At 41.5% G+C, this 544,008-nt stretch overlaps 85 protein-coding genes and 28 non-coding genes across 173 annotated transcripts in view; 57 read left to right on the top strand and 56 right to left on the bottom strand.

Moving 5' to 3' along the window:
- LOC108051912 (ecdysone receptor) overlaps positions 1-41,370 on the bottom strand; it is a 75,294-nt gene extending 33,924 nt beyond the window's left edge. Inside the window, exons 1-4 of one of the 3 annotated variants that reach the window (XM_044461978.1) lie at positions 41,208-41,370; positions 40,366-40,589; positions 35,155-35,490; positions 34,924-35,090 (exon numbers count right to left, since the gene is read on the bottom strand). In XM_044461978.1, the coding sequence (XP_044317913.1) occupies positions 34,924-35,090; positions 35,155-35,429 (442 nt within the window). In that variant the 5' untranslated portion in view covers positions 35,430-35,490; positions 40,366-40,589; positions 41,208-41,370. Of the gene's footprint in view, positions 133-8,291; positions 9,229-34,923; positions 35,091-35,154; positions 35,491-40,365; positions 40,590-41,207 lie in introns of those variants that run through there. The other 2 variants (XM_044461979.1, XM_044461974.1) reach the window with 2 other exon arrangements.
- On the top strand, positions 17,840-19,386 carry LOC108053422. 2 transcript variants are annotated; one of them, XM_044461980.1, is made up of 3 exons: positions 17,840-18,372; positions 18,943-19,210; positions 19,276-19,386. In XM_044461980.1, the coding sequence occupies exons 1-3, from the start codon at positions 17,959-17,961 to the stop codon at positions 19,284-19,286; spliced, it is 693 nt and encodes a 230-aa protein (XP_044317915.1). In that variant the 5' UTR covers positions 17,840-17,958; the 3' UTR covers positions 19,287-19,386. The 2 variants fall into 2 exon arrangements, with proteins under 2 accessions (XP_044317915.1, XP_016991550.2); XM_017136061.2 differs by lacking the exon at positions 19,276-19,386 and having other exon boundaries at positions 18,943-19,218.
- On the top strand, positions 23,712-23,784 carry Trnar-acg. Its single transcript has one exon. It is a non-coding gene; the product is annotated as a tRNA-Arg (tRNA).
- Trnak-cuu lies at positions 23,999-24,071 on the bottom strand. Its single transcript has one exon. It is a non-coding gene; the product is annotated as a tRNA-Lys (tRNA).
- Trnan-guu lies at positions 36,119-36,192 on the bottom strand. The gene has a single exon. It is a non-coding gene; the product is annotated as a tRNA-Asn (tRNA).
- On the top strand, positions 37,265-37,338 carry Trnan-guu. Its single transcript has one exon. It is a non-coding gene; the product is annotated as a tRNA-Asn (tRNA).
- On the bottom strand, positions 37,686-37,759 carry Trnan-guu. Its single transcript has one exon. It is a non-coding gene; the product is annotated as a tRNA-Asn (tRNA).
- Positions 41,371-46,774: 5,404 nt separating the features above from the next.
- Positions 46,775-46,847, top strand: Trnar-acg. The gene has a single exon. It is a non-coding gene; the product is annotated as a tRNA-Arg (tRNA).
- Positions 46,848-47,591: 744 nt separating this feature from the next.
- Trnan-guu lies at positions 47,592-47,665 on the bottom strand. Its single transcript has one exon. It is a non-coding gene; the product is annotated as a tRNA-Asn (tRNA).
- A 134-nt stretch (positions 47,666-47,799) lies between these two features.
- Trnan-guu lies at positions 47,800-47,873 on the top strand. Its single transcript has one exon. It is a non-coding gene; the product is annotated as a tRNA-Asn (tRNA).
- Positions 47,874-48,196: 323 nt separating this feature from the next.
- Positions 48,197-48,270, top strand: Trnan-guu. The gene has a single exon. It is a non-coding gene; the product is annotated as a tRNA-Asn (tRNA).
- A 453-nt stretch (positions 48,271-48,723) lies between these two features.
- On the bottom strand, positions 48,724-48,796 carry Trnak-cuu. Its single transcript has one exon. It is a non-coding gene; the product is annotated as a tRNA-Lys (tRNA).
- Positions 48,797-49,528: 732 nt separating this feature from the next.
- Trnak-cuu lies at positions 49,529-49,601 on the top strand. Its single transcript has one exon. It is a non-coding gene; the product is annotated as a tRNA-Lys (tRNA).
- Positions 49,602-50,681: 1,080 nt separating this feature from the next.
- On the top strand, positions 50,682-50,754 carry Trnak-cuu. The gene has a single exon. It is a non-coding gene; the product is annotated as a tRNA-Lys (tRNA).
- A 2,854-nt stretch (positions 50,755-53,608) lies between these two features.
- Trnak-cuu lies at positions 53,609-53,681 on the top strand. Its single transcript has one exon. It is a non-coding gene; the product is annotated as a tRNA-Lys (tRNA).
- Positions 53,682-53,778: 97 nt separating this feature from the next.
- Positions 53,779-53,852, top strand: Trnai-aau. Its single transcript has one exon. It is a non-coding gene; the product is annotated as a tRNA-Ile (tRNA).
- Positions 53,853-54,154: 302 nt separating this feature from the next.
- Positions 54,155-54,228, bottom strand: Trnai-aau. Its single transcript has one exon. It is a non-coding gene; the product is annotated as a tRNA-Ile (tRNA).
- Positions 54,229-54,338: 110 nt separating this feature from the next.
- Positions 54,339-54,412, bottom strand: Trnai-aau. The gene has a single exon. It is a non-coding gene; the product is annotated as a tRNA-Ile (tRNA).
- Positions 54,413-54,512: 100 nt separating this feature from the next.
- Positions 54,513-54,586, bottom strand: Trnai-aau. Its single transcript has one exon. It is a non-coding gene; the product is annotated as a tRNA-Ile (tRNA).
- Positions 54,587-54,689: 103 nt separating this feature from the next.
- Trnai-aau lies at positions 54,690-54,763 on the bottom strand. Its single transcript has one exon. It is a non-coding gene; the product is annotated as a tRNA-Ile (tRNA).
- Positions 54,764-57,911: 3,148 nt separating this feature from the next.
- Positions 57,912-57,984, top strand: Trnar-acg. Its single transcript has one exon. It is a non-coding gene; the product is annotated as a tRNA-Arg (tRNA).
- Positions 57,985-58,156: 172 nt separating this feature from the next.
- On the top strand, positions 58,157-58,229 carry Trnar-acg. Its single transcript has one exon. It is a non-coding gene; the product is annotated as a tRNA-Arg (tRNA).
- A 1,141-nt stretch (positions 58,230-59,370) lies between these two features.
- Trnak-cuu lies at positions 59,371-59,443 on the bottom strand. The gene has a single exon. It is a non-coding gene; the product is annotated as a tRNA-Lys (tRNA).
- A 115-nt stretch (positions 59,444-59,558) lies between these two features.
- On the top strand, positions 59,559-59,631 carry Trnar-acg. The gene has a single exon. It is a non-coding gene; the product is annotated as a tRNA-Arg (tRNA).
- A 1,046-nt stretch (positions 59,632-60,677) lies between these two features.
- Positions 60,678-62,700, top strand: LOC108051965 (probable cytochrome P450 6w1). Its single transcript, XM_017134299.2, has 2 exons — positions 60,678-61,148; positions 61,276-62,700. Exons 1-2 carry the CDS (start codon positions 60,687-60,689, stop codon positions 62,341-62,343), a joined length of 1,530 nt encoding a protein of 509 aa, XP_016989788.2. The 5' UTR covers positions 60,678-60,686; the 3' UTR covers positions 62,344-62,700.
- A 1,374-nt stretch (positions 62,701-64,074) lies between these two features.
- On the bottom strand, positions 64,075-64,147 carry Trnar-acg. The gene has a single exon. It is a non-coding gene; the product is annotated as a tRNA-Arg (tRNA).
- A 98-nt stretch (positions 64,148-64,245) lies between these two features.
- LOC123036971 lies at positions 64,246-64,364 on the bottom strand. The gene has a single exon (XR_006417258.1). It is a non-coding gene; the product is annotated as a 5S ribosomal RNA (ribosomal RNA).
- A 2,031-nt stretch (positions 64,365-66,395) lies between these two features.
- On the top strand, positions 66,396-66,468 carry Trnak-cuu. Its single transcript has one exon. It is a non-coding gene; the product is annotated as a tRNA-Lys (tRNA).
- A 487-nt stretch (positions 66,469-66,955) lies between these two features.
- Positions 66,956-67,028, bottom strand: Trnar-acg. The gene has a single exon. It is a non-coding gene; the product is annotated as a tRNA-Arg (tRNA).
- Positions 67,029-67,899: 871 nt separating this feature from the next.
- On the top strand, positions 67,900-68,552 carry LOC108051917. The gene has a single exon (XM_017134205.2). The coding sequence runs from the start codon at positions 67,900-67,902 to the stop codon at positions 68,449-68,451; it is 552 nt and encodes a 183-aa protein (XP_016989694.2). The 3' UTR covers positions 68,452-68,552.
- A 551-nt stretch (positions 68,553-69,103) lies between these two features.
- LOC108051919 (snaclec coagulation factor IX/factor X-binding protein subunit B) lies at positions 69,104-69,838 on the bottom strand. The gene is made up of 3 exons (XM_017134208.1): positions 69,692-69,838; positions 69,528-69,636; positions 69,104-69,475 (listed from the first exon to the last, which is right to left on the bottom strand). The coding sequence occupies exons 1-3, from the start codon at positions 69,836-69,838 to the stop codon at positions 69,201-69,203; spliced, it is 531 nt and encodes a 176-aa protein (XP_016989697.1). The 3' UTR covers positions 69,104-69,200.
- A 179-nt stretch (positions 69,839-70,017) lies between these two features.
- LOC108051960 (patched domain-containing protein 3) lies at positions 70,018-86,966 on the bottom strand. Its single transcript, XM_017134286.2, has 10 exons — positions 86,427-86,966; positions 77,924-78,054; positions 77,718-77,863; positions 74,916-75,130; positions 74,611-74,792; positions 74,376-74,555; positions 74,149-74,312; positions 73,747-74,085; positions 72,906-73,219; positions 70,018-72,728 (listed from the first exon to the last, which is right to left on the bottom strand). Exons 2-10 carry the CDS (start codon positions 78,052-78,054, stop codon positions 70,872-70,874), a joined length of 3,528 nt encoding a protein of 1,175 aa, XP_016989775.1. The 5' UTR covers positions 86,427-86,966; the 3' UTR covers positions 70,018-70,871.
- On the bottom strand, positions 78,595-78,668 carry Trnan-guu. Its single transcript has one exon. It is a non-coding gene; the product is annotated as a tRNA-Asn (tRNA).
- Positions 78,855-78,928, top strand: Trnan-guu. Its single transcript has one exon. It is a non-coding gene; the product is annotated as a tRNA-Asn (tRNA).
- A 1,318-nt stretch (positions 86,967-88,284) lies between the features above and the next one.
- On the bottom strand, positions 88,285-89,279 carry LOC108051911. Its single transcript, XM_017134192.2, has one exon. It carries the CDS (start codon positions 89,156-89,158, stop codon positions 88,748-88,750), a length of 411 nt encoding a protein of 136 aa, XP_016989681.2. The 5' UTR covers positions 89,159-89,279; the 3' UTR covers positions 88,285-88,747.
- A 1,357-nt stretch (positions 89,280-90,636) lies between these two features.
- On the top strand, positions 90,637-92,004 carry LOC108051914 (eukaryotic translation initiation factor 3 subunit F-2). Its single transcript, XM_017134201.2, has 2 exons — positions 90,637-90,892; positions 90,957-92,004. The coding sequence occupies exons 1-2, from the start codon at positions 90,791-90,793 to the stop codon at positions 91,716-91,718; spliced, it is 864 nt and encodes a 287-aa protein (XP_016989690.2). The 5' UTR covers positions 90,637-90,790; the 3' UTR covers positions 91,719-92,004.
- A 1,133-nt stretch (positions 92,005-93,137) lies between these two features.
- On the top strand, positions 93,138-95,663 carry LOC108051970 (zinc finger protein 431). The gene is made up of 2 exons (XM_017134304.2): positions 93,138-93,799; positions 94,436-95,663. Exons 1-2 carry the CDS (start codon positions 93,379-93,381, stop codon positions 95,284-95,286), a joined length of 1,272 nt encoding a protein of 423 aa, XP_016989793.2. The 5' UTR covers positions 93,138-93,378; the 3' UTR covers positions 95,287-95,663.
- Positions 95,664-98,947: 3,284 nt separating this feature from the next.
- On the bottom strand, positions 98,948-101,089 carry LOC108051918 (trichohyalin). Of its 2 annotated transcripts, XM_017134207.2 has the most exons (3): positions 101,073-101,088; positions 100,439-101,004; positions 98,948-99,961 (listed from the first exon to the last, which is right to left on the bottom strand). In XM_017134207.2, exons 2-3 carry the CDS (start codon positions 100,961-100,963, stop codon positions 98,948-98,950), a joined length of 1,539 nt encoding a protein of 512 aa, XP_016989696.2. In that variant the 5' UTR covers positions 100,964-101,004; positions 101,073-101,088. The 2 variants fall into 2 exon arrangements, with proteins under 2 accessions (XP_016989696.2, XP_016989695.2); XM_017134206.2 differs by having other exon boundaries at positions 100,439-101,089.
- An 809-nt stretch (positions 101,090-101,898) lies between these two features.
- On the bottom strand, positions 101,899-106,652 carry LOC108051962 (tetratricopeptide repeat protein 7B). 2 transcript variants are annotated; one of them, XM_017134294.2, is made up of 9 exons: positions 106,324-106,652; positions 105,970-106,255; positions 105,694-105,805; positions 104,697-105,633; positions 104,064-104,612; positions 103,140-103,267; positions 102,959-103,072; positions 102,468-102,664; positions 101,899-102,407 (listed from the first exon to the last, which is right to left on the bottom strand). In XM_017134294.2, exons 1-9 carry the CDS (start codon positions 106,454-106,456, stop codon positions 102,275-102,277), a joined length of 2,589 nt encoding a protein of 862 aa, XP_016989783.1. In that variant the 5' UTR covers positions 106,457-106,652; the 3' UTR covers positions 101,899-102,274. The 2 variants fall into 2 exon arrangements, with proteins under 2 accessions (XP_016989783.1, XP_016989784.1); XM_017134295.2 differs by having other exon boundaries at positions 103,140-103,237.
- Positions 106,653-107,384: 732 nt separating this feature from the next.
- On the top strand, positions 107,385-159,108 carry LOC108051939 (7SK snRNA methylphosphate capping enzyme bin3). 3 transcript variants are annotated; one of them, XM_044456534.1, is made up of 8 exons: positions 107,385-107,618; positions 126,449-126,476; positions 151,204-152,357; positions 153,387-154,680; positions 155,660-155,858; positions 155,920-157,043; positions 157,173-157,319; positions 157,390-159,108. In XM_044456534.1, exons 3-8 carry the CDS (start codon positions 151,729-151,731, stop codon positions 158,167-158,169), a joined length of 4,173 nt encoding a protein of 1,390 aa, XP_044312469.1. In that variant the 5' UTR covers positions 107,385-107,618; positions 126,449-126,476; positions 151,204-151,728; the 3' UTR covers positions 158,170-159,108. The 3 variants fall into 3 exon arrangements, with proteins under 3 accessions (XP_044312469.1, XP_044312468.1, XP_044312470.1); XM_044456533.1 differs by lacking the exon at positions 107,385-107,618 and adding an exon at positions 119,484-119,713; XM_044456535.1 differs by lacking the exons at positions 107,385-107,618; positions 126,449-126,476 and adding an exon at positions 119,484-119,713.
- LOC108051941 (mitochondrial import receptor subunit TOM40 homolog 2) lies at positions 129,379-130,922 on the top strand. Its single transcript, XM_017134251.2, is given in 2 exon segments — positions 129,379-129,664; positions 129,667-130,922. Coding segments are annotated over 2 exon segments (1,014 nt in total). The 5' UTR covers positions 129,379-129,558; the 3' UTR covers positions 130,575-130,922.
- A 251-nt stretch (positions 159,109-159,359) lies between the features above and the next one.
- Positions 159,360-172,587, top strand: LOC108051955 (phospholipase D2). Of its 6 annotated transcripts, none has more exons than XM_017134279.2 (10): positions 162,067-162,113; positions 163,124-163,443; positions 166,853-167,456; positions 167,563-168,076; positions 168,756-169,532; positions 169,802-171,039; positions 171,096-171,221; positions 171,290-171,627; positions 171,692-171,936; positions 172,169-172,587. In XM_017134279.2, exons 2-10 carry the CDS (start codon positions 163,293-163,295, stop codon positions 172,268-172,270), a joined length of 4,095 nt encoding a protein of 1,364 aa, XP_016989768.2. In that variant the 5' UTR covers positions 162,067-162,113; positions 163,124-163,292; the 3' UTR covers positions 172,271-172,587. The 6 variants fall into 6 exon arrangements, with proteins under 6 accessions (XP_016989770.2, XP_016989768.2, XP_016989766.2 ...); XM_017134277.2 differs by having other exon boundaries at positions 162,067-162,151; XM_017134278.2 differs by having other exon boundaries at positions 162,067-162,157.
- Positions 172,588-180,655: 8,068 nt separating this feature from the next.
- On the top strand, positions 180,656-204,168 carry LOC108051961 (serine protease filzig). 3 transcript variants are annotated; one of them, XM_044459732.1, is made up of 7 exons: positions 180,656-181,451; positions 197,575-201,708; positions 202,091-202,277; positions 202,352-202,536; positions 202,815-202,930; positions 202,994-203,113; positions 203,340-204,168. In XM_044459732.1, the coding sequence occupies exons 1-7, from the start codon at positions 181,238-181,240 to the stop codon at positions 203,502-203,504; spliced, it is 5,121 nt and encodes a 1,706-aa protein (XP_044315667.1). In that variant the 5' UTR covers positions 180,656-181,237; the 3' UTR covers positions 203,505-204,168. The 3 variants fall into 3 exon arrangements, with proteins under 3 accessions (XP_044315667.1, XP_044315670.1, XP_044315668.1); XM_044459735.1 differs by having other exon boundaries at positions 202,034-202,277; XM_044459733.1 differs by lacking the exons at positions 202,091-202,277; positions 202,352-202,536; positions 202,815-202,930; positions 202,994-203,113; positions 203,340-204,168 and adding an exon at positions 201,885-201,935.
- Positions 204,169-205,453: 1,285 nt separating this feature from the next.
- On the top strand, positions 205,454-212,105 carry LOC108051915 (prohormone-3). The gene is made up of 6 exons (XM_017134202.2): positions 205,454-205,475; positions 208,112-208,464; positions 209,329-209,455; positions 211,263-211,488; positions 211,544-211,649; positions 211,728-212,105. Exons 2-6 carry the CDS (start codon positions 208,204-208,206, stop codon positions 211,740-211,742), a joined length of 735 nt encoding a protein of 244 aa, XP_016989691.2. The 5' UTR covers positions 205,454-205,475; positions 208,112-208,203; the 3' UTR covers positions 211,743-212,105.
- A 509-nt stretch (positions 212,106-212,614) lies between these two features.
- Positions 212,615-223,726, bottom strand: LOC108051950 (TGF-beta receptor type-1). Of its 5 annotated transcripts, none has more exons than XM_017134266.2 (8): positions 223,075-223,726; positions 222,704-223,000; positions 220,688-220,805; positions 220,367-220,581; positions 216,106-216,333; positions 215,811-216,044; positions 215,217-215,740; positions 212,615-215,156 (listed from the first exon to the last, which is right to left on the bottom strand). In XM_017134266.2, the coding sequence occupies exons 1-8, from the start codon at positions 223,145-223,147 to the stop codon at positions 214,974-214,976; spliced, it is 1,872 nt and encodes a 623-aa protein (XP_016989755.1). In that variant the 5' UTR covers positions 223,148-223,726; the 3' UTR covers positions 212,615-214,973. The 5 variants fall into 5 exon arrangements, with proteins under 5 accessions (XP_016989755.1, XP_016989756.1, XP_016989757.1 ...); XM_017134267.2 differs by lacking the exon at positions 220,367-220,581 and adding an exon at positions 219,736-219,881; XM_017134268.2 differs by lacking the exon at positions 220,367-220,581 and adding an exon at positions 218,445-218,572.
- A 340-nt stretch (positions 223,727-224,066) lies between these two features.
- LOC108051916 (mitochondrial import receptor subunit TOM7 homolog) lies at positions 224,067-224,643 on the bottom strand. Its single transcript, XM_017134203.2, has 2 exons — positions 224,421-224,643; positions 224,067-224,313 (listed from the first exon to the last, which is right to left on the bottom strand). Exons 1-2 carry the CDS (start codon positions 224,518-224,520, stop codon positions 224,249-224,251), a joined length of 165 nt encoding a protein of 54 aa, XP_016989692.1. The 5' UTR covers positions 224,521-224,643; the 3' UTR covers positions 224,067-224,248.
- Positions 224,644-225,582: 939 nt separating this feature from the next.
- Positions 225,583-228,547, top strand: LOC108051964. The gene is made up of 3 exons (XM_017134298.2): positions 225,583-225,699; positions 225,827-225,912; positions 227,723-228,547. Exons 2-3 carry the CDS (start codon positions 225,862-225,864, stop codon positions 227,909-227,911), a joined length of 240 nt encoding a protein of 79 aa, XP_016989787.1. The 5' UTR covers positions 225,583-225,699; positions 225,827-225,861; the 3' UTR covers positions 227,912-228,547.
- LOC108051963 lies at positions 225,668-227,185 on the top strand. The gene is made up of 2 exons (XM_044461982.1): positions 225,668-225,699; positions 225,827-227,185. Exon 2 carries the CDS (start codon positions 226,026-226,028, stop codon positions 227,106-227,108), a length of 1,083 nt encoding a protein of 360 aa, XP_044317917.1. The 5' UTR covers positions 225,668-225,699; positions 225,827-226,025; the 3' UTR covers positions 227,109-227,185.
- A 564-nt stretch (positions 228,548-229,111) lies between the features above and the next one.
- LOC108051959 (dymeclin) lies at positions 229,112-232,098 on the top strand. Its single transcript, XM_044458440.1, has 5 exons — positions 229,112-229,350; positions 229,417-230,602; positions 230,659-231,156; positions 231,226-231,348; positions 231,411-232,098. Exons 1-5 carry the CDS (start codon positions 229,208-229,210, stop codon positions 231,558-231,560), a joined length of 2,100 nt encoding a protein of 699 aa, XP_044314375.1. The 5' UTR covers positions 229,112-229,207; the 3' UTR covers positions 231,561-232,098.
- Positions 232,099-235,660: 3,562 nt separating this feature from the next.
- Positions 235,661-236,335, bottom strand: LOC108051920 (kunitz-type serine protease inhibitor nigrescinin-2). The gene has a single exon (XM_017134209.2). The coding sequence runs from the start codon at positions 236,290-236,292 to the stop codon at positions 235,945-235,947; it is 348 nt and encodes a 115-aa protein (XP_016989698.1). The 5' UTR covers positions 236,293-236,335; the 3' UTR covers positions 235,661-235,944.
- Positions 236,336-237,020: 685 nt separating this feature from the next.
- LOC108051934 (Fanconi anemia group I protein) lies at positions 237,021-242,614 on the top strand. The gene is made up of 13 exons (XM_017134240.2): positions 237,021-237,204; positions 237,266-237,720; positions 237,780-238,015; positions 238,085-238,194; positions 238,249-238,699; positions 238,754-238,842; positions 238,897-239,009; positions 239,072-239,337; positions 239,406-239,749; positions 239,803-240,143; positions 240,204-240,535; positions 240,600-241,371; positions 241,435-242,614. Exons 1-13 carry the CDS (start codon positions 237,106-237,108, stop codon positions 242,261-242,263), a joined length of 4,437 nt encoding a protein of 1,478 aa, XP_016989729.2. The 5' UTR covers positions 237,021-237,105; the 3' UTR covers positions 242,264-242,614.
- A 123-nt stretch (positions 242,615-242,737) lies between these two features.
- LOC108051938 (immune-induced peptides) lies at positions 242,738-243,957 on the bottom strand. The gene is made up of 4 exons (XM_017134245.2): positions 243,831-243,957; positions 243,553-243,765; positions 242,896-243,491; positions 242,738-242,840 (listed from the first exon to the last, which is right to left on the bottom strand). The coding sequence occupies exons 1-4, from the start codon at positions 243,880-243,882 to the stop codon at positions 242,835-242,837; spliced, it is 867 nt and encodes a 288-aa protein (XP_016989734.1). The 5' UTR covers positions 243,883-243,957; the 3' UTR covers positions 242,738-242,834.
- Positions 243,958-244,202: 245 nt separating this feature from the next.
- LOC108051935 (PAN2-PAN3 deadenylation complex catalytic subunit PAN2) lies at positions 244,203-249,372 on the bottom strand. Of its 2 annotated transcripts, none has more exons than XM_017134241.2 (16): positions 249,207-249,372; positions 248,918-249,108; positions 248,688-248,857; positions 247,485-248,631; positions 247,311-247,425; positions 247,127-247,248; positions 246,974-247,073; positions 246,862-246,921; positions 246,501-246,799; positions 246,040-246,236; positions 245,620-245,982; positions 245,358-245,556; positions 245,090-245,301; positions 244,812-245,033; positions 244,646-244,755; positions 244,203-244,584 (listed from the first exon to the last, which is right to left on the bottom strand). In XM_017134241.2, exons 1-16 carry the CDS (start codon positions 249,259-249,261, stop codon positions 244,418-244,420), a joined length of 3,729 nt encoding a protein of 1,242 aa, XP_016989730.2. In that variant the 5' UTR covers positions 249,262-249,372; the 3' UTR covers positions 244,203-244,417. The 2 variants fall into 2 exon arrangements, with proteins under 2 accessions (XP_016989730.2, XP_016989731.2); XM_017134242.2 differs by having other exon boundaries at positions 246,865-246,921.
- Positions 249,373-249,422: 50 nt separating this feature from the next.
- LOC108051937 (aminoacyl tRNA synthase complex-interacting multifunctional protein 1) lies at positions 249,423-250,490 on the top strand. Its single transcript, XM_017134244.1, has 2 exons — positions 249,423-249,598; positions 249,656-250,490. Exons 1-2 carry the CDS (start codon positions 249,449-249,451, stop codon positions 250,457-250,459), a joined length of 954 nt encoding a protein of 317 aa, XP_016989733.1. The 5' UTR covers positions 249,423-249,448; the 3' UTR covers positions 250,460-250,490.
- Positions 250,491-250,673: 183 nt separating this feature from the next.
- Positions 250,674-251,915, bottom strand: LOC108051936 (protein FAM8A1). The gene has a single exon (XM_017134243.2). The coding sequence runs from the start codon at positions 251,802-251,804 to the stop codon at positions 250,812-250,814; it is 993 nt and encodes a 330-aa protein (XP_016989732.1). The 5' UTR covers positions 251,805-251,915; the 3' UTR covers positions 250,674-250,811.
- A 315-nt stretch (positions 251,916-252,230) lies between these two features.
- On the bottom strand, positions 252,231-254,752 carry LOC108051966 (stromal membrane-associated protein 2). Its single transcript, XM_017134300.2, has 2 exons — positions 254,407-254,752; positions 252,231-254,253 (listed from the first exon to the last, which is right to left on the bottom strand). The coding sequence occupies exons 1-2, from the start codon at positions 254,522-254,524 to the stop codon at positions 252,857-252,859; spliced, it is 1,515 nt and encodes a 504-aa protein (XP_016989789.1). The 5' UTR covers positions 254,525-254,752; the 3' UTR covers positions 252,231-252,856.
- A 1,037-nt stretch (positions 254,753-255,789) lies between these two features.
- LOC108051953 (serendipity locus protein alpha) lies at positions 255,790-259,002 on the top strand. The gene is made up of 8 exons (XM_044458908.1): positions 255,790-255,815; positions 256,518-256,632; positions 256,695-256,862; positions 256,918-257,244; positions 257,296-257,617; positions 257,674-258,405; positions 258,467-258,568; positions 258,625-259,002. The coding sequence occupies exons 2-8, from the start codon at positions 256,552-256,554 to the stop codon at positions 258,672-258,674; spliced, it is 1,782 nt and encodes a 593-aa protein (XP_044314843.1). The 5' UTR covers positions 255,790-255,815; positions 256,518-256,551; the 3' UTR covers positions 258,675-259,002.
- Positions 259,003-259,087: 85 nt separating this feature from the next.
- On the top strand, positions 259,088-260,866 carry LOC108051954. 2 transcript variants are annotated; one of them, XM_017134276.2, is made up of 4 exons: positions 259,088-259,671; positions 259,732-259,813; positions 260,379-260,594; positions 260,650-260,866. In XM_017134276.2, exons 1-4 carry the CDS (start codon positions 259,093-259,095, stop codon positions 260,844-260,846), a joined length of 1,074 nt encoding a protein of 357 aa, XP_016989765.1. In that variant the 5' UTR covers positions 259,088-259,092; the 3' UTR covers positions 260,847-260,866. The 2 variants fall into 2 exon arrangements, with proteins under 2 accessions (XP_016989765.1, XP_016989764.1); XM_017134275.2 differs by having other exon boundaries at positions 259,729-259,813.
- Positions 260,867-260,929: 63 nt separating this feature from the next.
- Positions 260,930-264,632, bottom strand: LOC108051952 (protein lines). 2 transcript variants are annotated; one of them, XM_017134271.2, is made up of 2 exons: positions 264,175-264,632; positions 260,930-264,111 (listed from the first exon to the last, which is right to left on the bottom strand). In XM_017134271.2, the coding sequence occupies exon 2, from the start codon at positions 264,049-264,051 to the stop codon at positions 261,472-261,474; it is 2,580 nt and encodes an 859-aa protein (XP_016989760.2). In that variant the 5' UTR covers positions 264,052-264,111; positions 264,175-264,632; the 3' UTR covers positions 260,930-261,471. The 2 variants fall into 2 exon arrangements, with proteins under 2 accessions (XP_016989760.2, XP_016989761.2); XM_017134272.2 differs by having other exon boundaries at positions 264,179-264,632.
- A 1,259-nt stretch (positions 264,633-265,891) lies between these two features.
- LOC108051928 (glucose-6-phosphate isomerase) lies at positions 265,892-268,828 on the top strand. The gene is made up of 5 exons (XM_017134233.2): positions 265,892-266,360; positions 266,595-267,177; positions 267,454-267,693; positions 267,756-268,284; positions 268,340-268,828. Exons 1-5 carry the CDS (start codon positions 266,227-266,229, stop codon positions 268,528-268,530), a joined length of 1,677 nt encoding a protein of 558 aa, XP_016989722.1. The 5' UTR covers positions 265,892-266,226; the 3' UTR covers positions 268,531-268,828.
- On the bottom strand, positions 268,801-272,201 carry LOC108051927 (WD repeat-containing protein 43). Its single transcript, XM_017134231.2, has 7 exons — positions 271,869-272,201; positions 271,280-271,809; positions 270,739-271,224; positions 270,559-270,687; positions 270,312-270,461; positions 269,131-269,228; positions 268,801-269,076 (listed from the first exon to the last, which is right to left on the bottom strand). Exons 1-7 carry the CDS (start codon positions 272,172-272,174, stop codon positions 268,901-268,903), a joined length of 1,875 nt encoding a protein of 624 aa, XP_016989720.2. The 5' UTR covers positions 272,175-272,201; the 3' UTR covers positions 268,801-268,900.
- On the top strand, positions 269,252-270,269 carry LOC108051929. The gene has a single exon (XM_017134234.2). It carries the CDS (start codon positions 269,335-269,337, stop codon positions 270,250-270,252), a length of 918 nt encoding a protein of 305 aa, XP_016989723.1. The 5' UTR covers positions 269,252-269,334; the 3' UTR covers positions 270,253-270,269.
- A 383-nt stretch (positions 272,202-272,584) lies between the features above and the next one.
- On the bottom strand, positions 272,585-275,207 carry LOC108051969 (cyclic GMP-AMP synthase). The gene is made up of 3 exons (XM_017134303.2): positions 273,660-275,207; positions 273,411-273,603; positions 272,585-273,352 (listed from the first exon to the last, which is right to left on the bottom strand). Exons 1-3 carry the CDS (start codon positions 274,395-274,397, stop codon positions 273,264-273,266), a joined length of 1,020 nt encoding a protein of 339 aa, XP_016989792.2. The 5' UTR covers positions 274,398-275,207; the 3' UTR covers positions 272,585-273,263.
- A 909-nt stretch (positions 275,208-276,116) lies between these two features.
- LOC108051946 (T-complex protein 1 subunit theta) lies at positions 276,117-278,278 on the top strand. Its single transcript, XM_017134260.2, has 3 exons — positions 276,117-276,263; positions 276,443-277,473; positions 277,538-278,278. The coding sequence occupies exons 1-3, from the start codon at positions 276,204-276,206 to the stop codon at positions 278,085-278,087; spliced, it is 1,641 nt and encodes a 546-aa protein (XP_016989749.1). The 5' UTR covers positions 276,117-276,203; the 3' UTR covers positions 278,088-278,278.
- Positions 278,279-279,954: 1,676 nt separating this feature from the next.
- Positions 279,955-281,567, bottom strand: LOC108051949 (guanine nucleotide-binding protein subunit gamma-1). Of its 2 annotated transcripts, none has more exons than XM_017134265.2 (2): positions 281,454-281,567; positions 279,955-280,705 (listed from the first exon to the last, which is right to left on the bottom strand). In XM_017134265.2, exon 2 carries the CDS (start codon positions 280,683-280,685, stop codon positions 280,473-280,475), a length of 213 nt encoding a protein of 70 aa, XP_016989754.1. In that variant the 5' UTR covers positions 280,686-280,705; positions 281,454-281,567; the 3' UTR covers positions 279,955-280,472. The 2 variants fall into 2 exon arrangements, with proteins under 2 accessions (XP_016989754.1, XP_016989753.1); XM_017134264.2 differs by having other exon boundaries at positions 279,955-280,867; positions 281,454-281,563.
- A 20-nt stretch (positions 281,568-281,587) lies between these two features.
- LOC108051947 (MRG/MORF4L-binding protein) lies at positions 281,588-282,410 on the top strand. Its single transcript, XM_017134262.2, has 2 exons — positions 281,588-282,083; positions 282,136-282,410. The coding sequence occupies exons 1-2, from the start codon at positions 281,660-281,662 to the stop codon at positions 282,321-282,323; spliced, it is 612 nt and encodes a 203-aa protein (XP_016989751.2). The 5' UTR covers positions 281,588-281,659; the 3' UTR covers positions 282,324-282,410.
- LOC108051948 lies at positions 282,375-282,728 on the bottom strand. The gene has a single exon (XM_017134263.2). It carries the CDS (start codon positions 282,642-282,644, stop codon positions 282,399-282,401), a length of 246 nt encoding a protein of 81 aa, XP_016989752.2. The 5' UTR covers positions 282,645-282,728; the 3' UTR covers positions 282,375-282,398.
- Positions 282,729-283,279: 551 nt separating this feature from the next.
- LOC108051967 (retinol dehydrogenase 13) lies at positions 283,280-284,734 on the bottom strand. Its single transcript, XM_017134301.2, has 5 exons — positions 284,568-284,734; positions 284,213-284,476; positions 283,987-284,143; positions 283,670-283,929; positions 283,280-283,606 (listed from the first exon to the last, which is right to left on the bottom strand). The coding sequence occupies exons 1-5, from the start codon at positions 284,645-284,647 to the stop codon at positions 283,378-283,380; spliced, it is 990 nt and encodes a 329-aa protein (XP_016989790.2). The 5' UTR covers positions 284,648-284,734; the 3' UTR covers positions 283,280-283,377.
- Positions 284,735-284,998: 264 nt separating this feature from the next.
- LOC108051968 (retinol dehydrogenase 13) lies at positions 284,999-286,467 on the bottom strand. The gene is made up of 4 exons (XM_017134302.2): positions 286,364-286,467; positions 286,051-286,314; positions 285,581-285,997; positions 284,999-285,523 (listed from the first exon to the last, which is right to left on the bottom strand). The coding sequence occupies exons 1-4, from the start codon at positions 286,441-286,443 to the stop codon at positions 285,307-285,309; spliced, it is 978 nt and encodes a 325-aa protein (XP_016989791.1). The 5' UTR covers positions 286,444-286,467; the 3' UTR covers positions 284,999-285,306.
- Positions 286,468-286,939: 472 nt separating this feature from the next.
- Positions 286,940-288,253, top strand: LOC108051921 (uncharacterized protein CG1339). The gene is made up of 2 exons (XM_017134210.2): positions 286,940-288,019; positions 288,071-288,253. Exons 1-2 carry the CDS (start codon positions 286,940-286,942, stop codon positions 288,251-288,253), a joined length of 1,263 nt encoding a protein of 420 aa, XP_016989699.1.
- A 280-nt stretch (positions 288,254-288,533) lies between these two features.
- On the bottom strand, positions 288,534-290,152 carry LOC108051913 (retinol dehydrogenase 12). Of its 2 annotated transcripts, none has more exons than XM_017134199.2 (4): positions 289,880-290,152; positions 289,538-289,801; positions 289,054-289,477; positions 288,534-288,990 (listed from the first exon to the last, which is right to left on the bottom strand). In XM_017134199.2, the coding sequence occupies exons 1-4, from the start codon at positions 289,963-289,965 to the stop codon at positions 288,742-288,744; spliced, it is 1,023 nt and encodes a 340-aa protein (XP_016989688.2). In that variant the 5' UTR covers positions 289,966-290,152; the 3' UTR covers positions 288,534-288,741. The 2 variants fall into 2 exon arrangements, with proteins under 2 accessions (XP_016989688.2, XP_016989689.1); XM_017134200.2 differs by having other exon boundaries at positions 289,061-289,477.
- A 259-nt stretch (positions 290,153-290,411) lies between these two features.
- LOC108051924 (retinol dehydrogenase 12) lies at positions 290,412-291,859 on the bottom strand. Its single transcript, XM_017134228.1, has 6 exons — positions 291,680-291,859; positions 291,456-291,621; positions 291,302-291,399; positions 291,089-291,245; positions 290,774-291,033; positions 290,412-290,715 (listed from the first exon to the last, which is right to left on the bottom strand). The coding sequence occupies exons 1-6, from the start codon at positions 291,763-291,765 to the stop codon at positions 290,487-290,489; spliced, it is 996 nt and encodes a 331-aa protein (XP_016989717.1). The 5' UTR covers positions 291,766-291,859; the 3' UTR covers positions 290,412-290,486.
- A 1-nt stretch (position 291,860) lies between these two features.
- Positions 291,861-295,743, top strand: LOC108051925 (lysM and putative peptidoglycan-binding domain-containing protein 3). The gene is made up of 3 exons (XM_017134229.2): positions 291,861-292,059; positions 292,127-292,686; positions 294,932-295,743. Exons 1-3 carry the CDS (start codon positions 292,046-292,048, stop codon positions 295,174-295,176), a joined length of 819 nt encoding a protein of 272 aa, XP_016989718.1. The 5' UTR covers positions 291,861-292,045; the 3' UTR covers positions 295,177-295,743.
- LOC108051923 (26S proteasome regulatory subunit 7) lies at positions 293,286-294,838 on the top strand. Its single transcript, XM_017134227.2, has one exon. The coding sequence runs from the start codon at positions 293,427-293,429 to the stop codon at positions 294,726-294,728; it is 1,302 nt and encodes a 433-aa protein (XP_016989716.1). The 5' UTR covers positions 293,286-293,426; the 3' UTR covers positions 294,729-294,838.
- Positions 295,514-330,225, bottom strand: LOC108051922 (titin homolog). Of its 13 annotated transcripts, none has more exons than XM_017134211.2 (17): positions 330,179-330,225; positions 320,690-321,331; positions 313,143-313,238; positions 312,351-312,592; positions 312,147-312,293; positions 311,757-311,846; positions 308,735-309,039; positions 307,780-307,947; positions 307,598-307,718; positions 307,039-307,539; positions 300,797-306,823; positions 298,770-298,983; positions 298,559-298,685; positions 296,498-296,986; positions 296,299-296,439; positions 296,088-296,227; positions 295,514-296,032 (listed from the first exon to the last, which is right to left on the bottom strand). In XM_017134211.2, exons 2-17 carry the CDS (start codon positions 320,962-320,964, stop codon positions 295,912-295,914), a joined length of 9,204 nt encoding a protein of 3,067 aa, XP_016989700.2. In that variant the 5' UTR covers positions 320,965-321,331; positions 330,179-330,225; the 3' UTR covers positions 295,514-295,911. The 13 variants fall into 13 exon arrangements, with proteins under 13 accessions (XP_016989700.2, XP_016989701.2, XP_016989704.2 ...); XM_017134212.2 differs by having other exon boundaries at positions 330,150-330,197; XM_017134215.2 differs by lacking the exons at positions 320,690-321,331; positions 330,179-330,225 and adding exons at positions 317,245-317,396; positions 318,496-319,241.
- Positions 313,559-314,612, bottom strand: LOC108051926. The gene has a single exon (XM_017134230.2). It carries the CDS (start codon positions 314,329-314,331, stop codon positions 314,014-314,016), a length of 318 nt encoding a protein of 105 aa, XP_016989719.1. The 5' UTR covers positions 314,332-314,612; the 3' UTR covers positions 313,559-314,013.
- A 3,340-nt stretch (positions 330,226-333,565) lies between the features above and the next one.
- LOC108051943 (feline leukemia virus subgroup C receptor-related protein 2) lies at positions 333,566-357,367 on the top strand. 6 transcript variants are annotated; one of them, XM_017134254.2, is made up of 11 exons: positions 333,566-333,681; positions 333,825-333,914; positions 344,845-345,195; positions 348,652-348,763; positions 348,979-349,081; positions 349,652-349,876; positions 354,353-354,494; positions 354,695-354,891; positions 354,955-355,079; positions 355,276-355,386; positions 355,905-357,367. In XM_017134254.2, the coding sequence occupies exons 3-11, from the start codon at positions 345,051-345,053 to the stop codon at positions 356,188-356,190; spliced, it is 1,446 nt and encodes a 481-aa protein (XP_016989743.1). In that variant the 5' UTR covers positions 333,566-333,681; positions 333,825-333,914; positions 344,845-345,050; the 3' UTR covers positions 356,191-357,367. The 6 variants fall into 6 exon arrangements, with proteins under 6 accessions (XP_016989743.1, XP_016989745.1, XP_016989744.1 ...); XM_017134256.2 differs by lacking the exons at positions 333,566-333,681; positions 333,825-333,914 and adding an exon at positions 340,791-340,810; XM_017134255.2 differs by lacking the exons at positions 333,566-333,681; positions 333,825-333,914 and adding an exon at positions 340,847-340,930.
- Positions 357,306-362,540, bottom strand: LOC108051942 (anillin). Of its 2 annotated transcripts, XM_017134252.2 has the most exons (12): positions 362,293-362,540; positions 361,894-362,190; positions 361,354-361,830; positions 360,900-361,272; positions 360,469-360,840; positions 360,236-360,407; positions 359,939-360,074; positions 359,677-359,871; positions 359,364-359,582; positions 358,939-359,305; positions 358,442-358,740; positions 357,306-358,382 (listed from the first exon to the last, which is right to left on the bottom strand). In XM_017134252.2, the coding sequence occupies exons 1-12, from the start codon at positions 362,308-362,310 to the stop codon at positions 357,663-357,665; spliced, it is 3,645 nt and encodes a 1,214-aa protein (XP_016989741.2). In that variant the 5' UTR covers positions 362,311-362,540; the 3' UTR covers positions 357,306-357,662. The 2 variants fall into 2 exon arrangements, with proteins under 2 accessions (XP_016989741.2, XP_044316139.1); XM_044460204.1 differs by having other exon boundaries at positions 360,900-361,830.
- Positions 362,541-362,668: 128 nt separating this feature from the next.
- Positions 362,669-365,975, top strand: LOC108051945. 2 transcript variants are annotated; one of them, XM_017134258.2, is made up of 4 exons: positions 362,669-362,829; positions 364,039-364,135; positions 364,199-364,466; positions 364,859-365,975. In XM_017134258.2, exons 2-4 carry the CDS (start codon positions 364,041-364,043, stop codon positions 365,330-365,332), a joined length of 837 nt encoding a protein of 278 aa, XP_016989747.1. In that variant the 5' UTR covers positions 362,669-362,829; positions 364,039-364,040; the 3' UTR covers positions 365,333-365,975. The 2 variants fall into 2 exon arrangements, with proteins under 2 accessions (XP_016989747.1, XP_016989748.1); XM_017134259.2 differs by lacking the exon at positions 362,669-362,829 and adding an exon at positions 363,846-363,938.
- Positions 365,976-367,003: 1,028 nt separating this feature from the next.
- On the top strand, positions 367,004-374,850 carry LOC108051931. 2 transcript variants are annotated; one of them, XM_017134236.2, is made up of 4 exons: positions 367,004-367,133; positions 368,796-369,080; positions 371,338-371,634; positions 373,137-374,850. In XM_017134236.2, exons 2-4 carry the CDS (start codon positions 369,029-369,031, stop codon positions 374,699-374,701), a joined length of 1,914 nt encoding a protein of 637 aa, XP_016989725.2. In that variant the 5' UTR covers positions 367,004-367,133; positions 368,796-369,028; the 3' UTR covers positions 374,702-374,850. The 2 variants fall into 2 exon arrangements, with proteins under 2 accessions (XP_016989725.2, XP_016989726.2); XM_017134237.2 differs by having other exon boundaries at positions 367,024-367,082.
- Positions 374,815-388,894, bottom strand: LOC108051930 (vacuolar protein sorting-associated protein 13). Its single transcript, XM_017134235.2, is given in 30 exon segments — positions 374,815-375,271; positions 375,331-375,469; positions 375,547-375,830; positions 375,891-376,029; positions 376,097-376,197; positions 376,254-377,075; positions 377,132-377,504; positions 377,580-378,422; positions 378,518-378,645; positions 378,708-379,316; positions 379,378-379,536; positions 379,594-380,154; positions 380,226-380,819; positions 380,879-380,979; positions 381,049-381,261; positions 381,321-381,593; positions 381,650-381,796; positions 381,799-381,895; positions 381,952-382,097; positions 382,160-382,502; positions 382,562-382,717; positions 382,773-383,403; positions 383,458-384,973; positions 385,027-385,258; positions 385,328-385,464; positions 385,531-385,752; positions 385,815-386,171; positions 386,228-386,425; positions 386,493-386,579; positions 388,419-388,894. Coding segments are annotated over 30 exon segments (9,957 nt in total). The 5' UTR covers positions 388,519-388,894; the 3' UTR covers positions 374,815-375,022.
- A 93-nt stretch (positions 388,895-388,987) lies between these two features.
- On the top strand, positions 388,988-389,837 carry LOC108051932 (LDLR chaperone boca). The gene is made up of 2 exons (XM_017134238.2): positions 388,988-389,218; positions 389,347-389,837. The coding sequence occupies exons 1-2, from the start codon at positions 389,069-389,071 to the stop codon at positions 389,737-389,739; spliced, it is 543 nt and encodes a 180-aa protein (XP_016989727.1). The 5' UTR covers positions 388,988-389,068; the 3' UTR covers positions 389,740-389,837.
- A 381-nt stretch (positions 389,838-390,218) lies between these two features.
- Positions 390,219-391,470, top strand: LOC108051958 (ribulose-phosphate 3-epimerase). Its single transcript, XM_017134284.2, has 3 exons — positions 390,219-390,510; positions 390,569-390,751; positions 391,035-391,470. The coding sequence occupies exons 1-3, from the start codon at positions 390,325-390,327 to the stop codon at positions 391,329-391,331; spliced, it is 666 nt and encodes a 221-aa protein (XP_016989773.2). The 5' UTR covers positions 390,219-390,324; the 3' UTR covers positions 391,332-391,470.
- A 2,098-nt stretch (positions 391,471-393,568) lies between these two features.
- LOC108051956 lies at positions 393,569-411,449 on the bottom strand. Its single transcript, XM_044461838.1, has 14 exons — positions 410,460-411,449; positions 401,362-401,484; positions 401,044-401,302; positions 397,864-399,439; positions 397,637-397,806; positions 397,243-397,572; positions 397,092-397,189; positions 396,311-396,711; positions 395,926-396,252; positions 395,686-395,869; positions 395,466-395,625; positions 395,280-395,406; positions 395,057-395,202; positions 393,569-394,999 (listed from the first exon to the last, which is right to left on the bottom strand). Exons 2-14 carry the CDS (start codon positions 401,451-401,453, stop codon positions 394,688-394,690), a joined length of 4,182 nt encoding a protein of 1,393 aa, XP_044317773.1. The 5' UTR covers positions 401,454-401,484; positions 410,460-411,449; the 3' UTR covers positions 393,569-394,687.
- Positions 411,450-417,644: 6,195 nt separating this feature from the next.
- On the top strand, positions 417,645-419,367 carry LOC108052213 (ATPase ASNA1 homolog). The gene is made up of 4 exons (XM_017134553.2): positions 417,645-417,861; positions 417,919-418,036; positions 418,404-418,844; positions 418,900-419,367. The coding sequence occupies exons 1-4, from the start codon at positions 417,749-417,751 to the stop codon at positions 419,236-419,238; spliced, it is 1,011 nt and encodes a 336-aa protein (XP_016990042.1). The 5' UTR covers positions 417,645-417,748; the 3' UTR covers positions 419,239-419,367.
- LOC108052211 (glycerol-3-phosphate dehydrogenase, mitochondrial) lies at positions 419,327-421,712 on the bottom strand. Its single transcript, XM_017134549.2, has one exon. It carries the CDS (start codon positions 421,702-421,704, stop codon positions 419,431-419,433), a length of 2,274 nt encoding a protein of 757 aa, XP_016990038.2. The 5' UTR covers positions 421,705-421,712; the 3' UTR covers positions 419,327-419,430.
- LOC108052214 (cytochrome b5) lies at positions 421,694-424,213 on the bottom strand. Its single transcript, XM_017134554.2, has 2 exons — positions 424,000-424,213; positions 421,694-422,299 (listed from the first exon to the last, which is right to left on the bottom strand). Exons 1-2 carry the CDS (start codon positions 424,117-424,119, stop codon positions 422,015-422,017), a joined length of 405 nt encoding a protein of 134 aa, XP_016990043.1. The 5' UTR covers positions 424,120-424,213; the 3' UTR covers positions 421,694-422,014.
- An 819-nt stretch (positions 424,214-425,032) lies between these two features.
- On the top strand, positions 425,033-433,357 carry LOC108052212 (zinc-type alcohol dehydrogenase-like protein C1773.06c). Of its 2 annotated transcripts, none has more exons than XM_017134552.2 (3): positions 425,033-425,323; positions 431,029-431,847; positions 432,374-433,357. In XM_017134552.2, the coding sequence occupies exons 2-3, from the start codon at positions 431,120-431,122 to the stop codon at positions 432,789-432,791; spliced, it is 1,146 nt and encodes a 381-aa protein (XP_016990041.1). In that variant the 5' UTR covers positions 425,033-425,323; positions 431,029-431,119; the 3' UTR covers positions 432,792-433,357. The 2 variants fall into 2 exon arrangements, with proteins under 2 accessions (XP_016990041.1, XP_016990040.1); XM_017134551.2 differs by lacking the exon at positions 425,033-425,323 and adding an exon at positions 429,250-429,507.
- Positions 433,358-433,841: 484 nt separating this feature from the next.
- Positions 433,842-437,145, top strand: LOC108052216 (origin recognition complex subunit 1). The gene is made up of 3 exons (XM_017134556.2): positions 433,842-435,261; positions 435,335-436,213; positions 436,279-437,145. Exons 1-3 carry the CDS (start codon positions 433,974-433,976, stop codon positions 436,866-436,868), a joined length of 2,757 nt encoding a protein of 918 aa, XP_016990045.2. The 5' UTR covers positions 433,842-433,973; the 3' UTR covers positions 436,869-437,145.
- Positions 437,044-440,309, bottom strand: LOC108052215 (GPI ethanolamine phosphate transferase 2). Its single transcript, XM_017134555.1, has 7 exons — positions 440,049-440,309; positions 439,427-439,985; positions 439,233-439,363; positions 438,958-439,172; positions 438,687-438,901; positions 437,898-438,628; positions 437,044-437,838 (listed from the first exon to the last, which is right to left on the bottom strand). The coding sequence occupies exons 1-7, from the start codon at positions 440,210-440,212 to the stop codon at positions 437,070-437,072; spliced, it is 2,784 nt and encodes a 927-aa protein (XP_016990044.1). The 5' UTR covers positions 440,213-440,309; the 3' UTR covers positions 437,044-437,069.
- A 97-nt stretch (positions 440,310-440,406) lies between these two features.
- Positions 440,407-442,495, top strand: LOC108052217 (zinc finger protein 561). The gene is made up of 3 exons (XM_017134557.2): positions 440,407-441,046; positions 441,100-441,453; positions 441,510-442,495. Exons 1-3 carry the CDS (start codon positions 440,606-440,608, stop codon positions 442,461-442,463), a joined length of 1,749 nt encoding a protein of 582 aa, XP_016990046.2. The 5' UTR covers positions 440,407-440,605; the 3' UTR covers positions 442,464-442,495.
- A 221-nt stretch (positions 442,496-442,716) lies between these two features.
- LOC108052224 (zinc finger protein 287) lies at positions 442,717-444,884 on the top strand. Its single transcript, XM_017134571.2, has 4 exons — positions 442,717-443,136; positions 443,194-443,448; positions 443,508-443,870; positions 443,928-444,884. Exons 1-4 carry the CDS (start codon positions 442,840-442,842, stop codon positions 444,759-444,761), a joined length of 1,749 nt encoding a protein of 582 aa, XP_016990060.2. The 5' UTR covers positions 442,717-442,839; the 3' UTR covers positions 444,762-444,884.
- Positions 444,885-445,151: 267 nt separating this feature from the next.
- Positions 445,152-447,194, top strand: LOC108052222 (zinc finger protein 484). The gene is made up of 3 exons (XM_017134570.2): positions 445,152-445,624; positions 445,689-446,051; positions 446,107-447,194. Exons 1-3 carry the CDS (start codon positions 445,214-445,216, stop codon positions 447,109-447,111), a joined length of 1,779 nt encoding a protein of 592 aa, XP_016990059.2. The 5' UTR covers positions 445,152-445,213; the 3' UTR covers positions 447,112-447,194.
- Positions 447,195-447,661: 467 nt separating this feature from the next.
- Positions 447,662-449,227, top strand: LOC108052220. Its single transcript, XM_017134568.2, has one exon. It carries the CDS (start codon positions 447,738-447,740, stop codon positions 449,052-449,054), a length of 1,317 nt encoding a protein of 438 aa, XP_016990057.2. The 5' UTR covers positions 447,662-447,737; the 3' UTR covers positions 449,055-449,227.
- LOC108052221 (NSFL1 cofactor p47) lies at positions 449,137-451,127 on the bottom strand. Its single transcript, XM_017134569.2, has 5 exons — positions 450,935-451,127; positions 450,629-450,843; positions 450,148-450,576; positions 449,480-449,824; positions 449,137-449,420 (listed from the first exon to the last, which is right to left on the bottom strand). The coding sequence occupies exons 1-5, from the start codon at positions 451,034-451,036 to the stop codon at positions 449,288-449,290; spliced, it is 1,224 nt and encodes a 407-aa protein (XP_016990058.2). The 5' UTR covers positions 451,037-451,127; the 3' UTR covers positions 449,137-449,287.
- A 129-nt stretch (positions 451,128-451,256) lies between these two features.
- Positions 451,257-461,038, bottom strand: LOC108052219 (aldehyde dehydrogenase, dimeric NADP-preferring). 8 transcript variants are annotated; one of them, XM_044458884.1, is made up of 14 exons: positions 460,897-461,038; positions 460,799-460,837; positions 458,635-458,735; positions 458,273-458,331; positions 455,380-455,560; positions 455,080-455,301; positions 454,414-454,577; positions 454,125-454,355; positions 453,868-454,065; positions 453,628-453,743; positions 452,139-452,274; positions 451,916-452,075; positions 451,543-451,748; positions 451,257-451,433 (listed from the first exon to the last, which is right to left on the bottom strand). In XM_044458884.1, exons 1-13 carry the CDS (start codon positions 460,949-460,951, stop codon positions 451,728-451,730), a joined length of 1,683 nt encoding a protein of 560 aa, XP_044314819.1. In that variant the 5' UTR covers positions 460,952-461,038; the 3' UTR covers positions 451,257-451,433; positions 451,543-451,727. The 8 variants fall into 8 exon arrangements, with proteins under 8 accessions (XP_044314819.1, XP_044314822.1, XP_044314817.1 ...); XM_044458887.1 differs by having other exon boundaries at positions 451,925-452,075; XM_044458882.1 differs by lacking the exon at positions 453,628-453,743 and adding an exon at positions 452,939-453,054 and having other exon boundaries at positions 460,897-461,034.
- A 3,196-nt stretch (positions 461,039-464,234) lies between these two features.
- Positions 464,235-474,753, bottom strand: LOC108048583 (protein wech). Of its 3 annotated transcripts, none has more exons than XM_017129343.2 (6): positions 474,599-474,753; positions 474,314-474,524; positions 470,892-471,193; positions 468,858-470,820; positions 468,643-468,795; positions 464,235-468,553 (listed from the first exon to the last, which is right to left on the bottom strand). In XM_017129343.2, exons 3-6 carry the CDS (start codon positions 471,107-471,109, stop codon positions 468,383-468,385), a joined length of 2,505 nt encoding a protein of 834 aa, XP_016984832.1. In that variant the 5' UTR covers positions 471,110-471,193; positions 474,314-474,524; positions 474,599-474,753; the 3' UTR covers positions 464,235-468,382. The 3 variants fall into 3 exon arrangements, with proteins under 3 accessions (XP_016984832.1, XP_016984831.1, XP_016984833.1); XM_017129342.2 differs by having other exon boundaries at positions 470,892-471,171; XM_017129344.2 differs by lacking the exons at positions 474,314-474,524; positions 474,599-474,753 and adding an exon at positions 473,506-473,746 and having other exon boundaries at positions 470,892-471,171.
- Positions 474,754-477,041: 2,288 nt separating this feature from the next.
- LOC108048590 (protein phosphatase 1 regulatory subunit 15A) lies at positions 477,042-478,401 on the bottom strand. Its single transcript, XM_017129359.2, has 2 exons — positions 478,162-478,401; positions 477,042-478,100 (listed from the first exon to the last, which is right to left on the bottom strand). Exons 1-2 carry the CDS (start codon positions 478,391-478,393, stop codon positions 477,268-477,270), a joined length of 1,065 nt encoding a protein of 354 aa, XP_016984848.1. The 5' UTR covers positions 478,394-478,401; the 3' UTR covers positions 477,042-477,267.
- On the bottom strand, positions 478,386-479,235 carry LOC123037735. The gene is made up of 2 exons (XM_044459769.1): positions 478,562-479,235; positions 478,386-478,489 (listed from the first exon to the last, which is right to left on the bottom strand). The coding sequence occupies exons 1-2, from the start codon at positions 478,925-478,927 to the stop codon at positions 478,472-478,474; spliced, it is 384 nt and encodes a 127-aa protein (XP_044315704.1). The 5' UTR covers positions 478,928-479,235; the 3' UTR covers positions 478,386-478,471.
- An 868-nt stretch (positions 479,236-480,103) lies between these two features.
- Positions 480,104-482,372, bottom strand: LOC108048589 (mesoderm induction early response protein 1). Its single transcript, XM_017129358.2, has 3 exons — positions 481,594-482,372; positions 480,932-481,527; positions 480,104-480,862 (listed from the first exon to the last, which is right to left on the bottom strand). Exons 1-3 carry the CDS (start codon positions 482,330-482,332, stop codon positions 480,422-480,424), a joined length of 1,776 nt encoding a protein of 591 aa, XP_016984847.2. The 5' UTR covers positions 482,333-482,372; the 3' UTR covers positions 480,104-480,421.
- A 373-nt stretch (positions 482,373-482,745) lies between these two features.
- Positions 482,746-485,931, bottom strand: LOC108048587 (DNA replication licensing factor MCM4). The gene is made up of 7 exons (XM_017129356.2): positions 485,740-485,931; positions 485,365-485,678; positions 484,377-485,305; positions 483,943-484,314; positions 483,516-483,882; positions 482,990-483,442; positions 482,746-482,934 (listed from the first exon to the last, which is right to left on the bottom strand). Exons 1-7 carry the CDS (start codon positions 485,810-485,812, stop codon positions 482,839-482,841), a joined length of 2,604 nt encoding a protein of 867 aa, XP_016984845.1. The 5' UTR covers positions 485,813-485,931; the 3' UTR covers positions 482,746-482,838.
- Positions 485,932-486,213: 282 nt separating this feature from the next.
- On the top strand, positions 486,214-493,944 carry LOC108048584 (unconventional myosin-Vb). 5 transcript variants are annotated; one of them, XM_017129347.2, is made up of 18 exons: positions 486,214-486,559; positions 486,933-487,746; positions 487,810-488,048; positions 488,123-488,611; positions 488,668-488,761; positions 488,830-489,056; positions 489,205-489,228; positions 489,651-489,764; positions 489,828-490,714; positions 490,776-491,302; positions 491,365-491,500; positions 491,640-491,737; positions 491,829-492,009; positions 492,069-492,581; positions 492,647-492,778; positions 492,835-493,363; positions 493,421-493,645; positions 493,705-493,944. In XM_017129347.2, exons 1-18 carry the CDS (start codon positions 486,530-486,532, stop codon positions 493,846-493,848), a joined length of 5,403 nt encoding a protein of 1,800 aa, XP_016984836.2. In that variant the 5' UTR covers positions 486,214-486,529; the 3' UTR covers positions 493,849-493,944. The 5 variants fall into 5 exon arrangements, with proteins under 5 accessions (XP_016984836.2, XP_016984837.2, XP_016984838.2 ...); XM_017129348.2 differs by lacking the exon at positions 489,205-489,228; XM_017129349.2 differs by lacking the exons at positions 491,640-491,737; positions 492,069-492,581; positions 492,647-492,778; ... (1 more) ...; positions 493,421-493,645; positions 493,705-493,944 and having other exon boundaries at positions 491,829-491,984.
- Positions 493,945-494,542: 598 nt separating this feature from the next.
- Positions 494,543-496,225, bottom strand: LOC108048585 (elongation factor Tu). The gene is made up of 3 exons (XM_017129352.2): positions 495,679-496,225; positions 494,856-495,621; positions 494,543-494,794 (listed from the first exon to the last, which is right to left on the bottom strand). The coding sequence occupies exons 1-3, from the start codon at positions 496,081-496,083 to the stop codon at positions 494,595-494,597; spliced, it is 1,371 nt and encodes a 456-aa protein (XP_016984841.1). The 5' UTR covers positions 496,084-496,225; the 3' UTR covers positions 494,543-494,594.
- Positions 496,226-496,627: 402 nt separating this feature from the next.
- LOC108048588 (WD repeat-containing protein CG11141) lies at positions 496,628-499,652 on the top strand. Its single transcript, XM_017129357.2, has 4 exons — positions 496,628-496,956; positions 497,036-497,320; positions 497,382-498,466; positions 498,714-499,652. The coding sequence occupies exons 1-4, from the start codon at positions 496,738-496,740 to the stop codon at positions 499,246-499,248; spliced, it is 2,124 nt and encodes a 707-aa protein (XP_016984846.2). The 5' UTR covers positions 496,628-496,737; the 3' UTR covers positions 499,249-499,652.
- A 1,670-nt stretch (positions 499,653-501,322) lies between these two features.
- Positions 501,323-505,703, top strand: LOC108048586 (inositol-3-phosphate synthase). The gene is made up of 5 exons (XM_044461892.1): positions 501,323-501,604; positions 503,482-504,180; positions 504,553-504,795; positions 504,856-505,323; positions 505,384-505,703. The coding sequence occupies exons 1-5, from the start codon at positions 501,476-501,478 to the stop codon at positions 505,540-505,542; spliced, it is 1,698 nt and encodes a 565-aa protein (XP_044317827.1). The 5' UTR covers positions 501,323-501,475; the 3' UTR covers positions 505,543-505,703.
- A 3,119-nt stretch (positions 505,704-508,822) lies between these two features.
- Positions 508,823-515,460, top strand: LOC108041264 (dihydroceramide fatty acyl 2-hydroxylase FAH2). Of its 2 annotated transcripts, none has more exons than XM_017119144.2 (4): positions 508,823-508,930; positions 510,853-511,214; positions 514,481-514,708; positions 514,766-515,460. In XM_017119144.2, exons 2-4 carry the CDS (start codon positions 510,876-510,878, stop codon positions 515,252-515,254), a joined length of 1,056 nt encoding a protein of 351 aa, XP_016974633.2. In that variant the 5' UTR covers positions 508,823-508,930; positions 510,853-510,875; the 3' UTR covers positions 515,255-515,460. The 2 variants fall into 2 exon arrangements, with proteins under 2 accessions (XP_016974633.2, XP_016974634.2); XM_017119145.2 differs by having other exon boundaries at positions 508,827-508,919.
- On the bottom strand, positions 511,294-513,312 carry LOC108041263. The gene is made up of 5 exons (XM_044461983.1): positions 513,106-513,312; positions 512,562-513,030; positions 512,217-512,506; positions 511,685-511,843; positions 511,294-511,626 (listed from the first exon to the last, which is right to left on the bottom strand). The coding sequence occupies exons 1-5, from the start codon at positions 513,161-513,163 to the stop codon at positions 511,454-511,456; spliced, it is 1,149 nt and encodes a 382-aa protein (XP_044317918.1). The 5' UTR covers positions 513,164-513,312; the 3' UTR covers positions 511,294-511,453.
- Positions 515,461-516,154: 694 nt separating the features above from the next.
- LOC108041260 (NF-kappa-B inhibitor-interacting Ras-like protein) lies at positions 516,155-517,194 on the top strand. Its single transcript, XM_017119139.2, has 2 exons — positions 516,155-516,341; positions 516,404-517,194. Exons 1-2 carry the CDS (start codon positions 516,228-516,230, stop codon positions 516,893-516,895), a joined length of 606 nt encoding a protein of 201 aa, XP_016974628.1. The 5' UTR covers positions 516,155-516,227; the 3' UTR covers positions 516,896-517,194.
- Positions 517,195-517,342: 148 nt separating this feature from the next.
- Positions 517,343-518,032, top strand: LOC108041262 (phospholipase A2). Its single transcript, XM_017119142.2, has 2 exons — positions 517,343-517,594; positions 517,650-518,032. The coding sequence occupies exons 1-2, from the start codon at positions 517,347-517,349 to the stop codon at positions 517,921-517,923; spliced, it is 522 nt and encodes a 173-aa protein (XP_016974631.1). The 5' UTR covers positions 517,343-517,346; the 3' UTR covers positions 517,924-518,032.
- A 281-nt stretch (positions 518,033-518,313) lies between these two features.
- Positions 518,314-519,142, bottom strand: LOC108041261 (phospholipase A2). The gene is made up of 2 exons (XM_017119140.2): positions 518,808-519,142; positions 518,314-518,740 (listed from the first exon to the last, which is right to left on the bottom strand). The coding sequence occupies exons 1-2, from the start codon at positions 519,107-519,109 to the stop codon at positions 518,482-518,484; spliced, it is 561 nt and encodes a 186-aa protein (XP_016974629.1). The 5' UTR covers positions 519,110-519,142; the 3' UTR covers positions 518,314-518,481.
- Positions 519,143-519,150: 8 nt separating this feature from the next.
- Positions 519,151-521,403, bottom strand: LOC108041259 (nucleolar protein 9). 2 transcript variants are annotated; one of them, XM_044460875.1, is made up of 3 exons: positions 521,154-521,403; positions 519,309-521,096; positions 519,151-519,176 (listed from the first exon to the last, which is right to left on the bottom strand). In XM_044460875.1, the coding sequence occupies exons 1-3, from the start codon at positions 521,341-521,343 to the stop codon at positions 519,166-519,168; spliced, it is 1,989 nt and encodes a 662-aa protein (XP_044316810.1). In that variant the 5' UTR covers positions 521,344-521,403; the 3' UTR covers positions 519,151-519,165. The 2 variants fall into 2 exon arrangements, with proteins under 2 accessions (XP_044316810.1, XP_016974627.1); XM_017119138.2 differs by lacking the exon at positions 519,151-519,176 and having other exon boundaries at positions 519,260-521,096.
- Positions 521,404-523,749: 2,346 nt separating this feature from the next.
- On the bottom strand, positions 523,750-543,195 carry LOC108044017 (protein sine oculis). Its single transcript, XM_044461895.1, is given in 8 exon segments — positions 523,750-524,664; positions 524,667-524,944; positions 534,487-534,542; positions 534,720-534,824; positions 535,647-535,774; positions 535,853-536,063; positions 537,029-537,497; positions 542,566-543,195. Coding segments are annotated over 7 exon segments (1,239 nt in total). The 5' UTR covers positions 537,356-537,497; positions 542,566-543,195; the 3' UTR covers positions 523,750-524,530.
- On the top strand, positions 531,487-532,504 carry LOC108044019. 2 transcript variants are annotated; one of them, XM_044461896.1, is made up of 4 exons: positions 531,487-531,539; positions 531,702-531,759; positions 531,815-532,119; positions 532,179-532,504. In XM_044461896.1, the coding sequence occupies exons 2-4, from the start codon at positions 531,718-531,720 to the stop codon at positions 532,282-532,284; spliced, it is 453 nt and encodes a 150-aa protein (XP_044317831.1). In that variant the 5' UTR covers positions 531,487-531,539; positions 531,702-531,717; the 3' UTR covers positions 532,285-532,504. The 2 variants fall into 2 exon arrangements, with proteins under 2 accessions (XP_044317831.1, XP_016978356.1); XM_017122867.2 differs by lacking the exon at positions 531,487-531,539 and having other exon boundaries at positions 531,612-531,759; positions 531,815-532,504.
- Positions 543,196-544,008: the final 813 nt, after the last annotated feature.

Genomic DNA, 544,008 nt, shown 5'->3' with positions numbered 1-544,008 from the left:
GCCGCCGTTGTTCGACCAGCGCCGCTTCATCCTCTGGTAGCCGATGGTCGCCGTTTTGGGGCCGTTTCTCAGATCACTCCGCGTCGGCTGGGGACAAGGGGCTTGTCCCTGGCAGTTGGTCGATATGTGGAGAAGTACTTTCTCCTGGTAAGATCCTCTGTTGCTGTGCGCAGCTCGGTCGTGTGGTCCGAGGTTCTGCTTACTTCTGGCGGTGTTATTTTATTTCTTTTTTTTTTGAGTTTTGTGGCTGCTCTAGTATTTTTTGCGCACTTGCTTGCGTTCAAAATACATTTTCGCCCGAATTCCTGCTCATTCAGTACGCGGAACAATCAGAGCTGCAATAAAGAGCGGGTACAACCCATAAAGATGAGTCGAAAGTGTCCCAGAGAAACCCGTTCTCCGCTCCATTCGAGGGGTTGCTTCAACATTTTGTGGTCACACTGGAAAACGAGACGGTTCAACGCACCTGGGCGGGGGCAAGCTCATGAAATTTTCATTTCATTTAATTGCAAATTTGCGCTCTACCTTGAACACAACGCTGGGCTAAAGCTAAACCCCGGAGAGAAGTGAGCTAACCCAGCCGAAAGGAATACGTAATTCTTGAATAGATCAACCCCAGTCCGGCTCGACACATGTTGCGTATCTTGCGGGGAAATCTTCAGCTCGTTTAGCGGGAACTCTTCTGCAGAGATTGCAAACATTTGATAGGCCATCTCCAACTGAATTTATGGTCATATGTATATGAGTTGAACTGACAGCGGAATAGATTACTTCACTTTTCGCAACAAATAATCTGATTTTTTGTTTTCTCACTTCTAGTGGCGATTTATGGTCTTTGCGAATCTTGGACACATAATTGTCGCCAAAATTGATGTTCTATCTGTGCCGTGTTCTCAAATTTCTACTGAATTTAGATTTCTCATGTTTTTCAGCCCAAGTTTATATATCATTTTAAGTAGAGGTGTTTTTTACTTCCTCATCCTAGCCAATCAATTTTATTTCCCTATTTGCACACATTCTTCATGTGTGTAACTCTGTTTGAACACTTGTCATACCTATCGAAATGTCTTGACAATCGTTTCTATTTACTATCTTGATCCTCAATGTTCAATGCGTGTTTGTAGCTCAAACAAAGTAGACAATGCAAACAGAAACAGTCGGTGAGGAGATTACCGCCCTTCTACACGATTCTCAAACTTTTAATTAAGTGTACAAGTGATCTTTAAATGATACAATCTTTGCATTTTACTAAAACCCAATTTGATTTGTTAATTTAATGTAAAAATAGTTGTAAGAGTTATTTAAAATCAATACACAATGTGACTATATGATTTTCGTTTGAGTAAAACCTTTGTAATTAAGTTCATCAATTACAATTAAATAATTCCCAATTGGCATTGTTAGGTAGGTTAACTATTTATTGTCTGAACAATCTCCTCATCACTACCATCATATAGTCACATTCGTCTCATTTGGAAAGCGGGTAATTGCTGGCACTTAATTAGTGAAAGTCAATCGATAAGCACGACAATTGGCATAAATATTTAATGCAACCGGCATATACTACATTGGCAATTGTCAAGTGATTAGTCATGGTCAGGTCAGTGGGAGATGTGGATTATACGAAATCTTGAGCACGAGAAGCATTCGTATTTCGATTGATTTTGCAATGCAGGGCGAGCAGCGCATTTGGATAGCCGCTTGACTCATTCTGCGACTTACAGGTGAATCATTATTTTGTATACTGGATATATCGACAGTTTCAAGCTGAGCGTCTCGTTCCCCCGACCGATCTTCTTTTATGGGCTAACCACCATTAAGAGACCGGCACAACAATAATGAGAGGGAAAGAGCCAAACGATAATAAAGCAAAAGTCTGTAACTTTTCGTCTCTTTGTGTTATAAAGCACCAAAAAACTGGTTTTATGCCATCTCTTCTTGCCTTGGAGAGAGCGGGACGGAGCGAAAGCTTAGAACAAAATCGAAAAGAATCACGATCAAGACCGAGAAGAGGAAGAAGTAGAATCGCTAAGAAACAGGCAGAAGAAAAAGAAAAAGGGAAGACTAGTCTAAGCTTGCGTTGGGTAGGGGGGGGGTTGAGGGAGGTTGGGGCATGGGCACTGAGCCGAGATTTGATTTTGGCCCGCATTAAGGAAAAAAACCTGTCGCCCTCGCTGCCAACGTCGCTGTCGACTGAATTCGTCGGGCAGCAACACAAAAACAATACAAACAGGTTGTTCTTTGGCGTTTTTGCTTTGTTGTCTACAAAAATATTTCTGAAAACATCAGAAGAAGCAGCGAACGGAGCGCGTATTTATCGCATCGGGAGTATACTATACTATACACACATTATATATACATATATATGGGGTGTATATGAGCGAGATGCGCTGAGATATATGTATAAACGACATTTATGGCATTTTTGTTGTCTTGTTGTTTGCTGTTGATGTTCTCTGTTGCGTTGCCTTTTTTATTTTGCTCATTTTACTTTTTCTGCGGTTTTCCCTGTTTTTTTTTCTGCTTCTGGGGCTCAGGCTGCTGGAGTACAAAAGGCGTTAAAGGAAAAAGAGTCGGAAAGCTAAACGCGCAGACTCAGATGGCTTTACCTTTCTCCTGCTCCCTCACTCACCCCTTCCTTCTATTCAGCACTAGAAGGGGTAAAAATAAGAACAAAACAAAACGGAAAATTCTTCGGCCAGCTGAAAAATTCGTTACGCCTTGAGTGATGGATGTATGAAGGGATGAGGGGGGTAATGAAGGGGAGGGTGGCATACACCTCTATTTTTAGAATCGTAGAATACATAATGGGAATTTGAGCAGTCAACAGGTTCGGAGTTCTATAGCTTACTTCCCTTCACGTTCACTTAGGTCCCATGATAGTTGTGAGATTTACACTCGAGATCTGATAATATCTGAATTGGATCTACGGTCAATTAATCCTAACAATCTTCATGGAAATCGAAAATCCGTGTGAATATGATCAAAACCAATAGAAGTTTGTAGGGAAATATTCAAGATAATTGTTTAAATACCCACTCTATCCTTACATTCAAATATGTTAAGCCATATGTTAAAGGCCAAACTGAGTCGGAACTTATGAAAAATATATTGCTAGAATTCTCCTATATATCGGAATGCCAATAATTGGAGACTCGACCAAATTGACCCCAAAAACCTGGCTGACCCTTGTATATAAGTGGGATATCCTGCTGGAACGTTGCCACTCGTACAAAAGTATGTCAATGACTGGCACGCGACAAGCGATTGTCAGGAGTCCGCGCCCCTTTCTCTACCCTTCCCATGTCCTTTCCCTACCCACCAACTGCCCAAAACAACGTTTTCAAATGCAATAAACTTTATTAACAGTGCGACAACGCCAACAACTGCTGTACACGCTACTGAAATCGGTGGGTGGTGGACATTTAAGCCTCCTGCTCTTGTAGAGCGAAAACAATTAAACATCCGCCGTCGGCTTGTCCAGTAGGTATAATAGGCCCACAAACACAAATCCCCATCAGGGCACTCGCACACACAAAAACAAGTACGAATACTCCTGTGAGCGGATCCTTTTAATTTCCTGCTGTTATTTTCCTGCACGTAGAGCCAACGCCGCGTGATTTCCATTTGCTGAGGAGTCCAAATGGAAATGGGAGGGCTAACATGTGGGCGGAATGGAGAAAACATATGCGACACATTCCCAGGAACCCCTACCAAGAAAGAAAAGAAAACCAAATGATAATGGGCCTCAGGGCACCCAAAAGGCTTCAACTAATGTTCTGTGAAAGAAAAATAGGGAAACTGCCAAAGAGGAGCAAAGCGAGAGCAAAAAACAAGGGGAAACCTCTTTCCCTAATGATGGTCATCATTGAAGACTATGTCTTCCAGCTCGAATCTCTATTTATTCGCAGTTACTTATTTTAAAGTTAAATTAAACGTTGTATAATAAAATAAACCTCTCTCAATTTTCTCTATTCTAAAGCAAAAAAAAGTTGTACATCTTTACAACCTAATGATCATTTGACTACGTAATGTTATTACTTCTTTCGGATATCTTTAATTCCAATGGATCCCATCTAAGTTTTTTTAATGAAAGCTTTGACTGTTTTAAGGCTAAATTAAAAATTGTTATATTGATTATCAGGTAGTGATTTTTGAAAACCCTTTTGGACCCTAGAAAGGCTTTTAAGGGAAAACTTTTATGGAACTATTCTACCAACATTGAATTCTAAGGTTGACCTTGTTTTTTTTCTTTCGGATTTATTTCTTGTCTCCCCTGATTTCTGATTGAGATTAAGGTCTGAGCAAACAAGTCGAACTCAAGAGACGCTAAAGTAAAACTTAATATTCGTATGTGCGAATCTGCGATAAGTTCGTACATACATATATCAGGTAAACCGCTGACAACTTAACGGTTGTTTCTCTCGGTATCTACCTATCTCTGTCTCCCACTACCAATCACAACAAAATTCAACCCAAAACAGGTTGAGCTTTACTTTCCGCGAATTCAGTTGGTTGTTTTTTTTTAAGGTTGACTTTATTAAGTTGGTGGTTTTCTTTTGAAGTTTGCTGATTTGGATAAACATGAAAAATGGTGCCATTCAATTGACACATATCCAATATTTAGCTTAAGACAAAACCAAAAGAAGCAGATAGAGTTCGAACAAACTTTTTCTTTGGATGCTATTTCGCTGTACAATTATTTTAATCCATCTTTAAGTTAAGTTTATAACAATCCGGAACTTCTATTTAGAAAAGCATTAGCCACTTTCCATAAGCCGGCTATAACATGGCACCTACATTTCCACATTATTATTTCCCATCAGTATCCCTCCAGCTGTTCTCATTCCCAGGCAGATCTATTGCACATGCCTAATTTTCCAGGATACCCCAAGAATATTTCTCATTTTCTATTCAATTCTGTCGGCCAAAAAATCAATTAGCAATAAAAGCAAAATAGCGATAGAAACTTTTTAATGCTATAGTCCGAAAAAGATTTATAGCATTTGGCACTGGCCCGTTGTCGGCCTTTTCAGAGCACTTAAACCGCAAATATGTGCCAGGGCACGCGTTTCAATTAATAGCCTAACAAATTAATAAATAAAAGACTGCAGGCATCAATATAGAACTTTGGGTATTTTATAAAAAAATACGAGTAAGACAGCCTTGAAGCAGCGAACAGCTAACAATAAATACAATAATAAATATTAGGAGGTATGAGGAAAAAACCCCAAGCGAAGCGTCACTGCTCGCCCCAAAGTTTAGGACAACTGGTTGAGGTTGATTGGCCCGGCTCGAAAAATGCGCTTTAATCATTTCCTTTTCCGGTTAAGCGGCGTTTGTCTCTTTCCATTCTGTGCCGTCTACGATTTGCATTTATAATCGATAATACCATTTGCATATGTGGATCTGACTGATTGCCTGACCTTTTCGGCAGCGAAGAAGACTTTAATGTGTCTTCTTTTTGGCGGAATGACAAAGTAGTGTGACAAACAAATGTCGAAAGATAAGATCTTAGGAAAGCATGCGAAAACTTCCCTTATCCACAATACCGACCACCGACCTTGGTAGTTGTTTGCTTTTACAGATTGAAATGCATTTGGATGGCGAGAAATTGTGGCCAAAAAAACCTAACGAAAAAGGGCATTAGCTGTCATTTTTTAGCATTAGTCATACATTTTATCAGATATTTGAAAAAAAAGTCAATGCCGAGGTCATTACCATAAAAGTCTGACGACGCCAAACAACTTAAAAAAACACAGAGTCAAGCTGAGCAAAGTATTAAGTCTTAAGCTTTGGTATGTGTTACAAGTATCTTTTCGCGTTGTTCGGCTAATCAACAACAACAATAAAATTGTAGCATCTACTAGGGAAAATGTTGAAAGTCATGGAAAATCTTCGTCATCGTCATCGTCAATTGTCTGCGAAAGTGTTGACAGCTTGAGTTTGTTGCTGGCCTGTGAAAGTCCACAAAAGCGACGGAGGGGGGCTTTAAACTCGTTCCAAGCTCAACTGCTATATGGCAGGCTACTACTAATTGCACATACACACATACGCGAAAAGGGGGGGTGAAGAGTCGGTTTTGGTCCCGAGCGGGCAGGAAAGCCATCCAGAAGAGGACTGACAAGATAAGGCACTCAATGCAATTGCCACAAGAGCACAATGGCACCTGTTTGCCATTCCCTTTCCCATTCCCCGGGGAAAACTATCCACCCAGGGGTTGGGAAAACGGGGGTGGTGCACTGTCTCATGACCCAGTGGTCTGCACCCATCGATTCGGTCGGCCCCCAGCCGAGGTTACATTGAACCTTGTTGAATGGCAGTTTTTATGTGCTTGCATGTTACACTTTGGAAATAGTTATAATGCGCTATGAATAGTGTGATAAGGGTGGGCTTACAATTTTTAATTGTATAAAATTAGCTCGGCAATTTTCCAGGGGCATTACAATTTGTGTAGACATAATCTCAATGGTTTTAAAATTATAACTTTGCCATTAAAAAGAAAAAATATACATAGTTAGGTGTGGAGCATATATTTGCTATTACAGTTTTCGTTTTTGATATAATTGACAACGAAAAGGGACATAAACAACTTCCGAGTGCCATATAATGATATAAATTCGACCATTAAGCACAGAACCTCGAAATTGCGAGTGCAGTGAGGAGGAGTCAGACGAAAAACATTGGAATCTCGGAATACTCAACGTGGTAGCCGGCATGGGTCGCAAAACACACTCGGCCCCATGTATAGACATACATGTGTCTATATATTTGCATAAAATCGCATTAAAATTTGCCATTTTGCCAACTTTAATGTACCATAAAACACAAACAACAGAGGCGAAGACGATGACGATGTCGACGCCATAGGAAACAAGTAACTTTTTTGTGTTGTTTGCTTAGTGTCCAGAAAGTGTAGCAAAGGAGAAATAGCGAATAATTTAATGTGCAAAAAAGCGGTAGAGAAAGGGACGCGAGGAGGGACGAGAACAAAAAAGAAAGAGCCAAGAAGTCGAAACTTTAACCAGTCCCGCCCAGGAAACGAGGGTCAACGGGTGGCGGGGTGGCAGTGGCGACGGGGGGGCAGAGACAAATTAATTGTGGGAGAGTCTAACTAATGTCGGGGACTTTGCTTCAGAGCTGTAGCCAAAACCCAAGTCACGCTGTTACCTAATACCTCATTAGGCGCCTAAAATAGGGCTACAAAAAATTAAGACCCAAAGGACTCTCTTTATAATCATTTAATATGTCGCAGTACACATTATTTTTTGTCCAAAATGGAGAAAGGAGCAATAAAGTTAAAATGAACAACCTATGTTTGTTACCTAGGCCTCCTCGGACTAAAAAAATCATTAAAGTCAAACTAAAATATGTTCAAAGGAAATATTTAAACTCGGTGAATTACCAAAAAGAGAAAATCACTGATTTAGAAAGTAAAAAAAACCCATTTATTCTGTCTCAAATTGAAACTAATTTTTAACTTTCTAAAAAAAAATTGACTATGAACATGTAGCACTAGAACAGGGGTAAATAAAAAACATGATTCCCAATTCCCAGATTTACTAGTGAAATTACCTCTCGAACTCCATTCAATTGAACAAATCGAAATGTTCTCGAACCTACTCCTACAAATCAAATTTGTTTACACTGTTTTGAACCCCATCAACAGATTATTTGTGTAAATCAGAGTAAATCGGCTGTTTGAGGACAATCAATGCCCACTTGAACATACGCGAGTGAATTTATGGATATCCATGCCAATTACGCAGTCAAGTGCTTCGCCTAGACCAATATAAATTCCCCTGCACCGATGAGCTGTAGTGCCCGAACGATACATATTTATTTATGTTTACGCAGGCGAAATTTACAATTTTCAGCGCTGACTCTTTAATTGGCCGTCTGTCAGTTGTCATGACAATAATTAATGTATTACCAATCGAACGTCCATCCCCGAACATGTGTATCTTTCTGGGACATCATAATGCGTGTATCTGCTATTTGTATCCCTCTATTTCTATGCTATGTGTATGTTGGCATTGAAAAGGCCTCATGGTAATGTAGTTTTCATTTCGGCTGGACGAAAAAGAAATGGAAATTTACTTTGCTCACACGAGGTGACAAGTGAGCCAAGACAAACACATTAGGGTAGAAAAAAATCAGAATATGTTTTCCTTTTCCGTATGGCGAACTTGTTGCTCAATTCACATCTATCGCTAAGCAGTTGACCACAAAATGTTGTAATGGAAAACGAGTCGGTTGGTTTCATTGGATTCCCAGGTGCCCACACTCACCATATGCATCGATATAGTGCGCCAGTTCTGCTACTAATCCACAAGTATCCATGGGCTCACTGTGTTCTTGAATGGGAGATATTCCAGTTGCCGAAGCACTATTTGGAATTTTGGTAAATATCTTTTCACTATTCAAACGTAACGGGGATCCAGTGCACAAATCCCTTACTCACACACTCGCGCACTATCTTCGAGATAATAATAATAATATTAAGGATGCGGATGGTGATGGTGACTCCGTCTCCTTGCCACGGGGAGGTGGGGGTGTGCGTTCCACAGACGGCGACTAGACGAGAGTCTTAACGTCTGTGCGTCGCTTGTTTTTTTTTGTTGATGTTAGATTTCGAGTTCTGTTTGTTTCGATTTCCGTTTGTTCTTGCTTTCACCGTCGAATTGCTTTGGGAATTTTTCCTATTTACATTTCGGGCTCGACGAATTCCCTCATCCGCGATTTGCACTATGCAGCGCCACTATATAATATCTGTACAAATATGAATATATGCTCTCGATTTGCGTTATTTAAAGAACTATTTCCTCCGCCTTCTTCATTACTTATTTTTCCTATTTTCTGAGGTTCAGCTACAATGCATTTGCACTTTATTTCAATTTCTGCCGACGAATTGCACTTGTTGTTTTTGTTGTTGATGAGAGGGGACTGGTATTATTTGGGACTTTCTAACAATTTCTCATAAATAGAGGTGTGTGTGTGTATATAGGCGATTTAAACATGTATTTCATTTGGTTGCAACATTTTGTGATTTTTTTTGTTTTAAAACGTTCGGTGTTTTTTGGGGAAACCGTTCTGGTTGGTTTTGTGTTTCGAATCGTGTGTGCTGTGTTTTGTATCTTGTATTTAGACGAACGCGATCGGACGGCGAACGTGCGAGCGAACAACCGTTAACAACAAAGTCCAAAAAAATACTAAATCAATGAGTGAAACGAGCAGAATGTTAAACGCGAAATTCTCCCAGTGGCAAACCACCTCCAAGTCGTCGGCGTCGCTCAGTCGACGAGCGAACTCACCACATACTCTCACTCGCACGCACACCATCACGTGGAGAGAGAGTATAAAGCGGAATCGGCGCTAAAGTTAAATGTGAAGCGCAGGCAGTACTCACTCACACAGATGCAAGGGCACATTGAGCGAGCGGCTTGAATGAAAAATGCCGATGCAATCGTGAGATACTCTTTGTTTGCTCTCCGCTACGTATCTGTGTATCCGTGAGTATTTATATCTGTGAGTTGCGAGCGAGCGTATATGGGCGAGTATGCGTGAGCAGCCCACAATATAGGCGTGTGTGAGTGCCATCGTCGCTTTCCTTTCTCGCTGCCTTTATTTTCGGTTTTCTACACTTATTTGTTGTGTTTTTTCGTTGATTTTTTGTCGCTACTTTCGGGTGCACAAGTGCAAATTCACACGTACATTCAAAATGTAAGCGTACAGTGGGACAAAAAGCAGCAGAACAAGGTGGAAAAAGTTGCAGTTGGAAAACGTGCAGTATGCAGTATGAACACAATTCTCAAAAGGTTATCAATGAGCTCAAATTGTTTGGAGTTGTATAAGTACGTTTCAGAGATCATGAAAAAATATCTCGGTTGCTAAGGTCTTACTTTAAAAAAATTCTATTAACTGATTCGAGTATTGGAATATCGCAATTAAATATGCTCCAAATATCTTAATTTATTAAGTACACACTTACATTTGATCCCTAATATTTGTGTATCTAGTATTTAGTAGTGCCATTAATATAAAACTGACACAAAATTACAATAAATCTCAAATCTTAAATATTTTATATATATTAATTAGGGAATGGAGATTTCATTTTAAAGTATATGCATACATTCTTGATTTGCATGATTGAAGAAAATAATGTAAGGAAATGTAGATTATTATTTAAAGAGTTTTTCTTGATCGTGTGCAAACGAGAGATCTCATATATTGTATAAGCTAGAGCCACCAAATTTCACACCTTGTATTCTATAACCCTCGAATTAAATCGTTTAATTACATTTTGGTGAGCAGAAGGGTGCCTTTGCTATTTATACGAGGTGTTATTTTTAAGAAAGTTTGCTTACTTGGCTGTTTTCAACGCAATCCAAGCAAATACCTTTTGGCTTTTAAGTAATCTTGTAATATTGCAGAGAGTATGTTTTTTAATAGTCATGTTAAGACAATTGTCTTTCTTCTTGCAAGTTTAAAAGTAAAAGTATTTAAGATAAACTTAGCTCTTAAACATAACCAAAACTGGAATCCCAGGTCTTTTAAGTTCTTCAATTGTTGATCTTTTGTAGCAATGGTCTAATAGACAAGACAGTGCAAACGTTTCACCTGCCCGAAAATACTTTCCCACGTCAGCTGAATGAGTAATAGACCCGGATCGAACCTCACAAAGTTCTCCTTAGGCCTCAACAAATTGGACAGCTTCCAATTCGTTGCAAACGGAAACCAACTGAAGACGGCTATAATGTAGACACCGGGAATCGAACGAGAATATTGACACTGCTGAGACGTAATTGATGGAAAGGCAAGAAGATCAGCAGGGCAAACAAAACGCAGAGCAAACTAATACAAATCATGCAACAGCCACAAAAGTATCTATGAAGTACGTATACATATGCACGTAACGCCGCCGTCTGTTGGGCGGCGTATAAATTGCACATTTCGAATACATTGTGGTTAAAAAGTAAGCGCAAAGCGAATCGAGATACTCAGATACAGATACGCACACATCGCTGCAGATAATTGTTCGTATCACCCCTCCCCGCCACCGGGCCCCCACCATCGGTACGTGTTTATTGAACGTCCATGTGTACGTTGAGTTGACGCTGGGCAAGTTCAAGTGTAGAATGCAATAGAGAATTGCATTGGCCAGAGCGAGAGAGACAACTCCGAAAGAGAGCTGCTTTATCTCTCTCTACGCATACGCATAGAAAAGCCGGCAAAATGCAAGGGCAATAGTGCAGGGGTGTGGGTTTGTGGGGGTGGTGGCGGTGGCGGTGTCGGCAGCGCTGAGCATGTGGTGAGTTTCGCTCTGTTTGGGGTTGGCTAGACACATTGAACCACAAAAGTTCAAGATGAAAACACAAAATATCAACAATGACAGCTGAGTAGTGGGAACGACATGGTTGATGGGAGGAGGTGCGGGGGTGTAAAAGAGGGGGGTCTTCTCTCTTGCTCTTTGTCTCTCTATTTGTTTGGTTGTGTTGGGTGTGTATACCAATACAAACACAGCTGCCTTCCATGACTGCGTCTATGATGCCTTTTCTTCTCTTTCGCCCCCACTCTTCTCATTCTTCTTCTTTACCCATCCCTCACTATTCTCCACCCCCTCCCTTCTTGGCCGACTGCCAAACGACTCTCAGTTCAGTAGTACACTGGAGCAACTGCTTAGAGTATGGGTGCAACATGTATCTGTGTCTAGCTATATATATATATATATATGTGCATCTGAAAGTGTGTGTGAGAGAGTTTGTCTAGCTGCGGGGGTGGAGGAGCAGGGTGAGGGGGGCTAGGTGGCTGACGGCGTGAGGGAGGGGGTCGACCGAAGTCATGTGCATGCCGTTTGTTGGGGTAGTTCGCCGGCAAATAAAAGAAATGGAAAAAGACCGATATATATAGTCTTATAGTCAAAACTTGCATCATTTGCAATGAATAGACTATGCTCTTCACAGGCAGGAAAGGGGATTATCCTCACATTGTTTTGACTCTTGGTAAGATTCATATTAATATAATGAAAATTAAGTCCAGTACGTCATTATATCTTAAAAATGATTTATGAAATCTTTTATTATGCAATAAGCAATCCTTAAAACCCAAAGGACATTTCACAAAAACCAATAATTGTTTTTGGTTTGTTTTATAACTTTGAACAACAACATTTTTTCTAGTTGTATTTGTTATGGATTTTCGAAAGCAAACCTCAAAAATACCTTAAAATCTGCAATAGCTAACTTATAACTGTCTATTACATGACCATAAAAACATTAGAAGTCAAGAACACGTTCTCATAAGATAAGATAAGATAGTTTTCCTACATCCAATTCGAATCAGTTAGCTTGGGTCGGAACTAGTTCAATCTAATACGTTTTATCCCATGGGATAAGACCATTCAAACCGAAACCAACAGTTGTTGCAGCGTACAGATACATAATGTATCTGTGCACCTCTCTCCAGTCATCTAGTCTATGTGTGTGTGTGGTGTGTGCGTGTGTATCTGTGGGCAATTGGCGAGCGAGATAGCTGACTAGAAAAAAGAAACAACAAAGGAGAAAAACTTGTCTACATGCCTGTCGCACAAGCTGCAAAATTTATGCGAAGACACACAAATCCACTGAACGAGAGACCGACAACTCTGCCGATGGTTGTTGTTGCTGCAGTTATTGTTGTTGTTGTTGCTGCTGTCGGTGCCTGGTGTTTTTGTTTTTCTTGCCCATAGACAGGCTGCACCAATCTGCTCCACAACACCCTGCCCCCGCACCACCAGCTTGGACCTTGTAGATGCATAAAACACCGACAGAGGCACACAGTGAAAAAAACTTTTATAACATTTGTATCAAACCCATAAAAAAAAAACATTTTGATTCTATCAACAGATACAAAAAATGTTGGTGAGAAACCTGCAACGTTTAATAATATCTAAACTAAAAAAAAAAAAAATAAATAAGAAAAAAGAAAAAAATTTTAAATCTATTTTGTGTTTTTTTTCTCCGTGCATGGACATAATATTATTTTGTTGAATTTTCTTTGCCAGTCTGGTTTGCCTTGTTTGGCTTGGTTTGCTTCGCTTCGGATCGGATCGGTTCGGTTTGCCTTTTGGTATGATTTTGACTTTGAATCGGGTGCCACCAAGAAGAGACGGAGGGGCGGTAGCGGGCACAGGAAGGAGGCAAAGTCAGGTTTAATGTCGTTCAGTGGCGCGGCGACGTTTTGCAGTTGAGGTAGTCAAAGGCACGAGACGAAGTTAGCGGGTAGCCTGTATTGAAAGGGGGAGGAACGGGCGGTTGGTCGGTCGGTCGGGCGGTTGGGCGAACGACGACATCAAAAGTGGGCTGAGGCCGCTCGTGGGCAAAAAGGAATACAAGGCACAAGACACCGCGCGACTGTGGGCAAATAGTCAAACATTGGTGGTTGTTTACCGATAAGCGTCTATGAATGGGTGATGGGAGTAGTTGGTGGACCGAAGGAGAGGCAGACCCATAGTTGTCCGGCCGGAGCGGACCGTATGTACTGCTATATAGGTACATGGCACTGCCGCAAATGGGTGGTGAGAAGGTCGTTTCCAGGCGCACAGTGGGATAAAGTGAGCTAGTGCAAGTAAGAATTGCAAGCTCGCTTTTAATTCGATCAATCAATACTTCTTTAAAAAAAACAAGATCTTAAAAAATATATTGCGTTTGCAGACGAATATGTTGTTTAGAGAATATGAACTTCATTTCGCCAAACCTATTCTTAATGTTCTAGTCGATTTTTTCAAATTTTTCGGATTAAGTCCCTTAATGAATTTCTTAAAATCCTCAGTTTAAATGTAATGGGCATTGTCTTAAAATAAACTATAGACTTATCTTATTTAAAAGTATTTTAGACTCAATAGTTCAGGTTTCATTAAACATTAAAACTACATTTATATTTTTTATAATGTTCTTCTAAAATTATATTAACTTATAATTAATAAAATTCCTACAAACATCCACAACAATAAACAAAAACTAAAAAAAATTAATTTTTTAAGTGTGTTATTATTAAGACGTTTCTTTTTCCATTGCGTCTCTATGCAAAAAATTCAAAATTTACTTAAAATTTAAAACTACCCACAGAACGTTATCTTAATTGTCAATAAGCATATCTTTAAGTCGTCTTCTGTGTGCGACAATGTCCCTAATGCATTTCTCTTATCAATTCATTTTTGGTCCCCATCCGGAGGGTCCCTTCAATTGACCGACAGCTCGTTTCTTTTATACTTTTGATTTTTTTTATGAGCTTGCATTAGGTTCACTTTAATAAATTGTGACTTCTGTCTCTCGTTTGAATGTTATTTTTCTTGCTGCATATTGACATTTCAATTGGTTTTTATCAGCGCAATTTATTTTTACGAATTTCTTTATGGCACTGGCCCCTTGGATAAAAAGGAAGAGGCTTGTGAAGTTTGGATTGTTGAACGCTTAGTATTAAATTGATAAGTAAAAATTGTATTTACCTAGAATATTCAGAATCAACACAGAAATAGCACCATTAACTCACCTGAAAAGAAAAAACAATCAGAAATTTGTTAATTAGCATATGATGAAAATATATCACATTTTATATATTATAGGTAACCCACCCTTTTAAATTCATCCTAATAAAGGTCATTTCTGACTCCCAGATTTCATTAACCAACGCTATTCATTGACTAGAAATTAGCAATAATTCTCAGCTATTCGCTTAACACATATTCAGCATTTGCTTTGTTTTTATCGTCATATTTTTTTCACATTTTTGTTGGGTGCGGAAAAACCTTGACTGAGTTAAGCGTTTCACGCTTGTCAAGCGTGCAATTTCCCTAACCCAGACAGAGTCAGACTAATTTGCATTTTTTAAATACAGAAAGAGGGTGGGGAGTCGGTTTCGGTTTTGAGAGGTATTGAGGAATGGATTGAGGAATTATCCAGGCTCCAGGCTCCATTCAATTCAAGTCTTGGCGCTGGGAAACTCTCTGAACAGGGCACATAAATCTTTATTATTCGCCCGCGCAAGTGACGGCACATAAACATGAATGTGAAATGCAAATTGAATTTGAAAATTGCAAACCGACACTTGACGGGCTGTCTACGAAAATGAAAAGTTAAATTAAGTATATATACATGACAAAAAAAACGTTAAAATACCCGTCAGCAGTTGGTGGAGGATATTTAGACAAACATTTGATTTGATTATTTAAATCGAGCTTCTGTATTCCAGACCCCCCAAACATTATTTATTCGTGAGGTTTTTGAGCTTGTCCACCAGATTGTCAAAAAGTCAAAGAAGAATGCTGCAATTGTGTCGATATTTAGCTCTGTCTGAGTTTTTATTAAAATAATTTACTGATGCCAGTCCGATTGCTTAAGCTATCAGACAACCAAATGTTTGCAGCTATACATTGAGTTACATAAATCTAATTCGAGATAAATTGACACTTCAAAACTAACCTAATATAAGACTTAGAAAATAAAAGTTAATTGGACCAAACAAATAAGTAGTTAATGAGAATGCAATTATTAGCTTTTTCTGGAATATAGTTCTGGATTGAAATCATAGAAATTTATCAAAATATACAAATATTTTTAAAAAATTTGTTTAAAGATTTACTCCTAAGTTACTCCTAAGTTAATATACCCTTACATTACCGAAACGCACTGTATATCCCTAATTCATGTTGCATGCGAATATTATAATTTGTTGTTATTTATGTTGACGTGCGTGACATTATTTCATTCAAAGTGACAATTCGAGGCGTTGCTGGCATTCGAACACCCACAAATGATTTCCTAATGTTGGTTGATATGAATGTGTGGCATACCATCCTCCAGGGTGCCAGCAATTCTGATCGTAATGCCCACTGACAGCCGGTCCCCCAGATTGCATACTAAGCAGAGGACGAGCGTCTATGATGGGCGTGCCCTTGTCCCGCCAGTTATCGATAACGATTTCCTGCACAGTTAAATAGAAACGCAATAACGGCCAAAACAAAAATTCATCAAGCATTCAGAGGGGCTGGGGGTGGGGGAAAACTGAGCACTTGTTGCCGCCGCCGCAAATTCCAACTCATTTCTGGCTTAACTGTAAGTAGTAGAGGGCAGTGGAGGGGTAATGTAAGTGCAACACGCGCTGCTACTTTTTCCGGGGGTTGGGCAACTGATGCTCCAGTTAGCAGCTGACAGCGTTGGACGATGAAAAGCTTACTGGTTACAGAAATAGCCACGCACTTGCCACAACACAGCCCCCAAAGGGCCACCCCCTTGAACTAAAGCAAACTTGTGTAAATTATTTTTAAATTGCACATATTTAATCAAGTGTGAAGTCTGCTGCGCTGCTGTCGCACCACTTTGTATGCATGTCAAACAATTAATTAGTGCACAATGCTCTCACTGTTTGGTTTTTCGTTAATTTTGTTTTCTTATTCCAAAGTTGATTTGCCTTGAACTTGAATTCTTTTGCGGGGGTTGTTTGTTTAAGTCTACTAGTTCTTTGTTTAGATACATCTTAAACACTACTCGTTATTAGTTTACAAACAAATGACCATACTTCTGAATTTTGATTTGTTAATTATTAATTTTGCCTTATCCAGTTGCTTATTAATTGCGCTTTTGTTAAAAAACAAAAAGACTTAATCAAATAGACATTTCAATATTCGTGTTTGCCTCCGAAGGCAATGAACAATGAACGCGCGATTTGTTTCAAATTCCAGCGATCTGTCACCAGCAACTAATTTAGGCAGCCAGATGTCGCATTTGCACTCTTGAAATGCATACACACATTCGCAAGTAGGTGTTTTATGTGAATAATCGTTCGCCCACCGAAAGTTCATTGTACGAGCCACGACGCAGTTGCTGCGGTTCTTACTCATTTCGGTTTCTGGCTTAGCGCCGAGTTTTTGCCTAATTAAGTCAACAAAGTGGGAAACCCCGACAGACACACGCACATACCCACTGCCGACAATATAATTATAACCTTTGAAAAAGAAAAATGGAATTTGGAGAGAGAAAGGTAGCACAGAAATATCCTTGCTGATATATTCAGTACACGTGTTCCCGAATCGTTGACAAATCGCAAAATCCTTGGTTTAAAGATACAAATGATTTGGTAAATGTACATTCGAAATATTTAAATTCCAAATTTATGGTGGTCTAGTTTTACAATATTTTATTTATATTTTTTGTATGTTCAAAATCTGTCAAAGCTATTTTTACCTCGATTTGGTCATTTATACTTAAGGTAAAAATATGTTTATATCAAATCCGAATATATCTTTTTTAAAAAACTTGTATACCTTTCCGTTGAGAGTATCAAAATTTACCATAACCGTCCCTCTACTAAAAGTAGAAAATCAAATGAAATACAATTATCGAGCTATTCATGACAGTAACAAAATTAAACCTAATTTCGTAGACAGACCACTTAATAAAATTATCCCAAATAAACAAAATTTGAAGAGGGGAACTCTGAAGGGAGCATCGTTTGGGAGTGAGATTTATTTAAAATTAATTTAAAATTGTAATTAAGTCAATTCGCCAATCTCTCATTTATTTGCCGCCGTTTCTCTCAACATGGCACGAGATTCGTAGAAAGGAATTCGTGAAAGACATTATTTTATTTACTTTCACCTTATTTTCTCCTGTTCCTATAGAGTTTTAAAAAGTCTTAGTATAAACTATGTTTTGAATACTAAAAGAGATACAATCCATACATTACAATGAAATAAAATATGTTAATAAAAAATCATTGAAAATATCCAGAAGAAAAACGAAAGCTTAACCAAGCGTTATTAGCCACGTGCTTATTGACCCGCCTCTGCAATTAAAATTAACTCCATTCGAGCAGGCTTCGAAAGCAGTTTCATGGAAAGACTTCAAACTGTACAAATTTATACGTGATTCCACCATCATTATCACAAGCAAACTCTACATAAACACGAAAATAACAAGTATGGAAAACCTCACAGTAGTAGAACTGATGTGGGATAGCTCCTCGAAACTGGGAATGCAGGAATTCGAGGAAGGCAAAGACGAGAGCTGCAGCGGTAGAAACTTCTTTGACATGTACGTGAACTTCCTGTGGATCTTCGCCTGCATCTACGTCCTGTCCAAGCTGACCCAACTCTCCGAGCGCCTCCTTGGCCAAAAGTTTCTGGGCCAGAAGCAATGGTGCGACGTCCGCTCGATCAAAAACGAGTGGGAGCTGACCCTGCAGCTTTACGAGGAGGACAAGCGCCAGCTGGACGCACAGGTGCGGGAGCTGCGCGAAAAGAACCTCAATATGGAGCGCGTGATGAACGACCTGCGCGACTGCAACATCCACCTGATCAGCGAGAACTTTATGCGATCCGTGATGCAGGAACAGGTTAACGCAGCCAAATTCTTTTGGAAATGAGGGTCAAATTGATATTGTTCTAAATCGCCAAAATCCTTTCACAAATATCTCTCCCATCGAATTTCTCGTTTGATAAGCAAACTATCCTAGTTAAAAGGATCTTTAAATCACTTAAACCGAATTTTGACATTTTGCCATATCTAAATGGTGATGTTAGTTTAAAAGACTTAAAGGTACTTCATAAAAAATAACCCAATTTTTTAAACGATAGCAGAATAAAATTGACCTCGAGAGAAGTCAAATTTAAATATTTATGCGATCAATCAATTGATTGTTTCTCAAGTCTACAAATCCAATTTTTCCCAACGAATATCTCTCTTAAAAAACACACTTTTTAATATTTAGTTTAAACTTTTCAAAATTTATAAACAATTTAAAGATTTTAAAATTTTTCAAATCAATATGGTTATTATACTATGAAAAACCAAACGGTAACTTTGACAATTTCATATATAATAGGTAAGAGAATTTTGAGAAGCAGATCAAATTGACCTCGAGACAAGTCCAATTTAGATACGTAATCTAATGTTTTTTGCGCAGAAGCCGAGGCCAGCCCAGTCCAACGTCTACATCACCAACAGCCACTTCCACCTCACACGACAGGTGTTCGTGAACGAGAGTCTCCATGTGCATAATGCCGGCAGAACGGATCTCGACTCCATGGAGGGGCTGAATGTCTGGCTGCAGTACCTGAAGATGCGCAAGTGCTACATGGGCCCGATTGCCGATCCAAATTTGATAGCTCCCAGCAGCCCCGAGCAGATGCTGCCCATTGTTATGACCACCGAGCAGTTGGCCAAGTTGCAGGGTGTGTAGTTATGCAATGTAGTTAGTTGAAAAGTATTGATCATCCATTATTGGTCTCCTTTGCAGGCATGATCTAGTTGACTTTTATTTGAACGCATTGAAAATAGCAATTGTTATTGTTATATTAATCAAAATACAAAAAAATACCACAAAAAAATATATTAAGCAATATTAAAAGTAATTTAGCCACTTATTTTAATAAAATGGGAAAAAGGGTTACCATCAAATAGAATATTATTATAAATTAACATTTTTGTTTATTTGGGATCTAAAATCTGATAATAGCCAATATTAAACAGTAGTACCTTCAAAATAATAGCTGTGGCATAGCCAATTTAGTTGTCGCTTTAAACAAACTTATTGATTTTACTTATTTTTAAAATAATAATCTTTCTATTGAATACCATTACGCATTTTGAACGGAAATGTCAACTAGTCCCATCAGTGAATTTATTTTATTTGTATTTCAAATTCAATTTCCGTTAAGTGCTGCGGACCAAGCCAAATCGCTTTTATTTGCTTAACCACCTACCACTCGCTCCACCCCCCCTAACCACTCCACCCACTCCACCCCCTCCGCCCCCTTCCGCAGTCTTCGTGTCAACATCTGGCGGAAACGAAACAAAATAAATGCAAAATATGCCTGTCTTGCCAGTCGGTCGGTCGGTCGGTCGTCTGTTTGTTCCAACTGGGAACTGCTAAGACGATGACTTATCAAGGCAGAATTAAGCGATTGCTTTCTTCAGCTCTCTTCTCCCATTTTACCGCTCAGCGCCGGCACTCTTTTCATTTTATTTTCTTTGCCATGGGGTCAGTGGCAGTTATCGTTGCAATTTTGTAATCAGTTGCCGGCTCAAGGTTAAATACTCGCGGGCACAGTGGTACAAAGTCTGTGGGTGCGGATCCCATTCGCTTATTTCCACCTCACATTTCTCCTCCTTTCCCCGTTTCCCCGATTTCCGAATTTCTGATTTTTTTTGTTTGCCAATATCGAGAGTCGCCATATTTGATTTACATTTGTTCGAATGTACCGCGCTTGTTGTTTTTTCTTTGCGGCTACTTTGTGGGTCATTTGCCTGTCTGGCGGCTCATGAGCATATGCATATGCACACTTGGAACTCGTATCGGGTTTATTTCGTTTTTTATTTGCGATTGTCACTTTGTTGATTTAGATTTATGGCCATTTAAATGCAATTTCATTGTATTTTCTGGATCAGTATTGTGAGCGGAATTGGGTCCCTTCCCTTCATCCCCCTGCATCCACATTTTTCTGTTTTTACTGTCTGCTTTGACAATGATGACGCTGATGAAGCCTAAATCGATTAGCGACGATTGCCGTATAAAGAATTGAACTGCTGAAGTCAGTGAACTAATTCAACAAATTTTGCCTTCACTAGTATACATTTCTTATCTGGTTTCATATGAATAATTACGAATTTTAAGAGTCATTTTATAAGTATTTTCAATAAATTATTTTAAAACGAGATGAGAAACTTTTTTAGGATTGGAGCTGTATTCAAAATAAAAGCTTCAAGATTTGGATAAAAGAATATACTTAAGAAAATATAACAGAATCCGCGTTTTTTAACAAAGGTTTACAATAAGAATTATTATTTTAAAACTATGTTATAACCATTTTAAACAAAGCTTAACATATATATAGCTGAATATTAAAAAATTTAATAAATTTTACCCATGCTAAGTTTAATTTACAATACTCAGCAATAGTGAGTTAAAGTATTGGCCTAATTAGGCACGTTCTCACATCTCTCTGGAAAACTAAATCAATGTTTTTAACTTACGAAATGTACGGAATTATACATTTTATTGGCATGCAATAAAGACGAGAAAAGAGCCTTTATTGGGCCAGGGTCTCGTAACACAACCAACGTCATTGGAGCACCCGCATCTTGTAATTCTGACCGACTTTACCTAAACATTTTAATTGTTATACACTTGCTATCGATTCGAGCCAAGCTGACTGACTGGCCACGCCCATAAAAATCTAGTGAAGCGTGGATGACGCATTAGCCGGTGGATATTTCTATGGCTAGCGTCTTATGGCACACCATCTACGCAAATTGGAGTCGTAAGAAGGCAAGTGGCTTATTATAGTTTGTTATTTATAGATCTCTTGCAGTGCGTGGCACTTTACACTTGACCAGCATCGCCTGACATTTGCATAGCTAATTTGTTTACCGCTCAGGCGAAGAGTTAGAATCCGCCAACCGCAAATAATTTCGCACATTAACCCACAACTTGGGCGTGGAGCAGTGAGGGAGCGGCCGAATAATCTAATCGTTAATTGGCACACTAACCCCAAATAGAAATTGCTCTGCCATTGGCCCCATTCCACTCTCACTGATAAAAATAGTTTACGTTTTATCAAGGTTATTTGCCAAAAAAATAGCAAATAGAAAAAATCAAACAAAAGCGAAAACGAAAGTGGGAGCCAAAGCAAAAACGAGTGCGAGGGTGTGTGAACAGATAGACCGCGCCGAATACAATTGGGAACGACCTTGAGATAATGCCCTCATTTATGCATTTGATATTTGTTTGTTTACCGTCAAACAGTAGGTTAAATTGGAATGTGAAAAACTTATCCGCATGCTGAGCTATAAACTTTAGAATAATTGGTTTTTTATAAGTGAAATTTTTCAATAAACACTCGTTAGACACACAATTATCAGCTTTAAAACTAAACTATAAGAATGACACTCATGGAATTTACCTATTGACATTAATATTAATTAAAGTATAGCGCATATAATTCACAAATTTATTTTTGAAGGCTAAGCTTCAATTAATATTAATCCAATACACAAAAAATATTTACAGCATCACATTTCTGGCTCAAACCTGTTTTAACTTTTGGATCAATCGCCAAGATCTCAAAAAAAAACTAAAACAAATAAATCAACCGCAATCAAAAAGTGGAAAATAATATAAAACCAATACAACAATAAAAAATTCAATTTGATCACAAAAAGTTCAATAACATTTCAATAAAAAAAGGATTCAGGGATATCAGAAACATTTTCATTAAATTTATTATTTACATATCTCAAAAACTAAATGAAAAATAAAAAACAAAATGGAAAAAGTCGTTTTTTCCAAAATATTAAACATATTTGTATTTATTTAAAACCTTCTCTTTATTCAAAAGATAGCATACAAATTCATAAACATATAATTTTTGTACAAATAATTTGTCTGAGGTTGATAAATAATGACAGTATAAAATTATATTTCTTACGAATTATCTGCAGTTTAAAAATGTGTCAAAATAAAAGGCAAAATATTTCAAAGAACAATATAAATGGGTCATTGTGCCTTGGATTTTAGAAGATCATTGACACCTTGCTGATCGTTTATAAAAAGGCACCTCAAGATTAGATCAGATTAGGTACCTGGCTTTACAAATATGTCAAGAACTGGGCCAGCGATCCCCAGGCGGGGACCCTAACGAAATGTTTGTTTACCCAAAAATTAGGGTCAGGGCTAGAGACGTCGCTATCAAGTGTCGTCTACGTTTTGTTCTCTGGTTGCGAACGTTGTGTATCTGTGTCATGCGAAAGCGAAAAGATACACACACACACACACACAGACGGACAGTCTCGCAGGGGATGAGGCAATGAGAGGGCCAGTAAGTGTTCATGACTCCCATTCTAATTTCATTTAAATGCCCCGCACATTCAGACGTGCTTCCATCTCGCTCTTAAGCCCCCCTCCCCACCCTTTCCCTTGAAAGCCAGACGAAAATTTCTATATACAAAATTGCAGCCGACGTCGGCCATTTTGTTTTTACTTTTATTTCGTCTTTTTTTTTGGCAAAATTTCATGTTGCCTTTGTATTGCCGAATCGTTGTTGTGGCTGGTAGCTGGTGTGACTGTGTATGCCCTGCGCCTGCCACTCCCTCCTTTCGCCGCCCCCTGTACGTGAGTGTTGGATACAGCAGTGACACGCCCCGCAAGGCCCCCCCACACACACACGCCTTTATCATAATCATCGTCATTGTGTCTTGTTTTGTGAAGCGCAAAAACGTGTTGCCATCGTTTTTATTTTTTTTCGCTTTTTGTTGATATATTTTACGAACTTTTTTATTTGTTGCTATTGTTGAGTAAATATTTGCCATTCTCTCGGTATGCCTGTCTATGCCAGTAAATTTGTGTGTTTTATTATTCTTTGCTGCTGTGTTTTTGCAAAAGAAACAAGCCAATCTATAAAACCCCAAATATTTAAAATTAAGTGCCATACAAACGAACAAATTTAATAAGTATGCATATTTTACAGCTTTACTTTACTCAAAATCTTAAGATATGATCTAGAATACAACAAGAATGTTATAGCCCAATTAGGGATCGCGTGCAAAACGAGGGTATTTAAAAGACCTGTTCATCTTCTCAACGAATGGAAATAACAAAGCAAACGTAAAAAAGATAAAGAATATTCTAAGCAGCCAGCGGATAATAACAGCACAAAAGCCGCTAGCTTGTCAACCGGTCCTGTGGCGCAATGGATAACGCGTCTGACTACGGATCAGAAGATTCCAGGTTCGACTCCTGGCAGGATCGAAACAAATTTTTTTGAAAAACTTGAATTTAATGAAAAATAATTTGAATTTAATTAAACAAAAAATACATTAAAGAAAAACCCTAATAACTAACGTTTTGAAAGACATTTATTTATTTTTCAGCACGAGATATAGGCTATCTTAAAAAAGCAATTTAAGTTCAATAAAAAACCAAAATTAAATAACTAAATTAATTATAACAAAAAATTTGATTTCGCCCAACGTGGGGCTCGAACCCACGACCCTGAGATTAAGAGTCTCATGCTCTACCGACTGAGCTAGCCGGGCACTTATGTTGATGGTCGACAATAAGGCCCAGAAGCTTGTTCTTTTTGGCTAAGCAACCACAAGACAGAAATAAGATAAACACAGAAAAGCTGCTAGATAAATACATGTATTTCGAGCTCACATTGCGTATGCGCAATCTAGCTCTTTAGCGAGAGTGATTCAGGTCAAACTAATTATCTTGACCGAGCAAATTGAATCAACGACTTTGATGAGTTGTCCATGGCAAAGATAATCAGAATGAATGTGATCAGTGCACATACGTAGTATTGCATGGCCCGCCGCTATTACACGATAATTTGCGAACCTCTTTTTTTTGCTTAATCAGTTGAGGCAGTGAGGGAAATTCCATTTCATTCAGTGTCGCAAGTCTCGCTCTCCGATTCTCTTTTCTAGTTTGCTCACAACTATTCATAGATTTCTATTTCATTTTCACCCTGACCCACCGCAATAGTTTTTATATTGCTTCGCTTACCCCTTTTCTCAGTCGACAGCTGCAGCAACAATAACAATGCCAACTATTTATGGCAAAATTCATTCGCTTTGTTGGTGTTGTTGCTAGCTTTCTATCAGAGTTTTTGCCATTGCTGCTCTTGATTTAGTTTATTATTGTTTGTTGTTGCTTTATTGTGTTTATTTCTCTTCTTTTTTTTTGCTTCTATTTTGTTTTTTCCGTCTGCGGTTCATTGAGTTCCTAAAGCGATAACAGTCTGAAACCATAGTCACACGCACAATTTTTACGCACAGAACGTAAAAACAAAAACAATAAAGGCCATTCTAGCAAGTGCGAAATATATTGCTGCAGACGATGCGAATGTATTGGTGGCGGTGCGTATACGCGGCGTATGAATCATATTACGCATACGCCACATTGTCTACGGCAAACAATTTAGGAAGAAATCTACTTTTGTAGAGATTAAAGTATCAGTCTCTGAAAGTTAGCTTTATGATGGTATTATTTATTTCAAAGACTACTTTTCAAAGATCTATAAAAAGCGCTCAACATCTATAAATGACAAAAATTTAAATTAAATTCATTGCATTTTTGGGCTCTTCAACATTCGCCTTGTAGTCTCGTTTTTCCTTTCTTTTTCTTTTATTGCCTTTCGTTGGCCTTTGTTCTCAAATTTTTTGGTTTTTTTATTTCTGCTGCAGTGATTTGAAATGCTTTGTTCTCATTTCTCTCATACGTATATTTAAATATATTGCTTGAAGTACTCATGCAGCTTGTTTGTGTGACTTTTTCGGCAAATTCATGTTCAGGTATTATCAGAATTTATTGCGTTTTAGGTTCATTGTTTCCCCCAATTGAGCATTTTGTTTTTCGCAGCAAAAAACGAAAATGTGCACATATGTATATCAAATGTGTTTTAGTATTGACTGGCACAACAGGTAAATAAGTTTAATTAATACGTTGAACTTGGTCAAAAAGTAGAGAGTTCTGTAGAATACATTACCGTTTGTTCTTTTATATTTTAGTCTATATCTATAACTTGATATACCTATCTATTTTATTTGTATACACTTTCGATTTCAAATGGAAATTAACAACGTAAAACAACGAAACGAACACTTATCTCAACAAATCCCAATATGTCGGGTGCAATGAATATATGTAACACAAGAACGAACGCTTAGGTCAACTGCCCTCGATTCTTGGATATCCATTACTCACTGCTCTAATTAGTTGATTTTATTAAAATTACTTTATTACTTAATATAGGCCAGCGGTATAAGTAAATATTATTGTTATTGGACCAATCTTATTTTTATATATTGCTCATCTAAAAGGCATTTTAAATAGATATTTCTATTATAGCTGATAAAAAATGTAGTTTATCTAATACAGTCAGACCCGCTTTGTACTCAATATACCTTTTTTACTCCACCAGTAAGGGGTATTGAAGCTATACATATATGTTTATAAATATATACAGTAAAAATTGGCAAAGAACACAAATAGAATAAAAGCAGCAGAGGGAAAGAGATAGACAGTCTGCAACGACCATTAATTAAAAGCAGAAATAAGAGAAGGAAAATGTGCACTGAAAAGGGGCGGAGTGGGAACATACACAACTTATTTGTGTTTTCTTCTCGATATTGATTGATGTTTTCAAAGCCACCCGTTTGCACAAATATAGACGCAGCTTATATACAGGTGTGTGTTTATGATTAATCGCCAAATATTGTGGGGTACAATGCACTCATCGACCGCAAAAGATTTCTTTTTGAATATTAGATATCGAAATGATAAATATGCATTTTAGATGAAAAATAAAAGGCGGATAAATGTTTGTGGGTGTGGATGGTTAATGTATTTTCCTTAAGTAAAGAATTTATAAATTGGCCTATATATTTTGGAATCCACTTTAGGTTTTTGTTAAATTGTTGCAATTGAAGAATTTGTACATTTTTGTTCTGTGTTTTGCCAAAACGTTTTTACAATCTACTTTATTTTGAATATTATTTATTGTTACAAAAAGTTGTTGGTATCAGAGGAATTGTAGAGTTCTCACGGTATTGAAAAGTCTATTTTCATAGGCTCTATCTATCTAGTCAGAATATTAAATCAACCTAATTTTCTTTTTTTGGGCAATGGAATTTGAATTTTTATATATTTCGTACACTTTTATTTGTTTTCATCCCTTACTTGTAATTTGCAGAGTCCATTGATAAAATCCATTACAAGGGATGGATACCTATTACCGTTTCTGCCGCAAATGAAACAACTAGAAAGAGAAGCCTACGTGTATCATAATGAAATGTATTTTTAGCTCCCTGGCATTTCAACTTGTTTTGTTCAGCGGCCATTTTGATGACGTTGGGCTGAACAACTTGGCTGGCGGTCGAACGCACTGACTGAATGACTGAATGACCGTCTGTCGACGAGACGAGACCCCACAGCAAAAAATATCGCACTCAGACAATTGTCTCATACCATCACAATCAAATTCACCGAAAAGAGGGAGAAATTCATCTGTATACGATGACGACTGATGAAATATACAAAGCCCAGGGCCCCCTCGCACCCCTTTTTTCACTCGCTGTACAAGTATATATGTGTTAATGGGTCTCTGACCTGATTTAATAATAATAAATAAACTGTCACGGGTAAAGAGAACAAGAAACGGGGCAGTCAGGTGACGGGGGTAATCCAAAGTATGAGCAATAAATACAAGTTGAATTAAAGTAAATAAATAATCACATGGATAATTCTCGAGTGAAATGATGACTAAATGTAAGTCGATAAAATCCAGTTTTGGGTTATTTAGCGACATAAACTTTGCAATAAAATTTCCAAATAAATGACTACAATACTTATTTCACATTAAAATGTATAACAACCAATCAACATTATTGAAATATTTTATTTAATCTTCATTGGCGGGGTAAATAGTTTTATTTATATTAAATTGTTTGAAAGCAAACTTTTCCTAACAAAGTCACGGATTTTTAAGCTTTCGACAAAATCAATGATTTTTAATAAAAATATCAGCTATGCTTTTTATAAAATTCTTATTTTCCTCAAATATGTTAATGATAAAGGTATTACTCGTCTGAGTTCAAAATTTTTTTTGATATTTCAAGAACAACAAAAAGTAACTTATAATTTGATCTTAGACATTGAATATTGTAATAAAATAATTTGAAATATGTCTTAAATAAAGTAGGTAAATATTCAGTGAAAATACTAAGGCTTCTTGAAATAAAACAAAATAAACTTTAAATTGTAATATTTTATTTTGATTAAGCTTTGCCTTTCAATACATTGGATATTGTGTTTGCGAAGTGCTTAAATTATAATTAATAATCATTCAAATTGCGGATTATGGCAAAACAATATATTACAGCATTGAAACGCACTGTACAACAAAACTGAAAAATAATAACGCAAAAATTATCGCCACCGTCTGTTTATTGTTATTGTTTTTTTTTCATTTTTTGCCAAATTTTTTTGCCATTTTGGCAGTGTGAGTGTTTGAGTGAGTGGGGCTTGGCTGTATGTGTGCGTGTGTGACCTTGAAATGGGTTGCGCTTTGTTGTTGGCACATTTTGGAAATTATCGCGCGTGTTTCTGTATTCGAATATAAGTACATATGTATGTATGAGCGAACAGCCCGCTCTCACTTCCCTCCCCCCGCGTGAAACGAAAGTCAACCGCCGTCGCTTTCATTTTGATCGTGTACGAACAACGTCGGTTGACAAAATGCAACCAGCTAAAAAATATATCAGCGAATTCGACAATGTGTGTGTGTGTGTGTGTGCGTGTGTGCTTGTGTGTTCGAGCCAAAAAGAAAGAAAAAGAGAAATGAAATGCTCTCGGTAATTATCAGAGCCGCTGCCATGAAATTAATTATCTTTTTACAGAGATGCACGATAAACTTGCACGACTCGCCAAAAGCCAAAGTTCGCTGTATTAATTCAAGGCCAAGTGCGATACGCGAAAAAGTGCAAACAGCAGCGCAGCAACAACAAATACAACAATAGCAACAACAACAACAACTGTGTAGTCACAGTAGCAGCAATAGCAATGAGTATTCATGTGTACACAGGCGCGATATATATTTTATATACACGAACAGACTTCCATGCCATCGCAAATATATCAGCAAAATCAGCACCGAGAATCACTGGCGAATGTGTTGCGCAAATGTTTTCTCTTTTATTTTTGTTTTTTTTTTTTTTTGCACTGACTGGTGAAAGAGAGGTGAGTTGGGCGGGAAAAGAAGGAGCGTTTTGAGTACTGGCAAAGGCTGCAGTAAAATATAAAGAGAAGTCTTTGAATTGAAACACTGGAATTCACTAAAAACGTGAGTAATATCGAAACAAATATCAGTACTGATCCATGAACAAAGGGCATAGAAAAATGATTGAATTCTCATTTCAAATTTCATTATACATTTATAGTACAATGTATAATCACCTTTTTTATTGAATTCATGTAAAACGTCATTAAAAATGGCTACTTTTTAAAAAAGGGGGATCTTGATATACAAGTGTGTAAAAAGCTTAATGCCCATTAGCAAGTTTTACCTTCTTATGAAATTATTAAATCATAAAGGCCAACTTTGTATAAAAGAACAATAGTATTTACATATTTTGAAGTAAAATGTGGTTTATTGGCCGGCAAAAGATATGACTTAAAAGAATTATTAAGTTAAAAAATGGAAAATGATTTCTGAGATATAAATAATGTTTTAATTCCAAAACTTTTCCCATCGATAACTTGCAAGGGCTCTGAATAAAGCTTCTTAAAATCCAAAAAGGAACACAAGTTAACGTTTCTCCCTGAATGAAAAACCTTAATCAATGCCAGGACAATGCGATGAAAGTGGTAATCACCTGTGACAAGAAAACTCCCAAGCTCAAATGCTAATTTTATTGTCTCTCGGATTAGACACCTCATTTTTGCCTGCCTAGAAAAAGGACTAAAGCCCAAAGTCCATTTGGGGTACATGAATCAGAGGGGATTAGAGGCAAAGTCTGGGAAGCACCGATCAAAGTATCCATCAAAACAACAACATCATGATTATCTTTGTCATTATCCGGTTCATTATGTAGTTGATCGTCATAATGAAAGCAAAAATTTCACATGAATTTCAAGGACAAACTGAATGTGCACATATGTGTGTATGTATGAATGTTTGTGTATATCGAGGGAATTTGTTATTTTTTTTCGGTTCTTCTTCTGTTCTCTCGCTTTGGTTGGTTTTTTTTTGCAGGAATTAATTGTGCGGGTTCTGCATGAAGCACACACACACGCATAGCAACGTTAATACTGCATTTATATATGCGAAATAAAAAAAGAAAATGCTGAAAGCAAACAAGAACCCGCCACTCTGGAATCGACAGCGTCGCACGAGGCTCTTGTGCTAATGGCATTTGGCCTATTTATGCTTCCACGTATCGAACACACACACTCACACACACACACGCGCGCACAGGAGCACCAATACCAGTGTAGAAGGAATATTAGGTAACGCTGGCCACCAGGGTTTCAAATTCGTTTTTAACCCTTCGTCAGCGAAGCCTGCAGTTGAGGAGTTAATTGGGTTAAAAGCGCACTGGGTTATCACAGGGTGCTTCGAAGGTCCTGTGGTCACAGGATCTTCTGAAATAATCGGAGGTCGCCTGCTTTTCACAACATTTTCGAAATTCAAAATCTGATCACACACTTATCATTTAAGTCATATTATAGCTCATGCATTAATTTAATCATATGGTGACATAGTAATCTACAATGCTCTAGTTAAATAGACACCATATACAAACCATAACTAGAAATTATCTAACTCGAATTTCCATAACTAAATATTTAATAGCTTAAACTTATTTAATTCAAAGCTCCTTGGAGTCAAACTAGATTTATTGGCAATAGAGAGTTCAAATAATAATAAAAAAACTATTTATAACTCGAGGCATCGAATTTTGTTGGTCGCAGTTGGCAGTAATGAATGTTAGGCTGTTTTTATTACTAATCCAAAATATTTGTTTACGTGAATCATTGATATTTTTAAAATTTGCAGTCCCAAGTTCATCATTCTTGTTTTCCAATTCGAGATAGATAATGGAAATATTAAATAACGCAAAAGACCCTGTATTTTTTTAGACTTTGCTCCTCACTTACTTTTACTCCCGCTGTTGCACTTACTCAATGCCGGTCTTCCTACCCAAATGGAAAGAACTTATACATCATATACACGCATATAGCTATATATATGTAGATATATATTCAAGATCAAGGTCAAACTATATAAAGGAGCTTATGTACAGCGAACACAAACAAGCATAAAGAGAAAGAATGGAAGAGAGAATCGCAAACATGTGCCGACTACTCAAACACAATGGCAGAGCCTTTGGTCTTGGTCCGATAGCAAAGTCCGCCAGACTGTCCCGTCTGTCCGTCAGTCTGTCTGTCCGTCCGTCTGTCCGCTTGTCCGTCCATCAGTCCGTCCTTCTGTCCGTTCGTCCATCCCCCTGTCCGTCCGCTGTGGTTTAGCAACCCCTGCAGACCATTTGACACACTAAGGCAAGAGTCGTATGTTCTTATTCTTTATTATTTTTTTTTTTGTACTCCTTTACTTTTTGGACAATGGCTGGCAAGTGTACCTGCTGGCTTGCAAAAAAAAAAGCATCTGCTGTCCCTCCGCTTTTTAAGCCCAATGCAGACGCGAAGACCTTGAATAGCCACTACCCGAAAAGCAAGACGAACCAGAACCGCAGCGACAAATTTGAAGAGACGAAGAGGATCGCATTTTGGTCAAGCTACAAATTCTAAGGCACAATCAGGAAATGCAAGCACGAGGAGAGGGCCGAAACCAGTTCTCCGGCTTTGATATTCAGAGCCTTTTTCGAGTCCAGACACCGAGCCAGACTGGCAACGGTGGTTATCATGTTTCAGGCGCATGATTGAAAAATCATTGTTGGAAACCTTGAAGAGCTCTGCCCCTTGGTCCTCCCCATCCTCCTCCTTCTTCTCCTCTCCTTCTTCGTTCTTTTCTTGGCATTGCGTGTCCTGCAAAGATTAAGCTGAGTCTGGGCTTGGCCGTCTAGACATTAGGTAGGGCAAACCTAATTGCATACATTGCTCAATCGATGCGATCGATTCGATTTGGTTGGGGCGGCTAAGGTTTCTCCGGAAAGTGCCCGCAGCCAGTACCTTTTATGCTAATTTGTTTCAGGTTCTTGAAATTTAAGAAAGGATTGGGCTTCTCTTCTGCAATTAACAGTTACTAGAGGCAGTCTTCTTTTTTTTTGGTGATATATAATGAAGTACGAATTATTGATCAGATCAGAATCTAAAAAAAAGGCTCAAAATCAATATTGTTTTATTTAATTGAGTTCGAAGAACTACATTTTAAACTTAGGTAACAATGCCAGACAATTCACGGTTATTCAGAACATTAAACAAAATTATAGAATCTATAATATTACTTTTCACTAAAACCATATTCAAACGAGAGCTGCCCAACTTCTGGATGCCATTTTTATTGACAAAATTGACCTTGTACTTGTCAGCAGCAGACTATTAATGAGGTTGAACCTCACATACTCTCACATAAATCCTCCATTCCAGTAGCCAACGAAAGTAAACGACCAGAAACCCCAAAAAGCTATGAAATGATACAGCCAAGAAAATGTTTGAAAATAGTCAAGAAATCAAGCGTGGCGATGAAAAAAAAACGGGGAAAGGTTTGTGCTAACTCGATTTTCCCATGGAGGATTGTTTGTGGAATTGCGCATACGCCACATTGCACACGGCCTTCGTCACCCATCCCACAATGAAAACCAGAGAGAGAAAAACCAATCGCAAGTGAAATTGCTAAGAAAAATAACAGACGCCACAGACACAGGGCAAAAGGAGAGGATAGGGAGACAAGGGTTATGTCTGCTCGGTTTGTCCTTACAACGGCAACAGCCTTGGCATGATTTCATTACGCACACTCCCTCCCATCACCTCCCCATTTTCTACTTGATTTTTGGGTCGTCACAGCCCGCAACCCGCCAGACATATCCCCAAGTTTAAGTAAGCACAGTGAAAGCGAGGGAAGTTCAAGCGCACGCACATTTTGGGGGACTTTGAAAGGGGGGAAATACTGGCTGTAGGATCGATTATTTTCGGGCCGACAGTGGCCATTTTATTTTAGGAGTCGTAAAACCAACCCAAGGGAACCTCCAGGACCCAAAATGGAGGCTGGAGGGCGTTGGCTTGTGCGTTTGTCTGGCGGTGGTGGAGGTTTTGTGGGTGTTCCACCTCAAAGTCTCTTGTACCTCGTTCCCATTTTACGCCGGCAAAGTTTACGATGCCGAGCATTTAGTGCCAAAAAACGACGTCGACGTCGCAGCCCGTGTGTGCGTGTGTAGTCATCGTCTGGTGACCTTCAACTTTCAACTTTATTGCCATTGTCAGCCAGCCGAACACCGCCCATCGTCGCACCTCCCCCGACAAATCATTTGTCTGTCTGCTCGTCCCGACTGCGGCGCGTTTTGGTAATTTTGGGGCTTACATTCGCTCCACGTCTGGATGCGAATGGAGGCTCTGCGATGCGATGGGTGGTTGGATTGCCACCCATTTGGCCAGGGGGTTTTTGGCCTTGTCTGCAGCGCCCATGACCTTGAAGCTGGCCACGTTTTCACGTGAAAGGTGAAAGGCACGTTCTCGGCTTATGTCTGCGTATCCGCTGTCTATGTGTGCATGCGAATCTATCTTTCAGCGCGGGGCGTGTTTTTCATTCCTTTCGGTGTGTCGTTCGTGCCTAATTCCCTGTTTGGTTCCCCTTTGTCCTACGTCATATACATTTTCCTGATTACAATCAATTTATATTTATAGAAATATAGCAGATCCGCGTTAATACCAAGAAAATATAAATACATTTCACAAAATCGGGTCTAAGCTTCTGATACAATAAGAGCTACAGAAATAAGATAGGAAAGTTAGATTACCAGATAATACGGAAACAGAAAAAAAAACAAAACCTGTATATGACCTTAAAGTCCTGTATATGACCTTAAAGTCCAGCCCCAAGAATTTATAAGTTGAACCAAAACTATTATCATTACTTTTAATTTTGAGCATTATATATATTTGGTCTAATAGAACTTCTAAGGATAAACGTTACCTACGCAAAAGGAATTTCCTAGTTTATGTTTGTACAATTTTAAAATAATTCAAAATTAAATCTTACCACCCCAACCAGATTTCTTTTAAGTTATTGGGTAGCCATAGGATATTGTCCGACAGGAGTTTGATTTCGATTTCATAAGCAACAAAATTCCTTTTTCTGAACAAAATTTGGTCTCTTGATTTCCATAAAACTTTATTAACTTTATTCGGTTATTTTCGTTGTTTCAAAAATCCTGATAGTTAGCTATCATAAAAATTTTCCGGCGAATTCGAGGAAAAGCGAGAGAAAGCAAAGAAAGGCGAATTGTCGCACTTTTCGGCATGTAAAGTAAGTCACTCCAAATGTAAAATTTCAGCCGACGACGTGAATGGTGAAAAATGGCAGTATCAGCGCCATCTATTGTTCATTGTATATTGCGCTTATACTGCGCCATCTGCTGTCCATTGTGAATTTATATTTAATAATTCCGAATTGAACAACAGCGCCATCTGCTGTTCATTTTAACTTTGGATTACGAGTTTCGTTCCACACTGTTCTCATAGGATCAATTTGTCATATAAATGTATTCTTTTTTCGGACTTTTGTCCTTTTTTAATAGGTCTGAGCTAGAAAAATGGTTAGGCATTTGAAACTGCTGCATCCAATTTTTACACCCATGTTATTGAAAAATCATAACACTTTTAAACAAGAACCGTTTCTGTTAAAGGTAAATAAGATACATTTTTAAGGGTTAGATATTTTAAACGGAGAGAGGGAGACACCTTTGACTCCTGACATATACATATGATCAGCAATCACCATTTACACGAAATTATGTTTCTTTGCGACTTTCTCGTTCATTTATAAAGCTTGCAAAATTAGCAGAAGGTAGCTAATAATATATAGCTTTTACAGATATTTGGGAATACATTTCGCTCCGAGTTTAATTAAAATCATCCTCTGCATTTATGTCCCATAATTTTCTAGTTTTATGGACTATATTTGGTCAACACATTTAACTTTAAAAATCCCTTTGGCGTTTGATTTACAAGGTTTTTGAGACTATCGGCTATCAATATAAAACTCTTTTAATTAATAGCTTAAGTTAATAAATCTTAGGGCGTCACGGGGATTTCTTAATCTGACTCCTCCATTTTTGACATGATTCTTTCTATACTTGTACCCCAAGGAATTTAAACATAAATGTGGCCCTTTATTGTTTTATCGTATAATTTTGGTCCACAACTCACCTGTTTTTCCGGTGGGACTGTAGGGATCATAGCTGCCGGCGGACATGGGCGATGCATAGCCGTTGGACATGTTGTAGCTGTGATTCTGTGAACCGGGCGACGGCGAAAGCGGCGGCGCGGAGCTGGGCACGCTGCCTGGACTAGGAGTGGACATCCAATCTTCGGGGCTGCAAAAATTATGTAGTTTAGAACCTGAGTGCTTTCTGACAGTGTAGTTTAATAGTGTCTTACGCATCTAATCGTGGCCTTTTGTTCGGCACGAGCACCAAATGCCCGTTGGTCGAAGCCGATGCTGCTGATGAATTTGTTTTATTGGATGATGTGGTTGCTGCTGATGTGGCAGCAACGGTGGCGACGCTGGATCCTCCGGCTGCCGTGGGCACGGCAATGAGGTCCGGCATCGGCTCGATTTTAATTGCCGTGGGTGTTGACCTCAGTTTATCCTCGACTGCGGGTATCGTCGAGCGTTTTTGCTTTGTTTGTAGTTGTCCGCTCGTCGTCAACATGGCCACGCCTTCATGATGTCCATTCGTATAGAATCACATAATTCGCTAGAGCCTAATGATCCTGCAAAGGTTCAAATAAAAAAAATCATTAAAAACAGATGAAAACAAGAGAGAACGCTATAGTCGGGTGCCGCGACTATCAGATACCCGTTACTCAGGTAAAGGGAGTGCGAGGGAGATGGAGATAGAAACTTTGATCACGCATAACTTTTTAACGAATGGTCCGATTTGAAAAATTTATTCTACATTTCGATAGGTATTGATAAACACAATAAAACTGCATTTTTACTTTTCCGAAATATTTAAATTTTTAAAAGCGTATATAAGCGATTGTGGGCGTTAAAGGGGGCGTGGCACCTTTTTTGAAACAAACTTGCGCTGCGTAGGAACTCCTAGAATCTGCATGCAAAATGCCAATCTTCTAGCTTTTATAGTTTCCGAGATCTCAGCGTTCATACGGACGGACAGACAGACGGACAGACGGACAGACAGACAGACGGACAGACGGACAGACGGACATGGCTATATCGACTCGGCTAGTGACCCTGATCAAGAATATATATACTTTATAGGGTCGGAAACGCTTCCTTCTAGCTGTTACATACTTTTGCACGAATACAATATACCCTTTTACTCTACGAGTAACGGGTATAATAAACTTTAAAAAAAAAGTAGTAAAAAAAATGAGCCGCCCCCGGGTGGACTCGAACCACCAACCTTTCGGTTAACAGCCGAACGCGCTAACCAATTGCGCCACGGAGGCCCACGACAACAGTTGGTCAAACATCGTATGTAAGCCAAGACCAATTTGTATGTTCTCAATGCAATTAAAAAGATTTCAATGGCTTTGTTTTTTTAATGCAAATGGGAACTAATCATATCTGCTTTATCTTCAAAAAGATTTTAGTTTAAATGAAAAGAACGGCACAGTTTTTCTTTTTATGTCAATGTTATAAAATGGCAAACATTTATACGACGTGATTGATTTTTTAAAATCTCCAAGTTATATTTTTAAAAAAATTCATTAATAAAGTAACGCAAAACAAACTCACTTTCTTATCGTATTGAAAACAGATAGTAGAGTTGCAGTAAAAATAATAGGACTAGGGCAATATATATAATATGGTTTAAGCCCTAACCTTAAAAAACTAATAAATACAATGTCATAACAAAATTAGTTCGAATTCATTATAGTTTAAAATTGTCTTTAACCGGTCCTTTTTATTACAATCATATTTCGTTTTAAAATAACAAATGTTCTTACTAACAGTGCGAGAATCTACCGTAACGCATTGCAGATAAAATAATTTATATGAGGACGATGAAATGAAATATTCACTTTGGAACCAATAAATAAAACTTTTTTTGTTATAATTTATGATTTAATAAACCCTTTTAATAACGAACCGGCTAACAAATATCTTTAAAAACCTGTACATATCACATATAAATTTAAAAAGTATTAGCTGATATTTTAATTTTAGGCGTGGCCAAAGATTGAATAAAATTGTCTTTAAGCTTAATCCCTATTTCCTGGTTCTTGCGTATATGTAGTTCTCGAGAACTTGACGTTTATAGTCAATAGTCATAGCTAGATCAACACAGATTTTAATTTTTATCAGCACGTTTTAAAAATGGATCGAATTCTGGTAAAAAAAATTTCAAAAAATAAAATTTTCCCCTCTATTTTACGATAGACGGGTAATTAAGATGACCAGTCATGGAAACTAAAAAAGTTATTGCATTTCTATTTATGGGTATTGGCACTGCAAGGTAACAATGCATTAACTATTTTCATAATCCAAAAGAAGATATATGGGCGGGCGATTTCCACAGCCTCCGTGGCGCAATTGGTTAGCGCGTTCGGCTGTTAACCGAAAGGTTGGTGGTTCGAGTCCACCCGGGGGCGAGCAATTTTTTTTTGATTCATTGTTAGTATCAATAAATTAATAATAGGACAAGGTACTTTGTTTTCGAGCACTTTAAGCTTTTAGGCAGACAACTTAAGCATGTTTAATATAAACTAATTATAAAATAATGTCTTTATTGTGTTAGTATTGAAATAGAGACAGAGCAGACCACAAATTATTTGTTGCAGCTTAAAAAATACATTTCAATTTAAAAACAAATCTCGCCCAGCGCAGGACTTTTTAAAAACTTTTTTCCTCGATTCTCTTTGTTTACAACATATTCATATTGTATTTCATCAGAGCTTTGGTTGATTTAAGTAAATCTTTAATGTAAAAAGAAGAGATGCGCCCCCGGGTGGACTCGAACCACCAACCTTTCGGTTAACAGCCGAACGCGCTAACCAATTGCGCCACGGAGGCTGTTGCGCCCAGGTCGTCAAGTGGCGGTTTTTAAAAACCGCAATGCACTTTTATAATCTGAGAATATAAATTCTGTATCGCTAAATTAGCGATAAGCTACCTCAAAAGTATTGATTTGCCTTACTCATCAGCTTGCATTGTTTGATTCACTAATAGAATCATTTACCTAATTGGGGAAATTTTTCAGGCGCCCTTTGGCATTCAATTTTATTATTCATATGCATGTGCCGGGGTATTAAATTGCATGACTAGATGTCAATTACCTGAAGTCGAACGAGGTCAATGCAGTAGTTTAATGCACTTTAAGTACGTGTGACATGCAACTGAGAAACTTAAACTAAAGCAGAGCCATTCGACCACCCCCATCGCCAAAGGCGGCGCCTTTGTTTTAGCGCAAAATTGAATTCTCAAGTGTACCACCCACAAGGCGAAACACCCTAAGCACAAGCCCTCCAATATCCCACACACGGAACGCACCCAAGCGAGGCGCCGACAAAATGGCGTAAGCATATTGACCCAGAATCCTTGATAAGGTCGTTCCACGTTGGGCAGCAGCACTTACGAGCGGCCCAGCCACGGACCGACTGGATCCGAGCGCTGTGACCCAATTTCAGTAGATGCTTATATAACCCATCTGAGTCCTGTCTCATTACGATTATCAAATTTTAATTGACCCACCAGGCCAGAGCAATAATACAAATACCCAATGAAAGTGCAGAGCGTGGCGGGAAAAAGCGCGAAAATGGCGAATGCAAAAATTTTGGCGTCAGTTGTGCAGATTGAAATCTATTTGTGGCACATGAAAAATAGCAACACAGAAGCAGACTTTTATTCAGCCCCTCCTCCTTTCATCTCCTCCCCCAATCCCTGTGCATTCGACAGAGTTTATTCGCCTTTTGGTTCGTTTCGTTTTACTTCTGGCATGTTGCACTTGCACTAATTTCTCGGACCGGCTTGTTGTTGCTCTTGCAGTTGTGTTTCTTGTGTGTGTGGGTAAACAATCGGACGGACAAGAACCACGGTTGACGACCGGCTGACCGCCGGAGGGATGAGGCAATCGAGGGGGACGCACTGCAAATGATGCATTTCCGCTGCATACAAAAACAGGAGAATTCCGTTTGGGATGTATTTTTCTAAAATCACCGGGAAAACTTGGCGAGGCGACCACAACTCATCTGCATTTCCAATTGCCACCGCCGCCGAACAAAAAGCAGCTGCAATTTATGTGCATATCAATTAGCAGAAAAAATCAATTTTCAGTTTTGGTCTTGAGCGTAAAACTTTGTCATCTTGGAGTGTGATAACGAAATTCGATGGAAAACTTTTTTGTTAGAAAGCATTAAGGTGACCTCGCTATTTTCGATCTCAAATTGTTATGGTTTTTTAATATTTTATAATGGTAGTAGAAAAATTGTAATGATAATAGTAAAAAAAAACATTTTGTTTTTTTTAATTTTTTTTGAGAAAAAAAATATATAACAGGAGGAAACGTAAATTACATTATAATTGTATTTCACTTTTTCGTGATTGTTCCTATGGCAGCTGTAACTAACACCGTAATTCCTAAATTGCTCAAAAATACTAAATCTCGAATAAAATTCGAGCATAAAACGACTGACTTACTAGTAGCAACCGAAAGAACACTCTTTGCTAAGTTTTTTCCAAATATTTTTAAAACTCAGGAACTAGTTTGCGTAGAAACAGACAGAGGGACAGACGGACTGAAATTATTATGAATAAGTTATTAAAGTAAGAGGTATTACGGGAAAGGTTTTCCATTGATTAGCGGAAGATAAGAAAATACTTCCCCGCCATTTTATGAATGCTTCTCGTCTAATTCAAGATACAGTATTTATTACAGAAGCAGTTCCCTAAATAATACCACCCGTTGGAACATTTAAATGGATTTGAATTTGATTTTAATATTTGTTAAAAGAAAAACCAATAATCGAATGGTTTAAAGAGTTTTTTCCCTATAAGCAGAAAACCGCCACCAATGGCCCTACAAATAAAATTGGATTCACGCATCCATGTTAAAGCAAATTTTTTTATAGACTCTCCTAAACAATCTGATATGATTTAAAATAATCTTTTTTTTAGTACAAACTTATTATTTTCGTAAATTAAAAATAGTTTGGTCCTCGCAGTGGTTTAATTTGCGGGCGCGGGGGAGTGGTTGAAGTTTAAAACAAACTTCCACGAGGGTCGACAAATCGAATCTCAAATCTCTAGCTCTTAGTCAAATAAGCTTTCTCTAAAGCACTTTTGCAGGAATACAATATAAAACGGGGAAAACATTAAATTGTTTGAAAAATGTTCTTTCGTAGAATTTCAAGAGCCATATCCATATTGTGTGATATTATTTTGTTTATATTTTGGACCGACTAGTTAAAGCTGCCAGAAATTGATTTAAAAGTAAACAAACTGAGAATTCATCTTGGGCTGCCATTTTTGGGTTGCCAAATAATTTGTTTTGCATTGACCTACATGCACCGATACTTCGCACCGATTTCCGGATTTTGAGCTGCAAACAAATGCATGTGAGAATTGCCCCAATCGTTATTTCCTTATTTTCGAAAAAAAAATTCTCACTGAATCTCACTCACCCAATTTTGCAGTTTGGTTGTATTCCTAAAATAATCCCCTGCAATTATTGTTTACCTTATTTATCACTGTGTTTATTGCGTTTAAATTATTGTTTGGATTCACTTTAAGCCGAAAACTGCTATTGTTTACACATTAAAACGAGGAAAACTCAATTTGATTGCATATTCAACACAGTTTAATAATATTATTAAGTCATTTTCGGTCCACGGTGCAAATGCATTTTCTACAAGAGGAAAAAAAGAGAGAGAGTGAGAGCTTGAAATAAACGCGGGGGTGAGAGAAAGCTGCGGAGAGCGCGAGAGAGAGAAACAGAGTAGGAAATGCAGCGCCCAGACACGTGCATTTTTCGACGTTTAAATTGCTGCCGCAATTAAATCGAAAAAACACAAGACTCAGCAAAAAGTTTGAATGAACTTATGATTGGCACACTGCACTGTTGAAATCGCTGTAATAAGTTTTGGGCACAAACTGCTTTTAATTTCGTTCACAAAACATTATCCAAAGAGCCGTTTTCAGCTCTCCCGCTCTCACAGTCGCTCCCGTGAAATCTCTCTCTCTCTCCCTGAGCGAGTAAACAAGCGCCAACTGCATGGAATGTTTGACGATGGGGGCGGGGGCCAAAGGGGGGACGTGTCACTCGCCACAGCAGCAGCAACAACAACACTGGATATCTAGCTCGGCACAGTTTATGTGGCTTAAATAACTTATTTTCGATTCAAAATTAAAGGGGAAACAAAATTAAGTTTTCCCTCAATGAAGTATAGCACTTTCGGGAACTTTGATTTCTTTTGATTTGCAAATAGAATGCTAATTATTGGATCAACTTTGTTTCAACACGTACAGAAATGGGGGTAGCCCGTTTTTTAATCTGAAATAGGTGGCACTCTCCGCGTTGTTCTACCGATTTTCTAGCACGGTCACCGAGTTTATTTTCGATTTTTCTGCATTTTTCCACCGACAACTGCGCGCGATGTAATTTGTATTACTCGAGAAACTCTGAAACTGAAACGTCAACGCCGCCGCCTCTGCCGCCTGCGCCGGCAGCGCTGCTCAGCCTCTGCCTTTGCTGTCAGGTGAAGCTCTCTCGCTCTCTGGCGGGCCCCTTCTGCCGCCCTCTCTGCCACCCCCTCTCTTGACGGGGGCCAGCTTGTAATTGTTGCTTTTGCTGCGCAGGCGCTCTTTGCCGACTTTTTCGGCTTGGCAATGCCGCCCTTTATCTCGCAAGCCTGACTTTTGGTTTCTGTGATTTTCTCCGACTTGATATTGTTGTGTTTTGGCGCTTGGCTATTTTGACTCTCAAGTTGCGCTCGCTCAACTTTCGCGACAGCTCAAAGCGGCCAAAGCAAGAACAACAACAACCACTACGGTGCAGTAGCCACCGCGGCAGCACTAACGCATGGTGGTTGAAAATAACGGCTGCGGCTGCAATACGAAATTCTTCAAAATTTTCTTTGTTTTTTCCGTGTCTGATTTATAGCGAATTTTACAAATATTTAGAGCATTTCAATTGGGCTTAAGCCTGGAATCAAAGGCATAGTTGGTCAGACATTTCTTGTTGTATAAGGAGTTCTAGTCCATTATCAATTTAGATCAATCTTTCGATCCGACAACTGTAGCATATTGGTTACTGGTAATGATAGGTTTAAATATTTTTGATCCGATAGTATAAACTGCTCTAAAGAACATTAAATTGATTAACCAAAGATATGCAGCGGATGTCTTCTTAATATCTTTATTCTAAAAAATAGTTTTTGCAGGTTAAGCAGGTTACATTCAATACATGAATCAAAAAAGAGGAAACAAAGCAGGGCTTGAATAAATGGTAACTAGATTTTGAGGTAACATATGGTTGCTTTGTATTATTTTAAACATAAATACAAAAAAAAAGGAGATATGCAAAATTATTAAAATAATAAAAATGCTGCAAAATTGATCAGGTATCCTTTCGAAGGTACAGGATAAAAGCGGGCTATTCTCAGGTTTTTAAGCTTCATCCTCCTTGACATAAAAATACAAAATTTCATGTTCCTGGCTTCAGTTTTTGCACCACTGTGCGCGCACTTGGCTGTGTTGTTGCTCTGCTCGCTTTGGCTTTGGGCCAGAGTGCGGAACTTTTGAGAAACTGAAAACTGGTTTTAGTGCTGGGCTCATTGGCAGAGTCCGAGACCGACTTGTTGTTGCTGCTGCTATTCGGTGTTTCTTTTCGCAGTGGCTTTTAAGCTCTACTTGCTGGCGACTGCGCTGCCGAGATTTGTTGTTCCTGCTGTTCTTGCTGTTTTTTGCGCCTCTGACTTTGTAACACACTTTTTGTGTTGATTTCGCCCGCTGCCGCTGTGGCTGCTATGTGACTTTTGATTTTAATGCTTTTTCTGTATTTTTTTTCAATGGAATTTTGTTTTATTTATCCACTCTCGAATTGCATTGGTCTGGGAAAATAGCACGCACATCTCTCGTCTTTTGTGTTAGCCGTGGGAATTCGGATATTATTGTTTGCCTTAAAGGCAGAAACTGAATAAATCGAGAGAGGGTCAGGTGGGGGATGACCCTTTACTATGACGTACATTCGCTCAACATAACCTCACACTCGCTATTCACCTAAGCTAATTTGCAATAATCGTCTATTGAACCTATTAGCCGGGGGAATCCAATAAAGCGCATACGACCCTGTAAGTGCCGCCACCCCGTCTTTTCCACACCCTCAAGAAGAGCGAGAGTGGGCGGGGAGGACAGGGTGGCCAGGGGGCGGTATCCACGCCCCAATTGAATGGCAAGACACGCGAGCAGCGAAAACGCAAGAGGCAACAACACAAAATGCTAGCGCAGCGATGACGAAAACGCTGAAAGCAACAACCACAACTACAACTGCAAACGCCGACAGCAAGTTGAATGACATAAAGCATCAACTGACCTTCAACTCTGAGACTGAACCTTAGAAAAAAATGAATAATTTTTTACACTCGCGGCACACACACATGGCCACATGCAAATGCGACTGTGAGAGCAGCGCATGCAACTTTACAGCTTTACAGCTCGTTCGATGTGGGAGAGAGATAGTGGGAGCGGGACTAAAGAGGAAATCGCCAAAAGCACTGAGCCATGGCAAAAATCGCTGTTGCAACTAGACCCCCACTCTCTCGCACACACACTTACAGCACTAGTGCACCCCCTCGAAACTACTCACCCATACCCTCGCCCAGAGGCAGCGAGCTGCCAATTGCGCATGATACGATACGCTCCAGATTCTAGAGGTGGGAAAAGTTGGGGAGCAATGAATAACGATGAGCAGATCGGGAGGTGATCTTATTATCCTCCGGCAGGATCCAAACGATTTTCAAAACCATAAAATAAACTGCGGAAACAAAAGGTTAAAACACAGATGCATCGCCGCTAGAATGGCCATGGCCATTATTGCTACAAATCTATTCATATTCCGGAATCAAAACAAAAATTATTTTGATTAATTATTCGAATTACTCCCAGTCGATCCTATACCAGTATTTTAGAATCACTCTCAATTAATTTTTGAATCAGTAAATACTTATTCAGAACCCCATAAAGTAGAACAAGTTTTTGTTTGAAATAATTTCGCCTGGGCCAAATACGTAGAAAATAAATTCAAAGAGAGAAACATGTTTAAAAAATAACTAAAAAGTCCATTCAGGCGCAACATATTTGTTAAAAATGAGTGAGTAGCAGGTCCATCCTCCACTATATCGTTTTTTCTTGTTAGATTATACAGATGGCATTTCAAAAGGAAAGGTTGGAGGAAAGCGGACGGAACGCCAAATGGGGAGACGCAAAGAGAACTCCAAGTGCCCAACTGCGATGACGTAAATTGCCGACCGATGCCGATGAACGGAGCTTGCTCTTGCACTTGGCGACTGCATCAGCTCTCCTGCGCTCTTTTTTTTGGCGGTGAGAGGAGCGGAGCGCCAACTACAACTACACTATTATTGAAGATAGCAGAGCAGAGGCAGAGCGGCCTATTTCTCGATGCATGTTTATTTTTGGCAGCCGCATTCACTCTCCTTTCTCTGCCTCGCTTTTATTTTCTTTTTTGTTTGGGCTTTTTGGTTTTGTTTCTTTTTTTTTTATTTATTTTAGGGCGTTGTACAATTGAGCGGATACATCATGTGACGAAGAAGGGTGGCAAGGGGTTTGGATTTGGGTGGTGGGGTGCAGTGTACGAAATGTATGACATTTGCACTAGTGCAAATGAGGTGTGTAGGTAGGACATTTCTAGTTATTAAATTGGAGCGTGTTGAAAGCTTCTGGTTTCGAAAGATTACATACTTGAAAAGTAAAAAATGAGTAAGTGCTAGTTATAACTAGTTGTAACAGCTAGAATAATTCGTTTATAAAGTATATATGTATAGATTATGGCTATATCAATAAACTATAAATTTAGAGTCACCAGATTAAACCATATTGAACATACAAACGTATAAATATTAAGCCCCCGAAAGTCTCAAAATGTTATGATAAATCAATTTTTTGGGGAGGAGGAGTAAGTTTGAATTGAAAATATTTACAAACATCCAATCATATCATGTTTAAAATTAAAGAACGCTTAAATATTTGTGGATGTATTGATCACAACCGTTTTTTAAAAAATTAATATTTTGTTTAGTGCTTTGTCAACATCGACATTGATAGAGTGGGGCTCTATAAATAAAAGTATAGTTTTAACTTTCATAACTCGAACTTCCATGCCCTTTTATAAGTCGAAATAATTGTATTAGCAATATGGAGTTCAAACGCAAGTGAAATGTTTTCTGTAACTCAAACTCTCCACAATAAAAAAAACCTTCAGTGAAGAAAATAAAATGTCTTGTTAAAGACATCCAAAAAGACCATGCTATTTTGTATGCACACGTTTTGGTTATGGCTAAACCTTCCTTACCCTTCCACTTATAGGAGGCAGACATTGCTTTATGTTTTATGCATGCTGCCAGACAATTCCACCCCGGACACTGGAATTCCTTCACTTGGCGGATATTTTCTGATGGGGCGAGTTAGAAGCGTTTAACCTGACCTCAACGGAATGGAGGGATAGTGGGGTTGGCCAACCTGCTTAAAAGTTCAAAGCTTTCAGGCCAACACACCCCGCAAACAGTAGGAGAAACGCCCACATTAAGAGCCCCGGGGAGCAGCATGATGGTGCAGCCATTGAGCTGCATCCTTGACCCAAACAATGCGCCAATTTGTGGGCCAATGGGCGGTGAGGGGATGTCCTATCCATCTAACGAAGTGAAAAGTTAAGTTGAACGCTAAGAAAGCACTCAACACTCAGATCCGAAAGGGGCGGTCTGGCAATGACCACGTTGTAAGGTCTACCACCTGCCAGCCAAGAAGGCGGCATCAAGGCCCTTTTTCCTTTTGCAACAAATGCTAAAAGGAATTTAAAACGCTGCTAAAAATCGATACTTTTCACTTGCGAGACTGTCGTGAATTTTATATTTTACTTCTACATGGCAAGTATTCCCAATTTTGAATTGCAAAGCTATCTAACGAGAAGATGGAAATCATAATGGTTTAAAAACTGTATTTTGGTCATTTGTAATGCTGACGCAAAATAAATATTTGCAAGATTTGGTGTGTGCCATAACAATAAAAAATGGGTCCATTTGAAAAAGGTAAAATCCTTTTTAGGAAAACAGCATAGTTTGGCAGAGTGCTTAAAGTATTTGTTTACATTTTTAAACAGATGAAGTGTGTAAATTACATATGCTCGAAAAAAATATCTTAAAATCAAATTCCAATCTAAAAGCCATACAAATTCCTGTAGCACAACGGTCAGTCCTACATACATAGTCGGGTGTAGATATTTTCCAGTGTAAGCAAAAGAAACAGTAAAAAGTAAACCCTTTCATATGATGTCACGAAAGACAACCAACAGGAGTGGCCACTTCGACCCTGACATAGGACACAGACTACCTCCTAGCGGAAAATGTTGCCGAACTCCTGCGAACCACTGCATACCTTCGGCCGAGACTCAGTGCGAACCAACAGGAAGTAAATTAAGAGCTAGAATCGAATCTGGAAAATTACACTTACCTTAGCCAAATTTCGAGATGAAGACTGCAAAAAAGATATAAACAAAATAGTATTAAAGAAAATCGCTGAGTTTAAGCTGAGTTTAAGTAAAATAAATATTTATGTTTAGGCCTCGAACAAAACAACTCATTGATATGCTCCCAATGACGGCTTTTTATGCCCATTGGCTTGCATACATTATCAAATAAACTCTCAAAGATCGTACAAGACTTACAGATGGCAGGTTAAAGTGGGATCAAGTGACTGTTCCATTTTTTACGGAAAACAAACAGAAAAAACACACTTTTTCAATAGACTATTATTAGGCATACAGTTGCTTATAAGGGAAAACAAAGTCAGAAGATTTTAACCGGTCCTGTGGCGCAATGGATAACGCGTCTGACTACGGATCAGAAGATTCCAGGTTCGACTCCTGGCAGGATCGATAAGATTTATTTTTGGTATTTTTACAATTGGTACTGGTTTGCTTAACTTACCGTGTACAACACACCAACCAAAACTCGAAGCAATAGAAAAAATATTAAAAAAAAAAAAACTCAAATTTGAACCAATTTTTAAGCACACACTCAGAAAATGTTTCAATTTAATATAAACCGGAGGACTATACCATAAAGTTATAATTTAACATATAGTCACAATTTAACATATAGTCACAATTTAACATATACTCATAAAATAAAATGTAAAAATGTATATCTATATATAATCATATTATAGACTTTAACATTTTTGATACAGCTTTAAGGGTATAAAAACTTGACGTGAATTTGTTTTCTAAATTTTCTTGAGGTCATAAAAAAAACTTTTGGATTTTTTAAAAGAACATTTTTAAATTTATATAAGATAATTTGAATTTTTTATGTTGCACACCACATTCCCAGTCTAAAATTTAACCTGTTCAGTTTTGTTGAGAAAACTTCAATTAGGCAAACACGAAGCATGTTGAAAAAAGGTACAAATCAAAGGATAACGAATGCATTAGCTTATAAAAAAGCGAAACCTTAACAGACAACATTTTATGCCGGGCCTAAAGAAAACAAGGGTCCTTTGGCGAGCTAATAGAAGGATCAGAAGCTTCCATATGCTCGACTCCGTGCAGGATCATTTCATAATTTTGAAATCATTAAATTAATCTACTTTAAATTCGGAGATTCTCAAAAAAGGAATGCGCCCCCGGGTGGACTCGAACCACCAACCTTTCGGTTAACAGCCGAACGCGCTAACCAATTGCGCCACGGAGGCTTCAGGAGCTTAGTTCAGACTCAGTTTATTTTAGCGGCTAATTAGTTTAACTCTCTAAAAAAAATGATATTAGTTATCAATAATTAAGGTAATTCCTATATTTTCATTCCCAATATTTTTTGTGGGATTCATACGCCTCCGTGGCGCAATTGGTTAGCGCGTTCGGCTGTTAACCGAAAGGTTGGTGGTTCGAGTCCACCCGGGGGCGGACAATTTATTTTGGAACATACATTAAGAAGATTACTTCAAATTGTTCATGTTTGTAAAGGTAGTTACGTTCGTTCCGTCTCTGGTGTACTCGATATCGTCGTTTAAGAAAAATAGATCAGACTTTATGGAAATAATACAAGTTTAGTTACTATAATCATCGTTTTTAGAGGACAAAATGACTAGGATTTCAGAATTTTTTTAAATTTTCTTTTGAAATTAATAAATATTTTTAAAAGTGCGTCCCTTGTCACTAGATTTATATCTAAGTAAGGTTATGATACTGAAAAAACGAAACTAATATTGGGCACAACATAGCTATATGCCTCCGTGGCGCAATTGGTTAGCGCGTTCGGCTGTTAACCGAAAGGTTGGTGGTTCGAGTCCACCCGGGGGCGGAACTATCTTTTTTGTTATTCTTTTTTAGGATTGCGAAGGATCTACAATTCTTCCTTTCTATTTTTCCGTAATTTTTAAAATTTTGTTGTTTCACAATGTTAAGAAGCTTGATGTTATTCTTGCTTCAAATATGCGTCAAACGAAACTTAACTCCTTAAAATCTGATCAATCAGTCAAAAGTTAATGAATAAACATTTATTCGCATATTTTTCATTTGATAATGTTTGTCCCATTGTTAGTGTGTTTAAATTGTTGATCTAGTGTGTCTTGGTAAACTTTTTTAATGTATTTCACAGCTATAGCTGGAAAATTTGCTTTTGTTGGTCCACTTATTAAAAAAACCAGCTAGATTTGCAAGAACAAAAAGAAATAACTGTATGTAAAACGTCTATAAGTTTTTTACGACTAAACCATTTAAAAGGGGTGTGAATTTCAAAATAAAAATATAAATTCGCCCAACGTGGGGCTCGAACCCACGACCCTGAGATTAAGAGTCTCATGCTCTACCGACTGAGCTAGCCGGGCAATGTGGCGCAAATTAAAAAAAAATTAATATTAAAAAAACTGTGATTTAGATAAAAAAAAAAGATTGCAAAACCGTCAAACAGGTGAGTTGTGGCCCAGAGAAATTTTGAGATTTCCCAACCAAATTTGATCTTTCAGAACCGTGTTTTACTTGTTTGGTACATAAATCCATCCCAATCTAAAATCTACGTCTTTATTTGAATTCTAAAGTTTAAAATCTAAACAAATGCCTATATAATGTAAATTAAGACAAACTCATAAAAATCAAATGGATCTAAGTTGCCAAAGGTAAATATCACAGTTTTTGGGAACTCCAAAACTCGAATCGGTTACTGTCAAGTAATCAAATTGAGTTCTTCACAGGAGTCGATGTTTGAATATTTGGCATTGTTACAAAGAAAAAGGCCTTTTTAGACATTTTACAATTATCTTGTATCAAAACCTCGCTGAAAAATTTAAATAATTTGTTTTTATTTGTTTTCGATTTCAGAAACAAACCAATTTTTGGTTGAAAAATACATTTTGAAAATAAGTGTCATGTTTCATGATTCAACATTGGCAAGTCCCTGCTACAAATTCGAGATCTTTTTATTTTGAAAATAATGTAATTTAAAATTAATCAATTAAAACTATTTAGGCATAGAATAAAATATTCTTGAACGGTCGTCCCATCTTTTTGGGCACCTAGGTAGAAGACCGCAGGAAACCTTGATCCTACCGCGATCGTGCATTGCCCGGCTAGCTCAGTCGGTAGAGCATGAGACTCTTAATCTCAGGGTCGTGGGTTCGAGCCCCACGTTGGGCGCAACTTTTTGCATACTTTTTAAAGCGATTTTTGTTCAGCGTTGAATTTTATTCCAGAACTGGTAAATATTTTTTAATTTTTTTGTTAAATACCCACACTTTTTAGCCTTGTTTCGCAGTCGCACTACTGTGCTGTCAGAGGTTTATTAGATGTCTATTTATTTGTGTACTAATGTTCCACATAAGGCCTGAAGCCCCTCGCCAAGGAAACAAGGAATCGACAATATTAACAACAAGCAAATAAGTATAGCTTGGAATGAGATTCTTTTATTAGTTCCCCACGAGTGTTATTAGTTTGGAAAACCCGTGTACTGGTAAAATTACATTTGTAAATTTTTAACAAAAATCTTATTCCCTATCCATTAAAAAAATCCTTATTTTATTATTACTTATTAAATTTTTTAAACTATCGAACGATAAGAATTAAAATTACCAATGACCCAATTTGAAAATAAATAATTTATTAATATTTTCATTACAAAAATCTATCGTCTTGATAAAATTAAATTTGGGTTCGTTTCATTTACAATGCACAAGCCTTTCTGTCTAGATTGTAGGGCACAAAAAACGTCTGCGGGGCTGATTATCTGCCTCGTCGTCACGACTCCCTTTCTTTCTTGGCTGCTCCTGCTCTACTTCGTCTGTGTTTTTTCTTTTGTTTCCTTTCGCACATTGTTTCGTTTTAATATTTTATGGCAAATTACTTGGTAGCGGCAGCCAGGGGGGCCAAGCTCCGCCCCTCAATGCCCTCGCTACTTGGATCCTCTTGCATTGAGGTAGGCGCGTTATTTTATACATCATTGCCATTAGAAAACAGTAAAATGGGCTAAAGCTAGACAATGGGTTCCGCCGCGCAACCCAGAAAACAATTACCCAGCTCAGAACCAAAGGCCCAGACAGAGACAGCCAATAGGGACAGCCAAGTCTAATGGAACGAAAAGGAAGTTTCGAATATTACCAGAAATAGAAGAGCTGCTTCCCTCCAAAGAGTGTCTAGACGAGAAATAAATCAATGCCACGTTTGCAGACTTCTAGGTTCGTTTGCGAGAAATTTTATTCTTTGGACGAAATCAAGAACATCGCCCGGCTAGCTCAGTCGGTAGAGCATGAGACTCTTAATCTCAGGGTCGTGGGTTCGAGCCCCACGTTGGGCGAAATTTATATTTTAGTTTTTTATTGTCTTTTTATACCCTTGCAGAGGGTATTATAATTTTGGTCAGAAGTTTGTAACGCAGTGAAGGAGACGTTTCCGACCCCATAAAGTATATATATTCTTGATCAGGATCAATAGGGGAGTCGATATAGCCATGTCCGTCTGTCCGTCTGTCCGTCTGTCCGTCTGTTTCAATACCGTTTGCGAGCTCAGTTTAAAAGCTAGCGATCTGAAACTTTCACAATCGTCCTAAAACATGTGTACGCAGATCAAGTTTGAAAATCGCCCCGATCGGACGTCTATATCCTATAGCTCCCATAGGAACAATTGGATATATCTTGCAAGAATTTATGATATTTCGCGCAGTGTAAAAGCTATTGACATTAATCTTTACAAATCGTATTTTTTTATGCATACCTTGATCAGGGTAAAAGCGCGTGGCGATCGGACGTCTATATCCTATAGCTCCCATAGGAACAACAGGGTAAAATCGGTTAAAATTTTATGATTTTTAGGATATTTCGCGCAGTGTAAAAGCTATTGACATAAATCTTTCCAAATCTTATTTTTTTATGCGTACCTTGATCAGGGTAAAAGCGCGTGACGATCGGACGTCTATATCCTATAGCTCCCATAGGAACAATAGGGTAAAATCGGTCCAAATTTGATGTTTTTCAGAATATTTCGCGATGTGTAAAAGCTATTGCTGTACATTTTTTCAAATCGTATTTTTTTATGCATTCCTTCATCAAGGTAAAAGCGCGTGCTGATCGGACGTCTATATCCTATAGCTCCCATAGGAACAATACGGTGAAATCGGTCAAAATTTCATGTTTTATAGAATATTTCGCGCAGTGTATAAGCTATTGACATACATTTTTCAAAGTCTTATTTATTTACGCATATCTGGATTAGGGTAAAAGCGTTTGCCGATCGGACGTCTATTTCTTATAGCTTCCGTAGGAAAAATAGTTAAAGGCTGCGAAAGTATCCCTTTTTTTCTATTTTTATATGACATTTTTGCAGTATAAAAGCAATTGACATTAAACGATGCAAATCTAGTTTATTTATGTATACCTTATTCCTTTCGCTACTTTTTCAGTTTTAGCAATTTCGGCAAAGTCTGCAAGGGTATTAAAACTTCGGCTTGCCGAAGTTAGCTTCCGTCCTCGTTTTAATTTTTATTTTAGGGGTTACAGTGAACATTCTTGATTAAAAATCTGTTGAATTAAATTATCCTTACATGTTTTAATAATTAATAATTAAACTGCTTAAATCCTAGAAAAATAAGAAGGAAACAAATGTATCAAATGATCTTTCAAACGTCATTTTTATACCCTTGCAGAGGGTATTATAATTTTGTTCAAAAGTGTGCAACGCAGTCAAGGAGACATCTCCGACCCTATAAAGTATATATATTCTTGATCAGAATCACCTCCTGAGTTGATATAGCCATGTCCGTCTGTCCGTCTGTCTGTTTCTACGCAAACTAGTCTCTCAGTTTTAAAGCTATCGAATTGAAACTTTGCACACACCCTTCTTTCCTTTGCACGCAGTATATATGTCGGAACGGCCGGGATCGGCCGACTATATCCTATAGTGGTGTTTGTAAAGTTAGGAAGTTGGAATTTTCTACGGGTTTTATATTTGGCCAATCAATTCGACCTACCGAATTTCATAAGGATCGGCCGACTATAGCCTATAGCTGCCATATATCTGAACGATTGGAAATGCCATAACTTTGGTGTTTTTAAAGTTAGGAAGTTGGGATTTTTTATGAGTATTAAGAATGCATCATATGAATAATTTTGAAGAATATAATTTACAGAGTATTCTGCAAGGGTATATCAATTTCGGCTCCGCCCGAAGTTAGCTTTCCTTTCTTGTTTAAAACAGTATTCAAGAACATGATAAACACCTATGTATTTTTAGTTTCGACATTTTAATTTTGATCAAAAGTTTGCAATGCAGTAAAGGGCACTTTAAGTTAAGATAGACTCGATAGTTGATGCTAAACAATACATTTTTAAGTACTTCATGGAGTTGAATATTTCTTCAAAATTTTAACTGTATCGACATACAATACCATAAGATCACACTAGAAGCGTTTTTTCAAAGAATGTTGCCTATATTTTTATTGTTCATTATATAACAAAACGTTTCCAATAGTCTTTTCAACTAAAACAAGAGAGAACGCTATAGTCGGGTTCCCCGACTATCAGATACCCGTTACTCAGGTAAAGGGAGTGCGAGGGAGATGGAGATATAAATTTGATCACGCATAACTTTTTAACGAATGGTCCGATTTGAAAAATTTCTTCTACATTTCGATAGGTATTGATAAACACAATAAAACTGCATTTTTACTTTTCCGAAATATTTAAATTTTTAAAATCGTATATAAGCGATTGTGGCCGTTAAAGGGGGCGTGGCACCTTTTTGAAACAAACTTGCGCTGCGTAGGAACTCCTAGAATCTGCATGCAAAATGCCAATCTTCTAGCTATTATAGTTTCCGAGATCTCAGCGTTCATACGGACAGACAGACAGACGGACAGACGGACATGGCTATATCGACTCGGCTAGTGACCCTGATCAAGAATATATATACTTTATAGGGTCGGAAACGCTTCCTTCTAGCTGTTACATACTTTTGCACGAATACAATATACCCTTTTACTCTACGAGTAACGGGTATAAATAGTTTTCATTAAACATTTTTAGTTTGAAATTAATACAAATTTGGCTTGTCCATGAAATAATTAGATTCTGAGATGTCCCTTCCCTTATAGCCACGTGAGAATTATCCTCCAATGCAAATTGCAGACAAAACTTTATGTTCAAATTGATCGCACAGCCCGGCTAGCTCAGTCGGTAGAGCATGAGACTCTTAATCTCAGGGTCGTGGGTTCGAGCCCCACGTTGGGCGAAAATTTTTTCTTCTTTATTACTACAAAAAAAATTACATTTTGCTTATGGTTTCTAGAATTTTATTAACAGTATCAAAATTTTTCAGCAACTCGATTGGCCCATTAGCTCAGTTGGTTAGAGCGTCGTGCTAATAACGCGAAGGTCGCGGGTTCGATCCCCTCATGGGCCAAGCCGTTTTTTTTATCCACTTTAACGTGAATTAAATGTATTGAGTATTGTTACAGATTGGAAAGAAAATTTCATATCGTTTTCTTACCGAAAGTGTTACATAACAAGGTTAAATATTTTCGACTTAAAAGTATTTGCATATGTAGGTATATTCTTATTATTTTATATTATTTAAGTAATAAATAATAATAATAAATTAAAAACACATTTGGGGCTCTCATAGTCGAGATTAAAATAGTCTCATGGAAAATGGGTCAAGTATCTATCCTAAACTAGAACAAGTTATTAAAAAAAATTTAGCTCTGGCCCATGAGGGGATCGAACCCGCGACCTTCGCGTTATTAGCACGACGCTCTAACCAACTGAGCTAATGGGCCTTGATGACGCCATATTGTTTTTAGGACTTCTTTTAGCATGTTAAAAATATTTTTTTTCAAAATAGATAAAAATTAAGAAGACCCAACAAGTAATTAAAAATAATGATAGCTGGCCCATGAGGGGATCGAACCCGCGACCTTCGCGTTATTAGCACGACGCTCTAACCAACTGAGCTAATGGGCCTAGATGTAGCCATTTTGCTGTAAGGACTTTTTTAAGGATGAAAAATAACTCTTTGGGTAAAAATTATAAGCAGACCGATTAAAATATTCAAAAAATTAGTTGGCCCATGAGGGGATCGAACCCGCGACCTTCGCGTTATTAGCACGACGCTCTAACCAACTGAGCTAATGGGCCTAGATGACGCCATCTTGCTTTTAGGACCATTTTAAGCATAAGCAAGACCTATTTAAAATTAAAACAGATAACAGGAGATCACAATCAATAAAAATATAATTAGTGGCCCATGAGGGGATCGAACCCGCGACCTTCGCGTTATTAGCACGACGCTCTAACCAGCTGAGCTAATGGGCCCGTATAACTTAGGCTGAAAACTGATCCAGTTGCCGTAAGCTTCAACTTACCTTTAAGAACTTTATGGAATACTGTCCCGTCTTCAGATGTGACTTAGTTTCTTATTATTGCACTTTGAACCGATCGCATACTCCTGGGAGTTATCACTGAAATGAAGATGCAGAGAAAAAGAGCTTTGTAAAAAATGGAAAACAACCAAGTAATGAGAGGCCGGAAAATGCATCAATGAAACGTGTTTTCACACACGACACAAAGGCGAAGGATGAGAGAACTAATGAAGAAGTAAAAAATAAGTGAGGCAGAGACAGAAGGAAAGATAATGAGAGGAATGTATGCCGCGTAGATACAAAATAAAGCGATATGAGGGCTATGTGATGGAACGAACCGACGCAATAAGTTTTCAGTGGTGTAGGTTAGGGCGAGCATCTCCCCCACTACTGGCACACACACAAACACTCATTGCGGGTGGGGGGAGGCAGAACTTCAATAGGCCGTCCCGTCCGACAACTTGCAATTGTCGAAGAATGAGCGTAGAAACAGGCAGACGGCGCAAAAGGCTGCAAGAGATGGAAAGCTAAAAATGTTGCAGAATTGCAACGCGGCAGTGGAAGCGACAGGGGAGGCCGGATGGCGGACGAACAGGCATTCAGTCTGATGTCAGGGGCATGAAGTTGCAATGAAAATGAAATTGCAAGCGGCCCAAAGACAGGCGGGATATTTATACGAGACTGCATCGGTGTGAGCGCCGCACATTATATTTAGTTGCGCTAGTGTCTGGTTCTACTACATTCTATGTGGCAGTTTTTAGATATGTATCTACGAGATACATTTCAGACATGCAGAGCGCACGTCGAAAACTCTGCCTCAGCACCAGCACCATTCTCTGCGCTATTTTCGCTTTCAACGAATGTCCGCTGAAGAGCCTGATGGTGAAGTTGCACCCCAAAATGGACGACGATGTCTTTCAGCCTGCCAGACTTGTTTTCCGTTTCCCACTCTGCAGGTTAATGGGGCCAAAAAGACTAGAAGAATCTTATACAGAATCGTCCTTTCGAGTTACTGACCCAATGGAACTCCAAGCTTAGGGATGCTTGCGATGTAAATTACTAGTGAAAATAAAATCAAATAAATTTTTTTTGGTTTATTGCTAGAAATTTGTTTTTACTTATAAGTTCGTCATGCTCCAATAATTAAATTAAACATAGTAACAAATTATTTTCCTTGAACCGTATAAACAAAACATCTGCGAAATTATTTTTTTTGTTTTGTTTTTAAGTTGTTAATCACTTTGCGTGGTAACCTTAGTTTTAAAGCGTTAAATAAACCAAATGCTTTTTTAACTTGATCTGCGTTCATTTGAAATAACTGGACCCGTGTGTCGTTTCTAAGTTGGGAAATTTTTAAGTTTTTTTCAAGGTAAAATATATATTTAGCTTTCAATAATGCAAAAAAAAGCTACTCTAAGTATTCAGAATGAAAAAAGGAGCGTTGTCAAGCTTAGCTTCGCAAGATCATAAAAACTTATTTAAGAATTAACATTTTTATTGTTTTGACTAAAAACATTCTTTTTTTTTTTTAAAAAAAATTGTCTACATTTTTAAAAAAACTGGATATTGATGGGCTCAGAAATCTATCCAAAATTATATTCCACCTGAGCAACCCTACGGCTTTTTTCTTATTCTTCGTAGTTCCGACGGCAGACCTGCATTAACAACATTAACTGAGTCGCTAAACGAGTTAACCGCGACGCCGGCAGAGGCAGCGAGTCTTCTGTGAAGGCCTACAAACACACATAGGGAAGGCAGAAGAGTTGAGGGGGCCAGGGGGCGTAGAAACAGAGAGAGAGAACCGCAAGCACACACCAATACTCATACGGGCGTATGTAAATGGAAAGGAGAAACGGCAGCTAAACAAACAGCAACAACAAGAACGAACCAAGCAGACAACTATGGGCACAAAATAACAAAAATAAAAAGAAAAGGGGAAACAACAACAGCGACGACGGCGTCTGCTTGCCCCAATCTTTGTGCTTTTAGTATTACGTTTTGGCTTCTCCTTCGGGCTCCAGCCGAAGCAGACGATGAAAACAAAAAAGCATGTGAAAAACAGAATAGGCGAAGCGCTGAAGAGAGCGAGAATATCAGCAAATGGCAAAGATGTAAAGGAGACGGGTGGATATTTTTTGTTGATTTACGGTTTTTTAGGCTGCAACGCAACTTACCGGAGCTGAACACAAATTCTATTTACTTTTGCCACTATATGTTTGCCATTTTACATTGCACACTCACTGAAACACACACACCCACGCACAAAACGTTGGTTCGCAGTTTTAGCGATTATTCCGAGAGTAGTTTTCACACAAAGGTTACGGAGCACAACGTCGATTGGCCCAAAAAAGTTTCTCAAACCTCAAAACACGCACTTTTCTTTTCCTTCATGGCATCGGAAGATTGGTCTTTAATTGATTGCCACAACATTTGCTGTTTGCCGCGCTCGGAAACTGCACACTTCGAAAGTCGACGACGGACTGAGACCCACTGATTTTCTCCCTTGCAGTCGACGCTTTTTGTTTCGCTGCCGACGCTGCGCTGGCTTCGCTGCAGGCTTCGTTCTCATAGGGGGTGTGGAGTTGCATTTTTTAAAATAAATTTCAATGCAAAAAGTAAACCCAATCTCCTAAAAGAATGGATTTTTAGAGATCCGAGTTAAACTTTTATTTGCAGTTGTTGAATTAAAAATATACAACTAACTAGTATGCCTAAAATAGGGTGAGAAGTATTAAAAAAATGAATTTGATCTATAAAACTTACTAATAAAAAGCAATAACCCTGTATATTTTTAAAAGAGTCTATTAAATGTAATTTCCTTTTCTTAAATAAGAGTTACTAAGTTTAATTTGTTTAATATGTAAAGAAATGCAAACAAAATTGTTTTATTTTATTTTTTTATTGTTTTAGGTAAAGCTTTAGAAATTGGCATAAACAAGATGTTTAAGATTTTATTTAAAATTATGTTCATAACGCTATTAGCTTGTTTAATGCACTGCTTAATACTACACTGCTTTGAGTAGGAAGTCGATAGCAAAGTGCGTGAGTGACTTAAAAGCTTCTCCCTTAGATGTTGAGACTTGGACAACGAGCATTTATGTGGTCCTGTGGCGCAATGGATAACGCGTCTGACTACGGATCAGAAGATTCCAGGTTCGACTCCTGGCAGGATCGGCTTTTTTTGCAATTCGTTTTCTTTACTTGGAAATTATTTTAATTTATAAGCATATTCATTTTTGTTGTAATAGTGAAAATAATGAAAATCCATTAATAATTTAATAGTATTTAATAATTAGCTTTGATATCATGTAGGCAAGCTCGCCATTTTGACCGGCAACGAACATGTGGTCCTGTGGCGCAATGGATAACGCGTCTGACTACGGATCAGAAGATTCCAGGTTCGACTCCTGGCAGGATCGATTTTTTTGTTGTCATTTTTTGTGTTTTATTGTCCGATATAATAAATCCGATTTTAACAAATTTGTTACGTTGATTCAATCAAACAAATGCTTTACTTCCTGTTAAATCCCCTCAAATAATGATTCTACAATTAAGTTTTTTTCGCTGTTAGGATTGCTTTTTGTTTGTATTCAACAAGATTTTAAAAATTTTCTCGTTGAATATAAGAAAAAAGCAATCCGAATCCGTAACAATATTGGTTTAAAAATGTAGATATTATTGATGGATATTTTTTTATTTATTTCCTAACGGGAGTGGCAAACGAACCGATGAGCTTGGACAACGCTATTGGTTATAAACGTTCCCGCATTAACAAACAACTATATTTCATATTAAAACGAGAAAGAAAGAAAACTTCGGCAAGCCGAAGTTTATATACCCTTGGAGATATTACAAAACGAAATTTTGATTTATATGCCTATTTTACTAAAAACAATGAAGCTATGTTGATTTTGCGCTGCATTTTGCTATGGTTTCTATGGTATATGATATTGTTGTCCGATTTTTAGAAAACTAAAAGCGTAATTCTGATATAGCAAATAATTACTATATCTGAAAAGAATATTTTAATAAATAGAAAAACAACAACATTTTAAATTTTTATTTTTTTTAATTTTTTGATTGTTCTTATGGGAGCTATTTGATATAGTTGCTCGAACCGGCTTGTTCTGACATATATACTACCTGCAATAAAAAGACAACTTTCAGACGGACGGACGTACGGACGGACAGACATGGTTCGTGATGCTGGTGATGCTGATCAAGAATTTACATACTTTTCAGGGTTGGAAATGTCTTATTACGCAGTGCGTTGCAAATTTTCGACTGAAATTTTAATACCCTCTGCAAGGGTATAAAAATGTAGAATCACAGACAGAAATCAAACGAGAATAACGATCATTTCCTGTTAGTTCGCGACAAAGAATAAAGACGCAGCAAAAATAATTTTGATCATTTCCCTAATAATTTATTTAAGAAATCTATGTTTATTCGGACATGCGCACTGATGCTCCTGATCAACCTGTTGTTACTTTATATTTAACGAGTAACGTGTATAAAAATACACTGAAGTATATAAGAGAAAACAACAAAAAAAAAAGTCGCCCAACGTGGGGCTCGAACCCACGACCCTGAGATTAAGAGTCTCATGCTCTACCGACTGAGCTAGCCGGGCTATAACCAGTGGGCCGACAATCACTAATTTAAGCTTTGCTGCTGACAAAACTAAAAAAGCTTTTGCCTTGGAACGTCGGGGGTCTTCAGCAGTTTCAGGTCGCGTGTTGAATCACGGTCCTGTGGCGCAATGGATAACGCGTCTGACTACGGATCAGAAGATTCCAGGTTCGACTCCTGGCAGGATCGATTTTTTTTAAGCTCCACAAATGACAATTCCGGAATTAAATTGTTTCTCCAAGAAATCCAAATTTTGAAAAAACAGAACTTATTTTTGTTCTTTTTAGTCAATAATAATCAACAATAATAATTTTCAAGACAGTCACGCTGGTAATGAAATGCTACTGCCTATTTGTAAGTCTGACTATTTAAATAAAGCTAACAGTATTTGTGGTGTCTGCATTAAAATATGACGCCTTAGAGTGTGCAACAATGTTTTTTTAACACAATATTAATAAAAATACTAATCTAAATAAATTAAGTATAGCGCTGATAACATATACAATCAAAATGTTTAATTCAGTTTGCTTATACTCCGGTAATACAGGTCAGAGCAGGAGGGTTTCCTCGACGTGTGCTTCAGTCTGCCAGCGCACGCTGACTAGTTCAAACAAAATCTGAATTCACATCGACTCGATTCGCGATTCATTCAACTTTTTGCAATGTCATGGAGACTAAGCGAAATAGCGCAAGCATTTTTCGCCTAGTCAAACATCGAATGGCGTTTTAAATACCCTTATCATACACAGCAAAGGATCGGATAGTAATATCAAATTACAAATTAAATGAATTAAAGTGCTTACCTTTTATTTTAAACAAGGTTTTTTACGGCAATTATTGAGAATAAAACATGCTTAATTTTTTTTGAATATATCCATTTGTTTTTGGTTTTGTTGTATTGAAAAGTTCTGATAGGTTTACTTTGTCTTGAGAATTGTTTGAATTATTTTATATTACCAGAAGTGAAAATGGTTTTAGATGTAACTTAAATACAATAATGATAGCAGACTTGAAAATAGAAAAATAAAAAATACTACAAAAAACTGTTAATTTTTTTGAGTGTTGACAGTTTAGAACGAGCGCCCTCCCGATAAGCGTAAACATTCAGTGGTCTTGGCGCATCTACGCTATGCCTTTACCCTTACATTATATTGTTTGTTCGACTGGAAAGCTTTGGCGATCGTTTAAAAGCGTCTACGGAGAAGCTAATATAGTAGTAGCTCCCGGTAGACGAAGATTTAAACATGTCGATCGAGCTACTGCTTCTCCTCGCTACATTAGCGATCGTTTTCTACATCTGGCAGAGGCGGACGTTCTCCTTTTGGAAGCGCCATGGGGTGAAATACCTCAGTCCACTGCCCGTTGTGGGATGCACCCGTGATTTTCTGACCGGACGGGCGGCGTTCTTCGAGCAGATCCAAAGGTTTCACGAATCACCTGGCTTCGAGAATGAACCTTTCGTTGGCGTGTACATGTCCTATCGGCCGGCTCTGATAATTCGGGATCTGGACCTGATCAAGACGGTGATGATCAAGAAGTTCCAGTACTTCAACAATCGTGTGCTGCAAACAGATCCGCACAACGACCCTCTGGGCTTCAACAACCTCTTCTTTGCCCGCAGTCCGGCGTGGAGGGAGTTGCGCACCAAGATCTCCCCGGTCTTTACCACGGGAAAGATAAAGCAAATGTATCCTCTGATGGTGAAGGTGAGTGCTGTTATAATTATCAAAAACCTTGTTTACCTATTACATTCCAAATTGATAAGTGAACTTTATCAAATGATATGGTATTACACGATTTGTTTTATTTATAAATTATTAATTCTTTTTGTAGATTGGAAAGAACCTGGAGGCCAGCGCCGATCGCCTGGGAAGTGGTTCGAACATCCCGATCAAGGACCTGTGCGCCCGCTTCACCACTGACCTGATTGCCACCATTGCCTTTGGCCTGGAGGCAAACGCTCTGCAGAACGCCAAGAGCGAGTTCTTCTACCACAATAGGGCTATATTCGCGGTGACCTTAAGTCGGGCCATCGACTTTGCCATCATTTTCATGCTGCCGTCTTTGGCATCGATAGCCCGCGTGAAACTCTTTTCGAAGGAAACCAGCAAATTTATCAAGAAAAGCATTAACTATGTGCTGACGGAACGCGAAAGAAGTGGCCAAAAGCGAAACGACCTTGTCGACATCCTTTTGGCATTGAAAAAGGAGGCTGCTGCCAATCCGGATAAGTCGCAACAGACATTTGATGTGGACTATTTGGTGGCCCAGGCGGCCGTTTTCCAGACAGCTGGCTATGAAACTAGTTCCTCCACAATGACGCTGACGCTTTACGAGTTGGCCAAGAACGAGGAACTGCAGGACCGTCTGCGACAAGAGATCGCCGACTTCTTTGGGGACGAGGACCATGTTAGCTACGAGCGAATTCAGGAGATGCCCTACCTGTCGCAGGTCGTCAACGAGACATTGCGCATGTATCCAATCGTGGGCTACGCGGAGCGACAGTGCTCCCAGCCAGCGGAGGGAGAACGCTTCACCCTGGATCCCTTCCACAACATGGAGCTGCCGGATGGCATGTCCCTCTACGTGTCCGCTTTGGCCATCCAGCGGGATCCAAAGTACTGGCCGGAGCCAGAGAAATTTGACCCGGAACGCTTCAGTCCGGCGAACCGCGATAACATCAACATGGACGCCTACATGCCATTCGGCGTTGGTCCCCGGAACTGCATCGGTATGCGATTGGGTCTGCTACAGTCCAAATTGGGACTTGTGCACCTTCTGCGGAACCACCAAGTCCACACATGCGACCAGACCGTTGAGAAGATCGAGTTTGCTCCGACCAGCCCGGTTCTTGCTTCCAAGCAAGAAATCATCCTCCGACTGGAAAAAGTTTCCAGTTAGTGTTGTTGTGGAGAGATCTTATAGGTTGTAAATATTGTTAAAATTAAAGAAACTGCATTCCAAAGAATGAACGTGTCGGAGCTGTGCTTCATAGCTCTTTGGGAATTTGACTTAAGACAAGTTTGCACAATCAACAAATTTTCGAGATGATTGCAGACATTTTAAATCACTTGCTCTGAATTGGACAAATTTAAATTAAATTGTTAAATCGCTTATGTTAATTTGTCTTCGCATTTCGCAAGTAGTACCATAACATCCTAATGCATACCAAAGACAAAAAAATAGGATTAAGCTTTAAAAATAAATGTAATTCAATAAACTTTAACATTTATTCTTAATAAATTTATTACAGATAAATCTGATTGGCATATCATTTAACTGCGCAAACACTTACTCTCACTGCAACACATTCATATATACATATATCCATGGCAAACTTGTTTTAGTTTCATTTGACAAGGAAAGTGTTTACACAACCGCTTAACCTTCCCTAAAGATGGGGATAGCTTCATCCCTGCGACAAGTCAAGGACACCCTGTGGACAATTATCCTTCAAGGAAAATGTCATAATAGCAACTTGCAGCATACTGCAGCTAAAGCATAAAAAGTTTTGCTCACTCGATGGATAAAAAACTTCGACAACGGCTGTTGCGTCCAGAGCTTGGTCCCTTTGGAAGGACCGCTTCATGACTTGCTGGTCCTATTGTGGCTCTCATACAACCACGCAAACACTCGTTCACGCTGAAGCACTTAACGCACTTAATGCAATTGTCAATTTACTCAGTACTCGTTATGGAAGTGCGACTGGTGCAAGTGGAATGGAGGCGAAGAGGGCGACCTCTAATGAGCGGTTACAAAGGTTCGGATGGATTACAGCACGAAATGGGTGTCTAGAAGTTGTCTAATGATACATGAGTTGTGCTTATTTTGTTTCCACTTTACATTTAAAGCGGGTTTTAATTATGGTTACAAATCTTGCTTTACTATTTGCATGTGGTTTTAAATGTACACAGTATATAAAACTTTAAATGAGATAAAATTCTGTAGAGCGCCCTTTATATGGGAATATTTTTAAAAACGGATATTTTTTTTCAAACCAACAATGAATTCGAGGTACAGATACTTAGAAAAATATTTTATTGTACCAAGCAACAAGTTATTTGTTATTCCGCATTACTTTTTAAGACGCGCGTATATTATTTAATTTTAATAATGATTTCAGATTTAATAAAGTACAATGTTACGGGCCCCAAATTTTTTATTTAGTATTAACTGAAAAAAATCGAAATGTTTTTAAATTGCTTTACATATACTAAAAAAGGGGAATAGGCAAAAAGTTATTAACGAAGCCAACAACACGCTGTGTTGTTTTTTCTGTAAAGTTAAAAAAAGATTTCGGAATTCCTACATATGTCTGAATGAAGACTATATCAAAAAAGCCTGCATAGAAACGGTCGAAAAATTATTAGAAAAATAGACAAGCTTCCATGTTTTTACGCATAAATATATAAGATTTTTTGCATTTTTTCTTTTATACAAATCAGACGACTACATTATCTAGGCATGAAAACAATTTTATTGTTTTTTTTTTTATAAATGTGCATATAAAAATTGACTATGTATTGTTGTTTTCAAAGACTTTTTTTAAACTTGTTATATATATTATCTTTTGTTTTTTTAATATAATTTATAAAAATCGAAAAAAGCAAATGTATAAAAACATAAAAAATCCGATCCTGCCAGGAGTCGAACCTGGAATCTTCTGATCCGTAGTCAGACGCGTTATCCATTGCGCCACAGGACCCATGAAATTGGTTCAAACTTGATAAGAAAATTCTTTTCAAATTGTTTAAAATAAAATAAAAAAAAAGAGGGAGTAGGCCGCAAAAAGTTGGTGGACGAGGCCAACAACACGCGGTGTTCCCAAGCGGTCCCCCATCTAAGTACTAACCGCGCCCGACGCTGCTTAATTTCGGTGATCGGACGAGAACCGATGTGTTCAGCGTGGTATGGTCGTTGACGAAAGACGTGTGTCTAAACTTTGGGCTTATACTCTTCTTTACATTAATTTTATGGAAATAATAAAAATATTGAAAAAATTTTAAAAGTGTTTTTACGTATATTTCTAGTTTACATATGTAGACTCATATTAGCATTAAAAAAGTTTTGCGATGTGAAAAATAAATTGATTCGAATCATTTAAGATTACATTCGAGTGTGTTACGCAGCATTTGTGTATGAAGAATAAATCACCAGATCACATACAGTTTTCATATATGAAAACATCAAAAATTTACGTGCGATGCAACGTGGAATAAAATGACATCAAATTTAATGATAAACTGCAGTTAAGCCAATTTACAGTTGACTTGTTCTAAGGGTGCAACTGCAACAGCCACTGACAAGGGCACTGGCAAATGCGTGGCACGCAACTGAATGACTTTGGACTGACCTTCGTGTTGGGATTTGCAAACGATTTCTCCCTCTGTCGTATCGGAAAATCGCGTGCGACTTTTTTATACAAATATTGCGTAACTTTTGCCACCTTTCGCGGGAGTGGCTTTTTCATTCGATTGAATTGCAGCTCATCCAGGTCGTATCGAACAAGGAAAGCCACTCTGCTGGGGGAGATCCACCTGCAACCGCTGCCAGCTGACAGTGGGTCGTTACTGGCTTGGCTTGGCCATTAGTTTTAATTAGCCAGTGGCAGCCATTGAATAAATGTCTTTCTGCCAGATTACGCTAGCATCCAGCATCATAGCCGAACTAAAACTCGGATAAAGTTTCGCCTTGAGCCAGAAATTGCATGCAAATCGACATAAAATTAATAAACTCGCAAATTGCATAGCTTTCCCCTTTGTTGCTGGTCTTCTAATTAACTGGAAACTTTTTACCCCTCCAGAACCTTGTGCTAGCTATATCAGAAATTTGTTAATTAAGGAACTGGGCGCCTGGACGCCCCGTCAATGTCCTTAGCTTTGATGGGGACATTTGGCCAAATAGACGAAGGAAAAAGAGAACGATTAAATCTTGATGAAGCATTTGGTGGCACAGATTTGTCGGTCGTGGAATCGAGCAAGTCACCAAATTAACAAAATGTATTTTAAGTCCAGTGTTATTCCATGTGTCACACATTTTAACAAAAAAAGTTTTTTGATAAATTACAACAGATCGTATTAATAACTACATTTACTATTAATTTTTACCGGAGCAGTGGACCCCATTGCGATATACGCAACAAAAAGTGTTGCTTTTACGTATGCGTAATATTTATATGCATGAGCCACAATATAGCTATTATAAACAAATGTAAACGGGGCAGTACAAAAATTGCCTTTAATATGAAAATTTAAATTTTTGCACTTTTAATTAATTTTGTAGAAAATAGAAAGCGCTTTCTTCTGATTTACTTTTGTTCACATGTCTTAAATGGACTTCTGAAATGAAGAAGTTGTGGGTGTTACGATGAATATCCACGCCATAAAACAACGCTAAGCGTTTGACGACCTTCGCTTTACGTGCTGCGAAAATGTCCAACAGCTGAAAGCCAAGCTCGTTCCCCAGTTTTCCCTTCCAGCTAGAAGCATAAATTAAGTTGAAGGAGGAACTGCAGGAGTTGGGACACTCATTGGCCTTAGCCGAGGAACCTTTGGTGCATTTATCCTGCGTGACTTTCTGCTGTCAGAGGGGTCCTTTCCATCTTGTCGGCGTCCTTTGCTCTCAGCATCCGCATCGGAGCAGCATTAGCCAACCAATTTAATTGCAATTTTTCCTTCCAACCGACCAAAGACAAATAACCAAAGCTAATAGATCATGTCATCTTGTCAACAAGTTTTACAATTTAATTGCGCATTCAACAAGGCACGACCAAGCACAGCTCAATTTGTAGCAAAGTTGAAAAGTTAAAGCAATATGCATGAAATTGATATATTTAATATCTTAAAATGTGTTATATTTTCTTAGTTAGTATTTTTAGAACCTTTTTCAAAATTTGTTGTATTGATCGCGATCAGCGTTATCACAAATAGATAATTGTCCAATTCTTCATCACAGCCCGGCTAGCTCAGTCGGTAGAGCATGAGACTCTTAATCTCAGGGTCGTGGGTTCGAGCCCCACGTTGGGCGAAATTTTTTATTTTAGCTTTATTTCATTAGTTTTTAAAGTTAAAAAAGATTTTTGAATTCGTATGTACAAAAATCCTTCTATCTATTTGGAACTTCCGAAATCGGACGATTATATCATACAGCCAAAATTTAATCGAATAGAAATTAATAGAAAAATAGACGAAGCTTATATTCTAAATATATACGATTTTATGATTATGTTATTATTCTATATTACAAATTAATTTACTACATTATCTAGATATTGAAACGATTTTATTGTTTTTTTTTAATAACATTTATATCAATATCGGAAGACAATATCAAATAACTTCTTTGTTTTTAAAGATATCACTATTTAACTTTGTATAGTTTAATAGGTTTTAAGGTCAAGGGTATATAATCTGAGGCATATCAAAGGTAACATTAAAGTTTTTTTTTGGCTTATGTTTTTCTCAAAACAGTTAATGTGAAGCGAAAATAAAATCAAAATTATTTTAAAAAAATTCGATCCTGCCAGGAGTCGAACCTGGAATCTTCTGATCCGTAGTCAGACGCGTTATCCATTGCGCCACAGGACCCATGTAACATCCGCTGAAAAAAGAATTTTACAGACTAATTGCTAAGGTAGCCACATTAACTCGTCAGATATTGACCGATCCGATAATAACTATCCCCTTTCCATAACGACAAATGACCTTGTTTGCAATGTGAATCTTTTGTGCATTGTGCAGCATTGGCAAATGCAAATGCGAATCTGAATGGGAAGCCATTCACAGAAATCATATTACGCATACGCCCCACAGAACGCCACACTTACCACAATGCTGCAGAAATTTTTGATTCTATGTCATTTTCCCCCAAGCCAAAGGCGGAAAAAGGAATAGAGTGGAATCCAGCGATCTGTGTTTGCACATTTCGTTGCTGTTCAATCCCAGCGGGACTCGTAAACACTTGGCCAACTCGCAAACACACAGAGCACCACCGAAAGGAAATGTGCATCGAGATTGAATGGGGAAAAGTTGGACGAGGGTTCCGCTTTGGCAATTGGCAATCCTTGACCCGTCATAACGTCTCCTTTTCTCCCTCGGATTCCCCCAGCTGACAGCTGAGTTAAATGAGATATGCTTTTTACATTTTTTCGATAAATTTCCAGTACTTGCATTGGACCAACTGCTTTTGGAGGAGGGTGGGATAAAATTATTAGCGAACGCAAAACCTTAACATAAAAATGGCGAACGGATTTGCGCAGCGCTTAATATTGAGATTTACTGAGGAACGATATTTATGGCAAGCAGCAAGAAGCAAGCAAGCTGAACCAATTTAGGGAAAGTACTTAGTTATACCCAGATTTAGCTGCTTATCTGTTGACATTGATGAATTGCCAGGGGCAATTAGTACTCCGGCTATATAAAGGGAGCTCTATTCCTCGATTGGTTCATACATAGCAAGATGCGTTCCCTGTTCCTGATTAGTTTCCTCTTCGGCCTGGCTTGGGCCCATCCGGAATTGGAGCTCTCACCCACATCCCCGGCACCGGGAAACGAAACCGCCGACGAGGCTGACGATGTGGCCGTCTTCTCGCCCTTCAGCCAGAGCGATGAAAGGTTCGGCTTTGGCGGTTTCGCCAAGGTGAACTGGTTCCAGGCCCAGGCCACCTGTGCCGCTGCTGGGTACACCCTGGTGAGCATCACATCGGAGCAGGAGCAGCAGAGACTGCGCAACTTCCTCTACACCGTCGCCCGGCGGCAGCAAGACCTGGTGAACGATCCGCTCTGGACCTCTGGTACTAACCTGGCTAGCAGGAACAATTGGGTGTGGTTCAGCAAGGGACGCACCATCAACTATCGCAACTTCCAGAACGGACTGCCCGGCGACGACAGTTATGACGAATGCCTGGGTATCAATGGAGTCACCGGTTACTGGGTGAACGAGGATTGCAAACATGAGCAGCACTACTTTGTTTGCGAGAGGCGTTGCCAGTTCGACGACGACGTTAACTAACCGAAAATGACCAAATAGGTCCAATAAATTGTTTGGTGTTGGATATTAAATATATCAGCTAAATATGAGCAAGTAAAAAAAAAAGCATTTGAGTTTTTAAATTTTAACTTGGGTCTCATATCAATCAACTTTTGTTTGCAGAAGGCTTAGCTTTTTGGTGAGCTTTCAAAGCAGGCTGCATTTGTACACATTTGATTTTGTAAAGATTTTTCTTTACTATTTGAAAATGTTTTGGCCAACATGGCACAGCACATAAAACGAATATATATATTTTTTAAATTTTCCCCTTCTGATAAAATCAAAACAATCAACCACATTTTCTAACACACATTTACCTTGTTTATACTTTTATATTTATTTGTGTGTGAACTGACTATCCTTAAAAACCCTTTAAACAAGTTAGGGTTGCTGGAAGAAAATGAAAAAAATAATTTTTTTGAAAAAATTAAAATTGAACATTGAGTTTATAGTTTTAAAGTGTAATTAAAACGGATGGTATAAAAACCCTTAAGTCGGAAATTAAAGATGGAATACTTATTAAAACTCCCCAAAAAATATTAAATTTCCCCGGCATCGGATAAATATATGTTCTATAGATCTCCTTACTTCCTTTGTTTTATCAAATTTAAAAAACTCTAAAAGAAGTATGGAATTTTCTTGGTTATTTCTAATTGCTCTTTATTTCCTTTAGATTTTTCGTTAGGCGATTTTAAATAAAAATGTCCATATTTGTCTAAGAAGAGAAAGTGTTAGATATATACTCTTTTGTCTAATGATGTATAATTCAGCTGGCAAATATTTTCGCAGATGAAATAGTGTTTCTCATTACAGGAATCACTGTGCCAGAGATTGTCAGTTCCTAGGACCATGCAGGCATCCTGCCCAGTTCGATCCGACTTGGGCTCCTTTGAGGCCCACTGGCCGTAAGTCACGGGAATGCCAGTGCTCAGCCAGGTCCAGAAATACGTTCGCTTAACCTGATTTGTAGCGCCCAGCCAGAAGGTCTTCCTTCCAAAGATCTTTTCTAAGGGCAGACCAGACATGAAGTAGGTTAAATTAGTGAGGATCAATCCTACCGTTCTTAATCAAGTAGTCAATCATTAACTGATGATGTTCTTCATTTCTAACAGTTGCTAAAACGGAGCCAACTCTGTTGCATATATAGTTAGCTTCGAGCCAGTTTACCTAAAAACAGCAAATATTTATTTGAACACACTGGGAAGCGGGGAGCCCAACTCACCTCGACAAATCCAGCCACTGAGAAATAATCATCGCACTGGATTAGTGGATAGCACTTCGGAACGAAAACATTTTCCAAACTGGTGCTGTTATTGGATGCTATTACCCAAAAACGCAAGCCACAGATAATGAACAATATGGTAAGCATACTGAATAGCGCAACTCCAGAAACGAAGTCATTTATATGGCCTTGGCCTTGGTCATAAGATATCCCATTAAAAGTAGCTCAGAAAGCCATTAAGATTAAGCCCAACCCAATCGACACGAAACATTCTCCACACAGGGTGCACATTATTTCTAGGAAAATATAAAATTTTTATTTAATAGAAAAAATTGTAAACGCTTTACAAACTTGTCCCAAATGATCGGGCCTTGATGATGCGGCCATTCCTAACAATTAATAGTTATTAAATATTTACTCAGCGTTGCATTTTCTATACAAAACATTATTGAACAGACTTCGTACACGCACTCGCACTTAATCTAAATTAATTTAAATAAACACTGATATGGGGAACCCAAAGTCTGACTCAAGTAGCATTACATGTAACTAGGTGTATAGTATATGTGTAGATGGTAACTTAAGTTGTCTGACTCGAGCTCTTATCGATGAAATGTTTTGGGATAAATAGATCGAACTGCCACTATTAACTAACAATTTTGAGCTCACACCGAAAAGAATACTTGTGGACAATGTGAGCGTTGTTTGCCTAATCTGGGTATTCGTTAATGTATATATTCTACGCGGGGCAAGCTTAAGAAAAGTGAAGACAGAAATAGTTGGGATTGCTTTAAAAAAAGACCTAACTTAAATATTGTTTGACAAGACAATTTGCTCTGTTCCCTCAATGTCTCTCTCTTTTTGGTTGGGTTGATTGCAATGGATGTCAACAAAAATAAACTTCCAAAAAAACATTGAAAAAGTAATATAGGGAAAATTAAGAGAGTTATAAAACAAAATGTTGAAGTATACCTTGGAATTCAAATTAGCTGTTGTCTGAAATCTAACTAAATGCTAATTGAAAAGTGAATGGTTTTTATAAAGGTCCCCTAATTGTCCAAATACTACTTTCTCTTCTTGAAAATCTTTGTTTAAGAGGTCGACCCACCCAACTTTTTATATATATTAGGAATATTCCTGTCACAGAACCACGAGTAACTCCCTCGCTCGTTCGCCGTCCTCACTGGTAGTAGTCTCCATACTGATAAGTGGGCGGATGCTTTGAACCCTTCCCGTTCGGCTGGTAGAGATTGTGGTGCGAGGAGGAGCGGTAGGCGTAGCTGGGCGTGGCAGTCTCTGGGCGGTTGTGGGCGGGTGAGTGGGCGCGTCGCGCCCTCCGCTCCTCGATGTTCGCCGGCCAACGTTGGTGGCGATGGGTGGAATCCTCCGAGGAACGTCGTCGATGATACCGCTTCGCTGGGGGCACTGCTCCGGTGGGCGGTGGCATCGCCATCACCGGCTGATGGCGATAGCTACTATCGTCGCCACTGCCCGCACTGAATGGAGGTTCACCCTGTCTCCGGAGTCGTTCGTCCACGGAGGAGTTTGGCGTTCCCTGCAGATCGATGACGTCTCCGTGGGAGTTGCGTCGCGCCCTCTGCATATCCATCTCCATGTCCATGTCCTGGTGGTAGTTGTCATAGGGACCTCTTCGCTGTCGTTGGCGCTGTTGCTGCTCGTGGGTGTCCAGTCGGTGGCGCCACTCGGCCGCCGAAACCTGCTGGCCATAGAGATCGGGCTGGGCCTGGAACTGCGCTGCATCCTGTCCATAGATGTTCTGGTAGGAGGAGCGACGCCAGCCCTCTTCGTACCTGCGGCGTGGTGACTCCCGGACCACAACCTCCTCCTCGGCGGCGGCCACCTGATGCTGCTGGCGGCGCTGCGATCGACTCGAGCTGCTCTCCGAGGAGTCTTCGCCAGATGTGCCCAATCCCAGATCCTTTTCATCCACTCCATACGCCTTGTACGGAGCACCCAAAAATCCCTTCGAGATATAGGGTCCATTAATGCCCATGGTGGGGTACTGCATGTAGTAGGACTGCGAGAAGGGCTTCTCCAGCTGACGGTCCTCCAGGCTGTCATCCACTTCGGCATCGCTACCGTCATCTTTTCCCGTCCAGGTGAGACAGGAACCGGGTCCAAAGAGCGACAGCAGCACGGGCAGCAGGAAGAGGCCGTGCATGGCACCGAAGAATATCACCAGGAAGACCATCTTGAAGAAGACCAGGAAGATGTAGCTCTGGGCCAGCAGAAGGGCCACAATGCCCAGAATGGTGGAACTGGAGCCCTGGACAATCGGCAGACCAAGGGAGTGAAGGGCCTCACGGACTCGAGCCTTCGGACTGCGCTTCTTCGAGGACATGTAAGTGTAGCAGATGTGGGCGGTGAAATCCACCGAGAAGCCAATACACATGATCAGGTTAATCATCGAAATGGAGTCCAGGTTAACGTCCCACAAGGCCATGTAGCCGGCCACGCCCAGCTCAATGGAGATGACCGAAAAGGCCACCCACAAGGAGCACAGTATATTCGGGATAAAGACGAAGGAGATGATCATCATGATGATGGCTCCGATCACCATCGCTTGCAGGGAAACCGGTCGCACCAGTTCAAATTGATCGAAGAACACGAAATACGGATGGAAGATCGAGGCATTCAGTGGCGAGTCCTTGCAAATCTGTCGCAGATCCCGCACCATTTCCTTTTCGTGATTAGTGTCCGTTATGTTGACCGCCTGGATGAGGAATCGCGAGGCAATGATTTGGGTTTCATCATCGTTAAACCGGACATCCAGGGAGAAGGGGTTACCGGGGAACAGCCAGTGCTCCTTAACGGCCTCAATGAAATTCTGCTCGCCATCTATAGTCACATTGAGCAACTCATTGTTGCGCTCCAGGAATGAGAGGAACGAACGCAGCCAGGACTCCGTGTAGCGCCTGGAGGTTACATACGAGGTGTGTTCCAGAGTGCTCGTGAGGTTCTCCACCTGCTCCTGCACCACAGGATCTGAGTAATTCAGCGGTCCGGCAATAATAACCTGAAAATACCAATATTTAGTTAGCAACATCTTAGAGAAATTCGAGAAGTATGACTTTCAATCTTAATCGTAAAACATATCAAGTGCTAAGATCGATTAGCTTTCATTAAGATTAACAGATTTCCACAAAAAGAAGGTTAAACCTTAAGAGTACTTGAATCATCCAATAGAACCCACCTGCATTCTGTATGGAAACTCGCGGTAGTAGTCGTCCTCGCGATCGAAGAACTCCACCGAATAGGAGTCTTCCCGGGACAGCTTTCGTCGTTCGAGGCCCTCCTTTATTTGGGTGATTCCGTAGCAGGCACCAACCAAATAACTGGCAAATGCCAAGATGATGATCGCCTTGCACCACTTGTTGTTGATCACTGCGGCCAGCTTGTCCTTGAAGAAGGCCATCAGCATGTGGTCCTTGTTGTCGATGGGGTTGTCCGGATCGTTGGGGTCGATGCCACCCGCCATGATCGCCTTGTAGAGGAAGTTGCGTTTTTCTGCGGGGCAAAAACAAAGCGATGGAAAGAAGTTTTGTGAGACAAGTTCCCATTGGCCTCAATTGTAGTGAGCATTTGTTGTGCTAAGACAGTGGCTAGTCTAGTTGCTTGTGTCTCATGATCAAGTTCATGTTGCAGCTGCTGCTGGTGTTAAGCCATCTAAACTCTAACTACTTCGATCCGGTTGTGGTGTTGTCCACATTTCAGTTGGCTTAACTAGACCTTGCAGCGAGTACACTCAAAAAATATCTTTTTTTTTGCATTCCTGCTTTTGAAGATTTTTAGTATTAATTGATTAAAATGTGATCAAAACGATAAGTTAAGTTAAATTTTCTATTGAAAATAAGCATTATTCTGTAATTTGATAAGCAAGAGACAAGCTTAATTATTAAAGAACCGAATACAATAACAGTTTATGATGTATGACTGTCACCCAAGCTTAATCATCAATAAAACTCCACGCGCTTGCAGAACAACAATAGGTACAATATCAATCCCGATCCCACCGAATCCGGCAGTTCACTCACCTTTGATGGCAACCGACATTGGCTGCACCCGGCAGCCGAAAATGGAATGCAAATTCTTGCGCTCCCTGTAGCCAGAAATCGCCATGCAGGCGGCAAAGAAGGTGATGTGCCACAGGAACGTGAAGCAAACGGCGAACACCGAGTACGTGCAGAAGATCCTGACCGATCGAAAGGGACTGATGATGCCGATCAGGAACGAAATGAAGTCGGTGACCGAGGTAATAGTGATCGATACGGCCGCCTCGGACATCATTAGACCCATGCGCTCCGCCACTGGCATTTTGGCCTTGGTGCGTCGCCAACCCGCCAGCATTACAAAGGTGTCATCAATACCAATTCCTAAAGAATGAATTTAAAAATTAGTTAAGTCAGTCATTTAAAAAACATTATTGCCAAACATACCGATCATCAAAAAGGGGGCAGCCAGATTGATGCCAATAAACTCAATGCCGCAGTACATAGCCAGGCCGAAAGCTGCCAGGGTTGCCATTATTGCCGAAATATTACCCATGAGACCCAAAAAGGGTTTCGATCGAACTGCGTCACCCATCATACAGGTGATGATGCTAAATTGAAAGTAAATCCATTATATTATTTAAAGTTTAAACAAAGTAATTATGAAGACTTACCTAAACAGACCCATGAGCAAAAAGGTTGAGCTGAAATAGGGCACCACAGTCTTTGTGTTTTTCTCGAGTTCGTGATCCAAAGTTCGGGATGCAAAGTAGGATACAGAGATGTGCTTAAAGAAGCCCGAGTCCTCTGCATTTCCAACTACTCGAAGGAAGGTCTCCTCCCATTCGGCACCCCTAAAAAGTTTCATATTTAGTGGAAGTCTAATTTTTTGGATATTTTTATTCTTACTTGGCATCCTGTCGTTTGGTGTCGGCTGTGACAAAGTACACCAACTGTATGGCCGGAACACTGATCACAATATTATCTTCAGTCAGCTTGGTGCCACCGAAGAAGACGGGAAACAAGTGAGCATCCCAAGTGACTGGATTAAACATGAAGGGAAATGTGAGATTCAGTTGACCCGCTTCGATCTGAAATTAGGGAATGCAAAAAATAATATTATAGCCGAGAAAACCTTTTTGCAAACGAAGTGTAAGGTTTGAATAATAACATTCTGAGAAAATTCCAATCTGATTAATGAACCCCATACTCACATCATCCATCAGGGCATCCAGGTTGAGAATATCGTTCACGAAACACTCGTTCTCCCAGCGGGCACAATTGTCCTTGTAGGTATAGGTGTCCCCATCGTAGGTGGTGGTCGCATTCTGGATGAGATTGTCCAGCTGGCGTAGCTCCTGGAACACCTCCCTTCTAATCATATTTTCATCGCCATCTTTCGTTACCACAATGACTCGCCCGAAGCGACCTAAAATTGCAGACGGATGTCGGATTAGTTGTGGTGACCATGGTTAAGTTCCCAAAAAACACACGGCAAACAATTAGTGGCTTTGTGGACTTAGGCTTGAAGGCTAATGCGGCTGCTGCTGTTACCCACACGCCAATACGTGACAATAATTTTAATTTGATTCCATTCGATTTCGGTTTCGCTCGATTATTTCATTTGATTTTCTGTTTGCCCGTTTATCGCACTTCCACTTTATATTAGTTGATTGTCCCAATCGTTATTTGTATTTAATGCGCCATAACAAATGCAGCCTCGTGTACTTGCGTCACAGTATTGATGCGACTTTTATATTAGATATATCCAACTATACTACATTGAAGAATTGGCAAACGTGCCAGACTTCTCGTACAACTCAAGTAAAAGAAGAAAGGATACAAGACTTTTTACACTTTCTTTAATAAAGAAGTTTAAGCCGAAATACAAAGCAACAAACCTGGCGTAAAATATACCTAGCATTTATGCACCCTGTTTTAATTAAACTATACAAATTAAAATATTATTTTATTAATCATTAATTCAAAAGATGTGTGCCTAATCTAGTAGTAGATAGGGTATACTGACAGAAATGTAATGTTTTAAATAATTAATTATTAATTTAATGCAAAAAATATCTTCTAAGGTATTTTAAAAAGCTAGGGAATACAAAGCTTCGTTGCCAAAATTATAATATAAGTTGTGAATGAACTTGAATTTGCTCAAATATTAAAAGCCATCAGCAAACCATTCACGTTGTAGAGGCATTTTTTTGTTATGAATGATATTTAATATTAAACAAAGACAACCTCCATTGATTGCGGACCGAATAAACCAGAAGTCTTTACAATTCATCAAACGAATTGAGGAATCAAATAATATTAATTTTTTCTCTGACTATTTTAACGTCACACAAAAAATAAACTTAATGACAACAATTTATTTGTGATAATACAGGAAAACAAACATCCGGAAATCTTTACTTTCCGGCAGCAGGATCAACAAAAAACTGTGATAAATTAGACTGTGTTAAAATATTTATCGAGCACATCAGTTTTTTTTCCATTTGTATTATTTTTGCGAAATAACAAAGCGAGTAATTTAATTATTTTTTCGGATTTTTCCTCTGTTTCGGTCCATAAACAAATTTCCCAAAGGCAGGGGAAAGTTGCAGCTTGCACGCCTCTTGTGGCACATTTGGCCAAAGTGCAATCGAAGCGGAGCACTGAGCTTGGTGGCTAACTGGTCGTAACCGACTAAATGCGGTCTATATGTTACCGTTAAGAGCAGCAACAGCGATCGCATGGATGTGGCTGTGTATCTGCACGGTTTGCTGTGTCTTGTGGCCTCCACACACTTGACGGGTTTTTTTGTATCTTGGCTGGCTGCCTATTACCAGCCGACTGTCCAAACAAAGTTCAATGATGAGCCGATAGATATATATGGCTTGCGTATATTCCATTCGAGAGCTCGTCACAGTTTAATACTCTGACGTACTCAAAGCAGATGCACTGATCTGCATGCATCTCTCAAGCCGAGAACTGCTCAGTGCACATCGAGATCATATTCGCAGAATGAGGCTAATGATTTCGAAAGAACAATTGCATGTGCTCTTTTTGAGCGGCAAACATTCAAGTCGCTTTATGAGGCTTTTGCAAACAAACTTTATTTGATTCGCAGCTCAATTGGCTTAGGGCACACGTTTCTCCCATTTTTAAACTACGCGAGGTCCGGATTGCTTAATTTTTTGCAACAGGCAATTAAGTCCGGTTAAACGACTGGAAAAACTAAGCCTAAAATATGCAAATGTTTAGGGTGAGGTAAGGTATTGCACCTAGCTAACCTCTCAGTTTGCGTTGAAACAAATAAGTTTGTTCAAACATTCCGTACCCATCTAGACTTCTAATCGACGCTCACTAAAATATACCCATAAGTGAGAGTGTAAGACGAATGTTCAAGGTTTTAGATTTTATACATCTTATAAATGTGTAGTTAAATAAATTAGTTTTTTAATAAAACCCCACTCTTTTACAAGTAATAAAATGTTATTCAAATTGTAATTTCAAGATATGCTATCACAGTTTAGTTTCAAAATTGATTTCACTAAAAATTAGCTACTTAAATGTTTAAGCAATTATGCGGTACTTTGGTGAAGCTAGCTTTTGACATTGTTGTAGCTGCAATTATTACTAATGTTTTGTGCTGTTACTATTATTATTGTTTGGCGTTGGTGGTTGTTTTTGCCCAATAAACCATTTAGCGAAGTTAATAGCCTGTAAAACGGACCCGAGTTCAAGACCTCCATAAAAGCTAAGATATTATGTCTCCATCTCAGCCCTGTGCTGAAATTATTTATTGCACATTTGAGCTGAAAGTCAGTGCTGGGCGGAGACAAAACAAAACAGATTAGGCTGGGATGGGATGGAAAAAGCGCCAGGAAGCCGGCAAATGGCCACATTCCGCAAGGTGCAAAAAGTGTGGAAACATTTAATTGCCCGACGTGAGTCTAAGCCAATTTCACTTGGCCAATGTTTGCCACGGTAGTCACTTTGTGTACATATTTGCCGCCACTTACCGGGTCTTGTAATTCGTCCGACATTGAAGCGATGCGTATAATTCACTTTGAAGTATTGCTCAACGATAGCTCGCTCAGTCTTTCCCTCCCCCGCAATCGGCGAAAATAGATATTCGGGATCGATTTGATACTTAAGCTGTTGGTAGCTGTTAAATTTAGTTTAAAGATTAGTTATTAATTTCCATAATTGACATCGATTCACTTACCCCGTCATGCAGAGCAGCGTCAGTAGCACAGGAATAATAATAAAATATCCAGGATGCTTGGCTATGCATATTCCCAGATGGTAAAACGATTTGTTTAGTGTCTTATCGACACACGATATGCCGCAAGTCATCTGTAAAAAGAAGGAGAACGAAAAATTAGCTCAGTTCAGAGTTCTAAGAGAAAAACTAAAGATTGCATTACCTAATATTATATTAAAACTCTCAAATCGCGTGCTTTGAAAACCCCTAAAGCGATTTGTCTAGTGAAGGTGAAAAGACAAATGGCTAAGGCAAGATGGAATAACTCTATTGTACATATTATTAGTATCGTTAAATGTATCTACAAACATGTGTACCGCGTGCTCGTTGCCGTGTCTACTTGGCTTTGTTCATCGACACCTTCAACTTAAACTTTAGACACGCATTGTTTTTGGTTGCCTTACTTTGCTGCTGTTTGCCTAAACGAATCTCAACAAATGCCCTTGTTCATCTCTAAATCACTGAACAACAAAAAGCAAAAAAAAAACACAATGAAAAGGAAACCCTTAATAATGTTCATTAACACGCTTTAAGAACTCAAGTACACAGCAATAACATTTTAACGCAATTAAATTGTGATCACAAAAAATACAACAAAAATGGATTAAAAAACGGGTGCAAAAAAATTGAATCGCCCCCGGGTGGACTCGAACCACCAACCTTTCGGTTAACAGCCGAACGCGCTAACCAATTGCGCCACGGAGGCCATGCGAACACCGAAAAAATTCACTAAATTTCACAGCACGCACGAAACGGGGAACAAATCAAATAAGAATATAAATAAATTCTAATAAGAAATGCCAAGCAGCTTAATTTGCTGTGAGCCCAACAGCAGCGGTACAGACAAGCCCCAGTCAATGGAAATAGAACATGCGCCGGCAGAGCACCAACTGCCTCCGTGGCGCAATTGGTTAGCGCGTTCGGCTGTTAACCGAAAGGTTGGTGGTTCGAGTCCACCCGGGGGCGCAAAACTAGCTTTTTGGTCTTTTTTATTTTTTTTATTTTTTAAGGGTGCGGTGAGATTACTTATATCATTTATTTCTTGAATGCTTTCGAGGTTTTAAATTCTTTGGATAAATGTCATTCTCAGCACTTATCATCAAATGTTTTGATGAATATTTTTCTTTCGCTACACAAGCTGCGCAATTAGTGTGGGCCATTTATCATGCCAAACACAGAGTGTCACAAGCCAATTTGGGCGCATAGGTACTATGAATGTGTAGGCAGAAAGGATTACCGTACATAAATAGAACATTAGCATTGGCACTTGCCCGACGTTAATAGTCGTCGTCAACAGCCAATGAATGGCAAAAAAAACATAAGGAAAACCATTTAGACAGAGAAAATCAACAAAATGGCAGCAGAAACTGTAGCCGCAGATGAAGCATCGCCAGGCAGGCGTTTGCTCTTGAATTGCTTCATGTCTAATCATTGCGCTGAAACTATAATTCACATTACTTGTTGCATGCTAAGCGGCAGACCGAAAAATTCGATTTGTCGAGCTGCCAAGACACGTAAAGTTTATACAAGTTTACTTTCCATTTTTTTTCTGGTCTGGGGTTCAACGACAACTGACGCTGCACTTTTACCGAATTGTAACAATCTTGTTTTGCTTTTCGTACAGTAAACACTTGGGTTACAACATGCCCAAGTCGAGCAGTCCAGCTTGCTCTTAAGCCGAGCACTTCGCTCGCCAAATTGAGTCACGGAGCCGTCTCAAGGTTATAGCTCTGACTTCGGGCCCAACTTTGACTCCAACGCCGACTTCAGACGCCCGGCCCTCCGTTGACATAACGGTTCATTATGTCAAAATGATTTAATAAACAACGCGGACAGACCAGCTGCGTAGGTTTTTTCTTTCCTCGGGAAGTATCAATATTTGCGTTCCCATACTTGGGAAAACGGTTTTTGGATGTGTTAATTGATTTGAAGTGCGTCGAAAATGTAGCATGAAGAGTCTGCGAATTTCGAGGAAGTTTCCAACTATCTCATCCAGCTCCTATTACCAATTAATGACCCATCAATTGGGGCCTCCAGCTGCAAAGCCGTTATGCAAAAGTTAAATATAAATGTTGTACAATATGGGTAAGCTGGCATAACAAACAGCTTCAGATTCGGTTCAAAATCCATTAATGAACTTTACAAATGCATGTCGCAAGATCGGTGTCGACTCATCCACGCTTTAGTTTTCATAATCATATGGGCTCCCCCTTTTCTCCAGCTTTTTGAAGTCAGTTGTACATTTGTGAATGACATTAAATGTGCCCGAATAAATACATTTGTACAAAATGCAATATCATGCTTTTTTCCTTATAGCCTCTATGACTAAAGCGACTTTTTGTGGCATCTTATGAAACTAAAGGCGAAGCTGAAATCACAAAATTCAATTTTTCGTTCGCCACCTGAGTCAGAGCCAAGGCACCTGCCTTGAACAACCTCAAGCTGCGTGCCAAGAAAACCGATTTTTGCCTGAAACTTCCCTCCCAGAAAACTGTCAACTTGTGTCTTCTAAGAGAAGAGTTTTTTGTTGGATTTTATTTTTGCATAATTTCTAGGTCAAGTCTGTATGATACAAGGCGGATTCTTTGCTTTTGCCAACCCAATTTTTTTATATGCAAATATTTTTTATTAATACTCAACTATATGCGTATGTTTAGCCTGGGATTGGTATGCGTTTCAAAAGCTTTTACGTTTTGGTCCGAGAAAGTTGATGACCAAAATGAGTTTGTCGCTTCAGTCTTTTGTTTTGTTGTTTTTACTTTCTGTGTCGAACCATTTGACGTTTTATTATTTGCTTTTCTCACTGCCTTTTTGTTATTGTATTTCTTTCACATTTATAAAATTGATAGCCCTCTAAAAGAATTTTTAGTCGTTGTCCATTTTCGGGTCAAGTAAAAGTATAACTTCTGATTTATTCTTTTCTGGATTTCTTTTTTCTAGGAAGCATTAAGTATATTTCCTTCCCTTCTCTGTAGAGAATAAAATAATAAGTATATTTATTCTATTTGTATCCGTTCTTAGCCAAAAGGGACTTTTCGACAGTTCACTGACACATTTTCATCACCGCCTTAATCACTGTTAGCTCGGCAGGCTTACATAACTCCAGCCAGTTTTGTCCAGCCCCGTTTAGATGTTTGTTGTTGCTGCCGTTGTTTGGCTTTAACAATTTATATAATGTATATTTACAAGCAGAAGAAGAAGAAACAGAAGAAGGCGAAAAACGCGCAGCGCAAAAATTGATTGCGAGCAAAACGAATGCAAGCTTTTGGCGAGTTTTTCTTTCTGACCAAGTCAACAACTTTCACTTTTGTGCGTTGCGGTGGCACAAAGCATAAATGCCGAGAAATTACCAAATTAATATTAATTAATATTTAAATATATTTTGCTATTGGGAATTCGGTTTCGAAATGATTTTTTGTTATTAACTACTTAACAGTGGGTTTTGCCTCAAAAAAAAATTGGGGTCAAGTCATTGAAGTAGAACACAAGAGCGATTGATGACCTTACCGTGTGGGAGTGACATATCGACAAAAATATTTATAATTACTACGCTAACTCGGCTTAAGCCGATTCACATTTATCTATAAATTTATACATATATAGACTGTCGGTTTTTTGGCCACAGTTTGCCAGCTGAAAAAAGGTCGCTTACAATTGAAATTGGTTGCCACACAACGGTTTGCAATGAATTTTAATTAGTTTACTTCGGGGCTAAACATTTAACATTGAAAGCCTTAACACTTTTTGACTGTTTTTGTTTTTGTGTGTGGAGGTGCGGTGGAAGTGGGGGTGGGTCAGGGCAGGTTCTGCCTCGAGCCAGAAGCCAAGATAAAAATTCACTTTCTACTTTTTCCGCGCCTCTTGACTGACTGACTAACCGACTGGATTGCCGAACTGAACGGTGCGGGACGGAAGGGAACGATTCCAGCGGCATGCGTTCAGCCTGAACTGGGTCACACGGGCACTCACAGCTCTTGGCCCAAACACAACGTCACACACACGGACACTGGGTGACCGCTTTCAATTTGAATTCAGCTTTTTGATTTGTTTGCTTTGCATTAATTAACCATTTACCTGGCGAGCTGTTTAAGAAAATGTTTTGATTTTGAATTTATCGGCGCTTTGTTTAGTCACAGATCTGTAGGTCAGTGGAGCGGAGACCAAAGTATCTTAATCTGATTTCATTCATTAATTGCAGCTTTAAGACCAATATAAAGGAAATTAAGTGCATCAAGATTTGGTAACCTGTTAATGGCTAAGCAATTCCGGTCCTCGTAGGCACTTGGACAATTACTTTGAAATTACTTTCTCAATATACTGTTAGTAAGAAATTAAGTGTTAAATTAGAAATGTATCTGCACCGCTCATCTTTCATTATACCCTTGCAGAGGGTATTATAATTTTGGTCAAAAGTGTGCAACGCAGTGAAGGAGACATCTCCGACCCTATATTCTTGATCAGGATCACCTCCTGAGTTGATATAGCCATGTCCGTCTGTCCGTCTGTCTGTCCGTCTGTCTGTTTCTACGCGAACTAGTCTCTCAGTTTTAAAGATATCGAATTCAAACTTTGCACACACCCTTCTCTCCTTTGCACGCAGTATATAAGTCGGAACGGCCGGGATCGGCCGACTATATCCTATAGCTGCCATATAACTGATTGATCGGAAATGCCATAACTCTGCTGTTTGTTAAGTTAGGAAGTTGGGACTTTCTGTGGGTTCTATATTTGGCCAATCAATCCGACGTACCAAATTTCATAAGGATCGGCCGACTATATCCTATAGCTGCTATATAACTGATTGATCGGAAATGCCATAACTTTGGTGTTTGTAAAGTTAGGAAGTTGGGATTTTCTATGGGTTTTATATTTGGCCAATTAATCCGACCTACCAAATTTCATAAGGATCGGCCGACTATATCTTATAGCTGTCATATAACTGATTGATCGGAAATGCCATAACTTTGGTGTTTGTTAAGTTAGAAAGTTGGGATTTTTTATGAGTTTTATTTTTATACCCTTGCAGAGGGTATTATAATTTCAGTCAAAAGTTTGCAACGCAGTGAAGGAGACATTTCCGACCCTATAAAGTATATATATTCTTGATCAGCATCACCAGGAGAGTCGATCTAGCCATGTCCGTCTGTCCGTCTGTCCGTCCGTCTGTCCGTCCGTCTGTCCGTCTGTCCGTCTGTCCGTCTGTCCGTCTGTCCGTCCGTTTCTACGCAAACTAGTCCCTCAGTTTTAAAGCTATCTGCTTGAAACTTTCCCAAAAGTTGTCTTTCTATTGCAGGTAGTATATAAGTCGGAACGAGCCGGATCGGGCGACTATATCATATAGCTCCCATATAACTGAACGATCGGAAAAGCCATAACTTTGGTGTTTTTAAAGATAAGAAGTTGGGATTTTCTATGGGTTTTATTTTTGGCCAATCAATCCGACATACCAAATTTCATAAGGATCGGCCGACTATATCTTATAGCTGCCATATAACTGATTGATCGGAAGTGCCATAACTTTGGTGTTTGTAAAGTTAAGAAGTTGGGATTTTCTATGGGTTTTATTTTTGGCCAATCAATCCGACATACCAAATTTCATAAGGATCGGCCGACTATATCTTATAGCTGCCATATAACTGAACGATTGGAAATGCCATAACTTTGGTGTTTTTAAAGTTAGGAAGTTGGGATTTTTTATGAGTATTAAGAATGCATCATATGAATAATTTTGGAGAATATAATAACAGAGTATTCTGCAAGGGTATATCAACTTCGGCTCCGCCCGAAGTTAGCTTTCCTTTCTTGTTGCCCAATCAATTCGACATATTAAATTTCATAAGGATCGGCCGACTATATCCTATAGCTGCCATATAACTGATTGATCGGAAATGAAATAACTTTGGTGTTTTTAAAGTTAGGAAGGTGGGATTTTTTATGAGTATTAAAAATGCATCATATGAATAATTTTGGAGAATATAATTTGCAGAATATTCTGCAAGGGTATTTCAACTTCGGCTCCGCCCGAAGTTAGCTTTCCTTTCTTGTTTTATAAAATATTCAGTTCTGACATATAGTTCCTTAAGCTAGAACTAAATTAAAAAAAACTGTAAGAAATCCTTTTCAAATTATTTTTGTAGCTTTAATAATTTAGGAAGACGTGTCCATAGACACGTTCAGATTCAGAATATTTGTGTCTTGATTATCATTTGTAATCATCATTGTGTAATTTTCCACTAGAACAAGCTTAATCTTCTGTAATTTCTTTAAGCATCGCTCTGCTATAATTAATTGAGCGGAAAAAAGTCATTTCCATAACTTACACTTTCTCGTTCACTTTTACTAGCTTACTAGACTTACTTTCCTTGGAAATTAGTTAATTATGACAGAGTTTTTCCGGCCATCAACGGCGAGTTAATGAATCAACCAATTGACACACACACGACGGCAAAAAGTCTCAAATGCCAAACGACAAAAAATCGAAAACTTACTCTCTGAGAAGAAATGGCGGTGAAGACACAAAGAGAAAGAAGCGAAGAAAGAAAAAGAAAGTGCAAGGCTGATCGCATATCATATGTACAACACATATGGCCGTTTGTAACGGTATTTCTGAACTGAAACCAACAGAGAGCTTCTGAGCAGAGAGAGACGAAGATAGAGGGCACTTTTCCTTTCAAGATGCCCCTCGCCTATACTCTTTTCCACCCGTTTAACTATTTAACTATAATTAGCTTGCTCGAGCACTTAGCAAAATTTACTATGCTTTGGGCCAAATATCAACTTGGAGCTTCTCATTTTCACAACATTCGTGGCCGTTAATCATTTAAGCAAACATTCAATTATATTTTGCCTGAATTTTAGCAAATTATGAGCTGGTTGTGGAGTTGCTAATTAAACACCGTGAAATACTAATAGAGCAATAAAACTGATTCGTGTGCGATGGGGTATCCTGTGGTGTCTGGCTACATAAAGTAATTTTCCAAATACAATAAAAAATCAGAGTAATAAAACCAGTTCAAGGCGGTTAGGATTCGGTTGCAGACTACCTGCAGTTCAGTCCACTCAAAACTGGCCAAGACGAGGGTGGAAAATCCATCTACCTGTGGCTTTTCCGGCTCGGCTCAAAATCTTAATCGTGCAACTGTACGTCGTTACCAAATTCGGCTTTAACCTTGAGCATAATTGGGACCCTCATATGAAAATCGATTATAGGGATGAGCCAATCAACCGGTTTCCTTTTTTGCCGCGAATTTCACTCGAACTTTCATTAACTGGGCCGAAACATTCCCTCGGTTATGTCCGCAACCCAGTGGCACCAGGTCCATCAGCCAAACCGGATCACCAAAGTTTAGTTTATGTAATCACTCTTGCTTTCGAGATGTATCCGAATCAAAAAATGCAAACACATGTGAGAGGGGCATCCGCAGTTTCCGACGAGTGGGTCTATTGGTCAATGCATTTACATATTTTCCTTGGCCATTTTCCAGATTAATTTGATCGGGGATTTTTTATTTGTGCCCCACTTTCTGTTGCTCATGTGTTGCTTTAATTGCAAAGCAGTAATTGTAGCCGCTCTCAATTCGAGTTTCATTAATTTGCCTGTCAAAAGTTTTGAGTTTCTTTCTCGACGGCCGATTGCAAATGAAAGAGCCAAGCGTGTTGGACTTGGCCCGGTGTGGCAGATTATTGTTGCAATTGCACTTGCAGTTTGGAAAAAACGTCAATTACTTTTTATGGCTGATGCAAATGGAGACAGACTTCTACAGTTATATTTTGGTCTCGAAACTTGTATTTGTTAGATGAACTCGAGCTTAAATTGTCCATGAAATTGTTAAGAATGTCGCTTGCTTCTTGTTTGCTTCTGACATTAATGAACTGTTTTCCATCAACAAAGCGATGAATTACTGAGCCCACTTTACTTCTATTGTAGCTCATAATTTGTACACAGTAAAAATTCGGAGAAACACACTATTTATCACTTTTGTAAAATAATCACTGTCAATAAAAACAAATCGGTAAGCAGCAAGCAGTAAATTAAATGAAACTATTAGAGATAGTTTTACTTTATGGCACCAACTATTTAATACCCTTACTGCACAAATATGTTGCATACCAAAATGCGTTGTGAGGAATTTATTTAACACGATTATATTGAAAACATTTCCAACAAGGAAAAACTATATTTTCTTAACAAATCCTGAGCTCAGTTTCATTTTCTTTAGCTATTTAAAAAAGGATTTAGTATCATGTATCTAGAAATGTATTTGTGAGAGTATTTTTCCCAACTACGCACTTTCCAGCAAACATTCCGAAACGCAATTGCCCCGGCATTTGTCCAATGAATAAAGTAAATCAAATTTCAACCCCTGGACACCACAACCCTCGTGGAAAAACCTGCGCATTTATCATCTCTACTGCGACCATCAGGAAGCTTCGAGGCGAAAATATCTCTGGGAACTACACTCACCTTGTGGCACTGATATGTTTCGTCCAATTGTTTCGCCTGCTATCCAAGATTAAGTTTTCCTTGCAAATTATTTTTGATGTGGAATACTTTTCCAGAAGATTCGTTGCTCGCGAGCCTTTCAATTGCACTCGGCTTTGCGTGATTTGCCTTTCACAGAATTTCTTAATAATTTTTTAAAAATTGCACACTCTTTGCACTGAATTCGGCCATCGTATTTTGTATTTTTCGTTGTATATCACCTGCTGCCACGAATCGAGATAAAAAGAAACGGAGGCGGAGGCGACAACCGCTGACTTTGAGACCGAATCACGGACTGAGAGATCCACTCCGACTTCAGATCTTGCGGATCCCGTCTTGCGTTTTTCCCTTACGTAGATGCTTAACGATTTCGAATTCAGCAACCGTTACCGCGCGTTACCGATGGATCAGTTCGGGCGTTATTTTCGACTTCTTTTGTCCACTTGTAAATTAACTTTGATTGAGATTCTTGCCCCTTGAAAAGAAAGACGAAAGTTCCGCGCACACGACCGCCTCGCACCACGTAACGGAAACGAATGAAAATGAGGTCTTACGTTTGGCTCAACGTGCTCTCACTGCGCTCAAACATGGATTAGCTCTCTCTCACCTGTAGATCTTGATCCCTCTGTCCCTCTCTCATAAGTCTCTCTCTGAATTTCTCACTCTCCCAGGTAAGTGCACCGGTTTGCAGCGGTTCGCACGATTTTTTGGGAAAAATCTATGCCTCTCCTTTCTCTCCTTTGTATACCTGTTTTCATCATCTACAGGTGCTCTCGTGTTTCTGCTGCAGTCTGAAGGTCGCATTTTCGCTCATTAATTGCCACTTTCTTCTGCGCCTGCGCAAAAGTTTTACGGGAATTACCACCGCGAATTCAGGTGAATTTCAGTTGGTTTATTAGCGGCCCTAAAACCAATGGAAATGGGTTTCATTGGAAGCGTGCATCTGTCTATTTTGGGTTAAGGGAATCAGTGTGCCAGGTGGAAGGAAAATGTGAATTCCAGAGAATGGGTAATCTTTTTTCGGTGCATTTTGTTATACATTGTTTTGAATACATTATTGATATGGAATTTAGAAAACATTTTGAATTATAAAAACAAAATAGAAAGAAACCTAAAAAGATTTTCGCCCAACTAAAAATATTATCTTAACTGAATTTTGGGAAATGGCTTAAAATACCTGGGTGGATCTTTAATTTGCTTTTATTACTATATCCATAGATGTATAAAACATAGTAAGTTTAAATCATATATCTAAGTACACAAATTGAACTACAAATTGAATAAAAAATATTACCATAGACTTTATAAAATCAAGAAAATACCTCTTTGAACTTAGGGGTTTATATTAATTTATTTTACCCTTGATAGAAAACATATGAACGCTTCCACAATTTCAAGAGATATTTGTTCTCGAAACCTACTTATACTTCTTTAAAAAAACAAAAATCATTATTTTTGAAATCGGTATTTTTCGAACATTCTTATAAAATAATTATAATCAGGGTCAACCTGTGTTATGATAAAAACAATTCTCTTCTGGAAAAGGGCAAACAAAGTATTCAGAAACTAAACGACCATAAACTATTTTATTTATTGAGTCAGGCCTTCAGTCTAGATAAATTGCAAGCTGTGAAAGGTTTAGTCATCCATGCCATGTGTAGGGAAATAAAAGTTCTCGAAAGTGAGCGCCATAAAACTAATTTGAATAAAGGCGGCAAAATCATTTTCCGCGAGGAATTTCAAAATCATAAAAAGTAAATTTAGAAAAGAACGAGAGATACAAATAGAGCGTGAGGGGGAGAGGGACCCAGATATTACCGTTGAGAAATTTAAGCGGAAATTTTAATAAAAATCATTTACAATTTATTTCAAACAGAGAAAAGTGCACACGAACAGAGGCAAAGTCGGAGGGACAGTGAGCGATAAAAATATACTCATGCGCAGGCACAAACAATGAACTATTGGAAGTGTACGGCCGTCGGCGAGTATATTATCCGATTCTCCATATCCATCCATATAGTACGTAGTATATACGGTATACATAAGTGGTGTGTGTAGTAATGTCAGCCGAGCACGTTCAACTCGGCCGAGGAGGATTATATTGGATCGGTCGGGTAATTGAGCAGAGTAGGTAGGTGTAGAGCACGGCTCGGCGGGCAAATGTTGAATTCAATTCTGGGCAATCAAGCCGTGCGATCTATATATACACTCATACGCTGATTCCAGCATTAACATTGTCCAAGGCGGCGGCATTAACGAGATATTTGATTGGCTCCTGAATGCGCCCGCCAAGACAAAGACGGCTATGCGCAGCTCGGATCGGGGAAATCCAAAGAGGGATCCTGTAGTTCGATGCCTTGGGATCGCAAATGTTCGATGAACTCTGTCTCCATTCGGAAGAGAGCCTCGAACTCCCGCTGGCGACGGATGTCCTCCAAATTCTGCAGTCTCAGGTGCTCCCTGGTACGGAAAAGCAAATAAAGGATGGCCACGTATAGGCCCACCATCATGTTGATTCCCCTGTCCGTGGATTCTGGAGTCATCGGCCGGGGACGCTCCTTCAGGTAACTCATGTACGAGCTCAGCACGAAGTCATCAAACCGATAACCACCAAAATGGATCGCGAGGAACACCAAAAATATATTCACAGCCAGTACAATACATATGATTTTCATGGCTGACTTAAAAACAAGGGCTCTGCTGGAAATATCCATGTCGGAGATTGTTGTGGGACGAAAGAATAGCTTTACTAGCTTGACAGCTTTCGCTATGTAAGTCTTATTTAGTGTTGGTTTTAGAAGATTTTATATTGTCATCTCTGCCGATTATCTTATTTATTAAACCTAAAAATGGTTATCTTCGTATAATAATATACTTTCAGTAACACTTATCACTCAAAGCGGTAATGGTGTTTAATTTAATTAATTGCTTTTCAAATTTAAAAGATCACGGTCATTTAAGATATTTTAAAAATATATATTTTTTAAATAACTATTTAAATAATAAAGTAATGCACGATTTGAGAGGGAACCAGAAGTAAGTTATAAGGAAAATGGAATAATGTCTGCCTAACTTTATCGCCCTTTTTTGGAATCTATTTTTTACATTTTATTTCAACCAAGAATATTTTTGAAATTGTAAAATCCATGTAAACGATTTATAAAATATTATATTATATCTTAGACTCTTGTTCTTTTTTAATATGTAAGGCAGCTTTTCTAAAATAAATTATAAATTATATTATTTTAAGAAAAAGAAATTGTATTTTTATTTACGTTTAAGAGAGAGTATAAAATAATCGTCTATTCGAATTTAAGGCATTTCCCATTTTATTGTCAAACTTGTTACGTTTGGAAATAATTTGGGGGCATGATTGAGGTTCAAGTTCACGCATTATTAGAGGAAAAATTTGAGCTGGCGTTCTCCTTCCATTAAAAGCATACAAAAATAGATGAGTTTATGTGTGGTTCCTGCCGATTGAGGAATATGGAATGTGTTAATTAAATTTTTAAGTGCTAACCATTACTTTTTATCAAAAGTATTAAAAGCCACTAACAAGCATATATGACTTATAGAACTCTGACCAACAGGTTTTCTGCAGGCTTACAATCGCATTTGATTTATTTTATTTATTCCCCAGTCAAAAAATATGTAAGCTTTTTAAAAAATATTAAATTTTTTTATTTCAGACAGATATTTTTTTTGCAGCTGAAAAATGTGATTCAAGCGGAATACACGCTGTTAACTATTTTTTACATACGATGTAGAATACAAGTAAATTATAAGAATAATTCCTTATCTATGTAGATATTTCTCAAATTACATTTATTAATACTCACACTCAGTACATGAAATAGCAGAAGAATGAGTTGTGTGTTAGTAATAATGAATGCCAAGTAAACTGGCCAATATCATAAGCATACTTTTTGTTAAAGTCGGATTTTGTAAATAAATAATAATATTATAACTTTTTTTTACATCCACGGATGTTATAATTTAGAAATTATTTTAGAATATACATACTTTGTAGAGACAAAGATTTCCTTTCTTCGTTGCACACACTTAATACAAATTATTTTGAGTTGAAGTTTATAAATCTATTTGTCATACATTATTTTGTATTATTATACAACTCTATTATAAATTTGTTTGCTTACTGCTTTTGTTTTTCATTTCCAATTGTTTCTAATAGAGCTGAAATGAAAGAGCTTTGTCATCTTCCCCTCCTCGTTGTTATTTTCATTGTACAACACTGGCTTTGGCATATTTAAGCGCAGGTGCAGCCGAGTTCACGTTGTAGAAAACGTATTTCCTTTTTGAACTTATTTTTTATTGGAAGATTCAGGATGTCAAGTAATTTTAATTTGCGGTCCAAGGTGCTAATGCAGCCATTGGTGCTTTTCCAAATTATCGACGCCTATGAGCGCCGCCCAAAGGATGCCAATCAGGTAAGTACATATTAATGGGGACTTCGTTTCCTGACTAGTAATCTATCATAACGACAAACATCAGGTAATGGGAACTTTGCTGGGTCGCAACTACGGCAAGGAGGGCTTTGTCGAGATCACCAATTGCTTCACTGTGCTGCACAAGGAGCATCCGGACAGTGGCCGCATCGATCTGGACCTTTCGTATGCCACCGACATCCTGGAGCTTAATATGCTGACCTATCCGCAAGAGCGTGTGCTGGGATGGTTTTCCACGGGAAAATCCGTATCCCGATCCGCGATGCAGCTGCACGAATATTATTCCAGGGAGTGTGGCAAAGGGCAGCCGTTGCACTTGCTCGTGGATGCAACCCTGAAGAGCCAGCGACTTTCGACGCGACTGTACTGCGCTGTGGAGATGGGAGTACCCGGCGGCACCAAGGGCCTGATGTTCTCGATGGTGCCCCTGGAGATGACCAGCGGGAATGCCGAAACGGTGGCCCTGCGTTTGATGGAGAAGCATTCGATGCAGCCATCAACGAAGCAGGTGGGACGCATTCTGCCGGAATTGGTTCAAGTGGTGGATGCCACTAGGGACATTCAACAACGTCTCGACCTGGTTCTGCGCTACATCAACGATGTCTTGGCTAGAAAACGAAAACCGGACAACGTGGTGGGACGAGCTCTACACGACGCACTTACTTCGGTGCCACTGGTGGATTCGGAGAACTTCCGTCTGATGTTCAATGGCAACTTGCGGGACATGCTCATGTCCATCACACTCTCCATGATGATAAAGACCCAGCTGCAGATCAGTGAGAAGCTGTCCAGCATGCACGATCACTAGATATCAGCAATCCAAGATGACTCTTGGCAAATAAAACGCCGCTTTTACGGGGAAATCCCGGACTGAAGCTTTCATCTCAACTTGTCAATTTTATTTTTGGGGTGCATGTACTACAACTGTATTTTAAAGGTCTAGGTTTATTAATTTAATATTAATAAAATCTAATCAGTAAACCGAAGTTTACATATATACCTTGGCAGTTATAAGAAAAATTGATTAGTCAATACACATATTCTAGTTCCAGTTGCTATTTATAGAATTGTATAACACTCCTTAAATTTTTTTTTTCTTCCAAGCCAATAACGATAAAAAAAGGTACACGTTACACAATAATGGGACTTTTGAAGAATTTCATGTCAGTTGAACGATCGTTAGCAATATATATGTGGTATAAAAAATCCTAATAAAGAATATATATATCTCTAAAAAGTCTCCTTCACTGCGTTGCAAACTTTTCATTCAAATCTCTGGAAATGTATAAATAGTCAATATAGAATGCTCGAATTAAATGAAAAGATTTCCTTTCTTTATCGGTCCGGCTTTTCTAAAGATATTTTAGTAAACAAATACTATAAATTCAATTAATCCTCAATGTAATTTTAATTTACTCCCAGACAAGCCTGTTATCTTTAACTTCATGTCTTGTAAATGGAAAAGTTTTGTAAATTTCACTAAAGCGGAATTTACGATTTTTATATTGATAGTGGCGTCTGAACTTTAGATCCCAAGACATCACGCCCAGTCGAGATAATGAGCTCATGCCCAAAACAAATGCTCTTTGTTGAGGCTTCCCCCGTCGCCGACGTCTTCTTCTTGCCGTAATCGGAAAACCCTATGAACTGATGCAATTTGAGGGCAATTATTGCAGCATCTGATTCTTAGGGACTTTTATAAGGTATTTCCAAGCACGGCAAGTAAGTTGGCCAACTCCTTGAGCCGTTTTGACTGCCCAAAGTTAGCGGTGAATACAACAACTGCGAGACAACTGGGAAACCCTCTGTGAAAAGATCACTAAGCACGGTGATAAGGTCCGGTTCGAATCTATATCGGTCTACTCGACTCTCGGCGATGAGATGTGGACCACCCAAATAACGACGAATCGGTATACGGCCTTATCGCGGTTCAGGGACAGTCGTCCTCGATCTGTCCACCGAGGTAATCAATTAGCAGGCACCAACTGCAAATTAGCAAACGCTGACGTTGACCGTCGATAGCAGCCCTACCCCACCCACCCCCTCGACAACCACCCCGCCCTTTGCTGATGCTGCTCCTGTTGTCTCTGTGTGCCCCCACCTCCCCCAGCCATACCGACGGTGACTTATCGCCCAAGCCAAGGGCTATCGGTGCGCCCCCGGTCGCCATTCCTGATAGCCATCGCCAATGCCGGCAGCACTGCTCAGCGGATTGGAATGGATCGGATGCGGACCGCACCCTCAGACGTCCAGCGGCCGGCGATCCGAGCAGACGCACCAAGTATTAAGCCTGGGATAAAACCGATTCGTTTTCGAAAGATTTCAAAAAATGAATACCCAAAGTGCAAATCTATAATGAATGTCAGTGCAAGTCAGGCAATTTGAATTTTCAAAGTGAAACTGCTAACGTAATTTAAAAAAAACAAGCAATTTTGTGACCGTTAAAAAGATTTGAATATCAAAGTATTATGTTTTCGCTGCTGCTGCACCACCCGCTCGTCTGCCGCTGCTGTCTGCTGGAGCAGCCGCCGCTGTACCACAGTCTCCATGACGCCTCCAGCCGCCTGGCCGTGGAGCTGAAGGCTCTGGCACCCACCCTGCTCCTGGATCCCGGCGACAATCTCACCGACGTGATCTGCGAACTCTGCCTGCGTCGCCTGCACGACGCCCGCGACTTCCAGCAGCGGTGCGAGCAATCCGAGCAGGTGCTCCGCTCGCGGCACGAGCAGTGGAAGCACACGGTGGCCGTGGGTGACGCCCTGGCCCTCGACGATGTGCTCGAGTGCCTGGAGCGGGAGGTGGGCAGCCTGGAGGGACCGGTGTCCATGCCCCAACAGCTCAGCAAGCCGGTGGCCTATGTGGCGCCGCTAATGGAGACCGTGGATTTCGGTAAGAATGAAACTCTTAGCTTCTCCAGAAAATCACAAACAGTTTTAAAAACCATTAAACAACCGAACTCACTTTGAAAACTAAGGAATATCACCAGAAGCACAGCCTTAAATCTCACAAACTGATTTAAATTTTTTTTTAAAAGCGTTTAAATAATATTTTATATTTTGTGTATTTATTATTCTCTAATAAAGCAGATTAGATTTTATTTATTATTATTATGTCAAAGTTTATGTACACATAAAAGAATAAATTAAATTTAAGTGTTTATTGAAATGTGTTCTTTAGCCTTGGTCAAGATTATGACTATGAGATACTCAGAACTCACTACCTTGTCACAAAAAGTACATACCTAAAAGGTGATTTAAGAGATAATCTAAAGAAAATAATTACTTTTTTAACTTTTTTTAAATAAAAAAAAAGCCCATATCGACATAAAACTTATTTAAAGTGTCAAATTTTTTGATGATTACGCCCTTTTTTATAACGCCGTTGAAATATTTACTTTATTTTTTAAAACCTTTACTTTCTGGAAAGTTGTCTTACGATTTTTTGCGAAATTTTATATAATAACACCTGTATTACATGACAAAATATTATTTTTAAATAATGTATCCTTTCTTTCTATGACCACAGACAATTTGGACTTCCAGGAGAGCCCGTCCAGTGAATATGAAGCCCCCTCCTACTGGGAACTTTCTGTGGATTCGGGGAGTCTGAACACGCCGCACCATCAGCCGGAGACCACGGAGCCCTTTGAAGTCGCTCAGCCGCTGCCACCGACGCCTCCAGAAAGCCCTGAGCAACCAGAAGCCCCTAAACCTGTAGGCCAAAAGCCCAAAAAGCGGAGGACCAACACCAAGTCGCGGCCAGAAAACGAGAAACCCAAGGCGGAGCGGAAGGCTAGTACCCCGCGATCCTTGCACCCGTGCAGCGAGTGCGAGAAGAAGTTCACCCGCAACTTCCAGCTGCAGCTGCACTTGAGCTCCGTGCACAGAATGGGCAAGATGCGGTACCAGTGCGAGGATTGTGGCAAGAACTTCGCCTCGCGGCACAGCCTGCGGTACCATGTGAAGTCGGTTCACTCGAAGGAGCGTCCTTTTGGCTGTCCGCACTGCGAGCGGCGCTTCGTTCTGCGCACCCAGCTGATGTCCCACCTGCGCACCCACACCGGCGAGGCCAAGCCGCGGATCTTCGAGTGCCAGCGGTGCTCGAAGAGCTGGCCCACCAAGTCGGATCTGCGCACCCACATGCGCTCGCACAACCCCAACATGGAGCGGCCCTTCAAGTGCGACACCTGCTCGAAGGCCTTCTTCACCCGGGGTCACCTGAACTCCCACCTGCTGGTGCACACCGGCGAAAAGCCATTCTCCTGCGAGTACTGCGAAAAGTGCTACCAGAGCGTGGGCAACCTGAACAACCACATGGTGCGCCAGCATGCCGAGATTATCGAGGCCCAGCTGGAGAGCGAGGCCATCGAGAGCTGAGGTCCAAGGAGTGGCTGCATTAAGTATTAGGAGCGTTGTAGAGGCAATAACACCGAGTCGGGCGCAATTAATTATTGTTACATTGTGAAAATACTATACCGAAAACTCATTTAATATTAAATATTGATCTTAATCACATAACTTACTAGTTTATTTGGCTAATTTTAAATAGTGTATACATATTGCTACTGTTATTTAAAATTAACATTCTGTTTAATTGAGCCAAATTAAATAAAGAGAAAAGTTTTTAATTTTTATAAAAGTAGTAATGTTTCAATGGTAAATCTGGAAAGAACGCTGTAGTCAAGAAACGATAAGATATGTTGGATTAGTTTGGAAATAAATCCAGATATGATCTTTTAATAACCACCTAACTTACAGTCTGTTCAGCGAATTTCAAATAGTGTATTTATATTTCTATAATTAATTACAATTAATGAAAAATTAATTATATTTTTAAACTTAAATTTAAAAAACCATATAAATTTAAACCAATAAAACAAATGTTATTAAATTTAAATAAAATACTAATATTGCAATGATAAAGAACGTTGTAGTCCATCATTAACATATGAAAGATTGAATTGGAAAAACTGGATATGTTTGGATATATGGTAGATTTATTTAATATAAACTTTTTGAGACTCTTAAAAAAGCATTTTCATTCCTTAAGAAAATTACAATTCCCTTATTGGGCAAGGACAACTTAATGACAGCTCCATTCATCACGAGAAAATGCATTATTATTGCGCAATCGAAGATTTGGCAAACATTTCTAAGGCCCGACCGTCTTATCTTCCGCCTCAATGTCGCAAGTCGCAAACGTGTGATTGCCAAACGCAGCTGCGAGGTGAAAGTAGCAAGACACCCAACTAATAAAAAACAACATAAAACCAGAGTTAAAAAAACAAAATACAAACAAAAAATTTGAAATAGAAATCGTGCAAAAATGTGGAATCAAAATATAAATAAAGCTAAATATAGGAGATGGCAATTAAAGTATTTGTAGCTCTCAAAATTTTTATAAATTCGGACTTATGAAGGTTTAATCTATAATATATAATCTACATTGTTAGTTGAAAATTCGGATACTTACAAGTTTTTAAAATCTGAACATTTATATACTTGTTTGATGTAACATATCCATTGTCGATTCTTGATTTCGGTTCTACATTTAACACTGTGTACACTAAATTTCTAAAGGGTACACTTTTCTAAAGGGTCGGCATGAGTACCGGTGATAATAAATACTAAGATTGCAATTTCTGGTAAATTATAATTCATTTTAGCGGAAATGAATATTTAAAATGTGATCAACATATTGCTATCATAATTCACTCTTGTATTCGTATTTGATAAAATATCCCTGTCCACGTTTAACGTTCATCTCAGGGTCTTATGAAACCCAGTTCAGGGCTTATCGCCATAAGTCTGTATATTTGCACGCGTGTATTTGTGTACCTATTGAATACAAAAATAAAATGTGAACACAAATCGTAAATTAGCTAGAAGAAGCGATTAATAGATAGAGGCCAACAAAGGGGCGATTTAGAGCCAGATTATAAAAAGCGCAAGTAAAAATTTCCAGAATATTATACAATAATAGATTCCTTTCTCTCTGCTTATACATTTGTTGTAGAAATGGATGTAAAGTAAAGTAGATATCATACCCATCTAAATCGTTATGCAACGAACCCTGCAGTTTAGTTATTTAAATGGAACTTTGGTTTGTTAAATAAAATTAAAATTTTTTTAATAAAAATGGAAAAATAAGAACAAAAATGTTAATACCTTTTTGAAGTCCATAATTTCTACAACTAAATACTTTTTAAACAATATAACAAAATAGATCAAAAAAATTATTGTATAATAAGTCAGCTAAAGATAGAATAAAAAATGTATAATATTTTTTTTAAGCTGAACTTCCGACACCTTTCCATTCATTCATTTATTTGTAGATAATAATACCTCTATTAAAATATTTAAACTGATAACGATGGAATGCATAATAATTTGTATTTCTACTTTGCCCTCGAAGAATAAATTATATTTGTTTTGTTGTTGGGCATATTAATAAGTAATTTTTTTTTGTAATTAACTAAATTTGTTAAATCACATTTACTTTTTTCCCCGTTTAAAGAAAATAAAAATATATTTATTTTTTATTTGTTTCAGTCCATGTATAAAGGAAACTATATACCAAGTAAATAAGAAATAATGGATAAGGTATCAGAATAAATTCCAAAAATTCCACATCTTCCATAGCATACCTAAAAAACCCATTACTACTTAAGCCATGCTTGCACAAAATTTGTTTCAATTACAAAACCACCACAACAATTATGCACTTGAGCTGCTGAAAGCGAGAGAGCAGTTAAAGTGTTAATCTAATTAACTTTGATAGAGACGGAAAGCTTGAACTGAGGAAGTGACCGCTGGCCTAGGTCGGCGATGAATCAGACTACCAGCGGACCGATAACCTTGTCTCAGGTTGGGATGCATATGCATGTGCACCTCCTGGCCACTCACTTTGAGTGTTTGCACATCCGGAACGTGATCGCTGGAGACTGAGATGCTAAGAGGAATCTTTGCTCTCCGGACACTGACCCAATCAAGGCTTTTCAACCAGGGGGCTTCACTGGGGACTGCTCTACCTACCTACGTGCTCTGGAGTTCCTGCAGGTTCAGGGTGGGGTTCACTTGCGTCTCCATAAACATAAACCAAGATTTGTTCTACCCCAACTTCCTCCTCCCCCGTTCCCTATGGATTTTATGTCTTTGTTATCATCGCCGTTCAATGAACGGTTCGCTTATTGTTTGCCGGATCTTTGTACTCCAAATCTTTTTGTCGCATTTCAATAATATGCTGGGGTCGATTAATGACTCATGCTAAACCAAAGAACGTGCCCCGTGCATTCCAAAAATATCAAATTTAATTGAAAAATGGGGGAGCATAAAATATTTGAAGATATCGGAAATCAATTAAAAAGTATTTCAATACCGTATTGCCTACTTATAAAGTACATAATATAATCTTAGTCTCACAATTTTTTTAAAATTGTTTTATAAAGATTAAACTTAAATAAGAATGAAACAAATGATTATGTATTATGATCATTAATTTAATTAATCTAGACTAGGCGCAACATCTTTAGTTTGTATTGCTAATCTGTGACATCACATAATAGAATTGAGTGTGATTTCGTTTAAAATGTTATATTTGAAATATCAGAAGTTATAAAACGACTATCAGATATCAGTTATTGTGTACGTCAATTTTGAATAAATATGGCTTTAAAATTTTTTTTGAAAGTTTTCAAATACGGAGATAAAGACAAACACATAAATTTAAAATGTTGGTATATAGTTTTTGACAATGTACCACGCTGCTCGTTAATCACCTTTTAAAAAGTCTAATTTCGTTGTGGTATCTTTACCATCAAAATTGGATTATCTGTTGAAATAAGGTTTATTATTAATATATTTATAATACTCCAATGTGCCACATGTGCAGCTCCCTTAACGCGCCATTTAAGTAATACCTCCAAAGATCAAAATAGTACCCAAACACTTATCTCACATCCCAAAGCAGTTTATTTACATAAAACCAACAAACAATTTAATATTTACATAACCATTTGAATTTTTTTGCACGCTCTTTTCATTCCCTTGAGGTTTGATCAAAGAGCAGACGTCCCAACTGCAGTTGTTGCTGGGCATACACGTTAAGGGCTGGGGTATCCTGACCCACTGATCCACTGATGGCGCCTTCGGGAGTGACCGATTGGCGGACCAGCTCCCGCAGACTGGCCGAGATCTTGGCGGTACGGAAGCGATCATCTTGGCGCCGCTGGCGACACTCGACGAAGCGCTGGGACTGGTGCCTCTTGCGCTCGATGTCACCACGTAGCTGATCCCTGCGCAGCCGCTCCTCCTGCTGTCGCTCCCGCCAGTGCTCCTCGTGATGGACCTGCTCCAGATAGTTGTCGTGCTGCATCCGCTTCAGGTACGACTCCAAAAGCTGGCCTCGCAACTCGTCCGCCCGACGCAGCCGTTGGGTAAGTCGCATGCAGATGTCACGCTTGCGCAGCGTCTCGTCCAGGTGCTGCTCCTCCTGCTGGACCGTGACGGCCTCACTGCGTCGCAACTCCTCACACCGTCGCTGGCAAAGATTAAGGTCCCGCTCCAGTCGCCGGGCCTCCAGCCGCTTCTTGGCTGCGGCGTCCTTGGCGTCAAGCGCTCCACGCAATCGCTTCAGTTCCGCCAGATCCCGCTCAGCCAAGGTCTGCAGCCGCGCCTTGGTCACCAGGAAGTCCTGGAACTGTTTGTCGTGGACCGCCTGCTTGTACGCCTCCAGCTGCTCAACCCGCAGAAGCTGTCGCTCCAGTCGTTCGTTCTCCCAGAACTTTCTGGCCAGCCATGCGGTCTCCTTGTCGGCGGCCTGCTGGCTCCGCTTTCCCGCCATGCGGTTCAGAATCTTCTGGTCATGACTGGGCACCTGCTGGAAAGCGGCTCGCACCGTGGGCGCCAGACACAGGTTGGCCATCGAGTTGCACAGCGAGTTCTTCTTGGCCTGCGTTTGGCTTTGCAAAGGTACCATGTTCTCGTGCGACTTGGACTTGGCCCGTCCGATGATGGATAGTGCGGGGGCGTCGTTCAAAGGACCCAGAAATTGCTGTATAGATAGCAAAGACAATGTTAGTGGTAAAGCCAAATCAACTTAAATCAAATCAAATTCAAGCTTAGAGTTAGAACATGAAATAACAAATCGCAACACAAAAAGTTTTAAAAATAAAACCTCAAAAATGGCTGTTTTTGTTTAAAAAACTTTGATAACCCTATACTATATACCCCTATACCACTTTTAGCGAATCTCTTAAGATTATGAAAAATCAGATGACTGTATTCTATAGGCTATAGCTGTCATAAATATAGCATAATATCCTAATCGTATATATACACAGATCTTATTTGCTCGTTTTGGGGTGGACAGCGTAGGAATGACTAATGGGATAGACTAATACAGTAGACTAATTTCTCATCGAAATATTGAAGAAGTATTAACGAATTACTTTACTTTACTTTACATTGCAAAACAAATTGGTTTTGAGTATCAAAATAAGGTATCAAAAAAAGGTCTAAGCTCACTTACTTGAAGCATCTTGCAATCCCTTTGGGCACCGCGTCGTCGGCGAACCTGAGGAGTGGGTTCTACTTTCTGCTGCTGCTGCTTTTCGGGGGAATTACTCCTGCGGCTACCTGCACTTTTTGACCGGCGACTCCTACCGGAGTCCGTACTTCTTTTCTGGCAGTCGACGGATCCGCGCCTGCTGTGGGAGGACTTTCCATCCGTTGGAGACCGGGAAGCACTTCTGTTACGTTGGCTGCTGGCACTCCTTTTGCTCTTGGCACTGTCCCGGCGCTGCAGCTGCTCCAGGGCTTGAATGTCCTTGTCCAGTTGCAACAACTCCTTGAGGCTCTCCTGCCGCTGGATGCCCCTGCCACTCACTGAGCTGCTGCTGTGGGAGCTGTAGCAGTCGCAGTGACAGATCTCGCAGCAACTGTCGGCCAACTCCAGCTCCTCGAGCAGTTGCAAGTGCTCTGCCTCCGACTGTCCTTTGGTTTTGCTCCTGGCCCGCGACTCGCTGCGTCCGCGACGCTTTCGTTTGGGTGTCATAATGTTGGTGGAACTCTAATCACCCATCTAGATTGGTGGACCTAATCCAACGGGGTCAAACTGTAAACTGGCATACAAAGTGGATCGCTCGGGATTTTTTTTTTTATACCTGGCGTAATCAACCCAAATTCCTGTGCCTGCCCTGCAACGACATTTCCGACTGGCTTGTTTATTTTTTCATTGATTGGTCATATGCTAGTTGTCCTTGGCAACGCCACAAACCCGCCAATCCCAACCAAAACCCACCCGAACTCAAAATAAACTCCTTGGCAGTTGTAGAGGTCTGTTTTTGGCCTTTAGCACAGAATGCGGAAATTATCGAGTTTAATTAGCCTCTGCGGAAAGTGAAAGGTCTCGGGAAAATGGTAGGCCAATCAAATAAAAAACAAAACAAGGACACAAAAGTGTTAGAAAAATGAAGGATTCAAGGAACACGGAATAAACACATCGAAACCATTAAACCATTTAAGGCATTTTTTTTATTTTTATTTCTTGTACAGAAACGTATACGTATGTATATATGTTTATACTTTAATAACATTACTTTGTAATTTAATGGTTTAGTAATCGATAGAAAATAAGCAAAATTAATTAATAATGCCCTAATTTCTGGTTGTTAAGATTTTCTTAAATCCTGATTTCATTCGCAGATGCTTTTAAATTTTAAGTTTAAACATTATTCAATATACTTATTTGGCCAGATCGTTTCAATGAAAGCTGTATACTGTATTACCACAACGATACTGTCTGTTGAGAAACCGGTCCGAAGAATAATTAAATAACATGATGGTTTTACAATGCAACCAATATATTTGCACATTTTTAAGATTTTATGTATATATATATTACTATAAATAATTTCAAGAAAAATTATCAAATATTTAAGAAATAATTAACATTCCATGGACTAATCAAATAAGTTAACAGAACAGAGCTTCAACCTGAAAAAGTGTATGTGTTAGAGAGTGAGAAGATATACTTTTTAATTTAATTTAATATTTTATCGCATACATCGTCTGAAGATCTAGGTCGGGACGTTTTTTATTAATTTTATACACATCAAGTTGAACAATTCTAGCTAATAATTTACAAGCACACGCACGCATATACAATATTTAAGCCCTTTATGTTCTAATACTGCGACACATCATTTAATTATAACCAAGGTAAGATATTAGTTAGAACGTGAACTTTCAAAGTCGTAAGTATATATATGAATATATATATAGTAAGTAATATTGCTCTTTACTTTGAGGTTAGTTGAGGTTGAATCTGCTACAATCGAACCAAAGGGGAGTCAAAGAAAGGATCCTATTCAAAGACCAGCGGTATTGACGTGAAAGGTAGCACCGGACACGACGGCTCCAGCTGCAGCGACGTGGAGAAGCAATCAGCCGAGGCATGGAAATCGCCCAGGGTCTCCATCACCTTGCCCAAAGCAAACCTGTAAATTTTCATAAATGAGTCTGGGTTTGTCAACCAAGTGAAACCTCTTAAAGCTTACCAAATCTTGGGACAGCTTGGATCCAGTTTAGCCGCATCCTTCAGCATCTTCTCAGCCAGTCTGGGCTCTCCCAGTATCAAATGAGCCTGCCCCAAGGCACGTAAAGCTTCCGTATGATGGGGATTGGCGGCCACAGCATTTAGGAAACATTGCTTGGCGTCAAACCACTGTTCCAAATAGACATGCACCTGACCTCGCTAAAAAAAAAATTCATTTACAAAATTAATTTAATTCGGAATGAAAAGGAGACTTTATTTGTAAAGGATATTATTATGAAATGCAAAGGGCAACTGCAGTTGGTTGCATGCAAAAAGAAAATAACATTTTGTGCTGCTAATTTTTTTAATTTAGATGTATACAAAAATTGTACGAAGCTTCTACGTTTAAATAAAAAAAATTACAAAGCGGACTTTTAAAGAAGAAACACATTTTATGTAAAAAATCCTTCCATCTACTCGAATACAATGTACTTGCATAATTAAACTACATACCATAAACATGATTTGGTGCGAAAGAGGATATATCTGGGAAGCCTCGTGTATGCAGTTAAGAGCCTCGTTGGGTTGATCGATTCTTAGATAGACATCAGCCAGCAAAAGCCAGATCTAAAATGGATATTATAAACCAGATAAACCTCAACAAATTCTGTAAAATGACCAACAATTTACGCACCTCAATTTGAAGCATCCAGGGGCGTCGGGGTCCTGGTCGCTGGGTAAACGAGCTAAGCGAGCTGGCCGCTTCACTCAGTGCCTGTTCGACGCGGGAAACTGCAGCGAGGGATGCAGCGTACACCGAATCTTTAAAAAGTTAAAATTATATTAATCAGATGGGAAATGAAAGAAAAGAAAACCAACAAAAAACGGAACTGGGATAGAGTTGAAGAAAAAGGATGGACAACATTTCAAGGTACTGAAAACAGTAAGGTAACATTTTAGCTTAAAACTTGTCCATACAGCTACGAAACTAAAATCAAGGGGTTACATTGACAAAAATATATAATTATAATTATTTAAACTTTACGCGAAATAAGCGTTAGAACTAAATAAAAGTTTTGGTGCACTTTATGACAAATGTTAATCAGAAATTTAACGATCAGTAATTTATATGTAATGTATAGGGGAGAGTTCTCCAGTTTTGAAACCTTTTGTTTTTGCATTGTCTTTTAAGCTTAAACCAATGAAAAGTAAAGAGTTATAGACAGGTTCAGAACTTGGCCTGTGAGCTATAAATTTCCCATCAAAAAATATAGGAATATATTTTTAAATAAATAAAGTACTACGTAGGAGAAAAACAAGCAACGGCAGGCAGATATGCAATCAGCGAACTACGGAACCAGAAAAATTGAAAAAAAATCCCGGTGTTAACCAAGTCCGATCACCATGAATTCGCAATCGAAGCTTATTAAACCGGGATCTCTCATTAGCAAACTTACAATTATTTTTGCGAATTTGATTGGTTTGTTATGTACAATACACACATTCCGCAGAAGTTGGGATACAGATATATATATATACACAAGTGTGTATACACAGAACATTCACATTGTTAGAGAGAGAGATTTGGATTTACAGGCGGCAGCCGGCGAGAACTTACTCGAATCCTTGTCGGACATCTGTGAGGAATGTGCCAAGTGAACGCCGCTCTTGGTATCCGAGTGTTTCTCCTCCTCCCCCGCCAGCTGAGCCTCGTATACGTCCCGCCACACGGCCAACATGTGCTGCACAGTGCTCAGTGCTGTCTCCGCGTCCTCCAGGTGCAGCTGCAGATGTGCCTTAACGTGCAGTAGCTGTAGATTGTCGGGAAACTCGTGTAGAGCATCCTCTACCACTCCCAGAGCCTCTCGAGGACGTCGCGACGCCGTCAACAGCAGCGCAAAAAGGTGTAGGCAGGGAGCGTGCTCCATGCGAAGAGCCAGCGCGAAACGGATGTGGGTCAACGCCTCGGCCAGCTGTCCCAAAAGAGCATACTGCAACGACAGGTAGTACTCGGCCAGGTGGTCGTTCCCGTCTAGCTGAACAGCCCGCTCCAGTGCGTCCAGAGCCAACTTGTGGCATGCATCCCGCTCGCTCTTTAGGTTTGACTGGATGGCCAGCTGCTGGTGACCAATGCCTACAAAGAGTTGACTGCGCGATGGCCGAAGACCTGCAATATGACAATAGATATTAAAATTTAAGTTATAAATCATTAATTTAGATTTGCTTTGGTCTAACGCAAAGCCTAACCCACCCTTCACTTCGCGCTTAAGAGCTTGTTGAGCGTAATCCAGACCCTGCTTAACCGTTTCCAGACTTTCGTAGCAAAGGCGCGAGGCCAGCAAACAAGGCAGCGGATCGCCAGGCGTGAGCTTCATTGATTCCTGCAGGACTCTCAATGCATGTGTGTGCTTCTCAGCAGCCATTAGACTCAGTCCGTATTGCCGCCATACATGCTGTTCACCGAAGCTGAACTTTAGCGCCTTTTCGAAGGACTCGTTTAACAGCTGGACGAGACCCCAGCGCACAGTAGCCAGAGTTAGGAGATCATAGACGGCCGTCACGTTTCCCATAGCATGCTGACGGGCCTGCCGGAACTCGGGACTTTGCGATAGAACAGTATCCCTCACTGCTAGAGCCTCGGCGATAAGCAGCAGTAGAATCACCTCCTCCTGCTGGTTTCGCGGGTTGAACTGCTGGCGGGCGGCGTACTTTCGCGGCTTCCAGAGCTTCTTCGAGGAACCTCCGCGTAGAGTCCCACCGCCAGACTTTCCGGTGAAGGGAGGTGCGTAAATCGTGCCGGACACTCCCCTCAGGAGCACCTCGGCTAGCTGACGGGCTAGAGTGAGACGTAACGATTGGGTCGCCCGCGTCTCAATGGCGTTCAACATGATGCGGTATCGCTCGACGGCCTCCTGAAGCTTTTCCGTCTTGATAAGCACTATAGGCGCCCGCTGTAGCGCCGTCTCCAGAATGGCACCCATCCGACGGTTCACTTCAAGGCCGCTGGGACCGCTCGCCGGTATGGTACTGCTAATGGCGAAGCTGCTGCTTGACGGCTGCACACCAGCGTTTACGTTTAGCGTGGAACCAGCAGTCGAGTTGTTGGAGGAGCTGCTGCTTCCACTCACGATGTCATACTCCTGCAGGTAAAGCAGTCCCAGATCCGTGGCGCGCTCAAAACAGCTGATCTGGGGGTAAGAATAAAAGTAAGTTTACGCAGGGTTTTAAGAAAACCACAAAGCTTTTACCATCTCCGTGTCCTTCTCGGCCTTCTTGAACTTGGATGACGGCTTTGAGGTCTGCTGCTCCAAACATAGTCCCTTAATGGCATAAGACTCGGCCAGGATCTTTAAACTGCGCCTATAAAGTATTACAATTATTATTAAATATATATAAATACATGTTTGGAGGACCAACAGAAACCTCTTCGGTTGAAATTCATACATATGATGTATATTTGCATACAAATTTCAACTGAATTTCAATGATATCTAAAAATCTAGCTAAACTTGTCCGCGTCTTACAGTGTCAGCTCCTTCTCGGCCAGCGTGTTGAGCTCAGCCTTGACGAAGTTGTCCAGGCTCTGCTCGTACTCGCCGCAGGCGAAGCACAGCTTGGCGAGCAACAGGTAAGCGTCCAAGGCAATGCCCGCCTTTTGGCCGCTTTCGCCTAGGGCCAAGTGGAGGAAGCGCCGTGCCTCGGCCAAACCTGACTTAGCGCGCCCGAAGTTGGAGTCGGCGCCGGCGAGGGCATGTTCTTCCAGGTAATTCTCCAGCCGGGCCTCACCCACCAGGAAGTTGGCCAGGCACTCTAATAAAGGGAAGAGAGAAGTCATTGCGGGCGTTTTGTCATCGTCTCATTCGCGCCAGCTTACTCACCATTGTGGGGCGATCCGGTCTTCAGTTCATCCGTCAGCTCAATGACCCGCTGCCACTTGCCCTCGCTGCGGCAGCTCTCGATCAGAGCCTCCACTTTTGTGGTGTTAGTGTTACGCATGTTTCTGTTGGCCATGAGACCACCCGACAGCTGTGATTCCTGGGCGCGTCGAAATCGGTGATTCCTGTGCGGTGTGTTTATGTTTGTGGGCGCGTTAGCTCCTTATCTGCGCTTACAGCATTCTCCTTGAACGCTAATCGAATTATTTCATAAACATTGGAGTTTTTCGTGTTTTCTTCGCTCTTCCTCTTCGTCACATATGGCAGCTGTAATCGACAGACACTGTAATCGATAGTTCTGTTAACAGCGTTCTGTTAAGCTATTTGTGAAGCAGTGTTGGCAGGCAAACATTTTCTAGCCATTAAAATGTTCTTTATTTTAAGACTGGTTTTTTTTTTATGTCAAAACTATAATAATCGCAATAAATATAAATATTTTCATAACTCCAACAATTTATGGCATAAAGACCTAACATATATGTATCTTATGACTCAAGCTCTGCTTATTTTGAACTTTCTTTCAATAATGCAAACATACCAATTTCGGTAAAAATTAATAAATGACAATAAACTTTCTTTACAAAAATTTAGGTTTTAAGGACATTAGCCTTTGCAGTTCGCCATATCTTGACAAACTTTTAATATCTAAAAAATATTTGTTACAGCTCAAATAAATTTTACATATATATGATATTATTAAAGCCAATCAACAAATAATATATAAAATGCTAATGCGTGGGCATCACAAGTAAATTAATTTCCAATTTCACAATTCTTTTTTTATTTTTTGTGCGAAACGAGTATGCATCGTCGATATTTACCGAAAATTTAAAGAATATGTTTATTTTATAGAAAGGAACCATACATGATACACAAAATTAAATGGGTTTTGAAAAGTGGAACGAAATGAACTATAGCTTTTTAATGTTATGATTTCCAACAATCTCGCTTTTTTTTTGCTTTCCAAAAGCTGGCAACACTAATGCGGACTGTAAGGGTAATATATTTATGTTAGTTGTTTGCTTGCGATAGGTTCACGCGTTTCTACGTCTCGACTCGGAAAAATAAAAAATTATGCGGTATTTTGCGATCAAATTGTTTAAAATTGTGCATAATTAAAATGAAATATACAAAAGAATAGTGCACTGTAACGTAAGAATGAAGCTGGATCGTGGGTTAAGGCTTTAATAAAATATTGGCAAATCGTTGTGGGACCCAAAGAGCAAGATTATTAAGCGGTAAGTCATTCCGGCTTTAATACGTTTACTTTTTTGTATTAATTTGGCTAAAAGCACAGCACGTGTGACTTTGTATGTGTGTGCGACGAACACTCAGCTGTTTTTGAGGTTTCTGTTGTTGTTTTTGCGCACACACACAAGAAAGCAATCAGTTTGAAAGGGACGGAGATAACTTAGCCCAGGTAGAAAATGAATAAAAGTAAAAGTGATTTCAATTTGTTTTTTTTTCTCGTGCACTTCAGTCATCTAATTGGAAGTGCAACACCCTATCTTTCTCTTACTTTCAAGTTCAATTGTAGTTTCGATGCCAATTTCACGCGTCATTTAAGCAATCAAATTTGTTTGCCCTGCCCCGCCCCTTCCGCCCACTTGCCAGTCATCGATAACTTTTATCGCGTGCCCGTCAAATGTCAAACTTAATTGCCAAGCTTCTATTTTTTTGCTGGGTTTTTATTTATATGCTGCTTGTCAAAACTCTGCGAAATGGGCGTCCCATTAGCGATTCATGGCATGCACCAACAATAAAATAACAAATTATTACGTAAAGCAAACATTTAAATGCACATTAAAATAAGCGCGAAAGAGCCATCAAAGATGCGTTGCCCGGTTTCTGGCTATTTCTCGTTCTTCACTTATTGCCCCTCTCATTTTCGCGCAGAGAGAATCTCTACAATTCTCCCCCATTGCATTTTCTGAAAATGGGGCAGCGACGGAATTCTTTTAAACGCACCAGCGACGCGCCAAATTAAAAGCCAAGGCGAATCAAAACAAAACCCAGAGGGCGCCCAACGGACCGAGGGGGTGGTGGTGCCGTGTGGGAGGCAGTGGGTGGCAAGAACGGAAGGGGGTCGAGTAAGTGGGCTTGTAGTGCGACGTCGCGGTTCTGCCTGCTTATGACGTAATGACAATAATTACAAGGCAAGTAAGTGGGAAATGGGTAATGGAAGTGGGAGCCGAGAAAGAAGGGCCTCAGAGCATCGCACTGTGGGGTTTATTTAAAAACTGTGAATAATTTGTTAATTTATTTTTTGTAAAATATTATTTTGGTATATGATATAAAAATAGTTTATAGTTTTGCACCAGCCTATGTATCTACCTATATATCTTTATGATAGCTGTTTTCTAAAAACTTGAACTTTCAAAAATAAACTTAAGAAATAATAAGAACGACCAAAACGTAGCAATTTGAGTTCGCAAACCAATAAATTGAATGTTAAGTTTAAGGCATTGCGTAATGGTTTAAAAGTGTCCGAAAAAATTACTCATACGACCTGTTATTTCAGTTAGAATAAGTTATTGGGTTAAAGGCAACACTACGTATGAGTGATAAACTTAAAAGACAAAACGGAGACCCTCAAACGCCGGTTTTCTCAAAAATGTTCTGTTCTTAAGCCTCAAAGCGCCCTAATGTACAAACAATGAAAGATACAAGACTGCTGATGTATCGTTTAACAATATTTTCAATTCCACGAACACCATTTGGGCCCACTGTTAGATTTAGTTGTTGTGCATGAACAGCAGGTGGCTGCTTGGGGGCAATGATAGGGGTGGTGGGAGGTACGAGAGAGTAGACAAAGGGAGGGGAATAGTGACGAGAGACGCAATCGCGTCAAATGCACACATACTCTTGGCGATTAAGCGTAACGGTACTCCAAGAGCAAGTAAAGTCTTCAGAGACGCGAAACGACAAAAAGAGAGAGATGCAGAGAGGAAGTGGGGCAAAGACAGACTTTGGGATGTGTTGCGGGCTCTACACAAAAAGAAAATTCACATACAATTGTTTATAGATTTATGAATATGACATTTTGTTTTGAAGAATATAAAATCATTATCGACCTAACATTATTAATATTAAATAAAGTAAAAACTCCATATATATATTGTCATTTCAATAATATATTTTTTTTTTCTGTGCGCATCTGTCACTGTCAAGACTCACGCATAAAGGCAAGAAAAATAAAAAATATAGCGCTTGAAAATTTAAACAGTTGGAGTTGCTCCTCGCCGCGCCTCTCGATTTTCCTCTCTCTTTGTGCGAAAGAATTTGGCAACGAAACGAAATTCCAGAGGCCACGTTTAACACTGTACGCTTTTTTGTTTCTTGACTGCCCCCAAGTTTTTGTTGTTATTGCCTTTTTGCTGCTTTGCGTTATTTCTAAATTCGTTCAATGTGTGCTCACTTTGTATGCCTCCCCCTCTTTGTTTTAGTTTTATTTTCCCGCCCGCTTTGTTTTGTTTTTCGCCTTGTTTATTTGTTTGTTGCTTTTTGGCAAAGTGTGACCCGCTTCCCCTTTTGTCCAGCTTTTGTCGCTCTCCCCTTTCTCCGCTCTTTTCACTAAGGGTGTCCTCATTACAAACCGCGCTCGTTTTCGCGACGTCATACTGACGACAAAGATTCACTTTGTCCTCGTCCTCGTTGTCGCGCTCTTTTCGCCTTCTTCCACCTCCTTTGCCTTTGCCGGCGCATGGAACTCCTTTTCGGTACCGTTAGCCTACACAGTACAATGGTTGGGTGTATTTTGTGGGGATTTTAACCGCATTGAAGTCCCATTTCATATACAGTGCTACCTCATAACGAAAAACTAATAAAAACCGAGTTTGCCCCTCCATCGAATTGTGTGAACATGCTCTTACTTTAACTACTATTGTTTACTGTTTACATAGAAAAGGAATACAAAATTAAACGATGATCTGAAATTTATTTTTTAGTTGATTTTTCGTCCAAGACCTAACAAAGTCCGATTATTGACATTTGGTTGGTTCCAAATGGTTATACAGCCCTTAACATCGTCATCATCCTCATCGTCTGATCAGATTCAATTCAAAATTTATTTATTCATTGTTTTCAATGAAAATTTTTCGAGCTGTTCACTCTTTTAAGTTGTGAATGTGAAATGTGTAAACCACTCTTACGAGTGGTTCGCATAATTGAGTGTTTATTCATAAGAGGAAGCACTGCAGATTGTATTCGTGGAAAAGCCCTTGACAGGGAAAACGAAGGACATAATCCTGTTAACCCTAATAATTTAGCTGAATAAATTTTTTCATAATCTTGACTTTAACTCCACCAATACTGAAATAATAGTTAATGTTACAATTATGATGGTCATAAGAGTGTTCCGAGACCTAAACTTATTAACTAGCTAAAATATTTTCCAGAAGAACCTAACCAGGGTGCGTGTTTTTTCATAGTCTTGTCTTTAATGCTGATATGTTTGTGTTTTGCCTTCAAGTCACGCGTACTTTCTTTTTTTGTTTAGCTCTGGCACGTAACTCTTTCATCTATACACAGTTTTATTTTATAGTTGAATATTTTCTGGCTTCTTCACAGCCTCCTTTCTTGCACCGCCCCTATTATGTTCTATAACTTCCCTTTGCTCACACCCTTAGATCCAGAAGAAAGTATTAATACTAAAAAAAAAAAAAATGATGCCATTTATATATGAGAAAAATTAGACCGAGTTGGTCATAATACTTTTATGTAGTTGAAAAGGACATGACAAGGCAAATTAAAAATCTTTAATGTTGAAACCATATTTGGTGAACAGAGTTATTTGCCAACTAAAAATAGTTAAACTTAATTGAAAATGGGTTTGCCTTTACACATGTACGTATATGTGTGTATACGTATGTATATGTTTGTACCTACTTTTGTTAAGTCTGGATTTTAATTACTTCATTAGGGCTTTGCTGTTGAAATGACTAAATTTTGGATGTACTGCATATAAATGGCATCTCAACTTCTGCCTCGGCCACTTTTTTATTTAATTTTTTTTCTTCTCATCTGCTTTTGTCAGTTTCTTGGTCATAAACAAGTGCGAGGCATAAACATGGCACACATTTTTGTGTTGCTTCCATATCACACACACTCACTCGCATATCTCTGCGTACACCCCAAAAAAATTTCAAAATCTAACTTTAAACCCTAGCTGTTCGGCCATTTATGCATATATTCAACCCATTCTTTTTTTAAACATAATTATAATTTATTGTCTTCATTGACGTATTTTTTTAATTATTCAACAGTGTCTTATATTTTATTTTTAATTTTAAACTTAACACTACCAAAAATGTACCCGCAAAAGTCTGCGTACACCTGTTTAAAACACAAATAATATTATTTTTAGTAACTGGTAGGGTATTCTTTTCTCTGCAAAACTTCCGTAAGGCGTCTCGGGATGGAATCCACTTTTTTTGTTGTCTCATTTGCTGTAATTTTCCCCTACTCCTCGAGAATCACATTCTTGAGCATTTTTTTAGATGTTATCGTGTGTCTTCGGATTTTCCTCTCAAGAAGATCCCAAAAATGCTCATTTGGGCTTAGATCAGGACTTTGGGGAGGTGTTCGCAGCTGATTTATGACGTTATACAGCAGCCAAAGCTTGGTATTCTGCGCCGTATGCTTCGGGTCGTTGTCTTGTTGGAACCAACATTCACTTTCGAGCCCTAATTTTTCAGCACTTTCTTTTAAATTGTTTTTTAATATGTCAATATAGATTTTCTGATCCATTATTAACTCGATAAATACCAATTTTCCAACGCCACTTGCTGCCATACACCCCACACCATTATTCCGCTTCCTCCTTGCTTTTCTGTGCCAACCAAATTTTCTTAATTTGAGGCTTCTCCGCTTTTCCTCCATACCAAAACCTTTCCCTTGATTCCAAATATGCAGAATTTAGTTTCGTCGGGAAATATAATCTTATTCCAGAAGTCTTGGTGTTTGGAAATATACTCATTAGTAAAGTTTAGGCGCTTATGTCTATTGACTTCCGATATGAGAGGTTTTTTGCGGGCGACTCTGCTATGGTAGTCAGCCTTTTTTATGGTCCGGCGTACAGTATCTTCGGAAACTCTTTTGGAAAATCTATCCTCGACCTTCAGCTTTGCCTGGTGAGCTGTCGTCCTTGGGTTGAGCTGAATAGATTTGATAATATTCCTCTGCTCGCGGATTATAAGCAAAGGCGGACGGCCAGAACGAGCCTTTGGCAAGATACTTCCAGCCGAGTTGTAGTTATCTATCACTCTTTGGATGGATGAGTGGGTTCTACCAACTAAAGCACCAATTTCTCTATAAGATTTTCCATCCAAAAAACCTTTTAATATAATTTTCCACTCCTCAACAGAAATTTCCTTGCCTTTTTGTTCCATGTTGCAATATGCTCGTTATTATAATGAAAAAGTTTCATTTTAACTGCGTAATGTCTATTTTTAGGCATTCTAAAGTAGATCGGCGACAACAAAATTAACGGAAATCGCACAATCCTGCATTCCTCGAAGTTGAAAACTGCTGTACGCAGACTTTTGCGCGTACACTTTTTCGTAGTGTTAGGTTTAAAATTAAAAATAAAATATAACCCCCTGTTGAATATTTCTAATATTTCTACGTCAATGAAGACAATAAACCATAGTTTTGTTTAAAAAAAGAATGAATAAAATACATGCATAAATGGCCGAACGATTAATGTTCAAAGTTAGATTTTGAAATTTTTTTGGGGTGTACGCAGAGATATGCGAGTGAGTGTACACTCAAAAAAATATACGCCCACAAACATTTCTGTCAGCATCTCCCGCTGCCACGCCCATTGGCCACCCCCTTTTTTTATTTCCACAACGCGGCTATCAATAAAGTTCGATTTCTGTCGCTCCATCTGTGTGTGTTTTTTTATACCCGTTATTCGTAGAATACTAAGGGTATATGAAGAAAAAAAGTGTTGTTCGACCGTACGAAGCTATTTTCTTAATCAGCATCAATTGCCAAGTTTGTCTGCAAAACAGTTTAAAAAAATCGATCTTGGTAATAATTTTTGTTTCGCAATCCACCTCCTTTAAACATTTTGGCCAACCTTCCTTCCGCCTCTGCAAACCGTGTAGTCAGTCGGTGGCGCTAAATTTTAAAAATTAAAGGTTTGATTAAAAAAAAAGGAAATGTTTTTCATAAAATCCGACATTTTGTAACAGTGCGTGAGTACCAGGTATCCCACAGTCGGAGCTTGTTTTTATCTGGCATTGCTGATGTGGTGTGGTGGACCTTTGTGCTTTAGCAAAAATATCTTACTACGGGCCACTGTAGTCATAAATCAAGTAAAACTAAACAAAAAAAAAAAAGATGAGTGAGACGAAATAAATTTATGCTTGTCCACGGTAACTTCTTCGCTTTATGCCAATATCTCTGATATCCCGTCTAACACTTCGCCTATCATGAAAAAAATGCTGGGTCAGCAGAAAGAAATATACGGAATGGGACAGAAGCCAACATTTAAGTTTTACCTTGTACTTGCGCTGCCGACTAGTATTATATTTCAAGTTGAAAACTTTTTTGTTTTCCATTGCATACAATTTCTCTGGTTTGTGATGCCAATAGAGGAAAAAGGTACGATTCTCGATTGCTCCTTCTAGCGGCTAGGCAGACGAACAGCTAATATTTTAACAAAAGTCATTTAATAGAACACCACTTTATATATTCCCTTTTTATTTATCCACATTGCTCAATATAGAAAGGACACACAGTCAGTTATGGCTAGATCGACTGGCCAGATTAAGGACATAATATATTCTTTATAGGTTCCGAAACGCAACCATCTACTTGGTACATACTTTTTAACAAATGCATAATTTAACAGCCTCTGTTTTTTTATAATTGAGCCTGAAATATAAATGCGTGTATCGTATTCAAAATTTGTATAATGCGAATCCTTTTAGCTTTCTTTTTCAATTCATTTTAAATGACATCAACAACATTTCCCGGCGACGCGACAACAAAACTATGCTTGGAATGAGTCAAAAAGCATGGCGAACGAAGCCAAATGAAAACAATGCGCGCATAAGTTGAGAAAAACAAAGCAAAGTGAAGCAACTGAGGAAAAGCTGAATGAAAAGCTGCGTTTCCCTGAAGGTAGTGGAACATGATGTGCAAAGGCACTGGGTGGCAACTAAAAATAGGAATATACATATATGCAAAACCATTTTGCAATTTTACTGAGCTTTAACATCTTTTTGCCTAACTTCTCCAACTTGAATGCAATCAAATACGAATGTAGATACTATATATGTATGTGGCTCGCCCACTTATCCTCCGCAGTTCGCGGCATCCGTATTTCATTAAATGAATAACCTTTGACAGTGTCCTAAGCTTTCTTATGTCTCTATTTATTCATTTTAGTATCTCCAAACCAGGGAGATGCAAATTTAAAGCGCAGCTATGTAATATATTTTGGGAGTGCTTTAATCATATTAAATATGATGTCAATGGGTTCGTAAGATTTTTGTGATGACTGTTTTATTAGGAAGCCAGTGATCATTTAAATGAACGCTTGTGACACAATGGTAATTAAATCCGAGGCGACGTATACGTCGCCTATGATTCAAAAATATATTTTTAACGGATGGTCGAAAAGTTTTATGTTATTTTAGCACACTCGCCATGAACAGTGATGAACTTAATTGTTGGCAAAATAAGCTTTTTAATCTTTAAGACTGTTTTTCTTCAACGTATAAAATATTCTGTTTAAATAAAATGTTGAAAAAAAACTTTAAGGTTGTCTGTGTTTATAGACTATTTTTATTCAAAATTATTGTCATTAGAAATGAATGTTAATAGAACGGATCATTTTAATTATATATTTAGATGTTAATATATTATAGATTTTAGGTGTTCTTGTTTTTAATAAGTTGACCACGGCTGTAAAATAACTATTATAGGTCTGTTCCAATAATATGACCACCAATGTAAGCTCGTTATTGTCGTGCTTGTCTAACGACTGATTTTATTACTGCCCACAGGTAAATTCCAACTCAGCCTTTGTATTAATTAATTACACATTTAAAACAGTCATCAATATGCTAACTGCAATAGCACTAAGAGACAAACGAATATTTTGCAGCATTAATTATCGGCTTAATTTTGATTTAAAATATTTTACATGGCCCAGATTTACCGCAACTCCGTTTCCTTTCTACGTTTTCAGTGGGAGCTCCATTGGTCGGGTGAGAGAAGGAGAGAGAGAAAGAGTGGGGGAGTCGAGTGAAGACCGTTTGTTCCATTGTTTCTGTTGCTCCTGCATTGCCGCTGCATTTGTTTTTGTTGCTGCCAGCGCAGCTTGTGTTTGAGGGCCGCAATCTTTTGTTTGCATTTTGCACATTTTTAATCCACGCTAGTGCATCTGTCACCGAGCTCGGCAACTCTCATTAGTGAAGCTTCGTTTTGTTGCTGTTCCTTGAAATCATACTCGCTTAAATACTCACAACGCTCTGACCTTGATGGGCAGCACCAAAAGAAGAGGGGAAAGCAGAGGGCCGAAATTCAATGTGCATATGGCAACAACAAGCTCCCGCAATGCATACCAAATACAGTGAAAAGCCAGTAACTCGAATTAACCCAAGTCGAATCTTCTGTAATACTTAACCTCTGCTCACAGGAAAAAACACTACAAAACAATTTCGAGTTTCCCGACTATAAGATACCCCATAGTCAACCCTCATCGCGCTTTCCGCACCTAAAATTATGGTTCTAATACATATGTACATATTTATATTTATGTTTATTTTTTGATAGCGTCGAAATCTTTTTTTTTTTTTTTTTAAACCATATATGTACATACCAGTGGCCAGGAGTTTTAGTAAAATCCAAGTCGTTTTGCTTTACTTTTAGGTATGCAAAATATCATGTTAAAGCGCTGCGATAGAAAGTATCTTATAGTCGACTCGTTACATGGATCTGCCTTCTTTTTTCTCTCTGAACGCTAGATGGCTGGTCAACGAACCTGTTGCCGTTTGCCTTTGTTAACAAATAAACACTAGTTGTTAGTTTTTATTATCTTAAAAAAATTTTAACCACAATAGCTACGATAGATGGGCAACCACAACGCCAGAAAGAGATAGAATTGCGGAGAGCCTTGCACTCATTCGGAAAACATGAGCAAAAATTATCAGCGAGCGATTGCGGAGAAGAGAGCATTATTACAGTGGGACCAAAAATAATCATTGAGTTCGCCTAAGTTCGAATCCATAAAACCTAAAAAATCTGTCGTTGCTGCACCTTCATAGAACCATAGGAGATCAAGCATAAACCCGTAGAATGCTTTAAATTTGAGAATTTGATTTTTTGTTTAAAATATGCATTGATAAGCAGCACTAAAGGCACCTTTGGCTTAAATTAAATTAAAGTAAATTCCGCTAAATCATTCGCAATTTACTTCGATATTTAAAGTAATTCGTGTCGCAAAAATGATTTAACTTAATTTGAGAGTCGATAAAATAAGTTTCTGTAAATAGATTAAACGGGTTTGCTTGTCAATTTTTAGATTTAACTGTTCCGAAAACGCCTTAAGTTATAAATATCTTAAATGTTGATAATTAACATTTTTTATTTATTGATATTCCAACATAAAATTTTAAATTTAATATGGAGTTGTTTAAATGATTTTTTCTACTTTTTATTACCACTGTGCACCATTATGTCCCCTGCTGACGACGACAGTGCGACAGACCGAAAGTCCACGTTTCGTAGTCGACGAGCATGTGGATAACTTTGACAACGATAAATTGTGATACGTTGCTTCGGATAAATAGCGGGAGTCGAGAAATGGCTTTCTTTACGCCTTTTATATCAGAATGCTGGATCCTAGCACTTGTCGCTAGGATCTTGGCTTCTGCTGTAGCTCTGTCACCTTAAGCATTCTCCTCTGAGCCTCCACTCTCCTCCGGTCCACGGGTTTCAATGGGCCCAGACTGCTCGACAGTTCCATGTATGCGCTTATCACATTGTGGCGCTATTTATAGTTTCGCTTGCAGTTTTTTCGCTCTGGATCCTCTTTTCACTTCGGTTGCGGTTATATTGTTGGTATTGCTCTCGGTTATGTTGCTTTACGGTTGACAAAGTGTTATACACTGAAAAAAAACAGATCACATTTTGACATGGTGTGCTGTTTAACGGAGGTGTGAGAAACATGATAAGATACAAATTTTTGAAAAAAATTTCGAACAACTTGCCTTCTTGAGACTTTTCAAATTTAATTAACTTAAGTTTGTCAACTTATTTAGGCTTTTGTTACGGTTCATATATGATTGGAATTTCGAAATTTCAATCCAAGTGTACAAACTCTTTAAGGCAGCCTTTGCTTGTACACAACTTATTGGAGAAGTTTATACAATTCATCATCAATGGTCCTTGCCATTTATTTACGGTTTTGTGATATTAGGTAATTTTTTTCATGTTTTATTGTTTTCCGTATTAAAATCAAAACCAAAAACAGCTGTTTTCTAATGACAGTACTTTTTTGCATTGTTTATATTAGCAGCGGTAAAAGTTTAGAGACACTCCCCCAATGCTTTTCCGCAATACAGGGAAAGCTCTATAGAATCTATACACTGTATCTAAATAACTTCATGCTCTAACGTGTATGCGCACCGTAACGAAATTAGACGATCCCTAATTGGGTTAGTAAGTGCGTTATTTATGAGAGCTTGCCGTAGAGTACACAGAATAAGAAAGCTAATCAGAAAGTTTTCGACCATCAGCACTCCACCCCAATATTATTCTGTTACCGAAATAATCCCATTACCTTTCACACGGCCGAAAACAATTACAAATGAAATTCTGGTGTCTAAAAACGTGAAACACACGTAACCGAACTACAAATTTATGCCAGGACTTTCCAGATTTAGTGCGTTGGCCACAATTTATTATACATTTTCATATGTTGCACACACAACAAAAGCAACAGCAACAAAAAAACGACAAGATGACAACAGTCACTACTGCTGCACCGCCGCTTTTGGCACACAAATCTCAATTTAAAACAATCAAACGCAATGAAAAACATAAACCGAAAAGAAAAAAGCAAAAGACCCCATCGGGCAACATAATTTGAAATTTTATAATAGCGACTTCAGTATTCCCTGCATTGGTTTTGATTTTTTGTAAATAAATAAATATAATAATTTAAATATAGCAATTTATTTAAGGTTGGTTAGGTGCTAAAATATGTGCACAAACACACCCAACTGCGTTTTTCAGACCAAGATAGGATTAAAACAACAAAAAGAAGAATTCCAGTTGTATAACGTCATAAGGAATTCTAAAAATGGTACAACCATAAATTGAGAATTATATAAAACAAGTTTGAACTCGAACAAATTTTCCTCTATTCAAGGGTTTAGGTGGCGAATTCGAATATACCCTATAACTTTTCGAATACAGAGTGCAAAAACGAAAAACTGTAAACAAACAAATGTGCTCAGAGAGGGACACACACACAGATACCCAGGTGCACAGCGATGGCGCAATACACACACATACGCACAAACGGTTCTCTCACTGTTTGCTCACTACTTTCGGCGCAGAGAGCGGGAAAGACAGTGAGTCAGTCGGTCAGTGAGAGAGCGAGTAAGACAGAGGGCGAGAGCGACAAACAAATGGCAACGAACCAAACGACAGACCCGCCGTTCCGTCATCCCGTCATTCCGTCGCACAGTGGGTCTTTAAGTTCTTCCGATTTTCAACTCTTCCTGTTATACATACAAAGAGTAAAATTTCATCTTTTAAATTCTAGATATGTGAATATACATATGTATGTGTTTAACCGTGGGAAAAAATTGCGTTTCTTCTTCCAGTTTAAGTCCTACAAGTAAGCCCTATTTTCATTAAATTGTATTGATGTAATTGTGGCTGTTGTTGTTGCTATTACTAGTTAATTTTTGTTGTTGTATTCATGTTCAACGTAACATCAGTGATAGTTAAAATATATTTTTCCGCTTTCCACATGGGAGCATGTCCACTGTGCGTCGTTCCGTCGCCTTTCCAAATCGTTCCCTGGCAACCACGGCGCAACGCCTTGGCAGTGAAACGTTTCATTTGCTGAAAAAACGCGAACGCATTCGGAACGCAAGTGAGCGAACGTCTCGCAGCGATATAGCATAACAAAAAATAACGCGATCGAGCAGCAGCTGCCCGCAGTGGAAGTGAGAAAAGACCGACGGCAAAACAATAGGCACGGCAGATTAGTCGTGCGTAACCGAGTGACTAAACCCGGAGGCAGAGCCAATTCAAATAAACATTAAAAATCATTGTGGCTAATTAAAAACGTTCGAAACTTGTAAGTATTGCTGGAAAAATCGAGATAATTCCTCCCTTTTTTCACCCCGGTGCAAGTGTCAAAATTGCAGTCTAGTGTGTGTAAATGCTTTTGTGTCTGTGCGCGAGTTTAAATAGCGCACAAAAACAACAATTAAAGATATTTAGCGAGCCGTCTCTTCTTCTGATTTGCTTTTGCAACGAAAACAACAACTACGACATCGGCGACATTTGCACGCAGAGAGCGAACAGTGTCACGAGAGTGTTTAAAAGTATAAAAAAATGTATGTGACTTACCATGTTCGCATGTTCCGCGAGATAACAAACCACTGTGCGAGAAATAAAACTAAGTGGAAATGAAACGAGCGGCGAATGAACGGGGCAAACAGGCAACAACAACAAAAGCAACCAAAATAAAATGAAATCCTATAAATAACAGCAAGAAATATTTATCAATAGCGGGTAGAGGTGCGGGAAAATAATTAAAGCAGCGAAATTAAAGCGTTTCAAACTGAAATTGGCTTCTGCCTCTTTAGATACCTTAAAGGGTATTTAATAAGTGATTAACCCAAAAGGTGCAAGTCATGAGGCATTGTTTAATGGCCTGTGCCCCTAAACCGTTACTGAGCTACCCAGCTAATTTTACAAATTATAGTAAAGCAATTGCATTTAAACATGCCTTTTAGGCCGCTTACCACGATAACCGAACGTTAAATGGGAAAACAGCAAGTTTTGGATTTCTTACTGACCTCAATAAGTTAGCAATCTGCCCAGTATCTTAAGTTATACAAAAAAAATTACCCACCAACAACGCCCCTTTGCCATAAGACCCCCTCAACCAACAAACAGCCTGGCATGTTTCAATTTCATTAAAATGTCTGGCGGCAATTAAATTTGCATAAATTAGACAAGGCAAGCGCATTTGACGCACGCTTGTGTGTGCAACAAATAAGAAGAACCGAATAAAGAGAAAAAGAGAGAAATACTTGGATAAAAAAGTGAAAGAAAAATCACACTTTTCCGTCATTAATCAAAACAAATGATAGGACCAGCTCCGCAGTCTATTTTCCTAATGTCGATTTTTCGTTAATTTTAATCAAAAAAACAAAATGATAGCAGATTTTATTTTAATCACATTTTCAAAATTGATAACTATTTTTTATTAATATTTTAATTGACATATGTATTTAAAGTAACGCCTTATTTTTTATCTTTACACTTTGTCGAGCGATAAATGTTTAGATAATTATTTAGAATTGTACACAAACTTGACTAAAGAACCTCTGAAATTATAAAGCTCTGTAATTATATTGACATTAACGGCTATTCGCACTTCGACATCGGGCAGAAACATCTTTAATGAGGCAGAACCAATTTATAATTAAAAGAAATATTAAAGCGCCAAACGAAATAAGGCAAACCAAGTTAGGGCAGATCCCGAAAAATCAGACTCTCGCATCAACAGAGTAGGATAGAGAGATGCTGGAAGAGGGCGTGAGAAAGAGAAAAAACGCCAAGCTGCTTAGCGACGGAGGCAATAACGAGTTTAAAGCTCTTCTATCTTTGAGCTCGCCAGAGCCATATACCCACATTGGACTGAAAATCAGACACACTCTCGCACAGTCGGATGCTATGGCGTAAAGTTTCTATACTTTTATACTTTTATTTTTATACGCGCCGGGCAGCCCAAAAATAATCGCATTATGATAAGAAAAAAAAGAGCGCAAGCGTCTCTTGTTTGTGTGTTAGCTGTGTAAAAAAAAGAGGTAACTGAAAGAACGAAATGTAAACTTTATCGAAGCTTTCGTACCCTTGAAATCAGATATTGTTTACGCACTGAGGGGCAAATGTGTTGATCGATTGTGATAGAACAAACACGAACGCAATTGGATAGTTAGGGTTGTGAAAAGGTATGAACTTTCGTCTCGAAGAACAAATTAAACTTTTCGCATAGAAATCGCAATAACTTTTTGCAAGGGTATAAGAATGGACAAGAGAGCCGAAAGCCAAAACCAAAACCAAGAGCCAAGTTGGGCAGCACACAATTTATATTTGCTTTTAATGCTTGTTGCTGTTGCGCTGCCTTTTTTTGCTGCCTGCAAACAAATAAAACTGGTTTTCAAGTCAATTAAACAAAAAAAAAAAAACGAAAACAAAAACAAAAAGAAATAAACAGCATCTACAAAAGGAGCATTGAAAACAAGCACAGAAGTTTGGTTGTGAAAGAACAACTTTTCCAGCGATAGAAAAAGGAAAATTTATTAAAACATGAAATCCCAGAAAATAAGATGTCGCACAAATGTCAATGACATTTTTGCATCATTTCGTTAGCTAAACGGCCCTTAAAACAAGTATAAATTCCAATTAGTGCCAAAGGAAAATAAATGTTATACGATTTGTATTGAGCCACATTTAATTACATTTTATTGCATGCCGTGTACTGCGCACTCAAGTACTTAATCATCGTAACTGGCGTCCTTTTCTGGCAAATGCTAGGGCTTGTTAAAACATAAATGCCTACAAAAATACGCAGACAGCGTTTAGACGTATGTTCAGAGTTTGTAAAAACCCATATTGATACTGGTCCCAGACGAATCCACAAAATTGAGTTTACCTTGTTGGTTTAAGGATTCATGAAATTTAGTACAATATTTATGAAATGATTTTTCTTTGTATAAACCCGCTGGGAGTCAAACATCTATGACAACGAATGTTTTTAAATGAATTTGATAAAGAATCTCAATTTATGTTGCTCTACTTAAGTAATAAATAAATAAAGTAAATGGAAATGGAAATGCCTCAAATAAAAATGCAATAACTATGTTTTGTTTTAAATCGGTAAACTGGTCAACATTTAATCTTGGCAATATCAGATTTTAAATATTTCACAGAGGCTAGTGGGTGAATGTTTATGTCCCTGTGAGTGTACGTGCGGGTTCATCCGGCCTCAACGGGCTTATCATTTCGATTTTCTGCCTCACACTCTCCTCGGCATACAAATATCGATTTAAAAAGCTCTTGTTTAAATGAAGGCCTCAGAATGTGTGATGGGTGCCAAAATATTCCAAAAGCAAGCGGCATATACATGCAGGAAAATTTTTCTGCAAAACTCTTTTAGTTGCGAAAATGATATGTCAGATGAATGCAAAATGTGTATGGAAATCCGAATCCAAGCAAAACAAATAGCATGATGATAGAGTTTTGGTTTCGATGAAAATTCCTTCAAAATTCAAACATGAAAAATATTTTAAATAGCGTTGCTATTCAAGAGAAATAACGATGATGAATAATTTGACTAAAAGCTACCGAATTAAAAGCAAATAAATAGCACACAAAACCTTCAAAAAATAGTGGGCAGGCAGCAAAAAAATAAATAAACAGAAAGTAACTAAATGCCGACGGCAACTGTCCAAGATTTTCATAGTGTGCTTTTTGACATTCTCGCTCGGCCAATTATAAAGTCTATTTGGGTAAGACCTCAGGGACCTGACAGTTGACAATCTTTTTTTTAATTCAGCATTGCGGAAAGATAATATGTGTACCTTAAATATTTAAAAGCCATATAGTTGCACTTGACTGTGTTAAATAATTTCGAAAACAATCCGTGGTTGATTGAATTGGAATTTTTCACATCAAGTTTCATTTGGCAGCTGCCCACCGAAATCTATTAGCATAACAATAGCATAGTTCTCTTGGAAAAAAACACTGTTATTTTACGTTACGGTTATTTCGCGATAACTTTGGCTGTCGAGGTACCAAATTCATCATAATCTTTATATATTCTTTTTAGCTAACGAGACATTTTTCAACAATAACAAAATTTATTCTAACTATTGAAACTCTGCCAGCAAAAGTCTAGGGTCTTACATATCTCGTTTCTTATTCCTTCAATACTTGCCTCTGTCCCCTTCCTTTAAAAGAGCCGGTTGGTGGTTGTGTCCTTGTCATATTTCGTTCCCATCAGAGCAACCTGTGCACCAAATAAGCTCAACCAATTTATTTTCCATAACAACTGTGAGCTGGGTGCCCTAGACAACAACAAAAAGAAAAAGAGAACGATGTTGCTGAATGGCCCGACTGTGAGATACCCGCTACTCACACTGCGCTGTTTAAAAATATTTTCCATAGCTCCAAGGCATTTGTAAAAAGAAACCATAAAAGTTAACTTCCTTCAAAATTGTTTGATTTGCACAGTTGTTTTAAATTTGCTAGTTTAGGGGGAGTGGCATAAATGTTAAACTAAATTGTTTTACTTTCTCAAAAAGGGTTGGTGTTGCTATTGTTTTCCAAAACCACATTATATGGCTAGATCGAGTTATTTTGAAGTATACACAATATAAAGGGTTAACATAATATACATAATAATATACCCTACATGCTAATCGAGGAGTACCAGGTATAGAAAGAGGGAAAATTGTTGAAAATTCTGTTGCCCTTCAACCATCAGAGAAATAACGAACGTCCAACGCTCCGAAAATTGGCACAGTCAAAGCGCTAGACGCTCTGTCCCCGTTCTTTTGCTCGATTTTTTGGCTTGGTTCTGTGTTTCTTGCTTCTTTTCCCTTTTTTAGGCCTCAATATGCATTACATTTACGTGTTGGGTGGAAGGAGGCGCATTCATTGTTTACAGCAGGCCTATTCGTAATATTGTGTAACAGACACAGCAACAGCAGCTCTACCAGGCAGACTCATCTCCTGCGTCCTCCAGGCAGGCCAATTCTGAGCATGTCGGATCCATGAAAATTTTTAGGTCGGATTTTTAGTATGGAAATGAAGATGAAATTTCCCACCACTCTATTTTTTCTCCTCCTTTGTGTGCTGAATTCTGACTGATGCCCACCCTATGCTGTACGAGGGAATCTCGGATTTCCTACATTTAAAGGATATAGAACTGAAGTCGTTTTTATTGCACCAAATTATTTCCTTTATATCCTTTTGTAATATAATAGCAAGAATGGTACTAGATTTGTAAGATGAAGAAGGTTTAAGAGTGAGGTTGCGTTTATGTCATTTTAAAATTTTCAATTAATTTCATTTAAATATAGACTCTGTGTAGACTCTGCTAAATTTTACAAAAAGCTCTCACTTTTGATAAAACTCTCCTATGCTAAAACTAATCAATCCGCTTTGCATTTAAATGATTTTGATAGTCTGTGCGTTGAGGTTTTATATGTCAAATGCGGTATCGGCCACCAAAAAAAAGGATCGCTACTGATTTGATCTAGTCATTTTTTTGAGTCTAACTATGGATGTGGACCCCTCAAGTTAGAGAGTTGGTGTTGAACATCCAGAGCCTTTTGATTCCAGAAGAGCCAGTTTATTTCAAGTTTTTTTTCCAGTTTTGCAATTATCTGTCCTTGCTATCCAAATTATTGATACAATACAATATTTTTAAGCTTCCTGTAAATGTCCAAAAAATGTATTTTTTTACAATTTTTTGCTAAAAGAAAATAAATACAGCAAGTACCCACCCTTCGTTTCGAGTGTACACTGAATTTCCAATTTGCCAGCAAGAAAAAGCTTTAGGCCACGACAGTCCAGTAAATTATTCCAAATGTTTGCTTTTTAAAAAATTGTAACTTTTGTCATACACTTGGTTACCTTGGATTTTATTCTCTTCATTTACAGTTTACGCTCTGCTGAAAGAAGAGCTTCGTGGGCGTGAAGAGTGTTATTGATTTGGTTTACAGGAAAGACAAGGGAGGGGTGAAGTGTGGAAAGGCATTTTTGTGAATTTATTTGCTAATGAAATACCATTTATGGCCTCGTCTGCCTCCCGTCTCTTTTTCCCTCGCCACAGGTGCGCTGGTCCTTGGTATCGCTCCAGGAAAAGGTGAAGTGGGAGGAGCGATATCAGAGAGACAGGGCGGATGGAAAACAGGAAAATGTATTTAATATTTTTCTTTCCAAGGTTTAAATGATTTTTATTGCATTTTTGCTCAATTTCATAAAAGAATTTACCAACGAAGGAATCTGAAAAATGAAAGCTTTACATCGAAGGTTGACTTTAGATGTGGCTATAAAAACATTTGTAAGCTTCGTAAATTATGATTTCCATTTTTCATGCATCTTTAGTTATTTTTTCAATAATGGGATAAATATGCCGATTTCGGATTTTTCTGGATAAAACGAAATATTTAAATTGTGAAGTTAAGACGTTCTTGAGTCACAAAGCTGCATTAAAATGACAAATTAAATAAAAACATCGCAAGGACCAGGATAAATAGGCAGAACAAGCAATATAAACCCCACCATTCCCTTCAAGCGGATGCCCTCATAAAACATGCAATTAACTGTACATGAGGGAAAACAATGAACGTTGGGTGGGTTGGATTGGTATAAGTGGGTGGTGTGAGAGGTTGGTTTGAGGTGGCTGAGAAGTGGATAAACCATGAAACAAAATCGACAGCAAAGCCAGCTGTATTGCGGAAATTGTTGGTTTGTAATTTGAATTTGCGCCATTTGCATTCAATGTGCCTCTCGCAAATGAGACACAATGAGTGTGTGTCCTGCGACCCAAGCAAACAAAACCAATGCACTGAAAATGTTCTATGAACTTCTTAAAAAAATGAAAACTAGCCAAATCTTTGAAGTTACAAATTATTCCTGACAACAAAGTTTGTAATACTAATCTATACAACCATACAACATTTAGAATTCGCGTTGATTTGGAATAAGTGGCTTAGTTGTTTTCTAATTTATTTGTATACTTATATGTACAGTTTTTAATATTAAAATGTTTCTTAATTTTTTTCAGAAAACGCCGATTAAAAAATACTGTACAGGTATGTCCAATGACTTATTGATTTGTACAGAAATATTCCAACCAATATTCACCCAAAAAAATATTCCGGTTATTAACTTTTAAGTAAATAAAATTTTACGGTCAAAAAAACCAAATATAATTTTTTAAATGTCTGAAAAACAAAAAAGTTAATACTCCCATATTTCTAAGGAATATCTCAGTTTTCTAATGATTAATATTTCTAATTTTTGTATAGGGAAGGTAAAACTCTTATTCCATTATTTCGTTATCCTTTGACCTTTTCCCTTCGCAAATTCTATAATTTCTTTGAGTGCTCATTTGTGTGTGAGTTGGTGTGCGTTTATTAGCTTTTGTAACGGTCCCCAAACGCCTTTGGGTTCTGACACGCAACCAGCAGCGATGCGCGGCGTCTCCAAACAGAAAGCGGATGTCGTCGGCAATATTTTCTTGGCAAGTTTTCCACCCACTCTCCCTGAGCGAGCCATGCCTGACTGACCCCCCTTTTCAATCCTCCGCTAGTTGAAACTTGTAGCAAAGTTGTGTTGTATCTTCAAGTCAATGAGCTTTTTTATATGCGTATGCATGGGCTGGTGGGGGTGCAGATGAAGTTTGTTTACTGTGTTTGTGAGAAAATAAAGTTGCTCGACTTTTGCTTTCCCGATTCTGGGCGCAAAAGTGTATTAAGTCTGTGGTATATGAGTGGGCCAGAAGGAGATGTCTTGAGCTTGATAGGCATATAGTATATTTTGCTGCGTTCCCACTTCTCTCCGTCTTGCAACTTTAGTCACTTTAAGAGGATTTTGCAATAAGTAGCTGAAAGTTATGTTAACGATTCTGTATGTGCGTGTATAAGTTTTGGGTGATGATAATCTAAAAGTTACGGGGATTTCGGTTTGTGAATGTACAAAAAGTTTGTCACGCGTTAAAATAAAAGAGGGCACCATCAATTTTATAATTAATACTTGCACTGGCTTCGGGATTTTGTGCCCTAATGTTGACCCTATGACAACAAAAGTCAAGATTTGTATCGACAAATTATACTATTTTTTATTTAATGTTCCTAAGTTTTTTTCATTTGATTAGTTATTTATATGATTATTAGTTGACGTCGATATTTCAAAAATGTTTAAATTTGTGGGAAAGTTAAAAATTTTCTGAATTTCTATGCTTTAAGCAAAGCCACTTGTTTAGACCCCGATCCACTTTTGAACTCAATTCCCGGCGTTTATTACCTACCCCAATGATATCCACATTGTAAGGCCTCGCATTCACATAAATTTCGAACTTTCCAAACGGCAATAAATTTAAGTGAACATAAATATTGACGATGGAGAACTCTGTGTAGGGATAAACCTTTTACATTTAAGGAACTAACCTTTAATAGGCAGAAAGAGGAGAAGGAAATCTCCCACCGCCAATGGCGTGCAGTTAATGAGCTTTGCCTTCGTTGGGCGTCCACCACCCACCACCCATCGACACTTTTCCCTTCCGCTCAGTGGTTTTCCTGAGGCGTACAACGCGTGCATTTAATATGTTCGGTTAGTTAAATGAGCCAAATTAATAGTGCACGTGTTCAAAAGCGAGAGGGAAAGATATTGAGGCGGCAAGGATATACTTTTGGTGTACTTAAAGTTCACAAAAATATTGAACCCAATACCGATTTTAAGCCGTATGAAGGAAATTTCCTCACATTCTTAAATCTACCACTGGTTTTCTTCGATATTTTAGACCCCATTCACGCGTTTCTGTTAAAGATAGAAATAATGATTGACAAACATGTTTGTTTCCTTTTGTTTAGGTCTTTGTATTCAGGACCACAAAATTCCATAAAGTATGAAAATGTTTTGCCTTAGTGTGTGCACTCAAAATTTAGAGAGGAAAATGTAGTGCTAATTGTGCACTGCGGTTTGCACACGCTGTCACAAACCTTTACATTAAGGAAATTGTGGTTTGCTGCTGAAAATGTAGCATTTTAGGGAAACAAAATATGTAGCATGCTGAGGAAACAAAAAATATCTTTCTATTAGCAAGGATGTATTAAAAGCAGCCCTACTGTTCTACTGGATTATCTTCGAATGCCTTATAAAAGGATTCCAAAATCCACACAGTCACTTGCCTTTAGCATTACTTTTGGGTGGTAATCAGCTTGTGCTTTCTTTACATAAGGATGATTAACAACCTTTAATAAGGCATTTGATGACACCGCCGTCCATATAATGGAATTGTGCACATGAGAAATGGAATTATGGTCATGATTTATGGAATACAGTGGTTTTCTCTACTGCGATTTCTCTTGTCCAATTCAAGTTTTTCTTTTTTTGGATGGCGAATTAACCAACTGAAAGGAGTTCCAGTCAATGCCTTTCTATGTGTGGGGTTCCATGTGTATCTTTTTGTCTACCAGAAGTTATGATATGCTTAGAAAAGTTGGTCAATCAAGCTTCTATGCGTTTAGTCACTGCCAACCGAGACTGGAGTAATAAGGGAACAAAGATATAAAAGCGTGTGCGCGGCAGTTGTATAAATACTTTCCATATTTCTTTCTTAACGACTTGCCGGTTTCTTTCCTTTTCAAAACTAATTAGCCAATAATTTCATATGTGACACATGTATTCGCTTAAAAATTTGTATAAATTAAAGTGTGTTAATAATAATAGGGTTTTGTGTTTTCTGAAGTTAAGATTGTTTTCACAAGAAATAATGTCTTTCCACTAACTTAACCAAACTGGACATAAAATCTTTCAATTTAAAAACCTTAAAAAAATGCAGCTTAACTTCCATATTACTTTATTTTTTTAGACTTAAAGTTTTTATGGTTTTTGTGGCTTGGCAAATTCGAATTTCTTTTTCGTTTTTATGTTAGAGCTGTTCAATCTATTTTAAACTTTGACAATCGCTCCTACTGAGTTTTTAAGGGCTACCGTTTGTATCGAGTATTCAATCGAATTCAAGCTCTCTGACATTTGGCAGCATATAATTTTAGTTTCATTGTTTTTTTGATGTCTGAGCATTCGCAACACATACGACGCCGAAACAGAAACAGATTTTAAGAGGTACAGCTTTAAAATTGTAAATTGCATTAAAACCCACACCATTCAAGAATGGGGAACGTGATGGCGTCTACCGCAGGCGCTGACTCCTCCCGTGTTTCCGCCGGACTGGGACTGCCGGAGGTGCCCCCGCTCCCTCCGCCGGAATGCCGCCTCAGCTTGTGGAGGCATTAGAGGCAGAGGCTCGCAAGACGCAAGAGTTGGCCAATCCCGGAACAGTCGAGGAGCTGCACAGTCGCTGTCGCGACATCCAGGCCAACACATTCGAAGGCGCCAAGATCATGCTGAACAAGGGCCTGAGCAACCACTTCCAGGTGACGCACACCATCAACATGAATTCGTCGTCGCCAAGTGGCTATCGCTTCGGAGCCACATATGTGGGAACCAAACAGTACGGTCCCAATGAGGCCTTTCCCGTTCTCCTGGGTGAGATCGATCCAATGGGCAATCTCAATGCAAACGTGATCCACCAGTTCACATCTCGACTGCGGTGCAAGTTCGCCTCGCAGTTTCAGGACTCGAAGTTGGTGGCCACCCAGCTGACGGGGGACTATCGCGGTCGGGACTACACAATATCCATGACGTTGGGCAACCCGGGCATTCTGACGGGCTCCGGAGTGATTGTATGCCAGTACTTGCAGGCCGTCACCCAGAAATTGGCCCTTGGAACGGAGTTGGCCTACCAGTACGGACCGAATGTTCCCGGTCGCCAGGTGGCGGTGTTATCGGCGGTGGGACGCTATGCCGTCGGTGATTCGGTGTGGTCGTGCACCTTGGGACCCGGTGGCTTCCACCTCAGCTACTACCAGAAGGCCAGTGAACAGCTACAGATCGGAGTCGAAGTGGAGACGAATCTGCGTCTGCAAGAGTCCACGGCCACGGTGGCTTACCAGGTGGATCTTCCCAAGGCAGATCTGGTGTTCCGCGGCAGTCTCGATTCTAATTGGCACATTGCCGGCGTCCTCGAGAAACGCCTTCAGCCGTTGCCGTTTTCGTTGGCCATCAGCGGTCGAATGAATCACCTGAAGAACAGCTTTCGACTGGGCTGCGGTCTCATGATCGGATGAATATAATCGACTCAATTGAAGTATAGCTGGGAACCAGATAACAAAGCTATCAAACTGGGGGATTTCTTTGTTATTTTCTTGCAAATGGGAAATTAAATGGCACGGCAATTATAAGAACATGGATTAAGTCTGACTTGTCAAGTTTAGAGACCAAGTTATCAAAATACTAAAGCTAAGCAAGGCAAAAACGGCCGAATCCTGCTATGTTGGGTTTCCCATCGTGTTTGATTTCGAAATTTAAAATTTAAATGTGCAATGTTGACAAAGAAATTGATCAAATCAACTCGTTTCTATCGTAATGTGATTAGTGAAAACTTGCAAAAACTAAATTGAAAAACCATCCTGTAATTTGCTTAAATACATACTTTGGCAATAAAGCCAATGGAGTTAATGTTATGAAAATTGTAACATTAAAAAAAACCAACATTGAAAAACCAAATTCCCCTGGATATTGACTGCAATAATATTTTACATATAAGCATTGCTATATCTGCATGTGGGCATGAATAAATTCATTTCCGGTTCGTCCTTGCTCCTTCCGCTTTGACAAAAAAATATTACATTGAAGGTCTGCCAAATTCATGGACAATCAAATTTAAGAACCACCATTAAATCCCCCACGATACTATCAAATCGGTTGCTACTTTTGGCACTCCATCAAGGCATCTCCCTTCTGGTTTTAATGGGTGTATTGTGGGTCACATTACCCAAACCGCGTCCTTTTAGTGGCGCCAACATCAAGGCCGATGCAAAATGGCGTCACTGCCCAAATACAAAGCGCCAAATGGCGTGTGCACCGCATTAGCATTCCACCCATTCGATTCACCCTTTACGCTGTGCAAAAAGTTAAAGTTAAAGTGCATTTCGGGATTTGCTAAGCTCTTGAAAAAAAGTGCAGAAAGCTTCAACTATTTTTAGATTTTGATCGGCTAACTTGAACATGGATTGCCATACTATAAATCCTGTCAATTTTAAATTTTTTAATCGAGCTTTTATACAGACATTTTGACAAAAATCGTTGATTTTTAAACATATAAAGCAAATTAAAAATAAAACTTACACTTTAGATTTACACTCAATTAAATGAATTTTCCTATTTTCCCTAGCAACCTTTTAATCTGTTTAAAAATACCTTTGTAAAAAGGTAAAGGTCGTAAAATCTAAAATATTTGTAGTTTTTTTCAGCACTTTGATAAAGTTTTTGTTAGCTCGCCATGTCGACAGTGCGCTATTTATACAATTGGCGCTTAAAGTTTAATTAAATGCTAAAGGATACCAAAAAAAAATTAATTGCACACATTGAGACACGACGGATTTGTTATATGCTTTCGCTTCGAGGTTAATTAAAACGATTCGTTATGTTTCGAAATACGTCGACGAGGTTGAAGTTCATCGAGGTGTTAAAGTTGTCAGAGATTACCTTTCAGCCACATACCATACAAAATGACAGAATGTGAGATGTGGAATTGAATGGAAGTGAAATCGAGATGGGAAGAGTGTCTGGGATGGGAGTCTACCACCATGCACACCTTCCAACCCCTCGATATATGTACGCATTATGTTTGCTTGCCTTTTGCGTGTCCTCCATCAGCCAGCCTTGAGCTGTCTACTCCCTATTGCCGTCAAAGCTGTGTATCCTTGGCATCATCAATTAAGATGCGCACAGCCAGAAAAACAACTGCAAACACGCATATAAGGCACTCGTTTTGAAAAAAACGAGGACGGAAGCTAACTTCGGCAAGCCGAAGTTTTAATACCCTTGCAGACTTTGACAAATTGCTAAAAGTGAAAAAGTAGCGAAAGGAATAAGGTATACATAAGTAAACTAGATTTGCATCGTTTCAAGTCAATTGCTTTTATACTGCAAAAATGTCATATACAAATAGAAAAAAAGGGATACTTTCGCAGCCTTTAACAATTTTTCCTATCTCCTTTAAGATATAGACTTCCGAGCGGCAAGCGCTTTTACCCTAATCAAGATATGCGTAAATAAATAAGAATTGGAAAATTGTATGTTAGTAGCTTACACACTGCGCGAAATATTCTGATAATCATCAAATTTGGACCGATTTCACCCTATTGTTCCTATGGGAGCTATAGGATATAGACGTCCGATCGGCACGCGCTTTCACCTTGATCAATGTATGCATAAAAAAATAGGATTTGGAAAGATTCATGTCAATAGCTTGTATACTGCGTGAAATATCCTAAAAATCATTCAATTTTAACCGATTTTACCCTTTTGTTCCTATGGGAGCTATAGGATATAGACGTCCGCTTTTACATATATAGATATAGACACGCGCTTTTACTCTGATCAAGGTACGCATAAAAAAAATAAGATTTGGAAAGATTTATGTCAATAGCTTTTACACTGCGCGAAATATCTTCCATTCTTGCAAGTTATATCCGATTGTTCCTATGGGAGCTATAGGATATAGACATCCGATCGGGGCGGTTTTCAAACTTGATCTGCGTACACTTGTTTTAGGACGACTGTGAAAGTTTCAGATCGCTAGCTTTTAAACTGAGCTCGCAAACGGTATTGAAACAGACGGACACTGCGTTACAAACTTCTGACCAAAATTATAATACCCTGTGCAAGGGTATAAAAAGATTAGCTATACGTAATTAATTTAATTTTTAAATAGCGGATGTAGTATGTACTTGTCTGATTGGCAGCAACTTTTACCCTGAGCAAGGTGTACATAAATAAATTAGATAAATTGCATAGTTTCATGCCAATAGCTTTTATACTGCAAAATTGTCATATACAAATAGGGAAAAAGGGATATTTTCGCAGCCTTTAACAATTTTTCCTACGGAAGCTATACGATATAGACGTCCAATCGGCAAGCGCTTTTACGCTGATCAAGGTATGCGTAAATAAATAAGACTTGGAAAAATGTGTGTCAATAGCTTATACACTGCGCGAAATATTCTAAAAAACATGAAATTTTGACCGATTTCACCGTATTGTTCCTATGGGAGCTATAGGATATAGACGTCCGATCAGCACGCGCTTTTACCTTGATGAATGAATGCATAAAAAAATACGATTTGAAAAAATGTACAGCAATAGCTTTTACACATCGCGAAATATTCTGAAAAACATCAAATTTGGACCGATTTTACCCTATTGTTCCTATGGGAGCTATAGGATATAGACGTCCGATCGTCACGCGCTTTTACCCTGATCAAGGTACGCATAAAAAAATAAGATTTGGAAAGATTTATGTCAATAGCTTTTACACTGCGCGAAATATCCTAAAAATCATTAAATTTTAACCGATTTTACCCTATTGTTCCTATGGGAGCTATAGGATATAGACGTCCGATCGCCACGCGCTTTTACCCTGATCAAGGTATGCATAAAAAAATACGATTTGTAAAGATTAATGTCAATAGCTTTTACACTGCGCGAAATATCATAAATTCTTGCAAGATATATCCAATTGTTCCTATGGGAGCTATAGGATATAGACGTCCGATCGGGGCGATTTTCAAACTTGATCTGCGTACACATGTTTTAGGACGATTGTGAAAGTTTCAGATCGCTAGCTTTTAAACTGAGCTCACAAACGGTATTGAAACAGACGGACAGACGGACAGACGGACATGGCTATATCGACTCCCCTATTGATCCTGATCAAGAATATATATACTTTATAGGGTCGGAAACGTCTCCTTCACTGCGTTACAAACTTCTGACCAAAATTATAATACCCTCTGCAAGGGTATAAAAAGATTAGCTATACGTAATTAATTTAATTTTTAAATAGCGGATGTAGTATGTACTTGTCTGATTGGCAGCAACTTTTACCCTGAGCAAGGTGTACATAAATAAATTAGATAAATTGCATAGTTTCATGCCAATAGCTTTTATACTGCAAAATTGTCATATACAAATAGGGAAAAAGGGATATTTTCGCAGCCTTTAACAATTTTTCCTACGGAAGCTATACGATATAGACGTCCAATCGGCAAGCGCTTTTACGCTGATCAAGGTATGCGTAAATAAATAAGACTTGGAAAAATGTGTGTCAATAGCTTATACACTGCGCGAAATATTCTAAAAAACATGAAATTTTGACCGATTTCACCGTATTGTTCCTATGGGAGCTATAGGATATAGACGTCCGATCAGCACGCGCTTTTACCTTGATGAATGAATGCATAAAAAAATACGATTTGAAAAAATGTACAGCAATAGCTTTTACACATCGCGAAATATTCTGAAAAACATCAAATTTGGACCGATTTTACCCTATTGTTCCTATGGGAGCTATAGGATATAGACGTCCGATCGTCACGCGCTTTTACCCTGATCAAGGTACGCATAAAAAAATAAGATTTGGAAAGATTTATGTCAATAGCTTTTACACTGCGCGAAATATCCTAAAAATCATTAAATTTTAACCGATTTTACCCTATTGTTCCTATGGGAGCTATAGGATATAGACGTCCGATCGCCACGCGCTTTTACCCTGATCAAGGTATGCATAAAAAAATACGATTTGTAAAGATTAATGTCAATAGCTTTTACACTGCGCGAAATATCATAAATTCTTGCAAGATATATCCAATTGTTCCTATGGGAGCTATAGGATATAGACGTCCGATCGGGGCGATTTTCAAACTTGATCTGCGTACACATGTTTTAGGACGATTGTGAAAGTTTCAGATCGCTAGCTTTTAAACTGAGCTCGCAAACGGTATTGAAACAGACGGACAGACGGACAGACGGACAGACGGACATGGCTATATCGACTCCCCTATTGATCCTGATCAAGAATATATATACTTTATGGGGTCGGAAACGTCTCCTTCACTGCGTTACAAACTTCTGACCAAAATTATAATACCCTCTGCAAGGGTATAAAAATGGTGTTACACCCTATAGATACCATTTGACAAAATAGAGCAGGAGTTATGAAAAAATCTTTTAAGAAAAGAACATTTAGTCCGATTGCTTTAGTTCCGAGTGCAAAGTTTTCTGTAAAGGATGTGCAGAGTGGGTGTACACTTCGACAAGTGCATTTAATTAAATCCGCTTAGTAATTAATAATGGGCTTTTGTGCCTTTGATAAACATTTTAAGTTGGGTCCTTCTTCTTATTTAGCTTCCCCTTTCATTCACCTACGTGAGGTCTAACTGCAAAAATAGCGAGTAAACATTTTGGAGTAAGAATGAAAAGTGGGACCACAGATTGTGAAGAATATACCTGTGTATATTAATATACCTGCATTATTAATAACAAACAATGAGGGGAAATAGTAGATATTGCACTGAGCTCTAAAACTGACCGACTTATGTGCAAAATATAATACAAATATAAGAATAGGAGATTATTTTTTTTTAAAACAAGAAAGGAAAGCTAACTTCGGGCGGAGCCGAAGTTGATATACCCTTGCAGAATATTTTATAAATTATATTGTCCAAAATTATTCATATGATGTATTCTTAATACTCATAAAATGTCCCAACTTCCTAACTTTAAAAACACCAAAGTTATGTCATTTCCAATCGTTCAGTTATATGGCAGCTATAAGATATAGTCGGCCGATCCTTATGAAATTTGGTAGGTCGGATTGATTAGCCAAAAATAAAACCCATAGAAAATCCCAACTTCCTAACTTTAAAAACACCAAAGTTATGGCTTTTCCGATCAATCAGTTATATGGCGGCTATAGGATATAGTCGTCCGATCCTTATGAAATTTGGTAGGTCGGATTGATTAGCCAAAAATAAAACCCATAGAAAATCCCAACTTCCTAACTTTAAAAACACCAAAGTTATGGCTTTTCCGATCGTTCAGTTATATGGCAGCTATATGATATAGTGGCCCGATCCGGCTCGTTCCGACTTATATACTACCTGCAATAGAAATACAACTTTTGGGAAAGTTTCAAGCAGATAGCTTTAAAACTGAGCGACTAGTTTGCGTAGAAACGGACGGACAGACGGACAGACGGACAGACGGACAGACGGACAGACGGACGGACAGACGGACGGACAGACGGACAGACGGACATGGCTAGATCGACTCTCCTGGTGATGCTGATCAAGAATATATATACTTTATAGGGTCGGAAATGTCTCCTTCACTGCGTTGCAAACTTTTGACTGAAATTATAATACCCTCTGCAAGGGTATAAAAATCTGTTTTTTTTTAATTTTGTCTGTGAGAGGATTGGGTGATTTATAAAGTGTGGTTAAAGTGTTCTTGATTTCAAAGAACAACCAAAACTTTTTGAAAAGCAACATGTTTACGGTGACTACAGTATTATTGATTCTATTTGTGAAATTACGAGATTTGTACCATTTAATTAATTGCATACAATGTTAAATCAATAAATCGCAAAAGCAATAAGCGAAAGGTAAACAAATCCATTATAATTTATGAACCTCTCATCTTGAAATAAATTTGTATGGGGAGCGATTAAGGGGGTATTTGTGGTGGAAGTGCCAGCACCGCGACCTTCACACAGAAACAAACCCCGAATTGCAAATGGCAAACGAACAGCAGCATAAATAATAAAAACAAATGGCGGTAAAGTTGATGCCCAAAAACAGAAAAAAGAGATATAAATTGAAAAGAGTCAGAACCAACTGGGCGAAGATGTGAAGACGTTGATAAAAGTCTAAAACAATCGAAAGAGGCCAAAAGAAAAAGGGCAAAGTAGAAGAAATAAATAAATGGTGGTAGAGCTCAGCCCCCAATTGGTTTTACAGCTCCTCTATCGACTTCCACTTCCTCTCTCTGCTTTCTGACTTTAATTCAATAAACAATGAGTTCATAACAGATTTATGGTAACTAAGGTTAATTGGGCAAATTGATTTGAAGGTGCAAAATTTTAAGAGAGCCTTATACTCATCTCCTGTTACGTGTTCAAGATATGTCTTGGACTGTTGTAAACCATTGACCCTAATCACGTGTCTCGGTATACATGAAGTTGTGCGATAGGCAGAAAAATTAAGTTCAAAGGTCAATTTGGTCCAAACCATACACATCGCGATAAAAATGGTTCTTACACTTATAAGTGTATTTAACACATTATCGAGGATAATCGAAGATTAATTTTTACTTATTACTTATTTATGTTTCTATTAATTTTTTTTTTTTTGCATTTCTTTTATTTTTGTTCTGTAAGTAAGAAAATATATTCCTTATTAGGATCGATCCTGAAAATTTAAAGTGATTTCTTTTATGTGCATCCCCATATGTTTGAAATGAAAGACCGTGCTAACGATTCATTTCTCATTCCAGCCAAGTGCAAGCCACCAGAAAGCTTTTAGTCGACCTAGCATTTCATGATGGAGGTGCACAAAACGCGAAAACTCTCACCTCTTCTCTAGTTGTTAATCTCGTTGAATGGCTCTAAAAGTCTGGATCTGTTGTCTTCCTTTCTGCCCAGCCTTTTGTTGCCAATTTCTCCCGATTTCCCCATCTCCCCTTGTGGAGACCCCGTTTAATAGAGCGTGAACAACAATTCGCTCGCTCATGCGGTTCTGATTTTAGTGTTTTGTGCCCGCCTGTCTCCACATCCGTCCCTCGATTTGGCATTCAGGTCGTTTATCGCTAATATTAGTACCTGCATTTTCAACGATTTCAATTTGGTTTCCATTTAACCCCGAAAATTGAACCATGCCATTCTCGTCCTCAACCAACAACTTCTCGCTCCGCAATCGCTTTTCTGTGCAATTTGCATGTGCACTATAAATTTTAACGAATTCATTTGTTTGTGAAACGTGTCCAGACAGACTGCAAAAAAAGGGGGAGGTTGTTGGGCGGCTCGGGGCAACACCACATTAGCAAGAGAAAAGAGGACGAGGATAGAGCATAGCATTTGCGGCCAACAATTGTACTTGCCGTTGTTGACACAATTGAGCGTTGTATTTATTATGTCTTTCCTCTTTTTTTTTTTACACCCACACTCTAGTCTTTTTTCCCGTATCCACTCTTTGTTTTGTTTATTTGTCACATTTTTTTCATTTCGCGCATTTACTCGCGCTAAAAATTGGCATGTTTTGCGCTGTGTATTTGTGCTAAAGCAGGGCAAAGAATATAAACATTTTCAACATATTGTTGAACATATTCAAATTGTAGACGTTTTTTGTTTTGTTTAAATGCATGTGTGATTGAGATTTTATTGTTGTCATTTGGTGAGGCATAAGATATTTTATTATTATCTTTAGGAATGTACATTTGATTATTTTTAGTTTATCGGCACTAAATTCTTTTGGTCTTGCATTAGATTATTACGTATTTAGATAATTTCGTGTTAACCTAAATGGAATTTATAGATAGATTGGAAAGATATGTTGATTCGTCAGTTTATTTTCGTGTTTGTTTATCACTAAAAGTCACTTAATTAGTCGTGCAACTTTCTTGAATTTTTCAAGGTTTTCTTATCAATCGTTTCTTCGTACTTATTTTTCCTCTTATTTGGCTTGCTACCCATTTCAGCCATTATAAGCACCTTAGAACTCAGTTAAGCAGAAGACTAACGGCAAGGGAAACCCATAAAGAGGGGAAAACTCTGTTGTGAGGAAAACAATTTTAAATTTGACCTTCAGGCCCAAGTCAAGCAAACAAATAGAAAAGCGAATGTATGTGCAACGTAAATAAGATATGGCTGAACTGGTTTCCGCTTCTTGTTTCGAGAAAATTTGACTTAAAAGAGAAGAAAGACAAGCTTAAAAAGTATCTAACTTAAGTAAGGTATTTTAAGATCTCAAGTTTATTGACAATTGTTCTTGGGGTGTAAGTTTTGACTTAAGAATTTTTAAATTTATTTACAAAATAGAGAATAATATTATCTTACCACATCAATTCTTGCAACATTTGTGCTTTGAAAACTTTATTTTAAGACATGTGAGTTTCTTTAAATAATTTACTGATTTAGACCATGATTTCACAAAAAATAAAAAAAATAACATTTATTAAGCTGAATTTATGCGCTAATGGAAAATTCTCTCCTAACATTATTGAGATTCATTTTGCGTTTTTTTCAAACATAATAATTTAATTAAATTCTGGTGTTATTTGATTTTTATATTCAACATTACTTCTTTGTTGTTAACATTTGAATAGAAAGTTTCTTTTATCCATAACCCAAATTGCAATCCAAATGTAATATTATAATTCCAATTTAACAGATGAAAACTTTATCCACCAAAGGTAGGAACTCAAAAAAAAAGAAGGTTTTTCTCGTTGGAGCAGACTAAATCAAGAAAAACACAACAGCAATAACAACCAAAGCCAAAAACTGTTGATAAAAGAAAAAAGAAAGGAAAGCTAACTTCGGGCGGAGCCGAAGTTGATATACCCTTGCAGAATATTCTATAAATTATATTCTCCAAAATTATTCATATGATGCATTCTTAATACTCATAAAAAGTCCCAACTTCCCAACTTTAAAAACACCAAAGTTATGTCATTTCCAATCGTTCAGTTATATGGCAGCTATAAGATATAGTCGGCCGATCCTTATGAAATTTGGTAGGTCGGATTGATTGGCCAAATATAAAACCCATAGAAAATTCCAACTTCCTAACTTTACAAACACCAAAGTTATGGCATTTCCGATCAATCAGTTATATGGCGGCTATAGGATATAGTCGTCCGATCCTTATGAAATTTGGTAGGTCGGATTGATTAGCCAAAAATAAGACCCATAGAAAATCCCAACTTCCAAACTTAAAAAACACCAAAGTTATGGCATTTCCGATCGTTCAGTTATATGGCAGCTATATGATATAGTGGCCCGATCCGGCTCGTTCCGACTTATATACTACCTGCAATAGAAAGACAACTTTTGGGAAAGTTTCAAGCAGATAGCTTTAAAACTGAGGGACTAGTTTGCGTAGAAACGGACGGACAGACGGACAGACGGACAGACGGACAGACGGACAGACGGACGGACAGACGGACGGACAGACGGACAGACGGACATGGCTATATCAACTCAGGAGGTGATCCTGATCAAGAATATATATACTTTATAGGGTCGGAAATGTCTCCTTCACTGCGTTGCAAACTTTTGACTAAAATTATAATACCCTCTGCAAGGGTATAAAAAAGAAAAAAGAAAACAGACACACACTCGAACCAACCAGCCAACATTGAAAAGTTTACTAGTCTGCGTCGCATTTCAATGCATTGAAGAGAAGATAGTACGTGGCATGTTTGCCCGCTGTTGGCCTCGAAATGCAACAAAAATAAATCAAACAAAAAGCTAAAAATGAAGCAATAGCAACCAAACAGGCAGTAACAGCAAAAACTAGAAAGCAATTGGAAAAACAGGAACTCTTTCAACTACAGAACCTAAAGAGAGGTACCGAAATATTACAGTAAAAGACTGAGTAGAAAATATATAAACCAGGAATTTTGAATTGTAAAACCTTTATTTGCAGAACATTTTGTTTTTGGGTGTTATGCATATTTTGTACCCCACAAAAAAGGTGGTGAAAAGTGTATATATAATATTTTTGATGTGTGCAAATTAAGGTATTTTCCCGTTTTATAGTTAGAAATACCGCAGAATTAAACTCATTTAAATTTGAAGCTTCTATATTTACGAAAGGCAAGAGAACTTACAAAAAATCTCAATGAATATGCCATTTACGACTAAAAGAAACCATTTGGAAAATATAATCCAATTTCTGACTCCGCTATGTACCATAATTCTCCTCTTTTCCCCCGCCAGTACTCGGCAATTGCCATATATATTTATATACCATACATATTTATAACGTTTGCTTGCATTTCAAATTTTTGTTTTCCTTGACTCGTTTTTCGGCATCTCCATCTCGTTTCCACATCTTTTTGCCAGTTTTCCGCTGGGTGGGGGTGGATATGATTCGCTCTAGAAAACCAAGCTCAGCACGGGTGGCATTGATAACTTTTTTGACTCGAGGGAACCAAGACTTCGTGGGCTTTGCCATGGGACAAACCTGAGGAAGTGGGGGGGTGCCAGGTGAATTAAGAACGTTTTAATGTAAACAAGTAGTGACGACGACGGTGGCGCAACGCCTCTCGCGTGTTGATTATGAAGAGGGAGGAGTAGGTTACCTGAACTTGTTGCAATTAATTAAGCTAGACTTTTGCGAATAACAAAAAGCTTTTAAAGACGACGGCCAATTAAACCGTTTTTTCTCTCCCAACTCATGTAAATGGTTTCGGTTTATATTTATTCAAAATATTGCTCTGCTTAAATTTGTCCAAGGATGTCCAACCACGCGAATCATACCACCCCATGCTATTGGAAAAGGACCGACTAACCCTTTTAAAAACTCAGGAACACTCACCCACTCGGCAATTAAATTACACAAAAGCTTGGTTAAGTTTAACGAAAGGAAAAACGCTCACAAAAGAAAAGGCAAGGATGAAAAAAGAATTTCCCGTTTTTTTCATGCGGTTAAAATATACATACCTCTAAGAATCTCATGGCATTTTAGATTTGCCTTTCTATAAATAACGAGGACGGAAGCTAACTTCGGCAAGCCGAAGTTTTAATACCCTTGCAGACTTTGACAAATTGCTAAAAGTGAAAAAGTAGCGAAAGGAATAAGGTATACATAAGTAAACTAGATTTGCATCGTTTCAAGTCAATTGCTTTTATACTGCAAAAATGTCATATACAAATAGAAAAAAAGGGATACTTTCGCAGCCTTTAACAATTTTTCCTATCTCCTTTAAGATATAGACTTCCGAGCGGCAAGCGCTTTTACCCTAATCAAGATATGCGTAAATAAATAAGAATTGGAAAATTGTATGTTAGTAGCTTACACACTGCGCGAAATATTCTGATAATCATCAAATTTGGACCGATTTCACCCTATTGTTCCTATGGGAGCTATAGGATATAGACGTCCGATCGGCACGCGCATTCACCTTGATCAATGTATGCATAAAAAAATAGGATTTGGAAAGATTCATGTCAATAGCTTGTATACTGCGTGAAATATCCTAAAAATCATTCAATTTTAACCGATTTTACCCTTTTGTTCCTATGGGAGCCATAGGATATAGACGTCCGCTTTTACATATATAGATATAGACACGCGCTTTTACTCTGATCAAGGTACGCATAAAAAAAAATAAGATTTGGAAAGATTTATGTCAATAGCTTTTACACTGCGCGAAATATCTTCCATTCTTGCAAGTTATATCCGATTGTTCCTATGGGAGCTATAGGATATAGACATCCGATCGGGGCGGTTTTCAAACTTGATCTGCGTACACTTGTTTTAGGACGACTGTGAAAGTTTCAGATCGCTAGCTTTTAAACTGAGCTCGCAAACGGTATTGAAACAGACGGACACTGCGTTACAAACTTCTGACCAAAATTATAATACCCTCTGCAAGGGTATAAAAAGATTAGCTATACGTAATTAATTTAATTTTTAAATAGCGGATGTAGTATGTACTTGTCTGATTGGCAGCAACTTTTACCCTGAGCAAGGTGTACATAAATAAATTAGATAAATTGCATAGTTTCATGCCAATAGCTTTTATACTGCAAAATTGTCATATACAAATAGGGAAAAAGGGATATTTTCGCAGCCTTTAACAATTTTTCCTACGGAAGCTATACGATATAGACGTCCAATCGGCAAGCGCTTTTACGCTGATCAAGGTATGCGTAAATAAATAAGACTTGGAAAAATGTGTGTCAATAGCTTATACACTGCGCGAAATATTCTAAAAAACATGAAATTTTGACCGATTTCACCGTATTGTTCCTATGGGAGCTATAGGATATAGACGTCCGATCAGCACGCGCTTTTACCTTGATGAATGAATGCATAAAAAAATACGATTTGAAAAAATGTACAGCAATAGCTTTTACACATCGCGAAATATTCTGAAAAACATCAAATTTGGACCGATTTTACCCTATTGTTCCTATGGGAGCTATAGGATATAGACGTCCGATCGTCACGCGCTTTTACCCTGATCAAGGTACGCATAAAAAAATAAGATTTGGAAAGATTTATGTCAATAGCTTTTACACTGCGCGAAATATCCTAAAAATCATTAAATTTTAACCGATTTTACCCTATTGTTCCTATGGGAGCTATAGGATATAGACGTCCGATCGCCACGCGCTTTTACCCTGATCAAGGTATGCATAAAAAAATACGATTTGTAAAGATTAATGTCAATAGCTTTTACACTGCGCGAAATATCATAAATTCTTGCAAGATATATCCAATTGTTCCTATGGGAGCTATAGGATATAGACGTCCGATCGGGGCGATTTTCAAACTTGATCTGCGTACACATGTTTTAGGACGATTGTGAAAGTTTCAGATCGCTAGCTTTTAAACTGAGCTCACAAACGGTATTGAAACAGACGGACAGACGGACAGACGGACATGGCTATATCGACTCCCCTATTGATCCTGATCAAGAATATATATACTTTATAGGGTCGGAAACGTCTCCTTCACTGCGTTACAAACTTCTGACCAAAATTATAATACCCTCTGCAAGGGTATAAAAAGATTAGCTATACGTAATTAATTTAATTTTTAAATAGCGGATGTAGTATGTACTTGTCTGATTGGCAGCAACTTTTACCCTGAGCAAGGTGTACATAAATAAATTAGATAAATTGCATAGTTTCATGCCAATAGCTTTTATACTGCAAAATTGTCATATACAAATAGGGAAAAAGGGATATTTTCGCAGCCTTTAACAATTTTTCCTACGGAAGCTATACGATATAGACGTCCAATCGGCAAGCGCTTTTACGCTGATCAAGGTATGCGTAAATAAATAAGACTTGGAAAAATGTGTGTCAATAGCTTATACACTGCGCGAAATATTCTAAAAAACATGAAATTTTGACCGATTTCACCGTATTGTTCCTATGGGAGCTATAGGATATAGACGTCCGATCAGCACGCGCTTTTACCTTGATGAATGAATGCATAAAAAAATACGATTTGAAAAAATGTACAGCAATAGCTTTTACACATCGCGAAATATTCTGAAAAACATCAAATTTGGACCGATTTTACCCTATTGTTCCTATGGGAGCTATAGGATATAGACGTCCGATCGTCACGCGCTTTTACCCTGATCAAGGTACGCATAAAAAAATAAGATTTGGAAAGATTTATGTCAATAGCTTTTACACTGCGCGAAATATCCTAAAAATCATTAAATTTTAACCGATTTTACCCTATTGTTCCTATGGGAGCTATAGGATATAGACGTCCGATCGCCACGCGCTTTTACCCTGATCAAGGTATGCATAAAAAATACGATTTGTAAAGATTAATGTCAATAGCTTTTACACTGCGCGAAATATCATAAATTCTTGCAAGATATATCCAATTGTTCCTATGGGAGCTATAGGATATAGACGTCCGATCGGGGCGATTTTCAAACTTGATCTGCGTACACATGTTTTAGGACGATTGTGAAAGTTTCAGATCGCTAGCTTTTAAACTGAGCTCGCAAACGGTATTGAAACAGACGGACAGACGGACAGACGGACAGACGGACATGGCTATATCGACTCCCCTATTGATCCTGATCAAGAATATATATACTTTATGGGGTCGGAAACGTCTCCTTCACTGCGTTACAAACTTCTGACCAAAATTATAATACCCTCTGCAAGGGTATAAAAAGATTAGCTATACGTAATTAATTTAATTTTTAAATAGCGGATGTAGTATGTACTTGTCTGATTGGCAGCAACTTTTACCCTGAGCAAGGTGTACATAAATAAATTAGATAAATTGCATAGTTTCATGCCAATAGCTTTTATACTGCAAAATTGTCATATACAAATAGGGAAAAAAGGGATATTTTCGCAGCCTTTAACAATTTTTCCTACGGAAGCTATACGATATAGACGTCCAATCGGCAAGCGCTTTTACCCTGATCAAGGTATGCGTAAATAAATAAGACTTGGAAAAATGTGTGTCAATAGCTTATACACTGCGCGAAGTATTCTAAAAAACATGAAATTTTGACCGATTTCACCGTATTGTTCCTATGGGAGCTATAGGATATAGACGTCCGATCAGCACGCGCTTTTACCTTGATGAATGAATGCATAAAAAAATACGATTTGAAAAAATGTACAGCAATAGCTTTTACACATCGCGAAATATTCTGAAAAACATAAAATTTGGACCGATTTTACCCTATTGTTCCAATGGGAGCTATAGGATATAGACGTCCGATCGTCACGCGCTTTTACCCTGATCAAGGTACGCATAAAAAAATAAGATTTGGAAAGATTTATGTCAATAGCTTTTACACTGCGCGAAATATCATAAATTCTTGCAAGATATATCCAATTGTTCCTATGGGAGCTATAGGATATAGACGTCCGATCGGGGCGATTTTCAAACTTGATCTGCGTACACATGTTTTAGGACGATTGTGAAAGTTTCAGATCGCTAGCTTTTAAACTGAGCTCGCAAACGGTATTGAAACAGACGGACAGACGGACAGACGGACATGGCTATATCGACTCCCCTATTGATCCTGATCAAGAATATATATAATTTATGGGGTCGGAAACGTCTCCTTCACTGCGTTACAAACTTCTGACCAAAATTATAATACCCTCTGCAAGGGTATAAAAAGATGAGTTTTCAGAAATTAAATTGTGTACTAAAAATATCCTTAGAGGTTTAATATGTTATGAATAGGGTTAAAGGAATTTAAAGCTAAAGTTAAGGAAGAATACAAATTTTCTTATCCTTTAAAAAATCACTAAAAAGAACTCTCTGTAGCATGAATAGCCTAAACAGAAGCTTCCCTTTAGTTTAATAGATAAATACAATTTTATGGATGTTTTATTATGCTGCGGATAAAGAGTGGTTTTTTCTGAGGTAACTAAGGTAATTTCCTAAGCATTCATTTGCCTCGTGTGCAAGCTGATACAACTCCGTCATCATGTGTTCTTCAGATAAAATAATAGTGGCGTTTCACTGGGCGCCGGCTTAGTCATAAAAAAATTATAAATTGTGACACAGTGAGTTTCATTGCCCCTTTCTTTTATTCTTTCGTATTGTAGTTTGTATACTCTTTGAGAGGTTCTATAATGTTGTTCCGATGATTGTTGTGCATCTTAAACTCTATACTGCAAATGTATGTGATTTATTTGTCAAGTTCAATCTCTGTCGAAATACTCCATAATTAAAGTTATCAGTTATATCAAGTTTGTTTTCATATCTTTAATTGAGTAATAGCTCAAGAGTATATACAAGTGTGTCTAACGAAGTTATTTTGCTTCCTCATTTTTGTCTTGGTCATTTTCATAATTTCCTAGGCGCCTGGGTTGTTTTTGTTTCTCCCCTTACCTTCTCTTTTCTTCTGCTCATTTTCATTAATTTGTCATTGTAATTTCATTCGCCGTTTCTTCGGATTTTCCCCTAAAGTCTTGTGCATAAATCAGCGTTCAGTGAGGCGCTCATAATCAGTCAATGGCCTTGCAAAATTATGCAGCCTTCTGCCTGACCAACCTCCTCTTTTATTTTGCTTTCTTTACTGCATTTCATTTTGTTTTATTGCTGTGACAAGCAAGTTCCGCATTTTGCCTTTTGTGTAGTTTCCTCTTGGCTTTATACATAATTGATTATCTGGCCTCTGACTAGACTTCAATTTCTGCAGCTCCAACACACTTTGACGGTCTGATTACTATTATCATCGTAGTCATTATCAGCAATTGGGCAACAATCTTCGCCTCCTCTTCTCTTTTTTACCTATTTTCATCGCTTTCTTCAATTCGATTTAAACTTTTAGAGATTCTGCCTGCCATCAACTGTATTTGACAAAGACTGTAATTTTACTTGCTCTACAAACTATGGAAAAACTTAGGCTAAAGCAAAAGAAAATGGGTATAAAGAAAACAAGCAAGAAGTAGAACCATTTCAAAGTAGAGTTAGCGGGGATGTTCGGAGTAGGTGGCGGAATACTTTTCCATTGAACTCAACCGAGTACAACTGACAAAAACTGACAAAGTGCAGTCTAAAGAATGGTTTTTGGCAAGAGTATCCTCCCTCTACAACTTTTACTCCATATTATTTGTCCTCCTTAAATTAATTCCAATTTGTGCAACTGTTTTAGGGCGAATATGTCAATTTAAATTGCGAAAAATATCAGTTCGTGTAATCCGAGAATGGAAACCACAGTAACAACACAGAAAAGGTTCTGTGGAAAAAAGCAGGATTGTGGGTTGTGGGATTGCAAGCACACATTCGACATATTAGTGCACCTGTGCCATATGACAGGCGCCTTTGACGACCTTGCGGGTGAGGCATCTGCTGGAGACAATTACGCGGGCGAGGGGAAATTGGGGAGAGCAAAGTCGATGGGAAATGGTGCCAAAGGAAGTGGATAAGCAGTTCTTGGTGCCGACATGTTGACAACCGTGCGAGAGTGTCAGGGGAACGGATACCATGACATTTCAAAGAATGCCATCTCGAAGGAATCCGGAAAAGAAGAAAAACGGATGAGCAATGTGGTGTTATTGAACGGCATTTGGCGGGGTGTAGCTGGCAGAGGTTTATTACGGATTTCGGAAAATTCTTTTAGGTTGCAATTTTGGCAAAAATTTAAAATGATTGGGTATGGTAAAGGAAAAGAATTTAGATTTATAAAGTAAACTTCTATGGATAGCCTCCTCATTGTTAACTCAAAAAGAAGCATAATAGTATATTACTTATTTTAGCTTTTTATTTCGAATTACAAATGTCTAAGAGCAAACCAATTTAATGTCTATTGACTTCGATCTAGGAAATATCATGTCAAGGAAGATCCTCTGCATATCTTTCTTTATATTGGGAAAGGGAAGGGCATAAAAGACCATTCATCGGCATAAAGCGTTTCAAATCTAATGTTATACAACAAACAATTTTTTTCTTCGAGAAAATATAACGACGTAAAAAGAAAGTATTTTAAGGAAGCCTTCTTTTGGTATCACTTACAATGCTATCTGTGAGATACTTTTCAATCCTCCTTTTCCTATTCATTTATTAAAATCTTTATTTATTTCCCTTTTTTGTTTCTGTATATTTTGTGACTTTAATATTCATTTTATTCCCCATCATTACCTGCAGTGCACCAACCTTCGGTCTGGGCTCATACATATTTAAAGGTTTACCATATGGCGAGAAAGTGTCTTTACGGTTATCGTTATTATCGTCGTTCTATGCAAATCCCCATAATGCTACGACATTAAATTAGTCTTTTCCTTCGAATTTTTGCGCCATTCTCTATCTCACTCACTCGGCGAAGAACTAGCAGTTCTTGTCTCTTTCTAGCACCTAAATAGGTGTTAAGCTGTGCTTCATAATGACGCACATTACATATGCAAGGCGAGCTTTTGATTCCGCCCCCTCCCTTCTATGGCCTAAAAGCGACAAATGTTTTGCTATTTGTTTTTGCTCATGTTCTATGCTCTGCTCACAATTGTACAGAGAGAAATATTGAATCCAAATTAATAATTTGAATAATCTAACTGAATTTATTAAATTTTTAAAATAAGAAAACACAAATTGAGATACATACGAGATGCAAGTTTTGCTCGCAGTTAGATTTTTATTGAAAATTGTTTTTGGTAAAGGCATTTTCAATAAAAAGATTTTGATTAACTACCCATGTTTATTTTGCTTTCTACTAATAATAAACATATTCTCTTAGTGTAGCCACGATTTGTCACTACCACACACGCGTATCGGTGTCTTTATTTAGCGTTGAATTTGTTGCACTCCCACAGGACTCGGTTTGCCATTTGAAACACCTGTGCCACGTAGAACATTTGTTTATCCTCGCATTTCTAGTTGTCGTTGTTGTTTATCTTGCTCCAAGCAAACGCCTACAATCTGGCTGGTGGGTGTGGCAATAGCTCGAACTTTTCCTCATCATCTTTAAACACTGCCGGGCAAAAGTTGAGAGTGTTTTCTTTAAGAAGAAGCCTGGACAAATGAACTAATTTTATTTACATGCAAATCACATTTCCAAACAACTAAAAAACAACAGCGGCAACAACTTTTCTCCATTAAAATGTTTACAAAATTAAGAAAATTGACAATTTCCGGCGTCCAGAGCGAGAAGCAACTTAAGAAAAATAATAAAAATTGAAACTTGTTGGCGCTTCACCTTTGAGAGGGTCCTGCAATTGTTTTGACTGCCTTGTGCTTTCCCTCACCATTGCTCGATGTCCCAGTTTTCTGGAACGCCCCTCGAGGGGCGGTGGCAAAGTGAGGCGGCGGTGCAGGGGAGGGGGCAACCTTTTGGCACGGCAACAACGCGCCGCATATTTAAATTTTAATTAAAATTTTCTCAGGGCCTGCCGCTCCGCCCACTTTGCCCTCTCGTGTTTTCCTCCTTTCGGAGAGCTACACGCGTTGTGTTCCCATTTCGCATTCGCGCGCCTAAAAATATGCAAATAAAAATTGCCTTTGTCGGAGCCTCGTCAGAGGAAAAAGAAGCCAAAGGGACAGAAGGGGGGAAGGGGGGGTTGCGAATCCTGCTCTGATTTCTGATAACCTTTTTGTCGAGAGCTTCGTGACGACCCGAGGGATAATTTAAGCTCTGAGCTTGTGGTTCTGCAACGAGCAGAAATTAATTATCTATTGCTGACGCGACAACAGAGCTATTTTAAACTAACGATTCGATTTTATAAAAAGAGGGTTTTGTTCAAGTTGCCTTGCCTTAAGATAGGCAAAATATTGACAGGGAATACAGTGACTAGAATCTCAAATTTAGGACACTCTGCTATGGTGATGTTTTTGTTTTTTTATGAAATATAAATTTATTTTATAATGTACATTTTTATTTTATATCCTGGGTCATTTTCTTAATTTGTCTTATTAATTAACTTAATCATTCAACTAAGGTATGTATTCAAGTGTTACTTAAACAATAAAGGTTGACATGCTGAAGGAAATTGATATGGCAGTTGCTGCAGTCCTCGTTTCCATACCCCCACACTTGTCCTTTCCCACTGCAACTGCAAAAGAAACTTATTCCCTTTCGCAATTCGTTCCGTTTCTTCTGTAACTTGTTCTTTACCATTTTGCTCTCCGAAATCTGTTTTCGACTGGTGGAATTTTTTGGTTAACTTTGAAGAGGGCAGGGGAGGGAAGGGGAGGGGGTTCTTGTGTCTGTCCTGGTTGTTAGTTGCAATCCACAAAACCGCCAAAACGAACGAAGTAAGGAACTAACTGGGAAAAGGGAAGAGCCCCGAGAGAAGCCTCTCAGTTCCAGCCACAATTTGCCATGTAAATATTAATGCCGGGCTAGACACGGCCACAAGGGGGGAGCGGTGGGGGAGGGAGGGGGATGAGGCGAGTGGATGGAATCGGGGTATATAGCTTCGTCTGCACTCAATTTTTCAAAGCTCGTTTGTGTCGTTAGCTGGTTGGCTGGGTTTCGGGCTGCTTTGACTCTTTCTCTGCTGGTCTCCTCTGGCCTCATCGCCCATCCTGTTTTGGTCTATGCAAATAATGAATGCAAAATGCTGTTCAAGTGTTGAAAAATCAGCCAAAGCTGCTAGCAGAACATAGTAATCCCATTCCGTTTATATAGAGATGCAGTAAAATTCCACAATTAATTTCTCACCAATTTATCTTTTGATTCTTTCAGGGGCTACCAAAAGAAGTGTGGATACCGAAAGCAGCTCAGTTCGTGAACAATTTGCATAAACCAACTCACCAAAATGGATAATTTCAATAAAATATTTAACAGTGAAAGTGAAAACGGTTGAAGTTTCAAAATAAACAAAAGTACTCTTTTATCCCAAAGAATGCAATTTCAAGTGCAGTATAAAGTTCAGCCCGACAGGCTGTCCAAACGAAAAGCAAACATATTTTTACATTGATGGACATTTGAGCGTAATCAAATAAAAACACACAAAGGAGCAAGGCTCTCACAGAAAAGTCATAAAGTGTTGGTAAAGTGAAATTAAATATCTTTTATGATACAAAAAAAAAAAGGATTCCAGAGCAGACTATTAAGTGAAAATTCAAATAAAATAATTGAAAAGTGGTATTAAAGTGATAGTTGAAAAGTGTGTTTGCATAAAACAGAATTGATAAAATAAGAGCTAGGTGCTCACCAGTAGAATTTAATATTTAGAGTTAAGCTATGCCAAGTCGCCACTAGAGAAATATGGATAAGCGGCTCAGCGACAGTCCCGGAGATTGTCGCGTAACCAGATCCAGCATGACGCCCACGTTGCGCCTGGATCAGAGTCCCAGGCCGGAGACCCATCCCCAGCAGCCGGAGAGCGGCCCGGCTGCAGCACCTGGCAAGTCCAAGTCCCCCACTCCGCTGCCCGGAAAATCGCAGGCGGCACAGCATCACCAGTTCCGGGCTCCCCAGCAGCAGCAGGGTCCCAAGAACCGGAACAAGGCCTGGGGCAAGAGGCAGCACAAGGCCGGTGGGAAACACAATGCCAGTGCCTGCGTTGGTGCCAGTAGCGCCCAGACGCAGTCCACCGGCTCCTCTGCCCCAGCCACGCCCCTGCTGCCCACGACAGCGGCGGCAGCCCACAAGGCCGATCTCGAGAACATCCAGAATATCCAGAACAAGAATCAGATTGCCGGCGGTGGCAACAACCATCATGGCAACGCCGGAAGCGCCCATCACGGTGGCGGCGGCGGTGGTGCCCATCACACCGGGACGGGCGGAGGTGGACACCATCACCATCATAACACGCGGCTGGCGCAGAACGCCGCCGCCGGAGGAGCGGGCGGAGGAGGTACCATGCAGCTCTACAAGAAGATGCTAACGCACCGGTGAGTAATATAATGGCATAACGGCGGTATTGGTAGATTGAAGGATTTTCGAAATAATTGATTACAAACACCTTTACCGAGGGGGACTCAAAGCTTTTCCAACTAAATTTCAGAATAATATTAGATCTCGGGTGTCACAACCTACCCAACTTTGGATAAAGATTTAAGATACAACGAAAGTGTAGGCTTTGGTTAACTTGATTCTAGGCTCTTATCATATTTACTCATAAAAACTCTGAAATTCGGTTGGAATATAACTTGATGTATATTTCCGTATACCCCCGTAAGATAGGTTTTTGAAGTTTTTCAAATCAAACACACTGAATATCTTTTATATACATGTTTGCATTAACTACATTTTAGTTCTTGCCAATTTTGTTTACCATTTTAGTTTTTGGTCCTAGCACTTCTAGCCAGGCTTAAAAAAACAATTTAGGAAGCAAACTTTGGCAAACTAAAGTTCATATACCCGTGCAGCCATTTTAAAAAAATTTTATAAAACGACTTTATTTTGAATTATATGTGATAATGTTTAAACACTTAAAAGCTTTGTTGGTTTTTCAATACATTTTTAATACATTTTTCGGTTGTTGCTATGGCTGCTATATGATAAAGTCCGTATTTCGAATATTATAAGAAACCAATCTAGGAGTATGTCCGTATGTTCAACAACAACGAAATTATATATTTTGTTTATTTACTTTTCCGTAGTGTCTATGGTAGTGAAAATCTGTTCGGAAATTTAGAACCATATATATATGTAGCTTTAAAACTGAGAGAGATTAGTTTGCGTAGAAACATACGAACCGATGGACAGACTTTGATGCTGATTTAAAATATATGTAATTTACAGTGTCATAATTATCTCCTTTACTGCGGTGCAATCCTTTTACTGAAATTATATTACCCCATCTGCAAGGGTATACAAAATCGATATCAATTTGACATTCTCAGGTCATTCGCGGGCCTTATACATTTAGGCCTTTAAAACCGTAAAGCTAAATCCTTATTTTGTTTTGCCTCTTTCAGGGGTCACCACCACCATGTGTTGTGCGCCGGGAATAATGCGAACCACACGTGCTGCTTGGCCACGGGTTGCAACGGCGGCTCTTCCGGCGGAGCGGGCGCGGCCGGAGGCGCAGGTGGCGTAGCGGGAGGCGGTGGAGCGTCCTGCAAGGAGGCGCAGAGCAGCAAGGACACCAGCTCGCTGAGCGGAAACAGCAGCATTGCGGGCAGCACAGGAGCGGGAAACGCAGTACACTATTGCTGCGGCCGCAACAAGTTTTTCCTGCCGGAGAAGCGGCTGCGCAAGGAGGTGATTGTGCCACCCACCAAATTCCTGCTGGGCGGCAACATCTCCGATCCGCTTAACCTCAATTCGCTGCAGAACGAGAACACGTCGAATGCTTCGTCCAGCAACAACACGCCGGCGACAACGCCCCGTCAGTCGCCCATCACCACGCCCCCGAAGGTGGAGGTGATCATACCGCCCAACATCCACGATCCGCTGCACCTGCTGGATCCCGTTGATTCGATGGAGTACGAAAAGCAGCTGACGTCGCCGATGAAGCGTGGAGGAGGGGGTGGGGGTGGGATGCTGCACCACAGGCAGCACCACCACCGCACGCGGAAGAACCGAAAGCGTAGGCGCTTCGATTCCAACAACACTTCGCATGCAGGCGATGAAGGAGGGGGCAGTGGCGAGCTGGCCGACGAACCTACGCTTCCCACGGCCACCTCATCGTTGGCGGCGTCGCCGGTCGCAGCGCCCGTCAACGTCGGCGGGAGTTTGCTGCTGAGCGAGTCTGCTGCTCCGGCCGCAGGCGAAACGGCGGAAACGGGCCACCAGCAGGCGCATGTGCGCTCTCCGCAGTCGGCGGCGACAATGGCCACCGCTGAGATGCCCACGCCTACGCCGACCGAGGCAGCGGCTGCTACTGCGGCCGAGGAGCAAGTGGAACAGGCGGCAGCACCGGCAGCGACGTCATCCCCGCAGCGTCAGCAACATGTGGCCGCCGTTGCCGCGGAGGAGGCTCCCCCTGCCGCTCCGCCCGCTTCTGCTGCTGAGCCGCCGGCGGATGAGATGATGCTCAGCTGCTCGGCAACGTCGGCCACACTGGCGGTGGCATCGACGCTGGCAGAGAGGCGGGCGCAGGCAAGTCGGGACTTGCGACTGGATTTGTCGAGCACGTGCTACGGCGTCGGCGGCACGGGGTTGAGCTTTGGCGGCAGCAGCGCAGCCAGCATTTCCAGCGGAGGAGGAGGAGGTGGCGGTGGTAGGAAGAGAAAAATCAGCGAGAGCAACAATTCGCAAAAGAGCAAGGTGAGTTCGAATGGAACGTGGTGGGATCCAAACTTGTTCCCTGTAGGCAAGCTAGTTAGAGAGAGAGAGAGATAATTAGAGGGGGGTTGTTGCGGTTTGGCAGCAAGTCAATCGCTGTTTTTGTTTTGATTGCTTTTGGCAGTTTTCCGTTTCCCCATTTCGGCGTTTTGACTTTGCCAATTTATTTTTGTGTTTACACCGGTTAAACGAGGGTATATGTAAAGGTATCCCCCAGAACCTCAAACCCGACTAAACTTTCTATAATTAAATTTGAATATTTATAATAGCTAAAAACAATTGAACAGTAGATCGATTATTTAATTATTTTAAAGTCTGGTTTCTATATATTCAAATCGCTATTAAGAATAATAGATTTAAATATCCACCACATGCGTTCAATTGTACCCTTCATAACCCGAAGTCTCTTTAAGTTCAACTGGTTTGTTTACCTTTGAAGAGGGTTTTCCATTCTTACCCTATAAAGTATATATAATCCTGTATGTCCATCTGACTGTTGACTTGCCACTTTCGCTTATCTTATGCGTGCAGAAACATCAAGTATAAAGACGCCACAGATGGTGGTCTTAATCCCAAAGCTCTTTTTAAACAATCTTGATAAAATTCACTAATTAAGTTTCTACATAAATTCAAGAATATATAAACTTTGACCTGCCGAGAAAATTACCTTTCTCGTTTAAAAACTAATTGTCAGTGGTTCAAGTAATGTGAGTTCGTCAGAATTTTAAACTAAAATTGAATATTGGTTTATAACAAGGTATCTAATCTTCGGTTTATTCAGCCAAAACATCCTTAGTTTTTCTCTCGCTTTTTCGGATTAAGGTTAGAATGTCATGGGTAATTTTACGAAAGCGTCCTCAAGGCAGAAACAACCCCAGCACGATTTAATATTAATGGCATTACTTCTCACACAACCAACGGGCACTCAAACCAGTTTGTCTACTTTCCTCCATTTTCACAGAAATTCCATCGACACGATGCCATGGATAAAATCGTCAGTCCGGTGGTTCCGCAACCAGGCGCCTGGAAGAGGCCACCGCGCATCCTGCAGCCCAGCGGAGCCAGGAAACCCAACTCGCGCCGGTCGACGTCCTTCAGCGAATCGGAGTTGCTAAGTCCCGTCGAGGAGGTGCCGCCCAAGCAGTTGCCCCTCATCGAAGGTGAGTCCGCTTATCTCTGATATAGTGTTCCCGATTAAATTAAGAATTCTCGATTTTGCAGTGGAAATACCCCGTGATGATACGCCCGATTTGCCGGAACACGGTCTGGGCAGCCCGCTGAGCACCACTTCGGCGGCAACCTCCCACACGGCTGGCGAGCAGGATTCCCTGGCCGGGGTGGACACTAGCATGGCGGATGCCTCAGCGTCCGTGGCGTCCGGAGCGTCTACGGCGGCCTTGGCACCAGTGACCAGCAGTCTAATGCTGGAGCCAGCTCTGATTCCGCCACTCAAAGTGATGCCCAAGTTTCGTGCTGATGGGCTAAAGTACCGGTACGGAAACTTCGATCGATACGTAGACTTTCGGCAGTTGAACGAGTTCCGGGATGTGCGCCTGCAGGTTTTCCAGCGCCATGTGGAACTGTTCCAGAACAAGGACATCCTGGACATTGGCTGCAACGTTGGCCACATGACCATTACGGTGGGCAGGCATTTGGCGCCGAAAACCATTGTCGGCATTGACATCGATCGAGAGCTGGTTGCCCGGGCCCGGAGAAATCTTTCGATCTATGTGCGCATACCCAAGGAGGAAAAGGTGCCAGAAATCAAGGTGGAACCGACGCTGGAAGTGAAGGCAGAGTTAACGCCGGCGGAAAAGACGGAACCCGTGGACGAAGAAGATGCTTCGGGATCGGCTCACAAGAAAACGAGACGCGGAAAGAAGCGACGAAAAGTTCAGCAAGCACTTCACCAGCATCATCATCACCATCACCACCATCATCATCATGATATAGAACAGCTGCAGCAGCAGCAGAAGCTGGACGCACTGCTTGTCAAGCCGCACGAATTCTTCCCCATCTCGTTTCCGCTGATCTACGGAGGAATTCCTCATCTGCCACCATCGAGCAAATCGCCCAACATGTTCGGCAACAAGAATCAGTTCCCGGCGAACGTCTTCTTTAGACACACCAACTATGTGCTCAAGGACGAATCGTTAATGGCCAACGATTCGCAGCAATACGATCTCATATTGTGTCTCTCGGTTACCAAGTGGATCCATCTTAACTTTGGAGACAACGGCTTGAAGATGGCCTTCAAGCGGATGTTCAATCAGCTGCGTCCCGGTGGAAAGCTTATACTAGAAGCACAAAACTGGGCCAGCTACAAGAAAAAGAAGAACCTGACGGTGAGTGAATATTGATAAGAAAGAATAAGATGATTTGTTTTGAAACATAAATAAACAGAGCACCTTGCCCACCTTCTTAATTTTTCTCCTTAGTGAACTTCACATTATAATGTTTTTCTATCATTGCAGCCAGAGATCTACAACAACTACAAGCAGATCGAGTTCTTTCCCAACAAGTTCCATGAGTACTTACTTAGCTCGGAGGTGGGATTCAGCCACAGCTATACACTCGGTGTGCCCCGGCACATGAACAAGGGATTCTGCCGACCCATCCAGGTGAGTAATGACTGAAGTCGGATAGTGAATGCATAGCTAACGATTGCCTCTTATTTTTTCCTCCCTGTAGCTGTATGCGAAAGGAGATTATACACCGAATCATGTGCGTTGGAGCGATGCTTATTATCCGCAGACACCCTATGAGGCGTATCGCGGCATCTACGCAACCCTTCCCGCCCATCGGATGGGCGGCGGCGGAAGCAGTGCTGGCGGTAGCCATAGTGGGCATGCTCACATGCTGCACCTCAGCAGCTCCAGTCGGTCGCAGAACTACGACACTCCGCATTACGCAGGCAGCGCCTCGGGCTCAGCCAGTTGCCGGCAGACGCCGATGTACCAGCCAACATACAACCCTTTGGAGACGGACTCATACCAGCCCAGCTACGACATGGAGTATCTCAACCACATGTACGTGTTCGCCTCTCCGCTCTACCAGACCGTCTGGTCGCCGCCTGCATCGCTGCGCAAAAGCAGCTCGCACACGCCGGTATTCGGAAGCGTGCGCGAAGCGGAGCTGGATGGCGATGGCAGCGGGGGCGGAGGCAGTGGGGGCGGCAGCTACCATCGGCACGTCTATCCGCCCAACGACGACACCTGCTCGCCGAACGCCAACGCCTGCAATGCGTTCAACTCGATTCGCGATGCGGACACGGATGATTCCAACCAGCCGCCCAGTGGAAGTCGACGGCATGTGTACGCCACCAATTGCGGGGAGAGCTCCTCGTCGCCGCAGGTGAACCACCACGAGGCAGCCGGCGAGTTTGTGGACGCCCTCATGGACGATGAGCAGAAGTCATCTACTGGCGGAGGGACTAGTGGCGTAGCCTATTGTGATCTGTCGGATGCCTAGAATAGGGATGGTTTAGACAGGAAAAATGTGTCAAAAAGAAAAAAAACGAAAAAATCGAAAAAACTTAAGAAAACCACAAGAGGTTTTCGAAAAGAAAAAAATTCAATGTAACCGTAAACGAGACGCTTATGATTTTCTATGGTATAATGTGCGTATATATTTTTATATATTGTAATTTAATGGAATGAATATATATACAAATATATACAGATCTATATATACAATTTGAACAGAGATGCATGTGTTTAGGTATATTGTAATCTTTATAGATAAGGCTAATCATTTTTGCTAAAATGCTTTATAGTGAACACTTGATTTGATCCTGTTGGCAGTTCAATTGTAATCCTAGTTTTAAATCCACCATAAGCAATACAAACACAAACACGCTCACACGTATATTCATTCATATACAACACACCCACCAACACTCACACATACGACAAGCTGTAGCTTTAAATAATATTACTATATTGTGCTATAAAATGTTTAGGAAACGTGAAAGAATCCCATGAAATTAAACTATTTTTGATTAACATTTTGGCAAAGCAAAAATATTAAACTGCTACAAGGGAATGCAAACACAAAAATGAAATAAAATAAACACAATGGCAAAGCAAAGAAAATACAATACATTATTACATTTAGCCTTAAGCAAGTGAGAGAATGCTTACAATTATTTACATTAGGTTGAAGACTATGGTTATAGCTAAGCAAGTGTAGCATTATATTTCAAGTTTGATCAATAGCAAGAACCGATCTTTAACCTTTTCCACCTTCTAAGGGGTAAGCGAAACTTATGAGTTTTATCTTTGCTATGTTTTTGAAACATTTTAATGGAATATTTTACTTTTTTCTGAGAAAATGAAAATTAATGTAGTCGAAAGAATTAAAACAGATATCTATATATAGAAAATAAACATTATTATATTGAAAATTTGGTCCAAAATGCTTTTTATTTGGGTAAAGATTTAAGCAAAGGGGATTGTTTAAATGAGGATCCTAGATCAACCATTGTATTTTGTCTGTGGAAAGATTTTAAATTACAACGGCTCAGTGGAAAGTTTGAGCTTCGTATAACAGTTTGCAGAATCAGCTGTTCGATCGACTCGCGTTTGGTTGTGTGTCTCGTTCGGATTATCAAGCTTTCCAGGCGAAAGCTCACTCTCAAAATGCCAGTCGGCCGTCAATCAGTGAAGTGAGTTGTGCAGCGTGGAAAACGACGAACGAGACGGGCATGTTTTAATTGAAATTAAACAAGAAAATCTGAAGAAAGGGCCATTTTTGGGCAATTGTTCATTAAAAGTAATGAATAAAGTAATAAATGTATAACACTGAGACAGCTGAAATCCGAAGAACGCGTGCCAAGCTTAGGTCACTTTCTCTCTGAGAAACCCTCTGCGACTCTCCTCTCTCGCTTCCAGTGAGAAATCTGTGCTAATCGATCACTTTTGCACGATCGTCTGGCGTTTTACTCAGTTTCCAATTCGACTTTTGACGACGCTGGTCGCTCAGTTTCGCTCTCTTAACAAACAAAAATAGTCACAAGCAAAGATTTCAAGTTTGCCAAGAAGGTCTCCTTCAAAATTAATAAAAAAAAGTGCGGGACCGAAGTGTGTGTGCTATTGATTAACATTTTAATATATTTAAATTGATTTTCCTATGTGTACAACGTAACGTGTTCGTGTGGCGCCCCAATTGAATTGCTCTTATTGCATTAATTATCATAGTGTTAAGTCGGATATATACATATATCTGTAAATATATGCAACCCATTGCCCAAGTTTTTGGATGTAACTGTGTCTGAGTCATTGTACAGTTAGGAGTCGGAGCTGGAGAAGTTGAGGCACAACTTCTGATACCGGATTACGAATTTAAATTGTCTTCATCGTTCTGCGCAAATCACTACGTAAGTGATAATAAAGTAATAAACTCAAATGATTTCCTCATTTACCGTCAAGTGGAAGCAAATATTGCATAAATGGCTCTTAAAACGCTTTGTTTACGGGTAGGGGTATTAAAGAAAGTGCGTGTAAGTAAACCCACTGCATGTGACTTTTTCGATTTCAATCTAAGCGATATCGAAAGTGATAAGGAAGCAATAAATACAATATAAGAATGGGGATATACAAATGCTTTTGAAATATTCTCGCAACGTACTGCTCTTGCTTCACAATTTATTAAAGCTTTTGCAACGACAAGATGCAATTTCTCAACCAACTACATTATTCTAGAACCGCCACTCAAATTTACATAAAGAGTCCGACATATTCCAGGCGAAAAACATGGGCGTGTATAACTTGAACGTACAGTATATATAGCGTAAGAGCAACATGAATAAAACCACCGAGTATCAAACTTAAGCAAAATAGTGCAAACGGTATTTTGTATATATGTATAAAATATAATATATATTATATAATATGTGAATCTACCATATTTTTAAACCTACTAGATTTGTTTAAAAATATTGATACAATGGTTTAAATTATGAAGAACAAAAGCAACTTATCTTATAGTTTATAATAGCAATAATTTATTGTGTCTTATGATGTCCGCTCATAGTACTTTTAAGAAATGAGTACGAGTACGGTTATCAATTTTGAAAGTCAACAAAACATGATAAACAACCGGAAGCATATATTAATACATAGTCTAATTAAGCCATTAAATTAACAATCCTTTGAGTTGGGAAGGGAAAAAGCCCCAACGGACCTTTAGTTAAAGGTAAAAAGAACCATTTCCCACCCCATAAAATAAATATTATTTTTTATGAATATGGAATATAGACAAGTAAAGTAATAGTAATTTCAAACGAATAATAAAGCTTATATGTACTGTATATTTAATGTTTGGCGTGGAGTCTTTATACACTTATCTTATCTGACATTATACTTAGCAAGTGTGACTTAGCTTATTTCTATTCAAATAATCAAACCTCGAGCTTTTAGAACAGCAAAAGAAAACTACATTTTTGTTAATTGTATTTGATTTATTTTTTAATCGGTATCATTAAACCACAAGTAAATTAATTTTGAGATTTACATACGTACATTCATAACAACATTTAACATATAATGCTAATGGGCAGAGATTGAATACAAAAATAAAAATAATTGAATAGAATTAGTTTACCTTTTTTTTATATATCTATGAACTAATATTTCATGCAAAGTTACCTTATCAATCTAAATGTTATATCTTTTCAGTTATGACCCCGAGGAGGTGTCAATCAATTATGTTGTTGACATTTAGGTTTTCCGCGTGGGCCAATCTAATCGAAAGCATAATTGTAATTCGGTTTATTTAGCCGGCGCAGCTGATTGGGGTCGTTCAAATAATGAGTGCCTGATTACAGCGATTGCGCCTGAGAATTGTGGTGCTGATAAGATAGCCGACAATAGATACAAAACAGAGTTACATGCCGACTATAAGTGGTGATGTGACTCATCGAAATGGTGGTAGGTGCTCGACTGACTCTCCGACCATTGTTGCTGGTTCGCCAATAGAACCCGTACTCGATCAGCATTTTCAAAAGGTTTGTGAACCCCGCAGAAAGCTTTGAAAAGCTTATGGCAACATTCCGCAGGAGAACTGGTTCCTTGGGGTTGTGAATGAGATGACCTTGTAACCAGAAACCCCCAGAGATAGAATTGTTATAAGATCTTGAGATCGTGGAAAGGTTTTCAGTAAATCACATTGCCAAAGGCTTAGGAGAGTTACCAAAAGCTTTGCCAGCTGTTTTGAAGTTCGCAGCTGTTGGCCAGAAAACTCCGCTCTCTTCCCTATCTCTCACTCTCTCTCTCTCTTGCCAAGATTACGCTCTCTTGCCGTAATTGTTAACCGTTTTGAGCTTTGGCCGGCAGCGCGAAGTTTAGTTAATATTATTAACCGGAGTGACGGCAACGTTGTCGCAACGTTTCTCGCGGATCGCAGATCGTTTGGCGGTAAATAGAGCTTTTTGGCGGGGGCTCCAAGTTTGAGTGTGAGTGTGAGTGCGAGGTGTCTTCAGTCTTGTTCTTGCTTTCGCGTGGCACTTCCCTCTTTCGTTCTTTCTTTCTTGGCGAATTTAATGCGACGTCGCGCTAATTTCGGTTCTGCAACTTCCGTTAGTCGGTGGTCCGAAAAGTAAACAAAAATGCTACTTATCACACGCAAACGTGACAATTCTCTCCAACTTGATATGCATCTGTGAGATACAAATTTAAGACGCGGCCAAGATTCAAAAAGCCCACATGTTGCAACAATTACCGATGCGAGCCATTTTACTTTGATGCAGCCAAGTGCCAAAAGTGAAATATGCGAAAGCAGAAAAATAACCAAATAATTTGTGCGTGTGTTCGTTTACCAGGCTATTGTGCAAAACATTTATGAGCTGGAAGCGCCAAAAGCCAAAAACGAATGAAATATAAACAACACACGAAACATTCAGTGCTTTTGTTGTATTTGCAAAAGTCGAGTTTTGTGTTTACGCAAAGATAACGAAATGCCATGATAAAAATTTAATTAATTATTTTTCAATCCAAGGGATTTTTGATGTGGCCGGAAGTATATAGACTAACTTATAGAATTCGATAAAAATGTACTGGGATGGGAGCATTTTTTTTGTTTACTTATCATTACTTTTAAAATGAAAACCAAGCATAGAAAATTAAATAAATAAAGAACGTATTAAAGAATGTCTCATTTTATACAAATTATGAGTAGAATTTGCAAAAATAACTAAAATATTCAAACAAAAACATTTTAAACGAAACTTAAAATTTCTAAAATATGCAGATCAATGTTATTTTAATAAATTTTGTGTTGCAATAATTTTAAACAAATGATTTGAATAGTTCGTCGAATTTATTAATTGTGGCGCAGAACAGCTATAGCTTCATGGCACATCAATTAGTCATTCCCTCAATCAATTGGTGTACGCAAATGCGGTATTTATTATTTCTGGCCTAATTAGCCACCGCAGGCCGCCCAGAACCGACAACGTTTACAAATGCAGACCGCGGATGCAAAAGCAATAATGAGCTGGAGGCGACAAAAGCAGGGACCAATAAAACCAAAAAGCGATAGCCAAATATAAAATAAAGCTTACTTAATTTGCCCATCAAAATTACGCACATTCAACAATGATGCCCAGATCCGCGGATACCAAAACCAGCAACAAAGACGAATCGCAGCAATTGCATCTGCCACCGGAGGCGGCGGTGGCGGCCAACCTGCAGCATTTGCAGGTGCGACGTCATCGCCGCAGCATCTCACAGCTGATGGCCAGCATGGGTAATGTCATCTTCAGATAGAGATACATAGATAACTATAATAGAGCTTGCGCCGCGTTGAGTTCGCGAGATTTGCGTCATCGGGAGATAAGAGTAAACCAGTTTGTGGAATATAATCAGCCTTTAGAACTGGTTAGCGATCTACTTTGATTCGCGAAAGTGAATCTAAAAACTTAAAACTAAATATTTGATTCTGCACAGGCAAGGGAGTGTTAAATATTAGGGTGCAGTCCAAGGAAAAACAAAATTGTATAGACAACAAAGAACTGATAACGGTTAAATTGGCCTAATAATAAATTAACAAAACATTAACCATTTCCTTTGGTTTATATAAGCCACATCCAACTCCATGCCCCTCAAGTTGCGTGTTGGCTCTCCGCCTAACGGTGCCATTAGTAAATGAGTCATAACCGATTTTAAAATGCATGACACGCTAAAATCAACGATACTTACCCATAATGTTAAAAATATATATTGTGCCTGATTTACATTTGCACTCACACTCGAATACTGCAGCAGGAAGTTTCGATTTCTTCGGCATTGTGTGTAGGTCAGATGGAATACTCGTTCGTTGGGTTTTCAGGGGGACTGATTTTTGCAGTTACACTTCGATTAGGAAGCCCGCTAAACAAAGGGGCTTTACAATTGTTATCATCGGGCTTTGAACTTTATGTTAAGGTATATGAGATAGCATTCAAGCAATGCTTCAACATTCCTGAGAAAGATTAAGTGTTTTTGTATTTCGTAGTAAAAATGATATTTGATTAATTCTTAAGTTACTGATAATTTTGTTTTTTCTATTGATAGAAATACAATTTTCCTTTAACAGAAGCTGAAGTTCTTTCTTTAATACAAATATAAGTTAGAAACTTTTCCCATATATACAATCTTTTTCATTTGAAATCCTTATCAAAAATGAAGTAACGCTAAAATAATGTTATCGGGTATTTTTATTACAATCGGCACCCTCAAAAAACCTCGACATTCTTTCAGTTTGTATTTTGCTAATTGTTTTTCCAGATAAATACGTATTTATGTATTTTTCGTTTTAATACTTATTCATTTTATCTTAATGGTAAAAAAAAGTGTCAGCTTTTTATCAACCAATTTTAGAGCTCTTTAAGTTAATTTACTCAACTTTACGTATGTGTTAATAAATTCAGCAAAGAACGCGCTATGAAAGTGAAAAGGTGTTAAGCACTCAAAGAGTTTTATTGAATAGGCTGTTAGGCTTTATTATACCCTCATTAATGACATAAGAAGTGGTCCAATAATATTTGTTTGCAATCTTTAGCTAATTTATTTTCTAAATTGAACTTATCGAACCAATTACTAATTAAGAAAACCGTTTATCAGTTCAAAGGTATTTTAAATTCCGTGTTTTATCGCACTTTTAAGAAATGTCAAGCTATACAAAGAACACCTATTTCTGGCACTTGGTGCATGAAGTTTTTGTTTGGTAATTATTTTAAGCTGATAACAAAAAGAGCTCGGCGATAAGGTATATGCCAACATTCGTTATTTTCGCTACCTCAAAGAAAACGAATTTATACTTTCAAGAATGTATGGCTGCCAGACGAACCTGCCATAAAAAAAGTCTTGTTTGTGGCAGTTTCTCACCAATGAAGATAGGGTTGTAATCCCATCAATGCCATTAAGCAATTGTCAAAACTTTTGTATTCGGTGTCCTAGTTTTTTTTCGATATCTCAATTATGATTGATTCGCTTCTAACAATATTTAAATAATTAGGTTTCAATAGATTTTAATTAATATTCAATTGCTATCATTAAAAACGCCCTTATGTCGACCATGAACTAAATTACTATTTTATACATTTTTTGTAAGTACAAATATTTGTCTAGCAATTGGGGTTCGGTATCCAGCAGACAGGAATACAATATGTCTGTGTAAGGGACACCTGTTATTGACTGCTAATCAAAGTACTTGACTAAATACTGATTTATGTAGTTTATTACTGTCGGCGATAGCGGGACGCACTTTTCTCTGTGCTCTTTTGTGAAGCAATGCCACATCCATAAACCCACTTAACCATCAATATACGGTTCTACCTACTGTGCAGTATACTCTAATCTATCAGTTGCGCCGTTTTATTTGAGCTCGCTATCTAAATGTCATTCAGCTAGAAGCGTATTTCTGACCTAAAAATTATTGTTGGGGTGCTAAAGAGGAGAACCTAGGGACAAGCTATATGGTTGATCTTTATCTCGGAACTGTGCATAAAACTTTTTAGATCCTCCTGTCATTTCTTATCAGCCAGCAGACGACTCACGTGCACTTAACTAAAGAGATAGCTACGTATATAAATGGGGAGGGAGATGGCGTTGAGTTTATTTAGCTCGAAATAGCCTCAAGGTTCGAGCAGGGTTCCTATGTCAAGTTCACCCGAGAGGTGTACTGAAATGAAATAAACTAAGCTTAACTACAACACATGCCGTGAACTGGCCTTGAGTGAGCTTCTGTTTCGAATGGAGATAGCATAAGCTAATTGTTACGATTAAATGGTTACAACTTACAGAGGTTAAGGGAAGTCAGAAATACTTCGGCTCGAAATTCAGAAATCCCCTTGCACTCAACGAAGTTATCAGTAGGCCTGTGGTTAAATAACGAAACGATAAGTGCATACTTGTAACTTGTGGTAGTCTATTCAACACTTTAAGTGAGGCACGAAATGTAATTTTAGCTAATTGAAAAGCCGGGAGGTTCTTTTAAAAGTCAAGTAAACATTGATAAAGCTTTTGGCGATTGACACATAACCGCATCTGTATTACAAATATTTTGTATGAATATGGGATTATTATTGTTTGTTAATAGTAAACATATTAAAGTGAACTCTCTTAATACAAGATACTATTACGTGGATAATATTTTGTTGTTCTTATAATATGAGCTATTGAAAATAATAAGTATTTTAAACTTAAATATATATTTTTGATTTTTGCAAAATTATGAAATAGGGAAAAGGAAGCTTTTCTAATGCATTTGTGTCAAAATCGAGATCTAAGGAATTTTGAATTTGAAGGATAACTTTTAAAAATGAACACTGGCGTTTTAAAACCTCAAGAAGACTATAAAAATAAAAATTTTTTTTTTTTATGTTTTTGAAATTGTTTCAGAAAAAAGGCTTAACCTTAATCATTTACCAAGACATTTACGTGGGCTGAATATATATATATATACCCTACGACTGCTATTTAATACTATAAAGTCTTGTTTTTTGTTTTTGTTTTTGCAACAGGCAATCAAGAAGGGAAACCTGAGGTACTCTCCTTCCTTCCTGCTAAATTTTGATAGTAGAATCTTTTTTCTTTTAATTAGATATGCAATAAGTCTGATGTATTTATATTTGCTGTATTTCTGATTCTTAACCACTGCTTCTGTCAACTTGCAGTTGAACACCCCACGGACGATGTGTACCGACCCACGCACTACGGCGGGTACGTGAACAGAGGCTACGATGATATAGATAGTTCCTACTACTTTGCCCAATTCGAGGCGATGGCAGAGGTTCGTGGCGGGGGAGCAGCCCTTCCGCCCTACGCATCTACCGACTCGGACGTCGAGCACGGCAGCGGTGAAGCGGATGCCTCGGCGGAGGACTCCAACAATGAGGGTGAAGAGGTGTTCCGGGACTGCACGGATGACGCTGTGGACGAGCAGCAAAACCGCTGCTTGCCCGAGTTTCAGTTCTCACTGGTCGACTCTGAGTACGATGAGACTCTGGCATTTCCAGACTCGGTGACCATCTTGTCCAACGTGGGCGACAAGCCGGTGCTGGTGGAACGCAAGGAGACGGACGATGACGAGGAGGAGTTCGACGACGAGGAGAACAGCAGTGTAGTGCTGCGCCACGAGATACCATTCACCAGTATCTACGGCCCGAGCGTCAAGTTTAACTCCTTCCAGCGCAAGGTCTTCATTCCGGGCCGGGAAATCCACGTCCGCATTGTCGATACTGAACGCAGCGTCACAACACATCTGCTTAATCCTAATCTGTAAGTGGAATACATTGTTCTTTAGATTGCATGCATTTCCTCTAAATTCACAATGTTACTGAACTTTTTGTTTAAGCCGTTCTGACACGTTTTATTCCTCTTCCAGGTACACCATCGAGCTGACCCACGGTCCCTTCAAGTGGACGATCAAGCGACGCTACAAGCACTTCAACTCGTTGCACCAGCAACTCAGCTTTTTCCGCACCTCGCTCAACATTCCCTTTCCCAGTCGAAGTCACAAAGAGAAGCGTACGACGCTGAAAGCTACTGCCAGCCAGATGGCCGACGAGTCAACCCTTAAGGATCTGTCTGCCCACACCAAGGTCAAGCAGACCAGCACTCCCTTGGGTGGTGAAGGCCACAGCAGCAAAAACGCCAATAGTAACGGTCACAATGCAATGGCTATTATCAGTCCCAGTCACAGTTCGATCCTGGCGGGATTTACACCCCGACGTATTCAAAAGAAGCGGAAGAAAAAGAAAAAACGGAAGCTACCGCGATTTCCCAATCGCCCTGAGAGTCTGGTCACCGTGGAGAATCTGACCGTCAGGATCAAGCAGCTGGAGGATTACCTATATAACTTGCTAAACATCAGTCTATACCGATCTCACCACGAAACGGTAAGATATTAATTTAATGTCGGAAAACATTTCAGATTTAACTCGACTAAAATTTGGCTAAATATTTTAATAAACCCTGTAGAGAGAGAATTCAATCGAGAATTTTTAATGTTAAAACTCGGTGGGAATGTAAATATGAAGTACAATTGTTATCTCCTGAGATTTTTGTGTAACCCCAAATATAAAAGCTGTAGGATCAGTCATCGGATTTAAAAAAAACTCAAATGATCCTGTTTAAATTGTACACAAACAAAGAAAGATATGCGCAAGTACATTTTTTTTCAAAGGCATAAAAGATCATTCAACTTTATCGGGTGACACAAAAATCTCTTAAAATAAGCCAAACGTTAAAAGTTTTTTTCCGTTTCCTGGAAATGTCAATCTTATTGTCACAAACTTTTGAGGTTTCAGTTAATGCTGATATGACAAGATAAAATAAGAGTTTGCTATAGATAAAGTAGGGGTCCAAAAAATATGTTTATTTCACATTTAAACTGCCCTATTCTTTTAAACCTTTTCATACTATTTGGCCAACGGGAACAATTTAAATAAGAATAAAATATTTGTGGGTATACAAAATTGAAAGTATCTTTGTAAATATATGCGAACATATTTTGGAAGAGAGCAATGATGAATATTGGGGCTAAAACTGGACTAAATTAAATATTTTTACTTACAGCTTAACTTCGCTGAGGTGTCTAACGTGTCGTTTGTGCCGGGCTTGGGTATCAAGGGAAAGGAAGGCGTGATCCTAAAGCGGACAGGATCAACGAGACCCGGACAAGCGGGATGCAACTTTTTCGGCTGCTTCCAGAAGAACTGCTGTGTGCGCTGCAACTACTTCTGCTCCGACGTGGTCTGCGGCACGTGGCGCAGCCGCTGGTTCTTCGTAAAGGAGACCTGTTTCGGCTACATTCGCCCGACGGACGGTAGCATTCGAGCGGTGATCCTTTTCGATCAGGGCTTCGATGTCTCCACTGGGATCTACCAAACCGGCATGCGCAAGGGTCTGCAGGTGCTGACAAACAACCGGCACATTGTGCTCAAGTGCTGGACACGGCGCAAGTGCAAGGAGTGGATGCAGTACCTCAAGAACACGGCCAACTCGTATGCTCGCGATTTCACACTGCCCAATCCGCACATGTCCTTCGCCCCAATGCGTGCCAACATGCATGCCACGTGGTACGTGGATGGAGCCCAGTACATGTCAGCCGTGGCCGACGGCTTGGAGGCCGCCCTCGAGGAGATCTACATCGCTGACTGGTGGCTCAGCCCCGAGATTTACATGAAGCGACCCGCCCTAGACGGCGACTACTGGCGCCTGGACAAGATTCTGCTGCGCAAGGCCGAGCAAGGAGTGCGTGTGTTCGTGCTGCTCTACAAGGAGGTCGAAATGGCATTGGGCATTAACAGCTACTACAGCAAGTCCACGCTGGCCAAGCACGAGAATATCAAGGTGGGTTGATAGAGCTACATAATATAAGTTTTGGTAACCTGTAAAGATTTACATTACTTCAAAAGTTGGAAAGGCGTATCCGCCATGGAAGTTGTATAAATAATTTCCTTTTAAGAAGATTTTTATATATCTGTCCTATTTTGAGTTATAGATGTCGAACTTTAGTTTTTTGTTGGTGGTCTCTAAATAATAAAAATTCCAGCTGGTATTTTATGTTCTTTCAGTTTACTATACACATTTTTGATCTAAATTCCGATTGCCCGTTACAGGTGATGCGACATCCGGACCATGCCAGAGGCGGTATTTTGCTGTGGGCTCATCATGAAAAGATCGTTGTAATCGATCAGAGCTATGCCTTCATGGGAGGCATTGACTTGTGCTACGGTCGCTGGGACGATCACCGTCACCGCCTCACGGATCTGGGCAGCATATCCACGGCCTCCTTTTCCGGCAGCACACGTCGGACGCCCAGCTTGTATTTCAGCAAGGACGACACGGACTCGGCCTTCGGATCGCGTAAGTCCTCGCGGAATGCTCACTACGAGACATCGGCCAAAGAGAGGTCATCGACTCCACCTCCGGATGAACCCAGTACCAGCGTAGAGTTGAGGACCCTGAAGCCTGGTGATCGCCTGCTAATACCCTCTATGTTGGTTCCTAGTCAGGGAGAAACGCCCGGGGAATCGAACATTGCTCTGGAGGGAATGAAGCTCAACACCCCAGAACTGGAACGCAAGAACGTACTTGATCGCCTGAAAAACAACGCGATGAAGGGTGCACGTATGGGCAAGGACTTTATGCAACGTCTCACAACCACGGAGACGGCGGAGGAGAAGACCGACGAGGTTTACACCATCGAGTCCCAGGACGTCACGGACCCCGAGATTAACCAGAACAGTGCCTCTGGCGGACAGGAAGCGACTGCTATTGCCGGCAGCACGCAAATACTCACCGAGTTCTGTGGCCAAGCCAAATACTGGTTCGGCAAGGACTACTCCAACTTCATACTCAAGGACTGGATGAACCTCAACTCGCCATTCGTGGATATCATCGATCGGACGACCACGCCGCGGATGCCATGGCACGACGTCGGTCTGTGTGTGGTGGGAGCTTCTGCCAGGGACGTGGCCCGCCACTTCATCCAGCGCTGGAACGCCATGAAGTTGGAGAAACTGCGAGATAACACACGATTTCCCTATCTAATTCCAAAGAGCTATCATCAAGTGAGGCTTAACCCCCACCTGCAGCAGGGCCGCCAACAGCGGGTCACTTGCCAGCTCCTGCGCAGCGTCTCCGCTTGGAGTTGTGGCTTTATCGAGGCGGATCTGGTAGAGCAAAGCATCCATGACGCCTACATCCAGACGATCACCAAGGCGCAGCACTACGTGTACATTGAGAACCAGTTTTTCATTACCATGCAACTGGGCATGGGCGTTCCGGGTCCGCACAACAACGTCCGCAATCAAATTGGGGAGACTCTCTTTAAGAGGATAGTGCGGGCGCACAAGTAAGTTAACCATTATACTTATCTAATATCAATCATATATAACTTCCATTTCTTAGGGAAAAAAAGCCCTTCCGTGTTTATGTGATAATGCCACTTCTGCCGGGTTTTGAGGGCGACGTGGGTGGCAGTACTGGAATTGCTGTCAGGGCCATCACACACTGGAACTACGCATCCATTTCCAGGTGAGGTTTTACCGAAAGGTCGATTTTGTTAAATCCGAACATTGTTTAATAATCTTTTATTTTTCTAGGGGGCGCACTGCAATTTTGAATCGCCTGCAAGAGGCGGGTATTGCTGATCCGCAGAACTACATCTCATTCCACAGCCTGCGAAATCATTCCTTCTTGAATAACACGCCTATCACCGAGCTGATTTATGTGCACTCGAAGCTCCTGATTGCCGATGATCGCGTGGTGATATGTGGCTCGGCGAACATAAACGATCGTTCGATGATCGGGAAGCGGGACTCTGAGATAGCGGCCATCATCATGGACGAGGAGTTCGAGGATGGCCGGATGAACGGGAAGAAGTATCCGAGCGGAGTGTTTGCCGGACGTCTGCGAAAATATCTGTTCAAAGAACACTTGGGTGGGTTATCTGCCTTGGATTTATTCTCGACTATCATATTAATCGGAAAATCTTCTTAATGCAGGCCTGCTGGAGGGCGAGGGTTCCGGTCGCTCTGATCTGGACATCAGTGATCCTATCTGCGACAAGTTCTGGCACGGCACTTGGCGTAGGATTTCGACACGGAACACAGAGATTTACGACGAGGTGTTTAAGTGCATTCCCACGGACTTTGTGAAGACCTTTGCCAGCCTGCGCAAGTACCAGGAGGAGCCGCCGCTTGCCAAAACGGATCCCGAACTGGCCGCCAACCGAGCTAACGAAATTCAGGTATAGTACTCGATTAAGGTCTCTCTTTTTTTTTTTTTTTTTTTGAGATTCTGCAATATGTTGTTTTATTGCTACACGTTTTCCTATCTTCATGGTAATCTCTAAGTAGGTTTTAAACTAATAAATCCTATAAAATTTTGCAATTTATAACTTTACTATTAAGTCAAAAAAAACGTGCCTAAGCATAATTGTTTATTGACTTCAGAATCTAATAGTGCCTTTTACATTTCAGGGTTACCTCGTCAACCTGCCATTGGAGTTCCTCAACAAGGAGGTGCTCACGCCGCCCGGAACCAGTAAAGAGGGCCTCATTCCTACCTCTGTATGGACATAGTCTGCCAAAAGTCTCCAAGAGGCAACTAGATTTTAGGACCCTATGGAACCCCTCTTACCGTTTACCACCCCACCAAAAGCGCCTAACACAAGCGCTTATCATTGCCAAGTCATACCCTTTCTTAATTGTATATACATAAATACCCGTAGATAACTCTAGATACTACCAACTACTTGTAGTTATGCCTTACCAATAGTTAATTTATTTTACGCTGTTTGTCTATGTCCTTGTTGTTATTCTTTTTTATGATGTTTAAACAGTATTTTAGACCGATTTACACAAGTTTATTAAAGTGATATGAAGTGCAAATGAAGAAATACTGCGTTTTTTTTACAGATTGGGATTGTTTCTAATATTATGTATAATCATTTATAAATAAAGGTAGCAAACACTCTTGTTTTGAGTTTAAAATAAGAATTGTTTATATTAAAGTTGAAAGTAATGATTATAAATGCGTAATCTGTATAATTACTATTGGATCAGACGAACGAATTGCGAGTTTTGCAGGCACTAAAACCTACTTCAATCTTCATGAAAACGAAAAAACGGCCTTAAGATATCATAACAATAAATTTAATTTCATTAAAAATAGTTGTTACAATATGGAAATCTCAGGACTCGACTTATGGATTTTGATTAAACATTAAGCGAGTTAGAAATAATCAAAAAGCTAAGCTAAGCTAATGTTTTATGGCGCCAGATTTGAAAAATATCGTATAACTATCGATGATACACAATGGTTGTTGTCTTGGAAAGGTATATTAACATGGTGAGTGTCTGGGATAAGTGACTTTCCAACACGCAAGAAAATAATTGTGGCTTTCTACAAAAAATATATTTAAACTTGTTCTCTAATTTATTTTTGAATTTCTAATTATTTTCTATCAGTGCAATAAGAATTCATTTAAAATTTGTGTAAAAATAGTAATTGTATTGCTTCATGTTGTGGCTAACAGTTTTAAAGTTGGCTGCAATATATATTTATATTACATTTTTAAATTCTATTTCATCTTGCTCCGATCAACCGGAATCACAAACTTAAAAGCGCTTTACTAAAAAGTTCAGTTTTTTAAAATTGTTAAATACAAAAAATATTTGTTCATTTTGCACCGAGTTAATTTGCGGCTTTGAATTCCTAATGCATGAGACGGCACCGAACTTGCGCAGCGATTCAAACATTTTCTGGCAGGTGCCACTGAAGCAAAACTTAAAACTTTCTTCACTTGGAGGGCGGGCACACGACTTAAATAAATAAAAAAATTTCCACAATTTGTTTTGCAAATGTAAAGTTATTAAATATGCGAAACATGTAGCTAACGATTAACACGCGAAGCCGGCATAAACTTAATACCGACAAATGTGTATAATGTTTATAAGTTTTTTTTTTACAAAACATTGATAGTTTTTTTTTGTTAAGTTTGTTTAGGTACGTTACATAAATGAACATTTAAATCATTAGTTGTACGATCCCTATCCATTCCAAATTGTAACTTAATTTTTGGTGATACATAGACTACCTGTCTATACCAAATACAAAATATCAATAAAATTACAGTTGTATATTCTTATTTGTTTCTAATTTTCTAAGCTATATGTATATTTAAAAAGGCTGCATGAAACAAATTAAAATTTTAATTATTTCCCTTAGCTAGATATTAGAGGAATATCAGACTGAAAAAATATTTGGGTATTTATTTTTTATGTAAGATTATAGACATCTATAAATAACTAAAAACATTACAGAAAAGATAAAACAAATAACAGTCTAAGACTAGTACAAATATTGTTGTAGACAGAACACAGCTTTTCTTTCTAAGTTTAGCTTCCCAGGTTGCAACAAAATTTTAATTACAATCCGATTTAGAAATTCAATTTAAAAATGCCTTTATAAATTATCTGATATCTCTTGAAGTAGCTTAAGATCAAGTTTGGTTTTAAAAGAGTCAATAGAATAATTGTACAATAATTGTGGAGTTTTTGTTATTTCTACTAAAATATTATTTTAAAGATAATGAAATAAACACAAGCGGTTGTTGTGAGTGCCCTGCAATCGCCGGCATGTCGTGGAACTTTCGCTCTCGGTTGATGGCTGATAATTGCCGGTCATTTGCATATGACAACCCCCTCCCCCGGCCATTGTTTATGGCGTGTGGGAGCCAGAGTTCGGGCCTCGAGTGCGTTGCAAGTGCATGTCGTGGCCACAACTCGAGATCTTCGGCGAGCGGCATATCATAATTTGTACGGATATCACGTACTTGGACGGGGGTCATGCGTTCGGATTATCAACAGCTGCGATCACGAGCGGAGCGCCAATCCTTGGCCTGAACTTTCACATGCGATTCGTGGCGGTAATGGGCCTCGGATTAGTGGATTACCTGGCAGGCGATGATCCTCCGTTGCGATTAGCTAACTGAATCAAAGTAATAGGCGAAAACTGCGCCCAGCGAAAGTGAAAATTGAACCGATTTAATCTTCTTTTGGTCATGCTGCTCCATTTGAATTAATTGGTCAACAAATTGGGGGATTTATGACATTCGATGGCTTTATTTATTTATGGTGTGTTTTATGCAATACGGAGTGAAATTTCCGCCACCTTGCGTAAGAGATGGGTGCAAAATTTGATTGTTATTACTATGGTTATTGGCCGAAGTGTAATAAAATAGCGGAAAGCCTTTTCGAACGGAATCCAGAGCATTCCCATGGAAAACGAAAGCTATGAAGTAACTGAAGAGTCTTGCATTTAATTTCTAAAGAAACGTTGCACAATTAAAACGCTTCAAGCATCATCAAAAGCCGCACACACACGACCACAATGAGTGAGGGGGCGAGTGTCAGGCAGAGATCATGGGGTTTCTTGGCCCTGAGATGACCACCAACTACTCCGCGAGCAGTTACCCGAACCGAATGCACAATGACGACTCTCGGACTTTCCCAGCTCCGCCATACAATGGAAATTTCTTATTTTCTGGGCAAAAAGATTTATAGGAACTGCCGGCGCAGCCGCCACTTGAGAAGCAAACAAAAAACGAAAGTCCAAGTGCTACAATAATATAAGATCTTTCTCCAGATTTATAGGCCCATCTATGGAAACAATTGAAAAGTACTCATGGACAATATTTTCCCTTTCTTCAATTTAAGGGGGTGGGGGCTGGGAAATGCCACCGTTCTGGTGGTAGCCCGGATAAGAGCCATCTCTCACCTCTCCTCCGGTATCGCTTAATGAAATCGCACAAGAGCCAAACTCAAGATGGTCATTAATTTGACGGCCCTGCCAGTTCATTTGAAACGTAACCCGTAGGAAATTACTGCTCATCCGGTAATTATTGGTCTTGGGTCTGCTTCGGATCTTGATAGATCGATCGCCAGACAGATGCCCAGTGTCTTTCGGATGCAACCAGCGTCTTCACACCGCCACCGGCTCTGATAGATCTTTATTTGGGAGCCGCTTGTTCACAGGTGTGTCGATCGAATGTCTAAATATGGAAGTCTGGAACATGCCCATGAGAATTGCGATTTTGAGACTCGTTAAGCTCTGGGTAAACTTTTCGCCCGCCTTCAAGACTTCTCCATTTCACCGGCAGTCAAAGTAAATCATTTACCCGTGGCCTCAGGCCATCGAGGCTTCCCTTTCCTTTCCCAGAAAGTAAACCTTTTTCTGGCCTTTGCCCTTCGGACATCATCAAAAAAAAAGTGAAGGCAATTGTAAAAATATATAGTTTTGGGGCCAACATTTATCAAGAAAAAATTATACATTTTTCCCTCTGCCGCTGCCGCTGCCTCTGCCCATCTCGCATAATCTAAATGAATTTTTTAGTTTCGCTTTCTAATTAATTGCATTAGCTGCGGTGGACGCCTACACAAAACGTTTTTGATGTAAAATGTTTTCCCTTTTTAATTTTCGCCAATTAAATGGACGCACAGTCAAACCTTGATTACCATCCGAATAAATAACTAAATAAAAAAATAAGAAAAGAAAATAACTACACATAAGCAAACTAAAGAAAAAACGGTGACGGAAGTCCAATGGATTCTGTGAAAGGTGCAAAATTTTTATGGCGAGTCGCCAAACAAACAAACAATGTGCGGAAAAAAACCGACCTAATGAAGACGAAAGTCGTTGCGCAAATGGAATTAAATTAAAATGGCATCAAAATGAAATAATAGTGCAATTAGCCTGAAGCTCGAGCTGGCCAATTCGACCACCAACCAAGTTTGTGCCAAAAAATGCGAAAAACAAATAGCTCCAACATAAATACTCTTTATCTACAAGTCTTGTTGAAAGAAGAATGACATGACAAAACTAATTTTAACTTGCCTAAAGAAAGTAAGATAAAGAAGTGCTATGCTGTTCGAAAAAATTAAATACTCTTGTTTCTTAAAATTTGTTGTATACTAAGTGTACCGAAAATTAAACTAAAAACCAAATTCTAATACCACAATCTTATAGATCAGTATCCGCTATAATGGTTAAAATTATGAGACCAAAAGTGCTCGATTAGTCTATCTTATTCTTGGGAAAACATTATAAACAAAAATTTTAATAAAAATTAATAAACTTAAAGGTCCAGTTCCAAAAAATATAAATATGTTACAATATCTGTGTGAAATTAGTAAAGTTAGATGTGGATTTTCTTAAAGCAATTATCTGCAAAGCTCAATAATACTGAATGCTTTACATCATTAAATTAAATAAGTAATACAATATAGATTGAAAAACTTTTTAGTATAATTTAAAAATAAAAAGCCACAAATATTAATATAATTAATATTAAATACCGATTTATATATCCCCAAAATCAATATTTGTATGATAAGTATGTGACTAAAACGATGGCAAAGCCAATAAACTCTTAGCTTTTCCTGAAAGTCGTGCCAAAAATTTCGCCCATTTCTCTAATCGCGAGCGGGCTCAACTCGTTTGCCAGTATATTGAATAACATTTGCGTAATTAAAGGTGTGCGAAAAGAAACCGAAATTAAATCATAGGTGTACCATCTAGCCAAGTTGCCTTTGGCGTCGCGATTCGAGGAGGCCCTTTTTTCGGGGGCCATTGACACACGCTAATTGAAAGTGCAAGTTGTCAACCGGTGGCGTATGCGTGATTTGTTGTCGTTTTAGAAAAGCAGACCTTGTTGGCCAGCAGGGAATCTATTTGTTGGGGGGGTTGTCCTGGTCATCGCCAACATGTCATACATTGGCTTAACAATCATTGGCTGTATGTCATTTGTACTTGCTGCTGTTGGCTACTACTCACTTTCATTTATTATGCCGAAGTTTCTTTTCTGCCCTGTCTTGTTTGGCTTTAGTGGGCAAACATGGCTCGCCACTTGCTAAAAGTGAAATTATTGCCTTTTCAATTAGTCACAGATCCCCAAATACCGATCCGCTGGGCTACTGAACTCCGGAGTTCGAACCCTTTGAAGCTGCGAAATGGAAAGCCCAAGAAGCGCCGTCAGGTGGGACTGAGTTTTTGGTTCAATTTGCAGGCAATAAATCAAAAAACATGTCGACGCCTCATTTTGATTAATTGGATCCTAATCCAACAACAAATTCCAGCCCAGACGGACTGGAGACCATTGACCAACTCACAAGGGGCCGGCATTATAAACTTGATGACTTTCGTTTTCAATCGCCGCCGTTAAAAACAAATTAATGACAGTTAATAAACTGTAAGCCAAAGGGGAACACGGCGAATTGGCAATTTGGTAGGCGTTGACATGGCAATATCCCTGTAATGTTGGCCAAAATCGAACCTTCACTTTCTGGATCCGCTGATTGAGCTTTGCCAGCTTGCAAATTGAATTTCTCACACTTGTCGCTCACTCACCGATCATTATGCTGATGTTTTCATCGATCGCTCAGCCCCCTGTCGATATTTCTGCTTAGTCTGCAGATTATTTGGCCAGCTGTGAAATAGAAATTTTGACGGCTCATCATTGAAAGATATCTATATGCAAATTGAAAATCAAGTGGCCATTGCAATTAGCATGATAAACCAATGAAATTTGCATTGAAAAAGCTTAATATTTAAATGGGTCAGTTTATGAATTTTATAAAATATATAAATTTAAGCTTTTTACGCTTAGAGTTGCAACTTTAATTAGGTTGTATTATTTATACTGATTTTTAGATAATTTAATATTAGTGTTTAAATTGGCTATTTTTGCGGAAACATATTGCAGTCAATTCTTAATTTGATATATTCATTTTCGTTAGTTCTTTTAATTTAAACTAAGTCAAGTTTTAATTACATAGATTTCCTTGCATATAGTCTCAACAAATTTTTAATTAATATGTTTATCTCAAAAACAAACAAACAAGTTTTACATTCTGTTTCCTTTGTTAAAGTTTTGCTGTAGACTAAGCTTGATTTATCAGATGGACCCTCGTCTAGCGGTTATATAACCCAATATAACCTGGTCAAATTGCTGGCGGCATCTCAAGCAGATGCGATCGAAGAATGGCATCGAAAATTTCATCATTTGGTGTGCGGATCGTTGGGTTCGCCGCTTTGCCATTTGTTAAAAGTTCGCTTTTGGGTTTTCTTATTGCTTTATTTTGGCACCTTCTTGGGCCAGCTTCATTGTCCGAGGAGCGACTGGCCAATGGAGAGAAAGTCAACGCTTCGCAGGGTCTTTGTCTTAGATACCATACCGTTGATTATGCTAAAATCATTTAAAATCGTTCATAATTCGGCTCATTCGTGGCTCTGGTGTCGTAATACCGCGTCTAATGAATCATGGGAAGAGGCAGGCTGGTGACAGCTCAATGAGAAAGCCATCAACTCCAACCCCAACTGGTTCTGGCCGGGCTCAGGCCACCGCCACCTCCACCACCCACGTGACCGGCATGCCCAAATCAGTCGGGGTCCGCGGCTCTCGCTGCGTTTTCCATTTCGATGGGCTGACCACGGGTAAATAAACAAAAAACCCACCGAGAAATGCACAGAAAAAATATACAGAAAAAACATTAAATGGACAGGGGGGAAAAAAAAACGGCAAACGGCGACAACAATAACGAAAGTGAAATTCTACAAAAAGATCGTGATGGCGGAGCGGAGTCCACGCTTGGCCAGCCACCAGTACCAGTGCCAGCCTGGTCAGGCGTTTACCCCCGACATTATAATGCCGACCAGGCCAAGCCCAGCCAAGAAAGCCAAACAATAACAAACCGCTGTAGCCGCCGGATTTTCCAGCCGCGTCTCATGTGCGCGCAGTGAAATTTGGGTCAAGGAAATGCCAATCGACAGGTTGCACCTCCTCGCTGCAAGTGGCCACATGGCCACATGCCCACATGGCCACATGCCCACATGGCCATTGCCAGATGACCGTTATTGGACGCCAACTTTTGCCGGTGTTTTGCGGGACACTAATTGCCAGGCTCGCGGGGGGAATAACCTTTGTTGACCCGCTGCGTACTGCGGCAATTTACGTGAATCTGTAGCATTAGGAAAAATTCGCGCTTTCAAGATTTGACATTTCAAAGATTGCCAGATCAAATATTATTTCTAGGGTAAAAGTAAGGTACTTCAAATAATTGAATAATAGAAGAAATAACGATTTCCTCAAGATATCCGATGCTATCCTAGCTTGATTTTCCAGACGAAAAAATTAAATTCTGTGTTGGCTAAAATTTTGTTTAACCATCATTTTAAGTTTTAGCAAAATTTGGTATCAAATTTTATGGTCAGTTTTAATTGCATTGGTAAAATAAGAAACGTTTTAAATGATACTAAAGAAGTGCTAGGGTATATTATTATAAAACATTTAAAGTCTTTAGTAGTGGGCTGAAATCTACCAATTAAAGGAAGAACGGTGTTGTATACTTTGTAAAGTAAATTGTTTAACTCTTTATTAATCAAAGCCAAAGATTTAAAGATAGTCATTTCACTATTTTTATGAGAACAGTAAATAGAACATAATTAAAAAAGTCCTGGATCTGGCAACCACATATTTTCAATGAATTCTTTAAGCGTTTTTCCTAACTAAATGCTAATATATAGGTTATGCAAATAAAGTAGTCAATTTATGATGTTAAGTATATCGGTCAGTTACATCGCTGCAGGCGAAAGCTGCAGCGGTCTTTCTGGGGTGGCATCAACGTCAACGGCTGCCGCATCCCGGTAACAGCGAGCGGTACTGTAAAGCCGGGATCGGAATCGGGATCACGATCGCGATCGCTGAGCGCTCTTAACCGCAAAGCCGCGCTGTAAACCGATTCAGTTGGGTTTGAAGCGCGCACGCGTACGGACGCCGAATAAGAGAGAGAGAGAGCAGCGAAAGAAAGCAGGCGGCGAAAACAGGAATCGGTGGCAAAAGAAGCAGCAACAGCAACAGCAGCAGCAGCAGCAGCAGCGGCTGAAGAAGAAGCCGAGCAGACGCCGAATTAGAAATGTTTACCATTTAAGCGACGCCTAATAGAAATACTCTCACGTACCGCTCACGGCTCTCCCGAACGCGCTCTCCCGCGTTAAAGTGAAAGTTTTCCCCACAAAAGTGGCGAAGGTCCGTTATCTTGGCCGCCGTTCGGGCCAAGTCGCAATCAGACAGTCAGACACACGCGGAGCGTTCAGTCGACCGGACGCATGGTCGCTGATATAAGATATAAGATATAGATACCCGATAGCCGATAGCCGATGCCAGATACTATATGTGGTGCAGTGTGTTAGTGTTTTGGTGCGAGCAACTGTAAATTCGCAGGTGACCAAAGAAAGTGCGGTCGTCGCAATTAAATTGAATTGAAATCGGAATCGGAATCGTATCTACAATTACAGTTACAACTCAATTCGCGTTCGTCGCCTAAGTCTTTCGTTTAGCGCGCGCGCCGTTACAACACTATCTTTTCGCACTTACTTTGCCCGATTTTTGGTGGCGATTTCGAAACAAGCAGGGCGAATATCATAACGAGTCGCTGCCAGACGGTCTAGGCCAAGAACTCCCCGCAAGTGTCGTCCGGCCAGCAGCAAACATGTTTAAGTGGGTTACGCCGGCCTCAACGGCGATGTTGTCCCGCTGCTGCACAACAACAACAGCAGCAACGAGAACAGCAACAGCAACAACAACGACAACGACGAGAACAACAAAACCACAACTACTTTCCATCGCTTTAACAAGTTTAATAATAATAGTCGCATCATTTGTGCCGACAACAAGTGGATTTAGATCAATTGAAACGAATGGCGGTAAGTGACAGACCATTTAGCTCATTGACTTGCCCGAATGATTTGATGAAAGGCCGCACAAAGAAGAAAGTTTAGCACACAATAAAATGTAGAATTATGGCAAAGAAAATCAATTTGCCAAATTGCAAGCTCATGTCGCTGCAAATCGAATCGTGTCAGTGGCTTTTGCTGCCTCACTTTGGCTCACATACATATGTACATATGTATGTAGCCAAAGCCATCCCCTCCAATGGGGGCTTTCACTCAATGCCTTGGCCTGGCCAAGTTGACAATGCTCAAATGCTCATGGCAAAAAAAAAAATCTATGCCTTTGTGTCAATAAATGAATCAGAAAAACTTTGGCACAGAAAACTGCGGCTGTGGCTGGTGCTTCTCGAATGACTTTCCACACTCCACGCACTTGGCAATTATTTGGTTCGTTTTATGCTACATTACGGCCACAAAGCAGCCACAAAAGACCTCGAGATCTTGGGCAGACAGACTCGTCGACTTTCCTTGTGACAGTTTTTACGATTTTACGAGTGGTTAGTGCTGGCTTTCGGCCCGCAGCTCAGCATCCCATTGCCGTTAATTGTCGAGGTCATTTGGCTGATTTAAAAAGTGAAACAAATTTCTAGAGTACCTGGTTATTAGTACAGATCGGCACCAACTCGAGCCCATTCAATTCAGATTGAGCCCAAGTGCCAGCCAACAAAAGAGTCGAGGTGCAAAGTCAACAAAAAGCCAGACACAATCAAAAGGGGGAAAACAAACTATTTGTGATAATCGGCCCAGTATTATTTATTGCACCAAAAAAAAGACTCAGGTTCTTTGACATGTGAAATTTCACACACCGTTTTCATTTCTCTAACATCATTAAATTGGTGAAAACATTCATAAGTATGTTGTTAAGACTTTATGGCCTCTAGGGGAACCTTAATAAAGCTGAAAGCATATTCCCATCCAATCAATGCTTTTCTTCAAGTTCAGAGCTCTTATAAAGTGAATCTTTTATTTGTGCAGCTTACGCTGCAAAATCACCTGCAGCCCTTACAAGTCCTTCCGTAAACACTTTTAAAAACACCTTTTCTAAAAAATCAGAGGAGTCATCGAAGTTTGTTGTACCCATTGAAAATAAAATGGGCAAAGTTGAATTTAAAAAATGTAAGCTTAGACGGATGGCCTTTATGTGATTGTATTTTGATTGAAATAAACTTGTACTTATATTAAAGCATAAAACAAAACATCAAAAATTTAAAATTTCTCAAATCGAGCAATCAATATTTCTACAAAAATATTAAGAAAATAATATGGAAAACACAAAATCAAACAAAGGGGAAGTTTGGTTAACACTAATTTCCCTACAAAAATAATAAATGACATCGTTTTGAAATGTAATCTTAGCTTTGCAAGCCTTCAGTTAACCGATTAAAAGTCCCACAGTAATTATGTCTTCTTGGGATGCAATAGCTTTTCTTTAAGGTGTTTTCCCAACGCCAACCTTTGTTCTTTTGCTTGCCGTACCCTTTTCCGAAAGGTTTGGGAAAACCAAGGAAAAAACCAAAGAAGAGAAAATCAATACTTCCGTTTGCCAGCAATCGCAGAACTGTGCTGCGTCAGTGAGGTGGAAGTCGAGTCAAGCAAATGCCAATCATCGGACACATACACACCTGATCATTAGTATGAAACACGTAAAACAATTTTCAATTTCTATTCAAGCGTTGTTTGAACAGAAAGAAAACCAGGAAAGCAGTTCAGGAAAAACGCGTGCGAAATGAAAATGTCTTGGCCAGTAGCCGCAGTGCAATGCAATGCAGTGCAGAGCAGCCCGACAACAACCACACAGAATCTGATGGAAGCGTGTGCCAGTTTGCGGCTTTCTTGTCGCTGTCAGTCGTGGTTTTTAGCCATGGCCATGGCCATGGCCAAGACCGCCGCTGCACTTGTCGACGCTGCCTGCAGTTGACTTTGCGGTAATTTGAGACTCGGCCTGCGGGAAGGAAGCCGACTTGGAGTTGAAGGCAAAACCCCTGCTGTCGATGCTCGACAGCGATGTAATTTCAAGATCACGTTTTTACCGCTGCCCGATCATCGACTTGGTCAATTGTTGCTCCACATAGATCTCGGCATCTCAATCGCTCTCGGCCGACTGCCTGTCAGTTGGCTACTTAAAAATCAATTCATAACTCTTTTCTTCTCGTTTGGCTAATTGTCGTACCCGTTATACGCACACTCACTCGGCTTCAGATTCTCAGTTTATGCAAATTACAAATTCCATAACTCCACATATATTTTTCGTCGTTTCCCTCCCCGCCCGCCACATGCAATTAATGTGAAAGCGACATTTGACTTTCTTCTGGGCCGGCGAGAGGGCCAAAACCATTTTCCCACAGCCATTTTACACTTCATAAACTTAACGCAATCGCATTAAGACTGTGACAGATCATGAACATCGAGTACCGGGAGAGCATTTCACCTGGGCCAAGTATGGATTGCACTTCCTACCATTAAGCACCCGAGTGAAACTACAGTAGAACTTCAATAGCAAGAATTTATGACTCATAGAAACTAAAAATCTACTTTAAACTATATTTCAGATGTATTGAAAGAAATACATTTAGTTTGAAGCATAAGTCGAACATTAAATACAAAAAAAATTAAATAGAGAAGAACTTATTCCATTATTTTGGATTTATATACAAAATCAGCTAAAGAAAGGATCTAATAAAACTATTTAATACATTTTTCTTGAGATATGTATATACAAAATATAAAAAGTTGTTTAATATTTACGTATTTTAGTAGGTTGCCATTAATACCAGGACTGATAACTATCAGCCATAAATTAAATTTTTCCAGTTACAAAAAAAATCGTTTCGAGTTACAGATGTTTGACTGTATCGGAGCATGTGAATGGAGTTGAAACAGTAGCTACTCAATTGTAATGACTGTCTTGGCGTACTCGCACACATTTGTTGTCTGGTGGTTTATCTTTCAAGCTCATCGGCATTATTTCGAGTGCTACTGCCTTATATCGATGCCGAGCAGCTACAAATCATCGGGCTGTCAACACCGGCTCAAAGCGAAAGAGTGGTGTTATGGGATGCGCCCGTCTAACAGGAAATACACGGCAAACTTCGAATTTGTTTTGACATGTTTGGCGGTGAAAGTGAAATTCTCCGCTCTGCGCTGGCTTCCGCTGCATGACAACACACATTCTTCGGGGCATGGAAATGAACCAAACGCATTAAAAGTTTTGCCCGATCTCTGTGCATCCATAAAACCGAATTGAGATTCTGCGACTGTTTCCGCAGGCAATGTAAGATCATTGCTGGTGGGTATTGATGGTCGGTATTTAAATCGGAATCGGGGCTATTGCCAAAAATGATGTCATTTATTGCGGCCAAGCAACTTTCACTGCTTATTCACACAGCGATATTTTTTTTTACAACAGCTCATCGCATTTGATATGATTTTTTTCAACAAATTGGTTGGCAAAACGTTTTCATTTTGATTTATGTTCGCCGCAAATCTTTTGTCACCTGGAAAGCGTTCAATAAATTTCCCATTGTGCAAAATTTTCACCAAATTGAATGTTTTCCGGCCAGCCATTGTTCGGTTTAACAATCAGAGACCCAGAGCATCATGACCTGGCAGAAAGTGACCACCGAAAGAATAATAATGGTAATGAAAACAATACAAAGTCGTGCGCACATATGTAACAGTGGCAAACGGTGGCCGAAATGATACAAGCCGGGCCATCACCCAGAAAAGAGTTTCCTCTCCGTTCTTGCAAAACGCTGGTTGGCTTTACTAGAACCTGTTCCAGGTGAGTCGGGCTGAACTCAGACTCAGATGAGCTGGACTCGAGGTTGACACCGTGTGATTACCTTTCTTATTACGGGCAGCAAGGCGAGCCAACAGCGCTGCCCACGTGAGAAGTGCCAAAGTTATGCCATCAACAAATGTGTGGTGGTTACTCACAAAACTAAGCCATAAAGCAATTTGTATTTATGGTTTGTAGCTGCTAAACTGACCGCATTCGACCGCTTGGCTTAGCAAACTAAATGCCTGGCTTGTAATCTCAAAGCCAAACCGCAAAAACAAAAGGCTTACCGTTCTACACGTTAAGTGTATAGTCATTTCATTTCAATTAAATTTATTGATTTTTCGGAATATTAAACTCTGGACCAGCTCAGAAGATAAAAAATAAATAATACAGTAGTGTAAATAAATTTTGTTGATTAATCTGAACTAGTATTCAAAATAAAATATATTAAATAAAAATATTTTTTTTAATAAAAAAGTCTTTATAATAAACAGATCGTTTGCAACTAAAATTTTTTTGTGGCAGATAATTTTCAAAGTTAAGACAGTTTAATTTTGTTAATAATTTGTAAGTTAACACTGGCGCATCTCTAGTGAAGTTGGTCTTAAATTCTTTCTGGTTTGGCAAGTGGAAAATTACGGTTTCCATTAAATTGCATGCGTAAAATTCATACCTACACCTGTGGCCACGACACTAGTGGCAGTGCCTGTGTGTGCGAGCGGAGACAGACAGACAGCCTGGCACTTGCACATTCACTGTTATCTTACCGGTCTTTTTGGTCGCCCGTCGCCGCAATTTTATTTGGGTCACTGTTACAATTTGCACCATGGCCATTGGCCATTGGCCACTGGGAATGGGAATAGGAGTGGGAACAAGAGTGGGAATGGGAATGGGAATGGGAAGACACTGGAACTCAATCTCGGATGCTGTGCCCAATTCGCCACAGCGACACTCGAGCAGATCCGAGCAAATCGATGGAAATTGTAGACGCTCGAAGATCGGTGCGACTTTCAAATCCAATTTTATGTAATTCAAGGTGGCTCCCAAGCTTGGGAGTTCGCGTGCAAATCGGTTATAGCCGGGCCTAGTTATATAGCGCATGCCACAGTCCAATTCGCAGAGAGCGTAGTAGAGCATGCAGCGGGTTATGTTTATGCTGATGCTGATACCCATACCCATACCACAAATTCGTACCCATACCCAAACAATTCAATTACAATGCGATTAATGGGTAGGTTCGGTTGCGGATCGGCTGCCATATGGAGTGGGATGCGTGCCAGGCCCACCGACTTCGGAATCGGATAACCAAATATGCTGTTTAAGCCGAGAAAGGTCAAGACTCGGAAAGAAACTTTCCATTTCTCTCACGCAAAGCGGGAAATCTTCTTGCGTGATGACATCGCGGAACAGAGCGCTTGAGAAAGATATTTTTACCAACGCACAGCCGCACGTAAAGCCCATTAAAATTAATAAAAAGCCACTATAAAACCAAGGCAAAAACAAAAAGATAGCGCAAAACCTCTAGTAAACTGCACTCGGTTGGCACTCTCGCTTCCACAATCCAAAGTCATAATTAGTAGCCCAAATCAAGCGATTCATGAAATGTAAACAGTTTTTCTTCGCTTTTGTCTAGGAAAAGTGAAATTATCTTGCGGATGAATGAAAAGATTTTTTATGCTAATTCCATGAAAAGTGACACTGGTTATTTTTTTCTTTTCGTCACCATCGTACGTTGGTCATTAGATGGGGCCTTTCGGCAGCCAATAAATCGTTAGGGAATTTTTTCCTGTCGATAGTAAGAGTTTCTCTAATTAATTTCGCTAGGGGAAATGACGGGAGTTGAGAAAAAGTATCTTAAAATGTTTGTAATTACCGATTGATGTGTTCTCCCCAAAACAGTTGTTTTCTTAAACAGTAATTTTAGGCAGTCTTTTCTTATTTATAATATGTAGTGTGCTTTATGAAAATAAAAAGAGCTAATTGTATTATTCGCTAAGAAGCTTAAATCATATAATCTTGATGGTGATAAGGTTACTTGGTCAACATTGGCTTAAGGTTTAAGAACCTTTTTTCAAAGCTACTTTTCTGTTTTTTACGATATAAATGTTAAACATATTCCATTTGATAACCAGCTTAAATGAATACTTTGTGTTACTAACTGGCCAATCGAACTCTTCGATTTCACTTAACTGGTGTTAATATCATGTGCCATGTAGTCCAAGAATATTTAACACTTTCACAACGCAATTAGAGCAAGATTCGTGAAATGCAAAACTGGCCAAGATCCAAGATGCCCGATCCCACTGTGATCTGTAAGCGCGATACACGTGGAGTTGCATGTTGCGGCAAGAAAGTTTTGTTTTTTTTTTTTTTTAGCTTTTTAGCTTTTTGCAGTCTTGGGCTAATTGATCGATAATAATTTTCCATTTACCGTTAAAGCGCCTCGTTTGTTTACATTCTTCGGAGTCCGGCACGTCGAACGGTCGGAGATCGGGCATGAAAACAAGTTCTACGAAATCTCAGAGCAGCGCTGGCCAGCTCTCTTCTCCCGATCTCGCATCTTGGCCAGCATCATGCTCATGATTTAATTAATTTCCATTCCATGGCTGTGCGCATAAATTTCACTGCACGGACGGCAGCACAGCCGATAACTGTTCCGTTGGCCAAAAGGCAGTATATATGGTATATATATATGTAAGGTGGGTTATTAAGTCACCTCGGTTTTATTATTAATATTAGGTATAGATTATAAGTATATGGTGGAAAAATACAAGATAACTGCGTAGTTTCTCTATTCTGCTTATTCTGCCTCGTTTTTCTGCTTCCGTTCTGCTGCTGTCGTCTCCGCTGAATGCCTCCTGTTAATCTCCTGTTCTTCTGCTGTTCTGCTGTTGTTCTGCTGTTCTTCTGCTGTTCTGCTGCTGTTCTGCTGTTCTTCTGCTGTTCTGCTGCTGTTCTGCTGTTATTCTGCTGTTATTATTCTCTATTTCGCCTACACAGTCTTACATTCGGCCATTCCTGATTACTCATCTGTCCCGGATGACCAAGCATCCTCATTGTCCTTCACGTAACGCCACAACTTCATGTGATCACAGCTGGTGGAAGTGTTAGATGGACCTTCTACATCCGCTGCCTTCCGAACCTCATATCTGCCATTTTTCTTGACTCTTGTTATTTCATACGGTCCCAAATATTCTCCAGCGAGCTTTTTTCCTGCAACAAACTGTGTCCGGCGTATAGCGACTAAATCTCCAACTTGATAGTTGACCTCCGGTTTCCGCTTTTGGTCAAAGTGCTTCTTGTATGACTCCTGTGCACGTTGAATCTCAATCTTTGCATCTACTCTAAGTTGCTGCCGTTGCTCGTCAAAGCTTAAATACATCTCTTCCTCTAAAAGCTGAATAATACGATCAGTTGGCTTATTGTTCATCTTCACGCCAAACATTATCTCAAACGGTGACTTTTTCGTTGAAGCGTGTAAGTGGGAATTAACAGCTCTCTGCACCTCTGGTACTGCCTTAAACCACTTGGCTGGATCATCCGCCGAAATCTTAGAAATGATTGACAAGATCGTGCGATTTACCCTCTCGATTTGACCATTTCCACGGGGAACTCCGGTTGTGCTCCACACGTGCTCGATACTGTTTTTCTCCATGTGCTCTGCAAACAAGTTGGCAGTAAAAGCGGAGCCTCTGTCCGAAACCATCCGCACTGGGTTGCCAAAAATATCAGTCCACATCTCTATTTTCTTCAGCGTTTCCTCGCAGCTGGTAGTCTTTGTAGGGAAAAGCCATATAAACTTCGAAAATGAATCCACCATCGCAAATATGTACTTATATTGCTTCCCAGTGGCATCCATGGGGCCCAGATGATCAACGTGCAGCGTATGAAAAGGCTGATCACCTTTATCGATGCAGTTTAAAAATCCTTCTTTCTTGCCAAGCTTCTTGTTGTAAATGATGCATCTTACACAGTTGTTCACAACCTGCTGAACTTTTTGCTCCAAATGAGGAATCCAATAGGATTGTTGCACAGCATGAACTGTTTTTTGTAGCGCAAAATGACCCGCACTGTGGGCGTCAACAATAACTTCTTTTTCCATCGCTTTCGGGATTACGAGAAGATCATTGCCGTTCACCTCCTTATAGACCAGTCCCGCTTTCATCTTGTACCCCTCATATGGACAGCTGGCTAAAATTGCCGTAATTGCCTTCAGCATCTCATCTTTTCCTTGAGCTTTTTTGATGCGCGCAGTGATCTCCAACGACACAAGCATAACGCGGTCGGGATAGCGACTGAGACAGTCAACATGCTTTAATCGTTCTCCAGGGCGATGTTCCACTGCAAACTCGAAATCTTGCAGATAAACAATCCACTGCGTGACTGCTCTTGGTACATCTGTCTTCTGTAAAGTTTGCTTGAAAGCCGAGCAATCTGTTATCAACTTAAACGGCGATCCCAGCAGATAATGTCTGAATTTCTTTACCGCCAGATACACGGCTTTTGCTTCCAAGATGTAACTGTGCTGGCGAGACTCAGCTTCTGTTGTCTTCTTGCTCCAATACTGGATTGGGTGGAGTCTGCCATCGAACCACTGCATTAATACCGCGGCAAATCCGTCTTTTGATGCATCCGTATGTAACTCAGTTTTGGCCCCTCTGATATACAATTTCAAAACGGGTTCCTTAGTCAAGGCATCCTTCAGACTCTGGAACGCATTCATCTGAGGCTCAGCCATTTCAAAATGGACCTCTTTTCGCAGCAGGTCAGTCAACGGGCGTGCAATCTGCGAGTAATTCAGAACAAATTTTCTAAAAAACCCAGTCAGCCCCAGAAAAGCTTGAACTGCTCTGACATTCTTCGGCACCGAAAACTTGCTAACCGCAGCAGTTTTTTCTTGTCCAGGCCACAGGTTTCCGTCTTCAATATTGTGGCCCAAGAAGTAAATCTTCCTTTGCAAGAAGTGACATTTTCGCCACTTGATCTTCAGGCCAAACGCTCCTGCTCTTTTGAAAACGAGTGCCATCTTTTCCAAGCATTGCTCTGCAGTCTCGGCGTGAATTATTATATCATCCATGTACAAATCGAGGATATTTTTGTTCATCAGCTCCTGAAACACATGGTTTACATAGCGAATAAACACCGCTGGCGAGTTCCGAAATCCAAATGGCGTTCTATTGAATTCGTACAGTCCGGATTTGGTAATGAATGCAGTGAATTTCTTGCTTTCCTCCTCAATGGCAACGTGAAAGAAACCGTTCTCCAAATCCATCACCGTAAAATAACTCGCTTTCTGCAGCTTTTCGAGCACGTCGTCGATTACAGGGACGGGAAAGCAGTCTCTCAACACCATCGAGTTCAGCTTACGGAAATCAACGCAGATACGGCGTGTGCCATCCTTTTTGTTTACCAGCACCAGACGGCTGGCAAAGTTTGATGTAGATGGGCGTATAATTTCAGCAGCTAACCATTCGTCGATCTGCTTTTCGACATCCTTCTCTTCGGCAATTGCGAATCGACTCGGTGACTGACGAAATGGAACGATCTCGCCATCCGGAACAATTCGAAACTTGACTGGAACCTCTGCTACTGAATCCACCGCTTTGTAGTTCCTAATTAGCATCGATACCTCCTTTGCATACTGGGGGGAGCATCGATTTCATCATTTGCATTAATAATATTATAAATACTCATCTGGTTGGGTTCCTCCCCCAGCGGGGAAGAGAACTTGTATCCTTCTGCCGACAATGAAAAATTGAACTTCGAAACGAAATCAAATCCAAGCAGCGCGTCATACTCGATGTCTCCGTCCTCTACGACAACGAACTTGTGTGGCGTCATCTTCTCATCTACTGGTACCTCAGCCAAAAGGCATCCAACTGGGCACGTGGTCTTCTTTCCCAGTCCACGAAGCTTCGAAGCACATCTCTCCAAAATAATATTGGGTATTTTGTTAAAGATGAACTTTCTCAATATAGATACATCGGCTCCAGTATCCACTAAGCACTCCACTTCGACATCGTTGATAGTAATCTTCTTCATGCGACTTGCACTGCACACAACTTGGACACCAGCAGCTAACCCAGGGCAATCTCTAGACATGTGGCCCTCTTTATTGCACCTAAAGCATTTCGTGGCAACTTTGCAGTCCTTGCGGAGGTGATCAGCAGATCCACAATTGAAACAATGACTCTTTCTGTCGTTGAACTCGTGCTGCTTCTTCTGATTCGGCGTCCATTTTCCATCGTTCGGCTGAAACGGCTTATTTCCCTTTTCGCCGACGCGTTCAAACACCTCATACTGCTCCTGCAGCTCTTTAAAGGACTTGCAACTGTAGAGAGTGTATTTGAAGTCACTCCTTAAGTTTAAACCGTCCACGATGTAGCGGATTACAGAACGTGCATCTATACTGCCAAGAGCTGCAATCTTCCTCATCTGCAGAAGGTACTCGTGAAACGATTCCTGCTTACGTTTCTTGCGATCACGGAGCTGCTCATGAATATCCGCGCTGCACACATATTGACGACTAAATTCTGTCTGCAGCAACAAACGCATCTCTGTGTATTGATGTACGTAAGTAGAGTCCAAAAACAATTTTGCTGTGTTCGTCATTTTGGCACGTGCCTGTACATACATCTGCTTTATGTTCAGACCATAAGCTGCAGCATTTAGCTCGAAATTGTCAAACCAATTCTTGACCGGCATGGATTCTCCGTCAAACTCCGGAATGATTTTCGCGAAGCTTTCCGCCGTTATTGAGCAACCACTGATTTGCTCTTCTGCTCCCATCTTCATGGCCAGAAGCTGGACAAGCTCCTTCAGTGTTTTTGTATTCTCGTCGATTGAAGACACTTCGGTTGTTCCGGCTGCGGTATTTTGCCCCACACCTGCTTCGACCAGATTCTGCTCACTTTTTTCGGGTTCACTCATGCTGTGTTTTTTCTCTGCTGCGGCAACTGATCTTGTGTAATACGGCTGTCTCCTTTTCGCAATCGGAATTTTAGAATGTTCCTTCTTTATTGGCTTCTCCCTCATCTGCTTATTCCCTTTACGATCAAACTTCTCGGCGTCAGTTAAACTTTTTTGAGACTTCTCGGGACGACGTCACTTTTCACTTGCGATTTCCACGTTAGGACGAGCCCCCAAATGTAAGGTGGGTTATTAAGTCACCTCGGTTTTATTATTAATATTAGGTATAGATTATAAGTATATGGTGGAAAAATACAAGATAACTGCGTAGTTTCTCTATTCTGCTTATTCTGCCTCGTTTTTCTGCTTCCGTTCTGCTGCTGTCGTCTCCGCTGAATGCCTCCTGTTAATCTCCTGTTCTTCTGCTGTTCTGCTGCTGTTCTGCTGTTCTTCTGCTGTTCTGCTGCTGTTCTGCTGTTCTTCTGCTGTTCTGCTGCTGTTCTGCTGTTATTCTGCTGTTATTATTCTCTATTTCGCCTACACAGTCTTACATATATATACCAAGATATAAAGACACCACTGCCCCAAGGGCCAAGTGACACACTGCCACATGCAACAGACTCAGAATTCGGCTATTGGGCCAATTTTCTTGGATGATTAATGGTATTGCCACCAAGTTTTTTCCAACATTTTGTTGGAAAGACAAACTTGTTATCTCATTTTGCAGCTGCTTCCTCTGTTCGTATTTTTTCCGATCTTTTTTCCCCCCTTTTAATAAACACCGAAAAATGTTTTAAAGCGGCGCGAAATTATTCAGGCGTTTGACACACTTTCGTTCGGCGATTCAGGTGTGTGAGCTTTTTAGCCGGCTGGTTGTTGCTGGATATTGCTTTTGCTGTTCCTCAGGTGCGATTGCGATGCTGTAACCTATTTTGCATGCGTCGCCTGCGATTATGGCTATGCAACGCGCATTGACTCCAATTTCTCGATCCACCAATTAGGGTCAGAGGATTGGCGGATCATAATCAGTCACACGTTTCTTTATGGTTGAAAATGGCAGGTGAGGGGCTTCTCAATTCGGGGCGTGCCTAAGAATTCTCTGAATTTTTGATTCGGTGCACACGGAAGTGTTGGGTGTAAAAGGGTGTAATCTACACATATCATTTTCAACACGTTTCATATCACAGTAGGTCCTATCAAACAAAACTTAAACCAATAATAGTTGTACATAAATTTAAGATGATTGCTATCTAAAAATGTATTTCTTAGGTTTTAAGTTTTACAAATATGGATAGAGATTGTTTGAAATTTGCCCTAGGGTAAATAGTTAATAGTTAATGGGACAACAAATTATAACCTAATTTCAAGAAATAGGCAACTTGAACAAGATTGTTTGTCTTCATTAAAAAAGGTTGGAAGACGAGAACTGAAATAACTTCGGCAAGCCGAAGTTTTAATACATTAGCAGGTAAATCAAAAATGTATGGCAGCGTGCGATGCGTTATAAGCCCGAAAAAATCAACTCTAGTTTATCTTTTTTTATCAAAACTCTGAGAAAAAATGTTCAATTATTGGAATGTCATACCTCAATGAATTCGTTATTAAATTCCCAATCGATTACCATTCACAGAAAAAATTTCATTTTCAGCCAATTTTGGGCAAAAAACATGAACTAACCCCTTATAAAAAATGCAAAAATCGGTAAAAATATAAATTTTTCCAAATAAACCTGGAATTGATTGTTTAGATCCTCAGCTGCTCAAAACATTCATTCTTTAGTCTGTGGGTCGTATTACGGCTTAGTTAGAACAAAAAAGGCTTAAAAAGTTTTTATTTTACCAAATTATATTATCCTCTGCAAGGGTAAAAATAAATTAAAATGACCAGAAATAAAATGTACTGCTACTGTAAATTTGTTCTTATAAAATATGGCCCTGTAGTACTTAAAAAGAACTATCTTATTATTTGTGTATCATTCTTATGTCCCTAACAGCATTAAAGAAGTTGAGCAGGTATAGGGATTTACACCTTATATTTAGGAAATTTAGTATAAACAAGAGAGAACGCTATAGTCGGGTGCCCCGACTATCAGATACCCGTTACTCAGGTGAAGGGAGTGCGAGGGAGATGGAGATAGAAACTTTGATCACGCATAACTTTTTAACGAATGGTCCGATTTGAAAAATTTCTTCTACATTTCGATAGGTATTGATAAACACAATAAAACTGCATTTTTACTTTTCCGAAATATTTAAATTTTTAAAATCGTATATTAGCGATTGTGGGCGTTAAAGGGGGCGTGGCACCTTTTTGAAACAAACTTGCGCTGCGTAGGAACTCCTAAAATCTACATGCAAAATGCCAATCTTCTAGCTTTTATAGTTTCCGAGATCTCAGCGTTCATACGGACAGACAGACGGACAGACGGACAGACGGACAGACGGACAGACAGACGGACAGACGGACATGGCTAGATCGACTCGGCTAGTGATCCTGATCAAGAATATATATACTTTATAGGGTCGGAAACGCTTCCTTCTAGCTGTTACATACTTTTGCACGAATACAATATACCCTTTTACTCTACGAGTAACGGGTATAAAAATTAATTAATTATAACAGCAACAAAGAAACTTACTCACATTTTTTTTGCTAAAGCCTTAATTTCTTCTTAATACACCAAAAATGATCACAGATAAGCCGCACTGTGTCGGCGTGCTATAAAAACATACGTTTTTAGTGTAACTTTCAAAATGCATAATCATGTAGTACAAACATTCAATTTGCTCGGGCCAGATCAAATAAATTATGTTAAACTGCATAATTATCGCTGGCAGGTTGTGCTGCCTGCCATACTTCATTAAGTCAGCCCCAGGTTGGTAATTAATTCATTGACTCCGCCACCCGAGATTGAAGTCTGTTGGCTCTAAGAGCTCTGTTAGCTGGCGGTACTGTTACCGGTACTACCAATGGGTCTCTGTTAGGGCCCGTGGTTCTGTTAACTGACTCTTTCTACGGAAATAAAAGGCTTTGTTTTGGCCTAACTCCCGCCGCCTAGGGCGTTTTCTCACGTCTCTTCGCCGACTCTCTTTCGCTCCGTGTTTGCGCCCGCTTTTAACAATTTGCGGAAGAATACTTAAGAGCACTTAAGTGTCTAATCGTAAAAACGCAAAATGTCTGCAAATAATAAAGCTGCAAAAAACATTATTGTTATTTTATTAGTAGACGCCACGAAAAAAACGAAATCTCTTTGAGAGATGAATGGGCCGAGCGAAAACAGAGAAATAGAGAAAAGGGAATAACACTATCACTTTTACTCAATTATGTATGTATGAAGATATTTTGACTGCTATTCTAATGGAGGCTTTTGCACTACTTTTGCTTAATACACTTGACTCCGGAGTACTCCGATTTACTTTCACTGGCGCTACGTGTCCGGCATACTCTCAATCGGCTTGAGTCATGGTCATGATGATTGCCTCCATTTCGGGCTGGTCCGTTCCCTGCAATTTCGGTTTCGTTACCTTCTGATTTTCATTTAATTAGCAGCGAACTAATTGCCAGTAAGCCTCCGCCGAATCTAGTTCGCTGGCCGTGTTTGCACTGGGCTCTTATGCTCCAATTTCACGACCAAACATTGACACAGTCCCCGATGCGGATTGGGGTCACCACTCGCAAGTGGAGCATCCGCGAGGTGTTAATTTGTCAGCATAAACCCGTCAGAAGTCGGCAACCACTGCTTTCCCACTTCTGGTTTAATTGCTGCCAAAATCAATTTCGTTCCAAGTGTCAGGAGCTAAAAATAGTGGCGTCTACTTGTACACACATTAAATGGGTTTTTTTCGAGGACTTTGAACGCCATTGGATACTCTTTCATTAAAGTTTGCTCAAGGTTTTAAGGTTTTCGAAACTTTATTTTTAAGTTTTTATTTCTGTGTTCTTTTACAAAAATATATTAAATTTTGTAACTTTTTAGTCTCACTTCTATATTAATTACACGATTTTTTAGTTATTAAGCCTTGCTTTACTAACATTCTTTTTATTATTTTCCTAAGTGAAGCAATAACATTTATGTATTTATTACCAGCAGCTAAAAGTGCTACCAGATGATCGTTAAAAATAAGTGTTCCATTTTTTAAATACAACTAAAACATAAAGTGTTATATTAAATTTAACGATTATTGCATGTGCAGTAAAGTATTTAAGAACCGTACAATTTGTCAGTACCGTTAAATTGTAGTTAATAAACTTGAAGTGTAGTATAATAGAGCCATGTGGAAATTTAGTTTTATATTGGTATAGATAAATTATGAACACAATTTCGATGTATAAATATTATTTTTTTGTTATATAGGTTTTCAAATTTTCGTGGTTATACATTTAATTATGGGTATATTTTTAAACAGACTTTTAAGCCCCACGTTAGGCAGAGCAAACCTTTCTCCGTTTTTCCCAGCAAGCTCGTGGTTACTGTCGTCATTTGGCAAATGAGGTGGAAAACCACTCAAGTGCATTGCCCACACCTGGGCCGCAGATGAACTTTGACACGGCAAGTGGCTGCTATGTGAGTTGGCAGTTGGGCTACGCTACCAACCAGGGCCACTTTCACTTGCCAGTCTTCGAGTGGACTTTTCTGTGGGTTTATTCGGTTGACTGCCCACAGAACAGGGAAAATATTGCTGCTGTTAATTGAGTTTATAGACTTTATAGTTTATGTTTGTATAGCGGCTGCTGTTGATGTTTGCCCAAGGTTATTTGTGACAATTAGCATTGAAAAGAGCAATTATATAGATGGCATTTGTGCGGAATTGATGTATTCGTTCAAAGTTGTCACTTTCATTTAAGGAATTTCCCACATTTTCACTACCCCCTCCAGTTATAATCCAATCAACTACAGTTGAGCGAAAAGAGATGCCTGAATGGCATGTTAATTAAGCTTTGGCCACGGGGAATTTGACAGTTGGCTTTTAAATTATTGGCAAGCGAAATCTGTGCGAAAATCTAGGTAAACTGAAATCGAATCTTTGATTGGGCCAATCCGAAGTATGCAAATTTTGGGAAAATTGTAGTTTGTAGAGCTGACAAACACTACACAATGTGGCACATCATTTGGGAACTACACTCAGAGAACACCAAAAAAATACAAAATTAAAGCAGTCATTTTAGAAAAAACTACCATTAACATGAGTTAAGGCAATAAGTGGCTATATCTTTCTTCTTGGCTAAATTCTTTTGTTTCCTATGTATTTTAAAACACAATATTTTGCAAAATTTTCGGGACTTTTGTCTTAAGTTATTTAAATTAAAATGAATTTAACAAATACAAATTATACAAAAACCATATTTAAATAGAAAATTCACATCTAAAATGATTTTTTATTTATATCGTCTTATGTCTAATTACAGCTAACGGTCGCAAGCTATTTGGTGGCTACCGCATCACCCCGAAGCACTGCCGGGCCACCAAGACGCTGCCCAGTTCGGATCCGCGGGCCAATGGACCCACCATCTGCATGTTCAACCACGAGTGCGCCCAACGGGGCGGTGAGGTGGTGGGCGCCTGCATGGACGGTTTCCTCTTCGGAGCCTGCTGCCAGATTCCACCCACCCACGAGTTGGCCAGCACGTTGATCAACGAGGCCCAGAATGCCTACTTCCAGCAGCACCAGCAGCAGACGAAGCTCCAGCAGGCGGCAGCCCAATCCTCGTTCGAGAGCTACGGCGAACAGCAGCAGCAATCCCTGAGTGAGGAGCAGGTGGCCCAGCAGCCATCGCAGAGCATCTACGATCAGCAGAACCTGGACAAGGTGTACCAGCAGTTGGGCAGCAGCAGTAGCATCAGTCCACCCAGTGGTGCCTATGGGGTGGAGTCGCAGCAGCAGGAGGATCAGCCGGAGCCGGAGGCACCTGTTAGGGATGAGCCCGCGTACTCCAGCAGCAGCAGCGCTTCCACCGAAACCTCCACCCAGTCGCAGTACTCCTCGGCCAGTGTGGAGTTCGAACAGGAGCCTTCGCAGCAGGCCGACACCTCCAATGACCAGACCACCCAGAAGATCACCAAGCAACCCGTTCAACCCATCCAGCCACCCAACTTCCATGTGCACAAGCACTCCGTCACTATCAACTCACCCTCGTCGCCGCCCCAGAATGATGACTTTGTGATGCAAGTCCTCAGCACTTTGCCACCTGAGCATGCCGACGATCATCACATCGTCTTCACCACCGAGGTACCCATGAAGATTGCCAGCGTTTTGCAGGATCAAACGAGCTCCGAGTCCAACTCCTTCGAAGAGGTTTCCTCGACGCCAGCAGCCACCCAAAAACCTAAGACGAAACCCACTCAGAAAACTACTCAGAAAACCACTCAGAAACCAACTCCGAAACCGACTACACAGAAACCCAAGCCGAAACCCGTTCCTCAATTGGCAGAGAGCATGAAGCGACCCATCCAGCACCAGAAGCCGCAGCAGGTGGTGAAACCCAAGCCAAGTCCAAAACCGGAACAGACTGTGAACAACCATCACCACAACCATTTGATCCTGGATGGCGGAGAGTTCACGCACAGTGACATCACTCACCCCGGAGCAGATGCCGATCTCGTGGAGGATCTGCAGTTCTCGACAGGATATGGACCCCAGCCTGTGTACGCGGAACCACCAAAGCAGCAACAGGAACAGCAACCACAACAACATCCGGTGGAGCAGAGCTACATCTCCTCCAGCACAAGTGCCAAGCGTCCAACGACGGGTCAGAACAGTCCCACCACTATTTCCTCGATTACCACCCATGTGGACTCCATTGAGTCGATCATCCTGCAACTGAACAATACCAGCCATGGACCCAGTTACAATGTGGTGAGCCAGCAGACTCCCTCCTATGGATATCCTGGAGCAGGAGCAGTCCACACGGAGCCAGCCACACAGCCACCCACTTTCTACCAGGAAAACGAAGCGGAGAAGGTTCAGGAACAGGACACACAGTCGGATTACGGTTACACCACCACAGTCAACTACGAATCTTCGTATGACAAGGTTTCGGATGAGCAGGATGCCTCGGCAGCAGTCAGTCAGTCCGCTGAGATGCCCACTGCTCGTCCTGGTTACGGAGAGGATGTCTCCGCCGTCCTGGAAGATCACACCCTGCCGGCCAATGGGTACCACGATGCTGTGGCTCCAGTTGCTCCACAGACCTCCGAGTTCAACAAGATGCCCGTGATGGGCATTGCCTATCCAGTGGATATGTCCTACATGGAAGAGGAGGAGAACCTGCCGGCCACTGCAGCTGGTTATGGCCAGGCCATAAGCAGTGACTCCTACGAGGGCAGCACTGAATCCGCATACCAGAAGCTCTCCACCGTCCAAACGGAGGAGCCGCAGCCAGTGCCATCTTACGTGCGTCCCACCACCAATGCCAACAAGCAAAATCGCCCAGTGGCCTCCTACATTGGAATGGTGACCATGCAGCACTATAGCCCCCAAACCCAGTCCGGAAATGGTGACTATCAGGCCCAAGTTCCCGCCGAAGTGTCCGTCTCGTCGCACACCACCAAAGTCCAGGAGCAGGAAGAAGAGACCTCGAATGTGTATCAGCAATCGGAGACCACTTCCGGCTATGTATCCCCTCCAACTGCTGCTTCTCCGGTTCAACGGCCCCAATATGATACTATTTTAGAGGATTCTTCCTCGGAGCGACCCGTTTTGGTGACGGCCAGTCCCAGACCTCGACCCAAGCCCAGTACCAAGCGACCTGGCGTGAAGAGACCCATCAACGGAGAGAACACCAAGAAGAAGCCTCAACCGCAGCCAAGTACTAGTGCCTACAACCAGGAGAAGATCAGCGAGCACAGCACGAGGAAGCCTGTGTCCAGTGGATACGACAATGTGCCCGAATCCCCCATCACACACATTCAGATCAAGAAGCCAGCGGCTAATCATCACAAGGAGCAAGAGCAAACTGGCTACCCCAGACCATCCACTGGAGGATACGAACAGAAGCCAGTGGCTAATCATCACATGGAGCATGAGCAAACTAGCTACCCCAGACCAGCCAATGGAGGATACGAACAGACCACAGCAGCAGCTCCTGCGCCAGCTGCTCCGGCCCTCAACTACGACAAACCAGATGCCCCAGCCAGCCAATACGACCAGCCATCCGCTCCATCTGTCAGCTACGATCAGCTGGCGCCCATGCCATCGCACAACTACAACGAGGAGCACGTGGCCAGCTCGCCGGGAAGGAAACCCCCAACGGCCAAGCCCATTTCCACCAGCTATGTGACCGGACCTAGCACTCCACGTCCGCCAGCCACCGTTGACTACCACTACGACAATGTGCCGCCACTGTTCATGGCGGACGACAAGCTGGATGCCTTTATCCAGAGCACGGCGGAGAACATTGTGGGCTCCACGCCGGGCAACTATCAGCCGCCCTTGGTGGCGACCGCTTCGACGCCCATCTACGCCCAAAGACCCACCATCAGTGGTAGCTACGGCCATAAGAAACCCGGTTTCGTGCAGATCAATGGAACACCCAAACCTCCCAGGCCCACGGTTCTCATTACACCCAAGCCCACTGCCATTAATCTGGTGACCTACAGTTCGTTGAGTGACGATAGCAACAAGCTGGCCTCCAGCACGGGTGCCTATGTGACCGGAAGACCAGGAGTGCAGGGAGTGAGTTCCAACGACTTTGAGGACCCCGGATACTTTGGCAGCAGCCCGGTGCATGTGGCCTTCACGCAATCCACAACGGAGGCCATCTATGCAGTGCCCTCTGATGACAAGCCTGCGTTCCCTGGCTACTTCGGACCCACGCCCTCGTATCCCGCCTTCTCCGTTCCGGGCGAGAAAGTTGGCCAGAACGTGATGGAGGAAACCTACACGTCGCCCAACGACTTTGTCAATTTCCCGCCGGTGAGAAACCCCAATCTGAACATGTCTGCTGCCTCCAGTGCAGTGACCAGCGATCTGGACCTTTCCACGCCCGCCTTCGTGGAGGATGTGGTGCTGAAGGACAAGATGCACACGCTGGTCCATAAGTTGGTGGCCTCGCTGCAGGGCAACTTCGAGGCCCTGGCCGACATGATCGATGAGCCGGGAAGTAATAAGACGGCGGCCACCTACCAGGCCGGAGCAGGTGGAGCAGCCAAGCCCGTGAGGGTGGTAACTACGCGCAAGCCCGTGAGGATAGCCACCACAACCAGGCCGAAGGTCACCACCAAGAAACCCGTGACCCGCGTTACGACTAAGGCTCCCAACAAGAAGACCTCCGCCGTCAGCAGCACCACTCGCAAACCAGTGACACGTCGCACCACCGTGGCTGCCAAGGTGACCACCACCACCCGGAAACCGGCGACCAAGAAGCCAACCCGCCGGGTGAGCAGCACCGTGAAGACCACAACCGTGAGCTCGGCCAGGCCGGCGGACGATGAGATCGTGGACGAGGAGGACGAAGAGGACGTCAACCCCAATCCCAGCGACAACGAGATCGACCAGGGCGCCACGCTCAGCTCGTACGGCGGAGCCAATGGGCGGAAGATTCGTAAGTGTGGACTGAATGTAGCATGGACTAGCATGGACCCGAAACAACTGTCTTTCTCTCTCTATTTCTTGTTCTCTCACCTGCCCTTCACCTGTTCCTAACCCCTCACGCATTTAACCCAACGCTTCCTCAACCCTAATCCACCATTGCATTTTCGACTGATCCAAAAATTGTAGCGCGCCGCAAGCACAAGCGGCGAAACCAGAAATCCACTTAGACAATTCCCGAAAAAGAAAACCCCTCCTAGTTCTAGTGTCCCCCCACCCCCCACACTCCCTCTCCATGTAATTGTCCCATCAGTTCTATGCTTCCCACCAACTCTCGGACTCGACTTCTCGAACACTCCCCACTCCTAACCTCGCATTTCACTCCCCATCAACAGAGTGCGGTGTGCGGCCCCATGTCAAGTCCGGCCGCATCGTCGGCGGCAAGGGCTCCACCTTCGGCGCCTTCCCCTGGCAGGTCCTCGTGCGGGAGTCCACCTGGCTGGGCCTGTTCACCAAGAACAAGTGCGGCGGCGTCCTAATCACCAGCCGCTACGTCATCACCGCCGCCCATTGTCAGCCTGGGTAAGATATCCACTGTAATCACGGATTGAATCGTCCTTAACCAGGGATCTCTTTCTGATTTCCCTCCTCCGCAGCTTCCTCGCCTCGTTGGTGGCCGTGATGGGCGAATTCGACATCTCCGGCGATCTGGAGAGCAAGCGTTCTGTGACCAAGAATGTGAAGCGTGTCATCGTTCACCGGCAATACGATCCGGCCACCTTCGAAAACGATCTGGCCCTGCTGGAATTGGACAGTCCAGTGGCATTCGATACCCATATAGGTAAGTTTCAAGTTTTATAAAAAATGTATAAAGATATAAAAGTGTAGTACCCGAGCGGGAACTGCACTAAGTTAGGTTTTTCATCGTGTTAAAATTTAAACCCTATATACGTAAGTTTTTTAAGTGTCAAGCTTTAAGTTGATATACACATTTAGAATAACATCCTGTTAAAATGGAAACTTTACGCGTTTAGTTCCTTTTAAATTGTGTTCCATACTATCTTCAATTATTGGCTTTAACAATTGCTAATTTGAGTATTTCCTTTTCCTCCTCTGCAGTGCCCATTTGCATGCCTAATGACGTTGCGGACTTCACTGGACGCATGGCCACCGTGACTGGTTGGGGACGCCTCAAGTATGGCGGCGGAGTGCCATCCGTTTTACAGGAGGTTCAGGTAAGCACTCCCTCCTCACAATCTGCTTTGAAAAACGACTGACCCGGGGATAACTTAAATTAGGTGCCGATTATCGAGAACAGCGTGTGCCAGGAGATGTTCCACACTGCTGGCCACAACAAGAAGATTCTCACCTCCTTCCTGTGTGCCGGTTATGCCAATGGCCAAAAGGACTCCTGCGAGGTGAGTTCGGGGATTAATACAGAACACCATGACAAGATTAAATGATACTAAAAAGGCAGCCTATGTATTAGCAAAGCTCTAAAGTGGTTTTCTAATACATCTTTATAGGAACTTTTTATAATCATTGTAATTTCCTTTTAAAATGTAAAAGTAATTTGTAGTCTATATTTATTCTGAAACTTTTCTGGTGCACAACTGACCCCAATCGTTTACATTTTTCCGACAGGGCGACAGTGGTGGTCCGCTGGTGCTGCAGCGTCCCGATGGACGCTACGAGTTGGCCGGAACCGTGTCCCACGGCATCAAGTGTGCGGCGCCGTATCTGCCCGGCGTCTACATGCGCACCACCTTCTACAAGCCCTGGCTGCGCAGCATAACGGGAGTGAAGTAAGGTGTCGCCTCCACAGCCTCCACCGCCTCCGTGGTTCCCATGTGCCCGAGATGGCCAAGAAGCCGCTGGGGAAGGAGCAACAAGTGTAAATAGAACGTAGAGTTTTAAGAGTCGTGGACAGAAGCGTGAGAAGAAGAGTTGACTCAACTTTTTTGCAACGTCGCATTTTTCGAATCCTTCCCTCAAACCCTCCTCCATGCTACCATCATTTCATTAGCTTAATTGAAAATCAACTGCAGCAAACTTTGAACGAAATTCTGAGTTTTCGATATTTTGTTTGAGCAGGCTGCAGGTTCCGTTTTTTGAGTACGCGTGCCTAACACTTGTAGAGTCTGAATGAGAATTACGCTAATTGCAAGCCGTATGCTTAAGAAATATTTATTCTAGTTTTAAGCCTATTTATTTGACTATTTATTTATTTATGTGACGAAACGAAACGAAACGAAACGATTTGTGCGTTTGATTCAACTAAAAAAAATTGTTATTTTCATAGGCAAATTGTTGTTATGTTCAAATGAAAGCGAGAGCAAATGTTTTTAGTTCAATTGAATTTACTAATTTATCGATTTATATCATTAATTTTTTTATCTAATTACGTTTTATGTTAATTGTTAAGCGAATAAACCAATCGAAAAGAGATCGAAATAAACGACATAAATATTAATAGAAATAATACAAGTATTTTTATTTCCATTTGAGAATTGAAAAACTAAACAAAGGTAAACTTTTTGCAGCAGTCGGCCAGCAGAGTAAGTTTTATGTTCCCATTTTAGCATTAAAGTGTGCACATTTTACGACGCTTCCACTCAGTTCCACAGATATCAAACAAAACCAATGGAATTCTAGATATATTCTGACGCGGTAGCCTTGATGCAATTTCCGCCCCACGAAGCGCACTTTATTTCTTTCTGAAAATTACTACAGCACTCAGCCCACTCCTTTCCCCGCTCTCGGAATATTCTGTGTGGCAGGGCCAGCTTCCCCAGATGCCAACGTTGCAAGTAAATAAAAAACGAGGTTAACACTTTTAGCTCCAATCAATTGCCAGCGTTTTGCATCTCTTGGAACGCCAGAGGCGGGCTTAAAAAAATCCAGTTTAATTTAAAAATCTATTTAATGACACCTGCATTTAGAACGCATTGGGAATTATAGCATCATTAGAGTGTCAAAAAATGTATTAGGTAAAGTTAAAGTATTAATGCAGCTTACACTGCTTAGCCATTTTAAAGATAAATGTTTTAATTGTCTAACATAAACTCATTTATTTCGTTATGGTAGCTACAATTTAAAACGTGAATAACTTATATTATTTATTTTACCAGAAAGCAGCTAAGTAAACGTAATAATAATTTAATGCAGCGTATATCCTGCAGCCATATTTTACATTTACAGGGCAAACTTGTCCAACAAGAACATAAATTTAATATATGTACCTGATACGGGTGCAGCCCCATTTTCCTCGTTCTATTCAACCGCAAATGCCCTAAGTGGCTGAAATCATTTGCATATTGAAAATCCAGAGCTAAGTGCGTGGCATGGGCAAACAGACCTTATTATCCTGATGCAAGAAATGTCCTAGGGGGCAGGCTCTTTTCATCTCGTTTTGGCAGGCGAATTGCATGTTTTTCATTTAACAGATTTGCCTGCAGGACGGGCAGTTTATGTTAAGGATCCCATTTTGGTAAAAGTTTGTGGGGGGAGGGTGGTGAAGAGGATTTCTTATTAAATATGCTCTGCTGCCACAAATCATTGTGACGTCATGGCCAAAATTTGAACATCTAAATACACACATATAAACATGTTCCATTAAAATGGATTTCTAGGAGCTTTGACTGCGCCACAAACACACTTAATTCATAAAAATCCAACCGAAAGCTCAACGGGCCAAAAGCTCTGAGGCGGCAGCAAGCCGACAGGTGTTGTTTAAGCCAAGTCAGACAGTCAGTAGCCGACAGGACGAGCAGCCAGCAGGTATGTTGTGTGCCCCACAGATCCCATCCCCCTTCGCGAACGGTGAAAGTGAAAGTTGACACGTGTATCGTATGTGGTATGTGTTATCCGGTGTATGGTGTATATGTCCTGTGAACCGGAGGACGAAGGGTGCGGCGATGTGGTGCAACTAATGCAACTGCACTTTAAATGCATCTGCGGGCGTGTCGCAATCAACTCTGGCAAATGACGGTCTAATTTTCAGCCAAAATGGCACTTTTCCAGGCACTTGTGTGCGGGTAAAAGTTGGGAGCTGTTCGGCATTTGATCCAATTACCCCCCTTGAGTTCTGTCTAAGTTTCGGAAATATGATATGGCACAAAAGGGTATCATGTACGCAATTATAAGTAAATTTGGCGAGGGATTTTGCACACTGAATTTAATCCATTTTATTTGGTAAGCTGCAAGTTGATACTTTGATAAGTTATTTATTTTACCTTTATGACTTACAATTAAGCTTAGGCAAACCTATTTCAATGGTTTAAAAATAATGTAAAATCTTATTTTAAAGTTAAACGCATTATATTATCAGCCATCAATAAAAGGACCAGCTCAGTCAGTTTTAATTATAAACAGCTTAGGACCGTTTTAATGTTTTTTTAAGTGTAAATAAAAAAGCCCCTCTACAGAGACTAAAAACTATACTGCGGTAAAGAGGCTAATATTTGATTCATTAGAACCCTTCCATTCTCCTAACAATACGTAAACACCATTAATTAGTAAAGGTACTAAATTAAGATACCCCCTTAGGCCAACACCATAGTGAGAAGCTTGTTTTAGTTGTCAAAGTTCACACCAAGCATAAGCAAAAGGTCAACTTTTGGTACAAACTGCTGCTCAATTAAGAAACTTTTATCAACTCATCTCCTAAGCGCATACAAACTCCAGACACCTTGCAATTATTGGAAAAGTTTTATGAATTGTGTAAAATATTACTGGAAAACTAACTAATTGCAAAACTTTCAAATCACCCCAAAGCAATTAGCCATATTCAGGGAATGGATTGGACGCGGCCCAAAGTTTAGCCATCGCTGGAAATAGCAGTTTGACACTTTTGACCTGATTAGGACCCGAACGTGAGGACTCTTCAACGGCACTTTAGTAAATTAAGAAACAGGAAGCACCCGGATCAATTATAATTTACCTACCTGGCAACAAAAAAGCTCGCCCTTTTCCAGTTAAACTGCAATTAGTCAAGATTTGATAACCGGCTAAGGACAGTAAATTGAAATTACTGTCCTCGGCTGAAAAGGGGCAACTTGCCAGGCAACAGAACCGCGAAGTTGGCTGACAAGAACTTTGACAAGCCACGTCCGCTGGAAGTAGAAAAAAAGTAATTAACAAAAAGCTGAAAGAGAACCAAAAAGGACTCTTTCTGGTTCTGTTTACTTATTTTGCCCTGGCAACCTCCAAAAGCAGAAGCATTAACGAAATTGCACTCCCACGCCGGAAAAATGCCTGCGACAGGCGGAAAAATGTTATTTCTTGCCTTGAGCATGTCAACAGCCTTTCATTCATTTACTTATTTATGCCAAAACACCAACAACTGTTGCCCATCGACCATTTAGGGGGGTCAAAGCCTGAAATTCAATGTCTGCCATCAAGGTTAGCGATTAGGGAAGCAATCCAGTTAATAATAAAAACTGCCACCCCAATAAGTAGGCTATAACATTTAACATTTGATCTATTTTCAAAACAGATTGATGGTAATACTGTTGATTGCGCTATAATTGGTTATTTTGAAAAAGAATCCGCTTAACAACTAAGTTTGGTTAGAATGTTTACAACTTCTGTTTATGAGGTTATTAAACGAATATTTAAATTCACTTGCTAGAACCTTTTGCATAAATTGTTTTAATTACTTTCCCTAAGGGAAAGCCATCAGGAAACTGAATACAATTAACATACACTTTTAAAATGAAAGGAAAACACACTTTGAGTTTTTGTATTCCCTTAGGCAGGCATAACTTCCAGGGGTTTTATTCCGGCTTAGTATTGTTAATCTACTTTAAATGGTTTTGTGAGAAATGAAAGGAATGGAATAAAAACACTTTTAGACTTAATAGTTTTATTAAGCAAGTTTAAAACCAAATTTTAATTAAGGTCTTTGTTTTTCCTACTTCGTCAGTAAACTCTTTTAAATTTTTAAAAATAGCATACATTTTATAAAAAGGGATACAAATAATTTCCTTAAATTTTGTTTGTTATATATTTAAGATGCAATACCTTAAATTGGTTTCCGGTTAATGGTCAAATTTTTCCGAAGTTCACTGTTATCCGTCGACAACTGCCCATTACGATTTATATATACGACTTTCATCCGGCAATAAAAATGAAGCTATGAAAGCGAGTCAGAGACTGAGAATACATAAATTAAGTCACAGACGTTAATAACACTAAAAGCAAGCCGACAATTTTAATGAGCTGCCTGACAGGAGATTGCTGGAAGCCGTTACAGGAACCACCGATCTGACTCCGGGCTGAAAGGCAGCGATTCATGTGGCACACGCTTCATTGAAGCCCATGTGCACGGAAATGTGCTCGTCCCGGAGGGCAGCTGTCGACTCCCGACTAGGCATACGTTTTAATTAAGCGAATACTCGGTTCTCGTTTCACAGTTTCACAGTTTACCAGGAAACCGGGAAAAGGCCACAACAGGCGGCATCAGCAACGGAAATTCCACGGGCAAGGATGAACTAACGTGGCCGCCATGAGCAACATTCCGAGGTGGGCAGCCCTGCTGCTGCTCCTGGTTTTGGCCCATCAGCTGGACCCCTCGCTCGCCACGCCCCCATCCTCATTCTCATCCGGAAACGCCTGGCAGCGGGCTCTCTTCGGACGCGATTCGCGCAACCTGATGCACCGCAGAGCCCCGTTTCCCCTCGCCGGAGAACTGGGCCTCAATGACTACCTTGGCCCGTACTCCGCCGTCGAGCAGGAGCAGCACCAACCGCTTCCGCCGCCACAACAGGTGAGTGTGGTACATGGATGTTGACGGTAACTGCAGAGTGTACAACTGCTGACAGAGATTGATACTTAATGACTGCAGCCAGAAAATAAATAATATATATCTATCGAAATTGTAAGTGGAAAGTCGTTCCAAGTTAAATCACTTAGAAATATTTTATGTCAGTTCATGACATTTGGACAATAATTTGTGCAGTTATTGTGCACTATTATAATCTGCCTGGAGATAATTTAGCTAAATAAAGCCAGTTTATAAATTAAATTGTAGCCTGAATTTTTGACTTAAAAGACATCTTTTTTTTAAACAAATTTATGATGGATAAAACCAATTTAATTATCAACGCACATGAGGCATGTTAAATATTTAAATAAATATTTAATCCTATACTTATTTAGTTCTATATCTACAGCAAGTTTTTTGTTGACAAATAAAATTTCAACATGCTGTTTTCAAAACCAGGTTTATTAAGTGTCCTGGAAATATTTGAGAGCAAAATATATACCTCTCTGACTAAAGCATAAATGCCTCGTAACTCAACCGCAATGGCTCACAATCTCTTGACACATGCACATTTCAATTCGTATACGCCATGTTGGCAAGCCACAAATAGCCGAAGGCATTTGGCGCAGTGTTGTGCAGCAAATTGAAATTGAAGCCAGAATTCTCGTATGGTTTTATTTGCCACTTCGTTCATCGGTCCCAATCAAGGGAAAGTTCAGAGTTCACAGCGAAGCTCAAATTAATTAACGCACGACAAGTGTCAGCGTTATTGATAACTGACTGCTGCACTGCGTGAGCGGAAATTTACAGCTGAACAAACGCCATTCTAATTGCCACCGCTTTCAACCCATTCTTATATGTACACAGATGCGGCAACAGACCGAAGTTTACGGAATTGTAGAGCCACTGATTGAGGACACTCCCTGCGCCGACCGCGCCTGTTTCGTCAACGAGGATTGCTGTCCCTCCGGGGTCTGCGCCAACACATACGGCGGTAAGTTGGCCTAATTGGATTCCATAATACACTTAGAAATAATTAAAGTGATTTTTAAATTGAACAACCATACCATTAATACAAAGTAACGAGGACGAAAACTAGCGTTAGCTAATTAACTAAGTTACCCTTTTAGTCACACCGATTATTTAATACAGCGTGCGCTTCGATAAAAGCACGATAAAATTAACTCGACTTTTCTTTTTTTAATCAAAAACCTTTAGAAAGTTTCCAATCGATTGGCATTTACAGCAAGCAAATTTTCTTTTAGTCAATTTTTCGCACAAAATTATGAACTAAATGCCAAAATCAGGAAGATCCAAATAATAAACTTGTATTTCGTTTTTTTCATCAAAACCCTGGGAAAAAACGGACAGAGCTCAAAAATTACATTTTGGTCGGTTTTACGCCAAAAATGACAATGTAAAATTAACAATGAAAAATGCTGAAATCCGGATACGTTTTTCTCACATGATGGAATGTCTTACCTCGTTGAATTTGTTATAAAATTTCCAATCGAGTGGCATTCACAGCTCAAAAATTTCATTTTGGTCGGTTTTTCGCAAAAAATGACAATGTAACCCCTTATGAAAAATGCTCAAATCCGGAGATACTGAGATGCTGAAGTCCGGACATCCGGAAAAACCAACCTTTTTCTCGGTTTTTTGATTAAAACCCGTGAAAATAATGGGCAAATGTTGGAATGTCATACCTCATTGAATTCGTTATAAAATTTCCAATCGAGTGGCATTCACAGCTCAAAAATTTCATTTTGGTCGGTTTTTCGCAAAAAATGACAATGTTACCCCTTATGAAAAATGCTGAAATCCGGAGATACGGAAAAATCAACTTTTTTCTCGGTTTTTTTATTAAAACCCGTGGAAATAATGGGCATATGTTGGAATGTCATATCTCGTTGAATTCGTTATAAAATTTCCAATAGATTGGCATTCACAGGTCAAAAATTTCATTTTGGTCGGTTTTTCGCAAAAAATGGCAATGTAACCCCTTATGAAAAATGCTGAAATCGGGACATCCGGAAAAATCAAAATTTTTCTCGGTTTTTTGATTAAAACCCGTGGAAATAATGGGCATATGTTGGAATGTCATATCTCGTTGAATTCGTTATAAAATTACCAATCGAGTGGCATTCACAGCTCAAAAATTTCATTTTGGTCGGTTTTTCGCAAAAAATGGCTTATGAAAAATGCTGAAATCGGGACATCCGGAAAAATCAAAATTTTTCTCGGTTTTTTGATTAAAACCCGTGGAAATAATGGGCATATGTTGGAATGTCATACATCGTTGAATTCGTTATAAAATTTCCAATCGAGTGGCATTCACAGCTCAAAAATTTCATTTTGGTCGGTTTTTCGCAAAAAATGACAATGTAACCCCTTATGAAAAATGCTGAAGTCCGGACATCCGGAAAAACCAACCTTTTTCTCGGTTTTTTGATTAAAACCCGTGAAATAATGGGCATATGTTGGAATGTCATACCTCGTTGAATTCGTTATAAAATTTCCAATCGAGTGGCATTCACAGCTCAAAAATTTCATTTTGGTCGGTTTTTCGCAAAAAATGACTATGTAACCCCTTATGAAAAATGCTGAAATAATGTAACCCCATATGAATAATGTCAAAATCTTGAAGATCCTAAAAATCAACACCTGGATAAAACATAGCTATTGCTATAGTTTTATAAAACTACTATATGCTACGAAAATTGGTTATTGAATAAAACAAAGCAAGGAGCTTTGAGTAAATAACCTTAATTTATTTTTTGAGTGTAAAATATATTTTGCAGAAGGGAAATGCGTTTATATGTTCGGACAAAGGGATGTGTGCCAGCGGCATGCGGACTGTCCACCGGGCAGCGCCTGCATGCTGGTCGCCCAGGAGGGCGTCTGGCGGTGTGAGTCGGAGCCGGAGTCGGGAGGCTCCACATCGCTCCTGAAGGACATATTCGGACTGAGGCAAAAGCAGCCGCTGGGCAGCGAGTGCAGTAGCAGCAGCGACTGTCAGGTAATCAAGTAAGTAACAGAAGTACATCGTATTCGTGGGAGGTCTAAATATTCCATTTCTCAGTGGCATGTGCTGCCAGCAGCAGCGGTTGCACCACCGTGCAGCCATCAAGCTGAGCTGTGGCTATTTTCGGGATGCCTTTGACTGCGTGGACATGGTCGCATCGGAAGTGAGTGGTCAATGCTGAACTAACTAATCCCTTTAGAACACCGTAACTATTTTTAAATTATTGCCATTCTTTGCGCAGCACAACCGCAATTGAGAATAAAAGTCCTTGGCCAGCGAAACAGATAAAGGCAAACAGGAAATGATCAAACCAAATTATTGAAATACAGACAAACATGAAGCGAATTATTTCAATATTAAAACATATCAATATGTTAAACCAATACATATCAAATGGAATTTGCTGTAGCTAAGAGCATTGAAATTTATAATCTGCATATGAATATTAATTATTACTCAAACAATCTTGGATATCTAAATGTGTTTTTAGTAGAAACTCCAAATATACTGACTGAGGCATTCAATGTTAATTACAGAAAGAAGAGTATTCCAATGCAAGTAAACCGTTTCACTTCTAAATGTAAATTGAAAACAATAAATTAATTAGCAAAGATCTTAAGTTTTATGCATTTTATTTCATCAAATAACTTTTTAAATAGCAGGACCCCAGAAATCGCTGGTAAGTTACGTTATTCTCAAAAGGGGTCTGTTCCCTGCTCTTCTACAACGACCTACATAAAATAATACTTATTTAAGTGATGACACGAAAAACTTGTTTATGTAATAAAGGAAAAAATGTAAGAAGTTTCGGAGAGTTTAATGTAATTTTCGATGTTTACAGCGTTGTAAAACTGTACATATCATACGATGCCTAAGGACTTTTTCCATCTGGTAGTTTTAATAAAAGCTTTCCACACGCTTTGCTCAGAATAACATATTTATGCACCACACAAGCTTGTTAAACAAGTATACCAGAATATTAATGAGAATAAGTAAGCAATACAAAGAAAATAATTTACTAAATAAAATACTTCCCAAAACCCAAACAATAACTAATTAATTAGGTATACGCCAGGAAAATGGAAAATTACCAACCAACAATGCCAGTAATTTTACAAATATTTTCGGTTGGTTTTATATTTGTATTTTTATTTAAAGTGCCAGTAAAAACGCAGCTTAAAGCTAAAAGTTAGACTCTGTTTACACTTTCAACGCTTTTGTTTTGAACATTACACCCAAGTAAATCATTCCTCCTTTCTCAATCTCTCTTTGCCTTTCTATATATCTCTCAAGATCCAATCCATTTACGATTAATACACATTACAAATGCTTTCGCTTATTACCTTTATGGCTGAGACACTTTTTGCTTACTTGAGCCTAACATAAATCAAACAAAGTTCATCGTTTTAGTTCTTAAATCTTTGAAATGTTGAACCAAAATTATGTTTTGCAGCAAAATAGGATTTATTTTTTTGTAAAATTTATTTTTTATATGTTTTTGCGCACTGTTAAAGTCTTTTGTTGATTTTGTGTTCTTCGGTTTTAATTGAATGATAAACTCAGTTCAATGTAAGTTGTTTTTGGTTTGGATCAGGGACTAAGGTCGTGGGTTTTAGGAAATGCCCCACACTGGAGGTTGTTTTGGGGTTGTCTTAAAAAACAACTTTCTGCTTAAACTTAGCTCGGAACACAGTCAAACAATTATCAATTAACGCGTTTCATTGAAATTTGTCTCTTTTTTTTGTGTTTGACTCGCACGCACAGACTATTTACAGATTTTACAAATACAGGAATAGTTTTAGAAACTAAATATATGTATGCGAATACAGCTATCAATATTTTGTTTAGATTTTTTCCCAAAGAAATCGATTGTGTTCGTACAGGAAATGATTAACTTCGGTAGGCTTAACATAAAATAGGAAAGTAAATTTCGCAGGCCGAAAAATAACAATATGTATTACATAATCATAACCCTAATTACAATCTGGCATGCACTGCTTATTTGTAGCTTATATCCAAATGATTAAGATGTTAATTAATGTTTACTTTAATCTCTCAGCTGCCGTGTGTTTATGGGTTGAGGGAACAGGGACTGTGTTGAAACTACTATTGCATTCTGGTAATGGTTTGTGTGTACAGGTATACATTGATAATGGACTCATTTAGCTTTATGGCGTTTGGTGTGAGAAATTAATTATTATATGTAAAACATATTGTATAACCCGGAACAAGCACACCAAACTGTGTGTTCTCATACTTAAATTAGTGGTTTAGGTTTGTTCACGAAACATTTAGTTCCTTAGAATTTACAATAGAAGCAAATATATATACTATATTTGTTTCATATGTTAATATACCATACATTTTTTGTAGAACTTTTATAGTTTTGTTTACTTTGTTGTGTTTTTATGGCTACAACGAAATAGGAAGAACAAGCTTTGGTTAAAAAAAAAAGAACAAGAAACAGAAATAATAAAAGGACCAAGGATATGCAACATATGAATAGATGAAATAACAAAAATAATAAGTATGCGTGAGGATGAACATGCAACCAATTTTGATTGATTGCCAGAGTCGAGAGTTTTAATAGACATTTTAAAAATAGTTTAAACTTAGTATTGCAAAAATAAGTTCCTCAATCGATATAGAAATACACTTTTGGGAGAAGGGCTTGGTTTATATTAAGATTAGGAGGCACAGCAGCAGCAATAGCGACGTGGGCATGGCAAGCTGTACGTGAGCAGGCGGCGCACCAAATTGTTTAATTCTTTAAATTTTATTTTTACGTTACGATTTCCTGAGTTTGTCAACTTTATCTGTTGGTTAATGCCTAAAGTTATCTTCTTTGCTGATGATCTGTATCTGTATCTGTTTTTGTATATTTTCTATTTTGCAGGCAACAATTTTTCAGTGATTTGAATCTATTTTCTCACTGCTTTCTACTGCTGCTCAGTCTTGACAAAGTCTTACTGTATTTTTCGTTTTGTATTTATCGTTTTGTTAGCTGGATTCTCTAGCTCGCGAACAGGATTTATAAAAAATATATATTGTGTATATAAGGTGTTTTTTTTGTTGGTATATAAGGTGTTTTTTTGTTGGTATATAACTAGGCCCCATCTGGTAGCTCTAATGGCAGTGCGGCAGATTCCTTTGGGGCGCCGCTTTGCTCACGCTGCCCGGAAACAAGCAAATCTCAGCGTAAATGTCAACGAAGGTTATGTACAATAGTTCAGGATGGTGTAAACACAAAACTAATAACGAGGTCGTTCTGTACGAAAACAAAGCAAAGCATTTGAAACGTTAAGGATGAATTAGCACTTAATATTTACAATTTTCTTTGTATTTCATTTCTTAACGGATTTCTGGAACTGCTTCGCAGGCGCTGCCAGGACATTTAAGGTAACACGGGGCCAGGTTACAGGTTACTAATGTATGTCTCCCCCAATCCCATTGGTCGCGGGGCCTTCTCGTCAAACTAGAGCCACAATCAGTTCTTGACCTTGTCCTCCACACTGATGCTAGCAAGTGTCTTTTTGATGCGCAGCGCTGTCAAACGGGCCACAGGGTTGGGATACCAGCATTCTTTCATTACCTTGGCCATGTTGTGGAGCACATCGGAGGCGTGCCAGCGATTTGGAATGTTTGGTCGGCTCTTCTCTATGCAAACCACCTGAAAAGACATAATAAATATTAAGACTAATCATTTACATATAGAGCATCTGAGACTCGCCTTTTTCATCTCCTCAATGCTGGGATCTGGCTGCACGGCATCGTAGTACGGCAATTGGTACTCGTCGTATATCATGCCCATGTTGCAGCGACGTGCAATCTCCCAGAGGATCAGCCCAAAGGCGTACACATCCGCACGCTTGTACGAGTCAAAGTGCTGGTCATTCATGCTCTCGTCCAGCACCTCGGGCGCCATGTAGCGCTTGGTGCCTACGCGATGCGTTGATGGTATGTCCACCGAGTCATTTTTCTCCACATGACGCACGGCCAGACCCAAGTCCCCAATGGCACAACTCAGGTTTGACTTGACCAGTATGTTCTTGGACTTGAGATCGCGGTGAGCGATGGCGGGCTTGCCGCGGGTTCCCACAATGTCCATGTGCAGATGGGCCAGTCCAGTGGCAATACTCAGCGACATGTTCAGCATGGTGTTGGTGTCCACCGTGTGCGTGGTTAGATAGTCAAACAGCGATCCGTTCTCATGGTAGTCGGTAACCAGCCACAACTGGGTCCAAGTTCCGTTGTCTGTCAGAAAGCAATAACCAAAAAGGTAAGCAATTATAGAATCTGTTGAAAGCTGGGCTGATAAGCTCACCCTTGTTATCCGCAGCTATAAAGCCAAGAATGTTCTCGTGCCGAAGCATTACCGTCTGATAGATTTCCGCCTCGCGGAACCAGGAGCACTCCTCGCGACTGGAAAATATCTTAACCGCCACGTTCTCGCCGCGCCAGCGTCCACGCCAGACCTCGCCGAAACGTCCCTTTCCGATGACATGGCACAGTTGCACTTGTCGGGCAATGGAACGCTGCACCAACAGGGGCAGACCAGCTAAAAGGAAGAATACAGAATTAGACCAATACCCAGGTGGAAACTCCCCCATGGAACTCACCCGAACCCGAACCAGAGGTGGTCATTTCAATGATGTCGTGTATGGTAGTATTACCATTCAGTATGGGATCGTACACAGAATCCTCCTTGGCGAACGGCCTGCCGCTGGCCAAGCGCTTTCGACGTTGGCAGTAGTACCAGGTACTGGTGCCCGTGAGGCAAATGAAGAGGGTGGCGCCAAGCATAATGGCCACAAGTTCCCAGCTGGTCAAACGATGCGGCACATAATCTGGACACAATTCAAGGAGACTTTTATTATTAAGAACAGACAAAATGTAATTCATGTAAGTGTGGTCGAATTAATGGAAAATAAATACAAAGAGAATGCAGAATGTTAATTTATCAATTGAAGGTGGCATGCAGGAAGCCGTTAACAGGTAAATGTGCGTGATTACAGAACAAAATCGGGGTGCAAAAACGAAACAAAACCAATCCGAACCCAAAAAGCTCATTCCAAACACGGTTAGCGGTTAGTAATACTTAAATGTAGTAATTTATTTACAAAAAACAGCACTGACCTGCACATGAATAATTCGAGTTATTTACAAACCTTTGCATAGTATAACGGCAACGAGCTTAAAAACTACTTCAAAACTACTTCTTGATGAAAAAAACTTATAAAATAAAAACCACTTTTTTTTGGTTGTTTACAAGAAAAGAAAACTAAACAATTCCAAACCCGAATCCCAAACGAAATATTCCGCAGACGAACTAACTCATACTCACATACCAACCACTCACTGAACAAACACAAAAGTGCAATGGAAATGAGCGAAAAACTACGAAAAACGACGATTTAATACCCTAGCAGAAGTTACATCGTGAGTTTAAAAAAATTAGCTCGAGGTTAAAACACTTTTTTTCACCAGGACTTTACTTATAAGGGGCTCTATATTGGATTAGTAATCTTAAAAAAAAAAAATCTTTCAATAAATTAAAGTACAAAATAATATTTGAAAATTACATTAAAAAAAACTTGGTTTGCAGTAAATTTCCTCATATTATATACAAATTATTGGTCGTTTTAAAAGCCTGAACTCAAAGTTTACTTGATTTCGGTGGCTTAAAGATTTTAATATCTGTTCGACCATGAAAGTACAATAAACTTTATTATTTAACAAATATTAAGTGGGCTAATGGAACTTCTGCTAGGGTAATAAGTATGAAAAGGCGGCAGACTGCAGGGCAAAAATGCGGCCATTAATGAATGAAATGAGAGAACGTTGACTGCGACTTGCAGTTGCAACTGCAGCTCTGAAAGCGGCATTGCACATGAATGAATGGGCGAACTGCATAAACAGAAAAAGGGCAGACACACAGATACACACCGCCACAGACATTTGGGGGAGTGGGCGGAAGGGGGGCAGTTAAAGAGGGGGCAAACAAGGCCACCGTCTGCCAGGGCTTCTTGAAACACCTCCTCCCCCTCCCAGCTCCTCTTGGGTGGTTGTGTGGCAGCGTAGTCAACCCTTGAGACGGGTTTGTTGTTGTCCGTGAATGCCTTGCTTACTTCCTTCTTAAATGCGTTTTTAATAAGTCAATACGATGATGACGCAAAAGGTCAGGTCAGCAGACAAAACCCGCAAAACGGTGCGGCAGGAACTCAGTGGAAAGGTTGAGGTGGGGTGGTGGTGGGCCACCAGACGAGGCCATAGACAAGGTAACAATGAGGTGCGTATAATTCTCATAAGATGTGACAAAGATATTCCACGAATAAACAAGAACAAACCAACGAAACAACGGATTGGAACGAGTAAAATAAAACCGTTTCCAATTGCATTTCAAATCTTTTTAAACTACTCTTTAGTTTATCTGACGTTTTAGTAGATATTTGTAAGTAAATTTTCAATATATTAAACAATCAAATTAAAATAGGTGAATAACTAAATTTCGCTTACTTTTTGTGACTCTCATTATATAATCAGTTGAATAAATTATTAAAACAAGATAAATTTGACTTTCTTGCAAGTCATACAAGCGTCATATCAAATTTCTACAAAATTCAAGAACTTTAAGTTTAAACAGAATGGAATTGGAAACATGGTCGGTCTCCCCTCGAAGGACGTACAAGGACGTAGACTGGGTAGGGATGTGGGTGGTAGCTGAATGCGTGGGTTTGCAAATCAGTGTGTGTATGCGTTAGCCAGGTATGCTGATGCGTGTATGTTCTTCTTGTGTGAATTCGATGTGTTACAAATTTGAGTATACCAAAAAAAAACTACGCAAATGAGGTGGTGCAATGGCATGGGCGTGGCTGCTTCAATGGCTGGTGGTTGGATTTGTTGTGTGGTGGTGGGGGTGGTGGAGGTGGCGGTGTTGGCGGTGCATTGCTGATCTCACCTGGTAGGACACCACTGTAATTCTGACGTGTATTGCAATAATCTTCGGCGCAGCACTGTGAGGAGGCTGCCTCCGAATTTATTTTGCACGAGGTCGGATCTTCGGGTGGCAACTGGTCTGTTATGCATCTACATACATAATATTTAGTTTGGTTTTTGCTTTAATCTACTACGTAGCTTTAGCTGGTGTATTTTAGTACTACAACTAAATTAGATTCTAGGTTTTTGGGTAGTAAGAGATTATCACTTGTTGTTGTTCTTGTTGTAGTTGTTGCGGTGTGCAGTTGCGAAGCAGCTTTTGTTACCACTTACAAACTAAATTTTAGCAGCAGCTTTTGTTTATTTATTTTTGGGAAGGGGGGGTTTGGGGTGGAATTTTTCCAGCTGCAGCAGGTGGATTCAGTTGTGTTTTTGGGTGCAGGTAGCAATAAGCAGAGTCTGTTGTCCATCAAATACCAGGGAAAATGGGGGGAGAACCACTGCCAAATGTGGGGTGGGGTTTACTTTTTACCAGCTTGTCAGACCAATTCCGTGTTTCACTTTCGAGGAATTCGATTGAAATGGAATTGAATTTTTAAACCAATTTTTTTTGGCATTTGCATGGAATTAAAAATCCTTATATATTCCAAAACAAAAGGCCACAGAAAATAGAAAAACATCCAAGGAGTTATCATAATTGGTTTAATTGAGACTCAGATTCATCAAGATTCCAATGCAGAACAAATCCAAGAGACACTTCGATAGTCCGGATAGAAAGTACAAAAAAGTCCTTAAAAACAGCAGATTCCCCAAGGGTAAAAAAAAGAATATGGACACAAGGAATTCGCCGCTTTTGTAAAAAGTCAGATATCTACAAGCTACAAACACGATTCGAATTTGAAGAGATACTTTGGCATGCATAAAGTTACGAGTAATTTATTAGGATAAGGTGTAAGCTGGATTCCGTGTAAGATTTATAGTGTGTGTTGTGCCACAAGGAAAAGCAAATAGAGAAAAAAAAGTGAAAAGTAAAGAAAAAATAGAAAGGGAGCCCGAAAAGCGAAAAAAAGGGAAAATAGTTCAAGTAAATAAAAAATGAAACAGAAAAAACCTTTGGCGTTGTGCACACCTGACGGAGTAACAAACTAAACTAAACTAAAAAGTTTATTACAGATTATTGTATTGTTATTAATTTAATTATATTGATGCAGTGCTTAATTAGGCAGAGTGAATTAGAGAAAGAGTGCAAACTAAAGAGAGAAATTGTATTTGTTTTTGGTTGTGTGGTTTTTGTTACTTGAATGTGGCTGTACCTGTTTCAAATAGCCTCTTCATAAGCTCATTCTTATTGCAGAAATCAGTCTTACAGCACTGAATCCTATATGTATAATACTTTTCTTTACTAGTGAGGCATTCGAGGGGTTCACTTCGCTGCATATTGTATTTCACATCCATGCACCTACGTCCCCGTACAGCACGGTACACAATTATGTAAACGATCGGGTATTTATTCGATATTTTCGAGTGAAGGCCGAAGGGAGTGAAGATTGGGTGATAGAGAAAATATAACAATTAAACGAAATTAGTATTGCTTGGCATTGGTTGTTGATTTCCTGCTGCTTCTGCTGTAGTTGTTGCTGCCTTCGGCTTGTTGCTAATTGAAGTTTCAGTCTGGTTAGTAGCAATAAAAGTATTATAATTATATTTAAAACAATGTATAAAACGCCGCACTGGTTTTCAGAAGGTCGTCATTAGTAGTGCTCTGCATTTCGGGTTATGATCCATTCAAAAAACTTCAACTTAACGAGCATAAGTGTGGGAAAACAGTCCAAAGAACGATCAAAACGGGGCAACTTGTTGAACGGCGTGCGAGTGAACAGAAAAAGAGGGAGCAGTCAGAAAGGAAAGGGATTAGGAGCTAAGCACGTGCAGAAGCGCACACACCTTCGACGGCGACCGATGACCCCCGTTGACCCTCCAAAGGATAAAACGGCTGGTCCCTCGTCTTGGGCCGCAAGTAAAGATTGCAGAAGTCGCTGTTGTCGCAGCAGGCGTGGGCGCCTCTCCGGCCCACTGGGCGGGCCGTGGGTCCGCCGTGCAATCCGTCGTTGCACCAGATAAAGCGGCCAGGCGGAAAACTCTGCGACATGTGCAGGCATCTGCACCGCAGATCACACAGTTCAAATAAAAATATCCACTGGCTGTTCTCTGAGAGGCAAGTGCTAACCTACTCCACGGCCTGTTCCCCAGGCGCAAGGGACTCACCTGTAGCTGAAGATGATGCTGCCATCGGCGTTCTTCTCTACGGAAGTGAAGCAATAGCCATCCGTCTCGCATATGTTGTTCGCTTCCTTGCAGGTGTCGCAGTGGCACTTGATCTTTTCTGAAAGAGAAAAAGTAACAAAACACTATTAGATCATTTTTAATATATGTATAACTTTAAATTTAAAGAAAAATTGCAATACCAGATAAAACTTTTTGCTAAAATTTGAAAATATGTATAAGCACAAACTGACATACTGATTTTAATCCAACATTTATTGGCACGTCAGAAAATATAAGTAAAAACAAAGGCTACGAAAGCTAAATTTCATTTCTATCCATTGTTTTAAGTATAAGGTTTATTTATTAAGCACATAAAACAAAGCTTTTATGAAAGTTTTGGATTTCAAGTCATTCCAGGAAAATTAAATTAATAAAAAATAACACTATGGATACTATTTTTCATAAATGTTCAGTAGAAACCAATCACCTTCAACCTATCCAACATTTCTTAAAGATCAGTATCTTTATCTCTAACTCTCATTGCAAAGAATTTAAGAGAATAAATTGTTTAATGAACACATTTACAAATATGGTCGATATATATAATTTTAAGAGTGTTTATTACTTTAACAAAGCCAAAGCTCATCTTGAAGTTCGATTCCCAAAACGCCCAGACTTTGATTGAAGCAAATTAATTAATTAGGTGCTGGCAGAAATTAACTAATTAGAGAACGAAGAGATCCATAAATCAACCGCTCGCTGTTTGGCATCTCCTTCGGCGCTGACCACCAGTTTGGATTCGCCATAACCATGCCCCCGGGGCACCTGGCCGGGCACACGCTCGCCCAGACAGACATCCACATTCACCGACACCGCCGAAAGCGTGATGAAACAAAAACAAAACCATTTAGCATTAACAAAGCAGACGCGGAGAAGACAAGTGCAAAGTGGAGGGCCAGACAATACGACCAGTTTTCCTTCCCCCCACTGCGAGAATCCAGTGCTTAGGCCTGGGTTTTTTTTTTGAGCCGACTGCAGTTGCAAGTGCCTGAGTGCAACGAGCAAATGCATCCAGACGTGGGGGTGTCTGCAGCCAGGCAGCGTTGGAGTGGGCCATGAGAGCTGTCTGGCTCAGCTCATTGACACCACGCCGCGCTGACGTCACGAGATGAGACGGATTCGGAGCCTCAGGCGGAGACGCAGACGAAGAGGCCTTTTAGAATCATTCAGAGTCTTTGAGGTGTTACAGTCACGCGATAAACACTTGGAGAAAAGATCACAAAGCTATCCAAAAAAAAACCTATTCTACTACATTTGAAAATAATTTTAAATGTTGGTTTTAAAGCAATACTTTTCCAATGCCTAGATCTATACCTATGAATACCTATTGCAGAAATAATCAGTAGTGATTAGTGATCCGTTTTAAATTCTGTAATATTTATTTCTTTTCTAATAAGAATTTCTTCAAAAGTGAGAAACTAAAAAACATTAACGCCGAAATAAATATAAAATATTTCTGGACGAACTAGGGGCTAATGGAAATTTTAATATTTCAGTTGCAACAATTATGATTTTAGCAAAATAAAAGTCCAACACAATTATAGATGGCATAAATCCTGATCCGTATTTCACCTTCAGAAAAGTTGATTCGGCTAGCAAAAGGTACAATTATATTAACTTAAAGTTTATAGAAATGTTGAAAAATAGTTGGCAATTTTCCTGTAAGAAAATTAAAAAAATTCAATTTGCAGTAATATTAACAGTAGTTCAAATGGAATTCAAATGAATATTAAAAAGTGAAACGGGAAGAGAGTATCTCTTTTTTATTGCAGTCATACTTCCACAAACTGAACTAATTAATTTAATTTTAAAATTTCTATAACTCAAACTAATCTGCGATAGTGGAGTTTAGCGACTGTATTTTATATACTTTGTCTCATTAGCTCGCATTTCTTTGCCACTCGAACCAAATCCCTCAGTGTGTTCTCTATATTTCTTAAGCGGCCTGGGACTTACTTTCTGGCTTCTTGGTGCTGGGCTGATCAACGAAGACCTGCAGCTGGGGGGCAGCGGCCGTGGCGACTGCTGCGGATCCGTTGCCGTCTTGCGGCAGAAGCATGGCCACGGCGCTGTTGTTGTTGTTGTTGTGGCTCCTGTTATCAGCGGCCAGAGACGATGATGGCGATTGATAAGCCTGGCCACCTGTTCCACTTGACGGAGCCCTGGTCGTCGGTGGCCTTTTACCGGCATGGAATGCAGGATCAGATCGCGAGCCATTCGGACTGGTGTTCAACACGAATTCAATGGGGGAGGCTGTACGGAGAGGGGGGAAGATTTTAGGTTAGTTTCGCACCTGGTTTGAGTTAACCGAGCCCCTGGAAACTCACCGCAAACGGAGGCGCCGAGCAGAGCGCCCAGGAAGATTAGCCGGGGCGCAGATAACATATTTTGTATTCGCATCGATAGTGTGCGACTGGAGCTATTGTTATTGTTTGCTGGCAGGGGGCTTTTCTTTTGTTTTCCACGATCGCACGCACACGCGCGTCGCAAGTTCAAAGTCTATGGCCTGCGAATGAGGTTGTTTTTGTTTTTGTGGAAAGAGCCGCAGGAGCGGGAGGCGCGGCCAAAGGACACCGCAGACAGCCACTAATTGGCCCCGAATTGCGCATTTATTGCGTAGGACCCGCACCAGCGAAGGTTCACATTTTGCGGGGGCATTGCCGGGGATATATATATATCGTTTTCTGAACAAATAGCAAAATTCGCACGACCAAACTCGAACTCCACACTCCGCCCAATTTGGTTGAAAAAACTTCTTCACATTTCACGGAGGAGGGCGACTTTTCAGGCGGATTTTCATCACGTGATTTCGGGCAGCGACGCGTAGGAATTGGAACACTTTGAATTCCGCGAGATGGCCGGCAGTTTTAGATGTCTAGTCCAACCGTTTGTTATTATTAATTTCTGCTATTTTGCGTTAAAAATACAATTTTGTTCAGCGAAAAAACCGCGCTGCTGTGTGTGTGAATTAGAGCTGGAACTAAAATTGGTGTTCATTGGATAATATCGATATCTCGAGAAATTTGTCAATGTCGATGATTTCTTTTAGCTATCGATTATTTTCATTTGATTCGATGTCGGCAGGTCTAGTGATGACACTATATTTATTGAAATGTTGGGCATTAACGACAACTATCGTTGAAGGTTTTCCGAAAATATTTGGGTCGAAAAATCAAAGTTTGTTTTCCTTTTTAAAAATAACACTGTAAAAACATGCGAAGCAAAACAAACACTTCTTAAATCCGTTAAAACAAACTAAATATAAGCCGCGCTAGTGCGGAAAAACTCACTAGCGGGCTGTACTCAAAATACGACAAGCTTTTACGATAAGAATGGTTTTTATATGGATCGTTTTTTTAAGAATACATGGCACGATTGGGATTTTTTGTAACAGAAATTTATTTCCAATAACTGCAGGTACTGTGCCCAGAAATCCAATCAGAACCAAAATGCGGGGCACGCGACGGGAAAGTGGTCACGTTTCGATCGGTTGGTTATTTTTTATTGCCACAACAAGCTGAAAACGTTCAACGGCGGCATGCCGGGCTCGGCTCCCTTCATAAATCCTGGAAAATAAATTTTAGCCAAAATCAATGTCTGTTTATTACTATTCACCGACTGCTTCTTCTTCCCAGCCGCGTGTGGAAGAGCAAAAAACATGACACAAACTCACCCAAATACAGGACAAGGGGAACAAAACCCCAATGGAATCCAGTCTGTACGGCGTCCACAACAACACCCAGACGCTCCTTGACTCCTTCAGAAAGCTCCATTTCGTGATATTTAATTTAGGCCGTTCCGCAAATTATGAAATAAAATTCTGTGCACCGACTGAAAAGTTAGTGTTGGTAAGCCGCGCTTTTTTTTTGAGAACGAAACAGCTGACAGTAACTATTTGAAACGAAATGATTGCTTTTTTATTTTATTTAGGGAAAGCTTTGTCGCAGCTTGCTGAGCCTGAAATAAAAAAAGAATTACAAAAAAAAAAAATTGAGACTGAATTTTATAAAAAAATTGCTTTCTGTTTATGTGGCAACTCTGGCAGACAGGCGGTAGATTTTAATTTATTTTGAGTTGGTCAAACTGCTGCACATGTATATTTTCGTTCTTTCACTACAACTGTTAAGTTATTTGATAGTGCTAATGCAAAAAAAAAGACTCAACAGGCAAAAAAAAAATCGAAACAACGAAGTTTACATAATGTTGAAATAAATCGAATATTTCACAGAATTCTAGTCCAATGTTTTGTACTTTATGATATCTAATGTTAGTTATTTTTTTTTGCAATTGCTTATAAAGTATTTCACCTGGGCAAATGGTTAAAAGTAAAAGTAAAAATAAAGTTTATGACAAATAATAATGGAAGAGTGCATGTTTCAAAGGTTTACTAATTAAAAGGTATTAGGGATGATAGCTAAATTGCTATTTTATAAAGATTAAATTTATTAAATTTCCGTAGCATATACAAAATTTTATTTTTCGAAACGCTGGTCTTTCAATACAATATAGCTACTAGACATTATAAAACCTTGTCAAGTGCCTTGGCACTTTGCCTATTAAAGCTTGCAAATCAAAATAAATATCTTTTATAAAACTAATGCTGAAATAATGTAACTAGACTGATTCAAAGGCAAAATATAATGCTGAAATAATTTCAGTACTCTATATATCGATTGAAATACAATTTTATTTTCAAACAGCTGACAGAAAAACATATTCGAATATTATCGAATTATCGCGTATTATCGATATTATCGATATCACTTATGAATCCAGCTCTAATCACCCATCCCTTTCGCTCTCGCTCTGCTGCTCACATGCGTTCTAGATCGTTTTATTTTCTTGATTTTTATTTGCTCGCCAAATTGTAGCAACGCTGCTGGTTTAATCGGCTGCAACGCCCGCGGATAATTAGAGAGCGCCGAACTCAATTTTCACTCGCCACCCGAATCGTAAGTGATAAGAAACACCTTTTTTTGCTGTCGCTCGCAAACAATGAGCTGAGAAACAGAAACTCGGGGAAAAATCAATTCGGGTTATGTAAGCTCGAATAACCGGATACCGTGTCGCTGATTTCAGGTCCCGAATTGCTGGATTTGGAACTGGAACGGACCATGAAAACAACCAATCTCGGCCTGTACGCTTTCCGTTTAACCTTCGGTCAGGTGAGCTCTCGCACATTAAACCACAAAAGCAGGGAGCAGCATACCCATTTCGGGGGCAGACATTGAGTTTTCCGGCCAGGCGAACCCACATCACCCCACAATCGCCATACACAATGGAGCAACTGCAGCCGGGAGACGCATGCCTGGAGTGCCTAGGATTGGGCAGGAATCACAAGCTGCGCTTCTTCAACATAAATCTTGAGGAGCAGCTGCTAAAGTGCGAGTCGCGGAGTTGTCTGTGGCCACACAACGACGAGGTCTCCTCGGATGAAGAGCTAGACTTGGAGGCAGGAGTTCCCTTTAGTGATCCATTGTCAGCTATTCGTGTTGTAGAAACTCCGGGCCCTACGCTACCTCCTCCCTCTGGAGCTATTTCATTGGCTAATCCTCCTTCAGATGATGACGACGAGTTCATACTACAATTGCTGCAACAACTGACTCCTAGCACAGACACGAACTCAGTTGAATCTTTTACTGAATCAAATATGAATCTCAGCTCAATGGCAGATCTCTTCTCTCTAAACCATACAGAAGAAAAGTCTTGTCCAGAACTGGAGCTTCCGGACTTAAGCTTCCTGGAGGAAAATATTACCGGACTTAAAGAACCACCAAAAGCTGTGATAGCAAAGCAGGAAATAACTCTCCTGCCAGCCAAGTTAAGGTCTCCGCCAAAGTCTAAAATTCCACAAAGTTACAAAGTAAAGGTGGAAGTGGCTCCTCTTAAGACTCCCAGCTCCCAAGTTAAGCAGGATGTTGTTCCACTTAATACTTGCAGCTCCCAAACTAAGCAAGAAGTGGCTCCTCTCAAGATTTTTACGGGGTCCACTTTCCAGAGAAAACTGGAAATACCCTTGCTACCCGCATCTCTAAACAGTTCCCCAAGAATAAAACCCAAGGGTGATCCATTCAGTACTCCACCGAAGAAAGCATCAACACAGCCACAAACGCAGCTTCAAACATCGCCTGCTGTCAATATCATTATCAGTATTCCCGAGCTGAATCCGGCCATTCCCTTCCTGGACGCCATCAAGCGCCATTCCGCAGAGGCAAAACACACTGCTCGTGCAGGAGGAAGACGACCCAGACGCCTAACCAGAGAAACCCCAGGCAGAGGCATTCGCACCCAGGAGTTAAGGAACTTGATAGAGCAGTTGGAAACCACTGCGGATGCGAAACGCTCGGCACCACCTCCATGATCAGCTCCATTTTTCCTTATTCAAGTATTAGAAATAAATTTGCATATGAAATTATGCACGCAATCACCGGACGAGAATTCAAGTTCGTTTATTTATAAACAATTCCGCTTTGTTTTTTTTTGGCAACGCAAGTTGCGGATTATTAATGAGCGGCACGCGTCCGTAGCATGTTCAAGTGGCCCGAAAAGATAGCGCTGCCGAAGAGGCCATCTTATCAGTAGAGGTGAACTTTGGAACGGAGGTCGCGCCAAGTGCGTCATGCGAAGAGCTGTTTTAAGCCAGGATTAGCTGTAGAGCTGGATGCAACCGATAAGGCAGATGGACGTCATTCGGGCCCTATCACGAGAAAATTGTCAGCAGGAGGCGGACTAACTAATCAGGCATTACATCAAACCTTTATAATCAGTTCAATGAACGTGGGAACGTGTAGGGTAATCGCATTCGTGTGGCCGGAGCACTCGAACCAGGTTGCCAACGGCCGGCGAAAAATGTTTCTGCTGCGCAGTTTTCCTGTGTGGGCGGGGGCCGTCGGGCAGTGGGCCAAGTTTATTGTTTGTTTGGCTAGCTATAAATACACGACATCTAAATCGGTTCTCCTATCTTATCTCCCGCAGGCGCCGCCGTTGTCCGCACAGGCCACGACGCACTGCAGCCATGGCTATACCACCAGCTCGTCGTCGCCCAACCGTGTGGTGACCCGCTCGGCCACCATGCTGGCGCTCTTTGGAATTGCGCTCTCCTCGTTCAGCCTGAAACAGCTACTGGCCAAGAAGCAGAAGCACCAGGCCCTGCGCAAGCTCTAGGATGTGGATTTAGCCAAGAAGTAAAACTAAGATTGAAGCGATGCCAAAACACCAGCGGCAGAAGGAGCGATGAGGAGCCAAAGCGCCATGTCCTGAGGTCACACATTTGATTAGTTCATCAACCATCATCGTGTATATTTGCCTAAGTTAAGTCATCCACTCACCACAGACACAACCGGAACTCGGACATGGAGGCTTGTTTTGTAATATTCTCGTTAAGTGGAACGGAGGACGATAGAGTTCCATGCGCATATATAGATATATTTTCTTGTTTACACATGCACACCATGCAGCGCCAACTAAAAGGAATAAATTTGTGATAAATCGAGTACGAGTGTAGCCAATCAGCAAACAAACTGAACGATGAAGATAGAGATTCGCTAAATTAACGGAAATCCCAAAATTATCCTAGACCGTTTTGTTGTCCTTTTAGTTTTATATATTTTATGTGTAAACAAGTCTATCATACGTATATTTATTTACAAGTTGGAAACCAGAGAAACGACTAAGTAAGAAGGGATATAAACCATAATGACATCGTTGGATAGCAGATCGCCGAGCAGGCAGCGTCAGTATCCAAGAAATAAACTAGTTATAGTTTCTTATTCAAATAAATGCATTATATTCAATTGGAAACTTATGATTTCTTATTTATGTTTGCCATTTAAAATATGCAAATATAAGCAAGCAAGCCCTCACATGGAACTATTAAATATTTAATCTATGCTATTTTCCTATATCTGTTCGTCAGATTCTAACCAAGGGCAAAATAAACCTAACTACTCATAAAAACATGTTGGAATGGAATTCTTAGGGTGGGAATATTTAAACATATTTATGAATGCAAATTTTGTTTTTTTTTTAATTCAAATTTTAGTTTGAACTCAGTAATGAAAAAATCAAGTCACAAAAGTAATTTAGATAAAGTGGGATAAACTGACGTCAACATATATAACACAAGTCTAACCTTTCTAAACAATTTATATGTATTGTTTCAGAAACTTATACAGAAAAAGTTAAAGGATTAGTTCTGTGCCTTCTAAAACTGACCATCTATTTCTACTGCTAGCTTAGAACTTATTAGGAACATTTGTTTTTCATGTAGAATTCGAATTTAGCGCCGATAGTCGATAACTGAGATGGGCAGCAAGGTCTTACCAAGTAGATGTGGATTTATGCAGCTCCGCGAGAGGGTCACACCAGCCCCTGGAAATTCATCACCCCCCGCTCAATGATCAAGTGACGTGCCACCAATATAATCATTGGCCGGCCAACAGCACTCTTTTGGACTGCGGAATGGGCATCAACGTCAGCAGGACGGCCGACCTGGGGTCCAACCAGTGGCTCCAGCGCTTCGTGGGCCGCCAGCACATCGCCCACGATGACGAGGCCTTCTGGAGCGGGCTGCTCAACTACAACATTGTGTTACCGGAAAACAGGTGAGTGGCGGAGTGGTGAGGCAACGTCAGCAGGGCTAATCCGGAATTGTGGTTTGCGTCTTTCAGCCAGGATCAGCTGAACCTGGACAGCCGGCTGGAGTCGCTGTGCCAGTCCTTCATCGGGAACAACCTAAAGACGGGCAACTTCGGCTCCCTGGTGACCGTGTTTCTAGAGAAGACTAGCGAACTGCTATCGCTATCCGACCAGGAGAGCAACATGCACGTTTGGCAAACCTTCAACGCACTCTTCATCATCCGTAGCCTGGTCAAGTACATAAATGAGACGGGCTCCGAGTTTCAGCTGCTGCAGCACTTCGAGGCCATGCCCAGCGCCGAGTTGCTCCAGGCGGCCTTGGAACAGCAGCAGGAGACGTTGGCCGAGAGCGCCACGATTGCCATGGAGGCCACTGAACATTCGGCGGCGTCGGCGTTGCCGGTGATTGTAGACGGATCCAAGTTCGAGACCTTTATCGATGCCCTGGTCAACCTGATTGTAGTAATCCCCGTCAAGGAGTTTACCTACCACCTGCACTTGGAAGCGGTCAACATGCTGATTACCCTGTTGTCGGTGCACCTGTTTTCCCAGCAGCCCACGGACAAGTCGATTGTGTTTCGCACGGTTTTTAAGTGCCAACACGCCAATGTGCTGATGTCGGCGCTTCTGCACTTTGTGGCGCGGATGGTGGAGGTGCCGCACACAATGTTCGGCTCCAGCTCGGCAGGATCCTTCGTTTTTGGTATCGCCGAGTCCCTGCTGTCCATCTTCTCGTTCCGAAAGCAGCCAGACGTGCTTAAGTCAGGTCAAGGCGCAGGCGGCAGTGAGCTCTCGCAGCGATTCCGCACACACTATCCGCTGGCCAACCAGAGTCTTTTGCTTATCCTGATCCTGACAAACCACTGCACGGCGCAGGAGAACGCGTACCGGACCAGCCTATTTGGCTGCGCCGATTCCAAGGATTCGCCAAAACAGGGTGCTGTCTCTTTTCAGATCGACTTCTCGGCGGTGTACGAGACGTTGTGCTTAATCGTCACCATTGACCAGGCCACGCTGCTGCTCTACCTACTGCTCCATCGCAACGAGCGCTTCTACCGGTTTGTCATGCAGCAACAGGATCTGGAGCAGCTGGTGATACCCATCTTACAGACATTGTACAATGCGCCTGATAGCAACTCACACCACATCTACATGTCGCTGATCGTCCTGCTGATATTGAGTGAGGATGAAGGATTTAACAAAAATGTGCACACCATCGTAAGTCCACTGCCTATTTAATATTTACCCAACTAAATAGTTCTCGCTTTTCACAGATGCTGAAGAACATCACCTGGTATACGGAGCGCACCATATCGGAGATATCCCTTGGGGGCATACTCATCCTGATCGTCATCCGCACCATACAGTACAACATGCTGAAGATGCGCGACAAGTACTTGCACACCAATTGCCTGGCGGCACTGGCCAACATGTCCGGCCACTTCCGCGCCCTGCATCCTTACGTGGCACAGCGACTGGTCTCGCTGTTCGAAACGCTGGCCCGAAAACACACGCGCCTGGATGCGCAACTCAAGGAGCCGGCAGACAGTGCGGTGTTTGTCAACGTGGCGACGACGCCGGAGGACATGCTGCAGGATTTGAGCGTGTTGGAAGAGGTTTTGCGTATGGTACTGGAAATCCTTAACTCCTGCCTCACAAACCAACTGGTTTACTGTCCCAACTTGGTTTACACACTTCTGTACAAGCGCAGCGTCTTTGAGGGCTTCCGCAGTCACCACGCCTTCCAAGATGTCATCCAGAATATTGACATGGTCAGTTTTGGGGATTCGATAGTGTTTTTGTATGACTTTGTTAATCTATTATCTTTTTTTTTTCGCTAGGTTGTTGGTTTCTTTTCTTCACGTCTGCAGCGCGTGCAGGAGCAGAGAGGTGAGCTGGGCGTCAACGAGGTGCTTGAGGTTATATCTAAGGGCGCTAGTCAATGGTCCAGCGATCGGCTAAGAGTAAGTTTCCTCTCTTCACGTGATGAATTGTTTTTCTTAATTATTTCTTCTCTCCCCTGCAGAAGTTCCCGGATCTTAAGTTTAAGTACGTCGAGGAGGATGCTCCCGAGGAGTTCTTCATTCCATATGTGTGGACGCTGGTCTGCAAGTACGGTTGCGTGCACTTCAGCTCCGAGAGCATCAAGAGCGTTACCACGGACATTGCCTGCTAATATTTACTACTCGCTCCCTTCCTCACACGCGCACACACTCGGTTCCGCTTTGTTTTCCACCATTTTTCGATGCTACTCCGTTTGTGTTCTGTGCCGGGTTATCCGATCTTTATGCTACCGTTTAAGCCATTTATTACGCCCCATCCTCTGATTCAAGCCAAAATGCAGAAATGTTATATAAAAAATGAAAACAAAGCAAGCGAAATGTTGCGCTAAATAAGAGGCATACGCATCTCGAACGTTGACGATAAATTGAAACAAAGCTAAACAAGAGAACTAACAATAATACTTAGATCTAGTTACGCTAATACTATTGTGTATGTTTACACGCAAATCAGTCGGTAATTGTTCAAGTTAAAACATAGCATAATCCCTGAAACAAGATCATATTTTGCTACGCTAACAACAGAGAGCATATTTGAAGGAAAGTTAAGCTCCATACGCCTATCGTCGGATAGTTCTTATCAACGGGAAGAAGCAAATCCAATAAAAAGTATATATACATATTAAAAAAGCGGAATATATATGCAAAAATATATTTACATTGTGTATTTAAGTCTATGATAATTATATATTATTGTATTTAGCAATTGAAAAAGTCGATAAATTATATATTAACTCAAGTTCATAATTTTGTGTTTTCTTCTAGCCTGTCAGACTTTCTTTTTTTTGGATAAGATAAGTATTTAACATCTTAATTGTGTCACTTTTTTTTATTATCTGTGGAAGGCCCAACTTTGTATTATGACTTTTGGGTTTTATCAAAACAAATAAGTGATAAGAGTAAGTTTAAAATTCGTCAGCGGAATGTAGGTTTTTTTAATTTAAATTTTCTGATACGACCTTGTGTACTAGAAGCAACCATTCATTTGTTCTTAAAAGTCTGAACATTGCGCATAAGTAGTAAATAGAACTTTTAAGTTAGATAAGGGAAAGTATCATGCGTGGCATGCCTCAGCTCAATGGCAAGTTGAGTTAATGGTATTTAAAGTGTGATCTTAATATTTTGTGGGGCGTTTATCAGTTTACTTTCTTCATTGTGTAAATTGTTAACAAGAGTGATCGGTTTTTCTTGGTTTGTAATGCAATTGTATAATTTAATTTTATCTCGTAAGATCCTTTGTATGGGAAAAAAGGAAGCTTATTGAAATGATTTCCTCCTAGGTAAAAGCATTATTACGTATACGCCGCGCAAACAACATAAAAGTTGCGCTCCCTGTTTTCAGTTTATCATTTCCATTACGCATGGTAGCTTTACTGTTTGCGCTTCATTATGCATATTTGCACTATCAGCGGCTGCAACAACAATAATGGGCTTGCCTTGTTTATTACTATTACTATGTATTTTTCCCACCACCAGCTTCACCGGCAGAAAATAAACCGCGAGAAAACGAAGAACCGACTTTTACTGGCTGCTTGCATTAAGGTTCATCGACTTGGGTGGCTAGGTGGTGAAGGGGCGGGTTTTGGGGGATTGTGAGTTCAATCCGCTGATGGTTTGTTGTTGGGACCTGTGGTCGGCCGACTCGTGTTGCTGCTGCACTTTTGTCAGCTCTGCGAACGTGTCTTAAATAAATAAGTTCGAGTGACAGGAAAATACGCACAGTTAACAATTGCGATAAAAATTGCATTTGTTTTGCTGCCGCTGAAAGGCGGAAAATTTGTTATTGTGAGTTTTTCATGGCGTGCTGCATTTTAATTATTTTTAGCCCACAACAAACGGCGAAAATTTTTCAAATTTCTTTGCCTTCCATTAGCTATTATTTTTTTCATGCTGGCTGCGGTTGCCTTTGTTGCAATTGTTTTTGTTGCTGAAGCTACTGTGGATATGCAGGTTAAAAAGGTTTATTGACTTCTCCAGCTGCATTTTGTTAGCCATTTGTATTGCCATTATTGCAAAATAGGCGAGAATATGCCAGAAGCGTAGCCAAGTTCGCAACCCGCCTGTTGCCATTGCGAAAATCATCGAAAAGTGGCAAGGAAAACTCGAAAAGCGTTGCGCATGCGCAAACTTGATTGAATCTGGCGCTCTCCACTCTCCCCTCTGAAATTGTAAATTGTTGAGCAAATTTCATTGTAAATCAGTAAAACCAACTTTATTAATTATGACATCGATTGGAATTGGGTGGGAAAGAGTTATTAAAAACGCAGGAAGGCCGTCTCAGTAAACACTCTTCATTGAAAAACTTTTTTGCGATAATGCTTTACTTTAAAGATCGACCTTTCAAGTTCGTTTTAGTTTACTTTAATAGATAACTATGAGCTAAAACATTTTTTATACATATTTGATTTCTTCAAAATTGGTTTCCAAGCAAAGGAGATTCTTTAAAAAAGTGATTAATATGTAAAGTGTAAAGTGTCTTCTAAGTTTTTTCACTTCCCCAATGTCTTGGATTTGGATTGGACACTGTCCAGACTCTCTCCACAGAAGGGTATCAAACACATTGATGGAGCTGGAGCAGCAGCCGGTCCATTTGTCGCGTCGCCGTTGGGGATGTTGCAACTCCACGACTGGGCCCGCATTTTCGCATTTTGTTTTGGCTAGTGGCTTCAGGTCATTGATCCAACGATTTTGTTGTTGATACGAACGGGTGCAGGCCCGCACAATAATCTTGGAAATTTGCCCAGGCCCAGGCCCAGATCGAAACCCTAGTCCGAACTCATGTCGGCCATTTGCCCTCGGCGGCGTTTCGCTTCGGTGACTTCGTCTTCGAATTCCAAGTATGCATACTGGCTAAATTAGATCTCGTGTTGTTTCTTTCTTTTTTTCGTCTGGCTTATTGCCAATCGGCTTAGCATAAATTCGCACCTTTCAATTGTTTATGTTTACTTATTTTGACTTTGGCTCGGATTCGGTTTTGGATTCGAATTCGGTTTCTCACCGGTTTGTCAGTCCATCTGTGCAAGTGACTCCGTACCGTATCCGTGCGTATTTTTACCGCTGACGTAGTGGTTTGCCTAGACCTAGACACCCAACTACCGCCACCCATTGACGTGATTTGGTCCAGTCATCCGTCCGTATTTGACCTTTGTGGGATCTTGTTTGCTTGTGATCTTGTTTGCTATTGCTATGTTTATGGTGATGGTGATCGATCGATTCATCACCGATCGCATGAATGGGCTAGTTTTGCATTGAGAGCTCGAGCTCGCTTTGGACCATTTCCAAGTGAAATCTATGAAAGTTAAGCTGCCCCGGCTGATATTTGCCTCTGGCAATTGCGCCAAGCAATCTCTCATACTTTTTGAGGCCGTTGAAAATTGTTTTCGCGACTTTTGTCTTAGGTTACCCAATCAGTAGTTTAAAACTGTGATTATAAATATTCAGAAAACCAGTTGTCTATCTTTAGCACAGCATTTCTTAGTTTGGTTATCAACAAACATTTTAAGCTGCCAGAATAATCTAGAAATTACGTTTTTGGCATTGGCTTGCATCAACATGATCGCTTTTTGACGGAAAATAAACTTTGAGATTGACAGCAAATAAAATTTGTTGTTATTAATTATTGAATTATTTAAGGCCTTCTTTTAAGCATGTTTATATGTATACAATTAATCAACATGTAATACCTTTTAAAAAAAGGGTGTTACTTATACTGCAATTCAAAACATAAATAAACTAATCATTTAAAGCTTCTAGAATAATCTATAATCTATGTTTTTTGCATTGGCATGGATTTAGGATATCATTTTGAATTTTAAAAGAATTTATCGGTATTTTACTTTTTTTTTTATAAAAAATAAATTTATATTCAACATTTTCTTAAAAAATTAAATAACGTAATGTGATCAATCCGCCAATAATTAATATGGTCGTCTTTAAACTCTTTAAAACTCAATTAAAATACATTAAAACACTTTAAAAAAAATAAAATTTTCTGTGTTTCTCGAATGGCATTTTTCTTGAAAATTACCCTGTGATATTTACTTTTGAATAAAGAAAATGCTTCTAAGGACTATTACTTACACTATCTCGTTTTTTTACTTCTTAGAAAGCAATCTTGTACCTCCAAACACTTTTCTTTTATTAAATACACTTTATAGCTTTACTTTTCTTAACGTCAGAAAAAACCACCATTCCAAATTTGGTGTTCTATAAAACTCTTTATTCCATAAAAATATTTTATCACAATAACTTAAGCTCTAGATGGGTGGCGGGTGTTGGACACCCAAAAAAGTACAAAATAAATGGATCAATGACAGAAACTACATAAATATTAGGTAGAAAAGACGGTTAATCGCATGGATTGTGATGTACGTGATTTTTAGAGTAGAGTATGCTTATGCTGCCTTTGGTTCGCTACGTTGCAGAGCTCGAAGTAAAAGCAGGCGCCTTTGGCAACACATCAGCCGTGGAAGGCCGATCCCGATCCGCTTCCGGTTGACCCTACATGCCCTCACAGGTGGACATGCAGTCCTTGTAGCTGGAGAAGTTGTTCTCGTTGCCGTCGCAGCCGCCAAACTTGAACTCCACGCACTTCTTCTGCTCCGGATCGTAGCGCCAACGGGGGATTAGGGCCCGGCAGACTCCCTTGCGCGCCGGCATCAGGCAGAACTGCTCCGGATGGGTGTTGCGTCCGGTGTTGGCCACATCATCCAGCGAGATGGCGTCGAAGAAGTCGCTCACGTCGTCATACAGGTCCATGGGCTTCGTCTCACAGCTCCCCGCCAGAAGTAGGAGCACCACTGCCAGTCCCACACTTCCCACTCCCAGGGCTTTCAATTGTCCGCGCATTTTATGTATTTTCTACTAATTATGTTCACTTGTTCACCTGGCGATTGGCTTCACGCAACTGTTGGCGCTGCAGCTTAGCTTTTGGTTATATACGGCAGGTTGTAGTCCAAAGAGGGCGAAGGGAAACGGTTGGATATTCGTACTTCCATCTAAGAGCCACATGAAGTAAACAAGTAGAGCTTTCAGCCAGACTTCAACGCTCTTAAGTTTCTCTTTAACCGAGTTTGGTCAGCTTGTAAACAAACAATTGGTTTTTAATATTTTCAAAACATTTCTGTTACTTAAGATTGCTAAATTTGATTTGGGAAAAAATATAATCTGTTTTTTCCAGTTTTTATGTGCTTGGAGACAAGCCTGGAAATCCATAAATCAAATCCATAAGTTTAAATTTTTGTACGCTAAAATTTACGATAAAGCTATTTTGATCATTTTTAAACCTCATAACAAAGGAACGGATTCTTATTTAAGTTCTTTAACAACATGACGAAGAGCAACAGCTTGACCTTTATATTTTTGAATATAAAGAATGTAAAACAAAAAGGAATTATATAGCCTTACAGCCGAAGCTGTTAGTAATTAAAAATTCGTTTTTATGTATATATATAAAAGATTAGAATGTAGTTTAGTTGTTTAAAATATTTTAATTGTTCAGTAAGTACTTTAAAACACGAGCCGATTGTCGTACCACTGATCTATAACCAGGGTGCCATTGATATTTTTATCGTTAGTTTGCCATCTCTAATTTAGGGTAGTTGGTGAAATCTGGCGCGATTTTGTTTAAATTATAATTTATTTCACTAAAAGGACTCGAAAATGGCACGAGACTCAATTTTGACCTGGATGCGAAACCTGGGCGAGAAGGGGCGTCAAGATGAACTGGAATTGCTAATTCAAAATACGCCAATTGAACAGGTAATACTCCGTGAACTACAAGGCATCGCAATTACTATGAATAATATTTATTGTTTGGTAGTTACAAACCACGCTGAAGACCACATTGACGCGAAGCGAAGGGATAACCTTTTGGAATTACTTACTCCTGGGATTCAATCCGGACAGGGAGGATGCCGTGTTGAAGCGATTCGAGTGCGTGCGCAGCTTTATGGACCATCTGAGCAGCATGGAACTCAGCTATAAGCAGACCTTTGATCTAATTACCCGCCTGTCCCAGGACCTGGTCACCTTTCCCACCGACCAGCTGGCCTGGATCGTGGAGCACTGCATGGACGGGATGCGCCAAGGGGACCCCAAGTGCGTGGGCTGGAAGGATTTGCTGCCAAGCGCACTCTTGCTAATGTTGTCTAGGCCGCGGTTTCTTCTAAACGGCATCTTCATGGAGGGAACTGAGTTTAGGGATAGCACTGTAAGAAGTATAGCCACCATGCAATGGCCTTCCACGATCCTCACTCCAATTGCAGACATGTTTAAGTGGGTGACAGACCAGGAACTAACTCACCTTCTTTAACTAACCAGTGGTTTCTCTTTAGGTCCATAAATCTCAGCAGTGGAGAAATCTTGACGGTGCTGAACAAGTTCTCTGGCGCAGTGCAGGAGCTGTCGCCCATGGAACTGCCCGCCCTGTGTTTCCAGCTCTTTTCGATGTGCAGCACTGCATCGCAGTTGATTATTCCTTTGCTTGCCTTGGATAAGTATTTTCATCGCAATTTCTACAAACGCCTCTTCTCAGACATGTGTAGCAACTCCACCAACTTGGATAGCATTGGTTAGCTCGAACATTACCGGACTTATAAATCGCGCTAAATCTGCATTGTTTCCGTCTTTCGCTCTTTAGACTCGTATTCGGACAAGGAATTAAGGGAGGCGGAGGAGACTATTCTGCATCATTTGAACTACTGCACCATGTACAAGCTAACTGAAAAACATTTGGCTATAATGCTAAGGGTAAGCAAGTTTTTTTGTAAATAAGGAAAACCTATGAACTATCTCGTGTTTCAGAACTTTCTGCATATGCCGGATGTGATCCTTACTCCGTTTATGCTCAGCGCTATCATTTCCATGACCAGCATTAACCGAGACCCAGAGTCTGCAAGAATCTCTCATTCCATTTTGCTGCCTTTTTTGCGTAATGTGATTAAAAACAATGAAGAAGAGCGAACATTGGCGGACTACTCCGTATGGTATCGCGATACTTTACAGCGGAAACAAGTTGATTTGCAACAGGTGTTCGCTGTGCTTATAGATCAGAACAAAGACGGCAAGGATGTGATAACTCCTGGACTTGTTCACTTGGTATTTTACCTGCTGAAATCCCAAACTCCCAAGATGCATACATTAGCCATAACGTTCCTAACCAAGTTTATACGTAAACGTTTCATATTCGGCCAGGGCATTATAAAACTAATATCCGAGTGGATGATTGTATACCAGGATCAGAATCAATTCTCAGGTAAGAAAAGTATTTAATTAAAAAAAGTTGTTAAACTAAGATTAGTTTTTTTAGAATGTCTTACTCTTTTGAGTGTTGCTGATACATACACCGTCTCCGAATGCATTAAGACCATTCAAACTGTTATGGATCACATGCAATGGGCAAGTTTTATTGAATATTCTACTGTCATGTTACACATTTTTTATATAATTTAGCTGTCTGGTGAGCAATCCATGAGTATGATGAACTTTATTCTACCCTTATTGAAGATTTCCAATCGCGTTCGCGATGCACTGATTGATGTGCTTTGCAAGGCAATGAGCTCTAGGTGGGTCTCACTATTTATTTTTCAATAACAATCTAATCTACTATTTCGCCAATGTCTTCTAGTGGAATCCAAAAACGAAGAATGGCCATTTATGGGTTCTGTATGATTCTTAAACAGCTTAACAATAGTAACGCTGTGCGGCAGTCCTCAAGTGCCACCAGCTTCTGCACCCAGCACAGCATTTCTGGATATTCAATAATGACACAGAACACCCTGGGAAGTCGCAGCAATCCTCAACGTAATTTTGACATGCTCACCCTCGAAATTATTGGAATGTTACGAAATTGCTTGCAGCAGCAGTTTGAGATACGTTGCACCCTTTATGAGAGTACGTTGAACCAAAACAAATTCATTTGGAAATTCAGGATTACTAGTTTTAAAATGTATTTAATACAGATCTTCAGAGAGCCGTAGAGCTTAATGCTAAACTTGTGCCTCATGTGCTGCAAGTCATAGACTGGCACTTTCGCAGTTTTTTTGAGACCCCCTCTGCAGAAGAAGCCGGGGACGATCTGGACACAGTTTTTCGCATCCGCTACGATCAGTTGGTTAGCTCTAGCGATGACCAACATATGGAGATTCAGCTAAAAGATAACCTAGGCCGATTGATCCAATTCGTTGCCAACTGTTTGTCAATCTTTGAACGAGCTCCATCAGGCTACGACACTCGGGAGATGAATCGGCTCTTGAGTTTTTGTGTGGACCGTATGGTGGCCAACAGATTGCCATTGGAAGACATCGTAAGTAAATTCCAAAACTGAAGAAGAAAAAATAATAATTTAAATCGCTCTAGTCTCCCCCAGCCACACATATAAAATGTGCTCTTGTATTGCAACAGCTAAATATTATTGAAGGAATAATTAGCCACTTGCTACTAAGCTCGAAGCCACAAAACGATGCTGTTTCTCAAATTTTGCCGCTATTCAACCAGCATTGCAAACTTTTGGAGAGTCTTAAGTCATTGGCTGACGCTTCTAAGAAAGCCCATAAACAATTTAAGCAAACGGCCAAGAATAATAGTACATCAGCGTGCAATCTAACTATGAATGGTGTCCCTGTAAAAACTATGTGTTCACAACCTGAAAACATTTGGGATTTGGCCATACTAGACAAGCTGCTGCATTTACTGCTCGAGTGGGTTCCCTGTGGTTTTTATCTTTGCTCCGTTTAAAATCTTATTTTAATATTTTTCAGTGACGTTGTTGCCTTTGCTGCTTCTCAAAAGACAGGTCTCTTGCGGTCGAACGAGCCTCTTGTTCGTTATGTTTTATCGGTAACATCCAAAAGGGTGGAAACTATACGCCAAGAGCCTGATTATAAGCAACTAGCTTATAGTAAACGGACTTTTAAACAGTTGACAGACATTACCAAGATTATTTATGAGCGCTGCATTAACCGCTTGCCCGAGTTTTGGAAAGACTTCGATATGCAGAGCGCAGCCTTATCCACTCAGTGTTTTTCTGAATGCCTACGAACAGCCCACGAAATCTATCCCAAAAAGTTCCAAGATTTCGTCAAGACATTTGGTAAGCAAACAAATAATGAAATAATCTAATTAAAAGAACTTAAATCCCAAGGTTTATCTCTCAGATATGGCATCTATAAAGGGGAACAGGAACAAGGAAGCGATTTATATTGTACAGGATGTCTTAGATGAGTTTATGACGGACTATGGCAGTGATGAATCTATTTACAAAGATGATTTTATTGCCAAAGTGCCAATTTGCCTTTTGGAATCTCTGGAAATTCTTTTGGATCACATCGACTACGGAGAACGTGCTGCAACCGAATCATTCACTTGGCTCTTAAACTTTTGCTCAAAGAACGAAATTCTCAATAGCGAAATGGGTTTGGTGCACAGAATTCTATTCATTCAGCGGCAAAAGACCCATTTGGGTCCCTTTTTTGAAGGTGTTGCCAGACAATTGGGTTTCATCCTCGGCGTTCAAAATGAAGCCACTCCAATGGATTCCGTAGAGCTAAGGCTAAAATCGATAAGTACAGTGACTGCCGAGAGTTGCTTACAGCATCTCTATACAGCAGTTCAGAAGCAGCTGGCCGATGTGGATTATTTTGTAACCAAAGCCAATAATCTAAACTACAAATGTCAAGTTGTTCCCGAAATCGATCAAATATATTGGCGTGGTAACTTGGATGCAATGGATCGTTCTATATGCACTCAAATAATCCACATATCACGGACTTTGCTGGCTCTTACCAACGTTTGCATACCTCTGGGGTCTTCTATGGATGGGCTCATGAAATTGCTGATCCAACACTTCACTTGTATGAAGAATCTAACCAGACACTATATAGCGAGCTACACATCAGATACAAGCATTGAACACATTCGAAGCACAAAGTAAGTTTATTTTGTCGTATTTTTACCTGTTTTTAACTGTAAAAATATTTTATTTCGCGTTAGATTTGAACTGCTACTACGTGATGTGGGCAAACAGCTTCCAGCTAATATTTATGAGCTAATTACGTACATAGAAGCGAATACCCTTGATGAGGAAGCGCAGCAGCATTTAAAAAAGCGAAAGGTTGAGGCAGAGCGCGCCAAAGTGCTGCGAGAGACCCGTCTAATTCCCAAGGTAATAATGGTAATCGAGGACTTCAACAAACACATAATCCTACTGTCAAAGAAGACTAAAAGCCAGAATAGGCTTACAGATTACCTGCACTTGGGAACCATGCGTGACTTTGACATTAAGTCGACAGATCTTAGAGCGGCCATAGAGCGCAGTATATCGGATGGTCGTAATATATCTATAGAGGACAGTAATGCTGAGGATCCAGATCAGGATGAGGATGAAGACGCTCAATCCACAACATATCCTGGCGAAATCGAGGAAGAGGATGCTGAACCCGTAGTTGAAGAGAAGAAAGGCCAACGTCGGAGACGTGCTCTTAGCAGTGAAGCGGAGGATTCTCAGCCAAAACGAAAAAGGGGACGCAAAGCTGCGGAGAAGCCGCCAGCTAAAACCCTTTGCAATGATCCAGAGGAATCTGATGAAGGGCAACCTGAAACCACTTCAAAAACGCAACGGACCAAAAACGATTCGAAAGCGCAGCCTAAAAAGCGTGCTCGTGCATCAAATGAGAGTAAAACCGCTAAAAAATCGAATGTGCAAGTTGATCAGCAATCAACGAAACCAACAAAAGAACTTCGAAAACCGGAAGAACCCGTTGTAAAGGAAAAAACGCAACCCAGTCGTAGAGTGGGTCTTCAAAGATCTTCGAAAAAATGAATTTAAGTAAAATGTTGGGTAAACATATTTGATTTCTCAAGTAGATTGATCTTAATTTACCACAATACAATTCGGATTTAAAAAACTTAACATACTTTTTGCTGCTGAGTATTCAATAAATTAAAGATATTAACTTAAACCTTTCTGGAAAAAGCATCTGCCTGATCAAGTTTATATTTGGTGTATAGATACACAATTTTTAAATCATCATTCTAAAACAAAATTATTGTTTTAATGTTAAATACCTTTATATATATTTAAATTATCATTTTACAATGTATATATGTAAGTTTGCTGTGTTGAGTTTCCTATCAAAATTATCAATTACCCCGTGAAATAAACAACCGTCTGTTGATAAGAAAATGTAATATTTCTGATCTTTAGCTGCATTTATGTGCGGCTTTATCGACTAACCGAGTTCACTGTGCGCATCGTCATATTTTTTAATAACACTTTAATTTAATACCAAAAAAATACGCCTTTAATTCTTATTTTATTGAAAAGAGCATTAAAATCGTTACTAGTTTTTTACACCATTCTGTTCTTCTAGAGGTAATTAGACATCATTTCTTTAGTACTGAAAAAAATTAATATTTTTGGTCGAAATACGATTGTGGATTTATCCTACTCACGTGTTGAGTCTGTCCATGACCGGAAACAATGGCGCTTCCATCGGCGCCCAAGGTTACTGTTCGCCCATCTGGACGCTTCCACACCGAAACATTACCATCCCACACGCCAGCCTGATCGTCACGAGCCACAAAATTCTCTCCCTGGACGCGGCCGTCGTTGATACTGCGGCTGCTCCTTTGAATCACAAATCCTCCGGGACCCACATCCACAGTGCGACCAGGACGCTCCACATGGAATTGGGGACTGCGGCGACTCCTCTGGATCACAAATCCTCCGGGACCCACATCCACAGTGCGTCCAGGACGCTCCACATGGAATTGGGGACTGCGGCGACTCCTCTGAATCACAAATGCTCCGGAACCCACATCCACAGTGCGTCCAGGACGCTCCACATGGAATTGGGGACTGCGGCGACCTCTCTGGATCACAAATCCACCGGGACCCACATCCACAGTGCGTCCAGGACGCTCCACATGGAACTGAGGGCTACGAGATCTGCGAGGTACTGAAACCAGAGGTCCATAGCGTGAGTCCTGAACAGCGGGATATATGGGCTGTGCAACGACTGGACCAGGTGCTCTAATAGTATGAGTTCCTTTGAATAGAAATATTTAATAAGATTTTAAGTAAAGGCTTTAAGCAAGATTTTTCTCTACCTGGCCCCCCAGCCTTTTTCCGATGTACATAAGTATTTCCCTGTTCATCTGTATAGACGTGTTCCGCCGGCGATGAATTGTGCTGGAATTGACCACCTACTCCTGGGACCTTGTAGACTCCATCGTTTTGACCTCGAATGTAGACTTGATTGCCGGGTGTTCCGAAAACATGGGGTCCATTACGCCCGTCGTATGTTTGTTGCGGATCGGCAGCTACGAGAGTAATTAAACGACCATTAATCGCAGTTGGGTGCGGCAATGGAGATGGGGTTGCTCACCGGCGCACAAAAGACCGCAAACGATCGGCACGAGTAGTCCAAAAAAACGCATTACGACCTGTGTTCTCTGACGGAATACTGAGCTCTAACTAACTGGCTTGACTTGCTCGTGGTATTTATAAGTAGCTGCGCAGTAGACCAAGATCAGGTACTCATCAAATTAGCGACAGCCTCCGAAAAATTCCCGAACGTCCATGTTGATAAGGGAGTACGAATGGGAATTTCAGAACGCACTCAATTCATCGAATTGACCCACACGAATTGCCAATCAGTAAAGGCATTGCCTTTGTCTACCAACCTGATTGTGCATTTTGTAAACAAATTGATGATCTTTTAATTGGGAGGTCTAGCACAATAACAACCAAAAGTAGATTACTGATAAGATATACAATTTTTATGTTTTCCATTGATTTTGTTATAAAGATAGACAAATACAAAATTAAATACCAGAAGCTCCGTAGCAAAAATAAACGAATCAAAACATAATAATAAAGGGAAAGCAGGGGTTTTCAGATCGGAGTAGCATTTGTACTGACGATTACTTTGATTATGCAATTCGTCGAATGGGCAAAGGGTTCGGCAACGTATCAGTCCTCCGGCACCTTCCACTGAAGCAGCTTTCCTCGATCGTAAAGGGTTTTGAGGGCGTTGGCAAACTTCTTGTCTGCCTGCAGTTTCAAATAGTGTTTGTACAGCTCTAAAGTGGTCCGGGCATCCTCGATGGAGTCGTGCGTCTCGGATTGTATTTTTGTACCTGTTGTTGTTCAAGATCCGGTTAAAAAACAGAACAATGTCGAAGAGTAGCAAGTACATACCCAAAAAATGCCAGGCCAGAAATCTCAATGACACCATTCGATGGTGTGGCAGATGGAACAGGTGTACCGTGTCAATTATTTGCTCGGACGGCACGTAAATGTTAATGACCCTAAAAATCAAAAATGATTAAAATTTCTTTTAAATTGTTGTACATGTTATTCCCACCTAAAATCATTTTTCAGGCCATGTCCAACAAATATTACGCCAACATCGACCAAATATTTTAATTTCTGATATGAGTACTTAAGTGCAGTTAATCGCTTTTTGCTAAAGTTGGCATCCAAATCACCAGGTTTTATCCCCGAGAATTGTGTTAGGTAATCCACTACTTTCTCCTGAGTGGAGATATAATCATCCATGAATGGAATTCCTTCATCAGATCCTTGCCTAAAAATGCAATTAATTTTATCTGGAGGATCTAAAGATGTGGACAATGAAATTACCCCCGAATACATGAAATTCGGGCCACGCTCATATGACATGGCTTGATAGTCGCCGTCTTTCCGTCTGGTCGAATTTCATTTTCCTCCGGATTTAGGGTAACGAACTCAGCATCCATTGCGACCAAGTCACCCGACTGCGGCATCTCGTTCGTTTGTAGCGGCTTCAGTGTGGCGTCCGTACTTACGTTGCCTGTTATAGGATTTACCATGTCCTGGAAATGTAGAAGATTAGTTTTCCGCTACAAATCTAATTATTTTAGGTTTGCACCTCTAAAAAGGGGTTGGATAAGATTGAGGGTGAGTCGCTGCTGCTCTCAGATGGAACGGTTTCATCACTTTCAGTGACGGTGGAGCTCGTAGTACTCGCAGATTCGGAATCATCCTCCACGCTCCTGTAAAACAATACACAGGGCACTTTCCAATCCAAAGTAAACCATACCGATTCTTGTGGCGATACGGGAGAAATGCTAGCAATATTAATAACAATATTATAACTTGACAAATTATTAATATTAATGGACCGAACTCACCTGAAATCATTGAAAATGTACCATTGATTTTGGGGATCCTCTGGGGATTCCGCCAGTTTCATGGTGTGATATTGCCGCTGCACATTTATCAGGGACACCAAGTTCTTTTGGGTGCCATCATCGACTTGGCAGACCACAGCATGTAGAGCGTACATTCGATTGTTGTCTCCACTCTTTGTTTGTGACTTTTCACCCTCCTCCTCCTGCTCCGATTTTCCAGCTCCTGCATCTGATTGAGTTTGCACCTGCAGTTCTCCTTGGTCGTTGATGCACATGTTAAAAGTGAGGGGAAACCATGACTTCTGACGACCACTAGGAGAACTATTGGTATTATTTGCTTGATTTGTGTGCGAAGGCGACTTTCTGCAATTTGAGAGGAATATAATTATAAGGACAGGGTTCAGATATAAGATAGCTAACCGATCCGGATGCATGAAATGACAGTCGCTCCGAGAACAGTTGGCTCCATAGCGGCATGGTTTACTAGTGCTCAAAGAAGTTGCAGCATCGGCAGACGGCTTTTCGCTGCAGCGATTAAGCTGACGCTTGAGGAAGCTAATGTCTTTATCGTTGTTTAGGCCGCAGTTAATAGCCAGCATTTGAGGAAGGGAATTGACCTGTTTAAAATGTAATTAATTAAATAAACTATAAGTTAACTTGGAAATGTTTGTTATAAGGGTTTTAAAAGCTGTTTTTGCAGTGTCGCTCAAAAGGATTGAAGAAATATGAGTCGACGACTAGTTTTGGTTGAATTTGTGACATCGGTTTAGCTACAATTCGAATTACTAATTACTTATGAAAGAAAGTAAGTATTTTTCTAGGTTTCAATTATTTAATCTAACTATTGTAAGGATATGTTTCAAATCGGCTTCGATTATTACCTTCACGCTTTGATTAGTTGGGGAAAACTTTTTACAGTTCTCGCAGAAGGCCTGTATGCTCTTCTCGGAGCTGAGAGAACGCTTCAAAATGGTGTCAAAGTTGAAATACTGCTCACTATCCTTAATGTGGGTAGGGTACGACATATTGCAGGCAAGTAAAATGTTTTCCTTTGATTTCTCCACTTGACATTTTATACAGCGGTTTACACAAATTTGCTTTGTCCCAAAGATTTTACTGATTTCCGTTTCTGCGTTAATCTTACTGCGTTCCCGTTCTTCCTCTTTAGAGCTCTCATCAGCTTAAAGTGGGAAATAAGATTGAAAAAAAAAATTGTTATTGAAAGTTATATTATCTACTCACCACATATGGAGTCATACATGTCCGAGGAGCCACTTGTTTCAGACGGGCTCGTGTTTTCAACTATAACAAAATCATATATTTAATTCGAATATAAATGTAATTGTAGATTTACCGTTTGTAGATGTTTGCACAAATGCGCTTGAGGCGGAGCTGTTCTTGCTGGAATCGAAGATTTCGTAATGCATTTGATGCAGAATGAATCGGTTCCAGTTCTGAGGGTGTGCATAGATTAAATATCTGGTTATAAATCAATGGAATTACTAACCTGTATGAGAGTGATAAGGTTAACATTGGAGGAGCGATCCGTGAGAATCAAGCCCAATGCCGAGGCCTCCGGTACAGTGCGAAAAGAGCGCAGGAAATTGCTGGCTTGGCATGGTGAAGAAGCTGAAAAACGCATAGAAAACTTTATTTTCTAAGCAGGAGCAAGATTTTGAGGGCTAACTAACCAGTACTCTTATCCAACATGTTGAAAAGGAAACCCAGTTCGCAGGACAAACAAAACTCCTTGGTGCAGGAATGCTCAATCAGCTTTATACGCAGCGGTTCTGTGAAATATAGTACCTATACGAAATTGAATAGTTAATAAATTAGGATTAGCCTGACTATCAAGGAATTCGAACCTGCAGCATGGCATTGCAATAAGAATTAGGCAATGTTGCCTCCAGTCCAGCGAAACAAGTTTGATTATGTAGCTCAAAGTCGAAGTCCTGTGTGCCCAGCTTTGTGTACTTAAGCTCGACTTTGCGATACCGTCTTGGAATGATTTTGACGCCGTTTTCTGCCTTGGTGACCGCTGCAGCTCCATTCCCATTTGCGCTACATATGCCTCCCTGTTCAATAACGTACGGAATTTGATTCCGGCGAATGGTGCGCGGGTTAGGCGAGTACCCAATAGGTCCCTGCATTTTCATGTTGTTCAGCACATCGGGATCAATGGTCTTGGGCCTGTGGTAGCGATAGCGCAGCAGTTCCTCCGGCCAGTCCGAGAACCATTGCGTGCCCGTTGTCAAGTGGGGCAGCATAACCGACGACAGCGGGAAGTTGGTGTCCGTGATGGAGACCATCGGCAGCTGAGGGACAACGTCTGCAAACTCTGTGTTTCGCGAGAAGGGATTGAACTGCGGCTGGGGCGTCTGCACCGCAGCAATCATGTTGATGTGGCCCGACTGATCGCCAAATGCCATGGCCTGAGAGGAGGAGCTTATGTCGAAGCTAAGGCACTGGCTGCCATTGGTGATGATCTGATACATGGAGACACGCGGCTCGCTGAGCTCCACAGTGTCAACCAGCTGAATCTGCCCGTAGCTGGACACGACGGCCAGACGAGATGTAAGTGACGGCAGGAATTTCAACATCTGCGGATCAATCACCACTTGAATCGGCGAAATAAGGCGCAACATACGTAGATCGTAGACCATGAGGAAGCGGTCGATGGATATGTTATTCTGACGACCACTGTATCCACAGGAAATGAGCAGGTTGCCTTGGACACTAAAGTCCGAGAGTACATTGGCGTGCGTCTTGATTGTATGCTGGACACTCAGGCTGTTCAGGTCGCGCAAAGTGACCGTGCCCAGCTGGTCGCCGGCAAATAAAAAGCGAGAGTTCTTGCGCAGCACAGTGCATCCAGCGGCTCCCACATGCTCTAGCCGGGTTTCCTTGAGAGTGCGCAAGTCAAAGTCGATGAGCTCTTCCTGCAGCCCAGCCATGACCAGGCGGTTTGGCGATAGTTGCAGCATGCTTACCATTTCGGTCATGTTGTTGGACCTGCAAGGTGGATTAGATATGATTTCGTGGCAACTTTGGGTCAGATTGTGGCATACTTATGGGTGAACTTGGGCAGGCCCCTGCGGATCTGGTGGCGCAACGAAGTCTGCGTGAGCACCAGCACTCCGGAGTCCAGGGTGGTGATCTGGCGCACAATGTCATTGGGGTGCACCTGAAAGGAGGTGTACTTTTGCATAGAGCTAGTGTAGTAAGAGGTTACATGGCCCTGGGAAACGACAAAAGGATTTATTAGAAGCGGAAACCCTGGTTGTGGAAATGGACTCACTCCCTGATTTCCCATCCAGACCAGCTCTTCGTAGTCGTCAAACGCCACGCTGGAGACCCCAAAGTGCTCCCCGCCGTCAGCGAGCACCGGTACCAGCTCCACGTAGTCCGGTTCCGTGGTGCCAATGTTGAAGCCATTGAAGCTGGGCGAAAAGTGCCCGGTTCCTCGCGCAGATCCCGCGTCATAAACACCTTTTGCAAAAAGTAAACAGAAAACAAAGGAGAAAGCTTAGTTGGCTTGTATGTGTATGTGTGTGAGCGTTGATCCGAAAAGTGACCCCCTGACCCACTTAATATGTCCTCGGAGGCGCCGATCGGGTCGGTGCCGCAATAAACGTAATCCATCTGCGGCACGGTGATGGCCTCCGTGTGTTTATTGTTTATTTTTAATTTTGCTCAAAACTGCCAGCCGTTTTTGCGTTTGCACTGATCAGTGTGACCCTATCTGGGCTGCGGATAAAATCCCCTTCCAAAAAATCAACCTGTCCAATGTGCGGCGACGCGACTGTTAAGTGTAAGAAGAAGAACTGCAATGCTACGTAAAACTGCCACGACTGTGGGATCCGCATGTAAAAAGTATTTCACGAAATTCGAGAAAAACAGGAGAACCATGTCCGATCTGCAGCTGATTGCCAACAACAACGAGCGCGCCGAAGCGCTGATCAACTCCATTGAAGCTGAGGCAAGTTTTCCCGCTTGCTATCATCTGCCGTACTTTTGATAACCTCCTGCCCACCAGATTTCTGGCATCCAGCAACAACTTGTGGAGCGCCAGAAGCAGGATCTGATCAAGGAGAACGCCGAACTGGCCAAGGAGGTGGAGGCCGCACTGGCCCAATTGGTGCAGCTGGAGCTGAGGAATGGCAAAAAACAGATTCCAGTGCCAGGATCCCGGGGATTCTGCACTAGTGCGGCACCAGAAGCACCTCCGACTGGAGGTGCACCTGCTTCCACCGTTGAGGCCACCAAGGTGTCCAAGGAGCCCAAGGAAAAGAAGGTCAAGGAAAAGAAACCGGCCCCTGAGAAACCAGCCGCCGCTCCAGAGGCTCCCGTGGACGTAGGCCGTTTGGATTTGCGTGTGGGCAAGATTGTGGAGGTGGGACGCCATCCCGACGCCGACAGCCTGTATCTAGAGAAAATCGACTGCGGCGAGGCCGCCCCGCGCACCGTGGTGTCAGGTCTGGTGAAGTTTGTACCCCTGGAGGAGATGCAGAATCGCCTGGTGGTGGTCATGTGCAACCTGAAGCCGGCCAAGATGCGCGGCGTCACTTCTGAGGCGATGGTCATGTGTGCCTCAACGCCGGATAAGGTGGAGGTGCTTAGTCCGCCCGCCGGAGCCGTGCCCGGCGATCTGGTCCACTGCGAGGGCTATCCACGCCAGCCCGATGCCCAGCTCAACCCTAAGAAGAAGATCTTCGAGGCGTGTGCTCCGGACCTGATGACCAACGGCGATCTAGTGGCCTGCTACAAGGGTGCCGCCCTTCATGTTCCCGGCAAGGGCAACGTGGTGGCCCAAACCCTGAAGAACGTCAATGTAAAGTGAGCCAATAAACGAAACATCACCGCCTGCAAAAGCTTTCTGCAAACAAGAGTCCTGCAAGAATTAACAAAAGGAATATGGGCTCAGTATTCTCCCAGTTTCTAGATAGTAACCATTAATAAATCTTATAATCGTTATGCTAATGCGAAGAAATTATTTAATCATTAAATCACAATTATTATTCAAACACTGTTAATGAACGCAAGACTCTAATGCAAACGTTTTTGAGATTTAATTTTATTTCACAGGATAGCAGTACATAACGACATTAAATTTAGCTTTAACAATAGCGTCTATATATGCATAGGAAAGAGTGCACAATTCCTAGGCACTTTGACTGGTTTACCGTCCGTGCTCACCCGTTGCGCTGCGGTGGCACTTGGGTGCGGAACACGGCGTTGGAGTCAGTCTCCACCACTATCGTCTTCGTCATGATGTCGTAACCGGTGCGGTTGTTCTTAAAGAAGATCATCATTACGCAGATTGGGAAGAGCAGGGTCATTACCAAGTTTTTGGCCAGGGAGCGTGCAAAGGAGCGCATCAGCGTAGGCGTCTGGGCCGGATAGAGAAGGGCCCTTATCGGCACCCTCTGCGGCTGGAGCACGAATTGTGGCAGGGCAGGCGCCTGCAGCGGTACTACAGCCTCCACATAGTGGATGCGAATCTTCATTAGCGACTTGCCGGGCGTGGCACCATTGTAGAGGAACGTCCAAAGCGCCTCGTAGCAGCAAACTGTTAACTTTGTCAGCAGCTCGATGAGAAGGAGATCGGTGGACACTGTTATAAAGTCCAGCGAGATGTCGAAAACGTTTACAAGCAGGTCTTCCTCTTCCAATGTGCGACGCATAACGTCAAAGTCCATGTCGAACAGGTTGACTACCCCGAATGTGATGATGATCTTCAGGACAAACAGGATGAAAATGTCGATGGTCTCCGCCACGGCACGTTTCCAGAAGGGCGCTAGGACGTACTCGTAGCCGCCCAGTCGCTGTATAGTCTCCAATTGCTGGGCCTCGTCCAGGACTCGCAGCCGACTAAAGTTTTGTGGAGGCGGAGGAGCAGCAGCAGCAGGGGCTCCTGGCGGAGCAGCTGGCCTCGCTCCCTGAACTGGGGGAGGAGGAGCCGCCGAAGGAGACTGCCCCAATGGAGCTGACTGGAGGCCAGGAAAAGGAGTCACTTGTCCCTGGAACAACTGAGGATAGTTGGCCATTAAATAGTACGGAAACATAAGCATCGCGTTCTGGGCAATGGTAGCCTGTTTTGTCCACTCCGCGAGGCTGGCGAAGTATGCCTCCTTGGTAGACTTCTCCTGGAGCTTTTGCTCCGACTCTTGGACTTTGTCACTCATTTTTCTGAGATTCGATAGCTCGAATATTTATATTTTGCTTTGCTTTATTTATTTTCCAAGTTGACGTGTATTGCAGGCGGCGGGGTGTGCCGGCGTTTCGGGGTAAATGGCAAAACAAAAATCAAATTCCTGCGAATGGCAAGTCAGGCGGGAAAGTAGAAATTCAAATTGATTGGAAATCTAAATTTATGATAAGTAAATGGCTTGGTTCGATTAAGTCTAGTTCTACTTAGATTTCCCAGATTTTCATAGATTTAATAAAACATGAATCATAATCATTGGTATAGCAAGAAGGGACAAAATTAATTAAAAATGATACAATCCTAAAAAAAAAAGCATTTTCTTCAAAATGATACAATCCTAAAAAAAAAAGCATTTTCTTCAAAATGAATGTAATTTTTCGACATTTGAAACAAACAAAACACCTACAATAGTCTGATTATTTTATTATTACACAGTTCGAAGTGGTTTGATTTATTTCTTAGACATAGCAACTTAAAAATCGAATACAATAAATCCGTCGACTCGCCAGCCATGATATTTAAGACTCACATTGACAAACTGGCGTGAATGTGTTCTTAGGGATATCAGGGATTTAAAAAGTACGTTGCCAAATCTTTATTCTTTACATTCACACCCTGGCGTGGACGATTTGTTTATGCATGTGTATCAAATACCTAGCTAATGTTTCAAAAAACATGTACATTTGATTGGGAAGTGCATTAAGTTTCGTAGTTGAATTTTAATTAGTTGGGTGTTACACGTGTATGTATTATGGTATAATTGGAATAGATTTGAACGAGCAGACGCGATCGTTAGTGGACATGAACATCGTTTAATACAGTAGCTTGCTTGACAGTGAATTCTTCTATAAATACGTATAGTTTCGCTCCGAATCCTCTCAGGACAACTAACTAAATTGGCAAGTTGTTGTTCAAATCGAATGCATATAAACCAGCATCATCGTCTCACACACATGTTGCAACACTGAGACAAGCACTCGTGTCTTAAAATTAATTAAAGGAATACAACTACATAAATACACTTCGTATTTATTGCCAGACATTACCGATATTAAGGTTTCCAAATTGTTGGTTCAGATTTGATGGTACTGAGGAGGTGGTTGGGCCGGTGGCGGCAAATCCGCCCGATCCCTGTTGCTGGGCCATGTTCAGTCCACTGGGTAGGGGCTGCATCAAGTTAATGGAGAGTCCGCCCAGCTGCGGGTGATGCTGTTGCTGCTGCTGGGGCACTGCTCCAAACAGCGGCATCCCACTGAGAATGCTCTGGTTCGTTTGCATAAGATTCGTTGCAGCTCCCTGTCCTCCAGCAGAATAAGGACTGCCGCCAGTGCTAGGGAACTGGGCGCCGGCGAAGCCGTGTGTGCCACCCATGCTCATGGCAGTGGCACTGCTGATGGGAGCGTTGCTAAACGCGTTGGGCGCAGCCATGACTGGCGAATTGTACATGCTGACCGAGTTCGGTGGCGTCATGAACTGGTGGGGGATCTGCTGTTGCTGCTGTTGATGCATGTATCCGCCTGGGGCCATACCCGTAAAGCCGCCAAAGTTGATCTGTGGATTGTGGGCGGCCGGCGCATTGCCGTACAGCGCAAGGATGCTGTCCTTGGACATCTTGCCGGACTGGTCCTTCTCGCTTCCCGAAGCGCCCAGTGAGCCCTGGTTAAAGAAGTCCTGCTCCTCCTGTGCCAGCGAGTTGGGCTTCGAGCCTAGCAAATTGGCAACGTCACCGTTGCTGCCGTTCGGCTTATCAGGCTGTCCGGCAATCGATTCGGCGCTGAGAAAGCTGGTGAAACTTTCGTTTTGCAGGTCTTGGCTGGCACTGGTCGCGGCAATGGGCTTGGTGGGCGAGGACAGGCCCAAGAGGTCGCTTTCGCCGGCACTGCTGGCGCCGCTGGTATTCAATTGGACGCGCTGCGTCGTCTTGGGGCTGCAGCCACCTACCTGGTTTGGTTTCGGCTTGGGCAGCGGTGCGGGCAGAGGGGCGTTCTTTAGGGCGCCGGCTAGACGTTTGTCGCCGCTGCCACTGGACACACCCCCGAGGCCCAAGGTGGCCTGGGCCTGGGTGGACTTCTTCTTGCGCTTCTGCCGCTCCAGCTCCTCGTCGATCTCCTTTGCCCAGTCAACTTTGGGCGGCGAGGGCGGCACCCATTCGCGGGCCAGGTACTTCTTGTGCTCGTACTTGGCCCGGATGAAGTTCTCCAGCGCCGTGTCCGTCTGTGGGCGGCGGAATCCGTCCGGCAGCTGCGCCTCGTAGACGGCGCGGGCCCGCGAGTTGCCCATCTGCTGCAGTGAGATGACCTGTTCCGGCGTCCAGGTGTCCAGGTTGACAGACTTGACCCGCGATATGTGCACTCCCAAGTTTCGATGGATGCCGGCGCAGCGGATGCAGAGGAACATGCCCAGGTTCCAGGAGGCCCAGCGGGGACCTGAAGAAAGGTATATTTAATGGCTAATCACTAGACAAGTGCTTTTCTCGCAGTGCATCTGCATGTGTGGTGTGTATATGCACATTCGTGCGTCACTAAGAGGCGTATCTTCCGTCCAGAAGAGATGGAGATCTTCGGACCTAATCTACCTACCCTTGGCATCGCAGTCCACGCAGTATTTGTTATCCTCGTCGCGGAGCATCTGCGTCAAAAGGGTTTGGCATTTCTCCTGTATCAGCTTGGTGCGCTGTCCCGCATTTGAAGAACTCATTTTCCGTAATTCTCTCGGTCTCTTTGGCCTGCTTTTAATATTTCTGGCGGTGCGCAACTGTGCGACGTGGCGTGGGCGACGGGAAGAGTTTTGGGCTTATCTCTTCTTCACATGGATATACAAGTACCAGCGAATTGACAATTTTCTACAAGTTTTTGCTAAAAGAGTAGAGGTGGAGAAACATCGATGCCAACATCGATGTTTGAAAAATATCGGTGATATCGTGTTTGGCCAAAAAACAATCGAGGTTTTGAAAATCTCACTCCAGTTCTTGCACACTGTTAACAATTCCACTCCTGTTTTTGCGAACTGTTAAAGATTCCACACCAGTTGTAAAGCACTCTGTAATTTTCCACTACATATGTACCTTACGCATTGTTCTTTCAAACTCTGTTATATTCCACTCTATTTCCACTCCATTTATAACGCACTATATACCCCATACAAAATTAACTTTGATTATTGCACTGTAATTAATGTTGTAATGTAATGTAATCGCCCGAAATATATAAAGTAAAAATTAAGGAAATTCAAATATTTATTTATTATTCCGCCAAATAAACATCGATTCTTCAAAAGATGCTAACTTCGATGCATTTTTATCTCTAACGAATGTTAAAACCACTGCTTACTGAGTAAAGTGTCGAATATGACACTGCTTACTGAAAAAAGTGCCAAAATAACCACTGCTTAGTAAGACAATACGTCTTGCAATGCAAAGTAGCTATTATGTTTAAAAATTTAAATGTTCTTTGTTTTATTAGAGTCCAAGCTTCTTATCGCCTGATAACCAAAATAAGTAAACAAATATTTGTTCAGAAACTAACTTGCTTTCTGATTCCCAACACCACCAGAATGTTTGACAATCTAAGTATCGAAACATTTAAGGATTAATGAAATTTTTAATAATACAAATACATATTTTTTGATTTATTTATTATCTGGGATTTCATAAAAATAGGACTAAGGATTTCTATCGCTGGCAGTAAATCAAGTAAACAGCCATAGTTTTATTTTTTTTACTTAACTTAACCGGAGGTTAACAACAACAACTCCATCAGAGGAGAATATTTCCTTCTTCCACCCTGGGTTTTACAAAATTTGTAAAATCAAACTGGAAAAATAATTATTTTAATATGTTTAAAAGTTTTATTTTCCGCAATGTTGAGTTGAAATAGGAGCAAAAAGGGAAAAATACCAAAGAAATAAAACGCACTAGTGCGTGCAAATATACCATTGCCATTCGCACAAAACTCAAGCCACTTTTTTTGAAAAAGTTGTTTACTTTTCTGCTTTAAGCCTAGTATCCAGATCGACAAACGAGTATGCTAGCGTAAAAACTTTAATCTTTCCAGTGTGACCAAAATTTCGAGAGTTCATCGGATTTAAGCGTGCTACGGTCGTACTGACAATCAGCTGGGTTTGTTGACAAGCAGTTAAAATTCAAATATCGTATTTGCGGGAAAGAGCCTTTAAAAGATATTATCAAATACCTTGGCAAGACAAGTCTGCCGCTGTACAAAGAAATAAAAAAACAATACAATTTAAATTTAACAGTTGTTTTTTTTTTATTTATTGATAATTATTTGCTAATTTAAAGTTCATAGCTGCACTTTTATTGTGTTTTTTCGTACATTCTGGACCTAAAAACATTTTGCTCTGACAAGAGGCACCCCAGATAGTATTAATGTTATTTTGTCCTCACATGTAAACACCTGCAATCGACTTTTGTGAGTTTTTTGAGTTTTTCCCTCCATTTCTTATAATGTTCAGTGAGAAGCGCACGCCAAAAGATTAAATTTTTTAATCTTTCCGCTAGGGTTCACCCAAAGTTCATTTCCGCAGACTGGCAACGCTATGCAATTTTCTGGTATTTTTTTCGTCGATCAGGAGACCGAAGTGAAAAAAAGGCCCGACGAAAAGTGAACGCCAGCTGTTTGCCTCTCGCTCTCTCTCATGACTGGCGTACGGTTTACGTCGAAGTGGATACTAGGCTTTATAAACTAAACTCCAATTTACTACTAATTATGGAAGTTCTGAAAAAGAAACTGGAGCTCTGCCTGCTTATATTAAACAGGAGTAATGGAGAAGACGTAAACTGGTTAAATGTACGCCGAAAGAGGATAATTGTCTGCAAAAAAAGATACTCACTTGTTGCTTTCTTTTGCAGGACTTATGTGCCGCGCTATTGGAATTTTCCACTTTGGTTCACAGCTCCTTGTGCTCCCAGAAGCAGAACGAGTCCTCGGAGTTGGTTTGCCTCTGCCTGAGCCAGATAATGATCTGCATACGACAGGTGGAGAACACCATGAAACTGGCATGCGGCACTTCGGCTTCGGTAAATTCATTATTTATAATCTTTATAGCATAATATTATAATCAATTTAAACCAGGTCAGTCATCAGTACTTCCTGGACCGTATACGATGGTGCCTTAAACGTCTATTGCATCTGTACAGCGACGGCTCAAAAGGGCATGCAGCTTGTCCGGAGCGCTCCTTTCTAAAACTGGTGGATGCCACTCTCGACACTTTGGCCCTGTTCACGTCCCACAATGAGGAAAACTGTGACCCCTCGAACCTTTCCAAATCCCCCCAGGAAGTCCTCCACCTCAGCCAAAATGTTCGTGCCAACATAGATCTGATTCTGGGACAATCCCTGGGATTCGCCAATGTGGCCTTGTCGCAGGATAAAAAGGCTCTCAGTGCCTTGTGCCAAAAGGTGGGTATATTCAACCAATACGATTCCCCTATTGTCCAGCTGTCCTTCCAGGTTATCCGCGAATGCAATGCTTTTCAAGAAGAGTGCCAGGTGCCTAGTGCATCCCACCACGCCAATCTCAAGCTGAAGGCCATGACCCTGGAGCAGGCGCTCTTTCAATTGGAAGACTTTATCAACGATGCCCTGTTGCGTTTGGTATTCACCTGCTTCCTGGACTTTGAGAAGTTTTCAGTGGACAAAATAAGGACCCTGCTGAGGAACAGTTCGGATGATGATGCATTGGCTGATGAATTTATAGCCGACTTTGACGTGAACATCGATCGGGCCACTCAGATCGGCATATTTGCCATTTCCTTTGCCCCAAACTTAAAAAGTAAGAACAAATACATCAGAAAGAAAATCTTTAACTCAAGTCCTATTTCTCCTCAGTGAAAACAATGATGCGCAGCTGTCTGGCCTCCTTTGAGTCGCTGGACACCACATTGATACCTTCTCTACAGGCCCATGGCTCCGACTTGCACTCGGATGTCCTAGAGCAGCACTTCAACGAGGAAGCGGCCAAGTTTAAGGCGGCGCTACAGGAAATTATTGATAGTCGCGCCCTCTTAGGTTGTTGCCTGGAGATTCTTACCTCAGGCATCAGCGCCACCGAAAAGCTGTATGACAGGCAGCGATTGGAGGACTTGGCACAAATTTCCTTGCTGCTAGTCGAGCACTTTCATCTGGAGGTCAACCGAAAGGTGCTGGCCGAAACGAAGAACCAAGTGGGCGAGGAGTACTATCACCAATTCATCCGCATATTGCGCGAGTGCAAGGCCATTTTGATGTGCGCATCCCAGGTGGAGCCGCAGCGAATCCTCAAGCGCTTCAAGATCCTGCGTACGGTTTTGCGAAAGCTGCACGGCTGCTTTGGAGCTGGCAAGCACGACGATGGGCTTCCCAATACCCAGGGCCCCCTTTTAGTAGATGAGTCGAACGAAACAAAAGGGGATCCCGAAGATCTAACCCAATTCTCGGGCTTTACAACAGGTCACGGCGGAAGTATTCTCTACGATACACAACGTAGGGCCAGAGTAAATAGAACCAAGGACAATAAACTGACCACAAATGCCTTGGACATTAAATCGCTTCAAGCAAAACCTAATGGAAATGTGCTTAGAAGTAAGTGGATTGGTATTTAAAAATATGGCTAAGTAAATTATTAAAATAATTAAATTTTCAGAAGAAAGTTTACGAACTGTCATGTTCAAGCGCCAAAACATTGCTGAAAGCAGAAAACTCTACACCACGATCAGCAATCAGTCAGCAGATCTGCAAATTACAGGTAAATTTAACGTTTTGCAATCAATAGGTTTTAAAATAAAATAGGATCTATTTCAGATATACTCGACCAACTCACCGGAATGTCCAATGGATATTTTGAATGCTGAAGCATTATAACTATTTGTAAATAATTATCTAATTTGTTAAGTGTTTACTTCCATATCATTTAAGACTCGTAATTCAAGAATTCAAACTTAACGCTTTCGCCACTTGAATGTCAAAGTTCAGGTTAGACATACACACAAACATGTGTGGTTTAGTGGTGGCGGAGAGTGTTATATCTGAAACAGTTTAGACTGTTGTAAAAGTAGAGCAATAAGTTCAATAAAATATACAGAAACAAGCACACTAGTCGGCGCTTCCACTGTGGTCGTTTGACCTTTAAAGGACTCGCGGAATTCGATGTACACCCATAATGTGAGGCTGTGAAGGTAATCCGTATCGATTTTCCGTTGCAAACGCAAACAGGACTCGCAGTCAACAGATACACACAGTCGTCGCTTAACAAATAGTAAACACCGGGCAATGAAATCGGCAACTGGGGATAAATTTGCTTTGCCTGATGAGACCAAAGCACCTGCAACTCCCAGGCACAGGAAATCGAGTGGCGCAAGCAGGAACAAGGATACAAACAACCACCATGTGGTGCCGCTTGGCATCCTTGTAGTGCTCTGCACTGTGTATCTCATAGTGGCTGGTGTGCAGCGCAACTACAGGTACTATTTCAAGCCGGGCGTGGCTGCTTTTGACCTGAACAATTTCCAAGAGGGTGACTCGCAGCCAGAAGCCATGGATGAGGATTTGGAAACCCAGACTCCAGACACGTCCTGTCAGAAGATTGATATTTTCGGCAAGGATTCCGATCGAAGTTCATCGGAAAACCAAGTTTCAAAGAGACCCCAAGGCAAGCCTACCAAACGATCAAAAAATGCCATTGGAAATGGGGTCAGCAAGCAACCTCGATTGGGTAAATCCCTGGAGGGCAAGAAGAAGGATGCGACCAAGAAGAGCAACACGGCTGAGCCCATTATCTACCTATTCGCCCTGGTTTTTATCTATCTGCTGCTGAAGGCCGCCTCCGACATCAATCAGCATTACAAATCGGTAAGATTGCCATGCATACCACTTCATATAAACCCGTAAATATTCCCTCTTCGGCAGCAGAACAAAGGGGACAAACGACTGCGCCGCTGCTCTCTGCAATCCTACGCCCAAATCCACAAGCAAGATCGGCGGTCATCAAAAGGTATTTCACCAAAATCTTTGCCAAAATTTTAACTCGCTGGGCCAGGTGGTTACACACCGTGTTAACGAGGGATCAAGTGAATTGTTATCGTAAAAATCTAAATGTATCTACTACTATGTACTGAGTTAGCCAATTTTCTGTATCGTAAAGCACTGTCCACTCTTGAATGGGAGCTAATTTTCTGACTTTTTCGGAAAATGTACTGTATATTGTGTACCTATAGTGTGTCCTTTTAATCTCTATACATCTATCCTACTACCGCACTTTTCGGGTTCGATAATTCGTTTACTATCTATGTTTTTGAACGACCTCCACTGTTTACCTCCCCTTCACTTCTTTGTGAAACTGTACTGAATGTAAGGTTGTACATACTCAAGTATATATTACTGTCCTATATGTGTGTAAACGTAAAATAAATCAATTACTATGTGCTTTCCTGTGATCAATTTACGTAGCCATGTTAGCTTGCGTTTCATTTCCTCTGTTTGAATGGGCTTTCCTGCAAATCTCTGCGATCTCTCACCTGAAACTGACCGATCTCCATTTCCCCATATGCATGCCAAAGTTGATGAGTCCCCGATCTTCCGGCGACGGCATATACTCGGCGATGAGCGTTCCGTGTCGGTGGATCGATACAAGTATACACAGAACGAGGAAGGAGGCTTTACAAAGGCTGCTCCGAAAGTTCTGGAATACCATCACAGGGTCATATCTCCCTTGGTCAGCCGGCCGAGTCAACAACAACATCCATTTAGACCAGGTTCAGGAGACAATCGTTTTGGTAAAGTCCAACTAATTGTGCCACGGTCCTTAAGAAACACTACTTTCTTCTTTAGAGCCCCGCCTAAATCGTCGCTCTTCGGTTCCGATCAGCATTAACTATCAAACGGTTCACGTATCAAGTCCATATCCACCCGAATTGACGAGACGTGGCTCGGTGATAAGCCTCACTGGCCAGACTCAGGATGTCAGTGTCACTCCCAGTGGAACTGTCGATCCAAAACGTCGCGTCCGCATGATTAATCGCCATTAAATTCCGAGTACTAATCAGACCAACCACCTTTGAAACTGCAAAGAGACTACAGTATTTTAACACAATAATTTTAAATATCAAACTTAGTAGTTCTTAATGCGTTTCTTTTAATCAGTTAATTAAGTTATATTATTCAAGTGTTTTAAAAAACGTACAAAGAATATTCTTCTTGAAGACACCGAATTTATGCTCACTTTCCGCGGAGAGTGGATCAACGTTTGCCATTTTGCCATCCTATTGTACATTATTCTACTTAGGGCAAGATTAAAAAAATCTTAGGCTAGCGTAGTGTTTAGTTTGGAATTCAGTACCTATGATATAACCATTAACTACGAACTAACTACGAACTTGTGATGCTCATTACAATGACAATTACATACAGTTATGTATCTAGGTTAAAAGGCCTGCGAAGCGGATGAAAGGGTGCAAGAACTTAACTACGGTTATCGCGTTATTGGATCGGGGTGCGGAGATATGGTCGGAGCGGTACCTACGGCTAATACACGTATTCTACAAGGCTTCCTTCTTCATCGAATTTTGCGCTAGTTTCTCCTATTCCATTAAATATTAAAATAAATTACGTATTTTAATTGCATGTGGTTGGAAGTTCAGGCCTGCGCCGCATTCAGCTCAGTTCGTTACCCTCGTAGAGACTTTCGCAGCTCTCCAGCAGGCGCAGCACCGGCGAAATGTCGTAGGGATAGAGCTGGCGCGACACCAGGCGGGATATCTGCAGCCGCAGTCGGATGAGCACGCCCATCGCCTCGTCCAGCATGGCGCTGCCCATGCCGAAAGTGTGACAGCTGTGCACGAACATTGTCCAGTTCATGCGGATGTACTTGAGCAGACGCAGCAGGTAAAGCAGGAAACAGGTCTCGTTGCTCACCAGCAGGTCCAGAAGAAGGTCCGAGCTGTTCGACGTCATCTTGAGGAACTCCAGGAATGTGTACACCGGATTCAGCATGGCCACCAGCTCGGGAAAGGCGTTGTTGCGGAACGAGATGCCCGAAGTGACGTCCAGCGTGCAGACCATGGCCTCAATCAGATGGTCGTCCTGGTCGTCGAACAGGTGGATCAGTATCTTGCTGAAGTGGCACTCCGGATGGAACTCCAGCGTCTGCTTGATGAACGTCTCCAGCTTGCTCAGAACATCGCGGATCGAGCGTTCAATGAGCATCATGTCCTGGAAGGCATCATAGTCGCTGGAATCGATGGAAGAATCCGAGGAATCGCTGCGAATCTCCTTTACCGTCACCGCTATCGACTTGAGCACCAGGAGGACCATTTTCTGCAGCAGCGTCTTGTCCATTTCGATGAGGTCCAGTGGCGCCACTCCACTCTCTCTGTCGTCATCCTGGCCGCCACCAACAGAATGTGCCGCTTGGGCCAGGGTAATAGTGCCATTGGCATAAACTAGTGGCCTGCCATTGTATCCGATTAGGCTGACCATGTTGTCCGGCTGGCGACGAGGCAACGACTCCAAGATGCGGAAGCCACGTACGTGGCAGACGATCTGGTGCGCCAGTTTGCACGTCTCCTCGGGCAGCATGTCCTGCAGCGCCAGCGTGGAGCCATAGCACAATGCCTCATTGAAAAGGCACAGCATCTGCTTGTACACGGTGCAGGATAGGCTGTGGCTGAGCAGCAGCTCAAACTTGTCCAGTTGGGCGTAGTAGGGCCGCGTCTCGTCAATGGACAGATTGGCTTTTACCGAGATGATGTTCTCCCACAGCTGAAGGAAGTTGAGCACACAGTGCTCAGCTGCATCCTGGTGAGTCGGTGCCATCAGTTCCGACATGTTCTTCACCAGCGTTGGCCATTTGTGCTCCAGCTTTTGAATAGTTATGCACTTAAGGTGCGTCGTGTCAAAGCTTTCCGAATCGGTGAGCGTGACCACATGGCATCCACTGGGCATTGTCGTGGACTGGGGAGCGGGATGCGGTTCGTAGGCAACGTTCATCTCCTCGCCAAAGTGCCGCCGGTGCCGATCGCGGTTGTCGGGCGATTCCCGCTCCTCATCTCGCTCAGCATCTGTATCCTCGCGAAACTGCAACGCAAAGTAGTTGGTGGCCAGCGGCTGCTCCTGCACGGGAAAGTGCATGTAGCTAACGGACGCCTCCGTTGGCAGAGGGACAACTGATGTGGCAGCGCTTGCACTATTCGCTGCCGCCATCCAGTCGTCGTCCAGCGGATGGATCTCCATGTCCTTCCACTCGACAATGCGCTTAATGATGTCCAGGCTAAAGTGGATCTTCTGCACCGCCGCCTGGTCGAGTTGCTCGAAGTTAAACAGCTGATCTACGATTTTCTGCAGCCACTCGTCGTTCAGCTCCTGCTTGGCAATCACCAGGAATGCGGCGAGCACACGACCCGCCAGGAATTGTACGTACGAGTTGTCGTAGCCGGCCAGAACGATGATCTCGTCGATGAGCTTGTGGTCATTACGGATCAGTGCGTCGCAGACGTCCATTATTCGCGTGCAGATAAAGCCCTTGGCGTTCTGCTTCAGGTAGATGTCGAACAGCAGCTGCAGGTTGGACAGGAACTGTAGCAGCTTGTTGGTGGGCCACTCGCGCAGATAGGCTATCCGCTTCTGGCCGTTGGTGTCCTGTGAGTAATGGGACTGGAAGGGCTTACGCAGCGTTCGCTCTGAGACCCCGCACAGGCACTGGCGGGTCAAGGACTGCTCGAACTCCAGCATATCGTCGATGGTTGTTGCTGCTGTCGTTGGGATGCAGTTGTTTCTGCTGCTCAGGTGGCTGCTACTGTTGTTAGCCGTGCTGAGGGTGAGAAGGTCGGGCAATTTAGCCACCCGATCAACCTCGTCCTGTGTGGATTCCGATTGGCTGTGTGAGTCCGTGTCTCCATTTTGTGGCAAGATGTTGTGCAGCAATTGGGCGTAGGATGTCGCCCGTGAGCTGCAGGGCGTGATGGTTGGCGAGTTGTTGGCGCTGCTGGGCGTAGATAGCGAGTGTGATGAGGACGAGGATAGCGAGGAGCACAGGTGGCTGTTGCTGTTGGCGTCCAGGTCCAGTATGTCCGGCGGTGGAGGCGGCAGGGTCTTGGAGCCCACCTTTATCTGCTGGTCGATCTTCTGGCGCTTGGTCTGCGGTTGCTCGTTAGAGGCCGTTGAGGCGGCTACCGTGGAGCAGGGGCAGACGTCGCCAGTTCCGGCTCCAGATCCAGCTGCGGATGTGGTGTCCATCCTCCTCGGTGACGTACCCGACGTCCTGGGGATCTGGGAATGGCCCGTGGCCAGGGCCAACTGAAATCCAAGTGAAAAATCCGGGTAAGCAGCAAATCTAAGCGGCGACTCGCAGCCACATACCTACAAACCCGATTCCGACAAGCAGCTTCCGTGCTACGCGCACACAAGGTTACGTGTGCAGACGCTACTGCCTGGCCTTTTAGGGCGATATTCTGACGTTTCTTTGATGAAATGGGATATCCTGGAGCGAATGGTGGCGATCTACCTGCCGCCAGGAGCACTGATTGCTCCTCCAAACATTTTAAACGACCACAATTCGATTTTCACACACTTGTTGCTCTCTTCTGGCCACCGACATGTTAATGTTTGTATTGGTTTCACTCCACTCGCAATTCGTTTTGGAGCCTTGCAATGCTATTTGTTTAGGTATTTTCACTTCGCGATTTAACAGTCTCTGATTGTTGCTCAGACGATGCTTTTATTTTGCTTTAATTCTATTTTATTATGTGGGAAAAAACAAAAAATTAAGTGCGCGTCGCCATCTTTTAGCGAATTTCAGCGACCTGGCAACCCTACGCGCTCATCGTTGCCAAACAGTTTTATGCTTTGGCGATAGCTCTTAACGTATATCTAAGATACCCACCAGAGTTGGGTCACTGCTATTGTCTTATACGTACTTTTTTCTTTGATATATTTTTTAAATAATTAAATAATTTATTTATTTTTTTAATGTTGGCCTAATTAAAAGATGGTTTTAATTTCCGTATTAAGAAGAAGAAAGTAATTGCTAATAATTGTTTACAATAAGTTTTTATTAATAAAATGCAATATATATATAAATAGTAGTTTATATTAGTGATAAATATGAACCTTTGATAAAAAATTAATAAATTAAAATAATTAAATAATATACATTTTTTTGCGATATCAGCCTAACAAAACGCGTGTTTTAATTTTTGTATTGAAAATAAGAAATTAGGGGCTAATCATTTTTTACAAAAAGATTTATAAATAATGTTATATATAAAATAAATAGTATAATCAAATATTTTGTACGAGTTGCATTTATAAAAAAAAATTAAAATAATTTATATATTTTGTGATGTCACCCAAATTGATCGCTTGTTTTAATTTCTGTATCAAAAATTTTGTACATAAAGTTTTTATTGAAAATGTTATATATATTTTTTGCTGTGGTAATTCCAGCACACAAAAACTAAATTTCTTAAATATTACTCATTTTAAAAAAAAAATAGGCTTACCATATAGACCAGAAAACAGGCTTAACGGGTTAAAAAACTATGTCCGAAATATTTTTTGTTATTTATTTGTTATTTATTTTAATGATTATACGACCAGAGAGCAGTATGATAATTTGTTGGAATCTTTCTTGCTTACTTACAAATTTTTATTTTGGAAGTTTATGGTAGTAATTTTATTGATTAGATAAATATTTTAATATTTGAAATCGTTATAAAATCTAAAAAAGGTACCAACAACTATCGAATATTTTGTATTAAATTAAATTTTAAATAGATTTAATTTAATAAAATATATATATTGTTATTAGATTTAATATAATACATAATATTCGATAGTTGTTAGCACCTGTCAACCCTAATCGCGCAGCCTTGCCACATCAGAGAAAAAATATGGTACATAGCGGCGGTTAATTTGTTTCTACACTTCCAATTTAAGTCCTTTTGTCGATCGTTAGAGATCATCTAGGAGCAGGGAGCCCTTAGTTCAAATCCAATCAATCCACACAGTAAATTTGCAGCCGCTCCGATCCAACCGGCGCGGCAAAACAAGAGCACGACCGACGTGGCAACACTAGCTTGTTTTTCATTTGACATTGAGGTGCTCGCGAATCAAATTCCAGAAAGGACGTTGGAAAATCGGCAGGTCCGCTCAGTACCTATCAATAGCAAACACGGCGAAGTTGTGGCGCAGTGCTCTGGAGATTTCCCGGAGCCAGATTAAATCATCGAACCGACGACTTAGCAGCCGGATCTGCGTTTATAAGTAAAGTGTCGCGAGTGTCTGAAGCAGTTCACCTGTGCTCTCTTTTCCGTTCGCTTTGCGCTCCTCTTCGAGTTTCTAACGAGTCCTTCCCCGCCTCCCTCTACTCCGCATCCACATCTTTTTCCTCCTCTGGAAAACTAAAGTAAAATGGCCGGTGCACTTCCTCCACTCAACCAGGAAGCAGCCTTCCAGAAGCTGCAGGAATACTACGATACAAAGGGCAAGGACCTGAACATCAAGGACCTGTTCGTGAAGGATTCCAAAAGGTTCTCCAAATACAGGTGGGTTTACCAACGGAATTTCGCCCTAGAGGGTTAAAGTTACGTATGTTGCGCCCACATACATACAGTCATTTATGTATCCCCCATCGTTTATTCATTGGGTTGCGCCCACTCTCACTTTCACTATCGGCTTTCGAGTGTCGTCGCCGCTCGATTTGTCCTTGCGTAAGGTCACAGCAACGACCTCCGCCTCGTACTTGCTCTGAGGTCAAATGATTTTCGTTTGTTTATCAGCCTTCGCCTGCACACCCAGAACGATGGAGAGATTCTGCTGGACTACTCGAAGAACCGTATTAACGACGAAGTCTGGGACCTGCTCCTCGCCCTGGCCAAGGTGCGCCGCGTGGACGCCGCTCGAGATGCCATGTTCTCTGGTCAGCACATCAACATCACGGAGAACCGCGCCGTCCTGCACACGGCTTTGCGCAACCGTGGCACGGATCCCGTCCTGGTGGACGACAAGGACGTAATGCCCGACGTCCGTGCGGAACTGACCCATATGAAAGAGTTCACCAACAAGGTCATCTCCGGCGTATGGCGCGGATGCACCGGCAAGCAGATCACCGACGTGGTCAACATCGGCATCGGTGGCTCCGATTTGGGCCCACTGATGGTTACCGAGGCACTGAAGCCATATGGCAAGGGCCTGCACTCCCACTTCGTCTCCAACATCGACGGCACTCACCTGGCTGAGGTGCTCAAGAAGGTCAACTACGAGACCACCCTCTTCATTGTGGCCTCAAAGACCTTTACCACCCAGGAGACCATTACGAACGCCACCTCCGCCAAGTCCTGGCTCCTGGATCATTCCAAGGAGGTAAGCGCCAACCACTTAATCGCATATTTTTTCATTGGAAGGCATTGATTTAAATGACCTTTATTAATACCGCTCTATACTTAAGTCAATTCTATTACACATATAGAAAAATTGATAAGATATGACGAACATTTGATTTAATTTTTTTTTTTAACATTAATTTATAAGATTTTAATTTTTTATTCAACTTAATTTGTAATTAGAATATACATATATTTTAAGAAATCTACTAAATCAAAATATCCCTTATCTATAAATTTGGATTTTTCTTTCCAGCCTGAGTCTGTGGCCAAGCATTTTGTTGCCCTTTCAACAAACAAGGAAAAGGTGACCGAGTTCGGCATTGACAGCGCCAATATGTTCGGCTTTTGGGACTGGGTGGGCGGTCGTTACTCCCTGTGGTCGGCCATTGGACTGTCCATTTGCCTGTCCATTGGATTCGAGAACTTTGAGCAGCTCCTAGATGGTGCTCACTATATGGATAATCATTTTAGGACGACGCCATTCGAGAAAAATGTAAGAATTCATGGTCGTGTGACATCGAAAGCTTCAACTTAACCATTACAATTTGATTTTAGGCTCCTGTGGTCCTGGCCTTGCTTGGCGTTTGGTACTCAAACTTCTTTAAGGCGGAAACGCACGCCCTTCTGCCCTACGATCAGTACTTGCACCGGTTTGCCGCCTATTTCCAGCAGGGCGACATGGAGAGCAACGGCAAGTTCGTAAGCAAGTCGGGCAAGGCCGTCAATTACAGCACTGGTCCTATTGTGTGGGGAGAACCGGGAACCAACGGCCAGCATGCCTTCTATCAGCTTATCCACCAAGGCACCCGCCTGATCCCCTGTGACTTTATCGCCCCTGCCCAGACGCACAATCCCATTGCCGGCGGAAAGCACCACAAGATTCTGCTGTCGAACTTCCTCGCCCAAACGGAGGCACTCATGGCGGGAAAGACGGTTGACGAGGCCCGGGCCGAGCTCTCCAAGGCTGGACTGTGCGGCAACGAGCTGGACAACTTGCTGCCTCACAAGGTGTTCGTTGGCAACCGGCCCACAAACTCGATTGTGGTAAAGAAGGTCTCACCTTTCACCTTGGGCGCGTTGATTGGTACGTCTGACTGATCAGAACCACAAGCACATATTAATTTCAATTGATTTTTCAGCGCTCTACGAGCACAAGATCTTCGTTCAGGGCATTATTTGGGACATCAACTCATTCGATCAGTGGGGCGTCGAGCTGGGCAAGCAGCTGGCCAAGGCCATCGAGCCGGAGCTGGACCACTGCAACGAGGTCTCTACGCACGACAGTTCTACAAACGGTTTAATCAACTTCATTAAAGCCAATTGGAAGTAATCATGTTCGGCTGTTTGTTGCAAATTAAAATGATCACACAAATGCTCTAATTGTTAGTAGTTTCTGAGCCGTTATTGAGTAGTCGCTGCTTATGTATTACTCGAGCTACAAACCTCTGTTATTGGCACATTATTCAACTGTATTTATGAATTGGAAATGTTTGTTTGCTTGTGTATCGATGATAAAATCTCATGTCGGAATTAGACCAACAATTGGCTCACCATATTCGTTGTTGCACGTAGTTTAAAACCACAAATAAAAATTGATGAATTCGGTGTAGAAAACTGTGTTTGGAAAACAATTGTAGTTTAATTTATTGCCGCACGACAAACAAGGAATTTCATTTAAACTTAATGTACAGGGAGGCAGGCTAATCCATTGATTCATCAGAGTCTGTGTCTGCGTTAACATCGTCGGTCGCCAGGTCGTCGTCTGCCATCAGCTCATCATCATCCGGAACACCTTTTGAGTTGCCTTGCTCATCCTCAAGGTCGCTCCAATTATTTTCAGCCAACAAGCTATCTTCGAGAGCTTCGGTTGGCTCTTCTGCAAATAAATGTATTGATCCTACGGATCTTGCACCGAGTGTGGAACACTCACCTGGGTCCTCGTCCAGAATCAAGGCGTTCCTATCGTTCAGGTGATTGTCCGCATTGCGTTTCATCTGGCTGATTATCAGGTTAACTCGCCCCGTTATTCTGAAAAGAAGGCATTGCAAAGTTGACTTAATAAATATACTTAAACATATACAAACATTTCCTAAGTAAAAGCACTGAAAAAATTCGTTGTTCCTAGTTTTCCAGAATGGATATTTTGTGCGTCGATGGCTTTAGCTATAATGAGCCCTCCTCCAGCTCCCATTTTATAAAAACACCGAATCAAAATATAGTCGTTCAAGGAATCGGACCAGGAAATGCGCTGCCAATAGCCAATATACCCAGCATTTCCAGTTTTATCAACGCGTGCAACAAGCCCATCTGCGATGATGCGGACTTACAGTGCATCGTTGATCTGGTCGAAGCCACTGTCTGCGAAGCGCTGGCCATAATCAAGTCCGATCCACGCGGTTTGTTTGTCTACAAATTCCCAAAACGACAGAAAATGTCTTCCGTCAGCTTAGTGTCCACAGCCTTGACCGACATTGTGGTGGCCAATGGAGAGGACGACGACTCGATTAAAAACCCTACAAATTACACGGCATACCTCGGCGCTTCAGCGGACTCTGCATCCAGTGGCTTGGCGCGCAAAATGCTGACCATCGGGGATTTCGAGTATTCAAATGCCATTGCCGACATAAGGGACTTTGTTAGCCGGTGGGAACTTTCGCCTGACACCAAGTGTGTGGTGATCAGCAATCCGATTCGACATGAGGTTCCCATTAAGGGAACCATTCTCTTTGTGGATGCCCATTTCTCCCGGCCGACCGCCCGGTGTCCAAATCCGCTGGCTGTTGCCAAGGTGCGATTCATCGTCAGTGTGTCCAAGCTACTGCTGACACATTATCCGGTAATGATATCTTACCGCTTTGAGGGCTACAACACACTCTACTATGGTTTGGGCGAACGCTGCCTTAACTCGTTCACTTTCCAACGCTTCTACATCGACACCATCCTGCACACCAAGCTGACGTTCTTCGCTGCGATCTCCGAGAGTCGGCACGGTACCATCGACAAGCCCAAGCATAATATTAAGTCAAAAAATGCCAAGAAGACCAGCAATTGATTTAGCATTTACCATTAGAGCCCTGTCTTTTGTCTTATGTTTTTCAAATATTTACTTACTGTAATGCTTGCGACAGGCAGTGCATGCGCTGCTCCGCCACTCCCAGGCAAATGGCTAATTTCTCCCGCAATGCCTCCTTGTCCTCTGACATTAGGACACTCGTGTGGGTGGAGGCCAGCACGTTCAGCCAGCGCAGAGCAGAGCTGACACTGAAAAAAATAACATTAATTAAATAAGTAAAGTTTGCCTTACAGTTTTATGACCAATTAGTAAGCGGTTCACTTTTTATAATTTCAAGAAACTCACTTAGCGTGCTTTCCTTGTAGCAGGATGGAGAGTTCGTTTACTAGAGGACCAACGTATTCGAGCGGCAGTCGATCCAACGTCAGCTGTATCGTTTCTGTATCATGCGTGCTTAAGACCGCTTGAATCATCCTAAAATCAAACTTGTTAGTAAGCATCGATGGCTGTTAAAGGATATATTACGTCTGATCCTTGCTGTGTAATGCCTGCATGAGCAGTTGAGTCTTGCTCTGCGTCTGCAACTTGCCGCCACTCAGTTTTGTACCATGGATTTTTAGGTGTTGCAGGCGAGCCTCCATGGGCACCTCGTTCTGCACTTTCTTCTGGGAGATGGGGAGGGCGCTGTTGTACTCCACGGTCTTTTGGCTAACAATAGGCTTCTGAACCTTGGTGGCGGCCTGGAAACCCAGTTGCTCCTTGCCCTTCTTTTTAGCGTACAGCTTCTTTGGATCGGCGCGGACGATTACATTCAGTTTCTCGCCATAGTTGGGGGTGAAACGTTCGAACTGCAGCTGCTGGCGACTACCATAGCCAAAGAGGATTTCGTGCGACCGATTTGAGTCTGTCACAAAATGAGCCGCCACAGCAAGAATGGGTTCCACTGTATCTGCGCCATCAGACACAATTTGCAGCGACACCTTGGGCTTTACGAACTTCTCGGCGGATAAACTGTTGAAGGTGGGGATTGTTAATACTGACAACGCTTTATAAGTCCTAGCCTTACCTGTTAACGTTCAGCAGGTATATGTGTATGTTGCCATTCCGGGTAACACTGGCCACACGCAGCTGGCCGTCCTCCCGCACTTCGCTGGTCAAACAGTAGGCTAAATCCTCCATGAGCAGCGTGCACGCGGATGGCTTGTTTTTTCCCTTCTTGTCGACCTTCCAGAAGCAGATAACACGCTCCATCTTAGCGGTGGTCAGTACGAATTCAGTGTTATCTGGGCAGGCAACACTGCTGATGGCGTTTATCTCGCCGGAGTGACCGGTGAAGGTTTCGACCAGTTCCTTTGTCTTGACATCGTACACCTTCAACTGGCGGGAGCCAACTGCCAGGGTGCGGCTTTTTTGCAGATAGGCTATGTTCTGGGGCTTTTCCGGCCCCACCTGCCATTCAGCGACGCAGCGTTCCTCCGATAAGGACCAAACTAGCGCCCGACAATCGGCGCCCACGGTAAACAAGTGGTCAGCGTTGTCGTAGGCGATCGAGGTAATTGGTCCATCATGGGTGTCGCCACTGAGCGTCCGAGTAATCTGCAAGGATTGATAATAATGTATTGGGGTTTTTTTTTTTCGAGGCTGTTTAAACTTACCTTTCCCTCGGTTAGGGAATATATGACCACTGACCCCTTTAGCGTTCCCAGAGCAATGTGAAGCTGTTCGCTGGCTGCATCCTGTGCCTGCAGACTCTTTCGCGACTTCTTGGGCCGAGGACCGGACACCGAAACCCACGTGAGCGCTGTACATGGTCCGGACACCTGCAGATTGGGCGTAAACTCCTGCTTCAGGGTGTTCGTCTCCGTGTCCCATATCCGCAGGACGCCCTGCTCGTCCACCGAGGCAAATAGTTGGCCACCATTGGGCGAAAACCCCAACACGTGCTTCTTGCCCAGCGACATGGTTTTTTGTTTTGAATTAGAGATGTGAGCGTGATCGAGTCTTTTACCTCGCTCACGCACGCTTAATAACATGATTGTTTGTCACGGGTGTCTTGTTGTCACGGATAAGTCATGATTATTTAAATGGGGTATTCCTTAAACACCTAAATGGTTTAAAAATTTTCAACATTTACAATTCTTTTAGTTCTTCTTAAGTTTTCAAGATCTTCTCCTTCCTAAGTTAGCATATTTTTTCGTTTAAAAATATAATGATAAATTGTATTTTCAGTAAAAATATATATATATTTTGTTGGAAAACAATATCCAATGATAAAACAAAGACAAGTTTCGACATAGTTTTAATAATTTATTGAACATTTTTTCGTTTAAAAATATAATGATAAATTGTATTTTCAGTAAAAAAAAACATATTTTTTTGATAAAAATGTTTTAATGTTTAATGTTGGAAAACAATATCCAATGACACAAAGACAAGTTTCGACATAGTTTTTATAATTAATTGAACATTGTACATTTTGAAAAGTGTTTTACAAATATTCCCCATCCTCGTATACCAAATTTATAATACAAACATTTTCCATTATTAATTTTACAATCATGCTTGATTAATTATAAACAATTTTATGAAGCCAATGTGCCATATTCTGTTATGATTTAACTATATAAACAATATAAAAATATCGACCAATTCACCAATTACGAACAACTTCGCAATGCAATTATGACTTGCCAATTTTAAATGCTTCCGTTAAATGCGTTCATTGAACTTAATGCGGAACTAAACTTTTAACTTTTAATTATGACTTGCCAATTTTTAATGCTTCCGTTAAACTTTTAACTAAATTGGAAATTTTGTCAAAAATGTACCACAAATAGTCAATTAGGGGCTGTCCATATATTACATAAGTTTAGAAATATAAAAATCTATTCACTGATATAATAATATATGGACGACCCCATAGACATTCTTGATTCCGGAATTTAGTAATGCATCCGAAGAATTTTGCGAAACTAATTTTAGCTTATAGTTGCTATTTTCCGGTGATCCTTTTCTCCAGGGTTGCTGTGGACTTCATATTGGTATTTTATCTATTTCAACCTCTTAATCACATTTCGTTTTGATTTTCCAATCCGCTTATGACAGCATCCCAGATGCAGATCCCTTTCCTCCTTGTTGCCTACAAAAAGTAAGAACATTGGAGGCATTTGGCACTAACTCATGATAGAATAACCTACTGAAGACTTGAAGAACGACCAGACGAGAGTCATGCTTCTTGCGGGCTCTCCTCAGCGCGCCTGGTATTCTCCGGACACATAGGTACATTTCCAGCACTTGGTCTGGCGTCAAAACATCGATCATGTTCAGTTTGGGGTCCCAGAAGAAAGGAAGAATTCCCTGCCTTAAACACTCCGCCAGCTCGTCAAACATCTAGGGGATTTAAGGGTTTAGTTAATTAGCCCGCAATTCGATTCAGTCATGCTTACATCGGGCAAAATGACTGTGAGCGGCTTCTGCCAGTAGGACTCCGGTTCATTCCTAATCTTCCAAAGAAACAAAGTTTTAATATAGTAGCTCTTGAGATTGCTCAAGTTCGTCTTTACATCGCGAAATTTCTTCATAAGCTTAATGGCATCCAGGCAATTTTCGGGCTTTCCCCGAAGCATAGCCTTTTCGGCAGCGTAAAAGGAGGACCTAAATGAGATGCTGCTGGTCTTTGTTTGGGTTTTCGGGGGCTTCGGAACCACCTCCCAATAAAGAAGGTTCGCGCGCTTATAATATATTAATTGATCATCGCCCAACACGTTCTGTTCGGCACCCAGGCGGATGGCAGGTACGAAATCGACCGAGTACTCCAGTTCCCCATCCACGTAGATGGTGTGGGCCGGCCCACAGGTCCTGTATTTCAGCTGGGACACAACGCCATCTACCTCCACGCGATCCGCGATCCGATTAAGAGCCTGGCTAAAGAGACTCTGGAGCCAGGAGCGCAGCTTGTCCACGACGAGAAAGTTCTGCGCGTCGACGAGTCTATTCTGAAGCAGTTTCCGGATGCTTTGACAATCCTCGCGGCGATCGTCACTGAGAAGTTTTAATACACGCGTCATATCAAGTAATACGTTGCCCGGAACTTTCGAATCTCGCGTCACGATTATGCTTTCGTAATACGGAATTTGCAACTTAAATACCAAATCGAATTCGTTTGGTTTCGCGACTTTTAACATATCTCCCGAGCTCCCTGTGAAGTTGAACGGAACGGAAACTATGCGATAAGTATGTACGACCGAAAAACGCGACGTAACACGATAAGAACGGAACGCGAAGGGAAAGGATACGGGGAACGGGTACAAGAATACGACCGAGTACTGATAGTGCGAAAAAAAGTATATAATATCTTTACGACCCGAATGCACAATAAACTGCGTTTACAAGTACTCTGACTCACGGAGGAATCAGGAATGGATGTGTAGATACAACTAAGCGATAAGTAACGTTCGCGAAACGCGACGTAAAACGATAGGAACGGAACGCGAAGAGAAAGAATACGGGGAACGGGTACTGATAGTGCGAAAAAAAGTATATCATATCTTTGCGACCTGAATGCACATTAAACTGCGGTTACAATTACTATGACTCACGGAGGAATTGGGAATGGGTGTGTAGATGCAATTTTGGCTTAGGAGCATCCAAGGTTCCAACGCCACTTCCCCAAAACGAGGAGGCGTATCCATTATAATGGCTACCCAAACATACCTTCCAAACTATACTCCACGATGAGGCTGTCCAGTTGTGCATTCTCAGATCTCAATATTCCGAAAATTGTAGAGTGCAATGCTTCAAAATGCTTACCATATCTCTCTTTCACCCACTCCGGAATGGCAACGTACTTACTTTTAAACATATCTATTGGTTTGCTCAAGTTGTCCTGATAATTCATATTTTTTTGCTTACAAAATGGTTACCTTTCTACCTTTTGATTTTCTTGTTAAGATACTACCTTTTGTTTCTGAGGTTGATAATTTAATGATCGAAAATGGCACCCATATACCCATAGATATAGTGTGGCCGGATCGGTACGCCAAAGCTTAGCCGGTTCACTTGTCAGCTGGAACAGGAAGCTTTAATTTGTTGTCAAAATCGCTTTAATAAAATGTAAATTTTTGTTTGGGGAAACCAAAACATTACAAATAAAAATGTAACTTAAAAGTTTACGTCAGTTATATAGAGAATAAAGCCACAACATAACCATTAATTTACAGAAATTCGGAAAGGGATAACATTAGTAAAATAATTAAAATTATATTCTACTAAATTAAAATCCATAATTTTAATAGATAAAAAGATTTTAAAAAATTGTTTAATGTGACCTCATAAGTAAAGGTCATGAGAACCTTTAAGGCTAGCTATTTATAGAAGTTCATAAGTTTGCCAGGTAAGTACCTAACATGGTCAACTTATGACCTGCTATAGATAACTATTCTTAATCTTTAATAAACAGCCAAATCCGGATACATTTTTGTTGGTTTTTTTATTTGTTGTATTTGTTGTTAATTTTTAACTTTAAATTTTAAAATACAAAAATGTTAGAAATCTAATTTTCAATTATTGAATAACCATTTATTGAGTCGGAAATTTGTCGTTCAATGTTTTACAATATTTTGGAAAAAATTATAATAACCTTTGCAAGGTTATTAAGATAAGAAATTTATTTTTAATGTTAATATATTTTTTTTATTTTAATTGTTACGGTCTTAAAAAGTGGTTATGTTTAGTGGATTAAAAATGTTAAGACGTAACATAATGACTTATATCTTCGGAATCACATTCAATCCCGTTTCTTTCCCTTAAAAATTAATTTAATTTAAATAAATTTAAAATATTTATACAAAAAGTAGCAGTCACAGTTTACATTAATCGATAAGGCAATCCCATCCCTATCCCATCCAGAATGTTCGCGGCCACTTTGAGGTTATAACTCTAGCTGAAATTTACCGACTGACTCCGTGTGAAATTGAAATCTGTGTACAAAAATGGCTTTATCCGTTCCCAAAGCTCCCGGAGTATCGCAGATGCTCAAGGATGGCGCCCGGGTGAGTGCAACAATAGGGAAAAACACTGAATGAAACCTGCGGGGCATCGGTTTCATTAAGTTTTGGCTGAAAATAAAAACATGCCGTCTCGGAGAGGCGCGTGATTAGTCATCCTCATGCAACGGAGCTCACATATGACCGAAGAATTACTAATTTTATGGCTTCTGCTGTGTCCTTAGATGTACAGTGGGCTGGAGGAGGCGGTGTACCGCAACATCAGCGCCTGCAAGGAGTTCGCACAGACCATGCGCTCCGCCTATGGGCCAAATGGCATGAACAAGATGATTATCAATCACATCGAGAAGCAGTTCGTGACCAGCGACGCCGGCACCATCATCCGGGAGCTGGATGTGGAGCATCCGGCCGCCAAACTGATAGTCATGGCCAGTCAGATGCAGGACGCCGAGGTGGGCGATGGTACCAACTTCGTGGTAGTGCTGGCCGGCGCTCTGCTCGAGTCCGCAGAGGAGCTGCTGCGTCTCGGCATCACTACTGCTGAGATCTCCGACGGCTATGAGAAGGCTTTGGAGAAGGCCCTTGAAATCCTGCCCACCCTTGTGAGCCACAAAATCGAGGACTTCCGCAACGTGGAGAAGGTCAAAGAGGTGCTGCGCACGTCGATCATGTCGAAGCAGTACGGCCAGGAGGACTTCCTCAACGAACTGGTCAGCAAGGCTTGCGTCTCCATCCTGCCGGATGAGGGCACGTTCAACGTTGACAACATTCGCATCTGCAAGATTTTGGGCAGCGGACTGACCAAGTCGGAAGTGGTTCGCGGCATGGTGTTCAAGCGCTTCGTGGAGGGCGATGTCACCTTCGCCGAGAAGGCCAAAATCGTGATTTTCTCTTGCCCCGTCGACATTATCCAGACAGAGACGAAGGGCACAGTGCTGATCAAGTCGGCCGATGAGCTGTTGAGCTTCTCCTCCGGTGAAGAGAGTCTGCTGGAAAGCCAGATCAAGGCGATTGCCGATACTGGGGTCAAGGTGATTGTTGCCGGCGGAAAGGTCGGAGATATGGCCCTCCACTTCCTCAACAAATACGGTCTGATGGCCGTGCGCCTCAACTCCAAGTTCGACCTGCGTCGCCTGAGCCGCTCCGTGAACGCTACTGTTTTGCCGCGCATTACCACGCCCAGTCAGGAGGAATTGGGCTACTGCGACAAAGTATGCATCGAGGAACTGGGCGACACCACAATTGTGGCCTTCAGGTGGGTGGATCTAAAGAATATGTAAGGGGAAAACCACTAAAAGCTAATCTTAACTCGCTTCCAGAAATGAGGGAAAGGACTCGCGCATTGCCACCGTGGTTATTCGTGGAGCCACCGACAACTTCATGGATGATATTGAGCGCGCCTTAGACGACGCTGTTAACAACTTCAAGTGCCTGACCCGGGATGGCCGCTATCTTCCCGGAGCTGGTGCCACCGAGATCGAGTTAGCCACCCAGCTGTCCGCTTATGCCGATACTCTGCCGGGGCTGGACCAGTACGCCGTGCGCAAGTTTGCCAACGCTCTGGAAGTATTCCCGAAAGCTTTGGCCGAGAACTCCGGCACCAATGGCACGGATATCGTCAACCAGTTGTACCTGGCGCACAACTCTGAGGCCGGCAAGACAATTGGCTACGACATTGAGGCCGAGAAGGCTAGCACCATCGATACATCAAAGGCGAAGCTCTTTGACCTGTACCAGGCCAAGTTCTGGGGCCTTAAGTACGCCGTGGGCGCGGCCACAACCATCTTGAAGGTAGACCAGATCATCATGGCAAAGCGCGCCGGAGGCCCCAAGCCGCGACAAGCTGCCGGCAGCGACGACGAGAGTTAAGCGGCTCCTGTGTGATTCGTAATCCCTACTTTAACTAGTTTCTCCTGCTCCCACAAAGAGTGCATTGTATTTTCATAAACGAGTCCCATGGAAATTATAAATTTCATTAACCACTCTCACACTCACCTACATACACAACCATGCACACAGTTTCTTGTATTAATAAACTTAACTTACGAAAACTGAAAAAATGTATTTTTCTGAAGGGGTTTCGAAATAAAACAACGATTTTTTTTTGCACCGAAACCGGCGCCACCGCTAGATAACAATCCTAAGTTAGTTATCGTCTTTATTTTTGAAAGTTAAGCAAACGATTATTCATTTTGTTGAGTACAATACATATTTCAAATGCTTATTCGCAGATATATTTCAATAATATTTGTGAGGACTCATCCCCGTTTGCGTCGCAAAAGATTTGTATTAATGTTCGAAAAAATACGATCTCGTTGTCGCTTTTCATTTGAAGTGAATAAAACGTGTTATTTAATGGCCTTGATTTTTAGTACGAGTGCTACTGATGTTCATTTCTTAATACGGCCAACCTTTCTTTTTATTATAGTTATAAAAATTTCACATCTGGTGACAGGATCGAGCCATCCGTGCTCTATTGGATGGTCCGACTGTTCTCAGGCGAATTCCACGTAATAACTCAAAAGTTTCCACGGTAATAGTCCGTTAAATCGAAAATTGGAATGTTTAAGCTGGAACGTGGGCGTCCAAACCAACTGCAGTTTCGATTTGTTTTGACCCAAAAATACTTTCAAATTTCGATTCTGGGCCACATTTTGCTGTTTGCTCACGACAGCAAACTATAGTTCAGAACCTTGTCTACATTTTTGAAAAAGATAAATAATCTCTGAAAAATGTGTAATCCTTAGTACTCTCTGTCAAAATTTTGCAACGTTGTTAACTAAAATCATCACCAATTTAAAGTTACGAGTTAAATGCAAAATTGGAAGAACCGATCATTTAAAATAAACTTTCATGATTTCCATCAACACTGAAATGTCGTTTCCGGTATGAATTTGACACTCGGTCCCGATGAAAATCGTAAATTTAGAATGCAACATGTATGTGCGACTGTGTGATTTTATCATCGTACTTTCCATACAGGATAATCATTACTTCTCATTCCAATACCGTACAAATATGCCCTATACCATGTTAGCTTGTACAAAAATAACTTGCTTTAGGTTGTAACTTTTCTCTCATGCCAATAACAATTTAATTCATTACGCTCAACTTATTTATGTGAATATTCGTGTGTAAGTGGAGTGTATAGAATTTCTTTTAAGAGGGAAAAAATCACACATTCTTTTGGATATTTTCTCTAAACTGGTGAAAGTTACAATTTTCGGATTAGTCGGATATTTGAGTGGTGTTGTTTCGCAGGGCGACAACAACGGACAGAAATAAAAAATCGGCTTAAAGAAAAATTTTCATGTGATTAGATAATGGCTCTATGCGCCGTTTGGAATTAAAATGGAGAAACTACGATAAAGAGATTAATATTTGATTATAATATTTCCATTATATGCTTGAGCTGCGTTACTGCAACTATAATAGTAAAATTCTGACCAATTAAAACTGGATAATAAACGCACTAAATATTGCGATAAGTTCAACTAGCTTGTTATAATAGCATTTCTGCTTCGTGGTTAAAGCTTTTTAAGTAATTGAATAAGATATTTGCGTATATTTTTCGTTAGTGGTTACAATCCACCTGCTGGTGGTTATTTTTTTTTGTTTTTTTTAAATACATACATTTTGGGTTCATCTTGTTCTCTTTCTTCTTTATCTCGTCATGTTAACATCTCATTTTTAATCAATGTAACAGATATTTCTCGAAATAAGAAGTCAAAATATATGTATTTCTGTTTCGGTTGAGTTAAGTTTATTGAATAATTTGTATGTCGGATTATGTGGATAACTTTGAATATATATGTGTTTCGGTTAATTAATTGTCGTTATAGTTGGGAATTTCGTGTACATTAACAGCGTTAATAATCGGGAAGGAAACAACTCTGATATCTTTGGAACAAATGCTTCGATTTAGATTTTGATTCGAATTTGTGTTTTTTTCGGACATTACTTGTTAACGTGAATGGTACACATTGATATATCGGTTATATATAATATATATTCCTTTTAATTGGAATTCAAACTTCTTTTAACTATATTGCTTATGACAATCGTAGTTATTGTTGCCTTTAGACAAAGATATATTGATCCATGTGGCGTTGACTGGTACTGGTAACGTTGTACTTCACACACATTCGCGTCTTAATCCATCTTGCTAAACTAAAAATAAACTAAACGTCCGCCGCATATCCTCGGCTCCAATGCACCAACGGGCCTTCCTCTCTCCTGGCGACAACCGCCTCCTTAGAGGACGGTGCACGACGACTTCTCGCGGAACGGATTCACCTTCTGGCTGGTGAACCCAGTCAGTAGGTAGTCCTCCTGCTCGTGCTCCGTGATATACTTCATCATCTTGGCGCACGACTCCGAGATGGTCTGGCGATCGATGGATGCTTCGCGACGCAGCTGCTCCACCACGATGCGCTGCTGCTGCAGGGATGATGACATTACGTCCATGATGGCTGTCTCGGATAGGCCTATGGTTGAAAAGGTTCTCAGTGATACGGATACTGGGAAATGCAATTACAGGATGGTGGGTGTGTGCTTGTGCTTGTGTGGCTTCGCCTAATGGCTTGGTCTTGGGCTTATCTTATCGTATGTTTCTGGGTGTACTGGTTTGGATGGATCTTAATGGCTGGCTGGAAATAACAAGTTTGGTTATAGTTTAGATTTCGGTTTCTTCAAACATTCTTCCCACACGAGTACAACATTTAACAGGCGACAGCGACACAAGGCTAATTTCTATGGATGTATATTATACATATGACCGATTCTAGGATAGAGATAGTTGGTAGAAAGATTAGTTTAGTGTATAGGATAAGGAGAAGGTTAGGATAGCTGGTGAGTCACCATTACACACATTTTTGGGCTTAAACAGTATCACATGTGAGCGCAGGCATTAGTTTAATCGATCGCATTGCTGTTTAACTGGAAACATTGACGTAGAAAAAGTGCAAGGTTGCTTTTTACGAAAAATAGGGCGTGGGCGGTGGACGCACTTGTCCCTGCACATGGAAACGCTGTGTTAATTACAGAAAACACTCCGCAACTGTTTGGAAACACCTAAAATTATAGTTCTTTTTAGGAATAGAGGAGGAGCACACACACAAACATACGGAGTCATATGCGCCGTATGGTTAACAAAAGAATGAAAGTGAAAGGGTAAAGATTTCGACGGATGCACACACAACACACAACTATATGTGCACACTATTTGTTAATTACCAAATCCGATATAAATATATTTTTTTCTCGAACGCTGTAGGCCAAAATTAAATCAACCAAAAGTTGATGAAAAAAAGTGGATACACACCCAAACTAGGGATGCGCCCAACTGCGATAGTTTACACGCGTGAGCGCCGCCGACTATCATCGCTAATATCTGCTGCACAAAACCTTCAGCCCACTTTTAGTTCCATGCTCTCCGCAAAATGATGGCCAAGGACAAGGGTCTGGCTATAGCCGGATCGGCAGCTCCGTTGCCAGCCACCATTGACCACGAGTGGTCTGCCGAGGAGGAGCTTCAACTCTTTCACGCCATGGAGGGTCTGCGCCCGGTCGGAATCAACAAGCACTTCTACATGTCCTGCATCGCCCAGCGTTTGTCCAAGTCCCTGAACCGCGAGATGCCCAGCGAGCTGATCTGGCGCCACCTGGGCACCATGTACAAACTGAAGGAACTGGACGACCTCGAGTCCTTGCCCTTCCCTAACGAGGAGCGTGAGTTTAGTCTGCCGGAGCAGGATTACGGAACGCTGCAGACCAAAAAAACGGTGGAGGTTAATGGCAGCGAGGAAGCTGGAGAGGCACAGCAATCACTCAATAACACTGCAGTCAGTGAGAGCAATGGAAAAGGTCAGTCTTGTGGTTATCAAAATGCATCTTTCAAATTTTTCGGTCTTTGCAGCTCCACCTGCTACCAAAGTCCCCGTTCCGGCTAATTCTACTAAAGATTCCGATAAGAAGGCCGTCTCCAAGCCCCAGGAGCTGCCCAAGCGTCCTGCCAAGCGTACCCGCGGATCCATTTCCAATGAATCCATAAGTCCCTCTACCACTCCGCCGCCGGTGCAAAGCAACAAGCGCCGTCGCATCTAGGTACTCCCCACTCGAATGGACGATTGTTATGACACGTTTTAGTCCACTAGCTTTACTGTACATTAATAAAAAGATTTATTCTTCGAATTCGTTGCCGGATTCCTCGTTGGAGACGTTCTCGTTGTCATGTGTTACACCTTCGGAGGCCTGCATGTTGTCCAGAAGCGATTTAAGGAGGCGTCTGTTCAGGTGATCCGTCTGCGTCAGTTCCCGGACTGCCTGGGGCGGAGCATCTGCGTCCACCGGAGCCGTGGTGTTCTCAGCTGCAGTCGGTGTCTCGGCCATGACATTAGTGTGCTCCAAAACAGGCATATTTTGCATTTATCTGCCGACTCCCCGAAAGGTTTTTTTCTCTCTATGACACACTTTGCTATTAAACGCAACTATCGAATGGCTTGCGATGTTTTAGAATTTAACAACTCTCTTGTTGCGCTCCCTAAAAACAGAGTTGTCATTACGTTTGGGACTGAGATTAAATCACTTGTTTTTAATTTCTCTCTAAACAAGGACCGAAATTAATCGTTCTTAAAATATATAAATTTCCATGTAGGTTTGAACCACATATATATTCTATAAATAAAAATGTTGTTTTTGTTTCTATGTTTTAGACTAAATAAATATTTTAAACTATGATTTTAAAGAACAACTTATTTAGTTATTTAAATAGCCAGTTTGACATTTTTATAAATCGTTATTTAGCTTATTATTGCTTATCTCAAATAATTATAATATGCGATATTTTAAACTTAAATTCTGTTATATTTTTAGTAATGGGAAATAAATCTAGATTTGAACTCCTACAAATCTTTTTTTTATATAAAAATCGAATAGTACGATTTTTTGTGAGTTTTATTCATAAATGTTATAATCGTTATGGTCCCTTCATATTTTTCTTAGTCATAAGATATCCATATAAAAAAGCTTCTGAATCGGTGGTGTAGATAAGTATACAAGTGTTGGCTTTCACAGTTGCCTTGTTAAACTCGTTTATATACATATATAAAATATTAAAATATTAAATAATGAAAGGGCGGGTGCTGGCATATATCATTTTTTAATCTTTCTTAGATGTATTCACGCCTGTCCACTTTTCGCTCTCTTCCCACAGGAACTTTCCAGTTTTTTCGTCCTCAGCAGCGGCTGCCACATCCTTTGGTTGACAGTCGCTGAAGTACAGTCCAGAGACCTCCTTTAGTGCAGGATCCAGGGCAGCGTAGAGAGTTGTCTGGGCTCCCATTTTTGGTGTCTTGAAGAGCGTCCAAAGCAAGGGCCCGACCAAGTACCTAAAATACAATACAAAAATTATTATTCTACCCACTCTATGATAACCATTACTAAAAACATACTTCACAAAGCTGTTCTCCAAGAACTTCCAATTCCTTAGCAGCTCCGTGTCCACAGCACCGGGATGCAGGGAATTGGTGGTGACTCCAGTTCCCTTCAGACGGTTGGCCAATTCTCGAGTAAACAGCACGTTGGCCAATTTACTTTGGCTATAAGCACCGATTCTACTATATGACTTTTCACTGTTTAAGTCATCAACATTGATGGAACCTTGTGTGTGTGCCAGGCTGGATACGTTTACGATGCGACTAGGTGCGGTTTTCTAAGGAGTATGTTAGGTTAACGAGGTGTTATGAAAGTCCATTGGTGACCATAATACCTTTAACACGTCCAGCAGCAGATGAGTAAGCAGGAAGTGACCCATGTGGTTAACTCCCAACTGCATTTCAAAACCATCCTTGGTCAAAGATTTGGGGCAGTGCATAACTCCTGCATTGTTGATCAGGACATGGAGCTTGTCCTGCTCATTCTTGAAACTGATTTATAACAGAGAAAGTAATTATAGCATTGAATGTATTTATTATTAAATAGTCATGTTTGCTCACCTTGCAGCGAATTTACGAATGGATTCCAGTGAACTCAAGTCCAATTGACGGGCGAATATGTTGGTATTATTCGTCTCCCTGATAATTTCCTGGCGGGCCTTTTCACACCTGTTCATATCCCGGCAAGCCATATATACGGTTCCTCCCCGCCTGGCAATCTCCAGGACTGTCTCCTTGCCAATTCCGGTGTTGGCACCGGTGACAATAAATACTTTGCCGGACTCATCGGTCTGCTTGGTGAACTGACCGCCCTGCATGTATTTTCTGCAACACAAACATACATATGTAAGTTAAGTTTATGCAATTCATGCGCGTACTACTCATAAGCCACTGAAGTATTTCATATCGAAATTACCTCAGAAAATACGCAGCTCCACCAATAATAGCTGGCCATAAAAGTATTGGACACAACAAACAATCAGTCAAACAACTCATTTTGTTTATAAGTATAATTTATTTTGCAATAGCTTCAGTTGTCGGTTCTCTCGGCGAATGCGAGTTAGCCGGTTGCTGCTGTCGTTTAAATACAAAACGTACTATCTGTGAAAAACTACACGACAGCTTTAAATGCTTACTCACGATGAGTATAATTCGAAATTGCGAGAAGAGAACGAAATTGGGTAGAGAGCAAGAGAAATTAATTCACAATGTTTTGAAAATAATACGTACAGTGGTGGAAAAAATAATAGAAACGTGCTAGTAGCGTTTGTTTCTTTCAAATGCTTCTCAATAAAGAAAATCCTTTTTTTTATATTTTAACGGAAATTGTAATAAGAAACCAAACAATTTTTAAATTGTAAAATGTTTATTTTTTGTTTAAAGCTTATTTGCAAAAATCGGGGAAAACATTTCTTAGTGCCCAATAACATTTTAATATTTTGCAGATGACTTTGAACAATCTATGTACTTTCGTTATATCTATTATAACTCTTCTTACTCTTATTACACTTGTTTATACATTTATTACCGTTGATCTGCAAAACATTAAACATGTTATTGGGGACTCAGAAATGTTTGAAAACATTTTTTGCTGGAAAAACATTTAAAAGGTCTTTGAAATTTGTGTATAATATATAAAAGTATAATTAAAACGGTTAAATATTAATACCCGTCCACTTCTCGCTCTCTGCCCACAGAAATTCATCATCATCACCATATTGGGCTGCAGAACCAACTTTCTTTGGCTTGCAATCGCTGAAATAAAGTCCTGAGACATTATTCAAACTGGGATCCAGAGCTGCATACAGAGACGTCTGGGCTCCATTCTTTGTAGTCTTAATAAAAATCCATATAAATGGTGCAATGAGCATCCTAGAACCAAACCAGATATTACTCGATTTGCGGAGTCCAACCGATTAATAAACTTACTTTCCAAACTTCGACCCGAAGAATGGTGTATTTCGAAAGAGCTCCGTATTAACTACTCCAGGATGTAAGGCATTTACCGTGACTCCCGTTCCCTCCAGCCGTTTGGACAACTCCCTCGTAAAAAGGATATTGGCCAATTTGCTCTGGCAATAAGCCATCTTTCGATCATAGGACTTTTCGCTATTCAGATCATCTCGGTTTATTCTTCCGAACCGGTGCGCTAAGCTCGATAAGACTACAATTCGACTGGGGGCGGAACTTTTTAGGACATCGAGGAGTAGAAGAGTGAGTAGGAAGTGACCCATGTGATTCACACCTATTTGCATTTCAAAACCATCCTTCGTTAGCATTTTGGGACAGTCCATAATCCCGGCGTTGTTGATAAGTATGTGTAACTTATTCTGCTCTCGTTTGAAGCTTTAAAATTAAGTTAAATATTTAATTGTTTTTGAAATAAAGGCTTGATTTACCCAGCTGCAAAGTTTCTTATAGATTCCATGGAACACAGATCCAATTCTCGCGAGTAAACCTTCTGATTGTTGGTCGCTTCGATGATCCACTGTTGTGCCTGCTTGCACTTTCCCATATCGCGACAAGCCATATAAATGGTGGCTCCCCTCCGAGCCAGCTCCAGCACGGTCTCCTTGCCAATTCCCTGATTGCAACCGGTCACAATCACTACTCTGCCAGTCTCATCGGTTTTTTTGGTGAATCGACCTCCCTGCATATACTCCCTGAAAGGCAAGGGTTATAGGATAATCACTAAGAGGCTATTAAATTCACCTTAGTAGATATACTCCAATGGCAGGAAGACCTATTCCATATACGAATGGGTTTAATAAGTAATCGGCAGCTGCACTCATTTTCTTGCTCCAAATGCTAGTAGATTCAGTAGTCGACTGGCAAAAAGAGAGCCACTTTCAATTTTCTTTATACCAGCTTTATAAAAACATCAACAATTGACAACTTCCTAGACTTGTTCTCGTCTGATCAAAGTTCGATACTTACGGAATACAGAAATCATTATATCCGTTGATGTTTTACTCGTAAAGCTCTTAAATAATGTGTAAAATTAAACTGCATTGTAATAAATTACTATTTACATTCAAGAACTTACTGATGATAAATGATTTAAAAATATATTTTATTTATTAATTCCTCAATTATTTTTAAGAACTTTGATTAATTTTTTTTAGCACGTATTTTATGTTGCTAAAGACCCAACGTATTTAATGTCAATAATAAGTCGACAAAACCCAAATTGGATTCGATTATCATTCTAGCCCATTTCTAAATGGCCATTTGCTGCAATTACATGAAATGGGTGAAACAGAAATTCAGTCATTTAGCCCAGGAGCAATGTGGAATAAAGATGATTTTCGCTGGCATCGCACAAATCGCATCCAGATTGTACACCGTTTGTTTTTTAAAGGGAGTGCTTTGACCATTTACGGGATCGCTTGCGGATGCCACTTTTTCAAGCTACAGTATAATGAGCGTACAAATCAAATGGAGGAAACCCGATACCATCGAATATGGTCCAAGATTGTAGTTGCCATTAAGGTAATCCTACTGACCAGCCAATATCGACTCTACTTTGCACTCGTGGTGGCCATATACATCGTCACCAGTATGGTTTATGGCAGCACTGCACAAAACTTTGTAATGAGTATTCTAATGCAGGGCATAAGTATTAACGTTTTGCGGCGCTTGGTCATCTTTCTGCACTCAAAAAAGGATCGGAGGTTTGTGAAGCATACAGTAAACGAGATCCTGCAAATCACCAGCGTGATCGATCAAAAAATCGGTATGGTATACAGCTGCGATCCAGTACTGCTTGGAGTTTATTTGTGCAAACTGTGGGTTCTCTACATCCTGCTGGATTCGCTCTGGAACAAGTCCTACTTCTTGCTGTTCAACTTTCTCTACTGGGTGCTGCTGGAGTACTGCTTCGCAGGATATTTTATATACCAGCTAATCATGCTTAACTGGTATCGCACTATTATCCTGTTTCTAAAGCGATTCATCGAGTGTAACGAGAATCGGCAGGACATTCAGGGCAGCTACCACAGGCGTTTGTTCCTGCTCTTTCAGCTGCATCTTCGCATCAATCGCTTGCACAAATGCATTAAGGAAAACCTGTCCTGGCTGACATCCTCTATTTACCTGATGATCTTCACCTGCATCTTCAACATGGAACTTCTTTTGGAGTGCAGTCTTTTTGCAGAGGATGACCTTGAGAACAAGATGTACATCATTGCGGACGGGTGTTTGGGGCCCGTGTTTATTCCGATCCTCTATGTGCTGATCTTGGGAATGTGCACTGACCGATTTCGCGAAGCCGAGTTGCAACTACAGCAGCACATTGTAATCATTCATGGCTTGTATATGAGAAAAGTAAAGCCACGTCTTTTAGCCATAATGGTACTCGACAACGAGGTGAGGTCGTTCTGTACTGTTAAATTTCTCTCATCAATTAGTTTTTCCCAGCATACCTCCCTCATCCTTCACCAGAAACTGGAACCGCTCCAGAATCGGATCATTCTGGGCACCACTTGCGATCGCCAGTTTGTCCTGGACTATATCCTTACAGTGATTCTGACAGCATTATCTCTTATACAGTACACTATATCATGTGGCCAATCGATCAAGGAATGTGTCACACATAAGTAGCACCCCAAATAGATACAAAAAATCCGAGTCATTAATATTAAACGAAAGGGTATACCTTACTCCTTAAATAATTAGTACATATATATAGACGAAAAAAGTGTAAAAAAAACAAAAAAGAATTACAATTGAAATACCATTTATAACTTTGGTCTGATCGGAACTAACTAGTTTATTATTGACCATTAAAATGGAGGTGACGTTTTGCAATGATTAGCGGAGGAGCAAAAAAAAAAAAAAACTTGTTTTTAAAAGAACATTGAAAAAAGTATCACAAATCATATTTTTAAATTAGACTTTCGTTTCTGGAGTTTATTTATTGAACTAGTGTAATTTTATATGTACTTAACAGGGATGAAAACATTTTTCCACTACACACTTTTGCCTTAAAGCAATATACAAATACAACTCTTAGCAGTTATGACTGTTTTGACGATTTCTAAATAAAATTACAGTTTTTTCAATGGCTTTTTATACAATTAAAATAGCGACTAGCTAGATAAAAATACCCTTATGGCCCCATTTAAATAGTAATTTCCGCCCACTTCTCGGACTTGGCCCACAACCAACTGGCCATTTGATCGTCTAGAGCGGCGGGGGCTACAGATGCCAGTTTGCAGTCGCTGAAGTATTGTCCCGATACCTTTTCGAGATCGGGATCCAAGGCGGCATATAACGTTGTTTGAGCCCCGTTCTTTGGGGTTTTCATTACGGACCAGAGAAGCGGCCTCAGAATTGTTCTGAAAATGCAAAGAATTAACTCGTCTAATATTGAAAGACAATTTGAAGAGGACACACTCTACCACATACTGAGCGAACTTTGTTTGAAAGAAGATCATATTCCTGGCTATTTCCGTGTCAGCTATCCCAGGATTGAGGGCGTTGACCGTAACACCTGTTCCCTTCAGACGCTTTGCCAACTCGCGGGTAAAGAGAATGTTAGCTAGCTTGCTTTGGCAGTAGGCAACTCCTTCGTCGTAGAAGACCTTGCTGTTGATGTCCTCCTTTTGGATCTGACCTCGTTCGTGAGCCTTACTGGCCACAACCACCACCCGGCTAGGAGCGGACCTCTCCAGCACATCGAGCAACAGGTTGGTCAGCAAAAAGTGACCCATGTGGTTTACCCCCAAGTGCATTTCGAATCCTTCCTTCGTCAGTCTGCGCGGCTCCCAAAATACGCCAGCATTGTTGATCAGGACGTGAAGCTCCCTTTGCTCTTTCTTGAAGCTTATGATGAATTAAATATCAGATTTAAAGGTAAAGCAATTGGTTTATGTTATGACTCACTCTTCTACAAACTTCCGAATGGAATCTAAGGAGGACAAGTCGCACTCCCGGGAGAAAACATTCGGGTTTCCGGTTTCTTTAACTATTTCCTTTCGGGCTCTATCGCCCTTTTCTATATTCCGGCAGGCCATGTAAACGGTGGCTCCTCTCCTCGCCAACTCAATTACTGTTTCCTTGCCAAGACCCGTGTTTCCGCCAGTAACGATGACAACTTTGCCCGTCTCATCGGTTTGCTTCCTAAACTTTTCCCCCTGCATATACAGCCTAATTCGGGAAAAAATTTGCCTTTTAATCGTTGATAACGCTTCTCAGCGTTACATTTGAAATTGGTGTCACACTTACCTTACACAAAAGGCGATAATGCCAACAATGCCATGGGCAAGCAATATGGGGGCAATTTTCTGCAGAAAATTTATAATTATGTCCATTGTTAATCGGTCCGACCGAATTCGTGGTCTATTTAAAAGTGCTACCGCGGGCGAAATATCGCGAGCCTTTAAGTGATCGTCGCAGCGATTACTCGACGACAACTGATAAAACTGATAGTGTGGCGTTCTATGAGTAGCCTGTAATCAGGGAACCACTATTCAACACACTTAGCATAGATAATTGCGAAAGAAATCCGAGTAACGTTCACGGGAAGGTGATTGTTTCCAACTGGTGAAATGAACCTAAACTTTTGGACCGAAGGCTCAAGTTATAAATGTAATGGATATACATATCTATTTTAAACAAATGATGTAGAAATTGCCCCCTAACCGGTTTCCGAGTACATACGTTCGTACACATTCAAATTTGAGCTTTCAACTGTCTTTAGCCGGCTAACGCAAAAGTTAGCCAAGATTACTATACTAAATTAAGAGAAATATGGGCATTTTTGGTTGTAAAAAACTGAAAATTTATGCAAAGTAACAGAATAATTGTTAAAAACATTTTTGTACAATACGAACTAATGTATTTTGATCATCGTTGGTCTGGTCCACTTTTCGCTGACTGCCCAGAGCCACTTGGCAGTTTGTGTGTCCGTGGCAGCCGGTGCCATTTCTTTTAGCTTGCAGTCGCTAAAATATTGGCCAGTCACCTTTTCCAGTTCGGGATCAAGAGCCACATACAAAGTGGTCTGTGCACCATTCTTGGGAGTCTTAACAAAGGGCCAGAATAAGGGCTTTACAAATAGCCTAATCAGAAAAGATATCCGTTAATAAATATATTTTATAGGCATATTTTTGTACCCACCCAGCAAAGAAGTTATTAAAGAATCCCATGTGCCTGATAATTTCTGTGTCAACCACACCTGGATGCAGGGCATTTGCTGTTACTTTGGTGCCCTCCAATCTTTTGGCCAACTCTCTTGTGAAAAGTACATTAGCCAATTTACTCTGGCTGTAGGCTTTCCCTTCATCGTAGGATTTGTCACTGTTCAGATCGCCTGTATTAATTTCTCCCCGAGTGTGCGCCAAACTGGAGACATTTACAATCCGACTGGGTGCGGATTTCTACAAATAGTTAGGTTTAATAATGGGCTTTATGTATGGTAAAGTTTCGGTGTACCTTCAGTAGATCCAAAAGTAAATTGGTGAGCAGGAAGTGGCCCATGTGATTCACGCCCAGCTGCAGTTCGATCCCATCTGAGGTGAGAGATCTTGGACACCGCATGACACCGGCGTTATTTATGAGCACGTGCAGGTGTTCCTGTTCTCGTTTAAAGCTACGGGTAGCGATTGTAGAGCATATAAGTAGTTGGTTATTGATCTCCAGACTTACGCAGCAACGAAATGGCGGATGGACTCCTGAGAAGCCAAGTCACATTGGCGGCAGTACACATATTTGTTCTTTGTTTCCAGAACGATTTCCTCGCGTGCCTGTACAGAGGAACTTTTTGGTCAGGTTGTTACGAATAATACCACAGTGTACATACCTCTTCGCATTTTTTGATGTTCCTGCATGCCATATAGACTGTGCCGCCGCGTTTTGCAATTTCCCTAGCTGTCTCCTTGCCAATTCCTGTGTTGGCGCCGGTAACGATTACCACTTTGCCGGTTTCATTTGTTTCTTTGGTGAACTGACCGCCTTGCATAAGGTCCCTGTAAAACGAAACGTGGTTAAAACTAGCAAATCCTGTGTGTGAGGACGAGCACCCACTTGACGAAGAAGGCCAATCCCGTCGTGGAGGCGGTGAGGCTCATCCAGAATACGGAGCGGCTCTTTAAAAACGCAAGTAGTGACATTTTACGAAAACAAAAAATATAAATTAGCTGGTAAACGAAAACAGCTGTGTTTACTCTGTTAAAAGTAACAGGCCGCTGTTAACAGAAAGTTATCGATATATTCGGTCATCTGTGACTTGTTGTTTGTGGGCTGCTGCTAAGAAAACAATTTTTACACGTAAATAAATCTAATTGCCTTAATTAATCGGCCAGAGCTGAACAAAGAACTCTGACGCTACTGTAACAAAAACTGAGAGTGAATCCGAGATCTGGGACATCCGTCAAGGCAAAAAGAAAAACAATGCGACGCAATGCGTAAGTCAACGCCAACTCGACTGTTGCCTTTCCAAAGAAACGGAATGATCACTGACCTCTTCTCTAGGCGCCCGCAACATCACAACCTGGAGGACGTGGACCCCGACGACGTGGAAGACATCTTCGCCCGTCCGGCCTACGACGATGATGAGTTCGAGGACCTGCTTCCGCTGGCCAGAAGACCTAATGGCCATGCCCGCCTGGGACGCTACGAGAACACGCTGGAGGTGAAGGTCCAGGAGGGCGACACTCTTCAGGCACTGGCGCTGCGTTTCCATTCCTCCGTGGCGGACATTAAGCGTTTGAACAAGATCGACCGCGAGAATGAGATCCACGCGCATCGCGTAATCCGCATCCCAGTCACCGTGCACAACGTCCTGCTGGGCAACGGGGGACTCGAAGCCCTGCCCGCAGTCCACCGAAGCGGAAACAACAGTCCCAGGCATAACTTGGAGCCTGAACCAGCTCCCGAACGCAATCCGCTCGAGGATGCGCGCCAAATGCTGGATGAGCGACTCCTGGTTGCGGCGGTAAATGCTTCTGGCGCTCTGGATCCCGACCAGCCGTCGACGAGCAGAGCGGCTGGGCAGTTTTACGAGGGAGCCCAGGGTGCACCCAATGATGAAGGTGAGTCAAAAAGCTGGGGAAGATTATCCTTGAAGTCGTTGGGCGGCCTGGTTACACTTAAAATATCAGTGTTTATACCAGCCAGTGCTGGTAAAGGTTCAGTTTTTAGTTCGGTTCTAAAAATAAAAATGAAAGAAGGGTAAAATGTTCACAATTTTCGCAATGCTTAAATTAAGTTAACAATTTTAATTTTGTTTAATTTCCAATTTTTAAGAAGGACTTTCGAATTGCAAAAATTAGTAATGAAGAAAAATACTTATTAGCTAACGGTTTTAGCTTTATGTAAATTTGGAACAAGTACAAATTTATAAAATTTATATTTTTGTGCTTAGGACATAAAACATCTGGAGAAAATAGGGAATCATTTTATGTTTAACTGCTCTTTCCGTTTTATTATGGGTTGCGCGTTTCTCGGAGGTGTGTATATTGGCCTGAATGTAGTTTTTCCAAATGTATTTAATGTATTTGAACATTAATTACAAATTTAAACAATTGTGGTTTTTTGGAAAAGTCAACGGATTCCATTTTAACATTCGGATATAACAGTGTGCAAAAACCGATAGGCATCATTAGCTATCGGTGTTGACAAATACGAAAATAAATCGATGAGTCGATAGTGCCAACGGTGCTTCTCCCACCTCTATACCAAATTGTTCAGTCATTCTCGCCGTAAAACAAAAAGAAAACATATCTTAACTCACTTTTCGCCATCGAAATCATACCAATTGCAATTGAACAAGATGCCGGACTACCTGGGCGACGACCAGCGCAAGGTGAAGCATGACGAAAAGGAGGACAAGGAGATTAAGTCGCTGGATGAGGGCGACATTGAGCTGCTGAAGACGTATGGGCAGAGCCAGTATCACAAGTCTATTAAAAGCATCGAGGAAGACATCCAGAAGGCGGTGAAGCAGGTGAATGAGCTGACTGGGATAAAGGAGAGCGACACCGGCCTGGCGCCGCCCGCCCTCTGGGATTTGGCCGCGGACAAGCAGATCCTGCAGAACGAGCAGCCCCTTCAGGTGGCCCGCTGCACAAAGATCATCAACGCGGACTCCGACGACCCCAAATACATTATCAATGTGAAGCAGTTCGCTAAGTTCGTGGTGGACCTGGCTGACTCGGTCGCTCCCACCGACATTGAGGAGGGAATGCGCGTCGGCGTTGATCGCACCAAGTACCAGATCTACATTCCGCTGCCACCCAAGATTGATCCCACAGTGACGATGATGCAGGTCGAGGATAAGCCGGATGTCACCTACAGCGACGTGGGCGGCTGCAAGGAGCAGATCGAGAAGCTGCGTGAGGTGGTGGAGACGCCGCTGCTGCACCCAGAGAAGTTCGTCAACCTGGGCATTGAGCCGCCCAAGGGAGTGCTGCTGTTCGGCCCACCTGGAACGGGCAAGACCCTGTGTGCCCGTGCTGTGGCCAACCGCACGGACGCCTGCTTCATCCGCGTAATTGGCTCTGAGCTGGTGCAGAAGTACGTGGGCGAGGGTGCTCGTATGGTGCGTGAGCTCTTCGAGATGGCACGCTCCAAGAAAGCCTGCCTCATCTTCTTTGACGAAATCGACGCCATCGGTGGGGCGCGTTTCGACGATGGAGCCGGCGGAGATAATGAGGTACAGCGAACAATGTTAGAGCTGATAAACCAACTGGACGGCTTCGATCCGCGCGGTAACATTAAGGTGCTGATGGCCACCAACAGACCCGACACTCTGGATCCGGCGTTGATGCGACCCGGCCGTCTGGACCGCAAAGTAGAGTTCGGCCTGCCCGATCAGGATGGTCGCTCGCATATCTTCAAGATCCACGCCCGCTCCATGTCTGTGGAGCGCGACATTCGCTTTGATCTGCTCGCTCGCCTCTGTCCCAACTCCACGGGTGCCGAGATCCGATCGGTGTGCACGGAGGCGGGCATGTTCGCAATTCGGGCGCGCCGCAAGGTGGCCACTGAGAAGGACTTCCTCGAGGCCGTAAACAAGGTTATCAAGAGCTACGCCAAGTTCAGCGCCACCCCCCGCTATATGACCTACAATTAAGTTTATTTTTATTAGCACTTTTCTGTATCCTCTGCGAGAAAAATTGTAATACATCCTGCAGCTGGAAAATCTTGAAATAAAGCGAAACCTATACCTCCATGAACGGAAAACTATGAAGATTAATTTTTGTAACTATTATAAAAATGCCGTTTAATTTATTAATGTGCAATTAATATTTAATAAGCTCTGAACTTTTTCTGCAGCTAATATGGAGCAACCCTTCGAGGAAAACGCTGCTTTATTGAACCACCTGCTGGTGGACAGGCATGCTCCACTGGTGCGTCCCATCCCTGGACCTTCTTTGAGTGCCATCGACTGGTCTGGATCGGATTGCGACTTGTCCTGGATATGTCTGCTGATCTTCATACTCGCCCTGTGTGTTGTCATACCGCTTGTCTACGTCATCTACCTGGCGGAGCATCCGCATCACAATCACAGCGCCCAGTAGTTGGGTCAATGCCTGCACCCGAAGTGATCATCATTCCAAATGTACCGGCAACTTCTCACCTGTCACACTCTCACTCTCTACAGATCAGCCGGCCGCATTAAAAATGCGGTCCCAGGCAATGGAATTTATTTTTATACCTGAACGTATAACTTTATATTGACTCTTGTCAAAAATAATAAGGGTTTGTGTACTGTACGTTTTTAAATAACTACGATTTGCGTGCTTCCAAGTTGCATATACTTATTTATGCTAAGCTTCACATCACTCCTGGCAGCCAAAACTAATTTTACGATCCTAAGATCCGATTGTGTTGTGAATATCTGTAGCTCCCGCAAGATATTTTCTTTTCTATATGTTTTATTGAGTACAATTATGTAACATTTAAACTAGTACGGGTGAAGTGTAACATTGTTCAACTGAAATTGAAAACAGTTTAGCTTACGCCTAAAAAGTACATAATACATATCTTAGAGCTAAATAAATAGTATCCATGGATATAAGAATAATGTAATAGTAAATACGGACTACAATTAAAAATGGCGCACGTTGAGTGCCAATTGAAGTTAAGTACTTTGTTGTGTGAATTTTCGGGCTGGGGAATGGAGGCCATGGCACATGGTATTTGGCGAAGATTTGGTTTGGATTATGGGCCGTGTGCCTCGCCATTATCGTGCATTTTCCCTTCCCGGGAAGATCAACCAATGGGCGCACACTTACAAAACCACACGCGCATATTCACTTGAACTTTAAATTCTCAAAGAAAGCAATATTGCTACGGAGGAAGCCATGCCGCACGGGCACAGGACTCGCGGGCGATGCGATGGGCGGATTGCTCTCCGAATGTATGGATGGATCGCTGAAATAAAATGTAATTTAGAATGGAAATAACTCTGGTTGGGGACGAAACTAACGTTTCGAGAGATGATAAGTCAGAGGCGATCGTCGACTCATCGGCCACTTCCGCCATGGAGACCGCATGCTCCAGCTTGTGACGCTTGGCTAGTGACGAAGTTGGTTTATCTGGCGTATCTGGCGGGGCTGCTATCCTTACCTAAAAATATATTACACATTTTGTTTGCAATACTTATCAAAATAACGATAAAAAGCATTTGAATTTCCTACCGATGCCCGCCATCTTCGCTGCGGTTGTGTGTGCTTGCTGGTCAGGAGGAAGGCCTGAGCCAGAGCCTTAACAGAGGGCATGGAGTGGGCCACTTCATCTTCGATGACCGGCTTCTCCGCCGCGGGAGTAGAAGGTTCAGGCTGTCGAAGGAGAATTGTTTACCCCAAATATCCGGTTTATCTTGAAGGGCACACTTACCACATCATCTTCATCGACAGACAGCACTTGACTGGGATCGATCAGGCGCCGTTTGGGCTGCAGAAATCTAAAAGCAGGAGGAGTCGATCCCCTCGTGGGAGTACCGGCAGGAGAACCTATTGTGGGTGCCGAATCACCTGGGCCAAACTGAAGGACCACAGGTCGCTCCCGCTTCTTAGAGGACGACGAGTCAAAGGAAGAAACTGAAGGTGGAGCACTCTGGGCGGACTCCATGGACGATGTGGTGGAGGTGCTGGGCTGCTGCTCCTCCCGAGCAGCCTTGATAACCGTCGTTTCCTGCTTATTAAAATCGTAGATGCGCACCGTATCCGATTCATCGCTGGTGGTCGTAGTCGTGGTTTGCAGGGAGTACAGCGAGGGATTCGACTGGGAATCCAGGGACTCATCCAGGACCTGAACTGGCAAGGCTTTGTACACCGAATCCTGTGACGGATCCTGCTCTGTGGCAGGTTCGCTTGCTTTTTGAGCCTTTTGATAAAACATTTACGGTTTGGTAGTTGGCAGTTGTTTTTGTGTGTTGTTTTGTTGGTTAGTTGGGGATGTTAGGGTTTCAATGGAAAGAAGAAGTGTAGGTGTTTTAGTATTTAATATTAGTGTGAGCGTGGCAGTGGATTTGTTCTAGAGTAAAGCAAAAGGTGATGCGGTGTAATTTTGTGGGTGAAAACGCTCAGGCAGCAACATGCGGGCAAGGTGATCTCTTTACATTCAGGCAGCTACAATCGCTTCAAATGATTTCGAAACAAATGCTGTTAGTCAAATCCAAAAGCAACCCAAACACAAAACTAACTATTTCGGTTAATTCTCGATTCTGTACTCACCAATTCGATACTTTTTTGGGATACTAAAAACATTTGTTTCAGTGGCTCAGTGTTTGTTTTCATTGTTGGTTTTGTTTATTGTTTGGCTTTATTTGGAATTAATGCATTATTTATATCGCTAGGCATATGTGTTTATGGTTGTTCATAAGAAAAGAGCGTTAGCGGTGTGCATACAGATACGGTACAGGAATTATTATATTATTTCATAAAATTAACAGCAAGTATAATGATTAAAAACAAACGTTGCATACTCTAGGGCATTAGCAGTACGTAAGTGGTATTAACTAAAGGTACGATCAGAACACTAGCTCGACACTCTCATTCGCAGAAATGTTGCAGGTTTCTGGGTTGGTGCAAGAGGTGGTGCAGTGGAAAGGTCATCGGATGCCCATCCAGTGCGTGAGGAGATTCTGTGCGTGTTTTCTTTTTGTATATGTATTCCCGCCCCAGCCCATCTTGATTTTATATACAGAGAAATTGGCTTTGCTATACTGACTAGTGTTTAACATCTGTTTGACTAAGCTATGCAATTTGGCAAATATCCGTAGGGGCTAAGACCCAACCCGATCTAGAAGAGCAGACTATTGTTGCTGTACTTGGTGTCCGTGCCGCTGAAGCCGTTCAGGCAGCTGTCCACCCCCGAGTCGCCCTGGTCCTCCGCTTCCGGGCGCAGGGCCAGCTTCCCGCCCAGCGGTTCGCTCTCGAACAGCGGATTCATCACGAAATCCTTCGAGGTCGAGGACACCGCCCGAAAACTGTTCCGCTTGAGGTCCTTGTGCAGCAGCTGCTTCTCGAACTGGGTTAGAACGCCGGCGGAGGGACCTCCTGCCGCCGGACGCCTCTTGGACACGGACGAACCAAAGGACACCCCACTACCATTGCTGTGGAGGCTCAAGGAGGACTGGGTGTGCCGCTTGGGCAGCGAACTGTAGCTGCTGCGCCAGGAGCGCTGGGATCTCAAATCGAAATCGTCGTCGTCACCCAACCCCAGACTGGATTCACGGTAATGGGACGCCGACGTGGAAGGTCGTTCCCGGGGCAGCGACCTCTCGTAGCCCATGGACAGGGAGGGGGAGGGGGAGGGACGGCTGTTAATAAACTTTAGCGAACTGCTACGGCGCACTGGCGTGGATAGGGTCCAATGAGAGAGGTCGGCAGCGGTGCTCTGAGCGCTACTTGAAATGCGGCCATGCGGTGGATGTGGATCTGGTTCTTGATTTACCTCGTTGATCACGATGTCCTCTGCATCCTCAGCAGCACGCTGCGGATCAGGGATGGAGGATGAAGTCTTTACACTTCCCGTATTGTCAGTGGTAGGAGCATTATTGATGTAATAGTCGCGACTGTAGCTAAAGTATCAGGAGTAGCAAAGTATTGGGTATCAATTAGTATTATAGAATTGAGGCCGTTAGTTATTTGTTTTGCAGACCCACCGCTTATAGTCCGTTTTCGGCGAAGACGGTTCCGGATTTTCCGTCAGCGCCGATGCCAGAGCCTTTTGCTCCGCACTCGGACTGATGTTTGGCACATCCATATACCGCTCCTGGGTGCCGCTGATGCGCTGCTTCAGGGCCTCCGGGGCGTATGGATTATTTGGCATTTCAACGGCATTGTACCACTTCTTCACCTCTCGCTCTGCAATGGAACCTGAAAATGCGTTTGGATTGGAATTGTTAAGGAAGCTATGGATGAGACACCGAAAGAGCCGATTTATTTTAATGTTTAAGGAATCTTCTGGGAGCAAAAAGTAATCTATTGTTTATTTTCTTGTCTAACTTGTGGTTTAATAGCCTTACACACATCCCCATCAACAAAAGAATTGTTTTCCATTAAAATTCAAAACTGTCTTTTTTATTGCATAATTTTAAATTGGTTAATATAACATTAAACTGTATTATGTATACAAAGAAGTGTGAATTTTAATGGCATAAAGCTTTAAAAGCAAACAAATATTAATAAAAATAAAATTTTGAATAATTTTTGATTAATTCAAATTCAACGAAATCAGCACTTTCTTTTGTTTTAGGGGATGGTCGCAGTTGAGACATATATGTATATGTCCAGTTACCTAGAGATTACTTAATATTCCTTTGGATTCATCATGAAATAAATCGACCCATTATAATGTTTGGGATCAGCCTTCGACGGGTCGCAAACACAGTAGAGCCAGACTAACACAAAAACACATATTAAAGCAGACGGGGACAACAACAAACACCGAGTGATGACAGTTATGGCCACAACCGTGTGTTACCTGGCACAAATCGCCGCAACAGTACAACATCGTCATCGGCAACATCGTCTTGCTGGGCAACCAATGGGCCACCGTTTGGCAGTTCGGTAGTGTAGCTACCAGACCAACGAAGGGAACCATTTGTTAGTTTTCCGTTAGTGCGTCTAGTTTCCGAAATCGGTTTGTTAGATTGGGTTAGTGGAAGATGCAAGTGGGAGTGCAGATTGTTGTTAGAGTTGGTGTTAGTATATAGTGATCGCTGCTCTTCAAGGACTAAAACCCTCTCGCTCACAAACTCCTGTTCGGAGTCACCTTCTCCATTGAACGTCTCACAGGCAGTGGAGGGTTCACTCTCATCGCTTTGATTTGACTCTGAACTTAATTGATCTGAGAAGAGAATTTCGTTGATAAAGTTATATGTGATTTCGCTCAAACTAAACGCAATGATGGAATCAGTTTCTACATCTAGTTCATCAGCCATATCAGAGGATGTTTGGCTGGCCATATCTAATCTTAGAATTAAATCATCACCTACTTTCGCGACATTTTCTAAATCTTCAGGCTTAACTATCGCGTTGTTTAAACATTTTGATGCATCTGAATCATAACTACCGTCAATGACTATATCAGTTTCACTTTCCAAATCTACAGATTCTGAATCACTTTGGGTACTAACGATGTTTAATGACGCTTCTGCTAAAATACTACCTTCATTTATCTTATCAATTTCAGTTTGTATATCATTTGAATGAGATTCAGACACATTTTTAAAACTAAACAAACCTTCGGAGGTTTCTGCACCCATGCTAAGTTCATCTACCACATCAGTTTCAGTCTTATCTGTATCAAATGCAAAACAATCATCTACGAAACGAATTGGGTCAACTTCAGAAGTTGGAGTTTCTGCTCTGCCTGTCGGGGGTTGCAAATCTATGGAGGAGGTTAGGCTAACTTCATTCAGATCGTCGCAGAGGCTAGATTGGGATTCATAGGAAACTTCGTCTATACTATCTTCCATGGAATCAAAGGAACTGAGGTACTTGTGCATGATCAGAGAGCGGCGGCGTCTGCGTTCGATTGTGGCAAGCAGTCGTTTGTCCTTTATGTAAAACTTGCAAATGGTTCCCATGAGGTTTACGGGCTCGGATCTGATGGGTGAGTTTCCATCGCTCGGTGTTGTGTCAAGAATGTTTGGCTGCCTTCGCAGATACTTGTGGGTCGCTTTACCTAGAGCGGAAGAATCGCTCTTCGTGGAGTCTATTGTATCACTTTTTTGGATACCTTCCGCAGTAGCATTCACTGGAGATAAATCTGTTGGGATTTCCGTGTTGCTCTCCAACTCTCGGTCTAACTCTTCAGACGTTAATGGTTTTGCCTCTGCTATGCAGTCCATAGTATGCTTTGAAGTGGGTTCTGCAGATGGTGGTGCTTCTTCAGTCGGATTCACTGGAGACATGTCTGTTGGGATTTCTGTTTTGCTTTCCAACTCTTGGTCTAACGCTTCAGGCATTAAAGGTTTTGCCTCCGCTATGCAGTCCATAGTATGCTTTGAAATAGGTTCTCCAGATGGTGGTGCTTCTTTAGCGTCAGTCTTCATTTCTTCCAAATTATCTACACACAGTGCTGGAACGGATTCTGCATCAGGAAGAAGTTCACTAGAAACGCCTACGGCACCTTGTGTTTCCACATCACTTTCAGCAGGAACTATGGTTTCCTCTGCAATAGATTGTATTTCAGGAACGATTTCCACTGGCGCTGGTTGGTCGACATGTTCATGCTCTTGGGGCCTTGCTGCTAAAGGCTGTAATTCAGGAACAATTTCAACATTCATAGGCACTGGGGGCTCTGCAGACGGGCTTTGTGGTTTAAGAGCCGTCTCCAGTTTCACATCGACTCCTTTTGTAGTATCTGTTGCAACAGATCCAGTCTCTGAAATAGTTTCCACAAGAGCTGTGGGCTCTACATCAGCAGATTTTAGAACAACTTCCACAGTCGTTGGGGGTTGTGGTTCTGAGATAATTTTCATATTCGATGAGAGCCCCGTTTCAATAAGTTCGGGCTGTAAATGTACTTGTGCAGGTGCTGGTGAATCCACGGTGGCAGACTCTGTTTCTGAAATAGTTTTCACAAGAGCTAGGGGTTCCAAATCGACAGACTGTGTTTCAATGCTTCTAGGTGCTGGTGAGGTTTCAGGAACTAAGTCCACAGCGACAGAATCCATCGCTTCTGCAAGCGTTTGGGGCTCCAAAGTTTCGGCGGTTTCCACAGCGGTAGTCACCGCCTCTGGCATCATTTCTTCTGCAACAGATTCAGGTTGGGGAGCAATTTTCAGAGAATCTGAATGGTCCACTTCTATATTTTCCGGATGATTTTCCACAGCAGGAGTTTCTGCCTCTGCAACAATCTCAATAGGCTTTTGAGGTGCTGCATCTATAATTAATTCTGAAGAATCCTCTGCAATAGATTGCGTTTCTGGGACAACTTCCACATTATCAGATTTTTTTTCTGGAACCACTTCTGCGGCTTGGGTAACATTTTCAGTGGGAACTGAAGGTTCTATTGGTGCAGCTTCAGCTTTTGGATCTGTTTCCATTGTGACGGCTTGTGTCTCCGGAACAATATCCACCGGCGCTGGCTGTTCCAATTTTCTTTCCGAATCAACTTTCATAGAATGCGATGGATCCATGGATTCAGCTTGAGGAACAATTTGTGCAGACTCTGAGGGTTCCTCACTGACAAATTCATCTTGTTCCACATCCTCCACAGCTCTAGGGATATCTTCTGCAGGGGATTGCGTTTGAGGAATACTTTCCGAAACCATTGGAATATCCATAATGTCAGATCCATTTTCTGCAAATTCTGTTATTTTTGTTGCGGAAGCTTCGGCTTGGGAAACAGGACTTGCAACAGATTCCGTCTCTGGAGTATGTTCCTTAGGCGTTTCCACTGCTAGGGATTCTTCCTCTAAAACAATTTTTAGAGACTCCGAGGAATCTACTACGTCCATGTTGGTTTTATTAAGTTCTTCTGCATTTGCTGATTGATCCTCTGAGACTGGTTGATCTATTGGATCAACTTCCACAGAAGCTTCTTGTGCTTCTGGCACAATTGCCACAAAAGGGATTTCCGTCTCAGGGACATCTTCCATAGGTGTGGGCGGTTTTACTTCGGCGGAGTCTGCCTCTGCAATAACTTTCAGAGGTTCTGATAAATCCACTGCCACAAATTGTATTTGTGGGACAATTTCTACGCATTCTGGAGGTTCTTTTTCTAAAACTGCTTCTACGAGAGCTGGTGGGCAGCATTCTGGTGAATGTCCTGCGAGGCATTGCGTTTCGGAAAGAATTTCTGCACTCACTAAGACTTCTACAAAATCAGTTTCGTTTATTTTAGAAGATTCGGCTGATTCCGCCTTTATAACAATTTCCACAGAAGGTGGTGGATCCACTGCAATAAAATCAGCTTGGGCACCTATTTCATCTACATTTTGCTCAACTTCTGGTTCGTTTACGGCGACTTGTGCAGTTTGAGGATCAACTTCTTTTTCTGATAAGGGCTCTGGAGCGACTTCTTCCAGAGCAATTTCATCAGAAGCTGTGGTATCCACTGCGTGGGATTTTTCTTCTAAAGGCGATTCCAGGGGTGCAATTGTTTTTACAGTTTCCTCAGGTGGAGGGACAGCTTCTTGATTTATAGGAACATTCTCAGAATCTGGTGTATTCACAGAAACAAGTCCATCATCCGTTGGTTGATTTTCGGAGACAGGTACATCTTCACGAATAACTTCCACAGCCGTTGTTGTATCTGCAGCGATTAATTGTGCTTCCAAAACCAATTCCACAGTCTCTAAGGAAATTTCCGTAGAGGCTGAAGGTTCGACACTTGTAGAATCAGTCTCTTGATCAATTTCCACAGGCAATGGAAGAAAAACTTCTGTATCGGTAGAAAGATTTTCTACAGGAGTAGGGGAATTCATCGCGACAGCATTATCCTCAAGATCAATGGGTGCTGAGGGTTCCACTAAGGCTATTTGTATATCCTGAACAATACTCGCAGGCTCTTCTTGTTTTCCCGCGGCCAATTGGTCTTCAACTGGAGTTTCGAGATAAACTTCCGCAGTACTTGGTTGGAACACTTCAACAGATTCAGCTTTAGCTACCTCTGGAGCTATCGTTTCTACAACGACAGAATCTAACTGTATAACATCTTCTATTGGAATTGGTGAATCTATAGCAATGGGTTCGGTTTCTTGAAGAGCTTCCACAGGAGCTTCCACAGGAGCTACTGGTTCCATCGCTGGAGACGCCGCCTCAGTGAGACTATTTTCAGGCTTAGGCGCGTTAGCTTCGACATATTCAGATGCTGGTAAAATTGTTTCAGTGGGTGAGATTTCTGCTAATATGCTTTTAGCAGGCACTGCGGTTTCTATTGCAAGAGTTTCAGCTTGGGCAACAACATATTCCGATTCTATCTGTAAAATGTTCACAATAGTTGCTAGGTGATCTACAGCGACAGATAATGGCTGTGAAACAAATTCCAGAGGCACAGGGTAATCCATTGTGGGGGCTTGTTTTTCTTGGAGTGTCGATGGATCCGATGTGGGCTGTGTTCTTGGATCATTTCCGGAAGTCGGTGGTGTACTCAGAACGACAGATTCACTTTCGGCATGAGAATCCTTGTCCTCATGAGCTGGTGGCATCTTGGTTGATTCAGACGTTTGGAGATCCATTTCGTTGACAGATTCCCCCTGTAGAACAACTTCTAGAAGAGGTGGTGGATCAAGAGCGATAGTTTGCTCTTCTTCTGCAGAGGTATGTATTTCTGGAATGTTTTCCAAAGGCACTGATACATTTACGCTGTCTGAAACAAGTGGTGCTGTTTCTGAAACCGTTTCCTTTACGGGAGGTATTGGTTCAACAGTTGAACCTTTCGATTCACAAATAATTTCTACAGGTGGTCCGCCAGAATGTGCCTCTGTAACAACTTCTTCGGATTTTGGTGCATTTTCAGCGAAAGATTCAGGCCCAGGCGGCAGAGGTAGCGTCTCGTCCACAACTTGTTCTCCTGAAATAATTTCGACAGTCGCTGGTGGTTCTACTGCAAGGGATTCCGTTTGATAAACAACTTCGACAAATTCTGTCTGTGGAATGTGTTCTTCAGTTACTAATGTGTCCACCTCGACCGAACTCGTTTCTTGAACTACCACAGTTGTTGCGAATTCTATTGGAGATGAAACGATATTCGTAGGTGTTATTTCCAAAAGCGATGATGATTCTTCATCTTTGCATTCTCCTTGTGAGACAACTGTAACATTTTCAGGTTGCGCTTCTGAAATACCTTCTAGTGGCTCTGGTGGTATTACGGTAATAGTTTCTGTTAGGGGATCAGACTCTGCCAGAGTCATTTCGCTTCTTACTGTTTGTAAAATAATGTCGTTAGGCCTTGGGAGTTCCTTTGCTATGGGTTCTAGGATAATTTGCACAGGAACAGATGATATCTGTGAAACATCTTCTTTTGTTTCTGGTGGGTCCACTACATTAGACTGTTGTTCTGGGACAATTTCAATTGGCGCTGGTAGATCCACTACAATAGGCTGTGATATAGAAATAGTTTCTGAAGACTCTGGCGGATCCACTTCGCTACATCCTGTTTCTGAAACAATTTCAACAGATTCAGAGAGTTCTGCTGCTACGAGTTCTGGAGTAATTTCCGCAGGGACAGATGCTATCTGTGGAACGTTAGCTACAGTTTCTGGAGAATCCACTATATTAGATTGTTGTTCTGGAACAACTCCAATTGGCGCAGGTATATTCACTACAAAGGATTGTGTTTCTGCAGACTGTAGCGAATCCATTCCACCACATAAGGTTTTTGGTTCACCAGCTTCTGTTACGGGCTCTATAATCATTTCTACATTTACAGATGCTACCTGGCGAAGGTCTTCTATAGTTTCTGGTGGATCCACTTCATTCGATTGTTGTTTTGGAACAACTTCAATTGGCGCTGGGAGATCCAATAAAAGGGGAGGAGTTTCTGGAAGACTTCCAGCAGATTCTACCGGATTTACATCGCCACATACTGTTTGTGAAACAATTTCAGCAGGTTCAGATAGTTCCGCTAATTTGGGTTCTGGAATAATATCTAAAAGTTCAGATATTATCTGTGGGACATTTTGTGTTTCTAATGCTGGAATGACTGCTTCTAGTTGCGTTTCGGGAACTATTTCCAGAGGTGTTGGGAGTTCCGATTCACAAGATTTTGTCTTGGAAACCTCTTCTAAAGATGTTGAAAAATTGTCCAAAGAGGTTGGGCAGTCGACAGAAATAGTTTCTATAGTTTCTGGTGATTGCGAATCCGGCACCACCATTGAGACGGGCTCCTTAGCTGTACTGATTTCTAGAGGTGGTGGTAATTGCACCACAATGGGATGTGTTTCAGAAATATTTTCCAATGTGCTAGAACCAGTTTCTGGGACCATTACATTATGCTCTGGCGGTTCAACGTCGATAGCATTTATCTGTAAAACCACTTCTGGGTCTAAAATAGTTTCTGTGACAATTTCCAAAGGAGCTGGTATGTCCACTGCTACTGAAATTGCTTCTCCAACAAGTTCCACAGGCTCTGTTTGATTTACGGCGAAACAATCTTCATTAGAAACTTGCTCAGATGACGGTGGATCTACGACGACAGATTCTACAGGTTCCACTTTAACCAATTCTGTTTCTGGAGTAACAGGAGGATCCATATTGACAGATTCGGTTTCTTGATCAACTTCCATCGGCGGTGGGGGCTCCACTGAGGTAGTATCAAACTCAGGAACCACTTCAATTGTTAATGGGGGTGGTAAAATTTCCATTTGTATAACACTCTCCTGCTCTTCTGAGGATATTTCATCTGAGGTTGGGATCCCTGCGAGTGGTGGAGGCTGCACAATATCAAAAATAGCCTCTGAAGGCTCGGCGTACTCCTCTTCAATTATATCCAGCGAATGCAAGCGCACCAGGTCCACTGTGCGAGAGTTGATCTCGGCGAGGGCCAAGTCACTCAGCTCCTTGAGGGTGTGCATCTCACTGGGAGTCATGGCGCCAGGCTGTTCGGAGGCTGGAACCGCTAGCATGGGTCCCAGAGCCATGGCTGCCAAGATCTCAATTACCGATGGTACGGTCTCGTGCATTTGCTCTTCGTCGATGTACTCGACTGTACTGAAGCCAGTGCAGCCGTCGAGGCTGTCCAGCTCCTCGGTTTCGGGTTGGGCTGCAACACAAACGACTGCTAAGTGCCGATGCTTTAAGACCACGCACAAGTGGGCTGAGATACTTAAGGGGAGGGGGTTCCAGGCTGTCTAAATCTAAGATGGTGTCAGCGATCTAAGGGGCTACTTATCTAGGGGTAAGGGTTAATCGAAATCTTAGCAGTAAGGATGAGATATAACATTCGGTGGTACACAGGAAATGTTGAAAGCAATTTACCTGCAATTGGAGTGTGATCTGGCTCGTCATTCAACAAGTCATCCTGGAATATCATAGGAGGTGGTGGTGGTGTCCGTGGTGGAGCTTTAATATCAGCTGGCACGGCCATTGGCGACACCACAAATTCATTGGTTGTCTCCGTAAATGCCGACTCGTGCTCCTCCAGCAATGTGTGGGACGTAAGACTGGTGCGATCAACGAGCTCGTCGAGGACCATCTTAGTGTTCTGGCCACCAATCAGGTGTTTGCTCAGCAGACGATCGTTCAGGTCGTTGCATCGCAACAGATCCAGAGAACTCTCCTCGATATCCGAGCCCATCTCCGACAGATCGCTGACCTCGTCGGTGGTCTTGTCGCCAATCTGGGCCCGGACATTCTCCTTGGGTGCGGGCACTAGCATGCCAGTGCTGCTCGGTGTGGCCGAGCTGCGTTTCTTCTTGAACAGCCAGTTGTCTTCCCAGTTTCCTTCACCGATAACGCCCGAGGAGATGGATCCAATATCTGGTAGGGAGCTTTGTTAAAAAAACTTGTGGGGTTTAGAATAGGGGCAAACACTTACCATCCTCGGATTCGGTGACGGATGCTGAAAAGTCTGGCAGTGGCACCATATGTGCGGCTATATAATCACTAAGGACAGACTCCCTTTCCAAATCCGCTTGCAGGGATTTTGATTTTCCATTCTGTAAGCCAAAAAGGATAGTTGACTAACCGTGCTGAAATTCTGTCCAAGAAGTCACTTACATCCAGTCCGATTTCATGATCAGTGAGGCTGCAATCACTGCGTGGTTCTATCGAGCTTCCGGACGTGGTGCTCAGCGCTTCGGCATTGAAATTCTCGTCAATGTGGCGAACACTCAAGTCCGGGGTACTCTCCGCCAAAAGCCTTGTATTCCCTTCCTTATCCGCAATCTGGAAAAGAAACGCAAAAAGAAAACAGCGTAATTTTAGCCCATCGACCTTGGCATTGTGCAATAAAAGTGTTGTTGAACCCCAGAGTTCCCGATTTGTTGTGGGTCAACTGCTTGTGCTGGAAAAAAAGCCCTTAAGCAGATTAGACCCGGCAATATTTAACTGGCCACTCGACGACTCTTGACGTCCGTTTTTTCGTTTCGTCATCGATTATCAACCAATATTGATTGAGTGCCTAGACGAGGGCAATTACTGGCCACGTTGCATAAACTTTTAGATTAGTGAATTGGGCACTATAATGCTGACTGGATCAGTGACGTTATGATAAGATTTGAATACCAAAGCGTGGTAGAGATATGGATAGTTGACTCATTTCACCAGCTACCCGAGAATGTTACTCCAGCAATGACTTGTTCAGCTATAGTTACTTGATCCACTGCATCGTCGGCCATGATCCTTGTTCTGCTGATGAAACTTAGATTTTCCAACGAATTGATTTATCCAATTAGCGCTGAAATTGATTTCAGTATTCTTCCGCTGCTGGTTGGTTGGTTAAAACGTCTGCACAGGCAAGACAATGGACTGCAACTAATTAGCCTGGTCCGCTTGGGCGATGTGGCAACTGGCCAATCGAAGCCGCCCAAGTGCAGGTCGAATGAAAGCGAAAACTGGACTTACGCGGCCAGTGAAAATGGCGGAAATAGCTAGAACATGGCTTACAAATTGGTCGGTTTTGCGGGGGCAGGGGGTTACTACCAACCACAGGTGGTAGGTCAGTGCGGCTTACCTTATTCAGCACCGCTGTGGCCAGCAGATCCTGGTAGATCTTCGGCTCGAAGTAGTGCTCGGTGCGATGGCGCCGCTTCAGCCCGTTTCCGTTGGCCAGCTCGGAGGCGTGGGATCGGGTGTCCAGACTGATCTCCGATACGGCTCCGCTGGCACTCAAGGACGAACTTCGCAGGGTCTCCGCTATGATGGTCTCGATGAGACTGCGTAGTCGGGTCTGCGAGATGTCGGCCAGCTCGGTATCGGCATTGTTGTTATTATTATTATTATTGTTGCTGTTGTGGCCATTTACGATGGCTGGTAGATCTGAAAGCAAGTGTCGAGCTTTGTGAGCAAAATATACACGGTCGAGAATGCTAGCCAATACCACACACAATAGCAATATGCTTGGTTAGCAGAGATCGATACAATTAAAAGTGAAAACTCGGTTACTTCTAGGCATTTGAGTGTGAGTGTGTGAAAGGCAAAGAAAGTAAGTGAGTGTGTGAGTCTTTTAGCCATACCTAATTTCACCTCAATGACGTAAACCACGTAAAAGACAATTACGGCCACAACGGCATACATGCCCGTGACTAGGCCCAAAGTGAAGTCCATGCTGCATGCATATATATACTTGTGTAAATGGGCTATATTCGCAAATATCGTATATGTCTGATACCGCTGAATCGTTGATATCGCGCCTATTTGTTTATTTACGTTTGCCGTCGCTGTCCCAATGCAGAGTTGGTATTTGTATTTCGGTTTTGTTTAGAGCTTTCATTGATATAACGGTCGGCTGAGCTGTTAATTATATTGAGCAAATATTTAAGCTGTTTTTTTTTCTGGCTTTGTTCCCCTAATTGAGCTCTGAACATAAATTTGTCACCGCCTCCCCTAAACGCTTGAGTAAACGGAGCTCTCCAAACTTCGAGCAACTCTAGTCGGGCTGAAAATCGCGATTGAGGTTCGCATATTTATCATTTTCTTTTGACATGCTAAGTCTATTAACGTATTGCGGTAAATACCACAGCTCATAATGAATAACCCCGAGTTATCTATTTTGCGTTACAATACCGCCCATATTTCTTTATCTGCTGGATGGCTACCTGCCTGAATGGTTAGTCCCCCGTTAGTCATTCAGGTGTGCAAAAAATGTCACAGACAAAAACTTTTGTATTCTGAGCGGGCTTTAAAATGCGAGTCATCAATGAAAATAGCCCCAGAAACTGGCTCCTAGGACAGAACCAGCCGGATCACTTCTCAATGTCTGATATTATTCTACGACTCCAAAGTTCAGGGTTCAAGCGAAATCACTCGGGCAATTATTACTCGCAATTTGCCACTTTTTATATTTAATACAAGTACTCCCGCCCTGCCAGTGGGTTCAAGTGGCCCGATAATGCCCCTTCAGATGGGTCCGACTTTGATCAGTTAACTGAGCCCGCGATAAGTTGGGTGCACAAGGTTTTATTTAGTTGAGGTCAAAGATAAACTACAGTCAGTGATTTTGGTTACGGAAACATGTTGAAAGTCCACGATCATCGTTTTCACGATCATAATTTGTTGTTAATCTCGGTATTACACATTCAGAGCTCTAAGCGGGGATACCGGGGATCATTAATATTTATTAGCGTTGATTAAGGTCTCTTCCTCGTCTGCCGCGTTGTTTTAACTCACGATTATTGATTTCTATTTTTGCTCATTTTATTTTTTGCCAACTTAGTGTCGGGTCAAGGTTGGTGATAACTCATCACTAAATGCGGTCTCTTGGTCTGTTTGCTTTAGGGCCTTATCTCGGCAGCTGGAAAAGTTCCGGCCAAAATTCTTGTTCTATGTACTAGTAGTATGTTGTCTTATTCCATGTTATCACACGCGTTTTGGACGGACTCCGTTGGCCCGTAGCTGAATTGGCGTAACGATCACGGCGGGACGCTTCTAGCAACTGAAGCGGTGCCGTGCGATTGCCGAACGGTGAGCGGCGAGAGACTAAACGCTCACTCACACACTTCAGTTAATATTTTGTCTACGTATGGAGACCCTACAGTGGGCCTTATTGTGTGATTTGGCTGAGTAGCGAAGTTTGGCTTTGTAATTCACAAGCGTTTACAGCGAACAAAGCTGTAAGCGTGACCAAATCAATCGGTTGTTAAGACACAACCCCTTGAGTGGTCTTGTAAATAAGTCATTTACGCCAATTTTCTGAACACGGAACTCCTATAGCAATGTGCCAACGGTGCGTATGATTAATGTCTATCGCTGTCAGCCATCTGCGCTAGGGCTAAGATTAAGTGCCGGGCAACACTTGAAAAAGCGCTTAGAAACGTTGTATCATAATGTTTTCAGCACTTCTATAGCTAAAAAACCTTATCAAAGCCAGCAAGCTGACTCTTTGGCGCTTCTTATCAGTAAGCATTGACCGCGATTTCACTAGGTTGAAAAGAGAAACAGAGATTGCTGGGAGACAGAGGCACTGCATGTTGATTTTGCCATTTTAATTGGGCTCTTTGATAATGGCCGCTGATAACAACTAGCATTTACTATAGCTTCAATCATTGATTCATAGATTTGTTTAAGGGCCTACGTTAAAGTCCTTGAGCATATGCAGGCCACGGCCTAAGCCAAATTATAAATTGCTTGGTTATTTCGATGTCTTATTTACAATTTTTAAAATTATTAACAAATTGAAGCAAAATAAAATATTTTTTATATTTTTAAAATATATTACAATAATAAGTGCCGGAATGTCTTTTTTTAGGAAAGCTAAAAATGAATAGGTAAATACTATAGAAGTTTCTCAGTATCCTGGTAATATATTTTTCGTTGAAATTTATTGTTACTTAAACAATAAAGCTAAAATAAATTGACAAGACAGAGCGGTTTAGATTTTTTAATAGGATAACATAAGACATATTTATAATACAGAAAACTATCAATATACTGCCTACATTAACTACGAATCGATAGGATTAGGGTTAGCGTACAAATCAGACGATTACAGCGTGCGGGCTCGATCGATTAGTTACTATCGATTACCAATAACTTACCTCCTTTGAGCGCACGCGCGCACAAACCGTTCTCCACATTGATAAGCAGGTTACTCAGCTTCGCATGGAATTTATCAAAGAGTTGCAAGTCTGATTTGCATGTGTGTGTGTGTGAATCATGTGTGTATGTGGGGTGTGCAAATATTGGTTAATGAGCAAACAAAACAAAGTAGACAAAAAGATTCTCCAGGAAGCTTTCACTAGAAAGCTTGCCTAAAAGTATGCTTCAATTTGACTTTCGCAGGCCAGCAACAAATGTTGCTATAGCCTTGGCAACATTTGTTGCCATTTTTGAAAAAAATTATGTTGCCGCGCCAATTGAATTTTATTCGCACAAATTGCATGAATTGCATTTGCTCTAATCGAATCTCAGGCAATCTGAGTACTTACAGTTCTCGCTTTTGGACAGCTGCCCCACTTTAATGTGGTCCAAATTACCGCCCAGCATTTCGGCCACGATCTCCTCCACATACTCGCGGATCTTGGCCCGCTCGTCCATACTGGCAGTCTGGCCAATCTGGCTAACGCTCTCGAACTCTGCAACCAAATCGGTACTATATATCCCATATAGGGTTTTGGGGATTCGCCACTTACGCATGCTGCTGTCGTTGCCATCGCCCACAATGGGTATGTAGACCTCACTCCTCGCCCTCATGGGATAGACGAACTTGTGCTGGTTGAAGGACATTTGCTCGGCCACCCACGAGGAGGTGTGGGCCAGCGACTCCTTGGAGCTCTGGCACAGCTGGCACTCCCACTTGGCGTCCTTGGGCCGCCAGTCGGCGCACTTTGGCCCGCGGCAAACGGACTTCCCGCAGGTGCAACATGTCACGTAGCTGGGAAAGAGAAAAGTGTTCCAAATTGGTACATAAGTCGTTATTTTTCAAGGACAAAAAGGATTTTAGCATAAAATAATGAAAAATAAAACCATCGAAATGATTCGTGACATTTTTACAAAATTTGCTGATCTATAAGTTATCGTTCTTTTGTCACTTTAAATGACTTGTCGAATATAAGTTTGAAGGTTTTTCGAATTCAAATGTAGTTTTCTTTAAACTGTATTGCATTTTTATTTGGTGCAAACACAAAAATTTAAAATCAAGTTGGTTTGACAAACGGTAGTATTTACTAAGTTAATATTCAATAGATAAACTATAAAGTCAGCCTTGGTTAACCACCGTTTTTAATTTTATAAATGTAATTAATAATAAAATGTTTTAGGATCTTGGCCTTTAAATAAAATCGTGGTCTAGGCCGTACATTGTTTGTTTCTAAATTATATCTTTAATAAATGTTATTTATTTGAATGACTAATAACAATATAAAACAAGTATTCTTGTTCTTTTTCTGATGGCGTGATCTGTCAGAAATAGGAACTTTACTCACTTTTTGCCACTGCTTAAATCCAAGTCCGCACAGCAGACGTTGCAATGGCGATCCTCGCTGGTCTCCTCCTTCTTCCACTTCTTATTGGCTAGTTTGCTGCAAGAAAAGGCGGAAGGCATCGCAGATGTTAGTTCGATAACGTTTGGATAATACAAAAACCAGACGATTAGTCAGGTCAGTTCTAACGAACCGCTGGGGTTATTCAACGGCCAGAAGGTCGTTGGCTGAAAATCAACCAATTAGTGGGTAGCCATCGATCGTGTTGCTAAGCTTTTCAAACGACCAAACACTTCCCCAAACCAAATGGCGGCGCTCCACCCAAACGCAATTGCATGTCGCAATTGACTTTCTCCCTGGAAACCCCAGCCAATTGCATAACAAACCAAACCCGTTGGACCAGGCAAACAAACACTGAATGGGGTTTTATAGTCATGTTTAATTATCTTACTAAAGCAGTATCGGATTGCTTAAAATACATGTAGCTCTATCACACATCTTAAAATCTAAACAGACGCACTGTCTCGATATGCATTCGGATTATGTCAGTCACTTACAGTTCTTACACAAGAGAGAAGAAGGGAATTCCTGGGTGTCTTGTACGTGCTCGAAATGAGCAATCGCCAATCGGTCTGCTGCTTAACTTATTCAAATGGCAAAATTCGCAATTTCGCTTACAAACAAACAAATATAATTTAAAGGAAAAATGTCAACCATAAACAGCTAGCGAAAACATTACACTGGCGAAAGATTTCAATAATTTGCGTGGGCCATTAAAATCAAATAATTACGAAACGTGAAGAAGAAAGTTCAGTCAGTATACCCGCCTATAACCGCTAAAAGTAAACTTAAATTTTAAACCAAGTCCCATGTCCTAGGTGGGCAGGTGTTGCTGCTGCTGCTGTTGATGTTGCTGGTGTTGCTGCTGTCGCTGGTGGAACCGCATCCTCCTGCGAGCCCAGTGCTCGTAGTTGTTCTCCAGATTCTCGTAGTAGATCTGCTCCTCGGCGTCTGGGCCCCCATTCTCCTCCCAATCCTCGGCGGGTGGTCCGAAGACCGGATCGCTGGTGGTCAGCTTGAGCAGCACCACCTCCATGGTGCAGGCCATGAAGAGGAATCCCAGCACCGCAAAACTGATGGGCAGGCACATCAGCCGCTCCACCTGGCACAACACCACCGCGGAGAATAGCATTCTCCCTGGACCTGATTAGCCTGTGTGTTGTATTTCTGTTCTGGTTATTGGCCGGTGTGTTGATCGGGTTTTCAGGTATTCAAAATGTTTGTCGACTGATTAGCGTCGCTGGGCTTGCCGAGGTTTTGCATGGCACTCGCGTTGAACGGATTTCGCCAATGGAAGCACTTAATGCCAATTCGCTATCAAATCGCGTCGATCCGCGTCCCACGACACTGACAACTTTCTCGCACAAGGTTCGCCTTTGTTATGCGCAGTTGGCTTTGAGAGTCGGCGGTCAACAGCTGAGATCGGGTCTCAATAGCCTCCGTTGGCTCTCCCGCCATATAGCGCCATATCCATATCCCATGCCGGTTTCGTAGTCGTGGAGAGCGGGAGCTCTGCGATCGCCACTCTCTAGCGCTAAACAAACCCGTTCGTGACGTAAGTAACTCCCCCTGGCCACAGCCCCCCGTCGATCAGGTCCATGTAGCGGAATCCAAGCCATGACTTCGCATATTTCCATGCAGATTTATCGCCTTTCTTCTCCGAAATCTCTGCTCTCCAAAGAGCTGGAAATGTGGTCGAACAGGAACCGTTTCAGAGGAAGATACGTGGTCCAAAACCAGCAGTTAGCATCATCATCATCATCATCATCATCGGCTGTCTACTGCATTCATTTGTCTACTAATTTATTTTTGGCAATATTTTTCCCGCTTGCTATTTTGGCCTGAACTTCATTAATTTCCAAATGCTAATTGTGAGAAACATTCCGCAAACGAGTTAGCTTAGTTCTTGTCTGGCAAAAGGTAATGTATGCATGCTGCGAGCGGTTTATTAACTAATCAATCGACTGCTGACTGGATTCGAGTTTATTTTAATTATTATTTTGGAAACAAATGGCGCCACATAGCAGCAACACTTTCATCAGTTTAAAATCTGGGGAACATTTCTCAAAAACAGATCGCATGTCTTGACATTCCCTAGAAATCTGTGTTGAGAATCTGGGTTAATATATGTGAGTCTCATGTATCCCATTAGCATATTGCCGCACGAGAAAGCGTTAAGCCCTCAGGTTCTGTCTTTATTAATATCTCAACCAGGACAAGAGCTTTCACAAAGACTTTATTGATGATAGAATCTTCAGAATTTCCCAGAAGTTCAACCCGGAGATTATTAAATTCTTGGAAGAATAAACATTTGCACTGAGTATGTGGAATCATAAAAGTGTTTTGTTGGTGTAGAAGTAATAGAATTTTACGACACACGAAGTATGTGTTAGGCTTATTATCTGACTTTAGTGAGATCATCACTGTCATTATCTAATCGGTTTAGGAAATGAATTTAAATAGCCTGATTCGCTTGCCAAAATCTGCAATATATTTATTATGATTATTAAAAATTAAAGCCTAAAAGCATGCATTGAAAAACATGCGAGGTGGGCTGTATTTTCAGCACCTTTCACCACATACTCGTGCTCAAAAAATATATTGCTTAAAACATATGGCTATAATCACTTCTGTTTAAATATTTCTCACACATTTTCCGCCTGCAACTTGTTATTGTTCTCGCTCTCACATGTGGTTTTAGATCCTACTTTCGACCGTTAAAAATGCTTCAGATATAACTTTTTTGTGGCTTTTCACTTGCCACAAGGGTAAAATAACTCGTTTGTTCTCACTTTAATGGCAAATAAAAACTCAGAATATCTGTGGATATCTCTACTGTGGCATCGGCAAGCTTTAATTACATTTGTCTGACTTTCCACAATTCCACAACTTGTTTGGCTGTTAGCGTTTGCCACTTTTGTTGGACATTTACAATATAAAAACGTCTTTAAACGCGTGGAACTGATAAGTGAAATAAAAATACACTGACATTTTGTTTCACTATAAACACACTTATTTAGTAAGTGTATCTTAAACATTAAAATAACAATATAGTATTGTTATAACTTTCTTAATGGTGAAAGAAATAATTATTTTGTAGGACAACATTCACAACACAATTTAATTAAAAGTACACATTTAATGCCGCCCCTATACCAGCATTTTAAAATATTATATGCATTTTTCATGTGTTCTAAAATCTTGATCAACAAAAAGAAAAATGAAGTCTGTTGCATTAAAGTGTGGGAGTTGCTTCAGGTCATACAGTTGCGAAACGCATAGTATGCTAACATTAAAAAATGATGTGTAACCACCGCAGCAGTAATAATACAAATAAAATAGTCAACAAAGCGGCTAATTAAGTTGCCATTGAATGGTGACGAAAGCCAAACAATCGTGGGACGTTGTTAGCCACGGCAAATTGTTATTGGCAATTCGTGACACTTTTTAAGGAAAAGGCGATTGGAGGGGAATGGGGGAAAGTAGTGCCCTTTGTTGGCCAACGACTTCCGTTGGCCATTCTTCAAGATTCTACAGTTCTTACGGCCAAATTCGCGAGAAGTCAATGACAGTTGACAGTCTGGGAATGTTATGAAACGACTAACGGACCGGCAGACCATCAATAGAGCATAACAGGTGCAGCATGAATTGTGAACAGGTGGCGGAGGTTACGCAATCCTTAATTAAGGCGAAGCTACGTACTCGATGCCCAAAGTGAGCAACTGCAGCCGAGGCAAGTGGCAAATGGCCAATGGCGGCCGGAGAAATGGCAACAATTATGTCAAATCTCCTTCATTTGGCCATTTCCCACACGCAAACGCAATCAAGTCGTGCGAAACGATGGACACGTAACCGGGTTGAAGCTGCAGTCAAGAAAGTTTAGTTTCAGTTTCTATTTCGATTTATCTCGCGCCACATTTGTATCTCCAGCGGCAGCTGCATCTCTGAATGCATCCGCACGTGCAGATCCGGAGTTTAGCTCACGTATCCGAACTTCCATCCATTGGATACAATGTTTTGATTTATCTCCATTTGATTAACTCACCCCAAGAGCTGCTGGGCGCCGCACTGCAGCAGGTAGGCGCCTCCAATAAGACCCACCACGGAGGTGAGTCCCAGCAGTAGATTCCCACTTCCAGGTCGGTTGAATGGCAGCTCCATGATGCAGATGTAAGGGCGCAAGTAGCGCTTTAAGCACTGCGGAGTTCGCATTGAATTTAATTACAATACTGATTCACTTGCATTCTCTTAAGAACCACACACACATTATTTGAAACCTCAAACTTGACTAAATCCATGAAATTGTCTATAGATAACTCCATAAAACTATTTTCTACTATCAGAACAAAAAAAGTCTACCATCAAACCATTTTTCATTTGTGGCTATCATTTCTTTGTGATTATTTTACGTGTTTTTCGGCCAATTCATACTTTGGCCTCAATCTTATCAAAAAGTTTTTGTTTGTTCGGTTTAAATTTAAAAGACTTCGAAGTAATGTTGTATGGGTAAATACCCTTTACAGGGCATTTGAGTTTCAAGAAGTTTAAGTTTTAATATTTAAACCAAAGGTCAACACCTGTAGTTAAATTAGTTCCCAGTGAAAACATCACGTAAGTAAATATTTTTAGGTACAGCTCATTATTGAGTAAAGCCATTCCAGTCGGTCACACTTGATTTCGTGACTATTATAAATAGGTAGAATATGAAGGCTATTAATAATTTCTAACATAATGCAAAGAATAACTACCAGTCTCCATATTTAAGCGTTTTAAGAATGCATTAAACACTTGTCATAAATCACTTAGAAAAACATTATTCACTTAAGTATGCAAATCTTATCGCATAGTTCGAATGCAGTCACTTGTGAGGAGTTTGAGAAACATTGGCAGCAATCGCTTGAATCACGTACTGGCCGTTACTTATTCGTTTATTTATTTGCTTAAGTGTGTTTCTTTGTCTTTATTTTTGGCCCGCTGCGATTAGCACTAATTAAAGTTGATAAATGTATGTATGTGCTTTTTGCTTAGTTCTTATCGACAGTATTGCTGTTTTCTGGCGAGATGGAAGTTTAGAGTTGCATAACTTTTGTTGGCTTTTGAATAAATTATTAGCCAAAATTATAGTTTCTTGTGTGTGTGAGTGGTTCTAAGAAAAATGGTGTTTAATTATGGTGTTATTCACTTGAGTCGGCATTAAAGCTGTGGGCTTTATTTGCAATTTTATTTTTATTAGTTGGGAATCTTCCAAGTGAACCGAAGTGAACTTCACCGGTGGAATATCTGAATAAATAATTACCACAAATTTAATTTTTTCGTTTGGCTCGTTATTTCTGTTTGCAGTTATGTACAACGATTATCAATCACTTTCGGGGAATATGTTTCTGAGGTGTTTGCCACACGATCCAACCCGCTAATTGCCATTGCCCCCGCACCACCGATCACCTCACTCCATCCTCAGAAAACCCAAGCCGACGACACCGAAAACAAACCCGAATGCATGACGCAGAAATTGAAACAAATCACGGCTATTTACTCGACACAAAACTGATTAAGATCACGCGGCTAAGGGCTTTCAGTGCCAACGATCTTCAGGTTAACTTAACGATAGGAGCAGCTGACTCCGACTGCGAATGTGACTGGAGAGGCGACAGGTTTGTTTTAGCCAAGTTATATTCGGTATTGTTTACTTTTTTGCACAATATATAACTGGGGTATATGGGCATTATATTGGATTTTGTTTGCCCACTTCGTTATTGCGGATCGCGTATATAGCCGACCGTTGATTTGATAAGAGTTCCGCTCGCGTCCAGTGATAAATATACTCGTGTATCTCGGTATGCGACGAAAAGTTCGCAGATAAGTGTCAAGACTATTTCGGAGGTTAAGTCACATACAAGTATATACTCTTTCCGATTGCGTTAATTATATGGCCTAATGTTGTTCCTAATACTCGTATTTCTTGGGGATTTTTTTTTAATTTTATTTATTTGTTTTAGGTTTTGTGTGCGTTGCGGGCGAGTAACCAAAATGGAACTGGCCCTTAGTGGCGCACTGGGTCAGAGCTTTGCCGCCCATGCCACAAGAGGGTGGAAAGCAAATCCCCATTGAGCCGACGAAAGATGGACAGTTATGACCCCAGCCCATCCAATATTCGTTGGCATTTCCCATTGTCCAACGGACGTTATGCAAATGCAAATGCCACTTGGCAGCTGCCAGTCACATGTCCGCAGCTTGGCTGGTGGCAAGAGTTTGTGGCCAAAAGAAAAGGCCTCTGAAATCGATTGGCCCTGCCATTGGCCATGCAAAGCTTACGGCAATTAATTGGTATTAATCAACTTAATTATGGAATAGTCGATAAGATTGCGACTCCACTCCTCAGGCGGCGATACTCGTGTGGAAAAACGAAATGATCATGGCTTCGAGGTTTATTAGCCAGTCGATTCTGGGATGCTCTATGTTTGTATATTTGTATTTGTGGGATACTTAAATATAAATTGTTAAATATAATTCTTAAGTAGTATGAATATTTTAAGTTAACAATAAAGAAAGACAAAATGGTTTATATTTGGGTAAACTTTGTAGGGGAAGACCTAAAACCATTTATTATTAGTATTGTTTCCCATACCACTCCAATATTTAATGCCTTGCCCATAACTTTATAATCAATTATCCCCCAATAAAGTGTACCTTTTCCTTCAATGAACAGACAACAATACAGTTTGAAGAGGTTTCTTCAATTATGATCGTTAAACTGGGTTGGTCGCCCATTATCATTCTAATGGAACTTCCCCGCCACTTCGTATTTTGTTTTCCCAAACAAATTGCAAACTCATTTGAAAGCTCTGTGGCCAGAAGCACTGGGTTTCTCTTTGACAATTGTCGAAACGGATTCCCAGAAGAGCCAAACTGCTCACGGAATGACTTCTGGCTGTAGGAATGACATGGCTGACTGACTGAGTGACTGACTGCGCCCGAGATTTTGTCATTTCCATTTTGAGGTCGGCAAATTTGCATAAATTGATATCCGCCCGCAGTCTGAGAGCTGCAGATGGAGATGCATGCGACCAATGCAATGACTATAAGATTGTGGGCTCCATGCGCACCCAAGTCAGCCCAGTAAGCCAATCCCAACTGTCAGTGGCTTCCGTTATGGGCACATGGAAAGAAATTAACTCAAAAAACTATACACATATTTTAAATTAAAATACAATTCCTAATTATTTTTCTTCCTATGTAACTTTTTTTCATATTTTATAACCTTTTTAGGCTTTTAAATCCGGAATTACGAGAAAGGTCTTAACATTTAATTTAATACCAAGTCAAAACCATATTCAATTGAATTCTTCGAAAGAGAAACCTGAAACCGGCTTGATTAGTGTTAATTAGGATCAACTTTATTCGCTTTTATAGAAGCAATAAAAGGTATATGACAAACGGAGATAGTATAATGAAATTTTTATATAGCTTTTTCCCCGTGAGGCTTTACTCACCTTAATCTATCCCGCAGCTGCTGATGGGTGAGATGGTCCCGCTGCAACACCTGGAGGATGCGCTGGCACTGGTGCAATCGCTGTCGTCTTCTAAGGGTTGGAGTTTCCGCCTCCAGCACCGCAATGCCACTGTCCACACTGGAGTTCAACTGCTGCTGGACGGGATCAGGACTACTCTCCTTGCTGTTGCTGTTGCTGTTGCTGCTGCTTATGTTGCTGCTGTTGGTGATGTTGCAACCTGCTGGCGATGTTGCTGCTGGCGCTTCACCTGCCATGTTGCTGCTGTCGCCGACGGATGGTTTGTGTAGTTTGTTTGTGAATTTAGAGCGGCCCTAGGCCATTTCCGCACTCAACAGTATCTCGCGGATACACCACATGCAGGCACTTTTTCCTCTCACGCACATGAAACACTTTTGGCAAACAAATTCGCTTCACTGCCCTTTTTTGTGTGTTAATTACGCGCCAGTTACGACCATTGTTTTGCCACTGAAAGTGGGACCGCACTGCCTTCGACTTGGGCCTCCAAAAAAAAGTCGCTTACGGAGCAGCTTATCAGCCGGCGCGATATACAAATTCAAGACTTCCCATAGAGTGTGGGTGCTGGTGGTGTTGTGTTTATGCCTGGGAGCGTTCGCTTTCGTACTGCAATCAAAATAAATTTTTGGTTTATTTTTACTGCCGGGACCCATAAACAAATGCGGCAGCAGATAACGAACTTCTGCCTCTCCACCCCCCCGCACTCCAAGCTCTAAGATAACCAGAATCTGGCGCTGCCTCATCTTATAAATACCGCCCCTGACGTCAGTGCGTTGGTCTGTCACCTTCGACTCTGTATATTCACGAGATATATCTGGGTGTTGCTGCACCCAAATTGAAATATGCACTTACAGCTGCGCTTCGCACGCCCAGATATGTAAATTTTTAGGCACGTAATTACGCAGAGTGCTTTGATTTGTGCCGGTTAACCCATTTGGCTGGCAATGGGTTAAGTGGCTCAACGGTTCATCTTCGAAAGTGCCTAAGGCCCCAGGCTCCGAAAATATTTGGCAAAATAGTCGGCAAGCGAAAAAGTCCAAAAACAGAAATCCCAGCAAATTGGAAAAGAGAAATTCTTGGCCTCCAGTTTTTTTTTTCGTTTTGGCCAGTTAAATGGTTGACTTGAAATGCTGACAGTGTGTCTGCCAGAGTATCTATGGATGGATAGATGGATGGCTGTTTGGGGCAAACAAGATGATTACGATTTTGTATTTGACGCACTTGTTGTTCAGTTTCCAGAGTTCGTTGTTCAGTGTTCGAATTTCAGACAAGAGAAACAAAAAAAGCTGGTCTGCGGGCCATCTAAAGAAATTTCTTTTGGGTGAAAACCGGCCGGACAAAAAGTGGATATGTGGAAATTCTCTCAATGGGATTTGCTGCGGATTTGAAAGATAATTTAGACTGTGCAACAGCATGATATGCAGTTCCCCAAACAATGCGGCAATTAAAAATGCATTTGGCCATGCATACCAAACTAAAATCCGGCGTTTTGCATATCATTTTTGTTGAGGTTGGTCAACAGAAATTGATTTCCATTCCAAGAGCATTACACAATATGCATCAGTTTTACCTGTATATAAGTATAACTATATATAAATCTTTGTGTGCCTGTTTTAGTATCTACGAGTTGGATTTGTGCAATTTTCACACAATTGTTTGCCGCATTCGCATGGCATGTCGAATTAAGTTGTTACAGTAACTAATCTGATGATTAATTAGACAACAATTTCAGATGCAATTGGGTCACCGGCAAATGGGTCAACTCCTTCCGGAGAACTAGCTAAAAAGCAGTGCTTAAGCTGAAACTGTCTGATGGCTCAATTAATTATGACAGCGTTTTAATACACAAAGAAAAATAGCAATTTCAGTCATTTTGACATACAAATTGTAACTATAAACGGGCTCGTTGGTAATTATTTTAAAGGAATATAAATTCTTTAAGTAAATGTTGGCTTTCAAAATCGAAATTAATATTAGTTGCTGAATTTGTGATGGCAATTAATAAATCATGTAATAAACGGATTCTAGTCTTTATCTATTCCTTAAATTCAATTTTAAATTATTTATTAAATTTCATAATTAAGGAGTGCTAAAAATTGTTACGTAGAATCAGGTTTTTTGCAAATATTTAAAAGCTTCTAACTTTTAAGCCAGATTGATGGTAAAATGCACTTCAATTACGATATATATATATAATATGGTTTCATTGGACTGTTAAGGTCGCTATAAGTAAAGCCTCTAAACTTGTATTTTAGAGTACTATTTTGATTTTTTGAACCGTCAATTGATTTTAATGATACGGCACAAAAATAAGCTTCGTTCCCATGAAGTGGTACCTAAAATTAGGCCAAGTTTGTTTTTTTTTTCCTCTGTGCATATTTGCAAATATTTGAAGGGAAACTATTTATCAAGCAGCGGGCGAGGAGATGGTGAGACGCTATCAACGTAGCTTTTACTAACGGTTCACACTCTCTTCCCGGCCAGTTTTAATAGCCCTGCCACACACATGGATCCGCACACATGTCCACCTATGTACATACATATATATATATATATCCATATAGTGGAGCCGCAGGGCGCAGCCGCAACTGCCGATTCATTGGGAAATTAGTCAAAGCAATTCCACGCCAATGATGCGTCGCTCGGAGTTTCTTTTTGTGGTGAACTGAGCTGCCTCCCCCTTTGCCCCTTTGAACAACAATCTGCTTAAATGAACGGAAGTCGGAGTCGAAGCAATGTAGACGCCAGTCGCTGGTTAATATTGTTTACCGATGCTGCCCGATTGGTTTTGGTTATCTTAGTTTTCTCATTTTTCTCGCTATTACTTGCTTACTTTTGTTCGTTTTCAATTTACGGGTGAAATGGTTGTTATTTCGGTTTTTTCGTTTGTAAAAGTTGTTTTCACAGCAATGGCTAACAAGAAAATATTGAATAAAAAAATGTAAAGCACACATGCAGAAAATCAATGGCAACAATTGGAAACCAGCGGAAGTGCAACCTGTAGCAATTTCTCACAGTCGGGGGTTGTTTCACTGTTCGATTCCAAATGCAAGCCGACTACAGTGGTTAATCCAAAGATTGAACACTAACTCTATTTTCAATTGATATAACAGTAATGCGTTCCTGATTACGCACTGTGGTTTTGATAACTTCATCTGTTTTCGACTTAAATGGCTTTAAAAATACTAAGTTTAAAAATATTTGATAAGCTATCATCAGCTTTTTAAATAGTTCACTTTATTACTAGAACACTTCTTAGTCAGTAGCAACAAATGTTACTCAGAAATTATTATTATTATTTATTAACACTCATTTCACTCATTTAATTTTTTCTATATTGTTTTAGTCATGTAAATTGTATTGCTATTTTTTCATTTTAAACTTAATTTTTTTTATAGACAAATTTATTATTGTATAGAAAGCAATACAATTATTCCACAACTGTTTGATTATGCAGTGCTAATTAGAACAAATTGAATTTTTAATTGTATAAAAAAGTTTTGTTTGTATAAGGATTATTTTGAAGCTCAAGTTCATATTATACCATAACATTTTAATTTTGGAATTCAAAATTATGATCTATGTAAATTATAGTATACATTTTTATACCCTTGCAGAGGGTATTATAATTTTGGTCAAAAGTGTGCAACGCAGTGAAGGAGACATCTCCGACCCTATAAAGTATATGTCGGAGAGCTGGTACATGTTCTCTGTAGGTCAGTGTGTGTTCGCTTAAGTGCATTTCCTAGAACGTCATTAAAAGTAGGCGACGCATAGGCGGGACATATTTTGGAACTTTGGATTGTAAATGCGCAGTTAAAGGGAAAGAAGCATAGTAGCGGAAATTGAGTGTCTGCTACTGAGTGAGGTCTGATCGTATGTCGCGAACTGAGTGAGAACAGAGGCAGGAGCAAAGAAGGAATTGATAAAATTGAGCTCTGCGTTCTCGGAGGTCAGTTCGATTTGCGGCATAGAGACGAGCAGAACTTGCTGAGCTTTGAAAATTAAATAAAAATGAATCCGTTACCAAACGAGCCCCCGATATCAGAAGTGGGATCGGCTGAGCCTAGAGTTCAAGATTCAAACCAGATCCTCGCAGCTCTTGAAGCACAGAACCGGAGTCTAATGGACATTATCAAATCCATGCAGAATCCAAGGCCGGTAGCAGATGCAAAGCCTGTACATGTTGCTTTGCCGAAAGCGTTCTGACTGTGCGGGAGCAGGCATATTGGAGTGAAAGGATCGCATTATACGATGTTTTAAGTGCAACGAACTGGGGCATTACGCTAATTCATGTCCTAAAATCCGGACCAGCGGAAATGAGAAGATTTTCGAGAAGCGTGTGGACATTTGCACTGTTTCCCCGCCCAAGGGAATAATAAATGTATCCGGTGAGTCAATTCCATTTTGCTTCGACTCAGGAGCTGAATGTTCGTTGGTAAAGGAAAGCGTTGCAGACAAGTTTAAAGGAAAGCGACTAAACAATATTGTGAAACTAAATGGCATCTGTAACGACTCTATCTATAGTACAATGCAAATCCTTTCTAATATAAATATTGAACAGTATTGCGTAGAAACTTTATTGCATGTTGTAATGGACAAATACCTAAATTACGATGTTTTGATTGGTCGCGAAATATTAAGCCAGGGCTTTAGTGTAGCAATAGACGCTGAAAAATTTAGTATTTACAAAACTAAAAGAGTGAATGTCGTAAATTTTGCCAATTATAAAAACCTTGTAGATTCCGATGGCGACTTGAGTAACTCCGATAAGATGGCCTTGAAAAATATTCTGGAACGTTATTCTGATTGGTTTATAGAGGGAATACCAAAGACTCGGTTAACAACAGGGCACTTGGAAATTAGGTTAATAGATCTACAAAAGACAGTGCAGCGCCGGCCATATAGACTTAGCGAAGATGAGAAAGTGCATGTACGTTCTAAAATCGATGAGCTCCTTAAATCTAATATTATTCGTCCCAGCTGTTCACCTTTCGCTAGTCCTATGATGCTCGTTAAAAAAAAAAATGGCAGTGATCGTCTTTGTGTAGATTACCGTGCTTTGAATGAGAACACAGTCTCAGACAAGTATCCTTTGCCTTTGATTTCTGATCAGATTGCTAGGCTGCGTGGGGCAAGTTATTTCTCATGTCTCGATATGGCCAGCGGCTTCTACCAAATACCGGTACATCCAGATTCAATTGAGCGCACCGCTTTTGTCACCCCCGAGGGTCAATATGAATTTTTGACTATGCCGTTTGGTTTAAAAAACGCTCCGTCCGTGTTTCAGCGCGCTGTTATTGCAGCATTGGGAAGTCTTGCTTACACTTACGCCATCGTTTACATCGATGATGTTTTGATTGTGGCCGAAACTAAGGATGAAGCCTTAGATCGATTGGAGATTGTACTAGAAACTTTGAGCAAGGCTGGGTTTTCATTCAATGTAACTAAGTGTTCCTTTCTTAAAACTAGGATAGAATATCTGGGGTTTGAAGTGAGCAAAGGACAGATTCGCCCTAATCCACGCAAAATTCAAGCGCTGACAGAATTGCCACCCCCAAAAACGGTTACGCAATTAAGACAATTTATAGGGCTAGCATCTTACTTTCGGCAGTTTGTGCCAAAATTTTCTGAGACTTTAAAAACACTGTATTCGCTCACTTCAAAGAAAAATTCAGATTTCGTTTGGATGTTAGAGCATGAAAGAATTCGCTCGAAAATAATATCCGTTTTAACCCAGGAGCCTGTGCTAACCATATTCGACCCTCAACATTCGATTGAACTTCATACAGATGCCAGCGCAATTGGCTATGGTGCCATTTTGCTTCATAGAATCGACAAAAAGCCTCATGTTGTTGAATATTTCAGTAAATGCACGTCACCTGCTGAATCAAAATACCACTCATATGAGCTTGAGACTTTGGCAGTCGTCAACGCCATTAAACATTTTCGTCATTATTTACAGGGGCGTAAATTTGTTGTATTTACAGATTGCAATTCGCTAAAAGCTAGTCGAACAAAATCGGACCTTTCACCAAGGGTGCATCGATGGTGGGCTTTTCTACAGTCGTTTGATTTTGACATTCAGTACACGAAAGGTGAAAGAATGGCACACGTAGATTTTTTATCAAGGTATCCGATGATTAAAGAATGCAAGAGCGTAGAGAAAATTGTTGAAAAGCGGATTGAATTGACTGAGGTAACTGACAATTTGATAGTTTCTGAGCAACAACGGGACCCTGAAATAGCAGATTTATTAGCTAAGCTTTAAAATAACGAATTGACGGAAAATTTAGATAAAACATATAAATTGAGAATAGGCGTTTTACATCGAAAAATACAAAGGAACGGCAAAAACAAGTGTTTACCTGTAATACCTAGAGCATTTAGATCGGCAGTGATTAATCACGTCCACGAATCTATTATGCATTTAGGTTGGGAAAAAACCTTGGATAAAGTATATGGGTTTTATTGGTTTAAAAATATGTCGAAGTACGTTCGAAGGTTTGTCGAAAACTCAATTACCTGTAATCTAGCCAAGCCACCGGTTGGGAAAATTCAGGTGGAATTACTTCCGATTAATAAGGTCGAAATTCCGTGGCACACAGTGCACATTGATATTACTGCAAAGTTGAGTGGAAAGAACGACCTAAAGGAGTATGTAATTGTTTTGGTGGATGCGTTCACAAAATTTGTTTATTTTCATCATACCCTAAATATTGACACAGAATGTTCTATTAAAGCCCTTAAAGCCGTCGTGTGTTTGTTTGGTGTGGCTACTCGAATTATAGCGGATCAGGGCCGTAACTTTGCCAGCTCAGGATTTCGTGATTTTTGTTCTTCCCAAAAAAAATTGAGCTTCACTTAATTGCAACGGGCGCGAGTAGGGCAAATGGCCAGGTTGAACGTATTATGAGCACACTTAAAAGTATGTTGACCGCTGTCGAAACAAGTCAGAGATCGTGGCAAGATGCATTGGCTGAAGTACAGTTGGCAATGAATTCCACAGCTAATCGAGTCACCAAGGTCAGTCCATTAGAAATGCTTATCGGTAGGGAAGCTAGACCTTTCGGCCTATTGCCAATAGGTGAAGAAGAGGATAATTTAATTAATAGAGAATCCGTAAGAAAACAAGCTAAGGAGAATATGGAAGTTAATGCTCGTTACGACAAACGTAGATTTGATAAGAACAAAGCAAAAATAATTAAATTTAACGTTGGAGACCATGTATTGTTGAGAAAGGAAGAGCGACACCAGACAAAACTTGACCCAAAACATAAAGGTCCGTTTGAAATCATTGAGTTACTAGATGAGTAAGAGAACATATAAGAGAACATATAAGTATGCGCATGAATTTTTGAGAGCATAGCCGAATAGGCAAATAAGTGAAGAAGTTGATGAAGAATTCGACGACTCAAAAGGAGCTGAGTCTGATTCCCAAGTGGGAAATGAAGATATGGATGGCACTGTAGGTGCTTTGGAATCCCAAGAGGGGATTTAATGACCGCACCATAACAGATGGACATGTTATGGCGGGGGTCAGTGGTGACCGCACCATAGCAGAAGGACTTGCTATGGCGGGGGTCGGTAATTTGGTGTGAATGAAAATGCACAAGTTGATAAAGTTCATAAGTTAGTATGAATTGTTAAATATGGTTAAGAAATAAAAGTAATGTAAAGAATGTTATCAAGAAACTACACTAATGTTATTGTAATGTGTTAAAGGAACTACACAAATGTTAAAAAGTGTTAAAGGAACTACACTAATGTTATATAGTAAGATGTGTTAAAGGAATTACACAATTGTTAAAATGTGCCAAAGGAAATGCACAAATGTTTTATTTTACAAAAAGAGAATAATGTTATTAAAGAATAACTAAATGAATTAATGAGATTATGTTTAATTGAAGAAATGTTAATGAAATGTTTTAAAGAATAAAAATGAATAACAACTGACGTGTGAACATGGAGTGATTTAATGATAGCACACGAGGACGTGTGATTTGTCAGGAAGGCCGTGTCGGAGAGCTGGTACATGTTCTCTGTAGGTCAGTGTGTGTTCGCTTAAGTGCATTTCCTAGAACGTCATTAAAAGTAGGCGACGCATAGGCGGGACATATTTTGGAACTTTGGATTGTAAATGCGCAGTTAAAGGGAAAGAAGCATAGTAGCGGAAATTGAGTGTCTGCTACTGAGTGAGGTCTGATCGTATGTCGCGAACTGAGTGAGAACAGAGGCAGGAGCAAAAAAGGAATTGATAAAATTGAGCTCTGCGTTCTCGGAGGTCAGTTCGATTTGCGGCATAGAGACGAGCAGAACTTGCTGAGCTTTGAAAATTAAATAAAAATGAGTCCGTTACCAAACGAGCCCCCGATATATATATATTCTTGATCAGGATCACCTCCTGAGTTGATATAGCCATGTCCGTCTGTCCGTCTGTCCGTCTGTCCGTCTGTCCGTCTGTCCGTCTGTCTGTCCGTCTGTCTGTCCGTCTGTCTGTTTCTACGCGAACTAGTCTCTCAGTTTTAAAGATATCGAATTGAAACTTTGCACACACCCTTCTTTCCTTTGCACGCAGTATATAAGTCGGAACGGCCGGGATCGGCCGACTATATCCTATAGCTGCCATATAACTGATTGATCGGAAATGCCATAACTCTGCTGTTTGTTAAGTTAGGAAGTTGGAATTTTATATGGGTTTTATATTTGGCCAATCAATCCGACCTACCAAATTTCATAAGGATCGGCCGACTATATCCTATAGCTGCCATATAACTGAACGATTGGAAATGCCATAACTTTGGTGTTTTTAAAGTTAGGAAGTTGGGATTTTTTATGAGTATTAAGATTGCATCATATGAATAATTTTGGAGAATATAATTTACAGAATATTCTGCAAGGGTATATCAACTTCGGCTCCGCCCGAAGTTAGCTTTTCTTTCTTGTTTAATATTATTTTCTTTATTGGTTCCCTCCTTGGATCTTGTACTGTGTCGGCAATGTTTTTTGTTTTCGGCTGACATTGACACCTGTTCACCTGTCCACCCGGTCACCTGGTCACCCCTTTGGGCCCTTTCCACTGCCATTTATTCTTTCCGTTTTTCGTTAGTCGCTTTTTGTTTTTTTGTCATTTGCTTTGCGCATGAGTCGCATGTTTAGCTGCTGTTGTTGTTGCTGTCACTTTGGGCATATCGCACGCTCCAGTGACCCATTATATATATAGTGTCTATATAGTGGCAGGAGGTGCAGGGCTCGGGCTCTCACAAACACAATCGCACCGCACTTTAAAGCACTAAAATGTTTCGGTTCTGGGACAAGGCTCAGAGGGCTGCCCTTCGAGGTCCCGCTTCAACGGTTCGAGGTTCGGGGTTCGAGGTTCGAGATTCGAGGTTCACTTATCGCCCGAGGCTCGTAAAGATCGTACAGCTAGAGTGCATAGTGTATACTCCGTACCCTCCGATTTCGAGCGCCACTCCGTTTGTGCAGAAGGTTGAAACGCGAATGAGCTGAGAGCCACAAACTTTGAGCTGCGAGTCTGGCTTACCGAAGTTGCTTTAGCTTTACCGTTTGTTGTCGGTTCTCTCTGTTCGGTACTCACATTCTCTCTGGCCATATCTCTGCCTTGCTCTCTGTATTGTTGCTGCTCAACAGCTGTCACAAAAATTTAGCGGCAAACTTTTGTTCTGTCCTCTTTGCCAGCCAGCCTTCTTCCACATTTCGCATCAGCTTTTGGGGGTAGAACTTGTTTTTCGGGAGGGGGATGGATAAACGGGTTCCGATTTCAAGTTCGACTCGGGTCTAGGGCATGGAAAGTGCGATTCTGCGGAGGGAATGCACTTTTAACCCAGCGGGTTTTCTGATTCACCAGTTTTGCGTTAGTCAACATATTCAATTTGTTTCTAACATTTCTTGTACAACGAAGTTTAAAAAAAAAGATCTTGAAAACCAAAAAATAGTTACTAATTTTCACTTGAATAAAAATACAACAATGCATTAATCGACAGACTTATATCGTTTAATACCATATATCATACCTTAATTTTATATGTAATTTGTCATCAATTTTACCCAAACAAAAATAATTAACACTCTAAAACTGACTTTTTATTGTTGACTTCTTTATATTAGTTATTTATTCGTTCTGCTACTCTACTTTTCATTGTTTTTGTGTTGACTTTAATGAGTCTTAATTAAGAAAGGATTCAAAATAACACAGTCCAAGCCATATCTAATCATTCAAATATGTTCATCACTGTTGCAATATTAAAGTTCTAAATATTAATACAAATTATTCAGATTATAATTGATTACTGATTTTCCAAACCTTCAAAAAAATTTGTTTACACTTCAATTTGTTAGGTAAAAGGTGTTTGCTCGTAAACAGATCTATCTCTTAGGTATCTAGTGGGTTAATCATTTGCATTGCGTCCAATTGTTGTCTAAAGTACTTAACTTTTTCTTGCCTGCTTTCTTTCTGCCTGTTTTTTCTTCAGCTCTGCTCTTTCTCTCACTCCTTCTTCCTGCCAGCCTTTTCGCCCGCTAAAACTTTTCCACTTAACGCGACGTGTGCTAAAACGTTAATTTGTATGCATAGGGAAGCAATTGAAGATGGGGAGATTGCAAGAAAGAGAGGCAGTGACAGCCGCAGAAAGAGACAGCGGCAGAAGAAAGAGGGGGACCGAGACTGACCACTGGAGATGGAGATTCGGTTACACAAGTTCAGTTAGAAGGAAGTCCCGCGAAAGTAGACAGACAGCTATAAATAGTTTATGGTTCGGCCAGCCGATTCAGGCAGTACCCTACCCTTGGGGCATACGGAGAGCGAAAGATGTGGAAAGCGGGCTGTGAATGGTTTATGTTTGTTGCCTCGCTTTGACCCAACTCGGTATCGGTACTTGTACTTGGCTCTGCGTGGAGTAGGAAGCGTTTAACTACCTTTGAAAGACATTTGATACATGGGCAAGTCGACATTTGTGGAGTTTATTTTTGTCTGCGTTTTCTTTTAGTTTTATGTGTTTCTCGTCGACACTCCTGCTACGCCATCCAAAGCAGCACATTGCACCTGACACACTCACCCGAGATGGAGGCACAACCAGAGACACACTGAGAAAAATAGTTCTAAGCTCGGAAAGTTGAGAGAGAATTCAGTTTCCCAAAATGCCTATCAAAGAATTTTTTGGTGAAACCATTAATTATTTTAGTATACTTGTTAAAATCGCTTAGGCTGATATGTCACAATCAATTTATATTATAAATATAAAAGATAGAAAATGGCTATTTCCAGAACTGCTGTCAAATAAAATATCGTACAAAGAAAAACAAACAACATTTTCAGTATATTTATAATAGAAGATGATTGAGAAATATTGAACAATGAAACTTTTTTCTCAGTGTATAACAAAATAATATGATGCTAGCATACTGTAAGTATTTAGCTTCAGCATTTTGTTCAGCACTTTTAGTTCACACATTTGGTCGCACTCTTTTAGTTCTGCTATTGATACGCCAGCGAGAACAGGAAGGAGAAGCACATGGGGCATTACCAAGATGACTTTCCGTTCTGCTCAACGTTCACATAAAAATTCCTCGCCATCATCCCGAGAGATAAAATGCGCAGAACCCCTGGAAACAGTTAAGATAATCATCAATGAATGCGCGAATGGGTGAATGAGTGAGTGGGGAAGAGGTGTGTCAGCCACCTCGCATGCCATTGTTAATATCCCGTGGATTCGGTTGTTTATGGTCGAAATGTGGGACCGATCTCCCATATCAAAGAAGTTTATTCAGTGGCCAATTCGCTGGCGCTGCGATCGGTGAAAGCATTTCATCAACAACCACCAACCACTTTCGTTGGCGAGGTCCAGTGGATTAATTCGTTTGCATCAATCAAATGCTGGAAGGTAGTTTTATGATTTTATGCAAATTGGCAAAATTTCGAGGCCTGAGAAGTAGGTTTACAGAATCAATTTGGGAATCATTTTAATTGTATTTTGATATTGAATTAAAAAAATTAAGGCCAATAGACAAAAATTAGCTTGCAAATTCCAATTAATTTATGAGGTCGAATATGTAGGGCACGATTTAGCGTTTTCGCCGCAAACCGAGTTTTGAATTATTATTAATTTCTCTATTGCCTTAATTATTGTTTTACACGTTACCATAACTACAAATGTAAAAGTATCTAGATACTTATTCTTTTTAAGTAAAAGAAGCTTCAATGCTTATTGAACCGATTGAATTTTCATTAACATGATCATGATGACATGTTTTTACTCACATTTTACACACTTTAAAATAAAACCAATAGTAAAGTAGTGAAATGGTATATTTATTTTTTTCAACATTTATCAAAGCCTGCTTACAGATTAAGTATACGCATAAAGTACTTATCCAAAGATTACAACGAAATAAATTCTCAAAAGCTTCCTAAACTTATGAGAACCTCTGGTATAAATCTTTATGAAAGTCTGATATCAACAAGTGGCTAATTTAAATTCAAGCCACCAAACGCGAGTCACCCTATTTTCGCGGCAACCAATGACGGAAAACATAGCACACTTTCAGGCTGCTGCATTAACTATTCCTTTACTATGTGAGGTCTTTTAATTGTAAATTTAATTAAATTATTTCCCAAAATTACCGCTAAAAATTAATTATGTTTCGGTTGGCTGCCTGCAACCGCTCCTTGTTTGTACCTGCGCAGTGGAAAGTCCAGAGAGCAGCCAGCATCCACATCCAAATCCACAGCATCCTCGCCAGCTGATTACCGCGAGTGGATCGCAAGCGCCTTTCGTATAAAAGGGACCGAGGCAATAGGATTCCAGTAGTCCTGTTCAGCGATTCCTCCCCAAAGTGTTGGCTCTTAGAGAAGCAAAACCAGAGGCAGCAGCAGCAGCAGAGTCCGCAGAAAAGGAGGGAACTTTTTGCAGTGCAGAGCAAATATTTAAAGTGCCCAAGTACGTGTTGGGCTTAGCCCAAAGCGAAAGCGAGTTGACAGTGCCGTGAATTATACAAGTTTCCTTGCCCCTTCTAATAAATTAATTCCGTTTCGCTCTTTTGTTCCATTCACAAAACGCACACAATAAAAACGCTTTTGCAGCTACAACGCTATCGCATTTTAGCGCGCCAACCGAAGATATCCGGCTATATCCTGCATCCTGCCAGGGAAGAGTGAAGGACGCGGCAAAGGGTAAGTAGCGAAGCAAGCGCATTCATCTCATTTGATTGCAATTAAAAGAAATTGCTGTAATTGCGAGTTGAGTGAGTGAATTGACGAGTGTGGCGCCCGAGCAGGGACCCTTCCGTTGAAGGATTCCCTTTGCTTCGCTGAGGTCTGGGGCATCAACAAGCTGCCACAAGAACTGAAGCGCTCAAGAGGCGCGAACGTGTCAAAGAGAGATGGGGCCAACGGAAATAAAAACAAATGTGAACGAAACTAAAATCCATAAATTGATTTTTCCGCCTGCAAAAACCGAGTGGAACAACAGACGGTAGTGTTGCCCAGATCCGGGTCCAGGTGTCTTCACATTTTTATATGTTTCGTGTTGCCCTAGCTAAAGAAAAAAAAACAGGCGATGCCAAAGCCAAAGCCAAGTCAACCCCAGTAGCAGAGCTAGACAATTGCAAAACACAGACGCAGGGGCATCATCTGCCGCCCTTAACCCCTGTTCCCACTCTTAACCCCCTGTCCAAAGCTCGACCAAAGATGTGCGAGAGCAGCAGCCATGAATGCCGTGCCACACCACCGTGTCGGTGTGTACTGGTGTGTTGGTGTGCTGGTGTGTTGGTGTCTGGCCCGCAGCACTTTTCAATGTGTGCCACTGCCTCCCCGTCTGTGTGGATTCGAGCTTGTGACGTAATGTTTGGAGGTTTTTGAACTGAAGCACTCTCAGACGAGCGCAGCACAGGCACACCGAAGCCCCAGATCCAATGCGATGACTGCTTAAGCTCATTACGGTTTTAGCTTTAATAGGCACTTTGCCCAGGGCCATCTATTCTCACCTTTAATCAGGCAGGATACTTAGTAAACTGGTTGGCATTCACAGCTAAAATTTCAGGTGGTGTTTTGTTTATGGCATCCCTCTAAACTCTTTCTCGACCTAAAATAAATTTAGTAACGGATTGTAAAATGTCGTAGCTTAACCTCATCATACAAGTCATAAACTAGAGCAGCTGTATTGAAAATTTTCAGCCCCATCAGACAGGATTTCAAGTAAACTGTATTTACAACCATATTAATTAATAAATTCTAAACTTATCCGCAAGTCATAAATAATATTCCTTTATTTAGTTAATTTTTATTACTTTGCCAACTTAAACAAAAAGTTTCTCCATAAATTACTTTTACTTTACTTGGGGGGTTAAAGAAAAGTAGCCACTTGGATAGTTTTAAGCAAAGCACTAGGTTTCGTTCCCCATGGTGTTGCCCTTTAAAAGTCGGTTTAGTTACCAATGTTTGACCATTAAATACTCGAACCTTCTTTCCCTCAAAAATGTTTGTACATTGACCGAAAATAAATTATATACAAGTTATATTCTCACCATAAATCATAAAGGATATTAAGTGAACTTATTCGCAATTAAATTAATAATTAAATTTTAGGTCGGAACTAAGACGGGTCGACTATTTTTAAATCATTTCGTTATCTAATTAATTTTTAATACTTTACCAACTTAAACAAAAAGTTTCTATAAATTACTTTTACTTTCCTTTAGGGGATAAAGTTGGATAGTTTTAGGCAAAGCACTATGTTTCTTTCCCCATGGTGTTGCTCTTTAATAGACGGTTTAGTAAAATGTTTGACTATTAAATATTCTGTTCTTCAAAAGTGTTACTACATAGGAAAAAACTAAAATATGGAAGGGGCTATTCGAAACTTGAAAAAACTTCCTTTGCGGGTGCTTATAAAAGTTATGTATGCTCCTTTTCGAGTAATAATTATTCAATTATTTATATATTCCTTCAATTTGTGAAAGATATTATATAATGTGTAGTGCTCTTCAAAAATCATTATCAAAATCCTTGCACATCTACCCAGAAAGATGTTTCTGAAAACCAAAAGTCATGAATATGCCAAAGCTCATTTCCCAAGTTTAGACAAACATGTTTAAACTCCAGCTTTAACAGTATGGAAGGCAAAACAACTCGTCCGTCTACTTCCAGACATAACAAATTGCATTTATCACTTGCCTCAGCCAACTGTAAACTATTTATCGTATAGGTCAATTGCCACCTTTCAAGGATTTGCCTCAAAATAGATGTACAAGAGGGGGGGCGACCGCTTTCGACACGTAATTGAGTGCTCTAGTGCTGCGCCACAACCGAAGACATGCAACTTTAATGTGCAATAGACCGCTGAGGAAAATTATTGATTTGGGTCAGGCAAAAGTAGGCCACTTCCTGGTGGGCAGCACAAATGAATGCTAAAGTCGCCACTAGACCACAGAATGCACTTTTGTGCACTCGAGCTGGGTTAATTATGACAAACTGGAGACATTCGCCCGGCGCAATTAAACCCCTTTGTTGCCAGCCATTTGTCAGGGGGTTAGGTTAGCCATCCACCCCCCAATCCTTGGCTTGGAAAAACTAAATCCGACCTTGTCCACCTCCTCGGGGCAGCCGATAAATAAGAGTCCACCGAAAACTAACGAGCGATACATAAATAACCCAGAAAAAACAGCGGAGGAACTAGGGGACTGCATTAAATGCCAACTGCATGGTGAGAAATGAGCCAAAGTGGAAGGCGGACAGAACAAAAAGTGAAACGCCAGTGACTGCCAGTGAAGTTAATTACAAATGTCCAATTAGGAAACTGACAAGGCCGGGGTGTCCAGGAACGGAAGCCGTCTTTGATGCAATTAAAAACGCATCTGGCCGCAGAAAGCCGAACAAAACTGCACACTAATCGTAGATACCAGGCGAAAATTGCATAATTGCGGCCGAAACTGCAGGCGCCCTTGTTCCTAGCCATTTTAAAATGGACCGCAGCATGTGGCCGAGGCATAAAAAAAGGGTACAAGAACTGCTCCAGCTGCTGCGGCCAAAACTTTTTCCCTGATAATAGCGAATTCGCAATGCGCTGGGAAGTATGCTACACATTTTCGGTACTCTGCGGCCCACGGCAAAAGCTCGTCGCCTAATATTCCATTCGCTTTGTGTTTTAGAACTTGGGCAATAAAATACAATTTATGGTAATTTATCTAGCTTACCCGTAAGCCCCGTCGTCAATGGCACAAATTTTTTAATTAATAAATAAATGTAGCGGAAATTATATCGCAGTTAGGCGGTTGAATGTCGGTGGTATGTGGGCCTGTGACGTATAATTACGCGATTTGCCGGGGATTAAGAAGGGCCTGACAAATGCTGCGCCTGCCCCACTAAGGACGCATTAATGAGCCTCCCGACGGTGAGCCCCTGAATGAGGCATCCACACAAAGAGCCGGGATACCACTTATCCCTCAAAGCGCAAACACAAATACAAAACCAGTCGAGCATCACCAAGTCATTAATATTCCCTTAAATAAAAAAATAAAGTGGCATTAAACAAAATACATTTTGTGAAATTTAAAGAAACAGAGATTAAGTAAAAAAGGGCTTGATTTATGGATAATTTATTTTCTTAATAAGAGCTCAGACAAAAGCATAAATTCGTTTTTGGAACAGAAAGAAAAATGTAAAAATTAGGTGCAAAAAAAATTCAAAATATTTCTCTGTTTAAAGATGTGGTGAGAATTACATTAAGTTATTTATTTGAAAATCTGTTCACTTAAAATATCTACTTTTAATGCTTATAAACATTAAAAGTTGTGAATGCAAATTACTCTACCAAATAAATAGTAAGGCCAAAAAAGTTGACAATGATTTAAAATCTCTTGAGGTAGGAGTTTAAGTTTTCAAGGCCAAAGCTACAAAAAAATTAAATATTAAATACCTTAATAGGTGTTTTTAAATCACTCAAAGTTACAAAAAAAATCAAAAAATTGGAAAGATGCGTGTTTCACTTATACAAAATTTACTGTAGCTGCTTAGTATTGGCCGATGAATCTTCCTGCCACTTACGCTTCAAGGAAGCGTGAGAACGAATTTCTCTCAGGGATGGAGTCCCCTCCACTCCCTTGTTGATTATGATTTGGAGTTTCGCATTAGATGAGCTCGGCCACAAATGGCCCGAAGGTTTGGGGCGCATTTGCGTTCAAATTGGCTGCATAAATATTTCCCTTTCCCTAGGTCCTGTTGCCTAATTGGCGCGAGGATTGCGTTGGAATTTGCGATTCATTGTGTCCGCCGGCCACTTGTCAGCTACAAATTGCATTTCCAATTCAGCTGCCCGGCTAAAGTGAAATCAAGACAAAAGCTAGCGGAACTCGAATGCAATTGTTTTCAGCGTGGCGCATGAGAAATGTTGCAATCGGCCCTCGGGCGCTGCTTTGCACACTTCTCGAGTGCGCAAGGTGGGTGGGTGGAATAGTGGGTGGTTAGGGGGTGGGCCTTAAAAGGATTACGACTGGGTGGCCTAGCGAGAATCCATTAGTAGCGTATACAGTTGTTGATACCGCCAAAGAGCGTGGCTCGCATTCGCGCCTTCGTCAGCAACGAGGTGCATCTGGGTTTCCTATATCATCAGTTTTGTTGGTAATCTGCCAGCAGAATAACAGATTGACCTAAGCTTTGTGTAGAATTCAAATACCTTGTTGGCCCGGCTAAGCACAGCTATGTTTTCGCTTTTCATCCTTCTGTTCCCTGTCTTTGTATCCTTTGAATAATTCAAAGTACGTGCATGTTGGATTTCAGTATATTTCAAGGAATAAACTCAACTATGAAATTAGTTTTCGTAATCCGTAGCTTAAGATGAAGTTAATAACTTACATAGTGTTTTTTCATATCAGCAATTTATAAATTTCTAAGCAATCAACTTATTTTATTGCCTTAATATACAACTTCTAATAGTAGTTTAATAAATCACTGCTCTAATGTCTGATTTATATTCCACGATTAAAGGCTTAAAGTGATACACATTAGTATTCTAAGCTGATCATTTATTTAACTGGTTAGGGGGAAAATTCAGATCGTTAAGAATACTCGTAAAGCCTGAAGCACTGAGTCGTGACCACTCCACATGATGGGGAAAATCAGTGGAAATCATCCGATCAACGGGATTTACGGGGCCACAACACGGGTTGCTATCGGTTAATAATAGTAATTCTACACTAATACAGTAATCGGCCTAATGTCATGTTTAATTCTTATCAGCTCTTGAATTACGAGGTCATTATCGGAGAATGAGTTGTACAAACAGATGAAAGCCGCGCGAAATATTCGCATGGCTGAGTGACAAAGTACAAAACGGTGATAAGTCTGGAATCCGAGCAAGGCACTACTACACTGCGAACATTGCAGTAACAAAGACAAGAAAGAAATTAAACTTCAGCAGGTCGAAGCTATGAAAAAAAGCTATAAAATGTTCTTTTAAAAAATATATATTATTGTTTTTGGCCAAGAACGCTATGTTTAATTGTTCTCTTATTAAGAACATTAGTAAATAATTGAAGTCTAGGCTTAAAGACATCTTTATTGTTGTTTTTTTAACAAACCTATTCAAATTCGTATCAATATAAACTCTTCAAACCATTAAAGAATTAAGGTGTCACACATACTACTCATACAATTTTTGTTTTGTTTTGTTTAGGTATGAAGGAAAATGTTTTTAGTTTTATAAATAAAATGCATGTTATTATGTCATCCTAAAATAATCTTTATTAAACGGAACCAATTTACAAAATTACTCTTAAAATATATACATTTTTCGATTAAATTTATAATTAACTTTATTACTTTAGTGTCGCTAAAACTTCTTAAATAATACTTTGTGGGAGAGAAAACTATTTATATAATTATAGCTAAATGTATAAAAATAAATGGGGATACATTTTCGGCTCAGTGCATATTCCGATGTGGGCCACTCGAAACAAATGAAAGCACTTTCGCCCCACCCCCGCGTCCAGTCCCTGACCACCGTCTGGCCGTGTCTGTGCTGATATTTGCATTATAAATAATAAAACATAATAATTTGCCTTAATCGAATAATGACCCCCAGCCAGTGGCACTGCGATGGCGTCGCCACCACGCTGCGGGCACCGTCGGATCCGCCAGATCCGTCGTCTGGAATACGAAACCTGACCGGAGACCCCGACCAGGGAAGTGGAAGTTCCCGCAGGCAAATTATTCAATAAAAGCCACAAAAACAGCGGAATGAAAAATGTGAAAAGACCTGTCAGGGAAAAAAGGGACAGGGGAAAAGAGTGGGAATCCAGAAATACACGTGCTACGGTCGCTAAAAAAAAGGGGAGCAGCGGACAATGCTAAACAAATAACACAAAATTTAAAGTGGATAGCAAATGCAATTGTGTTAAAAGTACAGGGGAACAGCGGTGAAGTGAACTACATAAATCGGAGCATTACGAATTCGCGAATAAGTAATTAGTCCCAGCTATATACCCATGGAAGGTTAGTTTCTACTCGACTTTTGAACGAAGACTGTACAAATTTTAACTCGAAAACGACTTTTTTTGATCAAACTTTTTAAACAATTTTTTTTTTAATATATTTAATACATTGAAAATAATACAATTTTTTTTATTTAAAAATCCAAAAGGGAAGAGTTTTGTTCCTGTGCTTTAAAGGTAACACCTTATTTCAAGTTTAAAATAAGTGGTTTTGTCTTAGAGACTTTTATTTTGGTGTTCCCATTAACTTAGGTTACAATAAGTAGTTGCATGGCCTTACCCAATTTATTTTATTGCTTATATACATACCCAGAAATTTGTTAAAAAACCTTGCAAAGTGAATTAATACTTTTGAATACTAAATATAGAAATTTGAAACCAAATTTATGCCTTATATTTCTGAAGTATTTTCGGATTGGATTTATTTTTACCCTACAAGAAGTTCCACCGTATGCACAGTCAATGCGATGTATTTTAAAGTCCGGTTCAATCCCGCTGGAGCTCCCCATTCGCTGATTCACGACAGCTGGACTTGTTTCGGGGGCGATATCAGAAATGAGTGTCCGTGTGCCGAGCGCAGACGTACGTACATCGCCACAGTGCCCGCCAAAAGTCGGTTAACTCCTTGGCTTAAAATTTATTGCTCAAGTCTGGTAAACGTGTTTCAATATTTGTCACTCGATTCGGCGATTGTGATAATGTGTAAGGAAAACAAAGGCGAACGATGACTATAGAATACCCTAAAACTGAAGAGCGGTACTTGTAAAACAATCAAATGTTAGTCAGTGGCAGTTAAACAGTTCATAATCATTTATCACACAGATTTTTAATCGTGGGGCACTCGAAGTGAGTGTATTTGGGTTACTTTGTTGGCATCGCCGCCGCGGAATCAGCTGTTTGCAGCAATAACAAGTGAACGAGCCGAAAGCGTTTTGCAAATCAACATTGCTGTTTATGACGGAGAGTTGAGCGCTTTTCGAAATCAGTTTCAGTACCGCTTTGTCCGTTCGCGATTGCGTGCTCCGTAGGTCTGTCTTCTCTCCGGCGGCTCAGCACTGCCTTCATCAGCTGTTCGCGGTACCCAGTACTCCCACTAGTACTCCGTACTACTTAGCCGCAGAAGAACGTGCCAAGAAAGAGTGCCAAAGTTGGTAAGAGCGACGGGTTCGAGAAGCGAGGTCCGACCCACCGTAAACCCCTCTTTTTCGGCCGCGAGTATTGGCCCCGTGTAAATCCCCATCAAAAATGTACGTGCGTGTTATTGGCTGAAAGTCAATTTCCGATGCCAGCCAGCCAGTTTGGGAAGTTATTTACGTTGGTTCAAAGCCGCTGTGTGTGTAACTGCACTGAGGAAAAGAAACAAAGAACTCCCCCAACGAGTTGTGTTAAAAATAAACATCAATCCAAAAATAAAACAAAATCAGTGTGGATCGAAGATTTTATTTCAGTATTTAATAGTACAATAGTACAACGAAGTGTCCAAACGATAAGAAAACAACATTCGCATTAAAAATGAGAAAAAAACATGATTCAAGTGAGCTGCACTTTAGTAATTGTTCTATAACAATGCCAAACATTTGGAAAATAGTGAGAGTCTCCTGGCCCTATCAAATAATAATATTAATAAATAACAAGAAAGGAAAGCTAACTTCGGGCGGAGCCGAAGTTGATATACCCTTGCAGAATATTCTATAAATTATATTCTCCAAAATTATTCATATGATGCATTCTTAATACTTAAAAAAAGTCCCAACTTCCTAACTTTAAAAACAACAAAGTTATGTCATTTCCAATCGTTCAGTTATATGGCAGCTATAAGATATAGTCGGCCGATCCTTATGAAATATGGTAGGTCGGATTGATTAACCAAATATAAAATCCATAGAAGATCCCAGCCTCCTAACTTTACAAACACCAATGTTATGGCATTTCCGATCAATCAGTTATATGGCAGCTATAAGATATAGTCGGCCGATCCTTATGAAATTTGGTAGGTCGGATTGATTAACCAAATATAAAATCCATAGAAGATCCCAGCCTCCTAACTTTACAAACACCAATGTTATGGCATTTCCGATCAATCAGTTATATGGCAGCTATAGGATATAGTCGTCCGATCCTTATGAAATTTGGGAGGTCGGATTTATTAGCCAAAAATAAAACCCATAGAAAATCCCAACTTCCTAACTTTAAAAACACCAAAGATATGGCATTTCCGATCGTTCAGTTATATGGCAGCTATATGATATAGTGGCCCGATCCGGCTCGTTCCGACTTATATACTACCTGCAATAGAAAGACAACTTTTGGGAAAGTTTCAAGCAGATAGCTTTAAAACTGAGGGACTAGTTTGCGTAGAAACGGACGGACAGACGGACAGACGGACAGACGGACAGACGGACAGACGGACAGACGGACGGACAGACGGACGGACAGACGGACAGACGGACATGGCTAGATCGACTCTCCTGGTGATGCTGATCAAGAATATATATACTTTATAGGGTCGGAAATGTCTCCTTCACTGCGTTGCAAACTTTTGACTGAAATTATAATACCCTCTGCAAGGGTATAATCTGCAAGGGTATAAAAATGTTCAGCAAAGCACCAAAGTATAAAAAGAAGACGAGATCAGTAAAAATAAATGAATGCAGTATTTAAAATATATTAATAAGGTTTAGTAACCTTGACTAATTCTGTGTAATATTGCAAACAAAACAAATGAACATAAAGATTTAAAAGTTCTTAGAAAAGAAATGCCCAATAGAAATAATGAGCCTTTTTTTAATCCTTACGTAAAAATGTAAATAGCTTAAACTAATATATTTTAAACTTTACAGCGGTAAAAAGTGCATTTAATATGTTTTGGTCATCTATTATTTTATTTAAAAATGAATTTTAAATTGTAATTTTCAAATAAAAAAAATAATTTCTCAATGTCAAGTTCTTTTCAATAAATTAACTAATAGATTATTTTTAAATTAGTGATTACATATTTCTCAGTGTAGTGGGTGTCTGGAATCCGTCTTATCGGCAATACCTGCTTCATTTACGAGTATTTATCTTGGCGAAGACCCACCTCCCACCGATTGTGTTGGGCAACCAGCAACTATGACGCTAATCTTGAGTGTTCCTAAGAAATAAAAACAATACAAGTTCTTGCGATTCATTGCGATTCGAAATGCTTGAGAAAATCCACCACATCGGTGTCTTCGAAAGCCGGCAATTATCTCTGTTCGATGAACGGCCTCCGATTGTGCGAAACTGAATCTAAATGGGGGAATCTGCATTTGTGCGAATTTAATGAGTCAAATTGATTTAAATGCAGTGATTAACGATTTCAAATTCAATTGGTTGGCATTTGTTATCAGCGTTGAACGAGCGATCTAATTAGCAGATATGGAAATGTGGAAAAACTGTTTGCAAAACAAAAACAGTTTCATCTCGCTGAGACTAATGACATTAAGCCATTGGCAGAAAATACGTTCGCACGTGCCAAATGAGGCGGAGGAAACTATCAGCGAAAATAAAAGCCGAAAATAGTGACCCAAATGCAAATCGGAATCCGAACCGGAATCCGGCATTCCAATTTGCCAATCCACTCAATTTATTTGGCGGCAGAGTCAGCCAAAGTCAGTCAACTGTCGCTGATTGCATTTTCCCAAAGCCCCAAGTCAAAGCCAATGCTAAAGCTAAAGCTAAAGCCAAAGCTGAAAGCTGAAGCTAAAAATCTAAAAATGTAAAAATCGGGGTTCCAAAACCCAGAGGCAGAGCAACAAGTGGCCGTGAGGGTGAATTTCGTGCTTAAATTTGATTCAATTTCAATGGCTTTATTAAAGCAAATTGCAATGTCACAACAACAGCGGCAGATGGAAATTCGCGTGTAATCGCCCCAGTCAACAAGCTAATTAAGGCGTATTAATATCGGGCTTTACGTTTGCTTGGTTTACCCAAAACCACAGCATTTCGGTGGAAGCTGAAATCAGATCAGGCACAAAAAGCTAATGGGAAGGGGTCAACCATTATTTTTAGTGCCCGCTGTTGAAGGGTATATTGTATAAGTTATAGCTCTTTTTGCTCGTTTGTTTAACTAACAGCTGTTTAAAAACAAGTTTTACCTATTATAATCAGATTGGGCACAAAAACTTTACGAGAGTAGGACAATTTTAGTGATTTATGGCAAATTTTTATTCAGTAGTTGATAATAAATATTAATTATATACTAATTTATAGTTGTGTTTGCCCATTTGTCTTATTATAAACTGGCTAACAAGCAATTTCGCATTTTAGGCAAATGTTTAAAGTAGAACATTACAACTCGTGACCAAGTGTAACTGAAACGAATTTTTATCAGAGTTTTAACAATGTTTAGCCAGCTGTTTTGAATTAAACAACATATTTGTGAAATTTAAGCTACTTCAGGGTCAACAGACAATAACCTCATTAGTATTATTATAATTGTCATAATCCACAAACGTCTTTCAATAGTAAGCCATGACAACAACGTATATACATATTCGTGGTTAGCTTAAGCTCGTAATTAAACAGGGGCATTAAATGTACTTAAATTTATTGCCTGCTTTTATGCTGATTTCTGCTATTTCGTTTACTTGCAGAACTCATTTCGAAAATCAGCTTTAAGCAAGTACGACTACCCTCAGTTATTCTGATTGTTGAGGAGAAGAACAGAGAGCAAACCACCACAGAAATTTAACCAACACCACCGATCACGGCAATCGCTGCCACAGCACAACCGCCCAAAATTTACACCAGTCCCCGCCGCAAGTAGCGCGACCTCCAACCACCCACCACCACCCACTGGATGGATCTGAAGCACGGCGCCAGTGGTGCTGCCGAGAACAGCGAGACCTTCGTAGCCACCAGCAAGTCCACAGACATGATCACGCCCAAGGAGAAGGAGGGCAAGGCGGCCAAGGCGTCGGGCGGCCCAAACGCTCCAGCCGAAGGTAATTAAGTAACTATGTATTTATATTTTATATCGATAAATAGTTTAACAAACAATAGGGTCCTCGTAATTTAAGCAATATACTAAAAACTTTTTAATTTATAATATACCTATTCCAATTTAGGCATAAAGATTTCTTCATTATATTAGGGACTTTAATAAAATATTTTTTTCTTTCAATGTCAAACCACTTTTACTATTAAAAAAGGCAACACTATTGTTTCTTTTATGTGAACTAAGTGCAAAAACATAAGACGTTAAATATGTTTATTTATGGGTAGTATTCTTATCACAACAGTTTCATCTTCAGTGTTTAAGCCCCAGGCACGTGTCAGAAATATATATCATATTAGCTGACCCAAGCTGATATGATTAAAATGATTTTGATAGGAAAAATTATAGTTAAATAGTTGAGGTAGCAACTTAGTACTGATATTGCACGAAATAAGAATTCCTACCTACACCAAAAGAACCTCAAATAATAAGATAATAGTACCAATCTAAAGTGAGTGTCAATTCTCGTATGAGTTGGTCATATTAGTTTAAAAGTGCTATTTGATACATAGTATCAGCTATATAAAAAAAGTATAAAGTTGGTGGTCATATTTAAAAACCAGCTTAATTAAATGTAAATTAAATATGTTCACCTTAGTAACAATTTGAAACAAATTTTAGTTTTATTATTTAATATTTTCCTTTTTTTATAAGTGTATACATTGAAAAAATGTTGAGCTCAATAATGCGGATAGCCATTTAATCAAAATAGTTTAATCTCCATCGTTTTCGCAGCCCACTTTAAAACGTCGAAAAAAGGTTTTATTTTTCATTATATTGTGATTAAATAATTGATTTTAAAAAAACTGATATGACCAACACCAAGTAACAAAACTAGAAAGCTATCTTTGGCAAGCTAAAGTAACATAACCTAATATATAATAGCAACATGAATTTATGTGCCTTTTAAGCTAGTCACTTCTTACATCTTCATTGCAAAAGTCTTTAACAATTTTGTAAAGGCTGTCTATTTTTATCACAGCTGTATGAATATTTTCGATTAAAATCCATACCTAATACTCTGCATTCCGCAGTCTGCTCACTCATTTGAGACAATGTAGGAGCAATGTTTTACATATATTACCTGCATGGTTTGCATTTCATGCCACGTGTAGTTACCTTACCGCTCTGCGAGCACCTGCACTTTGCATGCCAGACATGAACGACCATTTTGGCTTAACTGCGCCTCAAGGTAGGCAATAGTATCGCTGTGTTTGTGATTGTGGTGTGGGTGTGTTTGGTTGTGGCAGTGTGTGTTAAAGGGTGTGCGCAGTGGAAAGCATTTGTATGCAGTGCAATTCGAGCACCACACGACCACACACAAATGCACTTTCCCAAAGCCTGCCAAAGCCACAGCCGCACATTCACTTAAATGAAAACCTACCTGCAAACACTGAAAAAAATAGGACACTTTAAATATATCTAAACTTGTTTAAATAACATTTTTCTTGTTGTTAAAATTATGAATAGATAATAGAAAGAATCATGTCTGAAAATAAAAATCTGTCGTAAAATATCAATATATTTTGAATATCTAGCTTTGATAACAATTTGTATTATTGAAACATCTTTTGTTGTTGTACTAAATCCATTTTATTGAAATATTTTAGTATCTATGCCACGTGATCTTATATTATTTAATCTACATTTTTTTCTGTGCACTGTAAACATATTCGTGGCCCTTGTTCTGGTATGTGTTTGTCCATACATGTGTTTTAACTGAAAAATACAAATAAAGAACGGCATCAAAGCGTTTTGTACTTTCAATGCCATGCAAGCCAAAAAGTTAGTGACGTCGCTTCTGAATTGTCACAAATTGGAACAAAAAAAATGGATGGATATAAATAGAACTAAAGCCCAAAGAGTACACACAACCCAATGCATGCAATATAGTCGAATGCGCTTAAATGAGCCATTTCATTCGAAATGTACACACCGTTTCGGTAACCTATTTCCACGGTTTTATTTGTTCAAAACTATTAATCATTAATATTTGCTAGTGATTCAGGGCACACAAATGGGTCGTTTGGGAAAACTAAAAGTACACTTAAATGAGAAAATAAAGAGAAATGTCACGAGTGCAATTATTTCATTTAAATGTAAAGCTTTTCACTTCATACAATGGCTTGTAATGTTATTTAAGGCCAATTAAGCTTAAAGAGAAAGAAAAGTATTTAAAAAACATTGCCGTTTTCGTTTTGTAATACACATCACTAACGAAACACATTACTATTACGTAATTCATTTATAAATTAATTTAAAAAGTTAAGATGACTACAGAGCTATTTTTTGAAAATAAATAAGCCGATTGTAAGATAGAACAACAAAAAAAAAATAATTGCAAAATAAATAAATTTAAAAAAATAGGAGATATGAAATCAAACATTAGGAAATTTTTAATTTTGTTTTGTTTAATTGTAGAAATATAAAAGTGAATTTTTCAGATGAGGATGGCCATACTAAATATATGGAAATTGTTTAGTTTTAATAAGTCATTGTTAACGTCGACAGAAATCAGAAAAATATATTTTACAGAAATAAAAGTTTCTAAGTTTTAGTACCATGTTATTATTCTGAATTAAGCAGTATGAATTTGTTTCACTTACATTTTGTCTGGTTTAAGATATTGTGTTTTTCTATTTTTCTTGCTATTTGTTGTGTTGTGTTTTGTTTTGTTTATTTTAATATTGTTTTCCTTCTCCTATTTTTTGTATTTGTTCTTCGGTTTTTTCAGAACTTCTTAAAAAATATTCTGGATTCCCTAGAGGTACAGTTAAGCAGGTAGTTTAACGAATAAAATAAGTTAAACTTGAGGAGAAGGTTTGAATGATTTGTGTTTGCTCTGCAATTTGTTCACAAATTAGACAAAAAGCATAAAGTGTTTTTATAAATAATAAACACAGCAGTCAATCCTGATTTTTAAAAATTACTTATTTCATTAAATTAATTGTCTAGTCATTTTAAATACAATTAAAACCTGTTAGTCAAAATTTTTGTAAACCTGAAAAGAGTGGTGGTGTATATTACACATTATTGGGCCCTAGATTTCTTAGCTGCATGAATTTCTTACCAACTTTTGGCGTTCTAAGCCTTGAAATTCGACCTTGAAAGACGTACCAAAAAATCCCCTTTAAGTCAGGTAATCACTAACAAAACAGAAAGGGGGATGAACTTGATATGATAATATGGCGAGGGTTGGCGCCTCGATTTGCATGCATATTGGCTTCGGAAAGGGCCTCACCTCCGCCCAAGTAGTGAGTAAGTAGTGTAAGCCTGCCCCCTAATCCTGTTAATCCGCTGCAGCTACATGGGGTCCTCCGGCGGAGGTTGGGAAGCCTTGAGCCGTTCCACGAGCATTCTGAAGTGGCTTTCACCTGGCTCGCATTCTATTTCTATTTTCCAGGCTACAAAGTCTACGCCCGACGCTGGGCGGTGCTCATTCTCTTTGTGTTCTATTCATCCTCGAATGCCATGCAGTGGATACAATACACCATCATTAACAACATAATAACACGGTGAGTGAGGCAGGGACCTGCGTGGGGTGGTCGTGCGAGTCCGGGAAATCATGCATCATATTTCGTTAAAAGTTCTCAAAAAGCTCATTAAACAACTTGACTATGGGCGGGGCCTAATGAATTGGGTGAATAAATTAACTTCTCGTCCGACGACAACTGCATCCTCGCCACGGGAATATCGCCCTTTCTAACCGCGGCTCCCTTTTGTCCTGCAGATACTATGGCATCAGCGATAAATGGGTGGACTGGACGTCCATGATTTATATGATCCTCTACATACCGCTCATATTCCCCGGCAGTTGGTTTTTGGATAAAGTGGTAAGTGATGGCAGTGGCACAAACTAGCATAAATCTGAGAACCGATATAAGTCAACGATTCAAGAAGAAAAGGTGTTAACAAAATGTATTAAATCATTCATATTTGTGTTCTCACTTACAAAAAAAATGTTGAAAATAAGTCCATAAGAGTAACAGTTTGAGATTGAATTGTAGTTAATTAATAGCATTAAACTTATTGATGTTAATTTTGTTGATTTAAACGTTGTTTTTGGAAAACAAAACTATTGTCCAATATTTGTTGAGAGTTTTACAGCTCCAAGTCTAATCGTTACATCTCCTTTAAAAATAGTTTGAGTGGCACATGCATTCAACTTTGTGTTATGTTCGATTAGAATAATTCTCCTAATTAAAAATGATAATAGAAAATATTCTAATTAAAATCACAGGAATATGAGTTTTAAGTTACTTTAAAAACCTATTTGTTTTTCGTATTAAGTTACTCTCATTTAGAGCTTTCTTAATTTTCCACATTTAAAAGGGCAGCCTTTGTTCCCCAGCAGTTTCCCATTATTAATTGCCTCCATTGTTTTGCTTGTGTGTCATCAACAGGGTCTTCGCATAACCGCCCTAGTTGGAATTGTGGGCACATGTATTGGGGCCTGGATCAAGGTATTTTCGGTGGATCCCTCGCTCTTCTACGTGAGCTTCATTGGCCAGTCGATCGTGGCCTTGGCCCAGGTGTGCATCCTATCGCTTCCCGCCCGACTGGCTGCAGTGTGGTTCGGTCCGGACCAGGTGTCCTCGGCCACCAGCGTGGGCGTCTTTGGCAACCAGGTGAGTTGGTCCTCGCTGCGTTGATGGGAGATTGCCATGTAAGCCGCTCCGACATTGTCTTGTGAGTTAGTGAGCCGTTGAATTTGCATGAACACAGAAAAGGCAGTAGTCCGCCCCATTTTGCTAGATTGATGCAGTGACTCGGGGCAAGGCCGCCTGGGGACGTGCGACCAGCCCACTTCCGGTAGTGCGGAAGTGGCTTGCTCCGGCATTTTTGTGCTGGTTGCCCTGTGAATCCTGGCCTGGCAATCATGAAATTGCCCAAAAGAGTTGCGAGCTGCCGCACAAGTTAAACAAAACTGACAACGGCAGGGTCGCCCCATGCCATGCCACGCCCCCTTTCGCCTGAATGGCTCCCAATGCTAATGCATGCGGAAGGCTCTTTGAGTGGATTCAATTTGGCGCACTGCATCCGCATCTCTGGCCAGCGGCAAGAGGTTCAATTTATTCAGCAGCGACAAACAAACGAAATGACCTCTCCGAAATTCTCCGCAGCTTAAGTGATTGCCTGGATACCTTCGGTCATCCAATGGGGCTGGACAATTGAAATGTCACCATTGAGAGGGTGCAGGAGGTGGGCTGAGGTGAGGGGACTGGCATTATGCCGTTGCAAGTGCACAACTCGAGATTGTGGCCGACCGACCAGTTGATTATTTGACTTTTGCACCGAATAGGAATGAAAAACCGCAAAATTCTGTAAGGCAATGACGAAGACAATATTCATTAACCATAAACGAATTTGGAATGTCACAAGTGGAAAATGGTTTACTCACTTATTTCCTTGAATTGAGGTCCAGCTCGTTTTCATTCCTATTAAGTTAATAGCTGTAGAAAGCTTTCTCTACAGTAAAAGACTTGTGTGAAAAGGGGGTAACTAAAGGAAATGAAGGCATGCAGTAAGCACTGCTCTACAAATTTAATAGTTAATTTTCCGCATGTCAAAACTGGCAAGGTTAAGCGAAATAAATAAAATTCTACTCCACAAAAGAACTAGCGCTGGATCAATAACGGCAAAACATTAATAACGACTTTAAACATGTCACGACTATGACACCTACAAATTATTATTATCACATTTATTAAGGTGAATTAAAATTGAAATCCTTTTATAAATCCTTAAATAAATCTAAATAAAGAAAAATCACAAAATGTTCCCAAATGACTTCAATTATAAATAGCAAAAGCCAATTCAACAAACCTTTTATAAAATATTTTTGTATTACAATTTTCTTGGTTTATTTAACAATCTTATTGATTATATAAGTTTATTGTGAAAGCGTATTTTTGAATTGTAACATGTCATGGCACTTTTTAATGACTCCAATTTTTGATTTGCTATTAAAACACAGTTTAAGAACATTTTTAAAAAAAATTTGATAAGTGAATTTATTGATTTCATTACTTTTTCTTATGAGTGTACAATTTAACCAAATTTTGGTGGAAAATTCAGCATGCACATGTCAGGGCATTTCCAAATGACTGCGATTTTGACTTTGGACAGGTTATGGGCTTAAACACCGCAAAACAATTAGGCCGCTTGCTTAGCCATTAGCCAACAGTGTCAGGTGCGGCGGTGATGAATGACAATGGGCCAGGGAAATGGAGAGTGGAAAGTAGGGAATGTAAACGGGGAAAATGGGGGTGAAAAGTGGGGGCAATGGGATGTGGAACAGTTTGCTCTTTATGTTGATTTACGAGCGCATCGGGCGGCAGGACTGCAAGTGCAAATATGGGGCTCAAATATCCACAGCCACCTCCTCCTTCACCTCCACCGACATCCCGGCAAGACACATTGCATCCTAAACGCACCTGTGTGTCATATTTGCTTCTCACTCGAGTGCAGATGAAAAGGCTTATAATTTCCGCTTGTCACAGGTAGGAAGTCACAATGGGATGTGACAATGTGAGGCTACGTGATGATGACGAAAACAGGACGATGATGTGGATGTGAATGATGATGATGGGAAAGAGTGGGTCAGAATGGCGAAGGGTTTAAAGCCAGCCCGGGTAATCTCTTGTCGAAATGCCAAGCCGAACTTGTGCCCGAAAAAAAAGAGCCTTCATAAAAAACGCAGCGTGGGGCCACGTAGATGGCCCACATACCGAGTGACATTGAATGCGAACGCTCCGCCGCCCATCCGCCCACTCAATCGCCTTGGCTGCCTTATCTGGCAAGGACGACGCACCACACGCTCTTCGAGCCACACGCCCCCCGCCACCCGCCGCCCCCAAATCTCTGATTTCTGACTGGCTGAGCCGAGCTGAAGCGGATTTGGCGGAGGAGCATTGTTGCCAGAGTGCTGAGCAAACACAGTTTCTTTTCCCCCTAATTTTTTTTCCTGCACGTCGTTTTTTTTCCCGGATGGTCATGTAAACACGGCCGGAACGAGTTGTGCCGCCAAGTCGAGAATAACATTCTCCAGGGCCGCATGCGAATATTCCGGCGGAATGGCAGTCCCTCCAAACGAGACTCAGACGCTCGATTCTCTGAGTCGGCTCAAATATTTATTCTTGATACCATGGAGAGGCTCAGACTGCAGTGGCGTGTCCCATGTCCCGTGTCCCGTGTCCCACTCGAATGTCCTTTTGCGTTCCCCCATAAAAACCCAAATAGCCAGAACAAAGGAAACGGACAAGAGCTGGTAATGGAAATGGAGATGAGCTCCTGGCATCTGCCTGGTTTATGGCCCATCGCTCGAATACATTTATGCAAATGGTTGCAATTCTTTGAATTTACTCAGGCTCATATTGCACGAGTATTTTAAAATCACATTTCTGTTTTTACTCGATTATACCAATTCCCGACTTTATTGCCGATCATTATTTAAATTATTGGCAGCTATAAACTGAATCCTTGACATTTATTTATTTATATGGCGGCAGCGCTGTATATCTTTGTATGATTGGCTTTTCAAAAGCGAAATTTATTATTTACTTGTATAAATCCTGAAATTATAATTTTCACAGATATAGAAATTGCTTGGGATTAAACATTTACAACCTTTTCGTTTTTACCTGAGAAATTTGTTTGTTTTCCATTTTCGATTTCTAGGATTTTCCATTGGCAAAATCCATTAGACTAATGCCATAATCTTCCTTAAGTCATCTGAAGGACATTTTTCAAGGTAAACCCAGATAAATGGGGAAATCTGAGTTTACTTGAGATAATCTTGATCCTTCGATTATTGAACTGCTATAAAATCAAACTACCAACCCAAAACACAATTTTCTTAAGTAAAGATGGAAAAGGGGAAAACGGATGTGTTTGCGTGTTCCATTAAATGGGTGGCCCAATCTGGAGGACAGACCACCTGCAGCTTTGGTGTCTGGTCTGTTTGGTCACGATACTGCCAAAGGTTTTCCTTTAACCTCAGCGGGAATTGGGTTTTCCTCTTTCCACAATTTCGTTCCTTTGTTTGTGCAAACCAAAAGTTATTGCCAAAGAGAAAAGCTCGGCTTGGTTTATTGTGTGTGAAGCTGAACTGTTCAGCCGGCTGACATTTCCTTTGTTTGCTTAAATGAAAACAATTGGGACTCAGCTGATTATTTGCCATACAAAAGGTATGTGTTTCAATTCAATTAAACTAAGGAAATTCCCCCTGAGGCTTTCATTAATTGAATAAACCTGATATGCGTTTGCATGAAATTCCCATTTTGTATTGTATACGTATTTTTTTAGGAAACAATTTTCTTAGTTTAAACACAATTTTAAATTTTGCGCTTGAAAAATAAGCTTTTATGGTCCAATTTATTTTCCTGACTGTCAACCGTCACTTGGCCCTAAATACCGCCACTGCCACTAAAACCGATTTATAGTGTTAAAAAATAGAGGTAAATAAATAACAACTGCATCTGTGTAAACTCAACTGAATGATACTGTTTTATGTTAGTTTTTATTTGGAAGTTAAATATTTAAATTTCTATTTGGATTTTATGGTGCTAAAAGGGGAAACATTTATTCTACCCTGATTTAGTTATGTTTTTATAGTTCGTTAGGAAGACATTACCCATATCCTACTCGTTTCACTATCCACATAATACCCTATCAGTCTTCCATAAAAAATCAAGGAAAACTACTAAAAATTGCATGGCTCAACTTTTGTGCAGTGGCGTGTGTGGAAAAAACGGAGCTGTCACAGCCGAGCCCGGGGTATACATCTATTTTTTTCCGTAAAACAGCGCCACAAACTTTGACGAAAACAAAAAAACAAAAACGGCAGCAGAAAAGCATTTACTGGGGGATCCGGAAAGGAGCAGAGATGTACATGTATCTAGTCGAGCCAGGCCCACTATAAATCAATTTCACAGTTGCAGCGTGAATAACGTTAGTCCAAGGGTCGGGTGCAGAGAGTGGAAGTCCGGAAGCGGAGCAGAAATGGCAGCGAATTCGGAGGAGGCAGCAGCGGAACCGGAAACTGATTCCGCTTTGGACAACTTGTCTACAATAGAGAAATCCGCCCTTTTCTTTTCTTTCAGCTGGGCGTGGCCGTCGGTTTTGTGCTGCCGCCCATGCTGGTGCCAAATTCACCGGATCTGGAGACGGTGGGCAGTGATCTGCAGATGATGTTCTACTTAGTGGCCGGTCTCACCAGCATCCTGCTCGTCTTGATGGTGTTATGTAAGTGCATTTTATTCAATAGAGAAACGACGATATCTCGTCGTCACTGTAAGCTGAAAGTTTACTACATTCTGTTAGCTCACAATAAAGACGAGAAATCCGCCCTTTTTACACCAATAAATATTTGGTAGCTTTTATGTGTATTACGATTTTTGAAAGCAAGGTATTGTAAGTTCACATTTTTCTTTAATTTTTTTTAGTTTTCCAGGACAAACCGCCCACTCCACCTTCCGCCGCCCAGGAGGCGGCCCAAATTTTGGAGAGCTCTGGAGAAGAGCAGGTCAGCTTCATGCAGTCGCTGAAGAACCTGATGACCAACCGGAACTTCATCTTCCTGCTTCTCTCCTACGGCATCAATGTGGGCGTCTTCTACGCCATCTCAACGCTCCTGAATCCGGTATGAGTGCCCACTCGATTAATGAGCGGTTAATGGGGGCTAATTGCTGGGATTTGTTTGCAGGTGGTGCTGAAGTATTATCCCGGCCACGAGGTAGACGCCGGACGTATTGGCCTCAGCATTGTGCTGGCCGGAATGCTGGGCTCCGTGGTATCGGGTGTTGTGCTGGATAAGACGCACAAGTTCAAGTAAGTACAACAATCAAACACTGAAGGGCTTTTCCGAACATGGGCGAAACTCATTACGTATACGCCATGTGGCCCCGCTAGGAGTGGGCTGCTTGAGAAAGTTTTAGCACGGCAGCAGCAGAAGTTGTTATTAATTGAATAAGGGGCCCTCAATGTTTAATGAGCGGGACTTAATGTGGTTCACCCATTTTCCAAGGGAGACGACGCTGGCGGTCTACGCGCTATCCATGGTGGGCATGTGGATCTTCACCTTCACTCTGAACACGGGACACATTGCGGTGGTCTATTTGACGGCATCGCTGTTGGGGTGAGTTTTGTATATACTATGTTTTTTACTCAAACTATCATACGCTACAAAGGCAAGTTAAACATTGGAATTTGTCAGACAAATATTTTTGTTTAAAGTGGCATATTTGTTACTGCCATTAGCTTAGAGAAAGCATGTTTTCGAAAACATTAAAGTGGGTCAAATCAGGCACCCTCTTTTTAAAAATTGTCAAGCAATAAAAACATAATTTTTTAAATAAGTTATTAATAAAAAAATTCCTTAAAAATGTTAACTTAGTCACAGATTAGAACGAATAACCGTGAGTCAAATTTCCATGTTCTTATATTTAAGCTCTAAAATAAAGTTTTTTTTAATTCAAACAAATTTGAGTAATTTACTGGGTTAATTTACATTAGTTTTATAAAAAGCAACAATAAATGAACTTCAAGTTATTAGTCTGCAATCTTTATGAAGAAGTATAAATTTGTCTCATATCATATAGTCAAAGTTTGGATTGGGTACTAAAAATGGTTTCCGTATTATTTACTCCCTTGCAGCTTCTTTATGACTGGCTACCTGCCGGTGGGCTTTGAGTTCGGGGCCGAGCTTACGTTTCCGGAGCCGGAGGGCACCTCCTCTGGCCTGCTGAATGCCTCCGCCCAGACCTTTGGCATCTGCTTCACGCTCTTCTACTCGGAGTTGTTCACCACGTTCGGGGACATTGCGGCCAACATAACCATGGCCGTGATGCTGATTGTGGGCACCATTATAACGGCCACCACCCAGTCGGATCTGCGGCGCCAGAATGCCCAGGTGCCCGCCAGCGGGGCTGGCAATCCGTAGGGAACTCATGCCGGCCCGGCGACTGTCTTTTATGTATAGTATTCTACGCATATCGTTTTACTATTTACTGTTTAATTTATTTAATTGTTTACTGTACATTCCGTTGTAGCCTTAAGTGTTGAATTTTAAAATGTTCATTAAAGGTGCATGGCAACACACACTCACGAACACAAGCACACACACACGAATATGAGTAAGCTTAGGCAATTATTTTTAAATTTTATATTGGCCACCGATTAAGGTTTAGTGCATAGGTTAGATGAATCTAAATTCAGCAACCCCAAGACTTGCATCGAAATTAAGCTTTATTATTGCGTTGCAACTGCTCACCAACAACAAACACACAAGTACAGACAAGTGTTATATGGAAATATCCTTCAGTATTATACCCCTAATATTCTAGCGAACGTTGACAATTTGATTGCTAAACGGAATATCCAAAACAGTTTGAGGCAATGTAACCGAATCCAGCGAATGCATTAACGAACAGTAGCGTCTCCCGTCTTCAATTGTTCCCTCCTTTCGCAACAGAATGTGTATATAATATATATAATTGTATTCCGGACCCGATCCAGCGAGAGCGCTACTGTTGTACAAAGCACAAGTATATCCTGCATATCTGGCAAACTGTAATAATTTTGGAGAATTTACAACTAAAAGCAGATTCAAGTCAAAATATATACCAATACAAAATATATCTATACATTTGATAATGTTGTGAACTAGAGGAAACCCACATTAAAAAACATCGCCGGCGGCAATTCGTAGTCGACATTTTGTAGATAGCCTTTAGGCCGACGGCCAAATGACATACGTAAGGATGTTATCTCCAAACAAGAGTCAATTCAGATGGCCAGAGAATCAGACACACTGAACTACCTGACATGAACCACCTACACAGTACACATAAACCACCCGAGCCGTCAAACGAAACGGATACGGAGAATCCTGGTGCCGGATCGGAGTTTGGCACTAGAACAGCCGGCGTCGTGATACCACGCAAGCTTTAACTCTCACTTGTTGTTAGATTCGGAATGGTCAGAGACACAAAGATAGTTAACACGCGGAATCCACGTAGCCACTTCTTCATAGCCACGAGTTCTTGCAAAACGATATATGTGAATGTAAATGTGTACGTGTATAAAAGTATTCAATAAACTATAAACTATTCAGTGTACAACTGGCGGCCGCCTTTTACTGGGATTTATACATATTATATATTTAGCGAGACATCCTAAATGCAATGTACATATAAAGGTATTCAAACAATACTTCGTCGATAAAATACGAACACGAACGTGTCGAATGCGGAATACGATTAATTTGAGTCGGAAACATAAAACAAAAAAGACAAACGCGAGCGCTGTTAAATAGTAATTTGAGTAAACTTAAAAAGAGAAAACTTTAAACAACCCGCCCGTTTGGTGTCAGTGTCCGTGCTGCTGACAGGATTGCAGGAGCGGGGCAGCAGTTCAGTGAGAAGTTCCCCAGGCGCGCAGCAATGTCAACGCCTTGTTGAAGTAAGCGGACCACTCCTCGCGCTCCTCCTTTGTGTCGGCGGAAAGCAGATGGCGCACTGTAGTGGTTCGCCCGTTGGGCACGATTATCAGCGACTCCTGGTCCGTGTCCAGCGCAGGTCTTTCGCACTCCAGCAGCATGGTGTTAAGGCGAGCGCAGATATCGCGCGGCGCAGTGGTTACCTTTTGGGAACTGCATGCATTTAAATCGATGCTGCCCATAGGCGTCTTGCGCTTCTCATCGTCCGGATACTTCCAGAAGTTGATCACGGAGCCGTTCAGATAGCACCAACGTCGGTGCCAGGCTCCAAAGCCGGAAATGTCCTCGAACATGGTAAGGAATCCTTTGTACTCCACGCTCACGGATAGTTCACAGTTGACCTTCATGTGAACCACGCCCTCCAGCGGGCTGACGCCCAGCACCTGAGTCAGCGTCCAGGAAGTACGTTGGATTTCTCGCAACGAGAAGATGGCAAAGCCGTATTGCACGAGCTGCGGCGTCCGAACCACATGTGGTCCCGCCGGACTCTGCACCGGCGGCATCACCAGGCGATTTTCGCCGCCCTTCTTTTTGGGCGTCTTTACGCCTCCCTTTTTGTTTAAATTGATGTGGTACTTCAATTCATGGGGCAGCTGATCACGTTGTGCCAGCATACCATAGATTTCCAGAGTGATCTGTAGGCGAATTGTTCCCAATGAGAGAGAGTATAGATTTAAAGAGTCTAAAAGCTTACCCTAAAATCTGCATATACATTGTTTAGTTGCAGGACATCTGGGAATTTGACAGACAACAGGCCAGGCATCGTGGGCACAGTCTTGGTGGCCAGTACGTGTTCATTGTACTTCAGTAGGCACACAAGATGATGACCATTGATGTTGCCAGTGGCCATTTTACGCACGTACTCCTGCCTTAGGGGAATGGTAATGTCCTTGACCGTCAGCAGGCCCTTTTCTTTTGGGGCACCCACGGGACGGATGCTGTTCTCAACTCTCAAACGCTGAACTTCGTCCAAACAGGCCTGGCGACGATGGGCTGTAAGGAGTTAAAGCATCAGATTTATTCTATATGGCAACTTTTATGGTTTTAACAAAAATAACTGTATTATGAATGGACAATTAACTTGGGAAAAAAAATAACTTTTCTGGGGTTACATTTCCTTTTTCCGGAAAAGATTAAATGGACATGTAAATATTTTGATAGTAAAAGGTCAAATTCACTTAGGTTACTTACTTGCCAGTAGAAGATATCGCTCTCCCTCAACGGACTCTGTGGAACCGGAAAACTCGACGGTTGCCGCGCACAGGTTAAGGGCCTGACTGGCTTGACCAATCACCTGCTGCTGCTTGCACACCTCACTCAGCAGCTTCTTTATTTTGTCCTGCGCCTGAGAAGCTTCGTTCAATTCCCGCGCATTTTGCATATCTTCATCGTCATCGTCGGTCTGATTATCTGTGACACCAGCGGATGCTCCTGTGTTCTCACTTTGCTGAGGAGAGTCGTACTCCAGTCTGTGCTTGGCATGACAGTCCCCACCGAGAGCGGATCGCATCACCTGCTGCTCGCGACAGATCTTTCGCACCGGCGTGGAATTGGAGCTCTAAAAGCAGTGCAAATTAAGTTAGAATTGTTTAATTTGATCACATTAACAAACTCACATTGGCGCTCTGCTGGCGGCGATAGAAGCTGACTGTATGTACCAGGGTGACCAGGTTGTCGTTGTCCTGGTTCACGCTCAATTCGGACTTGACCGGTTGTCCACCACTTGGGAGAGGCGTCTGCATGTCCATTATCTCATGGTGCTCGTCGATGGGAGTGCATAATGAGACTGGATTTTTACGGAAGGAAAAGCTGTTTGAAGCGGTGGTTCCTTTGCTCTGCAAGTACAATTAAAAATAAAGTATTGGTATTTAGTCGTAGAAGAGTTCAAAAACTCTGGGATTAAAATAAGACTATTTTTTAAATACTTACGCCCAAGGATAGTCGACTGGCATTGTGCTCGTCCTCGCTGTCGCTCTCATCATCCTGAGTGCTGCCATAGTTGTCCTGTACCAGCGCCTCATCCAGATAGTCGTCGATGCCGCCAGAGACCTGCGAGGAGTTCATCGAGCTGTCGTCCTGTCCTTCGGGGTTGTAGTACAAGTCGTGGTCCGCATAGCGCACAGTCTGAAAATAATAAAATGGTATGAATAGAGACTGCCCGCTGGGTTGTTAGTTTTCTACCTGTACTCACCTTCTTGCCGGGGTGCTGCTGCATCTCCGCCTCATTGCGCTGGACTGCGCTCATTATCTCTCGTCCCAGACTGCCGTTGCACATGCCAGCGCTGCTGTCCTCAGTCTGCGACTGGTCCTCCGACTCATCCATGCAACTGCACGAATCAAAGATAAGCGGTTAGTTAAGAAAGCGATTTTATTGTTGGTCTTGTCTAGAGGGTGGGGTTTAAAGCTATTCGTCTTAGGTCTATCAGTCTTAGAGTGCTACTCAATGCATAGCAGAAATAGCAAGCAGGAGTAGCATTTGTCAGCGCACCTTTCGGTCTCGTCATCATCCAGTTGATGGCTGTCATCCGTAGCAGAAGCTGTTTCGGTGGCACAGCAGTTGTCTCCGCTAGAATCGAGATCGGACAGGGCGGGATACAGGCGATCGGTATCTGATTTGCGGGCCCGCTTGGAATCCTCGTCGGCGATTGGCGCATCACCAGCTGAAAATGCGGAAGTATCAGCCACAAGTCCCTGGAATGTGGGTAGTTAGTCATTTCTTACGTGATCTTCTTTTACTGCTGGCCAACGAGGGTGAGAGACCAGCGATAGGCGGTGGAGGAGGTGGCGGCATTGGCCGCACTACTTTACTGGGTGCCGGCGCAGGAGCTCGAGCTGGAGCTGGAGCTGGCACGGAACTGCCGGCTGTCTGGTTGTCAAAGAGCTCCTTTTGTTTGTTGAAGCGATTCGAAATAATCTGCATGTCCTCCTGCCTCTGACGATCAATATCCTTGATGCGGGTCTCGGCACATGATTGCGCATTTGCCACCAAAGCGGCCACCTTGTCTCGCAGCTTGTTTTCAGTCTTAGGCTTGGCCGCTGCAACTACAGTAGTCGCAGCGGCAGCTGTCACTGGATGCACTGCCGCTAAATGCTCTGTTCAGGGTAATCAGCGATATAGGTAAGAAATAAGATTAAAGCGCTGCCTAACTCACGTTTAACTTCCTCTGCCCGGATTTGGCTAATGCTGGGAGCGGATCCTATCGGTGCCATTGGCAACATAGCCTTGTTATTGCCTGTCTCGAACAGCTTCATGCGCTCTTTCAGCGACAGCTCGCAAGGATCCTTCTGATTGCGTAGACTGCCTTGCGACTGCCCACTGGCTCCTTTGCTCTCAAAAATTGCGGCGCGTCCGGAAACCAAGCCAGACTTTACACTAACCGCAGGCGCTGCTGAACCTGGCTTGGGTGCCGGAGCAGCAGAGGCGAAGTTCTTGGCCACCTGGCTAACCGTCGTCGATTTTTCCGGCACTGGCGGTTTGGCCACTGGCGCTGCCCCTTCCTGTTTGCCAGCTGGCGCCGCTTCTCCCTGTTTGGCATAATCATAGGTGTGTTTAATGGTCGACGATTCGCGGCGTTGAAAACCTTGGGCCTCCAGAGAGCTCAGTACCTTGGGATCCCACTTTAGTTGCTTGGTCCTGGCGGCCTCGTCGACTTCGTCCTTCTTGGGGGGCTGTGGGGCCGGTGCCTTCTCCGTCCGCCTGCTGGACAAGTGTGGTTTCGGTGGGGGCGCATCCAAAGGTCTGTGCACTTCGTGGTGCGACGTGTCATCCTCCCACTGGTTGATGGTGTCCGCCAAAGCGGCAAGTTTGCCCAATCTCTGCTTGGGCTGCTTACTGCTGCGATTGTCGCAGTTCTCGTCCTCATTCGTTCTCAGATGGAACTGACCCTCTGTGCGGTGAATGGGCGAGGAGAGGTCATCCGTGTTAGAGTACAAGGCGCCCATGCGCTGAAGTCTACTGCGCGAGGTGTCCCGCAGCCTGGCCAGCGGCTGATTCACTGGAGCCGCTTCCAGTAGAGGATTTAGAGCCCCTCCCTCCTCATCGTCGTCATCGGTTACCTCCTGTTCCTGGATCTCAACTTGCACCTGGAGGAGGACCAGGACAGATGAGCAAAAGAGGCTGGGAACCAACGCAGGGCGGGTACTTACCCCAATCGGCTTGTCGGTGGTAATGTTTATCTCAATACCCATCTCCATGTTCTCCTTGTTGACCGCCGCATAGTGACGCAGCGGCTTGGCCGGAGACGCCTCAAGCGTGGCCTTGTCCAGTATCACGACCTTGCCGCCGCCACTGGCCGTGCTCTGTACTCCTGGCGAGCGGCTTCTCTGGGTCAGGACCCCAGGATCCCCGCCAGAAGAAGAAGTGGCCGTGCTCGGAGGGGGAAATTTGCTGGCGTTGCTAATTCCGAGGGCGCGACTGCGCTGTTCCGCCTTCTCGAGCATGTGCTGCAGCGGGAAAATGGAAAATGGCCATAAAAAATCGAGAATGTAATTACTAATACTAGTGCCGAGACAAAGGGCTTCATTGTGTGCGAATTGCCCTCGTACCTGAGTAAACGGGTCCATTGTTGTTGCTGCAGCTGCTGCAAATGCCAATGCAAATGCGAATTTCTTTGCGCGCACTCGAGTTTTCAATTTACTGTACTGCTCGGCACTCCACGCTGGCGATTTTCAACGGATGTTTGCTATTAACTACTTGCGGGCTGCGCGACCGTTTGCATTCGAAATTATGCGCGTCGCTTCTGCTTTTTTCGGCGGTTGGAGATTGAGATGTGTTGAATAATTTCAAAACGACGCGCAAATGCCGTAGGACCATAAACTGACCACGGCGAAATACCAAGCTTGGTAAGAAAATTGGTGTGGTGAGAAACCTAAGGCTGCCACTTAGTAGTGTTCTTTTGGGGTGGCAGCTTTGGCAGGTCGATATATTTCTTATCGGTTCGACCATCAAACATTTCTTAAATTTGGTGAAACAGCTGCTTTCAACATTATTATTGCGTGAAAAAACAAATTATTTTTCCCACCGTTTTGTATTTAAATTAAACAAGTTATCTTTAATTCCTAAAAATTAGCAAGGGTAAGCTGGTAAGTTGAGCATGTAATAAAAAGCAGACGATCTTCGAGTTTTCTATTGTTGAGTCTAGCACGTTGCGTTACTAGTGCTGTCTATTTTGGCTTGAAAAATATCTCAAATCAGTCAAAAATGTTACAACATTGCCTTAAAATAAATAAAAACGACTATCTGTCATTTTTTATAAGTCGGAAACGTAAACCGTGTAAATAAAATTTGGCAACTTACGTTAAGTAAGAAACAATTGTTTTAAATATATTTGAGAGAAAATAAATAAATAAATGTTGACCGATTGTATTTGATTAATACAGATTAACTTAAAACGAAAGCGGAAGCACCTTCTGCAATTTGAAAGGTGCACTACCCTCATATATACGATAGTCATATGACTATTTGGAAAATAATTACCAACTGTTAGAATGTCATAGGTCGTTGAATTCGTCATAAAATTGCCTTCAATTGGCATTCACAGTTGAAAAATGTAATATGCCATCATAAAAACTGCCGAAATCCGGTAGTCCGGAAAAATCCACTTTTATTTCGGTTTTTTGATCAAAACACTGGGAAAAAACTGTTAAATGATGGGTTGTAATACATCGTTAAATTTGTTATAAAATTTCGAATCGAGTGGCATTCACAGCTCAAAAATTAAATTTTGGTCGGTTTTTCGCCAAAAATGGCAATGAAAAATGCTGAAATCCGGAGATCCGGAAAAATCCACTTTTATTTCGGTTTTTTGATCAAAACCCTAGAAAAAATGGTTAAATGTTGGAATGTCATACCTCTTTGAATTCGTTATAAAATTTCAAATCGAGTGGCATTCACAGCTCAAACATTTCATTTTGGTAACCCCTTATGAAAAATGCTGAAATCCGGAGATCCGGAAAAATTAACTTTTATTTCGGTAATATGATCAAAACCCTATTAAAAAACGGTTAAATGTTTGAATGTAATACCTCGTTGAATTCGTTATACAATTTCCAATCGAGTGGCATTCATAGCTGAAAAATTTAATATTTGTCTAGTACTCGCAAAAAAATGTAAAGCAACACCTTAAGAAAAAATTAATTTTTCAAATCAACCTGGAATCGATAGCTAAGATCCTAAATGTAGTTATTATTAAGTAAGTACCAAAAGTTATGAACAAAATCCCGAAAAAGTCAACCTTAAAACTAATTGTATAAACCTTATTTCAACATATTTTGATTTTGCATATGTTTCAGCCATGGCCGATCAAAAGACGACGGATTTGCTATGGAAATGCGCTTCCAAACTGACCGACCAATCCCACACAGAAAGGATTCTCAAGTCTTATTACATGTGAGTTTCATTGTAAATTCCTGAAACACCCACTACAATATTATTTATGCCGAACCAACACAGAACCACCTGCCGAAAGCTGGCCCGAAACAGTGTGCAGTTGCCCGAGGATAGCTTTGGAACTGCACGCATGTGCTCCCGCTGCGGCAACCAGTGGGCCGACGGACGCTACCAACTCCAGCTCCAGCCGCAAAAGCTGAGGCAGAGGGCCAATCACCGGAGACTCATCGCTCAGCTGGAAACCGTGAAGGCCAAACAGATTAAGGGCGAGATGAGCTATGGGGCCAGGAAACGGGCCACGTGGCTGAAGAAGCGCATGGCCAGCCAAATGGTAAGTAACAAGAGCTAGTAATCTATATGGAACGATCTGAGTAGCTTAAACATGAGTTTTCAATTAATAAATATTTACAATCAAATCGATATTTTAAACACTATTAGGTTCATTTTGTAGAGTCTTTTTTTGTTAGTTTTGCTAATAATGGTTGAGTTTTAAGTACATAAGGTATATATAGATGTGAATTAAATAAAATATTAATTTGTTAATGATAAAAATCCAATTAATATCTGAACCGCATAAGTTTGAAGAGTCCCACTATCAATATGATCGTTTATTACAATGAATATACCCAAGCATAACCTTTTTAAAGAAAATACAGTCTATTTCATTGCTGACTAAAGCTATTACAATCGCTGCTCCTACTAAAACCAAATCCCTTTTTACAGGCCGTGGACTGCGACTTTTGCCGGCACAAGACAATGCTGCCGTTGGAGAAGGGCCGAAAGCGCGCCAAACTAAAAGCCACGGAGGAAACAATGCCAGCCAAAGAACCTGCGGCAGCGAGCAAAAGCAAAAAGAAAACCAAAAAGAATAAGTCCCAGGCGCCGAATAAAGATATCAATGCAGGCTTGAAAATTCCGCAGCAGCAAAAAACAGCCCAACAGCAACAACATCTTGCCAAATCGCCAGCGCCGTCGAAAAAACATTCCCAACCAGTTGGAATAGCTTCCCAAAACCCCAGTCAGCAGTCGAAAAATAAAAAGAAGAAGCCAGCCCAGCCGACGCCCGCCGCTGCCAAAACGCAGTCCAAGACCCAGAAGCAAAACGCACTGCTGCAACTGGCCGCCCAGCTGAAAGCGAACGCGTTTAAAGACGCCAGCAAATCGCAGCAGAACCGCCTGCAAGCGTTCCTCAAGTAGCGGGTAAAATCGCTACGACGATGCATTAAAGTACAAAGATTGTGGTTCGGCTGAATGAAAATACTTGTTGTGGCACATAATTAAGCGTTAGCACAATACTAGAATCAGGCTCTTTGTGCCGGTTGATAAAGCCAGCCCAGGTGGGAACCTGTTATCCAGCCGCCCGGTCTTCTGGGTCGAGTCACGCAACGGCTATGCACTTATCAATGCTGCCCGAGACGCGACCCAAGGTTGTCCAGATATTGCGCAGCCAACATGGCCAGCATGCTTAATTTATTTCTCCGATCGCAACGTTTAATTAAAATTGAGTTGTTTGCCATAGCGTCTCGTGAACGCGTCCTTCAAAGCTGCTCCCAAAAAGGGCACCCGACTCTCGGACCCTCGGACAGCCCGCTTTATCTGCCGCCAATTGCACAAAGAGCACACGCACAGGAGAAGGCTCCGGTCCCAGATTGGCTTTGACTTCGGCTTCCCTCTCCTTGCGAAGAAGACTCTCGGATTTCTCGGCAGCTGCAGCAACAACATCTGCCTGCCACATTAGAAGATTTCTGGTTTTACAGTCCAGCCTCTCTAACTCGAACCACTCAAGCCATGTTCAAAATGCCTGCTAGGAAATTAAAGTTTTCATTTTAAAAATGTAAGCTAGGTAATTAGTTTATAAGCTACATAATTTTAATAATAAAACTCTATGCGTTTAATATGCAAAGTTATATGTGTTTTTATTTTGAACTAAAATACAAAGAAGTTATCTGGAAATATTCTTCTTGTTTGAATGTGTCATAATTTTCGCCTTTTTATTCTTTCGGATATAGGGAAGATACTAATTTGTGTTCGGATTATTACAATGTCTCATCGCAACTTACAGTAACGTTCTTGTTAGGGGAGCTTAACCGTACTTGTCTGTCTGCTTTTGCCAAAATGGACATTATGTTGTTTAAAGTATCAGGGGCGGATTCGGCTGTCTAAATGTGGCAAAAGCAATAGAATTTTGGGCTGCCTATTCGAGGATGGAAACGGCGAATAGAAGGTGGAGAAGGGGGATTTATTCTAGCAAGCCGGCCGGCTGTCGATTTCCCCGAAAAAAACCAATGCAAAGCCGGACTCCAACTCATTTTGTTTTACACGCTGAAAAAAATTAATTATGATTATGTATAAATTTAATAGTTCTTATAATACTATCAAACAAAATTCCTTCTTAACGAGGTAAGAAGTCGTGACGATATCAAATCTTTTGACGAAAAATATTTATGCTTTGGACTTAACAAATTTAACATTTCCTAAAGTTTTCCGTTACTCTCAAAGTAGTTTTTTATGATTTAGGATTGTTTTAAACTTGCGGTTTTAACTGTAGTAGCTTTCAAGCTCGAACTGTTGTATGACTACAGGACCCTTTAACAAGACTAAGATTGCACTTATATAGAAACATATGTATATAATTTATAGCTCTAGTTTCTTTTTATTGAAATTATGAATTACTATCAAAAACTTTCATGCAAATTAAGTAATATGGTATAAGTTTTTGATCTCGACCATAAAGTAATATTTTCCCGCTGTGCAGAGAGAGCCGGAGCCGAGGGCTCTTCGTCTGCGTTCGGGTGACCATCGGCTGGCATCCCAGAGCTGGGGCCGCCAGAGAGGCCCCAAGTCAGCCAGTCAGTTAAGCTCGAGTGATTCATGGTGGCGCACCAGCCGGAAAGTTTCGCTCGCTTCTTGGCATCCGGCGATGAAAACTTCGCCCGCGAGCGAAAAGGTGTCAACGTTACCAGAACGCAGTGGAAAACCGGATGCAAAATCAAACTCTGTGCGTGGATGCATTTCTTAATTCTTTAATTGGGAGCTTCGTAACGGCAGGAAACCGGCCCGTCGAAAATGACCGGAAGTGCGGAAGGAGTGGGGGTATCGGTATCTGCACGCCTGCGCACAGGTTTCCGCACAAGTTTCGTGGCCGGAAAAGTCTAGTGCAGCGAAGCCAGCTGGTAAACAGTTTGCTTGGCTTTTCCGCGAAACAAACTGGCCGTCGAGAATTCGTCGTACGTTTATCAATAGCAAACAAAGGTGTCGAGTTGCAAATGTTCTGAATCAATAAATATTTTTAACGGCTGGCAGAAAGGAAGCAAATAGTCCAGTGCAAATTAAATTACTTTTTTTTTATGGCCGCGATAAAAAATAAAAAACCGAAAAGTAAAAGCAAACTCTAGACACGTACATAGAGCAGGTGTATAGTGTGGCTCAGAGAAATGGTCAGCAGTTTGCTTATACAGTATAAATATTATAATTCGAAGCAAGTCGAATAAAGTCCATGAAAATCAAAATAATCTTTAGTACATTTAGTGTTTTTCCCAAATTATTTTTGATCAACTAAGCTTTTCAAATAAGTTGTTTATATAATTTAACCAAGATTTAACAAAATATAGTGCGGCTTAGAAACTGATCGTCACTTTCTTTCCTAACTTAAATTATGCGTTTGAATAAAATTGGGAGAGGATCAAAATAACATATTTTTTTCGTAGATCTTTTCGAATTGTGCTATTATTATTAACATAAGTCCATAGGAAACAGTTATTTATTGATATTCTACTAAATAATTTTCTGAAACGATAAAATTTTTGAAAGAGTTGTCTTTTTCTGTGTAGCAGATATAATTTTGGCTAACAGAAGTTCGACAGCATTTGCATTTTGCTGGCCAGACTGTCGCTTCTTTGTGGCGACACGCGTCGCTTTTCAGATGACTCACAATTAAAAGGCTTGGCCCCAAACGAGAAGCCCAGGCGGAGGCACAGGCACAGGCACAGGTCCCGGGTCCGAGCTCCTCTGCGTGTGGGCACCCCGACTCCGTATTTGTATACAATTCTTAGCCGCAACACAGTGGAAACCGCAAATGACAGACACGGCAGAAAAGTGAAAAACGAAAATTAAACAAAAACGGAGACACCCAGACAAGTGCAGGGGGGCGTTGGGCGGCCCAAAGAGGGATTTCGTAATGGCATTTAATGGCAGGCACACACAGTCAGCAGGCAACAGTTTCTCCACCAACGAATCTAGATAGTTTAGCTGCCAGATACCCGTACATAACGTCATCAGTTGATTTTCCATGAGGCGCCAAACGAAGCGTGCAACCGAAAAAAGCGAAAATAATGAAAAAATAGTAGACAAAAGTAGAAATAAAACGAATAGAGCGAGAACTGCAGGCGCAATAGAGATTGTATATTGTGTTTCGACGCGTTCGGATATCTGAATAGCCGGATAGTGGTGCATCGATGGTCCATCTATTAATAGGACAGCTCCACAGCGGGCTCACAGCGGGGGAGGTGTTTTCTTGAAGACGGCCAGCCGATAATCCAGGAATACCTTCAGTAGCACTCCGGTCGTGTCGCGCGCTTGACTTCCCAATCGAAGATATTGCATCCCATCAGTATCGGTTGTGCATGTGATCTTATAAAAATGTGTTATCCACTTTTGACAGCAAACTGTTAATTTCTAAGGCTAAATTCTGTGTGTGTGCAGTTGGTGGATATGCCAGATACAGATGACTGTTCAGATCCAGATCGGAGAGAAGCCACAATAAAGCCCGGGCGAGAAATCAAACGATCGGCAGCACAACAAGCACTCAACGCACATTAACGCAAAACGCTTCAAATTAACACTGAGCGCTAAATACAAAATACAAAACAGCAAGAATAATACAATCTACAAGCCATGGATACAAAGGCAACTACTAAGCGGGCCGAAATTGATCAGTTTTTGTTGGGTAAGTTTAGATTTTTTGTGAACACACAAAGAAAACGATTTTAAGTGATAATTCATCAAAATAGCTTTTACAATGGAGGCGAATTATTATAATGTTTACATGGTAAAGATTATAGATAGAATTATTTTTTTTTAAATACAGAACTTGTCTATTTTTTTACCAATAATAAATATAATAATATATTATAAATTATTGCATAAATAAATGCCAACTTGTTCAAGGCTTTATGTGTTCTTTCTACAGTAAAGCTAAACTTAATTGTTAAAAAATTTTAATCCATATTAATTGGATTGAAAATATTAGGTTTATATAAATGATATTTTTGTCTGTGCTGATGATTTTTATACTTTTCTTTGCGTGTAGCTAAAAAGAAAAAGCAAAATTAAAGCCAGTTAGTGTGAGATAGATCAACAGAAACTTTGTTAATTTTGCCAGGCAAACAGCGCCATCAAAAAATTACAAACCGCCTCGAAATAGAGGAGGAGGAGCAAACTCCGACACACAAGCATTAACAATAACCCAGTGCCGGAGTATAGTATTGACTCATTCCGCAGGCGTCCAAGTTTAAAACTCTTTTGTTCTGGTTCTGGCTTATGACCATCGGACTCTTCTCTCTGCGTATATTTCGTACACTTTATCGAGACCGATATGGGCTCCTCGTTGGACCGCTGTTCCCCCGAATCGTTTATATAGTTATATGTATAGTATGTGTATGGACAAGGTAGACAATAAACAGAGGATTGGACATGCCGCAAAACTAAGCCCAAAGCGCTTGTTTTAACCTCTTTTTTTTTCCCCTCCGCCGTCTTCTTTAGTCAGTTTAATTTTCTCAGGTTTCGGTTCACTGGCTCTGGGCAAGATGAAGGGCATAGGAAGCATATCAAAACCTCCTCCGATGACTGTTGCTTTAATTTATCTTTGTTTGAGTAAATCGCAGCTTAAGGGTTCTCTTATTGTTGATATTTAAATATCGAACAAATAAGTCGCTGGGGAGTTTCCATCGATCCTGGTTAAACCAATGTTTATCAGTAGATTTTTTATGTCATTTATGAAGCATTGAGCGAAGTCTAGAGTGTGTTCTGCAAGCATTAGGAAGCTAGAAACATGACTTATCGAAAAATATTACATTATTTAAAGTATATATATATTTCGGTTCATTTTAGCTTTTGTAACAGAAAAACAATTTAGCAATTCTTTCAAAAAAACAAATCTAGGTGCTGATCTTGCATGTAATATATTTTTATTGCAGTATTTTCGTACACACTAAAAAAAAAGAGTATGCATTTCAAGACTAACAATTATTCACTCTATAGTAGATAAATAAGCTCCACAGAGTCGAGCTTAGATTTTGGGTTATTTTGGAATGAATTTAAGACCAAAGAACGGATTCTTTCTCAATACGTCTTTTTCTTATCCGGACAGGAAATTGAGTTTGAATCAAAAAAATTATTTTAAAATGTGCGTCAGAAAGCGAAAAAAACATTGTACGTTAATTTATTCAATAGATGAATTAAAAAATTAATTTTTTTGGGAGAGTTATACATTTATAAACTAGTATACAAATAAAAGAAAGCATAGAAACAACTTCCATGTCCTCAAATCCTTTTGAATAATACTGAACTACTTCCATGAACACCAATTCCTACGGTGTTCTTTAAGGGCATTTCAAGTTCGGGTTTTGCCAATACGCCTTTCGGGCATTTTGCTTGTTACCATATTCGGACGTATTACGTTTAAGAGCAGCTCTGGAGAGCTTTGCGTGCTCAAATTTTAACAAGGTTTCTTGCAAATTTCAGTGTTTTTTATGTTTTTTTTACCGTTAAATAATTTATACTTCTGAATGTGGGCATTTCAGTTTAGTGGTGAGGGGGCCAGAGTCGCAGACACCAGAATTAACTTTCTTGGCCAGTGAAATTATTTTTAATTGCTGCGGTCAATTCGCAGTTGACTTTTGAGCAAGAGCTATATGAGGTCACTTGTGTGTATGTGGTCGGTCTTCTTACTGGGAACCAGAGTACTTAACTTCCCGCTCAGTGAGTCATTGTTGCAGAAGTAAAAAGAGACACCACCACCACGCTACTGGCCCACTAATTGCCCCCCATGGAAACTACACTCTTGCTCAACCGCCCCGCCATTAGGGCCAATGATGCGTTTAAAAATTAATAGCTTATGGGGCCACCGCCTTATTTAGCCAGCTGAGAAGCTAAAAGCGAACATTAGAACTTACGATATACCCTCTTTCCTGGTTCAATTGCAGATGTCCGCGCCCATTTCCGCGCCTCGCTGGAGACCTCGGAGTACGAGAACGCCTCGAACCTCTTCCACATGACGGCCGCCGAGCAGACCGCCGCACTTCTGACTCGCTGCGAGATTCTGCTGGCTGCATCTGGATGTGGATCTGGGTCTGGATCGGGATTGGGATGCGCAGACGAGCAGGCGGCAGGCAACCACCGAACCAGCCTGGTCGACTGCGTCGATAGCAAGGTGGGCGGGGAGACCGGTCCCAGTGGCTATCTGGAGATGCTCGCCTCCCCGTCATCCTCGAAAAACTCGCGTGAGTGCATATTTACAGTCATACTTCCATAACTCAAACCTTAATAAGGAGAATTACCCTTGTTTATCACAGAAAAAGGTTTAAACAAGAAAGGAAAGCTAACTTCGGGCGGAGCCGAAGTTGATATACCCTTGCAGAATACTCTGAAAATTATATTCTCCAAAATTATTCATATTATTATTAATACTCATCAAAAATCCCAACTTCCTAACTTTAAAAACACCAAAGTTATGGCATTTCCAATCGTTCAGTTATATGGTAGCTATAAGATATAGTAGGCCGATCCTTATGAAATTTAATAGGTAGGATTGATTGGCTAAAAATAAAACCCATAGAAAATCCCAACTTCCTAACTTAACAAACACCAAAGTTATGGCATTTCCGATCGTTCAGTTATATGGCAGCTATAAGATATAGTCGGCCGATTCTCATGAAATTCGGTAGGTCAGATTGATTGGCCAAAAATAAAACCTATAGAAAATCTCAACTTCCTAACTTTACAAACACCAAAGTTATGGCATTTCCGATCGTTCAGTTATATGACAGCTATAGGATATAGTCGTCCGATCCCGGCCGTTCCGACTTATATACTGCGTGCAAAGGAAAGAAGGGTGTGTGCAAAGTTTCAGTTCGATATCTTTAAAACTGAGAGACTAGTTCGCGTAGAAACAGACAGACGGACAGACAGACGGACAGACAGACGGACAGACAGACGGACAGACGGACAGACGGACAGACGGACAGACGGACATGGCTATATCAACTCAGGAGGTGATCCTGATCAAGAATATATATACTTTATAGGGTCGGAGATGTCTCCTTCACTGCGTTGCACACTTTTGACCAAAATTATAATACCCTCTGCAAGGGTATAAAAAGGTTTCGAAATAAACAATAAGAAATATTATAACTTTAGGGGGATTATTCATTTTTAAGAAATTTATATCAATATTACTAGTTTATCTCAAAGGATTTATCATCACTTACGTTTATATACATTTAAGTACTACAATGATTTTGATATTGTGAAACAATATGAAATCTCTAGAGCTTTTTGTGATAACATTAACGTTTTCGATATTCGTAGAAATAAACTTTAGAATACTTCTTGAAGAATAGCTATTGTTTATGGTTTATTTTATATCGGTAAAAAAAGAAGTAAGCGTTGTTATATCTTTCAAAATCAACTTCGAAGCGAATATCTCAAATTGTGTTGATTGAAGCATCATCGATTTTTTATTGACAGCCAATCGCAATGCTATAAGTTATTGACTCTAATCAAATAGGGTCCTAATATTTCTTTAGAAGAATTAATAAAAAACTAATGACTTCAATAAAAGCTTATCAATAATTCTAAGAATATTTGATGAAGTCACATTTTAAACTCATTAAAACGTAAATCCTGTAGTAATAAGGACAACTAGTATTGCTAGGTGTGTGAGGTTTCAGAAACTCCACTGTACTTAATGCCTACAATTCGCACTAATTACCCATAATTGCAGTGTCTGCCTCGCGGGAATACATTGATCTGGGCAGCAGCGGGTCCCTGGATCGGTGCTCCGCCAACCAACCGGTTGGTGGCTTGGCAGATAAGGAGCCACATCAGCAGCTCTACGAGATCTGCCAGGGTCAGGGAACGGGTCAGGACGAGGACGAGGCCCAGCAGGCGATAACCTTCACCCACGAACTGATCATCGACTGTCCGTACGCGGATCTGCCCGCTGGTCACCTGGCCCTGCAGCGCTCCACCAAATACGGTCAGCTGCAGCGGATCGTTCCGAAACGCTTATTCTTTGACCAGACCCGCAAGTGCTACTGTGGCATCCTCAACGACTGGATGCTGTGCTACGCCGATGGACCGACCGCCTGCAGACCCAGCAGCACCCTTTACCTAAAGTGCTCATCCATTGAGATCGAGCACTTCGGGGAGGGCAAGCGTCGAGATATCTGCTTCCAGATCACCACCGACGACCCCAACAAGAAGTTCGTGTACCAGGCCAACAACGAAGTCGATGCCAAAGAGTGGATACACGCCATCGAGGCGGCCATCCGCGGAGATGTCGGGGCCCATCCGCATCTAAAGAGTCCACCCCCTCGAAAACTGCCCACACCGCCGGTCCAGAAGAAATCCACCTACACAGCAGCGGATATCATATACGAGGAGCCCTCGCCCATTTATGGCCTGATGGACTCGTCGACCATGGTGTTGCCCAAGCTGCCAGAGAAGAACAACAGTCCCAACGCCCTGGCCCGACGGTTTGAGTACGATGTGCCCAAGTGTCCGGCCCAGCCTCTGCAGGAGGCCTCCGCCAGAGTAGTCTCCGTTGGTGGGGAGGTGGAATCCCTGGGGCTGCTCCACGAACCCGACATGAAGGTTCAACCTCTTCCTTCCAGCCTGCATGGCAACATGTCGTTGGACTTCCAGGCCAGGGTGAAGACTGTGCACAGCGAGCTCTCCACCCAGCTGTCGGCGGGCGGTCCAAGTCCGGATCGCCTGAAGAAGGCCGTGAAGAAGAGCTACACGAATGGCAGCGAAACGGAAATGCTGTCGCCGCTGACCAGTCCCGCCCACACACCCACAAAGGAGCAGAAGAAGCAGCGCAAATCGCCGACCATGCCACAGATAAGCCCGGTCAGCAAGGACTGTGATAAGCTTGCCCGGAACTGGTTCCTCAGTCGCCTCAACAAAAGTGCCGGATCGAAGACGACCACCGCGGGCAGTGGATCACCGAACAATACCAAGTGCAAGCAGAGCGAGAAGGAGAACCTGCTCACAGATGCTGAACTGGGCGAGGGTTACGATGCAAGTCCGGGTGACCGTGATCATGGCTTGCCGGGTAGCCCGCCTACGTCGCCGTGCCTCAAGGCGGAGGCCAAGAGCAAGGTCAATATGATCATCAACCAGTTCGAGAGCAGCGGCCACCTATCCACCATGTTCAGCGTGGAGGCGCTGGCCGCCAATGCACTCGCCTCGCTGACATCCTTCTGCGAAAGTGATGGTTGCAACAATTACGAGCCAATCATGCCGTTGGCCACGACGCCCAGCAGCTTCCTGAAGAAAGTGTAGACTGCCGCACACTCGTCATCCGCTTTGCAACGTCCGACATCCTGGAGAGCCTGTTCGTCTCTGTATTGTAGATTTAATCCTTAAGCTAGTGAAACCACGCTCCGGATGTCACATAAACTTTGACATAAAATTTTAATATCAAAACATAATGGTTGTTAACATATGTAAAAGTACGACACATGAGTGTGAGTTTTCCAATTGGGTGCATGGTGTATGGTGCTTGGACAGACAGAATCTGATGATGGAGGTAGATTTCAATGTCGTTGCTGGTGCCGTAAGGATGTGCTTGGATTATAATACAGTAGGGATATAAATTCAGGTCTATTGCCACATGCTCCCCGGATATGCCTGGGAGCCCCTTCGCGGATTGGGGTCCAAGAGGTGAGATTCAATGATTTTTACCAGGGCGACACGTTTGCGCTCTTCTCCTAGCAGCACCAACTTTCGGGGCGACTCCTTGCTGCTAAACAGTCCCAGTACCTTCTTGCCATCCGCCTTTACCGTGATCTGCACACCGAGGGGTGTGCCAACCACGCCGCTAATCTCGGTCCACAGGTAAGACCAGAGAGACTGCGATTGAATAATGATTTAATAAGTAAGAACGGCTAAATGTTCTCTGTGAAACTTACCGTCCAGATGCCGAACATTTCGTTACGTTGGACGTACAGCAGTCGATAGTTGGTCACCACCAGGTACTCGGACTTCTGGATGATCTCCTCGCAAAAGACAAAGTCGTCCGTGGTGGCAAATTTACCCTTGTCGGTTTCCCTGTAAAATACAAGAGCAAAAGATTTGTGCAAACCATTTAAGATCCAATGCTGAAAATTATGTAAGCGATCACTTACTTCAGTATCTTATTTCCTGTCGCCTCTATTAAGCAGTAAGGTCTCAGCACAAAGTCGGAGTGCTGGAATCGCGGCGGACGCATCCGCTTCACATCTTCGCTCGCATCCGCCGCCCGCTTCACTGCATCGAAGCTGCCACTGGCGAAGTCAACCACGCCAGCGGTGGGGCGAGCCACTAGTCCTATAGCACCCTTGCCTAGGCCCTTAAAGAAGCCCTCTACTCCGCTGTCGCGAGCCCCAGTCACTGGTTTGGTTACAACGCCAGTAACACCGTCAACAAAGCCCTGATTAAATAAATAGTAATCAGGATTATAATATCACGGTTCCTTTCAATTATGTCTTACCATAACAAGACCCTTGCTGCTGCGGGCTAATCCTTCGTGGAAGTTCTTCGGTTTGTTATGAATTCCCTGGCGTCTTTTCTTTTGATAGTCCTCGTCAAAAGTCAGTGCAGCCAAACCTTTGCCCATCGCGCCTGTGATTCTTAAGATTTTAAAGAAGTGCAAGGTTACAATTTTAATTCGATCAATATAAAAAATGTGCAACTTACTTGGACATTGCGCCGGCAGCACCGCCCACCGTGTGGCCGAAGAGTGACTTTACGCCCAGCACCAAGCCTTCGGCAAATTCACCGGGACCTTGAATAGCGCCCTTGAAAATAATATAACTTATAACTTAAGTAATTGAAAAAATTCACCATAATTTACCTGGAACGGTTCGTAGAACAAGTCCTCGACACCCTTTTTGAGTCCCACCACCAAGCCATAGGGATTGCCCAGAACATCCAATCCGAGGACGAGAACATACAGCTGCTTCAGCGCCTGTCCCGTGTAGTGCGAAGTGACCTCGTTGATCAATTGCTGCTGGGTGAAGAACTGATACTCGCGTTCAAAGAAAGCTAGACGGAAGACCACATCGTTGACGTCTGTTAAAGTCACACCCACACCCTGCACTAACGAGCCTAGGAACCCGGGCAACGCCTTTGTGTCTGTTCCGGCCATTGAGAAGCTAACATGGATCTTAAGCGGGCCTAAATGCAGGTTGTCGTAGAAGCTCTTCTGTTCTTCCAACGAGTGTTCTTCGAAGAATGCGGAAAGCGGCAGCTTAATGGACTCTACGTCCTGTTGGAATTGCTTGGCTGCTATCTCGTCTGACACTTCCTTGGCAAACATTTCTGCTATGGCCGTAAGGAAAAGCAAATCGACCTTGAAGAGGAACTCTTGGATTAGGATCTTGGCGTACTTGAACTGCCGGACCGTCGAGTTGGGCATGATGCGCTGCACCATGCTGCACTCGATAAACGGCTTGAGTGTGGTGGTATTCGCCACGCTTTTCGGTGGTGGTATTGGCGCCAACACCACGGGGAATATTGGATCCAAGAACTGGTTGTCCACCTGGATGCGATTGATTTTCACATGCAGCTGGTTCTGGAATGGCGAGGACTTGCGGGACACCCAAATCGCCGGATAAAAACTGCGCCTTAAGTTTCGATCTACCGCCTTCTTTAGGATCATGTTGTCAAAGTCGATCTGAAATGTAGGAATTGAGTCTCCGACTGACAAATACCGATTTTTAGTATTATTACCGGGAACTTGTTGTCCAGTTTGTAGGTCTGCACATCATTAACACTCTTGTGCAACAGATACTTCTGATACTCGCTCTCAAGAACCCCGTTCTCGTGAATGGTGTGCTCCTTAAACCGCTTTTTGGTAATCTTCTTCGATTCCCATATGATTCCTGAGCTGGTGACCCCCAGATACAGTATGTCTAGGCCCGACTCGTTGTTTACCACTGAAAGACCGATGCCGTGCATACGCAGATCGATGGACTGAGTGATGGACTGCAGCGAAGCAGTGGTCTCGGTGCGATTGGCGATGGATTCGTTCTCGGTGAAAAGCAGCACACGTTGCAGGCCGTCCAAAAAGGATACCCATATAACAGTATTACCGTCCTGCATGCTGTAAATATGAATCAGTAATTGGGATGAAATAAAAAGTTAATATTCTACCCTTTGAAGATTAAGAGAAACTTACACCACTTCGCCGATATTGTCACGTTTTAAATCCGTCTCCTGTTTGTTGGCTCCGAATACGAGAACCTTGGGACCCGTGGGGTCATCCCAGGCATACATTATAGTGCTCTTGGCGTTCAGGATTTGCTCGTTTTTGGATCCCTTCTCGTAGTAGACAACCTGTCTGCCAGTGTGATTGATCAGCAGACCGGGAGCATCATCCGGTTTGTAGTCCGTAAAGGTGATATAGACGCCGCCCTCAGTCGTCTGAACGTCCACATTGATGCCACCGTACTTATTGTTTTCCAGCTTAAGCAGCGTGCAGATTACCTCCGTGAAGTTAAAGGCCGGAGTCACATTGCCATCCACTCGCACCACCATGTTATTCTTAGAGTCGTTTCTTGGCCAGAGGGGTTCAAACTGATTCGGCTCAAGATGCAGCCAGGGATCGGCCGGGCGGCTTTGCTCCTGCAACTCGATGTCAAAGCGGCACTTGTTGCACACAATATAAAAGGGGATGAAGGTGATCTGCTTGGTCAGGGAATTCTGGGTCAAGTGGTTGTGAACACCGATGGGATACTTCTGATTGTTCGAATGGCAGGTCACCTCGCCAATCGAGCCAGCCACGTCCAGAGGGATCTTCTCACTCCAGTTGCCGTTGTCGACGCGGATCGAGGCCTTCTTCTTGTCAAAGAAGATTTTATCACGGAAAGTGAATAAAATGGGCCCAGAATATTCGGGAGGGTGGTAAAGCACTTCCCCGGAGGTCGTTTCGGTTTTGTATGTGAGCATCAATCCCGTCTTGTTTATCATCCAGAAAGGGCTGTAGATCGTAAGCATCATACTGCCATACCGATTCTCTGTCCTGAAATATAGGATTAACACGTGGTTGAGCAATTATTCCCAGTTAATCCGTAGACTTTTCTTATATAAGTCCTTTAAAATAATTATAATGCTTACTTCACATAAATATCCATGTCCACCTTCATCTCCGAGTCGTACGAAGAGAACGTCCAGGTGACAACATCGTCGGTGTAGTCCCATACTTCGGTGGCACAGGACCAGTCCTTCTCCAAATATTGAATCAGCTAAATAGGCGAGGGCATCCTTTATTTATTTATTTTATTTTATATAATTATGAGTTACTCACCCGAACAACCAGGAAGCTTTTTGCTTCTTTATCGTTTGAGGATAAACGGACAGTGGGCAGATGAAGCACATCGCCCGAGTTTACCTCCTTTTCTCCGTAATCCAGAAAATCCTCCTTGTTGTATACCCTGTCCCTTATCTGCGCCGACGATTGGGCATCCAGACCATCCTCATTTCGGACCGAGCAGCCGGCCACAGACACTTGAATTTTGATGGGCAGGGAGTTGCGCAGATAGAGTGGCGGGCGTAGGTGAATCGTGTAGAAGGCGCTAAGCAGCGTATACTTGGTGGTGTTCTCAAAGTAAATCTCTGACTTATTTCGCCGCGCATTTATAATGAGCGGCTCAAACGTCTTGGTCGGATCGCAATGTAGCTGGTGTGAATAATTGAGGTCTGATGGATTGGTAGTCCATGAAATGCCTTGCACCGAGGTTCTGTAACCGCGCATCGAGAAGTAGAGCTCCTTGGAACCCGCGTAGATGGCGTGCAGCGGCACATGGAACACTTCGCCAGGACGAACACGTCCGACGAAGATATCCTCAAAATTTTGTGCTGTCGGCGTAGGATTGCGTCGATAAATATTTATGCCTGTTGTAAAGTGATTATGAACCTGCAAGTGATGGGGAATAAATAGGAAAAATTCTTATCAATGGCACAATTCTATTACTTACACTGACAACTCCGTGAATATTTATTTTCGTAGTGCCATACTCTTCCTTCACTTCGGAAACAATGCCCCATGCCTCTTGAGAAGTGCTGCGCATCAGATTAAAATAACGAGTATCCGACTTGGACACGGGCAGTGCAATCTCCTTGTCAATATCGCCAATCTGCCAGATAACAACTTTAAGTAGTCAGATTTTAAAGAGAATATCTTTTCCTCCTACCGTCACATAAAGACTGTAGTCGTCGGAATCCTCCTCGGATAATGTACTCAGGTCCTTGGTCTGCAGGTACGCTCGACCGCCCGAAGAAATTGTGCACGTTTTTATTTGGTTGGGATCAACCTCCTCCAGATTGGTAGACAAAAGAAGTGTACTACTCACACCTAACGGGGTGCCACCACGGTGCACCTCGTGCAGAGTAAAGACGCCCTTGCGGAGATTAAGATTAATATCGAACCCAGTATCGTTCTCCACCACGAAAGGAGCCACAATATCCGGCTTAGTCAAACCCTTAGCATCGATGGCTTGAGAGAAAGCCTCGGCCAGTTCACTCAGCAGACCCAGACATGTCTTGCTCAACGTAATCTCGAGTGTTTCTTTTGAGTGGATGTTCATGTGCATGGCCTGCTGCTCGACATCGTTTTCCACTTCGCTCTGCACCTTCTCCATACCCATTTCGAACTTAAGCTCCCAAGGGGTATATTCGGTGACTCCGTTGCGACCAACCACCTCGTTTAGCTCAATAATTGGCTCCCATTCGGCTAGTGCTTGATTATAGTAATTCTGTAAGAAGTTTGAGCATATTTTAAATATTCTAAATATTATTCGAGGTTTCTTAAACGAAATTATCTTACCATGTTAAGAGTTAATGAACCGTTAGCTGTGAGATTACGACTCCAGTTGTTAAACACGGCAGTGATGCGGGCGTCCAGCGAGATGAGTGGCTTAGTGTAGTAACCAATGCCAGACTCGATCACGAGCGTAATGCTAGGAATCTCAATCACACACTTCTCCGTCTTTTGCTTTTCCATGCTGCTGCTGCTTTGATCGCACTCGATGGCTTCGACGCCCTGCTCAACCCTCGTGAACCAGTAAGTGCGGCTGTGGAAATGGCGTGGATGCCACAGAGTCGAATAGTTACGTGTCTCCTCAGCAATGGCTGACTTTGCCATGCTACCACTGGTGACGCTCACCATGGCCTTGTTCAGCAGCTCAATGGTGGCCGGCGACACGTTGACCATGATGTCGCTCAGCTTTAGGCTGATGTGCAAGCCTTCTTCCTCGGGCGTAGAGCCTTGTAGGCTAATAACACACGGATGCAGGATGTAGTGACGGGTAAGTTCTCGCCGCTCCGGTAGGAAAGCGCTCATGTACATCTTAAGGGCATCAATCTGACCGTTTATGATTTGTTTGTCGTTAATGCTGCGGTAATTCAGATGAGCTTGGGCCTGAAAAAGATTGAAGAGCCATGAGCAACAGTAAGAAATAGACAAATGAACAGACTCACATTGAATATAATGCAGCTGGTATTTAGATCTTCTAGGTTCTCCACCAATATTATATCTGGTTCATCAATGTGTAGAATAAGATTCATCTTACGGTTCGGTACTGAACGATGTGGGGTCAACATCTGGCTTTATTATTGGGTTTTTTAAGTAAGTTACATGTCATACATACCGGTAGCCTCCACGGGAACAAGCTCGTTGGCGGCTAACATAGCCGAGGAGCGAATCGAGTGCTTGGCCTCCTCTGCCGTTTCTGCAATTAACGAAGGCTTCACAAGTGATGACCCGCGAGGAGTCTCCTCAGTCGGAAGGGTAAGGAAAGATGTCAGTCTAAGCAGAAAGTCGATGCACACGATCAGGTCGAAGCTTCGCACACGTATCTCAGCTACAATATGGAATCGATGAGATGTTAAGAAACAAGATGGATAAAAAGGTCACACTCACCAAATGTGTCGTCTTCCTTTATTATGGCTGTCAAATCAACCATGAAGTTGCGCTCGTTATAGCAGGCGTCAATAATCGCTTCCGCATCCAACTTGGGCTGAACCCAATCCTTGCGGCTTAAGTACTGACGGATCTGACTTTTGGAGTTCTTGCGCGTATCATCCATCTGGATATTACACAGAACCACCGAAGTGCTTAGTGTGCCATTATCCAGCTTTGTGCCCTTAACGGAAAGGAAATATATTCCAAACCGTGCGAGTCCTGCGTCTTCACCTGAGGGCATAACGGTTGACTCAGTGAACCGAACCAGGAATTTACTTACTACTTACCCTCCATTAGATTTATGACCACACCGTCAAACTGGAAGTTGAACTTCATCGATTCGTGAATCTTGTCTCTTTTTGGAGAAGCAATGACAGGGCGTGAATTACGTTCAACACGAGAGGAACGTCGTTCGGATCGGTGCTTTGGCTCGGGGGTGCCTCTTCGCTGGGGGGGAACTCATCCAGGCCTTCGTTTAAGTTGTGATTTAGGATCATCATTACCAAGGCGTAATCGTCAGCGAAGAGAGTGAGCTATATGTTGGGGATACAATTTTAGCCTAGCTGTGATCTATTTGAATAAAACTTACCTCTATGGACTTTAAACGACCAGAAAGATTAAGTTCCGGAACATCCCTATACCAGGTGTACGATAAATTACGGGTTACCAATAGGTTGCAACTCATTGGATTCATCATATTAAATTTAGAAAAATAGCCCACAGCAGCGTCCAATTCTAAAAAAAAATTTGTTTGGATTATTGATCAAATCGTAATAAGACGCAACGACAGAACTTACCATCAACAGTCGACTCGTTGCCATCTAGTATAACCACTTTGGAAATCTTAACATCGCATATACATAACTTGATCTCGTCTATGACGGCCAGCCGTTCCTCATTGTCGACTACCACCTCCACCGTGTTGTTCGTCAACTCCAGCAGACCCAAATCGAGCGACAGGGCATTCGATTCCGTGGAGCCAACTGGTATGATGATAATAGGGGCCTTAATGCGGACATTCAGCTTCATGCGCGTGGCCGTTTCGTAGGCATCCATTGCCTTCTGACGAGCGGATTCTGCCGCCGCAGCACTAGCCTGCGAAATCGCCGCCTGGGCCTCTGTAAAGTTGTTCAGGAAGTTCTGCAAGGTTATCACGTGCATTAGCGCTTATTAACCGATTTATTGGTAATAGTCCTCACCATTACGCCTGTCACAAACCAATTGAGAAAGATGATCTTCATGCAGCCAATATCCACGGTGATCTTCATGTCATCAGAGTTGTAGTCGAGGGTCTCCTCTTTGTTGTAAAGGACCACCTGGCAGTTGAAGGCGTCCTTGCCAACAATACTCAGGATCTATGGATAAATATAATATTGATTTTCGGTATTTTGCCAGGACAGAGGCACTTACATTCTTATGAATGGTGTGAGGGTTCAAGTCCAACACCTGGATGTCCTTAAGGCCAATATTAACTTCAGTGTAAGATGATTTCATGATCAAACTGGATACGAATTTCTTTACGTTCAACTCGGCTAACGGCCGACTTCGGGTGGTGAGCAGTAGACCAACTTCGTCTAGATTTGCAATCACACGGACTTTCACTGTCTCCACGACGCGATTGTGTCGCGTCTTCTTGCGGCGCTTCATCTGGTTGGTTGTCATTATTTCCTCTGTGTCCTCAAGGATGACATTAAGCGTCCGTTTGATACCATCGCCACCGCCAATAGAGCCCATCCGATCTCGTGGGCGGGTGGTTGAGAGTACAACATCCAGATTTCTCTGAAAATTGTTCACTACCTCCAAGATACGCTGTAGGCACTCCTGGTGCAGCACGATCTGAAGCACCTCGAAGTTAGCCACAACCAGCTGCTCCGTTGAGTTGTACTTGGTGCTGAACTCTGGCGATGTCTTGTCTGCAATGGTGCACGAGACCGTGAATAGATAGTTTGAGCTATTTTCCCTTTTCGGCGTATAGATAACGTCGAGAACTTCCAAGTCACTGTCATTGCAGCCATACTGCCGGAGGTTTATTTCCCCAAGCCTGAAAGTACAGTGCATAAGTTAAATGCAATGCAATGTTTCTGAATATACTTACTTGACTGTGGCCACAGACTCGTAGGTTCGCGATACAAAATGAGCCTCTAGGCGTCGGATGTCGATGGAGAGAATCTGATGACGGGGCGTCCGCGGTGGACGCTCGATATGCTCTGTTTCTGGCATAGTCACCTGTGAAGGAAGGTGCTCACCCTCAGGGGTAAGGAACTCGATGGATACGTCAGAGCTCATCTCACTCTGTGGACTGGACTGGAACAAGACGAAGTATATCTCCCCCAGAGAGAAGTTCACATCCAGATTGGTGTACTGCGTGATCTCGTCGAGCAACGGAGCCCTGCTCCTTGGGTCAGAAGAAGAAGCGGGACCGATCTTTTTTACTTCTTTGTTAATAAAGTTTGATATAGACATTGAGCTGCGCGAGTTTGACAGCGTGATCTTCGCCCCCGGATTTTGTTGATCCGGCAGCGGAATGCTTGTTGCCACCCTGATGGCGAGGAAAACGCGATCCTCTGAGACATTGACCAGGAAAGCTGGCAGGTCAATATCCACCTTGATCTTGGGCAAACGGGGATCGTTGTCAACTACACAGAGTGCGGCAGTTACTTTCAGGGAGACGGGTCGCAGAACGTGCATCTCCGTTGAGGTTGCTTCTCGGAGCGCACTTTGCCACGGTTCCCCAGCGCGGACCACCAGCATCTGCACATCGTTTACCTGCACTGTGTATCTGTCGTAAGCATTTTCCATCACTCCCTTGAGGATCTCGTCTTTATCCTCGCCTGCGGAGAACAGATTCTGCAGCTTGGCCGACTCTTTACGAGGTTGACTAGAAAGATGCACCTGGCCCATGCTCACAACCAGCAGCGACGAGTTGTTTGCGTCGTAGACTCCCTTATGTGGCACGACTAGGATGTTTGGCATCAGCAGAATGTCCACATCCAAGACCGCCTTCTTATCGATCATGTACTGCATTCCGGTGGCCGAGCGCTCCTTAAAGCTGGACATTTGCATGCTGGCCGCATCTTCGAACTTAGAGAGCGTGACGTCGCCAGGCGGCTGAAAGGCGCTGATAAGGGCCAGTATAGTGGGAGCGTCATACATAATCTGCAGTGGACGCGCCACCACCTTGACCCTTTGGTCACACATCTTATCCATTGGATTCGTCTCGAAGAACACGTCCAGCAGGTTGAACTCGTCGGTAATCTTTGACTCAACCAACAAGGGAGTGCAGTCTTTGCGTTGGAGACCCGTCACCTTGAGCTCCTTCATGCCAGCGGTGATGCTTATAGCTTCGGCAGCTGGGCGTTGGGTGATCGAGGCCGTGGCCATCGAAAATTTAAGAAGAACCAGAGAAGGCAGTGCTTGGTAGTCGTACGATTCTATAGAACTTTTACGCTCATCCTTATAAAGCCCGACCTCTAGTGCGATCAGCTTAAAGTTCATCTTGATGGCCTCATAGTGTTCGGGCAGATCACTAGGCTTTACGTTCTCTTGGTAACCAATTGCCCTGTACATCTTTTCTTTCTCCTCGGCCGTCATTGCCGCCTCGAACTTCTCGACTGAAAAAAGTATTGAAAGATTGGATTCTCCAGAAAAAAGCTTAATAACTTGCCTAACTTTTGACCGGCGGTCTGTTCCTCTTTCTTAGCTCCACCACCCCATCCCCAGGAGCCGAACCATCCCGGTTTTTGCTCTGGCACTGCCTCCCGCTGCTTGGCTATCTCGATGTTGACCCTCTGCCTAATCAGCAGTAAGTTAAATATGTCCAGCTTTGTTTCCAGCAAATTGCAGGTTTCAGTTAACACGGCTGACGGCTTTTTGTTCAAGCACTGCTCCTTATATTTCTGAAGTGGAAAATTTTGGTATGATTTTGGTAGGTCCCATTTTCTCTATATTTAGATCATTAGACCCACCTGTGCATAAGTGTTGCAAAGTTCACGATGATTCCTTATGTAGCTCCAGGTCCAGCTCTCTCGAGGTTTTTTTACATCCTCCTCTAGAACAGAAGTAATTGCAAATTGCCACCATTCTTTGGCATGACCTTTGTAGGCTATAATAAAATAATTAAAAGTTTACGATTCACTGAAATATAATAAATAAGATAATCAGTATTTACGTAAGTTGTAAGGACGATATTTCCGGTAGGGAATGCCCAACTGCTGGCGGTTCATAGCATCTCCAAGCTTCATGAGATTATCGAATTGTGTATTGGTCATACCCACGATCAGCCTTTCCATCTCCAGGGTGAGATCAATTTTCGGTTTTTCAAAGGGAGGATCATCAAACTCAGGGTTCATGTTTAGCTTTAGCTTGGCATTGCATGAAATGGGGCCCAGCACTGCAATCACAAATAAATTAATAAAAATGTCCTTCAAAGCTTATAGAATCTAAACATCCTACCATAGTGGTAAGTGCTGGGCTTTGAATCCTTGCGAGCAATATTCGCCTGAAACTGATCTGCAAGCGCGCTTTTATTGTTTGCGTACAGATTCCCACCGCAGTTCAAATAGGCAGAGAGGCAGGAAAGATTCGCTATTTTGAAGACCTGCGATGCCTGTTGGGCCATATAGCACTTCTCCCAATTACAATCGGTGGTGTAGAGCTCCAGCTCATGCAGCGAAATGCCGAAGGAGAAGGGACTGCCCGTTGTGGTGGTGTCCTCGTAACGCAGATGAACGTTGGTTATCTGCACCTGCAGATTATTCACGATCTGCGCCGTTAGTTTCTCGGCAAAACCAGCATCGGGCTTGGGCTGATCTATATGGGAATAAATGTCTCATTTCCAATTCAAAATTATTTAAACTGACGCTCACCCTTTTCCAGCTCTTTTTTTCGCGCTGCCTCCAGGGCATCCAACGCCGCCTTCTTAAGATCCATCTCATACTTGGCTTCCTTTTCGGCGTTGTACTGCACATTGTTGTTGGGCGAAACCAGGACATAGAGATCCTCGATGTTAACAATTACCGGTTGGCTGTATAGATTCTTCCAGGGGATTTTTAGCACCAGTTTTCCTAGAAATCACAAATGTGCACTGTAAATCATTTCGATTCAGTTCAACAGGTCATCGAGTTCACTCACCTAAGTAACCATAGATAAGCTGAACGGGCAGGTCCAACTCGTCCAGCGCATTCTCCCGTATCTTAAGGTTCTGCAAGACCACATCGCCTGCCAAACAAAGATATAATTGGATTCCATTTGTCGTATCAGTTTCGGTAATCAGTCATTTGCAGCAGTAGAAGCAAATGCCCAATGATTAATTACTGATTAATTACGAAGGGAGTCAACAATAACGAAGGCCACAACATGCATACATATGTATTTACGAAGCACTGTATTCAGTATACAAATGGAATGAGCAATAGTCGCGCCAATATACAAATATTGTTTACTAGCGTCTGGCATTTTGGGCATGCGGCATTTTAGTTGTTAAGTGTTTGTTATGCTTGGAATGCAAAATGAGGAGTACAACGGTAAATTTGAATTACGCATGTGGGTCAATAGTTTAACGACCAAGCCACCCCACACAACTTATGCAACTACTGATAAGACAATATATGACTTTGCCGTCATTATATCGGTCAATTACACTTAATTCTACAAGTGTTTTTCGATTATCAACCTACTTTACAATGGTATTAATATTAAGTTACTCTGATAGCGGAACTGTAAAACAGGCACTTCTATTAATTAAGCAAATGTTGAACAAGATAACCTTAATAAACAACAAGAGTCATTGACTCGAGGGCATTTGAAATGCGTATTTAGAAGTCGAATTGTTAACTTTTAAAAATAACTTAATAAATGAAAACAAATATGATTCATAAAATAACGAAGAAAGAAAAACAAACAGAGGCTTTATATGTATGTATAAATACTTCTTAATTGACATTAGGGGTTAAAATTGATTACATCAGCAAATTAGGTTTTAACAAATTATTGCACTTCTTAGTAATTTTTTAGAACAAAATATATGGCATGAAAAATTACTTTCTTTATTTTAAAATAACTTAAAATTCCTTATATCGATAAGAAAGGAAACTATTTAAAAATTTGCTGAGATTGGCTTATTAAGGTCAATGTTTAATAAACATAATTCATTTCATAGCATAATTAAATGAATATAACATAATTTTTAATAATGGCTGATATATCCATCCCAACTTTCTAACTATTCATGTCTCACTCTCCCCACCCAAATAAGTAATAAGTTAAGGAAATTTGTTGGGAAGCGGTTTTTAGAAGCAAAAAATAAAATTTAAAAATATTGGAAGCTAAACATTAATTTAACCGCTGGGCCAAGCATTATGTCACCAAGTTCAAGTTCAACCGAAATAAAACAGGCTTGTCAACGTCTGTCACTACCGACCTGTGTCACAAATCACAAACAAACCCGTTTCTTCAAATCGCTGAATATTATTAAACTCTTAAACTTGATAATTTGTGGTAAAATTCAGCCTCGGGGATTCACACCCTACAGACTTATAAAAAAGAGTTACAGTCTTATATGGTTTGTGGGCGTTAAATATGGAATGCCAACAGACTGGCAGGCTGAAGTAATGTGAGTACTTTTAGATAAAAGACCCAAGAATTGTTTACGTTTTCACACAGATACACGATATAAGTAAATTTGTATATAGAAGATAAATAAGCAAAAAGACTGATGAGCAACAGAGAACCACAAGAATTGCCTCATCTTACAGCGAGATGCAACAGTTGTCCCACCCATCCCAATTATAATCCTCTTTGCTTTTTTCGCTCCCCAGAATTCGAGAGAGCTTGCAAATTGTTTTCTTACGAACTTGCGAATACGGCTCATTTACGTTTGTGTTTTCTGCGACAGAATTAGGTCACTAATCGTAAATTGCCAAGGATAAGGTCATCGCTGTTGTTGTTTCTACTTGCGTGCAGATAGAGCAATAAACAATAGCAACTTAACTAATATAATGGATTTGCGTGTGAGTGAAGCATAATTAAGTCATATTTCCCGGGGGATCCGAAACTCACCTCCCCAAATGCCGATTTTCAGCTGGTTGCGATCCAAGTTCTCTATGTAGTCGCCGAGGACCTTGTTCAGGACATCCGCCACCACCGCCTCGAAGACCATCGTGTCCTAGCAGATGCTCCTATTGATTTTTCTTCAATGTTTTTTGTTTGTTCCAATTGATTGTGGCCGTGTTTCAAAATTTCTTGGGTTCGTTGAGTGGTTTAAAGTATTTCTAAAATATATGTAAGCACAGAAACCAAACAGATGGAACGGAGAAGCGAATTAAAAACACAATGTCGATGATGTCATCGGAGAACGCATTTTAAATGTTTTGGCACTATCCACCAGGCCCATTGTTTTCCAAACAAAAAATGGGAAAGTCAGAAAAAAGGGCGAAGTACGGCAGGTACTAATTAGATCGTTTCACAACACGTGTGTATCGGTCTTATCTCTATTTACTACACCCATTTACCAGCGGCATTTCCACGCAATAACAAAAAATAACTCCGTGCGACGCGCTTTCGTTGAATGCTCGCCCGAAACTAACAGCTGTTTTGGCCATTCGACCCTCAACTGCGCTGATCAGCTGTGCGGCTGCGTTGCCGTGCGAATGGCAAGTTGTTAGGTGACGTGTTTGGCTGTGCAAACTGAAGAAAATATAAAAAACACAATGCAAACACGGCTTATTTTGCTACTACTCGCTCTTGCCCCGCTAGTCCTGGCCAAGAAGTTCAAAGAGGAGGAGAAACCGGCGTGGGCCAAGAAGGACATTCGCGACTACAGCGAGGCGGACTTGGAGCGTCTACTAGATCAATGGGAGGTGAGTGCGATTGGGACGAACCCAACGGTGCTGGGAGAAATGGATAGGAACATCCTAGCGGTATCAAAACAAATCCTAAAGATAAAATCTTTCCATGAAAACCCTTATAATAAATCTTTAACTGACAGGAGGATGAAGAGCCCCTGGAGGCGGATGAGCTCCCTGAGCACCTTCGACCGCAGCCCAAGCTGGATCTGTCCAATTTGGACAGCAAGAACCCCGAGGACCTGCTGAAGATATCCAAAAAGGGGCGCACTCTGATGACTTTCGTCTCGGTGACCGGCAAACCAACCAGGGAGGAAGGCGAATCTATCACCAAGCTGTGGCAAACCAGTCTCTGGAACAACCACATCCAGGCGGAGCGGTACATGGTCGATGATGACCGCGCCATCTTTCTCTTCAAGGATGGCACTCAAGCCTGGGAGGCCAAGGATTTCCTCATCGAACAGGAACGCTGCAAGGGCGTGTCTATCGAAAATAAGGAGTACCCGGGTGTCCATGCCCAGAAGGACGAACTGTAGACCAGTTTTAGAATTTCATCAAAACATTCTCATGCACTCAAGTATTTTTTAAGCTTAAAGTTGAACAAATTTAAATAAAGTGAATTTATTAAAGAGTACCCCTGTTGTTTGGACATTCACATGGGAACGCGGCTGTTATCTTTTAATGACAAGAGATGGGTCCGTGAAAGGTTTATATAAAATATGAAACGTAGTGAAAGTCATATTTTAACTAGTTTTAAATTATTCATAATACATGTCTAAATTTAAGATTAAAAATCAGATCATAAAATATTAACAACAAATAAGTAAAATAAGGCGGAAATAATAAAAATTATTTCTGCACAATTCCCATAAAGATTATGTTTTTAAGTTAAAATTGATTTAACATTAAAAAGGATTGCAATAACAACCCAATCTTCAACATGCACGATACTGTCAATTTCGTAAATAAAATTATAAAAATTGAAATGCCATCACTAGGTTATCGTATCACTTTTCAAATGTTCCGAGCTCCAGCTCCCCTCTGTATGACCTTAAGTCAACAAGACGGCGACCGCGAACCGCGTCGTGATCCGCCTGCTCTGTAGCTGTGCCACCAAAAAGATGTCCGTCAAAGCCAAGATCGGTCCCAGCATTCTCAATGCGGATCTGTCCAACCTAGCGGAGGAGTCCCAGAAACTACTGGATAATGGGGCGGACTACCTGCACCTGGACGTGATGGACGGTACCTTTGTGCCCAATCTCACCTTCGGTCATCCCATGGTCAAGAGCTTGCGCAACAAGATCAAGGTGGGTTTGGAGTCCCTAGAGCCAGATATTCAATTAAGTTCTCTTTCATCCCATTTAGACGGCTTTCTTTGAAACGCACATGATGGTCCAGAGCCCGGAGCAGTGGATAGCGCCCATGGCCGACGCGGGTGTCAATCTCTACACGTTCCACATCGAGCCGGTGGAGGATGTGTGCAAGGTTAGCCGCCTGGTGCAGGAATCCGGCATGAGAGTGGGTCTGGCCATTAAGCCCGGCACCGAGGTGAGTTGAGGTTATGTGATGAGACTCCTGGTCCCTTTTAGTATACAGTTGTTCCTCAGAAGCACAGTAAACTCTCCATTATTTGAATCATCCGTAAAGAGTAAACAGCTAAAACATTTTCCATTCGAAACACTTATTATTATATAAAACTTCGGCTTAGTTGGAGTTTAGTTTTCGGTATTTTGGTTTGTTTAATGGAAGCATTATGTTCTCTATAAAAGGGAGTTAGTAACAGATTTATTATTTATTAATTTTAATTTATATTTACTGTCGTACTTTATAGGTAAAGGCTCTGGAGAAGTACTTAAGCATTGCCGATGTTGTGTTAGTAATGACCGTCGAGCCCGGTTTTGGTGGACAATCCTTCATGGCCGACATGATGCCGAAAGTGGAGTGGCTGCGCGAGAACTACCCGAACCTGGACATCGAGGTGGACGGGGGAGTGGGACCCAAGACCATCGAGTGCTGTGCCAAGGCGGGAGCAAACATGATAGTCTCAGGAACGGCCGTGGTGGGAGCCTGCGATCAGAGGCAGGTTATGAAAGACATGCGTGAAGTGGTGCAGAGCTACCTCAAGTGATGTTGCATTTGCATTTACCTACATAATGATCCAAAGCATTACGCAGAATTTATTAGCTAGGGACAGTGTTGACAAAATTGCAACAGCTGGTAATTGGAATTACTTGGGAAAGATAACTATTAAAAGACTTTACAAATAATTATGGTTTTATACATTTATTTTCCAACATTTATATAATATATGTGTGTAAGTATATATCATGTTTTGTATGACATGTTGCTTTTAGCATTTAGTTGGTTATACGTGTCTGTGTAGTTTATGTAGTTACATATAGGATACTGCACTTTCCAGTTATTGTATGGCATTGACCAAATGTCTGCCTTATTGTCATGATTATTCTCTCTTTTTGTTTTCCAAAATAAATGTTCAACAATATTTTCTGATTCGCTTCAAAACTTCAAAATCTGAATGTAAAACTTTTCATAAATTCTCAATGCCTCCAATGCGCTTGTCCAGCTCACAGGAAAAAATTCAGTTTTTCTTTTATTGTCAAAGTTTGTTCTTGTAAATTCTTCACAAAGGTTCCGTCTGTGCATAAATAACAAGTGCTTCTCATCAAATGATCATCTTTAAACATTTACATATAATATTCTGGTTACATATACTATGCTTCATTATTTTCGCGACACAGGTAAATTCAACTAGTTAATCAGCTTCTTGTTTTTGTCTTTGATTTTTGGATTTTGCTACATTTACACATAACGTTTCGCTACAAGTTCTTGGTTTCATTGTTTTTTAGGGCTTGTGTTTATGTGGTGTCCTCCCAAGCACATGGAGCATGCTGAACTGAATCGAATCCTTAGGGGGCAATCCCCATTAAGCACAGAAATTTAACTGAGATATGGGTCTTATGTGATTCTGAATTTGCGTGTTGATTGTATGCATATTGTACTTAGTAATTAACTATTATGCTATTCATGCCACGTGTAAATTATTTCACTCACTCCACTCGCCAATGCTAAGCATTATTACATCTACAATATATATAATATATGGGTTGTGTTCGATTTAGTCTAAATGTACATAAAGCTAAGCGTTTTGATAGTAGCCTGGAGCATGGGTGTATAAAAATAGCTCGCCATGATCCGTGTGATCGTAAATGCACAAGGAGCGTGAACCCCAGAAAACTGAAAGGGTGAAAGATTGGCTTACTGTCCAAGGCAACAGCTAAGGAGTCTCTGCCTGAGTTCGAACACAAACTATATTTAAACGAGGGGTTCCTGAAACCTCTAGTAATATGATACTACCACTTTAAATGATATACTTAATTGGCTGAAGTCAGACACATATTGTTTTAAAACCTCTGGAGATTTCAGGAACACACCGTTATACGTCCATGCAATGCACAATATCGAAGTAAGCATAATTCACATGATATGGGTATATCTTTATAAGTATGTATTGTCCTGGATCTGTCCGCAATACTCTATCATTATAGTTAGTATGCTCGATCTACAACAGCCCACAGATTTGTCTCGAGTATAATCTAAGCTTTCCACTTTTTGCTTTGTAATATGCATGTATAAATTTAGACACCATCACATCTGCTTAATAGCTACCACTACAATATATATATAGAATATATGTATCCGTTATATGTATATTTCTTGTATATATTTCAGTTACATATTTTTTGTGTTCATGTTTCGCTTAAAACATAGTGTGCCTTGTGTAATATGCGCTTCATTAAACCCCCGTTATGACTAATAATACTTTTCCACTTGTAAACTGATTGTACAAAACATGCATATATATATGTAGGCATAATATGTCCAATTAGATCTAGTAGTGATCGGTTATACATTTGCAATCTCTTGTGTTAGGCTAAGGCCAGACGGCCAAACTTTTTGAACAAACTTTTCTGGGGCCATGAACTACTTAATTTGTTTTAAATGTTCATACATGTTCTTTGGACTATGCCTCTTCATCATCAACATTGTTTTTCAAATAATTTTACCGTCTGACCCTAGCTCAAAGTATCTAAACAGGTTTTGGCTAGAAACGATAAGTAAAAAAGTCAAGCTTTGGGAATACCGGCCGATTTTAGGACCCTTTTCCGACTTGAAAACAATATAAAAGCTGTACACGTCTCGAAGCTCAAGTGTGATGGTATATTATGTTTGTTGAAACAACCAATTTTGAGTCTTTAGTTACGCGTATTTTACATTTCTTTTTGCAAAATAGTTGTACAATTTGTTGCACGTTAGCATACAATTTGTTGCACGTTAGCATACTGGATTGCACACCAGGCCTATGGATGAGCAGGGCGTTACATTGAGCTTCGACTAAAGCGGCCAGTCTAAGTCGGGGCGTGACAAACGAGTTGCAGTAGCGTGTAAATAGTTCTAAATATTAAGTTACATTGACATATCCACTATCGAAGCGTGTATACCTTCTGTAGTCACCGCAAAAATAGTACGATTCGTATGCTATGTGTATATTCCTTCTAATTATTCTGTTCTGACGTCTGCCATCCATTCTTATTCCCTTCTTTTTGTGTTCTTTAAAGCTGAAACCCACGCATTGTAGTTAGTATTTTCATGACTTATGTCTATTTGCATTTATATGCTTATTGTGCATTTCTCATTATTTTCAACTGCACTTTCTTATTGTTGGATAGATTTTTGTTGGGGAAGAGCTAAGTGCTTCGTACATCAAATGCCCTAGATCAGCAATTTTTCCTTGTTTTTCTTTAGTTTAGTTTAGTTTTAGATGTTAAAGTTACACATTATCTACCACTGATTTTCTTATTTCCTGTTTTTATTGTCAACACTCAATAGCTTTGATTCTAATATTTTTCTGAATTTTCTTCAGTAATCATACATTTTTATTTTTAATTTTCTTATTTATTTATATATATATAAATTTATTATTTATTTTTTCTTTTAATTTATGTTTAATTTCGTCCGGGGCCTTTCAACACAAAATTCAGCTACAAACTCGAGTTATTGTCTGGGTTTTGGGGTATTTAGACACAATTTATCATTTGATTAGATATTGGGTAAATATTGGTTATCTTCATTTTACGTGTAAATATATAAATCGCATATGGAATATGTATTGACATTTGGTTGTACCCATTTTGAGTTAATTTTTTCCATTTGACTGGGTTATCCATTTCCTTGCGGTTTGGGTTTATAGAAATCTCTTTGTAAAAAAATTGACAAATAAATTCGGCAAATTGACACATGATTATGTTGCCCAAATCGGTGTTAGCCGGATGGCTAATACCCTAAGTTCAGTAGCAAAATATATGTATGTGTTCTGTCTTTTTGAGTACTTTGTGCAATCGTTTCGTGGATATGCTCTGTTGACTTGAATCTTGCTCTTCTTGAGAACTATCTTCGTAGCCAGCATTAGTTTTTGGACGACGTCCTGGAGTGGGTGTAGTAGTAGGGTTTACCATTTCGCATTGGGTCAGTGGCTATTTTGGACAGCATGTCGGGACCACCTGGGTGTAGGTCGTATTTGTTCACCCGATCCTCGTTAATGGGACGTGTGTGTTTCGCGATCTGCTCCTGTATCCAGGGCACATATTGTACCACGTTCGCGTAGACACCTGGTAGCCGGGGATGGGCACACATAATGCCCCAGGACACGATGCCGCCGACGAACCAACGATCCTTCTCACCCGGATACGGACACAGCAACGGACCACCCGAGTCACCCTGTTATTTGGGGTTCTTTTTATTTATCCGCTGAGGATAAAGATTGGTATTACTCACCTGACATGCATCCTTGCCTCCATCATCGAAACCAGCGCAGACCATGCCCTCCGAAACGGTCAAGTTCTCCAGCCATTCGTCGCACTGGTTACGCGTAATGATGGGCACCTGGACCTCATTCACTATAAACTCGTACGTGGACTTGGCTGTGGGTTAAACGAAAAGAAAGGTTAGCCAACACTTAATCCGCCAATCTTGGCAAATAGACGTAGGTTTCACTCACGATCCTTGTCCTCCCGCTTTCCCCAACCAATGACGGTGCAGAGGGTGCCGGGATGCAGATTCCTTACGCTCGGTGGCGGCAGACAAACGGGCAACAGGTGCTCGTGGAAGGCAACTCGCGTCGCCAGCTGTAATGTAGGAAACATAGTAAGAAACTGACTTCACATCCGATAAAAACCAACCTCACCTGAAAGAGCGCAATGTCATTGTCATGAGCAATTGCCATATTGTATTGAGGGTGGGGAATGACAGCTTTAACCTTGACTTTTTGACCCGAGTAAGTAAAAGAGTTGCGTCGCGTCACTCCAAGCTGAATAGTCCAATCCTCCAGGTCGATAACACTATAGCTGTGAAGGAAAAAGGAGAAATAGTAACCAAAATTTTAATTTTTTCTAAGCACAGCTTACTTTCCAACACAATGCGAGGCTGTGAGCACCCACTGATCCGATATTAGGACACCAGCGCAGTAAAATATCTTCTCCGGACCTCCCAAAATGGCGGCCAGGAAAGGCCAGTTGCCGGGATTAGCTTGCGTTCCTCCTATGATGCGTCTGGATGGCTTGTGCCTGCCCCGCTTCACTCGGCCACACTCTAAAACAATAAAGTAATGAACAACCAATGCCGATTTCTCTTACAGGACTACTCACCATAATTGGAACATGTGAGCTCGGCCATCGGGTAGTCCTCCGACTTCTTACAGTTGGCAAATTCCTGCATGAGAGTGGACTTCCTTTTGGCGTACATTTTCCAAATGTCGGTGGACACATTTACCGAGGCCAGCAGTGGGCGTTGGGTGCGAAGGGTCAGTACGTTGGTGGCATTCACGGCCGAGTAGCCCAGGATGGAGCACACGGCGCTGGGTGAGACTGCCCGATCCCAGTTCTTCACACAGGCAGGCATCCACTGGCGCTGACCGATGCGGTAGACCTCCAGAACACCAATGCCCACATCGCCATTCCGCTCACTCAGCCTCACTGGGTGTGATTGGGAAAATAGTTACGTCTTATCAAAAAACAAGAACGCTTAACTTACAGCAATTTCGCTCATCCTGGCCGTAAGGACAGTCGATTATCCCATCGCATATGTGCTTGGTGCCTATACACTGACTGTCGCCGCAGTATATCTCGTCCGGACCGCATCGATCGCACTTGGCCTCGTCCGCCTGGTCCATGCAGTCCAGGTGACCATCGCACACGTACTCCTGCGGCAGACAGCGGTTCTGGTCGCACTGGAAGCCATCGCACTTGGGATGTGTGGCGGCTTGCATTACTTCGCGCACCTCATCTACGCCCACGCAGTCCTCGGAGCTGGGGAAGTCCTTAAAGAGCTTGCAGTTCAGGTACTCGGGCAGACTCAGTCCGAACACATCGAAAAAGAATCCGCAGCGGCGCATCGTCTCCGTGCAGAGGGTCTTGCAGGGTGGCACCGTGGCGCTGTAAGAGGATTTGACTATCATTATTCAAAACATCTTTTGTATTTTGGAAGGTGACTATTTTACACCGAAATGGTCCCAAGCCGCTTATGGCCGTTTCTTGTAGTGTTGTATGTACACTAGGATCATAAAAATGGCAAGGAAAATATTAATTTAGAGCCCTTGTTTTAAAACGATTTTTTAAGGTTACAAAAAAAATCGTTCGTATTTCTAGTTTTGACCAAACAATTAAGATAGTTTACATTTAATTTTAATGTCAAATAAAATATTTATCGGTTTCAACAAAGCACACGATTATCATGAAAAATTACAAATGTTATATTTTAAATATTTTTTTGCAAATTTTGTGGACCTAATTTAAGATTTCTAGATTAGACTTACCCACTCTGCCCGCACTTAGGCACAAAAAGTGTGCAGAGAAACAAGGACACCAGCTCGTAGCATCTCACATCCACCAGGGCCTCGTAGGAATCGAGGTCCTGCAATTGAATTAGTAAGTTGGTATTTTTTTCGAAATATTATCTTTAATTACCGTTTGCGTCTCCAGCTGTCCAAAGTGACCGATATAGTTGGGAAACACGGTGTAGTTGTAGGGGATCTGGGGACCTTGGCAAAAACGCACTATGATGGGCAGGCAGGTGCCGGGGGCTGGATTCTTGCCGAAACTAGTGGTGTCCTCCACATGGATCGTGTTGATGATCGTCTTGTTCACGAACTTAATCGTCGGATAGGCATTGAAATAGGCAGCCAGACCTCCGGCGATGGCCAGCAGAGCAAAGGCGTTGATCAGGATCTGGAACAGGCGGAACTTCAAGCGTCCATTGGTAATGTATGGGTTTGAGCTCTTGCGTCGGTTGATAATCTGGAATTGTGGGTAATATATGAAATATAGTCTTTGTGTTTTATGGAGGACATTTTCTTTTTACCTGATGCTGCAAGGACATGGTGTGAGGTGCTCCATTCTGGAAGCGCACGATGGTCTGCAGGCTGCTGGGCGCACCAGCTGTCTTGTGGAGCGGCGAGATCGTCTGCGGCGGCTCCAACTCTTCAATGGGTTCGTGCTGCACTCCCTGCCGGCACACAATCGGAGCTGGTGCTAAAAATACAGAGGTGTCAGAGGGATGGCTCAAGACTTGATAGGATTTCTACTTACCACTGCACAGTCGCTTGGCGGACAAAGAGGGCAGCAACGGTGCTTCCATGAGCTTGGGGTTGTACCCCGGGCTGGACGTCTGGCTGAAGCTATCGCTGGAGATGGTGGAGTCCTGGCGAAAGTTGGTTCGGCCCCTTGGCGGTGGCACTGCGGGCACCTGCCTTCCACTTCCTCCTCCCCCGCCGCCGCCCAAAAAGCGCGTTGGAGCCAAATCCATGAGCGGAGTCTGCCGCTGAGCGGATCCTGGAGCATTGGACTTGCGCCCCACCTGCTGGGAGCCCAGCAGAGGAGCCTCCATCAGCTTGGAGTTGTAGCCCGGACTGGAGCTGATTGAGTAGCTGTCGCTGGACAAAGTAGAGTCCTGGCGCTGCTGCATGCGTGGATAGGCGATTGGCGGCGGCTTAGTGCGACCCAGCTTATTCCGCACGGTCAACGGAGGCGGCGGATGACCTCGTGAACCCATCTCCGTTAGATCAAAGACATTGGCCTGACGTATGGGTGGCTCTGGAGGCCCTGGACGTTTGGTATTTAAATCGGTAGACGGCATAACTCCTGGGCATGGCCCTGACATGGATGACATGGTGCCGCTAGAGATCGTGCTAGATCCTGCCGAGGCGGCGGACGAAGTGGATGCCGAGGCCGAGACACTGCTGGGTTCCTTGGAGGTCTGCGACTGCGATTCGCTCATCGAGTTGTTGCTGTTGCTGCTGCCCTTAACAGGTGGTGGCTGTTTGCGGGCAGGTACCACAGGTAGCTTGGAGCCATTAGCTCCTCCGCTGCTGCTGACACTGCTGTTGTTGTTATTACTGGCCTGGTAAAGAGCCAATCCCAGACTGGTGTTATTGTTGTTCAACTTGTGCATGGCATCGTTGAGCACAGCTCGCTCCCTATACGCATCCCTGGCGTCCCTGCCCAAAGGTGAGTCAATCGAGCTGGACAGGGGCTTCTCGTCGAGCGAAGACTGCGTGTCCACCGAGGAGAAGCGACTGCGGAAGTCCACACTCGTCGAGCTGCTGGCGAAGCGCTCACTGTGCCCGCCCAGTGAGGAGCCGTAGGCGGAGTCCACGGTGCTGCTGGAGGAGCGCTGCGCACGCTTGGCCATGTGGCTCAAGCCGGAGTAGCGCCCGGCCAGATAGCCGGCGACCTTGACGGGCGTGGAGGTTAGCGACTCGTCGAACACGGAGTTCTCCAGACTCATGCGGTCGTCATCGGAAATCCCATCGGCATCCGCATATCCGGACGCCGGACGTGTGGCAATGTCAACAAGCAGCGCTGATTGCAGCCCGGCTCCACCATCGCCTGATCCCCGAGCCACTGCCTCTGCGGTCACGTTTGTTGGTTGCGGATAAACAAACACCGTGCCCGTGCCGTGGGCGCTTTCCTGTCCACCAGCCGAAAGTGGAAGTGGGTTGGGACTAGACGACTGCCAGGGGGACTTGCCGCGCAGCAGGCGCCGTGGAATGGGCGGTGGGGGCGTCACTGGCGTGTCCACCCGCACCAAGTGCTGCTGCTGCTGCTGATGGTGGAACTGCCTGCCTCCTGCTGACTGGCCATATTTCTGCTCCGTCATGTTTACCTGCCAGCGGGCAAATGAGAAAATTCAAGGGAAAATGAATCAGAAATATGGCTGGGCAATTACAGTAGAAAATCGTATAAAAGAAATGCATAAAAGCAAACATGAATTTTTAAACTGGGGACTCATTTCGAGTGAAATAAATGACTCCTTTCGAACGAAATAAATGAATTACATTAATGATAAACTTAATTCTTCATCAAAGGGAAAAATTACCCATGTGCTATCTTTTTAATTTGTTAGGGCTAGTGTCAAATAAGAAGGAGTATGATTTTAACATTTGTGTAAAAGTTTTTGAAAACGTTTAATTAGTTAGTTAATTAGTTTTAACTGAAAGCAAGAATTAAATAAAATTATCTAGCAAAAAAACCTCTTAAAGAATATAAAATTTCACTTAAAATAAGTTTAGTGAGCTAAGACATTGAAAGGGTTTGAAATATAAAATAAGCGAGTAGAACATTATTTTTTTCTGGTTAATTAGTAAAAAATTGCATAACTTCAAGTTGTTGTTAATTATAAATAAAACAATACGTATATTAAACAATTTAAGCTATTGCAATATTTTTCAAATAAAACATCACTTTATCGCTGTAATAAATGATTGCTACTGTACTGTTTACTCCTTCGATCTTCCACTGTGGCAATATTACCCAGTAGCAATATTCTGCATTTTAAGCCCCTGCCAGCTGCAGAGGATGGCGGCGGGGCCAGGACTAAGCCCTCGCTAAGCCGAAAGCAGAAACTCTGACGCGGCCCCGGAAGGTAAAATTGGAAAAATAACTCTGCGTGGATTTGACGACAAGGCCCTGCTTTAAAATGAATTCAGACTGCCGGAATGGCGCATCGATCTTTTGAGTCATGCAAAGCCAGACAAACTTTACGGAAATCCCCAGGACGCTAATCTCTTCTCTGCGCTTCACTCAAAGCTCTCCTTTCTGCAACGTCAGCAAAAAAAAATGGCCACAATGTATAAAATATATGCAGTCATATCGTTGGTGGCTGCAAAATCTTATAAACTTTAAAAATTGTGGCTTGTTGGACTTGCTCAACGGTTTAAATTTCTGCGAAATGCATCAGTTTTATTTAGTTTTAAAAATTATTACTGGTCGTTTTCTCTTGAACTGTAGAAAGTGTAAGTGAAATAATAATGAGTTCTTCTTTAAAATTGAGGTGCTAGACTTTTTTTTCCAAAACCGAGGGAACCGTAAGTCCAGTAACTTTTAATTTGGTAATACTATTAAACGTATTGCAGCTATTACTAAATTTAATATTCCATAAAACGTCAAAACAATGTTCGGATGGTTTCTATGGCAGCTAAGGTCGTCTTATTTTCACAACATTTTAAACAACTTTATAAAAAATAAAATTATTATATATCGTATTATTTGTTATAAAACAACGAAGTTTTAATTTGATTCATTTACTTTTCGGACTTTGGGTACGATTACTCCAGATAGCCTTGAAACTGAGAAACTAGTTTGCGGTGGTGATCAAGTATATATATACTGTATGGTTTCGTAAAATGGTATAAGAACTGTCTACCATTTTTGAAAAGGCAGTGTGGATTAATGGACCAATTAAGTGCCCCAAAAGATATCCCTACTTACAAGCATTTCGGTGGCTGCCTGGGGCAGCTGCGACGGCTTTTGCTTGTCCTCGATCATGGGATAGTAGTGGGAGGAGTGTCGTCGCACAATGCTGTTGCTGCTGGAGATGTTGCTACTGGAGATGTTGCTGCTCTCACTGATGTTGCTGCTGTGGCTGGGCAGTGGCAGCAGGGTGACCGACTTGCACTGTTCCTGCTGCTTGTCGTAGAAGTCCAGCAGGGAGTTGAGGGGCAGCGCCAGGCTCGAGGCCCGCTCCGATCTGAAATGGTAAAACCTATTATCACTTTGTGTATTTTATAGACAGAAAAGTAACCTCACCTTGAGCGACTCCTCTGGTCCGCCACCGAGGTCTGATGCTGATGGTCCTGGGAGACGCTCAAAAATTGTTTATTCATATCGAGTGCGTTCATGACCTAATCGACGTGATTTGGCGGAATCAATCTGCAAGTTCAGAGGGAAATGGGATTGGATTAGTGCCCATATGTGATCCACATGCGAATGCCGCCAACTTTTTGTTTTACGCCGGCGTTGTGCATGCCATGCATATCAAAAGAGGACTACTCTTTACGGAATACTGAATAACCACACAGAACTTAATAAACCCGGTCATGCAAATAGTTGCGGGGCCTTTTGGCCACAGGAATCGAAATCAATTACACAATAGCCCACACTCACTCACTTTCAGGCGTACACGTGACAATAGATCGCACAAAAAGTCCAACTAAATGCAGTCGGTGTCTGTGTGCCGGGTTATATGTATGGTGTATCGATGCCATCGGAATCGGGCCAAGCAATTTGGCCTTTTGTGTCTAATGGATGTCATTAGTCGGCTCACAGCACAAAGAACACCCGCTGGACCCGGTCCCGATCCTGATGTTCGTATTGTGTGGCCAAAAGCCGATTCGAAGCGAATTTAACCATTCTGCACCAGAGATGGCACAATTGTTAGCAACTTGGCTACAGAGCCTATCTAACTCAGGAAAATTGAGTGTAAAAACTAGCTAATCAAAAGGAATTATTAAAAATTTATAATAAAACAGTGCTAAACATTTGCAAGAAGAAAAATGTACCATAATAATACCATCACGGAGAATAAATTTTAGCCGAAATCTTTGAAGTTTGAAAATTTGAAACCGTTGGGACTCAAATAAATTAGAGCACTGAAACTCTTAAACTAATATCATAATTTCTAAATGATTTACACAATCTGGATTTATAGTTTTATTATTTAGCTTGGATTACTTAACAACATAAGCATCACCGACTTAATGTAATGGCTATTTATTGCTGTTCAATTTATTCATAATTGTTTTGCCGCGCCTGTTACTGCAACATGGTATGAAGTTAATTTGTAGACTCTTCTTCCAAATAACAGTTTATTACTAGGTGGTCTTAATGCTTTACAAATAATTGGCCAACTTAATATACTGTATACACTTTTTTTACCGAATCTTCTTCCGCGACTATCAACGACTGTTAAATATGAACACGGAGCTACAGGTAATGTGACTATTGAACATATGGGCCCAATTCGACTATGTGCAACTATGACCTACTTAAATCGGCTCCATGGGTGCGAGTGAGCATCAGGTTTCGGGAGAGCGAGACGGCGGCCAACAGGTGAATTAAAGCAGCGTAGAGTCCTGAGCACAACCAAAACATACATCAACTCGTGATACGCCCACTGACCAGCCTCACGTGGGCGATGGCAGGGTTCAGCCATCAGAGTTCGCAATGTGTCAAGGACGATTATTGACACTAGTTTGCTGCAATCAACTCGGACAGGTGGGGTTCGAAAGCGTAAGTGACGGTGTACTTGTGGGTCAACAAAGGGTAGTTCCAATTACGAACCCAATTAAGATCAATCACCTCTGCTCGCAGTTAACCAGTTGGGGTATCTGTCAGGTTGGCCAGAGCAGACACTAAGGTTTTAAATTCGGGCAAACTTTTATAAAAGTTTATTAATACACCATGTATGTTTTAAGTTAAGTCAAAAAATAATACCCCAAAGTTCCACTATTCTAAACTAGGAATATTTTGGTACGTTAAACACAAATAATAACCAAATTTAATCGTTCTTTTAGGCTGCCTTCCAATAACTTTTTAAAGATTAACAGAGTTTAAAAGTTTTTAAGTTTGCAGAGCAGAGCTGCGGTTTTAGACAGTTGTATTTTGTTGATTTCTTAAAAAAGAAGCGGTGAAAAAATTGTACGAAATAATAAATTCTGCTAGCATTCTAACAAAAAAGCCCTAACTTGTTTTCGAACTGTTTATAAGATAACTATCGTTTATTATAATGGTAATTACTCAGACGTACTAGCAATCAAATATTTAACTTTCCCTCAGTTTAACCGAGTAAATATGCAGCCGCACATGGATATGCATACAGTACTCCCATTAAGGCCCACACGCTCCACATTCCATCCTGATTCGTAGGTCGTGGGAGTGGCAAGGACAGGATAAACACACAAATTCTATTTGCCCGGCATTTGTATGCTGAACACCAATTCCAAACTCATATGAACCATAAATTGTTTGCTTTTGTGTTGTCCCGATCCCCATCTTCACTTTGCCCACAAAAATTTGCTACGCAAGAGCAGAACCACTCAGTAACAGGGATGGGAAAAATCGGGAGCGGGTCTTTGGGGTTTTTAAATTGTATTAAGTCGAAGGCCAGCGGCAAGTAGTCCCGGCAACAGCATTTGAATTTAAGGTTATTACCCAAATTGTTGGCGCATTTGCCAAGTGTCAGCCGCTCAAATTCCAATCACAAATCAGAAATCTCGGCCCTGTCACAAAAAAAAAAGGTTGAAATTCCAATCCGGCGCAGACCTCCGCTTTTTCCCGTGAGCGTCTTCTGATTGCTTTGGTAAACATTATTAAGTATACGCCTGGTGGTCCCTCGAAAGTATTTGCTTAAAGTTGGCGCATAAATAACGTTCTGCGTATGAAAATGGCAAAGGCATTCCGAGTTAATCAGCAAACAGCTAAATACGGGCTAGCAAGAATTGCGAAATTGTTCTGCCGGACTCAGACGTTTTCCCAGAGGATTATCGGAGTCAATTTGAACTTGGCAGTCAATGAAACGACTGCAGATTCCCGGACTTGTGGCTGACATTCCTCTGAAACAGTTTTCTCTTGAATTTCTCGCATTACGCAATGAATTCCAGTAGAATCAGTTAAGCAACAGTTTTGGCTCCCCCTTTAAATATCCAAAATAGAGGGTTGTACGTAATCAATCTTGTATAAACCACTGTGCTCCACACACACAGGGCATCTCGAATTGAAAGGAAATCATTAAAATGACACCACATGAGTCCTTAGTTATATAAGGCATGAGCCAATTACTGCATGTCTGGCGGACATCTCTCACTCGTCCCCGTCAACCAATCAGCCACATGATCTGGGTACGACAGATTAGGTGTATAGTATACACATGTATATACAAATGGCACAAGGCAAATTCAAATTCCAGCCAAGACAGAGTCCTGGGAATTTCATTACAAGGACATCCTGGTCAGGCGAAAAAGAAACGTGTGAGCCCCTCCAGCAACTCATAGAATATTTGCAGGCAACCACTTTTTCACGTAGGTACTTCGCCTTATTTATTACGTATTCACTTTCAGCCAGGCATAATTTAAATTTATGGCCCCTTGCTGGTTGCGTCCTCATTTGTCTGGGGCACACATAAATTACGGCTGAGCATTTAATTAGTTTTAAGCGAAGCAGAACTGGCAGGTGTTGCTTTTGTGGTACTGGCATCTCAAAGATATGAAGACATTTCCCTTACATCGGCTGGCAACTTAGATCAATTTTTTTTTCATGCAGGAATATTAAGTATACGAGCAGTTGACAACAATTAGTTTGCTAGACTTCAAAGGATGCTCACAGGCTGAAGTGAATGCCAGGGCATACCCTTTTATTGGATTTGTAATAAAAAATATATAAACATCTTAGCAATGTTAAAAGCAATGAATGAACAAAACCCGCATTACGTATTCGCCTGGGTAACATATGTTCAACTGGGTTGCAGCTTACTATTAAAATAAAATTAAAAAAGATTATTTTTCGACCTTACAATGGTAGGTTTTCCCGTGTATTCCGATCTTCTCGGAATTTTCCACCGGGTTTGCGTAACCCGCACCCACAATACATTTATTGAAATTGGCTGCAGAATTGTTGCTCCTCAGACAGGAACAAAAAAGAGGCTGGGCAGGGGGCGTGGCGTCAGGCACGCCCATACAATTAACAAACAAAATATTAGAGGCACACAAACGCACACACACGACGAACAAGAGTGCCATTGTTGGTAATTGTGCAATCAGGAATGCGATGGTGTGCGGCATAATGCGATTGTGTGCCGTGCGTGTGTATGTGTTAGCCAGCGCGTGCTGCGAATGGCTTTAAACGAATAGAGTGGAATGGCTAGGAGGAAGACCAAAAGGGAACTGAAGAAGCCCCAGGCAGCCTCTGAGTAAAAACTGGAGGAGGAGCTCCAACTTCCGTTCGACGCCCTATTCGATTTTCATTTCCATCTCACACTCGAAGGGCGTTCCGTTGACTGACAATCATCGTCGATGGCTGTCTGTTTACTATTACAGTCTTATCGGCAATGACTTATCGGCAATGACAACGAGGAACCACAGTCCAATCCCTCGGCCTTCATTTCATTGCGTCTCATTTCCGCCGCCAGTCGATCGGCCACATGAGATGCATCCAGTGCTTATGTATTTGTTTAACTAGAAAAATGATTTGCTGATATATAGTAGAAATCATCACCATGGATGCAATGACCACAGGGGATGCTTCTTTCTTTCTATCAGAAGCACACTAAAACATTTCCGGCAAGACTTTATATTACTCTTAAGGAGAAAGAGAATTTACATGTTTTTCAAATTTTGAATCTTCTAAGCTAACATAAATACTAAAATGCGAATTCTTCAATTTCAACCTGGAGGAGCATCCTATTTTTGGCTCGCTGAAAATTCCAATAAATTTAGAGAAAAGAGTATCCAACCATGATTTTATTTAGCGCACAATGAATAATATGTATTAAATAATACAAAGAATGCAAAAAGCAAAGTTTTTAGTTCGACCTATTCGAGTATATATTCATGCTGCGATGCCTTATCAGTTACCAAGAATTACTTCAATAGGGCTAGAAATTAGGAAAGCGACAGAGGGAATATAATTTAAAAGTTCCTATGAACTGAAAACGAGCAAAATAAAGGGTACTTATTTAATATCTGTGAACTCGGACACTGCTGAGTTCATGGTAAACTAATGGTGTTGACCATTGTTTGCCTGCCACTGTTTGGATAGGGCTGCCCAGCTTTAATCTCTCTTTCTACACTTGCAACGCTGAAACCAGTTAAGTCACATATATTTGCCTACACCCGCTTTCATTGCCTCGTCAGTTATTAAAAACTCACGAAAATTATTGGAATATGAAGTTTCCAAAAATAAAATATTATGTCAATAATAAGATGGATTAATAAAAATTAATTTATTATGCTTTTTGCTATTTTTTTTCTATTCAAAGCTTAATGAAATTTTTCTCGTTTTAGTAGGAAAGTATAGAAATATTACAATTTATTGTGCAACATTTCTGTACATTCTTAATTATCAAAAATATTACGACGAAGTTGTTTTTTTAAATAATTTATTAAAAGTTGACACAAATTACTAAATAGCATTTAAGGACTTCTCAGCGATTAGATACAAATTGAGCTACAAAAACTCCGAAGAAATCATAGACACAAATGCATAGATTAGATATTGTACATATTCTGTCAGTTAGATTGTCAGTTAGTGTGCCATTCAGTTAGTCAGTCAATCAGGATTGAAGATGCCACCACCGGCACACAGGCGATAACAATGGCGAGTATGAGCAATTTACTGGATGCGTTCGCTCAATTCACTGTGCGAGTATTTGTGTACGGATACATTGTACGAACAGGATTTACTGTCATCGTCAACGCCATTGTCCTCTTTGTCAATTTACGTCCCGATCAAGGATGGGAATGGATGGAAGGCCCGGTTTTGCCCCGTTTCTGTTGCCCCAGTCTGGTCTGGAGCTGGGTCGCAAGCCCCACTTTCATTAGTCAATGCGGCGGTGTTGGCGCTTTGTTTCTGACATCCCAATGGGCGCACGTGGCGCTGTCCGCGATGTCCTGAGTGGGTGGTGGCTGGGCGGGTGGACGCTGCCTGTGTGGCGCCATGCGATGTGGTGCGGCTTATGATGCCTGGCCGAGCACTGATGGCTGCCTGTCTTTCAGTCAGCGGCTCTGGCAATGTGTGTGCAAGTAGATGGAACCACGCAAGCGGAAGTCAAACCGAACGTTTGTATTTGTTTCCAGGCAGGAAAAAAAAACATATATAGCTTATTTTATACAAATTTAAAAACAATTGTAGGCTCTTTTTGACACAGTCTATTTTTGCTTCAATGGTGTAAATACCAGTCGTAAGTGATAAAGTCACATTTTAAAAAAAGTTCGGATATATATATATCCACCCATTAAATTTTTAAGTTATAAATTCCAAAAAAAAACCTCAAGCTCAAATGTGAGTTGTAATTATGCAATATTTGTTCACGATATTTTTATTTTTATTTATTAGTTTTACATTTTTGTTACTTGCAAACGGTTAAAATGGTAACATCTTGTTTGAGGCTGTATTTATACGCATTTAACAATATTGTTGGTCGGATTAAATGTTATGATCCTATATCAAATATGCTTTAATTATACTGTACCTACCTAATTGTGTGTAATCTTGCTGAAATGTGTGGCACTCATTTTTATTTGGGAGGACTTTATTGTCTGATTTTTGTTCAGTGCAAAGAGAGGTTGGTTAGTATATGGTGTGCATCAAACCGTTAACGGCAGACAGCTGAGCTATGGAGCAATGGTACAGTGGAGCAGTGGAGCAGCTACACAGGTGCGGTCATATGCAGACCATAGTTATTAGCAGACGGAACGAGAAATCGAATGAAACAGAAAAAAGAACACCCCATCCTGGCTCACACACATCGAAGCCCCCCTTTCGATTCCAGCTAACCGGGTTGTTGTCTCACTGTCTGCATTGTCGACGGTTTGAACGGAAATTGATTTTCGTACTTGGACACCCCCGCCGCCCGCTTGTGGGTGGTAATTTATGAGTGTTTCTCTGGCAGACAACCTCCACATATATAGAGTACTGAGAACCAACTTGCCTTCAATTGCAATCAGTTGACATTCAAGTGAAACCTTATAGTGGGAAGTGGCTGAGTTCATTTCTCAAGGACACACACGATCCCAAACTGCAGCTGATATAAGAAGATGTCCTTTGATGGGAGCACAATACGCAGTTAACAGACTTTAAATAAAACCCTCCCACCGCCCATTTTAAATTTAATTTGCTCAGACTGTTGCCTCGGAATCCGATTCATTAAAATCGTAGTCGAAGCCAGCAATTTATCTATTTCATTAGATCGAAGTGATTTTTAGACCCGCTCTCTTTGTCCGGGGCATTTTGGCTACCAGGGCAATGTCTTTGTTAATTCTTTAGTCATTTACCTTTGGCATAGGTCGTAGACTAAATATTCACATATTGATTTAGGTCCAAGCTGGTTCAAAGGAGCACTAATTGAGCAATTTTAATTTTCAAAATGTATAAGATTAAGTCTTAAACGTGTAGGGAAGGCAATTTGCTATTTGAATTTATATGCTTAAGTTGTTTGGTTTATTTTTCGTTGCCTAACTTTGTATTGGTGGTACGCTTTTATAGAAAGCAAAAATGAATACAAATGAAAAAAACTTGAAAAAGTTAAAAGTGTTTTTGTTTATTAATATTTCTTTATTTTATTTTACAAACTTATTAATAATATGATAAAAATTATTGCATTGCAAAATACGATTATTTAATTTCAATCAATTTTTTTTGACCACTCCAACAACAACTTCAACAGTATAAAATTCTAAAATTGTTTATTGACAGCTTGATGAAGACCAACTTAATCAGACTTTTTCAAATATCGTTCAGCTCATTTAAATGCAATTTGCAGCGTTCCCTGAACCCCGAAATTGACTGTCTGGACTGGTTTGGTTTATTTCGCTTTTTGTTTTGGGGTCGGTCCAGACGATGCTAATTGAATTCTCATTAGCGATAAGCGGACTTTATGGGGAAATTGTTGATTCGAGTCTTCGACTAAGTGTTGCCTAGTTTTCTGGGCCCCCAATCGAATCGCCGTATACTAACATTTAGATTTTTTTCAACAAAAAATATGTGTTAGGGTCGGCTTAGGCTTAAAAGGGAAATTGTTGTATTTGCTTCTGACCGTTTTTTCACCATTCTTTTTCGTCCCATCGATTTTTGTCCCGTGTGCGCGCGAGTGTGTTGGTATTTATTTGGTTCTTCCAAATTGAGTTCGAATGCTGCGCGAATGGCCGAGGTTCTCGGGACAGCACAAGTTGATACAACTTGGGTAGTGAACAGCGTGGCGTTTAAGTGTGATTCCTTGTAGGCTGTGTGTGTGCGTTCAAACTCGACATAGGTATGCTAGTGTGACTGTGTGTGTATCTGCCTTGTTGCCCTGTTTGTTTTCCACTTCAACTCTGCCTGGGCCTAAGGTTCAACAAATTCATTCTCTCATCTCACTCTTTGTCCTGCTTTCTCTTTGTCTTCCGCTGTCTCTTGCTCTCCATTTCTCCCTCATTCTCTCTCTGGGAAGCTTAGCATTTTTCCTGGCTAAGTCAAATAATGCGCTAACACATCATTTCACACTTTAATGCTGTAAAAATATGCATAAAGCTTTTGGCTCAAACTCGATTGTCAGTAACTTTACAGGAAGACTTCTATAAATCGAACTCTTTTTTCGTAATCGTCATGAATGATGTTTTTGTTTCCTAACATTTTCTTTTATATTTCAGAACTTTAACCGCTTTTTATATCAATGCAGAGGGAAATATTTTGAATCTTTTTCTCAATCGTTTCTTATACTGCAGTATACTACTAAGAACGATCTGCAGTAGAATATATAATGTTAAATTATAAATTGTATTATTTTTAATCCGAGCCGAAGCTTAAGATCTTATTTGTTTAATATAGATAAGAATAAAGATAAGCATGTTATACAAAATAATAATATACAATTTTCGATGTCTATAAAAATCTTATTTTTTTTAAAGTCACAAAAACAATTTTAATGAAATGTATTCAATGATTTTTTAAAACCAACAGTTGTTTATTATTTTAACGCTTATTTAGAGTTCCGTTGTTTTATAATCAATTTTAATTACATACAATCTTAAAAACCATATAATTAATTTGGTTATAGCTATTAAATTTAAAGAATTTTCTTACAACAAAAATGGTGTTTGCCATAATGGGAGCTCGACTGTCTCATATATGAACAAGTGTATGTATGCGTTACTTACATATCTCAATTGGTGTCGCTTGTCTGCTCACATTTGGCGGTTGTCACTGTTGTTGTTGTTCGTCGTTTTTCTTGGCCTTATTATTGTTATTGCAGCTGTTGTTGTTGTTGCTGTTCGTCGGCAGCCAGCATCAATCTCTGTCCAGCATTTTGGCATCTTTCTGGTTCGCTTTTCCGTTTCTTTTTTCGGCTCTGTTTGTTTGCCTTGCCTTTGGGCCATACACCTCTGCGTTGTTGGGTTTACTTTATATTTATTTCGTGCGGTGGTTTTTTTAGCCAAAAATATGAACCTCCTTCGGAGTGTATGTTTGTGTGTGTGGGTGTGTATTTGCCTTGATATTTTAAGTATCCTGTTTGCGCTGCTTGCTGCTTCTAATTCTTCTGTTGCCTACTTATGGGTATGCTCTTCTTCTTTTACTTATTTGCACCCCTTGTTGTTGAGTATTCTTTGCGTAAATAGAATTTACGTATACGTTTTTGTGTTGGTAAATGAACTTTGATTTACTTTGATTACTTGATGGTTGTTCTGGGCTTCTCTCGAGTATTATTATTAAAATATATAATCCACTTTCGATTTAGGTGCAAATAACAAGGTGCAGATTTATGGCTAATTTATTGTCGCATTCTCACACTCACTCACTCTTCTTCTCTCTTGCTCACACTCTTTCACATACTATAACAGTTATCCTGCATTGATGTATTGTCTTGCTCCTTCCTCGTCTTTATCCGTTTGAATTTCACTTAAATTCTCTCCCCACTATATTTTACTTTCCCCTCGTGCTCTTCTGTATGCCTAGCCCAAAGCCTTTGTTGTTGCGATAGTAAAACTGGTGTTGTATGTGTTGTTGTTTTTGCTATGGCTGCTCTCCGTCTGGTGTTGTTGTTGCTGGACAGCACAGCTGGTGCTGTTTTTGCTACTGCTGCTGCTGTTTTTGCTGCACGCGCCGCCTCGGTTAGCACGTGCTGTTGGCCACGACGTCAGTCAACGACAACCGCCTACGCACTGCAGGCGCCGAATCGGCGGCGCTGGAATTTCAATTACAATTTCCACAGACACGGGCGCGCTCTTTTTGATTCGCTCTCTCTTTGCGAGTGGTGAGTTTGCCGGCGGGAAGAGAGCGCTTTAAGCTAAACCTGAGGCTAAATTTCCAAGGCAACCAGCAAGTTCAAGATGGTTTATAGAAAAAATTGTGGCGTTACAATAGGATTGGTAAAACTGTTTTACAAGAGTCTAATTACCAGTTTTCTGTAAAAAATTACTCATACGACGTTGTAACCTGTGTTCATTTTGAAAAGGTAATGTACTCACATTAAATATCTAAAATTGAATTTAAAAAAAAGCTGTTTCTGAGTATAAGTCAATAATTTGTATATTTCTAATCTTGATTATAATTTATTCTGGAAATTTATTAAAGAATTCATGTCAATGATTTCAAAAATAATAACACAACCTATAAGATACATATGTAGGTACATATGTATATATTTTGACGAGTCGTTATATTATAGTTTTCTCTCCCTCACTAATCCTTAACATGTTTTAGCACCGACAACACTGCGTATAAGCAATATACATAAAAGTCTTGCCAATAACAATGTGGCAGAATGTTTAAAATTATATTTAAAAAACTGTTCATTTTGAAAACATTTTCTAAAAGTTTTGGATTGTCTCTTAAATCAAAAAAGAGTGCAGAGCTAGTTGTTTCTCACCAAGCTCACCACACTTTAGATGCCTATGAAAAGTGAAAGCCATTTGCCGGCTTACAACTTGCTTTTTCACCACCTTGCACACCCGCTCAGCTTGGTCGAGGGGGTAAGGGGTTGACACCCGGCCAAGGGATCCCCATCCCCCCTCTGCTTGCATAATGCGCTTTATGTGCCATTTATATTCGTGGTCGTTGTTGCCTTGCATTTGTATTTGTTGGTGGAGTTGGTATTTGTGATTGCATTCGTGTGCTGTTGATTTTATTTAAGGCGCTTTTACACCCTCTTTCTCTTGCTCTCTTTGTTCCCATCCCTTATCGCAATCACAGCTGAGCAAAAACAAAAGCCAAAGGACAACGCAACAACAAGTGAGGAAGTCATAAATTTAGCCAACGGTTAACAGGTGCATTTGAAATGTTCGCCCTTAAAAGGAGATAAATGCAAAAACTTGTGTTGCCTGCAATAGTGTCTGTCGACATCCTCATTGTGAGAAACTATAGTAGTACTACTTTTTCAATGCTTGAAAAGATTTAAACCAATCTTTTACTTTTTAATCTATAAAAATCTTTATTAAATATTAAATGGATATATTATTGTTGATATTCAAGTCATCAAGGCAGTTTATCCTTAAACATTTGTATGTTCAATTGCTAACGAAACGTGTTTAAATATTTTTGTTTGCTTTTTGATATAACTTTCCTCCCGATATTATTCCTTTTGTTTATACTTAACATTAAATTTCCTTTTAAGTATAGCCTGTGAAACTTTGTTGTGATAAGGATAATTTTCTGACTTTAATTAAAAATGAATTAAGGCAATTACTCCCTACTAAAAGTGAAAAAAATTGAAACTTTTAAAAATATTAACAAAGTTAAGAAAATATTACTCATCCGCCACGTTGGTTGTATGGGCAAACATGTGGCCGTCCTACGTAAGTGCCTATATCTTCACGGAATAAGTTTATACCAAAAATGTATTCTGCACTAGTGTACACAATGGGCTAATGCACTAATTACAATAGCTTACAAAATTAAATCAAATATATACTCTAAAAACAAAGTTTTATTTTTTTATTACGTTGCTCTTCCTGATTTAGAATATTACAATATCTTTTTTTTTGACGTTTTTCCCTTGTTTTAGGTCTATTTTATTTTTATCTCGAGTTCTGGTTAACCAATTTATTTAACTTTTCCTTACACCATTCTTAATACAAATTTGAAAAAAAAAAATAGTCCTCGATAACCGAAACTCAAAAATAAATAAATTTTTTTCTAAATTAGAGCTAATTTTCAAAATTAGATAGTTTAACTGCACTAAAAACTAAACTTCCTTTAATGAGTTTATTGTCGATTTAAATATGTTAGTTAGTGCAGCAGCAGATTCATCATCAGCCTGACAGCATTCACCAGCTTTTCCTTTTCTCATCTATGATCAATTTATCAAGTTGTGGCCTAGTCACAGCAGACTCACCGCGAAATCCCTGCGAATATGCTGCAACTAGAGCGACGAGGTCCACGAAGTGCACTGCTCAACGGCTAAGACCCAATTTGAAGTCACGGCCAGAAGCGACAGGCAAGGGCAGCCACTAATCGAAATTCCACAATGTAGTGTCGCTTTTGGTGGAAATCTATGCAGAAATCCCGTTGAGTCACAGCTCGCATTCTGCAAGGGGAAAACTGAGTGACGTGCTGACAGCGAAGCTCGGAAAACTCCGTTGGCATTGCCGCCTGTTGCATGCCACCTACCACCCATCGCCTGAGTGGCAGCTTGGCGTGGCGTTAATAAGGGCCTTTTCCACGAAAAATACCCCTCAAGTGGCCCTCGAAATGGGTGTGCCCACAATGCCGTTGTTTAATTAAAGCTTTCATTACAGGTTGCCCATTAAGTTTTAGTCTAAACAAACACTGTGACCCCTTGGAAAATCCCAGATGGTTAATCACACTGGAGTCCTGCGCAGGGAAAAGTCCCAAATCAATGTGAGCGACGTAGAGATTTAGGGAACTAGGAGCCTTTGTCTTCGAAATACTAGGCTGGGATTAAATACTAGCAGAACCGAACTACTCCTTAAATATTGCTCAACTTTACATTTAACATTTAATTATTTTAAACAGAACATTTTCGAAAAAAAATGTTAATCTTATGATAAAGCTTAGTTTATAATTTTCTTTCCTGTTATAATTTTCTTTAAGACCTTTTTTGCTTTTATACCTAAAACTATATTCTCAAAACTAAAGTAGTTAAAAATTTATTTTGTGTCATCAAAAAACTATTTTTTTATCACTCTAGTGTTCAAAATACACCCAAGCTCAATATTAATTTATAAATTGCAGTCTTGCTAAAAAGTGAATGAGAAATAGTACCAGCTTAAGGCTTGATGGCAAAATTAATTAAAATTATGGTTTTATAATGCTTCTATTGTATAGTTTTGTAGACAATCTCAAGGCACTTTCACCCCTCGCCTTAGAATATTTTGGACTGCTGGCATATTGAGAGTGCAGCAAGTTGCCGACGGCAGCGAGAAATGCCATAAGGACTCTGAAACTTTCCACTTTCCACGCCGCACTAATCGGATTTCATTTAATTAGTTGCTCAAAGGCAGCGAGCTGCAGCAAATGGAAAATGCCGGAGGCAACAACGAATGCGAGGAGTGCTGAGACAAAGTACTTTTTCATTACGATTCGCCAGACAAGGAGGGCAGATGGCCGCATGTCGCGCGGCAAATTGTCAGGTGCTAAGCTTTGATAAAGTGCGCACTCGAAGGACTCGAAGGACGACGAATAAAAAAGCTAAGCTCGACCAGGCGACGGGAGAAGAGAAAGGGAAAATGGCCCCCAAAACAAAACGCAGACAGGAACATTTATTAAACGTGAGGCGCGAGTGCCCCATTGTTTGTTTGTTTGTTTTTGTCCAGAGCCAAAAACACAAATACTGCGTTTATGCGATGCTGATTTTCATAAATAAGTTGAACCCAAATTCTTAATTAAATTATCATTATACCCGTTACTCGTAGGGAAGGTGCTATGCTCCTTATTATATGTTTTGATGTGGTCAAAGATCTCCTCATATTGGCTTACCGTAATTTGGGTCTCTTATATATTTTATTCACTGGTTATATATTTCCCAATTTTTTGTCCTTAATATTAATTTTTCTATTTATAAAAAACAACTTTTAATTTTCTAAAATTTATATTTGTTTTAGAAACATGTCAAGGGTCACAGACATTTTGTGACAACAAATCTGTGCCAAATAAGTTTTCAATTAAACAACGAATTCATGAAATCCGATGCAGAAACCACAGATGACTCCTCTTCCTCTTTTCCATCACAGTTCAAAGTTTCTCGTTGAAAGTTTCATATGGGAAATAACGGGAAAAGGCGGTGGGTGGAGCTCAGGTAACGGTAACTGAAACGTTGCCATCGCTGATTTCAAGCAAATTGGCTGTGTACGCGTGTGAGTTGGGTTTTTGTTTATGGAAAGTGTTATTGTTTGACTTTGAACTTTCCGCTTGTTTGCCGTCCTTTCGTTTGTGTGTGTGTGCTTTGAACCAAAGCCGAGAATGGCCCAAACAATATAATAAAATTTAATGCGCTCATATTTCATGAGCCAACAAACGCACGTATGCACAGAATTGCAAAAAGCGGATCTCGAAAACCCAGGACTGGGCCAATACATAAATCATGCGGACAACTTTATCGCTTTGCTTTTTAACACACTGCCAAAATGATTGAAACATTTCAATGAAATAAAACGGATTTACATACATATGTATGTGGCAAAAAACTCCTTTTTTATCCAAGCTATTTATTGTAAAGCTTTTTCAGTTGATTTTATAGCAGTTATTAATGGGTTTTCAACAGAGTTGTGTAACAGAAAAAAAAGTGTTTTTGCCCATTTTATATTTTTTTTTCGATTTGGCGATAACAGCAAGTCAATATCTACAAATTGGATTGTCAACGTTTATCTTTTTAATTGATGTGTTATTAATTTGCAGCTTTTGCAGGTAAAAATAATACTTTTTGTGCGACCTGTGATGAAAATATTTTTCAATCCATAACGATCAAGATAAACTTTTAAAAATACATAAGTCCAGTTAATACACTTATCACGTTATACTTCTGGGCACTTAATATAACCGAATTTATAGTGCTCTATTATTCTCTATAATCTGCATAAAATTCTTGGTTTTTTATTACTTTTGCACCGCATTTAAAATTCCATTATTAATGCAATGTTTATGCAATTGTTTATTTATTTAATTTGGTGATGAATAGTGATAACATTATTCGTTATTTATTAATATTATATTTTATATAATATATTTTGTTGTGCGAGGGATGGATTAAAATGGATTATGACATGATTAACAATAAGTTTTTATTCCCGACTAAACGTTTTAAATTAAATAATTTTAAAGACAATAAAAAATATTACTTATCCGACATGTTGTCTTTCGGGGCAAACATAAATGTTTTGTCTTTCCTATTAAAGGTATTTAGTAACAGTTTTAAGCCTCAATTAGTCGACTTTGTCAAAAATTTGTCAAAAAAGATTGTAACGCAGTAAAAGGGGACACCACCGACATAATTTAAATGCCACTAAAACTATTAGTTGTTGAATGATTTTTGTAATAGCTGCTGGGTTACATAAACTTCTTGCTGAAGTTTTTTTTCTTTGTTTATACATTAATTGTAACACTTAGAAACATAAAGATAGAAACGTTTATTTTATTTTTTTTTATGGATTTTGGATTGACTTACAGAAACTTCCTTCATGTTTGCAGAATAATGAACAAAATAAGGCCTCTCTTCGGATAAGTAGTACTATGCAATGCGTATTCCCGCGATAAGAAAACAAATCTTTATTTATGCCTGAGTCCAGCACACGCCGAGACCGCTTAGAAATGGACGGAAGTTGATGGTGGGGTTACGGTTAGAGTTGCGGATACTGAAAATCGGAGTACTAAACACACTTTAAACGCTGGAACATAATAATGGAGGTGTTTTCACAACTAATTTTAGTAGCCCGCAGCTACATATAAGATTTTGCGTTCTTTTGTTGCTCGCATTTTCTCTCCGACACTAGGGTTTTGATAAGCTCGCGATTTGCACAATTAACAGTCGGTGATGGAACGGTCAGGGGAACTGCGGTGGCGGGACAAGCATCCGCGGCATTTTATTGTGATTTTCTTGCGCTCTGAGCGCGCCTTTGTGCATTTAATAGGCACGATATAAGAAGCAGAACTTGAGATATCTACGCAGCAGCAATGATTAACTTACTTTAAATTTTATAATTTATTATATTATTTTATAACCAGCAATTTGAACTCACTTTTTAATATTAAAAGATTATTTCTAATAATGAAACCTATTTCAAATTAACATGTGGCGCCAACTATCAAATGTCTAGCCCTGGTTCGGCCGCCTCGTGATCAGCTGTTTTCTGTGAAAGTCGATACTTACTTCGATAACACATTTGCCGCTATTCCATCGTATTTGCAACGAACGGCCACACTTCTCGCCATAATTCATATTCATTGCAATTATAACTTTACTTAAATTCCTACGTGTCTCGCTTTAGTAGGCATTATGGTCGACAATTTGGAGCCGCTGGAGCCCAGCCTGCAGAATCTTGTCGAGCAGGACTCGCTCAAGTGGATATTCGTGGGCGGAAAAGGCGGCGTGGGCAAGACGACATGCAGGTAAAACAACAACAAGTCAGCTTTTTGGCCAATTTATTGTAAATTGTGTGTTTCTAGCTCTAGCCTGGCCGTTCAACTGTCGAAAGTGCGTGAATCGGTGCTGATTATATCCACAGATCCGGCGCACAACATTTCGGATGCATTCGATCAGAAGTTCACCAAGGTGCCCACAAAGGTAGGTGGAAAACTCACGAAATTCGGAAAGCTAGGGGATTACTTGAGGCAAAACGATTTAAATGTGTTTAAACAACAAAATGTTGGTATAAATTAATCTTATTGATCTCTATTCCAGAAATTTGAAGGGATAGCTTAACCTAAGATGATGTCATATTTCAATAAAATAGATTAATCCAATTATTCCCTATTCGTTTGCTGCACTCATTTATAAAAACTTCAGGAATAGGTCAAAGTCAGTTTAATGTGTTTTGCAAATAAATAGTCGAATAAATAAGTCTAGTCATCCCCTTTAAAGCTTATTGAAAATGTGGATTTTAAGTGTGCTAATGATTTTAATTAAAATCCATTTATGTGTTGTCCTCCAGGTCAATGGTTTCGACAACCTTTTCGCTATGGAAATTGACCCAAATGCTGGACTTAACGAGCTGCCCGAGGAATACTTCGAAGGCGATAACGAGGCGCTGCGCGTGAGCAAGGGCGTCATGCAGGAGATGATCAATGCTCTGCCCGGCATTGATGAGGCCATGAGCTACGCTGAGGTGATGAAGCTGGTCAAGGGCATGAACTTCTCGGTGGTGGTGTTCGATACGGCGCCCACGGGACACACTCTGCGCCTGATTGCATTCCCCCAAGTGGTAGAGAAGGGACTCGGCAAGCTCCTGCGGCTCAAGATGAAGGTGGCGCCACTACTAACACAGTTCGTCTCCATGCTGGGCATGGCCGATGTAAACGCTGACACGCTCTCCCAGAAGCTGGACGACATGCTGCGAGTGATCACCCAGGTCAACGAGCAGTTCAAGAATCCAGTGAGTGCCTGTATATTCATACCATACAATATCTAAGTCCAATCCTTCGCAACAGGATCAAACCACTTTCGTCTGCGTCTGTATTGCCGAGTTCTTTTCGCTGTATGAAACAGAACGCCTGGTCCAAGAGCTGACCAAGTGCGGTATCGACGTTCACAACATAATTGTGAACCAGCTGCTGTTCCTGCAGAACTCACACGACTCCTGCAGCATGTGTGCCTCCCGCTTCAAAATCCAGGAGAAGTACCTGGACCAGATCGCCGACCTGTACGAAGACTTCCACGTGACCAAGTTACCGCTGCTCGAGAAGGAGGTGCGAGGTCCAGAAAGCATCCGGGCGTTCTCCGAGAACCTCATGAAGCCCTACAAGCCCAAGGAAAAGCCGAAGGAGTAGGACTACCCGTCAACCACTATACCCATCCGTTTGTAAGTTTCTTCCCCCTTAGTTTGTGTGAACAGGAAGTGCGTGAAATAAATTTGAGTTGAGATAGCGATCCCTGCTGGGATCGGTTTCTAAGTGTAATGTCAAGACGTTCAACGAATTTCGTATCCCTATAAAGGAGAGGGTGAGAATGGAGAAAACACTTTACAGGCTGCCTCCGGCCCGCTCCATTTGCATTGCGATGGGAAAAATGCTACCCTGCATTTGCTTCTTTTGATCCAAGTACAACCGGGCATAGCGCAGGTACTCGGTGTCGCCCTGCACAAGGGCGGACATGAGCAGCAGGAATTCGTACAGGTTCACCTTGCCCTGGGCATGGACATCGATGTCCCGCAGGACATTGTGCATCAGGTCGACGGGCACCTCCTTCACGCCCATAGTTTTCATGACCTTGCAGCAGTCTGAGATGGACACGTAACCTGTTTTATTCTCATCCATTTGACTGAACTGCCCGGCGTACTTGCGCACCTGGCGCACTGACATCTTAATGGGAATGTTCATCTGTGAGGCGTTCTCCTTGGTCAGTTGGCCCATCTGAGTTTTAAGGAAGGCACGTGTATCGCGGATCTGCTTTTTCATTTGCTCCCGCGTCCAGTTCAGCTCCTTGGCCATGATGTTGGCCACCTGTGGCAGTATTGTCTCGGCCACTTGGACATTAAGAAAGGCGACACGTAGCCGCCGGGCCACCATATCCTCCAGCGTGCAGGCAAAGTCCCGAACGCCCTGCTTCACCTCCGCCTCGATGTACGGGAATTCCGAGTGCAGTCGCTTGCCCACAATGGGCCAGGCCATCCCACTGCTATGCGCATTGACCGCCACCTTAAAAGCGTTTGATCCGTACGTGTTGGACAGGTGCTCGGCCACGTCCCGCTCCATGCCAAAGTCCTGCACCAGCCGGATGAACATCTTCGGGCTCCAGCCACTGGCTCCATCCAATTTGCAGGACTCGGCAGTCACCGAATCATTGCGCAGCGGGGAGAGATCTCCATAACGGATGGCTGCGTTGACGGTTTTTTCGGCCAGCGCCCGAAAGGAGGACCAGGTGCCTCCCACAATAGACAGCATGTTCCTGGGTCCCAGTTGGATGACATGGTTCTTGAGCCGAGTGTGATGCAGAGAGTCGGATTGCACGGGCAGGGGCTTGAAGCCACCCCAAACGGCCAGCACATCGCACCTCCGCACATCAAAATTGGGCGACACGAAGTGCTTGACGCCATCCAACAGAGACTGGACATCCGATTCCGTGGGCTGGGACTCTTGGCCCGGCAGATTGCCTGGTTCGTCGCCGGATCCCACCAGCGTGTGACCCTGCCATGGGAGAAAGAAGATGGATCGCCCGTTGGGCGTGTGCGGATCGAAGACTCCCACCTCCTCTGGACAGTAGAAGCGCGGCAGGACGATGATCGACGACCAGCTGCGCGTGCAGAGCGGCTTGGCCTCCGAATCCTCCATCTGACGCAGGCTGTCGCTCATGTGGCCAGTGGCATTGACCACCACCTTCGCCCGGATGCTGTATTTCTTGCCCGTCAACTGGTCCACCGCCTCTGCGCCCGCCACATTGCCATCCTTGCCCTTGATCAGCCTCAAGACCTTCATGTGGTTACAGATGTCCGCTCCGTAGCGAGCCGCCGTCAGAGCCACCGAGAGGCACATCCTGGCATCGTCATGCTGACCCTCGTAGAAGACGAAGGCGCCGAAAAGTTCCCGGGGTCGCAGCATGGGGAACACCTCCAACGCCTCGTCAGCACTGAGGTACTGGAAGCTCTTGGTGCCTTTTGGCGCCATCAGGTGATAGATCTTTAGCTTCAGATAGTAGAGCGGAGCCTCCCACCAGTGGTGGACGGGCAGCAGGATGGGCACCGGCTGGCTGAGATGCGGCGCCAGATTTCCAATGTGACTTCGCTCTTGCAGGGAGCAGCGAACCCTCCGGAATGCCGCCACATCCAGCCGCGAGATAGCTTGCTCCAGATCCCTTAAGCCACCGTGCAGGAGTTTACTCGACTTGGAAGAGGTTCCGCTGCCAAAGTCATTCGCCTCGACGAGAGCCGTCTTCAAGCCTCGTGTGGCGGCATCCAGGGCACAGCCGGAACCCACGGCACCGCCGCCAACGATAAGGATGTCGTACTGGGTGCGCTTGAAGGCCTCTAGGCACATCTGGCGCGTGGGCAGTTCCCGCTTCATCTGCGGCACCGGCGCCGAGTCCGTTTGCCTTTCGTCGAATCCGAAGGAGCCGTGGCCCAGCTTGGAGCTGCCCAGCATCACCGCCATTTGGAGGATTTTGGCCATGGTGTTTGCAATTGCTATTGCCGAATGGTTACCCCCTGCGATACACGCAAAATTTTGACTATCTGTATGGGGAGACAATATTAATGCCAACGAACTGACGGAACAAAACAATTTGGACGGGTTTCTTTTCATTTGGAAATATGTTTAATGTACATACAAGTGAATTAAAACGTTTTGTTGTCGTTTTGTGCCTCAAATGTTGAAATATCAATGGGAAACATAACACTAGACCGTCCTCTGAAGAAATTACATGTGTAGAGGGTGTACAAAAATGCCAAATGCCAAAATTAACTTTAAAACTTAGCACAAATTTACTATAAAAACGCTCCCGCTCCGCTGACCCGCTCCATTTCCTAATCCTCCTGTGACTTTTGAGCTTTCGTGGATAATCTAAGAGTCTCCGGAGCGGGCTGGAAAGTCTCTGCTGGGCATTGAGGGTCTACTACTGCTTGGCACCGCCAAAGAAGAACTTGTAGAAGAGCGTGGCCACCAGGCACAGCACCAGGGGCACCAGCCACGACTTCACCGAGCTCTCCTCGTTCTGCTGATCCGTGCTCCATGTGGGTTCCGACTTCTGGGCCACGCTGGTCCTTTCGCTCTCCACCAGCTCTCCAATTTTGTACTTCTTCATCATGTCGCGGGCATCGTTGCTGTGGCCAACATCCTCGAAGCTCTCTGTGGCATCCTTGCCGGCCTGCTCGATGAGCACCTCCTCGCCTCCGGGATGCTGTGAAGAAGCGAAAAAAAGAGATAAATATTCGCATAAATCACTGCTCGTTTCTTTTAAAGAAATGCTAATGTACGTCTGACCCTGAATTTAAGCAAGCGAAGGAGATCCAGATAGGGTGCCAGTCTGGAATACTATTTCGTAACATCCGTTTATACGGAAGCTATATGGAAATCCTACCATTAATTTACGTCACGTTTTTTAAAAGTCTAAATATTTGGTAGTAGCTTTGAGGATAGTATCTGGCTTTACTAGCTTTTGTTAGAGTTTGGAATATCTGCTCCATATCGTCATTAATTTCATTTAAAAGTACAGGGACATTAAATTAGAGCTTTGGAGTTTTTCTAGAGGGTACAAAAGTCATATTGAATAAACTTTGTACTATTGCTCTAAGTCAAATTTAACAGTCGTAAGTCAAGTTTGATGTAATTATCATCAAAGTCAAACAAGTTAATTAAATGTTTTCATAATGACGTCTAAATGATAAGCTATGACATTTTTAAACGATTACCTAGTCCTTTGGAATCGCAGCTAATATTTTCCCACAAAAACACATTACAACTGTTTTCATATAGACTCACTGACATGTTTTTATTTCACTATTAATCACTCGTTTAATGATTACCTAGTCAGTTGTTTTAATTTTGATAACGATTAAATGATAAAATATACATTTTCACCATAGTTTCTATGATTGCCTGATCATACTGAATTGCATTTAATGTTTGTCTAGGGAATCGTGAAATAGTTTTAATTTTTAATTCAATAATATTCATTAGATTTGTGTGTCAGAATTTGGTGGTGGGGGGTTTACAAAAAATTCATTGTAGCATACTTTTTTAATAATCCTAATCCCCCGTGTATTAGGGCAGGGTTATGTTTATTTTTGAATTCTGGAGATCCAAGATACACCTTAAAATCTGAAAGTCTAATTGCCTATTTGTCCGGAAAGGCCAGATCGGCAAGATTGCATTATACATATTCTAAAAACAAAGAGGACGCAGCAAAGCAGATTAGGTGCATGTTTAAAACATGGACTGGATCGCTTCAGGCGATAGGAGAGTAATACTTTGGAATGGAACGGAATTAGAAATGAACCGCTTGGTCACCCTCACTATTGTTATTTTGAGGTACCCAAACTGCAACGTCATCGTTAGAATGGAATTTTCACACAGCTTATCTTTTAAGAGCAGTCGATCCTACAGATAGCATGTGTATGCTGAACACCCTATTACTGCGTCAGGGCAAGTCATTTTTTCGGAGCCGGCAGTAGTCGGTGCACTTGCATAAGAATCCAAATTCAAATCCAAGTCCATAAATCAAATGAGATGCAAATGCAGACGCGGATTTCGCTTAACATCTGACCCCCTAGCGCACACATATGTATGCAAATCGATAGTTTCGCCATGTGGAGCTCTTTCAAAAGTTTGGAGTTGCGATAGGCGAAAGTGGCTGCTGGAAGTTTCGACGACTCGGCGAGTCTACGAAATCCGGACGCAGGTCAAATGCTGCCCAGGGGTCAAAGTACAGGTCTAATTGCCGGGCTGTTCATTTCACACGCACGGAAACTAGGCACATGTGTCTACGTCTACGTGTGTTCGGGGCTGGGCCCAACAAACCCAGATAACACATAATTTCACCGATGACCCGCATTTGTGGGCGGGGGCACCCAATTCCGACGTGTTCCAAGTGGCTCTCACCTCGTTCAGGAAGGCGGTGACGTCGTAGATGTTGTTGTGAATGAGCAGCCAGGTGTCCTTGTTTGTGTTGTGCTTGGCGACCTCGGCCCGCGTGAAAGTCTTCGTTTCTTCGCCCGACATGGTGATCACTTGTTGATTTCTACTGCGCGTTTGATTTTGTGGCACGGAAACAATTAGCTGTCCAGCCTCGCACTCTGTCTCCCCGGCGGTATGGTCACACCAATGCGCTGATTAGCGGTCACACTGGCGGGGCGGAAGATGGGATGGTCACCTTTTAGGGTGTTTCCACTAGAAAGAAAACCCCGTTTGCGGCTGAACATTGCATATTGTTAGCAAAAGATTAAATTACACATTTTCACAAAAGTGACTTCTATTAAAGTATATACAATGCTTACTGGAAACAGGGACTATATTCCAAAAGTGTTGTTTTCATCAATTTAAAAAATATTAAGTTGCCAAAAGAGTACAACAAAAATGTACTTCTCAAAGCGCAGTTATACAACTTATATAGTGTTTGGTATAATTATTCGTTTCACGAATTATCAGGAATTATGTTCTTATGGAATAGAAATAAACTCTCAAAAAATTACCTTTCTCTTAATAGTACTTATTAAAATTTAAATATCACAAGCCACCTAGTTCCCGATATATATAAATTATTTTTTGAGAATATTTGTTCAAATTAAACAATATTAGCTTTTTTATATTAAACGAGATATTAAAAAAGCCGATTTCAACCGTAAATGTTAATGTAATTTGTAGGCGAAATAGCTTATTTTGAAATAACGAAATAACGTGGCGTAATGCGTCGCTCTAATTCTTATAGTGGAGACCTACTATTTGTCTATCGATATAAACATTTTTAGAAGCATTGCATACTTTTGGGTGTGATAAGTGTTATAAAATGCCAAATTACTTAAACGGTTTTTTAAAAAAACGGGAGGTAACATGGTTTCCATACACAATTTAATATATAAAATACAGCGCTGCCCAAACGAACCAGTTCCGCAGTAACAGAGAAAGTTGCTCTTCGTATCAACAAAGACTGCGCAGACTCAGATCTTGTATTTACACTTAAACCCTGCCTTTATTTCAGACTCGGCAAAGGAGACTTCAAAGTCAAACGTATCCTGCTGTACGCCGTGCGGCTGCGGTGCTCCTCAAATAAAAATAGTCGACAGGCATCGCAAAAAATTTTAACCAAGTTACAGCGCTGTCCAGGCGTTTTGAATAACGACTATTAAAGTTAACAATAAACTAAACATATTTTGATAAGTGACTGCCGGAGTGTTTTTGACACGACGCTTTTAACTTTTTTACAAGGGTAAGTTGTGAACAAATCTATATTACGCAATTGGCATCCTGGTATACGTGCAGGTTGCCATTTTCTTGGGTACAACTTCCTTTCTGGGGTAGAGAGCCTTTTCTTTCCGGCTGCCTTTGTGTGCACCTTTCTGATTTTGGTGCGTAATTCGAGCCATCGGATATAAATGGAGCATATACACGCAAATTTTGGGTTGAAAGATTTTTCCATTTCCAAGCCCTTGGACCTGAATCCAAGAAGTGCGTTAGAACCCCCGAGTGTAAACAACTCTTATGGGGGCCAATCCAAAACTCAGTCGAGTGGCCTGTAAATCATTGAGATTGTTTGTGTCTTCGCAAGTATCAAAAAGTAGGCTCCCGTATCGTATACCACTTAACTTATCAGCACCTGGAGATTTCACTTGGGGAAAACACTTAATACCAACCAGGGATACCTGTTACCAAGGTCTTTGGTAAGAATCATATCATAGCACCAATAGAGCTTTTTACATGGACTACCAACAAACAATGTTTTCTGCATTCATTACAATGCTGTTTTTTCGAAAATTTTCTTTTAAAGTTAGGGTAGTACAAATTTGATTGATGACTTGCCATAATCGTCCTACATGAAAATCGTATATACTAACTTCTGGGTGTGGCGTGTTTTTTTTAAAGTTATATTTACCGCAACACGCTTCAGTTAATATATATGTACAAACATTTAACCCCATTAAAACCCAATCAGGGATTGTAAATTAGTACCACACATGTGTGGCTGAAAACATGAAGAAAATAAGAAAAACAAAGTCAGAATCTCAGATCTCGATTTAATCGGATTCACACATAGGGACTAAAAATAGCACGATATTTTTCACACAGAGTTCACTCCGGTTAGCCGGCAGCAGTTGCAATAAAATTTTATGTCTCATTGCTGCATAATTGGTGACATTTTCCAATCCGGAATGGGATGGGGAAAACGACAGCGGTCCACATTTTTTGGCGCGACAACCCCACAAAATTTGCATTGCCAATCCATCATTAAACTTGATTGATTCCGTCATTAAATACAATTGACTAGAATTGACCAACAAATGTTTTCAATTTAAGCGGAGCGCCACGGCAATAACAAATAAATAAATAAATAATTCAGTATATATTTTGTCCGTGTACTGATCTTTTGATCGCAATGAGGAGATCGGCGGATACATGTACATATGTACGTATAAGATATAGGATATATGTACATACATAAGTACATATCTTTGGGCGACAGATTTTAATTGGCAAAGAGTCGGGTCGCAGTCTTTAATTGAAGACATATTGTTTTTAATTATAGCTTATGCCAATTTTGCTTATCGAATTTTAATGGCACTTTCGCTTTTGCCTTCGACCAGATGTTCCAATAACTTTTGTATACATTATTTTATAATTAACGGGTACTCTTATTTAATTTTGTAAAGGCAAACAATTTTACTACAATTCAATGTTCATTTAAACTATGATTATTCAATCTTTTTAAAATAGTTAAGTAAATAATATCGAAAAAACCAAGTTACATTAAAATCTTCTTAATATTGAAAGCATGTTGACAGGTATTGTGATATTGGGATGTAAAATATTTTTGATATTTTTATAGTTAGTTATGAACCGTACCAAATTAACGAAAAATTTTAATATATTTCTACATTGTGTACGTTTTTATTGTTGATATATGAAATTAAACTTAGGAAGGTTACAAAACTTAATCCCTTTTTTCAATAATATCAAATAAATAAAAACCTATCGTAATTAATTTTTCTTAGTGTATGATTAAGGCTGTTGGTTGAACCCAAAAATATGAGAGAAATTTTTGAAAATGTCAGGATGCGAATGTGTAAAATGTAACTGCGTAAATGTAAGATGTATTTATATCGCTTTATTTACGCTTTGTTGTTGTGTGTGGCCAAACAAAGAACAACAACAAAGTGGTACGCACAAAGAAGATGTATCTATGTATCTCTGCGTTCCATTTTATGCATTTGTTACTCCAAAGAGAGAGTGAGAGAGAGGAAGAAGAAAACAAAACAAGGGTGGCAAAAAAAGAGAGCGTCAGCTGGCACTCGCTATTTCACTCTCTCTCTCTCTCTCTCTCTCTTTCTTGCAATGCCACTCAGCCAGTGCGTGATTATCATGCAGCTAGCACGTGTTCATGACTTTGGTTTTGTTTCTGCTTGCTCCCATCCTCTTCCTCCCGCTGCCCCTTTTTGCCATGTCATTACCATACAAACATCCACCGTTCGTCGCTCCATAAACACAAACAACAAGCAATCGCAAACAGATAGAGATAGAGATACATAGATACATTATACACACTGTTTCATGCACTAACTGCAATAGTACAGTAAAACATTAATAATAAAAAACCATATTTTTGCATGGCTTAAAAAAATATAGGACATTTTTTGTATACAAAAATGTGTGATAAAATACAAAAAAATGTTAATTATAGAAGTATCTTTTTTTCTTTGGTCCCTTTATATCGTAATAGTTAAACTTCTGAACCCCTAACTTTTTAAACAAATAACATGTCTTAAAGTTCAATCCGCAAAACTGCATTCATACAAAGTAAAATAAGAACTTCAAGAGTGTTCGCTTAAAAGAATTTATCCTGTCTATGTATCTACATTTGATTTTATGTACATATGTAGACACATATGTACAAATGGCGAGTGCCATAAGTTGTTTGTTTATTTTGCTTTCGAATCGGGGACACACAGTGCATTTTAATTACATATTGTAAATATGTACATAATTCAATATTTTCCACTGGGACAAATCAATATTCTGTCTTTTCAATTGAAAATTATCAGTTGGATGGTGATCATCTGTTGCCACCCGTCGAAAAACCGACGTGACTAATGGGGCATCCTCCCATTCTCCCCCACAGCATCGTTAAAAAAAACATTTTGTCATCGAAATTTCTATAAACATATTTGGCGGCCGCCTGGCAACGAACCGTTCTTAGAGGGGGTTTTCGACCAGCTCCTGAACTTTGTTTTGGCCATAAATCTATCGCACGCGTTGGCCTAATGCATTTGTTGTTCTTTATTAAATTGTTATGATTGCCACTGCTTTTGGTGAGTTTGTTTTTCTCTCAAATACTGCGTCCTCCATGTTAATTCGAATGTGTAAACAAAAGATAAACAACAATCTCGTTCTTATACACTGGCAGAATATTGGGTTTTGTAGAAGGATAACAGCGACTTCAAAATTAGCCAATAACAACGTTGATAAATTGTGATTTGCAATAATTGCCTTTCAAGTTTGTTATTTGATTTTATGTTTGTTGTTACGGCATTGGAAATTACTGTTGTGTGTAAATCAAATTTGTTTTATTGTTTTTTTTCCAGTACTGTAAGCCTAATAGCGGGCTATAAATAAATATGAAATGTTCTGAATTCACAAAATATTGAAATGCATTTCTATAGATGCGAATACGGCCATGCAGTACAAGCAAATGAATAAACTCATTTCAAATGTTTCACGCATTCCCTGCGTGCTGTGTATGTGGGCACCCAGTGGTGTGGGAATTATTTTTCTAGGGGGTCTTTGATTTTAGGACACATTTAATATCTCATTTGTTTTTTTAGAAACAGTATCTTTTGATATTCAATACAAAATCAGGCGAAATACAGATATTAAAAATTAAATTTTCAAGACTAATGAATAGTTTAACAAAGACACCCTTCTAATATTTGTTTCAATCTCTTACCAAGATGCTTAAAACTTTAATCTTTTAAAAGAACATATTTAAAATAAGATTAATGAACAGTTAAAATGTTTCTGTGGCTATTTTCAAAATGGAAATCCCTTTTTAGTACGCCACTGGGCGTGCTGGGTGCGTGTGGCTGTGTGAGAGTTCCACTCGTTCCATTTCGTCACCGGCTTTTTTGCTTTTTAGCTGGCGCATCGACTGAAAACTTTTCAGATGTTCTTTGGAAGTGCGCTGGTCAAGACGTGAACAAATTCAGCCAAAGCGAGTGCAGCTAAGAGAAAAATCTAGCCAATTCACAAGTAAAAGTGTTAACCAGTTTACCATCAGTGCATTACAAAAAAACCATATAAAAAGAAGAAAAGTAAAGAGAAACAAAAAAAAAGAGTAACGAAGGACAGCAAAATGCCGGTCGATATATGCAGTCAACAACACAATTTGCTCAGTTCAATAAGGTAAACTATTAATTGAAGCTGATTGAGTTTTTTCATTCTAGTAATAGAGTTTTCCAATTACGGTTGACTCTTTAAAGTGTTTACCCCTAAGTATAATATCGTTCAAGGTGAAAGAAAATATTTTTAAATTATAGGATGCATAAATTTTTTGGCTTAAGTTTTCTTACAATTATTTCTAAATAAACATAACTAAATTGTTTTCAAATAAAAAAAAATTAATAGCTATTGCTGAAAGCTGAATTTTAAAAAGCAGATTAAATATTTACCCTTAAATGAGTAAAATTTTCATTCTGTCAATTTAAGTACCATTCATACGGTAAGAGTAAATAAATTACTCATCATATTTTGAACATTTTATTAAACAAAAAATATAGTTTTCCTGTTATTGTATAAAATGTTTTATTTAATTGCCAATCTTTGCTGTGAATAAAGTCCGATTGGTCTTTATTGGTGCATTGGCGTTCAATTCAATTAAAATTGTGAAAGGACAAGTGAAATGAACTTTGGATACGGTTTTCCGCTGCTTTCGTCACCATTTCTTATCAGTTTGCAATATGCACTAATTGAAACGCCAGACGCTAGTCCAGACTAATATCGATATTGGCCCACTCATTTTATCTAGTAACTTTATGACCCATAAATTGCCAGCATTGCTCGTATATTAACCAAATCTAATGTTCGATCCCAGCGATACTAGTTATCTGTTAATTGAGGCCTTTGTCACCTCATTGAAGTGAAGGGATCCGTATCATATGGCGATTGCTGTGTCAAATTGTCAATAAATCGGAGCTTATTTCTGTATTTGACGAAACCTGCCACTTAACCTTTCAGATATGTGTGTACTTAATAAGCGCACTCCCCACACTCTAATTACATGCTACAATAATAATATTTATATGGAAAATGCTGAGTTGTTGCTGGCAATGAAAATCAAGATTATCGTTTAAAGTGTTTGTATATAGGAAAAGCAGAACGAGAATACGTAATAGAACTCGCATATCATGTTGTGGCATTGAAACTATTGAGAAGTATACAACACGACCTCGGATATGTAATAAATATGTATTTTGTACCTATGTACATATGTATCAGTTCATTTTTTTTGTGCGTAATGGAACAATGGTACACAATAAAAAGAGTGGGAGATATTAGAATTTGATTTTGACCACTAATGTCTTAAAACTTTTAGAATTCAAATAATAGAAAGATTGGTTCTTATTAATGAATTATTGTATCGAAAAATACAAATTTTGAAAGATGACAAATGTATCTTTTCATATTATATCTATCATTTTGGTGTTTCAAAAACTGAATTTAATTAGTGGCAGGCACCAACCAGAAACTAAGGTGCAAGTAATTAATAAATATTAAAAATGCATAGCGAACTTATAATATACATTTGGAAAGCAAGGCAAGGAAAGTTTAATGACCATCATATATACATATATTCAGAAGTATTTTTAGTCAAAGAAATAGAACATCTCTAATGTATATATTATCCATTCCTTTGTGTGATTGCAGCGGAACAACAGATACCTCGTTGTCGTTGAACTCACTGTCCCTGACTTCCGCTCTGCCGCCGACGGATCCCGATCACCACAATCCGCACAACATGAACAAGCTGTGCCGCCAAGTGTCAATTGAGTCGCCCGGCCCGGGTGCCAAGAACTGCGTCTTCAACTTCTTCGTGCCCATCGAGGATACGCCAGCAATGGGCGCCAGGATCAGAATTGTGTGCGCCGGAGCCTGCTACCGTCGTCGCGATCGGGCCAACTCCATAACCAGCATGTCGTCAGTGTCGTCGGAGCTGAGCGACTACTGTCCGTCAGTGAACTCGATCTCCTCGCCCGCACACCAGGGCATCCGGGAGGGATCCTTCTTCCCCGGCTTCGAAGTGGCCGGCGTGATCGAGTCCCTGGGTTCAGAGATCACGGAGGCCAACAACCGTGGTCTGCGCATTGGGCAGCGCGTAATCGTTTATCCATTCGATGAGACTCCAGCCGGCTATGCCGAGCTGCTCGTGGTGCCGGATCTGAAGCACGTGGTGCCGATCCCCGACAGTCTGCCCATGGAGGTGGCTGCCATGCTGCCGACGGGCGCCCTTCTAGCCTGGAACGCCGTCTTCAAGGCCCAGGCGGTGGTCACACAAATCCTCAGCCAGCGGGCTGCCACAGAGCCGAAGCGGAAGCCCAAGATCCTCATCGTGGGCACCGGGGGACTGGCGCTCTGGGCCGTGCGCATTGCGTCCTATCACTTTGCCACGTCTGGAGCCGACAACGTGGACATCACAGTGGCCAGTCTCAGGGACGAGGGCTTCCGCCTGGCCACGGAGATCAAAAAGTGAGTAGGAGAACCCGTCAGGCAATTTAAAAAATTGTTCAAAATAAAAGCAAATAAGCTTTATCAAATAGGCACATCTCTTTTCGCATTCAGAATATAGAATTAGAACCACTATTAAAAGAAAATATGATATTGAATCTTGAATAATCTGTCATTAAAAGATTTAAACTAATTTACTTACCAGTGAACCAACCTTTTTCTTTAAATCCTTTTTTAAAATTTTTAAAATTTTGCTCAATTAATCTGAATTGTAAGAAGTCTTCTATCCAGCTTTCAAAATAAACAAATTTAAATATAAACGTAGTTTTATGAATGACCTTACAAAAGAAAAAGCAGAGACCTTTTTATCATCAGTTTCCACTGCTTGCGCACTGCTTAAATAAGAAGTAACTTAAATCAGCCTTCGTTTTGACTAAAAATTATTTAAAAATCCAAAATAGTGCCTTGAAACTTATTCATATTTTTTTAATCAACATAATACTTAAACTGTTGAAAATCTAATCGTGATATGTTCTCCTCTCCCCAGTGTCAGCGTGGTGCAGTGGAACGAATGTCTGTACGAGCCACAGCTCATCGAGCGCACCAAGGACGTGTGTGGTGGAGCCGTGGACGTGGTTATCGACTTTGGCACAACCTCGAGGAGCCTGCACCGCTCGATGCACTGCTTGTCCAAGGGCGGCGTGGTCCTGATCAGCGACGAGGTGGCCGAGAAGCTGCTGCCCAAGTTCTCGCGGCTGTCGGAGCAGTACCAGCAGGAGATCATCGCCATCTCGAACGGCACCGCCGAGCAACTGGCGGAGGTGGTGGAGCTGGTGGCCAGCAAGAAGATCGAGCCGCCACCGCACTCAGTGTTCCCCTGCGAACAGGCCGCCGAGGTCATCGCAAAGCTGTGCAACTCCGAGATCCCCGGACGCGCCATCCTCCGCTTCCACGACATAGAGTAGGCAATCTGGAGGAGCGGACGGGGGAGAGACGGAGATGTGATGGCTCCCCATCAAGGCATTAACTCATTCAATATGGATATCTGTTAGATGTATTCAGAAAAACACCCGACAAAACACTGCAACCTGCAACACTCTCGAAGCGGATTCAAAATTGTGCTTATTTTGTAGCCGGACATTGTTTTGTAACCTTAATTTTTGGACTGCAGACGACCTCCTCATTTCATTGATTTAGCATTTTAAGCAATTTTAGTATTATGTACATATAGATTGTGATTTATTTTATTTGTAAGCAAACCCAAACCCATGATTTTACTTTTGCAAAGTCACACATAACATCACCATATTAGCCGGAATCGAGATCCGGACATGCTTCTTCTATGATTTTCGATTACGTAAAAGACCCCAAGCAGAAGCGGATTACAAAATAAATGTTATACATACTATATACAAAATTGTTATGCATGCGATGCAAAATGTTTGATTCAATTGCTTGATGTTTGTACTCATTACGTACCCAACATTATACTCTCTACTCTTATTCACAAATAAAAACCATAAACTATCAATGCATCGGGTCTGATCTAGGTAAATCGCATCTGCCTTTGCTGGATTTTTGTTTGGCAGAATGAGTGGAATTTTAACCATCTATCGCAAGAGTGAGATTCAAAGATCAGAACGTTTTTTATATTATATATTACAATTTAGCAGACATAAATACTTTTTGACTTTATAAATTATACATATGTAGTCTTGATCAGGATTTCATTTCTCGGGAACTATAAGGGCTTAAAAGTTGGCATAATATATGCAGAGTCTAGTGATGCCTACGCAGGGCATGTTTATATAAAAAATATTTACCGCACATGAATCGCAATATTTTCTGAGTTAAATAAATCATGTAAAGCTTTTTTTATGAAACGAAAAACGGCTTTTTTAAGCAAACCATTCAAATTGCAAACATATGGCAACCTTGTTGTCCCAAAGAAAATCGGTTGGCAGTTCCACTACGCAGTGTTGAAAAATGCCGTTAGCAGAATCGCGCCAAAAACCGTAAACCGCGGCAAGCTGATCAATGAAGAAGAAGAGCAAGACGTAAATGCCACAAAGTAGAACAGGAACCTAATTAATTAATTGCTGACGTTAGCGAATTGTTAACTAAACAGATAACGAATTGGCAGAGCAATGGTTAACAAAGAGAACGCGCTCAGTGTGGGCCAGCAGGTGAAGTGGATCGGAGGCCAAAACGTACTGCAGCCAGTGAAGAATCTCGAACACAAGAACGTCTACTTCTACCAGAAGTGCATCTATGGTCCGCTGACTTTGACGGTGGGCGATTTCATATTGGTGTCCAATGCGGATGCAGCCGAGCCGGACACAGTGGGTGGGTGCGACGTGGCCCAGATCCTGTACATGTACGAGCTGCGCGAACTGACCAATCGCGAAACCTCCCGCGCCATTGTCCAGTGGTACTCCTGGCCAAAGGCCATTCCGCACAACAAATTCGACGACGACAACGTGGCCATTGACTTCAACCTGGAGGTGATCGAGGAGCATCGGCCGTACGACAACGACGTGGCCCTCGCCGCCATCTACCGCAAGTGCATCGTGCTGGAGGGCACTTCGCAGTCCTCCGCGCAGGAGATCATCAAGCGCCAATCCACCAAACTAAAGTCCACGGCCATTCCAATGTTTGTCAGCCGGTATAGGTTCGTCAAGGTGAAGCGGACCTATCGCTTGATTCCCTTGGAAATTCACCTGGAGCAGCCGGAGGACAAACCTCGTTCGTCCCGCAAATCCCTAACAGCTCACAAAGAATCCAAGCGATCAAACTCAGCGCGCAAGGATGCCGATGCTGGCACGCAGGAAAAGCGGCGTCGCGCCTCTGTGGCTGCTGCGAGTTCAGTGGAGTTCATTGATGTCAGCTACTTCAACTGCGAAAACAAAGTGTCGCCCATTAAGATCGTGGGCGGTCGCAGTGTGGTGCGGCTTTCGGAGAAGAAGAAGGCGGCTCCCGAGATCAATGCCAACTATCTGCCGGCCTCACCGCTCACCGAGAAGAATGCCAAGGTGGAGACGCCCAAATCCCGGGCTTCGGCAGCAAGGCGCAACCTTAATCTCAGCTTGGATCGCGGAGCGGACACCACAGCCGACTCAGACTGCCTAAACTACTCGATTGTACAGCAGACGCCCGATCCCAAGACGCCATCCAACGACATGAAGATCAAGCTGCGCATTTCGGAGAGAAGGCGTTCAGTGCGCCTCGCCTCAATGGATGAAGATCCCCTGTCGCTTGATGAGCCCGCAGAAGCAACCAATACCCAGGGACGCAAGCGATTGGGTGTGACCAATGGCGATATTTACCACACGCCCACCAAGAAGTCCAAGGAGCTGCTGGATTCAGCTGTTGGTCCCGATGTGACGCCTTCGACAAGGCGTAAGAGCATTCTGAAGTCAACCACCAGTCGATTGGGTAAGTGGAAGATATTATCTGCTAATCTGATCAAGGGTACTAAATTAAAAACATTTTCGTTTGATTATTTTAGCCGAGGGCACGCCCAGGCGTAGTATTCATCTGTCCAACATTGTGGAACAGCGCGTGTTCAAGGATGATGAAATTATATCCACTCCAAAAAGGGGGCGTACCAAGAAAACTATCCAAGATGAGGACGAGGATTACTCGCCAAAGAAGACCGTTCAAAAGACACCTACACGATCGCGCCGTTCCAGCGCCACGACCAAAGCAGCGACGACTCCCAACAAAGTGACAAGAATCGCAACGGCTGCCCCGATGACGCCCTCGCAGAAGATGAAAAAGATCAGGGCAGGCGAGCTAAGTCCTAGCATGCAGCAGCGCACCGATCATCCGGCAAAGGACTCCAGCAAATCGCAATTGCAACTGGCACGCGAACAGCTTCACGTTTCAGTGGTTCCCAAAAGTCTGCCCTGCCGCGAACGGGAATTTGAGAATATTTACTCCTTTTTGGAGGGAAAGATCCAGGACCAGTGCGGTGGCTGCATGTATGTGTCCGGAGTTCCGGGCACTGGCAAAACGGCCACTGTGACCGGAGTCATACGCACCCTGCAGCGCCTGGCCAATCAGAATGAGCTGCCCGCCTTCGAGTTTCTGGAGATTAATGGCATGCGGCTAACGGAGCCGCGCCAGGCTTATGTTCAGATCTACAAACAGCTCACGGGCAAGACAGTGTCCTGGGAGCAAGCACACTCCTTGCTGGAAAAGCGCTTCACAACTCCGGCACCGCGTAGAGTCACCACTGTGCTTCTGGTTGATGAGCTGGATATCTTGTGCAACCGGCGCCAGGATGTGGTCTACAACCTGCTGGACTGGCCCACGAAGTCAGCGGCCAAACTAGTGGTGGTTACCATTGCCAACACTATGGATTTACCTGAGCGCCTATTAATGGGTAAGTCTTGCCACCCAAACTAGAATGAAAAAAAAACGATTCTCTAAGTATAAATCTCATTTCAGGCAAAGTCACTTCTCGTCTTGGACTCACCCGACTCACTTTCCAGCCGTACAGCCACAAGCAGCTACAGGAGATCGTCACCGCGCGTTTGGGAGGATCGGAGGCATTTAAGGGCGAGGCCGTGCAATTGGTGGCCCGCAAGGTGGCCGCCGTCTCGGGTGACGCTCGTCGAGCCCTTGACATTTGCCGGCGAGCCACAGAAATCGCCGATACCGCTTTAGTAAAATGCGTGACAATGCTGCATGTGCAACAGGCATTGGCCGAGATGATAGCCAGTGCAAAGGTGCAGGCCATCAAAAACTGTTCGCGGCTGGAGCAGATCTTTCTGCAGGCTGTCGCAGCGGAGGTTACACGCACCGGAGTTGAGGAAACGACCTTCATGGGTGTCTACATTCAGATGGAGACCATCGCTGCCTTTATGGGCGTGACCTTTCCCCCGCCAGGACGTGCTCTTCGCTTATGTGCTAAGCTCGGCGCCGAGCGACTCATCATCAGCGAACACTCACGCAATGATCTCTTCCAGAAAATCTTGCTTAACGTTAGCACCGATGACATTCACTATGCCCTTCGCGTGGGAGAGGTGTCCAACTGACAGAGTATTAAAAACAAGGGAATGCAGAAATCTTAGTCAATACCTCCAACATTTTTACTGTTTTGAACTTATTTTATAACACTCAACTGAAGATTGCCAGAACTATCAAATTTCATTTTGACCCATTTATACTTACAATTACTTATTAGTTAATTATCCACAACATTGTAATAGATTAAGCGTTTTTAAATTAATTCTTATTTAAGCGTCATGTTTAAACAATTTAAAGTACAAACTTGTTACTAAAAATACTAAATAGAACACCAGCACAGTGTAACAGTCGTAAAGTACTTTTGGGGAAAAGACGGAATAGATAAAGAGGTGATAGCGAAAGCCGACCATCAGGCAGAGGTAGAAGGCCGCAGGCAGCATGATCAGCGCGGCATATAGCGGAGCTATCAGTGAATCCGCGGCAATAGAGTACGGCGGCTGCAGCTGCATAATGCCAACACTACGCAGATCCGAGCGCAGCGTATGGACAACTAAATAAAGGAATGCATGAATCTCAGCACTAAAAGTGTTGAGGGTGACGAAGAGGCCCACAATAACTGGGTTGTAACTAGTTTGACCTATGTAACCAGGTGTCAGGTCGATGGTGGACAAGCTGTTCGAGTTCCCCTGGAAGAAGAAGAACATCCTGGCCAGGAATATGGTCATTATGATCTTGTACACGTGCACCAACCGCACAGAAAACTTGCGGGCACTAGTACCGAAAACATCGCACAGCTTATAGGTTTGCTGCAGGGCCACGAGGAGCATGGGCAACAGTAAAATATTTTGCACCTTCTGCAAAAGTGCAACTAGCAGCAGGGAGCTGGTGAGGTTCGTCTGGAGCAACTGCAGCAACACACTCTTGGGCGGCAGATCACCGAAGCTTTGCGTTTGAGGCAGCGCCGCACGATAACCCAACACTAGAACCAATGCCAGGCAGCACCAGAATACCACCAATGTGGGCACCATGAGTTTTGCGCTGCGAATTGAAAAAGTGATCAGTTAAGATTGATTTTATGTATGTCAATTTAAACCTACGCAATGTAAGGAGGCACATCGAAGAAATGCACCTGGCCGTTAAGTCCGCGAAAGCAGTAAACCATGCACAAAGCTGCTCCGCTGGCCACTGACTGTGGCAGCTGACTGTGACGATGAAGGCGCGCCCAGAGCAACAGTAGTGAGAATATCATGATGGTGCTCCTGATGGCCTGCAGCCTGTGTATGTAGCGCATCAGTGTGAGCAGCATGAGCATCACGAACACTTTCCGCATCTGCCATAGACACGTCGATGCAATGGTGTACAGATGCCGCCCATCCAGTTCTACATTGGTTTTGGTGATCCGCCGTCGCAGCGTTCGAAAGGCTGTCAGCAGAATGAGCGTATTACCCAGGTAATACCAGGTCTTGTACTCGAACTCAATGAACGAGGAGGATCCTAGAGTTAATGTGCGAATAACAAAGCAAGCTAGCAAAGGTATTGGCAACGGAATGGATATCTTCAGGCGACGTGTGTAGAGCGGAGGCAATGCAATCCTAAGCAGCGCCTGCGCCACATCGATTGATAGATAAACAGCTATGGCTATGGGCACAATTAGCAGAATGCTCTGGAGCAAGGAACTGGTCAGGATAATATCCAGTGCATGACTAGACACGTTCAATAGGACGGCCGCAACCACAGAGACTAACAGTTGTCCTGCTTTTAAGCTGTCCAGCTGGAGTTGTTCGGTGAGATCCAAGTACAACACGCTGATTACAATATGAAGGGATGCCTGAAAGATCAGGCTCACTGTATTATTGCTATTCCTTTTTGCTACTTGAAAAACTCACCGCTGTGGTTAAAGCTAGTCCCAGGGTTATAAATCCGTAGTCAAACTTCACCAGGGATTCAGAGAGCAGCCCGGAAATTTCCCGAGCCACCCGCATGTAATTGAGCTTTGCTTGTACTTGGTACACATGGCTAGCTCCACCTCCACCACTATCTTTGGAAGTATCCAGCAGCTTTTTGTGCAGCAAGGTTGCATTCTGATACCAGGTGTAGTAGTCTGTAGGATTATAAAATATTAGCTTATAAAATTAAGTACTGGAGGATCAGTCTTACCACTCCGATGGACCCTGTCGTGGCCAAACTTCACTCGCGCCTTGTTGAGCAAATGGTGCGCGTTATAGAAGTAGGCGTACAGCTGGTGTTCCAATGACAATGACTGCAGCATCTCTGGGATCAGGCAGCCAATGGAGAGAGTTGGTATCTCAACGGACATCAGCACCGAGAGAGTGGGCGCCAAGTCAATTTGGTTATAGCGCTTTGTGCCGGATCTAAAACGCATTTATTAAATAACGATGAAGATGTTTCCAAGATAAGTTTAAAGGGTTTACGTGGCCTTGCTGCAGTTGTTTGAATACAGATATAGGGGCACCAGCGTTTCGGCTGGGGTGTTGCCGCCATGTCCTCCGCCATCAGCCATGCCATGATCCCCAGTCATCATAAGGAAATAGTTAGGAAAGTTCTACAAAAAAAAAATATTCTTAAATTCTTTTAGTGTTAAGTTATTTACTATCGTTTAAGTCACCTTGTGATCTAATATCTTTTGCACCGCCTCATCCATTTCTTTAAGCTTAAGGGGCACCCTAGGACTCGCGTTGCCCTCAACATGACCAATGTGGTCAAGCCCCAGATAGTGTAGAATCAGCAAAGACCAGTCACTCTGCTCCAGCTCCGATTCCATAGTTTTGGTCACATTTCTATCGCCCTCATAGAAATCGTTTACATAAAAGGAGTCTTGGTTCTCGGCATGACGCGTGAACTTGCTGGGAAATAGGCGCAACCAGGTGTGGTCACCGGCGAAGGTAGCAACCTTATTCCGTTGATTTAGGCGGTGCAACAGGGAGTCCTGAAGCTGCTCCGAATGTCCCACATTCAGGACGATGTCGATGAAGTTGGACAGAGTGCCGGTGGTGATACTCTTCAGGCGTGGCATAGTCACCGTCGGTATGTCCACATGAAGGGTGAGCTTTTCACAGGCCCTGGAATAAGCCACCGGCATAGACGTGGCATCGGGAAAATCTTCACGCAGCGCATCGATCAGGAACAGTATGAAGGAATCGTAGGCAGGTGGCGGTGGCGTAAGTCTGCAAAGGGTAATGAGCGCTATCAGAGCCTTATCTCACACAACTATCAGCTCTGCTACTAACTTCACGCCGTGCAAAGTGGTGGGCTGGTCATCAGGCACGGTGCTCTGGTCCTCCGCAAAGGAGTAAGAGGCAGGAAAAAAGCCGATCAGGAAGAGTATGGCACCGCAGAGGAACAGGGTGAGCATGCCGATGGTGTAAACCAGCCGACTCTTGTGCTGTTCCATCTTCCAGTTTGCATCGAAAGTTCCGCGCTCCACCAAATTAACCACAACACCAAAATTTACCGCCTGTCAGCTGGCAGCGAAATATAAACAAAACCAATCGATAACTGCGGCGCGCTATCGATAATTCAATATAACGTATATTCCACCGGCTTAGATATAAAAGGTTGATTTTAAAATTTGTGTCTGTTTTATATTTAATCCATAAATAAACTCCACGTATATGAATTAATTTTAATTAACATAAACATAAATGTTATATTTCGGTAGAGAAGTTTAATTTTAGTTATCGCTGACACCCTTACAGCCCCCTCAACAACTATTTCTGACTACACCAATGGACCCCAATTGGACCGGACATAAACAAACGCCTTTTATTCTTGCCTTTAAATTAAAATGGAAACATGTGGCCTTATTTGCGTAAGCGGGGACTACGAGAAGTTCCTGATGCGCTGCTCCCAGTGTCCCACGGACGTGGAGTTGGCCCAGTGGCAGGAGTTTGTGTTGCACATCCGGAATGTGCACAGCAAAGTCTGGATCATTAAAGACGAGATGATCATTAAAGACGAGATGACAAAAATTGTGGATGAAGGGTCTGAAATATTAGAAGACGTAGTTGAATTGGAATCTAGGGAGACGGAGGTACAGGCAAAGGAAGCAGAATCACCCGAGGAAGCCAATATTGAATTCAAAATAGAGCCAATCGACTCGTCGATTTACGCGACAGAGGAGTTTATCTCTACGGATCCTTCTGATCACGAGGAATATGACCAGGAGGAAGAACCTAATGTGCCAACTGTGGAGGAAGCAAATGAAAAATCTGCGCCCACATACAAGGTACTGCAATAAATTATAAATGAGCTAAACTAATCTCCTTCTTGGTACTTTAGTTCCATCCTTCCTTTTTTCGTCGGGATCCTCGAACGGTGAAGTTTATTGAGATCTACAAAGCCTACCCGTGCCTCTGGAGTCCTGCCCACATCCAGTACAAGGAGCCCAGGGCATGGAAGGAAGCCCTCAAGCAGATGATTGCTGACTTGGAGACAAAAGTGTCCGTGTTCCTGAATGAGACCACCTTAAAGGTGGCAATCAAGAAGATACAAATGCAGTTCGACACCGTTCACAAGCGAGTGCTCTCTGGAAAACAAAAGTCGCAGTCATTGGCATTTGGTATCTATACCCTGTGCAGCTTCCTGAAGGCCAGCAGGGATGAGGAAGAGGCTAACAAAAACGAAAAGATCAAGGTAAGGATTTCATGTAGTTCTAATTGAATCAATTAAGAGCAATACCTTGCCCCCAGTTGGATTTTTCCAAAAAAAACAAGCTGACCACCGACCTGATAGAGATGTATGCCAATTTTCCGCAGCTGTATGACTCCACGCACAAGGAGTTCTCCAACATGAGCTCGCGGAAACAAGCCTATGAGAGTCTGGCTGCAGAAATCTCTGTGCCAAATGTGGACATCAACAGCGATGACATCTTCCGCGCCATCCATAATCTTCGCCAATGGTACTACAAGAGTACTAAGCATGCCATTAATGCTGGAAGTGGGGCGGAGAAGTTCTATATAGAGGTATGCCGGTTTATGCCCCCAAAGATGTTCAAGCAGCGCCTGGTCTGTGAGATCTGCAACCAGATCACCTCCTCGGATCACGTCCTGCAGTCGCATATCTTTAAAGCACACAACATCGGCGAGCTGCCGTTCAAGTGTACGCTGTGTGAACGGAGTTTTGTGGGACGTGGAGAGCTGGCGAATCACATTCAGCGGGTCCACATCGGTAAGACACATAAGTGCACCCACTGCGAGCGGACATTTGCTGTGATTTCGGATCTTCAGCTGCACATCCGTACTCATACGGGTCATAAGCCGTACGTCTGCGAGCATTGCGGCAAGGCCTTTCGACTCAGGTCCCAAATGAAGCTCCACGTTACGGCCATACACACCAAGATCAGGGCCTTCAAGTGCAGCATGTGTCCAAAAGATTTTGTGAAAAAGGTCGACCTTTCGGACCATATTAAAGGCCATCTAAATATCCGCGACAAAATCTGCACTGTGTGCGGCAAAGGATTCACCAGCTGCCATGCTCTGATCCGCCATCGGCAGATCCACGCCGAGGTGAAGAAGTTCGTGTGCAAACTGTGCGACTCCAGGTTCTCCCAATTCGTTGGCCTCAATACGCATATGAAGCGAACCCATAACATTGTCCGGCACAATTTACAAAAGACAAAAGAGTCGGTGGACGCCGAGCACTAAAAACGGTAGAATAAAAGTTTTAAACATTTTTTAAAAATAAATAGCGAGTGTTTTTTAAAATCGGAAAACAATCGTATGTATATATACAATAAGAACAATTTATTTAACGCTGTATTAAAAGCAAATGGTATTGAAATATTTTCCAGATATAAATAATATTATTTTGAATTACTATATTCATATAAATTGTTAAAAAAAAAAAATCCGATAAGTAGCGTTACTTTTTCCGATAGTCTATCCGATAGGCAACCACTTTTTGATAGCCGTGCTTTGCTGTCCAACACTGGCAGAAACGCACATCTCGTAAATAAATGCTGATTTCGACAAATTAAGGAATTTTCTGATCTGAGGTCAAAATAGAGCCGGTAAACTAAGCATGGAGGTGTGCGGCAGTGTGGTTACCAACTCCAAGTACGAACTTTTCCGGCTGAAGTGCATCTACTGCACGATTGAGAGCGAGCTAAAGGACTGGGAGCTGTTCATTATCCATGTCAGGACGGCCCACTTTTGCGAAGAGGAGGACTCTGGGCTCAGTGAAATAAAACATGACCCCAATGTGGAGAACTCTGCCGTAGAAGCCTCGGATCCCGCCATCGCCTTTGGTCCGGATGACTTATTCGAGGTGATCGAAAACACCAATACAGAGGATCAATGGCTGCAAGCTGATGACAATGTGAGTTTAACTGCCATGATATGTTCAAGTAACTGGGTTGTTTTTTGGGTTCTATAGGAAATTCTATACCTAGAAGACGGCACCACTTGGTCTGAGCCCACTGCCGATTTCAGTGAATACATGCCAGATTCATCAGAAGCGCCAACAGGAACTAAAACAGATATGGATGAATCCTCTCAGAATCAAATCCCCATGAACACAGACGACGATGATGTCGACTGCAGTGACTTTTATATGTCTGAGGATGACCTAGTCCCCCGAAAAAGAGCTGGACGACCGCCCAAACGAACGAGACCTGGGCAGGTTTTCAAGGTAAATATATACAACCATCTTCTGTCATGACTTGATTAAATCAAATGGCACTTTTTCAGTTTAAAGTTTCATTCACTCGAAGCAATCCCCGAGTGCTGCATTTAATACATGCCTACAAAGAGCATCCCTGCCTATGGAATCCCTCGGATGCACACTACAAAGACGAGCCAGCACAGAATATGGCCTACGAGTCAATAATTAATCGCATGGACGACAAGGCCAATGTGCTCTTAACCGTGGAAGAACTGAAGAAAACACTCGAGCAGCTACACGTCCAGTACACGCTGGCTTTAGAGACAAAACAAAAAGGAAAGCTCGTTGGCCTGGGGGCGCGCTATTTTGCCAAGTGCGAGTATCTTAGTGTGGCGCCCAGCATAACGCCCAAAGAGACTGAGGAGGACGATGATTTGATTGTAATTAAGGTAATATAAACGCTACTTTTCATTTGACTCATTTCTAAAGGAAGTTGCTCATTACAGCTAAACTTTAAAGAGGAGAACCTGGTCACAAGCTCTTTTATAGAGACCTATGCCAACTATCCCGGACTGTACAACCCTGAGCTATCTGAATTTGGATCGGTTGAGGCGCGCGCACATGCTTACAAAAAGATGGCTAAGGAATTCCAGCCGGTGGTGAAGGCCAACGAGACAGATGTGTACATTGCGGTTAACAAGCTGCGCCGCTGGCTATATGATGCCATGCGTCGTCTCAAGTCCAAAGAGCTGATCCAAAAGTGCAGCAAGCAGGAGGTGCAGTACCTGCGCATGTGCAGCTTCCTGCCCCCCAAGGGCTCGGAGACCACGGTGCTCTACTGCGACTACTGCGAGAAGCGCTTCCATGGCGACTATAATCTTCGGGTGCACATGTTCAAGGCGCACCAGGCGGGCGACCTGCCCTACCTCTGCTCTCTCTGTCCACGGCGCTTCGACCGGCAGGTGGACATGGACCGGCACAAGCTACGCTCACACTTTGAACGGAAGCTGAGGTGCCAGTACTGCGAAAAGAGCTTCGCCGTGGTTACCGACCTCAAGGTGCACACGCTGATCCACACGGGCGAGAGGCCTCACGTCTGCGACATCTGCGGTAAAACTTTCCGGCTCAAGCTGCTCCTGGACCACCACGTTAATGGTGTCCACCTTAACATACGGCCCTATAGCTGCAACATGTGCAACAAGACCTTTCGCAAAAAGTTTGAGCTGGCCAATCACATCAAGGGCCACTTGAATATCCGTGATAAGAAGTGCGAGTATTGCGACGCCTCATTCTATGATCATTCTTCGCTCTCCAGACATCGCCGCATTCATAGGAGTTGAGTTGCTTACTCCCTCAAAGCAACCTGCAATTCGTCTGTTTCTTATCCTTAGCTTCTGGTTTGATCAGTAAAATGTATCATTTATTATGATATACAATAAATAAATATAACTTATATTATTTAATTCTACTTTTTTATCTTAGTTGGAATTAACAAACTTCTCAGATTGAGCATATGTTCGTATGTAAAGCATGAAAAAAAACATTTTCAACAATCCTTAATACAATTTAATTATTTCAAATTGTACCTTTTGTTTAATGTAAATTAAATAAATAATTTATATAATCAACATATATGAAAAGTCATTTTTCAAACAAAATTTTACTGATACCAAAATCGATTTATCAGTTACATTTTCCCGAGCAATTTCCCAACACTAACTAGCAGGTGTTTATCGATACATGGCGTTGTTTTGCGTCTTTGCATCGTGTTCTTTTTGTTTGTAAGCAAATTATGGTGATTTGTGGAAATATTTTGGCCAAGGACAACTACGAGCACTTTGTTTTGACCTGTGTGCACAGAAATGAGTGCTACGTGGAGATGGAATTCGAGCGGTGGCGGGATTTTATCCTGCACATCAAGGAGCACCGGGAGACGCATTCAGAAGTGCAGGAGGAGATGCCTGCTTCCGCTTGCATCTCCTCCGACGAAAGCGATGTCGGAACATCTACAGCTAAGGTGTTCATAGTGGAGGAGCCTTCGGAAGATTGCCTAGCAGAGGACATGTTCGTGGACCTGCCCGCTTCCTCCGAGGATGAGAGCGTCGGCGAGGAGGAAGACGATGTGGACGTGGACTGCCCCTCAATGGCGGTTGACTGCGAACTCGGCACCAGCAATTCCACTTACTTCGCACCCTTATCTAAAGTAAGTCACTGTCTTAACCCGAAAAAAAACCAACAATTCAATCAGTAATCTTACATTTCGGCAGTTTAATCCCACTTTCTACCGACGGAGTCCACGAATCACCCAGTTCATCGAGCTGTACGAACAACAGACATGCCTTTGGGATCCGGCGGATGATTCGTACAAGAACAAGGAGAAACGCACAAATGCCTACGAGGAGTTGCTGGAGCAATTAAAGTCCACCGTGAACATCCATCTTACCACCTACAAGCTGAAGAAATGCATTGCAAGTCTACACGCCCAGTACGCGGCGATTACGCGACAGAAAAAAACACAGAAGCTGACCAAGGTGCCACTATATTACCACGGCAAGTACGATTTTTTGGCGGAGCGCGGAAGTCTGGAAGACATAGACAGCGATGAGGACGATGGCGATGGCAAGATAAAGGTGCGTACAGCTGTAAATAAGATCTAGATCAAAGCTTAATGTTTACCTTCGACAGCTGGTGTTTACCGAGGAGAATCGACTGACCACACTGTTTATCGAGCTGTATTCCAAATTCCCTCATCTTTACGATCCAGCGCACAAGCACTTCTCCAATTTGAGCGAACGTAAGTCATCGCTCATTGAGATCACAGATTTGTTGACTGCGGAGATTTCCCTGGGCCTGATCACCTACTACGATGTGTACGAAAGTATTCAGAGCATGCGCCAATGGTATTCGCGACGTATAAAAACCCTCACCGATGTGCAATCGGTAGGCCTCTCGCTGGCCGAGAAGCGGTACATCGACAGGTGCAAGAGCTTCATGCCCACTAAGACATTCCGCCAGAAGCTCAAATGTGAAGTTTGTGAGCACGCCTTCAGCACGGATCACGCCCTGCAGGCGCATCAATTCCGGGATCACAAGATGGGCGAGGGCGGCTGGTTTAGGTGCACGTTGTGCGAGCTGAATTTTGACCGAAGGTGCCACCTGCAGCAGCACATCCAGCGAGTACACATGAGCAAGGCATTCGTCTGCGACATCTGCAGTCGAAGCTTCGCTTTTGGCAACCAGCTGGCCTCCCACAAGCGATCTCACGACGAGAAGCACGTGGCCAAGCCGTATGTCTGCGAGTTTTGCGGAAAGTCGTTCAAGCAGAAAATTCAAATGACCACCCACGTGACTGCGGTACACACTAAAATCCGGGCCTTCAAGTGCGACTTGTGCCCCAAGGACTTCCTGACCAAGCGCGACCTTAAGGACCACGTGAAGGCGCACTTGAACATCCGCGACAAGGTGTGCGAGGTATGCCAGAAGGCGTTTACAAATGCTAACGCTCTGGTTAAACACCGGCACATCCACAAGGAGAAGACGCTGCAGTGCTCTCTGTGCACCACCCGTTTCTCGGAGAGGGTTAGTTTGGGCGTCCATATGCGGCGCACCCACAAGATCATCAAGAGCACTCTAAAGGTGGCGGAGCCGGCCAACGACGCCCTATTTGCACACACATTCCCTCAGCCATAAGTTGTTTCAAATAAATAAAAGACATTTACAACATGTATTATAAGTAGCTCTTAATATTAAAAACAATATGACTTTATGAACAAGAAACTGGTTTCACTGGGCATAGCCTCATAATTCAACTGAGTTAACAGACAACAAAAATTAAATTTTCAGCTGTGGAGGCCAAACTATTTATTGAATATTTACCTTCACAAGCCTAATAAAATAGAATTAAAAGATTTGTAAAAAATGTGTGTAATTAAAAAGAATAATAGAGAGTGTGGGATGGAATAAAGTGCATAAGGAATTAATTTCTTTTTATTATTATTTAAAGGGTTCTTTTTAAATCTCATTTAACGTGTATTTATGTTAATAACGTTTAAAATTGCTATGTTTAACCACATTTATCCTGAAATTAAAAAAAAAAACAATCAGGGATTCGAACTTATCAAGTCTACATAATTTATTGACTATTTATTGAGATAAAAAATTATAAATCATAACAAAATGATCCGATAGTTGCCAAACACTCCAAATATTTTTTCGGTACTTGGCAACACTGCAAATCAGCTGTTGCTGGCGGGATCCATTTAGGGAGTGTATTGTTTAATTGTTATTTTTTTACAACCGAAATAAATTAAACAAAAATGCGGAAATACCAGCAGCTAGTGCTGCTGCTCATCTCCTGCCTCAGCGTAGGCATCCTCCTGATGTACAAGACCGAGAACAACCGCCTGAAATATGTGCTCAAGTACGTGAACTTCTTCGGACGAAACGATGCCGCTGTTCTTCGACGCCTCGAGAATGGAACCAAGGAGGATGCGCCACAGGCGGTGCTGTGGCGCCCCCTTCCCGTGTGGCAGATGATCGGCGACTCCTTCCACGCCTACTCCGCCTACTGGATGCGCAACGAACTGGTGGCCGGCGGGGAAGCCCACGTTTTGGTCGTCGGGAAAAAAGGAGCCGTGGTGGATTTCCGATGCAGCCTAAACCTTTTAAGCGGGCGCAGCGTGCAGGGAAAGTTTCGCTTTCAGCGGGACTCTATCGAGAGCCTGGTGGATGACAAGTCGTCCAACTTTACCAGTTATCACTTCTTCTGCCAGGTGAGCCGAGATTTCGGTCAGCCTGGTAGTGTCTCCTTCACTGATATCACAACTACCAAGAGTCCAGTGAAGTTGCGTTTGCGGAACCTGAAACCAACTGACAAGAAAAGCAATTCCAATGTGCCCGCAGCTCCCTCTCGATTGCCGGCCACCGTCTGCGTGGATCTCGTGGGCTTTAATATGACCTCCAAGTTTGCTCGCACTGAGAACGCCCTGCTGCAATTTTTCCTTTTCCACCAGGCCATAGGAATTGAGAATTTTCTGGTCTACAATTACGATGAGCTTCCCGAGGAAGTGATTCACCTGCTGGACCGGACTAACATTAATCTTTACGGCCTGCCCTTCAACTTTCCTTTCCGGCAAACAAATGGCACGCTTTCACGGATTCGTCAATTGATTCACACAGACTGCCTGCTGCGGAATGTGAATCACGCCAGCTTCACCCTTCTACTCCGTCCCAATGAGCTCTTCTTTCCCAACTCCCGATTCTCTGTGGATCAGGCAAAGGGATCGGTGCAGCAGCAGCTACGTCACTTCTCCTCTGAAACCACTCGATTCGAACTAGCCACTATGTCCGTATGCTTTGATGAACGAAAGAAACTTTTGCCCGACAATGTTCAATACGATCCGGAGCGAAGATCTCCGTACAAAACATTGCTAAACCGCCTAGAACTCCCGCCTGCGCAGCTTTTGGCCAGTACGACCGAGGTGGAACTATCGTTGTCCACTGGATTCGTGCACCGCTACGTGGACTGCGAGCATGTGGGCAGCGATGGCCTACACGACTGGCGCAACGCGGTACGTGAGGACTTTATGGAGCACATTAACGTACTACGCAACGAGGTGGACCTACTCATCTAAGAAGATTAGTTTATACAGCCTTTAGTTTGAGATTTACATGTAGTTTTGAGAGATTACTTGACTGCCATAAAGTGAATACAAGTTAGCACACAATTTTGGTATATTGTATATATAGTAGACAATTATAGACATCGGATTCGGACGTATAGGTTCCCCGACTTCACCAAATCCAGTTTTATTTCATAGGTTGTTGCTCCCCGCGTTGGGAGCCTTTACGCGTATTTAACTTAAAGTTACTTCAGGCGCTGCATGAGAGCCGCATTCTTGAGGCCAGCCTTCTCGATGGTGGAATTGTCGTCGCTCAGTTCGCGAGTAGGAAACGAGGACACCAGGATGAAGTTACTGGTTGAGTACTGAGGGCGTGCCCTGCAAATCGAATTACATTAGAGTTAATCAGCATAAGATGTGCAAGATTAGCGACTTACGTTTGTATGAATCGACGTATGTCGGAGACGGTGTGCGTCAGATTAAACTGCGCAGCTAGACGCGAGCCATCCGCAAGACGAATTTGCAGCGTGGTAGACGGTGCTTCGGAATTTAAGTTTATAGCATCACGGGCGCTGGCCTCCTGGTTAGCTGCCTCGCCGGGCGACAGTGCCTCTGAAACTGTTGGCGCTTCGGTGATGACATTCGCCACTGGACTGCCCAGCTTCTGGCCGGAACCCTTAAATGTCTGAGGAGCTGCCTGGCGTTTAAAGTCTTCGTGACGGTGGTCCTCCACATCCACATTGACCATACGGCCCATTTCCAGCAGCTCTTGCGGAATTTCTCTAGAAAGGTAAAATTTTCGTTAAAAAGAGTTATTTAAAATAATATTTATATGTTAACTAATTTTCATATTGCAATATTGGTGAAAATATAAGTCATTCAAAAATAATATATCTAAAGAGGCATGCTTTTAAAGTTTAAAACAAAGTTAAAGAAAGCATATTGATTTTTCTGTTGGACCATCATCTCTGTTCTGAATACATATAATTAAATCTGATGAAAACGATATAGTTAAGTATATATAATTTACTAATTTTAAGGGATGCACTTGCATTCGTTGCTGATGTATTAACATAAGCTGCATTTGGGGGTGAATGACACTTACCCGCGCATGACAGTCTCTAGGAATTCCTTGTTCTGGGGATCGTCATAGTGACGGAGCTCGCCGCCGTCGATGGAGAATCCCTGACTCCAGAGTTTCAGAACCACCACCGGTTTATTTTCACTGGTTGATGGCGGTTTATTGGTGCCCACAGCGGTGTGGTCATTATCGGTCATGCCCAGCCTCATGCCTTGGCCCCAGACAGCACCGCCGGCTCCTCCACTGCCACTTCCGCTGCTGGTGGAGGGGCCCACCTCCGCGATGTTCTGCTCCTGCGCAGAACGCATCATGTCGGTGAGCTGTTCACGGAAATTCTTGCGCTTCGGCGGCCCTAGGACCTGTTGACCGGAGCGATCTGAGCCGCCGGCATAAAACGCCTGCTGGTCATCGTCGCTAGAGGGTTCCTTGGACATGTCGCTAAGGGTGGCGAATCTGGTGGGGAGAATGGGTTACTAAAGGAGTTTTGCAAGTTTGAAACACTCACTTTGGCTTAGCCTTGGACGCAGCCGGTGCAATGTCCACCGAAGCTGACGAAGAAGCGGTAGCAGCGTCCGCAGTTTTGGCGGCTCCCGCGGCGGGAGCTGCTGCACTTGCTCCACTACTCGAAGTAGGCTTTGGTTTTGGATTGTCCGCGTGGCCCACCGATTGCACAGGAACGGGCAAATCCGCCTGGGTGCTCCAGTAGTTGCCCAGAGCGTGCTGGAATCGAGATGTTCAACATAAAATCGAGTGCAATAGTACCGGATGCATTTGCTGCATCATTGTTGTCGCCGGTTCTGCGAAAGCTCACCTCTATGTCCCAGTCGCAGCTGGACAGGTAGAACCTGGCGACATTCTCGTCTGTTCCAGTAATCTCTATGAATTGTGCAATCAAATCGCCGCGCGCGGCCATTTTATCTGTGTCTTTTTAATATATTTTCTCAAGCAAATGATTGACAAAAAATTGTACACGCCAGTGTGACCACGTAAAAAAGCCCTACATTGTCTAGCCAGTGTGTACTTGCCGGTTTATGTGCTAAATGCCTAAAAATGGGCACCAGTGCTGGTGAACACGCTAATTCAGACCGTGCTGGTCACACTGTTGCCGGAATTCAAATTCAAATCCCGAGACATTGTAGTAATTTTATATTGTTTATTTTTCGTACACTACATTACAGCATTCACATTTTATTAAATAGCAACTAAATAACAATAACTATGTATAACGAAGTATCCAAAGCTTTACATCACCCACCGATATGCGTATAAAAAGTAAAAAAGTTTTTGGGTTTTTAATCAGTTGAGTTTTTCTGAAAATATAAAATGGGGAAAGGTTGTGAAATGATTTCATAACTTGAGGGTAGTAAGTCTTAAGCATTTCATAAAATGTATTTTGGTTTTAAGTTAAAGTGAAATTACCCCATTAAAGACACCTAATGACCCTGTTTTAGTTATGTGAGGAGTCTGGATGTGCAATGAAATTAGTAAAGGGCATGCCCAATAAATAAACTTGTGCTTATACATTTATTGCAAACAATTCCAAAAGTAAATGGTAAGGATCCACTGGCGCAGGCTGCACTAATCTCCGGGTTCCATCATCGTGTCTAACGCGACAGCAACTTGCCCTGTAATTGTGGACAAACGGCGGGGAGTGTGTATTAGGAGTGAAGCGAGAAGTGTGATGGTGTCGGATAACGAATATGGAGTGTGGTTCCCAGTGTCGTGCAAGCCATGAAAGATAATCGTACATTTTAATGGGCGCAATCGAGCAACTGGAGCCTGGTTGCTATACCTTCCTTACCTGTAGGTAATAGTTGGCCAGCACCGTCAATCCAACCCCCAGGCCGATGGCCACCACATGGCTAAGGTGCAGGTTGGGCAGCGGACGACGCTTGCGCAGCAGGAATGACAGCAGGGATCCCTTGCGATCCGAGTACGGCGGATAACGTGCTCTGCGAGGAAGTAATTGCCCATTAATAAGATACCCCAATCAACGATAGATCGCAAACACTTACGATGCCAACTTCTCGCCAAAGGCCGACAAATCCTTGCCCAGGCAAGACTTTTTGTGTGTGAAGGTCTCGAAGCCATACTTTCCGTGATAGCTGCCCATTCCGCTCATGCCAACGCCTCCGAAAGGCAGCACATCAACTATGAAACAATGAAATATTAATCTAAGAACTTGCCAACCACCAAAATTATTTTGTTATTTGAAAAAAAATTCTTAAAGTTTTGTATTTACAAATAAGTCAAAATTGGTTAGTTAGAATACAAAACGGGAGAAATAATCCAAGTTTTGTACATTTAATTTTAGCAAATAACAAAATAACTACGCTGTTTTAGGGTTATTAGATAATAGCAACATTTAAAACTAATACTTAATTTTTAAAGCAATCACCAAAAAGATTTTAGCACTCTTAATACTAATTTACTATTTGCAATATTCAACCAAGCGTTTAAGTGTTAAACAAGAATTTTGCCAAGCCAAAAATACATATATAATCCACCGACCAAAACCAAAGAGCTTTAAATTCAACACAATGTGCATTCCATTTGAATAATTAACTGTTTTTGTTTTACGTTTTGGGGCTATCTTTATCCGTATGTATTTTGGTTGTGGGAAAGTGTCTGTAATTTTCACAAATTTGCATTACAAATACTGATACTGACTGCAGTGCACTAAACAGGCAATTTAAAATTCGTGTGAATAAGGTTCAACAGCTAAAATCGGTGCATTACACAAAAATCATCAAGGTGTCTGACTAAAACTACAGAGATCTCTTAACTACATATATACATTATCTTAGCGAAATACCTCCACAGTGCATTATAGTTTCGTTGCTGCAGAATCCGCCGCTTGAGGTGTTGTTCCTGAACTCTTTGACTAGCTTATTCGAGTTGGAGAACACGTAAATAACAAGTGGTTTTTCTCTAATTACGGGGAGTGGGGAAAACGGGATAACAGATTTAGTACGATACGGCTGAAGTTCCTCGAGCATCGTTAAGGGCTTGGAAAAAACAAGAGTTACACAAACAAGACAAACGAACGAGAATTTGCAGATCTGTGAGAAAAATTTTGAACTTTCAAAAGAGAAATCTTCTTACTACAATAGCTTAACCAATGTACATTAACAGATCTGCAAATAACAATGACAAATATACAAATGTATGAGCAATGAATAATAGTGTAGAACGTGTAACTACTCAAATCCGCTGTTCTGGAGTCTTAAATCATCTACTACTTAAGTCATCTGTACAGGAATAATTAGAATCACCATCACCAGACAGGCTATTTAATTTACAGGTATGCAGAGCACTTAGCAGGCTATCAAAAACAGGTTCAGTTAAGGAATTGTTGATTGGAGATTGGGAGAAACCAAAACCGTAGAGGAGAAGCAAGCGAGGGACTACACGCCGAGTAGCCGCATTCATTATCATTATCCACATCCATTAGCATCTCGATTGGATTTATTTAAGGGTTGACTGGGTGGGTTACTCTCTTACCAGCATAGTGCATTATCGTGTCGTTCACGCACAGTCCGCCCGACTGGGTGCCGTTTATGAACAGATTCTGAACCTCTGTTTCCGATGTGAAAATGTACAGGACAAGTGGACTCTCTCTAAGAGAAAAACATTGCGAATCGGACATTGGTTGTTGAAGTTTGTTTTCGTGAGGTGATTAAATGGTAAACGGGCAACGACAAGGAAGAGCAGGGGCCGTGATTGGCCCACGGACTATTATACCTGGAATTGATAAACTTGATGGCATCGTAGGCACTCTCCACGTTGAAAATGGGCAAGATGGGGCCGAAGATCTCCTCCTCCATCACGGGATCGGATTCCTTAACGTCCACCAAGATGGTGGGTTCAATGTAACGCTCGCTGGCATCGTAGTTGCCACCAACAGCCACGCGACCGGACTTCATCAGACCCAGAAGGCGTCTGGAAAATAATTACAGCAATTAATAAACTCCTTTCTTAAAATAAAAACAAAAGCTCACTGAAAGTTGTTGGCATTGATAACGCGACTCAGATCCGGACTGCTTTGGATACTCTCGCCGTACCACTCCTTCAGCACCTCCTTGGCCTCCGCGATAAACTTCTCCTGCACCTCCTTGGAGCAGAGAATGTAGTCTGGAGCAATGCAGGTCTGTCCGCAGTTGATCAACTTGCCCCACAGGATGCGCTTGACCGCAGTGCGCAGCTCCACCGACTTGTCAATGTAGCAGGGACTGAAAGTAGACCACCCAGTTAGTTGGCCATCAGAAATGGGGTTCAAAGCGAGCTCACCTCTTGCCACCCAATTCCAAGGTGGTGGGGGTCAAGTGCTTGTTGGCCGCAGCATGGATGATCTTGCCCACTCGCGTGGAGCCCGTGTAGAAGATGTAGTCGAAGCGCTGGTTAAGCAGCTCAGCGGTTTCGGTCGGTCCACCGCAGACAACGGGAAAGCAATCCTGGGAAGGAAAAAGCGTTGAGTATTCAAGGAACAATCAATCGAACCATAATTACTTCAATGTATTAAAAAATCATATACTAAAAAAAATGTTAATCACTCGCAAATAAATTCTAGCTTGCAAATTAAGTAACAGAATTAATTTGTTAGTTGAATATTAGTATAAGTTTAGAAATATTTTGTATAAATATATGAGAAAACTTTCTGTATGCAAAATATTAACAATATAGCAATGTATCTAATACCATTTAAGGTTTCATTATAATCTAAATAAATCTATGTTTTAAAAAGTAATTTTGTTACAAACTCTTCAAGAAATTAATTGGTTGGAGTACTGCCAAGTAAATTGATCGAAAACGACAACGTTTTTAAAAGTCTCAACTAAACACTGATTTTTTCGAAACTTTGTATAAACAGGTTAGTGCGACACCTAAATTTAACTCAACGTTTTTGGTGCTTTGAGCTTAGCTTATCTCATCAGATGATTCAGCAGCAAGACTCACATTATCCAAATATTTTGGAATGACATCGGCAATGAACTTGGCGCAGTTGGCGGCAATCTCGCTGGGCTTGATCACCACACAGTTTCCGGCGGCTATGGCGGAAGCCACGGGCACGAGAAGCAGCTGCAGTGGATAGTTCCAGGCGCCGATCACCAGGACCACGCCGAAGGGATCATTGTAGATCTGGACATCGTCCATTAGGTTCACAAACGACTTCGAAGGCTGCATATGGAATCATAAGAACAGAAATATTATAGAAGATTTGCAGGCACTAGAACTAGAACTTGAGATATGGCACACCTTCTCCGACTGCACCCACTCGTCGAGGTGGAACAGAATGTGTTTGATGTCGTTCTTCATGAACTCGGTCTCCACGATGAGACTCTCCTGCTTGGGGCGCCGCAGATCCGCCTCCAAGGCGCTGATGATCTCGTTCTCGTGCTCCTCATAGCAACGCAGCAGATTCTCCAGCTGCTTGCGTCTGAAATAAGAAGAGGCGAAAGCGGAATCCAAAAAAACGGAAAAATAATTAATGGACAAATGATGATGATGATGGGACAAGTTCCGCGGTAGGAGCGCGAAACAAAGACCAAAACAAAATCAATACTAATCACAATGCACGAGAGGCGCTTGGGGAAGGTCAATGCTAGCTATACGGCCGGTTATGAGATGTTTTACGATTCTAATTCTAATTCTCATTCAGATTCTGTTTCTAATTCTGATTCTGACTCTGATTCTGACTCTGATGCTGGCTCTGGTGACTCAACTCAGTACTGGCCAACGCGATGCTGTGCTCTATTTTGACCTGGCACACGGCCGGAGATAATGATAGTGCCCGCTGGAGGAGGAGCGAGTCAAGGTGATCCGGAGCAGCAGGTGAACAGCCCCCTGGAGGTGCACTTGCAATTCAATTGAATTACTTGCTCATGACAAACATAAAACTATAAACGGACAGACGATTGCCGATCGCCGTGAATATAAATAAAGCAATTAGCCGAGCGGTGTCCAATATAGTGTCTCGTATTGGAATTACAGGAGAACTTGCCTAACAGGTATACCGAAGATTATAGCGAGATGTTTATATCTTACTTACATTTTTGTTACGAGCACTTAAGTCATGACAAATTTAATTGTTCTTTTAAACTTATTACTCATTGAAAAAAGTTATTAGTCTTGCATATTAATAATCATACAAAATGAGTATACGAAAGTAAAATACAACATATGTATTGTCGAAAGATATTACTCTGATTAATTTAATTTAAGTGAACGAGACGGAAGTTATAAATTTTATCATAAGGAGATGCTTAAAACTTTGGACAGTAATAAAGATTAATAATAATAAGAAGTATGTACATACTTATGTTAAAAAAATGCAATGACTAAGACTTTTATCAGTATAAAATATGAATTTAAATAAAAAGCAAATTAGAATGGGAATATAATATAATTCAAGTTAAATGATGATTCGTATTTTGTATTTTGCATACTAATCTTTGACATACCAATCTTTGAAATACCAATTTTAAATAAGTTTTTTCAAATACATATAACTTATTGAAATATTTCACATATAAATCAAAGACTAGTACTCCAAAATCAGCTCTAAAGCATTAAAACAAATTTTTCTCTATCAAAGTCGAATTTTTTCGGTGGCTTAGGCTTTGGAAGTTCAACTGTATCCACCAAATGTATTTAAATATAATCAAAGAGTCGCGCATTGGAGTAGAGGTGGCTAGAGGCGAAAAACAGTCATAGAACGTGTTCATTTGTCCGGATCTATTTGAAAGATCATGGAATTAAACGGCCAGCAGCCTTGGGCTGAGATTCTTCCGCACTTCCGTTTCACACTTCGCACTCAAAACTATCGTTGGGTATATCGCCTGTTTTTTGTCTACTTCTATTTCTATTTCCCATTATCTCTTTGTTTATTAACATATCCATAAACGAGTATGAGTGTGCATGTTTGCGTTCGTGCCCATTGTCTGATGACTGATTTTCGGTCGGGACGTGGAAATGGCAATTATTCCGGTTACATGTTACGAATTCAGTCCGCCGTCGTCTAATTGCATTCAAAGTACAACCACTTGGCGGAGTCAAAGTTCCCACCGCGAGCCCATTAATGCAAGGGAATGGAATATACTTAGTCCATATAACTAGACTTTAGCATCTCCGCACACCAGAGCACTCCGCTATCTGTAATTCTTATCATCGCCAAGTGAAAAGCTCAGAGGGCGTGTGGCTCAAAGGTCAAAGCTTTTCATTGCGTGTGAAAGAAAGTCGGTGGGATTGAGATCTCCGGATTGCGTTACCAAAAATGGAACAATAACCGTGAAAAGTTGTTATGCCTTCAAGCCAAGATTGTATTTCTGTAACTGCCCTGCCGCAGTAAAACTTGTAATTATAGTAGTCAGTAGTACAATGGAAAGCGGTTTAAGTAATCCGCAAATATATATATTTGATCTTGTACATCAACAAAATGTTTTTATAAACTAAAACTTCTAAAGATCAAGCTCCTGTCTAAATTTTGAGTTAGACATTTTGAGTCTGCAGATTTTGATTTTTTAATTTTAGCTAATAAAATGGTAAGTGAAGGGTGGTAAATAATATTCATCAAATTTAATAATTTATAAAAATATAAAACTAGCTCATAATAATTTATTTTTAGAAAACAAAAAATCTGTTTGTTACATTTTTTCAAGCACAAGGAAATAATATTTAAAAAAGACATTCGTATAGTTAACGAATTTAGAAAAACTTTTTTGTGATATATTTGTTTTCTGATATATAATATAGTATAATAACTAATAATTGTACACAGTTAAGTCGATTAACAGAGTTTTTAAATTTATCAATTTTATAAAATGGTAAAATATTTAAATGACTAAGAAGTGAATTGAACCCAATATTTAAATTCAATCAAATAAAAATCAGAAATCAAAATATGATAATCAATTCAAACATTAGATCAAAACAATTAATAAAAATAAAATTATTTCCAAGACTTCCATCTTTCCACTAAAATGATCTTTCACTTTCCAGGTCCTCCTACCCAATAGCTACTGTAACTATCAAAATATGTACATGACACAATCTCCACTCAAGCGGCACTTTCAACTCAAGCAAAGCCCAAAACTGGGGAGCCCCTGCGAAAACTAACAAAAAAAAGGAAAAAGTACACAAAAATACTTACCGAAAGCTGACGTTCCTGGTCTTTCCACTGGAAAAGGCGAGGCGGGCGCGTTGCAACGTCTGGTCGTTGTTATTGTTGTTTTCGGGCATCGCAATTGGTGTTTCCATTGCGGCAGTTGTTTTTTTCCGAGGAGGCAGTTGGTTTTTCACAATCGCAATAGCAACATGCATACATACGAGAGGATAACGACGAAACGACGAAAACAAAAAATTCAAATAAAAATCAAATCAAACTAAAATAAGGCGCTTAATGTTCGTTACGTGCACGGCGTATGGCTGTGTGCTTTTGTGTGTATGTTAAGTTAATAATCGTTACACATCTTTTTCTCTCGCTTGCAATAAATTGCCTAATTGGACACTCACATCGTCGAAATTGGCCATTCTGTCGGATTCGGATTGGAGCTGCTCTGGTTGCTGTTCAGGTTGTGATGTGAAGATCCCAATTGGACTTTCAGTTTCTGGTTCTGCGATGTGGGAGAAACCGGGAGAGGGCGAGAGATAGATAGAGGGGGCTTAAGAGGGAGGCACTAACAAACGTAAACAACACTGACACTCTTTCACTTTCGTTTGCATCAACCGTTTATTTTCGATTCGTTCGTTTTCTGTTTGTTGTTAAAATTATGTACTTTTTTGTACTATCAAAAGGCAGAAGTAAGGCGCATGCAGTTCACGCGCTTCGCCAACCGTTCACCGCGACAACAAAAACTTGTATATCATATTCCAAGATTTTGGATCGGATCTGGATGCGAAACTGACTGCTAGTGTGACCGCGCAAACGTTCGAATCTCGCTCTAAAAAATACCAGAGGGCGCTCAAAAATATACCAATCAGAAACTGATTGGTTAAACACCAGATCTAATTAGAACTGAGTGGCCAACAAGATTTCGGATCGAAAACAAAGAATTGTAAGCTGCACACAAGCTTGAGAGGAAAGTGTAGTTACTTTAAAAATAAAATTCTCTTTCAAATTAAAGAAATATAAATCTTATAAATATACAAAATACGGATCCACTTAATTGCTTTATTATTTTAGTTTAGTTTTTAGTTAGAACTATTAGAACAAAACTATTAATGAATGGTTTGAGTCGCGGCTTAACCAAACCAGTGTTGGCTTATGTTGGTTCAGATAGAGGAAATGGCTAAGGCGGTAAGTTTAAACTAGTAAACTATTATTTAACCACAACAACATTTAAAAACTATATAATTGATCCTATGTTATTCAACACTTTAAATCGACAGCGGGTCTGCAGTTAAAGTCTACTCAAATAACGAACGCTACTGGTTAGAAATTAAGTTGCGCTTTTAATTATTCTAAGAAATTAGCATATCCAGTCGTTTTCCAAGAAATCAGCTGGTTTACTTAAACAACACAGGTTTTTATGCGTTTTATATCACTCCGAGAACACAACACACCTTTTTCAACGCAAATGCCGGCTGACACTGAATGGATTATTACTTCACAAGCCGAAAATATACTCGACTAGGAGCTCTGGGCATTCATTATCAGCCTTAAATGCATGTGTATTTTATTCAGAATAAACATACATATGTATGTACATACATACATACGCTATATATAAACTGATATGGACGACGGATTTCGGCTGGGGGAAAGTCAAGCGTGTCGATCCGATAACGAATCAGTGTGTTTTGGACTCGGTTAATACAAGTTTAAGCATTAAAAGCGCTATACCAGCTTAATCTACCATTATCTACAACAATATTGGTAGTTTAACAATAAATTGTATTTATACATACATACGTATTTATTAAGAATGCCGACTTTAAACTGAATACATATGTATGTTTGTATACTGCACTTTTTTCATTTCCGATAATAGTGCTTAGTAACGATGATTCTAATTAAACAATAAGCTCATAACAATGATTGCGATTAGACAAAATAAAAGTTAGTAAATCACCATGATGTAGCAAAATAGAAGTGCTATTTTAAAGGATTTTATATTAAAATTAGCTTAATAAAAATCGAAATATGCAGGTCACCCTTTTTTCTGGCTTTTTGGGTTCACTACAACTACAATAACAAAAATAAATACTTAACTTGAACGGTTTGAAAAAAAAACATGCAGTTTTAGCAAGTTTACAGGGGTTACAATGTTGAGTTTCTATTGTTGGAAAACGCCTGTTTGTAATCATGCCTCAACACAAAGGACAAGTTTTTTAATTATTGTACGAAACAAGTATCTTAATTTTTTTGGGGAAAACCCTTCGAGTACGTGCAACTTTCTCAAAAAAGTGAAAAATGCATTTCGTAGCTCCTGTAACTTCAGTAAAACTTTAAGTTTCTCAAAATCGTTTCAATTCTATTTTCTTTTGCTGAACCCAAAAAGATTTCAAGGAATACGGACCTTCGAAAATTAAATGACCCACTTGAAAAACACAAAAGATGTAGCTTAGATATAGAATTTATGTCTACATTTTTTTGGATACCGCTGATGACGTATAACTTCATTCATATTTTTTTTGACTGCACGGCCTAAACTGCCATTAAACCCCTTAGACTTACCAATATTAATGACTGTACTTATCGCCCGATCTCCTGAAGCTTTAATGGAAATCAATAAAAATCGGTTGTATTCAAAAGCATTACTTTTAATGGCTTACCATTATTTTGAACTCCATTCGTCTCCGGATGTGGTTTTATCGCATTGTTAAACATGATTGTGCGTTTAATATGGTTCCGGTGCTTATAAATACTTTTGTAAGGACACTTTTAATAGCCTTAAATCTGGTGCACTTCCCATGCAACAATGACAGTAAATGTGAACTGTAAAAGTTTCAAATATGCAAATAATGTGATTAGCTATGCAAGAACTAAAACCGCAAAAGGATTTTAAATACATTTCAATGTCAATATGTCAACCTGTCCTGGTGGGAAAATCAATTTACTTAACCAGGTGTGGTGACAACTAAAAAAATTACTTGTTGACTTATAAATAATTTAATATGGTTGCATAATGTGTCTTAACACGTTATTGGTTATGGGTCGAAATTATTCAATTAATCCACTTTTTGCCATAATTTCTAATGCACTTCTAATAATTTGAATTTTGGGTAAATTATAGAACTAAACCAATCCTAGAACATTTTTATTTTATAGGAAACAGTTAAGAGATATTCTCCCAATACTTTTTGCTTTCGAGTCTTTGGATTGTATTCTTCAACGAAATGCCGATCACTATTTGATTTTTGGTTGAAACAAAGTATCAAATGTTCATAGTTGTTAAGAGATTGATTAATACATTAGAGTAATTAAAAAAAGCTTTTATAGTTTTCTGGCTTGCTAGTTGCTTTTAAGTCCAGTTGGCATCCAAATGCACTAGCACTCCATAATCAGTTTCAAGTTCAACCGCCGTCGCACACTCCGCGCCATGCAAATATGGCAGTTGCCCAACACGCTCGATGATTTAATATGAATTGATTAGCACAGTGAGTTTTAGTTTCGACGGCTCACGTCGGGAATCACGTTTCTGTATGACAACATATTCAGCATTGGTAATGTAACGGCTTTGGTTGCCGGATTGTCTTATTTGAAGCTGCTTCAGTTTTGGCCTTAGCTTTGCCTCCAGTTTCACTTTCATTGCAGCATCTGAACCGGCTAATTGTCAACGCGCGTTGGCTAATCGCTTAGATTAAATAACCGCCTATCCGGTACTTGGGTTTGGGCTTGAACCGTTTGGACCTAAACAAATCTGCGCACGATAACGGCCGACAGGCAACTGATTTGAGCGGCCGACCACAGCGAAATGGTGACCAATTGGCCGCTGACCACCAGGTATCAGGTAGCACAAATCCGGACCGATGCACTCGACCAGCGCTCGTTCGGCTTACATTGAATCGGGCCCGGGCCGCTTTAATTACACTCTTCGCTGGTCTAATTTGTATGCGTCGCCCGCAACTCGAAAAACAGAGCTAAAAAGCGAATTCAAAAGCGTATTGAACACGCACTGGACTCTCCGATTCGAATGGACTCTCGGATTCACCTGACGCCACCACGCTCGAAACACGTCTAAACCTGGCTTATAACTTAAAGCTGGACAGTACCCGCCACTCCGTCGCTTTTCCAGTCTCAATCTCAGTTTTCTTTTCGGTCTTGTTTACACACTGCCATTCGATTTTCGAATTTGGATTTGAATTTTTTTTTGATTGGGGGGTCTTCGCTATTAATCTCGCGTGTCACAGCACAGATGCACCAGCATTCTGGGCCTAAAGTCAACAGATAATGGTGATTGATGGCGGCTAATGAAAATGCGTGGAGATACAGTCCCGCTTCTGTAGCTCGAACTTGCCTTCGAAATTACTTGTCACATTGCAAAAGAGTGGCACAAATTACAAACTGGAACCACCAACTGCCAATTAAGAAACTGGGCTTACAAAATAAATGATTTTTTCGCTTAGATCAAGCCCACATTTTTGATAGTTGCCAAACGCAATTATTATTTGGTTTTACCAACTGGTCAAAAATATTAATCTTAAAAACACATGTGTCGAAAGGAACATTTGTGTGCCTTAAAAAAATTAGATTGTGCAGATGTTAAGTTAATGAAACAAAAATATATATTTTACCCTTATCTTATAAAAGTTAAGAAGTTAAGAAGCTAAAAACGCACGATGAAGCTATTAGAAATTCGTGCTATTTTATAATCTAGTCCAACTTGCAATTAATTTAATTACATATAAACCAAAAAAACACATTAACTTTATACTCACTGCAAAGACTCTTTATTTGAATTAGAAAATAACGCCTGTCTACATCTTATGCGATGCCCTACCCAAATAGGAATAGTCCGAGCCAGGCTAAAGATCGTATTGTCCCGTAAATAATAAACGTTTTGCCGTATTCGTTAAATGGCCTGGGAATCAGCTGTTTGGGGGAGAAACAAACAAGTGAATTGTGGGCAAATAAATAACCGGTTATTGAAAAGTATATTTATTTTTATTTAAGTTTTATTTAGCATCACATCACATCGCATCACACCGAGCCCTGACCATGAAAGCCAGTCAAGCCCTCAGTGTCAGACGTCTTAGGCTGGAGATCAAATCGAATAAACACCTCGCGTGGGGGCTCTACTACTAGTCCAGTAAACTTGCAAATTGGTATAATCTGGCGCTCCATCAATCTGGATTCTATTGCCTTAATTACCAGTTCTCGTTGCTGAAATTAGCGGGTAATGGATCTGGACTTTGGCTCGGTTTTACTCAACTTTACGACCAGCAAACAATTGTAAAAGTGATTTCGAATGGTGGTATTTGCACACAAAGCTACCGCAATTTTAAAGTCACGCAATAGATGCGATTTAATATAATATCCCACCTTTTTCGAGTTCGCTTTGGCGTGGCTTCATAAAAGTCTCATTATGCCCCGAGTACTTAGCGATTCCTTTTGTTATTCTAATGGTCTCTCGGTACATTTTTGACAATACCCGAAAATCTTTTGCGTCATATGTGGCTTTGTGAAGATAAATACATAGCCTTGACCCAGGTTCCGGGTGTACCCATTATTCGGGACAATTAAAGATGCTAAATCTGAACAATTAAATAGCTAGACACCCATTACTGCGTTAAGCTATCTACCAGAAGCATTAGGATATATTAGCAAACATGCTAGCAGACATTATCAGTTTAAAAGATCTATAAAATGTTCTTAAAATTATATTACTTTATCCATAGAATTTATAGCCATTAAATCATAAAATTTTAGTTTAAATGCAATTATAGAACAAAGTCTTGAGCCATAAAACAAGTTTTCAATAAAATAAATATTAGCTTGTTAAGTGATCGTTAAATTACCTACCATTATCCAAACTCTGAGCTTTTAAACTTTTTCCCGCACAAGCTCTATCCGAAAGATACAACAGCCTACCTTTAGGCTTTACTGATGGAACTTAAGAATATTTAACGATCATAACTGGAACCCAACCGAATATATAAAAGCCAACGAATTCCACAATTATTAGTGTATAATTTATTATTAAATATGTTATAAAATTTGTTTATCGTATAAAATATACTCTTACTCTTGTCTCGTCAAGTCCACATCTATGTATGTATATATATATTTGGGTATATAAATATGTATGTGTATGCATGTATATAGAAAAATTACAAACCACATATGTAGTACTATGTGGTTTGCGTTTGTTTCCGATTTTCTCGCTTTTCACTATAGACAATTACAATTTTTAACTGCAACTCGTTATTGAATTTGTCGCTTGATTTTGGTAGATTTTCTTTAGATTTATCGCCATATGACTTAATTAGCTTCTTAATGGTGGGTGTACCTAGTACCCGCACGCCTCTACATATGTATGTACGCTGTACGCTGTATGCTGAGTGGGTGAGAGAATGTATGAGAAAAATTTTGCATATGCCAAAAGTGATCTCCCCTTATTTAACGCGAAGCAAATCATATTTGAAGATTAAGAGGGGTAGTAAGGAGGGATTTTTGGTAATTTTGGTAATCGTTTGCCCTAGATAATATAGTATATGGGGGGTTGGTTAGGTTAGTCTATGTTTAAGTAACTATGTATGTATGCGACTATGCTTATAAGTGTGGTTAGTATGCTGGCTATTTCGATGAATCCTCCATTCGATCCTGATCCTGATCCTGATCATGTTTTTGATCATGATCCTCTATGAATATATGCAGTATTTGCTATGCGAAACCAGTAGCTGGCCTATCAATATTTCTTATCCTGCGCTCTCGTCTGATCGATCTATGTTGTAACTTAAGCTGTGTGTGTCTGTGTCGTCTGATCTGGCTTAAAATTTAAATTTGTACTCGTTTTGTACTCAATTGCTCCATAATTATTACATATGTTAGTACGTGTATGTATGTATGTATGCGTATGTTTATGTTTATAATTTCCAAATTAGAAATATTTTCAAATTTAGTTACAATCTTGGGGGTTTTGTTACAAACTTAATTTCTAAATGATCGCGACAAAATATAATTATGTATGTATAATTTTTAAGATCTTTTTTTTTAGGTAATGAAATCATTTCTCTGTACTTGCCGAGAATTGCTTTTTGCCTTTGTCATTAAAAGTTTTACTCAAAATTGTATTTTGATATAAGAGTTCATTCCGTTTTGTTTTAGCATCGTCAATCGATTTGTTATAAAAAAGTTGCTTAGTAAATATGTATGTGGGTTTGCAGTGTTCGCTCTTTTTTATTTATCTTTGAAAATCATTCTCAGGATGATTTTTAGTCATTAAGTTTGCCGTTTCGCTTTTTTCCTTAACCGCTAAGTACGTAATACGAAAAAAATTTGAATACCTGATTTAAGTTTTGGATTCGTTTAGTGTTTTTCTTTTTATTTTAGTAGCTACGTGTATATGAGCATTTTTTGCTTTAGAATTAATTGTAGGTGTATTTTGGGCAACGTGTTTTTGGAATATTCAGTTTATTTGAAAAAATACCTGCTTGCATTTAATTAAGTATTTTTGGTATGTATTTTGTAAAAGGTTTAATTAACTATCTGTTTGAATGTGTGTGTGTTTGAGTGTAGTGTGTAGTTATGTAAGTTATTGGTTTTGCTTTTTCATTTTGATTCTTAAGCCTTTGGCAAATTGTTCAGTATCCTCATGACTTGTAGTAATTTTTTGTGTTTAACATACTTTAGTATTCTATAGATATATACGTTTAAATGCTTTTTATTTTGAATTATGGCATTCGGTATTCGCTTAAATCTCAATAATTGTCCTCTCTATTTGTTTTTGCTTGTAGATAATGTTTTTTTTTTAAATCTTTTTGTTTTTATTTTTTACACAATTTCTAAACTGTGGCTTTTAGAAAACGGCGCTCATTTGTAATGATATAAGTATTAGTTCTTTAGTATTGGTTTAGTAAATCTCACACAAATATAAAATATGGCATTCTCTCAGATGTCGCTAGTCCCGATACGATGCGATATATATGATATATACATACGATATTTGTGGGGTATGCTCTGCGTGCGCTTTGTGTGCGAGTGTTTTTGAATGATTCGATCTGGATCACAAGAAATGAACGGCGCTTCAAGGTGTTACGATTGGATAAAATGAGGTTACGAGTATGTTATGGCGATCGTGTAGGTCCCCGAATTTCGGGGGTTTGGCTAAACTAAGGTGTAAAATAATTACGATATCTACTCTATATAGCTCTATGTGGGTGGTTGCCCTCTGTTTTCTGGTGTATATTACGTGTATATAAATATTGTATATGTTTTTTGTTGCCACCGCTCTCGTAGAGCCGTCAGCATTTTTGCATCTTTTTTTTAACGTTAGTGTTAGTGATTTTAGATTTTAGGGTTTTTGTTTGTTTTGCGCATTTTATGCAATGTTGCTTTATTCGTGGAAGGAGTGTTAGCTATGTATCATCTCTCTCTCTCTCTGTCGATCCGTTGAAGTCGGGTTTGAACACAAGTACAAAGAATAGAACGTCTCAAAACAGTAAGAACATAACGTAAACTAAGTAACTAAGTTTGCTAATACATTTTACAATTTACGCCTGGTCTTTAGCCTAGAATCGGTCCTAGTCGGCTCTATATATGTCTGTATACATTTGCTATTAAAAATCGTTCCACCTCTAGACAGATAATTCAGCTAATTCATGCGTTGCCCATGATTTCATTAAGTTTCATCGTTTTGTTTTATTTGTTTGTTTCTTTTGCGAGGAACATGTCACCTAAATGTGTATTCAATACGCCCATATATTGCTCTGGATTTTCCATACGTTTTACTATGCCACGCCCGCTAAGTCTACTAAATGCTAATGAACACATTGAGTCAAAAATTATGATAATTTTTTCGTTATTTTGTTTTAGTTTTTAGGTATTGTTCGTTATACTCTCCCCCCAACTCTCCTCTACTCATTTTTAGCTAACCCCTCCTCCTTTCAACCTGCCGTGTATCCTGTGGGTAAATCCTTTCACAATTAATTACAAAGTAACGACACAAACGAAAGCCCTGTGATGCATAATGGGTATGAATGAATGGGTAAATGTCGATGAATGTCAGTTAAACTCGGTTTCAGCTATGCCCATGATGATTCGTGACTGGGTGATCGGATCTATATGATATCTGTATCGCTATATGTGTGAACGTATGCATTTTAAGCTATGTTAAGTTACTTTACGTTATCAATGTCATTGCAATTTGAGTGTGTTTCTTTTTTCACTTTTTTTGGCCTGACCATATATGGTTCTTTAGTTGGCTCCGAAATTGCGGTTTAGTTAATCAGTCTTTGTTAAAAGTTCAACCAAAAGTCAGCGGGTTTCATCAATATTTTCTGGTTTTTGTTTGTTTCTTTGTTTTGCTTTGCTTCTTTTTACAAAGTTCGTGTACTCACTTGCTCAGTCTCAATTATAAGAAAATCATTAAAAATATGTCCCAAAAAAATTAATTTTAAAATAAACGTAAAACAAAACTAAACAAACGAATTAAGAATATAATACAAACATTAATACCATTCCACAGTGTCTATGCAAATCATGTTTAGTAACTCTTGTCGAAAGTATTTCGAGTTTCCTCATTCCGCTAAGCAACCCCATAAAAAACGCAATTCCCACCTTCATTCCTACTCGTTCTATCAGCTAGCAAACTGCCTTTCAGTCTAACTAACAGGTAATAATATTTTCATCTAGTAAATGGTTGAGTTTCCCTCTTTGCTTTATCTTTTACTAGGTTCGGTAACTCTACTGAATGCTCTCGGATCCTACGTCTATATATATCTCCTATATCCTACTCAACTGCTTTCCGCTTTAGTTTTCGATTTCGTTTTAGTTTTAGTTCTAGTTGGTTTGTTGGGCTTGTATATTCGCTAGATATATGCATATGCGTATAGATATAGATATCCATAGATACATACATATTTTTAATTCGTATTGTATTGTAAATTACCAAATCGTAACCATAACTCTTAAGCATTATCGAGGTAATCGTTGTAGCACTTAAGCTAAAAATTTTCGCTATTTCCATGCACTCAATTCTGACTTTCCCTTATTATTTCGGTTTCAGTACCTGTTCTTGATCGTTCTGTCATTTGGATCTCTACGCTAACGCTTAGCTCTTGTAAATGGTCTAAAAAAGATCAGCACTCGTTGCCTAGTTTAGAATACGTGCACAAACCGCTTGTAAGGGTTAGACCCTTCCTTGGAGTCTGGCGACAGTTCAATGAGGAAAACAATGCGACCGTCTGGCATTATGGCCACATCGCATGTGCGATCCTTTTCGTCCAGTGTGGGCGGCATCAGAGGATTGATGGAGGGTCGCACCTCGATCTGTAAAAGGGATAAGAGCACGTTGTCAAAAAAATTCAAAAGCTACTTGCTAAGATCTATAATACAAGCAAATTTCCACTTGTACTTACATCCCACATAAAGTCCAGGTTTTGGTTGAAGACCAGGATACGTTGATTCTTGGAATCCGCCACTATAATGCGGCCCTCATCGTCACAGCACAGGCCCGAGGGCCGATTGAACTCATGGAAGCCCGAGCCCTCGTGTCCCTTGACGGAGAGAATCTGCAATAAATACAAGAAATTATTAGCATCAAGGATATCTTCGTTAAAACAATTATATTTACATCGTTGATGTCTGGATCAATCAGGTAGAGGCAGTGGTTGTCAAAGTCAGACACTATGATGTTGCCCGTGGGTGTGTAGCAAACGCCTCGTGGCGAGGCGATTCCTTTTGTTTGCCCATGGTTGTCGAACACTATCTGGCGGATAAAACGACCCTCGGAGTCGAACTGCTGGATACGATGGTTGCGCGAGTCGGTGACCACAATTTGGCGGCGCGAATTCACGGCCACGTCCCACGGATACTGGAACTGGCCGTACTCCTTGCCGTAGCTACCAAATTTAAGCAAAAAGACTCCGCTAGCGGTGAAGATCTGTACACGATGGTTGTCCTTGTCCACCACAATAATGCGATTATCGACGTCCACACAGATTCCAGCGGGCAGGTCGAACTCTCCATTGCCCACACCCTTGCGGCCAAACTTGAATTTTAGGGAGCCGTCGGGATTGAAGACCTGGACACGATTGTTGCGGCGATCCGAAACGAGCACGTGACCCATTTTGTCCACGCATAGGCCCCACGGTCGACTCACCTGGCCGTCTTCATGGCCCTCGGTGGCGAAGGATAGCGAGAGAGCATTAGAGTTCCTCACCTTGACCAGATCCATGCATCCCGGAATGGCCTGTGTGGTTCGTGGCGCACTGAAGTGTAATCCAGGCGAGCTGCGCAATCCGTTCAGCTCCCAATCCAGAGCAGCACTGGACATGCCACTGGACATGCCGCAAGCACTTCCTCCACGCGGTTGCATAATGGGCGACGGAATACGAAAGCTGTTGTCTCGCAGCAGGGGACGTCGGACACTCGAGGAGGCAACGTTCAGCGGATTACTGCCCATGTTTAATCCAAAGGCTATGTCCATGCCGTTAGACACTCCAACGGCTCCGACGCCACCGCCAACGCCCCCCACACCGACATTAACGCCCACGGAGGCGGCGGCCACAGCACTCACACTGGATACACTCGGCACAATGCCGTTGCTGCTGGACACTATCGGCATGTTCTTGTCGTCCACCAGGACTACGCCACCCTGGTTGCGGATGTCTTGCAACAGACTGTAGTCTGGAGGGGCGAAGGCAAAGACCTCCTGCTTTGGCTGCAAATCCTTGTAGATGCCGGCAAACTGCTCCATCTGGCGCTGACCATTGGTCAACTTCATGGCAATCTCGATCTGGTCCATACTGCAGGCATTATCGGCCACCTTGCTGAGCATGTCGGAGGTTTCGGAGAGTCCAGCGAGGGCTGACTTCAGGCCTGCCATCTGATCGTGCAAAATGGCCAGGCGACGCTGGCGGAGCTTTTCCACAAAGTCGAGGAGGAAACGTTCTCGATCCTCGATGGCAATGATAAACTGACGGAAGGCCTTGCGTATATTATCGCTCAGCTCGCTGCAGTTGCGCTCGATCAGCCGGATGAAGGCCAGCGCCTTGTCAATGCTGCTCTTAATGCAGCGCGTGCCCACCTGGCTGCTCTCGATTGCGCCATCCAACTTCTCCTTGGAGCCCACCATGAAGCTCTGGATGGAAGCGTAGCTGTGCTCTTTGTGCTCGTGCAGAGTGCAGCATTGGCACACAAGTTTCCGGCAGTAGTCGCACACGTAACGGAGCATCTCGTTGTGTATGTCGCAGATAAAGTTGCCGCTTGGCGGAGTGTGTGCATTTACGGAACTGCCACCCGTGGGCGAGGCTCCAATGGGCGTGGGCAGGGACACTATTGAGTGGTTGGAGGACAGCGGACTGTTGCGGTGCTCCCTCAGGCAGTCGTTGCACATGAACTCGTTGCACTCCAGGCAGCGTATCGAAGCGCTTACCTCGCACCAGCCGCAGCTGATGCTCGAGTTGTTGGATGACTCCGGCGACATCTTGGGATTGCTGCGTGCACCGCTGCCGATGGGTCCGATGCTGAAGTCGCCATGCGTGTCCAGGCCGCCCAGGAAGTTGTTAATGAAAAAGTCTGTCCGTGGTGGAGAGCTAATGGAGTAAATTAATATTGGTTTTAATATTGGTTTTTCATACGGTTTTCAATATCATTCTGAACTTACCTCTGACCCACAGTGGGCAGCAGTCCCACGTTGAGGTCCCAGGCGGGAAAGCTCTCGAGGATGCCGGCGAGCAACCGCTCGGAGGAGTTACTGGCATTGCTGCTCACACTGCCGCCGCCACTTCCGTTGGCCGTCGAAGAGGCCACGCCGTTGGCGCTCGGCGCATTGCTGCTGGCCATTTGTTGCGGAACCGAATTGTTTGACAAGAGTTCCATCATAAGAGTGGTGAGATCACGTTTCTATAGCACAAGGCGGCAGTCGATGGAGTGGCGTTATTCCGCTACAAAAATTAGCAAGATTTGCTTGAAAATTTTAAAGACGTTTAAGGAATTTTCACAGACACGAAGGTTTGTCAAATAATATGTTTTTGTGTATTTTTCTAAACTGCGTTTGGAACGCGCGAGACGTCGTCAGTTGCCGAAGGGTAGCAGCTAACTAAATTGGCTAGGGAAAAGGTGCTTCATTAAGTAGTCCTAGACAGGCAGTTGCAGCTGCATCCAGACCTCTTAGGTAGCGGGAAAATTTCCCGACCGCCTGCCTGCCTTCTTAGGCCCGATCCACGATCCCCGACCCCTGATCCTTAAAGCAGGCCCGTCCTGAATCCGGGAAACTCAATGCAACCCGAGAATGGCAGCTGTGTGGCGCGAGCAGCAGCAGGTCAGATTTGTGTGTGTATCTTTTTATCTGCAAGATGCTCGGCTGAATTCAAGCCATTGTCAAGTTACTTGGAATCCCAGAATTTGAGAATTAGCCACGCATTTATGGGCCAAAATGGCGATGGGTTTTCGCGCGCAATTCGGCGAATTGGCTGTACTCCGTATATACTTTGTTTAACCCAGATACTAGAGTCGGGAAATTACCCCAAAAAACAGGGGAGAAGTAAACAGGCAGGGATTAGAACCCACCCTAGCGGAGCCCCACCTCTCTGCACAACCTTATCGCGTAGTTATAACATTTTCCTGTTTTTCCACCCACCACCTAACTTTGTCTGCACTGCGCAAGCGACTTTTCCGGCGAGGAGTAGGGTGAGAACCAGAAGGGGGCGATGGAAAAGCTAAAGCGAAAACGTCATGAAACAACAGACGGAATTGGTTGCCATCTTCAAGACGAGCAACGCACGCCCAATCAACCGACCGACTTTCATCCCCTCGCAGGAGCAGGATTTCGGAACGGCTTCTTCTACACTCCGAGGAAAACCTGTCAACAGAACGTGTTTTTCCGTAATTCTGATTTCGGGTGATTCGAGTTAATTTATAGCATAACTTCAAGGGTGGGCCCAAGTAAATCCAGTTGTCTTGGTGGGGGACTTAGGTGGAAAAGGGTTTATTCTTATGAGTGGGTTGGGGGTTGGACTCCTGTTGTTTTCGCTAAGGTTAACGGATGAAGTCAATTAAATAATTCAAAGCTTGTTTCTATATTTGGTAATGCTATTTTTAGAAACATTACATTCTTTTAGTAATGAACCAAGATCCCTTTTGTAAGGATGTAGGGTAAGGATCTTACCGTTTATCTAAACTAGATTTTAAGAAATGATAAACAAGCAAAGTTATTCATTTTTTTACTCTAGTTTTTAGATAAAACTGGGCATATAAGAAATTTTATTAAGTTACACTTTGCTAAAGGAAAATATAGGTTAAATACATTTGAATAAGGGATTTGACTAACATTACAACCCTGGAACTAGTGTAAGGTGATTCTAATGAAAGAAAAACCTTAATTATGATTTACGGATATTGAATCTTTAAGCTAGTATCAACAAATTAAATGTGTATGTAACGAGTAGTGTCCGAACCAGATAACTTGTGCAATCTAAAATTAAATTATCAGTGAATAAAGTAATTTGAAAGATCGTATTTGAATTGTATTCCTCTTTAATATATGTAAATAAGCTAGAGCTTAGAATTTCTAGGATACGATGCGTAAAATATGTAAGCAAAATATGCATGGGGGTAAAAGAATTGTAACCAAAGGGGTAGCGATAGGATTGGGTTGCTGATGTTTTTATCGAAAGAATTTTGATGAAATCAATATACAAACTCTGCGGTGATTCCTTTTTTCAGCAAAACAATGCAACGCCCTAAGAAAGTAATGCAATTCAAGGATATTTTCGAGCCGTGTAGACAGCAGCAACAAAAACAAGGATAAAAAGAACAAGAGCAGGATAAGGACGAAAAGGAGGAGGGGCAGTGGCAAAACTACCCTTGTCACCCTTGAACGTTTTCCATTGAAACGGGTCTGTCTCCGAGTCGCAGGACGTGGAAAAAAATACGACCAAGAAGTTAAAGTCCTTTCACAAACACACAGACGCACATCCGTACTTCTGTGTACGTGCGGCCAGGATACGACGCAAAAACGTCGGGGGATGAGGACGAGGGTTGTATTTACACAAGTTTCTCTACATGTCCGTATGTAGGTGGTTTCTGCGCCGCAAATCGTGTATATTTGTGTATGTATATTTTCCAAAAATGGAAAAACGTTGAGAGGAATCTTTTGGGAAACTTGGGAATTGAGAAAATCAATATTTGCATTAAAGTCTATTTATCATTTTGTGTTGATAGTTGCACTGCCCCTATCTCTCTTTCGCTCTCTAATTGCATCTCCTTCGCGTACACACCTTTTTTAGCAGCCGCATGCAAGCCGCTTCGCTTTTGTTGTCGTTGGGCCCGATTTGTACCGTTTTTCGCTAATTGATTCGATTTTTGATTTGATTGGAATTGAGTTTGGATTTAACTTGGTTTTGCCTTTTCAGCGGATTTTCGCGAGGCAAGATTCTTTTTCCAGAGAGTTCTTATACGCGAAATTCGTTCGCTCCGACATTGGTGTATTCCTTATTCCGACTGAAGAAGATACATCCGAAACCGAAACTGAAAACACAACATAAAATCTCTCACTCTCTCTATCTCTCTCTGTTGCTTTTGCCGCTCATCTATGTAGCCTAAACAAAATATAAAAAAAATAAACCCAAATGTATCTCACAGTTAGTTTTTTGATTTTGATGTGCGCGCGCGCGCTCCAAAAATGTCGCTCTCTCTTATTGCTTTCGCTCTCTATCTCTCCTTCGCAGGGGCACATACACATACGCATGCATGGGAGGCTCACATGCACATTTTATCTTCTATTTATTTTCACTTATGCCGCACAGAACTGCATTTAATGCAGAGGGTCGTTGCAGAAGTTTGGTTAAATGTACTGTTACTAACCTCAAACAATCGAATCGTCTGATATGGCATAACGGCTAATAGGATAATGGCGTCCGCTTTAGTGCAGGGTAGCAAGGGTGTATGGGCTCCCCGGCAAGTATGTACAAAGACTACTCAGAGAAACCGCTTGCTTCTGCCCCAGCACCCCAATTACGGTTTTAGAAAGCTGAATTTAGGCCTTCTTAGGGTTGCTTTATCAAGATTACCGGTTTAGCCACTCACTTGTTAAAATCATGCACTCTATGCAGTTTTAGGGTATCCCATAGTCGTCACACTGCTGCAGTTTGATTTTCTCGTCTGTTCTTATTCGTTTATCATGTGAGTGTTTGATCGATGTAAAAAGCTAACGAAGTCTTCACAAATTGTTTACATTTTCCAGACTTCTCGGGCGAATCTCTGTTATTCTAGGTACCACCCTCGTGCAGTTTTCCTCCTGCAAGCGAAAGAGAAATTAAAAAAGCCATGAGCGATTTTTCTTATTGTGCGTCTGCTAATTCCACAAATTACTTTGGCGGGCGTGTGTTAGATGCACTTTTGTTTTGCTTGGCTTAATCGAACGGTTCCAATTCTGACCCACTTATTGCGGCGAGCACTAGGACTCGAAATCGGCTCGAAATCTTCACTCCAACCTTCACGCACGCATTTAACCATCAAACTGCAAAACTCACGTTCATGCGCTCGCCTCTGCCTCTTCCTCTTATTCTCTGTCCCGCTCTCTCGACGCTGCCCTTCTGTTTGCCCGGTGTTTGTTGTTTTTGCTATTTGCGCCCCTGTTCGTTGAGGGTATCGTATTGAGCATAGCCGACTGGGGGCTTGTGCTCTGGTCACACTGCGATGTTAATCAAATTAGGACCTAATGTTAGCTTACCAGGAAGGAAGGAACGAGTAAAGAGGACTTTATGAATTAAAGAATTTTTTTTAACTGATGAAACATTTTTTCATGTACTTAATAGAAAAGTGTCCATAACTAATTTAGAATTTGTTATGGATTTTCATAGTTAAATGTAAAATGTATCTAAGGAAACAAGAAAATAAATAATTACTATATGTTAGTATGTATTTTTTGAAAAAAAATTGTAGCATGGTTTTCAGCGAAGGTTTGAAATGCCGGATTAAAGTAATCTTATATGTATAAAACTACATATTATAATAATAATATAAATACTTTATAGTAGAAGGAATTATATTATATTATAAATATCCATCAAGGAATAAGACTATTAAATAAGATAATACAATGTTTACTAACAATCCATGTACATTAGGGTGGTCAAAAATAATAAACATTTACTTAATATTTTAATATGGTTGATTTTGGTGAGCAATAAAATTTTTCTTCCAGAAAGCTTTCCTTTCATAAAACAAACTGAACTGTTAAAACATACTAACTAGAATGCCATTTCCTATTAGGGTATTCCGCAGTCACCTTCGCTAATCCAATCTCCGTCCATCCGAAGCGCACAGAGCGACCGAGAGAGACCGTGAGCGGAAGAGAGCGAGCGAGAGCGCGTTACATTAACGGCGCATGTGGCGGGAAAATGCGGATGGAATTGTTGTTGTTGCTGTACTGCGACTTCTTGTTGTTGTTTTAGTTGGTGTGGCCGCATACACCACCCTTATAAGGGGAACCACCTACATAAATCGGGCCCAAAAAATGGATTTTTTGGAAATCATTTTAGAAGATCGTAAAATGCTTAAGAATTTTGCTTTAAAATTTCAAGTCGACATATGCAGTATTTAAGCGCTTTTTTTTAAACTTACATTTCGGATACGAGTTTAATCAAGCTCGGACGACTAAAATCTAATTTTTAAAATTTGAAATGCTTCATAGTTTTCCCATTTTTTTTGCTATTTGGACCACCTTTAGTTTTAAAAATATGGAATATGTATATAAATATTTTCAAATATCTTAAAAGTTTACTTTGTTAATTTTTTTTAAGAATCACAAAAGAAATTGTAAAATGAATAGAAGATTAGTTTTATTTATGAGCCTTAGGCATCGGATGAATACGAAGATATTATTAAACACTTGATTCTACATGCATTAAAGCAGTTGATGAAAAAGATGGATGTGCCTGGCAAAGGATCGTGAAATAGCTTAACTTTAATTGGTAATATTGCAGGAAACGTAATCGACCTTGTAATTAAAAAAATTCCGGTTCTTCAGGGAAAATGGAAACGTTTTCCAGATCACAAAAAAAAACAATTAATCATATAGGGAAACCTTCAAAGCTTTCATATTTTTTAATTCGTATGAATGATGTACTAATACAAAAAATTACTCTTGAAATACTGATTAGGTTCTTGAGATGTAGAAAGCCATTCAAGCTACACTCGACCACCTATCATCAACCGAAAGAAAAACCAAACCATGGAAACTGTCCGGCTGGATGCAGCAGAAGCTATAGCACCTTGAAAGATGTAAAAACGGCTCGTAAAAAGGAGATGTTGGCCCAAAACGAATTCCTTGAGGAAGCAGCTGAAATCGCTAATTACGCGTTTTTTAAACATAAACAAAAAAATTTTTTGTCCTAGACCACAATTAAGGACGTTACGGTGTAGACAATAAACATTCTTCATAAGCGAGACGATATAAACACGACATCAGTTCACATTTGTCTTGCACAAAATCGTTTACACTTTTAAAAGATGTATTTAATTGTCATACATATGTAAACGTATAAGGTTAATTCAACCGAAAGAAAAATGTTTAAAATGGCGTATTTTTTGACCGTGCAAAGGAGATTCCCCCTTAAGGAACTTGTTTTGCACTGACAAAAATTTCGAGCCGCCTCGAGCTTGAAAAATTCGATTGCATGAGCCGTGGCCGTGGATAATTGGGAAATCGAACTGCGGGCGGCGCGCAGGGGCTGCGCAGGTAAAACGCGCAGGTGCGCCGGAACGCAGATACAGGTAAAAAAAGCGGCTATCCTGAATAAGAGACTACAAATTACACTGGCGTGATCGTCTATTTGAAACGTACGAATGTAAGTATTGTAATGTAATATGGTATGCATGAAAGTGTGTTTGTATAAAGGAAGGCAGGCTGGAATACTGATTACATGCTACGTATGTAGGCAGATTCACAGAGTTAGTCAGTCGCGTTCTTATAATACTGTAAGCTAGGCTTATAAAGTACATTTCCCACATTCGCCCGGGAATCCGGATTGGTATGGTCAGCCGAACTCCAGTTCCTCGATTAGCACGTTTTGGAGCTTCTGGCGCACCCGCAGCCGGCGACGGTTGTCCAATCTCTGCAGGAAAGGCATCAGACTAAGCAGAAACATGCGATCTGCCTCGTCCTGAAGATCGCCACCTGTGGGATCCGTATTGGTGGCTGCATCCGTGCTTATGTACTTGAAGGGCAGATCGGAGGAGGGGGACTGGGAGTTGGAAAAAACCTTGGCCTCCGGCTCACTCTTTAGGCTGGAGCTGTGGCTGGTGTTGTTACTCTTGGCCTTGGTAACCTCCTGCTCCATTTCTTCATCATCGTCTAGCACTTCTATGGTGTATACCCCGGGGTTTGTGGTCTCCGCCCGTTTTCCCCGCTCCTCATCAAGGTTCTCCGAGGCAGCATCCTCATCGAAGTCATCATCATCCTCTTCCTCCTCATCCTCCGCCTGATTTGGCTCTATCTTGAATCGTTTGCTGTCCGGCGGATGGCACTCGCGATCCTCGAAGAACGAACTAATGTCCGAGAAGCTAGGCTGATGCAGCTCCGAGTCGTAGCTATCGCTGATCTCGCAAATGGGCTCCGTTGCCACAATGGGCATTGCGTCGTACTTGCCCGGTACCAAAACGTTATTATTCTCTGTCCAGTGTCCAGGTGGATGTTTTTTGCTGCTGCTCCGCGTCTGCCGCATGATATTCTCATGAACGGCGGGCTCCATGAACCTCATGTCGTTATAGAAGCGCCACGACGAGGGCGTTTCATTGGACAGGTTATTGCGGATGTACACCTTGCGAAAGTTGTCCCTCAGGTGGCCCCACTTGATGCGGCAGATGTCGGCTGCAGAGGGGTACTGTTTTAGAGGGGTTCATACCAATACAGAAAACAGACATATAGTTACCTGGCAGATTCACATCCTGACCCACCTCGAACCAAACGGGCGTGATGTCGCTACGCTTCTGGCCATTGGCATTGTTGCGCAGCCACAGCATGGGTCGTCGGGAGACGGCGGCAATCAGCCGCTTCACCGTTTCGATGGGTAGCTTTGCGGTATTGGTGAAGGCGAAGGAGGCCGAGGCAGAGGCGGAGGCGACGGAGGCCGCCGACGATGACGCATTGTAGGCCAGCTCCATGTCCAGATCCGAGTTGCCAATATCCAATCCCGATACCCAATTCCAGTTCCGATTTTCCCGGCAAGCGACTCGCGCAGCTCAAGCGCTCAGCCAGCACTGAAAATACGAAAAATACGGGCACCATGAAGTGTACGGCCCAACCAGCACAGCAACAACCAGTTTACGTGCCTTTTGGCGGTGCCGAGAGAGAATCGTGGAAAGAGCGGACGGAGACGGTGGCGGAGGCAGAGGCAGAGGCTGAGAAGACGGGAAGGAGAAGGAGAGAGGCTTGAGCAACAGGCTTTGCCACGAACCGAAGACCATGAAGAAGAAGAAGAGAAACAGGCGAGGCAGCAGAACAACAACTGAACCGCCTGGCAATATTATCCGGATGTTAAGCTTCCGCTGGTCGCAACTCGCTGTGTCGTATTTGCGCTTTTTACGGTTGTTAACTTCGCCGTTGTGGGCCCGCCGTAACGAATCCAATATGCTCTGCCACAGAAAGAGGTTATAGCATTCTAGACGTCCGTCCAGAGACTTGAGCGGACATGTCATTCTCTCTCAGGGAAAAGTATCCTAAGTGATCTTTCTACCCTGCCCCGCTTAGCCCCCAACACAGATCCTTTTTCCAGGTTACCCTGCCGCAAAGGCTGGAAACTCATAGTGTAGCGTATAGAGCGCGGTGTAGCGCACTTTGTTTATTTTTATCAAAACTGGATTTTACTACGGTCGGCTGGCTGGGCTGCTTGGAAATGGAAATGGAGCTGGAGTGAACGTACAAAATTCACGCCACGCCAGTGGAGCCAGTACATACATACACATACATACATATACGAGGGTGAGTGGGAACAAAAGCTCCAGCTGGAACGATCGTGAGCCTGGAACCGAAGACTGTATCCGTTGTCTGTATGTATGTACATACATACGTAGTAAATATATATGTATCTCTACTTTGCACGTTTCGGTTTGGGTCTCCTCTTCTTGAGACTGCGAAAATGCAAGTGAAGCAAACACGACAATTGGCGACCGGGGTTATTTATCAGATCTGTAGCTTTGCGGTTGGGTTTCAGCTTGACATTTGATCCTCGCCGCAATTCAACACATTCATATTTTCACACACACGCAGAGATATGTACATACTTGGACGGACAGCTGGCCAATAAGTGGGAATCCAACACCGTAATTGGCCATTTTCAAGAACGTTTCGTGAAGAAAACTAGGGAAAAAGATACATATGTACATACTGACGTACGGACCGGTTCTTTGTTTTCAATCCGGTTAAGTTATAAGGAATACGGTGCTTGTACATTGCATATTTTCTCATTAAAAATTCGTTTGTTATAAGCCATGTCGAATACAAACAATACTTTAGGGGCTTACAAATTTTCTGCTCTGCTCCCTTATCCATAATGTTTTAGCTTTCAAATAATATTTCAACTTGGAGGTTTGCACACAAACTCACCGGTGTATCTGCAATGCTTTGGTGGATTAGTCATTAGTTTTTTTCCAAAATAAATTACGGAGCTTCTTTGACGTAAGTACCGGTAACAGAACCTACAAAATCTTGCAAGCTCTATTGAGTACATATGTACATATGTATATTGGTATAAAATAAAAAAGTTATTAAAATGGCAATTTCAAAGAGTTAAATTTGCATTGCTCTTTTCCAGATGCCGAGATTATTTTTTAAAAAACGGGAAAATATTTTGAATTGGAAAACACCACCGAAAATTGACTTCAAAGATATACATATTACATTTATTGACATTCAACGAAACTTAAGGATTGAGCGAAAATATATTTTATATATAAGCGATAAGTACTTGGTTCCAGAATCGCACACTTAACAATAGAAAAATTCTTTACGGGGTATGAGAGATTTCGATTTAAGAATCTGGAATATATATGTTTAGACATATGGTATATACTACACGTACAGTATGCATATTTATAGTGAGTGGAAATGGTAATGAAGCCGCCCTGGTAATACTTCGCCTGGCCCAACCGAATCGAAAGCGCCTGCGCTCGGTGGTGATGATGGAGTTTTGTTTACACAGAGGCCAGGTTGGGTTCCTCTTCGACATGGTTATCCTCGTCTTCCAGGGGCGTAGAGGCAGATGCGCCCCGCTTGCGACTTCCTCCAGGCGCATTTCCCGCCGCCTGACTACCAGTCATTATGGAATAACTCTTCGATGCAGGCTTTCGCGGACTGGCGACGGTATCTTTCTCCAGGGTGGACATGTCCCCATTGCTGTGACCATTGCTGCTGTGCGGGGAACAGCTGCCATTGCTGTTGGCTGCCATACTCCCGGTCCCAATCGCAGCCCCAGCGCCATTTCCATTACCACTTCCATTACCGGCACCCGCCTCGTTGATGAAGACGTCCATGTGATCGATGGTGTCGTTTAAAGCAAAGCTCTGATCCCGGCGCTCGCTCTTCTTCCACAGGTAGTAGAAATGGACCAGCTCACGCATGGTTCTGGTGCGCACCTGAAAGAGCCCAACGAGCCCACAGATTACTCGCTAGGGGCGATCGGCGGGCGATGGACGATCCTTTACCTGGTTCTGACGTATCTGATAGAAGTCCTTGCCGAACCTCTGGATGCCCTCCTCGAACTTCAGGCACTCGTCCTCGGACCAGCTGCTCATAGTGTCGCTGAGGGGCAGGACGTTCATGCGCTTGCGCCGCAGCGCCTCCTTGAAGTCGTAGCCACATTGGACGAGCAGATGGAGCGCCTGTTCGTTGTCCTTCACCACTAAGTCCTGATCGCCGGTGGCACTGGATACAGGGGGAGCCTTGGGAGGGGTGACAGGAACAGGAGTTGGAGCCGGTGGTTCGGCTGTATCACCTGTAGCTGCAGCTTCCTCGCCTGCCGCACCTTCTGCCCCGCTTTCCGGTGCAACTATGGTTCTCGTTTCCTGGATCTTGGCCAAATATTCTTCCACCTCACGCTCGCTGACTTGGCTGGGCTCCCATATCAACTGATCCTCGTTCTCGTAGGGCAATATGTCGCCATATTGCGAGAGGCCCTCAGGAATCTCAGCCTGATAGTCGTGGCCCACCATTATTATCTTTCGGGCATCGTCCAGCTCGGGCTCGCTTTCTTCCTCCTCTTCGGCTTCCACTTCATCAAAGAGCGTCTGAAGTGGAGTGACTATAAAAGGGTTACATAAATAAACAATTAGTTTTAGTTTCTGTTACCGTCTGGTTTTAAGCCTACATCTTTCGGTCTCCTCACTGCAGGTGGTTGGCAGATCGGCAAAGGATTCATCTGGATAGAGGTCAAGCAAGTGGGAGCGATGCTGCTTCTTGGGGCCTTCAGACGGTGGTGCTTCCTCTGTGTCGATGGACGAGGCTTCTCCTCCTTCCAGTGGAGATGCCTGCTTGTCCGGCATCTCATTTTCTTCTTCCTGCTCGACACTTTCATTGGGCTTTTCCAGTTGCGATGCGCTGCTCGAAGTGGAGGTGGACACATGTGCAATCTCCGTGTCCAGTTCCTGGTACTGGCGCTTGGTGGCATGACGAGCACGTCGGGACCTGCTACTGCCGGATCGATTGGAGCTACTGACCGCCGGCGAAGCAGCCGTGCCGCCATACTTGGCCATCAGCTCCTCGATGGGCATCTCGCTCTCTTCGCGCAGCGTAGCTATCTCGTCCTCGGCGCTATGCGCCTCCATATCCGCCAGAGCCTCCTCCTCGTTAAGCGTGGCCTCGTCGTCAAAATCGTTGACCATCATGTCGATGGTGGGTTCAAAGGTGGTATCCACCACGGACGAGGACGGCGACATGGGCGGCTGGACGCTAGTGCTGGTGTTGTCCGAGCTGGTGGCCGGCGACTTTCGGCGCTGTCGCTTGGTGGGCGTCACGGCCAGGTCGCTGTTAGCCAGGCTGCCGGAGTCCGCTGACGCCTCGGAGGCGCTGTGCTGGGAGTGCTCCGACGATTTCCCGAACTCCATCATTTTCCGTACACACAGTGTGGCAGCGGCCAGAGCGCCAAAATATCTGCAATTGCCTGGCGCAAATTCACTAAAAATGACCCTACAATTGGGATATTCACTGTGTCAAGGGTATTCCTAAACTGTTGACTTTCGTTCATCTGCATATTTTGTAAGGGTTAAGATAGCTCCATTCTGATGACACCAAATTTTGTTTTATTAAACATAGAATTACCAATATTTAACAAATTTTTTGTATATTCGCGTGTAGTCCATATTAAAAGTCATAAAATTCGTTAGCACATTTTTCACATATAATTAAGAATTTTGTATATCTAAACGATATAGCGTCAAAAATAAGATGCAAATTCTCATAATTGTTTAGTAAAAACTTATTAAATTTCTCTTGAAAAAAGGTATTACTCAAACTCAGTTTGTTATTATTGGACATTTCTTTTTATTGAAAAACATTTTTGCTCTTAAGAATAGGAATGAATGAGTTAATGATCCCAGATGAGATAAGTATAAATTTAACAAATACGAATGGTGTTTTTGCCCATGACAACAATGGCTCCTTCATCTTGAACCTCCTTTAGAGCATCCTCAAACTGCTCTCGTGTGATCATCTAAAATAAATAATACATTGAATAATTATTCACTAACTGATAGATAAATACTTACAATTTGTGAACCCTCCTTTATATCGTTAAACAGTTTCTGGTAGGGAACTGTGAGAACCTTGCCCTTCTTTTTGAGGTTCTCCTTGATAGCCGCCACTAGATCAGCCCGCTTCTTGCGGGCGGCTGTGGATAGGCCGGTGGTTAGGATGCCCACATCGATCTTGCCGGACAGCGGATCCGTGGCCGATTGCTTGAGAGCCTCGCGATGGAGTCGCCAAGCCTCCTCCACGTCTAATAATTCCACTTCGTTGCTGAGCCGCACTTTGGCGTGAGCCTCCGACAGACGAATAAGGCTCTCCAGCTGGCGGGGGTAGGCAGAGATCTGACCACGGCCGGCGCCCACCTTGCGCATGTCCACATATGCCTGGATTAGTCGCTGCTGCGCCTCATCCGAAAGCGTGGGCGAGAGATGTTCGCGGGCATAAGCGATATAGTCGCGCAGAACGCTCATATCCTGCAAAAATATATTTAAAAATAATCGTTTAATAGGCAACTTTAATAATAAATTAAGACAAAATGCTACTTACAAACATGGTATCCTCCTCCTCGTGCCGGGTCACATAGTAGAGGGAGACCAAATGACTTGCCAGACGCTTGTCAAAGATCTCATCTTGGGGATCTAGGACTAAAAAGATCAAATCGAAACGGGAGAGCAGGGTGTGGGGAAGCTGCACATTATCAATGATGTTCTTGCGCTTGTTCCACTGCGACTCGGCAGGATTGGCGGCAGCGAGGATTGAGGTCCTTGCGTTAAGCTGACAGATGATTCCCGCCTTGGCAATACTCAGCGTTTGCTGCTCCATCACCTCGTGGAGGACGCTACGGGTCGAGTCGTTCATCTTGTCGAACTCGTCAATGCAACAAACACCATTGTCGGCCAAAACCAGAGCACCTCTGAAAATAATAAACCTTGTAGGATACAATTTTAATCTTAAAGCGTGATTTAAGACTCACGTTTGCAGGACCAGCTGGCGTGTCTCCGGATCCTTAGTGACATAGGCAGTCAAACCCACTGCCGAAGAACCGCGACCAGATGTGTACTGTGATCTTGGCACCAAATTGAAGACGTATTGCAGCATCTGGGACTTGGAGGTACCCGGATCACCGCACAGCAGCAGGTGAATCTCCGATCTAAAGTTTTGACGGCCAAGAGTTGCGTGCTTCTTCTTGGTGCCGCCAAAAAGCTGCAGCAATATGCCCTTCTTGATGTCGTCGTTCTCGTAGATTGATGGTGCAATGGCCCTGGCAAGGCGGTCATAGATGTCTGGTTTCTTGGCCAGCAACTGTAACAGCTCAACGCGTTCAGGCGGGAAGATGTGATCCTTGCTAAAAAGGTATTTAGTATGAGGAAATGCTTTTCTAGTCAAAAATAGCCCACAAAAGCTTACCCCTCCTCCTCCTCGTAAAGCCGCTTGTTGTCCACCTTGCGGAAGTGAACCACATCGACGTGGGTCTTGTACACGCTCTTCACGGAGGATGAGATGCCACCGCTCTTGAGAGGAGTGGCCCGGTAGATACCCGTGACTGTAACACGATCACCTGGCTGTACCTTGTCCACCAAATCGTTGTGGGCATACAGCAGCACATTGTGCGGAGTCTGGCCGGCAGCCATGTCATCCGGTGACTCCTGCAGCTTGACGAGTTGCTTGTCTGTGAACTCGGATCGGTTGTGGATCAGGCGGAAGCAATGGTTCGTGTTGCAGTTGGTGCACAGCGTGGGCTGGTTGATGCGACCGCGGTCCACCTCGATAGTAGTGCTGAAGGAGCAGATGTTACAACTGAAGAAGGCTTCGCGCATCTCGGGAATAACGTTCGACGAACGGATGACCATGCCGCTTATGCTGATTAGCTGGTCCATGTCCTCGGGATTTAAGGAGCGCATGTTGCGTGTCTTGTCTGCGTTAAAGGGACGCACTTGGATCTGGTGCTCCAGCAGGGCGGCTGGATAACGCTCAAAAAACATCTCGTTGATAGCCATGTCGAAGCCAGGAATAACCTCCTGCGGATAGCAGATCAACTGGCGGTACAAATCCTGATCGAAGGTCTTCAGATGGGAACAATTGAGATTCAGATAGGGCTCTTCCAAAGTGTGTATCTCCTCCAGCTTTTGCAGATACAACGGCTGATTTACATCGATGTTCTCAGAGATCTCATCCTGCTCGGCGCTAGGGTCAATGAAGCGCATTATGAACGACTTAAACTTGGACTTGCACTGGCTGACAACGACATTGGTGCCCCAGACAACAAGCTGCGGTGCCTGTGAGGATTCAGAGACGGGATCGGTAGTCTCAGAGCCCTTCTCTGGAATGGGTTCCAGCTTCAAAAGAAGAGCGAGTGAGTTAAAGTTCTGGGGAAGAAGTTCAGGCTTCCACTTACCCCGGATCCCCCGCCAATGGCCACTTGGCGGATGCGCTTGTCCGTTCGGATATCAGGACGTGCCCGCAACGGAGTGCCTCTTATTCCGGAGCGTGGGGTCCGTATGGATCCCATCGAACTGGGCGTTCCATAGTTGAGCGGAGAACTCAGATCGATCTCGCTCATGTTGGCTCCCAATCCTCGAGCCGGACTGGTTGCCGGCAAACTGATGTTCCCTGGCGAAGTGGGCGGCAGACTGATGTTGTCCGAGGGTCGAACTCCGGCCCTGCCGGGTCCCATGCGCATAGGCGTCTCCACATCCTGCGTAACAATGCCTGCAACAAAAAAGAAGTTTGGATTCCAAAAAAAAACACTTATTTACACGCAAATATTTACCTCTGGTGGGCGTGCGGGCTCCCTGTTTGGGCGTGGCAGCTCCGACACTGGGCGAACGAGCGGGACTTGACATATCCGTACTGCTGTATATTTATTTAATCTGTCCTGGACGAAAACTGGAGCTGTTGTGACCAAAATTCGGACGATGCCTCGCTGGTGTCGCAGCTCAAGTAGAAATTCGCGGGAAAATGCCAATTCAAGTGCTGGAAAAGATCGCTCGGTGAGTAAAAAAGTGTTGCAAAACACGCTGCAGGGCATTGCGCGCCAAATGTTTAGGAGTTCCTCGGGGGTTTATTAGGAGTTAATAAAGTTTGTCTTTTATTATATGGTACTTTTTAAAGTGACCCAAAGTTGTTACAATTTCATTTTATGCTAATTAACCAGCTTTTTTAACTTGGCCCAAACTTCACGCCCTTTGGCAACCCTGCCCTTTTGGCAACAACAAAATATCAGTCAGTCAGTCAGTCGGTGACAGAGACGGAAGTTTGTTTGTTTTTCTCACACTTTGGAGTAGGGGTCCTGAAATTACCAATGAATTTGTAAATTTTGTAAATTTCCATAACTAATTTTAACCACTTTGGATTGCAAATTTTAAGTAACCACACAAAAAGTCAGCAAAAATGGTCATTTAAAAAGGCTGCCAGGGCCTGGAAAAAAACACCAAAACATAAAAGGGAATAAAGCTAACGGGATTTATGAGCACAACTCGCACTAATATTAACGCGGAGTAGGAAGAAGAGAAGGAAAAGAAGCAGGCAGAGGAAGAGGAGGATTAGGAGCAAGTGGAACGATGTCGAGCGAGGAGATGCTATATGCGCAGGTAATACACAGTATAATATATTGATGCCCCACAAGTGCATCGTGGCAGATTGCGGCGGTGTCGGTGTCGTCTGCAAATGGTGCCAATATAAAATTGCACCCATAACGTGATTTCCCCTGGTCAAAGTGTGTGTGTGTGTGTCTGTGGGCCATTTTCCAGTTCTTGGCCCTGATTTGTTCCCATGGCAGGTGATTAGCCATTGATGACTGCATCGCAGCCCCCGAAAATGCTTGGTTGTGAATCACAAGTGTCTTATCAGCACGGGAATTGCTTGTGTGATAAGCTTTGTTGGTGACACTTGGGGCCGTCTCTGGAGGCGATTGGGGTAAATTTCTGGTCACGACTTCTACTAATCGCCTCCGTCACTTTCTAGGGCGCCAAGATCTGGGTGCCCCATGCGGAGCAAGTGTGGGAGAGTGCCACCCTGGAAGAGAGCTACCGCAAGGGCGCCGGATTTCTAAAGATCTGCACCGAATCGGGAAGCCTCAAGGAGGTCAAGCTGAAGGCCGATGGCAGCGACCTACCACCGCTGCGCAATCCGGCCATTCTGGTGGGACAGAACGACCTGACCACTTTGTCCTACCTGCATGAGCCGGGGGTGTTGTACAATCTGCGCGTCCGCTTCTGCGAGCGCCAGATTATCTACACCTACTGCGGCATCATCCTGGTGGCCATCAATCCATACGCGGAGATGCCGCTTTACGGACCGAGCATCATCCGGGCGTATCGAGGACACGCAATGGGCGATCTGGAGCCGCACATTTTTGCCCTGGCGGAGGAGGCGTACACGAAACTGGAGCGAGAAAACTGCAACCTGAGCATCATCGTCAGTGGGGAGTCGGGTGCGGGCAAAACTGTGTCGGCCAAGTACGCCATGAGGTACTTCGCCGCCGTCGGAGGTTCCGAGTCTGAGACCCAGGTCGAGCGCAAGGTGCTGGCATCTTCACCGATCATGGAGGCCTTTGGCAATGCCAAGACGACCCGGAATGACAACAGCTCTCGTTTCGGCAAATTCACTAAGCTGCTGTTCCGCAACCAGATGGGAGTGATGTACCTGCAGGGGGCTACCATGCATACCTACTTGCTCGAAAAATCCCGCGTGGTGTACCAGGCGCAGGGCGAGCGCAACTACCACATATTCTACCAGTTGTGCGCGGCGCGAGCAAAGTACCCGGAGTTGGTGCTGGGTGAGTCGAAGAATCCTTTTCTATTTTAGCCCAGTACGTAATTGCATATTTCCTTTATAATAGATCACCAGGACAAGTTCGAGTTTCTTAACATGGGCGGCGCTCCGGACATCGAACGGGTTTCAGATGCAGACCAGTTCAACGAAACCGTACAGGCCATGACAGTGTTAGGCTTCTCTATTCAGCAGATAGCGGACATCGTGAAGATTCTGGCGGGTATACTCCATTTGGGCAACATTCAGGTGTCCAAGAAATTTAACGAAGGAAGCGAGGAGGAGGACACTGATTCCTGCGAGATTTTCGTAAGCTATTCATTTTTAATACCGATTGTCATTCCATTTTTATGCTCTTTAATTAAAATGTGTCTATACTTTAGCATAACGACATCCACCTGCAGATCACCGGCGATCTGCTGCGGGTGAGAGCCGAGGATCTGCGTCGGTGGCTTTTGATGCGTAAGATAGAGTCGGTCAATGAATATGTGCTGATACCGAACAGCATTGAGGCGGCGCAGGCGGCGCGAGACGCCCTTGCCAAGCACATCTACGCCAAACTATTCCAGTATATCGTCGGTGTGCTGAACAAAAGCCTCAACAACGGTAGCAAGCAGTGCAGCTTCATTGGCGTCCTCGATATCTACGGCTTCGAAACGTTTGAGGTGAACTCGTTCGAACAGTTTTGCATTAACTATGCGAATGAAAAGCTCCAGCAGCAGTTCAACCAGCATGTCTTTAAGTTGGAGCAGGAGGAGTACCTTAAGGAGGGCATCACCTGGACAATGATTGACTTCTACGACAATCAGCCCTGCATTGATCTAATTGAATCTCGACTGGGAGTGCTTGACCTTCTTGATGAGGAGTGTAGAGTAAGATTGGATTTCACCTTATTTTAATATATATCCATAATGGTGCGAATATACAGATGCCCAAGGGTTCCGACGAAAGCTGGGCTGGCAAGCTCATAGGGAAATGCAGTAAATTTCCTCATTTCGAGAAGCCACGCTTTGGTACCACAAGTAAGTGAATCACTGATATTTTTCCAAATTATTTCCCAACTAATAATTCTTTTGATTTTATGTTTGAGGCTTCTTCATTAAACATTTCTCGGACACCGTCGAATATGACGTGAACGGATTCTTGGAAAAGAATCGTGACACTGTCTCGAAGGAATTAACTCAAGTGCTAGGCGAGTCTAATATGTCCCTGGTCAAGCAGGTGATGACCCTCGAGGAGATTGACACCTTAAGCGTTGATACCGCCAAATCGTCCACATTGGGCGGTCGTGTTGTGATCAGTGCTGGCCGCAAACAGGTTTGTTACTACCCGAATCCAGCATGGAGCTCAGTAATCAAACTGCTTTGTACACTTGTCCATTTGTAATCGTTGTCTTTACTGCTATTTGTATTTTCCATACGCTTGTCGTTCGCTCACCGCCAACGTCCTTCGGAATGCCCAACAGCAAGGGAAAGACACACGTCGAAGAGTTAGTTACCAACTTATTTCAATTTACCAAAAAATGACTAACCCAAAGACATATGATTAATTTTCATCAGTCAACCTCATTTTTAATCCTCTTAACATTGTCACACAAATTCAAAGTTAATAATAGAGTATACGTTTATTAGAAATATTTATCTGATAAATATATTGGAGTGTTTTTTTTTGAGATTTTAATTATATAAAAGATAAGTTTAATTTTTTTAGACTTTATATAAAAAAAATTCATTCGCTAAAAAATTCATAATTGTATAAGTAAAATTAAGTATAAGAAAATTAATATTTCATAAATTAATTTACATGTTGAAGCCGAAACTTTGGTATAATTCGTTTAAGATCTTTCAATTATTACGTGTTTGTCCAAATTGACGAGTCGCTCTATTAATCCTGACTTTTACTTATTATAAGGTTGTACCGTCCAAGCAGCATAGGAAAACTGTGGGATCCCAGTTTCAGGAGAGTTTGGCCTCGCTAATATCCACGTTACATGCCACAACACCGCACTATGTGCGATGCATAAAGGTGAGGACTTAGACTAAGATATACAATATAAAATACATTTTAAAATTTATTTATTTCGCGCAGCCCAACGATGACAAGATTGCCTTTAAGTGGGAGACGGCCAAAATCATCCAGCAGCTGAGAGCCTGCGGAGTACTGGAAACAGTGCGCATCTCCGCTGCGGGATTCCCTTCAAGATGGCTTTATCCTGACTTCTATATGCGTTATCAGCTGCTGGTTTTCCGCTCAAAGCTCGACAAAAACGACATGAAGCAGTCGTGCCGCAACATTGTGATGAAGTGGATCCAGGACGAGGACAAGTACCGGTTCGGAAACACGCAGATCTTCTTCCGCGCCGGCCAGGTGGCCTTCCTTGAACAGGTGCGGGCCAATCTGCGCAAGAAGTATATCACCATTGTGCAATCGGTGGTGCGGCGATTCATCTACAGGCGCCGGTTCCTACGCCTCCAATCGGTGATCAGTGGGATCCAGCAGCATTCGCGAGGCTTTCTCGCTCGCCAACGATTCCAAAAGATGCGAGAGGCTCGGGCGGGGCTGATTCTGTCGAAGTACGCTAAAGGTTGGTTATGTCGTCGTCGTTTCTTGCGCCTGCGCCACTCAATTTCCGGCATTCAGACATATGCTCGCGGCATGATGGCCCGTAGCAAGTTCTATGCAATGCGCGATCACTTTCGGGCTGTTCAGATCCAGCGGTTTGTGCGTGGAGTCCTGGCGCGGCGAGCTTACCAAAAGCGGCGGCGCAACATCATCATTTGCCAGTCGGCGATTCGAAGGTTTTTGGCCCGCCGTAAGTTCAAGCGCATGAAGGCAGAGGCCAAGACGATCTCGCACATGGAGAACAAGTACATGGGACTGGAAAACAAGATTATCTCTATGCAGCAACGCATCGACGAGCTGAACCGCGACAACAGCAACCTGAAGCACAAGACCAGCGAGATCAGCGTATTGAAGTCTGTATTCGGTGTTCTAAGTGTTATAATGTCAAAAATTAAATTCTTTATTCCTTTGCAGAATGAAGCTAGAGCTAAAAAAGACTTTGGAGGGCGAGTTTAAGAACGTCAAGGCCGCCTGCCAGGACAAGGATAAGCTGATCGAAGCACTCAACAAGCAGCTGGAAGCGGAGCGGGATGAGAAGATGCAATTGCTTGAGGAGAACGGCCATGCGCAGGAGGATTGGCTTAGCCAGAAGCAGACGTGGCGCCTAGAGAACGAGGAACTGCGCCGTCAGATTGACGAGATAATTGAAATGGCAAAGAATGCAGAGGTCAGCCAGCGCACCCAGGAGGACCGGATGATGGCCGAGATCGACAACAGGGAGCTCAACGAGGCCTACCAGCGAGCGATCAAGGACAAGGAGGTGATCGAGAATGAGAACTACACGCTAAAGGAGGAGCTCAGTCGGCTCACAGCCGGCAATTTCAGTTTGCATGGGCGCAAGGCTAGCAACGCTTCCAGCCAAAACGAGGATGATGTGGGTTACGCCTCGGCCAAGAACACCTTGGACATCAACCGGCCGCCGGATCTGCTAAGCAAGAATTGTAAGACCACTATTTATAAACAAATTTATGAAGCGAATATTATTATATTTTGACCCGTTTAGATGCGTACAACGACTCCACCAGTCTGGTGGTAAAGCTGCGAGCCATACTCGAAGAGGAAAAGCAGAAGCACAAGAACTTACAGGAGCAGTACAACAAGTTGGCAAGCCGCCACAAGCCCACCGAGGATTCATTCCGGTAAGTAAATAGGGCACCACAAAACTGAGCGTACACAGTCATATGCTCCTACCCACTACAACTCCAACTAAATCTTAAACAAAACTGCATTTGTCTACATCTATGTATTATTGCCGCACACTGCTCACCAAACACACAGCGTCTCCGAGCTTGAGGTAGAGAACGAGAAACTGCGCAGCGAGTACGATCAGCTGCGAACGAGCATTAAACACGGTGTTGAGATCAACGAGCTCAATGGTAACCGCCCACGCACACCGTGCGACCCACGGAGTTGTCCTACTGACCCACATCCATTTCTCCCTCCTCCTCCCACTCTGTGCCATTTCAGCCCAGCATGCCGCCTTGCAGGAAGAGGTCCGTAGGCGCCGCGAGGAGTGTATCCAGTTGAAGGCGGTCCTGCTGCAGCAGAGCCAGTCCATGAGATCTCTCGAACCAGAGAGTCTGCAGTTGCGGGGCAACGACGTCAACGAGTTGATGGAGGCCTTCCATTCCCAGAAGCTTATCAATCGGTGGGTGAAAGTCAAAAATAATATCTGCAGAGCTAATTCTTTTCTTCTCTCATCTTCAGTCAACTCGAGTCCGAGCTTAAGGCCATCACGGAGGAGCACAACAGCAAGCTCGTGGAGATGACACAGGAGATTGAAAGGTTGAACAACGAAAAAGATGAGCTGCAGACGGTGATCTTCGAGAGCATCGATGAATTTGAGGAAGCCAATGTCGATACCCTTAAGCAGAACGATCGGTATCTGCGCAGGGAACTGCAAAAGGCTGTAGCCCAGTTCCTGCTCGTGCAGGAGGAACTCAAGCTGGCGCACGCCAAGCTGAAGGCTTATCGGCAGGATGGCGGCCAGCTGGAGCACAAGCTGGAGGAGGAGATGAGCCGTAATAAGGCCAACGGCACGTCCAGCGACGTGGGCGCAAATGTGACCAAGCAAAAGTCTCAAAATCCGCAGGGTCTCATGAAGTTCCACAGCAGCGATCTAGACAAGATCTTGCAGCGTCTGCTAAGCGCTTTGACTCCACGCACTGTGGTGGGTCTTCTGCCTGGTTTCCCAGCCTATCTTATCTTTATGTGCATTCGGTGAGTTATTGCCTTGGCAATGAATAATGGAACACTTTGTTAAAACAACATTTTTTCCATTTAAGTTACACCGATCTCACCAACGCGGATGATGATGTGCGTGAGTTGCTGAGTAAGTTTGTGATACAGATCAAGAAAATGCACCGCACGCCGCATCCGATTGAAAACCGTGTCATTTGGCTCGTCAACTCTATCACGTAAGTCATAGAACATTTTTTGAACTCAAGGATTTAATGATTGCTTTACCCCTTAGACTGCTGAATCTTCTCAAGCAATACGGCGATGTGGAGGAGTACGTGAAATTCAACACTGAGAAACAGAATCAGCAGCAGCTGAAGAATTTCAATCTGTTCGAGTACCGTCGCGTAATTCTTGACCTGATAGTAAATCTGTACCAGGCGCTGATAATGCAGATTCAGGGTTTGTTGGACCCCAAAATAGTGCCGGCAATCCTCAACAACGATGAGATTCAGCGCGGGCGGCAGGCGCATGGGATGCGTAGTCGTGCCACGTCGATTGGAGCCTCCTCTTCGCCAGAACACGGAGGTGGTCCGGCCTGGAAGCAGTTGATTGGGCAGCTAGAGCACTTCTACAAGCAGTTCCAGCACTTTGGCCTGGACAACTGCTATGCGGAGCAGATATTCCATCAGCTGCTTTACTTTGTGTGCGCCGTGGCCCTTAATTGTCTGATGCTGAGGGGCGACATTTGCATGTGGGAGACAGGCATGATAATCCGCTATAATATCGGCTGCATTGAGGATTGGGTGCGCAGCAAAAAGATGGTAGGTTCAATTGGTTTTAAACAAAGTTTATAGACTAACTTATTTTAAATCTTGCAGTCGAACGATGTGCTGGCACCTTTGGCGCCCTTAAATCAAGTCTCCCAACTGCTGCAATCCCGGAAAAGTGAGCAGGATGTTCAGACCATCTGCGATCTGTGCACTTCGCTGAGCACGGCCCAGGTCCTGAAGGTGATGAAGTCCTATAAGCTGGATGACTACGAGAGTGAAATAACTAACGTTTTTCTGGAGAAACTAACCAAGGAACTCAATGCCCGACAAATGGTAAGCTTAATCAACTATTTAAATATTAATTTCCTATATATTGCGATTTTTACTTTCAGCAAAAGAGCAATAGTGACGAATTTACCATCGACCAGAAGTTTATACAGCCTTTCAAAGTGGTCTTTAGGTATAGCGACATCAAGCTGGAGGATATCGATCTGCCTTCGCATCTCAACCTGGACGAGTTTCTCACAAAGATTTAAGCGTCGTGGGATATTTTATCGAGATTCGTTGCCATTTGGGATGACATGACACCGTTTTTCTTTTTGTGTATTATACGAGTATAACGATTGTAGAAATTAATAATGTTCTTACTTTTAGAGAATCTATTAGATAATGAAACGATGCTTAGCAGTTTTGCCGAAATGTAGTAGTTCCTGTTTAGTTTAAATTGCCCACCAGTTTCCATTCCATATGTATCCAATCATTCCAACTATTTAATGGCATCCATTCCAAGTTGCCAAGTTTAGTTTTTGTTGTACGAACTATTTGTAGCAAAAATAATGGAAGGTTATGAACCAACCTTTAAATGTGAAAAGCAAAAAGTGCCGGGAGTGAGACTCCGACGATTAAAAGAGCATTCCTTGCCTAAACCTTGTACCTTAGAACATATTTATACAATGAATGTACTTAACCAGGCGATTTGTGGCCTTAAAGTAAAGCTTGTTACACCGAAACTGCAGATGATAGACTAAGACTCATAGAGAACACCGTAACATTTTTGTTGTATTTCATCTATTTATGTATTCTAATTTTCCGTGTAGTTTGTAACTTGTTATTTGTGTTCTCAGCCATGGCAGAAGACTATGAACAGATAAGCAACCATAAAATACGTTGGCATTTGTTTGAAACATCCCAAGCAATTTACCTAAACATATAAATATATTAAAAAAGAAGTACGCGTAATAAAAAGCAATTTATGAATTTGTACAAATAGAATTCCGAGTCGTTAACAATCCACCAGCGCTTTTGACAGCTTGTTTTTGGGCAGGTCTAGGGAGGGCAGTCGCTGCGTTACCATTCCGGTGGCCACTGTGGCTCCATTCTCGCGAATCGTAAAAGCCTGACCAGGCGTCATGACCATTTTCCGCAGCAGGGTGACGCGCACCTGGCCATGCTCACCTGGCATCAGCATTGCCTCACTGGGAACTGGAATCGAATGAGAATATTTTAAAATCTTAATTATATATGAATTTATCTAACCTCTTACCTATATCAATACGTGCAGGAACATTCCACGTCTGGCTAAAAAGCTGCTGAATATACTTGGAGAGCATGGGCTTGACACGACCGCCCTCGGCCCGGGATAGCAAGTACATTGAACCCTCGAAGTGGTTAGAAATATCCTCGGAACTCGCCGCACATAGGAGCATTCCTCGTTCTACCGCAGATATTTTGATGCCTCGCAGCAGCGCGCCCACATTCTCTCCGGCCTGCGCTTGGGGTACGCTTTTCCGGAAGATCTGGATGTCGCTGATGGACGTCTTCAGGTTTTGATTAAAACCCAGTAGATCGGCATCCGCGTTCCGAGGAATGGTACCCCTTTTTATGGTGCCCACGACCACTGTTCCTCTTCCTGGAACCGTAAAAGCATTGTCGATGGGTAGAATAAATGGGGCTTTAACATCGCGCTGAGGGGTTGGTATGTAGGAATCGCATTGCTCCAATAGCTTCTCAATCGAAGGGACGCCAAACTCCGACTTATCCTCGCGAAGAGCCAGCAAGGCCGAGCCACAAATCACTGGGCTATTTACGCCATCAAACCCAAAATCGCTTAACATCTCTCGCATCTCAATTTCCACCAGTTCGAGGACCTCCTGATCCACCAGATCGGCTTTGTTTATGAAGACAATAATTCGCTGAATGCCAACCTGTTTGGCCAGCAGCAGGTGCTCGCGCGTCTGCGGCATCTGGCCGTCGGTGGCGGCCACTACGAGGATGGCGCCATCCATTTGGGAGGCTCCCGAGATCATGTTCTGCATTACACAAGGAAAGTGGTGTTAATAGATGGAATACATATTAGGCATTGTTACCTTTATGTAGTCCGCATGACCAGGGCAGTCCGTGTGGGCATATGTCCGCTCCGTGGTGGCGTAGCCAATGTGGCAGGCATTTATGGTTATGCCGCGCGCCTTCTCCTCGGGCGCTCGATCAATCTGGTCATAGGACAGGTACTCCGCTAGACCCTTCTGCGACTGTATCTTAGTTATGGCAGCGGTCAGTGTCGTCTTGCCGTGGTCCACGTGACCGATGGTGCCTACATTGCAGTGCGGTAACTCTCGCAGGGCGGTGACTGGATTCTTATCCGCACTGGTGGCCAGCAGACGTGCTCCACTCCACCGGCTTTGCTTAACGCCGGCGCCGCGCAGTGCCTGGCTGATCCGGTGCAGGAACACTGCGTCACATTGACGCCACAACTTTGGAAGCAATCCGCTCATAGCTTCCCTCGAAATCCTTAATCGGAGTGCAGAGCACGTAACACAGCACGCACCGTGAAAAACCAAAACAAGAACAGCTGTTCCGCCAGTGTTACACAGCGCAAAAATCAGTTGGAATTTTGATAAGGTTTGGAAAATTTACTTATTAGAATTTTATTTATTTTTTGTAAATAAAGTGTTCAAAGATAGAGCAAACTTTGAGCTGAACGAAGGTTTTCCCCAAATGTTAAAGAACTTTTACAGAAATAAGGATAACGAGGACGTGGTCAGATCGGTGTACAATTTAATCAAAATAAAGTTACAAGCCGCAGGTATAAATTTCATTGATAACGTAGTCCTAAACGCATTTGAATTATGTTTTTAAACACATATACTTCTATAATTAAAAATAACCGAAATAGGTAATCAATAATGCCACAAGTTAATAAACTGATTCGCTTTTCAAATGACCCGCTCATCAGGGCTGTCCACTTTTAAAAATCGAACGGGCGTTGCCAGTTGTCAGCAAATAACAATCAGTTTGGGGTGTATTTTTGTTGTTTGTTGAGTTGAGCCGGAGAGCAGAAAAGAGAGAGAGAACACAACAAATTGTGGAATCGGAATCCCTAAATCCCGAAATCCCCGTCCTGAGGCGCAATTTCCCGCAGCAAGGACATGGCCAGCAGCAAGGAGTTGTGCTCCATCCGGGAGTGGGCGCCACTGACGGAGGTCATCGACCACATTCCGGCTCGGCTGCAGCGCGGTTTCTTTCCGGCGAATCTCAACCTGACCTGCGTGGACGCCACCGAGGAGTTCCTGGCCGTGGGCAGCGACGCGGGCATCGTGTTCTGGTACAACCGCCACACGGGCGAGATGCAGAAGCTCAAGGCGGAGGTAAGCGGTGACTCATTCTCGTTAGCGGGAAGTGCGTGTGGTTCCCCCATTAAGTCAGCCTCACCCTTTCCCCATCCAGGTGGCCACTCGCATTACGTGCGTGCGGATTGTCAACTCCGTGGAGTTCATGGTGGCGGCTGGGTGCGCCAACGGGCAGGTGAGCATCTTCCAGATACAGAAGGAGCTGCCACGGGACCTCGACTTGGTGGCCCCCTGCACCCGTAGTCGGCCCATCGAGCGCTACACCATTCGGGATCTGCACAAGTGCGTGGTCAGCTGCTGCGAGTGGTCCAAGAACGGCATGAAGCTCTACTCCGGCGATCGTCAGGGAGTCGTGGTGCTTACGGAGTTCGACTACCAGGCGGTGAGCATTTATCCCTCCTTTTCAATCCGAGTATAAGCTAATTGTATTCCCCACACAACAGCACCTCAGCAAGTCCGTGGAGATCTTGAGCGAGGCCTATGAAATCGTGCAGCTCAGCGTGCAGCAGAGCCACCTACTAGTAGCCACTCTTTACCGCTGCATCGTGTGCCAGCTCGACGTCCATACTGCGCAGTGGAACATCACCCAGGTGGGCAAGAAGGATCGCAAGCAGCTCATCGACTGTGGCGCCGTCTTTCTCAAGAAACAGTCTGCAAATAAGCCACAACTCGTCTGCGGTCGACCTGGCTTACGTTTCTGGGTGGCCGACTCTGAGGGCAATGTGTCCAAGACGGTGCTCTTCAGGGATGCCGTACTGCGCAGCCCCACCTGGGAGATACCCATCCTGAATCCTAAGCAGCGCCCTGAGCCCACCAGCAGTCAACCTCCGGCTTCAGCTGGGGATTCTGGAATGCAGGACGGCGAAGTGGGACACGTGGCCAGCAGCAACTTTAGGCAGCTGTACCTGTATGATAGTCATGACTCGCTGCTGGTTACACACGACGATGCCACCTTGTACATACTTAACTTAGATCGACTCAAAGTGGAGGCCGTGGCGCGTGGATTCCGAAAAATTCTCGATTTCTGTGTCTGTGGCAAAGAGATCTTCGTGCTGGAGGGAGAACGTACATTGCTGCGCCTGGCTCCGCTGCCCGAGCCACCGAATAAGACCGTCAAGGTGATCTTCAATCCTCTGATGCCGCCTCCTGTTCCGGTTCTGGGATCCTCGCACTACTCGCGGCTGGAGTCACCGTTGGAGCTGCAGGCGGAGCCCGTGCTGCAGAGAGCCGAAGAGTGTTTCGAGCAGTCGCCGGTGGAGCAGCTAGACCTCAATGTGCCGATTGAACTGGCCGTGGAGTCGCCTTTGGCTCACCAGAACCGCCGTTTGGAAATCTTCAGTCGCATCGGTCAAATGGACTTCGAGCAGTCCATCGTCCACACCACCCGAAAGACATCGGTGGGCAAACCGCCAGTGTCAAGCGACAGTGGCTCGGGGATTGTTGAGATTGGTCAAGAGACCCATGAGCTTCGGTTACCGCTCACCAATGCCGCCACACTAATGGAGGCCAGCTACTGTCAGTTGGAAAAGTAAGCATACCAATCAAAGCTTTCGAATTATTTTATCAGCCGAAAACCGTCTCATAAGTTATTCATGATTCGAAGTAATTCCCTCACTTAAAAAATTATTAGATAATTTATGACATCTATAAAATGTTGTAAGTCTAAAACAGTTGTTTTTAATTGTAGGTCTAGATTACACATTACCTTCATTATTATTCTTTAAATTGTGTCTGCCTGTTTGCCATATTGTTAATGCAATTTTTACTTATCTTAGCAATGGCTTGGCCTCTCCGCTGGACATGAAGGCGGCCTTTCTCCAGCTTCTGCCCGATGCTTTAAGTCCCACTACTCTGCAGAAGACTGTTGCGGAAAAGGCCAAGACACTGGCTGCCGAACTGGATCTACCCGAGGTGCATCTGGCCCCGCCATCTGAAGAGGATCTGCATGCTGCCCAGGCGCTGGCACCCCAACTAAGCGAATCGCTGATCAGGTGTTATCCCACGCACCTCGAAGAGGCCAGTGTCCAAACGACCTCTCCGGAAAAGTCACTTAAGAGAGCAGACCTTTATCTTGCGGGTCAGCCAGTGGATGGGATTAGGGCAGTAGCTCCCTCGAAGCCCAAAATGGCTCCGCTTAAGTTCGTCAAGAGCCAGCCAAGGCCGCAGCTGACTTTGGAGAAAGATGGAGATGAGGAGGAGTATTCAAGCTTCCTGCCCGACTTTCGCCGAGCTGGGGACCCACTGAGCAAGGAAACACCAGCTACCAGTGACTCAAACACCTCCAGCGAGTGGGAATTCCTGGACAACTAGTTCAGTATTAGAAATAAGTGCATACTCTCATTTGCTCTCATTTTGATTTTCCGCACCTTTTTTTTCGTTTGTCTTCGTTTTCTTCGAAGAAGTGTTGTGCTTATCATATTGTGATCACCGTGATTTACTCCCTATTTTAAGTTAATCTAACACAATTGTACATAATTTTAAGACGTAGGCGAAAGGCATTTCCTGAAAAAACACGAATCTGTATTTGAAGTTCGAAAGACACCAAACCATTCCTTGAAACCCAAAAATTCTAGAGTAGTTAGCACCATAGAATCGAAACCGATTTATCATTGTACTATATGTTTATTTAGATATTCGAATGCTTTAAGTATTTGCTACCTAAGTTCAAGGTCGCTTTACATCCACAAAATACAATTATTTTATACAAGTGCAAACAATTTGTTTGAAGGGTATCCCCCTCAGCAGGAAATGGATACGGACTGATACCGACTATTTGGTTTTTGCCTTTTCTGAAACTACATGCCAGACTTGAGCTGCCGATAAGGTTGCATGTGAGGGAGTCAAGACGCCCACTGCTGCATGTGCCTCTGCTGATTGCCGTAGTTTCCGTAAGACTCCAGCGGAAAACTTTTAGCAAAAAAAGTTCTTGATGTCTAGCAATTATGCAACCCCGTCATACTTCAAGTGTAAACGGACCAGCCCACTACATTGATTGATCAACAAATGGTAATTCGAGCTTGCTTCGCACTCAATTGACTACAATAATGGAAAGTTCTAAGAAGTGTCGCCTGCATCTGGCTTCCAGAAGATTCGAGGAAGCCGTATTGCCTGCCCTCCCAGCAAACCAAGTGGATATCATTATGCTGGCTCTCTGAGAGTGCAAAAGGAAACTGCTTGATAATACCGAAGAAATGACCAATTTGCTAATTTGTTTCGATCGAATTAAACTCCGAACTTTTTTTTTGTCTCAAAAAAAAAATTTAATTTGTTTATATTGTCTATATTGGTGATCTGTATTTTAAAAAATTTTCGCTGTAAGTTTGAGTTGACTTAATTCAACCCAACACCTCTTTGGACACTTTTTTTAAATACGGTGGACACTTTAACTTAGAAAGTTATATACAAATTCAGAATGAGGACGTCTACTGATGAAACAAATCGAAGTTTATTTAAAACAAATTTAAAGCACGAGAACATTTTTCTGTTTATATATTCAAAAATTTTTTTTCTTTGCTTGTGTAATTAGTTTTGAGATTCGCTAAACATTGTTGTTTTAATTTCCTATATATGTTTTGCCAGCAATTTTTATAATACTTACCAAAGGTGTACGATATTATAAATTTCTTAGCCCAATTTGTTTTTTTATTTGGCAACTTAATTAAATCTAATTGATTTTTTTATTTCTGAGCTTGATGTACCTTTGAAAAAGTATGTATCAGTAAAGTATCTACCGAGATCCTAAAACCAGATGGGACATGGACTCATGAGTTAGTCCGCCAATTCATAAATACTGTAGGACTTCGAACTTTGAGGATAAAGCCCTTTGACTTAAACGCAAAGCCTTTAATATTTCTATTTCATTATTTCAGTAGTGGTTATCTTTTCATTTTTACTACTCCCTATGCATATTATTTTATTAGCCTCAGCTCTACATAATTTACCTCTTCTCAATTATTTATATACAAAAATCCGCATGTATTACAAATTCGAATTATTACATAATTCGTATTACGAATTATTTACAAATTCATTACCAATATGAATAGTAAATGGTAAGAGCAGGAAATTAAAGGTTTTAAGCCATGAAAGCTTTAGCAGAATAAGAGCAATCATAAAATTTCCGTAGGTGAACCATTCCCTTGAATTTAAACTCAATTGGCCACCCATTCAAATTATGGAAATAGGTGAATTGCGATCTCAGGAGCGGAAAAGAGATGGAAAGCAGGAGTCGAAAATCGCTGATTGAGAAATCCCACGCGTGCCGGAAAATTTCCGATATCGTCTGGTTCCCTTAAGTGCACTGCAGAGCGTAAGGGAGAGTGCCTCCGAGTGAAATTCAAGAGAGAGTGTGTACATCTGTATAAAAGCGGTCTGATTCCCACTCACCCGAGTCATTCGCCGCGAACTTTTGCCTCGACCACAACGCAGTCTCCAGAACACCAGAACCAAGCCCCCGAACCCGATAAATTCCAGAAGCAAATCGCATTAAAACGCGCTAATTGACAAAACGACAGTGTTAGCAAAAAACGAACAGAGAATGAAGCCCACCAACAACTCGACACTGGAAGTCGTCTCCCCGAAAGTGCAGGTGGATGATGAGTTCATTACAACCGACTACGATTACCAGACGTCGCATGTCAAGCGCACCGCCGATGGACAACTACAGGTGAGCTTTATTTATAAGGTATTACTCTCCGAACAGTTATTCGCGATCGGCATCCATTTGAGTGGCATTGAATTGGGTGCGAAAAGCCCATTTTCCGGCTGCCACGCTGACCTTCACATTGAACTTTTCCAACAGCACAGGCGGGGATATGAAATGCTTCCCGCTCAAATGCGCACACGCCAACACTCAGAGAATAATGTACATTAACCTGGTTGCCTAAAAATATCTAAAAACTGCAGTGGTTAATTAAAGTCGACCAAATTACACCAAGCTTATGTAGAAACGAAATTAAATACGTTTAAAAACATGAAATAAAAACCATTTTTCAAAATTTCAAATAAGAATGTTAGGAAATATTTATTTATATTAGCGCTAGATAAACATTCTATACTGATTTTAGTAAAAGAATATATTACAATTTTATGATTCATTATTTGGAAAAAAAGAAAACATGTGTATATTGTTAATAAATATTTGCTTAATCAATTAACACAGATTTTTTCAGTTTCCGCTATTATAATATTTAAGGCAAATGCCCAATCTAAGGAAAACATATCGTGGGAACTCTTTTTCGAAGTGTAGGGACAGTGAAATTTTCCATTATCTGGGCAGGACTGAACAGCGCCAAATTCCCGGGTCCCAAGAACCCACTCCCCGATTCGCAGTAGATAAATAGAGCGATAAGCTGGGGTGGTGCCTCATTTACTTACACGAAACGTTACAGCTGAAGTTTATTGATTATTCGGAAAAAACAGATGACGATAAATGGGACTGATATCTCGTCATTATGTTGAACAGCGGGTGGCGTGATTCTGCGCGCAGGCGCCTTTGCGGCCTATTAAGTGGTCCCTAAACAAATAGAGATGGCAAGTTAACCCAAATAGGAACCCGATAGCCCATTTCCAAGCGATTGTGGTTGCGGTACGTGCTCTGTTTACATCCATGTGGGTGTTGCTGCCACCCACATCCACCCCCACCCAGCAAACACTTGCTGCGCCTCAAGGTCACTGTCAGGCGATGTCCCTAAGAGAGACCTTTAACAGAAATCGGCTCTCTTAGCCGGTCATTAAGAGAGCTCCCATTTTATTTCGCCGGCCGGCTTTTGCCAAAATTCTTGACGGACTTTGGACTAACCCGTTGTCAAATTATTGATGCAATCTTCATCAGCATTATCATTACTTATTCATCAGTTTTTGTTTGTGGCTTAAATCAAAAAGCACGTTGACTCGGCAAAAATCGGGCAAGATCTGCTAAAATAAACAACAGGCAAAATAAATATTTTATTAGACCTTTGGATACCTTTGGATAATACAATCATAATATATTACAATAAAATATATAAAGAAAGCTTACCTAAATAGAAATGCTGATGGATTTTAAACACAATAAAATAAGAATACGTTTTTTATGAAATAAAAAAAAAGAATTCACTTTTCGACCAGAGTATATTAGGTAAATATTAATGTCTCAATAAAATATTGGTAAAATCACTTAAGAAAATGGCATTGTGTAGATTTGTCTATCTTATTTACAGGTGTTCTTTCTTGACTAGGTAGTTTGTGCATTATGACCATTATGTTTTTCTTGGCACTGCTTAGACAACATCTGGCAAAATAAGTATATTTATTAGTACAGATTATAATCAATCTAATCGAAGCCATCAGTTGCCAAGAGACCCCAATCACCGATATACCCACTTTCCAAAAACACGAATGGGGTATTGAATCAGGTTCGCTTCGCAGAAATCACGCGATCATAATTTATGCCGCTACCTGACTGGGGTGCCATATCGATAAGGTGGCCGGACCTATAATAAGACCAAACGGGTTGTGCCATGCTGGGGCTAATCGGTGCTAATCTCTACGCGATCTTCGCAGGTGCACCCCCAGACGACGTCGCTGAAGATACGGACTGGTCGCCAGGTGCCCAAGTTGGGCGTGATGCTGGTGGGATGGGGTGGAAACAATGGTTCCACGCTGACCGCCGCCCTGGAGGCCAATCGCCGCCAGCTGAAGTGGCGCAAGAGGACGGGCATCCAGGAGGCCAACTGGTTTGGCTCCATCACCCAGGCCTCCACCGTGTTCATTGGATCCGATGAGACCGGCGGCGACGTCTATGTGCCCATGAAGGAGCTGCTGCCCATGGTGGAGCCCGACAATATTATTGTGGATGGCTGGGACATCAGCGGGTTGCACTTGGGCGATGCTATGCGTCGGGCCGAGGTCCTGGACGTGGCTCTGCAGGATCAGATTTACGATCAGCTGGCCCAGCTGCGTCCCCGGCCCTCCATCTACGATCCGGACTTTATCGCGGCCAACCAGTTGGACCGGGCCGACAACGTAATCCGCGGATCGCGTCTGGAGCAGTATGAGCAGATCCGAAAGGACATCCGTGACTTCCGCGAGAAGAGTGGCGTTGACTCCGTGATCGTGCTGTGGACAGCCAACACGGAGCGCTTCTCCGATGTCAAGGTGGGACTGAACACCACCAGCCAGGAGCTCCTCGCCTCCCTGAAGGCAAACCACTCGGAGGTGTCGCCGTCCACCATCTTCGCAATGGCCAGCATCGCCGAAGGGGTGAGTAATCCACTACCTTGAAATAATTTATTTACCATTTAAGGAAAAGTAATTTTAATACTATTTGGTTTTTGTTAAGTTTAAAACTGTTATAAGATTTAAAAAAAAACAAGCACATCTTTAACTATTAAGAATGGTGAAGGCTTTTGGTTTTATAAATCTTAATATTATATATTATTTCTATTAGATGCCGTACATGCAGAAAAAGACAAACCTTTAATCCTATGAAAAGCACAAATGTCCCTTGGTTATAATATTATTTTTCAAACCATTTTTAGTTTAGTTCTTTTGAGTTTCACAAACACGACTTCTTATAAATACGGTTCTGTAACAAGTACTTAATCCATATTTTACGGTTCATCCACCGCGCAGTGCACATACATCAATGGATCGCCGCAGAACACCTTTGTTCCCGGACTCATCCAGTTGGCTGAGGAAAAGAAGGTATTCATTGCCGGTGATGATTTCAAGTCCGGCCAGACAAAGATCAAGAGTGTGCTGGTGGACTTCCTGGTGGGAGCTGGAATCAAGCCGGTGTCCATCGCCAGCTACAATCATCTGGGCAACAACGACGGAAAGAATCTGTCCGCTCCCCAGCAGTTCCGCTCCAAGGAGGTAAGAGTCCTGAGAATTCCCCAGAGGACTATCACATATTCAACACCTTTCCACCTTCAGATTTCCAAGAGCAACGTAGTGGACGACATGGTGGCCTCCAACAAGCTCTTGTACGGACCCGACGAGCACCCCGACCACGTGGTGGTCATCAAGTACGTGCCCTACGTGGGCGACAGCAAGCGGGCCATGGACGAGTACACATCGGAGATCATGATGGGTGGCCACAACACACTGGTGATTCACAACACGTGCGAGGATTCACTGCTGGCCACACCCCTGATCCTGGACCTGGTGATTCTCGGAGAGCTGAGCACACGCATCCAGCTGCGCAGCGCGGAGAAGGAGTCCGCCCCGTGGGTTCCCTTCAAGCCGGTCCTCTCTCTGCTGAGCTACCTGTGCAAGGCGCCTCTGGTGCCGCAGGGTTCCCAGGTGGTCAACTCGCTCTTCCGACAGCGCGCCGCCATCGAGAACATCCTGCGCGGTTGCATCGGTCTGCCGCCCATCTCACACATGACTCTGGAGCAGCGGGTAAGCAGGATCTATGAATAATCAGTCGTGAAGGATCCCTAATCCCCTTTGTATCCACAGTTCGACTTCGCCACTATTACGAATGAGCCGCCTGTGAAGAAGGCCAAGATCCTGGGCCAGCCCTGCGCCGTGGAATCGGCCACCAATGGCAAGAAGATTCATGCCAATGGACACAGCAACGGATCCGCCAAACTGGCTACCAACGGGAACGGCCACTGATGTGGGACCCTTACAGGAAATTGATTTCCCATCGGAAATATATAATTTGAATATATATGGTTTTAATTGGATAAATTACAAACTAGACTTAAGCTACTATTACTAACTGAATCGTTAAAATAAAAAAAAGTCTTAGCGGACTATTGTCTGTATTCCACAAAGTAATCTTTCTTATTGTTTCCGGCTTTGGTTCAGGATCAAATATATATTATTGACACTTTAATCATATCTGGTAAGTTTATAACACTATTCTAGTTCACATTCTTTGTAATTTAAAACAGTTATTTAAAAAAATTATTCCATCGGAAAATATATCTTCGTCATTAAAAACGTGGATACCCAGAGTTTTAAGGCTTGGATGACTAAAATTTATATCAAACTGTAGGCTAGTTTATTACTCATACCTCATGTATGCCAGATTGCAAGAAAAGTGGAAAGTTGCCATGAGTTTTACTCTGGCAAAAGATCCTTAAAAAAATATGGTGAAAAAAAGAAAGACCAAGGACCAAAGCAAAGGAAAGCTAAAATTATTGCATACTTTTCGACAACAAAATATTAAGCAAATCGGAAATAAGTGGCTCTCAAACTCTGGCTGCTACAGAATTTAGAGATAGGTGGAGGCGAAAACAAGAATAATCTAACACTTATAAGTTCCCAAGATAACGATCATTAAGGAGGAACTATTCATTAGGAGCTTAAAAATAATAACTCTAAAACTCTTTCTTCTTCCTGGGGCTTATGTTTTTTGCTTTTTTTTCTTTACGGAAATCGTGGTTATCAGATGTTTCACCATTTTTATTATATAAATATATTTTTATTTGTTGGAAATTAATACAACTTAGCGCAATTAATTCGTAAATAGTTTAAATAAGGCAGAGGTAACGTAAGTAAAGTAACAGAAGCACTGTGAGAAGTTTGATTATTTTATAGTATAAAGTTATAGAAAATGGCTGTTGAATTATAGTTTATGTTTATTTTTGTTAATTAAATCTAAAAGTAGTTCGCCAAACAGTATGCTACAAAAGTGAGCTCTTCCAACAGAAACATTTTTTCACGCACGCATCTCCATAACTATTCCATTTTAGTTTGATAAGACTCTAGCGATATGGAGTGGGGATCCATAAACTTTTTATTTGTCCATCTGCTGCGATATCGAAATTTAATGGATCCTAATCGTAGATATCAAGTTTATGTTGTCTTATCCTTAAACACGTTACGAACAGCAACTTTATGACGGTTACGTTGCAATATTAGTTTATACCCTCATCTTATGTTTAACTTAAATATTATACCTTTTGAAATGAATTTTAACTTAAATACTCTTATAATTTTTTGAGGCAACAGACATTTTTTAATTATTTGTTATTTTCTGTGTTTTGGTTTACTATGATAATATTATATCGCATTATGAAAGTTATTAGTGGCAGAAAAATGTAATGACAGTTATAATGTCACCTACTTGATACTGAAATTAGTTTTTGTGACCCAAAAATGACTATCCTTCAAAAGCATTGAGTGTTTTATCCTCTATTGCGTAGTTGAGCTTACCAGTACAGTATATTCCCCCACTTGATTGATATTGATATCTTTGGCGCATCGGAGAGTAATTAGTTTCTGTTCAACGCGTTTGGACCTTATCGGAGGGACCCAGCACTTAAGTCAATCAATTCGATTCCCTTCGGCTTGGTCGAAGGCGATTGATGCACATATAAATTAACTATATTCTCCATTATAGCCCCTTGCAATAGACAATAACAGGTTGCCACAGGGATTGGCTTGGCCCTTTAACGTCAAGTTGTTGGCACAGACTGACATTTCTGAAGACACCCCCAAGAACCCACCCACAGATGGAATAAAAAGGCGTTTGCAGCAAACATATGTTTATTATTTATTTGAGAAACTATTTTATCTTATATTGGCATTGACTAGTAGATATATAAAAAAAAACTGGGTTACTTCGCGGTTTTCCAACCCAATGGGATGCCTTACAAATTCACCTTTAGTACTTGTAACTGGTTATTGTGACTTTATTAAACTACTACTTGGACCTCACTGTTAACCACTTAATCAACTGCTTAAGAAAGACTAAGATTGATTTGAGTCACAGGGGAAAACCACTTATCTCTGTGATCTCTTTCCCATTAATTTAAAAAAGCGTAGATAGTTTGGTTGCTAAGTATACTGGTAAATGCTAAGTACTGAGTCACAGAAAGCATTTCCAATCGCTTTAAATATTTCCAAACGGCGTTTAATCATAAATATTATATTCTCCAGTTATAAACTACGGAAATTGTAAGCCCAAACTTAATCATAAGTGTTTTGAGATATCCATTTAGTTTCTTTGACATAAATTTTTAGTGAAAAACAAACAAGTTAGGTTGACTTTTAAAGATTTGAATATAAATTGTATATATTACAGCCATTTAAACTAGCCACTAGCGAGATGGTTATTTCTATGGACTTTTTGCATTTTTAAATGACGAAATAATTACATGGGTCGAATATCGCCAAAACTATGATGACGTAACATATGGCCTGTGGATGACCCTTTCCTATGACAGTTAAATGAAGTAGTCGTCTGATCCATACAGTTTTGAATTGTATTTGCACTTTAGCTTTTAAACTGAGTGTTAGTGTGTGAGTTCTAAAACAACAGTTGCTTTATTTTTAACTTTTAATTATTCTTAAATATCTGGAAAGTTTGTATTTATTACTTCAAAACGAATCTGTGCTTGCAACGCTTACGAACAATCGGAGCATGATTTTCGGTGCTGAATCATTTCTAACTGCCCAAATCAAAGCTCTAACCCGCGGTGACTCATTGGGAATATCTTTCCCCATGAGTATTTGAATCCTGATAACGGCTCCCCAAATACTTATCCGCTCGCTGGTTCATCGCTATCGAGATCTACGTCAGGATTGTTTAGCAAAATTGGAACACGCCGCGATAGCGCACTATATAGTGTCTAGCAGGCCGACCGATAGGAATTCGGTAGTTCATGTACATGCCGACCGCAGAAAGCCGGTAAGCATGATCGGGCCGTCTCTCTCTCCGAAGAGCGTTTTATCTAGAACTCGAACTATTTTAGGCTTAGTGCAAGGTTTATCTTATCGTTTACACTGCGTGGTTCGCTTGTCAGGAGCACCGATGGCTAGTGGCTAGAAGCTAGAAGGCAGAGCCAGCAACTAGCACCTAGAGGCTAGAGGCTAGTGGCTAGATAGCGCTGAGCGGCGCAGTCGGCGTCTCCGTCGACGGTACGGATGTGTTGGGTGGGTGGGCAATGGTTCAGTCGTGAGTTGCGTTGCATTGCGTGCGGTCTGAGGCTCCGCTGCCAATTTGGAAACCCGCCCTAGACCCTATTACTTTATTCTAAGCAGTGCGTCTTCGGTAAATAAATAATCCCATTGTACTAGACTCTAAAATTATGCAAATTGCCATGGGCGGAGTACTCGGAAAAAGTGCGAAATGTGCCAAGAAGTCCAAATGTGTGGACTCCGGACATGGCCAATAGTTAAGATAGTAAACTATCTTCGTGCAGGCATATTTCAATATTTTGTCATCGCCAGTGATAAGATACCTCTCGATCCTAACCCGGATAGATAAAGCCCGATGGTTTGCTACAAGCATTATCACTCCCCAAACGGAACCCATTAGCTGGCGTGTAAACACGAGTGGTAGGCCTCGTTTGATGTATCCGTCAATATTCCCGGCCATGGGTGTTAGAAAGGTCTTTGCGCAGATATGATAGGGAGGACGGGCAGACAATGCCCAGCCTATCCGCATAGGTGTCAGATAGAACCACATTAATCAATGTGACGCAGCCCAAACCCGGGTATGACTCAGAGCACCTGCTCCACCTTCCATCGGTGCACCCCGATTTGGGACTTAGCACTTGCGACTTTGACAAACGACCCGTCTACTCCCAACCGTCCACACCAAATCCCCGCGCTTACAGGCTCTCCTATCAGCATTGATAACTGAAAACTATATAGTTGGAGCAACATCGTCGCTGGAATGGCGACGCTACAATTGGCGCGTAGGCAGAAGGCGAGGTTCCCGGCTGGTGAAGAATGGAAATGTTTGTGCGGATCCCACATTGGCACTCATCTGCGGAAAGAAACATCTGGCGCAAAATGGGAATGCCAAGTTCACTTGATGCAGACCACCCCATCCCGAATCCCCTGTCCCGACAGCAAATAGGTGAAATGCCTTCGTGCAATTCTACATCGCTTTGCAAATTGCAAATACGACCTGCAACTGATTTGACCTAATCGCTGTAATTGTATCGATTAGCAAAACAATTAAACAAATGTTCTGCAAGCATGGCTAAACTAAACTTTTTCCCAGACCTTTCTGGATATTAAATATTTACAACGTATTAAAGTTACCCTGACTGAGGAAGCGATCTCATCCTTATTACCATTAAAGCCATAAGCAAAAGCCGTGGCTTATCCAAGGTTATAAAGTACAAAGTTTTATCCTCTTGATCTAAAGAATTTTTATAATTATTTCTTTGAACTATCATTTAATTATCATTTCGGGTTGGGGTTTTTTTAATACTATAGTTTCTATCAGTTTTTATCCGAGTGGTGAGGGAAGTTTTTAAGTTAACTGAAATGCAGCTTTATATGGTCATATGCATATATACCGAACTTATATAGGAAATGTCAATTTACACTGTTTAAGCAAGAAACAAATTTTTCGGAAAATCGGGTCGGAAATATTTGAAATACAGTTTGTGGCATTGAATTATGTTTTTCTCCATTTTTTAATAATTAAATAAAAATGAAATGACAGTTTTTAATGTAAGAGAAGTTTCAATTTCGTAGATATCCTTAATATTGCATGAAAGTATGGCAGTCGATACCAAAATAAAAATAAGTGTAAATATTAGTTTTTATAATTAGCGAAGCGGGATGATAATAAATAAATTATATTTAATATTTCCTGACCATTTATTTCCAATAAAAATACGTACCCAGCGTACGATACAGACTTTATTAAAAGATTTAAGTACTTGAACTAAACTCAAACGATCCATTTGGATTACCCCCAAAAAACATAGCTAGAGATAGTGCTGCTCACAAAGGCCAGCAGAGATCGCCAATTATTGAGTGCATTGATACAAATACTCGGAGTGAATTGTACAATTAATTAAGCCGTGTCTGATACAGAAGATAGGAGGTTAAACAATATGGCATCGTGTTGCCGGTAGGCACGCAAAGTAATTAATTCAGTAGATAACCTGTGACTATAATATGCTCGCAAAGGAACTACAAAGTCTTATCCGATTGTTTTTCGCATTACAGTTGCCGAATCGAAGCCCATTGACATGGATATGCACAAGGAAGCGGAAGCGAACGACAAGTTCATCGTGAAATATCGCCAGCAGTATTACGACTTGTCCAAGTTTTTGCACAAGCATCCAGGGGGCTTGAATACCCTGAAGGGTCTCAAAAGCGGAGACATGACATCCCGCTTTTTGAAGGCACCGCCGCATTCGGATGCAGCCATGTACCTGATGAAGGAATACAAGATCGAACCAGAGGACTCTCAGAAAATAAAGTCAAGCCATAAAGAAGCCGAACTTCAGGAAGGTAATGGGGCCATAAGACAACGGCCTAGGGAAACCGAGGACAAGAACAATAACCAGGTGGATGAGAGCATGGAGGTAAGTTTGATGAGCGGCATTTAATCTGTAACTCTAGTGGCTGGCTGCTGGGATCGCTCGTTGAGCTGGACAGAGTGATATTTTCGGGGCTGTCTGCGATCCCAAGCTTAGCTCAAAAATATATAACTAACGTAAGGCATGTTTTGAAAGGAACACTCGTGTTTTGAAAATCCTAGTTCCTAGTAGCTTAATCAGTCAGTCGATGGAGTGTTTCAAGATTTGTGGGGCTACACGAGTTCTCACAGTTGGCGCGACTTGTTGGCCAGCACGAAGACCTTCGCCTTGGAGTATATGCGGATGTCCTCCTCCACGGTAGTCAGCTCCTTGTCGATCTCAGCCTTGCGGTTGCGCACACGCAAAGTCTGCGCTGTCATAGGCATGTGATTTAGCTCATTAACTAGCTGTTCGTAACCTGTTAAAAAAACGCTGATTTAAGCAAGGATCGTATTTATTAAAATTTTATTACTCACGCTTCTGGGCATTGGTGAGGTGGGTCAATCGATCTTGATCGCTCAGCAATACATGACCACGTGGACAGTCGGGATCCTGTGCCTCCGCAAGTTGCTTGGCCACGGCCTTCTCGCGCTTTTGTTTCTCCAGGTATCGCGGCAGGCGCACCTCATCCAGAGCTGTTGAAACAATACGATTTTTATTTATTATTTGTATCAATTCTTCATCAAGATTTTCAAATGTATTAAATGTTTTTCATTAGTTTGACTTTTTCCAAAATTAATTTTAACAACTTTGTTTTTCAAACGTAATGAATGGTTTTTTTAGCAATGCCTATTTTAATAATAATGAAAATTTATTTCTCTAGCATTACTTTTTTAATGTTGAAAGGATGAAGCCATTGGTACGGTTTGCCCTTTTTAATGACTTTTATCCGTTTTTTGAGACCAAATATGTGAATTTATATGGGTATATAACTTCGGCTGCACGGAATTTCCTTTCTTTCTCATTTAACATTAAATTGAATACTTTTGGCCTACGGGAAATACTCACATCCCAGTTTATGCTCACGACGCTTTGACTTGGAAGTGATGGTGGTGACGTTAGAGGCCGTTGTAAAGCGACTACGGGCGCTGAGAGGTGCCTCATCGTCCGAGGCGCCGTAATTTATGGGCTCCGCCTCCATTTCAGACATGTGGAAGCGGCTTTGCTTCGAGGTGTTTGAGCGGGCTGAAAGTGGAAGCTGCTCCAGCTCCTCCTCGTTTTCATACTGCATTGGTCTGTAGTTGTCTTCGTACTTTTTGCGCGGCTCCTCGATTACAGATCTTCCATCGAAATTGCATCTAAGGGAGAGTCCAACTTTTTAGTTTCCTTCAAATCAGGACCAAAAGAGCATACTTTTTCAGTGCATTTGTGAGGTAAAGTTCGTCGGTAATGTCCTCGGTCTGAATACCGATGCTAGTGGAGCTGCGATTGGTGCCGCAGGATTGGCAGCGATCCGAGGGTGGGTCTGATGACGGCTCCATGAGGTTCTCCGCCTCCAGATCGTCCGACGGATCATATAAGATGGGATTGCGCTCCTCCAGTCCATCGAAGCGTTCTCCATCCGCCGGAATGGCCATGGCCAGTTGATGCTGGGAACGGGAGCTGCTGCGAGTGTTCTGCAGGGAGTTCTGCTGTCCGTTCTTGCCCTTAGCCGGTGGCCTGTCAGTTTTTGTCTCCCTCACCTCGGAGGAAGTACGTCGCAGCGGTGGCATCCATTTGGGACGCACTGTCTCCTTGGCGGCCAATTTCTGGCTGGTGGTCTTCTCCAGCGAGCGCAGGCTCACCTTGTTTTCCTTGAGGAAGTTTCGGGACTGTGTGACGCCTGTGGGAACGGAGACCAAAACAAATTACCAACTGGTTGCCATGGCCGATTGGCTGTTTGGAAAAGATATCTTACGCGGCACCGAAAAGATGCCCTTCAGCGTGGGAATCGGGCGAACTGATGTATTCGACATGGTCCACCTGCTCCTAGACTATCAGCAAGGCGGCTGGAGTTTAATGAATCTACTCTCGGCTGTGGCGAGTGGAAACTACGTCGTTATGTGTGAAGTATGAGACAGGTTTAAATGACAATTTTGAACCAGCTGCTTGTGATTGTGACTGTTTATCGATAGCCGATATACTTTTAATTTTTTAACGGGGTCTGGGGTTGCTGATGGTCACACTAAGGGTATTAAGGGCATTCAGGATTGACAGGATCACCACATTATCCTTGTGAATCATAATTTTCTCTCAAGCAGCATAGATTTTTAAAGTATTTGCGCACTGACGACAAAAATCTCTCTCAACCAAGATTGGTTGGAATGAACATGAAATTATCATGTTCCGAATTGTTTGAAAAATTCACAAAAGTGACTTTCCCAATATAGTTTATTCTTAAATTCCCTTCACAACAAAAAAAAATGAGAAAATAATGTTTTTCAAAAATATATCATTTATGCACATGATAAATTGATTGTGAAAAAACATTGTTTTAGAATAAGCTTTGAAGTCTTTAGTTAGCTTTGAATAGAATTTAAATAAGAACCAATATTATTTTTTTTTCTTGTTCATTAGGTTTGGTTTCTATAAAGACTATGGGAACTTTAAGTTAACTCTAACAAGAAAGGAAAGCAAACTTCGGGCGGAGCCGAAGTTGATATACCCTTGCAGAATATTCTGTAAATTATATTCTCTAAAATTATTTATATGATGCATTCTTAATACTCATAAAAAATCCCAACTTCCCAACTTTAAAAACACCAAAGTTATGGCATTTCCAATCGTTCAGTTATATGGCAGCTATAAGATATAGTCGGCCGATCCTTATGAAATTTGGTAGGTCAGACTGATTGGTCAAAAATAAAAACCATAGAAAATCACAACTTCCTAACTTCAAAAACACCAAAGTTATGGCATTTCCGATCGTTCAGTTATATGACAGCTATACGATATAGTGGCCCGATCCGGCTCGTTCCGACTTATATACTACCTGCAATAGAAAGACAACTTTTGGGAAAGTTTCAAGCAGATAGCTTTAAAACTGAGGGACTAGTTTGCGTAGAAACGGACAGACGGACGGACAGACGGACGGACAGACGGGCATGGCTAGATCGACTCTCCTGGTGATGCTGATCAAGAATATATATACTTTATAGGGTCGGAAATGTCTCCTTCACTGCGTTGCAAACTTTGGCTGAAATTATTATACCCTCTGCAAGGGTATAAAAATGACTAGCCTAATGGAGTAATTGGAATTCAAAATAAATCATTTGAAACCATACAAATTTCAGCACTTGGTGGACTGGTCCAAGGCAATGCTTCCACAGATCGCTAACATTACGGATTGCTACGATGAGTGGGTGCACAAGCCGGTGGACAGGCCTCTGCGACTCTTTGGTCCTTGGTACTTGGAGATGTGTACGAAGACGCCGTGGTGGTTGGTGCCCACATTCTGGATTCCCGTGATCATCCGGTGTGCCTGGGAGGACCTCACCAGCAGCTGGCAGGATCGTAGCCAGGTAAGCAATGCTTAACCAAACTAGACAGTCAATGGTAACTAAACATTCATCTTTCAGCTTGCAGTGTTTGCCGCTTACTTTTTGTTCGGAGTACTCCTGTGGTCCTTCCTGGAGTACACACTCCACCGCTGGGTGTTCCACGTAAAGCTGAGCAGCAACAGCGGCAGTTGGCTATGCACATTTCACTTCATGATCCACGGACTACACCACAAAGTGCCCTACGATCCGAAGCGCCTGGTGTTCCCGCCTCTTCCAGGAGCCCTGCTCGCTACGATCATCTACACGCCGCTCAGCCTCGTCCTTTGGCATCCACGTGTGGTCCTGTCTGGAGCTTTGGCCGGTTACCTGTGCTACGACATGATTCACTACTACCTACACTACGGCAATCCCTCCACCCGGGCCTTCGTGCACATGAAGCGGTATCACTTCCACCACCACTTCTCGCACCAAACCCTCGGATACGGCATCAGCAGTCCGCTGTGGGATGTCGTCTTCAAAACGAGGATCCACCTCCGCAAGCTGAGGTATCAACTACGCTGGTCCTAGCCGCAAATTAATGGCTATCACACAGTGCTACTATAGAACAAATTAAACTCAGTTTTTCATTGCAACAGAGTTGCTGCCGGAGCAAAAAGCTCAATTCGTTTTCGAAGAGTTTTGTGTAGGCTGAATACTGAGCATTAGGAATAAGAATATATTGTAAGTCTTCTACCTTTTCTATTTAACAGGAATAAACTTCCAATGATACCAAAGAACCGAGTGACTATCCTTTAAGTGTCAATAATTATTTTTAATCGGATCTAAACAATTTGACCCAAATATTTTCGGGTATTTTGCAGCACACTTCTAAGCGATGAAACTAAACAAATAAAAAAGTCAAATCGTTAAACAGACAAATTTAACGATTCTTTATAAAAAATTACGCAAATCATTTTTAGTATTTGGAACAAGTTTTTTGCTTAGTTTTTACTCAAAGTTGTCTCTTGATAATTCTGGAAAATCCCATTTATAATTGCATTAACGTGTTTCCTTGTATTAGCCGCTGAGCTATTGTTGTCAAACTTATTATTTTTTAAAATAAAGCAATTAGGATGGAGCAAAATTAAGCTATGAATATCTTTTTAAAAGGAAGAAGGATAGTAACCCAAGCCCAATTACATATTTCATTAGCGGCAAGCTATGATCAAGTTTTAAACAAGTTACCAGCGTGAATCAAAGTAAATTTATTTCGTTTAAAGATTTACAAATTAAGTCTTGAACTGACTAGCAAAAATGTATTTACAATTTTGGGAATTCGTTAACCGCTGATTTTTATTTAAAAACCTGGTAAATTGAAAAACCATTTGAGGGAAAAATTGATCTTTCTCAAATTGAGCGGGTAAATTCCATTCGATAAATTGCTGCAGTGCCTTATTTCGAAAAAAGGTAATTTCCCGTTGGTGGCATTCGGTCACACTAGCGAACGCCCAGCGAAAGTTTTGTTTATTTTTTTGTGGCACCCATTTCTCCTGGTGGAACAATGCTAAATGCTAAAATCGCCAAGGTCGGCAAAGTGCTGGTCTGCGGGATGAAGGGCGTGGGCAAGACTGCGCTCATCGAGCAACTGGTCTACGGCCACGTCAATCCGGAAACGGTGAGTGGGCGGCAATGGGGCTCCATTACAATCTGGTGGCTCATCATTCAGTTCAATTGCAGGAGATACATCCCACCATCGAGGACATCTACGTGGCCAGTGTGGACACGGGCCGGGGTGGACCCCGCGAGACCCTGCGCATCTACGACACGGCTGGACTGCAGGGCGAGCAACAGCAGCTGCCACGCCACTACCTACAGTTCCCGGACGCCTTTGTCCTGGTCTACGATCCCATGGACCCGCGCAGCCTGGACATGTTGGCCGACATTAAGACCGACATCGAGAAGCACAAGGAGAAGAAGGAGATTCCTGTCGTGGTGCTGGCCAACGTGCGTGCCCGGGCGGCTCCCAATCCCCTCGAGAAGGTCATGGACCGAGCCAATGTCTGGTGCCAGCGGGAGCGCATTAAGCACTACACGGTTAACGCCATGGAGCGGCCTTCCCTCTATGAGCCATTCACCTCGTTGTGCGCCCGCCTGCATCCGATGCAGACGAAGAGCACGTTCCCCCAGCTTCGCCAGGTCATGCAGAACCGACAGAAGAGCGAGGCCTAGATGATCTAATTCTATTAGTGGGGGCAATATCATTTAAGTTTTTTATGTTGTGACCCAGAAATCTCAGTCGATTTTCGTCAGTTGGGGTGCCTGAATTTGTATAGTTTTTGGCAAATGTTTTTCAAAGTCTAAGAGGTCTCTGGGACATCCCCAATTGTACTCGTATTAATCCATTTAGTGTTTACTTGCCTTGTATTAACCGCTGAGCTTTAATGTGGCTTAGAGCCCGAGCAGCCACTTGTACTTATGTCTATCAGTTTGTGAGTGTCCAATTGTATTTAGAATTTGTTACACCTAAATGTCTAATCTCATTGGGAGAGCATTAAGCGTAATCAGTATTCAGTCCTCAATCGCAGCTCAAACGTCGGCGTAGTGATTAAATAACCTTACCGAATTTTTTCTGCGGAAATCCCCTTGAATCAGTCGTCTGCTAGCCCCTTTCTCGTGAGCAATGTTTTTCCGTACTGCATTCCTAGCTGCTCTTTTGGCGCTGATCTGTGCCACCCATGTGGCTGTGGGATTAGGGATAACAGTGCCGGGCACAAAGTGGTGTGGACCTGGAAACATAGCCACCAACTACGACGATCTGGGCACTGAGCGGGAAACGGATATGTGCTGTCGGGCGCACGACAACTGTAAGGAGAAGATTCCGCCGCAAGAGGAGGCCTACGGTCTGAAGAACGACGGAATTTTTCCCATGTAAGAGAAAGGCACTTAGAGAATGTTTGGCTCAATAAGTGTGGAATCCCCTTAGATTCTCCTGCGCCTGCGAGTCCGCCTTCCGGAGCTGTCTCACCGCCCTGGGCAACGGACACTCCCTGGCTCTTGGCAAGATCTACTTCAACACCAAGGAAGTTTGCTTCGGCTATGGACACCCCCTCGTTTCCTGCCGGGAGAATCAGGCGGATTTCTTCGAGAGGCGATGTCTCAGCTACCGAGTGGACGAAGGTCAAACGCAGCGCTGGCAGTTCTACGACTTGGCTTTCTACACACATGTCAGCGGCAGCGAGGAGGAGTCCCGGGATTGAACTTCGACATTCGCCGGCGATAAGCCTTCGTTTGTTTACAAAGCAGATTGTACTTAAATCGAAACTGAATGAATCACTTTGTAAAATAAACTAAACAGCATGAACTAAATTTAAAAATATTATAATAGCTCTTCCTTTTTAAAGTTTGTTTTTTTAGCAAACAAGATTTAAAATTAAGTCTTAAACTTACTATATCAGATCTCGGAAATTCGTAGGCACCTTTTTTTTATACTTTCAGAATTAATTTTGGTGAAAAGTTTTTAAAGCTGGAAGGATGCTATTCCGTCCCTATGAAGTATACAAAAGATTCCGAGCTATAGTCATTATTTACGATTTCAAAAATATGGTTTTATCATAGAAAAGATCAGAAGATTAAAAGAACTACATAACTTTGTTGTACGCATACATCTCGAAATATTATTGCATTATATTGTGTGCGATTTCAAAAATAATCTTAAATTACAATTTTTCGAAATAAAAAGTAAGTACTCCTAATGTCGTGAAATTTTGATCAGCGAATTCAAATTTCTGTACTGTCTACAAATCTTCGTTTCGAGGTCAGCCACTCGACGATGAGATCGTGAAGAATGGCATGTCGTAGAACTGCCAAACCTTGGCCTTGGACTTGTCCACCTGATAACGGATGCATCGCATGCGAAACGTGCCAGCCTGGTACTGCTTGCATTGGGTAGTGGGATATCCGTTGGCGAAGCACCTGCTCCTGCTGCCGTAGTAGATCCGACCCAGCGTGTTGGAGGTCAAGCTGTTCACCGCCTGCAGGCAGTTGATGAACTGCTGTTCGCAGCTGCACTTGAGGCTAAATCGTGGTGGGAAGGTCAATGTGGACAAAATCGATAAGGGATTTCAGGCAAACCTCCACTTACATAGGAAACCAGTCCATGTTGGTGGGCAGTCCGTGAAGTGCTCCATGCGACTCTATGATCTCGTCACAATGGTCGTGGGCCCTACAACACTTGTCCGTCTCGCGCTCCCGGCCCAGATCGTCGAAGTTGGCAGCCGTGTTGCCCGGTCCACACCACTTGGTTCCCGGCACTGTGATGCCCGTGTGCGGTACTGGTGGCAGCGCCTGGTTGTAGATGTCCTCGTCCTCAAAGATAGCTTCGTCCCCAAATGCCATTGCCATGGAAAGTAGGCCACAAACGAACGTTACGCGCAACAGCCACATGTTTAAGCTTCGCCTGTCGCAATACAACTGACTTTGAGGCCGTTCAATCCAGCAGCTTATACTCTGGCTGATAAGGGCGGCAAACAAATAATTACAACATTTTTTGAACTTTTAGGAAATATGAATAGCAATAGCTTAACTAAGCGGTAGTTCAATATTTTAGCTACTGTTTATTAGTTTAAAGCGTCTATATACTAACTAAGTATATCCTTGAAAGCTTCGGCGGCTGTCTTCGGTGTTTTCCGCTTCGCCTCCTTTGGCTCTTCTGCGTCCAGATGCTTGGACAAACTCTCTTGCCACTGGCTGGGTGATAGCTTGTATGTATCTAGGCGGTACTTTGTGTAGATGATACGTCCGTGGGGTGATCCCTTCAGCATATTCGCCTTGGCAAACAGTTCCTTGGCCATGCGCAACTTCTGCGCCTCCTGCGAAGCCTTGAAGCACTCTTCAAAAACCCGGGAACCGTGTCGCGTGATGGCCAAGTCCACGTAGAAGCCGTCCAGCTGGCGTATCAGACGTTCTCGCGACTTCTCGCCAATGAACTTGCTCTGCATGAAGGCGTCCACGATGTGTGAACCATTGGGTGTGTTGAAGACCTGAGCCAGTTGGGTGGCGGGCAGATCGAGGATGCAGTTAACAAGGAAGATGGGTTTGTTGAATTGCAGCACGTGTTGGGTTATAAGCGAACCGTGGAGGTGAACAAAACCCGAGTCATCGCTGCCCGCCACCTCAAAAGGCTTTAGCTTGACCAAGCAGTTAAAAAATTGCTTGGATTTTTCCTTGTCGCCGCTGACGTGGAGTGCACTCTGCAGGGCGGCAATCATCTGGGCCTGCTTGGTTCCCAAACGCAGGCAGGCGGCACTCAGGGCGGACACCACCCCGGTGTAGCCCATTTTAAGGAGACCCTCCACATGCGGCTGGAGTTCGGTGAAGACCGCCTCGAAGTCCGAGACCTCCTTGATGTGCTGGAGGAGACGCTGAATGGAAAAGTTCGTTCCTTGCTGCTGGGCCAAGTAAGCGATGCGGTTGCAGAAGAGCATTGCATACAGCTGGGTAAGAAGTTTGGCTCCTGCCACGCTCAAAATCGTTTCGAGAAGAATGACCGAGCTCTGATGGTGGAACACTTTGGGTAAGATGGGCTCTGCTTCCTTCTTCTCATCGCCCTCCTCAGGCTCTTTCACCTCCTCATCATCCTCGTCTTTAATTTCGATCTTGGTGTCCGTGTCCAGGTCCTTTTTCTCCTCGTCATCTTCCTTCGGTTTCAGCAGGGCGATCGTTAGAATTTTCTTGCCAAAATGCTTGAGCATACTTTTGTCCGCCACACTCAGTGCCAAGCAGATGACGCCCAGCAGGCTGGATGAGTGCTCCTGGTAGGGAAAGTCTGAGAACTGAGGCCACATCTCCAGGCGCTGGGGGAACTCCTTCATAACCTCTTGCCACTCGTCCGGCACACTGTACAGTTTCCGGTGCTTGGCCATCTCAGTGCCGCCCTTCTCGAAGGCGATCTTGGGTACGTGCATGCCCACCAGGGAGAGAATGGCGGTGCGCATGATGTGACTGGCACAGGTGTCCCAAACGAAGTCCTCCAGATTGTTCAGCATGAACTTCGAGATACGGAGCACGAACTGCCGGCACTTCTCGCGGTGATCTTCGCTAAAGTCGGTCTCCAGATTGTACTCCTCCTCCACCTGGGCGGCATCCGGTTTGGCTCGCTTGTTCGGAGTAGATCCTTCGCTGGTTTCCTGAAGAGCTGACTTGCCCACGCCGCGCAGGAACGCAATCTCGAGCATTTTCTGCAGGACGTGTGAGGCAAATCGATCGGAACACAGAGGTCGCAGGTTGTCGCCAAACTTGCTGAAGTAGCGCTCCAACTGGACGTCGTCCACGAATCCTACCAGCGTTTCCAGCGCCTTGGACACGATCTGATTGGAGGCCAAGTGGATCTCCTGGTCCTGCGTCTGCTCGAACACATTGTTGGCCATGTTGACTAAGGCGAAAAGAAGTAAGTAAGGCTGATGACTAGGAGACAATCACTATCACTCACCCCGCTCCTCTACGTCCTCGAATCCCACCTTCATGGCGTCCAGAATGTTGATGAAATAACTGAACTGCTCATCGTCGATGTGCGTCCCCCTTCCAAATATTCCCTGCTTGGCGAATCCCTTGGCGTTTCGCATGAAGCGATTGCCCTTCTTCTTGGGCCGCTTGCGCTTCGAGCCGCCATCTGTCTGCATTGTTTTTAAATTGAAATTAAAATTAAATTGTACTTTCAACGTGCGCCAGAACACGCTGTACAAAAATAAATATACTATTTGGGCGACAGAAGGGTCACACTCCGAAAAAATCGATTTATTTTGCCGATGAATCGATATATTTTAGAAAATGGCGGTCGAATTTGAATTAGCTCTGAACGTAACTGAGTGCCTTATTTCGACAAACACAATGGTCGTTTCAGGCCATGAAAATTAAATATTTTTGAAAATTTGGTTTGAGCAAGATCATTTAATACTTAAGCTGTTAAAGAAGTACAAATAAATAATATAATAATTATAAATATTTATTTATTTATTTCTATAAAGCTAGCTTAAGTTTTAAAATTATGAACTAACTATAATAAGAGCATTAGCATTATAAATATGAAAGAGAATGCTATAAACAAATGTCCAGGAGTATTTTAAATATTTGTTAGATACAAATTAGATCAATTAGTTTTTTTATTAATTTCAGAAAATATGTTGACTAGGTCACTGAATGTTTAATTATTTTATTTACTTTAAATCGTGGGTTTTAAAAAGTATAAATTTTTAATTTCCCATTATTATTGAAAGGTTTACCAATCTGTCATGAAAACTGTCAAAAGGGCATTGATAGCACAAGGATCAATATAATAAAAAGACAACAGAAACATGGGCATATTCCATTTGCAGTTGGCATTGTATCCTTTTAAGCCTTTGTAAGGCGTTTCGCAGATTTCCTTTAAGCTGAAAGACCGTACAATGGTATTTGAACATCGTTTAAAATGAGTCCCCATTGAACTTGGTTTTTCTTGGAAGAACATCACACATTATTCCCACATGTCAAGCCGCATGGTCTTAAATGAACGGTGGAAACAGCAATTCCCTCATTAATTTCAGTTCGAGCATAAGGAGCAACACTTTAGAGGCCTTAATTAAATTATCGGAAAAAGCCGCCGCCGGATAAAAGAAGTCAAAATATTGTGTAACCAGAGATGTGCCATCAATCTCGCCCAGACACGTGTGTGCTCCCTTCTCCGCCTGGCAACGCCAATCTCCCCAGGACAATTGGGTGGTGGGTGGCGGCGTCTGCAAAGTGTAACTACAGTATCAATAAACAAATCATCGAGCAGCCGCCCTCGGCCTGCCAGCCAGCCAGTCAGACAGCATCCACCCTCCGAATTATCCAGGGGTTGCCAAGCACCGCCCCGTTGCCAAGTGCTGCCCGAACCTGCCCACCGAAGCACTCATTACACGGGACGCGACACGGCGCGACCTGTGTCCCGAGTCCTGAATCCTGAAGGGGCATCAGGAATCAGCGAGTGAGGGAATCGGAACGCACGCGCCGACGCCGTCCATTAGACATGGCCATTAGCACTGGCTGGCTTACCTGCCGCCGCGGATTAGGCCTCCCGTTGTTGTGGTCAGCCGATGCTAATGGGCCGGGCGGGCGTTATCATTGTCGGCAATTTCACAGGTACTGATCACCACGAGGGCGTGGGAAAATCTAAGACTCCGGAGTATATTGACATTGTTTATCAGTCTTAAGTCTACCATACAGTCAAACTTCCATAATAGAGTTATATTGGCAATAGCTAGTATAAAACCAAAGACCGTAAATAAGAGTTATTTGAGAGTTTTATTTTAAAACACTTCTGAGATTTTTAGTTTTAGGCGTCAAAAATAATAGTATTTTTACTCTTGTCCACTAAGCGTATAAAAATCAGAGAATGGAAGACCAATTAAAAACTAAATGTAAATACAAAAATGCTATGCTGCAAAAAAGGCTAATTGATAAAGAAAATAAATAAAAAAGTCTCTTTTTACGATGTCTGAGAAAAACCGGAAAAATTAATTTTATAACTCGAAGTCTTAATAACTTAAAGCGAGGCAAATGAAGTTGTAGAAGTTCGACTGCATCTTAATTCAGTTAAAATTAGTTGAATGTTGTCGGTAGATGGATACGTTTTAACAAAAGTATTCTTAGTGCGTTTAATGATTTAAGAAAAGAGATAAAGTATAGATCAAAGTTGAGTCTCGAACTAACTCATTGGTTTTACATAATGAAAATCACTTTCATACAAGAATTAATTTGATATTAATCAAACGACCAATTTATATAGTGGTAGCCTTGTCCACATTACCAACTTGAATGTGCCGGATTAATGTCTAAAAAAAATTTGTAGCAAAATAGTAAAGATGATTTAAGAATAAGCCTTTAAAAACTATATATTAGAATGCCACTCATTAAATTTTGGTGAACATAAAATATATTGTTCTCTTGAATTCTCATTTGACATACACTATTCAAACTTAATCACCATCACAATGCGTATTATGTACTCACCCGAAAATGTATTTGCAAAAGATTTGCACCGTTGCCTCTTGTTTTATAATATAATTATGTTTTCGTGCGCGAATGCATTTGAAAATAATTTAATAGAATTTATTTTTAACAAAAATAGAATTACTAGAGTCTACAATTAAAAGTGTATAATTTATGCATGTACGTAGGTATATATATATATATAATTTTTGCACGTTTCGATTTGATTTGCATTTCGGTTGGCCGCCCAACCGCTCTAAAACTAAAGCCTAGCTATTTACACAGATCGATGCAGTAATCATAGTTTAAAGTGTTTTCTTCTGGAGTTATACCAAAAGCTTGTGCTGCAGCTTGGTGGCTTTGTCTCTTTATTTCTATATCTCTCTATTTCTCGTTGCGGAAAATGCCAAGTTATCCAGAAGGTGTGGTAGTCTATAATTGCATATCGGTAATTTGCTAAAATACTGTCAGGACTGAAATTACGATTGGAAAGTCTCAATGTCATGTTAAGATTTTACATTATAACGTCACAGATTACAAATTAAAAACCCTAACATGGCTTCACTTAATTTCTTATGAAGAGGGTAAGTCCAACAATATTGAGCGTTTTAATCAGCAATCGTTACGTTTGAGTCCTGACAGCCTTTCAGTAATTGAGCGATATGTAAAGTTTGTGTTGCTATGCTGATGGATTCCGGCGATATTGCTAAGTTACTATCCTCAGAAGTAGAAGCTCTCTGACTGCTGCTGCTGCTGCTGGTGGTGGCGATGTCGCTGCTGCCAGGCGATGTTGCTGCTGCTGCCGGCGGTGGTGTTGCTGCTGCCACTGCCACCGGCGGCAGCGGCCGCCTCCAACTAGAATCATAAGTGCTGGTACTCGCCCATGTCGTACATGGCGGTCATGGGCATGGCCCCCATCACGCTGTGCAGGTGCGAATAGGCCACGGCGGCGGTGAGCGGGGGCATTTGCATTTGTGCAGCACTTGCTGCACTCACCCCCCGCCACCCCCGCTGCTGCTTTTGCTGGCTACGCTGCTGATGTTGCTGGCGGGATGTTGCTGGTGTGGGTGGTGTTGCAGGCTCTGCTCGGCGGCAACATGCTGCAATTGCTGCTGGTGCAGGCCGTTGTTGTTGTTGTTGCTGCTGCTGTTGTTGCCCGGCGAGTGCTGTTGCTGCTGCTGCTGCTGTTGCTGCTGGGCACCTTGACTGGGCAACATGCTGCCCTCCATCTCCGAATCACTGGAGGAATCCAAGTGTTGCTTGTCCGTGGAGCCGCTGCAAATTAGAAGATTGAAATTATGTGGTTAGAAGAAGGGCTATTAAGAGCAAATAGCTTAATATAACTTTAAAGATTCTCCAGCAATAACACCCAGTTAACCAATATATAAATAAATGCCCAAAAAACTTCCTTATTGCCTAAAATGCAGTCATACCTGAAACAACATTTAAAGACTAAAACTAACGATTTCATGGATCACTAAAATTATCGATCAAGAATCCATAATGTATGTGATATATATTTTACATATAATTTTAAACCATATACCAGCGTTCTATTTTGCATTTGAAAACTATAGAACTGATATTATCCTATCACGATTATATTTGATAATATGTACTTTAAACGTTCAATATTTTCAAACATTTCAGTTGATATTAAAATGTAAAAACTATATTTTATGGGCTGATCCAATTTAACAATTAATAACCACTACACAGTGGTTGGATTTTCTTTCGAAACTCTTTGTTTAAGTTGTCAATAATATAGGTTGAGCAATTACTCTACCATTTCAAAAAACATAAATATATTCCAAAGGTGTAATCATTTTGCTGGACAACAATTCAACAGTGCACAAACCCAGTTTAATAAAGTTGCTCTACGAAGATTAATTTAACTTTAAAATGCTAAAATGTAATTTCTACAAATGTCAACATGAGCATCTGCTTGTTCACAATGTGACCCGGGCCATATGCTTTTTGGATGTCAGCATCGCTTATGTTAAAATGTGTCAATTGCAACTAATTTACTGCTGTCAACACACCCACACACTCGCACAAGGAGCGCATAATTTATTTATAAACAAATGACAAATGACAGGGGCACAGCAATTGCAATTGAAATGAATTCCGGAAGGAAATCGTCTGCCTCTCGCGTTTCTATAAATGGTATCATGTTCGCTTTTGAGGTGTCGCCTCAGGGACTCCGAAAGTCAAGGAGAGGAAGTGAGATGGCTGGCCAGTGGAAGAGGGACAGCATGCATTCCCTGGCGTATTCGGATATATAGCATCTGATTTCACTTCACTTTCCATGGGTTCAAGTGGGTGTGATGGTTGTTTTGGGGGGTGATTGCTGCACAGCTCATTCCACTCCTAAGTAGCTTGACTTTTATTATTTGTGGCTGATTTCGTAAATGGCATTCGAATTTGGAATGTCTTTTCAGGACGGCAGCCAACCCCCGACCGCACTTCAGGGTTAATGTAAGACGCCCCTGGGGGATGGAATCACCCGTTAATGGCTAATACTCCCATAACAAGCCTGAAACTCGAGCAATCGCCATCCCCTCCTTTCCGCCGGCAATCATCGGCAAAGTGTTAATCTTGTCGCCAATTGCATGGCCAAGCACAATCAGTAATCGGTTATCAGCAGCCGCATCGCAGAACCAGTTTGCAAAAAAATTGATGACAGCAACGAACAACATCAACAAACAACATCGGTTCGTTCGAAAGAATCATCTTAATAAATTCTGAATACTCTCTTGCAAGTAAGTGGAAAACAGTGCGTTAATTATAAATGAGATAAAAAAGAAATTAAATATTGAAAAATTAATTTAAATGATAAAACCTTTTCAAAATTTTGAAATTCTTAAATCCGTCTTCTTACAATTTTTTGTTTTTCTATTACTTTTAATAATACAAGTATAAAATACAATGGTTTTTTAGTGCATTTGTTGCTCGTTGTATTTGATATACAATTTTGTATTAAGTTAGACTACAAATAATTACAAAACAAAACTTTTATTTAGGAGACTCATAATATATCCTCGTTTACATGGAACCAAAATTCAGTAGCAGTCTTGTAGAGATAGAAAAACTACATTTCTATTATTTAATATTGTTTTTTCTAAAACACAAAAATATACAAAGTCAGCTTATATATTTAATTTGAAAATTTCTTACTTACAATAAAAACCGAGATTGCGGTTTCAACTTTAATGCTTCATAGACTTAAAACGCGGAAAAAGGTCTTTCAGAATTAGGAAGTAGTTTGTAAATCCAAACTGTGTTAATGAACTACTCTTCAAAATTGGTCTACTTGTCGTTAAGTGGTACATGTGTTTAATTTAGAGGATTGAATCGAAGCCAACAAATTCATTTAGTCAGCGGAGGAAACCGGACCGAGGGTATGGGCATCGAAACAGGGATCGAGCCTCGTCCGTGGCAATGCGAAACATTTAAGCGCACACTCGACAAATTTGCGACGGGACGCAATGGGGCAGATACAGAGACCGAGACGGAGGACAGGACCGATCTGTTGCCCAGCAGATACACCTCCCAGTTATGTGCTGACTCCAGTTCCCCAGCTGCCGCGGATTCGGAGCGGAGGAGCCCACATACGGCGCAGCTGTACGATATCGGCAATCGTGTAATTGTAGATTGTATCCCGCGAGTGGCAGCCACCAACGGCGATGTCATGCCATTATTTCTTGCAGCGTTTGCATGAACTTGAACTTGGATGAGGACCACTTGTGATCGCGGGGTGGGCGTAAGACCCACAACCATGTGACATCTGATGGACACCACTAATACGACTCCCCCAATTCGGATTTCCCGAAAACGAGTTCGTACTGTCGACATTAAAGTAACGCTCGTTCTGGGCAAAAAATCGATGGCCTAAGCACAGCAAACATGAGAAAAGGCCCAGCGAAAAGTGGGGAGCAAACAAAAGGCAGCAGCAGCAGAAGCATATAAACAATGATATCGAATTACCAGAGTTTCGTGGTTCTGCCCCCTCCAAACTCCCCGCCCCCTCCTCTTCCTCTGCAACACTTATTAACACATACAGATGGACAGCGCCCACTTTTGTGGGCATGCCACCTCCACCCCCTCCTACCCCCTACCCCGTATTTCCAGTGATTGCATTATAAACACAAATGCCTCAGTTCGGTTTTCCTACACTCGGAGGACTCGCATCATCGGGAACGGGAGCAGAGCGTCTCAAGGACAATTCCCCGGGCCAGAAGTGAATGTCACATAAAGTTTATAACAAAATTCAAGAACAACAACCACAGAAGAAGAAGCAGGTTTTGGGTCTCCAACTCGGTGTGTGGTCCCCCCAGAAAAAAAAAGGTTCCTCGGGCTTTTCCATACCCTGCCTCTCTTTTTTCTTTTCTTTTTTTTGGGGTCTGTAACCAGTGAGGGGGAATTAATTTTTTACTTGTTTGCTCAATTGATTTTTTGTAGCCCCAGCCATTTCGAGCGGAGTCTGTCTTAAGCAGATTCATTAGCTTGGTAATAATGCATGATCGGATTATGTTTAACTGGAATCGGTGAGGGGTAAATGGGAGGGAGGGTCCACAAACAAGTTTGCCACGTGAGTGAGTTGTTCTCGTTTCCAAATGCAAAAGGTTTGAAGAGGAATAGAAGAGTTCGAAAAAAGATGTGACATTTAGGTAGGATAGCTCGGATCCCAATCTTTATGCCTTCATAAACAGGGATGTCACAGAAATCTCTTTTAACACAAAATCAAATCTTGGTGACACTGAACCACTTTGACTTAACGATTTATAATTTGAAAAACTGCAAAGCCCATCGAAAACTCTAGAGATTCTTAGACACCGAAGGATTTTTCGGTTGACTTTCAAATCAACTGGCCCAAAAACCGTCGGACATTTTTTTTAACACTTGTAGACCTATGAAATGCAATTCTGTGATATGTTCGGTACTGCTCTGATTTGCATTAAACATTGAAATTCATTAAACATAACATTGTCTAACTTCTTCAGTATGCTATTTCCCATGACATAACTCCACGATTTTCACACGAAGGAGTGGAGGGACTACCACCATACAGTTATTATGGTGGATGAGGATGATGGCTGCACTGGGGCTTCCAAGGAATTCCATTGCTAATAAAAATTATAAGCCAATAAATCCTAAAAAAACAAACAAACGGGTCGGGTCCCTGGACCCAGGCCCTGAAAAACGTGGCTCAGGGGATCGCAAAGATCGGGCCATCGGACCATCAGACCATCGGACAATCAGGAGATCGGGGAGATCGGCCCAGAGCCAACGAACAGGTTGAGTTATCGCATTGCGCGATCGGTACACAAATCTCGGGACGTGTGCCCAGCAGGACACCCAACTAAACGGGCAACAGCGATCCATAAGTGGAATCTGAAAAGGTGTTGATCATAAATTATCATTTAATTTACGCATGTGTGTGGCTGTTGTTAATGCTCGTGGCGACCCTCTGACACTCAAAAACGCTGAAGATGGGGCATAATCCCGCGAAGACCAAGTCCACCTCACCTGGGGTTTGGGGTTTAAGGTTTAAGGTTTGGAGTTTTCCATTTCGATTCGTTTTCGTCTAGCCATCGTCTGGCCGGGCATTGTGCCATTGTCTTCAACTATGTAAGATCCCAAAGATTAACCCAAAGTCCGAGCCCAGCGCTGTCATCGTTATAAGATATTTTATTATCCGTCCGCTGAAGGTCCCAAGTCGAAGGTGGAAAGTACATAGCATGTGTGGCGTGTGGCGCATTTTATGCTGGCCGAGGATTGTTTTGACAGTTTCTTATAATTTTGTGGCCTTTTAATTGCCCTCCTCGAGGCGAATCAGATGGTGCCTGAGGAGAAAAGTCGAGTCCCAGTCCCCCGCTGAGCAACCAAACTTTTATGTAATCCCCAAGTCTTTTCAGCACTTTAAGGCTTGGAGTGTTTGGCGGGATTAACTAACGGAAGCCCTAGTAAACCCTGGCGGAGGTCAAGCTGAAGGAGTCAGCTACTCCACCACAGAAACAAAACATCACCATTTTGACAAGGCCTATTTTTATCGAAATATTGTTCTAAACAATTTGGAAGAAAATATAAGATATGAAGGATATTTAATATGTTAAATTCATTATCATGAAGTCTAAATTTAAGTTAGGTTCTATCTTTTACACATTTGTGTAAAATAGAGAAGAACTTATTTTCGAACCTAAAAGGAATATGCATTTTTGGATTGAAGCGATTCAGTTTAGCTTTGTCCGCCTGTTCTTTTCGAATCGAAATATTCTAAAGCCCTTAAACTTTTAGGCTAAAAAAGGAACCATAAATCTTTGTTTATTCTATTCTAAAAGAATATCGAATGTTTTAAGCGCTAAAAAGTTGACTATGATTTTACCAAAAAGTAAAAAATGAAAATTCAATTGAATATTCAATTTAATTTACAAATAATACCTCGTTTGTTGAACAAATTATTATGTTGAACGAATATTAGGCTCATTTCGATGCATTTGTTGAAGGTGAAGGGTGTTCCCTTCCTCTAACGTGTTATGTAATAGAGAACAATATTGCTGTCAAATTTAGGTGAGCTTTCCACACTGAGTGTCTGCTCCCAGATGAGATCTAATTATTGTCAAGAGAGCGCACACTTGACACCCACCCACTCGCTGGAAAAGAGAGCTGCGGAGATGGGCTGTCGCGGATGTCAATGCGGATGGCAAGCGCCTCCGACCGATTCAGTACCACCAACCGGTCCATCATCACCAACAACATCATTATCAACGCCATCGGAGCACGGATCGGGAAAGGGAAAGAGAGCGGAGGCAGAAGGGAAATGGGAACGGGAACGGGACTGGAACTGGGGAACTGAAAACAAACACAAAGGCAGCGGCGAGGAGGCGACGAGAAGAAGAGACGAGGGCCTCAGACGGGCAAAAGCGCAAAATACATAATAATAAAAACAGAATGTACAATAAAACGAATAAAAATGAATAACGTGCTGGCGGGGTCTGGGGCGAGGGGTTGTCAGGGCGAACGAATAAAGAACACACGCACATTTTGTGGTAACCCGATACCCTGGCCAGCTACCCTCCAGCCAACCGTGGCATTCGACGAACGCAAAATGATGACGATGTCTGAGGGAGATTCGGATTCGGATGAGGTGGGGTGGTGTGGCGGCGCGGGGAAAGGGAAAGGGAGTGGGATGGACTTGGGACTGGAACTGGAACTGGAAGTGGAACTCGGACTGGGTCGCCTCGGTAGTACGAGTGCGAGTATATATATAGAGAAAGAGGGACAGGAACACGTCTGCAACTGGGACTGTGTGAGTGAGTTAAACGGGGTAGGGCGGGGGAAAAGGAAAAGGAGAAGGGAGGAAAGAATCCTTTAGGTACTGAATCCCGTAGAAATGGCAGATCAATCAAATCCAGTTGAAAGACCCAAACGACCCGAAAATTCCTCTTTAATTAGAAGGATTTTTATTAAAGCCACCGAAAAAGCAAAGGTTGTTAGGCTAACTATGTTAAAGAATCAGTTTAATTCACCGCAAATGAGATATATTAATATTTGTTCCTAAATCGTTTCACCATTAAGAATTTTGATAGAATACAGGATAAAAATGTCATGGGGCTCTACACTTTTGTCCTTCTTTAGTTTGCCTATTATTAGTGCTAAGATACAAATTCCCATATAGTTTTGGGGTAAAGTTGAGATAACCCTTTACGTATATTATCTATTTAGAAAACAAATTAGTATACAATTTTCGAAATATTGGATTTGACTTAAGTTAGCTTTCAACCTTTGATCATTATTTGGATATTTGTGTAATTGAAAATCCCGAAATGTATTCCAATAGAAAATATCGAATTACAATTAGATTGTTTGGGTTAGTTTTTTTTAAACTTTTCAACCAACTTCGATCTAGACAAAACATGGAAACTCGATACTTTTGCTGTCCGCACTTTTAACACCTTTCGAAATAAAGCTTTTAGTAGCAAGTAGCCCTATGAAATTTCAAAATTTTTTTTTTTAACTATCAAAATTTTAGGTAAAATTGTTAGAATATGCACAAGACCTGGAATAAGCCGTTTCATAAGCGCAAAATGGTGAGTCCAATGAGAAATACCGAAAGTAAGGCCTTGTCTATCACTAATCCATCAGTGGAAGAACGTATCGAATCCAGGAAAGATGGTGTACTACATGCAGCCATTGGTGGAGCACTTGTTCGATATCTGGATGCAACCACTGCCCTTCCCCACGCTCCTGAAGTTCGTCTATAGCTGTGTCCTGCTCTTCTTCATCATGCTGCCGATCCTGTACCCGCTGCTCGTCCTGCTGCTCTACTACGGCATTCTGCAGTACGCGGGCGAGCGGCACTTCGGGGTGGTCCCGCCGGACAACTGGGACCTCCTGGGGGCCGCCTCGCACCTGTGGCGCTTCCAGGTGACCAACAAGAAGTATCTGCTGTTCGTGACCATGTACATCGATCGGTACCGCGTCATTATAACCGCCATATCTTCGACAGTCGACTATATGCGCATGGCTCTGTGCTTCGTCTTCAGCTGAGCCAGAATTGCGAAATAGCCGATCCATATTTGCCAATCCCGATTTCTTACTGGGACGAACTGTAAGATCCTTTAAAAAAGGTCACTCGACGAGCATCTTCTGGCTTAATGTAAATTTAGATACTCCATTTGGTTTCTAAATTATTTTTTCTTTGAAATGTTATTGCGGTTGTTGAAAAATCCTTTTATGAAAAAGTTGAAGTTTAATGTACACAATTCAACAGTGTAACTACAAAAGCCGTAATTAATTTAGGGAGGAATTTTTTGTCAATAAATATAATAGGACATTTTATATTCAAAACAAAATAGTGTTTAGTGCATAAAATAAAAAAATAAAATTGGAGAACTAAAAAATGTTCGATTGTGTCTGTGTGCAAAAATGTATTATAGAAATTCTCAAATATTTTTTTTTAATTTTGGGCTGTCTCTTAAACTGTGGCTTTGATTAATCGTTAAATATGAGAAAAAATTTAATTGTTGTAATGAACTTTACTTTGTTGACACTTAAAAAAATCTTACTTAAAAGTATTTCTTTTCGTGAACACTTTTCACTAAAAGAGGACTGTATCTAATTAAATTGTTGCAGTAATTTAAGTATTCCTAATGAAGTAATTTCTAACAAATTGCTGATATTTAGGAAAATAAAAAAAATTCTTCAAAGTTTTCTTAACGTGAAACTTTTTTACCAAAAATTGGACAGTATCCCTTTTAATTGGTGCATTTAATTCGATAAAGGCATCTGTCTATATATCCTAGCTCTAACTCATTTTATTCAATCTACCTAGCTGGCAATCTTTTCTACATTCTCTTCTGGCGAAGGTAGTACCTATTCAAACAATAACCACTTTGGCAGTTGTTGGGCTGTTCAAAGTGCCGCTTTAGATTCAGATTTGGCGCCGTTGTGGTTTGCTGGCTGCCACAAAGCTGCATGGAAATGGAACATAGATACACACACCCTCATGCAAAAAAAAAAAAGATAGGAGAAAAAACAATATGAAAAAGTTAAAGTAGCAGCACACTGGGTTGCTCATCGAGGCAACAGCCATAAACATATATCAAGTTACCGGCCGGGTGGAGAAGGGAAAGGGAAAGGGGCAGGGGAAGGGGGGGAGCTACGCAGTGTAAACTATCGCCGAGAACGAACGTGTATCTGTGAGATACTTTTGTCGAGCGGCCATGTATGAGTGTGCCTTGCGGTTGCCACGGCATCCAATTTATAATATTTTTTGCAGTTTTTCTGTTTTTACCATTTTTTTATTTCCATTTTTATTACGACAATTTCTCGCTTTTCGCCTGCCGTTCGTGAGGCAAAACTCGGAGTGGAGGAGCCGTAAGTGATATACCATTTAGCATAATGGAACTACTATCCTGGGGAAAGTTCGGCCTTTTTGGCAATTTACCAGCTAATGATAGTTGCCCAAATGGGTGGGACGCGAAAGGAGCGTAGGAAATGCGCGGCCACTTCAAAAATCCCATTTTCACTTTTTCGACTGTTTGCACTTCACATGACTTCCAGCGGCTGCAGAAGGACCCAAGTGGGTTCAGGGGACAAACAAAAGGATGCTGGCCGGCCAAAGGATGTTTAATATTTGAGAAAATATTTCCTATCAGCGGCCGAAGATCTCTCTCTCTCGAAGAGGAAACATCCGAAAGGAGTGCCACAACTGCTTGAAACTATTTGCTTAAGCGGAAATGCAGATGTTCAGGGAATATCGGGGGAAGGGCGAAGGGAGGGAAAGGACTGGGGATTTTAATTAGGGACAAGGCCTGCCAGACATATGCCGGAGATATGCATACATGTACCGAAAAGCAAACATCAACAAATCAAATAAAAATAAAATAAATATATAGGATAGGATAGGTTATATATATCATTTTGGAATTTGGAACAACATTTTAATGACTTTGTCAGCGACTCTTTCTTTATATCAGCCCCCACCAACCCCCCCGTTTACCACAGCGTGTGCCAGTTGCGTGTTGTCCTTGGCACTAATTAGCCCGCCCCCCTCCTCGCCCCGCCCCACCCACTTAACGACCTTGAAAGTAAATGCCGTCAGCTTTTGTAATTGAAAATTTAAATGCAAATTAATATATTATTTTTTGCGATGCCTTGCACGCGTTGACACTTGTCATATTCATCGCTAAATAAAGCATAAATACGTGGACTGATTCAGAGATCTAGATATAGATCCACTTTGTTAAATGGAATACACCCAATAATATCTCACTAGATATCTTTGTAAATAATAATTGTTCATTGCAACTCACTCTTTATGTTCGGCAGCTCGATCTCTTTGTCGTCGATTCTTGAACCAATTGGAAACCTGTAAAAGCGTAAAAATAGCTTAGAGACATTTGTAAACATTCGCAATGCTGTCCCATGATTAATGAGATGCAATTAACATGTGGAGGATGGCATCTGTGAGGAATTTCAATTGAAATTTGTCAAAAGATGCGTTTGACATTTATGTTTCTGCTTTTGGCATTGCCCATTGACTCACCTGCGTGGTGGTCAGTCCTGTGGCCTCGGCCAGATCGCGTTTCTCACGGGGCGATGGATATGGATTGTGCGAGTACCAGTCTCTCAATACCGAGCGGGATTTCTCCTACGGAAGGACATATTAAATCATAAATAAGTTTATAGGTGTACATTATAGCGAGGTTAACTACCCTTATAGTATTTTTACCTGTTAATCATATAGTTATAGAATTATAGTAGAGAACAATTTTTGGACGGTATATATTTATTATGTCAATATCTATCGACACACCATAAATTTTCTAAATCATACAATTATCACAGAACTTATTAGTTTATTATAGTCAATAACATCAGCCCTAGCAGATAAATAAATATTCCTTATAATAAATATACCTTAACGCTAGAAGGCGTAACTCAGAGTACCAGTGATTAATAGGAACATTTTTATTAAAATCGGAGCATTTCTGAGTGTAATAATCATAATAAATCTCTGGTTAAATAACAATTTAATAACAGTGTAATTAATAGTAATAGTTTGAGCTATGAAATGGATTTCGCCGGTAAATATATCCATTACTTGAAGAGTAAAATGCGTTTTATAATATTTGTAATGTACAAGGTGGAAAAAAACGTGTCAGAAAAAGCCGGAAAATTCACGAAAATCCCTTTTGTACATAGACCTGCGCTGACCTTCCTTTAATCTATTTGAACCAACTGAAAGCCTACCAGATAGTAAACAAAATGTTTCCTGTCCAGGATACTGCTCCGATAAAGCCGAAAGGCGTTACCCCAGCGCAATCGGGCAGTTGCAGCTTATGCAATCAGACAGGCCATCGGACATTTGTACGATTTCCCCGCTTGCCACAATTAAAATGAAAAGCGGCCCAGGACGACTTGGGTGCTCCTCCTCATCCTCCTCCTCCTTCGACTCCTCCCCAGCACTCACCTTAAAACAGTAGCTCGTCTCCTCGCCGTCCCAAATGGTGCGGGGCAATGGAAATTTACGGCGAACACGATATTTGCCAACAGCACCCAAGGGTCTTCCGCGCAGTTTTTCGGCTTCCACATAATGCGCTACAGCCGGAGAGAAAGAATTCGTTTTTGTTTCAGCACTCGGAACATTTTGGGGTTAAGCAGGAGTGCGGGTCTCACCTTTCAACCACAGGGCCTGGAGCTTGGCGTGATTTTGGGCCGAGAAGTGGTGATGCTCGAGCAGGCGGTACAGCTCCTTGTACTGACCACGATGGAATGCAACGACCGCCTTGGCCTTCAGCACGGACTCGTTCAGCTGCAGCTTATCACATTGTGGCAGCGACCAGAGGAAGCGGCCCAGTCTTTCGATGTTGCCCGCCTGCTGCAGAACCTGTGCGAAAGATTTCAAGGATTTCGGGATTGGTTTGAGATTGACCGCTTTTCGATGGGTGGAATGGAAATAGTGTTTGGAACTTTCAGTTTTATCACTTTCAAACATCAATTACACGGGAATTATAAAAGGTATCTAATATTCTGTCTGCTTTCAGAACTCATCCATTTGGAGCATTATTAAAATAGACCATTCTTTCATAATTTTGTCATTTCCAAATACAATTACATTGAAAACAAACTGTGGTCGGTTCATATGATTTGTTAAGGAGTATTATATTTTAAAAATATTTGTTTAGAAGTAATATTGAATTTACAAAAAAAGAATTTTTTATGAATATAAATAAATATTAAATTGGTCAAAAAATTTCTAAAGTTAAATTGGTTTATTATGTTTGTTTGGAAACGTGGTATAACTTGGTATAGCACTATCAGCGAAATGATCTTGTTAATTTAATGTATAATTCAAAAACTTGACATTTTGGTCCTTGCGTGAAATTAATCTTTGCATCGCGAAAGAAAAACTATTTGTGTTGACCATAAGGCGTGTAAATGTCTGCGGGTTATATGACATATGTGAATTACCATACCATTACTAAATTAATAAAAATTTAACTCAATACTCGACACAGAAAAAAATTAATTAATTAATATTTACGGTTGAGCTAACCACAAAAACTTTACGTAGTAATTTATCTATGTACTTTTCTTGTAGCTTTCTTTTATGTAACTTGATCAAGTATTTATTTCCTGTTTTGATTACTCTTACAAATTGTATAGTAACTATAAATGTTTTACTGTATTTACAGTTAAACAAACTACAAAAACTGTTACTTTTAAGTATTTTTTTTATGTGTGTATTTTTTTGTAGCTTACTTTTACGAAACTTGATCAACTATTAAATTGCTGTTTAGCTTAGTGTGACAAATTGTGAGGTAACTATGAGATATACTCCTGACAGCTTACCTCGCAGACACAGGCCACCTGCTCCTGGGTGAAGCCGAAGCTGGGCAGATTCTCCCTGCCGCCGGAGCCTCCTCCGCTGACCACCCCGCCGCTTCCGTTGCTGCCGCTGTTCAGGTGGAGTCCACCTCCTGCTCCACCGTTGTGCGTCATGATGTCCAGGGTGCTGCTGTTGTTGTTATTGCTGGTGGTGCTGTTGTTGTTGTTGTGCAGGGCCACCGATCCACTGAGACCCGTGGGACTATAGGGAGGTGTATGCCGGGCGGTGAGAACGGCAGCCGCATTGGCCGCCGCCAAATCGTAGAAATCTGTGGCGGGATGCTGTAACATTTTCTGCGGGAATCGCGTGTTTGGATGGGTGGTTGGGTAAATTGTTATGGACTCCGCTCTAAGTAACAAAAACTATCGTCGATACGAACTAGTATTGAATAACCTAATCTAATATTTGCTTAATTCTTTGGTTGTTTGAGCGCTGAAATAAAAAAGACAACAATACAAAAATAAATAAATATATTTTCACAATTTATTAGACATAATTTTGTGCCATAAAAGCTTGGAATTATCATAATTAATTATTATAGAAGGAAGTATATATTTGACGTAACCGATAAATTTTTTTTTTGTGCATTTGCACAATTTTTTGTATAATTTTTTACAAATAAATTTCATTTAACAAAATAATGTTCTCTGCAAAAGCTTTGAAAAGCAATCTATTACTAAACTGATATAAAGTGTTTTTGGACTGATAGCATTTTGCGATTTCCAAATGCTGAGGAAAACAATCATAATGTTATACAAATTTTACCCTTTAATAGCTAATCTTCTTAACAAACTAACGAAGGGTAATTTCCCATCCTACTAAACAGCACATTGCAACACCTTAATTGTAAGCAAATTCACGGCATAGTTATCGAACTAATTAACATATGGATTTTTCATCTTTTTATTGCCCATTCTGATTAATATTGAAACAACACTAATTGAGACACATAAAATTGTAGAAATTACCATTGAATGGCTAATGATTTTCGCCCCACCACACTTGCACAAATGTTAAACAAAACAAGCGTGTTGTGTGCTTTGATTTTTTCATATTCATAAGCAGTTTGGAAATCAGAAATCGAAATCCAAATCGAAATCAAAACAAAACCTCGAATCGACCCCATGTTGTCAAAGATGATTAACTAAACTGAGCCCCGGCGCAATTATTAATGCGAGATGTTCGATTATCGGAAATATGGTTTGGTCGTTTGTTCGTTTGGCCAGAGCTCTCTAACCTGTCCGCACCCGACCAAGAGATCTCTTACAAAAATAAACTCTTTACACAATATACGTGTATATGGGGCGCATGGTGTTTCGGTATTCCTCTGATTTCAGATTTCTGTATTCGGTTCTAAGAATATTTCTAAAATTACCAAACGTCGGCGACGACGACGACGACGACTATAATGTTTGTGAGCGAGAGCCACCCCGATTGTATCCCCCAGATAGAATATCCCGGCTGCATTTTATAGATGTTTTGATATTCTGATATTTTGATATTTGCAATCGATCTCTGCTTTTGGCCAGACAGTCCAGATAAACTTAAACTGATATAGATACACAGAGCAAAACGCACACAGACTCTCGCATCTCGTATATCGGGTAGAGATATTCTTGGATCTGTTTTCAGTTTCAGTTCTCGTGTGTGCCGGCCAGATTATATATACAAAACAAGAAAATAGAGATTTCGTTTTGGCTGCTGCTGATGGTGATGCTGATGGTGATGCTGATGCTGCTGTAACGAAAATACCAACGCCAAGTTGGATGCTCTTGAGTCATCGGCCTAGGCCAGATCCCGATCCCCCGCAGCCGCCTCCTCGTAGATTCGGTATTTCTTTTCATTTCTTCATCTCGTTGGGGTTCTTTTTCTTTGCTGCTTATATTTTCGTTGGCCTGTTTCATGTTTGACGCAAGTAAACAAGCAAAATGCGAACGTGAAACGAAATACGCGATAAATTTTCAATCTGTTTTGCCTAATCCAGCGCGTACAAGTGGATAATATCCGATGGATACAATGCAGCGGACTTAATGTAGGGAATAATGTGAAACTTAAGATGTATTCGAGGCGTTTTACGACTTATCTATTTGAACTTAAGGTTTCCCCGCAGACTTTGAATCAAAATAAACCTGCTAAGACCTTTGAATAGTAGCTGACAGATAGGTGGCATACCAACGTTTATGACCTTCCGTTGTACCGTTGCACGATTCGAAATCCCGAGACGAAGAACACCAGCAGCTACGGCAGCATCCCCAAAAGATATTCTATCTGATATCGGACTGCATCTTTTGGCTGCCTCTCAATTTCCCCTTGTGGGAGATCTCTTATCGCCCCGACTGCCTGACTTTTGTGGCATTCGAATAAAATTAATTTAATTTATTTTACAAATTTTGTAATTTATTTCCAGTGCCGCGTTATCTATCGGATTTCTGTTTCTGTGTTTCGTGTTTACCCACCATCCGTTGTTGTCCCGCTGTTTGCTTTGACTTTTATAAGATTTTAATTTGAGTGTTATTGTGCTGCAAATGGGGGGGAATCTCGAGAAATCGGAAAGCGGACACCTAAGCTTCCATCGCAGAGATTCTATTGGCTTGTTAATCAAATTGAATTGTTCGAGCTGCCGTGGCTGCAAGCGTTTGCCTAATTAGTTCGTAATCAAAGTCAACTTACAATGAAATACGAAATCTGTTGATGGATTTGATGGCGCGGCACATATCACTCAACGTGATTCGATTTTTAAGGGCATTCCTGACCCAGATTCCTGAGGTTCTAGGGGCATTCCTGACCCGGTTTCTTGAGCTGCTTACTCCCAGAGCTTTGCAAGTGAACTGTCCCGAGTGGATAGTTTTGGATAAACCCCAGCTTGATTTGGACTACCGGCCATCAAAATCTGAAAGCAGCACGGCTGTTTTCAACGGCCAATATCGAAATCATCTGCGCCGGCGTCTGTGTTTATACAATGTAATCGAATGGGGAGCCTGGTGCCAAGCAACCTGTTGTGGGACAGCCCTCTTTCCGGGTAATTCGAACAGCGGGCTGGCCGTTTGGCGGGATTAGTAAGCAGTAGCGGCCAAGACAATCGCTATCTGCCAGATACACGTACTCGAGCGGCCAAGTGTATTTTTAACATTTTCCGTTTAATTGCCGCGTGAAGAAGGGAGCAACGCACAAAGAAATCGAATAGAACGCGGCGTAATGAATGAAATTTGTCAATTTAATGGGTTGCCCACATGTATCTCTGAATCTGCAGCCTGTGTAGCTGCTTTTTCGCATTGCACCGCTACATTTGGCCAATGTTTGAATGAAACTCAAGGGACTTTTTTTGAAAGTGCCGTCGGTGGGCAGGGGCATGCCCCCAAATTATGGCGGATTCTGCACGCCGGTGCGTAAAATGATCAAAGCTGCAGTGGCCAAGCTTGCGTATCTGCATCTGCTTGCCCGAATCTTGGCGAATGGAATGCGTAAATTTGTCAATTTGGCCACTTCCGAGATGGAATCTGGCTGATCCAGATAGTGCCCCCAAAGTCGAATAGACGACTTTTCCCACAAATAGGCACACAAGATCGCACGGAACATCTGCTCCCATCTCCGCACTCAATTAATCATTCGACTTCTGACGACAAACACGCGCTGGCCAATTCATTTAAATGTTTCCAATCCCCGAAACGAATCTCGTATTTAACCCGACAAATGTCGGTCCACACCCACTCAACCCCGGACCCGTCTTTTCTTTTTTATTTTGCATAAAAGTTCTCAGCGAAAGCAGCGAAACTCTCACGATAAGTTAATAATTTTCTTAGATTTCTAGCAAAAAATCGGAATGATAAAGCAAAACATTTTTATAAATAAACACGATGTCCAATGGATTCGAGTACCAAACTCAAGATGCGGGCGTGAAACATTTTAGTGATGAATGAAAGACAACTGGAAACGGTTATTCTTTCGATTCCACCATCTCATACTTTCCTCTAATTAATAAATATTTGGTGGGTGGGCCGACATATATCCGACTTCGGGAAGGGCAGTCGTCCACCCCCTCCCCCCAACTGCCTCGCAATCGAGAGGTGAATAAAACAACAGAATTTCGCATTTGCTGTGTAAACAAGTATTCTTTCCCAAATATATATAAACGTGCATTTCTTGTGCTTTTTTCTACGCTTCGCCCCCTGCGAATTATTTCTCAAGTGGTTCGAGCTTCTATTCTAATGGCTGGTGGCTGTTTGGAATTCGCCAATGCCACAACCGTCAAAAAAGCAAAATGCACTTTGCCTTCTTTCTAACCAATTGAGATCGCCAAAAAAATGTGAATATATTGACTTCTATGATAATTTGATCCATTAGAAACCGAAAACAGGTACTTGGAATGAATGGGCAACATTTTAGATGCTCTTAAAAACACTCCACTTAAATTCATACAATGCGCAAGTAAAATATAGAAAACTACGTTTTACCTTTTACTCTCCGACTAAGAAGACTAAATATCATTGAAAACAGTAATATTTTCACAATATATATCCAATTTGGAATTAGTTTTTAAATTGTTTTTATCGAGTATTTTTGAACTTTTGTATATATTTGCAGAGGGTTTTTAATTCGGTATCAAATATAAATTTTCTTATTAAGCATCAATTGGCGGATCCATGGTATCTATGGCCGCCTTTCCCTCGACTTCTTTACCCAGATCAACTTTGAAAATAGAACCCAAATCGTTTATCTACCAAATATACAATCAGCTTAAATTTGCTACATGTTCCTTAGTTTTAAAATTATCCTTTATGATTTGAAATAAAATCGGAAGGTTTTATCCTATTGCAGATATATATCTGTTATACGTACGGTAATAAGCAGTATAACCAATCGGGAATCATGAGGACAATCTCCGTCTGTACTTGTTTTTAGACGAAATAATTGGAGAAAACTTTGGACTTGCTATTTCACAAAATAATAAGCCAGTTGAATTCTTGAATTAAAATGTAACTTGCCAATTAAATTTATTAATGATTTTAGAAGTAACAATACGTTAAATTTGTTCTCGATGGCTTAGTAAGGTTACAAAACTAATCATCAAATAATGTAAGTAAATATAAAATTATATTCTTCTTTTTATTACTCAGTGAGTTATTTTCTTATTCACATTTACCGCCAGATGTAAAGTTTGTATGCATGTATAGTTAACACTAATATTTAGATTTCCAGCAATTTGGTTCATAAACTGCAGTAAAATAGACTTTGATATTTAAGCAGCAAGTTTTAATTGTTTTAAAGTCTAACTATCAGACCGAATAGAATAATATTTACATTAAATTAATAATCAAATGAAAATCAACTTTGAGGAGCTTAGCTTTCTTAAGTGTTTTTAATAAGGACTAGCATATATAGAAAATGAGTTGCCCTATTTATGTTTATCTATAGAATATCTTTTACTATTCCCTCATTTAAGAGTAAACTTTTTGCCGTCGGCAAGCTGCGAAACCCGTCGAAACCCAATCTCGTGTCTCACCTGTATTTTGATTATTTATTGTTGATACGTATCCGTGTTTGTTTTTAGTTTTTGTTTGTTATTTTATTTGTTTGGATTTGTGCTTTTGTTGCTACGATTATCTGATTCTGATTGGGCTATATCCACAAATGTTAGAAGTGGCAAGACAAACGGGGATATTTGCCGTGTGGTTTTTCCTCGATTTGCATATCTGCCAAACTTTTCAAATCGAAGCCATGTGCCGCACACTCACGCACACACACTCGGATCACAGGCACTGGCGCACTAACGCAAACTTGTTGGGCATATATTCCTATTCCCCATACGCACTGTGTTAACACGTGTTGCAAATTAAATTTTTCGAGAAAACTTTATCGCTGTTGTGCCGTGACTCGAACAAATTGCACTTACAAATCAGGGGGCAAAACCTGCGACGACAGCACTGAAATAGTGCCAACAAAAAATGGCCGCCAACGGATTGATTAGCTAAATTCTCCTTGCTTTATTTCTCGTTTTGTGTGCGTTGATTTGATGCGATTTCGTTCATTCATCGGGAATTAAATATAACTTTGTGCGCGGAACGTCGAAAGGCCGCCGGATCCGGCCTGGATTGAGCGAGCGACGTGGGGAGATCGGGCAGCGAACCGCACGCGACGGAATCTCGAAAACAACTGAGAACTCTCCGGTTCTCAAACCTCCTCGGACCGAAACCACCCGAGACGGAAGGCAGAAAATGGTTGGTGCTGCTGTCGGTGTGAGTGCGCCAGAGCGAGATGGCTGGCAGGTCGTGCGCGTGTGTGAGTGAGTGTGCACCAAGGGGGTGAACAGGCCCCACGCACGGTGGGGCAAAACAGCGCCGTAAAGATAAAGGAATCCAAGAATGGGAAAAATTAATTAGTCATTATATTTATATGGAAAATTGTATATATATATAAATATATATATTCAGAAATACGAAACTTCAGAAACCAGATATAAAGATAAATCTACTTATATAGCATCTATTCAAATTGAATCGTGATTTTGTTGTAACCTAACCTATGAAGTTATATTTTGTAAAGCTTTTTTTTTGTATTTTGTAGAGCTCATGGTTTAGTTGATGACATTTGTCACGAGTGATTTCTACAACATTCTGAAACAGCAATAAATTTAGATAGTTCTGCCCCACAGGTGTAATAATTGGAAATTTAATATACAATGTAGAATTTCTATAATTACACTTATAATATGTGTTGAACCTGATTTTATTGTCCTCGTTGAAATGCATATAACGTTAAGTTGCAAAATCTGTTAAAATAGGAATATGTTCTTGCTAAAGCAAGGTGTTTGTTTTTTTATTGCCTCAGGAAGTGATCGTTTGTCCCACAGTGCGATCGCTGCCTGACAGTTTTGCAGTCACTGGCACTTGGGCAGCATGTGAGAGAGCGAGAGAGCGGACAAACAGGTTGGCCGAAAGAACGCCCC

Source organism: Drosophila rhopaloa, unplaced genomic scaffold, assembly GCF_018152115.1.
Source record: "Drosophila rhopaloa isolate 14029-0021.01 unplaced genomic scaffold, ASM1815211v1 contig_115, whole genome shotgun sequence".
Classification (NCBI taxonomy): Eukaryota; Metazoa; Arthropoda; class Insecta; order Diptera; family Drosophilidae; genus Drosophila; species Drosophila rhopaloa.
The sequence above is the reverse complement of the archived record's forward strand: the minus strand, read 5'-3'. Positions and strand labels throughout refer to the sequence as shown.

Excerpts from the sequence above, each read along its gene's own strand:
- LOC108053422 (XM_044461980.1), top strand. The coding sequence starts at position 17,959 with ATGGAAAACCTCACAGTAGTAGAACTGATGTGGGATAGCTCCTCGAAA. Across the intron at positions 18,373-18,942 it reads GATCCGTGATGCAGGAACAG|AAGCCGAGGCCAGCCCAGTC; the intron begins GTTAACGCAGCC and ends TTTTTTGCGCAG.
- LOC108051965 (XM_017134299.2), top strand. The coding sequence starts at position 60,687 with ATGTCGATCGAGCTACTGCTTCTCCTCGCTACATTAGCGATCGTTTTC. Across the intron at positions 61,149-61,275 it reads TGTATCCTCTGATGGTGAAG|ATTGGAAAGAACCTGGAGGC; the intron begins GTGAGTGCTGTT and ends TTCTTTTTGTAG.
- LOC108051917 (XM_017134205.2), top strand. The coding sequence starts at position 67,900 with ATGCGTTCCCTGTTCCTGATTAGTTTCCTCTTCGGCCTGGCTTGGGCC.
- LOC108051919 (XM_017134208.1), bottom strand. The coding sequence starts at position 69,838 with ATGCTTACCATATTGTTCATTATCTGTGGCTTGCGTTTTTGGGTAATA. Across the intron at positions 69,637-69,691 it reads CAGTGGCTGGATTTGTCGAG|GTAAACTGGCTCGAAGCTAA; the intron begins GTGAGTTGGGCT and ends TGCTGTTTTTAG. Across the intron at positions 69,476-69,527 it reads TGACTACTTGATTAAGAACG|AAAAGATCTTTGGAAGGAAG; the intron begins GTAGGATTGATC and ends GTCTGCCCTTAG.
- LOC108051960 (XM_017134286.2), bottom strand. The coding sequence starts at position 78,054 with ATGACTTGCGGCATATCGTGTGTCGATAAGACACTAAACAAATCGTTT. Across the intron at positions 74,556-74,610 it reads ACCAAACGACAGGATGCCAA|GGGTGCCGAATGGGAGGAGA; the intron begins GTAAGAATAAAA and ends GAAACTTTTTAG. Across the intron at positions 74,313-74,375 it reads TTGCTCATGGGTCTGTTTAG|CATCATCACCTGTATGATGG; the intron begins GTAAGTCTTCAT and ends CTTTCAATTTAG.
- LOC108051911 (XM_017134192.2), bottom strand. The coding sequence starts at position 89,158 with ATGGATATTTCCAGCAGAGCCCTTGTTTTTAAGTCAGCCATGAAAATC.
- LOC108051914 (XM_017134201.2), top strand. The coding sequence starts at position 90,791 with ATGTCAAGTAATTTTAATTTGCGGTCCAAGGTGCTAATGCAGCCATTG. Across the intron at positions 90,893-90,956 it reads GCCCAAAGGATGCCAATCAG|GTAATGGGAACTTTGCTGGG; the intron begins GTAAGTACATAT and ends GACAAACATCAG.
- LOC108051970 (XM_017134304.2), top strand. The coding sequence starts at position 93,379 with ATGTTTTCGCTGCTGCTGCACCACCCGCTCGTCTGCCGCTGCTGTCTG. Across the intron at positions 93,800-94,435 it reads AATGGAGACCGTGGATTTCG|ACAATTTGGACTTCCAGGAG; the intron begins GTAAGAATGAAA and ends CTATGACCACAG.
- LOC108051918 (XM_017134206.2), bottom strand. The coding sequence starts at position 100,963 with ATGACACCCAAACGAAAGCGTCGCGGACGCAGCGAGTCGCGGGCCAGG. Across the intron at positions 99,962-100,438 it reads GGGATTGCAAGATGCTTCAA|CAATTTCTGGGTCCTTTGAA; the intron begins GTAAGTGAGCTT and ends CTATCTATACAG.
- LOC108051962 (XM_017134294.2), bottom strand. The coding sequence starts at position 106,456 with ATGGCCAACAGAAACATGCGTAACACTAACACCACAAAAGTGGAGGCT. Across the intron at positions 105,634-105,693 it reads CCGAGAAGGACACGGAGATG|ATCAGCTGTTTTGAGCGCGC; the intron begins GTAAAAGCTTTG and ends TCTTACCCCCAG. Across the intron at positions 103,268-104,063 it reads GATGTCCGACAAGGATTCGA|ATTCGGTGTACGCTGCATCC; the intron begins GTAAGTTCTCGC and ends AACTTTTTAAAG.
- LOC108051939 (XM_044456534.1), top strand. The coding sequence starts at position 151,729 with ATGGATAAGCGGCTCAGCGACAGTCCCGGAGATTGTCGCGTAACCAGA. Across the intron at positions 152,358-153,386 it reads AAGAAGATGCTAACGCACCG|GGGTCACCACCACCATGTGT; the intron begins GTGAGTAATATA and ends TGCCTCTTTCAG. Across the intron at positions 157,044-157,172 it reads AGAAAAAGAAGAACCTGACG|CCAGAGATCTACAACAACTA; the intron begins GTGAGTGAATAT and ends CTATCATTGCAG.
- LOC108051955 (XM_017134279.2), top strand. The coding sequence starts at position 163,293 with ATGATGCCCAGATCCGCGGATACCAAAACCAGCAACAAAGACGAATCG. Across the intron at positions 168,077-168,755 it reads ACCGATCTCACCACGAAACG|CTTAACTTCGCTGAGGTGTC; the intron begins GTAAGATATTAA and ends TTTTACTTACAG. Across the intron at positions 171,222-171,289 it reads AACTACGCATCCATTTCCAG|GGGGCGCACTGCAATTTTGA; the intron begins GTGAGGTTTTAC and ends TTATTTTTCTAG.
- LOC108051961 (XM_044459735.1), top strand. The coding sequence starts at position 181,238 with ATGTTTAAGTGGGTTACGCCGGCCTCAACGGCGATGTTGTCCCGCTGC. Across the intron at positions 202,278-202,351 it reads GCCGCCCATTGTCAGCCTGG|CTTCCTCGCCTCGTTGGTGG; the intron begins GTAAGATATCCA and ends CCTCCTCCGCAG. Across the intron at positions 202,931-202,993 it reads CCGTTTTACAGGAGGTTCAG|GTGCCGATTATCGAGAACAG; the intron begins GTAAGCACTCCC and ends AACTTAAATTAG.
- LOC108051915 (XM_017134202.2), top strand. The coding sequence starts at position 208,204 with ATGAGCAACATTCCGAGGTGGGCAGCCCTGCTGCTGCTCCTGGTTTTG. Across the intron at positions 209,456-211,262 it reads CTGCGCCAACACATACGGCG|AAGGGAAATGCGTTTATATG; the intron begins GTAAGTTGGCCT and ends TATATTTTGCAG. Across the intron at positions 211,489-211,543 it reads AGCGACTGTCAGGTAATCAA|TGGCATGTGCTGCCAGCAGC; the intron begins GTAAGTAACAGA and ends TCCATTTCTCAG.
- LOC108051950 (XM_017134266.2), bottom strand. The coding sequence starts at position 223,147 with ATGCGAATACAAAATATGTTATCTGCGCCCCGGCTAATCTTCCTGGGC. Across the intron at positions 216,334-220,366 it reads GTCATCGGTCGCCGTCGAAG|ATTATGTGCCGCATCGTTTG; the intron begins GTGTGTGCGCTT and ends AATTGTGTCCAG. Across the intron at positions 215,741-215,810 it reads TATAGCTGCGGATAACAAGG|ACAACGGAACTTGGACCCAG; the intron begins GTGAGCTTATCA and ends GCTTTCTGACAG.
- LOC108051916 (XM_017134203.2), bottom strand. The coding sequence starts at position 224,520 with ATGGAGCTTTCTGAAGGAGTCAAGGAGCGTCTGGGTGTTGTTGTGGAC. Across the intron at positions 224,314-224,420 it reads TCCCCTTGTCCTGTATTTGG|GATTTATGAAGGGAGCCGAG; the intron begins GTGAGTTTGTGT and ends TTTATTTTCCAG.
- LOC108051964 (XM_017134298.2), top strand. The coding sequence starts at position 225,862 with ATGAAAACAACCAATCTCGGCCTGTACGCTTTCCGTTTAACCTTCGGT. Across the intron at positions 225,913-227,722 it reads TCCGTTTAACCTTCGGTCAG|GCGCCGCCGTTGTCCGCACA; the intron begins GTGAGCTCTCGC and ends TATCTCCCGCAG.
- LOC108051963 (XM_044461982.1), top strand. The coding sequence starts at position 226,026 with ATGGAGCAACTGCAGCCGGGAGACGCATGCCTGGAGTGCCTAGGATTG.
- LOC108051959 (XM_044458440.1), top strand. The coding sequence starts at position 229,208 with ATGGGCATCAACGTCAGCAGGACGGCCGACCTGGGGTCCAACCAGTGG. Across the intron at positions 231,157-231,225 it reads TCATCCAGAATATTGACATG|GTTGTTGGTTTCTTTTCTTC; the intron begins GTCAGTTTTGGG and ends TTTTTTCGCTAG. Across the intron at positions 231,349-231,410 it reads GGTCCAGCGATCGGCTAAGA|AAGTTCCCGGATCTTAAGTT; the intron begins GTAAGTTTCCTC and ends TCTCCCCTGCAG.
- LOC108051920 (XM_017134209.2), bottom strand. The coding sequence starts at position 236,292 with ATGCGCGGACAATTGAAAGCCCTGGGAGTGGGAAGTGTGGGACTGGCA.
- LOC108051934 (XM_017134240.2), top strand. The coding sequence starts at position 237,106 with ATGGCACGAGACTCAATTTTGACCTGGATGCGAAACCTGGGCGAGAAG. Across the intron at positions 237,205-237,265 it reads AAAATACGCCAATTGAACAG|TTACAAACCACGCTGAAGAC; the intron begins GTAATACTCCGT and ends ATTGTTTGGTAG. Across the intron at positions 239,750-239,802 it reads GATTGCCATTGGAAGACATC|TCTCCCCCAGCCACACATAT; the intron begins GTAAGTAAATTC and ends AAATCGCTCTAG.
- LOC108051938 (XM_017134245.2), bottom strand. The coding sequence starts at position 243,882 with ATGCGTTTTTTTGGACTACTCGTGCCGATCGTTTGCGGTCTTTTGTGC. Across the intron at positions 243,766-243,830 it reads TTGCGGTCTTTTGTGCGCCG|CTGCCGATCCGCAACAAACA; the intron begins GTGAGCAACCCC and ends TTACTCTCGTAG. Across the intron at positions 243,492-243,552 it reads GAAAAAGGCTGGGGGGCCAG|GAACTCATACTATTAGAGCA; the intron begins GTAGAGAAAAAT and ends TTCTATTCAAAG.
- LOC108051935 (XM_017134241.2), bottom strand. The coding sequence starts at position 249,261 with ATGGATTACGTTTATTGCGGCACCGACCCGATCGGCGCCTCCGAGGAC. Across the intron at positions 245,557-245,619 it reads TACATTTTCAATGATTTCAG|CATTTCTCCCGTATCGCCAC; the intron begins GTGAGTTCGGTC and ends TAATATTGCTAG. Across the intron at positions 244,585-244,645 it reads TCTGGCCTGGCATTTTTTGG|GTACAAAAATACAATCCGAG; the intron begins GTATGTACTTGC and ends GAACAACAACAG.
- LOC108051937 (XM_017134244.1), top strand. The coding sequence starts at position 249,449 with ATGCTACGTAAAACTGCCACGACTGTGGGATCCGCATGTAAAAAGTAT. Across the intron at positions 249,599-249,655 it reads TCAACTCCATTGAAGCTGAG|ATTTCTGGCATCCAGCAACA; the intron begins GCAAGTTTTCCC and ends CCTGCCCACCAG.
- LOC108051936 (XM_017134243.2), bottom strand. The coding sequence starts at position 251,804 with ATGAGTGACAAAGTCCAAGAGTCGGAGCAAAAGCTCCAGGAGAAGTCT.
- LOC108051966 (XM_017134300.2), bottom strand. The coding sequence starts at position 254,524 with ATGAGTTCTTCAAATGCGGGACAGCGCACCAAGCTGATACAGGAGAAA. Across the intron at positions 254,254-254,406 it reads CGTGGACTGCGATGCCAAGG|GTCCCCGCTGGGCCTCCTGG; the intron begins GTAGGTAGATTA and ends ACCTTTCTTCAG.
- LOC108051953 (XM_044458908.1), top strand. The coding sequence starts at position 256,552 with ATGGAAGTTCTGAAAAAGAAACTGGAGCTCTGCCTGCTTATATTAAAC. Across the intron at positions 256,633-256,694 it reads AAGACGTAAACTGGTTAAAT|GACTTATGTGCCGCGCTATT; the intron begins GTACGCCGAAAG and ends TTTCTTTTGCAG. Across the intron at positions 256,863-256,917 it reads CATGCGGCACTTCGGCTTCG|GTCAGTCATCAGTACTTCCT; the intron begins GTAAATTCATTA and ends AATTTAAACCAG.
- LOC108051954 (XM_017134275.2), top strand. The coding sequence starts at position 259,093 with ATGAAATCGGCAACTGGGGATAAATTTGCTTTGCCTGATGAGACCAAA. Across the intron at positions 259,814-260,378 it reads AGATCGGCGGTCATCAAAAG|TTGATGAGTCCCCGATCTTC; the intron begins GTATTTCACCAA and ends TGCATGCCAAAG. Across the intron at positions 260,595-260,649 it reads TTCAGGAGACAATCGTTTTG|AGCCCCGCCTAAATCGTCGC; the intron begins GTAAAGTCCAAC and ends TTTCTTCTTTAG.
- LOC108051952 (XM_017134271.2), bottom strand. The coding sequence starts at position 264,051 with ATGGACACCACATCCGCAGCTGGATCTGGAGCCGGAACTGGCGACGTC.
- LOC108051928 (XM_017134233.2), top strand. The coding sequence starts at position 266,227 with ATGGCCGGTGCACTTCCTCCACTCAACCAGGAAGCAGCCTTCCAGAAG. Across the intron at positions 267,178-267,453 it reads TCCTGGATCATTCCAAGGAG|CCTGAGTCTGTGGCCAAGCA; the intron begins GTAAGCGCCAAC and ends TTTTCTTTCCAG. Across the intron at positions 267,694-267,755 it reads CGACGCCATTCGAGAAAAAT|GCTCCTGTGGTCCTGGCCTT; the intron begins GTAAGAATTCAT and ends ATTTGATTTTAG.
- LOC108051929 (XM_017134234.2), top strand. The coding sequence starts at position 269,335 with ATGGATATTTTGTGCGTCGATGGCTTTAGCTATAATGAGCCCTCCTCC.
- LOC108051927 (XM_017134231.2), bottom strand. The coding sequence starts at position 272,174 with ATGTCGCTGGGCAAGAAGCACGTGTTGGGGTTTTCGCCCAATGGTGGC. Across the intron at positions 271,810-271,868 it reads ATTCCCTAACCGAGGGAAAG|ATTACTCGGACGCTCAGTGG; the intron begins GTAAGTTTAAAC and ends CAATCCTTGCAG. Across the intron at positions 269,229-270,311 it reads TGCCTGTCGCAAGCATTACA|AATAACGGGGCGAGTTAACC; the intron begins GTAAGTAAATAT and ends CCTTCTTTTCAG.
- LOC108051969 (XM_017134303.2), bottom strand. The coding sequence starts at position 274,397 with ATGTTAAAAGTCGCGAAACCAAACGAATTCGATTTGGTATTTAAGTTG. Across the intron at positions 273,604-273,659 it reads TCACAGTCATTTTGCCCGAT|ATGTTTGACGAGCTGGCGGA; the intron begins GTAAGCATGACT and ends TAAATCCCCTAG. Across the intron at positions 273,353-273,410 it reads GGTCGTTCTTCAAGTCTTCA|GCAACAAGGAGGAAAGGGAT; the intron begins GTAGGTTATTCT and ends TACTTTTTGTAG.
- LOC108051946 (XM_017134260.2), top strand. The coding sequence starts at position 276,204 with ATGGCTTTATCCGTTCCCAAAGCTCCCGGAGTATCGCAGATGCTCAAG. Across the intron at positions 276,264-276,442 it reads TGCTCAAGGATGGCGCCCGG|ATGTACAGTGGGCTGGAGGA; the intron begins GTGAGTGCAACA and ends CTGTGTCCTTAG. Across the intron at positions 277,474-277,537 it reads ACCACAATTGTGGCCTTCAG|AAATGAGGGAAAGGACTCGC; the intron begins GTGGGTGGATCT and ends ACTCGCTTCCAG.
- LOC108051949 (XM_017134265.2), bottom strand. The coding sequence starts at position 280,685 with ATGGACGTAATGTCATCATCCCTGCAGCAGCAGCGCATCGTGGTGGAG.
- LOC108051947 (XM_017134262.2), top strand. The coding sequence starts at position 281,660 with ATGATGGCCAAGGACAAGGGTCTGGCTATAGCCGGATCGGCAGCTCCG. Across the intron at positions 282,084-282,135 it reads CAGTGAGAGCAATGGAAAAG|CTCCACCTGCTACCAAAGTC; the intron begins GTCAGTCTTGTG and ends CGGTCTTTGCAG.
- LOC108051948 (XM_017134263.2), bottom strand. The coding sequence starts at position 282,644 with ATGCAAAATATGCCTGTTTTGGAGCACACTAATGTCATGGCCGAGACA.
- LOC108051967 (XM_017134301.2), bottom strand. The coding sequence starts at position 284,647 with ATGAGTTGTTTGACTGATTGTTTGTTGTGTCCAATACTTTTATGGCCA. Across the intron at positions 284,144-284,212 it reads ATTCGTAAATTCGCTGCAAG|TTTCAAGAATGAGCAGGACA; the intron begins GTGAGCAAACAT and ends GTTATAAATCAG. Across the intron at positions 283,607-283,669 it reads TTGGAGAACAGCTTTGTGAA|GTACTTGGTCGGGCCCTTGC; the intron begins GTATGTTTTTAG and ends ATTGTATTTTAG.
- LOC108051968 (XM_017134302.2), bottom strand. The coding sequence starts at position 286,443 with ATGAGTGCAGCTGCCGATTACTTATTAAACCCATTCGTATATGGAATA. Across the intron at positions 285,998-286,050 it reads ATAAGAAACTTTGCAGCTGG|CTTCAAACGAGAGCAGAATA; the intron begins GTAAATCAAGCC and ends TTAATTTTAAAG. Across the intron at positions 285,524-285,580 it reads TTCGGGTCGAAGTTTGGAAA|GATGCTCATTGCACCATTTA; the intron begins GTAAGTTTATTA and ends GTTTGGTTCTAG.
- LOC108051921 (XM_017134210.2), top strand. The coding sequence starts at position 286,940 with ATGTGGAATAAAGATGATTTTCGCTGGCATCGCACAAATCGCATCCAG. Across the intron at positions 288,020-288,070 it reads TAATGGTACTCGACAACGAG|CATACCTCCCTCATCCTTCA; the intron begins GTGAGGTCGTTC and ends AGTTTTTCCCAG.
- LOC108051913 (XM_017134199.2), bottom strand. The coding sequence starts at position 289,965 with ATGGACATAATTATAAATTTTCTGCAGAAAATTGCCCCCATATTGCTT. Across the intron at positions 289,802-289,879 it reads ATTATCGCCTTTTGTGTAAG|GCTGTATATGCAGGGGGAAA; the intron begins GTAAGTGTGACA and ends TTCCCGAATTAG. Across the intron at positions 288,991-289,053 it reads CAAAGTTCGCTCAGTATGTG|AACAATTCTGAGGCCGCTTC; the intron begins GTAGAGTGTGTC and ends TTGCATTTTCAG.
- LOC108051924 (XM_017134228.1), bottom strand. The coding sequence starts at position 291,765 with ATGTCACTACTTGCGTTTTTAAAGAGCCGCTCCGTATTCTGGATGAGC. Across the intron at positions 291,622-291,679 it reads GGATTGGCCTTCTTCGTCAA|GGACCTTATGCAAGGCGGTC; the intron begins GTGGGTGCTCGT and ends TTCGTTTTACAG. Across the intron at positions 291,034-291,088 it reads TACTTTTGGATCTACTGAAG|AAATCCGCACCCAGTCGGAT; the intron begins GTACACCGAAAC and ends AACTATTTGTAG.
- LOC108051925 (XM_017134229.2), top strand. Across the intron at positions 292,687-294,931 it reads GGGTGCACCCAATGATGAAG|CTAATATGGAGCAACCCTTC; the intron begins GTGAGTCAAAAA and ends CTTTTTCTGCAG.
- LOC108051923 (XM_017134227.2), top strand. The coding sequence starts at position 293,427 with ATGCCGGACTACCTGGGCGACGACCAGCGCAAGGTGAAGCATGACGAA.
- LOC108051926 (XM_017134230.2), bottom strand. The coding sequence starts at position 314,331 with ATGCTATTCTCCGCGGTGGTGTTGTGCCAGGTGGAGCGGCTGATGTGC.
- LOC108051922 (XM_017134211.2), bottom strand. The coding sequence starts at position 320,964 with ATGGCAGGTGAAGCGCCAGCAGCAACATCGCCAGCAGGTTGCAACATC. Across the intron at positions 312,294-312,350 it reads TGGCAACGACAGCAGCATGC|AGTTCGAGAGCGTTAGCCAG; the intron begins GTAAGTGGCGAA and ends ATTTGGTTGCAG. Across the intron at positions 311,847-312,146 it reads GCTGTCCAAAAGCGAGAACT|ACTTGCAACTCTTTGATAAA; the intron begins GTAAGTACTCAG and ends CATGCAAATCAG.
- LOC108051943 (XM_017134254.2), top strand. The coding sequence starts at position 345,051 with ATGGATCTGAAGCACGGCGCCAGTGGTGCTGCCGAGAACAGCGAGACC. Across the intron at positions 348,764-348,978 it reads ATTAACAACATAATAACACG|ATACTATGGCATCAGCGATA; the intron begins GTGAGTGAGGCA and ends TTTGTCCTGCAG. Across the intron at positions 355,387-355,904 it reads TTGACGGCATCGCTGTTGGG|CTTCTTTATGACTGGCTACC; the intron begins GTGAGTTTTGTA and ends ACTCCCTTGCAG.
- LOC108051942 (XM_044460204.1), bottom strand. Across the intron at positions 359,583-359,676 it reads CCAGTCGACTATCCTTGGGC|AGCAAAGGAACCACCGCTTC; the intron begins GTAAGTATTTAA and ends TTGTACTTGCAG. Across the intron at positions 358,383-358,441 it reads ATGTATATGCAGATTTTAGG|ATCACTCTGGAAATCTATGG; the intron begins GTAAGCTTTTAG and ends ATTCGCCTACAG.
- LOC108051945 (XM_017134258.2), top strand. The coding sequence starts at position 364,041 with ATGGCCGATCAAAAGACGACGGATTTGCTATGGAAATGCGCTTCCAAA. Across the intron at positions 364,136-364,198 it reads ATTCTCAAGTCTTATTACAT|AACCACCTGCCGAAAGCTGG; the intron begins GTGAGTTTCATT and ends GAACCAACACAG. Across the intron at positions 364,467-364,858 it reads AGCGCATGGCCAGCCAAATG|GCCGTGGACTGCGACTTTTG; the intron begins GTAAGTAACAAG and ends CCCTTTTTACAG.
- LOC108051931 (XM_017134236.2), top strand. The coding sequence starts at position 369,029 with ATGGATACAAAGGCAACTACTAAGCGGGCCGAAATTGATCAGTTTTTG. Across the intron at positions 369,081-371,337 it reads AATTGATCAGTTTTTGTTGG|ATGTCCGCGCCCATTTCCGC; the intron begins GTAAGTTTAGAT and ends GTTCAATTGCAG. Across the intron at positions 371,635-373,136 it reads GTCATCCTCGAAAAACTCGC|TGTCTGCCTCGCGGGAATAC; the intron begins GTGAGTGCATAT and ends CCATAATTGCAG.
- LOC108051932 (XM_017134238.2), top strand. The coding sequence starts at position 389,069 with ATGCAAACACGGCTTATTTTGCTACTACTCGCTCTTGCCCCGCTAGTC. Across the intron at positions 389,219-389,346 it reads GTCTACTAGATCAATGGGAG|GAGGATGAAGAGCCCCTGGA; the intron begins GTGAGTGCGATT and ends TTTAACTGACAG.
- LOC108051958 (XM_017134284.2), top strand. The coding sequence starts at position 390,325 with ATGTCCGTCAAAGCCAAGATCGGTCCCAGCATTCTCAATGCGGATCTG. Across the intron at positions 390,511-390,568 it reads GCTTGCGCAACAAGATCAAG|ACGGCTTTCTTTGAAACGCA; the intron begins GTGGGTTTGGAG and ends CATCCCATTTAG. Across the intron at positions 390,752-391,034 it reads CCATTAAGCCCGGCACCGAG|GTAAAGGCTCTGGAGAAGTA; the intron begins GTGAGTTGAGGT and ends CGTACTTTATAG.
- LOC108051956 (XM_044461838.1), bottom strand. The coding sequence starts at position 401,453 with ATGAACGCACTCGATATGAATAAACAATTTTTGAGCGTCTCCCAGGAC. Across the intron at positions 395,626-395,685 it reads GCCTCGCATTGTGTTGGAAA|CTATAGTGTTATCGACCTGG; the intron begins GTAAGCTGTGCT and ends TTTCCTTCACAG. Across the intron at positions 395,407-395,465 it reads ATGACATTGCGCTCTTTCAG|CTGGCGACGCGAGTTGCCTT; the intron begins GTGAGGTTGGTT and ends CCTACATTACAG.
- LOC108052213 (XM_017134553.2), top strand. The coding sequence starts at position 417,749 with ATGGTCGACAATTTGGAGCCGCTGGAGCCCAGCCTGCAGAATCTTGTC. Across the intron at positions 417,862-417,918 it reads GTGGGCAAGACGACATGCAG|CTCTAGCCTGGCCGTTCAAC; the intron begins GTAAAACAACAA and ends GTGTGTTTCTAG. Across the intron at positions 418,037-418,403 it reads TCACCAAGGTGCCCACAAAG|GTCAATGGTTTCGACAACCT; the intron begins GTAGGTGGAAAA and ends GTTGTCCTCCAG.
- LOC108052211 (XM_017134549.2), bottom strand. The coding sequence starts at position 421,704 with ATGAAAAGAAACCCGTCCAAATTGTTTTGTTCCGTCAGTTCGTTGGCA.
- LOC108052214 (XM_017134554.2), bottom strand. The coding sequence starts at position 424,119 with ATGTCGGGCGAAGAAACGAAGACTTTCACGCGGGCCGAGGTCGCCAAG. Across the intron at positions 422,300-423,999 it reads TCACCGCCTTCCTGAACGAG|CATCCCGGAGGCGAGGAGGT; the intron begins GTGAGAGCCACT and ends GCTTCTTCACAG.
- LOC108052212 (XM_017134551.2), top strand. The coding sequence starts at position 429,458 with ATGCCGGTCGATATATGCAGTCAACAACACAATTTGCTCAGTTCAATA. Across the intron at positions 429,508-431,028 it reads AATTTGCTCAGTTCAATAAG|CGGAACAACAGATACCTCGT; the intron begins GTAAACTATTAA and ends GTGTGATTGCAG. Across the intron at positions 431,848-432,373 it reads CTGGCCACGGAGATCAAAAA|TGTCAGCGTGGTGCAGTGGA; the intron begins GTGAGTAGGAGA and ends TCCTCTCCCCAG.
- LOC108052216 (XM_017134556.2), top strand. The coding sequence starts at position 433,974 with ATGGTTAACAAAGAGAACGCGCTCAGTGTGGGCCAGCAGGTGAAGTGG. Across the intron at positions 435,262-435,334 it reads GTCAACCACCAGTCGATTGG|CCGAGGGCACGCCCAGGCGT; the intron begins GTAAGTGGAAGA and ends TGATTATTTTAG. Across the intron at positions 436,214-436,278 it reads ACCTGAGCGCCTATTAATGG|GCAAAGTCACTTCTCGTCTT; the intron begins GTAAGTCTTGCC and ends ATCTCATTTCAG.
- LOC108052215 (XM_017134555.1), bottom strand. The coding sequence starts at position 440,212 with ATGGAACAGCACAAGAGTCGGCTGGTTTACACCATCGGCATGCTCACC. Across the intron at positions 438,902-438,957 it reads CGACAGGGTCCATCGGAGTG|ACTACTACACCTGGTATCAG; the intron begins GTAAGACTGATC and ends ATAATCCTACAG. Across the intron at positions 437,839-437,897 it reads GATGTGCCTCCTTACATTGC|CGCAAAACTCATGGTGCCCA; the intron begins GTAGGTTTAAAT and ends TTCAATTCGCAG.
- LOC108052217 (XM_017134557.2), top strand. The coding sequence starts at position 440,606 with ATGGAAACATGTGGCCTTATTTGCGTAAGCGGGGACTACGAGAAGTTC. Across the intron at positions 441,047-441,099 it reads AATCTGCGCCCACATACAAG|TTCCATCCTTCCTTTTTTCG; the intron begins GTACTGCAATAA and ends TTGGTACTTTAG. Across the intron at positions 441,454-441,509 it reads ACAAAAACGAAAAGATCAAG|TTGGATTTTTCCAAAAAAAA; the intron begins GTAAGGATTTCA and ends CCTTGCCCCCAG.
- LOC108052224 (XM_017134571.2), top strand. The coding sequence starts at position 442,840 with ATGGAGGTGTGCGGCAGTGTGGTTACCAACTCCAAGTACGAACTTTTC. Across the intron at positions 443,137-443,193 it reads GGCTGCAAGCTGATGACAAT|GAAATTCTATACCTAGAAGA; the intron begins GTGAGTTTAACT and ends TGGGTTCTATAG. Across the intron at positions 443,871-443,927 it reads ATGATTTGATTGTAATTAAG|CTAAACTTTAAAGAGGAGAA; the intron begins GTAATATAAACG and ends TGCTCATTACAG.
- LOC108052222 (XM_017134570.2), top strand. The coding sequence starts at position 445,214 with ATGGTGATTTGTGGAAATATTTTGGCCAAGGACAACTACGAGCACTTT. Across the intron at positions 445,625-445,688 it reads ACTTCGCACCCTTATCTAAA|TTTAATCCCACTTTCTACCG; the intron begins GTAAGTCACTGT and ends ACATTTCGGCAG. Across the intron at positions 446,052-446,106 it reads ATGGCGATGGCAAGATAAAG|CTGGTGTTTACCGAGGAGAA; the intron begins GTGCGTACAGCT and ends TACCTTCGACAG.
- LOC108052220 (XM_017134568.2), top strand. The coding sequence starts at position 447,738 with ATGCGGAAATACCAGCAGCTAGTGCTGCTGCTCATCTCCTGCCTCAGC.
- LOC108052221 (XM_017134569.2), bottom strand. The coding sequence starts at position 451,036 with ATGGCCGCGCGCGGCGATTTGATTGCACAATTCATAGAGATTACTGGA. Across the intron at positions 450,844-450,934 it reads GCTGCGACTGGGACATAGAG|CACGCTCTGGGCAACTACTG; the intron begins GTGAGCTTTCGC and ends TCTCGATTCCAG. Across the intron at positions 449,421-449,479 it reads ATACGTCGATTCATACAAAC|GGCACGCCCTCAGTACTCAA; the intron begins GTAAGTCGCTAA and ends TTCGATTTGCAG.
- LOC108052219 (XM_044458884.1), bottom strand. The coding sequence starts at position 460,951 with ATGTTTAACAATGCGATAAAACCACATCCGGAGACGAATGGAGTTCAA. Across the intron at positions 454,578-455,079 it reads TTCCAAAATATTTGGATAAT|GATTGCTTTCCCGTTGTCTG; the intron begins GTGAGTCTTGCT and ends TTTCCTTCCCAG. Across the intron at positions 453,744-453,867 it reads ATCAAGTTTATCAATTCCAG|AGAGAGTCCACTTGTCCTGT; the intron begins GTATAATAGTCC and ends TTTTTCTCTTAG.
- LOC108048583 (XM_017129343.2), bottom strand. The coding sequence starts at position 471,109 with ATGATGGAACTCTTGTCAAACAATTCGGTTCCGCAACAAATGGCCAGC. Across the intron at positions 470,821-470,891 it reads CTGCCCACTGTGGGTCAGAG|CTCTCCACCACGGACAGACT; the intron begins GTAAGTTCAGAA and ends TTACTCCATTAG. Across the intron at positions 468,796-468,857 it reads TTGATCCAGACATCAACGAT|ATTCTCTCCGTCAAGGGACA; the intron begins GTAAATATAATT and ends TATTTATTGCAG.
- LOC108048590 (XM_017129359.2), bottom strand. The coding sequence starts at position 478,393 with ATGGAGCTGGCCTACAATGCGTCATCGTCGGCGGCCTCCGTCGCCTCC. Across the intron at positions 478,101-478,161 it reads TCAGGATGTGAATCTGCCAG|CCGACATCTGCCGCATCAAG; the intron begins GTAACTATATGT and ends ACCCCTCTGCAG.
- LOC123037735 (XM_044459769.1), bottom strand. The coding sequence starts at position 478,927 with ATGACATGTCCGCTCAAGTCTCTGGACGGACGTCTAGAATGCTATAAC.
- LOC108048589 (XM_017129358.2), bottom strand. The coding sequence starts at position 482,332 with ATGATGGAGTTCGGGAAATCGTCGGAGCACTCCCAGCACAGCGCCTCC. Across the intron at positions 481,528-481,593 it reads CAGTGAGGAGACCGAAAGAT|TCACTCCACTTCAGACGCTC; the intron begins GTAGGCTTAAAA and ends ACCCTTTTATAG. Across the intron at positions 480,863-480,931 it reads ATCAGATACGTCAGAACCAG|GTGCGCACCAGAACCATGCG; the intron begins GTAAAGGATCGT and ends GGGCTCTTTCAG.
- LOC108048587 (XM_017129356.2), bottom strand. The coding sequence starts at position 485,812 with ATGTCAAGTCCCGCTCGTTCGCCCAGTGTCGGAGCTGCCACGCCCAAA. Across the intron at positions 483,883-483,942 it reads CGCCAGCTGGTCCTGCAAAC|AGGTGCTCTGGTTTTGGCCG; the intron begins GTGAGTCTTAAA and ends TATTATTTTCAG. Across the intron at positions 482,935-482,989 it reads TAAAGGAGGGTTCACAAATT|ATGATCACACGAGAGCAGTT; the intron begins GTAAGTATTTAT and ends TATTTATTTTAG.
- LOC108048584 (XM_017129347.2), top strand. The coding sequence starts at position 486,530 with ATGTCGAGCGAGGAGATGCTATATGCGCAG. Across the intron at positions 486,560-486,932 it reads AGGAGATGCTATATGCGCAG|GGCGCCAAGATCTGGGTGCC; the intron begins GTAATACACAGT and ends GTCACTTTCTAG. Across the intron at positions 487,747-487,809 it reads GTACCCGGAGTTGGTGCTGG|ATCACCAGGACAAGTTCGAG; the intron begins GTGAGTCGAAGA and ends CCTTTATAATAG.
- LOC108048585 (XM_017129352.2), bottom strand. The coding sequence starts at position 496,083 with ATGAGCGGATTGCTTCCAAAGTTGTGGCGTCAATGTGACGCAGTGTTC. Across the intron at positions 495,622-495,678 it reads GTCATGCGGACTACATAAAG|AACATGATCTCGGGAGCCTC; the intron begins GTAACAATGCCT and ends TGTGTAATGCAG. Across the intron at positions 494,795-494,855 it reads TCCTGCACGTATTGATATAG|TTCCCAGTGAGGCAATGCTG; the intron begins GTAAGAGGTTAG and ends ATTCGATTCCAG.
- LOC108048588 (XM_017129357.2), top strand. The coding sequence starts at position 496,738 with ATGGCCAGCAGCAAGGAGTTGTGCTCCATCCGGGAGTGGGCGCCACTG. Across the intron at positions 496,957-497,035 it reads TGCAGAAGCTCAAGGCGGAG|GTGGCCACTCGCATTACGTG; the intron begins GTAAGCGGTGAC and ends TTCCCCATCCAG. Across the intron at positions 498,467-498,713 it reads AGCTACTGTCAGTTGGAAAA|CAATGGCTTGGCCTCTCCGC; the intron begins GTAAGCATACCA and ends TACTTATCTTAG.
- LOC108048586 (XM_044461892.1), top strand. The coding sequence starts at position 501,476 with ATGAAGCCCACCAACAACTCGACACTGGAAGTCGTCTCCCCGAAAGTG. Across the intron at positions 501,605-503,481 it reads CCGCCGATGGACAACTACAG|GTGCACCCCCAGACGACGTC; the intron begins GTGAGCTTTATT and ends CGATCTTCGCAG. Across the intron at positions 504,181-504,552 it reads TGGCCAGCATCGCCGAAGGG|TGCACATACATCAATGGATC; the intron begins GTGAGTAATCCA and ends TCCACCGCGCAG.
- LOC108041264 (XM_017119144.2), top strand. The coding sequence starts at position 510,876 with ATGGATATGCACAAGGAAGCGGAAGCGAACGACAAGTTCATCGTGAAA. Across the intron at positions 511,215-514,480 it reads AGGTGGATGAGAGCATGGAG|CACTTGGTGGACTGGTCCAA; the intron begins GTAAGTTTGATG and ends TACAAATTTCAG. Across the intron at positions 514,709-514,765 it reads GCTGGCAGGATCGTAGCCAG|CTTGCAGTGTTTGCCGCTTA; the intron begins GTAAGCAATGCT and ends TTCATCTTTCAG.
- LOC108041263 (XM_044461983.1), bottom strand. The coding sequence starts at position 513,163 with ATGTCGAATACATCAGTTCGCCCGATTCCCACGCTGAAGGGCATCTTT. Across the intron at positions 513,031-513,105 it reads GGGCATCTTTTCGGTGCCGC|GCGTCACACAGTCCCGAAAC; the intron begins GTAAGATATCTT and ends CCGTTCCCACAG. Across the intron at positions 511,627-511,684 it reads CCTCACCAATGCCCAGAAGC|GTTACGAACAGCTAGTTAAT; the intron begins GTGAGTAATAAA and ends TTTTTTTAACAG.
- LOC108041260 (XM_017119139.2), top strand. The coding sequence starts at position 516,228 with ATGCTAAATGCTAAAATCGCCAAGGTCGGCAAAGTGCTGGTCTGCGGG. Across the intron at positions 516,342-516,403 it reads GCCACGTCAATCCGGAAACG|GAGATACATCCCACCATCGA; the intron begins GTGAGTGGGCGG and ends GTTCAATTGCAG.
- LOC108041262 (XM_017119142.2), top strand. The coding sequence starts at position 517,347 with ATGTTTTTCCGTACTGCATTCCTAGCTGCTCTTTTGGCGCTGATCTGT. Across the intron at positions 517,595-517,649 it reads AACGACGGAATTTTTCCCAT|ATTCTCCTGCGCCTGCGAGT; the intron begins GTAAGAGAAAGG and ends GAATCCCCTTAG.
- LOC108041261 (XM_017119140.2), bottom strand. The coding sequence starts at position 519,109 with ATGTGGCTGTTGCGCGTAACGTTCGTTTGTGGCCTACTTTCCATGGCA. Across the intron at positions 518,741-518,807 it reads AACATGGACTGGTTTCCTAT|CCTCAAGTGCAGCTGCGAAC; the intron begins GTAAGTGGAGGT and ends ACCACGATTTAG.
- LOC108041259 (XM_044460875.1), bottom strand. The coding sequence starts at position 521,343 with ATGCAGACAGATGGCGGCTCGAAGCGCAAGCGGCCCAAGAAGAAGGGC. Across the intron at positions 521,097-521,153 it reads CGAGGACGTAGAGGAGCGGG|TCAACATGGCCAACAATGTG; the intron begins GTGAGTGATAGT and ends TTTTCGCCTTAG.
- LOC108044019 (XM_044461896.1), top strand. The coding sequence starts at position 531,718 with ATGCACAAGACCTGGAATAAGCCGTTTCATAAGCGCAAAATG. Across the intron at positions 531,760-531,814 it reads CGTTTCATAAGCGCAAAATG|TGGAAGAACGTATCGAATCC; the intron begins GTGAGTCCAATG and ends CTAATCCATCAG. Across the intron at positions 532,120-532,178 it reads ACCAACAAGAAGTATCTGCT|TCGACTATATGCGCATGGCT; the intron begins GTTCGTGACCAT and ends TATCTTCGACAG.